This window comes from Carassius gibelio, chromosome B24 (genome assembly GCF_023724105.1).
Source record: "Carassius gibelio isolate Cgi1373 ecotype wild population from Czech Republic chromosome B24, carGib1.2-hapl.c, whole genome shotgun sequence".
NCBI classification, from domain to species: Eukaryota; Metazoa; Chordata; class Actinopteri; order Cypriniformes; family Cyprinidae; genus Carassius; species Carassius gibelio.
Genome location: NC_068419.1, coordinates 24,023,018 through 24,599,733, shown reverse-complemented (window position 1 = coordinate 24,599,733; position 576,716 = coordinate 24,023,018). Strand labels below are relative to the sequence as shown.

Sequence of the window (576,716 nt, the reverse complement as noted above, 5' to 3'; positions counted from 1 at the left end):
GTATTTCATAAGGCATAAGCATCTATCAGTTTGGCAAGATTTGCACTGAATATTGAATGAAACAGCTTTCTCTATTAGAGAGAAAAGGTTTTGAGCAGATTTGGGCTTGGTTTCACTTCATTTGAACAGAATCACTATTTCAACATTACTGGACTCAGAAAGCTGTAAACTGACAATCTTGATCATTGAAGTCCTAACATTAGTTTTTGTGCATATAACTTCTAACACATTAAAAACTGTCTTACAGCATTGCAGAAAACATTGTATTTCATAAGGCATAAGCATCTATCAGTTTGGCAAGATTTGCACTTAATACTGAATGAAACAGCTTACTCTGATAGAGAGAAAAGCTTTTGAGCAGATTTGGGCTTGATTTCTCTTCATTTGAACAGCAGCACTATTTCAACATTACTGGACTCAGAAAGCTGTAAACTGACAATCTTGATCATTGAAGTCCTAACATTAGTTTTTGTGCATATAACTTCTAACACATTAAAAACTGTCTTACAGCATTGCAGAAAACATTGTATTTGATAAGGCATAAACATCTTTCAGTTTGGCAAGATTTGCACTGAATACTGAATGAAACAGCTTTCTCTAATAGAGAGAAAAGCTTTTGAGCAGATTTGGGCTTGGTTTCACTTCATTTGAACAGAATCACTATTTCAACATTACTGGACTCAGAAAGCTGTAAACTGACAATCTTGATCATTGAAGTCCTAACATTAGTTTTTGTGCATATAACTTCTAACACATTAAAAACTGTCTTACAGCATTGCAGAAAACATTGTATTTCATAAGGCATAAACATCTTTCAGTTTGGCAAGATTTGCACTGAATACTGAATGAAACAGCTTTCTCTAATAGAGAGAAAAGCTTTTGAGCAGATTTGGGCTTGGTTTCACTTCATTTGAACAGAATCACTATTTCAACATTACTGGACTCAGAAAGCTGTAAACTGACAATCTTGATCATTGAAGTCCTAACATTAGTTTTTGTGCATATAACTTCTAACACATTAAAAACTGTCTTACAGCATTGCAGAAAACATTGTATTTCATAAGGCATAAGCATCTATCAGTTTGGCAAGATTTGCACTTAATACTGAATGAAACAGCTTACTCTGATAGAGAGAAAAGCTTTTGAGCAGATTTGGGCTTGATTTCACTTCATTTGAACAGCAGCACTATTTCAACATTACTGGACTCAGAAAGCTGTAAACTGACAATCTTGATCATTGAAGTCCTAACATTAGTTTTTGTGCATATAACTTCTAACACATTAAAAACTGTCTTACAGCATTGCAGAAAACATTGTATTTCATAAGGCATAAGCATCTATCAGTTTGGCAAGATTTGCACTGAATATTGAATGAAACAGCTTTCTCTATTAGAGAGAAAAAGGTTTTGAGCAGATTTGGGCTTGGTTTCACTTCATTTGAACAGAATCACTATTTCAACATTACTGGACTCAGAAAGCTGTAAACTGACAATCTTGATCATTGAAGTCCTAACATTAGTTTTTGTGCATATAACTTCTAACACATTAAAAACTGTCTTACAGCATTGCAGAAAACATTGTATTTCATAAGGCACAAGCATCTATCAGTTTGGCAAGATTTGCACTTAATACTGAATGAAACAGCTTACTCTGATAGAGAGAAAAGCTTTTGATCAGATTTGGGCTTGATTTCACTTCATTTGAACAGCAGCACTATTTCAACATTACTGGACTCAGAAAGCTGTAAACTGACAATCTTGATCATTGAAGTCCTAACATTAGTTTTTGTGCATATAACTTCTAACACATTAAAAACTGTCTTACAGCATTGCAGAAAACATTGTATTTCATAAGGCATAAACATCTTTCAGTTTGGCAAGATTTGCACTGAATACTGAATGAAACAGCTTTCTCTAATAGAGAGAAAAGCTTTTGAGCAGATTTGGGCTTGGTTTCACTTCATTTGAACAGAATCACTATTTCAACATTACTGGACTCAGAAAGCTGTAAACTGACAATCTTGATCATTGAAGTCCTAACGTAAGTTTTTGTGCATATAACTTCTAACACATTAAAAACTGTCTTACAGCATTGCAGAAAACATTGTATTTCATAAGGCATAAACATCTTTCAGTGTGGCAAGATTTGCACTGAATACTGAATGAAACAGCTTACTCTGATAGAGAGAAAAGCTTTTGAGCAGATTTGGGCTTGATTTCACTTCATTTGAACAGCAGCACTATTTCAACATTACTGGACTCAGAAAGCTGTAAACTGACAATCTTGATCATTGAAGTCCTAACATTAGTTTTTGTGCATATAACTTCTAACACATTAAAAACTGTCTTACAGCATTGCAGAAAACATTATATTTCATAAGGCATAAACATCTTTCAGTTTGGCAAGATTTGCACTGAATACTGAATGAAACAGCTTTCTCTAATAGTGAGAAAAGCTTTTGAGCAGATTTGGGCTTGGTTTCACTTCATTTGAACAGAATCACTATTTCAACATTACTGGACTCAGAAAGCTGTAAACTGACAATCTTGATCATTGAAGTCCTAACATTAGTTTTTGTGCATATAACTTCTAACACATTAAAAACTGTCTTACAGCATTGCAGAAAACATTGTATTTCATAAGGCATAAGCATCTATCAGTTTGGCAAGATTTGCACTTAATACTGAATGAAACAGCTTACTCTGATAGAGAGAAAAGCTTTTGAGCAGATTTGGGCTTGATTTCACTTCATTTGAACAGCAGCACTATTTCAACATTACTGGACTCAGAAAGCTGTAAACTGACAATCTTGATCATTGAAGTCCTAACATTAGTTTTTGTGCATATAACTTCTAACACATTAAAAACTGTCTTACAGCATTGCAGAAAACATTATATTTCATAAGGCATAAACATCTTTCAGTTTGGCAAGATTTGCACTGAATACTGAATGAAACAGCTTTCTCTAATAGTGAGAAAAGCTTTTGAGCAGATTTGGGCTTGGTTTCACTTCATTTGAACAGAATCACTATTTCAACATTACTGGACTCAGAAAGCTGTAAACTGACAATCTTGATCATTGAAGTCCTAACATTAGTTTTTGTGCATATAACTTCTAACACATTAAAAACTGTCTTACAGCATTGCAGAAAACATTGTATTTCATAAGGCATAAGCATCTATCAGTTTGGCAAGATTTGCACTTAATACTGAATGAAACAGCTTACTCTGATAGAGAGAAAAGCTGTTGAGCAGATTTGGGCTTGATTTCACTTCATTTGAACAGCAGCACTATTTCAACATTACTGGACTCAGAAAGCTGTAAACTGACAATCTTGATCATTGAAGTCCTAACATAAGTTTTTGTGCATATAACTTCTAACACATTAAAAACTGTCTTACAGCATTGCAGAAAACATTGTATTTCATAAGGCATAAGCATCTATCAGTTTGGCAAGATTTGCACTTAATACTGAATGAAACAGCTTACTCTGATAGAGAGAAAAGCTTTTGAGCAGATTTGGGCTTGATTTCACTTCATTTGAACAGCAGCACTATTTCAACATTACTGGACTCAGAAAGCTGTAAACTGACAATCTTGATCATTGAAGTCCTAACATTAGTTTTTGTGCATATAACTTCTAACACATTAAAAACTGTCTTACAGCATTGCAGAAAACATTGTATTTCATAAGGCATAAGCATCTATCAGTTTGACAAGATTTGCACTTAATACTGAATGAAACAGCTTACTCTGATAGAGACAAAAGCTTTTGAGCAGATTTGGGCTTGATTTCACTTCATTTGAACAGCAGCACTATTTCAACATTACTGGACTCAGAAAGCTGTAAACTGACAATCTTGATCATTGAAGTCCTAACATTAGTTTTTGTGCATATAACTTCTAACACATTAAAAACTGTCTTACAGCATTGCAGAAAACATTGTATTTCATAAGGCATAAACATCTTTCAGTTTGGCAAGATTTGCACTGAATACTGAATGAAACAGCTTTCTCTAATAGAGAGAAAAGCTTTTGAGCAGATTTGGGCTTGGTTTCACTTCATTTGAACAGAATCACTATTTCAACATTACTGGACTCAGAAAGCTGTAAACTGACAATCTTGATCATTGAAGTCCTAACATTAGTTTTTGTGCATATAACTTCTAACACATTAAAAACTGTCTTACAGCATTGCAGAAAACATTGTATTTCATAAGGCATAAGCATCTATCAGTTTGGCAAGATTTGCACTGAATATTGAATGAAACAGCTTTCTCTATTAGAGAGAAAAGGTTTTGAGCAGATTTGGGCTTGGTTTCACTTCATTTGAACAGAATCACTATTTCAACATTACTGGACTCAGAAAGCTGTAAACTGACAATCTTGATCATTGAAGTCCTAACATAAGTTTTTGTGCATATAACTTCTAACACATTAAAAACTGTCTTACAGCATTGCAGAAAACATTGTATTTCATAAGGCATAAGCATCTATCAGTTTGGCAAGATTTGCACTTAATACTGAATGAAACAGCTTACTCTGATAGAGAGAAAAGCTTTTGAGCAGATTTGGGCTTGATTTCCACTTCATTTGAACAGCAGCACTATTTCAACATTACTGGACTCAGAAAGCTGTAAACTGACAATCTTGATCATTGAAGTCCTAACATTAGTTTTTGTGCATATAACTTCTAACACATTAAAAACTGTCTTACAGCATTGCAGAAAACATTGTATTTCATAAGGCATAAGCATCTATCAGTTTGGCAAGATTTGCACTGAATACTGAATGAAACAGCTTTCTCTAATAGAGAGAAAAGCTGTTGAGCAGATTTGGGCTTGATTTCACTTCATTTGAACAGCAGCACTATTTCAACATTACTGGACTCAGAAAGCTGTAAACTGACAATCTTGATCATTGAAGTCCTAACATAAGTTTTTGTGCATATAACTTCTAACACATTAAAAACTGTCTTACAGCATTGCAGAAAACATTGTATTTCATAAGGCATAAACATCTTTCAGTTTGGCAAGATTTGCACTGAATACTGAATGAAACAGCTTACTCTGATAGAGAGAAAAGCTTTTGAGCAGATTTGGGCTTGATTTCACTTCATTTGAACAGCAGCACTATTTCAACATTACTGGACTCAGAAAGCTGTAAACTGACAATCTTGATCATTGAAGTCCTAACATAAGTTTTTGTGCATATAACTTCTAACACATTAAAAACTGTCTTACAGCATTGCAGAAAACATTGTATTTCATAAGGCATAAGCATCTATCAGTTTGGCAAGATTTGCACTTAATACTGAATGAAACAGCTTACTCTGATAGAGAGAAAAGCTTTTGAGCAGATTTGGGCTTGATTTCACTTCATTTGAACAGCAGCACTATTTCAACATTACTGGACTCAGAAAGCTGTAAACTGACAATCTTGATCATTGAAGTCCTAACATTAGTTTTTGTGCATATAACTTCTAACACATTAAAAACTGTCTTACAGCATTGCAGAAAACATTGTATTTCATAAGGCATAAGCATCTATCAGTTTGGCAAGATTTGCACTGAATACTGAATGAAACAGCTTTCTCTAATAGAGAGAAAAGCTGTTGAGCAGATTTGGGCTTGATTTCACTTCATTTGAACAGCAGCACTATTTCAACATTACTGGACTCAGAAAGCTGTAAACTGACAATCTTGATCATTGAAGTCCTAACATAAGTTTTTGTGCATATAACTTCTAACACATTAAAAACTGTCTTACAGCATTGCAGAAAACATTGTATTTCATAAGGCATAAACATCTTTCAGTTTGGCAAGATTTGCACTGAATACTGAATGAAACAGCTTACTCTGATAGAGAGAAAAGCTTTTGAGCAGATTTGGGCTTGATTTCACTTCATTTGAACAGCAGCACTATTTCAACATTACTGGACTCAGAAAGCTGTAAACTGACAATCTTGATCATTGAAGTCCTAACATAAGTTTTTGTGCATATAACTTCTAACACATTAAAAACTGTCTTACAGCATTGCAGAAAACATTGTATTTCATAAGGCATAAGCATCTATCAGTTTGGCAAGATTTGCACTTAATACTGAATGAAACAGCTTACTCTGATAGAGAGAAAAGCTTTTGAGCAGATTTGGGCTTGATTTCACTTCATTTGAACAGCAGCACTATTTCAACATTACTGGACTCAGAAAGCTGTAAACTGACAATCTTGATCATTGAAGTCCTAACATTAGTTTTTGTGCATATAACTTCTAACACATTAAAAACTGTCTTACAGCATTGCAGAAAACATTGTATTTCATAAGGCATAAGCATCTATCAGTTTGGCAAGATTTGCACTGAATATTGAATGAAACAGCTTTCTCTATTAGAGAGAAAAGGTTTTGAGCAGATTTGGGCTTGGTTTCACTTCATTTGAACAGAATCACTATTTCAACATTACTGGACTCAGAAAGCTGTAAACTGACAATCTTGATCATTGAAGTCCTAACATTAGTTTTTGTGCATATAACTTCTAACACATTAAAAACTGTCTTACAGCATTGCAGAAAACATTGTATTTCATAAGGCATAAGCATCTATCAGTTTGGCAAGATTTGCACTTAATACTGAATGAAACAGCTTACTCTGATAGAGAGAAAAGCTTTTGAGCAGATTTGGGCTTGATTTCACTTCATTTGAACAGCAGCACTATTTCAACATTACTGGACTCAGAAAGCTGTAAACTGACAATCTTGATCATTGAAGTCCTAACATTAGTTTTTGTGCATATAACTTCTAACACATTAAAAACTGTCTTACAGCATTGCAGAAAACATTGTATTTGATAAGGCATAAACATCTTTCAGTTTGGCAAGATTTGCACTGAATACTGAATGAAACAGCTTTCTCTATTAGAGAGAAAAAGGTTTTGAGCAGATTTGGGCTTGGTTTCACTTCATTTGAACAGAATCACTATTTCAACATTACTGGACTCAGAAAGCTGTAAACTGACAATCTTGATCATTGAAGTCCTAACATTAGTTTTTGTGCATATAACTTCTAACACATTAAAAACTGTCTTACAGCATTGCAGAAAACATTGTATTTCATAAGGCACAAGCATCTATCAGTTTGGCAAGATTTGCACTTAATACTGAATGAAACAGCTTACTCTGATAGAGAGAAAAGCTTTTGATCAGATTTGGGCTTGATTTCACTTCATTTGAACAGCAGCACTATTTCAACATTACTGGACTCAGAAAGCTGTAAACTGACAATCTTGATCATTGAAGTCCTAACATTAGTTTTTGTGCATATAACTTCTAACACATTAAAAACTGTCTTACAGCATTGCAGAAAACATTGTATTTCATAAGGCATAAACATCTTTCAGTTTGGCAAGATTTGCACTGAATACTGAATGAAACAGCTTTCTCTAATAGAGAGAAAAGCTTTTGAGCAGATTTGGGCTTGGTTTCACTTCATTTGAACAGAATCACTATTTCAACATTACTGGACTCAGAAAGCTGTAAACTGACAATCTTGATCATTGAAGTCCTAACATTAGTTTTTGTGCATATAACTTCTAACACATTAAAAACTGTCTTACAGCATTGCAGAAAACATTGTATTTCATAAGGCATAAGCATCTATCAGTTTGGCAAGATTTGCACTTAATACTGAATGAAACAGCTTACTCTGATAGAGAGAAAAGCTGTTGAGCAGATTTGGGCTTGATTTCACTTCATTTGAACAGCAGCACTATTTCAACATTACTGGACTCAGAAAGCTGTAAACTGACAATCTTGATCATTGAAGTCCTAACATTAGTTTTTGTGCATATAACTTCTAACACATTAAAAACTGTCTTACAGCATTGCAGAAAACATTATATTTCATAAGGCATAAACATCTTTCAGTTTGGCAAGATTTGCACTGAATACTGAATGAAACAGCTTTCTCTAATAGAGAGAAAAGCTTTTGAGCAGATTTGGCTTGGTTTCACTTCATTTGAACAGAATCACTATTTCAACATTACTGGACTCAGAAAGCTGTAAACTGACAATCTTGATCATTGAAGTCCTAACGTAAGTTTTTGTGCATATAACTTCTAACACATTAAAAACTGTCTTACAGCATTGCAGAAAACATTGTATTTCATAAGGCATAAACATCTTTCAGTGTGGCAAGATTTGCACTGAATACTGAATGAAACAGCTTACTCTGATAGAGAGAAAAGCTTTTGAGCAGATTTGGGCTTGATTTCACTTCATTTGAACAGCAGCACTATTTCAACATTACTGGACTCAGAAAGCTGTAAACTGACAATCTTGATCATTGAAGTCCTAACATTAGTTTTTGTGCATATAACTTCTAACACATTAAAAACTGTCTTACAGCATTGCAGAAAACATTATATTTCATAAGGCATAAACATCTTTCAGTTTGGCAAGATTTGCACTGAATACTGAATGAAACAGCTTTCTCTAATAGTGAGAAAAGCTTTTGAGCAGATTTGGGCTTGGTTTCACTTCATTTGAACAGAATCACTATTTCAACATTACTGGACTCAGAAAGCTGTAAACTGACAATCTTGATCATTGAAGTCCTAACATTAGTTTTTGTGCATATAACTTCTAACACATTAAAAACTGTCTTACAGCATTGCAGAAAACATTGTATTTCATAAGGCATAAGCATCTATCAGTTTGGCAAGATTTGCACTTAATACTGAATGAAACAGCTTACTCTGATAGAGAGAAAAGCTTTTGAGCAGATTTGGGCTTGATTTCACTTCATTTGAACAGCAGCACTATTTCAACATTACTGGACTCAGAAAGCTGTAAACTGACAATCTTGATCATTGAAGTCCTAACATTAGTTTTTGTGCATATAACTTCTAACACATTAAAAACTGTCTTACAGCATTGCAGAAAACATTATATTTCATAAGGCATAAACATCTTTCAGTTTGGCAAGATTTGCACTGAATACTGAATGAAACAGCTTTCTCTAATAGTGAGAAAAGCTTTTGAGCAGATTTGGGCTTGGTTTCACTTCATTTGAACAGAATCACTATTTCAACATTACTGGACTCAGAAAGCTGTAAACTGACAATCTTGATCATTGAAGTCCTAACATTAGTTTTTGTGCATATAACTTCTAACACATTAAAAACTGTCTTACAGCATTGCAGAAAACATTGTATTTCATAAGGCATAAGCATCTATCAGTTTGGCAAGATTTGCACTTAATACTGAATGAAACAGCTTACTCTGATAGAGAGAAAAGCTGTTGAGCAGATTTGGGCTTGATTTCACTTCATTTGAACAGCAGCACTATTTCAACATTACTGGACTCAGAAAGCTGTAAACTGACAATCTTGATCATTGAAGTCCTAACATAAGTTTTTGTGCATATAACTTCTAACACATTAAAAACTGTCTTACAGCATTGCAGAAAACATTATATTTCATAAGGCATAAACATCTTTCAGTTTGGCAAGATTTGCACTGAATACTGAATGAAACAGCTTTCTCTAATAGAGAGAAAAGCTTTTGAGCAGATTTGGGCTTGATTTCACTTCATTTGAACAGAATCACTATTTCAACATTACTGGACTCAGAAAGCTGTAAACTGACAATCTTGATCATTGAAGTCCTAACATAAGTTTTTGTGCATATAACTTCTAACACATTAAAAACTGTCTTACAGCATTGCAGAAAACATTGTATTTCATAAGGCATAAGCATCTATCAGTTTGGCAAGATTTGCACTTAATACTGAATGAAACAGCTTACTCTGATAGAGAGAAAAGCTTTTGAGCAGATTTGGGCTTGATTTCACTTCATTTGAACAGCAGCACTATTTCAACATTACTGGACTCAGAAAGCTGTAAACTGACAATCTTGATCATTGAAGTCCTAACATTAGTTTTTGTGCATATAACTTCTAACACATTAAAAACTGTCTTACAGCATTGCAGAAAACATTGTATTTCATAAGGCATAAACATCTTTCAGTTTGGCAAGATTTGCACTGAATACTGAATGAAACAGCTTACTCTGATAGAGAGAAAAGCTTTTGAGCAGATTTGGGCTTGATTTCACTTCATTTGAACAGCAGCACTATTTCAACATTACTGGACTCAGAAAGCTGTAAACTGACAATCTTGATCATTGAAGTCCTAACATAAGTTTTTGTGCATATAACTTCTAACACATTAAAAACTGTCTTACAGCATTGCAGAAAACATTATATTTCATAAGGCATAAGCATCTATCAGTTTGGCAAGATTTGCACTTAATACTGAATGAAACAGCTTACTCTGATAGAGAGAAAAGCTTTTGAGCAGATTTGGGCTTGATTTCACTTCATTTGAACAGCAGCACTATTTCAACATTACTGGACTCAGAAAGCTGTAAACTGACAATCTTGATCATTGAAGTCCTAACATTAGTTTTTGTGCATATAACTTCTAACACATTAAAAACTGTCTTACAGCATTGCAGAAAACATTGTATTTCATAAGGCATAAGCATCTATCAGTTTGGCAAGATTTGCACTGAATATTGAATGAAACAGCTTTCTCTATTAGAGAGAAAAGGTTTTGAGCAGATTTGGGCTTGGTTTCACTTCATTTGAACAGAATCACTATTTCAACATTACTGGACTCAGAAAGCTGTAAACTGACAATCTTGATCATTGAAGTCCTAACATTAGTTTTTGTGCATATAACTTCTAACACATTAAAAACTGTCTTACAGCATTGCAGAAAACATTGTATTTCATAAGGCATAAGCATCTATCAGTTTGGCAAGATTTGCACTGAATACTGAATGAAACAGCTTTCTCTAATAGAGAGAAAAGCTGTTGAGCAGATTTGGGCTTGATTTCACTTCATTTGAACAGCAGCACTATTTCAACATTACTGGACTCAGAAAGCTGTAAACTGACAATCTTGATCATTGAAGTCCTAACATAAGTTTTTGTGCATATAACTTCTAACACATTAAAAACTGTCTTACAGCATTGCAGAAAACATTGTATTTCATAAGGCATAAACATCTTTCAGTTTGGCAAGATTTGCACTGAATACTGAATGAAACAGCTTACTCTGATAGAGAGAAAAGCTTTTGAGCAGATTTGGGCTTGATTTCACTTCATTTGAACAGCAGCACTATTTCAACATTACTGGACTCAGAAAGCTGTAAACTGACAATCTTGATCATTGAAGTCCTAACATAAGTTTTTGTGCATATAACTTCTAACACATTAAAAACTGTCTTACAGCATTGCAGAAAACATTGTATTTCATAAGGCATAAGCATCTATCAGTTTGGCAAGATTTGCACTTAATACTGAATGAAACAGCTTACTCTGATAGAGAGAAAAGCTTTTGAGCAGATTTGGGCTTGATTTCACTTCATTTGAACAGCAGCACTATTTCAACATTACTGGACTCAGAAAGCTGTAAACTGACAATCTTGATCATTGAAGTCCTAACATTAGTTTTTGTGCATATAACTTCTAACACATTAAAAACTGTCTTACAGCATTGCAGAAAACATTGTATTTCATAAGGCATAAGCATCTATCAGTTTGGCAAGATTTGCACTGAATATTGAATGAAACAGCTTTCTCTATTAGAGAGAAAAGGTTTTGAGCAGATTTGGGCTTGGTTTCACTTCATTTGAACAGAATCACTATTTCAACATTACTGGACTCAGAAAGCTGTAAACTGACAATCTTGATCATTGAAGTCCTTACATTAGTTTTTGTGCATATAACTTCTAACACATTAAAAACTGTCTTACAGCATTGCAGAAAACATTGTATTTCATAAGGCATAAGCATCTATCAGTTTGGCAAGATTTGCACTTAATACTGAATGAAACAGCTTACTCTGATAGAGAGAAAAGCTTTTGAGCAGATTTGGGCTTGATTTCACTTCATTTGAACAGCAGCACTATTTCAACATTACTGGACTCAGAAAGCTGTAAACTGACAATCTTGATCATTGAAGTCCTAACATTAGTTTTTGTGCATATAACTTCTAACACATTAAAAACTGTCTTACAGCATTGCAGAAAACATTGTATTTGATAAGGCATAAACATCTTTCAGTTTGGCAAGATTTGCACTGAATGCTGAATGAAACATCTTTCTCTAATAGAGAGAAAAGCTTTTGAGCAGATTTGGGCTTGGTTTCACTTCATTTGAACAGAATCACTATTTCAACATTACTGGACTCAGAAAGCTGTAAACTGACAATCTTGATCATTGAAGTCCTAACATTAGTTTTTGTGCATATAACTTCTAACACATTAAAAACTGTCTTACAGCATTGCAGAAAACATTGTATTTCATAAGGCATAAACATCTTTCAGTTTGGCAAGATTTGCACTGAATACTGAATGAAACAGCTTTCTCTAATAGAGAGAAAAGCTTTTGAGCAGATTTGGGCTTGGTTTCACTTCATTTGAACAGAATCACTATTTCAACATTACTGGACTCAGAAAGCTGTAAACTGACAATCTTGATCATTGAAGTCCTAACATTAGTTTTTGTGCATATAACTTCTAACACATTAAAAACTGTCTTACAGCATTGCAGAAAACATTGTATTTCATAAGGCATAAGCATCTATCAGTTTGGCAAGATTTGCACTTAATACTGAATGAAACAGCTTACTCTGATAGAGAGAAAAGCTTTTGAGCAGATTTGGGCTTGATTTCACTTCATTTGAACAGCAGCACTATTTCAACATTACTGGACTCAGAAAGCTGTAAACTGACAATCTTGATCATTGAAGTCCTAACATTAGTTTTTGTGCATATAACTTCTAACACATTAAAAACTGTCTTACAGCATTGCAGAAAACATTGTATTTCATAAGGCATAAGCATCTATCAGTTTGGCAAGATTTGCACTGAATATTGAATGAAACAGCTTTCTCTATTAGAGAGAAAAGGTTTTGAGCAGATTTGGGCTTGGTTTCACTTCATTTGAACAGAATCACTATTTCAACATTACTGGACTCAGAAAGCTGTAAACTGACAATCTTGATCATTGAAGTCCTTACATTAGTTTTTGTGCATATAACTTCTAACACATTAAAAACTGTCTTACAGCATTGCAGAAAACATTGTATTTCATAAGGCATAAGCATCTATCAGTTTGGCAAGATTTGCACTTAATACTGAATGAAACAGCTTACTCTGATAGAGAGAAAAGCTTTTGAGCAGATTTGGGCTTGATTTCACTTCATTTGAACAGCAGCACTATTTCAACATTACTGGACTCAGAAAGCTGTAAACTGACAATCTTGATCATTGAAGTCCTAACATTAGTTTTTGTGCATATAACTTCTAACACATTAAAAACTGTCTTACAGCATTGCAGAAAACATTGTATTTGATAAGGCATAAACATCTTTCAGTTTGGCAAGATTTGCACTGAATGCTGAATGAAACATCTTTCTCTAATAGAGAGAAAAGCTTTTGAGCAGATTTGGGCTTGGTTTCACTTCATTTGAACAGAATCACTATTTCAACATTACTGGACTCAGAAAGCTGTAAACTGACAATCTTGATCATTGAAGTCCTAACATTAGTTTTTGTGCATATAACTTCTAACACATTAAAAACTGTCTTACAGCATTGCAGAAAACATTGTATTTCATAAGGCATAAACATCTTTCAGTTTGGCAAGATTTGCACTGAATACTGAATGAAACAGCTTTCTCTAATAGAGAGAAAAGCTTTTGAGCAGATTTGGGCTTGGTTTCACTTCATTTGAACAGAATCACTATTTCAACATTACTGGACTCAGAAAGCTGTAAACTGACAATCTTGATCATTGAAGTCCTAACATTAGTTTTTGTGCATATAACTTCTAACACATTAAAAACTGTCTTACAGCATTGCAGAAAACATTGTATTTCATAAGGCATAAGCATCTATCAGTTTGGCAAGATTTGCACTTAATACTGAATGAAACAGCTTACTCTGATAGAGAGAAAAGCTTTTGAGCAGATTTGGGCTTGATTTCACTTCATTTGAACAGCAGCACTATTTCAACATTACTGGACTCAGAAAGCTGTAAACTGACAATCTTGATCATTGAAGTCCTAACATTAGTTTTTGTGCATATAACTTCTAACACATTAAAAACTGTCTTACAGCATTGCAGAAAACATTGTATTTCATAAGGCATAAGCATCTATCAGTTTGGCAAGATTTGCACTGAATATTGAATGAAACAGCTTTCTCTATTAGAGAGAAAAAGGTTTTGAGCAGATTTGGGCTTGGTTTCACTTCATTTGAACAGAATCACTATTTCAACATTACTGGACTCAGAAAGCTGTAAACTGACAATCTTGATCATTGAAGTCCTAACATTAGTTTTTGTGCATATAACTTCTAACACATTAAAAACTGTCTTACAGCATTGCAGAAAACATTGTATTTCATAAGGCACAAGCATCTATCAGTTTGGCAAGATTTGCACTTAATACTGAATGAAACAGCTTACTCTGATAGAGAGAAAAGCTTTTGATCAGATTTGGGCTTGATTTCACTTCATTTGAACAGCAGCACTATTTCAACATTACTGGACTCAGAAAGCTGTAAACTGACAATCTTGATCATTGAAGTCCTAACATTAGTTTTTGTGCATATAACTTCTAACACATTAAAAACTGTCTTACAGCATTGCAGAAAACATTGTATTTCATAAGGCATAAACATCTTTCAGTTTGGCAAGATTTGCACTGAATACTGAATGAAACAGCTTTCTCTAATAGAGAGAAAAGCTTTTGAGCAGATTTGGGCTTGGTTTCACTTCATTTGAACAGAATCACTATTTCAACATTACTGGACTCAGAAAGCTGTAAACTGACAATCTTGATCATTGAAGTCCTAACATTAGTTTTTGTGCATATAACTTCTAACACATTAAAAACTGTCTTACAGCATTGCAGAAAACATTGTATTTCATAAGGCATAAGCATCTATCAGTTTGGCAAGATTTGCACTTAATACTGAATGAAACAGCTTACTCTGATAGAGAGAAAAGCTGTTGAGCAGATTTGGGCTTGATTTCACTTCATTTGAACAGCAGCACTATTTCAACATTACTGGACTCAGAAAGCTGTAAACTGACAATCTTGATCATTGAAGTCCTAACATTAGTTTTTGTGCATATAACTTCTAACACATTAAAAACTGTCTTACAGCATTGCAGAAAACATTATATTTCATAAGGCATAAACATCTTTCAGTTTGGCAAGATTTGCACTGAATACTGAATGAAACAGCTTTCTCTAATACAGAGAAAAGCTTTTGAGCAGATTTGGCTTGGTTTCACTTCATTTGAACAGAATCACTATTTCAACATTACTGGACTCAGAAAGCTGTAAACTGACAATCTTGATCATTGAAGTCCTAACGTAAGTTTTTGTGCATATAACTTCTAACACATTAAAAACTGTCTTACAGCATTGCAGAAAACATTGTATTTCATAAGGCATAAACATCTTTCAGTTTGGCAAGATTTGCACTGAATACTGAATGAAACAGCTTACTCTGATAGAGAGAAAAGCTTTTGAGCAGATTTGGGCTTGATTTCACTTCATTTGAACAGCAGCACTATTTCAACATTACTGGACTCAGAAAGCTGTAAACTGACAATCTTGATCATTGAAGTCCTAACATAAGTTTTTGTGCATATAACTTCTAACACATTAAAAACTGTCTTACAGCATTGCAGAAAACATTGTATTTCATAAGGCATAAGCATCTATCAGTTTGGCAAGATTTGCACTTAATACTGAATGAAACAGCTTACTCTGATAGAGAGAAAAGCTTTTGAGCAGATTTGGGCTTGATTTCACTTCATTTGAACAGCAGCACTATTTCAACATTACTGGACTCAGAAAGCTGTAAACTGACAATCTTGATCATTGAAGTCCTAACATTAGTTTTTGTGCATATAACTTCTAACACATTAAAAACTGTCTTACAGCATTGCAGAAAACATTGTATTTCATAAGGCATAAGCATCTATCAGTTTGGCAAGATTTGCACTGAATATTGAATGAAACAGCTTTCTCTATTAGAGAGAAAAGGTTTTGAGCAGATTTGGGCTTGGTTTCACTTCATTTGAACAGAATCACTATTTCAACATTACTGGACTCAGAAAGCTGTAAACTGACAATCTTGATCATTGAAGTCCTAACATTAGTTTTTGTGCATATAACTTCTAACACATTAAAAACTGTCTTACAGCATTGCAGAAAACATTGTATTTCATAAGGCATAAGCATCTATCAGTTTGGCAAGATTTGCACTGAATACTGAATGAAACAGCTTTCTCTAATAGAGAGAAAAGCTGTTGAGCAGATTTGGGCTTGATTTCACTTCATTTGAACAGCAGCACTATTTCAACATTACTGGACTCAGAAAGCTGTAAACTGACAATCTTGATCATTGAAGTCCTAACATAAGTTTTTGTGCATATAACTTCTAACACATTAAAAACTGTCTTACAGCATTGCAGAAAACATTGTATTTCATAAGGCATAAACATCTTTCAGTTTGGCAAGATTTGCACTGAATACTGAATGAAACAGCTTACTCTGATAGAGAGAAAAGCTTTTGAGCAGATTTGGGCTTGATTTCACTTCATTTGAACAGCAGCACTATTTCAACATTACTGGACTCAGAAAGCTGTAAACTGACAATCTTGATCATTGAAGTCCTAACATAAGTTTTTGTGCATATAACTTCTAACACATTAAAAACTGTCTTACAGCATTGCAGAAAACATTGTATTTCATAAGGCATAAGCATCTATCAGTTTGGCAAGATTTGCACTTAATACTGAATGAAACAGCTTACTCTGATAGAGAGAAAAGCTTTTGAGCAGATTTGGGCTTGATTTCACTTCATTTGAACAGCAGCACTATTTCAACATTACTGGACTCAGAAAGCTGTAAACTGACAATCTTGATCATTGAAGTCCTAACATTAGTTTTTGTGCATATAACTTCTAACACATTAAAAACTGTCTTACAGCATTGCAGAAAACATTGTATTTCATAAGGCATAAGCATCTATCAGTTTGGCAAGATTTGCACTGAATATTGAATGAAACAGCTTTCTCTATTAGAGAGAAAAGGTTTTGAGCAGATTTGGGCTTGGTTTCACTTCATTTGAACAGAATCACTATTTCAACATTACTGGACTCAGAAAGCTGTAAACTGACAATCTTGATCATTGAAGTCCTAACATTAGTTTTTGTGCATATAACTTCTAACACATTAAAAACTGTCTTACAGCATTGCAGAAAACATTGTATTTCATAAGGCATAAGCATCTATCAGTTTGGCAAGATTTGCACTTAATACTGAATGAAACAGCTTACTCTGATAGAGAGAAAAGCTTTTGAGCAGATTTGGGCTTGATTTCACTTCATTTGAACAGCAGCACTATTTCAACATTACTGGACTCAGAAAGCTGTAAACTGACAATCTTGATCATTGAAGTCCTAACATTAGTTTTTGTGCATATAACTTCTAACACATTAAAAACTGTCTTACAGCATTGCAGAAAACATTGTATTTGATAAGGCATAAACATCTTTCAGTTTGGCAAGATTTGCACTGAATACTGAATGAAACAGCTTTCTCTAATAGAGAGAAAAGCTTTTGAGCAGATTTGGGCTTGGTTTCACTTCATTTGAACAGAATCACTATTTCAACATTACTGGACTCAGAAAGCTGTAAACTGACAATCTTGATCATTGAAGTCCTAACATTAGTTTTTGTGCATATAACTTCTAACACATTAAAAACTGTCTTACAGCATTGCAGAAAACATTGTATTTCATAAGGCATAAACATCTTTCAGTTTGGCAAGATTTGCACTGAATACTGAATGAAACAGCTTTCTCTAATAGAGAGAAAAGCTTTTGAGCAGATTTGGGCTTGGTTTCACTTCATTTGAACAGAATCACTATTTCAACATTACTGGACTCAGAAAGCTGTAAACTGACAATCTTGATCATTGAAGTCCTAACATTAGTTTTTGTGCATATAACTTCTAACACATTAAAAACTGTCTTACAGCATTGCAGAAAACATTGTATTTCATAAGGCATAAGCATCTATCAGTTTGGCAAGATTTGCACTTAATACTGAATGAAACAGCTTACTCTGATAGAGAGAAAAGCTTTTGAGCAGATTTGGGCTTGATTTCACTTCATTTGAACAGCAGCACTATTTCAACATTACTGGACTCAGAAAGCTGTAAACTGACAATCTTGATCATTGAAGTCCTAACATTAGTTTTTGTGCATATAACTTCTAACACATTAAAAACTGTCTTACAGCATTGCAGAAAACATTGTATTTCATAAGGCATAAGCATCTATCAGTTTGGCAAGATTTGCACTGAATATTGAATGAAACAGCTTTCTCTATTAGAGAGAAAAAGGTTTTGAGCAGATTTGGGCTTGGTTTCACTTCATTTGAACAGAATCACTATTTCAACATTACTGGACTCAGAAAGCTGTAAACTGACAATCTTGATCATTGAAGTCCTAACATTAGTTTTTGTGCATATAACTTCTAACACATTAAAAACTGTCTTACAGCATTGCAGAAAACATTGTATTTCATAAGGCACAAGCATCTATCAGTTTGGCAAGATTTGCACTTAATACTGAATGAAACAGCTTACTCTGATAGAGAGAAAAGCTTTTGATCAGATTTGGGCTTGATTTCACTTCATTTGAACAGCAGCACTATTTCAACATTACTGGACTCAGAAAGCTGTAAACTGACAATCTTGATCATTGAAGTCCTAACATTAGTTTTTGTGCATATAACTTCTAACACATTAAAAACTGTCTTACAGCATTGCAGAAAACATTGTATTTCATAAGGCATAAACATCTTTCAGTTTGGCAAGATTTGCACTGAATACTGAATGAAACAGCTTTCTCTAATAGAGAGAAAAGCTTTTGAGCAGATTTGGGCTTGGTTTCACTTCATTTGAACAGAATCACTATTTCAACATTACTGGACTCAGAAAGCTGTAAACTGACAATCTTGATCATTGAAGTCCTAACATTAGTTTTTGTGCATATAACTTCTAACACATTAAAAACTGTCTTACAGCATTGCAGAAAACATTGTATTTCATAAGGCATAAGCATCTATCAGTTTGGCAAGATTTGCACTTAATACTGAATGAAACAGCTTACTCTGATAGAGAGAAAAGCTGTTGAGCAGATTTGGGCTTGATTTCACTTCATTTGAACAGCAGCACTATTTCAACATTACTGGACTCAGAAAGCTGTAAACTGACAATCTTGATCATTGAAGTCCTAACATTAGTTTTTGTGCATATAACTTCTAACACATTAAAAACTGTCTTACAGCATTGCAGAAAACATTATATTTCATAAGGCATAAACATCTTTCAGTTTGGCAAGATTTGCACTGAATACTGAATGAAACAGCTTTCTCTAATAGAGAGAAAAGCTTTTGAGCAGATTTGGCTTGGTTTCACTTCATTTGAACAGAATCACTATTTCAACATTACTGGACTCAGAAAGCTGTAAACTGACAATCTTGATCATTGAAGTCCTAACGTAAGTTTTTGTGCATATAACTTCTAACACATTAAAAACTGTCTTACAGCATTGCAGAAAACATTGTATTTCATAAGGCATAAACATGTTTCAGTGTGGCAAGATTTGCACTGAATACTGAATGAAACAGCTTACTCTGATAGAGAGAAAAGCTTTTGAGCAGATTTGGGCTTGATTTCACTTCATTTGAACAGCAGCACTATTTCAACATTACTGGACTCAGAAAGCTGTAAACTGACAATCTTGATCATTGAAGTCCTAACATTAGTTTTTGTGCATATAACTTCTAACACATTAAAAACTGTCTTACAGCATTGCAGAAAACATTATATTTCATAAGGCATAAACATCTTTCAGTTTGGCAAGATTTGCACTGAATACTGAATGAAACAGCTTTCTCTAATAGTGAGAAAAGCTTTTGAGCAGATTTGGGCTTGGTTTCACTTCATTTGAACAGAATCACTATTTCAACATTACTGGACTCAGAAAGCTGTAAACTGACAATCTTGATCATTGAAGTCCTAACATTAGTTTTTGTGCATATAACTTCTAACACATTAAAAACTGTCTTACAGCATTGCAGAAAACATTGTATTTCATAAGGCATAAGCATCTATCAGTTTGGCAAGATTTGCACTTAATACTGAATGAAACAGCTTACTCTGATAGAGAGAAAAGCTTTTGAGCAGATTTGGGCTTGATTTCACTTCATTTGAACAGCAGCACTATTTCAACATTACTGGACTCAGAAAGCTGTAAACTGACAATCTTGATCATTGAAGTCCTAACATTAGTTTTTGTGCATATAACTTCTAACACATTAAAAACTGTCTTACAGCATTGCAGAAAACATTATATTTCATAAGGCATAAACATCTTTCAGTTTGGCAAGATTTGCACTGAATACTGAATGAAACAGCTTTCTCTAATAGTGAGAAAAGCTTTTGAGCAGATTTGGGCTTGGTTTCACTTCATTTGAACAGAATCACTATTTCAACATTACTGGACTCAGAAAGCTGTAAACTGACAATCTTGATCATTGAAGTCCTAACATTAGTTTTTGTGCATATAACTTCTAACACATTAAAAACTGTCTTACAGCATTGCAGAAAACATTGTATTTCATAAGGCATAAGCATCTATCAGTTTGGCAAGATTTGCACTTAATACTGAATGAAACAGCTTACTCTGATAGAGAGAAAAGCTGTTGAGCAGATTTGGGCTTGATTTCACTTCATTTGAACAGCAGCACTATTTCAACATTACTGGACTCAGAAAGCTGTAAACTGACAATCTTGATCATTGAAGTCCTAACATAAGTTTTTGTGCATATAACTTCTAACACATTAAAAACTGTCTTACAGCATTGCAGAAAACATTATATTTCATAAGGCATAAACATCTTTCAGTTTGGCAAGATTTGCACTGAATACTGAATGAAACAGCTTTCTCTAATAGAGAGAAAAGCTTTTGAGCAGATTTGGGCTTGATTTCACTTCATTTGAACAGAATCACTATTTCAACATTACTGGACTCAGAAAGCTGTAAACTGACAATCTTGATCATTGAAGTCCTAACATAAGTTTTTGTGCATATAACTTCTAACACATTAAAAACTGTCTTACAGCATTGCAGAAAACATTGTATTTCATAAGGCATAAGCATCTATCAGTTTGGCAAGATTTGCACTTAATACTGAATGAAACAGCTTACTCTGATAGAGAGAAAAGCTTTTGAGCAGATTTGGGCTTGATTTCACTTCATTTGAACAGCAGCACTATTTCAACATTACTGGACTCAGAAAGCTGTAAACTGACAATCTTGATCATTGAAGTCCTAACATTAGTTTTTGTGCATATAACTTCTAACACATTAAAAACTGCCTTACAGCATTGCAGAAAACATTGTATTTCATAAGGCATAAGCATCTATCAGTTTGGCAAGATTTGCACTGAATATTGAATGAAACAGCTTTCTCTATTAGAGAGAAAAGGTTTTGAGCAGATTTGGGCTTGATTTCACTTCATTTGAACAGCAGCACTATTTCAACATTACTGGACTCAGAAAGCTGTAAACTGACAATCTTGATCATTGAAGTCCTAACATTAGTTTTTGTGCATATAACTTCTAACACATTAAAAACTGTCTTACAGCATTGCAGAAAACATTGTATTTCATAAGGCATAAGCATCTATCAGTTTGGCAAGATTTGCACTGAATATTGAATGAAACAGCTTTCTCTATTAGAGAGAAAAGGTTTTGAGCAGATTTGGGCTTGGTTTCACTTCATTTGAACAGAATCACTATTTCAACATTACTGGACTCAGAAAGCTGTAAACTGACAATCTTGATCATTGAAGTCCTAACATTAGTTTTTGTGCATATAACTTCTAACACATTAAAAACTGTCTTACAGCATTGCAGAAAACATTGTATTTCATAAGGCATAAGCATCTATCAGTTTGGCAAGATTTGCACTGAATACTGAATGAAACAGCTTTCTCTAATAGAGAGAAAAGCTGTTGAGCAGATTTGGGCTTGATTTCACTTCATTTGAACAGCAGCACTATTTCAACATTACTGGACTCAGAAAGCTGTAAACTGACAATCTTGATCATTGAAGTCCTAACATAAGTTTTTGTGCATATAACTTCTAACACATTAAAAACTGTCTTACAGCATTGCAGAAAACATTGTATTTCATAAGGCATAAACATCTTTCAGTTTGGCAAGATTTGCACTGAATACTGAATGAAACAGCTTACTCTGATAGAGAGAAAAGCTTTTGAGCAGATTTGGGCTTGATTTCACTTCATTTGAACAGCAGCACTATTTCAACATTACTGGACTCAGAAAGCTGTAAACTGACAATCTTGATCATTGAAGTCCTAACATAAGTTTTTGTGCATATAACTTCTAACACATTAAAAACTGTCTTACAGCATTGCAGAAAACATTGTATTTCATAAGGCATAAGCATCTATCAGTTTGGCAAGATTTGCACTTAATACTGAATGAAACAGCTTACTCTGATAGAGAGAAAAGCTTTTGAGCAGATTTGGGCTTGATTTCACTTCATTTGAACAGCAGCACTATTTCAACATTACTGGACTCAGAAAGCTGTAAACTGACAATCTTGATCATTGAAGTCCTAACATTAGTTTTTGTGCATATAACTTCTAACACATTAAAAACTGTCTTACAGCATTGCAGAAAACATTGTATTTCATAAGGCATAAGCATCTATCAGTTTGGCAAGATTTGCACTGAATATTGAATGAAACAGCTTTCTCTATTAGAGAGAAAAGGTTTTGAGCAGATTTGGGCTTGGTTTCACTTCATTTGAACAGAATCACTATTTCAACATTACTGGACTCAGAAAGCTGTAAACTGACAATCTTGATCATTGAAGTCCTAACATTAGTTTTTGTGCATATAACTTCTAACACATTAAAAACTGTCTTACAGCATTGCAGAAAACATTGTATTTCATAAGGCATAAGCATCTATCAGTTTGGCAAGATTTGCACTTAATACTGAATGAAACAGCTTACTCTGATAGAGAGAAAAGCTTTTGAGCAGATTTGGGCTTGATTTCACTTCATTTGAACAGCAGCACTATTTCAACATTACTGGACTCAGAAAGCTGTAAACTGACAATCTTGATCATTGAAGTCCTAACATTAGTTTTTGTGCATATAACTTCTAACACATTAAAAACTGTCTTACAGCATTGCAGAAAACATTGTATTTGATAAGGCATAAACATCTTTCAGTTTGGCAAGATTTGCACTGAATACTGAATGAAACAGCTTTCTCTAATAGAGAGAAAAGCTTTTGAGCAGATTTGGGCTTGGTTTCACTTCATTTGAACAGAATCACTATTTCAACATTACTGGACTCAGAAAGCTGTAAACTGACAATCTTGATCATTGAAGTCCTAACATTAGTTTTTGTGCATATAACTTCTAACACATTAAAAACTGTCTTACAGCATTGCAGAAAACATTGTATTTCATAAGGCATAAACATCTTTCAGTTTGGCAAGATTTGCACTGAATACTGAATGAAACAGCTTTCTCTAATAGAGAGAAAAGCTTTTGAGCAGATTTGGGCTTGGTTTCACTTCATTTGAACAGAATCACTATTTCAACATTACTGGACTCAGAAAGCTGTAAACTGACAATCTTGATCATTGAAGTCCTAACATTAGTTTTTGTGCATATAACTTCTAACACATTAAAAACTGTCTTACAGCATTGCAGAAAACATTGTATTTCATAAGGCATAAGCATCTATCAGTTTGGCAAGATTTGCACTTAATACTGAATGAAACAGCTTACTCTGATAGAGAGAAAAGCTTTTGAGCAGATTTGGGCTTGATTTCACTTCATTTGAACAGCAGCACTATTTCAACATTACTGGACTCAGAAAGCTGTAAACTGACAATCTTGATCATTGAAGTCCTAACATTAGTTTTTGTGCATATAACTTCTAACACATTAAAAACTGTCTTACAGCATTGCAGAAAACATTGTATTTCATAAGGCATAAGCATCTATCAGTTTGGCAAGATTTGCACTGAATATTGAATGAAACAGCTTTCTCTATTAGAGAGAAAAAGGTTTTGAGCAGATTTGGGCTTGGTTTCACTTCATTTGAACAGAATCACTATTTCAACATTACTGGACTCAGAAAGCTGTAAACTGACAATCTTGATCATTGAAGTCCTAACATTAGTTTTTGTGCATATAACTTCTAACACATTAAAAACTGTCTTACAGCATTGCAGAAAACATTGTATTTCATAAGGCACAAGCATCTATCAGTTTGGCAAGATTTGCACTTAATACTGAATGAAACAGCTTACTCTGATAGAGAGAAAAGCTTTTGATCAGATTTGGGCTTGATTTCACTTCATTTGAACAGCAGCACTATTTCAACATTACTGGACTCAGAAAGCTGTAAACTGACAATCTTGATCATTGAAGTCCTAACATTAGTTTTTGTGCATATAACTTCTAACACATTAAAAACTGTCTTACAGCATTGCAGAAAACATTGTATTTCATAAGGCATAAACATCTTTCAGTTTGGCAAGATTTGCACTGAATACTGAATGAAACAGCTTTCTCTAATAGAGAGAAAAGCTTTTGAGCAGATTTGGGCTTGGTTTCACTTCATTTGAACAGAATCACTATTTCAACATTACTGGACTCAGAAAGCTGTAAACTGACAATCTTGATCATTGAAGTCCTAACATTAGTTTTTGTGCATATAACTTCTAACACATTAAAAACTGTCTTACAGCATTGCAGAAAACATTGTATTTCATAAGGCATAAGCATCTATCAGTTTGGCAAGATTTGCACTTAATACTGAATGAAACAGCTTACTCTGATAGAGAGAAAAGCTGTTGAGCAGATTTGGGCTTGATTTCACTTCATTTGAACAGCAGCACTATTTCAACATTACTGGACTCAGAAAGCTGTAAACTGACAATCTTGATCATTGAAGTCCTAACATTAGTTTTTGTGCATATAACTTCTAACACATTAAAAACTGTCTTACAGCATTGCAGAAAACATTATATTTCATAAGGCATAAACATCTTTCAGTTTGGCAAGATTTGCACTGAATACTGAATGAAACAGCTTTCTCTAATAGAGAGAAAAGCTTTTGAGCAGATTTGGCTTGGTTTCACTTCATTTGAACAGAATCACTATTTCAACATTACTGGACTCAGAAAGCTGTAAACTGACAATCTTGATCATTGAAGTCCTAACGTAAGTTTTTGTGCATATAACTTCTAACACATTAAAAACTGTCTTACAGCATTGCAGAAAACATTGTATTTCATAAGGCATAAACATCTTTCAGTGTGGCAAGATTTGCACTGAATACTGAATGAAACAGCTTACTCTGATAGAGAGAAAAGCTTTTGAGCAGATTTGGGCTTGATTTCACTTCATTTGAACAGCAGCACTATTTCAACATTACTGGACTCAGAAAGCTGTAAACTGACAATCTTGATCATTGAAGTCCTAACATTAGTTTTTGTGCATATAACTTCTAACACATTAAAAACTGTCTTACAGCATTGCAGAAAACATTATATTTCATAAGGCATAAACATCTTTCAGTTTGGCAAGATTTGCACTGAATACTGAATGAAACAGCTTTCTCTAATAGTGAGAAAAGCTTTTGAGCAGATTTGGGCTTGGTTTCACTTCATTTGAACAGAATCACTATTTCAACATTACTGGACTCAGAAAGCTGTAAACTGACAATCTTGATCATTGAAGTCCTAACATTAGTTTTTGTGCATATAACTTCTAACACATTAAAAACTGTCTTACAGCATTGCAGAAAACATTGTATTTCATAAGGCATAAGCATCTATCAGTTTGGCAAGATTTGCACTTAATACTGAATGAAACAGCTTACTCTGATAGAGAGAAAAGCTTTTGAGCAGATTTGGGCTTGATTTCACTTCATTTGAACAGCAGCACTATTTCAACATTACTGGACTCAGAAAGCTGTAAACTGACAATCTTGATCATTGAAGTCCTAACATTAGTTTTTGTGCATATAACTTCTAACACATTAAAAACTGTCTTACAGCATTGCAGAAAACATTATATTTCATAAGGCATAAACATCTTTCAGTTTGGCAAGATTTGCACTGAATACTGAATGAAACAGCTTTCTCTAATAGTGAGAAAAGCTTTTGAGCAGATTTGGGCTTGGTTTCACTTCATTTGAACAGAATCACTATTTCAACATTACTGGACTCAGAAAGCTGTAAACTGACAATCTTGATCATTGAAGTCCTAACATTAGTTTTTGTGCATATAACTTCTAACACATTAAAAACTGTCTTACAGCATTGCAGAAAACATTGTATTTCATAAGGCATAAGCATCTATCAGTTTGGCAAGATTTGCACTTAATACTGAATGAAACAGCTTACTCTGATAGAGAGAAAAGCTGTTGAGCAGATTTGGGCTTGATTTCACTTCATTTGAACAGCAGCACTATTTCAACATTACTGGACTCAGAAAGCTGTAAACTGACAATCTTGATCATTGAAGTCCTAACATTAGTTTTTGTGCATATAACTTCTAACACATTAAAAACTGTCTTACAGCATTGCAGAAAACATTGTATTTCATAAGGCATAAGCATCTATCAGTTTGGCAAGATTTGCACTTAATACTGAATGAAACAGCTTACTCTGATAGAGAGAAAAGCTTTTGAGCAGATTTGGGTTTGATTTCACTTCATTTGAACAGCAGCACTATTTCAACATTACTGGACTCAGAAAGCTGTAAACTGACAATCTTGATCATTGAAGTCCTAACATAAGTTTTTGTGCATATAACTTCTAACACATTAAAAACTGTCTTACAGCATTGCAGAAAACATTGTATTTCATAAGGCATAAGCATCTATCAGTTTGGCAAGATTTGCACTTAATACTGAATGAAACAGCTTACTCTGATAGAGAGAAAAGCTTTTGAGCAGATTTGGGCTTGATTTCACTTCATTTGAACAGCAGCACTATTTCAACATTACTGGACTCAGAAAGCTGTAAACTGACAATCTTGATCATTGAAGTCCTAACATTAGTTTTTGTGCATATAACTTCTAACACATTAAAAACTGCCTTACAGCATTGCAGAAAACATTGTATTTCATAAGGCATAAGCATCTATCAGTTTGGCAAGATTTGCACTGAATATTGAATGAAACAGCTTTCTCTATTAGAGAGAAAAGGTTTTGAGCAGATTTGGGCTTGATTTCACTTCATTTGAACAGCAGCACTATTTCAACATTACTGGACTCAGAAAGCTGTAAACTGACAATCTTGATCATTGAAGTCCTAACATTAGTTTTTGTGCATATAACTTCTAACACATTAAAAACTGTCTTACAGCATTGCAGAAAACATTGTATTTCATAAGGCATAAGCATCTATCAGTTTGGCAAGATTTGCACTGAATATTGAATGAAACAGCTTTCTCTATTAGAGAGAAAAGGTTTTGAGCAGATTTGGGCTTGGTTTCACTTCATTTGAACAGAATCACTATTTCAACATTACTGGACTCAGAAAGCTGTAAACTGACAATCTTGATCATTGAAGTCCTAACATTAGTTTTTGTGCATATAACTTCTAACACATTAAAAACTGTCTTACAGCATTGCAGAAAACATTGTATTTCATAAGGCATAAGCATCTATCAGTTTGGCAAGATTTGCACTGAATACTGAATGAAACAGCTTTCTCTAATAGAGAGAAAAGCTGTTGAGCAGATTTGGGCTTGATTTCACTTCATTTGAACAGCAGCACTATTTCAACATTACTGGACTCAGAAAGCTGTAAACTGACAATCTTGATCATTGAAGTCCTAACATAAGTTTTTGTGCATATAACTTCTAACACATTAAAAACTGTCTTACAGCATTGCAGAAAACATTGTATTTCATAAGGCATAAACATCTTTCAGTTTGGCAAGATTTGCACTGAATACTGAATGAAACAGCTTACTCTGATAGAGAGAAAAGCTTTTGAGCAGATTTGGGCTTGATTTCACTTCATTTGAACAGCAGCACTATTTCAACATTACTGGACTCAGAAAGCTGTAAACTGACAATCTTGATCATTGAAGTCCTAACATAAGTTTTTGTGCATATAACTTCTAACACATTAAAAACTGTCTTACAGCATTGCAGAAAACATTGTATTTCATAAGGCATAAGCATCTATCAGTTTGGCAAGATTTGCACTTAATACTGAATGAAACAGCTTACTCTGATAGAGAGAAAAGCTTTTGAGCAGATTTGGGCTTGATTTCACTTCATTTGAACAGCAGCACTATTTCAACATTACTGGACTCAGAAAGCTGTAAACTGACAATCTTGATCATTGAAGTCCTAACATTAGTTTTTGTGCATATAACTTCTAACACATTAAAAACTGTCTTACAGCATTGCAGAAAACATTGTATTTCATAAGGCATAAGCATCTATCAGTTTGGCAAGATTTGCACTGAATATTGAATGAAACAGCTTTCTCTATTAGAGAGAAAAGGTTTTGAGCAGATTTGGGCTTGGTTTCACTTCATTTGAACAGAATCACTATTTCAACATTACTGGACTCAGAAAGCTGTAAACTGACAATCTTGATCATTGAAGTCCTAACATTAGTTTTTGTGCATATAACTTCTAACACATTAAAAACTGTCTTACAGCATTGCAGAAAACATTGTATTTCATAAGGCATAAGCATCTATCAGTTTGGCAAGATTTGCACTTAATACTGAATGAAACAGCTTACTCTGATAGAGAGAAAAGCTTTTGAGCAGATTTGGGCTTGATTTCACTTCATTTGAACAGCAGCACTATTTCAACATTACTGGACTCAGAAAGCTGTAAACTGACAATCTTGATCATTGAAGTCCTAACATTAGTTTTTGTGCATATAACTTCTAACACATTAAAAACTGTCTTACAGCATTGCAGAAAACATTGTATTTGATAAGGCATAAACATCTTTCAGTTTGGCAAGATTTGCACTGAATACTGAATGAAACAGCTTTCTCTAATAGAGAGAAAAGCTTTTGAGCAGATTTGGGCTTGGTTTCACTTCATTTGAACAGAATCACTATTTCAACATTACTGGACTCAGAAAGCTGTAAACTGACAATCTTGATCATTGAAGTCCTAACATTAGTTTTTGTGCATATAACTTCTAACACATTAAAAACTGTCTTACAGCATTGCAGAAAACATTGTATTTCATAAGGCATAAACATCTTTCAGTTTGGCAAGATTTGCACTGAATACTGAATGAAACAGCTTTCTCTAATAGAGAGAAAAGCTTTTGAGCAGATTTGGGCTTGGTTTCACTTCATTTGAACAGAATCACTATTTCAACATTACTGGACTCAGAAAGCTGTAAACTGACAATCTTGATCATTGAAGTCCTAACATTAGTTTTTGTGCATATAACTTCTAACACATTAAAAACTGTCTTACAGCATTGCAGAAAACATTGTATTTCATAAGGCATAAGCATCTATCAGTTTGGCAAGATTTGCACTTAATACTGAATGAAACAGCTTACTCTGATAGAGAGAAAAGCTTTTGAGCAGATTTGGGCTTGATTTCACTTCATTTGAACAGCAGCACTATTTCAACATTACTGGACTCAGAAAGCTGTAAACTGACAATCTTGATCATTGAAGTCCTAACATTAGTTTTTGTGCATATAACTTCTAACACATTAAAAACTGTCTTACAGCATTGCAGAAAACATTGTATTTCATAAGGCATAAGCATCTATCAGTTTGGCAAGATTTGCACTGAATATTGAATGAAACAGCTTTCTCTATTAGAGAGAAAAAGGTTTTGAGCAGATTTGGGCTTGGTTTCACTTCATTTGAACAGAATCACTATTTCAACATTACTGGACTCAGAAAGCTGTAAACTGACAATCTTGATCATTGAAGTCCTAACATTAGTTTTTGTGCATATAACTTCTAACACATTAAAAACTGTCTTACAGCATTGCAGAAAACATTGTATTTCATAAGGCACAAGCATCTATCAGTTTGGCAAGATTTGCACTTAATACTGAATGAAACAGCTTACTCTGATAGAGAGAAAAGCTTTTGATCAGATTTGGGCTTGATTTCACTTCATTTGAACAGCAGCACTATTTCAACATTACTGGACTCAGAAAGCTGTAAACTGACAATCTTGATCATTGAAGTCCTAACATTAGTTTTTGTGCATATAACTTCTAACACATTAAAAACTGTCTTACAGCATTGCAGAAAACATTGTATTTCATAAGGCATAAACATCTTTCAGTTTGGCAAGATTTGCACTGAATACTGAATGAAACAGCTTTCTCTAATAGAGAGAAAAGCTTTTGAGCAGATTTGGGCTTGGTTTCACTTCATTTGAACAGAATCACTATTTCAACATTACTGGACTCAGAAAGCTGTAAACTGACAATCTTGATCATTGAAGTCCTAACATTAGTTTTTGTGCATATAACTTCTAACACATTAAAAACTGTCTTACAGCATTGCAGAAAACATTGTATTTCATAAGGCATAAGCATCTATCAGTTTGGCAAGATTTGCACTTAATACTGAATGAAACAGCTTACTCTGATAGAGAGAAAAGCTGTTGAGCAGATTTGGGCTTGATTTCACTTCATTTGAACAGCAGCACTATTTCAACATTACTGGACTCAGAAAGCTGTAAACTGACAATCTTGATCATTGAAGTCCTAACATTAGTTTTTGTGCATATAACTTCTAACACATTAAAAACTGTCTTACAGCATTGCAGAAAACATTATATTTCATAAGGCATAAACATCTTTCAGTTTGGCAAGATTTGCACTGAATACTGAATGAAACAGCTTTCTCTAATAGAGAGAAAAGCTTTTGAGCAGATTTGGCTTGGTTTCACTTCATTTGAACAGAATCACTATTTCAACATTACTGGACTCAGAAAGCTGTAAACTGACAATCTTGATCATTGAAGTCCTAACGTAAGTTTTTGTGCATATAACTTCTAACACATTAAAAACTGTCTTACAGCATTGCAGAAAACATTGTATTTCATAAGGCATAAACATCTTTCAGTGTGGCAAGATTTGCACTGAATACTGAATGAAACAGCTTACTCTGATAGAGAGAAAAGCTTTTGAGCAGATTTGGGCTTGATTTCACTTCATTTGAACAGCAGCACTATTTCAACATTACTGGACTCAGAAAGCTGTAAACTGACAATCTTGATCATTGAAGTCCTAACATTAGTTTTTGTGCATATAACTTCTAACACATTAAAAACTGTCTTACAGCATTGCAGAAAACATTATATTTCATAAGGCATAAACATCTTTCAGTTTGGCAAGATTTGCACTGAATACTGAATGAAACAGCTTTCTCTAATAGTGAGAAAAGCTTTTGAGCAGATTTGGGCTTGGTTTCACTTCATTTGAACAGAATCACTATTTCAACATTACTGGACTCAGAAAGCTGTAAACTGACAATCTTGATCATTGAAGTCCTAACATTAGTTTTTGTGCATATAACTTCTAACACATTAAAAACTGTCTTACAGCATTGCAGAAAACATTGTATTTCATAAGGCATAAGCATCTATCAGTTTGGCAAGATTTGCACTTAATACTGAATGAAACAGCTTACTCTGATAGAGAGAAAAGCTTTTGAGCAGATTTGGGCTTGATTTCACTTCATTTGAACAGCAGCACTATTTCAACATTACTGGACTCAGAAAGCTGTAAACTGACAATCTTGATCATTGAAGTCCTAACATTAGTTTTTGTGCATATAACTTCTAACACATTAAAAACTGTCTTACAGCATTGCAGAAAACATTATATTTCATAAGGCATAAACATCTTTCAGTTTGGCAAGATTTGCACTGAATACTGAATGAAACAGCTTTCTCTAATAGTGAGAAAAGCTTTTGAGCAGATTTGGGCTTGGTTTCACTTCATTTGAACAGAATCACTATTTCAACATTACTGGACTCAGAAAGCTGTAAACTGACAATCTTGATCATTGAAGTCCTAACATTAGTTTTTGTGCATATAACTTCTAACACATTAAAAACTGTCTTACAGCATTGCAGAAAACATTGTATTTCATAAGGCATAAGCATCTATCAGTTTGGCAAGATTTGCACTTAATACTGAATGAAACAGCTTACTCTGATAGAGAGAAAAGCTGTTGAGCAGATTTGGGCTTGATTTCACTTCATTTGAACAGCAGCACTATTTCAACATTACTGGACTCAGAAAGCTGTAAACTGACAATCTTGATCATTGAAGTCCTAACATAAGTTTTTGTGCATATAACTTCTAACACATTAAAAACTGTCTTACAGCATTGCAGAAAACATTATATTTCATAAGGCATAAACATCTTTCAGTTTGGCAAGATTTGCACTGAATACTGAATGAAACAGCTTTCTCTAATAGAGAGAAAAGCTTTTGAGCAGATTTGGGCTTGATTTCACTTCATTTGAACAGAATCACTATTTCAACATTACTGGACTCAGAAAGCTGTAAACTGACAATCTTGATCATTGAAGTCCTAACATAAGTTTTTGTGCATATAACTTCTAACACATTAAAAACTGTCTTACAGCATTGCAGAAAACATTGTATTTCATAAGGCATAAGCATCTATCAGTTTGGCAAGATTTGCACTTAATACTGAATGAAACAGCTTACTCTGATAGAGAGAAAAGCTTTTGAGCAGATTTGGGCTTGATTTCACTTCATTTGAACAGCAGCACTATTTCAACATTACTGGACTCAGAAAGCTGTAAACTGACAATCTTGATCATTGAAGTCCTAACATTAGTTTTTGTGCATATAACTTCTAACACATTAAAAACTGTCTTACAGCATTGCAGAAAACATTGTATTTCATAAGGCATAAGCATCTATCAGTTTGGCAAGATTTGCACTGAATATTGAATGAAACAGCTTTCTCTATTAGAGAGAAAAGGTTTTGAGCAGATTTGGGCTTGGTTTCACTTCATTTGAACAGAATCACTATTTCAACATTACTGGACTCAGAAAGCTGTAAACTGACAATCTTGATCATTGAAGTCCTAACATTAGTTTTTGTGCATATAACTTCTAACACATTAAAAACTGTCTTACAGCATTGCAGAAAACATTGTATTTCATAAGGCATAAGCATCTATCAGTTTGGCAAGATTTGCACTGAATACTGAATGAAACAGCTTTCTCTAATAGAGAGAAAAGCTGTTGAGCAGATTTGGGCTTGATTTCACTTCATTTGAACAGCAGCACTATTTCAACATTACTGGACTCAGAAAGCTGTAAACTGACAATCTTGATCATTGAAGTCCTAACATAAGTTTTTGTGCATATAACTTCTAACACATTAAAAACTGTCTTACAGCATTGCAGAAAACATTGTATTTCATAAGGCATAAACATCTTTCAGTTTGGCAAGATTTGCACTGAATACTGAATGAAACAGCTTACTCTGATAGAGAGAAAAGCTTTTGAGCAGATTTGGGCTTGATTTCACTTCATTTGAACAGCAGCACTATTTCAACATTACTGGACTCAGAAAGCTGTAAACTGACAATCTTGATCATTGAAGTCCTAACATAAGTTTTTGTGCATATAACTTCTAACACATTAAAAACTGTCTTACAGCATTGCAGAAAACATTGTATTTCATAAGGCATAAGCATCTATCAGTTTGGCAAGATTTGCACTTAATACTGAATGAAACAGCTTACTCTGATAGAGAGAAAAGCTTTTGAGCAGATTTGGGCTTGATTTCACTTCATTTGAACAGCAGCACTATTTCAACATTACTGGACTCAGAAAGCTGTAAACTGACAATCTTGATCATTGAAGTCCTAACATTAGTTTTTGTGCATATAACTTCTAACACATTAAAAACTGTCTTACAGCATTGCAGAAAACATTGTATTTCATAAGGCATAAGCATCTATCAGTTTGGCAAGATTTGCACTGAATATTGAATGAAACAGCTTTCTCTATTAGAGAGAAAAGGTTTTGAGCAGATTTGGGCTTGGTTTCACTTCATTTGAACAGAATCACTATTTCAACATTACTGGACTCAGAAAGCTGTAAACTGACAATCTTGATCATTGAAGTCCTAACATTAGTTTTTGTGCATATAACTTCTAACACATTAAAAACTGTCTTACAGCATTGCAGAAAACATTGTATTTCATAAGGCATAAGCATCTATCAGTTTGGCAAGATTTGCACTGAATACTGAATGAAACAGCTTTCTCTAATAGAGAGAAAAGCTGTTGAGCAGATTTGGGCTTGATTTCACTTCATTTGAACAGCAGCACTATTTCAACATTACTGGACTCAGAAAGCTGTAAACTGACAATCTTGATCATTGAAGTCCTAACATAAGTTTTTGTGCATATAACTTCTAACACATTAAAAACTGTCTTACAGCATTGCAGAAAACATTGTATTTCATAAGGCATAAACATCTTTCAGTTTGGCAAGATTTGCACTGAATACTGAATGAAACAGCTTACTCTGATAGAGAGAAAAGCTTTTGAGCAGATTTGGGCTTGATTTCACTTCATTTGAACAGCAGCACTATTTCAACATTACTGGACTCAGAAAGCTGTAAACTGACAATCTTGATCATTGAAGTCCTAACATAAGTTTTTGTGCATATAACTTCTAACACATTAAAAACTGTCTTACAGCATTGCAGAAAACATTGTATTTCATAAGGCATAAGCATCTATCAGTTTGGCAAGATTTGCACTTAATACTGAATGAAACAGCTTACTCTGATAGAGAGAAAAGCTTTTGAGCAGATTTGGGCTTGATTTCACTTCATTTGAACAGCAGCACTATTTCAACATTACTGGACTCAGAAAGCTGTAAACTGACAATCTTGATCATTGAAGTCCTAACATTAGTTTTTGTGCATATAACTTCTAACACATTAAAAACTGTCTTACAGCATTGCAGAAAACATTGTATTTCATAAGGCATAAGCATCTATCAGTTTGGCAAGATTTGCACTGAATATTGAATGAAACAGCTTTCTCTATTAGAGAGAAAAGGTTTTGAGCAGATTTGGGCTTGGTTTCACTTCATTTGAACAGAATCACTATTTCAACATTACTGGACTCAGAAAGCTGTAAACTGACAATCTTGATCATTGAAGTCCTAACATTAGTTTTTGTGCATATAACTTCTAACACATTAAAAACTGTCTTACAGCATTGCAGAAAACATTGTATTTCATAAGGCATAAGCATCTATCAGTTTGGCAAGATTTGCACTTAATACTGAATGAAACAGCTTACTCTGATAGAGAGAAAAGCTTTTGAGCAGATTTGGGCTTGATTTCACTTCATTTGAACAGCAGCACTATTTCAACATTACTGGACTCAGAAAGCTGTAAACTGACAATCTTGATCATTGAAGTCCTAACATTAGTTTTTGTGCATATAACTTCTAACACATTAAAAACTGTCTTACAGCATTGCAGAAAACATTGTATTTCATAAGGCATAAGCATCTATCAGTTTGGCAAGATTTGCACTGAATATTGAATGAAACAGCTTTCTCTATTAGAGAGAAAAGGTTTTGAGCAGATTTGGGCTTGGTTTCACTTCATTTGAACAGAATCACTATTTCAACATTACTGGACTCAGAAAGCTGTAAACTGACAATCTTGATCATTGAAGTCCTAACATTAGTTTTTGTGCATATAACTTCTAACACATTAAAAACTGTCTTACAGCATTGCAGAAAACATTGTATTTCATAAGGCATAAGCATCTATCAGTTTGGCAAGATTTGCACTTAATACTGAATGAAACAGCTTACTCTGATAGAGAGAAAAGCTTTTGAGCAGATTTGGGCTTGATTTCACTTCATTTGAACAGCAGCACTATTTCAACATTACTGGACTCAGAAAGCTGTAAACTGACAATCTTGATCATTGAAGTCCTAACATTAGTTTTTGTGCATATAACTTCTAACACATTAAAAACTGTCTTACAGCATTGCAGAAAACATTGTATTTCATAAGGCATAAGCATCTATCAGTTTGGCAAGATTTGCACTTAATACTGAATGAAACAGCTTACTCTGATAGAGAGAAAAGCTTTTGAGCAGATTTGGGCTTGATTTCACTTCATTTGAACAGCAGCACTATTTCAACATTACTGGACTCAGAAAGCTGTAAACTGACAATCTTGATCATTGAAGTCCTAACATTAGTTTTTGTGCATATAACTTCTAACACATTAAAAACTGTCTTACAGCATTGCAGAAAACATTGTATTTCATAAGGCATAAGCATCTATCAGTTTGACAAGATTTGCACTTAATACTGAATGAAACAGCTTACTCTGATAGAGACAAAAGCTTTTGAGCAGATTTGGGCTTGATTTCACTTCATTTGAACAGCAGCACTATTTCAACATTACTGGACTCAGAAAGCTGTAAACTGACAATCTTGATCATTGAAGTCCTAACATTAGTTTTTGTGCATATAACTTCTAACACATTAAAAACTGTCTTACAGCATTGCAGAAAACATTGTATTTCATAAGGCATAAACATCTTTCAGTTTGGCAAGATTTGCACTGAATACTGAATGAAACAGCTTTCTCTAATAGAGAGAAAAGCTTTTGAGCAGATTTGGGCTTGGTTTCACTTCATTTGAACAGAATCACTATTTCAACATTACTGGACTCAGAAAGCTGTAAACTGACAATCTTGATCATTGAAGTCCTAACATTAGTTTTTGTGCATATAACTTCTAACACATTAAAAACTGTCTTACAGCATTGCAGAAAACATTGTATTTCATAAGGCATAAGCATCTATCAGTTTGGCAAGATTTGCACTTAATACTGAATGAAACAGCTTACTCTGATAGAGAGAAAAGCTTTTGAGCAGATTTGGGCTTGATTTCACTTCATTTGAACAGCAGCACTATTTCAACATTACTGGACTCAGAAAGCTGTAAACTGACAATCTTGATCATTGAAGTCCTAACATTAGTTTTTGTGCATATAACTTCTAACACATTAAAAACTGTCTTTCAGCATTGCAGAAAACATTGTATTTCATAAGGCATAAGCATCTATCAGTTTGGCAAGATTTGCACTTAATACTGAATGAATCAGCTTACTCTGATAGAGAGAAAAGCTGTTGAGCAGATTTGGGCTTGATTTCACTTCATTTGAACAGCAGCACTATTTCAACATTACTGGACTCAGAAAGCTGTAAACTGACAATCTTGATCATTGAAGTCCTAAAATAAGTTTTTGTGCATATAACTTCTAACACATTAAAAACTGTCTTACAGCATTGCAGAAAACATTGTATTTCATAAGGCATAAACATCTTTCAGTTTGGCAAGATTTGCACTGAATACTGAATGAAACAGCTTACTCTGATAGAGAGAAAAGCTTTTGAGCAGATTTGGGCTTGATTTCACTTCATTTGAACAGCAGCACTATTTCAACATTACTGGACTCAGAAAGCTGTAAACTGACAATCTTGATCATTGAAGTCCTAACATAAGTTTTTGTGCATATAACTTCTAACACATTAAAAACTGTCTTACAGCATTGCAGAAAACATTGTATTTCATAAGGCATAAGCATCTATCAGTTTGGCAAGATTTGCACTTAATACTGAATGAAACAGCTTACTCTGATAGAGAGAAAAGCTTTTGAGCAGATTTGGGCTTGATTTCACTTCATTTGAACAGCAGCACTATTTCAACATTACTGGACTCAGAAAGCTGTAAACTGACAATCTTGATCATTGAAGTCCTAACATTAGTTTTTGTGCATATAACTTCTAACACATTAAAAACTGTCTTACAGCATTGCAGAAAACATTGTATTTCATAAGGCATAAGCATCTATCAGTTTGGCAAGATTTGCACTGAATATTGAATGAAACAGCTTTCTCTATTAGAGAGAAAAGGTTTTGAGCAGATTTGGGCTTGGTTTCACTTCATTTGAACAGAATCACTATTTCAACATTACTGGACTCAGAAAGCTGTAAACTGACAATCTTGATCATTGAAGTCCTAACATTAGTTTTTGTGCATATAACTTCTAACACATTAAAAACTGTCTTACAGCATTGCAGAAAACATTGTATTTCATAAGGCATAAGCATCTATCAGTTTGGCAAGATTTGCACTGAATACTGAATGAAACAGCTTTCTCTAATAGAGAGAAAAGCTGTTGAGCAGATTTGGGCTTGATTTCACTTCATTTGAACAGCAGCACTATTTCAACATTACTGGACTCAGAAAGCTGTAAACTGACAATCTTGATCATTGAAGTCCTAACATAAGTTTTTGTGCATATAACTTCTAACACATTAAAAACTGTCTTACAGCATTGCAGAAAACATTGTATTTCATAAGGCATAAACATCTTTCAGTTTGGCAAGATTTGCACTGAATACTGAATGAAACAGCTTACTCTGATAGAGAGAAAAGCTTTTGAGCAGATTTGGGCTTGATTTCACTTCATTTGAACAGCAGCACTATTTCAACATTACTGGACTCAGAAAGCTGTAAACTGACAATCTTGATCATTGAAGTCCTAACATAAGTTTTTGTGCATATAACTTCTAACACATTAAAAACTGTCTTACAGCATTGCAGAAAACATTGTATTTCATAAGGCATAAGCATCTATCAGTTTGGCAAGATTTGCACTTAATACTGAATGAAACAGCTTACTCTGATAGAGAGAAAAGCTTTTGAGCAGATTTGGGCTTGATTTCACTTCATTTGAACAGCAGCACTATTTCAACATTACTGGACTCAGAAAGCTGTAAACTGACAATCTTGATCATTGAAGTCCTAACATTAGTTTTTGTGCATATAACTTCTAACACATTAAAAACTGTCTTACAGCATTGCAGAAAACATTGTATTTCATAAGGCATAAGCATCTATCAGTTTGGCAAGATTTGCACTGAATATTGAATGAAACAGCTTTCTCTATTAGAGAGAAAAGGTTTTGAGCAGATTTGGGCTTGGTTTCACTTCATTTGAACAGAATCACTATTTCAACATTACTGGACTCAGAAAGCTGTAAACTGACAATCTTGATCATTGAAGTCCTAACATTAGTTTTTGTGCATATAACTTCTAACACATTAAAAACTGTCTTACAGCATTGCAGAAAACATTGTATTTCATAAGGCATAAGCATCTATCAGTTTGGCAAGATTTGCACTTAATACTGAATGAAACAGCTTACTCTGATAGAGAGAAAAGCTTTTGAGCAGATTTGGGCTTGATTTCACTTCATTTGAACAGCAGCACTATTTCAACATTACTGGACTCAGAAAGCTGTAAACTGACAATCTTGATCATTGAAGTCCTAACATTAGTTTTTGTGCATATAACTTCTAACACATTAAAAACTGTCTTACAGCATTGCAGAAAACATTGTATTTGATAAGGCATAAACATCTTTCAGTTTGGCAAGATTTGCACTGAATACTGAATGAAACAGCTTTCTCTAATAGAGAGAAAAGCTTTTGAGCAGATTTGGGCTTGGTTTCACTTCATTTGAACAGAATCACTATTTCAACATTACTGGACTCAGAAAGCTGTAAACTGACAATCTTGATCATTGAAGTCCTAACATTAGTTTTTGTGCATATAACTTCTAACACATTAAAAACTGTCTTACAGCATTGCAGAAAACATTGTATTTCATAAGGCATAAGCATCTATCAGTTTGGCAAGATTTGCACTTAATACTGAATGAAACAGCTTTCTCTGATAGAGAGAAAAGCTGTTGAGCAGATTTGGGCTTGATTTCACTTCATTTGAACAGCAGCACTATTTCAACATTACTGGACTCAGAAAGCTGTAAACTGACAATCTTGATCATTGAAGTCCTAACATAAGTTTTTGTGCATATAACTTCTAACACATTAAAAACTGTCTTACAGCATTGCAGAAAACATTATATTTCATAAGGCATAAACATCTTTCAGTTTGGCAAGATTTGCACTGAATACTGAATGAAACAGCTTACTCTGATAGAGAGAAAAGCTTTTGAGCAGATTTGGGCTTGATTTCACTTCATTTGAACAGCAGCACTATTTCAACATTACTGGACTCAGAAAGCTGTAAACTGACAATCTTGATCATTGAAGTCCTAACATAAGTTTTTGTGCATATAACTTCTAACACATTAAAAACTGTCTTACAGCATTGCAGAAAACATTGTATTTCATAAGGCATAAGCATCTATCAGTTTGACAAGATTTGCACTTAATACTGAATGAAACAGCTTACTCTGATAGAGACAAAAGCTTTTGAGCAGATTTGGGCTTGATTTCACTTCATTTGAACAGCAGCACTATTTCAACATTACTGGACTCAGAAAGCTGTAAACTGACAATCTTGATCATTGAAGTCCTAACATTAGTTTTTGTCCATATAACTTCTAACACATTAAAAACTGTCTTACAGCATTGCAGAAAACATTGTATTTCATAAGGCATAAACATCTTTCAGTTTGGCAAGATTTGCACTGAATACTGAATGAAACAGCTTTCTCTAATAGAGAGAAAAGCTTTTGAGCAGATTTGGGCTTGGTTTCACTTCATTTGAACAGAATCACTATTTCAACATTACTGGACTCAGAAAGCTGTAAACTGACAATCTTGATCATTGAAGTCCTAACATTAGTTTTTGTGCATATAACTTCTAACACATTAAAAACTGTCTTACAGCATTGCAGAAAACATTGTATTTCATAAGGCATAAGCATCTATCAGTTTGGCAAGATTTGCACTGAATATTGAATGAAACAGCTTTCTCTATTAGAGAGAAAAGGTTTTGAGCAGATTTGGGCTTGGTTTCACTTCATTTGAACAGAATCACTATTTCAACATTACTGGACTCAGAAAGCTGTAAACTGACAATCTTGATCATTGAAGTCCTAACATTAGTTTTTGTGCATATAACTTCTAACACATTAAAAACTGTCTTACAGCATTGCAGAAAACATTGTATTTCATAAGGCATAAGCATCTATCAGTTTGGCAAGATTTGCACTTAATACTGAATGAAACAGCTTACTCTGATAGAGAGAAAAGCTTTTGAGCAGATTTGGGCTTGATTTCACTTCATTTGAACAGCAGCACTATTTCAACATTACTGGACTCAGAAAGCTGTAAACTGACAATCTTGATCATTGAAGTCCTAACATTAGTTTTTGTGCATATAACTTCTAACACATTAAAAACTGTCTTACAGCATTGCAGAAAACATTATATTTCATAAGGCATAAACATCTTTCAGTTTGGCAAGATTTGCACTGAATACTGAATGAAACAGCTTTCTCTAATAGAGAGAAAAGCTTTTGAGCAGATTTGGGCTTGGTTTCACTTCATTTGAACAGAATCACTATTTCAACATTACTGGACTCAGAAAGCTGTAAACTGACAATCTTGATCATTGAAGTCCTAACATTAGTTTTTGTGCATATAACTTCTAACACATTAAAAACTGTCTTACAGCATTGCAGAAAACATTGTATTTCATAAGGCATAAGCATCTATCAGTTTGGCAAGATTTGCACTTAATACTGAATGAAACAGCTTACTCTGATAGAGAGAAAAGCTGTTGAGCAGATTTGGGCTTGATTTCACTTCATTTGAACAGCAGCACTATTTCAACATTACTGGACTCAGAAAGCTGTAAACTGACAATCTTGATCATTGAAGTCCTAACATAAGTTTTTGTGCATATAACTTCTAACACATTAAAAACTGTCTTACAGCATTGCAGAAAACATTATATTTCATAAGGCATAAACATCTTTCAGTTTGGCAAGATTTGCACTGAATACTGAATGAAACAGCTTACTCTGATAGAGAGAAAAGCTTTTGAGCAGATTTGGGCTTGATTTCACTTCATTTGAACAGCAGCACTATTTCAACATTACTGGACTCAGAAAGCTGTAAACTGACAATCTTGATAATTGAAGTCCTAACATTAGTTTTTGTGCATATAACTTCTAACACATTAAAAACTGTCTTACAGCATTGCAGAAAACATTGTATTTCATAAGGCATAAGCATCTATCAGTTTGGCAAGATTTGCACTTAATACTGAATGAAACAGCTTACTCTGATAGAGAGAAAAGCTTTTGAGCAGATTTGGGCTTGATTTCACTTCATTTGAACAGCAGCACTATTTCAACATTACTGGACTCAGAAAGCTGTAAACTGACAATCTTGATCATTGAAGTCCTAACATTAGTTTTTGTGCATATAACTTCTAACACATTAAAAACTGTCTTACAGCATTGCAGAAAACATTGTATTTGATAAGGCATAAACATCTTTCAGTTTGGCAAGATTTGCACTGAATACTGAATGAAACAGCTTTCTCTAATAGAGAGAAAAGCTTTTGAGCAGATTTGGGCTTGGTTTCACTTCATTTGAACAGAATCACTATTTCAACATTACTGGACTCAGAAAGCTGTAAACTGACAATCTTGATCATTGAAGTCCTAACATTAGTTTTTGTGCATATAACTTCTAACACATTAAAAACTGTCTTACAGCATTGCAGAAAACATTGTATTTCATAAGGCATAAGCATCTATCAGTTTGGCAAGATTTGCACTTAATACTGAATGAAACAGCTTTCTCTGATAGAGAGAAAAGCTGTTGAGCAGATTTGGGCTTGATTTCACTTCATTTGAACAGCAGCACTATTTCAACATTACTGGACTCAGAAAGCTGTAAACTGACAATCTTGATCATTGAAGTCCTAACATAAGTTTTTTGTGCATATAACTTCTAACACATTAAAAACTGTCTTACAGCATTGCAGAAAACATTATATTTCATAAGGCATAAACATCTTTCAGTGTGGCAAGATTTGCACTGAATACTGAATGAAACAGCTTACTCTGATAGAGAGAAAAGCTTTTGAGCAGATTTGGGCTTGATTTCACTTCATTTGAACAGCAGCACTATTTCAACATTACTGGACTCAGAAAGCTGTAAACTGACAATCTTGATCATTGAAGTCCTAACATAAGTTTTTGTGCATATAACTTCTAACACATTAAAAACTGTCTTACAGCATTGCAGAAAACATTGTATTTCATAAGGCATAAGCATCTATCAGTTTGACAAGATTTGCACTTAATACTGAATGAAACAGCTTACTCTGATAGAGACAAAAGCTTTTGAGCAGATTTGGGCTTGATTTCACTTCATTTGAACAGCAGCACTATTTCAACATTACTGGACTCAGAAAGCTGTAAACTGACAATCTTGATCATTGAAGTCCTAACATTAGTTTTTGTGCATATAACTTCTAACACATTAAAAACTGTCTTACAGCATTGCAGAAAACATTGTATTTCATAAGGCATAAACATCTTTCAGTTTGGCAAGATTTGCACTGAATACTGAATGAAACAGCTTTCTCTAATAGAGAGAAAAGCTTTTGAGCAGATTTGGGCTTGGTTTCACTTCATTTGAACAGAATCACTATTTCAACATTACTGGACTCAGAAAGCTGTAAACTGACAATCTTGATCATTGAAGTCCTAACATTAGTTTTTGTGCATATAACTTCTAACACATTAAAAACTGTCTTACAGCATTGCAGAAAACATTGTATTTCATAAGGCATAAGCATCTATCAGTTTGGCAAGATTTGCACTGAATATTGAATGAAACAGCTTTCTCTATTAGAGAGAAAAGGTTTTGAGCAGATTTGGGCTTGGTTTCACTTCATTTGAACAGAATCACTATTTCAACATTACTGGACTCAGAAAGCTGTAAACTGACAATCTTGATCATTGAAGTCCTAACATTAGTTTTTGTGCATATAACTTCTAACACATTAAAAACTGTCTTACAGCATTGCAGAAAACATTGTATTTCATAAGGCATAAGCATCTATCAGTTTGGCAAGATTTGCACTTAATACTGAATGAAACAGCTTACTCTGATAGAGAGAAAAGCTTTTGAGCAGATTTGGGCTTGATTTCACTTCATTTGAACAGCAGCACTATTTCAACATTACTGGACTCAGAAAGCTGTAAACTGACAATCTTGATCATTGAAGTCCTAACATAAGTTTTTGTGCATATAACTTCTAACACATTAAAAACTGTCTTACAGCATTGCAGAAAACATTATATTTCATAAGGCATAAACATCTTTCAGTTTGGCAAGATTTGCACTGAATACTGAATGAAACAGCTTACTCTGATAGAGAGAAAAGCTTTTGAGCAGATTTGGGCTTGATTTCACTTCATTTGAACAGAATCACTATTTCAACATTACTGGACTCAGAAAGCTGTAAACTGACAATCTTGATCATTGAAGTCCTAACATTAGTTTTTGTGCATATAACTTCTAACACATTAAAAACTGTCTTACAGCATTGCAGAAAACATTATATTTCATAAGGCATAAACATCTATCAGTTTGGCAAGATTTGCACTTAATACTGAATGAAACAGCTTACTCTGATAGAGAGAAAAGCTTTTGAGCAGATTTGGGCTTGATTTCACTTCATTTGAACAGCAGCACTATTTCAACATTACTGGACTCAGAAAGCTGTAAACTGACAATCTTGATCATTGAAGTCCTAACATTAGTTTTTGTGCATATAACTTCTAACACATTAAAAACTGTCTTACAGCATTGCAGAAAACATTGTATTTCATAAGGCATAAGCATCTATCAGTTTGGCAAGATTTGCACTTAATACTGAATGAAACAGCTTACTCTGATAGAGAGAAAAGCTTTTGAGCAGATTTGGGCTTGATTTCACTTCATTTGAACAGCAGCACTATTTCAACATTACTGGACTCAGAAAGCTGTAAACTGACAATCTTGATCATTGAAGTCCTAACATTAGTTTTTGTGCATACAACTTCTAACACATTAAAAACTGTCTTTCAGCATTGCAGAAAACATTGTATTTCATAAGGCATAAGCATCTATCAGTTTGGCAAGATTTGCACTTAATACTGAATGAATCAGCTTACTCTGATAGAGAGAAAAGCTTTTGAGCAGATTTGGGCTTGATTTCACTTCATTTGAACAGCAGCACTATTTCAACATTACTGGACTCAGAAAGCTGTAAACTGACAATCTTGATCATTGAAGTCCTAACATTAGTTTTTGTGCACATAACTTCTAACACATTAAAAACTGTCTTACAGCATTGCAAAAAACATTATATTTCATAAGGCATAAACATCTTTCAGTTTGGCAAGATTTGCACTGAATACTGAATGAAACAGCTTTCTCTAATAGAGAGAAAAGCTTTTGAGCAGATTTGGCTTGGTTTCACTTCATTTGAACAGCAGCACTATTTCAACATTACTGGACTCAGAAAGCTGTAAACTGACAATCTTGATCATTGAAGTCCTAACATTAGTTTTTGTGCATATAACTTCTAACACATTAAAAACTGTCTTACAGCATTGCAGAAAACATTGTATTTCATAAGGCATAAGCATCTATCAGTTTGGCAAGATTTGCACTTAATACTGAATGAAACAGCTTACTCTGATAGAGAGAAAAGCTTTTGAGCAGATTTGGGCTTGATTTCACTTCATTTGAACAGCAGCACTATTTCAACATTACTGGACTCAGAAAGCTGTAAACTGACAATCTTGATCATTGAAGTCCTAACATTAGTTTTTGTGCATACAACTTCTAACACATTAAAAACTGTCTTTCAGCATTGCAGAAAACATTGTATTTCATAAGGCATAAGCATCTATCAGTTTGGCAAGATTTGCACTTAATACTGAATGAATCAGCTTACTCCGATAGAGAGAAAAGCTTTTGAGCAGATTTGGGCTTGATTTCACTTCATTTGAAAAGCAGCACTATTTCAACATTACTGGACTCAGAAAGCTGTAAACTGACAATCTTGATCATTGAAGTCCTAACATTAGTTTTTGTGCATATAACTTCTAACACATTAAAAACTGTCTTACAGCATTGCAGAAAACATTATATTTCATAAGGCATAAACATCTTTCAGTTTGGCAAGATTTGCACTGAATACTGAATGAAACAGCTTTCTCTAATAGAGAGAAAAGCTTTTGAGCAGATTTGGCTTGGTTTCACTTCATTTGAACAGAATCACTATTTCAACATTACTGGACTCAGAAAGCTGTAAACTGACAATCTTGATCATTGAAGTCCTAACATTAGTTTTTGTGCATATAACTTCTAACACATAAAAAACTGTCTTACAGCATTGCAGAAAACATTGTATTTCATAAGGCATAAGCATCTATCAGTTTGGCAAGATTTGCACTTAATACTGAATGAAACAGCTTACTCTGATAGAGAGAAAAGCTTTTGAGCAGATTTGGGCTTGATTTCACTTCATTTGAACAGCAGCACTATTTCAACATTACTGGACTCAGAAAGCTGTAAACTGACAATCTTGATCATTGAAGTCCTAACATTAGTTTTTGTGCATATAACTTCTAACACATTAAAAACTGTCTTTCAGCATTGCAGAAAACATTGTATTTCATAAGGCATAAGCATCTATCAGTTTGGCAAGATTTGCACTTAATACTGAATGAATCAGCTTACTCTGATAGAGAGAAAAGCTGTTGAGCAGATTTGGGCTTGATTTCACTTCATTTGAACAGCAGCACTATTTCAACATTACTGGACTCAGAAAGCTGTAAACTGACAATCTTGATCATTGAAGTCCTAACATAAGTTTTTGTGCATATAACTTCTAACACATTAAAAACTGTCTTACAGCATTGCAGAAAACATTGTATTTCATAAGGCATAAACATCTTTCAGTTTGGCAAGATTTGCACTGAATACTGAATGAAACAGCTTACTCTGATAGAGAGAAAAGCTTTTGAGCAGATTTGGGCTTGATTTCACTTCATTTGAACAGCAGCACTATTTCAACATTACTGGACTCAGAAAGCTGTAAACTGACAATCTTGATCATTGAAGTCCTAACATAAGTTTTTGTGCATATAACTTCTAACACATTAAAAACTGTCTTACAGCATTGCAGAAAACATTGTATTTCATAAGGCATAAGCATCTATCAGTTTGGCAAGATTTGCACTGAATATTGAATGAAACAGCTTTCTCTATTAGAGAGAAAAGGTTTTGAGCAGATTTGGGCTTGGTTTCACTTCATTTGAACAGAATCACTATTTCAACATTACTGGACTCAGAAAGCTGTAAACTGACAATCTTGATCATTGAAGTCCTAACATTAGTTTTTGTGCATATAACTTCTAACACATTAAAAACTGTCTTACAGCATTGCAGAAAACATTGTATTTCATAAGGCATAAGCATCTATCAGTTTGGCAAGATTTGCACTGAATATTGAATGAAACAGCTTTCTCTATTAGAGAGAAAAGGTTTTGAGCAGATTTGGGCTTGGTTTCACTTCATTTGAACAGAATCACTATTTCAACATTACTGGACTCAGAAAGCTGTAAACTGACAATCTTGATCATTGAAGTCCTAACATTAGTTTTTGTGCATATAACTTCTAACACATTAAAAACTGTCTTACAGCATTGCAGAAAACATTGTATTTCATAAGGCATAAGCATCTATCAGTTTGGCAAGATTTGCACTTAATACTGAATGAAACAGCTTACTCTGATAGAGAGAAAAGCTTTTGAGCAGATTTGGGCTTGATTTCACTTCATTTGAACAGCAGCACTATTTCAACATTACTGGACTCAGAAAGCTGTAAACTGACAATCTTGATCATTGAAGTCCTAACATTAGTTTTTGTGCATATAACTTCTAACACATTAAAAACTGTCTTACAGCATTGCAGAAAACATTGTATTTGATAAGGCATAAACATCTTTCAGTTTGGCAAGATTTGCACTGAATACTGAATGAAACAGCTTTCTCTAATAGAGAGAAAAGCTTTTGAGCAGATTTGGGCTTGGTTTCACTTCATTTGAACAGAATCACTATTTCAACATTACTGGACTCAGAAAGCTGTAAACTGACAATCTTGATCATTGAAGTCCTAACATAAGTTTTTGTGCATATAACTTCTAACACATTAAAAACTGTCTTACAGCATTGCAGAAAACATTGTATTTCATAAGGCATAAACATCTTTCAGTTTGGCAAGATTTGCACTGAATACTGAATGAAACAGCTTACTCTGATAGAGAGAAAAGCTTTTGAGCAGATTTGGGCTTGATTTCACTTCATTTGAACAGCAGCACTATTTCAACATTACTGGACTCAGAAAGCTGTAAACTGACAATCTTGATCATTGAAGTCCTAACATAAGTTTTTGTGCATATAACTTCTAACACATTAAAAACTGTCTTACAGCATTGCAGAAAACATTGTATTTCATAAGGCATAAGCATCTATCAGTTTGGCAAGATTTGCACTGAATATTGAATGAAACAGCTTTCTCTATTAGAGAGAAAAGGTTTTGAGCAGATTTGGGCTTGGTTTCACTTCATTTGAACAGAATCACTATTTCAACATTACTGGACTCAGAAAGCTGTAAACTGACAATCTTGATCATTGAAGTCCTAACATTAGTTTTTGTGCATATAACTTCTAACACATTAAAAACTGTCTTACAGCATTGCAGAAAACATTGTATTTCATAAGGCATAAGCATCTATCAGTTTGGCAAGATTTGCACTGAATATTGAATGAAACAGCTTTCTCTATTAGAGAGAAAAGGTTTTGAGCAGATTTGGGCTTGGTTTCACTTCATTTGAACAGAATCACTATTTCAACATTACTGGACTCAGAAAGCTGTAAACTGACAATCTTGATCATTGAAGTCCTAACATTAGTTTTTGTGCATATAACTTCTAACACATTAAAAACTGTCTTACAGCATTGCAGAAAACATTGTATTTCATAAGGCATAAGCATCTATCAGTTTGGCAAGATTTGCACTTAATACTGAATGAAACAGCTTACTCTGATAGAGAGAAAAGCTTTTGAGCAGATTTGGGCTTGATTTCACTTCATTTGAACAGCAGCACTATTTCAACATTACTGGACTCAGAAAGCTGTAAACTGACAATCTTGATCATTGAAGTCCTAACATTAGTTTTTGTGCATATAACTTCTAACACATTAAAAACTGTCTTACAGCATTGCAGAAAACATTGTATTTGATAAGGCATAAACATCTTTCAGTTTGGCAAGATTTGCACTGAATACTGAATGAAACAGCTTTCTCTAATAGAGAGAAAAGCTTTTGAGCAGATTTGGGCTTGGTTTCACTTCATTTGAACAGAATCACTATTTCAACATTACTGGACTCAGAAAGCTGTAAACTGACAATCTTGATCATTGAAGTCCTAACATAAGTTTTTGTGCATATAACTTCTAACACATTAAAAACTGTCTTACAGCATTGCAGAAAACATTGTATTTCATAAGGCATAAACATCTTTCAGTTTGGCAAGATTTGCACTGAATACTGAATGAAACAGCTTACTCTGATAGAGAGAAAAGCTTTTGAGCAGATTTGGGCTTGATTTCACTTCATTTGAACAGCAGCACTATTTCAACATTACTGGACTCAGAAAGCTGTAAACTGACAATCTTGATCATTGAAGTCCTAACATAAGTTTTTGTGCATATAACTTCTAACACATTAAAAACTGTCTTACAGCATTGCAGAAAACATTGTATTTCATAAGGCATAAGCATCTATCAGTTTGGCAAGATTTGCACTGAATATTGAATGAAACAGCTTTCTCTATTAGAGAGAAAAGGTTTTGAGCAGATTTGGGCTTGGTTTCACTTCATTTGAACAGAATCACTATTTCAACATTACTGGACTCAGAAAGCTGTAAACTGACAATCTTGATCATTGAAGTCCTAACATTAGTTTTTGTGCATATAACTTCTAACACATTAAAAACTGTCTTACAGCATTGCAGAAAACATTGTATTTCATAAGGCATAAGCATCTATCAGTTTGGCAAGATTTGCACTGAATATTGAATGAAACAGCTTTCTCTATTAGAGAGAAAAGGTTTTGAGCAGATTTGGGCTTGGTTTCACTTCATTTGAACAGAATCACTATTTCAACATTACTGGACTCAGAAAGCTGTAAACTGACAATCTTGATCATTGAAGTCCTAACATTAGTTTTTGTGCATATAACTTCTAACACATTAAAAACTGTCTTACAGCATTGCAGAAAACATTGTATTTCATAAGGCATAAGCATCTATCAGTTTGGCAAGATTTGCACTTAATACTGAATGAAACAGCTTACTCTGATAGAGAGAAAAGCTTTTGAGCAGATTTGGGCTTGATTTCACTTCATTTGAACAGCAGCACTATTTCAACATTACTGGACTCAGAAAGCTGTAAACTGACAATCTTGATCATTGAAGTCCTAACATTAGTTTTTGTGCATATAACTTCTAACACATTAAAAACTGTCTTACAGCATTGCAGAAAACATTGTATTTGATAAGGCATAAACATCTTTCAGTTTGGCAAGATTTGCACTGAATACTGAATGAAACAGCTTTCTCTAATAGAGAGAAAAGCTTTTGAGCAGATTTGGGCTTGGTTTCACTTCATTTGAACAGAATCACTATTTCAACATTACTGGACTCAGAAAGCTGTAAACTGACAATCTTGATCATTGAAGTCCTAACATTAGTTTTTGTGCATATAACTTCTAACACATTAAAAACTGTCTTACAGCATTGCAGAAAACATTGTATTTCATAAGGCATAAGCATCTATCAGTTTGGCAAGATTTGCACTGAATATTGAATGAAACAGCTTTCTCTATTAGAGAGAAAAGGTTTTGAGCAGATTTGGGCTTGGTTTCACTTCATTTGAACAGAATCACTATTTCAACATTACTGGACTCAGAAAGCTGTAAACTGACAATCTTGATCATTGAAGTCCTAACATTAGTTTTTGTGCATATAACTTCTAACACATTAAAAACTGTCTTACAGCATTGCAGAAAACATTGTATTTCATAAGGCATAAGCATCTATCAATTTGGCAAGATTTGCACTTAATACTGAATGAAACAGCTTACTCTGATAGAGAGAAAAGCTTTTGAGCAGATTTGGGCTTGATTTCACTTCATTTGAACAGCAGCACTATTTCAACATTACTGGACTCAGAAAGCTGTAAACTGACAATCTTGATCATTGAAGTCCTAACATTAGTTTTTGTGCATATAACTTCTAACACATTAAAAACTGTCTTACAGCATTGCAGAAAACATTGTATTTGATAAGGCATAAACATCTTTCAGTTTGGCAAGATTTGCACTGAATACTGAATGAAACAGCTTTCTCTAATAGAGAGAAAAGCTTTTGAGCAGATTTGGGCTTGGTTTCACTTCATTTGAACAGAATCACTATTTCAACATTACTGGACTCAGAAAGCTGTAAACTGACAATCTTGATCATTGAAGTCCTAACATTAGTTTTTGTGCATATAACTTCTAACACATTAAAAACTGTCTTACAGCATTGCAGAAAACATTGTATTTCATAAGGCATAAGCATCTATCAGTTTGGCAAGATTTGCACTTAATACTGAATGAAACAGCTTTCTCTGATAGAGAGAAAAGCTGTTGAGCAGATTTGGGCTTGATTTCACTTCATTTGAACAGCAGCACTATTTCAACATTACTGGACTCAGAAAGCTGTAAACTGACAATCTTGATCATTGAAGTCCTAATATAAGTTTTTGTGCATATAACTTCTAACACATTAAAAACTGTCTTACAGCATTGCAGAAAACATTATATTTCATAAGGCATAAACATCTTTCAGTTTGGCAAGATTTGCACTGAATACTGAATGAAACAGCTTACTCTGATAGAGAGAAAAGCTTTTGAGCAGATTTGGGCTTGATTTCACTTCATTTGAACAGCAACACTATTTCAACATTACTGGACTCAGAAAGCTGTAAACTGACAATCTTGATCATTGAAGTCCTAACATTGGTTTTTGTGCATATAACTTCTAACACATTAAAAACTGTCTTACAGCATTGCAGAAAACATTGTATTTCATAAGGCATAAGCATCTATCAGTTTGGCAAGATTTGCACTGAATATTGAATGAAACAGCTTTCTCTATTAGAGAGAAAAGGTTTTGAGCAGATTTGGGCTTGGTTTCACTTCATTTGAACAGAATCACTATTTCAACATTACTGGACTCAGAAAGCTGTAAACTGACAATCTTGATCATTGAAGTCCTAACATTAGTTTTTGTGCATATAACTTCTAACACATTAAAAACTGTCTTACAGCATTGCAGAAAACATTATATTTCATAAGGCATAAACATCTTTCAGTTTGGCAAGATTTGCACTGAATACTGAATGAAACAGCTTTCTCTAATAGAGAGAAAAGCTTTTGAGCAGATTTGGGCTTGATTTCACTTCATTTGAACAGCAGCACTATTTCAACATTACTGGACTCAGAAAGCTGTAAACTGACAATCTTGATCATTGAAGTCCTAACATTAGTTTTTGTGCATATAACTTCTAACACATTAAAAACTGTCTTACAGCATTGCAGAAAACATTATATTTCATAAGGCATAAACATCTTTCAGTTTGGCAAGATTTGCACTGAATACTGAATGAAACAGCTTTCTCTAATAGAGAGAAAAGCTTTTGAGCAGATTTGGGCTTGGTTTCACTTCATTTGAACAGAATCACTATTTCAACATTACTGGACTCAGAAAGCTGTAAACTGACAATCTTGATCATTGAAGTCCTAACATTAGTTTTTGTGCATATAACTTCTAACACATTAAAAACTGTCTTACAGCATTGCAGAAAACATTGTATTTCATAAGGCATAAGCATCTATCAGTTTGGCAAGATTTGCACTTAATACTGAATGAAACAGCTTACTCTGATAGAGAGAAAAGCTGTTGAGCAGATTTGGGCTTGATTTCACTTCATTTGAACAGCAGCACTATTTCAACATTACTGGACTCAGAAAGCTGTAAACTGACAATCTTGATCATTGAAGTCCTAACATAAGTTTTTGTGCATATAACTTCTAACACATTAAAAACTGTCTTACAGCATTGCAGAAAACATTATATTTCATAAGGCATAAACATCTTTCAGTTTGGCAAGATTTGCACTGAATACTGAATGAAACAGCTTTCTCTAATAGAGAGAAAAGCTTTTGAGCAGATTTGGGCTTGATTTCACTTCATTTGAACAGAATCACTATTTCAACATTACTGGACTCAGAAAGCTGTAAACTGACATTCTTGATCATTGAAGTCCTAACATTAGTTTTTGTGCATATAACTTCTAACACATTAAAAACTGTCTTACAGCATTGCAGAAAACATTGTATTTCATAAGGCATAAACATCTTTCAGTTTGGCAAGATTTGCACTGAATACTGAATGAAACAGCTTTCTCTAATAGAGAGAAAAGCTTTTGAGCAGATTTGGGCTTGGTTTCACTTCATTTGAACAGAATCACTATTTCAACATTACTGGACTCAGAAAGCTGTAAACTGACAATCTTGATCATTGAAGTCCTAACATTAGTTTTTGTGCATATAACTTCTAACACATTAAAAACTGTCTTACAGCATTGCAGAAAACATTGTATTTCATAAGGCAGAAGCATCTATCAGTTTGGCAAGATTTGCATTTAATACTGAATGAAACAGCTTACTCTGATAGAGAGAAAAGCTTTTGAGCAGATTTGGGCTTGATTTCACTTCATTTGAACAGCAGCACTATTTCAACATTTCTGGACTCAGAAAGCTGTAAACTGACAATCTTGATCATTGAAGTCCTAACATAAGTTTTTGTGCATATAACTTCTAACACATTAAAAACTGTCTTACAGCATTGCAGAAAACATTGTATTTCATAAGGCATAAACATCTTTCAGTTTGGCAAGATTTGCACTGAATACTGAATGAAACAGCTTTCTCTAATAGAGAGAAAAGCTTTTGAGCAGATTTGGGCTTGATTTCACTTCATTTGAACAGAATCACTATTTCAACATTACTGGACTCAGAAAGCTGTAAACTGACAATCTTGATCATTGAAGTCCTAACATTGGTTTTTGTGCATATAACTTCTAACACATTAAAAACTGTCTTACAGCATTGCAGAAAACATTGTATTTCATAAGGCATAAGCATCTATCAGTTTGGCAAGATTTGCACTGAATATTGAATGAAACAGCTTTCTCTATTAGAGAGAAAAGGTTTTGAGCAGATTTGGGCTTGGTTTCACTTCATTTGAACAGAATCACTATTTCAACATTACTGGACTCAGAAAGCTGTAAACTGACAATCTTGATCATTGAAGTCCTAACATTAGTTTTTGTGCATATAACTTCTAACACATTAAAAACTGTCTTACAGCATTGCAGAAAACATTATATTTCATAAGGCATAAACATCTTTCAGTTTGGCAAGATTTGCACTGAATACTGAATGAAACAGCTTTCTCTAATAGAGAGAAAAGCTTTTGAGCAGATTTGGGCTTGATTTCACTTCATTTGAACAGCAGCACTATTTCAACATTACTGGACTCAGAAAGCTGTAAACTGACAATCTTGATCATTGAAGTCCTAACATTAGTTTTTGTGCATATAACTTCTAACACATTAAAAACTGTCTTACAGCATTGCAGAAAACATTATATTTCATAAGGCATAAACATCTTTCAGTTTGGCAAGATTTGCACTGAATACTGAATGAAACAGCTTTCTCTAATAGAGAGAAAAGCTTTTGAGCAGATTTGGGCTTGGTTTCACTTCATTTGAACAGAATCACTATTTCAACATTACTGGACTCAGAAAGCTGTAAACTGACAATCTTGATCATTGAAGTCCTAACATTAGTTTTTGTGCATATAACTTCTAACACATTAAAAACTGTCTTACAGCATTGCAGAAAACATTGTATTTCATAAGGCATAAGCATCTATCAGTTTGGCAAGATTTGCACTTAATACTGAATGAAACAGCTTACTCTGATAGAGAGAAAAGCTGTTGAGCAGATTTGGGCTTGATTTCACTTCATTTGAACAGCAGCACTATTTCAACATTACTGGACTCAGAAAGCTGTAAACTGACAATCTTGATCATTGAAGTCCTAACATAAGTTTTTGTGCATATAACTTCTAACACATTAAAAACTGTCTTACAGCATTGCAGAAAACATTATATTTCATAAGGCATAAACATCTTTCAGTTTGGCAAGATTTGCACTGAATACTGAATGAAACAGCTTTCTCTAATAGAGAGAAAAGCTTTTGAGCAGATTTGGGCTTGATTTCACTTCATTTGAACAGAATCACTATTTCAACATTACTGGACTCAGAAAGCTGTAAACTGACATTCTTGATCATTGAAGTCCTAACATTAGTTTTTGTGCATATAACTTCTAACACATTAAAAACTGTCTTACAGCATTGCAGAAAACATTGTATTTCATAAGGCATAAACATCTTTCAGTTTGGCAAGATTTGCACTGAATACTGAATGAAACAGCTTTCTCTAATAGAGAGAAAAGCTTTTGAGCAGATTTGGGCTTGGTTTCACTTCATTTGAACAGAATCACTATTTCAACATTACTGGACTCAGAAAGCTGTAAACTGACAATCTTGATCATTGAAGTCCTAACATTAGTTTTTGTGCATATAACTTCTAACACATTAAAAACTGTCTTACAGCATTGCAGAAAACATTGTATTTCATAAGGCAGAAGCATCTATCAGTTTGGCAAGATTTGCATTTAATACTGAATGAAACAGCTTACTCTGATAGAGAGAAAAGCTTTTGAGCAGATTTGGGCTTGATTTCACTTCATTTGAACAGCAGCACTATTTCAACATTTCTGGACTCAGAAAGCTGTAAACTGACAATCTTGATCATTGAAGTCCTAACATAAGTTTTTGTGCATATAACTTCTAACACATTAAAAACTGTCTTACAGCATTGCAGAAAACATTGTATTTCATAAGGCATAAACATCTTTCAGTTTGGCAAGATTTGCACTGAATACTGAATGAAACAGCTTTCTCTAATAGAGAGAAAAGCTTTTGAGCAGATTTGGGCTTGATTTCACTTCATTTGAACAGAATCACTATTTCAACATTACTGGACTCAGAAAGCTGTAAACTGACAATCTTGATCATTGAAGTCCTAACATTAGTTTTTGTGCATATAACTTCTAACACATTAAAAACTGTCTTACAGCATTGCAGAAAACATTGTATTTAATAAGGCATAAACATCTTTCAGTTTGGCAAGATTTGCACTGAATACTGAATGAAACAGCTTTCTCTAATAGAGAGAAAAGCTTTTGAGCAGATTTGGGCTTGGTTTCACTTCATTTGAACAGAATCACTATTTCAACATTACTGGACTCAGAAAGCTGTAAACTGACAATCTTGATCATTGAAGTCCTAACATTAGTTTTTGTGCATATAACTTCTAACACATTAAAAACTGTCTTACAGCATTGCAGAAAACATTGTATTTCATAAGGCATAAACATCTTTCAGTTTGGCAAGATTTGCACTGAATACTGAATGAAACAGCTTTCTCTAATAGAGAGAAAAGCTTTTGAGCAGATTTGGGCTTGGTTTCACTTCATTTGAACAGAATCACTATTTCAACATTACTGGACTCAGAAAGCTGTAAACTGACAATCTTGATCATTGAAGTCCTAACATTAGTTCCCTTTCGATACTTCACTCATACTGCGTATGGGGAAAAGCTCCTTTTTTCCTCGATACTGAAGCCTTTTTTCAATAACGCAGTGCAACTGCACTGCCATTGGTTTAATCTGTAAACTTTTTTAAACCAATGACAACGCTGCGTAGCTGCGCGAGCCTGTGGCGATGCAGCGCGCCAAAGCCCGCCAGAATGGGCGGGGCGAATGGCTATATAAGCAGGCAATCGCCAGAGGAAATCAGATCTTACTCCTTCAGCGACGACTTCACTTCGTTGGATCTCTGCTGAACGCCTTCGCCTGGAACGAGCTCTCGCCGTCGAAGAGGCACCGCAGCGGACCAGCTGAGACCGCCGACCGCCTGCAGCGCCGGCGTACTCGCAGACAGCCGCTCTCAGCGCCGATCTCGGGCCGCCCGCTTCCCGCTTCCGGCCGCTTCTCAGCGATCTCCTGCCGCCATCCGGCGATCCTAAAAGAGCTTTTTCCAGCGGTTTTCACCGCTCTAAAAGAGCGTTTCTAACGCCGTTTTAACGGCGACGGCCATGCCGCGCCACAGCTGTGGCACATGCAGAGCCCCTCTGCATGAGGACGACGGCCATGGTGAGTGTGTTTTCTGCCTGGGTAAACCCCATGCTGAGGCTGCACTCACTGAGACTTCATGCTGCTTTTGTGAAAGCATGAGTCTCGCCTCTCTGCGCTCGCGGATTGCTTTCTTTAATGAAAGTAATCCCGCCCCTCGCGCCCTCCCGTCTTTTTCCTCCCGCGAGCCGGCCAGGAAAAGACAGCGGGGAAGAGGGGCCCAGCGCCCGGATTTGGGTGAGCTCACGCCGGCTCAGCGCCCGCGTGCCTCACCCTCTCCAATGAGAGAGCCGTCCCCTGTCCTCTTCTCACGCCCAGAGCAGCGTCCCTCGGCTGAAGCGAGCGACCTCGTCTCTTTTGGCGGATCGGAGGACGAGCCGCTTGACGACTCCATGTCACTCGCGGCTTCTGAAACGGAGGACTGGGCCGGCGATTCTGACCCCGCCCACCTGCCGTCACTGGAGCCCATCGACGCCAGAGCTGGGATGGATGCCGAGCTTCTCCGCATCCTCTCCAAGGCTGTTGAGGAACTCCATTTGGAGTGGGCCCCCCCTGAAGAGCCGACACGCAGCAGGCTGGACGAGTGGTACCTGCCAGGACGCCGCCAGGCCCCCCGCCAGCGACCTGCCCCATTCTTCCCTGAGGTTCATGACGAGCTGACAAAGTCGTGGCGCGCCCCCTACTCGGCCCGCCTACGCACTTCCTCTGCAGCTCTCAGCTCAGTAGATGGCTCTCAGGAGAAGGGCTATGAGCAATTGCCGCCCCTGGATGAGGCCGTGGCTGCTCACCTCTGTCCCCCCGTGGCTGTGGGGTGGAAAAATAAGAGAGCCCTTCCTTCCAAGCCCTGCAGGACGACCTCTGCCATGGCTGGCAGGGCCTACACTTCTGCGGGCCAAGCCGCTTCATCTCTGCACACCATGGCCATATTGCAGGTGTTCCAGGCAAAGCTTCTCCGTTCCCTGGATGAGTCTAGCTCTAGTGAACCTGCTTTCCGTGACCTCCGCAGCGCCACTGATTTGGCTCTGCGCGCCACGAAAGCCACGGCCCAGGCCATCGGACGATCCATGGCCAACCTGGTTGTGCTGGAGCGCCACCTCTGGCTCAACCTAACAGAGATTAAGGAGAGCGACAAAGTGGCCTTTCTCGATGCCCCAGTCTCTCCATGCGGCCTCTTCGGACCAGCGGTAGAAGGGTTTACAGAACGCTTCACTGCAGCACAGAAGTCGTCCCAAGCCATGCGACACTTCCTGCCCAAGCGCTCCACCTCTGCCCCGAGTCGCCCCAGGACTGCGCCAACTCAGCACCAGAGCAAACCTGCCCCTTCTACCCCCCAGGTGGCACCCCCTAAGGAGCAGCACCCAGCTCGCCCCACTAGGCGCGCTAAACCGCCTAGACGTCAGGGCCCCCGGCAAAGGATTGTGCTGGACCCGACGCCCTCTAAATCCTCCTGATCGTTGGGGAAGAAAGAGGAAGGGGCAAAGTCCCGCTGCGGCCGGACCACCCCAGAAGCTCTCTCGCCTGTCTGCTGTGCGACCTGGGCCCACTGTTGTTGCGTCCACGCAAAGCGCCGTTGTTATGGCGAACACAATAAATATTTCACATTTTCAAAAAGAGAGCACTTTTCCTCTTCCACACTCGTCGGTGTTCAGGCCCCTGATCAGCGGTCTGCCATCCGACACTATCCAGCCCCTTGTCACGCGGGCCGAGGCCTGGCAGGCCATCCCCGGAGTGTCCAAGTGGGTGTTGGGGATAATAAAACACGGATACTCACTGCAGTTCGCCCGAAGACCCCCGCGTTTTCGCGGAGTGATTCCCACCTCGGTAGAGCCGGACGATGCTCAGGTCCTCCGCACCGAAGTGATGACGCTGTTAAGGAAGGGAGCCATAGAGATAGTTCCTCCCTCAGACAGCGGGTCGGGGTTCTACAGCCGTTATTTCCTTGTCCCCAAGAAAGATGGCGGTCTCAGACCCATCTTAGACCTCAGACACCTGAACCTTTCCCTCATGAAACGGAAGTTCAAGATGTTGACACTGAAGCAGATCCTCACGCAGATTTGCCCCGAGGACTGGTTCTTCTCGCTGGACCTGAAAGATGCTTACTTTCACATCCAGATAGCCCCCCATCACAGACGATTCTTGAGGTTCGCGTTCGAGGGTGTGGCTTACCAATATACAGTCCTTCCCTTTGGGCTGTCTCTAGCTCCCCGCACTTTCACGAAGTGCATGAACGAGGCGCTCTCCCCTCTGAGACAGATGGGAATTCGCATTCTGAACTATCTCGACGACTGGCTCATTCTAGCCCAGTCACGAACCGAGCTAGACCACAACAGATCCATGCTCCTGAGCCACTTACAGTGCCTAGGACTCAGGGTCAATTTCGCCAAGAGCTCACTGCTCCCCAGCCAACGTATTACATTCCTGGGAGCAGTTTTCGACTCCGTCAATATGAGGGCGGTCATATCACCAGAGCGCGCTCTTGTACTTCAGCAGCTCGCGGCCTCTGTCAAGAACAAAGCCTGTTTCCCTCTGAAGTTCTTTCAGAGGATGCTAGGGCTGATGGCTTCCGCCTCCCCAGTTTTACAGCTCGGCCTCCTACGAATGCGGCCCTTGCAGTACTGGCTGAAACTCCGGGTCCCACCTCATGCTTGGCGGCACGGCCGCTTTCGCATCAGGGTCAACCAGGCCTGTCTAGCAGCCCTGGAGCCTTGGATGAACCCTGTTTGGTTCAGTCGTGGAGTATCCCTACAGGCGGTTTCCAGAAGGACGGTACTCTCAACAGATGCGTCCAACCTGGGTTGGGGTGCTCTGTGCGAGGGCAGACCAGCCTTCGGCTCGTGGTCGCACGAAGAAAGCCATCTTCATATCAACTGCCTCGAGATGCTGGCAGTAGAACGAGCCCTTTAATCCTTTCAGGCAATCTTGGAAGGGCGCCACATCCTAGTCCAGTCGGACAGCATGACAGTGGTGTCCTACATAAATCACCAAGGCGGCCTTTCGTCCAGCCGCCTCTGCGCACTGGCAAAGCGCCTCTTGGAATGGGCATTACCCAGGTTGCGATCGCTCAAGGCGACACACATACCTGGCAAGACGAATCTGGGAGCAGACATGCTTTCACGGAGCAATGTCCCCTCGGACGAGTGGATGCTCCATCCCCAGACAGTTCTCAAAATCTGGGAGATTTTCGGGAAGGCAGAGGTCGACCTCTTCGCCTCAGAAAGCAACTCTCATTGCCCAACTTATTTTTCAAAGGAAACAGATGCACTGGCCCACAACTGGCCCAGCCTCCTTCTTTATGCTTTTCCCCCGATTGCTCTGATCCCTCAGGTCATCAGACGAGTCAGGGAAGACAGACACAGAGTCCTCCTAGTGGCCCCACTCTGGAGGACCCAAGTTTGGTCCTCGGAGCTTTTCAGGCTTTCCATGAAAGCCCCATGGCCGATCCCCCTGAGGCGGGACCTCCTCTCTCAGGCGAACAGGACAATCTGGCATCCACAGCCAGAACTCTGGGCTCTGCATGTATGGTCCCTCGATGGGAGCCTCTGAGCCTCCCCGGGGACGTACTACACACCATTGCTCAGGCAAGAGCCCCGTCTACAAGACGCCTCTATGCCCAAAAATGGTCAGTCTTTGTTGACTGGTGCTTAGCACAAAACAAAGACCCTGTTGAGTGTGATGTATCTCCGATACTGTCATTTCTCCAGGAGCGTCTAGAAAAGGGTCTCACCCCTTCCACACTCAAAGTGTACGTAGCAGCCATTGCAGCATTTCATGCTCCTATTGCTGGCCAATCAGTGGGTCGACACAGCCTCATTGTGCGTTTCCTAGGCGGTTGAAGCCCCCACGCCCTCTTACCATTCCCACTTGGGACCTTCACACGGTCCTTGGAGCACTCAAAGGACCTCTCTTTGAACCGCTGCGGTCAGCTGACCTTCGGCCCCTAACGCTCAAAACCGCTCTGCTACTTGCTCTAGCATCGGTCAAGCGTGTTGGCGATTTGCAGGCCCTCTCGGTGAGCCCTACATGCCTTGAGTTTGGGCCCAATGACTCTAAGGTCATTTTAAAACCCAGGCATGGCTACGTACCTAAAGTGCTCTCGACGCCATTCAGAGCACAGGTAATTTCCCTCTCAGCTCTGCCTCCGTTGTCAGGTGAGCGAGAGCTGGATTTACTCTGCCCAGTGAGGGCTTTGAGAATTTACATTGAGCGGTCTCAGCCGTTCAGGCAATCTGACCAGCTTTTTGTCTGCTTTGGTGACCGCACCAAAGGGTCTTTGGTCTCAAAGCAACGCCTCTCGCGTTGGATAGTTGAAGCTATCGCTCTATGTTACTCCTCTATGGGCCTTGAGTGCCCCATAGGAGTTAGAGCCCACTCTACTAGAGGGATGGCCTCTTCATGGGCCTGGTCTAGTGGTGTCTCTATCAAGGACATCTGTGAGGCGGCCGGCTGGTCCTCGCCGTCCACTTTTGTCAGGTTCTATAACTTGGATATCCCGACCTTGCATGCTCGGGTTCTTTCGGTTTGATACGACAGCCTCTAGCAGACTCTGTCATCATACCACCTCCAGGGAGCTAGCTCCCTCTCAGCAGTGTAGCGTCAAGGGTTCGATGGCTCCGGCCCTCTCACTTATCCTCTGGACCCCAGGGTGTTCAAGTTAAGTCTTGTCGTTCCCTACCGTGGCACGGCGCGGTTGAATTCGTTCCCCATACGCAGTATGAGTGAAGTATCGAAAGGGAACGTACTCGGTTACGAACGTAACCTCGGTTCCCTGAGATACGGAACGAGTACTGCGTTATATGCCGTGCCACGAGGCTGCGGGTTCAGTGTCGTCGCTTCAGTCGTATGACCTGATTTCCTCTGGCGATTGCCTGCTTATATAGCCATTCGCCCCGCCCATTCTGGCGGGCTTTGGCGCGCTGCATCGCCACAGGCTCGCGCAGCTACGCAGCGCTGTCATTGGTTTAAAAAAGTTTACAGATTAAACCAATGGCAGTGCAGTTGCACTGCGTTATTGAAAAAAGGCTTCAGTATCGAGGAAAAAAGGAGCTTTTCCCCATACGCAGTACTCGTGAGTACGTTTTTGTGCATATAACTTCTAACACATTAAAAACTGTCTTACAGCATTGCAGAAAACATTGTATTTAATAAGGCATAAACATCTTTCAGTTTGGCAAGATTTGCACTGAATACTGAATGATACAGCTTTCTCTAATAGAGAGAAAAGCTTTTGAGCAGATTTGGGCTTGGTTTCACTTCATTTGAACAGAATCACTATTTCAACATTACTGGACTCAGAAAGCTGTAAACTGACAATCTTGATCATTGAAGTCCTAACATTAGTTTTTGTGCATATAACTTCTAACACATTAAAAACTGTCTTACAGCATTGCAGAAAACATTGTATTTCATAAGGCATAAGCATCTATCAGTTTGGCAAGATTTGCACTTAATACTGAATGAAACAGCTTACTCTGATAGAGAGAAAAGCTTTTGAGCAGATTTGGGCTTGATTTCACTTCATTTGAACAGCAGCACTATTTCAACATTACTGGACTCAGAAAGCTGTAAACTGACAATCTTGATCATTGAAGTCCTAACATTAGTTTTTGTGCATATAACTTCTAACACATTAAAAACTGTCTTACAGCATTGCAGAAAACATTATATTTCATAAGGCATAAACATCTTTCAGTTTGGCAAGATTTGCACTGAATACTGAATGAAACAGCTTTCTCTAATAGAGAGAAAAGCTTTTGAGCAGATTTGGGCTTGGTTTCACTTCATTTGAACAGAATCACTATTTCAACATTACTGGACTCAGAAAGCTGTAAACTGACAATCTTGATCATTGAAGTCCTAACATTAGTTTTTGTGCATATAACTTCTAACACATTAAAAACGTCTAAGGTTACGTATGTAACCCTGGTTCCTCGAAAGAACGAGACGCTGCGTCGAGAACGATTGGGGAACGCGTCCAGCGTGACGTCTCTGAATAATATGTATAATCAGTCCAAAGGAAGGGCGAGACGTCATAGGCGGGTGACGTCAGAGACCAGGAAGCATAAAAGCAGGAGAGGCACAGCCGGCCCCAGCCTCAAAGGATGAAGCAAGCGCCAGCCAGAGATGCCGGAAGTGTGGCACTGCGACGCAGCGTCTCGTTCCTTCGAGGAACCAGGGTTACATACGTAACCTTAGACGTTCCTCCTCAGGAACTCGAGCTGCGTCGAGAACGATTGGGGAACGAGAATGCCCACGCCGCCAGACTTACAAATCTCTGCCAGTGTGGGAAACTGCACAGCTAGGATGAGAGAACAGAGGGGCCTGGAGCGGCTCGTAAATCTAGTCCGTAAAATCTTACGAAGGTCAAGGGCGTGGACCACCCCGAAGCCTCGCAGATGTCACGCATAGAGACACCTGCTAGGAAGGCCTTGGAGGCCGCCACACTTCTAGTGGAGTGAGCCTTGACCCCCAGGAGAGGGGAGATCAGAGGACTCGAGGCTTAGGACAGCATCCTGATCACCGCTTAGCATAAGCTTCTTCTGGTCGGAGGCCTCAGCCTCAGCGCACCATGGAGGAAACATGTAACCAGAGGGTTTCTGGTCACTGATTGGCCACCGAGAGAGGCGTGGTAGGCCACCATGGCCGCCACGTAGACCTTCAAGGTGGAGTGGGTCAACCCTGCGGAGAGCCTGCAGGAACTCCAGCACTGTACCATCCGGGCAGTTAACTGGGTCGAGCTGGCGGTCTCCGCACCAAGAAGTGAAAAGCTTCCACTTCAAGGCATACAGTTTCCTCATTGAGGGAGCTCTGGATTGGAGAACGGTCATACAACCTCGGTTGCGAGACCGGAAGCTAAGAGTCGTGCCTCCTCAGAGACAACACCTACAGCCTCTAAGCTCCATGCGGGGGCGCACCCTCCGCCTGTGAGAGGAGATCTCTCCTGACGGGAACCTCCCATGGAGTGCCATCAAAAAGAGAAATCAGGCCCAGGAACCATACCCGGCCCGTCCAGAACGGGGCTACTAACAGCAGCCGGACTCCGTCCCGGCACACTCTCTCCAGAACTCCCGAGAGCAGAGCAATCAGGGGAAAATGTACAGATGAAGCCTCGGCCATGTCGTGTACCATGGCGTCCAGCCCCAGTGGAGCTGGATGAGTCAGAGGAAGCCAGAGGGGACAGTGCGATGTCTCTCGAGTCGCAAACAGATCCACCCGAGTCTGGCCAACATTTCCAACTCTGCTTCATCACCTCAGTGTGAAGCCTCCATTCCCCGGGCCTCGGCCCCTGCTCAACAGGATGTCTGCTCCCATATTAAGATGCCCAGGAATGTGAACTGCTCTGCGCAAGAGGAATTCGTCCTGGGCCCACACAAGGATCTGGTACGCTAGTTGTATAAACGGGGTGAGTGCAGACCTCCTTGGTGGTTGATGTAAGAGACCATCGCTGTGTGGTCGGTGCGCACCAACACATGGTGATCTCTTAGGTCTGGGAGAAATTAACGAAGTGCACGAAGCACGGCCAGCATCTCCAGGCAGTTGATGTGCCATGTCAGATGGCGACCACTCCACAGACCACGGGCAGGGTGGCCACTCATGACCACACCCCAGCGGGTGAGGGACGCATCCGTCGCTAGCATCACGCGGCGACAAGGAGCTCCCAGCACCAGGCCCTGGGACAAGAACCAAGGATTCCTCCACATTTCCAAGGCACGTAGGCAGCGCCGCGTGACCTTTAGCATGCGAAGTTGGTTTCCCCTCAGGGAGAACCCCTTGGTCTTGAGCCACCACTGTAAGTGTCTCATGTACAGCAGGCCAATAGTATTCACGTTGGACACAGCTGCCATCAGACCCAGCAATCTCTGTGACTGCTTGACAGTGAGTGACCGGCCTTCTCACACTCTCGCGACTGCAGTGAGGATCGACTCGATCCGAGCAGGTGACATACGTGCCTGCATCGTGGTCAAATCCCACACCATGCCAAGATAAGTGGTTCTCTGAACTGGAGAAAGCACACTTTCCTTGGCGTTAAGTCTTAACCCCAGCTCTTCCATGTGAGCGAGAACGACACCTCGGTGCCGAACCGTCATCTGCTCAAATTGAGCTGATATCAACCAATCGTCAATGTGGTTGAGTCGTGAAAGTGTGGGGTGAGAGTGCAAGGCCAGTGGAAGATCCTTATTGGTAGGCTTTTGCCCCCAAAAGCAAACCTCAGGAACTTCCGATGAAGAAGGATGGAGATAAGTGCATCTTTTGATAGATCGTGACACACGAGTCCTCGGACTTGGCCTGTGCAGGCGTGCTAAACTTCAGTCCCCTGACTGAGAGGTTCAAAGCACAGATCTAGAAAAGGACACAACACCTCATCCTTCCTCGGAACAGTGAAGTACCGGCTGTAGGATCCGGACTCTGCAACCCAAGGAGGGACCACCTTGATGGTCTCCATCCTCAGAGAGAGTCTACTTCTGTTCCATTACCAGAGCCTGCTTGGGGCCCACCAGAACTGGATTCTGTGGCCTCTCACTACAGTGTGCAGGACCCACTGAGACACATTTGGCAGTAGTTTTCACACTGCAATATAGTCTACTAAGGGAATCAGCCTCTCAAGACTGATCTCTGGTTGCATCAGAGCAATTAGCTCGGTGCCCTGAAGCGGCGCACCGGCAGGAGACGGCCGAACTAGCTGCTCTGGAAACCTCCCAGGAGGTCGCGAGCCTCTTAGCACCGCTACGTTTCCGGGCGGTAACTGAGAGAAGCGCTCGCTGGAGACCGCTGCGCCCTGGAACACCGGCAGGGTTGGCAGATCGATCTCCCGAGGGCACTGAGGAGAGACGGGCACCGTGTAATGCGGTGTACACCGCTCTTCCCCAGAGGGGCCTGCCCTCCGAGGTCCTGAGCCGCAGCATCAGGACTATCATAGCTGAAGTCTCCTAAAAACGACGGTCCTCAGACCCGTATCGTCTGTCAGGAAGACTAAACCAGAGCCTGCTCGGGGCAGGACCCCGTGAAGTACACTTGGCAGGGGCTCCCACACTGCCATGTGACCTCCTAAGGGAACCAGTCTCGCGAGACTGGCCTCTGGTGCGCCTAGAGCCACTAGCTCGGTGCCTTGAAGCCGTGGACCGGCAGGGGATGACCGTACTAGCTGCTCTAGAGACCTCCGTAGAGGTAGCGAGCCTCTCAGCACCGCTACGTTTCCGGGCGGTAACTGAGAGAAGCGCTCGCCGGAGATCGCTGCGCCCTGGAACAACGGCAGGGTTGGCAGAATGATCTCCTGAGGGCACTGGGGAGAGACGGGCACCGTGTAATGCGGTGTACACCACTCTTCCCCAGAGGGAGCTGGCCCTCAAAACGTCCTAGGCGTCAGGACGTTATGATGAAGGCTATCCAGCGAAAACAACAGTCCGTAGAACTGCTTTCCACTAGAAGCCTTCGGCCTGGGAGCGCCACTTTGACTCTAGCGTCTGCGGAGTACAAAAGTGACACCCCCGGCACGTGGGGCTGGAACACTTTGGGACTGCTCCGCCCAGCAGCCCCTGACCGCCTCAACCTCCTCAGAGGAAGAGCGGTACACACGTGTTCTCACAAAAGAAATCACATCCCTAGAGCCCCTGTACATCTAACTTCACATAGTCAGATAAATATGACATTTTATTCCTTAGAATTAAATGTAGTCAGCAACCAGACTAGTCAACGCGATCTGGTGTAGAAAAAAATCACATAAAAATGAAACCATGTAATACACGCGTTGCCTCGGCAGCGCTCATGTCTTTTTATATATATATATATATATATATATATATATATATATATATATATATATTATTTTATGCTACTCAGTCACACAAATAACATAAATCTCCTCAGAGAAATATGGATGCTGCAGCGAGCTGTCTCAGAGGGCGAAAGAACCGCAGCGCTGGTTTCCAGGCCTCGAGCACGAGCTCTAGATCTAGTGAACACGGGTGGAGATAGGACGAGCCGTCTCCAACCCGTTCGCCAGATCATGTGCGATTCCTGCTATCGCGGTCGCCGCCGTGCCTCAGCAACAGCGAGACTGCGACCGCAAGATCGCATGCACGGACACACTCCTCAGAGCGTGCCCGGCGAGAGAGCATGCAGCAGCAGCAGCGAGCTGTCTCAGAGGGCGAAAGAACCGCAGCGCTGGTTTCCAGGCCTCGAGCACGAGCTCTAGATCTAGTGAACACGGGCGGAGATAGGACGAACCGTCTCCAACCCGTTCGCCAGATCATGTGCGATTCCTGCTATCGCGGTCGCCGCCGTGCCTCAGCAACAGCGAGACTGCGACCGCAAGATCGCATGCACGGACACACTCCTCAGAGCGTGCCTGGCGAGAGAGCATGCAGCAGCAGCAGCGAGCTGTCTCAGAGGGCGAAAGAACCGCAGCGCTGGTTTCCAGGCCTCGAGCACGAGCTCTAGATCTAGTGAACACGGGCGGAGATAGGACGAACCGTCTCCAACCCGTTCGCCAGATCATGTGCGATTCCTGCTATCGCGGTCGCCGCCGTGCCTCAGCAACAGCGAGACTGCGACCGCAAGATCGCATGCACGGACACACTCCTCAGAGCGTGCCCGGCGAGAGCGGAGCGCTTAACAGTGAGAAAAAGCACAGTCAGCCCCCCGTGAGCTGACTGCGCGAGCTCCACTCTTCATTAATGCTGCTTATGTTAATATTAGGCATAACATGCTTGTGTAACTGGTGCTTGTGTGACTGGCGAGCTCGTCGACGCCTATCCACATCAATCTCCTCAGAGAAAGACAGGCAGCGCCGTCGCGCCCTCTCATCGGGGAGAAAGTACCGCAAACGCGGGCTTCCGACCACCGAGAGCGGGCGCCGGATCTGGTGGCTAAGAAAGAAGATAGGGGCTTGGCCGTCTTACATTCCTTCAAGCAGATCCGAAAGCGAGTCCCGCGAGCACAACCACCGTTTTGCCTCGGTGAAAACGGGACTGGCACCGCGAGAAACGCCAGCGAAAGCTCTCTCCTCAAAGAGAGCCTTCTGAGAGTGAAGCAAAGGCTCGCATCGCAGCCGTCAACTCCCTCGAGAGCTGACACTGCGCGCTTCACTCTCAAGCAGACAACACACGAGCTGCGTGTGTCCCTACCCTTTTTTTTTTTTTTTTTTTTGGCAGGGAAAAACACACAGCCTGAGCGCTGCCTGCTCTCGCCCAAAACTTCTCTTGATTGAAGCTTTGACAATGGAGTTTATCAGTGGACAAACGACACTAAATAAGACTCACAAACAAATAGCGGCTGACACACACACAGAGCGCTTGCTGAAGACACAAGGCTGGGGCCGGCTGTGCCTCTCCTGCTTTTATGCTTCCTGGTCTCTGACGTCACCCGCCTATGACGTCTCGCCCTTCCTTTGGACTGATTATACATATTATTCAGAGACGTCACGCTGGACGCGTTCCCCAATCGTTCTCGACGCAGCTCGAGTTCCTGAAGAGGAACTGTCTTACAGCATTGCAGAAAACATTGTATTTCATAAGGCATAAGCATCTATCAGTTTGGCAAGATTTGCACTTAATACTGAATGAAACAGCTTACTCTGATAGAGAGAAAAGCTGTTGAGCAGATTTGGGCTTGATTTCACTTCATTTGAACAGCAGCACTATTTCAACATTACTGGACTCAGAAAGCTGTAAACTGACAATCTTGATCATTGAAGTCCTAACATTAGTTTTTGTGCATATAACTTCTAACACATTAAAAACTGTCTTACAGCATTGCAGAAAACATTGTATTTCATAAGGCATAAGCATCTATCAGTTTGGCAAGATTTGCACTGAATATTGAATGAAACAGCTTTCTCTATTAGAGAGAAAATGTTTTGAGCAGATTTGGGCTTGGTTTCACTTCATTTGAACAGAATCACTATTTCAACATTACTGGACTCAGAAAGCTGTAAACTGACAATCTTGATCATTGAAGTCCTAACATTAGTTTTTGTGCATATAACTTCTAACACATTAAAAACTGTCTTACAGCATTGCAGAAAACATTGTATTTCATAAGGCATAAGCATCTATCAGTTTGGCAAGATTTGCACTTAATACTGAATGAAACAGCTTACTCTGATAGAGAGAAAAGCTTTTGAGCAGATTTGGGCTTGATTTCACTTCATTTGAACAGCAGCACTATTTCAACATTACTGGACTCAGAAAGCTGTAAACTGACAATCTTGATCATTGAAGTCCTAACATAAGTTTTTGTGCATATAACTTCTAACACATTAAAAACTGTCTTACAGCATTGCAGAAAACATTATAATTCATAAGGCATAAACATCTTTCAGTTTGGCAAGATTTGCACTGAATACTGAATGAAACAGCTTTCTCTAATAGAGAGAAAAGCTTTTGAGCAGATTTGGGCTTGATTTCACTTCATTTGAACAGAATCACTATTTCAACATTACTGGACTCAGAAAGCTGTAAACTGACATTCTTGATCATTGAAGTCCTAACATTAGTTTTTGTGCATATAACTTCTAACACATTAAAAACTGTCTTACAGCATTGCAGAAAACATTGTATTTCATAAGGCATAAGCATCTATCAGTTTGGCAAGATTTGCACTGAATACTGAATGAAACAGCTTTCTCTAATAGAGAGAAAAGCTTTTGAGCAGATTTGGGCTTGATTTCACTTCATTTGAACAGAAGCACTATTTCAACATTACTGGACTCAGAAAGCTGTAAACTGACAATCTTGATCATTGAAGTCCTAACATAAGTTTTTGTGCATATAACTTCTAACACATTAAAAACTGTCTTACAGCATTGCAGAAAACATTGTATTTCATAAGGCATAAACATCTTTCAGTTTGGCAAGATTTGCACTGAATACTGAATGAAACAGCTTACTCTGATAGAGAGAAAAGCTTTTGAGCAGATTTGGGCTTGATTTCACTTCATTTGAACAGCAGCACTATTTCAACATTACTGGACTCAGAAAGCTGTAAACTGACAATCTTGATCATTGAAGTCCTAACATTAGTTTTTGTGCATATAACTTCTAACACATTAAAAACTGTCTTACAGCATTGCAGAAAACATTGTATTTCATAAGGCATAAACATCTTTCAGTTTGGCAAGATTTGCACTGAATACTGAATGAAACAGCTTTCTCTAATAGAGAGAAAAGCTTTTGAGCAGATTTTGGCTTGGTTTCACTTCATTTGAACAGAATCACTATTTCAACATTACTGGACTCAGAAAGCTGTAAACTGACAATCTTGATCATTGAAGTCCTAACATTAGTTTTTGTGCATATAACTTCTAACACATTAAAAACGTCTAAGGTTACGTATGTAACCCTGGTTCCTCGAAGGAACGAGACGCTGCGTCGAGAACGATTGGGGAACGCGTCCAGCGTGACGTCTCTCAATAATATGTATAATCAGTCCAAAGGAAGGGCGAGACGTCATAGGCGGGTGACGTCAGAGACCAGGAAGCATAAAAGCAGGAGAGGCACAGCCGGCCCCAGCCTCAAAGGATGAAGCAAGCGCCAGCCAGAGATGCCGGAAGTGTGGCACTGCGACGCAGCGTCTCGTTCCTTCGAGGAACCAGGGTTACATACGTAACTTTAGACGTTCCTCTTCAGGAACTCGAGCTGCGTCGAGAACGATTGGGGAACGAGAATGCCCACGCCGCCAGACTTACAAATCTCTGCCAGTGTGGGAAACTGCACAGCTAGGATGAGAGAACAGAGGGGCCTGGAGCGGCTCGTAAATCTAGTCCGTAAAATCTTACGAAGGTCAAGGGCGTGGACCACCCCGAAGCCTCGCAGATGTCACGCATAGAGACACCTGCTAGGAAGGCCTTGGAGGCCGCCACACTTCTAGTGGAGTGAGCCTTGACCCCCAGGAGAGGGGAGATCAGAGGACTCGAGGCTTAGGACAGCATCCTGATCACCGCTTAGCATAAGCTTCTTCTGGTCGGAGGCCTCAGCCTCAGCGCACCATGGAGGAAACATGTAACCAGAGGGTTTCTGGTCACTGATTGGCCACCGAGAGAGGCGTGGTAGGCCACCATGGCCGCCACGTAGACCTTCAAGGTGGAATGGGTCAACCCTGCGGAGAGCCTGCAGGAACTCCAGCACTGTACCATCCGGGCAGTTAACTGGGTCGAGCTGGCGGTCTCCGCACCAAGAAGTGAAAAGCTTCCACTTCAAGGCATACAGTTTCCTCATTGAGGGAGCTCTGGATTGGAGAACAGTCATACAACCTCGGTTGCGAGACCGGAAGCTAAGAGTCGTGCCTCCTCAGAGACAACACCTACAGCCTCTAAGCTCCATGCGGGGGCGCACCCTCCGCCTGTGAGAGGAGATCTCTCCTGACGGGAACCTCCCATGGAGTGCCATCAAAAAGAGAAATCAGGCCCAGGAACCATACCCAGCCCGTCCAGAACGGGGCTACTAACAGCAGCCGGACTCCGTCCCGGCACACTCTCTCCAGAACTCCCGAGAGCAGAGCAATCAGGGGAAAATGTACAGATGAAGCCTCGGCCATGTCGTGTACCATGGCGTCCAGCCCCAGTGGAGCTGGATGAGTCAGAGGAAGCCAGAGGGGACAGTGCGATGTCTCTCGAGTCGCAAACAGATCCACCCGAGTCTGGCCAACATTTCCAACTCTGCTTCATCACCTCAGTGTGAAGCCTCCATTCCCCGGGCCTCGGCCCCTGCTCAACAGGATGTCTGCTCCCATATTAAGATGCCCAGGAATGTGAACTGCTCTGCGCAAGAGGAATTCGTCCTGGGCCCACACAAGGATCTGGTACGCTAGTTGTATAAACGGGGTGAGTGAAGACCTCCTTGGTGGTTGATGTAAGAGACCATCGCTGTGTGGTCGGTGCGCACCAACACATGGTGATCTCTTAGGTCTGGGAGAAATTAACGAAGTGCACGAAGCACGGCCAGCATCTCCAGGCAGTTGATGTGCCATGTCAGATGGCGACCACTCCACAGACCACGGGCAGGGTGGCCACTCATGACCACACCCCAGCGGGTGAGGGACGCATCCGTCGCTAGCATCACGCGGCGACAAGGAGCTCCCAGCACCAGGCCCTGGGACAAGAACCAAGGATTCCTCCACATTTCCAAGGCACGTAGGCAGCGCCGCGTGACCTTTAGCATGCGAAGTTGGTTTCCCTTCAGGGAGAACCCCTTGGTCTTGAGCCACCACTGTAAGTGTCTCATGTACAGCAGGCCAATAGTATTCACGTTGGACACAGCTGCCATCAGACCCAGCAATCTCTGTGACTGCTTGACAGTGAGTGACCGGCCTTCTCACACTCTCGCGACTGCAGTGAGGATCGACTCGATCCGAGCAGGTGACATACGTGCCTGCATCGTGGTCAAATCCCACACCATGCCAAGATAAGTGGTTCTCTGAACTGGAGAAAGCACACTTTCCTTGGCGTTAAGTCTTAACCCCAGCTCTTCCATGTGAGCGAGAACGACACCTCGGTGCCGAACCGTCATCTGCTCAAATTGAGCTGATATCAACCAATCGTCAATGTGGTTGAGTCGTGAAAGTGTGGGGTGAGAGTGCAAGGCCAGTGGAAGATCCTTATTGGTAGGCTTTTGCCCCCAAAAGCAAACCTCAGGAACTTCCGATGAAGAAGGATGGAGATAAGTGCATCTTTTGATAGATCGTGACACACGAGTCCTCGGACTTGGCCTGTGCAGGCGTGCTAAACTTCAGTCCCCTGACTGAGAGGTTCAAAGCACAGATCTAGAAAAGGACACAACACCTCATCCTTCCTCGGAACAGTGAAGTACCGGCTGTAGGATCCGGACTCTGCAACCCAAGGAGGGACCACCTTGATGGTCTCCATCCTCAGAGAGAGTCTACTTCTGTTCCATTACCAGAGCCTGCTTGGGGCCCACCAGAACTGGATTCTGTGGCCTCTCACTACAGTGTGCAGGACCCACTGAGACACATTTGGCAGTAGTTTTCACACTGCAATATAGTCTACTAAGGGAATCAGCCTCTCAAGACTGATCTCTGGTTGCATCAGAGCAATTAGCTCGGTGCCCTGAAGCGGCGCACCGGCAGGAGACGGCCGAACTAGCTGCTCTGGAAACCTCCCAGGAGGTCGCGAGCCTCTTAGCACCGCTACGTTTCCGGGCGGTAACTGAGAGAAGCGCTCGCTGGAGACCGCTGCGCCCTGGAACACCGGCAGGGTTGGCAGATCGATCTCCCGAGGGCACTGAGGAGAGACGGGCACCGTGTAATGCGGTGTACACCGCTCTTCCCCAGAGGGGCCTGCCCTCCGAGGTCCTGAGCCGCAGCATCAGGACTATCATAGCTGAAGTCTCCTAAAAACGACGGTCCTCAGACCCGTATCGTCTGTCAGGAAGACTAGACCAGAGCCTGCTCGGGGCAGGACCCCGTGAAGTACACTTGGCAGGGGCTCCCACACTGCCATGTGACCTCCTAAGGGAACCAGTCTCGCGAGACTGGCCTCTGGTGCGCCTAGAGCCACTAGCTCGGTGCCTTGAAGCCGTGGACCGGCAGGGGATGACCGTACTAGCTGCTCTAGAGACCTCCGTAGAGGTAGCGAGCCTCTCAGCACCGCTACGTTTCCGGGCGGTAACTGAGAGAAGCGCTCGCCGGAGATCGCTGCGCCCTGGAACAACGGCAGGGTTGGCAGAATGATCTCCTGAGGGCACTGGGGAGAGACGGGCACCGTGTAATGCGGTGTACACCACTCTTCCCCAGAGGGAGCTGGCCCTCAAAACGTCCTAGGCGTCAGGACGTTATGATGAAGGCTATCCAGCGAAAACAACAGTCCGTAGAACTGCTTTCCACTAGAAGCCTTCGGCCTGGGAGCGCCACTTTGACTCTAGCGTCTGCGGAGTACAAAAGTGACACCCCCGGCACGTGGGGCTGGAACACTTTGGGACTGCTCCGCCCAGCAGCCCCTGACCGCCTCAACCTCCTCAGAGGAAGAGCGGTACACACGTGTTCTCACAAAAGAAATCACATCCCTAGAGCCCCTGTACATCTAACTTCACATAGTCAGATAAATATGACATTTTATTCCTTAGAATTAAATGTAGTCAGCAACCAGACTAGTCAACGCGATCTGGTGTAGAAAAAAATCACATAAAAATGAAACCATGTAATACACGCGTTGCCTCGGCAGCGCTCATGTCTTTTTATATATATATATATATATATATATATATATTATTTTATGCTACTCAGTCACACAAATAACATAAATCTCCTCAGAGAAATATGGATGCTGCAGCGAGCTGTCTCAGAGGGCGAAAGAACCGCAGCGCTGGTTTCCAGGCCTCGAGCACGAGCTCTAGATCTAGTGAACACGGGTGGAGATAGGACGAGCCGTCTCCAACCCGTTCGCCAGATCATGTGCGATTCCTGCTATCGCGGTCGCCGCCGTGCCTCAGCAACAGCGAGACTGCGACCGCAAGATCGCATGCACGGACACACTCCTCAGAGCGTGCCCGGCGAGAGAGCATGCAGCAGCAGCAGCGAGCTGTCTCAGAGGGCGAAAGAACCGCAGCGCTGGTTTCCAGGCCTCGAGCACGAGCTCTAGATCTAGTGAACACGGGCGGAGATAGGACGAACCGTCTCCAACCCGTTCGCCAGATCATGTGCGATTCCTGCTATCGCGGTCGCCGCCGTGCCTCAGCAACAGCGAGACTGCGACCGCAAGATCGCATGCACGGACACACTCCTCAGAGCGTGCCTGGCGAGAGAGCATGCAGCAGCAGCAGCGAGCTGTCTCAGAGGGCGAAAGAACCGCAGCGCTGGTTTCCAGGCCTCGAGCACGAGCTCTAGATCTAGTGAACACGGGCGGAGATAGGACGAACCGTCTCCAACCCGTTCGCCAGATCATGTGCGATTCCTGCTATCGCGGTCGCCGCCGTGCCTCAGCAACAGCGAGACTGCGACCGCAAGATCGCATGCACGGACACACTCCTCAGAGCGTGCCCGGCGAGAGCGGAGCGCTTAACAGTGAGAAAAAGCACAGTCAGCCCCCCGAGAGCTGACTGCGCGAGCTCCACTCTTCATTAATGCTGCTTATGTTAATATTAGGCATAACATGCTTGTGTAACTGGTGCTTGTGTGACTGGCGAGCTCGTCGACGCCTATCCACATCAATCTCCTCAGAGAAAGACAGGCAGCGCCGTCGCGCCCTCTCATCGGGGAGAAAGTACCGCAAACGCGGGCTTCCGACCACCGAGAGCGGGCGCCGGATCTGGTGGCTAAGAAAGAAGATAGGGGCTTGGCCGTCTTACATTCCTTCAAGCAGATCCGAAAGCGAGTCCCGCGAGCACAACCACCGTTTTGCCTCGGTGAAAACGGGACTGGCACCGCGAGAAACGCCAGCGAAAGCTCTCTCCTCAAAGAGAGCCTTCTGAGAGTGAAGCAAAGGCTCGCATCGCAGCCGTCAACTCCCTCGAGAGCTGACACTGCGCGCTTCACTCTCAAGCAGACAACACACGAGCTGCGTGTGTCCCTACCCTTTTTTTTTTTTTTTTTTTTGGCAGGGAAAAACACACAGCCTGAGCGCTGCCTGCTCTCGCCCAAAACTTCTCTTGATTGAAGCTTTGACAATGGAGTTTATCAGTGGACAAACGACACTAAATAAGACTCACAAACAAATAGCGGCTGACACACACACAGAGCGCTTGCCGAAGACACAAGGCTGGGGCCGGCTGTGCCTCTCCTGCTTTTATGCTTCCTGGTCTCTGACGTCACCCGCCTATGACGTCTCGCCCTTCCTTTGGACTGATTATACATATTATTCAGAGACGTCACGCTGGACGCGTTCCCCAATCGTTCTCGACGCAGCTCGAGTTCCTGAAGAGGAACTGTCTTACAGCATTGCAGAAAACATTGTATTTCATAAGGCATAAGCATCTATCAGTTTGGCAAGATTTGCACTTAATACTGAATGAAACAGCTTACTCTGATAGAGAGAAAAGCTGTTGAGCAGATTTGGGCTTGATTTCACTTCATTTGAACAGCAGCACTATTTCAACATTACTGGACTCAGAAAGCTGTAAACTGACAATCTTGATCATTGAAGTCCTAACATTAGTTTTTGTGCATATAACTTCTAACACATTAAAAACTGTCTTACAGCATTGCAGAAAACATTGTATTTCATAAGGCATAAGCATCTATCAGTTTGGCAAGATTTGCACTGAATATTGAATGAAACAGCTTTCTCTATTAGAGAGAAAATGTTTTGAGCAGATTTGGGCTTGGTTTCACTTCATTTGAACAGAATCACTATTTCAACATTACTGGACTCAGAAAGCTGTAAACTGACAATCTTGATCATTGAAGTCCTAACATTAGTTTTTGTGCATATAACTTCTAACACATTAAAAACTGTCTTACAGCATTGCAGAAAACATTGTATTTCATAAGGCATAAGCATCTATCAGTTTGGCAAGATTTGCACTTAATACTGAATGAAACAGCTTACTCTGATAGAGAGAAAAGCTTTTGAGCAGATTTGGGCTTGATTTCACTTCATTTGAACAGCAGCACTATTTCAACATTACTGGACTCAGAAAGCTGTAAACTGACAATCTTGATCATTGAAGTCCTAACATTAGTTTTTGTGCATATAACTTCTAACACATTAAAAACTGTCTTACAGCATTGCAGAAAACATTATATTTCATAAGGCATAAACATCTTTCAGTTTGGCAAGATTTGCACTGAATACTGAATGAAACAGCTTTCTCTAATAGAGAGAAAAGCTTTTGAGCAGATTTGGGCTTGGTTTCACTTCATTTGAACAGAATCACTATTTCAACATTACTGGACTCAGAAAGCTGTAAACTGACAATCTTGATCATTGAAGTCCTAACATTAGTTTTTGTGCATATAACTTCTAACACATTAAAAACTGTCTTACAGCATTGCAGAAAACATTGTATTTCATAAGGCATAAGCATCTATCAGTTTGGCAAGATTTGCACTTAATACTGAATGAAACAGCTTACTCTGATAGAGAGAAAAGCTGTTGAGCAGATTTGGGCTTGATTTCACTTCATTTGAACAGCAGCACTATTTCAACATTACTGGACTCAGAAAGCTGTAAACTGACAATCTTGATCATTGAAGTCCTAACATAAGTTTTTGTGCATATAACTTCTAACACATTAAAAACTGTCTTACAGCATTGCAGAAAACATTATATTTCATAAGGCATAAACATCTTTCAGTTTGGCAAGATTTGCACTGAATACTGAATGAAACAGCTTACTCTGATAGAGAGAAAAGCTTTTGAGCAGATTTGGGCTTGATTTCACTTCATTTGAACAGCAGCACTATTTCAACATTACTGGACTCAGAAAGCTGTAAACTGACAATCTTGATCATTGAAGTCCTAACATTAGTTTTTGTGCATATAACTTCTAACACATTAAAAACTGTCTTACAGCATTGCAGAAAACATTGTATTTCATAAGGCATAAGCATCTATCAGTTTGGCAAGATTTGCACTGAATATTGAATGAAACAGCTTTCTCTATTAGAGAGAAAAGGCTTTGAGCAGATTTGGGCTTGGTTTCACTTCATTTGAACAGAATCACTATTTCAACATTACTGGACTCAGAAAGCTGTAAACTGACAATCTTGATCATTGAAGTCCTAACATTAGTTTTTGTGCATATAACTTCTAACACATTAAAAACTGTCTTACAGCATTGCAGAAAACATTGTATTTCATAAGGCATAAGCATCTATCAGTTTGGCAAGATTTGCACTTAATACTGAATGAAACAGCTTACTCTTGATAGAGAGAAAAGCTGTTGAGCAGATTTGGGCTTGATTTCACTTCATTTGAACAGCAGCACTATTTCAACATTACTGGACTCAGAAAGCTGTAAACTGACAATCTTGATCATTGAAGTCCTAACATAAGTTTTTGTGCATATAACTTCTAACACATTAAAAACTGTCTTACAGCATTGCAGAAAACATTATATTTCATAAGGCATAAACATCTTTCAGTTTGGCAAGATTTGCACTGAATACTGAATGAAACAGCTTACTCTGATAGAGAGAAAAGCTTTTGAGCAGATTTGGTCTTGATTTCACTTCATTTGAACAGCAGCACTATTTCAACATTACTGGACTCAGAAAGCTGTAAACTGACAATCTTGATCATTGAAGTCCTAACATAAGTTTTTGTGCATATAACTTCTAACACATTAAAAACTGTCTTACAGCATTGCAGAAAACATTGTATTTCATAAGGCATAAGCATCTATCAGTTTGGCAAGATTTGCACTTAATACGGAATGAAACAGCTTACTCTGATAGAGAGAAAAGCTTTTGAGCAGATTTGGGCTTGATTTCACTTCATTTGAACAGCAGCACTATTTCAACATTACTGGACTCAGAAAGCTGTAAACTGACAATCTTGATCATTGAAGTCCTAACATTAGTTTTTGTGCATATAACTTCTAACACATTAAAAACTGTCTTACAGCATTGCAGAAAACATTGTATTTCATAAGGCATAAACATCTTTCAGTTTGGCAAGATTTGCACTGAATACTGAATGAAACAGCTTTCTCTAATAGAGAGAAAAGCTTTTGAGCAGATTTGGGCTTGGTTTCACTTCATTTGAACAGAATCACTATTTCAACATTACTGGACTCAGAAAGCTGTAAACTGACAATCTTGATCATTGAAGTCCTAACATTAGTTTTTGTGCATATAACTTCTAACACATTAAAAACTGTCTTACAGAATTGCAGAAAACATTGTATTTCATAAGGCATAAGCATCTATCAGTTTGGCAAGATTTGCACTTAATACTGAATGAAACAGCTTACTCTGATAGAGAGAAAAGCTGTTGAGCAGATTTGGGCTTGATTTCACTTCATTTGAACAGCAGCACTATTTCAACATTACTGGACTCAGAAAGCTGTAAACTGACAATCTTGATCATTGAAGTCCTAACATAAGTTTTTGTGCATATAACTTCTAACACATTAAAAACTGTCTTACAGCATTGCAGAAAACATTATATTTCATAAGGCATAAACATCTTTCAGTTTGGCAAGATTTGCACTGAATACTGAATGAAACAGCTTTCTCTAATAGAGAGAAAAGCTTTTGAGAAGATTTGGGCTTGATTTCACTTCATTTGAACAGAATCACTATTTCAACATTACTGGACTCAGAAAGCTGTAAACTGACAATCTTGATCATTGAAGTCCTAACATTAGTTTTTGTGCATAGAACTTCTAACACATTAAAAACTGTCTTACAGCATTGCAGAAAACATTGTATTTCATAAGGCATAAGCATCTATCAGTTTGGCAAGATTTGCACTGAATATTGAATGAAACAGCTTTCTCTATTAGAGAGAAAAGGTTTTGAGCAGATTTGGGCTTGGTTTCACTTCATTTGAACAGAATCACTATTTCAACATTACTGGACTCAGAAAGCTGTAAACTGACAATCTTGATCATTGAAGTCCTAACATTAGTTTTTGTGCATATAACTTCTAACACATTAAAAACTGTCTTACAGCATTGCAGAAAACATTGTATTTCATAAGGCATAAGCATCTATCAGTTTGGCAAGATTTGCATTTAATACTGAATGAAACAGCTTACTCTGATAGAGAGAAAAGCTTTTGAGCAGATTTGGGCTTGATTTCACTTCATTTGAACAGAAGCACTATTTCAACATTACTGGACTCAGAAAGCTGTAAACTGACAATCTTGATCATTGAAGTCCTAACATAAGTTTTTGTGCATATAACTTCTAACACATTAAAAACTGTCTTACAGCATTGCAGAAAACATTGTATTTCATAAGGCATAAACATCTTTCAGTTTGGCAAGATTTGCACTGAATACTGAATGAAACAGCTTTCTCTAATAGAGAGAAAAGCTTTTGAGCAGATTTGGGCTTGATTTCACTTCATTTGAACAGAATCACTATTTCAACATTACTGGACTCAGAAAGCTGTAAACTGACAATCTTGATCATTGAAGTCCTAACATTAGTTTTTGTGCATATAACTTCTAACACATTAAAAACTGTCTTTCAGCATTGCAGAAAACATTGTATTTCATAAGGCATAAGCATCTATCAGTTTGGCAAGATTTGCACTTAATACTGAATGAATCAGCTTACTCTGATAGAGAGAAAAGCTTTTGAGCAGATTTGGGCTTGATTTCACTTCATTTGAACAGCAGCACTATTTCAACATTACTGCACTCAGAAAGCTGTAAACTGACAATCTTGATCATTGAAGTCCTAACATTAGTTTTTGTGCATATAACTTCTAACACATTAAAAACTGTCTTACAGCATTGCAGAAAACATTATATTTCATAAGGCATAAACATCTTTCAGTTTGGCAAGATTTGCACTGAATACTGAATGAAACAGCTTTCTCTAATAGAGAGAAAAGCTTTTGAGCAGATTTGGGCTTAGTTTCACTTCATTTGAACAGAATCACTATTTCAACATTACTGGACTCAGAAAGCTGTAAACTGACAATCTTGATCATTGAAGTCCTAACATTAGTTTTTGTGCATATAACTTCTAACACATTAAAAACTGTCTTACAGCATTGCAGAAAACATTGTATTTCATAAGGCATAAGCATCTATCAGTTTGGCAAGATTTGCACTTAATACTGAATGAAACAGCTTACTCTGATAGAGAGAAAAGCTGTTGAGCAGATTTGGGCTTGATTTCACTTCATTTGAACAACAGCACTATTTCAACATTACTGGACTCAGAAAGCTGTAAACTGACAATCTTGATCATTGAAGTCCTAACATAAGTTTTTGTGCATATAACTTCTAACACATTAAAAACTGTCTTACAGCATTGCAGAAAACATTGTATTTCATAAGGCATAAGCATCTATCAGTTTGGCAAGATTTGCACTTAATACTGAATGAAACAGCTTACTCTGATAGAGAGAAAAGCTGTTGAGCAGATTTGGGCTTGATTTCACTTCATTTGAACAGCAGCACTATTTCAACATTACTGGACTCAGAAAGCTGTAAACTGACAATCTTGATCATTGAAGTCCTAACATAAGTTTTTGTGCATATAACTTCTAACACATTAAAAACTGTCTTACAGCATTGCAGAAAACATTATATTTCATAAGGCATAAACATCTTTCAGTTTGGCAAGATTTGCACTGAATACTGAATGAAACCGCTTACTCTGATAGAGAGAAAAGCTTTTGAGCAGATTTGGGCTTGATTTCACTTCATTTGAACAGCAGCACTATTTCAACATTACTGGACTCAGAAAGCTGTAAACTGACAATCTTGATCATTGAAGTCCTAACATTAGTTTTTGTGCATATAACTTCTAACACATTAAAAACTGTCTTACAGCATTGCAGAAAACATTGTATTTCATAAGGCATAAGCATCTATCAGTTTGGCAAGATTTGCACTGAATATTGAATGAAACAGCTTTCTCTATTAGAGAGAAAAGGTTTTGAGCAGATTTGGGCTTGGTTTCACTTCATTTGAACAGAATCACTATTTCAACATTACTGGACTCAGAAAGCTGTAAACTGACAATCTTGATCATTGAAGTCCTAACATTAGTTTTTGTGCATATAACTTCTAACACATTAAAAACTGTCTTACAGCATTGCAGAAAACATTGTATTTCATAAGGCATAAGCATCTATCAGTTTGGCAAGATTTGCACTTAATACTGAATGAAACAGCTTACTCTGATAGAGAGAAAAGCTGTTGAGCAGATTTGGGCTTGATTTCACTTCATTTGAACAGCAGCACTATTTCAACATTACTGGACTCAGAAAGCTGTAAACTGACAATCTTGATCATTGAAGTCCTAACATAAGTTTTTGTGCATATAACTTCTAACACATTAAAAACTGTCTTACAGCATTGCAGAAAACATTATATTTCATAAGGCATAAACATCTTTCAGTTTGGCAAGATTTGCACTGAATACTGAATGAAACAGCTTACTCTGATAGAGAGAAAAGCTTTTGAGCAGATTTGGTCTTGATTTCACTTCATTTGAACAGCAGCACTATTTCAACATTACTGGACTCAGAAAGCTGTAAACTGACAATCTTGATCATTGAAGTCCTAACATAAGTTTTTGTGCATATAACTTCTAACACATTAAAAACTGTCTTACAGCATTGCAGAAAACATTGTATTTCATAAGGCATAAGCATCTATCAGTTTGGCAAGATTTGCACTTAATACGGAATGAAACAGCTTACTCTGATAGAGAGAAAAGCTTTTGAGCAGATTTGGGCTTGATTTCACTTCATTTGAACAGCAGCACTATTTCAACATTACTGGACTCAGAAAGCTGTAAACTGACAATCTTGATCATTGAAGTCCTAACATTAGTTTTTGTGCATATAACTTCTAACACATTAAAAACTGTCTTACAGCATTGCAGAAAACATTGTATTTCATAAGGCATAAACATCTTTCAGTTTGGCAAGATTTGCACTGAATACTGAATGAAACAGCTTTCTCTAATAGAGAGAAAAGCTTTTGAGCAGATTTGGGCTTGGTTTCACTTCATTTGAACAGAATCACTATTTCAACATTACTGGACTCAGAAAGCTGTAAACTGACAATCTTGATCATTGAAGTCCTAACATTAGTTTTTGTGCATATAACTTCTAACACATTAAAAACTGTCTTACAGCATTGCAGAAAACATTGTATTTCATAAGGCATAAGCAATTATTAGTTTGGCAAGATTTGCACTTAATACTGAATGAAACAGCTTACTCTGATAGAGAGAAAAGCTGTTGAGCAGATTTGGGCTTGATTTCACTTCATTTGAACAGCAGCACTATTTCAACATTACTGGACTCAGAAAGCTGTAAACTGACAATCTTGATCATTGAAGTCCTAACATAAGTTTTTGTGCATATAACTTCTAACACATTAAAAACTGTCTTACAGCATTGCAGAAAACATTATATTTCATAAGGCATAAACATCTTTCAGTTTGGCAAGATTTGCACTGAATACTGAATGAAACAGCTTTCTCTAATAGAGAGAAAAGCTTTTGAGAAGATTTGGGCTTGATTTCACTTCATTTGAACAGAATCACTATTTCAACATTACTGGACTCAGAAAGCTGTAAACTGACAATCTTGATCATTGAAGTCCTAACATTAGTTTTTGTGCATATAACTTCTAACACATTAAAAACTGTCTTACAGCATTGCAGAAAACATTGTATTTCATAAGGCATAAGCATCTATCAGTTTGGCAAGATTTGCACTGAATATTGAATGAAACAGCTTTCTCTATTAGAGAGAAAAGGTTTTGAGCAGATTTGGGCTTGGTTTCACTTCATTTGAACAGAATCACTATTTCAACATTACTGGACTCAGAAAGCTGTAAACTGACAATCTTGATCATTGAAGTCCTAACATTAGTTTTTGTGCATATAACTTCTAACACATTAAAAACTGTCTTACAGCATTGCAGAAAACATTGTATTTCATAAGGCATAAGCATCTATCAGTTTGGCAAGATTTGCATTTAATACTGAATGAAACAGCTTACTCTGATAGAGAGAAAAGCTTTTGAGCAGATTTGGGCTTGATTTCACTTCATTTGAACAGAAGCACTATTTCAACATTACTGGACTCAGAAAGCTGTAAACTGACAATCTTGATCATTGAAGTCCTAACATAAGTTTTTGTGCATATAACTTCTAACACATTAAAAACTGTCTTACAGCATTGCAGAAAACATTGTATTTCATAAGGCATAAACATCTTTCAGTTTGGCAAGATTTGCACTGAATACTGAATGAAACAGCTTTCTCTAATAGAGAGAAAAGCTTTTGAGCAGATTTGGGCTTGATTTCACTTCATTTGAACAGAATCACTATTTCAACATTACTGGACTCAGAAAGCTGTAAACTGACAATCTTGATCATTGAAGTCCTAACATTAGTTTTTGTGCATATAACTTCTAACACATTAAAAACTGTCTTTCAGCATTGCAGAAAACATTGTATTTCATAAGGCATAAGCATCTATCAGTTTGGCAAGATTTGCACGTAATACTGAATGAATCAGCTTACTCTGATAGAGAGAAAAGCTTTTGAGCAGATTTGGGCTTGATTTCACTTCATTTGAACAGCAGCACTATTTCAACATTACTGCACTCAGAAAGCTGTAAACTGACAATCTTGATCATTGAAGTCCTAACATTAGTTTTTGTGCATATAACTTCTAACACATTAAAAACTGTCTTACAGCATTGCAGAAAACATTATATTTCATAAGGCATAAACATCTTTCAGTTTGGCAAGATTTGCACTGAATACTGAATGAAACAGCTTTCTCTAATAGAGAGAAAAGCTTTTGAGCAGATTTGGGCTTAGTTTCACTTCATTTGAACAGAATCACTATTTCAACATTACTGGACTCAGAAAGCTGTAAACTGACAATCTTGATCATTGAAGTCCTAACATTAGTTTTTGTGCATATAACTTCTAACACATTAAAAACTGTCTTACAGCATTGCAGAAAACATTGTATTTCATAAGGCATAAGCATCTATCAGTTTGGCAAGATTTGCACTTAATACTGAATGAAACAGCTTACTCTGATAGAGAGAAAAGCTGTTGAGCAGATTTGGGCTTGATTTCACTTCATTTGAACAACAGCACTATTTCAACATTACTGGACTCAGAAAGCTGTAAACTGACAATCTTGATCATTGAAGTCCTAACATAAGTTTTTGTGCATATAACTTCTAACACATTAAAAACTGTCTTACAGCATTGCAGAAAACATTATATTTCATAAGGCATAAACATCTTTCAGTTTGGCAAGATTTGCACTGAATACTGAATGAAACAGCTTACTCTGATAGAGAGAAAAGCTTTTGAGCAGATTTGGTCTTGATTTCACTTCATTTGAACAGCAGCACTATTTCAACATTACTGGACTCAGAAAGCTGTAAACTGACAATCTTGATCATTGAAGTCCTAGCATAAGTTTTTGTGCATATAACTTCTAACAAATTAAAAACTGTCTTACAGCATTGCAGAAAACATTGTATTTCATAAGGCATAAGCATCTATCAGTTTGGCAAGATTTGCACTTAATACTGAATGAAACAGCTTACTCTGATAGAGAGAAAAGCTTTTGAGCAGATTTGGGCTTGATTTCACTTCATTTGAACAGCAGCACTATTTCAACATTACTGGACTCAGAAAGCTGTAAACTGACAATCTTGATCATTGAAGTCCTAACATTAGTTTTTGTGCATATAACTTCTAACACATTAAAAACTGTCTTACAGCATTGCAGAAAACATTGTATTTCATAAGGCATAAACATCTTTCAGTTTGGCAAGATTTGCACTGAATACTGAATGAAACAGCTTTCTCTAATAGAGAGAAAAGCTTTTGAGCAGATTTGGGCTTGATTTCACTTCATTTGAACAGAATCACTATTTCAACATTACTGGACTCAGAAAGCTGTAAACTGACAATCTTGATCATTGAAGTCCTAACATTAGTTTTTGTGCATATAACTTCTAACACATTAAAAACTGTCTTACAGCATTGCAGAAAACATTGTATTTCATAAGGCATAAGCATCTATCAGTTTGGCAAGATTTGCACTTAATACTGAATGAAACAGCTTACTCTGATAGAGAGAAAAGCTGTTGAGCAGATTTGGGCTTGATTTCACTTCATTTGAACAGCAGCACTATTTCAACATTACTGGACTCAGAAAGCTGTAAACTGACAATCTTGATCATTGAAGTCCTAACATAAGTTTTTGTGCATATAACTTCTAACACATTAAAAACTGTCTTACAGCATTGCAGAAAACATTATATTTCATAAGGCATAAACATCTTTCAGTTTGGCAAGATTTGCACTGAATACTGAATGAAACAGCTTTCTCTAATAGAGAGAAAAGCTTTTGAGCAGATTTGGGCTTGATTTCACTTCATTTGAACAGAATCACTATTTCAACATTACTGGACTCAGAAAGCTGTAAACTGACAATCTTGATCATTGAAGTCCTAACATTAGTTTTTGTGCATATAACTTCTAACACATTAAAAACTGTCTTACAGCATTGCAGAAAACATTGTATTTCATAAGGCATAAGCATCTATCAGTTTGGCAAGATTTGCACTGAATATTGAATGAAACAGCTTTCTCTATTAGAGAGAAAAGGTTTTGAGCAGATTTGGGCTTGGTTTCACTTCATTTGAACAGAATCACTATTTCAACATTACTGGACTCAGAAAGCTGTAAACTGACAATCTTGATCATTGAAGTCCTAACATTAGTTTTTGTGCATATAACTTCTAACACATTAAAAACTGTCTTACAGCATTGCAGAAAACATTGTATTTCATAAGGCATAAACATCTTTCAGTTTGGCAAGATTTGCACTGAATACTGAATGAAACAGCTTTCTCTAATAGAGAGAAAAGCTTTTGAGCAGATTTGGGCTTGATTTCACTTCATTTGAACAGAATCACTATTTCAACATTACTGGACACAGAAAGCTGTAAACTGACAATCTTGATCATTGAAGTCCTAACATTAGTTTTTGTGCATATAACTTCTAACACATTAAAAACTGTCTTTCAGCATTGCAGAAAACATTGTATTTCATAAGGCATAAGCATCTATCAGTTTGGCAAGATTTGCACTTAATACTGAATGAATCAGCTTACTCTGATAGAGAGAAAAGCTTTTGAGCAGATTTGGGCTTGATTTCACTTCATTTGAACAGCAGCACTATTTCAACATTACTGGACTCAGAAAGCTGTAAACTGACAATCTTGATCATTGAAGTCCTAACATAAGTTTTTGTGCATATAACTTCTAACACATTAAAAACTGTCTTACAGCATTGCAGAAAACATTGTATTTCATAAGGCATAAACATCTTTCAGTGTGGCAAGATTTGCACTGAATACTGAATGAAACAGCTTTCTCTAATAGAGAGAAAAGCTTTTGAGAAGATTTGGGCTTGATTTCACTTCATTTGAACAGAATCACTATTTCAACATTACTGGACTCAGAAAGCTGTAAACTGACAATCTTGATCATTGAAGTCCTAACATTAGTTTTTGTGCATATAACTTCTAACACATTAAAAACTGTCTTACAGCATTGCAGAAAACATTTTATTTCATAAGGCATAAGCATCTATCAGTTTGGCAAGATTTGCTCTGAATATTGAATGAAACAGCTTTCTCTAATAGAGAGAAAAGCTTTTGAGCAGATTTGGGCTTAGTTTCACTTCATTTGAACAGAATCACTATTTCAACATTACTGGACTCAGAAAGCTGTAAACTGACAATCTTGATCATTGAAGTCCTAACATTAGTTTTTGTGCATATAACTTCTAACACATTAAAAACTGTCTTACAGCATTGCAGAAAACATTGTATTTCATAAGGCATAAGCATCTATCAGTTTGGCAAGATTTGCACTTAATACTGAATGAAACAGCTTACTCTGATAGAGAGAAAAGCTGTTGAGCAGATTTGGGCTTGATTTCACTTCATTTGAACAACAGCACTATTTCAACATTACTGGACTCAGAAAGCTGTAAACTGACAATCTTGATCATTGAAGTCCTAACATAAGTTTTTGTGCATATAACTTCTAACACATTAAAAACTGTCTTACAGCATTGCAGAAAACATTATATTTCATAAGGCATAAACATCTTTCAGTTTGGCAAGATTTGCACTGAATACTGAATGAAACAGCTTACTCTGATAGAGAGAAAAGCTTTTGAGCAGATTTGGTCTTGATTTCACTTCATTTGAACAGCAGCACTATTTCAACATTACTGGACTCAGAAAGCTGTAAACTGACAATCTTGATCATTGAAGTCCTAGCATAAGTTTTTGTGCATATAACTTCTAACAAATTAAAAACTGTCTTACAGCATTGCAGAAAACATTGTATTTCATAAGGCATAAGCATCTATCAGTTTGGCAAGATTTGCACTTAATACTGAATGAAACAGCTTACTCTGATAGAGAGAAAAGCTTTTGAGCAGATTTGGGCTTGATTTCACTTCATTTGAACAGCAGCACTATTTCAACATTACTGGACTCAGAAAGCTGTAAACTGACAATCTTGATCATTGAAGTCCTAACATTAGTTTTTGTGCATATAACTTCTAACACATTAAAAACTGTCTTACAGCATTGCAGAAAACATTGTATTTCATAAGGCATAAACATCTTTCAGTTTGGCAAGATTTGCACTGAATACTGAATGAAACAGCTTTCTCTAATAGAGAGAAAAGCTTTTGAGCAGATTTGGGCTTGATTTCACTTCATTTGAACAGAATCACTATTTCAACATTACTGGACTCAGAAAGCTGTAAACTGACAATCTTGATCATTGAAGTCCTAACATTAGTTTTTGTGCATATAACTTCTAACACATTAAAAACTGTCTTACAGCATTGCAGAAAACATTGTATTTCATAAGGCATAAGCATCTATCAGTTTGGCAAGATTTGCACTTAATACTGAATGAAACAGCTTACTCTGATAGAGAGAAAAGCTGTTGAGCAGATTTGGGCTTGATTTCACTTCATTTGAACAGCAGCACTATTTCAACATTACTGGACTCAGAAAGCTGTAAACTGACAATCTTGATCATTGAAGTCCTAACATAAGTTTTTGTGCATATAACTTCTAACACATTAAAAACTGTCTTACAGCATTGCAGAAAACATTATATTTCATAAGGCATAAACATCTTTCAGTTTGGCAAGATTTGCACTGAATACTGAATGAAACAGCTTTCTCTAATAGAGAGAAAAGCTTTTGAGCAGATTTGGGCTTGATTTCACTTCATTTGAACAGAATCACTATTTCAACATTACTGGACTCAGAAAGCTGTAAACTGACAATCTTGATCATTGAAGTCCTAACATTAGTTTTTGTGCATATAACTTCTAACACATTAAAAACTGTCTTACAGCATTGCAGAAAACATTGTATTTCATAAGGCATAAGCATCTATCAGTTTGGCAAGATTTGCACTGAATATTGAATGAAACAGCTTTCTCTATTAGAGAGAAAAGGTTTTGAGCAGATTTGGGCTTGGTTTCACTTCATTTGAACAGAATCACTATTTCAACATTACTGGACTCAGAAAGCTGTAAACTGACAATCTTGATCATTGAAGTCCTAACATTAGTTTTTGTGCATATAACTTCTAACACATTAAAAACTGTCTTACAGCATTGCAGAAAACATTGTATTTCATAAGGCATAAACATCTTTCAGTTTGGCAAGATTTGCACTGAATACTGAATGAAACAGCTTTCTCTAATAGAGAGAAAAGCTTTTGAGCAGATTTGGGCTTGATTTCACTTCATTTGAACAGAATCACTATTTCAACATTACTGGACACAGAAAGCTGTAAACTGACAATCTTGATCATTGAAGTCCTAACATTAGTTTTTGTGCATATAACTTCTAACACATTAAAAACTGTCTTTCAGCATTGCAGAAAACATTGTATTTCATAAGGCATAAGCATCTATCAGTTTGGCAAGATTTGCACTTAATACTGAATGAATCAGCTTACTCTGATAGAGAGAAAAGCTTTTGAGCAGATTTGGGCTTGATTTCACTTCATTTGAACAGCAGCACTATTTCAACATTACTGGACTCAGAAAGCTGTAAACTGACAATCTTGATCATTGAAGTCCTAACATAAGTTTTTGTGCATATAACTTCTAACACATTAAAAACTGTCTTACAGCATTGCAGAAAACATTGTATTTCATAAGGCATAAACATCTTTCAGTGTGGCAAGATTTGCACTGAATACTGAATGAAACAGCTTTCTCTAATAGAGAGAAAAGCTTTTGAGAAGATTTGGGCTTGATTTCACTTCATTTGAACAGAATCACTATTTCAACATTACTGGACTCAGAAAGCTGTAAACTGACAATCTTGATCATTGAAGTCCTAACATTAGTTTTTGTGCATATAACTTCTAACACATTAAAAACTGTCTTACAGCATTGCAGAAAACATTTTATTTCATAAGGCATAAGCATCTATCAGTTTGGCAAGATTTGCTCTGAATATTGAATGAAACAGCTTTCTCTATTAGAGAGAAAAGGTTTTGAGCAGATTTGGGCTTGGTTTCACTTCATTTGAACAGAATCACTATTTCAACATTACTGGACTCAGAAAGCTGTAAACTGACAATCTTGATCATTGAAGTCCTAACATTAGTTTTTGTGCATATAACTTCTAACACATTAAAAACTGTCTTACAGCATTGCAGAAAACATTGTATTTCATAAGGCATAAGCATCTATCAGTTTGGCAAGATTTGCATTTAATACTGAATGAAACAGCTTACTCTGATAGAGAGAAAAGCTTTTGAGCAGATTTGGGCTTGATTTCACTTCATTTGAACAGAAGCACTATTTCAACATTACTGGACTCAGAAAGCTGTAAACTGACAATCTTGATCATTGAAGTCCTAACATAAGTTTTTGTGCATATAACTTCTAACACATTAAAAACTGTCTTACAGCATTGCAGAAAACATTGTATTTCATAAGGCATAAACATCTTTCAGTTTGGCAAGATTTGCACTGAATACTGAATGAAACAGCTTTCTCTAATAGAGAGAAAAGCTTTTGAGCAGATTTGGGCTTGATTTCACTTCATTTGAACAGAATCACTATTTCAACATTACTGGACTCAGAAAGCTGTAAACTGACAATCTTGATCATTGAAGTCCTAACATTAGTTTTTGTGCATATAACTTCTAACACATTAAAAACTGTCTTTCAGCATTGCAGAAAACATTGTATTGCATAAGGCATAAGCATCTATCAGTTTGGCAAGATTTGCACTTAATACTGAATGAATCAGCTTACTCTGATAGAGAGAAAAGCTTTTGAGCAGATTTGGGCTTGATTTCACTTCATTTGAACAGCAGCACTATTTCAACATTACTGCACTGAGAAAGCTGTAAACTGACAATCTTGATCATTGAAGTCCTAACATAAGTTTTTGTGCATATAACTTCTAACACATTAAAAACTGTCTTACAGCATTGCAGAAAACATTGTATTTCATAAGGCATGAACATCTTTCAGTTTGGCAAGATTTGCACTGAATACTGAATGAAACAGCTTACTCTGATAGAGAGAAAAGCTTTTGAGCAGATTTGGGCTTGATTTCACTTCATTTGAACAGCAGCACTATTTCAACATTACTGGACTCAGAAAGCTGTAAACTGACAATCTTGATCATTGAAGTCCTAACATAAGTTTTTGTGCATATAACTTCTAACACATTAAAAACTGTCTTACAGCATTGCAGAAAACATTGTATTTCATAAGGCATAAGCATCTATCAGTTTGGCAAGATTTGCACTGAATATTGAATGAAACAGCTTTCTCTATTAGAGAGAAAAGGTTTTGAGCAGATTTGGGCTTGGTTTCACTTCATTTGAACAGAATCACTATTTCAACATTACTGGACTCAGAAAGCTGTAAACTGACAATCTTGATCATTGAAGTCCTAACATTAGTTTTTGTGCATATAACTTCTAACACATTAAAAACTGTCTTACAGCATTGCAGAAAACATTGTATTTCATAAGGCATAAGCATCTATCAGTTTGGCAAGATTTGCACTTAATACTGAATGAAACAGCTTACTCTGATAGAGAGAAAAGCTTTTGAGCAGATTTGGGCTTGATTTCACTTCATTTGAACAGCAGCACTATTTCAACATTACTGGACTCAGAAAGCTGTAAACTGACAATCTTGATCATTGAAGTCCTAACATTAGTTTTTGTGCATATAACTTCTAACACATTAAAAACTGTCTTACAGCATTGCAGAAAACATTATATTTCATAAGGCATAAACATCTTTCAGTTTGGCAAGATTTGCACTGAATACTGAATGAAACAGCTTTCTCTAATAGATAGAAAAGCTTTTCAGCAGATTTGGGCTTGGTTTCACTTCATTTGAACAGAATCACTATTTCAACATTACTGGACTCAGAAAGCTGTAAACTGACAATCTTGATCATTGAAGTCCTAACATTAGTTTTTGTGCATATAACTTCTAACACATTAAAAACTGTCTTACAGCATTGCAGAAAACATTGTATTTCATAAGGCATAAACATCTTTCAGTTTGGCAAGATTTGCACTGAATACTGAATGAAACAGCTTTCTCTAATAGAGAGAAAAGCTTTTGAGCAGATTTGGGCTTGATTTCACTTCATTTGAACAGAATCACTATTTCAACATTACTGGACACAGAAAGCTGTAAACTGACAATCTTGATCATTGAAGTCCTAACATTAGTTTTTGTGCATATAACTTCTAACACATTAAAAACTGTCTTTCAGCATTGCAGAAAACATTGTATTTCATAAGGCATAAGCATCTATCAGTTTGGCAAGATTTGCACTTAATACTGAATGAATCAGCTTACTCTGATAGAGAGAAAAGCTTTTGAGCAGATTTGGGCTTGATTTCACTTCATTTGAACAGCAGCACTATTTCAACATTACTGGACTCAGAAAGCTGTAAACTGACAATCTTGATCATTGAAGTCCTAACATAAGTTTTTGTGCATATAAGTTCTAACACATTAAAAACTGTCTTACAGCATTGCAGAAAACATTGTATTTCATAAGGCATAAACATCTTTCAGTGTGGCAAGATTTGCACTGAATACTGAATGAAACAGCTTTCTCTAATAGAGAGAAAAGCTTTTGAGAAGATTTGGGCTTGATTTCACTTCATTTGAACAGAATCACTATTTCAACATTACTGGACTCAGAAAGCTGTAAACTGACAATCTTGATCATTGAAGTCCTAACATTAGTTTTTGTGCATATAACTTCTAACACATTAAAAACTGTCTTACAGCATTGCAGAAAACATTTTATTTCATAAGGCATAAGCATCTATCAGTTTGGCAAGATTTGCTCTGAATATTGAATGAAACAGCTTTCTCTATTAGAGAGAAAAGGTTTTGAGCAGATTTGGGCTTGGTTTCACTTCATTTGAACAGAATCACTATTTCAACATTACTGGACTCAGAAAGCTGTAAACTGACAATCTTGATCATTGAAGTCCTAACATTAGTTTTTGTGCATATAACTTCTAACACATTAAAAACTGTCTTACAGCATTGCAGAAAACATTGTATTTCATAAGGCATAAGCATCTATCAGTTTGGCAAGATTTGCATTTAATACTGAATGAAACAGCTTACTCTGATAGAGAGAAAAGCTTTTGAGCAGATTTGGGCTTGATTTCGCTTCATTTGAACAGAAGCACTATTTCAACATTACTGGACTCAGAAAGCTGTAAACTGACAATCTTGATCATTGAAGTCCTAACATAAGTTTTTGTGCATATAACTTCTAACACATTAAAAACTGTCTTACAGCATTGCAGAAAACATTGTATTTCATAAGGCATAAACATCTATCAGTTTGGCAAGATTTGCACTGAATACTGAATGAAACAGCTTTCTCTAATAGAGAGAAAAGCTTTTGAGCAGATTTGGGCTTGATTTCACTTCATTTGAACAGAAGCACTATTTCAACATTACTGGACTCAGAAAGCTGTAAACTGACAATCTTGATCATTGAAGTCCTAACATAAGTTTTTGTGCATATAACTTCTAACACATTAAAAACTGTCTTACAGCATTGCAGAAAACATTGTATTTCATAAGGCATGAACATCTTTCAGTTTGGCAAGATTTGCACTGAATACTGAATGAAACAGCTTACTCTGATAGAGAGAAAAGCTTTTGAGCAGATTTGGGCTTGATTTCACTTCATTTGAACAGCAGCACTATTTCAACATTACTGGACTCAGAAAGCTGTAAACTGACAATCTTGATCATTGAAGTCCTAACATAAGTTTTTGTGCATATAACTTCTAACACATTAAAAACTGTCTTACAGCATTGCAGAAAACATTGTATTTCATAAGGCATAAGCATCTATCAGTTTGGCAAGATTTGCACTTAATACTGAATGAAACAGCTTACTCTGATAGAGAGAAAAGCTTTTGAGCAGATTTGGGCTTGATTTCACTTCATTTGAACAGCAGCACTATTTCAACATTACTGGACTCAGAAAGCTGTAAACTGACAATCTTGATCATTGAAGTCCTAACATTAGTTTTTGTGCATATAACTTCTAACACATTAAAAACTGTCTTACAGCATTGCAGAAATTATTGTATTTCATAAGGCAGAAGCATCTATCAGTTTGGCAAGATTTGCACTTAATACTGAATGAAACAGCTTACTCTGATAGAGAGAAAAGCTGTTGAGCAGATTTGGGCTTGATTTCACTTCATTTGAACAGCAGCACTATTTCAACATTACTGGACTCAGAAAGCTGTAAACTGACAATCTTGATAATTGAAGTCCTAACATAAGTTTTTGTGCATATAACTTCTAACACATTAAAAACTGTCTTACAGCATTGCAGAAAACATTATATTTCATAAGGCATAAACATCTTTCAGTTTGGCAAGATTTGCACTGAATACTGAATGAAACAGCTTTCTCTAATAGAGAGAAAAGCTTTTGAGCCGATTTGGTTTGATTTCACTTCATTTGAACAGAATCACTATTTCAACATTACTGGACTCAGAAAGCTGTAACTGACAATCTTGATCATTGAAGTCCTAACATTAGTTTTTGTGCATATAACTTCTAACACATTAAAAACTGTCTTACAGCATTGCAGAAAACATTGTATTTCATAAGGCATAAGCATCTATCAGTTTGGCAAGATTTGCATTTAATACTGAATGAAACAGCTTACTCTGATAGAGAGAAAAGCTTTTGAGCAGATTTGGGCTTGATTTCACTTCATTTGAACAGAAGCACTATTTCAACATTTCTGGACTCAGAAAGCTGTAAACTGACAATCTTGATCATTGAAGTCCTAACATAAGTTTTTGTGCATATAACTTCTAACACATTAAAAACTGTCTTACAGCATTGCAGAAAACATTGTATTTCATAAGGCATAAACATCTTTCAGTTTGGCAAGATTTGCACTGAATACTGAATGAAACAGCTTTCTCTAATAGAGAGAAAAGCTTTTGAGCAGATTTGGGCTTGATTTCACTTCATTTGAACAGAATCACTATTTCAACATTACTGGACTCAGAAAGCTGTAAACTGACAATCTTGATCATTGAAGTCCTAACATTAGTTTTTGTGCATATAACTTCTAACACATTAAAAACTGTCTTACAGCATTGCAGAAAACATTGTATTTCATAAGACATAAACATCTTTCAGTTTGGCAAGATTTGCACTGAATACTGAATGAAACAGCTTTCTCTAATAGAGATAAAAGCTTTTGAGCAGATTTGGGCTTGGTTTCACTTCATTTGAACAGAATCACTACTTCAACATTACTGGACTCAGAGAGCTGTAAACTGACAATCTTGATCATTGAAGTCCTAACATTAGTTTTTGTGCATATAACTTCTAACACATTAAAAACTGTCTTACAGCATTGCAGAAAACATTGTATTTCATAAGGCATAAGCATCTATCAGTTTGGCAAGATTTGCACTTAATACTGAATGAAACTGCTTACTCTGATAGAGAGAAAAGCTGTTGAGCAGATTTGGGCTTGATTTCACTTCATTTGAACAGCAGCACTATTTCAACATTACTGGACTCAGAAAGCTGTAAACTGACAATCATGATCATTGAAGTCCTAACATAAGTTTTTGTGCATATAACTTCTAACACATTAAAAACTGTCTTACAGCATTGCAGAAAACATTATATTTCATAAGGCATAAACATCTTTCAGTTTGGCAAGATTTGCACTGAATACTGAATGAAACAGCTTTCTCTAATAGAGAGAAAAGCTTTTGAGCAGATTTGGGCTTGATTTCACTTCATTTGAACAGAATCACTATTTCAACATTACTGGACTCAGAAAGCTGTAAACTGACAATCTTGATCATTGAAGTCCTAACATTAGTTTTTGTGCATATAACTTCTAACACATTAAAAACTGTCTTACAGCATTGCAGAAAACATTGTATTTCATAAGGCATAAGCATCTATCAGTTTGGCAAGATTTGCACTGAATACTGAATGAAACAGCTTTCTCTAATAGAGAGAAAAGCTTTTGAGCAGATTTGGGCTTGATTTCACTTCATTTGAACAGAAGCACTATTTCAACATTACTGGACTCAGAAAGCTGTAAACTGACAATCTTGATCATTGAAGTCCTAACATAAGTTTTTGTGCATATAACTTCTAACACATTAAAAACTGTCTTACAGCATTGCAGAAAACATTGTATTTCATAAGGCATAAACATCTTTCAGTTTGGCAAGATTTGCACTGAATACTGAATGAAACAGCTTTCTCTAATAGAGAGAAAAGCTTTTGAGCAGATTTGGGCTTGATTTCACTTCATTTGAACAGAAGCACTATTTCAACATTACTGGACTCAGAAAGCTGTAAACTGACAATCTTGATCATTGAAGTCCTAACATTAGTTTTTGTGCATATAACTTCTAACACATTAAAAACTGTCTTACAGCATTGCAGAAAACATTGTATTTCATAAGGCATAAACATCTTTCAGTTTGGCAAGATTTGCACTGAATACTGAATGAAACAGCTTTCTCTAATAGAGAGAAAAGCTTTTGAGCAGATTTGGGCTTGATTTCACTTCATTTGAACAGAAGCACTATTTCAACATTACTGGACTCAGAAAGCTGTAAACTGACAATCTTGATCATTGAAGTCCTAACATAAGTTTTTGTGCATATAACTTCTAACACATTAAAAACTGTCTTACAGCATTGCAGAAAACATTGTATTTCATAAGGCATAAACATCTTTCAGTTTGGCAAGATTTGCACTGAATACTGAATGAAACAGCTTACTCTGATAGAGAGAAAAGCTTTTGAGCAGATTTGGGCTTGATTTCACTTCATTTGAACAGCAGCACTATTTCAACATTACTGGACTCAGAAAGCTGTAAACTGACAATCTTGATCATTGAAGTCCTATCATAAGTTTTTGTGCATATAACTTCTAACACATTAAAAACTGTCTTACAGCATTGCAGAAAACATTGTATTTCATAAGGCATAAGCATCTATCAGTTTGGCAAGATTTGCACTTAATACTGAATGAAACAGCTTACTCTGATAGAGAGAAAAGCTTTTGAGCAGATTTGGGCTTGATTTCACTTCATTTGAACAGCAGCACTATTTCAACATTACTGGACTCAGAAATCTGTAAACTGACAATCTTGATCATTGAAGTCCTAACATTAGTTTTTGTGCATATAACTTCTAACACATTAAAAACTGTCTTACAGCATTGCAGAAAACATTGTATTTCATAAGGCATAAACATCTTTCAGTTTGGCAAGATTTGCACTGAATACTGAATGAAACAGCTTTCTCTAATAGAGAGAAAAGCTTTTGAGCAGATTTGGGCTTGGTTTCACTTCATTTGAACAGAATCACTATTTCAACATTACTGGACTCAGAAAGCTGTAAACTGACAATCTTGATCATTGAAGTCCTAACATTAGTTTTTGTGCATATAACTTCTAACACATTAAAAACTGTCTTACAGCATTGCAGAAAACATTGTATTTCATAAGGCATAAGCATCTATCAGTTTGGCAAGATTTGCACTTAATACTGAATGAAACAGCTTACTCTGATAGAGAGAAAAGCTGTTGAGCAGATTTGGGCTTGATTTCACTTCATTTGAACAGCAGCACTATTTCAACATTACTGGACTCAGAAAGCTGTAAACTGACAATCATGATCATTGAAGTCCTAACATAAGTTTTTGTGCATATAACTTCTAACACATTAAAAACTGTCTTACAGCATTGCAGAAAACATTATATTTCATAAGGCATAAACATCTTTCAGTTTGGCAAGATTTGCACTGAATACTGAATGAAACAGCTTTCTCTAATAGAGAGAAAAGCTTTTGAGCAGATTTGGGCTTGATTTCACTTCATTTGAACAGAATCACTATTTCAACATTACTGGACTCAGAAAGCTGTAAACTGACAATCTTGATCATTGAAGTCCTAACATTAGTTTTTGTGCATATAACTTCTAACACATTAAAAACTGTCTTACAGCATTACAGAAAACATTGTATTTCATAAGGCATAAGCATCTATCAGTTTGGCAAGATTTGCACTGAATACTGAATGAAACAGCTTTCTCTAATAGAGAGAAAAGCTTTTGAGCAGATTTGGGCTTGATTTCACTTCATTTGAACAGAAGCACTATTTCAACATTACTGGACTCAGAAAGCTGTAAACTGACAATCTTGATCATTGAAGTCCTAACATAAGTTTTTGTGCATATAACTTCTAACACATTAAAAACTGTCTTACAGCATTGCAGAAAACATTGTATTTCATAAGGCATAAACATCTTTCAGTTTGGCAAGATTTGCACTGAATACTGAATGAAACAGCTTTCTCTAATAGAGAGAAAAGCTTTTGAGCAGATTTGGGCTTGATTTCACTTCATTTGAACAGAAGCACTATTTCAACATTACTGGACTCAGAAAGCTGTAAACTGACAATCTTGATCATTGAAGTCCTAACATTAGTTTTTGTGCATATAACTTCTAACACATTAAAAACTGTCTTACAGCATTGCAGAAAACATTGTATTTCATAAGGCATAAACATCTTTCAGTTTGGCAAGATTTGCACTGAATACTGAATGAAACAGCTTTCTCTAATAGAGAGAAAAGCTTTTGAGCAGATTTGGGCTTGATTTCACTTCATTTGAACAGAAGCACTATTTCAACATTACTGGACTCAGAAAGCTGTAAACTGACAATCTTGATCATTGAAGTCCTAACATAAGTTTTTGTGCATATAACTTCTAACACATTAAAAACTGTCTTACAGCATTGCAGAAAACATTGTATTTCATAAGGCATAACCATCTTTCAGTTTGGCAAGATTTGCACTGAATACTGAATGAAACAGCTTACTCTGATAGAGAGAAAAGCTTTTGAGCAGATTTGGGCTTGATTTCACTTCATTTGAACAGCAGCACTATTTCAACATTACTGGACTCAGAAAGCTGTAAACTGACAATCTTGATCATTGAAGTCCTAACATAAGTTTTTGTGCATATAACTTCTAACACATTAAAAACTGTCTTACAGCATTGCAGAAAACATTGTATTTCATAAGGCATAAGCATCTATCAGTTTGGCAAGATTTGCACTTAATACTGAATGAAACAGCTTACTCTGATAGAGAGAAAAGCTTTTGAGCAGATTTGGGCTTGATTTCACTTCATTTGAACAGCAGCACTATTTCAACATTACTGGACTCAGAAATCTGTAAACTGACAATCTTGATCATTGAAGTCCTAACATTAGTTTTTGTGCATATAACTTCTAACACATTAAAAACTGTCTTACAGCATTGCAGAAAACATTGTATTTCATAAGGCATAAACATCTTTCAGTTTGGCAAGATTTGCACTGAATACTGAATGAAACAGCTTTCTCTAATAGAGAGAAAAGCTTTTGAGCAGATTTGGGCTTGGTTTCACTTCATTTGAACAGAATCACTATTTCAACATTACTGGACTCAGAAAGCTGTAAACTGACAATCTTGATCATTGAAGTCCTAACATTAGTTTTTGTGCATATAACTTCTAACACATTAAAAACTGTCTTACAGCATTGCAGAAAACATTGTATTTCATAAGGCATAAGCATCTATCAGTTTGGCAAGATTTGCACTTAATACTGAATGAAACAGCTTACTCTGATAGAGAGAAAAGCTGTTGAGCAGATTTGGGCTTGATTTCACTTCATTTGAACAGAATCACTATTTCAACATTACTGGACTCAGAAAGCTGTAAACTGACAATCTTGATCATTGAAGTCCTAACATTAGTTTTTGTGCATATAACTTCTAACACATTAAAAACTGTCTTACAGCATTGCAGAAAACATTGTATTTAATAAGGCATAAACATCTTTCAGTTTGGCAAGATTTGCACTGAATACTGAATGAAACAGCTTTCTCTAATAGAGATAAAAGCTTTTGAGCAGATTTGGGCTTGATTTCACTTCATTTGAACAGAATCACTATTTCAACATTACTGGACTCAGAAAGCTGTAAACTGACAATCTTGATCATTGAAGTCCTAACATTAGTTTTTGTGCATATAACTTCTAACACATTAAAAACTGTCTTACAGCATTGCAGAAAACATTGTATTTCATAAGGCATAAGCATCTATCAGTTTGGCAAGATTTGCACTTAATACTGAATGAAACTGCTTACTCTGATAGAGAGAAAAGCTGTTGAGCAGATTTGGGCTTGATTTCACTTCATTTGAACAGCAGCACTATTTCAACATTACTGGACTCAGAAAGCTGTAAACTGACAATCATGATCATTGAAGTCCTAACATAAGTTTTTGTGCATATAACTTCTAACACATTAAAAACTGTCTTACAGCATTGCAGAAAACATTATATTTCATAAGGCATAAGCATCTTTCAGTTTGGCAAGATTTGCACTGAATACTGAATGAAACAGCTTTCTCTAATAGAGAGAAAAGCTTTTGAGCAGATTTGGGCTTGATTTCACTTCATTTGAACAGAATCACTATTTCAACATTACTGGACTCAGAAAGCTGTAAACTGACAATCTTGATCATTGAAGTCCTAACATTAGTTTTTGTGCATATAACTTCTAACACATTAAAAACTGTCTTACAGCATTGCAGAAAACATTGTATTTCATAAGGCATAAGCATCTATCAGTTTGGCAAGATTTGCACTGAATACTGAATGAAACAGCTTTCTCTAATAGAGAGAAAAGCTTTTGAGCAGATTTGGGCTTGATTTCACTTCATTTGAACAGAAGCACTATTTCAACATTACTGGACTCAGAAAGCTGTAAACTGACAATCTTGATCATTGAAGTCCTAACATAAGTTTTTGTGCATATAACTTCTAACACATTAAAAACTGTCTTACAGCATTGCAGAAAACATTGTATCTCATAAGGCATGAACATCTTTCAGTTTGGCAAGATTTGCACTGAATACTGAATGAAACAGCTTACTCTGATAGAGAGAAAAGCTTTTGAGCAGATTTGGGCTTGATTTCACTTCATTTGAACAGCAGCACTATTTCAACATTACTGGACTCAGAAAGCTGTAAACTGACAATCTTGATCATTGAAGTCCTAACATTAGTTTTTGTGCATATAACTTCTAACACATTAAAAACTGTCTTACAGCATTGCAGAAAACATTTTATTTCATAAGACATAAGCGTCTTTCAGTTTGGCAAGATTTGCACTGAATATTGAATGAAGCAGCTTTCAATGAAGTGAAATCTTTTGGGCTAGATTTCACTTCATTTGAACAGAAGATTTCACTTCATTTGAACAGATGCACTATTTCAACATTACTGGACTCAGAAACCTGTAAACTGACAATCTTGAGCATAGAAGCTCTAACATTAGTTTTTGTGCATATACTGTAACTTCTAACACATTCATTTGAACAGAAGCACTATTTCAACTTTACTGGACTCAGAAACCTTTAAACTGACAATCTTGAGCATAGAAGCTCTAACATTAGTTTTTGTGCATATATCTTCTAACACATTAAAAACTGTCTTACAGCATTGCAGAAAACATTTTATTTCATAAGACAGGACTCAGAAACCTGTAAACTGACAATCTTGAGCATAGAAGCTCTAACATTAGTTTTTGTGCATATAACTTCTAACACATTAAAAACTGTCTTACAGCATTGCAGAAAACATTTTATTTCATGAGACATAAGCATCTTTCAGTTTGGCAAGATTTGCACTGAACATTGAATGAAGCAGCTCTAACTCACAGAGAAACAAGCTTTTGAGCACATTTGGGCTAGATTTCACTTCATTTGAACAGAAGCACTATTTCAAAATTACTGGACTCAGAAACCTGTAAACTGACAATCTTGATCATAGAAGCTCTAACATTAGTTTTTGTGCATATAACTTCTAACACATTAAAAACTGTCTTACAGCATTGCAGAAAACATTTTATTTCATAAGACATAAGCGTCTTTCAGTTTGGCAAGATTTGCACTGAATATTGAATGAAGCAGCTTTCTCTAATAGAGAGACAAGCTTTTGAGCAGATTTGGGCTAGATTTCACTTCATTTGAACAGTAGCACTATTTTAACATTACTGGACTCAGAAACCTATAAACTGACAATCTTGAGCATTGAAGCTCTAACATTAGTTTTTGTGCATATAAATTCTAACACATTACAAACTGTCTTACTGTATTGCAGAAAACATTTTATTTCATAAGACATAAGCGTCTTTCAGTTTGGCAAGATTTGCACTGAATATTGAATGAAGCAGCTTTCTCTAATAGAGAGACAAGCTTTTGAGCACATTTGGGCTAGATTTCACTTCATTTGAACAGATGCACTATTTTAACATTACTGGACTCAGAAACCTGTAAACTGACAATCTTGAGCATAGAAGCTCTAACATTAGTTTTTGTGCATATAACTTCTAACACATTAAAAACTGTCTTATAGCATTGCAGAAAACATTTTATTTCATAAGACATAAGCGTCTTTCAGTTTGGCAAGATTTGCACTGAACATTGAATGATGCAGCTCTAAACTCACAGAGAAACAAGCTTTTGAGCAGATTTGGGCTAGATTTCACTTCATTTGAACAGTAGCACTATTTCAACATTACTGGACTCAGAAACCTATAAACTGACAATCTTGAGCATTGAAACTCTAACATTAGTTTTTGTGCATATAAATTCTAACACATTAAAAACTGTCTTACAGCATTGCAGAAAACATTTTATTTCATAAGACATAAGCGTCTTTCAGTTTGGCAAGATTTGCACTGAACATTGAATGAAGCAGCTCTATCTCACAGAGAGACAAGCTTTTGAGAAGATTTGGGCTAGATTTCACTTCATTTGAACAGAAGCACTATTTCAACATTACTGGACTCAGAAACCTGTAAATTGACAATCTTGAGCATTTGAAGTCCTAACATAAGGTTTTGTGCATATAACTTCTAACACATTAAAAACTGTCTTACAGCATTGCAGAAAACATTTTATTTCATAAGACAGAAGCATCTTTCAGTTTGGCAAGATTTGCACTGAACATTGAATGATGCAGCTCTAACTCACAGAGAAACAAGCTTTTGAGCAGATTTGGGCTAGATTTCACTTCATTTGAACAGTAGCACTATTTCAACATTACTGGACTCAGAAACCTATAAACTGACAATCTTGAGCATTGAAGCTCTAACATTACTTTTTGTGCATATAACATCTAAAACATTAAAAACTGTCTTACAGCATTGCAGAAAACATTTTATTTCATTAGACATAAGCGTCTTTCAGTTTGGCAAGATTTGCACTGAATATTGAATGAAGCAGCTTTCTCTAATAGAGAGACAAGCTTTTGAGCACATTTGGGCTAGATTTCACTTCATTTGAACAGAAGCACTATTTCAACATTACTGGAATCAGAAACCTGTAAACTGACAATCTTGAGCATAGAAGCTCTAACATTAGTTTTTGTGCATATAACTTCTAACACATTAAAAACTGTCTTACAGCATTGCAGGAAACATTTTATTTCATAAGACATAAGCGTCTTTCAGTTTGGCAAGATTTGCACTAAACATTGAATGAAGCAGCTCTATCTCACAGAGAGACAAGCTTTTGAGAAGATTTGGGCTAGATTTCACTTCATTTGAACAGAAGCACTATTTCAACATTACTGGACTCAGAAACCTGTAAACTGACAATCTTGAGCATTTGAAGTCCTAACATAAGGTTTTGTGCATATAACTTCTAACACATTAAAAACTGTCTTACAGCATTGCAGAAAACATTTTATTTCATAAGACATAAGCGTCTTTCAGTTTGGCAAGATTTGCACTGAACATTGAATGATGCAGCTCTAACTCACAGAGAAACAAGCTTTTGAGCAGATTTGGGCTAGATTTCACTTCATTTGAACAGTAGCACTATTTCAACATTACTGGACTCAGAAACCTATAAACTGACAATCTTGAGCATTGAAGCTCTAACATTACTTTTTGTGCATATAACATCTAAAACATTAAAAACTGTCTTACAGCATTGCAGAAAACATTTTATTTCATTAGACATAAGCGTCTTTCAGTTTGGCAAGATTTGCACTGAATATTGAATGAAGCAGCTTTCTCTAATAGAGAGACAAGCTTTTGAGCACATTTGGGCTAGATTTCACTTCATTTGAACAGAAGCACTATTTCAACATTACTGGAATCAGAAACCTGTAAACTGACAATCTTGAGCATAGAAGCTCTAACATTAGTTTTTGTGCATATAACTTCTAACACATTAAAAACTGTCTTACAGCATTGCAGAAAACATTTTATTTCATAAGACATAAGCGTCTTTCAGTTTGGCAAGATTTGCACTGAACATTGAATGATGCAGCTCTAACTCACAGAGAAACAAGCTTTTGAGCAGATTTGGGCTAGATTTCACTTCATTTGAACAGTAGCACTATTTCAACATTACTGGACTCAGAAACCTGTAAACTGACAATCTTGAGCATTTGAAGTCCTAACATAAGGTTTTGTGCATATAACTTCTAACACATTAAAAACTGTCTTACAGCATTGCAGAACACATTTTATTTCATAAGACATAAGCATCTTTCAGTTTGGCAAGATTTGCACTGAACATTGAATGAATCAGCTCTAACTCACAGAGATACAAGCTTTTGAGCAGATTTGGTCTAGATTTCACTTCATTTGAACAGTAACACTATTTCAACATTACTGGACTCAGAAACCTATAAACTGACAATCTTGAGCATTTGAAGTCCTAACATAAGGTTTTGTGCATATAACTTCTAACACATTAAAAACTGACTTACAGCATTGCAGAAAACATTTTATTTCATAAGACATAAGCGTCTTTCAGTTTGGCAAGATTTGCACTGAATATTGAATGAAGCAGCTTTCTCTAATAGAGAGACAAGCTTTTGAGCAGATTTGGGCTAGATTTCACTTCATTTGAACAGAAGCACTATTTCAACATTACTGGACTCAGAAACCTGTAAACTGACAATCTTGAGCATTTGAAGTCCTAACATAAGGTTTTGTGCATATAACTTCTAACACATTAAAAACTGTCTTACAGCATTACAGAAAACATTTTATTTCATAAGACATAAGCGTCTTTCAGATTGGCAAGATTTGCACTGAATATTGAATGAAGCAGCTTTCTCTAATAGAGAGACAAGCTTTTGAGCACATTTGGGCTAGATTTCACTTCATTTGAACAGATGCACTATTTCAACATTACTGGACTCAGAAACCTGTAAACTGACAATCTTGAGCATAGAAGCTGTAACATTAGTTTTTGTGCATATAACTTCTAACACATTAAAAACTGTCTTACAGCATTGCAGAAAAAATTTTATTTCATAAGACATAAGTGTCTTTCAGTTTGGCAAGATTTGCACTGAACATTGAATGATGCAGCTCTAACTCACAGAGAAACAAGCTTTTGAGCACATTTGGGCTAGATTTCACTTCATTTGAACAGAAGCACTATTTCAACATTACTGGACTCAGAAACCTGTAAACTGACAATCTTGAACATTGAAGCTCTAACATTAGTTTTTGTGCATATAACTTCTAACACATTAAAAACTGTCTTACAGCATTGAAGAAAACATTTTATTTCATAAGACATAAGCGTCTTTCAGTTTGGCAAGATTTGCACTGAATATTGAATGAAGCAGCTTTTAATGAAGTGAAATCTTTTGGGCTAGATTTCACTTCATTTGAACAGAAGATTTCACTTCATTTGAACAGATGCACTATTTCAACATTACTGGACTCAGAAACCTGTAAACTGACAATCTTGAGCATAGATGCTCTACCATTAGTTTTTGTGCATATACTGTAACTTCTAACACATTCATTTGAACAGAAGCACTATTTCAACTTTACTGGACTCAGAAACCTTTAAACTGACAATCTTGAGCATAGAAGCTCTAACATTAGTTTTTGTGCATATAACTTCTAACACATTAAAAACTGTCTTACAGCATTGCAGAAAACATTTTATTTTATAAGACAGGACTCAGAAACCTGTAAACTGACAATCTTGAGCATAGAAGCTCTAACATTAGTTTTTGTGCATATAACTTCTAACACATTAAAAACTGTCTTACAGCATTGCAGAAAACATTTTATTTCATGAGACATAAGCATCTTTCAGTTTGGCAAGATTTGCACTGAACATTGAATGAAGCAGCTCTAACTCACAGAGAAACAAGCTTTTGAGCACATTTGGGCTAGATTTCACTTCATTTGAACAGAAGCACTATTTCAAAATTACTGGACTCAGAAACCTGTAAACTGACAATCTTGATCATAGAAGCTCTAACATTAGTTTTTGTGCATATAACTTCTAACACATTAAAAACTGTCTTACAGCATTTCAGAAAACATTTTATTTCATAAGACATAAGCGTCTTTCAGTTTGGCAAGATTTGCACTGAATATTGAATGAAGCAGCTTTCTCTAATAGAGAGACAAGCTTTTGAGCAGATTTGGGCTAGATTTCACTTCATTTGAACAGTAGCACTATTTTAACATTACTGGACTCAGAAACCTATAAACTGACAATCTTGAGCATTGAAGCTCTAACATTAGTTTTTGTGCATATAAATTCTAACACATTAGAAACTGTCTTACTGTATTGCAGAAAACATTTTATTTCATAAGACATAAGCGTCTTTCAGTTTGGCAAGATTTGCACTGAATATTGAATGAAGCAGCTTTCTCTAATAGAGAGACAAGCTTTTGAGCACATTTGGGCTAGATTTCACTTCATTTGAACAGATGCACTATTTCAACATTACTGGACTCAGAAACCTGTAAACTGACAATCTTGAGCATAGAAGCTCTAACATTAGTTTTTGTGCATATAACTTCTAACACATTAAAAACTGTCTTACAGCATTGCAGAAAACATTTTATTTCATAAGACATAAGCGTCTTTCAGTTTGGCAAGATTTGCACTGAACATTGAATGATGCAGCTCTAAACTCACAGAGAAACAAGCTTTTGAGCAGATTTGGGCTAGATTTCACTTCATTTGAACAGTAGCACTATTTCAACATTACTGGACTCAGAAACCTATAAACTGACAATCTTGAGCATTGAAACTCTAACATTAGTTTTTGTGCATATAAATTCTAACACATTAAAAACTGTCTTACAGCATTGCAGAAAACATTTTATTTCATAAGACATAAGCGTCTTTCAGTTTGGCAAGATTTGCACTGAACATTGAATGAAGCAGCTCTATCTCACAGAGAGACAAGCTTTTGAGAAGATTTGGGCTAGATTTCACTTCATTTGAACAGAAGCACTATTTCAACATTACTGGACTCAGAAACCTGTAAACTGACAATCTTGAGCATTTGAAGTCCTAACATAAGGTTTTGTGCATATAACTTCTAACACATTAAAAACTGTCTTACAGCATTGCAGAAAACATTTTATTTCATAAGACATAAGCATCTTTCAGTTTGGCAAGATTTGCACTGAACATTGAATGATGCAGCTCTAACTCACAGAGAAACAAGCTTTTGAGCAGATTTGGGCTAGATTTCACTTCATTTGAACAGTAGCACTATTTCAACATTACTGGACTCAGAAACCTATAAACTGACAATCTTGAGCATTGAAGCTCTAACATTACTTTTTGTGCATATAACATCTAAAACATTAAAAACTGTCTTACAGCATTGCAGAAAACATTTTATTTCATTAGACATAAGCGTCTTTCAGTTTGGCAAGATTTGCACTGAATATTGAATGAAGCAGCTTTCTCTAATAGAGAGACAAGCTTTTGAGCACATTTGGGCTAGATTTCACTTCATTTGAACAGAAGCACTATTTCAACATTACTGGAATCAGAAACCTGTAAACTGACAATCTTGAGCATAGAAGCTCTAACATTAGTTTTTTGTGCATATAACTTCTAACACATTAAAAACTGTCTTACAGCATTGCAGAAAACATTTTATTTCATAAGACATAAGCGTCTTTCAGTTTGGCAAGATTTGCACTAAACATTGAATGAAGCAGCTCTATCTCACAGAGAGACAAGCTTTTGAGAAGATTTGGGCTAGATTTCACTTCATTTGAACAGAAGCACTATTTCAACATTACTGGACTCAGAAACCTGTAAACTGACAATCTTGAGCATTTGAAGTCCTAACATAAGGTTTTGTGCATATAACTTCTAACACATTAAAAACTGTCTTACAGCATTGCAGAAAACATTTTATTTTATAAGACAGGACTCAGAAACCTGTAAACTGACAATCTTGAGCATAGAAGCTCTAACATTAGTTTTTGTGCATATAACTTCTAACACATTAAAAACTGTCTTACAGCATTGCAGAAAACATTTTATTTCATGAGACATAAGCATCTTTCAGTTTGGCAAGATTTGCACTGAACATTGAATGAAGCAGCTCTAACTCACAGAGAAACAAGCTTTTGAGCACATTTGGGCTAGATTTCACTTCATTTGAACAGAAGCACTATTTCAAAATTACTGGACTCAGAAACCTGTAAACTGACAATCTTGATCATAGAAGCTCTAACATTAGTTTTTGTGCATATAACTTCTAACACATTAAAAACTGTCTTACAGCATTTCAGAAAACATTTTATTTCATAAGACATAAGCGTCTTTCAGTTTGGCAAGATTTGCACTGAATATTGAATGAAGCAGCTTTCTCTAATAGAGAGACAAGCTTTTGAGCAGATTTGGGCTAGATTTCACTTCATTTGAACAGTAGCACTATTTTAACATTACTGGACTCAGAAACCTATAAACTGACAATCTTGAGCATTGAAGCTCTAACATTAGTTTTTGTGCATATAAATTCTAACACATTAGAAACTGTCTTACTGTATTGCAGAAAACATTTTATTTCATAAGACATAAGCGTCTTTCAGTTTGGCAAGATTTGCACTGAATATTGAATGAAGCAGCTTTCTCTAATAGAGAGACAAGCTTTTGAGCACATTTGGGCTAGATTTCACTTCATTTGAACAGATGCACTATTTCAACATTACTGGACTCAGAAACCTGTAAACTGACAATCTTGAGCATAGAAGCTCTAACATTAGTTTTTGTGCATATAACTTCTAACACATTAAAAACTGTCTTACAGCATTGCAGAAAACATTTTATTTCATAAGACATAAGCGTCTTTCAGTTTGGCAAGATTTGCACTGAACATTGAATGATGCAGCTCTAAACTCACAGAGAAACAAGCTTTTGAGCAGATTTGGGCTAGATTTCACTTCATTTGAACAGTAGCACTATTTCAACATTACTGGACTCAGAAACCTATAAACTGACAATCTTGAGCATTGAAACTCTAACATTAGTTTTTGTGCATATAAATTCTAACACATTAAAAACTGTCTTACAGCATTGCAGAAAACATTTTATTTCATAAGACATAAGCGTCTTTCAGTTTGGCAAGATTTGCACTGAACATTGAATGAAGCAGCTCTATCTCACAGAGAGACAAGCTTTTGAGAAGATTTGGGCTAGATTTCACTTCATTTGAACAGAAGCACTATTTCAACATTACTGGACTCAGAAACCTGTAAACTGACAATCTTGAGCATTTGAAGTCCTAACATAAGGTTTTGTGCATATAACTTCTAACACATTAAAAACTGTCTTACAGCATTGCAGAAAACATTTTATTTCATAAGACATAAGCATCTTTCAGTTTGGCAAGATTTGCACTGAACATTGAATGATGCAGCTCTAACTCACAGAGAAACAAGCTTTTGAGCAGATTTGGGCTAGATTTCACTTCATTTGAACAGTAGCACTATTTCAACATTACTGGACTCAGAAACCTATAAACTGACAATCTTGAGCATTGAAGCTCTAACATTACTTTTTGTGCATATAACATCTAAAACATTAAAAACTGTCTTACAGCATTGCAGAAAACATTTTATTTCATTAGACATAAGCGTCTTTCAGTTTGGCAAGATTTGCACTGAATATTGAATGAAGCAGCTTTCTCTAATAGAGAGACAAGCTTTTGAGCACATTTGGGCTAGATTTCACTTCATTTGAACAGAAGCACTATTTCAACATTACTGGAATCAGAAACCTGTAAACTGACAATCTTGAGCATAGAAGCTCTAACATTAGTTTTTTGTGCATATAACTTCTAACACATTAAAAACTGTCTTACAGCATTGCAGAAAACATTTTATTTCATAAGACATAAGCGTCTTTCAGTTTGGCAAGATTTGCACTAAACATTGAATGAAGCAGCTCTATCTCACAGAGAGACAAGCTTTTGAGAAGATTTGGGCTAGATTTCACTTCATTTGAACAGAAGCACTATTTCAACATTACTGGACTCAGAAACCTGTAAACTGACAATCTTGAGCATTTGAAGTCCTAACATAAGGTTTTGTGCATATAACTTCTAACACATTAAAAACTGTCTTACAGCATTGCAGAAAACATTTTATTTCATAAGACATAAGCGTCTTTCAGTTTGGCAAGATTTGCACTGAACATTGAATGATGCAGCTCTAACTCACAGAGAAACAAGCTTTTGAGCAGATTTGGGCTAGATTTCACTTCATTTGAACAGTAGCACTATTTCAACATTACTGGACTCAGAAACCTATAAACTGACAATCTTGAGCATTGAAGCTCTAACATTACTTTTTGTGCATATAACATCTAAAACATTAAAAACTGTCTTACAGCATTGCAGAAAACATTTTATTTCATTAGACATAAGCGTCTTTCAGTTTGGCAAGATTTGCACTGAATATTGAATGAAGCAGCTTTCTCTAATAGAGAGACAAGCTTTTGAGCACATTTGGGCTAGATTTCACTTCATTTGAACAGAAGCACTATTTCAACATTACTGGAATCAGAAACCTGTAAACTGACAATCTTGAGCATAGAAGCTCTAACATTAGTTTTTGTGCATATAACTTCTAACACATTAAAAACTGTCTTACAGCATTGCAGAAAACATTTTATTTCATAAGACATAAGCGTCTTTCAGTTTGGCAAGATTTGCACTGAACATTGAATGATGCAGCTCTAACTCACAGAGAAACAAGCTTTTGAGCAGATTTGGGCTAGATTTCACTTCATTTGAACAGTAGCACTATTTCAACATTACTGGACTCAGAAACCTGTAAACTGACAATCTTGAGCATTTGAAGTCCTAACATAAGGTTTTGTGCATATAACTTCTAACACATTAAAAACTGTCTTACAGCATTGCAGAACACATTTTATTTCATAAGACATAAGCATCTTTCAGTTTGGCAAGATTTGCACTGAACATTGAATGAATCAGCTCTAACTCACAGAGATACAAGCTTTTGAGCAGATTTGGTCTAGATTTCACTTCATTTGAACAGTAACACTATTTCAACATTACTGGACTCAGAAACCTATAAAATGACAATCTTGAGCATTTGAAGTCCTAACATAAGGTTTTGTGCATATAACTTCTAACACATTAAAAACTGACTTACAGCATTGCAGAAAACATTTTATTTCATAAGACATAAGCGTCTTTCAGTTTGGCAAGATTTGCACTGAATATTGAATGAAGCAGCTTTCTCTAATAGAGAGACAAGCTTTTGAGCAGATTTGGGCTAGATTTCACTTCATTTGAACAGAAGCACTATTTCAACATTACTGGACTCAGAAACCTGTAAACTGACAATCTTGAGCATTTGAAGTCCTAACATAAGGTTTTGTGCATATAACTTCTAACACATTAAAAACTGTCTTACAGCATTACAGAAAACATTTTATTTCATAAGACATAAGCGTCTTTCAGATTGGCAAGATTTGCACTGAATATTGAATGAAGCAGCTTTCTCTAATAGAGAGACAAGCTTTTGAGCACATTTGGGCTAGATTTCACTTCATTTGAACAGATGCACTATTTCAACATTACTGGACTCAGAAACCTGTAAACTGACAATCTTGAGCATAGAAGCTGTAACATTAGTTTTTGTGCATATAACTTCTAACACATTAAAAACTGTCTTACAGCATTGCAGAAAACATTTTATTTCATAAGACATAAGTGTCTTTCAGTTTGGCAAGATTTGCACTGAACATTGAATGATGCAGCTCTAACTCACAGAGAAACAAGCTTTTGAGCACATTTGGGCTAGATTTCACTTCATTTGAACAGAAGCACTATTTCAACATTACTGGACTCAGAAACCTGTAAACTGACAATCTTGAACATTGAAGCTCTAACATTAGTTTTTGTGCATATAACTTCTAACACATTAAAAACTGTCTTACAGCATTGAAGAAAACATTTTATTTCATAAGACATAAGCGTCTTTCAGTTTGGCAAGATTTGCACTGAATATTGAATGAAGCAGCTTTTAATGAAGTGAAATCTTTTGGGCTAGATTTCACTTCATTTGAACAGAAGATTTCACTTCATTTGAACAGATGCACTATTTCAACATTACTGGACTCAGAAACCTGTAAACTGACAATCTTGAGCATAGATGCTCTACCATTAGTTTTTGTGCATATACTGTAACTTCTAACACATTCATTTGAACAGAAGCACTATTTCAACTTTACTGGACTCAGAAACCTTTAAACTGACAATCTTGAGCATAGAAGCTCTAACATTAGTTTTTGTGCATATAACTTCTAACACATTAAAAACTGTCTTACAGCATTGCAGAAAACATTTTATTTTATAAGACAGGACTCAGAAACCTGTAAACTGACAATCTTGAGCATAGAAGCTCTAACATTAGTTTTTGTGCATATAACTTCTAACACATTAAAAACTGTCTTACAGCATTGCAGAAAACATTTTATTTCATGAGACATAAGCATCTTTCAGTTTGGCAAGATTTGCACTGAACATTGAATGAAGCAGCTCTAACTCACAGAGAAACAAGCTTTTGAGCACATTTGGGCTAGATTTCACTTCATTTGAACAGAAGCACTATTTCAAAATTACTGGACTCAGAAACCTGTAAACTGACAATCTTGATCATAGAAGCTCTAACATTAGTTTTTGTGCATATAACTTCTAACACATTAAAAACTGTCTTACAGCATTTCAGAAAACATTTTATTTCATAAGACATAAGCGTCTTTCAGTTTGGCAAGATTTGCACTGAATATTGAATGAAGCAGCTTTCTCTAATAGAGAGACAAGCTTTTGAGCAGATTTGGGCTAGATTTCACTTCATTTGAACAGTAGCACTATTTTAACATTACTGGACTCAGAAACCTATAAACTGACAATCTTGAGCATTGAAGCTCTAACATTAGTTTTTGTGCATATAAATTCTAACACATTAGAAACTGTCTTACTGTATTGCAGAAAACATTTTATTTCATAAGACATAAGCGTCTTTCAGTTTGGCAAGATTTGCACTGAATATTGAATGAAGCAGCTTTCTCTAATAGAGAGACAAGCTTTTGAGCACATTTGGGCTAGATTTCACTTCATTTGAACAGATGCACTATTTCAACATTACTGGACTCAGAAACCTGTAAACTGACAATCTTGAGCATAGAAGCTCTAACATTAGTTTTTGTGCATATAACTTCTAACACATTAAAAACTGTCTTACAGCATTGCAGAAAACATTTTATTTCATAAGACATAAGCGTCTTTCAGTTTGGCAAGATTTGCACTGAACATTGAATGATGCAGCTCTAAACTCACAGAGAAACAAGCTTTTGAGCAGATTTGGGCTAGATTTCACTTCATTTGAACAGTAGCACTATTTCAACATTACTGGACTCAGAAACCTATAAACTGACAATCTTGAGCATTGAAACTCTAACATTAGTTTTTGTGCATATAAATTCTAACACATTAAAAACTGTCTTACAGCATTGCAGAAAACATTTTATTTCATAAGACATAAGCGTCTTTCAGTTTGGCAAGATTTGCACTGAACATTGAATGAAGCAGCTCTATCTCACAGAGAGACAAGCTTTTGAGAAGATTTGGGCTAGATTTCACTTCATTTGAACAGAAGCACTATTTCAACATTACTGGACTCAGAAACCTGTAAACTGACAATCTTGAGCATTTGAAGTCCTAACATAAGGTTTTGTGCATATAACTTCTAACACATTAAAAACTGTCTTACAGCATTGCAGAAAACATTTTATTTCATAAGACATAAGCATCTTTCAGTTTGGCAAGATTTGCACTGAACATTGAATGATGCAGCTCTAACTCACAGAGAAACAAGCTTTTGAGCAGATTTGGGCTAGATTTCACTTCATTTGAACAGTAGCACTATTTCAACATTACTGGACTCAGAAACCTATAAACTGACAATCTTGAGCATTGAAGCTCTAACATTACTTTTTGTGCATATAACATCTAAAACATTAAAAACTGTCTTACAGCATTGCAGAAAACATTTTATTTCATTAGACATAAGCGTCTTTCAGTTTGGCAAGATTTGCACTGAATATTGAATGAAGCAGCTTTCTCTAATAGAGAGACAAGCTTTTGAGCACATTTGGGCTAGATTTCACTTCATTTGAACAGAAGCACTATTTCAACATTACTGGAATCAGAAACCTGTAAACTGACAATCTTGAGCATAGAAGCTCTAACATTAGTTTTTGTGCATATAACTTCTAACACATTAAAAACTGTCTTACAGCATTGCAGAAAACATTTTATTTCATAAGACATAAGCGTCTTTCAGTTTGGCAAGATTTGCACTGAACATTGAATGAAGCAGCTCTATCTCACAGAGAGACAAGCTTTTGAGAAGATTTGGGCTAGATTTCACTTCATTTGAACAGAAGCACTATTTCAACATTACTGGACTCAGAAACCTATAAACTGACAATCTTGAGCATTTGAAGTCCTAACATAAGGTTTTGTGCATATAACTTCTAACACATTAAAAACTGTCTTACAGCATTGCAGAAAACATTTTATTTCATAAGACATAAGCGTCTTTCAGTTTGGCAAGATTTGCACTGAACATTGAATGATGCAGCTCTAACTCACAGAGAAACAAGCTTTTGAGCAGATTTGGGCTAGATTTCACTTCATTTGAACAGTAGCACTATTTCAACATTACTGGACTCAGAAACCTGTAAACTGACAATCTTGAGCATTTGAAGTCCTAACATAAGGTTTTGTGCATATAACTTCTAACACATTAAAAACTGTCTTACAGCATTGCAGAACACATTTTATTTCATAAGACATAAGCATCTTTCAGTTTGGCAAGATTTGCACTGAACATTGAATGAATCAGCTCTAACTCACAGAGATACAAGCTTTTGAGCAGATTTGGTCTAGATTTCACTTCATTTGAACAGTAACACTATTTCAACATTACTGGACTCAGAAACCTATAAACTGACAATCTTGAGCATTGAAGCTCTAATATTAGTTTTTGTGCATATAACTTCTAACACATTAAAAACTGTCTTACAGCATTGCAGAAAACATTTTATTTCATAAGACATAAGCGTCTTTCAGTTTGGCAAGATTTGCACTGAATATTGAATGAAGCAGCTTTCTCTAATAGAGAGACAAGCTTTTGAGCACATTTGGGCTAGATTTCACTTCATTTGAACAGAAGCACTATTTCAACATTACTGGACTCAGAAACCTGTAAACTGACAATCTTGAGCATAGAAGCTCTAACATTAGTTTTTGTGCATATAAGTTCTAACACATTAAAAACTGTATTACAGCATGGCAGAAAACATTTTACTTCATAAGACATAAGCATCTTTCAGTTTGGCAACATTTGCACTGAACATTGAATGAAGCAGCTCTAACTCACAGAGAAAGAAACTTTTGAGCAGATTAGGGCTAGATTTCGCTTCATTTGAACAGAAGCGCTATTTCAACATTACTGGACTCAGAAACCTGTAAACTGACAATCTTGAGCATAGAAGCTCTAAGATTAGTTTTGGTGCATATAACTTCTAACACATTAAAAAATGTCTTACAGCATTGCAGAAAACATTTTATTTCATAAGACATAAGTATCTTTCAGTTTGGCAAGATTTGCACTGAACATTGAATGAAGCAGCTCTATCTCACAGAGAGACAAGCTTTTGAGCAGATTTGGGCTAGATTTCACTTCATTTGAACAGAAGCACTATTTCAACATTACTGGACTCAGAAACCTGTAAACTGACAATCTTGAGCATTTGAAGTCCTAACATAAGGTTTTGTGCATATAACTTCTAACACATTAAAAACTGTCTTACAGCATTACAGAAAACATTTTATTTCATAAGACATAAGCGTCTTTCAGATTGGCAAGATTTGCACTGAATATTGAATGAAGCAGCTTTCTCTAATAGAGAGACAAGCTTTTGAGCACATTTGGGCTAGATTTCACTTCATTTGAACAGATGCACTATTTCAACATTACTGGACTCAGAAACCTGTAAACTGACAATCTTGAGCATAGAAGCTGTAACATTAGTTTTTGTGCATATAACTTCTAACACATTAAAAACTGTCTTACAGCATTGCAGAAAACATTTTATTTCATAAGACATAAGTGTCTTTCAGTTTGGCAAGATTTGCACTGAACATTGAATGATGCAGCTCTAACTCACAGAGAAACAAGCTTTTGAGCAGATTTGGGCTAGATTTCACTTCATTTGAACAGTAGCACTATTTCAACATTACTGGACTCAGAAACCTGTAAACTGACAATCTTGAGCATTTGAAGTCCTAACATAAGGTTTTGTGCATATAACTTCTAACACATTAAAAACTGTCTTACAGCATTGCAGAACACATTTTATTTCATAAGACATAAGCATCTTTCAGTTTGGCAAGATTTGCACTGAACATTGAATGAATCAGCTCTAACTCACAGAGATACAAGCTTTTGAGCAGATTTGGTCTAGATTTCACTTCATTTGAACAGTAACACTATTTCAACATTACTGGACTCAGAAACCTATAAACTGACAATCTTGAGCATTGAAGCTCTAATATTAGTTTTTGTGCATATAACTTCTAACACATTAAAAACTGTCTTACAGCATTGCAGAAAACATTTTATTTCATAAGACATAAGCGTCTTTCAGTTTGGCAAGATTTGCACTGAATATTGAATGAAGCAGCTTTCTCTAATAGAGAGACAAGCTTTTGAGCACATTTGGGCTAGATTTCACTTCATTTGAACAGAAGCACTATTTCAACATTACTGGACTCAGAAACCTGTAAACTGACAATCTTGAGCATAGAAGCTCTAACATTAGTTTTTGTGCATATAAGTTCTAACACATTAAAAACTGTATTACAGCATGGCAGAAAACATTTTACTTCATAAGACATAAGCATCTTTCAGTTTGGCAACATTTGCACTGAACATTGAATGAAGCAGCTCTAACTCACAGAGAAAGAAACTTTTGAGCAGATTAGGGCTAGATTTCGCTTCATTTGAACAGAAGCGCTATTTCAACATTACTGGACTCAGAAACCTGTAAACTGACAATCTTGAACATTGAAGCTCTAACATTAGTTTTTGTACATATAACTTCTAACACATTAAAAACTGTTTTACAGCATTGCAGAAAACATTTTATTTCATAAGACATAAGCATCTTTCAGTTTGGCAAGATTTGCATTGAATATTGAATGAAGCAGCTTTCTCTAATAGAGAGACAAGGTTTTGAGCAGATTTGGGCTAGATTTCACTTCATTTGAACAGTAGCACTATTTCAACATTACTGGACTCAGAAACCTATAAAATGACAATCTTGAGCATTGAAGCTCTAACATAAGTTTATGTGCATAGGAATTCTAACACATTAAAAACTGTTTTTCTGTCTTGCAAAAAGAATTTCTATTCACAAGACAGAGGAATCTTTCATTTTGGCAAGATTTGTATTTAACATGGAATGAAGCAACATTCTCTAACTGAGAAAGATGGTTTTTAGCATATTTGGGCTTGTTTCCACTTCATTTCAACAGAAACACTATTTCAGCATTAGTGATCTCAGAATGTTGTGAACTGACAAACCTGAGCATTGAGGCTCTAACATAAGTTTATGTGCATAGGAATTCTAACACATTAAAAACTGTCTTTCTGTCTTGCAAAAAGCATTCCTATTCACAAGACAGAGGAATCTTTCATTTTGGCAAGATTTGTATTTAACATGGAATGAAGCAACATTCTCTAACTGAGAAAGATGGTTTTTAGCATATTTTGGCTTGTTTCCACTTCATTTCAACAGAAACACTATTTCAGCATTAGTGATCTCAGAATGCTGTGAACTGACAAACCTGATCATTGAGGCTCTAACATAAGTTTATGTGCATAGGAATTGTAACACATTAAAGGGGGGGGGGGGGGGTGAAATGTTCGTTTTCACTCAATATCCTGTTAATCTTGAGTACCTATAGAGTAGTACTGCATCCTTCATAACTCCAAAAAGTCTAGTTTTATTATATTCATTAGAGAAATATAGTCTGTACCGATTTTTCCCGGAAAAACACGACCGGCTGGAGGCGTGACGTGTGGGCGGAGGTAAAGAATTATGAGCGCCAGTAGACTTTTGTGTTGAGAGCATGTGGAAACTGTGACATTACCGTGAGGGAAAAACCATCATCCAAAACAAACCATGGCTTACAGTCAGATTCAGCCGTTTATTTATGATCCAGAATCAGATCCCGAGGCTGAAACTGAATGAGAGCAGCAGCAGCAACGACTCGCTCCGAGCGTGGCTCGAACCCGGGTCTCCGGCATGGGAGGGGACGCACTAACAAGGAGGCAGAGATATTTTAAGCAGTTTTAATCACCGCCTGCGGTTCCAACACACGATCGTGACCCTTTTTCGTTGGGATTGCATCATCCTTAAGAAATAAACGATACGCAAATCCGTCGTCAAACTGGGCCTTGTTTGTAAAACAAGCATCTTCGAAATGCAGGGAACAAACAAAAACACTTGCACAACTCCGTTGATGCTCTGTAAAAATAAACTCCATCCACTAGTCCCTTAATGCTGTTTTTTTTTTTTTTGGTAATCTGTGCAGGGTTGTCTTGCCCTGGCAACCAAAAATACACTTCTTTTGTGACATTTCGCGACGCTCTCGCTCTGATCAGTGAATGTCTGTTGTGCTCTCAGCGCTCTGCTATACGGCAGAAGTGCCCTTAGGACTCATATAAGGAAATTCCGCTCCATCTAACGTCACACAGAGACATACTCGAAAAAAACTTTCCGAAACTTGTGACAAACCGGAAGGAGTATTTTTGGAACAGAAATACTCCTTCGAACGTACAACTTAATTTTTGAAACTTTGTCCATGTTTAGCATGGGAATCCAACTCTTTAACAGTGTAAAAAACTCAGTATGCATGAAATAGCATTTCACCCCCCTTTAAGCATATTTATAATATATATTATGGAATAAATGAAACGAGTTGGCACGCATATAGCCTAGCCTGCAGTACATAAAAGAAGAACAGTGCGTAGAAGACAGCATCTGTCTTCTACGTTTCCATCGAAAACTAATAAATTATAGTTTTTTATTTAAAATAAAAGCGATTACAAAGGAAATGTTTACTGTTCATGTTTTTATTGTATGGAAAAATCCCACTTAAAAAAAAAAACAGACCACCATTAGATTTTTCCTCTCGCGCACCCCCTGGTGGCAGCTCACACTTTGGGAATCCCTGCTTTAGGGCACTGTATATACTGTTACTGTTCTTGTATATTGTGTTTTGTGTATTTTATATGTTTTGTACATGCTTATGGTGGATCACTAGTTAATATAACCTGATATATTAGTGAATATAATATGATGTTTGGTATCTATGAGTTCGTATTTTCATGATCTAAATGACAGTGTATATTATATGTCGATGCCTATGCGACACATTTACTTTACTTTACTACTTTTACATTAGTTTTATAAGAATTTTAAAGATTCTTCTCTTGAACCCCCAATCAAATTTCATATGCAAGACACCAGTCTAAAGACAAAGAGTTGTAAAACTTCCCTCCAAAAGGTACTATTCCTCATTGGCTCATTCAAATCCTGAGGATGTGACATCATCCCTTTATATAGATCACTGATCACCAGATCAGGCATTTCTTTTAGATTCAGGAATTCCAGGAGAAGATGCTGAGCTAAGCGCTCTCAAGGCCACACTAAGCTTGTGTCAGGCTTCAGCCTTGACTTTTCATTCATCAAGATCATCTGATTCAAACTGGTCTCATCAATTCCCGTCAGCAGTCAAGACAAGTCAAGTCACCTTTATTTATATAGCGCTTTAAACAAAATACATTGCGTCAAAGCAACTGTACAACATTCATTAGGAAAACAGCGTGTCAATAATGCAAAATGATAGTTAAAGGCAGTTCATCATTGAATTCAGTGATGTCATCTCTGTTCAGTTAAATAGTGTCTGTGCATTTATTTGCAATCAAATCAACGATATAGCTGTAGATGAAGTGACCCCAACTAAGCAAGCCAGAGGCGACAGCGGCAAGGAACCGAAACTCCATCGGTGACAGAATGGAAAAAAAAAAACCTTGGGAGAAACCAGGCTCAGTTGGGGGGCCAGTTCTCCTCTGACCAGACGAAACCAGTAGTTCAATTCCAGGCTGTAGCAAAGTCAGATTGTGCAGAAGAATCATCTGTTTCCTGTGGTCTTGTCCTGGTGGTCCTCTGAGACAAGGTCTTTACAGGGGATCTGTATCTGGGGCTCTAGTTGTCCTGGTCTCTGCTGTCTTTCAGGGCAGTAGAGGTTCTTTCTAGGTGCTGATCCACCATCTGGTCTGGATGGTGGATCAGCAGTGACCAACCTGCATCAGGACTCTTTATCAAACAGGTGAGACATGTAAGTATCAAACTTAGTCTTATTAATTGATACAGTAGACCATTTACAGATTCGATTGATGTATTGCTCTTATCTGTACGATTAAAACTGAAAGTGTAATTTAAGTTATTTTTGGGGTTATCAGGAGAAAATGACTCATAACGCGTTTCCGCGTTAAACGACTCCAGAGGGTTAAGCATCATATGCAACTTTTACAAAGGTGTGTTTGAACTAAGAAACTGATGTTTCCTTCAGGCTGTAGATCTGCTGAATATCAAATTGTACCATAGTTCCAAGTCTTTATTCTTTTCTTTTTACTGCTTAAGCTTTAACCCTTTTTCCTATGCCAACTGTATGCATGTGTGTGTGTGTGTGTGTGTGTGTGTGTGTGCGTGTGTGTTAGACTAGTTTAAGTGTTTATGTAGTTAATAAAGTTTTATTTGTATCATGCTTGAGGTTGTTCATTGTTTGCCCACAACTGAAGTCCCTAATCTTGCAGATTTTTGCTACATGCTCTGAGTAGTACTGTACAGTAAGAAAGTTATTTTCTTTAAACAGGAAATTAACGTTCTTAGAATTGACAGACAGTTGACAATTAGAGGTCAAATAAATACTAACAGCGGATCTAAATATTTATAATTACTCATAACTAGTTATGATTGATATTCATATTTTCCCTTTGAGCTGATTCGTAACACCAAGGTCACCATGTCTACCAGATCCAGTCTGTATCCAGATAAGATGGTCACTGTAGTTAACCGGATCCAGGACAACTAGATGAGTCCTAGAGACAGATCCACAGTCAAGACCATGTCTCCTAGACAGCCATCGGGACAAAACCACTGGAACCATATGATTCTTCTGCACAATATGACTTTGCTGCAGCCTGGAATTGAACTGCTAGTTTTGTCTGGCCAGAGGAGAACAGGTTTTTTCTCTATTCTGTCACCGATGGAGTTTTGGTTCCTTGCCGCTGTCGCTTCTGGCTTTCTAAGTTGCTGACAGTTAATTTTCAGCAATTTTGTTGACTTGATTGCACAGATACTATTTAAATGGACCTATACTGGATAATGACATCATTGAATTTAGAAATGAACTGCCCTTTTGCTTTATTGACACATTGATATTGTCCTATTTAATGCTGTTAAAATAGTTAAAAGCGCTATATAAATAAAGGTGACTTGACTTGACCTTCCCCCTTTATGGTCTGTTGGATTTGATTGAACACCCACAAACCAAGTTTAACAGTTTAACTGCACAACAACTGTTGCTTATATCAGGGTTTGAGTTTATTTAGATGATTCACACATGAAACACACATAAACTGAAGAAAATAGCTATATTTCTATACTAAGAAAATTATGACTTTTTGGGACCTATTGGAGTACTTTATTAGCTTAAACAGAAATTAAAAAAATAAATTCATTAATTACTTTAACTAGAACATGACACAATACTAAGGATTACAGTTGGGCTGCATCCAAAATCACATAGCAGGCCATATAGCAGGCAAAAAAAAAAAAAAAAAAAATATGTGAACTGGGTAGTATGTCACAGTTCACATTATTCGTGAAACATCCCTCAATGACATTTGTGGCAAGATGAAGGGCACATCTGATGGACACTTGCTAAACCATGAAGCCACAAGAAAATGATTCCAGGTAAATGGCCGTGGTCATGACAAAATGATAAATGTAGTACGTCCTGATTACATTCCTACTAAATAAATTAATACTATGAGAAACATACTGTGTTAAAGGGGTCATGTGATGCGATTTCAAGTTTTCCCCTCTTTTTGGAGTGTTATAAGCTCTTTTTGCATAAAGAAATCTGGAAAGTTGAAAAGACTAAAGTGTCAAACGCAAAAAATATATTCTTTATAAAAGTAAAGAGTAAATGAACACTGTGTAAGGACCTTTTCAATGGGAACACAGTTAATGCACAGAGCTCACTTCTAACAAGCTGGTTATCTGAATTAGCTGTGTTAAAAGAGACTTCCAAAATATGCAGAGCTGGGGATCACAAGGACTGGAATTGAGAACCGCTGGTGTAGAGTAGAGCTTGTTGTTTGTCGTTTCTCAAAATGCAGACATGGTTTTATGTTTACGCATCGTGATGCAACGCAACATGTAAAAACACAGTATAAGCCATTATAATCTGTAATTATGTCTGTCCTGGATGCAAAAAATGGCTAGTTTTTTTAACAACATATGACCCCTTTAACTTCCTAGTCAGAGAATGGAATTTCGGACAGAGCCTTGGTCTCTATTGGCCTGTTTAAGCCTGGTCACTTCATGCGTTTTCTGTGATCGGATATCTATATGATTTGTTAAAACATTTACATTTACACCTGGCCACATAAATTTCTTCGCAGGATATAAATCCAATCTTCAAATTCGTCGCTATATGCAAATTTAACAGAGTTCATGTCAATGAAAGCTACAGGTAAAGGCTGTAATTTATTATCAGCTAATTTCAAGATCAAAACAGAAGAAAGTGTGGCATCAGAACTGGAAAGATAGGTTAGTCTTGCTACTTAATGAAGATGATTGTGTGTCTTTCAGTTTCATTTGCTGCAGTTTGCACGTTGGCTTGCTTTAAAGATACTCCGCTACCCATCTCCGGTGATGCATATTGCATTAGCACTGTCATATCTGACTATAACATATCTTATAGCCTACAACATGCTTTCATGCATTTATTATTTTAACATTTTGGAAGGAGTGAAATTTACATATGTGGTTTACATATTCCAGTGCTGATATCGCACTTTCTCCTTTTGCGGTTTGATCTTGAAATTATCTGATACTGAATAAAATGCAGCACTTACCTGTTACTTTCATTACCAAGAACTCTGTTAAATCTGACCATATTTATATCAGCTTTTTTTTTTTTTTTAACACATTACGACATCTTGGACACACGGTTAGCCAATTGGGATCCAGGAACAGAATTATCTAAATGAAAAAAAAAAAAATAGATATAAAGTTCTCACTATTGGAACATGTCCTGATTTTTCTCACTATTGCAATGTGTCTTATATATATATATATATATATATGTGTGTGTGTGTCTATATATATATATATATATATATATGAATATATATGTGAATGTATATATTAAAGCAGGCTGTTGAAACATCTTTGACAGGTTGCCCATCTTGGATTCTTCAAACACTGCAGAATTAACAGTGTCCTATTTAGAAAAACATAAAATAAATAAATAAATAAATGGAGAAGTATATTAAACACTAATATTGCATATAATTTCATTAACATTGATTTCATAAATACTTTTCTTGCAGTAAACGATAATACAGGAAATAAGGCTGTAAGGGATACAAATACAGTGTTTTGAAGGTTTTGTTTAGTAATATACCGAATGTTCAGCTGCTAAACATCTTACTGGAAAAAATCTTTCAGGAGACAAAAAGTCCATGAAAGGGTTTTTAAAGTTGTGCGTTGTGAAAATTATTCTAGGAACTAGGAACGTGTTAAATTTAAATTGACATCTATTCTGATTAAGGCCTATGGAGAAAAAAAAGGACTCTTGTTTCCTATCAACCAATCTAAGCATGACCATGTATTCCATACACTTGCATAAAGATATCAATCCAGGGCTGGACCAGACTATTTTTGGTGCCCTAGGAGAGATTTTATATAACTCCCACTTCCCAAAACACTGGACTTGTGTTGTGAGTATTTGCAATGTGTGTATCAGGGATTCCCATCACTCCAGATCCCAATCCCCAGAGTACTGATCACCTGCACCTGCACCCAGTAATCATCCTCAACTATAAAGCCCTCATCACTTCAGTACTCCTGCGTCTGGTCTACCGTTCACATCCATGAACTTGTTCCTGGCCTCGTACTACTAACCTGTCTTTCCTATGTCCTCAGATATCCCCACGATGAGCTCCAGTGACTTTCCTAACCTGACTCTCCGTGTGTTAATCTCAAGAGCTCTGGAAGTGTCTCTCAATGCTGAAAGTATAAAAGTTCTAAAACAACATATGTTCACATCCAGACGTTGTCTCTTTCAGGGAAGACCTTGCATTTTTCAACATGACAATGCCAGACCACATACTGCATCAATTACAACATCATGGCTGCGTAGAAGGAGGATCCGGGTACTGAGATGGCCAGCCTGCAGTCAAGATCTTTCACCCATAGAAAACATTTGCCGCATCAAAGATGTGACAAAGACCTACGACAGTTGAGCAGCTAGAAACCTGTATTAGACAAGAATGGGACAACATTCCTATTCCTAAACTTGAGAAACTTGTCTCCTCAGTCCCCAGACTTTTGCTGTTACTGTTATAAAAAGAAGAGGGGATGCCACACTTTTATTTCCAATCTTTTTTATTGGCATTTTGTCAGGACTGCATAAAATAAACGTACATAAAAAAAAAAAAAAAAAAAAAAAAATCATGGATGTATAATATTTCCTCATAATTAATATTCTGGAATTCTCTCTACTAAGAGAGGCGTTTCCTAAGTATTATCTGAATCTGTATCAGAGGGACAAAGCAGGCCTTTAATGAAGTTCAAGAAGGGATTCCAGGTACTACTGAAGGCTTCAAGGGAACCTTGAAGCATAAACCTTAATTTCTCCAATTTAATGTAAAATATGTCTTGTATCCCTCAATTGTGAGTAGGGGAAGTGGCACATCTCCATTTAAGGAGAATGTTCCTTCTAGCTATCAGAGTGGTAAAAGCAACCACTTGAGCAATAGGACTACAGTAAGTGGTGTTTGGTAGAACATGAAGTGCTTTTCCCAGTGTGTCAAACACATTGGACCAAAAGGTTACTAATTGAGGGCATGACCAGAACATGTGCACATGATCTGCTGGAGTTTATTTACAACGATTGCAAGCATATTTTTTGTCTGGAATTTGTCAAGTGAGGTCTGTAAAGTACCTTGCATTGTATCAAACCATGCCAGGCGCAGGTTGATGAGTGTACTCGATATAGGATGTATGACCACTGTTCATTTGAAATAGGAATAGAGAGGTCCTGTTCCCAAATCCCTTTGAAACGCTTTGAAATATCAGGTATCAAAGTATTAAGTAATAAATGACTGAAATACAATGCCCATATATGGTATGCAGAGCCCAAACAAGATGTTGAGAAAGCATGGTTTTTCAAAATACAGTAGACATATGTATAGACACTCTGTGTAATTCAAAACATTTTCTAAACTGAATCCAAATTCTAAGTGAATTTGAAATGTCTGGATTGGAAGTATTAGTTACAGATGCTGAGAAGTGATAACAGAATGTAAATCTTATTTAGTTGAAGAAATTTCAGTATGAACCCAGGGTGGATAATATTTGGGTAAGTGGGAGTTGTTCTAGTAAGAAATCTTACTAATATTACATGCCCAAAAAATTTTGGGGGAGACAGACCACCTTTTGACTTGGGAAGTTGAAGAATATATTTCTTAAGTTGTGGTTGTTTATTTCCCCAAAGGAATGGCCGTACTGTGCTGTCTAAATTTTTAAAGAAAGATCTAGTGATAAAAATGGGAATCTGCTGAAATAAATGAAGTAGTTTAGGGAGAGTGACCATTTTAATAAGGCTAACTCATCCAGCTAATGATAAAGGGAGTGTGGACCACCTTGTCATGTCTACCTTAATTCGATCAACAAGAGGTAAAAAATTATGGTTAAATAATTGATCATAGAGATTAGTAAAGAATATCCCTAAATATTTGAAACCCACCATGGATAATTTGAAAGGAAACTGGTAGAACGAAAATTCTCTAGCTGCAGGGTTTACAGGGTACAGTTCACTTTTTTTGCAGATTAATTTTATAGCCTTACAGGTGGTTCAAAACTTCAAGAATAGGAGGGATCGAGTAAGAAGAGTTGGAGACAAAAAGTATTAAATTGTCAGCGTAAAGAGAGAGTTTATGAGTTAACTCGAAACGGGTGATACCTTCAAAAGACTCCAGATTACGAAGCTAAATTGCGAGAGGCTCTATGGCTAAATTAAAAAGAAGAGGAGAAAGGGGGCAGCCTTGTCGTGTCCCACGACTTAAAGGAAAATAAGAAGACTGCATACCATTTGTATGAACCGAGGCGACAGGTGAGGTGTAAAGGAGCCGTATGCAAGAGATAAAATTAGACCCCAGGCCTAAAACGCAAACAAATAATGGGGACATAGATTGCATCTAGTTTCTATAACTCATCAGCTAAACTAACTAATGTAGAGGCATTCAGCTTTCTTAAGTATGAAATATGAGATATTATTTGGCCCCGAATGAAGGCTTTAAAGGCTTCCCACATTAAACTTAAATCGATTTCAGGAGTTTTATTAAGTTTAAATTACAAATCAATTTGAGACTTTACAAAATCTGTAAATTAATCATTTGACAGTTTAAAATGAAGGACATCTCCAAGGTCTAAATATGTAATTTCCTAGTGAAAGATTTATATCGACCGACACCGGAGCATAGTCCGAGATAACCAAAGGGTGATATGTAGAGCATATAACATTCTGTAGTAATTAATTCTGTAGTAAAAAATTAAATATAGAAAAAGTATGATGGACATGGGAAAAATAGGATAAAGCTTTATCTTGGTTATTCATAAATCTCCAGGGATACAAAAGACCCAGTTGAGATGAGCAATCAAGTACCACCCTCGATTTAGACAAGGTCATTTTTTATGTAGAGGATCTATCTAAGCAAACATCCTGCACTAGGTTAAAGTCTCCACCTATAATAATATAATGGTCACTGACGTTAGGTAAACTGGAAAAATAAATTAGTAAAAAATGTGTCATTGTCCCAGTTAGGTGTGTATACAGCGGCCAGTATGACAGAAGTATTGTAAAGTTTACCTGTAACTATAACAAAACAGCCATTTGAGTCAGATATAGTGGTAACAGGTTCAAACTGGACAGATTTACAGATGATGATGGCTGCCCCCATCTGAGCCCTTTTAATGCAAAGAACGTCTTTTGAAAATACAGCCTTAAGAAGTTGTAGATGTGACAGTATTTTGCCAGCTTTGACACTGGAATTCATCCCCTTAGTGTTTCACAATATAAATCTTAGCCCTCTTTCTTTTGACTTAGTATTATTAGTCATTCACAATTTAGAAAAAAGTAGAAAAAAAATGAAACCTTGAACCATGAGTAAAAAAATAAATAAAAAACCTTAAAAAGGTAAATAGGAAAAAAAGTCCCAAATCCTGAGAGCACAACATAATTCAAGCAAATCAACGCTTTATAGAAAACAGCATAGGCCTTCCTATACTGTGTATCTTAACATCCCATACAGTATGTTTAAACTCCCCATTTAGCGAATGATCTCATAACCAGAACAGGACCGAACATGACATCAGACCTATTTGGGAAAATTACATCAGTCCTGTGGGGACCGAAATTTTTCAGAGGAAGGAAAACATCTCCATCAGTCCAAGGAATACTAATTGTTTGCATGTAAACGGTACTCAAAAATACCACCACCTATGATTCAGTCAGTATAACTGTCGCGGTTTTCTAAGAAGAACCGGCGCAGATCGACGATACAAAGTCCTCTGCCTCAGTCAGCGATGTAAAAGATTTCCGATTTGCATTCTGATTAAATGTCTTGCTGGAAAGAGCAATGAAGGCCTCATTCCCAGTTTATAGAGATAAGCCATGAGGTGTTGGAATTGGGCTCTTTGCGCTGCAACCTCCAGTGTGTAATCTTCAAATACTGCAATTGGGTTGCCCTGGTATTTTAGGGGTAGCACTTTATTTTACAGTCCTGTTCCTCATGTACATACTATGTACTTATTATAGTAATTACAATAACTATGTATTAACTAGGTACTAAACCTGAACCTACCCCTAAACCTAACCCTACTCCATGTAGTTACCTTGTGGTACCAGAACTTTCTTAGATAAATACACTGTAAGTACACTATAAGTACATGTTAGTACACGTACTGTAAAATAAAGTGCAACCATTTTAGGTTCCCTTTCTTAACCCTGGCTTCGCGTATTATCAGCTCCTTCTGTTGATGATGACCGCTCTTGGTTTCTCTCCTGTCGCTGGCTTAGCTGTAAGAGCTCTGTGGGCTCTGTCAATTTCTGGCGGAGTCTGAAAAATTGAGCAATTGAGAAAAGGAGGAGGACGGACGCGGCCCTTTAATCAACTCTGGTAAGCCTATTATTATGATGTTGTTCCGGTGGTTGCGCGATTCGAGGTCGGTAACTTTAGATTGAAGTTTTGCATGGTTTTCTGATAGGACCAAACAGGTCTTTGGTGCTAGTAAACGCTCAGTCCTTACATTAGCGTTAGTTTCGAGCGAGGTAATCCTGTGACTATGATCCTAAATAGTGGACGGAATCAAGTCAGTCTTAGCCTCCAGTGATGAAACAGCAGCTTTAAAGTCTGATGAGAGCGCCTGTCTGTTCTGTTCCAGTAATTTAGCAATTGACGCCATGCTAAGTTTTGCATCGTCGTCTGCTAAAGCCTCTGGTTTCGGATCATTCTTATGTTGTTTCGACTGTTTAGAAGCTATGATATAAAATAAAGAAAACGCCGTGGTATGTTTCTAAACCAATCGGAGTAAAAAAAACATGGTGGGGATTATGAAAATAGGTGAAGATATCATGTTGGGCGGGAGCAAGACACACATGTCAAACTCCAACAGCCGTCCGCCATTTTTTCCATTGCCACACTTTTTTTGAGATGTGTTGATGCCATGAAATTTAAAATCAACTTATTTTCCCCTTAAAATCATACATTTTATCACGTATAACGCTTTGTCATCAAATACAGAGCACTGCATGGGCCCAGCTTTGGTCCGACTGCTTATCAGAATTCTCAGTCTGCCTTATTTAAAAGTAATCTTTCTGTTTAGATTTTGTCGGTTATTAGTTCATGTTTGATGTTACTACCTGAATCATTTCCTTGCCTGAGTTTTATGTGGATTACAAAATTAAAGACTTTTCATTGTGGATAATCCCGGTCTTCTTTATCTTCCCTGAGACTGTAACTCCGACCCAAGCCTGTGTCTTTTTTCTCCGGCAGGAGTAGTAGGTGGGAGGGAGTGAATGAACAGTGCTCTCTTTCAGCCTCAATACCCATGGCTGAAGTGCTCTTGAGCAAGGCACTGAACCCCCAATTGCTCCCCAGTTGCTAGAAGCCATTAGCTGCCCACTGCTTTCGCTGTGTGTTCATGGTGTGTGTTTTCCCTGCTCACTGCTGTGTATGTGCACTTGGATGGGTTAAATGCAGAGCACCATTCCAAGTGTGGGATACTAATAAGACAAAATATTTTTCTAGTTTCTTAACCTGTTATCCAGCCCAAGGGCTTGCTCAAGGGCACCTAAGGGAGCTTTCACACTGGCAGTTTACTGCAGAACGGAGCACAGTTCGCATGAAAAATCGCTAATGTGAACGTTGTCATCGGACCCTGGTGCGCACTGGAGTACCGAACCCGAGACTACCTGGAGAAGGTGGTCTGAGTTCGCTTTCTCACAAGCTGTGGTGTGGTTCGCGTGAATGTGCAAGCAACACGGACTCGGGTGTGCACTTGTTCAGGAAGTAAAGTATCCCACGCATGCGTAACACTGTCAATATCATTGTTTCCTCAACACAGAAGAGAGCTGAGTTTGATTCCACACAAAAAATCAAGTCAAAATTAAATTAATTAAAATTAAATAATTAAAATAATTAAAATTAATTATTATAGTGTGTATAATAGCACCAAAATAACCAAAAAATTACAACTATGCTCAGTCGTGTTGTGTTTTCCATGCGTTTTCCGTGTGTGATGACATAAGATGATTGCAAATGCAGCTGGGTTCAATACAACTATTGAGTGTGAAAGCAGACCAACGCTGCGGGCAGCACCGGGAACAATCGCGCTCGGGCAGCAGCAAACAAGCCCAGTGTAAAAGCCCTCTTAGTCACAGTATTGCCAGTCCGAGACTCGAACCCACAACCTTAGGGTTAGGAGTAATACTCTCTAACCACTAGGCCACGTATAGATGGTGTTCACATCGATAGCTGTGATCACACAGTAGTAGCGAGATGATATGTGCTCAAACAGATGGTAAACAATCTTCCAATCAATCTCTCTTTCTTTTTTTTCTCTTTTTTTGCGGATCGTCTCATTCTGTTTGTGAAACTGTACACTACAAAACCATGTTTTAAAAAAAAAAAAAATTACCACCAAGACGCAGTTTCTGACTTTGAGTTATTCCATAATAGACACAAACAATACTGTCCCTGAAGAACTGAAATGTAAAAAAAGAATTATCATCCATATTACATCGTTTGTACATATTACATAAATTTGTTGTGTTTAATTTAATCTATTCATAATTGTTGACACGTGCAAACAAGGGGAGGTCAGGATGCCGGCGTCGGGGTGCAGGTTAAGAGGTACACTTTTTTTGTTAAATCTTGGGAACTTATAAATACTCTGCAACATTTTAACTAACATTAAGGAAAGTTTAAAAAAAAAAAAATAAATAAATAAATAATCGAATGGACAAAACCGTCTTTTGTAACAATGCTAACAGCTCGGTGGCTCCATTCAGAGAACCATGCCAGCCCTTGCCAAACAATAAGGAGCAAGTTGTTAATCGATTCACATACCTGCAAAGAACCATGAAGAGAAAACCTCAGATGCAGCAACAGTATGTGGCATTCATGGTAAAGACTTTTACCTGCTGACATGCTGAGGAAGCGCCACTACTGAGAGAAGAAGATCAATTCTAGTATCTTCCTACATTTGGGGTCTACCATCCCCAAAATCCCAATCAGAACAGGGTGGTCTTTGATTCCAGTGCTCTCTCAATTATGTGCTCCTCACAGGCCCTCAATAAGTCCCTTGTCAGCATGCTGCTACACTTTTACAAAGAGAAAAAAGATTTGGAATACTAGCAGACATTCAGCAGATGTTGCAGATGTGAAGACCATCTGAACTTTCTACATTTTCTATGGCACAAGGACAATGACATCAACAAGGTTGAACAACAAGAGTATCAGATGAAGGTCCAAGTCATCAGCAACCGGCCATCTCCAGCTATTGCCATTTATGGGCCACAGAAAGCCATCAGAGAAGGTGCACAGGAGCAAGGTGCTGTCAAATTCAGATATTTCTATGTTGATGATGGTTTGGTATCTGTACCATCTGAAGCTAAGGCAGTTGATTTGCTCCAATGAAAACAGCATCACTAGCTCAGTCAAAACTCCATTTACACATATTTGCTTCAAACTCTCAGACAGTCATAGAAGTTTTCCTGTTAAATATTTTGCTCCTGTAATCAAGGACCTAGATCTGAGTGAAGATAATTCACCCACACAAAAGAGTTTAGGCCTGCTATAGGAGATCATGACCGACATATTCAGCTACTCCACATCAACCATTACCAGCCATATACCCACTGCGGAGTCATTTTCACTGTCAACATTGTTTTCGATCCTCTGGGTCTATTAGCACCAATCACAATCCAGGGAAGAGCCTTTCTCAGAGATCTTACCTCTGAACAGTCAGACTGGGACACATTCCTCCCAGAGGACAAACTAAGCAAATGAGAAGACTGGAGAGATTCTCTCCAAGATCTAAAATAACTTCATGTTCCATGTACATACACAAAAACTGAATCTCAGAATTGTGTGTACACTCAGAATTGTGTGTATTCTCGGATGCATCAACTAATGACAAAGTGACATTTGAGCTGATTGAACCGGGTTTCAGACACACACTCTCTGTTTAAATTTAGATTAAAGACACATCTCTTTGGCCAAGCATTCAAATAATGCATTTCATAATGTTGGACTGCAGTTATATCTGATCAAACCACTTTCACATCCCTGGTAAGAGGGGTAGCATTACTAGTTCACATGGCAGAATCATACAATCACATGAATCAAAACAGCAAATGCAAAGGTTGGCACAAATGTGATTTAACTTATAATCCAGATGAAATACCAAGCTACCAAGCTAAGAATGTTATCCTTAAAGCAACACAAAAGGATTCATTTGCAAAAAAACGATCAGCTCTCCAAGCTAACCAAGCTGTATCCAAAAGTAGCCATTTGCGGAAACTCAGTCGGATCATAGATGACAATTTCATTTGTGTTGGAGGATGACTGAAGTGCTCTGAGGTTGCAACTGCAGAAAAGAGCCCAATAATTCTCCCCAAATATAACCACTGTAACAACAATGAGTCTTACAGAATAATTAACTCAAATGATATATAGGGAATTTGAATAATTAATCAGGAATATGATTAATTTATATCTCAGATGACAGTTACATTAAATTTGATTGATTATGAAAAATAGCTCAATTGCCTATAACAATAAATAATCACAGGGCACTGTAACTTACTCATTAATATGTCAATATTACATTCTTCATATCAATTATTGTGATATCTCTTACTGTAAATTACTGCAAATCAAACCGTGGTATGTCCAGCAAACCACTGTAGACCTATCAATTTTCAATAAAGTTATCACGCCTTATAATTCAAGGAAAAGTATTCTCTGGCCATGAAAATATTATCCTATCCTTATGATAAATTTAGTTTCTAAATTTAGAGCTTGTAGCTAAAAATCAGACATCTCAGTGACTCGTAATGTGAGTGGGGTGGAGTCCAAGCCAATCGTCAGTATATGGGTGTTTAATAATTAAACTACAAATCACACAGAGTAAATATGCGTACGACAATACAAACAGTAAGCTTTATACAAGACATAACGAATCCAAATAAAAGAGAGAGAGAGAGAGAGAGAGAGAGAGAGAGGGAGAGAAAATAGAATGAGATCACATAAGGAGCTCAGGTATGAAAATCATAGTCAGTAACTTTTGGAAGCCAACAACAAATCAGATCATAACAACACTTTAAAGCAGCATTTAAATCTCCATAGAGAAAGTGATACTTGCAAAAGTGTCCAATGTGAGCGTGGCGTGAGATCGGCGTCGAGCTTGTGAGCTTTGCGCGCTGTTTCCGTTGAAACAGCCATGTGCCATGAAACGGAGGCCATGTGACGCGCGTGCACGCTGCGCTGGCTCTTGGCGTAAGCGTGGAGCACGTGGTCCTTTGTTCTGTCCTCGCGCGGTATTTGAAAGGTTCAACAAACATTGTTCCAGAATTCGTCTTCCTTGCGTGGAGAGGCGAATAGTTGAATAAAGTTAGTAAAGAAAAGAAAAGAACGAAAACGAAAGCTTCCAAAGGAGCCATTAAAATGGCCTATGGCCGCGCGGAAGCAACGTTGGAGAGCAGCGTGTTCGAGAACGGAGAATGAGAAGAAGAGGAAGAAGAGACGGGCGGACCTTGTTCGGTCGTTCTTATGGCTTGAAATGGTTCACGCCCCTTTTTCGCGTAAACAGCCAATGAAAGTCCGCGATCTGAAGCGGAGGGAAAAGTTCCTTTGTCTCTGTGGAGACAACCCCCCCTGGAGATCTAGGGCTTGTCCAAATTCCAGGGATTATTCTAGCAAGATTGTAATTCAGACTACATACATTTTCATTACTTTGCTCTAGATAAATGGGTCTGTCAGAGCATGACGATTAGAACAATACTAAACAATATATATATATATATATATGTGATCAAAACATGAAGTTACATTCAAATGTAGAATTACACATATTTAAAGATTTGCTTAACACATGATAACACTGCAGATGTTGGGAAACATCTAAATGTACCAAAAGGGAATACGTAATACATTTATAAAACATAAAAACAGAAAGTTAATGAATACATTCCATAGAGTGCATTGTTCAAAAGAAACCAGTGATTTGGCTTCTCTCCTGTCCTGTGTGGTCGTAAACTTTTACGACCTGCAAAAGTGGGGGTTGCAGAAACATGGCTCTCTTTGAGGAAGTTAAAATGAGGAGAGACATTTCCTAAAGTATAAGCTGGCAACTTATACTCTTCACATAACAAGGATTAACCATTTTATGCAATCCATAAACATATTTAAAAATACATATTAATAATAAAATGAAAGTAAGGAACTTATACGAAAGGTTTCCTTTGTCTCCAGTGTGTTGGAGGAATTTGGGTTGGGGGTTTTCATTTCTTCTTTGAAGCTCGCATGGGCATCGTAAATAATTTAAGTCCAGCCAGGCTGGCGCCAGGCCAGGCACTTGGTGCAAAAAGAGTTTCATTTGGAAAATCTGAATTAAACACATGAATCGATGATCTGCATATCCGTTACACACTTCCCCCTTTCGTCAGATGAAGTCCCTGTGTGGACATCATCGGACGGCAATCATCAGGATGGGCAGATGACAGGTGAATCGTGATGGTCATGCAGCAGGTGGGTCATGATGACAGGTGGCTCCTGAAGCTGAGGATTCAGCTTGGTGAGGTTCGGTATTGTCTTTGACTTTGCGTCCCTTTTCCGGGGATTCCATCGGAGACCTCCAGCCACAGTTGTCGTGAGTTTGGCTGTAGAGGTTTGCATCTCGTTGAGTATCCTGTATAGGATGAAGGTCACGCCAAGAGTCAGGGCGGGACCACTGACAGTGGAGATGCCCCGTGCAGTGTCGGCAGCAGTCCAGGCTAGGACCGCAGATGACTGGTTCAGAATGGGCTGTCGAGACAGTGCTTGGAGGGCTGTGTCGACAGGAGTAATGTCAATGTGTTGGGTGGTACCTTTCAGTACTTGGTCCAGCAGGTTGGCACGGGTGGCGGTGTCATGCTGGTCGTAGGTCAGTGTAGCTGAGCGCACAGGAGTGTTGACGAGCCATCTGTTACCCACAATCTCTGCTTGCGTTTCTGTGACTTGTGTACGAGGCTTGGCTTCGGCAGGGCAGCGCGTATCGCTGACCCAGGGTTGCAGCTCGCAGATTCCTTCAGAGTTGTGTCTGAGGAAGGGTTTGCTAAGGCAGAGATAATGAATGTCTTTGGTTAAAGTACACATGTGCATGTTTGGGGCCAGGTACAGCTGTGTGTCGCTGTCGTGGTAGGCCACCTCATTTGGAATGTGTGTTTTGGTGTGGGTGTTGCTCTTCCACATCCTGACACTGACAATGTCTTTAGGTCTGTAGACTTGGTTTGACTCGCTGATGAGTTGGTTCAGGAGCACGTTCACTTCTCTCTGTTTGGGGTTTACGTGCCGTAGGAAGGCGCTATTCAGAGAGTTGGCCAGGTGTATTTGTAGCAGGTCAGCTGGCATGGTGATGGCTTAAGACAGCACAGTTAACACAAGGCTTAAAGGTATCATGTACGGTGGGGTTTTACTCGTGGTTAGGCTGTCATTGGAGGAGCTAACCTCCCACACACAGCATGTCTGTTGTTAATGCTGTAAACAGCTGAGTCTGGGTAAAGTCCTTCTGGAAGACAGTAAACAGTGGTTTCAAGGAGTTTACAGTCTGGTTCGCTGCATTGACACTGGACATAACAATGTTAAACATTCTGGCGGCAGCAGCGGCTCTAAGCAAAGCTCCCGGGAACTGTTTGGAGCGGTGGTGGTGTCCACTTAACTCCATTTGTGTAACAGTCACTTTCTCATGTTGGCTGAACATGTGTTTTACATCGGCCTCAGTGTGAGTGAGGGAGTCCTCTCTCCATCGGAACCTTGTACAGCTGTATTCGGTTACAGTGCTGGGGTAGTGTGCCCTGTCATCGGTAGTCAGGAGTCTCAGCGGTTTTCTCGGTGGCAGCTGTCCTCTCTTTGGCTGACAGCACGGCACAGCAAACCACAGCAGCATCCTGGTACAGATAATAGGGAGAGAGAGAGAGAAAGAGGAGAAAGAAACAAACGAGGGCTGTCTTTGGTTGGACAGGGCAGCCTCTTTGCTTAGTGGGCGGCGACTGGGTTTAGCTCGCCCTCGCGAGCTAAAGCAAAGTCATTATCGAGGTTTCAGAAGCCCGCATATCCGCTATGTTGGTCTGTGTAGACAACGGAGCCGGCGTAAGCGATTCTGATGTAGGCAGGTTAGCTAGTAAAGTTCTTGTGCTGTGTGTAATCACTTCAACCTTGAATGTGGGTGGGTGGGTTGGGAGTGACCACAGAATGTTGTTTAGTGTGCCAGTTTTGGCAAGGGTGTCAGTGTGATCTTTAAAGTCCTCGTCTAGACTTGGTAACTTCGAGTGTCCTTTTACCTTCTTCCAGTACATGATCACATTGTGTGTTTTTGTGATGTTATCACATTGCTGGAACAGGTGTTGGTGTTTGACATGCTTGTTGTTTGCAAGTGTGAGTCCGAGTTCCACACATTCAGGTGAGGATTGGAAGAAACCCAGCGTGTGGTGTAAGGTTTGACCACCTTGCAGGTTGAGCCGAACAGCGACCCCTTTGGTGTAAGCTGGTACCACCGTACCCTGTTTGTTGACTAAGGTACAGAGGCTTGAACTTGGGCCTGTTGTTAGGGCATTGTACTCATGGCTGGCTGCTGGGGTTCCCGTGACCTCTGTGACCTGACCGTCAGGCTCTGTGGGAGTTCCCGTGACCTCTGCGACCTGACAGTCTGGCTCTAGCAACCTGTGTGGCTGGAGAGAAAGAGGTTCTCGCACTTGAGCAAAGTCTTTTAGCTGTTTGAAGTTCAGAAAAGGGTCAAAGTGTTCTAGCAGGTCTTTGTCGATGAGCAATGTATGAGTGTTCATTGGTGGGACATACATGGGATGTATTAGACTCATCGGAACGAATGTCAGGTGAATGGAAACAACCTGTTCAAACTGGATGTCATCCTGTCTGTACACCTGTACATTCAGTTCATAAGTTTGAGGTGTAAGAGTTCGATCTTGTCTCTTAGCTTCAAATTGGAGTCTTTTGAAAAGGTAAGATGAGATCACCGTCAGGTTTAATCCTGTGTCGATCAGGTCTTCCCTGTTGACTCCTTTTCGGCCCACCCCCTTTTTGACAAGGCTGCCCAGGAATGTTGGCATCAGGGCAGGTGTGACGATCGGTGGTTGGTGAGGACCGGTCTTGTGTAGCTCGCTGCGAAGGCAGGTAGTCAAAACAGCATTTTCTGGTACCTTGTGTTTGTGGTACCTGGTGTGAGGACCTGTGCTGTCTCGTTCAGGGTGTGCAGCTGTTGACTGTGGAGCTTGGGTGTTATTGTCACTTTGTGCTGTAACAGTTAGCTCTGTGGTCTGTAGATGACGGGCAGTGTTCTGGGTGCTTGGCTCATCTTCCTTGCGAGTTTTCATGTGAAGAAGATCTTTCAGCACCCTCAGGATCTCTGCTGTCTCAGACGTGGCTGCACTGTGTTTTTCTGACGTGGGCTCAGGACTGAGCTTACCAGTGTCGAGTCAAGAGTGGTTCCACTGCCGGATGTTGGGGCTTTGTGTCCTGGATGGTAGGAATCGCTCACTCTGGTGCGTTGGATGAGCACCATTACGATTGTGTTGCCCTCTGCTGGCTTGGAGCGGTATTGACTCTCTGCAAAAATGTCTGTGACTGTGGTGTTGTAGGGCGCCATCTAGCTTTAACTCCAAGCAGTGCTCAGAGACAGAGACTTTGGGTTTTTTCACAGTCTTTTCACAGATAGTCTTTTGCTTGGTGCAAGCTTTGTGGGCTAAGTTCCGTAACTCTTGTGTAGTCCTGTTACGTGGACACGCTGGGACTCTGAGATGAAAACTCCAACTGGCATGTAGGTTTAGGAGGAACAGAGTTTTTAAGTTGAAATCCTGTTCCATACCTGGTTCGTTGCATGCTCCAAAGTAGGTGTTTCGTAGCTGACTACAGAAAGTCTGTGGGTTTTCAAATCGGCCCTGTTTGAGGTCCATAGCAATAAGGAGCCCATGATCTGAGTTTGGATCAGAGAATTCAAGAATCAAAGTCTGTAGCAGTTGCTGGTAGTACGCTTTGACAGTCTCTGGTTGATGATCCAGAAAGCAATGCACATCACGGCTGGACGTGATTTTTAACAGGTACAATGTGTTCACATCTGTCACGTTAGCGACAGTTTGCAAATGAAAGTCAATGGCTTGTAAAGAAGCATGAACGTCATGTCCTCCTGCAGGATCTGGAATGAATGTAGAGATGCTTCTGGCTAGCTTGTGAAGTTCTCTGTGAGCAGTGCAGGGTTTAGTGACATGCGTTCTCTGGAAGGGTTCTCTTCCCTCCGTTGTTGACAGATGTTCTTGTAAGCTGGCTGGTGATTTCCTTAGAAGTGAGCTTACACCCACTTTTCCAGCTCTGGGTTCTTGGCTGAAAGGGTTGGAGTGGCGGCCCGGGATAAATTTTGTGGTGTGCGTTTCTCCGATCCAGCCACTCTGTAATCTGTGAGATTGTCTCAGTTCTGTGTGAACAGTGTCAAGTTCATCTTGGAGCTTGTCTCTCTGCAGAGTAAGCTTGTTGAATTTAGCTTGGGCCGCTTGCAAGTGTGTTTTGCAGGCCCAGGTTTTATAGTCTTTTTCTTTCAGTTCAGTCTCTGCTCTTTTTAGGAGAGCGCCACCTTGCTGGAGTTTTTTTGTTGAGTTCTTTTCTGGCTTCTCTCTCCAGCTGTTCTTTTTGATCTGTGTCGAGGCGAAGATCTTGCAGGGCATTGTGAAGTCTTTCAACTCCTTTCTGTAGCTCTGGATCTGTGTCGTCCTCTTTCTCGCGCTGGTTCTGGGTCTCGAGGAGGAGCTGATCAAGATGACTCTGGGTTGGGGCCTGGTCCTTCCAGGCCTCCTCCGCGATGTTGCTCCGTTGACTGAGCCGTGCCTGGGCGACGAGAATGTGAACTAGGCTTCCGCAGATCCTGGCGAGTTCTCCGTAGTAGTCGCTTTGGTTTGGATCGCATGCCATCAGTTCATCTAGCTCGGTGTCTAGTTGCTCTGGGTGCTGCAGCTTACTGGCGTCCTTGGGCAGGAAGGGGGTCGTCACTGCTTTCAACCATGTCGAGAGGTGGCCCCCGTGGACTGCTGGACTGGATGCCTGGAACATCCTGATTCTCTGTCGGCGAGAGAAGCACAGCACACACACACAAAAAGACCAATGCAAGTTCGTTCTACGTTTAACGAGCTATATTCATACGGGCTGTGCCGTTTATGAGAATTTTGGGGCTGACTGATGCAAACAGTCAGACAGTTAAGTAGCCAATTAACTTGGGTCAACGAAGGACCTGAAATGGAGATTTGACAGGCAGTAGCCTAGCGGGTCGTGTGATGACACCGGCTGCTGGTGGTCGCTCTACTATTTAACTTCGTTGGTGGCTCCCAGGTTACTGTCTCTATGTGAAATGAAAGAAACAAATCACAACAGAACAGAGGGTAGAAAAAGATCAAAGTGAAACACAACACTTGAAATGAGATGAAAACAATAGAAACACAATGTATTAGTGAGAATGAGGAGGCCTAAGCCTAGTGCTAGGTTTTAAGATAGGGCCAACAGGTGAGTGGGCTATCTGGGTAGGAAACCTAGAAATATGGTGTGGCAAAAGGGTCAGAACACTTAAAATATATCCGGGGGAATATCTAATATTCTGTGGCTTATAATAAGTGGATATGTTTTATCACTTTTGGTTCACCTGGTTGAATTGAAGTCATTCAGGTGGGAACCAGTGGCTTGGTCAACCTCCCCGGTGCTCCCCAAACACTGAACCGCAGTGTCCCCGGTCCTCCGTTACTCTGGCGTGGCGCCGTCTCGAACGGCTTGTGACTTTTAGCACAACCTTTGGAGTGCCAAAATTGCTGATGTCTCCTGGGACAAGAGGAACCGAGTTTCACTCGCAGCTAGTATCGGTAACACCGGTCGGGCAGCCTTGCTCACTGGAAACCTGAGATGACCAATCACCGAGGGAGTTCTACAATCAAATACACAAAGGATGAACAAAGGAAACTTAAAGTTAATTAAGGTTTGGTTTGTTTAACATCAATTGAGTAACTATATATGTAGAGAGGAGAGGTAACAGCTTTACCTAATAATAATAAAACAAAACAAAGGAATTATGATAATAATGGTAATTATCAAAATAACCTAAGTCAAAAGAGAGAAGAAAAATAATAAACATCAAATAAAACAGGAATGAAACAAGGGAGAAGGAGTAGCTGGTTTTCACCACAAGGGGGGGAGAAGTACTGCTTCTCTGTCTTTAACCTGCTGAGCAGAAAACTTAATTCAAATTAAAAATTCAAAACTGGTTTAAATCAAAATTTAAAATAAGCATGTATGAATTAAAAGGAAAATCTGAATAATATCCTATAATAACCATTGATAGCTTGTAAGTTATCATTAATGATCATGAAATTAATCAAACAGTGTGAGATTAATCAAGGAGGGTAGAAGTGGACATGCAATTCAAACAGAATGGAAAAGACAGAGGTCTGTTAGTCGATTTAACAGGAGACTGCCACTAGATGGCTTACCTTCTAAGTGGGTCAATCAGTGGTTGACCTGAAACATCTAGATTTCCACTATTAACAATTACATTTTAATTCAAATCATGTTTGAAACAAACTCAAAGTAAATGTAAACAGTCAAAAGCAGGGAACATTCTTTTGTTTCCCTGTAATAATATTCGCACGAGCAAAGCTGTAAATGCAAATATTTATCGAGAATTTAGGCATCTAATTCAAATACATCAAGGGGAAAGATTAGCAATTAGAGCGCATTATCTGAAACGGCCACGGGATGGCAACTTTGCACTCATGCAAGCTGGAATCAGAAAGCAGGGCGTACCCTGAAATTTCTAACCCACACGTTCCCTCTGGTGTTTAGATAGCGGAATTGCAATTTCAATATGACTTAGAAATTATCTGATCGTTTGTCAGGCTGATTTTCTGCATCAAAAATCACAAGTAACAAACCAAAGGTTTTAATCTCTGAGGTGCTATATTAACATAGGTTGAAGAAGGATCCGTTCACTTCCAAAACACAACTGTAATAAAAACAGGAATTTTCCAACTGTTGACTCCAATAAACATTTATCAAAATAGCACTTATGATTTAAATGTTTTAGGTTTAAAAATCGGGTAGCTAAGCCAATTTTAGACCAGGAGTTTTTATCGTTTATTTTTTTGAATATCCTGTGGTTTACCACGAATTCAATAACGATATTTAATAAGCAAGGCCTTTTTAACTGAATCAGAGGAACATCGTTCATGTTCAGATTTACATGTTGCAACTAATAAAAGATTTCTTTATCTTTTAATTATTCATATTAAAATGTTCTCACTGTAAAAAGATTTTGGTCTTTCTTAACAGGATACTTTTAACATTATACTGCAGTTTACTTTCATTAAAAATAACAGTGACTATACTGTTAAGTTTCTACAAATATCTAGCTATAGACCAGCTTTTTGCCTCAGTCAGTTGAGTGAGTTCGCGTCTTGCGACTTATCTCACAAGTAACGTTACATAATTTCATAGCGCACGTGCAGAAATTATTAAAAACCATATACATAGATTGATTGCTCACAAAACGAAGTTTGAAATGCCCGCGTTCCTCCACCAATTCTGTAACAACAATGAGTCTTACAGAATAATTAACTCAAATGATATATAGGGAATTTGAATAATTAATCAGGAATATGATTAATTTATATCTCAGATGACAGTTACATTAAATTTGATTGATTATGAAAAATAGCTCAATTGCCTATAACAATAAATAATCACAGGGCACTGTAACTTACTCATTAATATGTCAATATTACATTCTTCATATCAATTATTGTGATATCTCTTACTGTAAATTACTGCAAATCAAACCGTGGTATGTCCAGCAAACCACTGTAGACCTATCAATTTTCAATAAAGTTATCACGCCTTATAATTCAAGGAAAAGTATTCTCTGGCCATGAAAATATTATCCTATCCTTATGATAAATTTAGTTTCTAAATTTAGAGCTTGTAGCTAAAAATCAGACATCTCAGTGACTCGTAATGTGAGTGGGGTGGAGTCCAAGCCAATCGGCAGTATATGGGTTTTTAATAATTAAACTAGTAATAAATCAAACTACAAATCACACAGTGCGCTGGCTCTTGGCGTAAGCGTGGAGCACGTGGTCCTTTGTTCTGTCCTCGCGCGGTATTTGAAAGGTTCAACAAACATTGTTCCAGAATTCGTCTTCCTTGCGTGGAGAGGCGAATAGTTGAATAAACTTAGTAAAGAAAAGAAAAGAAAAGAACGAAAACGAAAGCTTCCAAAGGAGCCATTAAAATGGCTTTTTCTCTCAGCCCCTGTGCTGAGGGGGTTTGCGCTATGAGCGCGGCCTATGGCCGCGCGGAAGCAACGTTGGAGAGCAGCGTGTTCGAGAACGGAGAATGAGAAGAAGAGGAAGAAGAGACGGGCGGACCTTGTTCGGTCGTTCTTATGGCTTGAAATGGTTCACGCCCCTTTTTCGCGTAAACAGCCAATGAAAGTCCGCGATCTGAAGCGGAGGGAAAAGTTCCTTTGTCTCTGTGGAGACAACCCCCCCTGGAGATCTAGGGCTTGTCCAAATTCCAGGGATTATTCTAGCAAGTTTGTAATTCAGACTACATACATTTTCATTACTTTGCTCTAGATAAATGGGTCTGTCAGAGTATGACGATTAGAACAATACTAAACAATATATATATATATATATGATCAAAACATGAAGTTACATTCAAATGTAGAATTACACATATTTAAAGATTTGCTTAACACATGATAACACTGCAGATGTTGGGAAACATCTAAATGTACCAAAAGGGAATACGTAATACATTTATAAAACATAAAAACAGAAAGTTAATGAATACATTCCATAGAGTGCATTGTTCAAAAGAAACCAGGGTAACACTTTAGAATAAGGTTCCATTAGTTAATGTTAGTTAATGTATTAATTAACATGAACAAACAATGAATAATACATTTATTACTGTATTTATTCATCTTCGTTAATGTTAGTTAATGAAAATGCAGTTATTCATTGTTAGTTCATGGTAATTCACAGTGCATTAACTAATGTTAACAAGCACAACTTTTGATTTAAATAATGCATTAGTAAATGTTGAAATTAACATGAACTAAGACTTATAAATGCTGTAGAAGGATTGTTCTTGCTTAGTTCATGTTAACGAAAATAGTTAACTAACATTAACTAATGGAACCTTATTCTAAAGTGTTACCGAAACCAGTGATATGGCTTCTCTCCTGTCCTGTGTGGTCGTAAACTTTTACGACCTGCAAAAGTGGGGGTTGCAGAAACATGGCTCTCTTTGAGGAAGTTAAAATGAGGAGAGAGGAATTTGGGTTGGGGGTTTTCATTTCTTCTTTGAAGCTCGCATGGGCATCGTAAATAATTTAAGTCCAGCCAGGCTGGCGCCAGGCCAGGCACTTGGTGCAAAAAGAGTTTCATTTGGAAAATCTGAATTAAACACATGAATCGATGATCTGCATATCCGTTACACCACATATCCCTACTGCTCATTCGATATCACCATGAGCAAGTGAAACATCAAGGCAATCACTTGATGGAAGGAGCAATAAGGGCAGCAGGATAATGGATCTTGGAAGGTAAGTCACTTATCAATACAGTACTCCAAACAAATGCATAACCTGTCACAAGCTGCATGGAAAGCTTGAAGAACAACACATGGCAGACCTGCCATCTGAACGGTTTAAAGATGCCCTCCTTTCACAAATGATTGTCTTGATGTATTTGGACCCTGGTCTGTCACAAGCAGATGCACCAGAGGAGGACAGGTGGAGGGCAAGTTGTGGGCCATCATGTTCTGCTGAGAGTCTGAGAGCTGTACACATCGTGGTCATAGAGTTGATGAACCCATCAAGTTGCTAAAATGCTCTCAGGCGCTTCTTTGCACTCAGAGGCCCTGTGAAACAGCTCTGTTCTGATTGTGGTATCAATTTTTTCGGAGCATACAAGGTGCTTGGAATGCACAAAATGGTGCAGAGGTACCTCAGTGAGCAAGGATGCAGCTGGAAATTCAAACAATCACATTGCCAGAAGAATCCTAGATTCAGTGTTCCTATAGCTGAAAACTTGCTTAATCCACAAAGTTCATTCCACACTAATGGCAGAAGTTACTGCTATCATTAATGTACGACCACTCCTACCTGTGTCTGCAGACCTGGAACAACCATTCATACTTTCACCATCAGTGTTCCTTACACAAAAGAGTTCTGTCAGAGGGACCTGTACACAAAGCAATGGAGACAAGTTCAGGCCCTTGCAAACCTGTTTTGGAGCCTCTGGAGCCGTAAATACTTTCCTTTCTTGCAACACAGACAGAAGTAGATAGTACCTCTCAGAAACTTTCAAGTGGGAGATCTAGTTCTGCTCAGGGACAAGCAGATAGCCTGCAACTATTGGCCCTTAGCAGAATCTTTGCTGTTTTTCCTGAAAAGGATGGATATGTGTGAAATGTTGAGGTCACAACAACTGACAAGGTAACATATAAACCTTCCCAAGGGCAGTTGCAGAAGTTGTTCTACCCTCTACGCATAGACTTTAAGGTTTAGCATGCTCACAAGTTTATAGTGACCTCATATAGGTCAGACGGAAGTGTGTTGGGCTTTAACTAATTAAACTTTCAAATATCTGCTTGAAATATTTTTTGGTAAATATTCTAATGTAAAGATGTGAATTACTTTTCCTTTATCTACACTGTAAAAAAAAAAAAAAAATTGTTGCGTTAACGTGAGACTCTTATTGGCCGATTATAAAATGTTGCCGTTAATCTATTCTTAAAGTTGGGTTTAGAGCTGGGTCCATATTAGGCGAGCTATGATGACTTTCACCTTGATATTTTAGAGTGGATGTATACCTAACCAAATTCCACTGTAGGTGCGAGAACGAGTCTTCGAACCTGTGTGTATGCCTACAGGGCTTGGGCGCCGTGTTGCATTCTGGGACGTGGCGGCTATGTTGATGGCCTCGCGAATGTAAACTTACAGCAAGTTGAACGAGAAGAAGCAGAGTTGGGAGAAAGAAAAAAAATGTTAAAATCGCGGAAAGGTTGTGGGATTTATAAGGATACGCTAAATAGGGATGCCAGGACAAAATCGGCACTATTAACGGTTTGGATCCATATGAAATTCCCAACAAAGAGTGGAGTACCGATGACGACTTGCTGCCGCACTTTTGCATTACACATATACTTTGCTACCTTATTTGTTTTGTGAGGGCCTACACTTCAGAATAGTTCCGAAGCTACAAGTCAGTGGAGTCTCATGTACAGTTCACAAATGGATTGGTTCAGGAGCTGCAGATCATAGAATCGGCAAACAGTATACAGTAATCCAGGCAAAGGTAAACTGCGCTCTACCTAGCTGCTCGTTTAGTAACTGTTAGTGCTAACAACCATTCACACATGGACATTCACACTATATGTTTCAAAAGTGTAGTTAGTAGCTGTCAACTCTCCTGTTTTTTTCCGGGGTTTTTATCACGTATTTGAGCTCTTTTCCCGCTGTCTTCCCGTTTTAGTATTTTTTCTGTAAAATATCCCTCCATCAGACCTGTCAAGTCTCTATGCTGTTGTCCTGTTGCTACTCCTTACCCTTCCAGCCAACAGATGTTTTCAAAGCCTTAGCGTGATGTTGGGCTTTTTAAGATAACAACGTGGTTGTTGTGAGAGCACGATTTCACGCCAATCTAAAAGCAAAGTCATGTCAGACCTAGCTTCACAAATTGCTTAACGTTAGTTAATGCAGCAGTTTTGTAGTACGGATTTCTGTTGTCAGCAGAGGGATAGCAACAGAAAGATGAATGTTGAAATTTCCCATATTTTGGATGAGTAAACTGGGAATTTTCCCTTATTTTCAATGTTCAATGTTGACTTAAGCTATATAAATGAATATTCAGATATTATGGTCTCCGTGGTCGCGCCTCCAAGCAGGAAAGCGGTGGAAAATTAATCCATTCTCATTTTATTTTCCCCATGGTGATTATATGTTCCTGGTACACCCCACAATACAGCAATGGTTTACCATGGTTGAAACAGATTTTTAATTAATCAAATTAAGACACACAGATGAGAGGGAGTACGTCTAAACACTGCACAGTAGTCCGAATAGCAGTAAAGGAGGCCATCAACATGGTGGCCATGCCAAGTAATCTAGATTAATCTAGATTAATTCCAAGATTACAGTGAGATTAATCTAGATTAAAAAAAAAAATTATATTCCCACCTCTAATATATATATTTTTTTATTTGTTTCAGGTGAAGTCACTGCCTGTTCAGCCACTTCCTGTTAGTGCTCCCGGTTCTACATGAAAACGGACTGTGTTCGAAATGCCATACTATCATACTACTCGTACTATTTCTTCAGTATCCAGTATTTATCCTGTGCATAGTACAGTATTTATCCTGGTCATCCTGGTATTCCATGCATACAAAAAAAAAAAAAAAAAACATTTTTTGTATGTATGGAATACCAGGATGACCTACTATAATTGTTATCTGTAACTGTAATCTGTAATCTGCTAAATATAACTCAAGTATAATGTACAGAAGCAGTGTTCAGAATGGCATGCTACCACATTGCCATGCAAAGGCAAAAGATAACTTTTTTGTCAAAAATTAGTCATTGATATTCTTGGGTCATTCAAGACATCCTTTGTAATCTGCATATGAATCTCATGCATGAATCTTATATGAGTCGATTTTGTTGTTTTTCTGAAAAAACAAAAACAAAAAAACTATGGGTCATCTCAACCGTAACTTCGAAAAGCCCCAGAGAAACCAAGGCAGAACACCACCATATAAAAGCAGTTACAGCTTTTCCACTTTTTCACATGTTTTATCCACGGGTCAAAATGAAGTTACAGTGCCAGATTGTTATAGTGTTCTGCCTTATTTTTTTTAAATTTATTTTTTAATGTTAATTAAAGTCTGCTGCATTTTAATTATGGTGTAGACAGACGAATTAGAACTTGAAATAAATCAATTTGAATACCTTGGCAGCAGAAAATGCAGATATATAATGCAGATTATACAGTTCACAAATAAATCCACATCCTACTTTTTCCTGTAACCCGATAAAATCAATTCATGCCAATGAACGTCACTGAAGATGTTTAATCCACAAGCACTCTTCCTGAGCATTATTCCTGCCTGCTGGTGTTCACATAAATCCAAAAGTCATTATTTTAGTTTAGGCTATTTAATAATAAGTCAATATAAAAACAATATGCTATGTATAGCAATTTTTACATTAATGAGCATAGCAAATATGTTCAACTTTTGGTCTGCTCGGGGCAGGGCATTTTAAGGGCCTGATGTTGGAGGGATGCCCACCAAAGAGGGAACGGGATTTCTATGGAGGGCTACGCAGAACACGATTACTACCGAAGGGAACATTTCTGACAGGGTCCCCCATAACCCTCATCCAAACTCCCGGAACATGAGGATCCAAGGGGTATCCCTGCACAATACACTAGTGTCCTGCATGAGTCTCAAATGTAGGCCCTAGCCTGGCCCTAGCTTGAGCCACTCTTGACAGTCACAGTAGCATGGTCTCATGTTGTTTTCACCATCTTTCCTATTTGTTTTCATCACTAACTGATGGATGTTTAAAATATAAAAATAACGAGAAGCCTAAAACAGGGCTGAGGCCCGGCCCGCATCTGAACTATGATGTGACAATTGGCCCGAAAAAAGTGAAGCCTGATTGATTATGCTGTCCAGTTTGCCTAGTTTGCCAGTTCGCCCATGAGCAGTGTTTGGAATGACGGCGTTTAAAAGAACGGCGTTATTGACATTATTTTCTATTGATTAAGTCTTTCTTTACAGACTTTCTGTGTGGATACTGTTTTCATTTGTTGATCTGGTTTCATTTCAATTCATTTTCTTATAAATGCATTTGTTTAGTTTATTTCTTCTGTTTTCTAAATGGATATAAAGATATAAAAAGTTAATTCCTGTCTTTATTGTTTGTGGTTATACACTGGGGAATATACTAAGATTTTGTAGTAATGTGTTCTTAGTTGGTGGGCCCCTCCTATTATTCAGATATATGTAACTGCATGCTAGTAAAGGAGACAGTGGTTATATAGATGGCGCCCGAACAGGGACCCACAGACTTCATATATGTTGTTGAAAAATTCCCAGTGTCTGTCACAAAATAAACCCTAACACGTTAATAAATAAATAAATAAAATGGCTAGTCAGGAAGTTTTGAATGAGGATGAGCCCGTACCCAATACAGATTTTTCATCTGCACCATTTAGCATCCATAGAGAACCCCTACGAGAGTTGATTAATACGTTCAGTGACTTGTACCTTGATTCAGAGGAGGAAGACGTGTTTGTGGATGACGGACAAAAGGAAGTCACATTTCTACCTCCACCACCACCTGAAATTTACGCGGAACCGACGCACCATCCTTCCACTGCTGTTTCAGATATGTTAGAACAACTCACAGGACGTTTCACCAAACTTGAGGAGCGTATTACCGACATCAATCAACGGGTGAGTGAACAAGTTTCCTTCATTGATGTTGAATCACAACGCAAAGCTACAGAAGATAAATTGTTATACCAAATAGACCGTGAGTGCAGTAGAGTGAGAAAACATCTAGAACTGAGCATTCGCGATCTTGGACAGTCAGTGCTAGACTGTTTGAAGAGAAGAGACCAACAATTGGATCAGAGATTACAAGCTTTCCAGCCTTTTATATCCACCCCAATTCAGCCCATGAATACCAGTACTGTTCACAGACCATTGACCGATCAAACCTACAGTCTTCAGTCAAATACTCAATCTGTCATGGACTGTTCAAATCAGTACAACCCACCAGTCAAACTTGAGTTTCCTAGTTTCAGCAATAGCCCGGATGAAGATCCTATCTTATTCATTGAACGATGTGAGGAGTATTTCACTGTTCGACCTTTGAAGAATAGTGAAATTTTGGCTTCTTTAACTGCCGTACTTAAAAGTACTGCAAAAGATTGGTGGATGGCGGAGAAAGGGAATGTCTGTGACTGGAAACAATTTAAAAAAATATTTCTGCAATCTTTTCTCAGTGAGGATTATGAAGAGTTGGCAGTAAGGAAGCTGATGGAGAGGAGACAAGGTGCAAGAGAAAGTTTCAGAGATTTTGCTTTTCACTATAGAGCTCTTTGTTTGAGATGGAAGAAGGACATGTTAGAAAGAGAGGTGGTGCAAGCTATTTTACGTAACTGTAACCCACGGCTTGCTAGCTTGCTACGTGGCAATATAAAAGATGTAGGAGAACTTGTAAAAGTAGGTACACAGATAGAACGAGATTTTTTTGAGTCCAAGAAATACTGGAGTCAAGTTAATGGAGATGAGCAAAAGAAGAGAAATCCTCCAGATCACGATTCACATCGCAAAACAGCGGCAGCCAATACCAGAGTTGTCCAGACTTGCCAAAATTCTATGCAATATGACATCAGAAACCTTATCATTCCCATAACCCTACAAGACATGCATATTACTGCTATGGTGGACACTGGCAGTACTTTGTCACTAATTCAAAAGTCATGCTGGAAACAGTTAAGCCGTCAAGAAGTATACCTACCTGGTGGGGGACAAACTTTCCTTTTAGCCAACGGACAACGCCAAACGCTGTTGGAAAGGTTGTGTGGAAGAGTGAAGTGCAGGGTCGTCCAATAGAGCTTACCCTGTATATAATGAATGACACTGATTTAACAGTACCAATCATACTTGGCATGGATTTTCTGTTGAAATCAGGAATGGTCTTGGATTTCAATAATGCTCAGTATGGTTTTTCTCCAATAGAAGGCGCTGAAACACCAATCTTCTTTCCATTCCTTCATCAGGACATTAATTCTACCATTAACTTTTACCTTGCCATACCTTTACAGCCTTGCAGTGATGAAGTACTCCATTCTATACACCAACTATCGGAGAAAGCAGACACCGACATGCAGACACAGCAAGAGCTTGAAAATCTAATGTTAAGCTGGCCCACTGTTTGCAACCAGGAAATTGGATATACCAATTTGGTCAAGCACCGTATAATCACCACAGATGAACTACCTGTTAGAAAAAGAGCATACAAGGTTTCCATTGAAAAACAGAGTTTTGTTGAAAATCAAATCAAGGAGCTGCTTGATAAGAAAATCATTCGACCATCTTGCTCTCCATGGGCATCACCAGTGGTGGTGGTACAGAAAAAAGATGGAGGATCAAGACTCTGCGTTGATTACCGCGGGTTGAATGCCAAAACTCATCTGGATGCATATCCAATGCCACAAATACAAGACATCTTAGAGTCATTACATGGGGCAACTGTATTCTCTACACTGGACTTAAAGAGTGGCTATTGGCAACTGGAAATGGAGTCTCATAGCATTCAAAAAATGGGTTTCATCACATCCTCAGGGTTATATGAATTTCTGCGTCTTCCTTTTGGACTGAAAAATGCAGCAGCGTCTTTCCAGAGACTTATGGAACATGTATTGCGGGAGTTGAAAGGTAAATGTTGTATGGTTTACATTGATGATGTCGTGGTGTATTCCAAAAATAAGCAAGACCATCTCCAACATCTCCAACAAGTTTTCAATTGTTTCCACAAAGCAGGTCTAACACTCAATCTCAAAAAGTGCAATTTCATTCAAAAATCTCTCACATTCTTAGGCCATGTTGTTTCAAAAGAAGGAATCAAAACCGATCCCACAAAGGTTTCAGCAGTTAGTTCATTTCCCATCCCACAGTCTCTCAAAGATGTTCAGCGTTTTTTGGGTATGGCCGGTTGGTACCATCGGTTCATTCCCAGTTTCTCAGAGAAGGCTGCTCCACTTCATGCTTTGAAACAGAAAAACTCTACCTGGATTTGGACAGATCAATGCCAACAAGCACTCGATCTTATCAAGCAAGACTTAATGCAAGCTCCCGTTTTAACCTCTCCGGACTTCACTCAACCATTCCGAGTTCAAACGGACGCCAGTGAAGTTGGTTTGGGAGCCGTTCTTACACAAGAATGTGCAGGGAAAGAACATGTTATTGCATATGCATCCAGACTACTTAGAGGGGCAGAAAGGTCATACTCTGTATCTGAGAAAGAGTGCCTAGCAGTGGTGTGGGCAGTGGAGAAATGGAGGCCATATCTCGAAGGAAGACTATTTGAAGTAGTAACTGATCATGCCGCATTGACATGGGCATTTCAACACCCCAAACCATCATCACGTCTCATCAGATGGACCATAAGACTACAAGGATTTCACTTCACTGTTAAGTATAGAAAAGGTCAGTGTAATGTGGTACCTGACGCATTATCCAGAGCTCCAAGCCTCATCATTTCACCTAACATTATTGCTGTAGCTCAAGCATCTAATTCCATCTCATCATCAGTCAGTATGCCAGTAGATTTATCACAGATAGCCATCGCTCAAAACTATGACCCAGAAATACAAGAATTGATTTCCAAAGTACCATCTCAGACCCCACAAGACTCATCACGAGTTCATTATGTAACAGAAAATGGATTCCTGTTCCGTAGTGTTCCAGATGGACGAAAAGGTCAAAAACTTCAACTTGTCATTCCATCCATCCATCATCAAGCATTTGTTCAGTATGCTCATGACAATCCTCTCAGTGGTCATCTGGGTAAACTCAAGACCTTGCTCAGACTACTAGAAACTGTATACTGGCCAACTATCAGAGCTGACGTTTGGAAACATTGTAAAGAATGCCAAGTCTGTCAAAAATACAAACCATCCATGTCAAAATTATCTGGTTATCTACAGTCTACACCTATTGTTGAACCTGGCTACATGATGGGCATCGACCTCATGGGGCCTTTTCCAAAAAAAGTGTCAAACAAAACGAGTATCTACTTGTTATCGTGGATTATTGTACTAAGTGGGTCGAGATGTTTCCCCTGAGGTCTGCTAAAACCCCTCAGATAGCCCGAGTTCTGGTAGAGGAGATATTTACCAGATGGGGAACACCAGCCTACCTGGTCTCAGATCGTGGTGCCCAATTCACCTCTCAACTCCTCTGTCAGGTGTGCAAGCAGTGGGGAGTCATTCAAAAACTGACCACAGCCTACCATCCCCAAACAAATCTGACGGAGAGAGTCAATCGAAATTTGAAAACCATGATTGCCTCTTACGTCGCAGACCACCATAAGCTTTGGGATAGATGGATTGCCGAATTCAGGTTTGCTATTAACACAGCCTACCATGAAAGCACAGGTTTTACACCTGCTGAAGTAGCGCTTGGACGTAAATTAAAAGGTCCAATGGAGAGAGCTCTACATAAACCGCCTGACCCTAATAACCCTGCATATCCCATCCTTGACAGACAACAAGAACTCCTTACTCTTGTGAAAGAGAATGTGAACCGAGCCCAAGCTAAGCAAAAGCGATACTATGATCAGCATCGTAAGTCAGTGCATTACCAAGAAGGGGATGTGGTTTGGGTACGGACACATCCTTTATCTAGAGCCGATGAAGGGTTCATGGCTAAGCTGTCTGCTAAGTGGAAAGGGCCAGCAAAAATTAACAAAAAGTTGGGGCCAGTTAATTATTCTGTTTCTTTTATTTCTGATCCAGACAGTACTGAAACATATCGCGTGCAAAATCTTAAGATTTGTCATGGTTATGGCAAATCTCCTTCTGAGGAGAGGGGTATGTAACAGTATTATCTGTTACTTTGGTATTTTTTTTCATACTCCCCACTAGGGGGCGCATGAGCGCTAGAACCTCTTGTATTTAAAAGGGTAGTAGTATAGAAGAAGTCAGTTTGTTTGGAAGAGGGAAGCATGGTTTTATCCAAGCACCTCCTGCAACACTTATTGGAGTCCTGATTGAGAAACTTTGTTTCCAGTTCAATCATGTAAGTTTTGTTTCTCCTAATGTTGCGCAATTGTTTTCATTTGATTTGTATAATAAATTATAGATATTTTTTTTTCTTTTTGTAGATGGACTCTTTATGTTACTTTCTTTTTGAGAATTGTTGGATCCATATGAGTTGCTAATGCTCAACTGAAATGGACAAAGTAGTTTCTAATCAATGGATTGATCTCACTGCATGACCGTGTGGATTCTCAAGTATCCTAAATACATGAATGTGACTGTGGGCTATCTAGTTTCTTTTTTGGTGGATTTCCTTGGATTACTGGAAGAGCACTTGAAGGTTTATTTTTGAACTTTGGACATCATCCTAAAAACTGAACTGATTAGTTTTATCTTTTTATTTTGATATTTTGTTACTATTGATTTTCATTTGTCATTATTTTCTATTGATTAAGTCTTTCTTTACAGACTTTCTGTGTGGATACTGTTTTCATTTGTTGATCTGGTTTCATTTCAATTCATTTTCTTATAAATGCATTTGTTTAGTTTATTTCTTCTGTTTTCTAAATGGATATAAAGATATAAAAAGTTAATTCCTGTCTTTATTGTTTGTGGTTATACACTGGGGAATATACTAAGATTTTGTAGTAATATGTTCTTAGTTGGTGGGCCCCTCCTATTATTCAGATATATGTAACTGCATGCTAGTAAAGGGGACAGTGGTTATAATATAAGCACTACTTCAAATTCATTGTGGTCAAAGGCAAGAACGTGCATGTAATGTGTGACACGCATATACAAAGCTAGTGGCCCAAAACACTTTTCTTACAAAGGTAATACTTGAAGTGCAGGATAAAACTCTTGCTGTCTGTTGACGTGCAATAAATATCGAAAGTTATGTACGAACAACTGTCTGTTCTACTCATTTCAACTGACTTGTGAAAACTGCAAAAAAAGTACAAATTCTCTGACATATAGCAACTTTTTTTGTGTTTTTGTTTTTTGTTTTACAGTAACGCAAATAGTTACTTTCCCTGGTAACGAGTTACTTTTATTATAGAGTAATTCAGTTACTAACTCAGTTACTTTTTGGAACAAGTAGTGAGTAACTATAACTAGTTACTTTTTTAAAGTAACGTTCCCAACAGTGCCCATGAGTCTGCCTGTTATTATTATGTTTAAATATAATAATAATAATAATAATAATAATAATAATACAGTCACACTTTTTTTTTGTAAAGGTGTTACTATTAACTATTTTGTAAATGGTGATCGGCAACCAGATATTGATAATGTGGAAGTTACTGCCTTTTGCCTTGGTATGACCTCACATTTTGCAGACAATGCAAAGGCAGGGAACATTAACTTCCAAAATAGAAATCAAGTTGGAGCTCACAATTTTTTAATGTAGATAATTTTCATTACTAATACATTTAATTGTTGCATTTCCAGTGTCCTTCCTATAAATAATTTGACTGACAAGTAAAAAACTTAAGTTATTTTTCTCAGGTTCAAACTCTAGTGAGTTAAGGTATTTTACCTTTGTAGGGCAGCATACAACTCCTACTATATCGCACTATGCTGTGTGCTTACTGTGAATAGTAAGTTAATTTTCTGTATGCATTGAATGCCAGATTACGTGCTACATTTGCTGAAACTTGATGTATGCATCTGAAAACACTGCATGGGATACTATTTCCCAGAATGCAATATGCTACATGTGACATTAAATTTCCAAACGTGTGAGTAAGCTGGAGGCATGGACTAGTAATTACAAATGTAACACTTGTATATGCACATATTTACACATTCATGTAAACAACAAATGATCTCTGTTTATCTCACAACAATATCGTTAGTATAATATAAATTGTAATTGAATATCTGTGGCACATTTTAGATCAAGTCAAAAGACGTCACCTTTATCATAGCATTTTAATACAGTACAGATTGTTTTAAATATGATAAATAATAATATTGCAGCAATATAATATATAAATATATCAATTAAATAATAATTCACTTATGTAAACATAATTAGGTTCCCCTATTAAGCAGCTCTAAAAAGAAACGAGTGTACTTACTTCAACTTCCAATGCCTGGGTGTGATAAACATCACTGCAAAAGACACATGGTTTTCTGTAATATCGGTGGTCCAGCAAGTAATGCATGAGCAGTTTGCTTTTAATGCGATCGACCCAAGTTTGATTATTAGGTAAACATTAAGTAAATATTTGAAAAGTGGACATTAAATGCCTCATTATTAACACACGGATATATAGCCTTATGTAACCGGCTGAGAATCTGTAATGTTCGGTTTGGCTCATTGGATGTAGGTAATTTTTAATGTTTTCATATATTTCAAATGGTAAGACACACCCACTGGCATTAAACTGTGGCTTGACGTCGAGTACACCTGTGCGGTGCAATCATGGAAGAGAGGGTAAAGGCTGCCTTGTCTCCAAAAATTTGATTGATGAGGGTCATAAAAACCATCTGTATAGCCCAGTGACCTAAATATGAACTTATGAACCCAAGAAGGAATTACGGTGGGAGTTGTGTTGGGAAACTATGTGCTTTTTAAACTCTGAAAAGGGTGAAATCATGAAAATGGTATAAGGGAAGTTTTTAGTAAGGTTTTAAAACATCTAACTACCTTTCTAATCTTTTTGTATTCTATTTTCTTTTAATTTATTATGCAATTGTATATTTATGTGTGTGTGTGTGTATGTGTAAAGACCTCTAACTAGCTTGCTCTATTCTTTTATTTTTTATTCTATCTGTTTTCTTTTTATTTATTATATTTAAAATCCCATGCTACGTGTACTGTTAACCTAACTGAGACTTGTTATAGCACTTATATATCATTGCTCTTTTTGTTTGTTTTTGATTGCTTCCACTGTCTTCACTTTGGATAAAAGCGTCTGCTAAATGAATAAATGTAAATGTAAATGCAAGTACACAGTGCATTTCAAGAAAAAGGTTATAAACACATACGAATGGTAACAATGTAACAATCATTTTCGTAGTTGGAAAAGTGTAAAAACTGTGTTAAAGTTGTAACACATTAAATAAAAAGAAAACTAGGTTACTGGATATTTATGTAAAACGACTAAACAAGTCAAAAACTATCAGAAAAAGGTTATAAACACAGATGAGACGGAAACAATGTAATGGTCATTTTTTTCCTGCTTGGAAGTGTAAAAACGGTGTTAAAGTTGTTACAAATTAAATAAAAACAAAACTAGGTTACTGGTTATTTATCTAAAACAACTAAACAAGTCAAAAACTAACAGATACGTTTCGTATGTGTTTTCACATGAAAAAGATGTGAGAGCTTGTAAAAATTAAAAAAGCTGTTTTGTTACCAGTTAGAAAACTAGGTAACAGAGTTTTAGCATTTGTACCTTACCTCATACTAAAAAAGAAGCAAATGTAAAGCAGTGATACAAACCAGAAAAGTTGGCGTTTGTCACGTCGGGATGAAAAATTAAAACAAAAGAAAATAGATGATCTCAAAGACAATACATCGGACCCCGTCTTTAAAACATCAGCACAAGATACTTGTCAAAACTATGTCGTACTCTACCACTAACTACAACTTAAAAAATCCAGACTGTTACTGACAGAGAGTTAAACGAAAGAAAATAAAAAGATCTCCCAGCAGAATTTGCGAAGCCTTCAGTAAAACAACCTCACACCACCGCAGACACACTCAGAACGCTTACGTCCGGTCGCACTCAAATTACTTCTTCTTCGTTTTGACACAAAGCTTTAGGTGCATTTACCGCCACCTACAGGGCAGGAGTGTGGAGCATTGACTTTAATGAAAACTAACTCAAACATAAGAGATAAAAGAAATACAAAAATAAAATGAATGATAATAATAAACTTAGAAGTGATTCTTTAAATCCTGTTTATCACTTCTTTAAGATACTTAATCACTGAAACATTTTTATAGTCACATCTTGTGCAATGGGTCCAACTCTATGGCGAGATCTTCCTTTCTATCCCCAAAATTCTCCTTTCATTTCCAACTGTTCTTTGAATATTATATAAATGCCGTCCTTTTTTCTCACCATCCCATTTAATTTGTCACGTATCTTTTTATTTTATATTTATTTTTTAATTAATCCTTTTATTTCTAATTTACTCATTGGAGTATTAAATACGATGTCTGACATTTTAATGCTTTGATCTCATTACCTTCTATTCCTATATGTGCAGATATCTATACAAAATAAATATTTGTTTTTGCTTGTATTCTGAATAAACTCTGTAAATAGACTGACAAAATGTCTTGTCTAGTTGAAGATTCGCCACTCTTTAAATTTGATAGTACTGAAAATGAGTCTGAACATATGACTACTTTAGGTATATTAATGTGTTCAACCCACTGAAGAGCCAAAAATATGACAATCATTTCTGTAGTATAAACAGACGGATGATTAGATGTTCTTTCTGGTATTCTATACCTAACCCTTGGAATATATATATATATAAATTACATTTTTTCATCTCAACAAAAATTCCTTGTTGGAAAAAAGTGTTGTTTTATTTAATTTTAATAAGTCACTCACACATACCTTAGTAATCTAAATCCTTGATTACATCTTTTATGTTGTCAATATTAACTTCTATCATTGCTATATCGTTGCTATATCAATTAAAACATGCGTTTAGGCATACAAATATTAAACAGGAATGAATGTGGTAAGTCAAGGTGGGCTTTTCTTGCCAAAGAAACTTTTACAACATTACATGAAAGGCTAAATATTTAATCTCAAGTAGTGCGTAGAAACGCGTCTGGTGTCTGTCATCTGATATCTTTGTGTTTACTGTTACGACCATGTCAGCGAAGATTGTAAAACATCTAAAGGTTTTTGGGGTTTGCAACTCAACTGTTATCTAATTCGTTTTCCGGGGGTTCTGGTGTTGTAAATGGTGTGCTGCAGGTCAGCTAAAGTAAAAAAAAATATATATTTTTTTGTGTATTCAATGATCAAAGGGTTACAATTTCAACTTTATTGCTTAGGCCTGTGATTATGAGGTTAGCTGTAAGTTCATTTACTGGTCAAAAGGATGTGAAATTTTTTAACAAGTCAGACCATAGAAAAATGTTGTTTAACAAAGTATTGTTAACCTCAACATAAAAGTACTGCGAACAAGTACACAAACACAACCATACAATCATAAACACACACACACACAGACACACACACAGAAACGTTAACATACAGAAAACATGAACATGCAAACAAAATAAATACAAATATACACTCAAACAAGTACATAAATACACAAACAAACAAAATAGGTCACAAACACGAAAATATCTATATTAGATTGAAAATGAGTTGTCATAAGTTTTCTTTGAAACCAAAAGTGTTTGTTGCTTCAAGTGTCTCACAGAAATTTATATAATAGATTTGACGTTCTTTCTCACTTTACAAATGGTGTTGTTAACCATGCTGTTTAAAATAGTTTAAAAAAAGTTTTATTTTTTTAGCTTTCATGTAGGATTCATGTCAGCACTCTATGTAGCACTCAATGTTTTTAGCAAGAGTCCAGAGACAGATGAAAATAGAGGCGTGAAGAAAAAAAATGTAAGATGTTTTTTAATGACAGACTAAATCGTTTAGATTGTTTAAAACAATTGAGTTCATGCATTTCTCTTGAATGTGGGTACGGTAACCGTTGCATACATGAAGCAGAACAAATACATAAATGCATTGTGGTTGATGTTAAACGAAAAAAAAGACTTATTTATATATCATAACTTACTTTCTTTTCAAAACACAATAAACAATCTTATGACTTTTTTAACCGCGAACAACCGGTTTGGTTGGAAAATAAAAAATATATAAAAACATATTATGTTTCTTAGTTAGAAAGCTTATAGTTTGTAGTAAAATCACATATATAAACTAAAACATTTTTCTTTCAAGCCAAGCGGTTTTCACACACACACCTCACAAAACTGCCAACAAGGACCTTAAGTTTCTGTTTTAACGTTTAGCTGTAGCTGAGACCTTGGTGGAATTATTTTAACCCTCTGGAGTCTAAGGGTATTTTTGGGGCCTTGAGAAGTTTTGTCATGCCCTGACATTTGTGCTTTTTTCAGTTTCTTATAAATATCTAAATGGGTAAAGTCTAATATCACTGTAATCAGCACAAACTGGGCTATAATAATATGTGAAATGCATGCATGTACATGATTGTATTTTTGAGAAAAAAAATGTTATGCATGGTTAGTGAAAAACTAAAAATGTTAAATCACTTGAATAAGGCAATAAAACACATACATAAAATTGGTTGCCGGAAAAGTTGAGAACTGGAGCTTGTAGCCTAGAATTTTTCTTTCTGAATGATGTGAAAATCATCTTGTTTACTCACTCACAGAAAACAATATATTGATTTAAATTTTCTAAAACACTTTTTGTTGGTAAAAGTCATATGCGAGTAGGCGTCAACTATCATGAATATCATTGTGATTTACACCTGAGAAGACAAAGACCTGCATAATGAGCTGCATAATGAGCCTCTCATTCAACTGTGCCACTCTGAGGGAGGACTTACAAGAAAGAATGTGAGAACAAAATAAAAGTGTATAATTTTATGTTTGTAGTTTATTAAGAATATATTTAATTATCCCACAACATAATTTAATATCCACTTGGGGGATATTATCAAAGCTGACTTTCACATTTTTTGGCATCCTTTCTCTAGTCACACAATCCTTCAGAAATCGTTTTAACAATCTTATTTTCTACCAAATAAACCCCATTTATTATCATCATCATTATTATTATTATTATTATTATTATTATTATTATTAATGTTGAAAAGAGCTGATAATATTTCAGGTTTTTTTAGGGGGAATAAATCGAAAGAACTGCATTGTTTTTACATTTGTTAGAGTTATCTCTATTTGTCACATTTATATTATATACATCAAGCTTTTGAATGGTATAGTATATTGTTATTGAAACTTCATAATGTTTCACTTGATTATACATTTAGTCAGGAATTATAGTTTGGAAAAAGTATTTGGAAAAACTCTAACTAGTAAAATGTTTACACGTTATGTGAAAACTAGTACAAATAAATAAAAAGAGACTTACTCATGTTTATGATCTCTGCTGAATAAAGTGCTTCATTCTTTTTTCTGAGGAAATCCATTTCTCAAATCCTCAACCACATCACATCTTTTTGGGGTGAATTATGTCTTAGTCCTCTCATCGCGAAGCAAACAGTAAAATAAAATAAAAACTTGAAGAACAGTCTTGCTGCTTTTTCTTCTGTGTGGGCGTATTCAAGCCGCGCGCTTCAGTTTGAATCTGAATAGCGCGTTAAGCGCGGGGGGGTGGTCACATTAGATATAATGAGCGGAGATATGAAAAACAGATATTGCGTTGTTTTCATATGGATTACTTTATCTCAGAATATTTGTTTTCGGCAGCACTTGGCTTTCCAGGCTTTCTATAGATATCTCTCTCATGTCTCTTCGTTGAGTATTCACGGAGTTACAGTTCATTTTAATGAAATGTTTTTACATGACGATCAGCGGAGACAAAGACTGTAGACAGCGCACCTTGTTTGTTATCTTTATTTTATAAGTGCACAAAGGTTTTTTGTTATTATGTCTGTATCCAAAAAAAACTAGACCCTTTACAGATTCGATTGAAGTATTGCTCTTATCTGTACGATTCAAACTGAGAGTGTAATTTAAGTTCTTTTCGGGGTTATCAGGTGAAAATGACTCAAAACGCATAAATGCGTTAATCGACTCGAAAGGGTTAATGTAACTGATAACATTTGATTGCATGTTTTAAGACTTGTAATGTTTTCAACCGTTAATCTTTTGAAACGTGTAAACAGGACGGGGTTAACATTAGAGTGCTCAACAGCTAATGACCGTCAGACTTTTCAAAAATCCTTAATCACTTAAATTAGGATTGTGATCATTTCATTTTAAAGCACAACCACCACCACCATAACAAGTATAGATATTGCAGAAATGTATTATAGAGATGCAGTAAGATAAACTTTGGATGCACGATTGACCGACTTATCACATGTTTACCATATTATTACAATGCCCTGCTTACCTAGTTTTATGATGAAATATGTCTGTAAAAATAAACAAACATACACACAATCTCCAGAATGGGGGGGCTGATGATGGGTTCATCATTTCATGATGAAGACAGACTGAATATTACGACCACAGCAGCAGGACACGATTGTCTTTTTCTAAAGATAAAGACATTTATTTGGTTTCAGGACATACGAATCCTAACGGTTCACAAGATAACATAACAACGGTTGCTCCATTACAGCATAGCCAACCCGATTTTAGCACATGTATATAGTATTATTGTTGAATATAGTCGTTTAGTCTAAATATGTGTTAACAGTTATTATATTGTTATTATATGTATTATATGTTTTTTTGTTTTACAAAGGGGTTCAATTTAATACGTTTAACTAATACCTCATTCAATCTATGTAGATCTTCAGGTCAGGGAACTACAATACCCATCACACACCTCAGGCTTCAAACATGGCCGTCATGGAGGCGTACTCATATTGAACGTGGCAACGCTCTAAATCATTGGACATCTGATTAAATACATTTGCAGATAACCTGTGTAAAAAACGCACATTTCTACACTGTTTGTGAAGTATACGCACGCTTCCATGTTGTGATGTTACAAAATCTCTTTTTTGTGATCTGTTTTAGTGATGCAAAGTTCGATTCACTTCTGAAAAATTATTCATTTGCACAGTTTGGTTCAATGAACCGATTCATAGGGACCTTAAGTCATTTTCGCAGTTACGTCAGTACACTTTTTTTTCTTCTAACAACTCAAGAGTAATTTTATTTCCGTGAATCATCTGAACACATATTGCTGGTTATTATCTTTTGTTAATTTAAGTTAATGTTGAATCATCTAAATAAAGTTAACTGTGTGAACATAGATTGGTGGTGATTGTCTTTTGTTCATTTAAATTAGTGATGTTTGTATTCACAGTTTTATGTACAGTGCCTCTGTCATTTGTTTAGCTTAAACATCAGTTTTTAGTCAGTTACAAAAGTGTCAGGCATTAAGTTTTTGTATTTTTAACTAACCTAATTATGACAGAGTTACGTGTTTCGGGTGTTTTCGTTGAGTGTAAGTGGTGAAAACTTAAATGTGACCATCGAGTAACGTTAGCCACTCAAACAAAGACAAATTGTGTAAGTGTTCATTATGATGCCGAAATGAAAATAAGCGTACAAATATTCATAATGACAATAAAGTAAAATATACCCTAAAAACACAATAGACCCTGCTAAGTACACCTAAAATTTGCTAAAGTGGTGAGATATTTACATTTACATTTATTCATTTAGCAGACGTTTTTATCCAAAGCAACTTACAGATGAGGACAGTGGAAGCAATAAAAAACAACAAAAAGAGCAATGATATATAAGTGCTACAACAAGTCTCAGATAGGTTAACACAGTACACGTAGCATGGGATTTTAAATAATCTAATTAATAAAAAGAAAACAGATTGAATAAAATAAAGAATAGAGCAAGCTAGTGTTCGAGATCTTTATACATACACACACACACACACACACACACATACACATACATATACACACACACACACACACATATAAATAGATATAAACCGCAATGTATTTCATAGCGTTACACTTTGAAACCAGAACGATATGTTTCCATGATTTGGTTAGCTCTTTCTGTTTGAATCTGTTTACCGCAGTTTCACCATCCTAATCGCAATGGTTTGGTCTTAAGCTTAGGGCCTTATACGTTGTGTTTCCTAGTTTTTGCTCTCATGTTAACGGGGCCTCTTTGTTCATGCAAAGCAATATTTCTGTGAATTTTGGTATTAAAATATTGTTTTAAACCTCGCCTCTTTATTCGAGACGTTTACTTAACATCATTATATTATCCTAGTTTATATCAGATATAAGATACAAGATCATTGCTTATTAATTATTATCCAACCTTTTAATCATAAACCAAAATATCATGACTGACTTGAGTGAAACTTATCTTGGGCGTGACCAATGTTTATGACTTCCTGATGACAATCCCCCATCGTGTACATCATACAAGGGTTGAGAGTGGGTCCGATCACTAAAACCAACAAAGACCGGCTGATAAACACTACAGTTGCCTGCTGTGAACAATAAACAATACAATAAATCAATAAACCGGAAATTCATCGTTAATCAAAACAGTACATCCGCATTCAGCGACAAAGTTCTATATCGATTAGGGCAAAGTTTATGCCTTGGAAAGAATCGAATTCTGAAAAAGTTGTCTGACGCTGCACAAACGACCCATGGAGGATAAATGGAGCGGCACTGATGAGGTCGAAAAACTGTTTTGTAAAAGATATTATCGACCCTGTTTTTAAACTACACTACAGAGGACAGATGATCGGTCTGATGCAAAAGATCATCATGGCAGAATGCGACCCAAATCACGATTGTAAGGGCGATAGCAAGCGGGAAAAAATATCAGTAACCAAATGAAACTCGTAAGAAGCCTGAAATATACATGGCCTGATTTGACGAGCATATTGATGTCTGAATGTGAAGATGAGATGGACGTTAATGACGTTCTCTATCTGTGTACATTGTTAACAGATCAATGTGTGCTGTTGGCTTCCAAAAATTATGATTCTATGACCTGTGAAATTGTTGCATCGTTGGTTGATTTTATATTGGAGCAAAAGATGTTAATCTGCAGAGATTTTCTATTCTGGTAAAATTGCCTGTAATGTCATGAGTACTATTTGTTTTTAAATGACAATTTGAGCATTTTCTTCACTACATCGATGTATATTCAACAATATAGTGTTGAAATAAAAGATTGATCCACTCACTATTCTGTTCTCTGAGTTGAGAAACTTTTTTGATTGTTTGTTTACAATTCAATAATAATTAATAAGAAACGATCATGTATCTTATATAGCAAGTCATAAACATTGGTCACGCCCAAGATAAGTTTGACTCAAGTCAGTTATGACATTTTGGTTTATGATTAAAGGGTTGGATAATAATTAATAAGCAACGATCTTCTAACTTATATCTTATATAAACTAGGATAATATAATGATGTTAAGTAAACATCTCTAATAAAGAGGCGAGGTTTAAAACAATATTTTAATACCCAAATTCACAGAAATATTTCTTTGCATGAACAAAGAGGCCCCGTTAACATGAGAGCAAAAACTAGGAAACACAACGTATAAGGCCCTAAGCGTAAGACCAAACCATTGCGATTAGGATGGTGAAACTACGGTAAACAGATTCAAACAGAAAGAGCTAACAAAATCATGGAAACATATAGTTCTGGTTTCAAAGTGTAACGCTATGAAATACATTGCGGTTTATATCTATTTATATGTGTTTTTAGGGCATATTGTACTTTATTGTCATTATGAATATTTGTAAGCTTATTTTCATTTCGGCATCTTAATAAACACTTACACAATTTGTCTTTGTTTGAGTAGCTAACGTTACTCGACGGTCACATTTAAGTTTTCACCGCTTACACTCACCAAAAACACCTGAAACCCGTAACTCTGTCATAGTTAGGTTAGTTAAAAATACAAAAACCTAATCCCTGACACTTTTGTAACTGACTAAAAACTGATGTTTAACCCTCTGGAGTCTAAGGGTATTTTTGGGGCCTGGAGAAGTTTTGTCATCCCCTGATATTTGTGCTTTTTTCAGTTTCTTATAAATATCTAAATGGGTAAAGTCTAATCTCACTGTAATCAACACAAACTGGGCTATAATAATATGTGAAATGCATGCATGTACATGATTGTATTTTTGAGAAACAAAATGTTATGCGTGGTTAGTGAAAAACTAAAAATGTTAAATCACTTGAATAAGTGTCACGGTTGGTAAACCGTGATCTCGGGTTGTTTACACTTTGTGGTGAATTCTGTGTGTTCCGCGTCTGCACTGATTAGTTGTGGGCGTCTCCGTTAATTGTATCAGCAACAGCTGTCACTCATTACTCATCCACTATATAATGGCTTGTCTCACGTCCTGTGTTTGTGAGATCGTTGTTCTATGTCGTTGTGTTTACCCCCGTCTGGCTTCAGTGTTGTTTTGCGTTTGGATGTTTGTGTTTTCCCAGAACCTCATCCACTCTTCGCACGTTCACTCAGCCACGGACACTTACCTTCGGCTCCATTCCCCGCAGTTCCTGTGCCACTCTCTCCTGCTGCCTCACGCCGTCAACATCCGGATTCCTCACCTTCTCTACACAACCGTCTGGACTTCTCACCGCTACACCATCCCTTCGGAGTATCGCTGTCTCATCGTCATTGTATGTTTATGTACCATCGCCATATCTTCTCATTAAAACCTTTAACTCGCTATTGTTTCCAGACTGTCCTTTCAACAGCCGTCACAGAACGATCTCACCATCATGGAAGCAGCGAGCACCAATACCCTCACCGGCTTCATGCATCACAGTGGTCAACGCATGGATCAGCAGCAGGAGAGCATCTCTAACACCGAACGCGCTATCCGAGCGCTGGTGGCACAGGTGTCAGAGCTCACCCAGCGGATCCATCAGCTCAAATCTCCCACTGTTCCCATCGCCTCTCGGAACTCCGGCAAGGACCTTCATCCGTAACCGAGTACTCCATCGAGTTCCGTACCCTGGCAGCCGCGTGCCAGTGGAACGAGGCAGCGCAGTGGAATAGATTCCTGCATGGGTTATCCGACCGTGTTCAGCAGGAAATCTACCTCCTCGAGCTGCCCCCTACTCTCAACGAACTCATAGACCTGGCGTTGTGGGTGGAGGCCAGGTTTAATCGTCTGGGCCGCCAACACAGTCCTTCCAGGCCTCCCTTCTCTCCTGGTAGGGGGCGCTTGAGTCGAGAGAACACAGTCGGTTCTGTCAACGATCACGAGCCCATGGAGGTGGGTCGAGCTCGGCTGTCCCGGAGGGAGAGGGAGCGGCGGAGGTCCCAAGGACTATGTTTATACTGTGGAGGCTCTGACCATAACAACTACTCTTGCCAAGTAAAAGAGTCAGCCCGATAGTAAATCTGAGGCTACTATCGGGTGGGATCTCCGCTGAGAAGTCCTCACCTACATCATCGACCCTCCTTCCGGTGAGACTGCGGTGGAAGAATCAACATCATGAATGTCAAGCCCTTCTGGACTCCGGAGCCGAAAGTAATTTCATGGATTCTTCACCTGAACATTCCTGTCCTTCCTGTGTCTCTCCCCATCCATGTCACCGCACTCAATGGCCAGGAACTGCCTCACGTCACCCACCATACAGAACCCATCACACTCATCACATCTGGCAACCATCAAGAAACCATATCCTTTTTCCTCATGGACTCCCCTGTTGCTCCCATTGTTTTAGGTCACCACTGGTTGTTCAAACATAATCCACGAGTGGAATGGGGTTCTAACACTGTCACATTGTGGAGTGAAAGTTGTCATGAGTCTTGTCTGGTTTCTGCTTGTCCTGTTGTTCCTGTTTCTGTTTTTCAGAAGGAGACCATGGTTTTGCCAAACGTGCCCGTTGAGTATCTGGACCTGAAGGAAGTGTTCAGCAAGTCCCGGGCTGCTTCTCTTCCTCCGCATCATCCCTACGACTGTGCCATAGACTTAGTGTCAGGTAAATCTCTGCCTAAAGGCAAGTTATACTCTCTTTCTATTCCTGAGAGGGAGGCCATGGAGAAATACATTTCTGATTCCTTAGCCTCTGGTTTCATCCGTCCTTCCTCTTCTTCAGCGGGGGCGGGGTTCTTTTTTGTGGGTAAGAAGGATGGTTCCCTGCGACCTTGCATTGATTACCGAAAGCTGAACAACATTACTATTAAGAATACTTATCCTTTACCACTCATGTCTTCAGCTTTCGAGAGGTTGCAGGGAGCATCTGTATTCACAAAATTGGATTTACGTAATGCTTATCATTTGGTCCGCATCAGGAAGGGGGATGAATGGAAAACTGCCTTTAATACCCCTAGAGGGCACTTTGAATATTTGGTTATGCCGTTTGGGCTCTCCAACTCGCCCGGGGTTTTTCAAGCACTCGTGAATGACATGTTGAGAGATATGGTAGATCAGTTTATATATGTTTACCTGGATGACATACTGATTTTTTCTTCATCTCTCCAGGAACATGTTCAACACGTCAGACGAGTGCTCCAGAGGTTATTAGAGAATGGGCTTTTTGTCAAGGCGGAGAAGTGCGTATTCCATGCACAGTCGGTCCCCTTCCTAGGGTTTATCGTGTCATCTGAGGGAATACGAATGGAACCTGACAAGGTAAAGGCTGTGATAGATTGGCCATCTCCAGATTCCCGTAAGGCCCTACAGCGGTTTCTGGGGTTCACCAACTTCTATCGGCGTTTTATTCGTAATTTCAGCCAACTAGCCTCACCTCTGACAGCCTTGACCTCCCCCAGTACTCCGTTCAGGTGGTCTGACGCAGCTGAGACTGCGTTCTCTAACCTGAAGAACCGCTTTGTTTCGGCTCCCATCCTTGTCACCCCTGATCCCACACGGCAGTTCGTGGTGGAGGTCGACGCATCAGAGGTGGGGGTAGGAGCAGTGTTGTCCCAACGTGCTGCTTCAGATGATAAGGTCCACCCTTGCGCGTTTTTCTCTCATCGATTATCTCCTGCCGAACGTAATTATGACATTGGCAATAGAGAGTTGTTGGCGGTCAAATTAGCGTTGGAGGAGTGGCGCCACTGGTTAGAGGGTTCAGGGGTTCCCTTTATTGTTTGGACTGATCATAAGAATTTAGAGTACATTAGAACTGCTAAAAGACTCAATTCCAGGCAGGCTTGGCGGGCACTTTTTTTCGGCCGTTTTGAATTTACCCTATCGTACCGCCCGGGTTCCAAAAATGTTAAACCTGATTCTTTGTCACGTCTTTTTGATCCCTCCGCCCGTCCCATTACTCCCGAGTGTATTTTGCCTGAGAGATTAGTAGTCTCAGCACTCGTATGGGAGGTCGAGTCGAAGGTCAAGACGGCCTTAGAAGGGGTAACGCCTCCGTCCGGTTGCCCACCGAACCGCTTATTTGTGCCGGAGGAGTTAAGGTCCGAAGTTGTCCGGTGGGGTCATTGTTCCAACATGGCTTGTCATCCGGGGATAAGTAGAACTAATGGGTTGGTTAGACAACGATTCTGGTGGCCACGTATGGCTCGCGACATCCGCGATTTTTGTTTTGGCTTGTTCAGTTTGTGCCAGTGGTAAGTCATCTAACCGACCTCCTGATGGGCTTATTCAACCGCTGTCTGTCCCTTCGAGACCCTGGTCCCATATCGCTCTAGATTTTGTTACTGCCCTCTCCTTCCTCTAATGGCATGATGGTTGTTTTGACCGTAGTGGACCGGTTCTTGAAGGCGGCACATTTCATTCCCTTGCCCAAATTACCGACAGCCAAGGAGACAGCGGTTACTGTTTTAGATCACGTCTTTTGGCTTCATGGCCTCCCGGTAGATGTGGTTTCAGACAGGGGATCTCAGTTTATATCCAAATTTTGGAAAGAGTTTTGCAAATTATTAGGAGCGTCAGTTAGCTTGTCGTCGGGTTATCATCCCCAAAGCAACGGACCATCTGAGCGAGCCAACCAAGATTTAGAGAGGACGTTGAGATGTTTGTTCTCCAAGAATCCTTCTTCCTGGCGTCAACAACTCTCTATGGTGGAGTACGCCCACAATTCGTTGCCAGTGTCAGCTATGGGCCTCTCTCCATTTCAGTGTAGTGTAGGGTACCAGCCACCAGCGTTTCCCAGTCTGGAATCTGATGTCGCGGTCCCCTCCGCTCAAGCATTTGTCCAGAGGTGCCACCGCACCTGGACCAGAGCACGTGAGACTCTGCTCCGGGTGAGGGAGCGCACTAAGGCCAAGGCCGATCGCCACCGGTCAAAGCCTCCCGTCTACATCGTGGGTCAAAAAGTGTGGCTTTCTACCAGTAACATTCCATTGCGATCCGTTTCTAATAAACTAGCTCCCAAATTTATCGGCCCGTTCACTATCACCAAAATCATTAGTCCGGTGACAGTCCGCCTCAAACTATCTCCTGTGTACAAGAGGATACACCCCGCCTTTCATGTGTCCAAAATTAAACCCGTGTTTTATGCACATATTAATCCGCCTACTCCGGTTCCCCGCCGCCGCGTCTTGTAGATGGGGAACCGACATATTCGGTTAATCGCATTCTGGATTCGAGACGGAGGAGACGAGCATTCCAATATCTGGTGGACTGGGAAGGTTACGGTCCGGAGGACAGGAGTTGGGTAGCTGCTAGGGACATATTGGATCACTCCCTTATTGATGAATACAATCAGCAGGTAGGCCCTTCTGGGAACTCCAAGAGGAGTTCTTAGAGGGGGGGGGGGGGGGGTAAACCGTCACGGTTGGTAAACCGTGATCTCGGGTCGTTTACACTTTGTGGTGAATTCTGTATGTTCCGCGTCTGCACTGATTAGTTGTGGGCGTCTCCGTTAATTGTATCAGCAACAGCTGTCACTCATTACTCATCCACTATATAATGGCTTGTCTCATGTCCTGTGTTTGTGAGATTGTTGTTCTATGTCGTTGTGTTTACCCACCGTCTGGCTTCAATGTTGTTTTGCGTTTGGATGTCTGTTTCCCAGAACCTCATCCACTCTTCGCACGTTCACTCAGCTACGGACACTTACCTTCGGCTCTATTCCCCACAGTTCCTGTGCCACTCTCTCCTGCTGCCTCATGCCGTCAACATCTTGATTCCTCACCTTCTCTACACAACCGTCTGGACTTCTCACCGCTACACCATCCCTTCGGAGTATCGCTGTCTCATCGTCATTGTCTGTTTATGTTCCATCGCCATATCTTCTCATTAAAACCTTTAACTCGCTATTGTTTCCAGACTGTCCTTTCCCCAGCCGTCACAATGAGGCCATAAAACACATACAGAACATTGGTTCCCGGGATTTTTGAGAACTGGAGCTTGTAGCCTAGAATTTTTCTTTTTAAATTATGTGAAAATCATCTTGTTTACTCACTCACAGAAAACATTATATTGATTTAAATTTTCTAACACACTATTTGTTGGTAAAAGTCATATGCGAGTAGGTGTCAACTACCATGAATATTATTGTGATTTACACCTGAGAAGACAAAGGCCTCTCAGTCAGCTGTGCCACTGTGAGGGAGGTGTTACAAGAAATAAAACAAAGGGTTAAGCTAAACAAATGACAGAGGCACTGTGCATAAAACTGCGAACACAAACATCTAACTTAAATGAACAAAATACAATCAACACCAATATGTTTTCACACAGTTAACTTTAGATGATTCAACATTAACTTAAATTAACAAAAGATAATAACCAGCAATATGTGTTCAGATGATTCAAGGAAATAAAATGACTCTTGAGTTGTTAGAAGAAAAAAAAGTGTACTTACGTAACTGCGAAAATGACTTAAGGTCACTATGAATCGGTTTATTGAACCAAACTGTCCAAATGAATAATTTTTCAGAAGTGAATCGAACTTTGCATCACTAAAACAGATCACAAAAAAGAGATTTTGTAACATCACAACATGGAAGCGTGCGTATACTTCACAAACAGTGTAGAAATGTGCGTTTTTTACACAGGTTATCTGCAAATGTATTTAATCAGATGTCCAATGATTTAGAGTGTTGCCACGTTCAATATGAGTACACCTCCATGACGGCCATGTTTGAAGCCTGAGGTGTTTTGTGATGGGTATTGTAGTTCCCTGACTTGAAGATCTACATAGATTGAATGAGGTATTAGTTAAACGTATTAAATTGAACCCCTTTGTAAAACAAAAAACATATAATATATATAATAACAATAAAATAACTATTAACACATATTTAGACTAAACGACTATATTCAACAATAATAATATATACATGTGCTAAAACAGGCTAAAATAGGGTTGGCTATGCTGTAATGGAGCAACCGTTGTTATGTTATCTTGTGAACCGTTAGGATTCGTATGTCCCAAAACCAAATAAATGTCTTTATCTTTAGAAAAAGACAATCGTGTCCTGCTGCTGTGGTCTGAATATCCAGTCTGTCTTCATCATGAAATGATGAACCCATCATCAGCCCCCCCCCCCATTCTGAAGATTGTGTGTATGTTTGTTTATTTTTACAGACATATTTCATCATAAAACTAAGTAAGCAGGGCATTGTAATAATATGGTAAACATGTGATAAGTTGTTCAATCGTGCATCCAAAGTTTATCTTACTGCATCTCTATAATAAATTTCTGCAATGGCTATACTTGTTACGGTGCTTTCAAGTCGGGGGACTGTTTGTTTTATGAACAAACCCTTGTTTGCAGACATTGTACGCATTTTTTAAGTTAAAGAGGTTAATGAACTCTTTCACCATCTATTATTGTAAGAATGCATGATCAGTGTTAGGGGTCAACTAGTTACATATAGCTAAATTATATCATTTGATTACAAAAATAAATGTAATCTGTTACAGTCACTGAGAAAAAAAAATTAATTAAATTGCGGTTAATTATGAAAATGTTACATCTGAATATTTTTTCACACATGTACAGATTTAATTGAGTCAGATGTTTCAGGACTTAAAGACGTATGCTTATTTCCTATTTGGCCGATGTATATTTATTTGATAAACTGAACCGTTTTACCAACCCGTTGTTAGATGCCGTGGCATTTCCATTCATATAGGGGTGCAAAAACTTGATTTCAAAACAGTATCATAGCTGTTAAACGTACTTGTTATGTTTTTAAATATGTATTTAATCTCCTAGCAAATCTGATTTTGTGGTGGTTGTGCTTTAAAAAGAAATGATCACAATCCTAATTTAAGTGATGATGGATTTTGAAAAGTCTGACGGTCATTAGCTGTTGAGCACTCTAATGTTAACCACCCCGTCCTGTTTACATGTTTCAAAAGATTAACGGTTGAAAGCATTACAAGTCCTAAAACATATAATCAAATGTTATCAGTTACATTATTTTTTTTTAAAGAAATTGATATAGTTGCACAACCTTTTAGATTTTAAATGGGGTAATTTGTGATCTATAACTTATTACAAAGTTCATAGTAACCTCCCCAAAACTGTGCGTAAAATAATTCCACCAAGGTCTCAGCTACAGCTAAACGTTTAAACAAAAACTTTAAGGTCCTTGTTGGCAGTTTTGTGAGTATGTGTATGTGAAAACCGCATGGTTTTAAAGAAAAATGTTTTAGTTTATATATGTGATTTTACTACAAACTATAAGCATTCTTACTTTAACTTTATTAACATACTAACATTAACATAATGTTTTTATTTATTTATTATTTTCCAACCAAACCGGTTGTTCACAGTTAAAAAAGTCATAAGAATGTTTACTGTGTTTTGAAAAGAAAGTAAGTTATGATATATAAATAAGTCTTTTGTTATTGTTTAACATCAACCACAATGTGTTTATGTATTTGTTCTGCTTCATGTATGCAACGGTTACCGTAGACATATTCAAGAGAAATGCATGAATTCAATTGTTTTAAACAATCTAAACGATTTAGTCTGTCATTAAAAAACATCTTACTTTTTTTTTCTTCACGCCTCTATTTTCATCTATCTCTGGACTCTTGCTAAAAACATTGAGTGCTACATACAGTGCTGACATGAATCCTACATGAAAGCTAAAAAAATAAAACTTTTTTTTAAACTATTTTAAACAGCATGGTTAACAACACCATTTGTAAAGTGAGAAAGAACGTGAAATCTATTATATACATTTCGGTGAGACATTTGTAGCAACAAACACTTTTGGTTTCAAAGACAACTTATGACAACTCATTTTCAATCTAATATACAGTAGATATTTTCGTGTTTGTGACCTATTTTGTTTGTTTGTGTATTTATGTACTTGTTTGAGTGTATATTTGTATTTATTTTGTTTGCATGTTCATGTTTTCTGTATGCTTACGTTTGTGTGTGTGTGTGTGTTTATGATTGTATGTTTGTGTTTGTGTACTTGTTTGCATTCTCAGTACGTTTATGTTGAGGTTAACAATATTTCTACGCACCACTTGAGATGAAATATTTAGCCTTTCCTGTAATGTTGTAAAAGTTTCTTTGGCAAGATAAGCCCACCTTGACTTACCACATTCATTCCTGTTTAATATTTGTATGCCTAAACGCATGTTTTAATTGATAGCAACGAAATAGCAATGATAGAAGTTAATATCGCCAACATAAAAGATGTATTCAAGGATTTAGACTACTAAAGTATGTGTGAGTGACTTATTAAAATTAAATAAAACAACCCTTTTTTTCCAACAAGGAATTTTGGCATACATTACTGGTAGATTTACAAGTACGGAGATTACACTAAATTTTTGTTCACACTCTGTACACCATTAAACACAATAAATGTAAAATAAATAAATAAAACAACACTGAAGAAAAAAATAAAATATAAAGATAAAGAACGAAAAAGTAGGGGAGTAACGTACTCGGTTACGAAGGTAACCTCGGTTCCCTGAGATACGGAACGAGTACTGCGTATGGGGAAAAGCTCCTTTTTTCCTCGATACTGAAGCCTTTTTTCAATAACGCAGTGCATCTGCACTGCCATTGGTTTAATCTGTAAACTTTTTTAAACCAATGACAATGCTGCGTAGCTGCGCGAGCCTGTGGCGATGCAGCACGCCAAAGCCCTCCAGAATGGGCGGGGCGAATGGCTATATAAGCAGGCAATCGCCAGAGGAAATCAGGTCATACGACTGAAGCGAGGACACTGAACCCGCAGCCTCGTGGCATGGCATATAACGCAGTACTCGTTCCGTATCTCAGGGAACCGAGGTTACGTTCGTAACCGAGTACGTTCCCTTTCGATACTTCACTCATACTGTGTATGGGGAACGAATTCAACCGCGCCTTGTCACGGAAGGGAACGACAAGACTTATCTTGAACACCCTGGGGTCCAGAGGATAAGTGAGAGGGCCGGAGCCATCGAACCCTTGACGCTACACTGCTAAGAGGGAGCTAGCTCCCTGGAGGTGGTATGATGACGGAGTCTGCTAGAGGCCGTCGTATCAAACCGAAAGAACCCGAGCATGCAAGGTCGGGATATCCAAGTTATAGAATCTGACAAAAGTGGACGGCGAGGACCAGCCGGCCCCCTCACAGATGTCCTTGATAGAGACACCACTAGACCAGGCCTATGAAGAGGCTATCCCTCTTACTCCTATGGGGCACTCAAGGCCCATAGAGGAGTAACATAGAGCGATAGCTTCAACTATCCAACGCGAGAGGCGTTGCTTTGAGACCGAAGACCCCTTGGTGCGGCCACCAAAGCAGACAAAAAGCTGGTCAGATTGCCTGAACGGCTGTAACTGCTCAATGTATATCCTCAAAGCCCTCACTGGGCAGAGTAAATCCAGCTCCCGCTCACCTGACAATGGAGGAAGAGCTGAGAGGGAAATTACCTGTGCTCTGAATGCGTCGAGAGCCCTTTAGGTACGTAGCCATGCTTGGGTTTTAAAATTACCTTAGAGTCATTGGGCCCAAACTCAAAGCATGCAGGGCTGCAAATTGCCAACACGCTTGACCGATGCTAGAGCAAGAAGCAGAGCGGTTTTGAGCGTTAGGGGCCGAAGGTCAGCTGACTGCAGCGGTTCAAAGGGAGGTCCTTTGAGTGCTCCAAGGACAGTGTGAAGGTCCCAAGTGGGAACGGTGAGAGGACATGGGGGCTTCAACCGCCTAGCACCTCAATGAGGCTGTTTCGACCTACTGATTGGCCAGCAATAGGAGCATGAAATGCTGCGATGGCTGCTACGTAAACCTTGAGCGTGGAAGGGGTGAGACCCTTTTCTAGACGCTCTTGGAGAAATGACAGTATCGGAGATACGTCACACTCAACAGGGTCTTTGTTTTGTGCTAACTACCAGTCAACAAAGACTACCAGTGACCACGAGCCAAAGGCTGGTCTGCCCTCGCACAGAGCACCCCAACCCAGGTTGGACGCATCTGTTGAGAGCACAATCCTTCTGGAAACCGCCTGTAGGGGTACTCCACGACTGAACCAAACAGGGTTCATCCAAGGCTCCAAAGCTGCTAGACAGGCCTGGTTGACCCTGATGCAAAAGCGGCCGTGCCGCCAAGCAAGAGGTGGGACCCGGAATTTCAGCCAGTATTGCAGGGGCCGCATTCGTAGGAGGCCGAGCTGTAAAACTGGGGAGGCGGACCAAACTTGGTCAACATGATCTCAAGACATTGGGGATGAAAAATGGCCAGGGGATTTTTGATATCTTGAATGGTTTGCTCGTGGCGAGGCGTTGAAATTATGGCGAGAATTGAGAAACTGGAAGTGTCTAATACCATCCACATACATTTCCTGATTTTAATTAAACTTCATCAGATTATTTATTGTATGATGTCGATCGCATATATGTGACTATTAGGAGTCAAAGTTATACCGCCACCAACTGGCAGCAGGAAGTGTGTCATTTTAAAAATGCTTTGAATTCAGCATCTTATTTTTACTCGATTTGTTTCAAACTTCATCAGAATAATGTTAAAACACAGCCGATATAAATCTGCTGGGGGGATATTGATATCTAAAAATATTGTTTCCGTGGCAACATGTCAAACTGGAATACTTCTCAGGTGATTTTGAGGCATATAACATGCTTAGAATTTCATCAAACTCAGAACACATATCAGTATTTATGATAACTAGACACTGACAAAAGTTCATAAGAGGGCGTGGAAGAGGCACTCTATAGCGCCACCTTTTGTCGAAAGTGGGGGGGTTAGTTTTAGCTACAGACACCAAACTCGGTACAAAAACTGTTCTTATCAAGAAGGACAACTTTCTAATTCACAGTCATCAGCTACGACAAACAGGAAGTCGGCTATTTTGATTTGAATGTGGATTTTTTTTTTTTACATTTAGCTGTGAATTAATGCATACTGCTCAGAGGAGAGTAACACTATACACACCAAACTTTGTCTACATGATGCCAAAACATTGAGGAACTTAAATTGCAAATGGATTTTGGATAGCTTGCACGGTTTTGTCGTGGTGATTTTTTTTAAATGACAGTAAAAATGGAATTATTCATTTTCCTGCATTTTTAAATTCCAAACACTTCAAAACCTTTTTTCATACAGAAAAAAAGTAATTCTGAGGAAATGCATAGTTTCATGACTTTACATCACTGTATGGATAACAGAAATTCCCGGACTTTTAGTTTCACTTTTAAATCGGTTAAAATACAAATAAATACTTAGATTTAATTCACACTGACAAGCTAAACCAACATATATGATTATTACCGGGTCAGGGCTCATTAATAATTGATGTGTGGTCAGTGACACGTGAGAAATACGAGAGATGAATCACCGCTCTGAGCGTGTGGAATGACGAACTCAGAAAAAAACAAGTTTATTCTTGTTTTATAGCTATTAAAAATAAAATATTACAGCGATATCACACAATTCACCAATTAGAACACACCAAGAGCTAAATTCAGATGTTTTTGAACTGTTTGTGTGAAAATGAAATATTTGCGGCTGCCTATCTGAAATCACCACCTCCGATCAGCGCGTACAGTGTCGAGCTCAAAACTAACGAATTTATTCTTGTTTAAGAGCTTTTTCAAATAAAATATTACCACAAATCCACACAATACATCCATTATAACAGAAAAAGAGCTAAATGCAGGTGTTTGTGACCCGTTTAAGTGTGAAAGACTATTTGAAAGCGAGACTGGCAGAATAACATATATCTCTCTGCAGGATTTTGCCTTTCGTCGTACGAGCAAACACATCACAGACAAGATTATTTCAAAATATATAATAGCCTGGCTAATATAAACGACAACAGCTACGTGAACATAAACTGTTGAGAAATAAATCTGAAGTGGATCTACTGGGTTTGAATATTAAGTGACCGCATTTAACAGCTACTTCTGTCTTCAATTTTAATCTATATATATAAAAAAGGAAACTCATTCGTCTTGGCTGCTTTTTTTTATGTGTGTACGTATTTATTTACTTTTAATACATTTTTTATAATTTCATAGTTTATGTATTATAATTATAAAAACATAAATAAATTTAGCCACTTAAAATATCTTAGGCCTTATCCTTTTCCGACAGTTTTAGGGATTTTAAAAATACAAAAAAAAACTTATTTGTGCTGCAAATAATAATTTCAAACTCATTTGATACTGACCTATGACATCCCATGACATGATATTTATTTGAATTTACATAATCTCATGGATGTAACAGTAAATCTGTTCAGCTCACAGATGAAGACTAAGCTGTAATGCAAGCAGGACTTTCACAAATGCTTATAGGTCAATACAATCATTACAAAGCACTTATAAATAATTTAAGGATTTGATAACACTGTAAAATAATGTCTAATTTGTTAACATTAGTAAATGCATTGGTAACACTTTATAATAACTGCACTCATTAGTAAATAGTCAGTTTATGCTTTATAAAGCCTTGTCTTAACATTAATAGTCAATACTAAGCAGCTTGTTCTTGGTTTATAAGCACATTTATTACAAAGGAAAGTAAAGGGTTAGTTATCTTCCTAAGAAAAATTAAAATAAACAAACAACAACACAGATTGATACAGAACTCAGAAATATTTATTTCAATATGCAATAAAAGTGTACTGTCCACTTGAATTATATATATATATATATATATATATATATATATATATACACTTGATAAATATGGAGAGGCCACAAGAAGTTTGAGATCATGTTTAATGGAGCTCAAGTAATAAAGAAAGACATTTTTTATGCATCTACATATCTCTACATGGACTCAGTTTGTACGTGTTCTACACTTGCTTAATCCTATTATCAACAGCAACAGCATTGGAAAGCTATATATATATATATATATATATATATATATATATATATATATATATGAAATATAAACATGCACAATTATACAAAAATCACTTTTTAAAAACTACAACAAACAAATTGTTTGGACTACAACAAGCATTTTCCGGGATTTGTGATATCACAAATATTGACGAATGGGATGTGAATTGGTTGAGCTGCACTAGAGAAGGCAACGAGTGTGATATATACGTAGTTGACCATGAAGACGGGAAGAGAAAAAAATAATTCCCTATATTCAGGTTTGTAAAATTATTAGGCACTTTTCCTTTACTGATAAAATGAGCCAAAAAATACATTTCACTCAGACTGAAAAAAAAATCAAAATTATTAGATCCTCGTGAGAAATATTCAAAAATAGATCACTACAGTAATTGCAAAGTAAAGACATGACCACTGGACAGCAAAATGCTTACTGGGTCAGAAGGGTCAGAAAAAAAAACAAATGGAGAAGAACAGAAACACGTAAACTGCAAAATAATTAAGAATTAAAGTGAAGAATTAGGTGTGACACTATCAGGGATCATTTAGTCTACAGTGCCACCATTTTCCAGAACTGCAACTTTCCTGGGGTCTCAGAATTACAATGTGTCAGGTTCTGAGAGACGTAAAAGATCCCAAAAAATGACTTAATTAGAATAGCATGACGTATTGTGGAATATTATTTATTAAGACCTTATATATAGGCTTTATGAACAGGTTTTGAGTGATTCTTGAAGGACTAGCATCACCTCCTCTTGTACGATGGTTTGAGGAATATATCTTCCAGATAGTACCGCCACTCCCTATATGCAGAGTATGCAGTCTTCGTAGGGCACCAACTCCCAAAGGGGGCACCATCCCAGTTAGTCAAAAAAAAAAAAAACATGCTCCATTGTCCCATCCGCGCTCGCGACCGCTCGCACCTCATGTTTGTGGCTCAATGTTCGTAATTGATGGATGGACATCAACAATCGGGCACAGAGAAAAGAAAACTAAAGAAAGTAAACAAAAAAAAAAAAAAAAAAAAAAACTGGCATAAAGTTGGCTTGACATCGGACATTCGAGAGTCTCAAATTTAGGACCGTCTCTAAATTTACATGTGATATTGTTATACACTTTTCTAACATCAGTAGCATTTGAAGAAAATGACTTACAGTCATAAAAACAACTGTAATTGTTCATCTAGGTGACAGCTATAATGCACAATTAAATTGAATGTTTGATGTTTATTAAAACAAACTGTAAGACATATGTAAATTATGCTACTTTTTCACATGGGCTCAAACGCAAATTTGAAGCTCAAAAGCATTTGAGGAGAAAGACTTGCAGTCATAAAACAATTGTAATGTGTTAATTTAGGTGTCAGCTACAATGCACACCTTATACATTTTATATATATATTAAAATAAAGTGTTACTAAAGTTATATATATATATATTGTTCTGTGTATGTGATTTCAAAGTCTAGATGGGTTGGATTAACCCTTTAACTGCCAGAGGGTTACTGTAAATGCTTATGCCCACTGGGCATAGTTTTCCCGATGCCAACGGGGTGGCGTTTGCACTGATGGCTTGAGCCCGCCATCGCTGCTTGCAGCTATATTTAGGGCCCGAGCACTGCAGTGCGAGGACCATATTGGAATTGCTCCGTTTATTATTATTATTATTATTATTATTCTTCTCCGTCATCAATCACATTTTTGAGGGCATAAACATGCTCCAAAACTCACGAAACTTTGCACACGCATCAGGACTGGCGAAAATTTACATCTGATATAGGTTTTAGAAGTGGGTGTGGCAAAATGGCTCGATAGCGCCACCTGTTAAATTTCAACGGAGTGCGCCTCGAGCTGTGTTTCACGTACATTCATGAAAATCAGTACACACATGTAACACACCATCACCTACAAAAAAGTCTCTTGGTACATAATCCAAAACCCAACAGGAAGTAAGTTATTTTGACTTTCCTGTATGATTTTTGTGCAGTTTTTTCCATTTCCATGCCTCGTACTTTGACGAACTCCTCCTACAGTTTTAATCGGATTATCTTAAAATTTGGTGAGGATCATCATAAGACCTTTGTAATGTTAAATTGCGAAGGTTTTGAGTTTTCGTCAAGGGGTGTGTCCCTGGCGGCCTGACAAAATTTGATGTTTCGCCATGAAACAGGAAGTTGCTGTAACTCAGGCATGCAATGTCCGATCTTCCCCAAACTTCACACATGTGATAGGTGTTCTGTCCTGAACAAACATCCATGACCAAATTCAGTTATAGTCATAGCGCCACCTGCTGGTAACAGGAAGTGACAAGGTTAACACTGTTATGGACTCCTAGGAACATATTAAAAAGCATCAACAAGTGTTAAATAGGCTGGCAGCATACTAGATACATACTAATACATGCTAGCAACACTTAGCTTAGTGCTAAAGCATGCTAATAATGTAGTGAAAAAGGAAGTTGTTGTAAAAAAGGCAAGCAATGTCCGATCTTCCCCAAACTTCACACGTGTGATAGGTGTTCTGTCCTGAACAAACAACCATGACCAAATTCAGTTATAGTCATAGCGCCACCTGCTGGTAACAGGAAGTGAAAAGGTTAACACTGTTACAGACTCCTAGGAACATATTAAAAAGTGTAAACAAGTGTTAAATAGGCTGTCAACATACTAGATACATACTAATACATGCTAGCAACACTTAGCTTAGTGCTAAAGCATGCCAATAATGTAGTGAAAAAGGAAGTTGCTGTAACTCAGGCAAGCAATGTCCAATCTTCCCCAAACTTCACACGTGTGATAGGTGTTCTGTTCTGAACAAACACCCATGACCAAATTCAGTTATAGTCATAGCGCCACCTGCTGGTAACAGGAAGTGACAAGGTTAACACTGTTATGGACTTCTAAGAACAAATTAAAAAGTGTCAATGAGTGTTAAATAGGCTGGCAGCATGCTAGAAACATAACGAAAGATGATAGCAACACTTAGCTAAGTGTTAAAGCATGCTGATAATGTAGTGAAGAAGAAAGTTGCTGTAAAAAAGGCAAGCAATGTCTGATCTTCCCCAAATTTCACACGTGTGATAGGTGTTCTGTCCTGAACAAATAACCATTACCAAATTCAGTTATAGTCATAGCGCCACCTGCTGGTAACAGGAAGTGACATGGTTAACACGATTACAGACTCCTAGGAACATATTAAAAAGTGTAAACAAGTGCTAGCAACATTAGCTAAGTGTTAAAGCATGCTAATAATGTAGTGAAAAAGAAAGTTGCTGTAACTAAGGCAAGCAATGTCCGATCTTCCCCAAACTTCACACACACCTGCTGGCAACAGGAAGTGGCATGTTAACACTGTTACAGACTCCTAGGAACATATTAAAAAGTGTCAAAAAGTGTTAATTAGGCTGGCAACAAACCAGATACATACTAATATATGCTAGCAACACTTAGCTAAGTGCTAAAGCATGCTACAAATGTAGTGAATGAGGAAGTTGCTGTAACTCAGGCTAGCAACGTCCGATCTGCCCCAAACTTCACACGTTTGACAAGGGTCCTGACAAGGGAATACATCAACATGCCCAGATTCGGTTATAGTCATAGCGCCACCTGCTGGCAACAGGAAGTGTCATGTTTAACAATTTTATGAACTATTAGCAACACAATAAAATATGCCATTGTGTGCTAATCATGCTAAAAATATTTTCAAACATTCTAACAACACTTACTATGTGCTAAAGGATGCTATTAATACTATGAAACAGGAAGTTGTTGTAACCTATGCATACAATTCCCAATCTGACCCAAACTTCACATGTTTTATAAGAGTCCTGGCCTGAACACAACTAAAGGCCAATATTCAATTATAAGTATAGCGCCGCCTGCTGGCAACAGGAATGACTTATTTCATACTAACCTAAACATGAGATGTCTGATCTCCCTGAAACTTTGCAAACTTTTCCCAACAGGAAGTAAGTTATTTTGAATTTCCTGTATGATTTTTGTGCAGTTTTTTCCATTTCCATGCCTCGTACTTTGACGAACTCCTCCTACAGTTTTAATCGGATTATCTTAAAATTTGGTGAGCGTCATCATAAGACCTTTGTGATGTTAAATTGCAAAGGTTTTGAGTTTACACCAAGGGGTGTGTCCCTGGCGGCCTGACAAAATTTGATGTTTCACAGTGAAACAGGAAGTTGCTGTAACTCAGGCATGCAATGTCCGATCTTCCCCAAACTTCACACATGTAATAGGTGTTCTGTTCTGAACAAACACCTATGACCAAATTCAGTTATAGTCATAGTGCCACCTGCTGGTAACAGGAAGTGACAAGGTTAACACTGTTATGGACTCCTAGGAACAAATTAAAAAGTGTCAAAAAGTGTTAAATAGGCTGGCAACATGCTAGAAACATAATAAAACATGCTAGCAACACTTAGCTAAGTGTTAAAGCATTCTACTAAGGCAGTGAAAAAGGAAATTGCTGTAACTCAGGCAAGCAATGTCCGATCTTCCCCAAACTTCACACGTGTGATAGGTGTTCTGTTCTGAACAAACACCCATGACCAAATTCAGTTATAGTCATAGTGCCACCTGCTGGTAACAGGAAGTGACATGGTTAACACTATTACAGACTCCTAGGAACATATTAAAAAGTGTCAAAAAGTGTTAAATAGGCTGGCAACATAGTAGATACATACTAATACATGCTAGCAACACTTAGCTAAGTGTTAAAGCATGCTAATAATGTAGTGAAAAAGGAAGTTGCTGTAACTCAGGCATGTCCGATCTTCCCCAAGCTTCACTTGTGTGATAGGTGTTCTTTTCCAAACAAACACCCATGACCAAATTCAGTCATAGTCATAGCGCCACCTGCTGGTAACAGGAAATGACAATGTTAACACTGTTATGGACTCCTAGGAACAAATTAAAGTGTCAAAAAGTGTTAAATAGGCTGGCAACATACTAGAAAAAATAAAACATGTTAGCAACACTTAGCTAAATGCTAAAGCATCATATTACTGTAGTGAATTAGGAAGTTACTGTAATTCCAAAATGCAAATGTAAGTCCAAAATGCAGCAGCAAGAGTTCTTACTAGAACCAGGAAGTATGACCATATTAGCCCGGTCCTGTCCACACTGCACTGCCTCCCTATCAAACATCGTATAGATTTTAAAATATTGCTTATTACTTATAAAGCCCTGAATGGTTTAGCACCTCAGTATTTGAATGAGCTCCTTTTACATTATACTCCTCTACGTCCGCTACGTTCTCAAAACTCAGGCAATTTGATAATACCTAGAATATCAAAATCAACTGCGGGCGGCAGATCCTTTTCCTATTTGGCGCCTAAACTCTGGAATAACCTACCTAACATTGTTCGGGAGGCAGACACACTCTTGCAGTTTAAATCTAGATTAAAGACCCATCTCTTTAACCTGGCATACACATAACATACTAATATGCTTTTAATATCCAAATCCGTTAAAGGATTTTTAGGCTGCATTAATTAGGTAAACTGGAACCGGAACACTTCACATAACACCGTACTTTCTACATCATTAGAAGAATGGCATCTACGCTAATATTTGTCTGTTTCTCTCTTGTTCCGAGGTCACCGTGGCCACCAGATCCAGTCTGTGTCCAGATCAGAGGGTCACTGCAGTCACCCGGATCCAGTACGTATCCAGACCAGATGGTGGATCAGCACCTAGAAAGGACCTCTACTGCCCTGAAAGACAGCGGAGACCAGGACAACTAGAGCCCCAGATACAGATCCCCTGTAAAGACCTTGTCTCAGAGGACCACCAGGACAAGACCACAGGAAACAGATGATTCTTCTGCACAATCTGACTTTGCTGCAGCCTGGAATTGAACTACTGGTTTCGTCTGGTCAGAGGAGAACTGGCCCCTCAACTGAGCCTGGTTTCTCCCAAGGTTTTTTTCTCCATTCTGTCACCGATGGAGTTTCGGTTCCTTGCCGCTGTCACCTCTGGCTTGCTTAGTTGGGGTCACTTCATCTACAGCGATATCATTGACTTGATTGCAAATTAAAACAGACACTATTTCAACTGAACAGAGATGACATAACTAAATTCAATGATGAACTGCCTTTAACTATCATTTTGCATTATTGAGACACTGTTTTCCAAATGAATGTTGTTCAGTGCTTTGGCGCAATGTATTTTGTTTAAAGCACTATATAAACAAAGGTGATTGATTGATTGAATTCAGGCATACAGTGTCCAATCTGCCCCAAATTGAACAAGTTTGATGAGAGTCCTGCCCTGAACACATAAATGGGTCAATATCAGTATCAGCCTTTTGGTGTCCTGAACATAAATAACTCATTTGCCATGATAACTCAACATACAAATGACTATGAAAGGTGTGTTATATTAGCTAAGTTTTTTTTATTCATAACAGAAGCATTACTTGGCTCTTTAGATACATTTTTAATATTTTCTTTAGTTTTGTTTGAGAGGATGTACGTTGTTTTGCTATGTCCCAGGCACTGCTCATTAAATTTGAATGAGAGTAAAATAGCCAAATCAAAAAAAGAAAAAAAAAAGTTTTCCTATTAATATTTTGTTAAATACGATATTACTAAAATTGAGTGTATTGATCATTTTGTAATAAAAACAATATTTTTATTTAATAAGAAAGAAGAGTTTGTCCATGTCCCTTGAATGGTTGTCCACCCTGTTGTATTGCGGAATCTGTCCCTTTAAGAAGAGACCATCACCATTAGTGACATCATTACAACAGATTTTTTATATCTTCAGTGGCGGGAATTTCAACTGCTGAGGTGAGTAGCAGTTGACTTTTCAACTGACAAATTTTCTTCATATAAGTTTGCTTACTTGTTTTGCCAAAGCTTAACATGTCCACCCTGTCGCCATAAAATATACAGGAAGTGATTAAAATACACTATTTTCAAAATATGTAAGTTTAAATATACCAAATTCTTTTCAACAACCAGACTAACTATTTAGCTAGTCACAGTTTGTTGTAAGCTAATATGCTAATTGAAGCTCAAAATGTCCACCCTGTCATTGTTAAAAAATGTCCACCCTGTTGGCCACTTAGACTTGACGGGGTGGACATACACATGACAGGGTGGACATAGCACTCATTTGTAGTTAATATTGCAATTTATAGAAATGTTATATTACATTTTATAGAAACATTTGCTGTAGATAATAGTTGTAATAAAAAAAAATATCAATGCGATTGAGATGGTAATTGTATATTTATTTTTTTAAGTTGATGTTTCATTGTCATATTTTGTCATGCTTTTTGTGTTCTGCTCTATGTGTCCACTCCGTTGTGGGCTCGTCCACCCTGTCATCTTGGTATTTTTAAATAATATTTAAAATAATAATGTAATCATACCTATATAATCCATTGTGCTAGGTGTGGGGGCAATAACATGCAAACAAAAAACTGCGTCCAAATATTCAAATATTTCTCCAAATAAGAAAAAATACATGTGCAAATTGTTTGAGTTTCTTTAAAAAACATTGTTTACATAAAATCTTTTAGGTATTTATAATTTGAAGGCAAACAAATAACCCTATTTAGGAAAGGGACATCATACCTTTCAGAAATTATAATTTGTATCTCAATAGTGCAATGAAAACATATTTAACTGTAATTTATATGTCCACGACAGGGTGGACATATCTATGCTTTATGCTCTAAAAAATGGACCATAATTAAAAAAAAAAAAAAAAACATTGTGGGAGCTCAGATAATATATTTATTATAGCATTTGAGTGTCTACTATTATGACATGACATAAAAAGAATGGTAAATTAAAATCAAAATGTGTGAGTATTGTGAGGGTTGAAAGGCACTCTATGATGAAATTGACCCAATTATGCCCGTATTCGATTCTAGTCATAGCGCCACCTAATGGCAACAGGAAGTGGCATGTCTAATACTGTTATGGACTCCTTACAAAATAATAAAAAGCAACAATAAGTATTTAATAGGCTGGCAACATTCTAGAAGCATACTAAAACATGCTGGCATCACTTAGCTAAGGGCTAAAGCATGCTACTAATGCAGTGAAAAAGGAAGCTGCTGTAACTCAGGCAAGCAATGTCCGATCTTCCCCAAACTTCACACGTGTGATTTGTGTTTTGTTCTGAACAAACACCCATGACAAAATTCAGTAATAGTCATAGCGCCACCTGCTGGTAACAGGAAGTGACAAGGTTTACACTGATATGGACTCCTAGGAACAAATTAAAAAGTGTAAAAAAATGTTAAATAGTCTGGCAAAATTCTAGAAGCATAATAAAACATGCTAGCTAAACTTAGCTAAGTGTTAAAGCATGCTACTAAGGCAGTGAAAAAATGAAGTTGCTGTAACTAAGGCAAGCAATGTTGGATCTGCCCCAAACTTCACACGTTTGACAAGAGTTCTGTCCTATACACATCAACATGCCTGTATTCAGTTATAACCATAGTGCCATCTACTGACAACAGGAAGTGTCATGTGTAACACTGTTATGGACTCCTAGCAACATATTAAAAAGTGCCAGCAAGTGATAAATACATTGGCAGCATGCTAGAAACATACTAAAACATGTTAGCACCACTTAGCTAAATACTAAAGCAGCATAATACTGCATTGAATCAGGAAGTTACTGTAATTCAGGCATACAGTGTCCAATCTTCCCCAAATTTTATAAGTTTGATAAGAGTCCTTTCCTGAACACAATTTTCTCTGCAAAATTGGCATTTATTTGCCATGTTCAGGGGTTTTACATTGATGAACTCCTCCTAGAGATTTATTCCGATCAACACCAAACTTGCTCCGTTAAATCTAAAGGCCTTTGCGATGTTAAATTGCGAAGATCTTGAGGTTTCGATAAAGGGCATGTCCATAGCGGCCTGACAAATTACGATGTTTCGCCATTAAAAAGGAAGTTGCTGTAAGTCAGACATACAATGTCCAATCTGCCCCAAACTTCACATGTTAGATAAGACTTCTGCCCTCAACAGATCTACATGCCCATATTCAGTTATAGTCATAGCGCCACCTATTGGCAACAGGAAGTGACATATTTTACACTGCAACGCACTACTCCTAGAAATTTTATGACATCAATGTCTTTTTTGTTGTCATTCTAATCTAAAGGCCTGTGCGATGTTAAGTTGTGAAGATCTTGAGTTTTCATTAAAATGCGTGTCCATGGCGCCGTGACGAAGTTCGATGTCTCGCCATGGGAATAAAAGATGTTATAACTCAGGCATAAAATGTCCGATCTTCCCCAAACTTCACATGTTTGATAAGAGTACTGGCCTGAACACATCTGAAGGCCAATATTACATCGGGTGTGGCAAAATGGCTCGATAGCACCACCTATACACTTTCAACAGAGTGCGCCTCAAGCTATGTTTGAAATTATAGTCATAGCGCCACCTGCTGGCAACAGGAAGTGTCATGTTTAACAATTTTATGCACTATTTGCAACAAAAAATTTGCCATTGTTTGCTAATCATGCTAGAAATATTTTCAAACATTCTAACAACACTTACTATGTGGTAAAGGATGCTATTAATACTATGAAACAGGAAGTTGTTGTAACTCATGCATACAATTCCCAATCTGACCCAAACTTCACATGTTTTATAAGAGTCCAGGCCTGAACACAACTAAAGGCCAATATTCAATTATAAGTATAGCGCAACAGGAATGACTTATTTCATACTAACTTAAACATGAAGATGTCTGATCTGCCTGAAACTTTGCATGTTTGGTAAGAGTCCTGGCCTAAAGACATTTACATGGCAACATTCAGTTATAATCATAACGCCACCTGTTGGCAGCAGGAAATGTGGCAAAAATATTTACTATTTTATAGGCATATGGTCCAACGTTCACGGTTCCTCCTATGGGCACCGGATGGTGTTGAGCCCGGGTGCGAGGGCCCGTTCATCGCTGCTTGCAGCTTTAATTATTAGGGCCCGAGCACTGATGGTGCGAGGACCCTCTTGGAATTGCTCCGTTTATTATTTTTATTATTATTAGGGCCCGAGCACTGCAGTGCGAGGACCCTATTGGAATTGCTCCGTTTATTCTTCTTCTTCTTCTTCTCCTCCGTAATGAAGCACATTTTTGAGGGCCTAAACATGTTCCAAAACTCACGAAACTTTGCACACGCATCAGGACTGGCGAAAATGTACATCTGATATTGGTTTCAGAAGTGGGTGTGGCAAAATGGCTCGATAGCGCCACCTGTTAAATTTCAACGGAGTGCGCCTCGAGCTGTGTTTCACGTACATTCATGAAAATCGGTACACACATGTAACACACCATTACCTACAAAAAACCATTTGCACCATTGGTACAAAATCCAAAACCCAACAGGAAGTAAGTTATTTTGAATTTCCTGTATGATTTTTGTGCAGTTTTTTTCCATTTCCATGCCTTGTACATTGACAAACTCCTCCTACAGTTTTAATCGGATTATCTTAAAATTTGGTGAGGGTCATCATAAGACCTTTGTGATGTTAAATTGCGAAGGTTTTGAGTTTTCGTCAAGGGGTGTGTCCCTGGTGGCCTGACAAAATTTGATGTTTCGCCGTGAAAAAAGGAAGTTGCTGTAACTCAGGCATGCAATGTCCGATCTTCCCCAAACTTCACACGTGTGATAGGTGTTCTGTCCTGAACAAACAACCATGACCAAATTCAGTTATAGTCATAGCGCCACCTGCTGGTAACAGGAAGTGAAAAGGTCAACAATGTTATGGACTCCTAGGAACAAATTAAAAAGTGTCAAAAAGTGTTAAATAGGCTGGCAACATGCTAGAAACATAATAAATCTTGCTTGCAACACTTAGCTAAGTGTTGAAGCATTCTACTAAGGCAGTGAAAAAGGAATTTGCTGTAACTAAGGCAAAGCAATGCTGATCTTCCCCAAACTTCATACGTGTGATAGGTGTTCTGTCCTGAACAAAAACCCATGAAAAAATTCAGTTATAGTCATAGCGCCACCTGCTGGTACCAGGAAGTGACATGGTTAACACTGTTTCAGACTCCTAGGAACATATAAAAAAGTGTAAACAAGTGTTAAATAGGCTGGCAACATACTAGATACACATTAATACATGCCAGCAACACTTAGCTTAGTGCTAAAGCATACGAATAATGTAGTGAAAAAGGAAGTTGCTGTAAAAAAGGCAAGCAATGTCCGATCTTCCCCAAACTTCACACGTGTGATAGGTGTTCTGTCCTGAACAAACAACCATGACCAAATTCAGTTATAGTCATAGCGCCACCTGCTGGTAACAGGAAGTGACATGGTTAACATTGTTACAGACTCCTAGGAACATATTAAAAAGTGTAAACAAGTGTTAAATAGGCTGGCAACATACTAGATACATACTAATACATGCTAGCAACACTTAGCTTAGTGCTAAAGCATGCTAATAATGTAGTGAAAAAGGAAGTTGCTGTAACTCAGGCAAGCAATGTCCAATCTTCCCCAAACTTCACACGTGTGATAGGTGTCCTGTTCCGGACAAACACCCATGAATAAATTCAGTAATAGTCATAGCGCTACCTGCTGGTAACAGGAAGTGACAAGGTTAACACTGTTATGAACTCTTAAGAATAAATTAAAAAAGTGTCAAAATGGGTTAAATAGGCTGACAACATGCTAGAAGCATAATAAAACATGCTAGCAACACTTAGCTAAGTGTTAAAGCATGCAACTATGGCATTGAATAAGGAAGTTGTTGTAACTCAAGCTAGCAATGTCCGATCTGCCCCAAACTTCACACGTTTGACAAGAGTCACATACTGAACACATCAGCATGCCCGTATTCAGTTATAGTCATAGCGCCACCTACTGGCAACAGGAAGTGTCATGTTTAACAATTTTATGCACTATTTGCAACACAATAAAATTTGCCATTGTGTGCTAATCATGCTAGAAATATTTTCAAACATTCTAACAACACTTACTATGTGCTAAAGGATGCTATTAATACTATGAAACAGGAAGTTGTTGTAACTAATGCATATAATTCCCAATCTGACCCAAACGTCACATGTTTTATAAGAGTCCTGGCCTGAACACAACTAAAGTCCAATATTCAATTATAAGTATAGCGCCGCCTCCTGGCAACAGGAATGACTTATTTCATACTAACTTAAACATGAGATGTCTGATCTGCCTGACACTTTGCATGTTTGGTAAGAGTCCTGGCCTAAAGACATTTACATGGCGATATTCAGTTATAATCATAACGCCACCTGTTGGCAGCAGGAAATGTGGCAAAAATATTTACTATTTTATAAGCATATGGCCCAACGTTCACGGTTCCTCCTATGGGCACCGGGTGGTGGTGAGCCCAGGTGCGAGGGCCCGTTCATCGCTGCTTGCAGCTTTAATTATTATTATTATTATTCCGCTCCTCCAAAATGAATCACATTTTTTAAGAAGTGGGTGTGGCAAAATGGCTCGACAGCGCCACCTATAGACGTTCAACGGTGTGCGCCTTGAGCTATGTTTCACGTACATGCACGAAAATTGGCACACACATATAACACACCAATACCTACAAAAAAGACTCTTGGAGCTAAATTCTAAACCCAACAGGAAGTCGGTTATTTTTAATATTATGAGCAAATTTTGTGTCATTTTTGCCATTTCCATGCGTTGTATTTTAACGAACTCCTCCTAGAGACTTTTTCAGATCAATACCAAATTTGGTATGCCTAAAGTAAAGGCCTTTGTGATGTTAAATTGCAAAGATTTTAAGTTTTCGTCGAAGGGCGTGTCAGTGGCGGACTGGCGAATTTCGATCATTCGCCATGAAAAATGAAGTTGCTATAACTCAGACATACAATGTCCAATCTGCCCCAAACTTCACATGGTTGATAAGACTCTGGAACTGAATAGATTGGCATGCCCATATTCAGTTATAGTCATAGCGCCACCTATTGGATACAGGAAGTGTCATATTTTACGCTGTGAAGAACTACTCCTAGAAATTTGACATCAATGTCTTTTTTTCTGGTCAGTCTAATCTAAAGGCCTGTGCGATGTTAAATTGTGAAGATCTTGAGTTTTCGTTTAAGGGTGTGTCCATGGCGCCGTGACAAAATTCGATGTCACGTCATGGCAGTAAAGGTTGTTGTAACTCAGGCATAAAATGTCAGATCTTCCCCAAACTTCACATTTGTGATAAGAGTCCTGGCCTGAACACATCTGAAGGCCAATATTCCATCGGGTGTGGCAAAATGGCTCGATAGCGCCACCTATGCACTTTCAACAGAGTGCGCCTTGAGCTATGTTTCACGTACATGTACAAAAATCGGTATACACATGTAACATACCAATACCTACAAAAAAGTATCTTGGTACAAAATCCGAATCCCAACAGGAAGTCGGTTATTTAGAATTTTCTTTGCAAAATTGGTGTTGTTTTTGCCATTTTCAGGGGTTGTACTTTAACGAACTCCTCCTAGAGTTTTATTCAGATCAACACCAAACTTGGTCAGTTAAATCTAAAGGCCTTTGCAATGTTAAATTGCGAAGATCTTTAGGTTTTGTTAAAGGGCGTGTCCATGGCGGCCTGACAAATTTTGATGTTTCGCCATGAAAAAGGAAGTTGCTGTAACTCAGACATACAATATCAAATCTACCCCAAACTTCACATGTTAGATAAGACTTCTGCCCTTAACAGATCTACATGGCCATATTCAGTTATAGTCATAGCGCCACCTTTTGGCAACAGGAAGTGACATGTTTTACACTGCGACAAACTACTCCTAGAATTTTTTTGAGATTAACATATATTTTGTGGTCAGTCTAATCCAAAGGCCTGTGCAATGTTAACTTTTGAAGATCTTGAGTTTTTGTTAAAGGGCGTGTCCATGGCGCCATGACAAAATTTGATGTCTCGCCACAGCAAGAGAAGTTGTTGTAACTCAGGCATAATTTGTTCGATCTTCCCCAAACTTCATATGTTCGATAAGAGTCCTGCCCTGAACACATCTGAAGGCCCATATTCCATTATAATGAAAGCACTACCTGCTGGCAACAGGAAAATTGGCACATATGTGGAATAAACTTTGATATATTCCACTTATACTTATGATTTTTAAAGCATATTTCTCACCGTTCACCTATTTACTAAAGCCACTCACTGCCGGTATTTTGTATGCCTGATCTAAAGGCCTTTGTGATGTTAAATTGCAAAGATCTTGAGTTTTGGTCAAAGGGCGTGACCGTGGCGGCCTGGCGAATTTCGATGATTCGCCATGAAAAAGGAAGTTGCTGTAACTCAGACATTCAATGTCCAATCTGCCCCAAACTTCACATGTTGGATAAGACTCTTGACCTGAACAGATCTACATGCCCATATTCAGTTATAGTCATAGCGCTACCTGCTGGCAACAGGAAGTGTCATGTTTTACGCTCTAAGAACCACTCCTAGAAATTTTATAACATCAAAAAAAATTTTCTGGTCAGTATAGTCTAAAGGCCTTTGCAATAGTGAATTGTGGAGATCTTGAGTTTTTGTTAAACGGCGTGTCCATGGCACTGTGACAAAATTTTATCTCTCGCCATATGAAGAGAAGTGGTATAACTCAAGCATAAAATGTTCGATCTTCCCCAAACTTCACATGTTCGATAAGTGTCCTGGCCTGAACACATCTGAAGGCTAATATTCCATTTTAATGATAGCGCCACCTGCTGGCAACAGGAAGACTGGCACATATAAATTATTTTGACATATTCCACATATATTTATGACTTTAAATGCATTTTTCTCGCGTTCGCCAATTTACTAAAGCCGGTGGCTGGCGGTGAGCCCGGGTGCGAGGGCCCGTTCATCGCTGCTTGCAGCTTTAATTAGGGCCAGAGCACAGATGGTGCGAGGACCCTCTTGGAATTGCTCCATTTATTATTATTATTATTAGGGCTCAAGCCTGGAGGGCGAGAGCCCTATTGTTTTCCTTAGGATTATTTTTTTTTTTCTTTTTTTTTTTCTTTATTCTTCTAATTTTTTTCTAAGGTTTCGGGGGCTTTTGGGGTCCTTAACATGCTCAAAAACTCTTGAAAATTGGCACACACCTTGGAACCTGCGGCCATTAGGGCCGGGCAGAGTCTGATACACGGGCGTGGCACAGGGGCTCTACAGCGCCCCCTGTAGTACCGAGGGCCATATATCATGCATACTTGCATGTTTAGATATGAAACTTGGTACATATATATAACTCATCAAACCAAACAACTTTCACACTGCATGTCATAAGCTCCGCCCAACAGGAAGTTGGCTATTTAGAGTTTTATGAAAAACACATGCTCTGGAATTTGATATACTCCTCTGAGGAACTCCACCCGTTCACCACAAAACTCGGTGAACACGATCTCAAGACATTGGGGATGCTAAATTGCGAAGAGATTTTTGATATCTCGAATGGTTTGCACGTGGCGAGGCGTTGAAATTATGGCGAGAAATGAGAAACAGGAAATGTATAATAACATCCACATACATTTGCTGAATTTGATCAAACTTAATTGGTTTGTTCGTTGTATGATACCGATCGTATATATGTGACTATTAGGAGTCAAAGTTATAGCGCCACCAACTGGCAGCAAGAAGTGAATCATTTTCAGAACGCTTTGAATTCAGCATCTTATTTTTACTTGATTTGCTTCAAACTTCATCAGAATAATGACAAAACACGGCCGATGTAAATCTGTTGTGGGGATATTGATATCTAATATAGTGTTGCCATGGCAACGTGTCAAACTTGAATGTTCTGTTCTGGTGATTTTTAGGCAGATAACTAGCTCAGATTTACATGAAACTCGAAACAGATATCAGTATTAAAGATAGCTAGACAATGGCAAAAGCTTTTAAAAGGGCGTGGAAGAGGCACTCTATAGCGCATGTTATAACTTTGCATGTTTGGTAAGAGTCCTGGCCTAAAGACATTTACATGGCAACATTCAGTTATAATCATAACGCCACCTGTTGGCAGCAGGAAATGTGGCAAAAATATTTACTATTTTATAGGCATATGGTCCAACGTTCACGGTTCCTCCTATGGGCACCGGATGGTGTTGAGCCCGGGTGCGAGGGCCCGTTCATCGCTGCTTGCAGCTTTAATTATTAGGGCCCGAGCACTGATGGTGCGAGGACCCTCTTGGAATTGCTCCGTTTATTATTTTTATTATTATTAGGGCCCGAGCACTGCAGTGCGAGGACCCTATTGGAATTGCTCCGTTTATTCTTCTTCTTCTTCTTCTCCTCCGTAATGAAGCACATTTTTGAGGGCCTAAACATGTTCCAAAACTCACGAAACTTTGCACACGCATCAGGACTGGCGAAAATGTACATCTGATATTGGTTTCAGAAGTGGGTGTGGCAAAATGGCTCGATAGCGCCACCTGTTAAATTTCAACGGAGTGCGCCTCGAGCTGTGTTTCACGTACATTCATGAAAATCGGTACACACATGTAACACACCATTACCTACAAAAAACCATTTGCACCATTGGTACAAAATCCAAAACCCAACAGGAAGTAAGTTATTTTGAATTTCCTGTATGATTTTTGTGCAGTTTTTTTCCATTTCCATGCCTTGTACATTGACAAACTCCTCCTACAGTTTTAATCGGATTATCTTAAAATTTGGTGAGGGTCATCATAAGACCTTTGTGATGTTAAATTGCGAAGGTTTTGAGTTTTCGTCAAGGGGTGTGTCCCTGGTGGCCTGACAAAATTTGATGTTTCGCCGTGAAAAAAGGAAGTTGCTGTAACTCAGGCATGCAATGTCCGATCTTCCCCAAACTTCACACGTGTGATAGGTGTTCTGTCCTGAACAAACAACCATGACCAAATTCAGTTATAGTCATAGCGCCACCTGCTGGTAACAGGAAGTGAAAAGGTCAACAATGTTATGGACTCCTAGGAACAAATTAAAAAGTGTCAAAAAGTGTTAAATAGGCTGGCAACATGCTAGAAACATAATAAATCTTGCTTGCAACACTTAGCTAAGTGTTGAAGCATTCTACTAAGGCAGTGAAAAAGGAATTTGCTGTAACTAAGGCAAAGCAATGCTGATCTTCCCCAAACTTCATACGTGTGATAGGTGTTCTGTCCTGAACAAAAACCCATGAAAAAATTCAGTTATAGTCATAGCGCCACCTGCTGGTACCAGGAAGTGACATGGTTAACACTGTTTCAGACTCCTAGGAACATATAAAAAAGTGTAAACAAGTGTTAAATAGGCTGGCAACATACTAGATACACATTAATACATGCCAGCAACACTTAGCTTAGTGCTAAAGCATACGAATAATGTAGTGAAAAAGGAAGTTGCTGTAAAAAAGGCAAGCAATGTCCGATCTTCCCCAAACTTCACACGTGTGATAGGTGTTCTGTCCTGAACAAACAACCATGACCAAATTCAGTTATAGTCATAGCGCCACCTGCTGGTAACAGGAAGTGACATGGTTAACATTGTTACAGACTCCTAGGAACATATTAAAAAGTGTAAACAAGTGTTAAATAGGCTGGCAACATACTAGATACATACTAATACATGCTAGCAACACTTAGCTTAGTGCTAAAGCATGCTAATAATGTAGTGAAAAAGGAAGTTGCTGTAACTCAGGCAAGCAATGTCCAATCTTCCCCAAACTTCACACGTGTGATAGGTGTCCTGTTCCGGACAAACACCCATGAATAAATTCAGTAATAGTCATAGCGCTACCTGCTGGTAACAGGAAGTGACAAGGTTAACACTGTTATGAACTCTTAAGAATAAATTAAAAAAGTGTCAAAATGGGTTAAATAGGCTGACAACATGCTAGAAGCATAATAAAACATGCTAGCAACACTTAGCTAAGTGTTAAAGCATGCAACTATGGCATTGAATAAGGAAGTTGTTGTAACTCAAGCTAGCAATGTCCGATCTGCCCCAAACTTCACACGTTTGACAAGAGTCACATACTGAACACATCAGCATGCCCGTATTCAGTTATAGTCATAGCGCCACCTACTGGCAACAGGAAGTGTCATGTTTAACAATTTTATGCACTATTTGCAACACAATAAAATTTGCCATTGTGTGCTAATCATGCTAGAAATATTTTCAAACATTCTAACAACACTTACTATGTGCTAAAGGATGCTATTAATACTATGAAACAGGAAGTTGTTGTAACTAATGCATATAATTCCCAATCTGACCCAAACGTCACATGTTTTATAAGAGTCCTGGCCTGAACACAACTAAAGTCCAATATTCAATTATAAGTATAGCGCCGCCTCCTGGCAACAGGAATGACTTATTTCATACTAACTTAAACATGAGATGTCTGATCTGCCTGACACTTTGCATGTTTGGTAAGAGTCCTGGCCTAAAGACATTTACATGGCGATATTCAGTTATAATCATAACGCCACCTGTTGGCAGCAGGAAATGTGGCAAAAATATTTACTATTTTATAAGCATATGGCCCAACGTTCACGGTTCCTCCTATGGGCACCGGGTGGTGGTGAGCCCAGGTGCGAGGGCCCGTTCATCGCTGCTTGCAGCTTTAATTATTATTATTATTATTCCGCTCCTCCAAAATGAATCACATTTTTTAAGAAGTGGGTGTGGCAAAATGGCTCGACAGCGCCACCTATAGACGTTCAACGGTGTGCGCCTTGAGCTATGTTTCACGTACATGCACGAAAATTGGCACACACATATAACACACCAATACCTACAAAAAAGACTCTTGGAGCTAAATTCTAAACCCAACAGGAAGTCGGTTATTTTTAATATTATGAGCAAATTTTGTGTCATTTTTGCCATTTCCATGCGTTGTATTTTAACGAACTCCTCCTAGAGACTTTTTCAGATCAATACCAAATTTGGTATGCCTAAAGTAAAGGCCTTTGTGATGTTAAATTGCAAAGATTTTAAGTTTTCGTCGAAGGGCGTGTCAGTGGCGGACTGGCGAATTTCGATCATTCGCCATGAAAAATGAAGTTGCTATAACTCAGACATACAATGTCCAATCTGCCCCAAACTTCACATGGTTGATAAGACTCTGGAACTGAATAGATTGGCATGCCCATATTCAGTTATAGTCATAGCGCCACCTATTGGATACAGGAAGTGTCATATTTTACGCTGTGAAGAACTACTCCTAGAAATTTGACATCAATGTCTTTTTTTCTGGTCAGTCTAATCTAAAGGCCTGTGCGATGTTAAATTGTGAAGATCTTGAGTTTTCGTTTAAGGGTGTGTCCATGGCGCCGTGACAAAATTCGATGTCACGTCATGGCAGTAAAGGTTGTTGTAACTCAGGCATAAAATGTCAGATCTTCCCCAAACTTCACATTTGTGATAAGAGTCCTGGCCTGAACACATCTGAAGGCCAATATTCCATCGGGTGTGGCAAAATGGCTCGATAGCGCCACCTATGCACTTTCAACAGAGTGCGCCTTGAGCTATGTTTCACGTACATGTACAAAAATCGGTATACACATGTAACATACCAATACCTACAAAAAAGTATCTTGGTACAAAATCCGAATCCCAACAGGAAGTCGGTTATTTAGAATTTTCTTTGCAAAATTGGTGTTGTTTTTGCCATTTTCAGGGGTTGTACTTTAACGAACTCCTCCTAGAGTTTTATTCAGATCAACACCAAACTTGGTCAGTTAAATCTAAAGGCCTTTGCAATGTTAAATTGCGAAGATCTTTAGGTTTTGTTAAAGGGCGTGTCCATGGCGGCCTGACAAATTTTGATGTTTCGCCATGAAAAAGGAAGTTGCTGTAACTCAGACATACAATATCAAATCTACCCCAAACTTCACATGTTAGATAAGACTTCTGCCCTTAACAGATCTACATGGCCATATTCAGTTATAGTCATAGCGCCACCTTTTGGCAACAGGAAGTGACATGTTTTACACTGCGACAAACTACTCCTAGAATTTTTTTGAGATTAACATATATTTTGTGGTCAGTCTAATCCAAAGGCCTGTGCAATGTTAACTTTTGAAGATCTTGAGTTTTTGTTAAAGGGCGTGTCCATGGCGCCATGACAAAATTTGATGTCTCGCCACAGCAAGAGAAGTTGTTGTAACTCAGGCATAATTTGTTCGATCTTCCCCAAACTTCATATGTTCGATAAGAGTCCTGCCCTGAACACATCTGAAGGCCCATATTCCATTATAATGAAAGCACTACCTGCTGGCAACAGGAAAATTGGCACATATGTGGAATAAACTTTGATATATTCCACTTATACTTATGATTTTTAAAGCATATTTCTCACCGTTCACCTATTTACTAAAGCCACTCACTGCCGGTATTTTGTATGCCTGATCTAAAGGCCTTTGTGATGTTAAATTGCAAAGATCTTGAGTTTTGGTCAAAGGGCGTGACCGTGGCGGCCTGGCGAATTTCGATGATTCGCCATGAAAAAGGAAGTTGCTGTAACTCAGACATTCAATGTCCAATCTGCCCCAAACTTCACATGTTGGATAAGACTCTTGACCTGAACAGATCTACATGCCCATATTCAGTTATAGTCATAGCGCTACCTGCTGGCAACAGGAAGTGTCATGTTTTACGCTCTAAGAACCACTCCTAGAAATTTTATAACATCAAAAAAAATTTTCTGGTCAGTATAGTCTAAAGGCCTTTGCAATAGTGAATTGTGGAGATCTTGAGTTTTTGTTAAACGGCGTGTCCATGGCACTGTGACAAAATTTTATCTCTCGCCATATGAAGAGAAGTGGTATAACTCAAGCATAAAATGTTCGATCTTCCCCAAACTTCACATGTTCGATAAGTGTCCTGGCCTGAACACATCTGAAGGCTAATATTCCATTTTAATGATAGCGCCACCTGCTGGCAACAGGAAGACTGGCACATATAAATTATTTTGACATATTCCACATATATTTATGACTTTAAATGCATTTTTCTCGCGTTCGCCAATTTACTAAAGCCGGTGGCTGGCGGTGAGCCCGGGTGCGAGGGCCCGTTCATCGCTGCTTGCAGCTTTAATTAGGGCCAGAGCACAGATGGTGCGAGGACCCTCTTGGAATTGCTCCATTTATTATTATTATTATTAGGGCTCAAGCCTGGAGGGCGAGAGCCCTATTGTTTTCCTTAGGATTATTTTTTTTTTTCTTTTTTTTTTTCTTTATTCTTCTAATTTTTTTCTAAGGTTTCGGGGGCTTTTGGGGTCCTTAACATGCTCAAAAACTCTTGAAAATTGGCACACACCTTGGAACCTGCGGCCATTAGGGCCGGGCAGAGTCTGATACACGGGCGTGGCACAGGGGCTCTACAGCGCCCCCTGTAGTACCGAGGGCCATATATCATGCATACTTGCATGTTTAGATATGAAACTTGGTACATATATATAACTCATCAAACCAAACAACTTTCACACTGCATGTCATAAGCTCCGCCCAACAGGAAGTTGGCTATTTAGAGTTTTATGAAAAACACATGCTCTGGAATTTGATATACTCCTCTGAGGAACTCCACCCGTTCACCACAAAACTCGGTGAACACGATCTCAAGACATTGGGGATGCTAAATTGCGAAGAGATTTTTGATATCTCGAATGGTTTGCACGTGGCGAGGCGTTGAAATTATGGCGAGAAATGAGAAACAGGAAATGTATAATAACATCCACATACATTTGCTGAATTTGATCAAACTTAATTGGTTTGTTCGTTGTATGATACCGATCGTATATATGTGACTATTAGGAGTCAAAGTTATAGCGCCACCAACTGGCAGCAAGAAGTGAATCATTTTCAGAACGCTTTGAATTCAGCATCTTATTTTTACTTGATTTGCTTCAAACTTCATCAGAATAATGACAAAACACGGCCGATGTAAATCTGTTGTGGGGATATTGATATCTAATATAGTGTTGCCATGGCAACGTGTCAAACTTGAATGTTCTGTTCTGGTGATTTTTAGGCAGATAACTAGCTCAGATTTACATGAAACTCGAAACAGATATCAGTATTAAAGATAGCTAGACAATGGCAAAAGCTTTTAAAAGGGCGTGGAAGAGGCACTCTATAGCGCCACCTTTTGTCAAAAGTGGGGGGGTTAGTTTTAGCTACAGACACCAAACTTGGTACATAAATTGTTCTTATCAAGACGGACAACTTTCTAATTCGCAGTCATAAGCTACGACCAACAGGAAGTTGGTTATTTTGACTTGAATATGGATTTTTGGGAATTTTCTTTTGTGAATTAATGCATACTCCTCCCAGGGGAAGTACACTATACACACCAAACTTTGTCTACATTAAGAAAAAACATTGAGGAACTTAAATTGCGAATGAATTTTGGATAGCTTGAACAGTTTTGTCGTGGTGATTTTTTGAAATAACAGTAAAAAGTGAAACATTAATCGTCTTGTATTTTTAAATTGCAGCTTCCAAACCTTTAAAAAACATTTTTCATTTAGAAAACCAGTGATTCTGAGGAAATATGCATAGTTTCATGACTTTACAGCACTGTATGATTAAAAGAAAATTAAAAAACTGTCAGACATCTGATCTCACTCTGTCACTCTGTGTGAGGAATGTATGTGTGCTGACTGTGTGTGTGTGTGTGAGTGTGAGTGTGAGTGGGGGAGAGGTGTGAGGTGTGAGGTGAGTGGCAGACAAGACAGGGAGAGAGAGAGGGACTTAAACATCTCTTTAATCACCAGAAAAAAATATTATTTTAAATTGTTATTTTTTTGTTGTTGTTGCTAATTGTGCTGTTTTCATTACAGCTTAAGAAATATCTTAGGCCTTATCCTTTTCTGACAGTTTCAGGGATTAAAAAAATTCTAAAAATACTTATTTTAGCTGCAAATAATAATTTCAAATTAATTTGATACTGACCTCTGACACCCTGTGACATGACATTTATTTGAATTTACATAATCTCATGGATGTAACAGTAAAACTGTTCAGCTCACCGATGAAGACTAAGCAAGCAGAACTGTTTCACAAATGCTTAAAGGTTAATGAAATCATAACAAAACACTTTTAAATTATTTAAGGATTTGGTAACACTTTAAAATAATGTCTCAATTGTTAACATTAGTAAATGCATTGTTAACACTTCATAATAGCTGCACTCCTAGCTAAGCATTAGTAAATAGCCAGTTCATTCTTTATATATCCTTCTCCCAAACTTAATATTTTAGTAAGCATTTTATAAATACAGCTATAATTAAATTGTTCATAGTTTATATGCACATTTATTTTGAGGAGATTAAAGGCTGTTATCTTCCAAAATAAAAAAAAAATAAAAATAAACAAACACAGAACTAAAAAGGGAATCATTAATTGGCTTGTATTTTTAAATTGCAGCTTCCAAACATTTCAAAGCATTTTTTCATACAGATATCAAATCATTCTGAGGAAATATGCATAGTTTCACGACTTTACAACACTGAATGGACAACAGAAAATTTAAAAACTGTCAGACTTCTTAACTAACATGATCTCACTCTGGCCACTCTGTCTGTGTGAGGGAAGGGAGGGGGAGAGGGAGGGGGAGTGTGAGGGGGTTGGTGACTGACTGCATTTTTGGTGACTGACAGTGTGTGTGAATTGTAGGGAGGGGAGGTGCTATCTGGCAGAGAGAGACAGAGAGAGAGAGAGAGAGAGAGAGACCTAATCATCTCTTTAATCATCAGGGGGGAAAAAATCTGTATTTTAAATGTTTATTGTTTTTGTTGTTGCTAATGGTGGTGTTTTTTTTTCCCTTTCATTACAGCTTAAGAAATATCTTAGGCCTTATCCTTTTCTGACAGTTTTAGGGATTTAAAAACATCCTAAGAATCCTTATTTGTGCTGCAAATAATAATTTCAAACTCATTTGATACTGACCTATGACATCCTGTGACATGACATGACATTTATCTGAATTTAAGAGTTATGAATCTACATCCGTCTGCATGGACTCTTGTTTGTAGGTGTTCTAAACTTGCTTACTCCTATTATCAATGGCAACGGCATTGGAAAGCCAGTACATTATATATATATATATATATATATATATATATATATATATATATATATATATATATATATATATATATATATAATTTGTTTATATTTCATTTTTGTAAATAACTTAATTTATAAATGATAAAAAGATCCTTAAAAAAGTATGAAAATTACAACAAATATTTTCCAGGACTTGTGATATCACAAATACGGACGAATGGGATGTAACTTGGTTGAGCTGCACTAGAAAAGGCAATGAGTGTTATATAGACGTAGTTGACAATGAAGACTGGAAAAGAAAAAAACTCTGTATATTCAGGTGTGAAGAATTATTAGCCATTTTTCCTTTACTGATAAAATGAGCCAAAAACAAAGGTTTAACTCATACTGAAAATCCAAAATTATTAGATCCCCATGAGAAATATTCAAAATAAGTACAGTACAGTAATTGCAGAGTTAAGACATGACCACTGGACAGCAAAATGCTTACTGGGTCACAGGGGTCAGAAAAAAACAAGTGGAGAAGAACAGAAACACATTAACTGGAAAATAATTAAGAATTAAAGTGAAGAATTATGTGTGAAACTATCAGGGAGCATTTAGTCTACAGTCCCACCATTTTTCAGAGCTGCAACTTTCCTGGAGTCTCCAGAATTACAAAGTGTCAGGTTCTGAGAGACTTAAAAGATCCCAAAAATGACTTAATTAGAATAGCATGAAATATTGTGAAACCTGATGCCACAGAGGTGGCGTTGCACTGATGGCTTGAGCCCGCCATCGCTGCTTGCAGCTATATTTATTATTATTATTATTATTATTATTCCGCTACTCCAAAATGAATCACATTTCTGAGGGCCTTAACATGCACAAAAAGTCATGAAACTTTGCACACACCTCAGAACTGGCGAAAATTTACGTCTGAAATGGGTTTCAGAAGTGGTTGTGGCAAAATGGCTTGACAGCGCCACCTATAGATGTTCAACGGTGTGCGCCTCGAGCTATGTTTCACGTACATGCACGAAAATTGGCATACACATGTAACACACCAATACCTACAAAAAAGTATCTTGGAGCAAAATCTGAAACCCAACAGGAAGTCAGATATTTTTAATTTTATGAGCAAATTTTGTGTAATTTTTGTCATTTCCATGCATTGTATTTTGACAAACTCCTCCTAGAGATTAATTCAGATCAACACCAAATTTGGTATGCCTAATCTAAAGCCCTTTGCTATGTTAAATTGCGAAGATTTTGAGTTTTCGTTGAAGGGCGTGTGTGTGGCGGCCTGGCGAATTTCGATGATTCGCCATGAAACAGGAAGTTGCTATAACTCAGACATACAATGTCCAAATTTCACACGTTTGATGAGACTCCAAACCTGAGCAGATTGACATGCCCATATTCAGTTATAGTCATAGCACCACCTATTGGCAACAGGAAGTGACATATTTTACACTGTGACGAACTACTCCTAGAAATTTTATGACATCAATGTCTTTTTTTGTGGTCAGTCTAATCTAAAGGCCTGTGTGATGTTAAGAAGTGAAGATCTTGAGTTTTCATTAAATGGCGTCTCCATGGCGCTGTGACGAAGTTCGATGTCTCGCCATGGGAATAAAAGATGTTATAACTCAGGCATAAAATGTCCTATCTTCCCCAAACTACACATGTGTGATAAGAGTCCTGGCGTGAACACATCTGAAGGCCAATATTCCATTGAGTGTGGCAAAATGGCTCGATGGCGCCACCTATACACTTTCAACGGAGTGTGCCTCGAGCTACGTGTCATGTACATGTACGAAAATCGGTACACTGTAACACAACAATACCTAGAAAAAAGGTACGAAATCCGATTCCCAACAGGAAGTCGGTTTTTTAGAATTTTCTATGCAAAATTGGTGTTGTTTTTGCCATTTTCAGGGGTTGTACTTTAACGAAATCCTCCTAGAGATTTATTCAGATCAACACCAAACTTGGTCAGTTAAATCTAAAGGCCTTTGCGATGTTAAATTGCGAAGATCTTGAGGTTTCGTTAAAGGGCGTGTCCATGGGGGCCTGGTAAATTTTGATGTTTCGCCATGAAAAAGGAAGTTGCTGTAACTCAGACATACAATGTCCAGTCTGCCCCAAACTTCACATGTTAGATAAGACTTCTGCCCTTAACAGATCTGCATGCCCATATTCAGTTATAGTCATAGCGCCACCTGCTGGCAACAATAAGTGACATGTTTTACGCTGCGACAAACTACTCCTAGAAAACTTTTTACATTAATGTATTTTTTGTGGTCAGTCTAATCTAAAGGCCTGTGAAATGTTAAATTGTGGAGATCTTGAGTTTTTGTTAAAGGGCTTGTCCATAACGGCATGACAAAATTTGATGTCTCGCCACAGCAAGAGAAGTTGTTGTAACTCAGGCATAAAATGTTCAATCTTCCCCAAACTTCACATGTTCGATAAGAGTCCTGCCCTGAACACATCTGAAGGCCAATATTCCATTATAATGATAGCGCCACCTGCTGGGAACAGGAAGATTGGCACATATATGGAATAAACTGTGAAATATTCCACTTATATTTATCAGTTTAAATGCATATTTATCACCGTTCACCTATTTACTAAAGCCACTCTCTGCCGGTGAGCCTGGGTGCGAGGGCCCATTCATCGCTGCTTGCAGCTTTAATGTATTATTATTATTTTATATGCTTTGTTATGAACACAACATTTCAAACATACTGAAATACTTTATTCATGGAATGAAGGCGGAGCGTGTTTCTGGTATCAGTGCGCATGGGGGGGGGGTTGTTGTTGCTGCTCACACACTCTGCTGCAAGTGAGAGAGATGTTTCACCTGACAAAATGAAAACGACCGTGGCAGCACAAGCACAGCACATCCACCAAAAATCAACCTGCAGCAATGCTCGTTGATCAACTCGCTAAGCTTTACTTTTGTTGGTCACATGGCAGTAAATAATTTGATAATATGGCCATGCAGTCAATACAGATATTTAATAAAAACATTAAAACAAGCAGGGCTGTAAAATAAAACAATAAAAAACGCATGCCAGGTCTACACCAGACACAAGTGGAACGATCCAACAAAAGACAACAGAACACAGTGGATACACTGGACACGATCCCCATCAGTGAACTGATGCTCGTTCTGTTTATGATGAAATGTTCTGACACTGCGTTCAGATGATTTGAGACTATAGTGTTATGTCATCAAGTTTAGACACACTTTTCGCTGTGGGGCACAGATGACAACTCTCGCGTCCGGTGTAGACACAGACAGTGACTGCTCTATTTACAAATAAGTTCAATAAGAAAAAAAAAAAAGAAAAAAAAAAAAACAAACCAGCGGCATAACTAGATGGAAATATAAACTAGAAAAAATATGAACAGGTCCTCCATCCATGACATTGACTCACTGCTGAGCTGCCAGTTTTAATCTGAACAGCTTTTAAAGCTGAGTGGATGGTTAGATGCATAATGGGCTAGTATTAAAAAATAAATAAATAAACAAAAAAATAAAAGGTCTTTCCAGCATTTAGGTATAACAGTACTGTTTTTTTTTTAAATCATTTTGTTGCAGGGATGGTTCGATGCATGATGGGCTAGTATTAAAAAAATAAAAAAAAATAAAGGTCTTTCCAGCATTTAGGTTTTACAGTACTGTTTTTTTTTTTTTAAATCATCTTGTTGCAGTTATAAATTTGACTGCTAAGTGAATGATAAAGAGCTATATTAAAACTTGTTTTGTAAAATTTCTTCGTCATTTGAATATTGGTTTAAAAATCGGTTTAAATCATAAATCAGATTTTTTTTAGGCCATGTGATGTTACCCTACTTTAAAAGCAAGTCAATCAATCAATCACCTTTATTTATATAGTGCTTTAAACAAAATACATTGCGCCAAAGCACTGAACAACATTCATTAGGAAAACAGTGTCTCAATAATGCAAAATGATAGTTAAAGGCAGTTCATCATTGAATTCAGTTAGGTCATCTCTGTTCAGTTGAAATAGTGTCTGTTTTAATTTGCAATCAAGTCAATGATATCGCTGTAGATGAAGTGACCCCAACTAAGCAAGCCAGAGGCGACAGCGGCAAGGAACCGAAACTCCATCGGTGACAGAATGGAGAAAAAAACCTTGGGAGAAACCAGGCTCAGTTGGGGGGCCAGTTCTCCTCTGACCAGACGAAACCAGTAGTTCAATTCCAGGCTGCAGCAAAGTCAGATTGTGCAGAAGAATCATCTGTTTCCTGTGGTCTTGTCCTGGTGCTCCTCTGAGACAAGGTCTTTACAGGGGATCTGTATCTGGGGCTCTAGTTGTCCTGGTCTCCGCTGTCTTTCAGGGCAGTAGAGGTCCTTTCTAGGTGCTGATCCACCATCTGGTCTGGATACGTACTGGATCCGGGTGACTGCAGTGACCCTCTGATCTGGACACAGACTGGATCTGGTGGCCACGGTGACCTCGGAACAAGAGAGAAACAGACAAATATTAGCGTAGATGCCATTCTTCTAATGATGTAGAAAGTACTGTGTTATGTGAAGTGTTCCGGTTCAGTTTACCTAATTAATGCAGCCTAAACATCCTTTAACGGATTTGGATATTAAAAGCATATTAGTATGTTATGTGTATGCCAGGTTAAAGAGATGGGTCTTTAATCTAGATTTAAACTGCAAGAGTGTGTCTGCCTCCCGAACAATGTTAGGTAGGTTATTCCAGAGTTTAGGCGCCAAATAGGAAAAGGATCTGCCGCCCGCAGTTGATTTTGATATTCTAGGTATTATCAAATTGCCTGAGTTTTGAGAACGTAGCGGACGTAGAGGAGTATAATGTAAAAGGAGCTCATTCAAATACTGAGGTGCTAAACCATTCAGGGCTTTATAAGTAATAAGCAATATTTTAAAATCTATACGATGTTTGATAGGGAGCCAGTGCAGTGTGGACAGGACCGGGCTAATATGGTCATACTTCCTGGTTCTAGTAAGAACTCTTGCTGCTGCATTTTGGACTAGCTGTAGTTTGTTTACCAAGCGTGCAGAACAACCACCCAATAAAGCATTACAATAGTCTAACCTTGAAGTCATAAATGCATGGATTAACATTTCTGCATTTGACATTGAGAGCATAGGCCGTAATTTAGATATATTTTTGAGATGGAAAAATGCAGTTTTACAAATGCTAGAAACGTGGCTTTCTAAGGAAAGATTGCGATCAAGTAGCACACCTAGGTTCCTAACTGATGACGAAGAATTGACAGAGCAACCATCAAGTCTTAGACAGTGTTCTAGGTTATTACAAGCAGAGTTTTTAGGCCCTATGATTAACACCTCTGTTTTTTCTGAATTTAGCAGTAAGAAATTACTCGTCATCCAGTTTTTTATATCGACTATGCATTCCATTAGTTTTTCAAATTGGTGTGTTTCACCTGGCTGCGAGGAAATATAGAGCTGCGTATCATCAGCATAACAGTGAAAGCTAACACCATGTTTCCTGATGATATCTCCCAAGGGTAACATATAAAGCGTGAAGAGTAGCGGCCCTAGAACTGAGCCTTGAGGTACTCCATACTGCACTTGTGATCGATATGATACATCTTCATTCACTGCTACGAACTGATGGCGGTCATATAAGTACGATTTAAACCATGCTAATGCACTTCCACTGATGCCAACAAAGTGTTCAAGTCTATGCAAAAGAATGTTGTGGTCAATTGTGTCAAACGCTGCTCTAAGATCCAATAAAACTAATAGAGAGATACACCCACGATCAGATGATAAGAGCAGATCATTTGTAACTCTAAGGAGAGCAGTTTCAGTACTATGTACGGTCTAAATCCTGACTGGAAATCCTCACATATACCATTTTTCTCTAAGAAGGAATATAATTGTGAGGATACCACCTTTTCTAGTATCTTGGACAGAAAAGAGAGATTCGAGATTGGTCTATAATTAACTAGTTCTCTGGGGTCAAGTTGTGGCTTTTTTATGAGAGGCTTAATAACAGCCAGTTTGAAGGTTTTGGGGACATATCCTAATGACAATGAGGAATTAATAATAGTCAGAAGAGGACCTATGACTTCTGGAAGCACCTCTTTTAAGAGCTTAGATGGTATAGGGTCTAACATACATGTTGTAAGTTTAGATGATTTAACAAGTTTATACAATTCTTCCTCTCCTATAGTAGAGAATGAGTGGAACTGTTCCTCAGGGGGTCTATAGTGCACTGTCTGATGCGAAACTGTAGCTGACGGCTGAATGGTTGCAATTTTATCTCTAATAGTATCGATTTTAGAAGTAAAGTAGTTCATAAAGTCATTACTGCTGTGGTGTTGGGAAATGTCAACACTTGTTGAGGCTTTATTTTTCGTTAATTTAGCCACTGTATTGAATAAATACCTGGGGTTATGTTTGTTTTCTTCTAAAAGAGAAGAAAAGTAATCAGATCTAGCAGTTTTTAATGCTTTTCTGTAGGATATGCTACTTTCCCGCCAAGCAATACGAAATACCTCTAGTTTTGTTTTCCTCCAGCTGCGCTCCATTTTTCGGGCTGCTCTCTTTAGGGTGCGAGTATGCTCATTATACCATGGTGTCAAACTGTTTTCCATAACCTTTCTTAAGCGTAAAGGAGCAACTGTATTTAAAGTGCTAGAAAAGAGAGAGTCCATAGTTTCTGTTACATCATCAAGTTGTCCTGAGGTTTTGGGTATGCTAAGGAATTCGGATACATCAGGAAGATAACTTAAAAAGCAGTCTTTTGTGGTAGAAGTGATGGTTCTTCGATACTTGTAACAAGAAGTAGAATTTACAATTTTGGCTATATGAAGTTTACACAGAACTAAATAATGATCTGAGATATTATCACTTGGCTGAATAATTTCAACACTATCAACATCAATTCCATGTGACAGTATTAAATCTAGAGTATGATTTCGACAATGAGTAGGTCCTGAAACGTGTTGTCTAACACCAATAGAGTTCAGAATGTCTATAAATGCTGATCCCAATGCATCTTTTTCATTATCGACATGGATGTTAAAATCACCAACTATTAAGACTTTATCTGCAGCCAGAACTAACTCGGATGTAAAATCACCAAACTCTTTAATAAAGTCTGTATGGTGCCCTGGTGGCCTGTATACAGTAGCCAGTACAAACATAACAGGGGATTTATCATTAACATTGGTTTCTCTGGATAATGTTATATGAAGCACCATTACTTCAAACGAGTTATACTTGAAGCCTGCCCTCTGAGAAATCCTGAAAACGTTATTATAAATTGAAGCAACTCCTCCCCCTTTGCCTTTTAGACGCGGCTCGTGTTTATAACAATAATCTTGGGGGGTGGACTCATTTAAAATAATGTAATCATCAGGTTTTAGCCAGGTTTCTGTCAAGCAGAGCACATCTATATTATGATCAGTTATCATATTATTTACAAAAAGTGTTTTCGTAGAAATGGATCTGATATTCAATAAGCCAATCTTTATCATTTGTTTATCCATATTGCATTTGTTTTTTATTTGTTGAACCTCAATTAAATTGTTAACCTTAACTTGGTTTGGACGTTTTTTGTATTTTCTAGTTCGTGGAACAGACACAGTCTCTATAGTGTGATATCTAGGTGAAAGAGTCTCTATGTGCTGAGAATTAACTGACCTCTGTGACGGGAGGCAGCTAGCAGACGGTCGGTTTAGCCAGTCTGTCTGCTTCCTGACCTGGGCCCCAGTTAGTCAAGGATAAACACTAAGACTATTTGCCATATTTCTAGACAGAAGAGTGGCGCCACCTCAGGAGGGATGAAGACCATCTCTTTTAAACAGGTCAGGTCTGCCCCAAAAGCTCGTCCAATTGTCTATATAACCTATGTTATTCTGTGGGCACCACTTAGACATCCAGCCATTGAGTGATGACAATCTGCTATGCATCTCGTCACCACGGTAAGCAGGGAGGGGACCAGAGCATATTACAGTGTCTGACATCGTGCTTGCAAGTTCACACACCTCTTTAAAGTTATTTTTAGTGATCTCCGACTGGCGAAGTCGAACATCATTAGCGCCGGCATGAATAACAATCTTACTGTATTTACGTTTAGCATTAGCCAGCACTTTTAAATTTGCCAAGATGTCAGGCGCTCTGGCTCCCGGTAAACATTTGACTATGGTGGCTGGTGTCTCTATATTCACGTTCCGTACAATAGAATCGCCAATAACTAGAGCACTTTCATCAGGTTTCTCAGTGGGTGCATCACTGAGTGGGGAGAACCTGTTTAATGTTTTGATCGGAACAGAAGAGCGGTGTTTTGACCCACGACTACGCTGCCTCACCGTCACCCAGTTGCCCTGCTGCAGGGGCTCTGCTGGAACCAGACAATGTACAGGAATCCCTGAGCTAGACGCATCCAAAGCCATATCTAGAGCCCTAACATTCTTACTGTCCTCAATTAAAGTTTGGATGCGTGTCTCTAATTCTGAAATCTTCTCTGTCAGCCTAACTGTTTCCCTGCATTTATCACATGTGAATCCCTCATCAGCGACAGAGATAGATAAACTGTACATGTGGCAAGAGGTGCAAATAACAATTGTAGGAGAAGCCATTACTCACCGTGCTTGATGAAATATTCTTACTGCGGTTGTTTGATGAACTTGTGGAAAACTGCAGCGTGAGAGAGGAGAGGAGAGGAGAGGAGAAAAGAAAACGCTAATGACAAGCTAACGAGCCCAGCCGGCACATGACCGACCTTCAACGTTGAAATATGGTTGAAATAAGGTCAGTTGTGGTTTCAACGTTGAAACAACGTTGATTCAACGTTTAAAGCTGAATGGTTGAAAAACATCCAGCACATGACCAACTTTCAATGTTGAAATATGGTTGAAATAAGGTCAGTTGTGGTTTCAACGTTGAAACAACGTTGATTCAACGTTTAAAGCTGAATGGTTGAAAAACATCCAGCACATGACCAACTTTCAATGTTGAAATATGGTTGAAATAAGGTCAGTTGTGGTTTCAACGTTGAAACAACGTTGATTCAACATTTAAAGATGAACTGTTGAAAAACTTCCAGCACATGACCAACTTTCAACATTGAAATATTGCTGAAATAAGGTCAGTTGTTTTAATGAAACAACGTTAAAAATGTTTAATGCTAAATGGTAGAAAAAGGTTAACAAGCTTTTAAATTATTTATATTAAATTATTTAAATTAATTAATTATTTTAATAGCATTTTAAAATATTTTAGTCATGATACCTATTCTAAAATCTAAAGGTATATGTTAAATATTATCATCATTAACAACAATAAAACTATATACATTTCGCTGCTTTATCACACTGAAACAACTCCCATTGGTAGTTTTATTTTATTACTTCTATCATGATTGGTTAATCTGGCTGTCATTCAGGAAACTGGACAATGAATCGGTTCGCGCCTTTCTACATTTAAAAATATGACCGTTATTGTCGTCTTTCTGTGAGTGAGGCGGCTAACTGTGAGCTGCTGCTCGTTATAACTGACTGCTCTATCGGTCCCGAATTATTTGATATTTGCCTGTACCTTTTTTATTTATTTTGAGCGAATTTGAGTCGTGACATGTCAATGGAGAACAAAAACTGTGAACACAAGAAGGGTCAGGTGTTCTGCGAGGTCCTGAAAACATCCTGGCAAAATGAGGTAAGAAAATCGCTAACTTTATCTTTATTATCTTTTGAAAATAGTAAAGTATTACCAGAGTTTACAAATGGGTAGTTTAAAGGACATGTAACCTGCAGATAAATAAATACCCGTGTGTCTATTTTTGCATTGCTTTATCACAGATGATCAAATTAGATGCTCACCTAATGTGTTGCTGGCAAGTTATGTGTTAATGTCTGTCTTTTAGAGATTTTCCCATATTTTCCTGATATGAATCCCATGCATTAGGTGTGTTATATATGTTTGTATTCTTATAATAGTTTCAAAGTGTTTTCTGAAACATATAAGTGCAAATGTCGGTATTTAAATAATATAATTTTGATGAATTAATGAAAATGAATAAATAAATAAAAGGATTGTTTAAAGCCATGGTTCTCAAAGTGTCAGGCCCCCTCTAGTTGTTATGCAGGTGAATCACTAAATTAAACTAATTAATGTTAATACATTTTAACTTAATCTTTGAGTAAGTTTTTTTTTTTTGCACATTTAAGTATGTTAGAGTTAAAGTACAGTACAGTTTTGTAACCTTTGTTACATAATTACATTTAAAATTACATTTTAATTTAAACTTTTTTTTTTTTATTTACCTGTGTATGTAAGCACAGTTGTAGTGTTAATGTTCAAACTGTATTTACCATGGTAAAGTGTCTGACAACAATTAATATTCTTATTAGAATAAAACTGCCTCTTTTTAATAGTTTAATAGTTGCCTCGCTTCAATAGTTTGGTCTACTACGCTGCTGAAATGTAATGTTGGTCATTATGGTGCAACTTAATATTTAATAACAAATATTTTCTGAAGTGGTACTTGGTATAAAAAGTTTGAGAATCAATGGTTTAAAGAAATGGTATAATATGAAATCCTGCTTTTTAAGAACTTTTCAGTAAACCATTTCTTCTTTCCCCTTGTAGAGTCATCGAGGATCCAGCTTGTTCTTGAAACACTGGTAAGAAATTGTTCATCTGCTACATTGCACTGTCACTTCTGCTAGAGATGCTTTGACCTTTTGTGATAGGTTTTGATTGTACTTAGTTTATTAAAAATTTACTGAATTAGATTTTATTTGTTTTACTACACTGTATTACTAGTGTTTTGATTAAAACAGTGTAACTGGGGGCTCTGAAAACACTGCTTGTGAATAATTTGTTAATATTGTACATTTTCATCTGAATACATTAAATAAGTGTTTAATGAATAGTGTTGTCCACTTTGTTTCCAACCTCACTGTTACTGAACTGTAAAGTGAAAATAATGTGTGATTTATTTTGCATTCAGTTTTCAGTTAAATATATTTCACAATATCAAAGTTATTGTGAAACATTGTGGACATACCTAAACAAACTGGTTAAATCTTATGTTCCCTCCAGAAGTTTGCCCTCTGCAAGTGAACGACGCCTTGTGGTGCCATCCCAAAGAGGTTCATAATCACTCTCACGGACCTTTTCCTGGACTGTGCCCAGCTGGTGGAATCACCTCCCAATCTCAATCCGAACTGCTTAGTCTTTACTCATTTTCAAGAAACATTTTAAGACTCATCTTTTTCACCGGAACTTAACCAACTAATGCTAGCACTTTTCCTTCTTTTCTTGTCTTTCATATATAAAAAAAAAAAAAAAAAAAACCCTGGCTTTGCGTTCTGTCCTAGACTAACTGAGACTTGTCATGGCACTTGTATACTGTTGTTGTTCGCTTGTACACCTGACTGCTTCTGTTCTTCTCATTTGTAAGTCGCTTTGGATAAAATCGTCTGTTAAATGATTAAATGTAAATGTTTATACAGGACGGTACAGAAAGTGCACAAGTGGGAGAGAGTGGAGGGGACGGCGTCAGAAAGGACCTAGCACTGGGACACTTTCAAGGATCACCCGAAGCAAAACCACACTGTATACACTAAGGCTGCTGGTTCTAACATTTTAGAGTGCCCTGCGGTAGAAATCTCATTCTGCATTCCCCACGGTAAAGAAGACACAGTCCGGGGGGGTTCCCATTATAAATCAACTGGTTGAAGGTTCCCTGCTCGTACTGTGCAACACATTTTCACGGCACAAATGTGCACAACTTGAAATGAGACACATTACTAAAACATGTTTTTGACAGAAACTGTAGTTTTCCACCAAAATAAAAGATCCACTGGTTTCAGTCATAAAGATACAAGGGTTTGTCTTGTAAGTGCTGAAAAAAATATGCATTTTGGTGCCGAATTATTTTACAAAAACCTTTAAATATTATTGTATTTGGATTGTTCTACTACATGTTTTTAGCATTACCTCCATGCATACTCTGCATAATAAAGTGTGGGATTATTTTCATCTGTTTTATACAGTATGTTTCCAAAATTGAACTGCTGTTTGACAATTTTGAGCATGTGGTAGTTTATTGAAGTTGTTTGTAAAGCCATTGCTGCCAGTCATTAGATTTTTAGCCTTGCATGTACATTGTTGATCTAAATGCCAACTAGGATCTAGGTGTATTTATACACGGTGCAAGGTACGACGGGGAAACAACGTCGTGTTATCAACGCTGATTAACTTTTCAAAATCAACACCTCATTCAGCTTTCATCCCAGGGCTGCAGCACGACCCTAATTCACCCATCATGCAGGTAAGACGGTGAAACAGCGTCGCGATTTCAACGGTGAATCCACGTCGTGATTTCAACGTTGATCCAATTTGCAAAATCGAAAGGTTATTCAACGTTGATTCAACGTCGGGATTTCAACAGTGAATCAGCGTTGTGATTTCAACCGTACATCAACGTCACGATTTCAACGGTGAATCAACGTCGTGATTTCAACGTTGATCCAATTTGCAAAATCGAAAGGTTTTTCAACGTTGATTCAACCATGGTACCTGACGTTGTTTCAACGTTGAATCAACGTTGAAATGCCGGCTGGGAGTGCTTACGCTTTGCAGGTGTGCTGCAGTCACGGAAGAGTGAACGATCCTAAGTAAAAAAGGTTCCCTTTAAAATCACTTTAGTTGTCAATTACTAAAGCTTTTTTTTTTTTTTTTTTTTACATCGTGTGAATGTTGTTGATTATAATGAGAGAACTTGAGTTTAATCGTGAGGACGTTTTATTAATTCTTTAGAGTTTCAAAGATTTAATCGTGCCGGTTTAATTTAATTTTTTTCTTGTTTTAGGCAAATTAGGCCTAAATAATGGGAACGAAATTATACAGTGCTTCACATTTAAACATGCAACAATTTCTTAATCAGTTTACAGACAAATGTCTTTTTCCCAATAAGTTATGTCAAAATAAAGTACAGGTAACGAATAACAAAAATGCATGTTGTTTTATTAAAGGAAAAAATATATTTATATTTAACATATAAATTAAAATATAGGCATAATATATTAAAATATTGACATTTCGCATATTAATCCATGTATCCTACCCCCCTAAAATAGGCTACCACTTTTAATGCTCCGATGCAAAGTAAACCACAATTTCTTTTGAATAATATAACGGATAATTAATATAATATAAATAATACAGCACACCTTTTAGATGTGTCAAATCTAAAATATGGTTTAATACCATGTAGCTTAGAAAATATAAGCACAGACTCAGGCACAGGCTTGACATTTATCCTGCCTGAATTTGTTCTAAGAAATGCACATGACTTCATAAATACCAAACATTCATCTGTGACTATTAAATATATTAAATATTTAAACTATAGTGTTTTTCTTTCATTTTCCGTGACTGAAGCAGTCAAATGTAACACATCAGCAAGGCAAAACTGACGTCTATTTGCGAAAATGTGCTTTGATACGCTTGTTTGATAACTTGTTGTTAAAGCGCCACTCAGCGGTCAAAAGCTGTAAATGCACTTTATACCGCCGCCGCCGCGGTACGTGCGGCGGTAAAAGAGGCGTTTTCGATGTCTACTTAGTGTACAGCTATAGTAAACAGTCACTTTTGGACATCAACAAACAGTGTTCCAACATAGTTTTAGATCATCCTTTCGACTTCAGCGCACCGCCGCTGGAGCTACAGAGATCACCACGGACAAGCGAGCGGAAAACTCGCACCGACTGGAAGTGTTTGGCGTCGGGATCGTAAACAACGATGGAGAAAGCGTGGAGGGCTGCGTGTTAAGCTAAGGCTAAACCCACACCGACCATCTCTACCCAGCACCTTGCTTGCCAATGTATGATCTCTGATGAACAAGATGGACGAACTAAATATCTGGTTCCTCTCACAGAAATGGCTTATGGACTGTAAATGTTATGTTCTTCACTGAAATATGGCTTTGCAACGATGTCTCAAACAGTGTGGTGCATATGGATGGACGCTCTTTCTTCAGGGATGACAGAGTAGCAGCAACCTCTGGTAAAAACAAGGTAGGTGGAGTATACATTTATGTAAACAAATCATGGTGCACAGACTCTGTCATTGTTGATACCTACTGTTCTGCTGATCTGGAGTTCCTGATTATCAAGTGCAGGCCATTCTATCTACCTTGTGAGTTTACTTGCATTCTTGCTGCTGCAGTTTATGTACTGCCTGACGCTAATGCTAGTGTGGCTATGAAAGAACTTTGGGCTGCTACTAGCAAACTACAAACCCTGCACCAGGATGGAGCCGGTATTGTTGCTGGGGACTTTAATCACTGCGCTTTAAGATCTGTTCTCCATAAAATTTTCCTGTCTTCCTGCTACACTAGACCCATTCCAATTTGCCTATCGCTGCAGTAGATCAACAGAGGACGCCATCTCAACGGCACGTCACTCTACTCTATCCCACCTGGACAGTCAAAATACACATGTGAGAATGCTGTTCATTGATTTCAGTTTGCTCTGTTCATAATGTAGATATAATCCCTACATTACATTCCTATTTATATTCTGTATATACTATTTACTATATACTATAAAATTTTCCTGTCTTCCTGCTACACTAGACCCATTCCAATTTGCCTATCGCTGCAGTAGATCAACAGAGGACGCCATCTCAACGGCACGTCACTCTACTCTATCCCACCTGGACAGTCAAAATACACATGTGAGAATGCTGTTCATTGATTTCAGTTCTGCATTTAATACTGTAATCCCCTCCAAGCTGATCTCAGTCTGTTAAGTTAGATAACCTCTCATCCTGTGTGGTGTGCCACTAACAGTCTGGAACTAAACACCCAGAAGATTAAGGAGATCAATGTGGACTTCAGGTGGACTAGGAGTCATGCACACACACCCATCTATATCAGCACGTTTATTTCTTACAGTGCCTTAAGAGTCCCAGGATCCTTGTTGAATTCTACCGCTGTACCATTGAGAGCATACTCACAAACTGCATCTCAGTATGGTACAGCAATTGCTCCGCATCTGACCGCAAAGCACTCCAGCAGGTGGTGAAAACTGCTCAATGAATCACTGGCAGCCATTTAACTTCCATTGATAACATTTATCACCAGAATGCATTGATTGACAATACTATTGCACATTCAACTGTATTTACAACCACTGTTCTTACGTTGCTGCTGTACATAATGTATATATAATCCTATATTGCTCTGTTCATAATGTAGATATAATCCCTACATTACATTCCTATTTATATTCTGTATATACTAGCAACTCATAGCAACTCCACTGTACATTCTGTAAATCAAAGCTTCACTTACTCTGCACTATATTCTTGCATTTCTGGTTAGATGTTAACTGCATTTCATTAGCTCTGTACTTGTACTCTGCATAATGACAATAAAGTTGAATCTAATCTCATCTAATCTAAATAGAGTTACAAATGACCTGCTCTTATCACCTGATTGTTGTTGTATCTCTCTATTAGTGCAATAGTATTTTAGCACTGCATTTGACACTATTTACCACAACATTCTTCAGCATAGTCTAGAAAACTTGGTTGGCATTAATGGAAGTGCCTTAGCATGGTTTAAATCGTACTTATATAACCGCCATCAATTCGTAGCAGTAAATGAAGAGGTATCACATCGATCACAAGTGCAGTATGAAGTACCTCAAGGATAGGGCTGTTATTCTTCACGCTTTAAATGTTACCCTTAGGAGATTTTATCAGGAAACATGGCTTTCACGGTTATGCTGATGATACTCAGCTCTATATTTCTTCACGGCCCAGTGATATACCATACCAATTTGAAAAATTAGCAGAATGCATAGTCGATATAAAAAAATGGATGACGAGTAATTTTCTTACTGCTAAATTTTGAATAGACGGAGGTGTTAATTATAGGACCTAAAAACTCTGCATGTAATAATTAGGGCTGGGACAACGCGTCGAGGTCATCGATGACGTTGACGCAAAATATGCGCATCGATTCGTTGACCTGTTTTTATTTCTCAGAAAAACGTTTGCAAAACGTTTACCTTATGTGCGCTGAATATACGCGATGGCCGGATCAACATTCTGTCCAACGTTATATAACCAATCCAGGGGTTTTTCTGCATTGATCTTTTTTTTTATTGTGCATATTAATCAAAATCATTAAACACGATAGAAAAAGGGCGAAACACCAAAGTTTCACGCTCACTGAGTGCCACAGTCTTCAAACTACACGAGCGTTTTTTTTTTTTTTTGGAAAAGCACTCTCTGTATTAGCTTAAAGCCCTCAAGTTACATTGGTTACTGTATTTTTTCAGTTGCTCTAAACAAGTATTTTAGGTGACCTTTTTTATTGAATGCTAGACATCAAGTTGTTGCTATTTTCATCTGAAAGAAGAACTTTTTTTTAGTAAGCTAGGCCCTATGTGTTCAGTAAGCTTGTTTCAGTAAGCTATGTGTTTTCAAGGCTTCAAGGTTTTATTGAATGCTATCTCTATACAAGTGCAAAGTAATGCATTCTTAGTCAGTCTTTTATTTTGTAATTTTAAGAGCAATAAACATATATTGCAATGTTAAGGAATTCATGTTTTTTTTATTTCATTCAGATATGTAAATCAACATGTATAAATTGTTAGTAGTCAGTTAACGGGGAGATAATCGAAATTTAATCGGTCTGAAAAATTAATCGTTAGATTAATCGATGCATCGAAAAAATAATCGCTAGATTAATCGTTTAAAAAATAATTGTTTATCCCAGCCCTAGTAATAACCTAGAACACTGTCTAAGACTTGATGGCTGCTCTGTCAGTTCTTGATCATCAGTTGATAGCAATCTTTCCTTAGAAAGTCACATTTCTAGAATTTGTAATACTGCGTGTTTGGATCTCAAAAATATATCTAAATTATGACCTATGCTCTCAATGTCAAATGCAGAAATGTTAATCTATGTATTTATAACCTCAAGGTTAGATTATTGTTATGCTTTATTGGGTGGTTGTTCTGCACACTTAGTAATCAAACTCCAGCTGTTACAAAATGCAGCAGCTAGAGTTCTTACTAGAACCAGGAAGAATGACCATATAAGCTTGGTTTCTATCAACACTTCACTGTCTACCTATTAACCTGTTTTCCAGCACCCCCATTATGGGACTCACAACTGAAAGTGCCCTACCCAACTTAAAATTCCTTACTTCATTGTGTTACACGCATAATTGTGGTGTCTTTGGAAAGAAGACCCTTTGGGCTGTACTTATTATCATCCAGAATTGATAATACTCAAAACTATTCAAAATTATAGACACTGAAGTGCCTTGAATTATTATTATTTTTACCACACTGAATTTTTTAAATGTTTTTATTTGATATAAAAATACGTGAAATCAGTCCTGGAGCAATCTAGAAAAAAATAATGGGTTGAAAGTCACATGTCTCATGAGTTTATATTTCAAATCTGATGGAGGTACCATGAAAAATGAAATTCCTGGAACCATTTTTTTGAGACTATAGCCCTATAAGGAACGGGACTAGTTTTACAGGGGGTCGTTAGAGAAATCTGCGTTTCCCAGACGTACTTGGTGATTTTAATCCCGTCCGAATCTGCCACGTCTGTGTTTTTCTCACACAACCTCTGTGATAATTCCAGAGCAAATTACCTACCGTTTTTCAGCAAACTCAGTGATGCTCTGAGAAAACTAATCCCGTCCGAATGCGAATGTCTGTGATTGCCGGTGATATTTTATTTCACAACGCGTTTCCTTGTGTGTTTTGGCCAACGTGAATTAACGTAGATGCTCTTACCACGCGGATGTTTGATGTATTTGCTTAGCGGCCAATAAATAATAATAATAAAAAATAATACAAATAATAAAATCAAGAGCATGATCGCGTAAAATGTTAATACCGGTTATTGTAATATCAGCATCAGGTAAGATTACTCACGTTCATTTATGTATTCAGTTACATAATGTTTTATTTACATTTAATTAAAAAAGGAAAAAAATTAAACTAAAGGAACCACACATTAACATTGTTATACTAGCCATTTAGTATTTATTGTGTAATAATACTAAGGCAATCATTCTGAATGAATGCAATGCACGCATACAGAGTGCGTGATCTCTGTGACGCCCAGATGCACAAATCAGACCCTCCCACCTCTGTAATAAACACGGAGATGTTAGTCCCGTCCGAATTGGTACATGAAAATCACAGATGTCAGGTGGTAAGAATAGAAACTCAAACGTACATTAGAAAACTAGTCCCGTCCGAATAGTGCTTATGTCTAGTGCCCCCACCCCCAACATATAAAAAAATATTTACCAACTGTTTTGAAGGGTTCTACAAACTATTTTAGTCATTAAACATATCACTGCTTATAAAAAACTAGACAGAAACTTAAGCATCATATAAGTGATTTACACTTATATGAAAATACAATAAGAATAATTTGAGTAAGAAACAAATAAAAATAAAATTAAGATGTAACTTTGTATGCCAATTACAGAACATCCTGAGATTGTTAAAAATTCAGCATTTACAATGACTTACAATGAAAATACGTGCTGATGTGCTGATGGCCAGTTATAGAGATGGTAATAATATAAATGTGCCATAAAGTCAAAAAATTGCACTCTATTCATATAGATGTGTTCACATCAATAGCCGTGATTACACAGTAAAAGCGATCTGATTAGCACTCAAACAGATGTTAATCATGCAGATACAGGCACATTCAACATAAGACACACTCACACATATATGAAAACTGTTGAAAAATAAAACGAATAAATTAAAAGGCGATTGCTAAGTTCCGCTTCCATCAGATGACAGGTGTGTCACAAGCCATCACAAGAGAACGCCAGAATTCAAATAAACAGTCTTCCATTTTTCTTTCACTTTTTTTTTTTTTGTGGATCCTCTCATCCTGTTTGTGACACTGTGCGCTACAAAACCATGCTGTTTTTTTTACTACCAAGACGCAGTTTCTGAGGTTGAGTTATTCAATAACGGACACAAACAATTCTGTCCCTGATAAACTGAAACATAAACAAAGGAATTATCATCCATATTACAACATTATTGCTTCGTTGGACTAAAAATGCTACATGAGATTTAATTCAGTGGACCCTTACCTTTCTAACTAAACCGGGATTTACAGCTGTGAATTTGTTTATGACTCGTTATTACGATGAATCATGTATGTACTGTGTTTTCATTCATCATGTTTTCATGTGTACTACTTACAAAAATCTAGCAAATACATTATTTAAAAGCTTGCCATTGAAAAAACAGTGATCTGTCTTAGATGCTTGAGACTTAGATGTTTATAGTGATATATAGTTTGTCAAGATTTAATTTGTCCCGTTTCATTTAATCTATTTGTAAACATTGACACGTGCAAACATGGGTAGTTGAGGATGCAACAGGTTGCAGGCTAACAGGTTAAACAATGTATAGATTAAATTTAGCTTATTACTTATAAAGGCCTGAATGGTTTAGCACCTCACTTTTTGAACAAGTTCTTGTTACAAAACAGTCCTTCACATTTGCTGCATTCTCAAAAGTCTGGCAATTTGATTCAATTCAAAATCAACTGCGGGCATCAGATCCTTTTCCTATTTAGCACCTAAACTCTGGAATAACCTGCCTAACATTGTTCGGGAGGCAGACACACTGTCAAAATCTAGATTAAAGACTAGTCTCTTTAACATGGTTTAAACATAACACACTAATATGCTTCTAATATCCAAATCCCTTAAAGAATTTCTATGCTGCATTAATTAGGTCAACCGGAACCTGGAACACTTCCAATTACACCCGATGTACTTGCTACAATATTAGAAGAATGGCATCTAAGCTAATATTAGTCCATTTCTCTTTTATTTCGAGGTCACCAGAGCCACCAGATCCAGTCTGTAACCAGATCAGATGGTGGATCAGCACCTAGAAAGGACCTCTACAGCCCTGAAAGACAGCAGAGACCAGGACAACTAGATGAGCCCCAGATACAGATCCCCTGTTAAGACCTTGTCTCAGACGACAATCGGGACAAGACCACAGGAACCAGTTTAGTCCTTGCTTAGTGGGGGACACTTCATTTACAGTGATAGGACCTGCTCTTCATCCTCCCTGACCTTGCACATTGTCTTTGCCAGATAGATCACTGGGACAAACAAATACTTGCATGAGCCCTCTGGACATCTGTGTACCAATGTGTCCATGCCAAGTGTACCCTCAGTCAGGGAGGGAACAACTGGCAGTGAGAGATTTCTGGAGAAGCAAACAGGTCTACCAGAGTGGCTCTAAAAGTTTTCCAAATCAGCTGGCCCATCTGGGGATGGAGTCTTCATTCTACCATGAGTGTAGCTCGTGATAGCTCACCAGCCGTTTGGTTGAGGAGACCTTGAATGTGAATGGCATGAAGTGACCTCAGAACCTTCCAAAGGACTCCAAAGGAGTAGGAGCTGGGCGAGTTGCGACATGCAACCACCTTGTCAGATGATGTATGCAACGGTACCCATGTTGTCTATTCGAACCAGCATTTTTGAGACTGTTCAAGATAAGGTGCACTGGGTGACCACAGGGTGAAGGTTTGGCAACTGGCTGGTGTGACTTGGATTCAGTGAGTACTACACTGCCATGCCCACCTGGGGACTCGACCATGAAGCCAGTGCTGCAGCTGCCATATGCCCAAGGAACTTCTGAATTCAAGCAGTTCAACACAGACCACGCATGTTCCACTGTGAGTATCCAACTCCATACCGAAAAAGAGGTCCTCTCCTTGCTTTTTTTCCCAGTTGACACGAAAACCCAGCTAGCTGAGATGCTGGAGCACCAGGTCCCTGTGCTCGCACAACTGAACCAGAGACTGTACTAGTACATGCCAATCATCAAGATAGTTGAGGATGCCCCCTAAGAGCCCCCTCTGCAACTTTCGTGACGACACGGGGAGACAGGGACTGCCCAAAAGGCAGGACCTTGTACTGATATGCACGTCTCTCGAACTAGTGTCTCGACCGTGTCACCAAAGAGGCCAGCCTGGGACACAGGAGCATTAAGGAACCAAACTTTGTCAGCATCCCTTATATAAACCAGAGGTCAGTAGCAGTTCGAAGCTCTTTCAGAACTCATACAGGAAAATCTGGTTCAGTAGATCAGCCTGATATGCCCGGAGAACCGCCATTGTGTGCAAGAAAGCCACATCCTGACCTGCTGCTGCGTATGCCCTGCCATTTAAGCGTGATGTATCCTGAAGGGGCTTAGATGGCAAGGAAGGAGTATTAAGAGGACATCTCACTAATAGAGAGATAGCTAGCCAGCGTCTCTTCTACAGGGGGCATCCTCTCATAATCGTTTTTGTGCATCACCTTGAGGTTGGCATAACTCGTATTGTGGAATTGATGGATGAATGAGGAAATCATCCTCTTCCATTCCTTCTGGATCTCTGTATGGAGGTCAGGAAGAAATGGAAGTCTCACTTGAGCTGGAGGGCTATGGCCAGAAAGATAACGTTCATCGAGATTAATTTGCAGCGTTACTTTCTTAGCCCGCTTCCATGGGATGTCCTGCCTTGCCGTGGCGTGATCCATAAACTCCAACAGCTCGTCATATGCAGGGCAGGAGGATTGGGAAGGTTCAGCCTCAGCTTCTTTGCCATCCACAGACATCTTGCTCTTCCTGGGCCGAACCCAGCAGAGCACTGGCCCACAGATCAGACGATGTATGTTGTATGTTAAAGAAATAACATCATCCTCCAGCGGCTCTTTCTCAGATTTAGCCTACTACAGTCTGTGTGAACTGAATTTATTTAATAAATGCATTTAACAATTTGAGTTGAATTAAAAAAAAACACACTTGATTGATTGATGTTGTAGCAGAAATGACTCGAACCAGACAAATTAAAGAGTCGATCAGGGCTGTGGCTGAAACACGAGCTGAATTCCTCAGTAAGGCAACAGGAAGTCATAAAACATTCTGTGCCTCAAGTCCCAAGCAAGATAACCAACCAACCAACACTTTCACAGAACAGCTTTCAACATTAACACCACTAGAACAATTATTGACAATTTTAATTCGCAGAAGAGATTGTCAAATTTGTTGTTCGTAATTGAAATGCAACGCTGGACATCACATGTAAACCCATGAGAGTACTACACAAGTTCCATTGACTTCCCCCAGCAGAATCAGACTGATATTCCTAAGGGGGGGGGGGGGGGATTTGAACCTCTGGTCTCCACAGAAATCTTTGTCAGATAATGAAACTGTCTTTTCTACATATATATGGATTATATATATGGACCAAAATGAACTCCAAAATGACTTCTAAATGAATATCAGTCCATCGCTTAACTCCATATTCATTTATATATAACCCACACATTTGACTATCATGTTATAATCACTTATTTTGTATGTCTTTTGATAACTATGGGATAGCTTAAGGATACATATTCATGTCTAGTATCGATGTAATCGAATCTGCTTGCTTGAAATAGTCCTGACAATCATTTATTTGTCAAATATATCATATTCTTGTTATAGGAATCATGTCCAAAATTAAACCCTGCAAGAGCGGAAAAATTCGGACCACATGCTTGGTAAGATAAACATATGATTTATGATACCCCCGAGCCAAGACAATATCTGATTGGTCAAGACAACATTTGAGGTGTGGCCAACAGGCCAGTTTAAATACTTAGGACACACTAAAATCTTGCTTTTAGTCTCTAGCTATGCTTCTGCTATTAGTCATGTCTGCTTTTAGTCTTTAGCTATGCTTCTGCTATTAGTCATGTTAGCTTTTTAGTTCTAGCCTTGCTTTTGCTGTCAGTCATGCCAGCTTTTAGCTTTGCTTCTTAGCTTCAGCTTTTAGCCATGCTGTTTGTCATCACTGTTCTTTGAGCGCGGTTCCAGCTTGCTTCAGCCTGCACGCCTGCTGCTACTTAGCCACGATGAGAAGAAACACCACTTTGTCTAGTCAAACTTTATTTCTTTTGTTTTCCGTTTGAGAGTTTCATGTTCTGAGTTAAGTTTTGTAACTTCGAGTCTCCGACGCCTGACCTCGGGTGCCCGTTCAACTTCAACCAGCGCACACAACTCTGCACCTTCAGCCAACGCCCCACCAAGGGCCTTCCCAAGACGTCACTTCAACGACTACTGAACTTCCAGCCAATCAGCGACAACTTTACACAGACAATGTACCTTCAGACATTTGTGCTGGTGTATCTAATATAATTTTAACCTCATTGAGGAACTCAATTCGAGGGTTTATTAAGTGATTGATGGCTGTTCATGTCTATGCAATTTAACGTATTGCTGTAAACTTGGGATTCCATATTTCCATTCTCTTAAACTCATCTTTCCCTAACTTTCGATCTTCCTGCAACTTGTGTGAATGTGTAAGTGCGTGCGTTTATGTGTTAGATTAGTTTATATGTCTTAGATTTATCTAATAAAGCCTTATTCATATTGAAAAGAGAAGTATCTTGTGTTTTGTGCTTACAAGTTAATGGGCCCTATTTTAACGATCTGAAACGCAAGTGTCAAAGCGCGAAGCGCAAGTAACTTTGTGGGCGGGTCTCGGCGCTGTTGCTATTTTCCCGGCGGGATAAATGGCTCTTGCGCCCAGCGCAAATCTAAAATGGGTTGGTCTGAAGAAGCTTCATTATTCATAGGTGTGGTTTGGGCGTAACGTGAAATAAACCAATCAAAGCGTCATCCAACATTCCCTTTAAATGCAGGTGCGCTAGTTCCATTATGAATTGCTATTATTATGGCGTATTTACCAGGCGCACGCCAGGAGCGGTTCACAGCTGAGGAGACTGATGTTCTTGTAAGAGCAGGGAAAGACAGAGAAGTTGTGTTGTATGGGGATGGGAGAAACCCGCCCAAAATTGCGTCGGTTAAACAGACGTGGGAGGAAATAGCCACAATTGTTTCATCGATTTTTTTCCTGGTTCTTGACGGACAAACATATTTGTCAGATGTCCTTACATAGCCTATATGTCTTGCCACTATTGGGCAAACAGGTCTGATCCTTAATTACTAAAATTAGCCTGAATAATTTGTAAGCTAGATTTATGCCTATTTTTTCACATCTTCGTGGCACACCACAATGATTTCCGTCATCTCATGTGTTAATATTTTTTTTTAGTGTAACAGTTTATGATTTGCAAAAATAACTGTTGCATCTGTGTAGATTACATGAGCAAAGTGTATGCGTGTTTAATGGAACAGCAAAATAGCACCAGGGATTGTTTGCGCCGGAACACGCCTCCTTTTTTGCGCTGAACCGCCCAGGGAGCGCAAGTTCATTCACTAGTTTAGCGACGTGCTTCTGTGGAGGGAAAAGCGCGCTTTGCGCAGGTGCAAAATAGGAATGACACATGCGTCGGTGTACAAAGTCAATTGCGCTGGGTGCAAGATAGGGCCCAATGTCTTAAACTGCCGATCTTGTTACTGTGCTAATTGATAGTGTTTTCACTATACTTTGGATATTAATATTGATGTTAAACGGCTCGTTCAGTGAATCAAGGGCATCTCAGTGATCAGCCGTGAAACAGTGATTCTGTTCAAATTCCCTTTAAAATCTTAAATGATTCCCTTTGAGGTAAATTGACCTGTTTCCCTTACAATGTTACTTTTGAGTCCATGAGTTTGCTTACCAATGTTATGAAAGGAGCAGCTTTCACTTTCAACCAAACTAACATAACTAGCCAATAAGAATGTTTTGCTATTATAGACACAAGACATGCATAATAGTATCTAATTGCAGAGTCGCAGCCCTAATGAATGGAGGTAAAAAGATGCAAGGCGCAATGGTCAAAGATGCCCGGGAGATGACATGGTTGGTTCACTTAGTTTTGTCGTGGACACAACATAATAACATATGTCATGGCCACGAGATCATTTTGTCGAGGTAATGACATCTTTATGTCGTGGCCTCGAGATGCTATGTTGAGAGAACAACATTCATTTCTCGTGGCCACGACTTCTAATGTTGAGGGAACGACATGTTTTTCTCATGGCCATGAGAGAATAACTGTGTAAATAAATTATAAATAAAACAATAAAACAATGAAAAACAAAATTTCTAGTTTTCTCTCTTTTCTATGTGTGTTACAGAGGAGGCCCTAGAGGGGACTGTCCCCTGATTATTAGCGATCTCTTATCGGACTCCATTTCCCATCATCCCTCATACTGATTACATTACAACACCTGATTACAATCACACCTGATTATGCAACTACATCTACTCACCACATTATAGAGGAGCTTGTTAGACTTTGCAAGACCTCAGCATGTCACCACCCAGAGCCGGCTCTAATCCACCACCTGTCGCTAGTCAACCCCTCCTGGTTCAAACTCCCCCAGTCAGCCCACAACTCGCTTTCCCTGAGAAATTCAATGGAGAACCTGCCAAATGCAAGGGCTTCCTACTTCAGTGCTCGCTTTTTGTAAACCAACAGCCCTTGCTGTAGCCCACAGATTCCTTCCGCTTTGCATTTGTTTGTTCATTTCTGACCAGGAGAACTCTACCTTTGAAGCCTTTCTCCAAAACTTCTGCAAGGTTTTTGAACACCCAGCTGAGGTTAGATGAGCAGCTAGCAGCAGAGTCCTTCCATACACTAGCGGCTCAGACTGTCTGGATGGAGGACACATTAAAGCACTTGTTTTGGAGAGGATTCAGTTCAGAGCTCCAGTCCGAATTGGCTTGCCGAGATGATGGAAGAAGTCTGGTTGAGTTAATTGATCCTACCATCCCTATTGACAATCTAATCCACTCTCAATGCTCAACTCGAGCCTGCCTCGTTTCCCCACTGAAACCAACAGTGGAGCCGAACCTACGCAGTTGGTGTCACACTTCAGAATCAACTGTCTCTCTATTGTGGTCAGGCGGGACAGCAGAAGATTTCTTGCCCAGTCCATCCATCATCCAGTACCCGACCGGTGAGTGTAAACTCGCATTGCAACCTCCAGATCAAGGAGACTCTGGAGAAGTGGACAGCTCTGTTCCTTATGAATACGCTAAGCAACATAAACTAAAACTCTCCCATAAACTGTAACTCTCCCCTGTCAGTGGAGGTGCTAGATGGACAGCCCCTTGGAGAGGGAAACATTCTAAGTATCACTGAAGAACTCAAGCTACAAGTTGGAACTCTGCATTCTGAACTCATTTGATTCTATGTCATCCACTTATCCAATTATACTATCATTCTCGGGCTACCATGGTTATGCACACACAATTCACTCAACTCTTTGAGGGAAGGACAAATTACTCAATGGTGCGCCACATGTCAATATTGTTGTCTGTCTAAAGTCGCTTGAACCTCCAGTAGTTCCTAACATCCGGTAGAGGCTAACTGCATTTTGTTCCCTTGTACCTTACATTTTCAATGACAAAGTTGAATCTAATCTAATTATTCTCACGTCCTGGGAACTCGTGGGAACTTGTTTAAAATAACAATCCAAAAACCTAGAGGTTTTAAACATTGTACTATAGGTAGTACTATGTGTACACCTCTGTTAAAGAAATGCATGTGTTAAGCCATTAGAATGTAAAATTTACCGGTGGTTAATCATAAGCCATTGCTATGACCTAACATCTGCCCTACCTAAATTTATGGTCAAGAGCCACTACTGGGCTCAACAATTCAAATATTTTTAAAAGAAGAAAATCAAACATACAAGTCATTGTCTGTGCAGGTCCAGTGGAACCCTCGTTTTTTTAAAACCTCTATTAGTCCAAGGATGGATCCCTGAGTGCAAGACTCCCTAGAGGGACAAAAAAAGGAAGCCAGCTATAAGATTAGTGTGTCATATAAAAACATTATTATATAATATTCATTATCCTGTTCTTGATCTGTATTCATTTCACAGCAGTATTTAAGTGTGCCGTTCACACAGCAATTATATCATTGGAGGTCACCAGGTACAGAAATTGTACCATTGGAGGTCACCAGGTACTGAAGATCACTAATAAGTGTTCCTGGATGGCCAGATATATTGACTGATACATTCATACTTGAAGTAAAGCATATAAATCATCTAATAATTAAAAAAATTGTTAGACAAAAAATAAGACTCCATTCCCAGGGAACACACATACTGGTAAAAAAATATATATATATATATATAGCCTGAATGCACTAAGTTGCTTAGAATAAAAGCATCTGCAAAATGCATAAATGTCTCATTAGTGATTAATGCAGTTGTTGTTACTAGGAAACACTTGTTTGTTTACGGTGTTGAGACGTGCTGATTTTTGTCTCATACTCTATTGCATATGTTGTCAGTGTTGTGCGCTTGCTTAGACAGTAACAGTAAAGTCTGTTCAAGTGTTAGCAAAATACAGTGTGAAGAAATACCCTTTGAGAGAAGCAGTTAAATCAGTAAAGTGTGTTCAGCTGGATACAATTTCCATTTTGTCTGACGGTATAGAAAAGATTAGGTCGCGGCAGCCCTTCAGTTAAGACCTTCTTGTATGAAGACCAAAGAGTGTAAAGACCATCGACTCTACCTACCGTGCAACTACACCGGGCAGGGACACTGACAAGGGATAAAAATATTGTGTTGAGTAATGATTTTTTCCTTCTACTTGTTTTACTGCTGTTTCAGTTTTTATAACCAATTCTTACTATGTGTTTCCAGATCCCTACTATCACTACCACTCGCAAACCATGTAGGCTGCGCAATCTTAAAAACCTGCACACTTTGCCTATGTCTGCTAATACACTACTTTCTTTTTCTATTGGTCTCTGAAATTGCCAGTTTTCTGTAAACAAAGCCGATTTCATTACTTCTATTATTAGTAGGGCTGTGAATCTTTGGCAAGGCAGCAATTCAATTCAATTACGATTCATAGGTTTTCGATTTTTGCAAATTTAGAACGATTCGATACGATTCACAATTCAATTCAATTAGATTTGATTCTGTATTCTTTAAGTGCATTCACGGGATTATTTAAATGCTTCTACTAAATTCTTTAAATGCTTAGTCAGGCGGCAAATTACAGTAGCATTTATGGTTAGAGAACCAGGTTAGAAAAAAAGAAAAAAAAACTTTTGTCCATTGTTAAATGCTAGTTTAATGTCAAATACAATTATTTTATGTATGTAGCCTATATAATAATAATAATAATAATAATAATAATAATAATTATTATTATTATTATTATTATTATTATTATTATTATTATTGTTATTATTATTGTATTATTTATTTTTTTTTTACAAGGAATTATCTTCTTTTTTAATTACTTTTAATTAGCTGTAATAAATCAAATACACTGCTGGAGAATAATCAATCATTTGTAATCTATATTTTTTTCCTAATGGCAATTTTATGATTGTTTCATATACTAGGGTACATTTAATTAGCAATTATTTAAATTTTCTGCACAGAATAAGGTAGAAAATATACTTTATAGTTTTTGTACTGTAATAAATTTCAATTAGCACTGCATCATTCATAAATTGTTTGTGGTTTTTTTTTAGTTTCATCAGTTCATTCTGCTTTTATTCAGTTTAGCTGCAGATAAAGCCTGGCACGTCTATGAGAGTGAGATCGCTTCTCTTTCAGTGTGAAAACGTCTTCATCTCTATTTAACTTTTCATCTCCATCAGCGAATGATTCTGAGAGAAAACGCGCCAGATGTCTGTTTGCTAATGAAACAAACGCTACTTTCATGCATCTGATTATCAGATAAATCTCGTGCTCTTGTTTCAAGGTCGTTGTTAATGCTGTGGTTAATTTTAAGTTTCCTTCGTATATTCGGTTCATCCACATTGTTTAAAAACATGTATCATTCAATGGATCTGTGCATATGATTTAGACACTTACATTTCTGCTCCGTCCATGCAATACAGCTGTCGACGGCTCTGGCACTGGCCACGAGTCCTAGATCACACGTCAGCTGCGTCAGAGACGAACGGAGCGTGAGCGCAATCCTGTGGCAGTCTCAGGGCGGTAAACAGTCGAGCGCGTTAAGGACAGATAAGAGGCACGATTCACGAACACTCTTCAAGGTCTCCATTAATTCATGCGTGTGGTAATTTAATGTGTATACATTTTGAAAGCATTGAATCTCTATAGAAATCGCGATTCATTCATTTCTTAGAATTTTGAATCGATTGCTGTTTAAGATCGGGCGATTCATGATTCAAAAATCATGTTTCAAGATCGATGCATATGAATCGACAGGGTTTGTAATCGATGCATCGAGAAAACGAGTGAATCGTTACACCCCTAATAATTAGTCATTCAAATCTTAATCTCATGACCCTGAGAGAGACCTGGATCAAACCAGAGGACACTGCTACACCTGCAGCACTCTCCAATAATTTCTCATTTTCCCACTCCCCTCTTTTTCCTGGAAGAGGTGGAGGTATTGGTCTGCTCATCTCTGTAATCCTTTACCATTTTTGTGTATCAACCTTCCTAGTCAACTTCCAACCTTCCTAGTATCCAAAGTATCTTTGAATCTCATTCAGTTACGGTTACCTACCTCCTTAAAATACATTTTGTAGTTTTCTATCAACCCCCAGGACCTTATTTAGACACAACACTGCTCCATTGATAATGTACTGACTACTCCACTGCACACCTCGGATCACTTCCTCCTCACTTTTAACATCAACATGGTCCCTGACACATCACTTACCCCTCCACGTCATCGTTCAACGTAACTTATGCTCACTGTCACCCTCCCGGCTATCTTCACTGGTTTATCTTCGCTACCTCCCCCTAAACTTTTAGCATATTTCAATGCTAACAGTACTACTGATACTTTCTGCTCCACTCTTACATCTTGTTTAGACACCGTTTGCCCCTTGTCTTCCAGGCCAGCCAATACAACCTCTTCTGCCCCTTGGTTTTCTGATGTTCTATGTGTAAGGGTGTGGTGCAAATCCAAAAATACTACTGACCTTAATGTGTATCAGTCACTCCTCTTTTCCTTCTCTGCTAATGTTTCCCCTGCTAAAAGGACATACTACCAGAACAAAATTAATAATTCGTCTAACTCTCGCATGCTTTTTAAAACATTTCTCCTTTGTCCTCCTGCTCCCCCTCCTGCTTCATATCTAATAGCTGACGACTTTGCCACATTTTTCATTTATAAAACATATCTAATAGCTGACGACTTTGCCACATTTTTCATTTATAAAATTAAAAACATCAGTGCACAATTTTCCACACCACAATCTGTTATGCACATATCACCAGCAGACATGCCTTCATTCACATCCTTCTCTTCACTCTCTGAGGCAGAAGTCTCCAAACTCATCCTTTCTAATCATCCTACTGCTTGTCCACTTGATCTTATTCCATCTCATCTCCTTCAAGCCATCTCTCCTGCAGTTGTACCTGCACTTACTCACATCATTAACACATCCCTCCACACTGGTGTTTTTCCCACATCATTTAGACAGACTCATATAATTCCACTACTTAAGAAATCCAGCCTCAAGCCATCTCTTTTAGAGAACTACAGACCAGTTTCCCTTCTTCCTTTCATTACAAAAAATACTTGAACGAGCTGTGTTCAACCACGTTTCTGTCTTTCTCACACAGATCAACCTCCTTGACAGCAACCAATCTGGTTTCAGAGGTGGACATTCAACTGAGACTACCTTGCTCTCAGTTGTTGAAGCCCTAAGACTGGCAATAACAGAATACTCAATACTTATCTTGCTTGATCTGTCTGCTGATTTTGACACAGTTAACCACCTGTCAATCCTACAGGCAAAGCGCATCTCAGGAACCACACTCCAGTGGTTTGAGTCTTACCTATTAGATAGGTCCTTCAAAGTATCTTGGAGAGGTGAGGTGTCCAAGTAGCACCATCTAACTACTGGGGTGCCTCAGAGCTCAGTTCTTGGACCACTTTTCTTCTCTGTCTACATGGCATCATTAGGATCTTTCATTCAGAAACATGGCTTTTCATACCACTGCTATGCTGATGACACTCAACTCTACCTCTCAGTCCATCCTGGTGATCTGACGGTAGCTGCTCGCATCTCAGCTTGTCTAACAGACATTTCTTACTGGATGAAGGACCATCACCTTCAACTAAATCTTGCCAAGACAGTGGTTCCAGCAAACCCATCGTTTCATCACAATTGCACCATCAAGTTGGGCACATAAACCATAGCTCCTTCAAAAACAGCCAGAAACCTTGGAGCTATGCTTGATGATCAGCTAACTTTCTCAGACCACATTGCTGAAACTGTCCGGTCCTGCAGATTTGCTTTATTCAACATTAAGAGGATCAGGCCCTTTCTTTCAGAACATGCTGCACAATTCCTTGTTCAAGCTCTTGTTCTGTCCAGGGTGGACTATTGCAAAGCTCTCTTGGCAGGTCTTCCATCCAGTTCTATCAAACTTTTACAATTAATTCAGAACGCGGCAGCAAGAAACATTTTTAATGAGCTGAAAGAATAGACGTCACACCTCTGTTTATCAGTTTACAATGGCTACCAATAGCTGCTCACATAAAATTCAAGGCATTGATGTTTGCATACAAAACCACCACTGGCCCTGCACCCCTTTACCTAAATTAATTACTTTTGACGTATATGCCCTCTAGAAGCTTGCGTTCTGCAAGTGAACATTGCTTGATTGTGCCATCTCAAAAAAGCGCAAAGTCATTTTTACGGACTTCAATTAAATGTTCCCTCCTGGTGGAATGACCGTCCCAACTCAATCCGAGCAGCTGATTCCTTATCCATCTTCCAGAATCGGCTTAAAACACATCTCTTCCATCTTTGTATGACTTTAGCACTCACTATTTAAATCCTTAAAAAAAAAAAACTTTCTACTTTTCTACTTTTCTACTTTCTAATATTTTTTGTATTATATACATTTTCTTTTCATTTATTATACAAATAGAAAAAAAGACCTCTAACACTAGCTTGCTCTATTCTTTTTCTATTCTATCTGTTTTCTTTTTATTTATTATATTATTTAAAAGCCCTTGCTACATGTTCTGCATTTAACCTAACTGAGACTTGTTATTGCACTTATGTATCATTGCTCTTTTGTTGTTGTTGATTGCTTCCATTGTCCTCCTTTGTAAGTTACTTTTGATAAAAGCGTCTGCTAAATGACTAAATGTAAATGCAAATTCAATTTCGACAAGGATCTTAATTTTTTTTTTTTTTTTTTTGAGAAGGTTTTTTGTAAATTAACTGCAGTGTCAGTGCATTGTATTGAAAACAATATGAACAGGAAGAAATTTACTTACAAAAAGGGTCCCTCTAAGTTGTAGATGACTTTAATGTGTACATGAGTGACCATCCTTGGGTTTAGATTTCCCAGTTCCACACTGCCAAACATGCTGAGGAATGAAAACAAATATACACAAAAATACATACAAAACTGATTCCAAAAAAGTTGGGACACTGTACAAATTGTGAGTAAAAAAGGAATGGAATAATTTACTAATCTCATAAATCTATGTTTTATTCACAATAGACTATAGATATCAAATGTTTAAAAAGTGAGACATTTTGAAATGGCCTGCCAAATATTGGCTAATTTTGAATTTCATGAGAGCTACGCATTCCAAAAACGTTAGGACAGGTGGCAATAAGAGGTCGGAAAAGTTAAATGTACATATAAGGAACAGCTGGAGGACCATTTTGTTTATTAGGTCAACTGGCAACATGATTGGTATAAAAAGAGCCTCTCAGAGTGGCAGTGTCTCTCAGAAGTCAAGATGGGCAGAGGATCACCAATTGCCCCACTGCTGCAGCGGAAAATTGTGGAGCAATATCAGAGAGAAGTTTCTAAGAGAAAAATTGCAAAGAGTTTGAAGTTATCATCATCTACAGGGCATAATATCATCCAAAGATTCAGTGAATCTGGAACAATCTCTGTGCGTAAGGGTCAAGGCTGGAAAACCAAACCAGATGCCCATGATCTTTGGGCCCTTAGACGGCACTGCATCACATACAGGAATGCTACTGTAATGGAAATCACAACATGGGCTCAAGAATACTTCCAAAAAACATTGTCGGTGAATACAATCCAATGTGCCATTCGCCGTTGCTGGCTAAAACTCTATCAGTCAAAAAAGAAGCCATATCTAAACATGATCCAGAAGCGCAGGCATTTTCTTTGGGCCAAGGCTCATTTAAAATGGACTGTGGCAAAGTGGAAAACCATTCTGTGGTCAGACGAATGAAAATTCTTTTTGGAAAACTGGGATTCCATGTCATCTGGACTAAAGGGGACTAGGACCACCCAAGCTGTTATCAGTGCTTAGTTCAGAAGCCTGCCTTTCTGATGCTATGGGGTTGCATGAGTATGCGCAGCTTACACATATGGAAAGGCACCATCAATGCTGAAAGGTATATCCAAGTTCTAGAACAACATATTCTCCCATCCAGATGTCATCTCTTTCAGGAAAGACCTAGCATTTTCCAACATGACAATGCCAGACCAAATACTGCATCAATTACAACATCATGGCTGCATAGAAGAAGGATCCGAGTATGGCCAGCCTGAAATGGCCAGCCTGCAGTCCAGACCTTTCACCCACAGAAAAAATTTGGTGCATTATAAAAAGGAAGATGCAAGACCTCAGACAGTTGAGCAACTAGAAGCCTGTATTAGACAAAAATGGGACAACGTTCCTATTCCTAAACTTGAACAACTCAGTCCCCAGACATTTGCAGACTGAAAAAAAGAAGAGGGGATGCCACACAGTGGTAAACATGGCCTTGTCATAACTTTTTTGCCATGAAATTTAAAATCAACTTATTTTGTACCTTAAAATTATACATTTTCTTAGTTCAAACATTTGATATGTCATCTATGTTGTATTCTGAATAAAATATTTGAAACATCATTGCATTCTGTTTTTATTCACAACTTGTACAGTGTCTGAACTTTTTTGGGATTGGGTAATTTATTTGTCAAACGAAAAAAAAAACAAAAAAAACAAGCTGATTACAGTTAATGTAAACAATGTTCTATAGTTCAACATGGTTTTGATAAAAAAACTAAAACAATAATAATAATAATAATAATAATGAGCCATTGATATAAGCATGTGTGAACTGAGCACTTGAATGTAATTTAAAATGGTGAGTTGATTAAGACAATCGTGTAATTGTTAGTAATTGTGCATGTTAAAGGGTTAGTAGTTACTTGTTTAAATAACCAGTTCAGCAGTTTGTTTACATTTATCACACAATAGTTTAAAGGGTTAGTTCACCAAAAAATGAAAATTATGTAATTAATAACTCACCCTCATGTTCCAAACCCATAAGACCTCCATTCATCTTCAGTACACAGTTTAAAATATTTGAGATTTAACTTTGACTAAATCAAAAATATCTTAAACTGTGTTCAGAAGATGAACGGAGATCTTACGGGTTTGGAACGACATGAGGGTGAGTTATTAATTACATAATTTTCATTTTTCGGTGAACTAACCCTTTAAACTATTGCGTGATAAATGTAAACAAACTGCTGAACTGGTTATTTAAACAAGTTTATTAAAACAAACTGCCAAGAAAAAAAGGTTTGCAGAAAAAAAAAAATTCAACATTCCCCAATTCACGGACACCATAGATTAAGTCAAGTCAAGTCGCTTTTCATGAGTTCACCCTTACATATAATCTGAAGGCGAATAGTAGGTATATTTTGGCGTGCTGTCCTGGGGGAGGGGTCCGGGCCCGGAGCATAGCCTGAACCCAAATAATTCCCCAAAAGAAGCTTAAAGGCATAGGACAGTAGCCAGAGAGCTAAATTTAGTTGCCCCCCAAAATATGCATGTTGAGAAGAAAAATGCAGAGCGACCGGGAGAGCCCGTGCAGTGTTCGACGAGAGCTGCGGCTCGCAACGTCTTACCGGCGAGCCCTCCATGCCGCTTATGAGAGGAGCACGATGCCAGATATCAAAAAATGAGGGACTCCTGCTGCCTCCAAAGGGAGATGCGGCTCTGCTGCACCGGGAGAGTCCCTCTTGCGGCTGAGTACGAGGCGCGGTTTGGTGCATCTGATGGAGGGTTCACACTGCGACTGAAGGGAGCCAGCGGCTGTACCCCATCGGGAGGGAGATCCCAGGCCGCCATTGAGTATGTGACATAACTCGGACGGGGGGTTCACACTGCGACCGAAGGGAGCCGTGGGTCTGCTGCACCAGAAGGGAGAGCCCTGTCTGATGCTGAATAGGCAATGAGATTCGAGCTGCGGTTTGGCATGTCGGATGAAGGGCTCCAGTGGCTGTACCCCATTGGGAGGGAGATCCCTAGCCACCGTTGAGCATGCAACATAACTCAGATGGGAGATTTCCTGAAACGATTCCTCGAGTAACTCGATTACAAATAAAATGATCGTGGCAAATTCCTCTGCCTTTAAGCTTCTTTTAATTTATTTTAAATCTCATTCTTTCGCAATTATTTTTTTTTTAAATGTGACAACGCGTTTATGTTGGCGGAAAGAGATATAAGCGCTGCGTCCGAATTTGCATTCTGCATGGATTCAGCAGTGTTTTGATTTGAGGACACGGGCAAATGTCGAAAGAATGTTGTGGCGTGTGTCCATTGCAAGATAGAGCTTGCATACCACAACTAGGGCCCTATGATTTCTGCAATGCAGAAAGCACAGAGGGAATCGCGGAATCCAGTCATAAAAACTGAATTTACAGTTTAACGTGGAATGGCACGGAATTTGCCAAATTTTAAATGAATTAATAAAAAAACAAAACTGGTCATTGCACTTGCATCAAATCACGATATGGACTAATATATGTAAATATTAAGCCGGAACAATCTATTTAAATGTAAATCCTGCATGTTCTGTGTGTCTATGTTAATGAATGGAGCAGAAGCGCGACTTCCTTTATCACACACACTGAAGCGCGTGTGACGCTCGCGGTAATTTCAGTGTCTGCTGTCTCACTAAATAAGGATGTGAACACATGAACAACATCTCCAGAACTGCTCTGACAATCACTTCATGAGCATTTGACCGTTTGATTTAAGTAAAACTAGCGTCACCTCACATACACAGAATTATAAAGCTACGTCAACCCATCAAAATAAAAGTTCGGTGTCTTGACATTTTATCCTGCCGGTCAAATTTACTGCGCATGCGCACATCAATATCATGCCAATATAATTAAGCCAAAACACATTTTATCCGATAACTTGATTAATCAATGGAATTTTTGGTAGAATACTTGATTACTAAAATATTCGATCGCTACAGCCCTACATAAGTTGCTTCCCCGATGCAAAATGAGTGACTGGAAAATTTTCTGTTGGTAGGCCTGATTGAGCATGGATCAGTTAATGTATTTTTTTTTTTCTTTTTGAGGCTCCTGCGGGAGCGAGAACTGCTGCGGCAGTAGGGAAGGATGGAAATGGCTCCTGCGGGAGCAGACACTGCTGTGGCAGTGGTGAAATATAGGTGGAGGTTCCTGTGGGAGCGGACACTGCTGCGGAGGTGGGGAGATACAGAGAAGGCTCCTGCGGAAGCAGACACTGCTGCGGCAGTGGGGAGATACAGTAAAGGCTCCTGCGATACAGTGAGGCGAGCTCGGGGATTTGCACAATCTTTTGGCCACAACTTGTGGCTTGACATTGGACCTGTGTGTGGCGGCACAGTTGTGTGTGTACAGGGAGGAGTACAGGAGTGGGCTGAGGACACAGTCCTGAAGAGCACCAGTTTTAAGGGTCAGCGGGGATGAAGTAATGTTGCCCATTCTGACCACTTGACTTCTGCCTGTCAGGAAGTCCAGGGTCCAGCTGCACAGAGATCTGTTTAGTCCCAGATTCTGGAGCTTCGCAAAAAGTGTGTCAGGAAATATGTTGTTAAATGCTGAGCCGTAGTCCACAAACGGCATTCTCACATAGGTGTTCTTATTTTCCAGGTGGGAGAGAGCAGTGTGTGGGGTGAAAACAATAGCATCGTCTGTAGAACGGTTGCTACGATATGCAAATTGTAGCGGATCCAGTAAGGCAGGCAGCACAGAGCAGATGTCATCTCTGACAAGCTTTTAATATCCAAATCCGTTAAAGGATTTTTAGGCTGCATTAATTAGGTAAATCAGGAACACTTCCCATACCACCCGATGTACTTGCTACATCATTAGAAGAATGGCATCGACGCTAATGTTTGTCCGTTTCTCTCTTATTCCGAGGTCACCGTAGCCACCAGATTCAAGATTTGTATTCGTCACATACAAAATTATATATAGCATATATAACCAGCAGTGAAATGGGAGTCAGGTCCGCTCCATGGACAGTGCAATTATTAAAGAAAACAACACAGATGAAAATATACATTAATATAGCTATGTAAGAATGTAATAAAAGTAAACAATAAAAATATAAGAATAAAATATGAAAAAGATGTATATTGTAGAATTAAATATAGAACGCAAAATAGTATGCATGAAAGTAAACTGTAGTCTTAAATATTAAGATATACAGGGATGTACAATGTGCATATGTGCATTATACTGTGGTCTTAAATATTAAGATACACAGGAATGTATAAGAGGCAAATGTGCAAACAGAGTGACACTGTCAGTGTGTCAATGTGAGGTAGTGAATAATGAATATCTTACTGATAAAGTGTAAATTAAGTGGAGGCATGAGGATGTAAAGAGGCTGGTTTAGAGTTTAAGAGCCTGATGGCCTGGGGGAAGAGACTACTCCTGAGTCTCTCGGTTTTTGCCATCAGGCTACGGAAGCCCTTACCAGATGGCAGCAAAGTGAAAAGATGGTTACTGGGGTGGGTGGAGTCTTTGATGATTTTAGCAGCTCTGCTTCTGCAGCGTTTGAGGTAGATGTCCTACAGAGAGGGGAGAGCAGACCCTGAGATGCACTCAGCTAAGGGCACAACTCTCTGCAGGGCTTTGCAGTCCTGACTGGAGCTGTTCCCATACCACACTGAGATACACTGAGTCAGTACACTTTCTATAACCCCAGAATAGAAAGTTTTCAGGATTGCTGGTGAGACCCTTAATTTCCTCAGCTGTCGCAGATGGTACAGTCTTTGCCTGGCTTTATTAACCTGTGTTTGAATGTGAGTAGTCCAAGTCAGGTCCTCTGAGATGTTTACACCAAGGTACTTAAAGCTGCTCACCCTCTCCACAGGTGTCCCGTTGATCATAAGAGGTGTATAGGGCTACTGTTGTCTCTTCCTGATGTCCAAAATCAGTTCTTTAGACTTGCTCACATTCAGAGAGAGACAGTTGTCCTGGCACCATGATGTTAATTTCTCTACCTCATCCAAGTATGCGGTCTCATTATTGTTGTGAATGAGGCCCAGAACCACAGTATCATCAGCAAATTTGATTATAGATGTGGAGCTGTGCGAAGACACGCAGTCATGTGTGTAGAGAGAGTAGAGCAGGGGACTCAGGACACAGCCCTGCGGGGCTCCTACGTTAAGGGTGATGGAGCTGGAGATGTACTGGCCTAGTTTCAGCACTTGAGGTCTGCCGGTGAGGAAATCAAGAATCCAGTTGCAGAGTGAAGAATTCAGGCCGAGGTCTATGAGTTTAGAGGCTAGCTTTAAGGGGACTATAGTATTGAAAGCTGAGCTATAGTCAATAAATAGCAGCCTTACGTATTTCCTGTTATTGCTGTCAATGTGTGTGAGAGAAGAGTGCAGGATGTGAGAAATGGCATCATCTGAGGATCTGTTTGGGCGATAGGCAAATTGAAGAGGGTCCAAAGTATCCGGTCGGGAGGAGCAGATGAAGTTTTTAACCAGTCCCTCAAAGACCTTCATGACTATTGATGTGAGGGCAACACAGTCTTTATACAGATCAGAGGGTCACTGCAGTCACCTGCATCCAGTACGTATCCAGACCAGATGGTGGATCAGCACCTAGAAAGGACCTCTACTGCCCTGAAAAACAGCAGAGACCAGGACAACTAGAGCCCCAGATACAGATCCCCTGTAAAGACCTTGTCTCAGAGGACCACCAGGGCAAGACCACAGGAAACAGATGATTCTTCTGCACAATCTGACTTTGCTGCAGCCTGGAATTGAACTACTGGTTTCGTCTGGTCAGAGGAGAACTGGCCCCCCAACTGAGCCTGGGTTCTCCCAAGGTTTTTTTCTCCATTCTGTCACCGATGGAGTTTCTTGGGCAGAGGAGTGTCTGTAGCGACTTTAAGGTAGGCAGGAACAGAGCCAGTTTGGAAACACTTATTAATAAGAGACAGCAAACCTGGCCCAATCGAATCAATAATGAATTAAAACAAATTGGGGTTAATGATATTGTTAGAACAGAAAGAGGGTTTAAGATTGTCAACCACCTCCTTCAATTGCTGGAGATTGATGGGTTCAAAAGCATCCAAAAATGCAGAGGAAGATGACATGATTGGAGACATGGTTAAAGTAAAATTGGGGCAGATACCACGTCTTAAGTTAGTAATTGTCACTAAAATATCTCAAGAAGCTTTCACAGAGAGCATCAGAGGCAACAGGCAAGGTGTTAACCGAAGGATTGGTAACATATTGAATAACTGAAAATAAAACCTTAGGTTTAGAGTGATTATTTCCAATTAGGTTAGAAAAGTACGCAGCTTTTTTACACCTAGCTGCAGTCTGGTAAAAAGTAAGAGAGTATCTGAACATTTGAAGAGAGATATGCAGCCTGTTTTGTTTCCATTTACATTCTGCCTTTCTATTGTTTTAGGAGATGGGTATCAGAGTTTTGCCACAGAACAGATTTTGTTTTTTGCTTGTAAGGCTTAAGGGGGGCAGTTGCATTGCTGCCTTAAACCAGGCAGAGTTCAAATGCTAAGATGTTGATCAGCATCCAAGTCAGATAGCGATTGATCCAAGTGCAACTGTGAGCAACATTCAGAAAAAAACAAGTTATAATTTGTGCTAAACTGTGCAGAGTAGAAATAAGACTTAGAGTTGTATTTGAAAAATAAGAGAGCTCTGGAAGAGACAGTGTGAATAATATAGGCTTATGGTCAGAGATCATAAAATCAGAGAGCACAATATCAGTCACATCAAGCCCATGTGAGAGTACAAGACCCAACATATGAATGTAATATGCAAAATGACAATGCAATATGTAAAATGGCAATGCATTTCTGTATTTACATTTACATTTTCCAGTACATTTGTGCAACGTTTGGTGCAAAATGAAAATGAAAATTAAATTACATAATTTTCATTTGCCATTTCACACACTAGTTTTAATATGTAAAATGAATACAAATTTTAATGCTTTATAAGTTGCAAAATGAAAATGAAAATGTATTACACAAATGATTAGATATGTATAACATGTTCAAGCAAAGACTGTGGCAAAATTATCATTCAAATGCTATTTTTCTTAATTGCATTAACACTCACAGTCAAGACACTTGACGCAATGAATGTAGCAAAATTCAATGTGCACATTGAAAATGCATTCCGAGCCGATCATGTCTTCACCCCCTCCCGCCATGTCAATCACTGCGTGCACAAGGCAGGGCTTGCAGAAGATCAAGAGATTCAAGATTCAAGAGGATTCAAGTGAGAGAACATGGACAAGACAGTTGGATAGTTTGATCATTTCGGTTTATGGCTTCAATATTTAATTCGCACTTGTGGGCAGAGCTGAAACGCTGCTTTCATCTGATTGATCTAATCGCTCCACCTTCAGCTCGGTCTTTTCATTCTTTCAGGCAGAATAAGAGCCAGGACGAGTGTGGCACTATAATGTCTGAAACCACTGCTCACTGTTAATTAGCATCATATCTGAATCAGATGTAGCTGGGCACATAATTCGTGCTGCTGCGACCTGCAAATTATTTCTAGGTTGTAGTATTGTATGAATACTGTCCCACCGATAAATACAGTGCAAATAGTTCTGTCTCTTTGGATAAAAGTGGAAATAAAAATCAATAATAGACTGAACAGTTCCATGTCTGTAACATTTACCACTCTCATCTTTTAAGTCATAAGGCATTAGGTATGTGTGTATGACATTAATAAATAATTGTGAAAATTAATATAGTTAAATTTCTTAAATAAATTAGTAATATTAGTTTTATTACATACTAAATTAAATGATGTTTCTCTTTTTAGTCTTCTTTGTTGGGCTTGAGAAAGACAACATATATTTACCGTATTTTCAGGACTATGAGTCGCACTTCTTTTCATAGCTTGGCCGGTGCTGTGACTTACAGTCAGCGGCGACTTATTTATCAAAAGTAATTTGACATAAACCAAGAGAAATTAACCCAGTGAAATGAACCAAGATAAAACATTACCGTCTACAGCCACGTGTAACATTATTATTATTATTTATTATGAGAGCAATTGACACAGACTAGAACTTTAATGTTTCACCAAATTCAGCTCAGCTCTTCAGACTCTAATAAATGTAACTATATTTATTTCCACTTCACTGTTATCCAAGGAGACAGAATTATTTGCACTGTTTTTACCAGTGGGACAATATTTATACAATAAATACTTTAACTTTATGTCTATGTGCTGAGAATTAACTGACCTCTGTGACATGAGGCAGCTAGCAGACAGTCGGTTTAGCCAGTCTGTCTGCTTCCTGACATGGGCTCCAAATAGTCAAGTATAAACTCTAAGACTAATTAGACATCCAGCCATTGAGTGATGACAATCTGCTTTGCATCTCGTCACCACGGTAAGCATGGAGGGGACCAGAGCATATTAAAGTGTCTGACGTCATGCTTGCAAGTTCACACACCTCTTTAATGTTATTTTTAGTGATCTCCGACTGGTGAAGTTAAGAAGCTAACATCATTAGCGCCGGCATGAATAACAATCTTACTGTATTTACATTTAGCATTAGCCAGCACTTTTAAATTTGCCAAAATGTCATGCACTCTGGCTCCCAGTAAACATTTGACTATGGTGGCTGGTGTCTCTATATTCACGTTCTGTATAATAGAATCACCAATAACTAGAGCACTTTCATCAGGTTTCTCTGTGGGTGCATCACTGAGTGGGGAGAACCTTTTTAATGTTTTGATCGGAAGAGAAGAGCGGTGTTTTTACCCACGACCACTCTGCCTCACTGTCACCCAGTTGCCCTACTGCAAGGGGCTCTTTTGCCGGAACTGAACAATGTACAGGAATCCCTGAGCTAGACGCATCCAAATCCTTATCTAGAGCCCTAACATTCTTACTGTCCTCAATTAAAGTTTGGATGCGTATCTCTAATTCTGAAATCTTCTCTGTCAGCCTAACTATTTCCCTGCATTTACTACATATGAAACCCTCATCACCGACAGAGATAGATAAACGGTACATGTGATATGGAGCCAAAAGAGTCTCAATAAAGATAAATGCACACTCTCCATTCACACATGCACACATAGGATTCATACATGCACACACATGATTCATAAATAGACACACAGGATACACAAATGCGCACAAAATTTACAAATGCACACACAAAATTTTAAAAGCACAGAAGATTCACAAATGCATACAAAATTCAGAAATGCACACAAAATTCAGAAATACACACACAATTCAGAAATGCAAACAACATTTACAAATGCACTCAAGATTCACAAATGCACAGGACAAGATTCAGAAATGTATTTCTGATGCACACACACACACATATCTTGATTTACAAACTGCTTGGGGTCTGTGAACTTCACTGCATTCGTGTGTGAATTTTGAGACTCCCCTCACTTGGCTCGACACACAAATGCCTTTTTTTTTAAACAGGGAATGATCTGCAACCAATCAGATATCTCCCTTGTTTTATCCCCCACGTGGGGGATTGTTTACTTATGAGCCAATCAGCGAACGACTCACTTTCCTCAGCGAACAACTCCCTTTCCACACGCAGCGAACGACTCACTTTCCTCAGCAAACGATTCACTTTCCTCGCAGCGAACGACTCACTTTCCTCAGCGAACGATTCACTTTCCTCGCGCAGCGAACGACTCACTTTCCTCACGCAGCCGGCGACCCACTTTGCGCAGCAGGAGACTCACTTTCCGAGAGTCACTTACCTCTCGCAGCGAACGACTCACTTTCCTCATCGAAAGATTCACTTTCCTCACGAGTCACGCAGCGAACGACTCATTTTCCTCGGCGAACGATTCACTTTCCTCACGCAGCCAGCGACTCACTTTGCGCAGCCGGAGAGTCACTTTCCTCTCGCAGCGAACGACTCACTTTCCTCATCGAACGATTCACTTTCCTCACGAGTCACGCAGCGAACGACTCACTTTCATAAGCGAACGACTCACTTTCCTCACGAGTCACGCAGCGAACGACTCACTTTCCTAAGCGAACGATTCACTTTCCTCATGCAGCCAGCGACTCACTTTGCGCAGCCGGAGAGTCACTTTCCTCTTGCAGTGGACCACTGACTCTCTCTTCATTTGTGAATCTTGAGTGCATTTGTAAATGTTGTTTGCATTTCTGAATTGTGTGTGTATTTCTGAATTTTGTGTGCATTTCTGAATTTTGTATGCATTTGTGAATCTTCTGTGCTTTTTAAATTTTGTGTGTGCATTTGTAAATTTTGTGCGCATTTGTGTATCCTCTGTGTGTATTTATGAATTATATGTGTGCATGTATGAATCCTATGTGTGCATATGTGAATGAAGTGTGTGCATTTATCTTTATTGAGACTCTTTTGGCTCTATACGTGACAACAGGTGTTGACATTTCCCAACAGCACAGAAGTAATGACTTTATGAATTACTTTACTTCCAAGATTAATAGAGATACAATTCTAACCATGCAGCCGTCAGCTACTGTATCACATCAGATCTATAGCTATAGATCCCATGAGGAGCAATTCCACTCATTCTTGTATATTCTTGAATTGTATAAACTTGTTAAAACATCTAGACCAACATGTTAGACCCTATTCTTTCTAAGCTCCTAAAGAGGTGCTTCCAGAAGTCATAGATCCTCTTCTGTATTTTTAATGGGGCATTGTCATAAGGATATGTCCCCAAAACCTTCACACTGGCTGTTATTAGGCCTCTTTTCCAAAACACAACTGGAACCCAAAGAACTAGTTAATTACAGACCGATCTCGAATTTCCCTTTTCTGTCCAAGATACTAGAAAATGTAGTATCCTCAGCCCTGCGAAACATACCAGTTTGAAAAACTAGCAGAATGCATAGTCAATATAAAAAACAGGATGGGGAGTAATTTCTTACTTCTAAATTCTGAAAAAAAAAAGATGTTAATTGTAGGACCTAAAAGCTCTGCTGCTCTGTCAATTCTTTGTCAGTTAGGAACCTAGGTGTGCTATTTGATATCAATCAATATTTCTAGAAATTGTAAAACTGCATTTTTCATCTCAAAATTATATCTAAGTTACAACCTATGCTCTCAATGTCAAATGAAGAAATGTTAATCCATGCGTTTATGACATCAAATTAAGATTATTATAAGACTTTGTTGGGTGGTTGATCTGCACGCTTAAAGGGGGGGGGGGGGGGTGAAATGCTATTTCATGCATGCTGAGTTTTTTACACTGTTAAAGAGTTGGATTCCCATGCTAAACATGGACAAAGTTTCAAAAATTAAGTTGTACGTTTGAAGGGGTATTTTTGTTCCAAAAATACTCCTTCCGGTTTGTCACAAGTTTCGGGTATGGGTCTGTGTGAAGTTAGATGGAGTGGAATTTCCTTATATGGGTCCTAAGGGCACTTCTGCCGGAAGAGCGCGTGCTCCCGTGTAACAGAGCAGAGACGAGACATTCACTGACCAGAGCGAGAGCGAAATGTCACAAAAGAAGTGTGTTTTTGGTTGCAAGGGCAAGACAACCCTGCACAGATTACCAAAAAAAAAAAAAAAAAAACATCAAGGGACCAGTGGACAGAGTTTATTTTTAAAGAGCATCGACGGAGTTGTGCAAGTGTTTTTGTTTGTTCCCTGCATTTCGAAGATGCTTGTTTTACAAACAAGGACCAGTTTGACACCGGATTTGCATATTGTCTATTTCTTAAGGATAATGCAGTCCCAACGAAAAAGGGTCACGATCGTGTGTTAATGTTGAAAGCTGTTGTGTGAACAAGTTGGTTGGTCATCTTGCTTGGTTCTTGTGGCACTAGAACTGATTTATGGTGCAGGCATCAGGATAGGTAAAAGAAGAACAGAACAAAACAAGGCTGCTGTGTGTGTTACTGGTGTAGTGCATGTGTGGTCAGATCTGTTCAAGTCTGTGTTGTCTCCCCCTTTTTCTAGTATGTCACTGCAGACTGGCTTTCAGCATCCTTGGCTTGGATGAGGGCGTGTCCATGGTCTAATGAGGGTCAGTTCTTTAGCACACAGTCGGAGGCAGTTTGGCATGGCTGTGTGAAGCTGGGTTGCAAAACTTTGTCTCCTATGTGTCATTCTACTTGTGGTGCCTTCTGGCTGTAGCAGACTTTCTGACCTTCTGTGCTCTGGTGGTTGCTGTTGCACAGACAGGGAATGTGGTTCTTGGAGTTGGAGTTCATTTGACAGTTTGTTAGTGACTGAGGTGATGTCCTTTAGTACCTCAGATTTTTCATCAACAGTTGGCCGTGAAAGACTTGTTCGTTCTGGGTCGTTGTTGAACAGGTGCTTGTCATCTCTGATGTGGTGCACCAGGTGATCACCGGCCTTCCGTTCTGTCGCTGGTCACAGCGAGCATGACTCAACTTTGTGGTCATATGCATGTAAATGGTCTTGAAGGAACTCTCTCAGTTGTTCCATGACTTGTTCCGTGTCTTCTAATGGTAAGCGGTCATGTTCTTGTGCATACTCAGCACTGTGCATGTCTGAGTGGTGCTGAGGTGGGTTTTGTTGTCGCTTACCCACACGAGTTGCTCTTGGATGAGTCAGGTGATTACCTTTGGATATCTGGTTAGGTTTCCAGATGTTCTTATCCTTTTGGTTTCTTGAGAAGCGTGGCTGGTCCCATGGATTTTTCCAGCAGTTGGGCTGAAAGCGGTCGTGGATATGGGCGTCACGGAAGACTCTGGTGTTGTGATGCCACTGGGTGTCATCCAGTGCAAGGCTTGAGTCTTTGTTGACAGAGTTCAAGAGTGTGGAGGTTCTGTTACCTTTCTTTGAGGCCAACTTCTGTTTGTTATAGGCCTTCTGTGTAAGGTCACGCAACTGATGGATGGTCATGGAGTTCGGACAGGCCATGACACCTAGATGGTGACTGACTCCAGGGTGCAGATTTTTTAGGAAGAGGGTTTTGAAGTTCACATCCTCTTCAAGGTCAGGGTTGTTGTGTGCACCAAAGTAGGCTTGTTGGAGTCGGTTGTAGTAAGCTTGTGGAGTCCCTTGACGACCCTGTTTGGTTTCCAAGGCAGTTATGAGTCCATGTTCAGACTCTGGGTCTGTAAACTCTTTAATCAGGACCTCACAAAGTCGCTGGTAGTTTTACTTGGTTTGACTGGGCTGTCGATCTAGAAAGTTTCGTACCTCGGGACTGGACGTGGCTCTAAGGAGATATAACCAGTCTCTGTCACATGAGGTCTCACTTCCAGATGAAATTCGATATTTTGCAGGTAAGCTTGGATGTCGGGGCTCTCTGTGGAGTCCAGGTTGAACCTGCTGATGTTTTCAGACAGCTTGTTTAGGTCTTTGATTGTCATCCTGTGTGCTGCTCCAAGGCCTTGGACGGGAGGTTTTCTTTCGTTGGCAGGAAAGGGTTGTGTGGCGAAGGCAGGTGAGGTTTTGGGTTGTGGCCCTTCGCTCCTTTCGTCATATGCCAGTTTTCTGACCATATAGAGCTCATCGTTGGTATCGTCTAGTTGTTGGGTCAGATTGTCCGTTTCAGTTCTGTACCTTTCAAGGTGGTCTTTCAAAGCACTATTTTCAGAATTCTTGTTTCTGATGTCTATCTTGGCTTTCTCTAGTAGCTGTTCGGCATACTGGAGTCTGTTTACCAGGTCTTTCTGAGCAGCCATTGCATGTTGCTGGTCAAGCTGAGCTGCTGCCAGGGCTGCTTGGAGCTTCATAACTTGTTCCGTTGTTTCCTGCTCCCTCTCGCTGGGTGCTTTTGAGTTGATCTTGAACTTTCACTTCCAGCTTGTCTATGCGACGTTGAGCACGTGTCAGCTCCTCTTGAAGGTGGGTTATGTGCTTGTCGCTCAGTTTCAGCTGGGTTGTGAAGGCATAGCTTAGTGAGCTTGTGATCTTGACTAGCTCCTCGTGGTTGTTGTTCTGGCTTGAATCTTGTGTCAGGAATCTTCTCAGGATTAGGATTATTATTAAAAATAATAACAGTTCAAATGTCTTTGGAGTGAGGCTGTCTGTCATGCCTCTCAGCCAAATGTTCACATCTTCCCCATGGGAAATGGGGTCTGCAGTCTGCGGCATGTTGGCACGCTGGGGAGAAGAGAGACTGACACAGATCTGTGTGGAGTAAAAGCCTATGTGTGGTGGGACAACTAAGTGTTGTATCAGTGATTGTGAACCACTAGTGAAATGTGGTGATGACTGTGTTGGTCTCAGGGTGTCTAAGTAGACTAGAGATGCGAAGACTTTGTCACTCTAATGAGGAGGAGGAAAAGAGAGAAAGAGGTGAAAAACAAATTAAATGACAAGCAAAATTTCTGTTTTTCAAATGAGGAAAATTATTATTTCTCCAATTCAACGTTATCAAAACGGTAAACAATATTATTATAATTATTGTTTTGGACTAAAGAATATAATTCTAATATAATAATTCTGATATCTCTTTTTTTAGTCTGACAGGATTGACACCATACACCTTTCAGTTGGACCGCTCACCAGGGAGGCTGCGAAGGCGACAGTTGTTCAACACGTATCTCTATTAAATTGATCTCAACGCTGGATGAGATGCTAAAACTTGGATTGCGTTTCCAAATGTAGGGAGGTTAGGAAGAACAAAGGAGAGGATGATTACAATCAAAATTCATAAGGATGATTCGTCGTCTTTGGCACGATTGTGTATTTAATTCACTTAGAATTGATTGATGGTTCTTACATGTCCTACAAATGTAAAAAGAGAAGAGGAAAGTAAAGGAGAGAGAGGACGGAGATGGTAAGTCTCAGTAGCGGTTATCTCAACTACAAAGAGAGCGTTGTGTTAGTTGCTATACAACTAATCAAACAAAATAAACTTTAAGTGAAAGAGAGTTGTCTTTCTAATTTATTTGAACTCGTAGTGAGGGATAACAATGTCTCCTTTTAGGGCTCAGGTGTGTCGTTCCCAGGCTAGGATACACAAAGTAAAGAAATGGTAAGCAAAAGTAAAAAAAAAAAATAAATAAATAAATGGGCAAAATATGCAAAAATGAAATTAAAAAGAGGAAATCAATAAGTAAAACAATAGTGGTTAAGTGTATAACTAAAACAGGAAGAGGGGTAAAATGCAATCAAATAAGTAAAGGTCTGAATAGCATATATTCAGATGGGTAATAAATAAATTAAGAAGAATAAGTTTACTTAAACTTTCAAAGTTCACAGCTTATTCATTCCTAAAATAATTAGGCCCAAAAGAGAATACTAGAAATAAAAGAAATGATCTGAGAGGGAAATTTTAAATACTTCAAAATAAATTTAATGTTTCAATTAAATTTCAATCTGTCACAATAATTCTGAGTTAGTATTTCCCTTTCTAGTAAAATGAAAATAAGTGGTATAGTGAGAAAAGAGACCAATAAGTGAGAGAAAGAGACCAACAAGTGTTAGTTAAAATGTTTAAAGGGTTAAATCAAGTCAGCGTTGCCCAAACAAACACACCCTATTCATCCACCGAATTGTAATGCAAACGGCTAACCTTTGAGGCTAGTGGCTTTAGCATAGACTTCAATGTAAATGCAACGGTTTCGTTAGCTTAGCAACACCGTGGAATTTGTTTACACTAGTGCGCTGCGCGTGCACAGTTCAGAGTTGCTCCGGAAGTACGTTAAGGCTTCCGGGTCACGGTCGTCACTATGGCAACCAAAACACACTCTTAGTGGATTAACGTTAGCACATGAATCGTTGCATTGTTGCAAATACAGTTAAGCATGTTACATGAAATGTCGGCTCATTTCAACACTGTACAAATAACAACACCGCCTTCAGTTGGTTTTGCGATGTGGCACTTAAACTCTCAGTTCGTATAGAGTTAAATTTATCTTAATTCAAATAGCAGCTTCCTGCTGTAGTTAAGGGAACACAGTGATGGCGATCTGAATCTCGGTGCCAGTTTCACTGGACACAAACACAAAAGTTTTCCTTTGCTGTTGGTACACAGTTAAAATTTACTTGATTCAAATAACTCTCGGGCACACGCAGTGTTCGGTGAGAATGCATTCACTCTGTGAACAGACACAAACGGGCAAACATTATTCTCTAATGTTTAACGTTAACTTAACGTTAAAATATCAAATTTGATTCAGCAGTGGAACACGTACTGGCAATCAGACTATATGAAATATGAATACGGGAGCTTTGATAAATAGATTGAGGAACACGCTCAAAACTATTCTTTATTCACCGATTTATATCCCTTTTGAAACACTAACAGTTTAGCTCCGTTCAGCAAACAGTGACTGAGATAGCTTTTGAGAGAGACACTGGAACACGCAGTAAAATCCAATCAGCTATAAACAAGGCATTACAAAAATGAGGAACACGCTCAATTTCTACCTTATTGTACGATCTCAGATGTTCACTTACTGCTGTTAACAACGGAGAGACGGACTTGAGTTCTAGCTGCTTTCATTCATTTGAGGGGGCGCGCGCTGCTTACGTCACGCGTCACACAAATACACACACACGTCTCGCTAACCTCTCATCTGTCATTCCTTAAGCAAAATCAAAGATTAAATAACTTAGTTTATGCTCACAATTAAGATTAAACTGCCCGCATTCTCCACCATTAAAATGTAACGGAAACAGGTCAATTTAGCTCAAAGGGAATCATTTAATAATTTAAAGGGAATTTGAACAGAATCACTGTTTCACGGCTGATCACTGAGACGCCCTGCAATTAACTGAACAAGCCGTTTAACATCAAATCTGCGCTGGATATTAATATCCAAAGTATAGTGAAAACACTCTCAATTAGCACAGTAACAAGATCGGCAGTTTAAGACATTAACTTGTAAGCAAAAAACACAAGATACTTCTCTTTTCAATATGAATAAGGCTTTATTAGATAAATCTAAGACATATAAACTAATCTAACACATAAACACACGCACTCACACATTCACACAAGTTGCAGGAAGATCGAAAGTTAGGAAAAGATGAGTTCAAGAGAATGGAAATATGGAATCCCAAGTTTACAGCAATACGTTAAACTGCATAGACATGAACAACCATCAATCACTTAATTACGCTCGCCTTGAGTTCCTCAATGCGGTTAAAATTATATCAGATACACCAGCACAAATGTCTGAGGGTACATTGCCTTGGTTTCCTGTGAAATGGGGTCCCGTTGAAAGGGGTATCCCGGTGTCGCTGTTTGGCTGGAAGTTCAGTAGTCGCTGAAGTGACGTCTTGGGAAGCCCGTGGTTGTTGGGCGTTGGCTGAAGATGGAGTTGTGTGGCTGGTTGGAGTTGAAACGCGCAGACGAGGTCGACGTTACAAAACTTAACTCAGAACACGAAACTCTCAAACGGAAAAGAAAAGAAATAAAGTTTGACGAGACCAAGTTGTGTTTCTTCTCATCGTGGCTAAGTAGCTGCAGGTGTGCAGGCTGAAGCACACTGCAACAGCGCTCAAAGAACAATGATGACTAACAACATGGCTAAAAACTAAAGCTAAAAGCTAAAGCTAGGTAGCAAAGCTAATAAAAAGCAGACATGGCTAATAGCAGAAGCAAGGCTAGAACTAAAAAGCTAAGATTTTATGGTGTCCTAAGTATTTAAACTGGCCTGTTGGCCACACCTCAAATGTTGTCTTGACCAATCAGATATTGCCTTGGCTCGGGGGTATCATAAATCATATGTTTATCTTACCAAGCATGTGGTCCGAATTTTCCTGCCTTGCAGGGTCTAATTTTGGACATGATTCCTATAACATGATTATGATAGACTTGACCAATAATTGATTGTCAGGACAATATCAAGCAAGCAGATTCGATTATATCAATACTAAACATAATTATGAATCATTAAGCTATGCCATAGTTATTAAAAAAAACAACACACAATAAGTGATTATAACATGATAGTCAAATGTGTGGGTTACACATAAATGAATATGGAGTGAAGCGATGGACTGATTCATTTATAAGTCTTTTTGAGTTCATTCCGGTCCATATATATGTACAAAAATAAGTATCCTTGTCACTCTCTGACATAGGGATGTTCTGTGAAGAGGTTCAAAGCCCCTTCCCCCCCTTAGGAATTTCAGTCTGGTTCTGCTAGGTGGGGGGAAGTCAATGGAAGTGTTTAACTCGATCTCATGGGATTGCATGTGATGTCCAGCTTTGCATTTCCATTACGAACAACACATTTGACACCAAATTTCTCTTCTTCGAATTGAAATTGTAAATAATTGTTCTAGTGTTGTTAATGTTGTAAGCTGTTGTGTGAACAAGTTGGTTGGTCATCTTGCTTGGTTCTTGTGGCACTAGGACTGATTTATGACTTCCTGAGGAATTCGGCTCTGTGCTTCAAACATCGCTTTGATAGACTCTTTAATTTGTCTGGTTCGACTCATTTCTGTTACAGTGAGCATCACTCCTTTGCGTCCGAAAACCAGTCAGTATCTGGTATGACCACCATTAAGCATCAGGTTGTTGATTGTGGCCTGTGGAATGTTGGTCCACTCATCTGCAATAGCTGTGCGAAGTTGCTGGTTATTGGCAGGAACAGTACACTATTTAAACTGAACAGAGATGACATCACTGAATTCAATGATGAACTGCCTTTAACTGTCATTTTGCATTATTGACACACTTTTCTTCTAATGAATGTTGTTCAGTTGCTTTGGCGCAATGTATTTTGTTTAAAGCGCTATATAAATAAAGGTGATTTGACTTGACTTGACAGGAACACGCGGTCGTATACACCTATCCAGAACATCCCAAACATGCTCCTTGGGTGACATTTGCGGTGAGTATGCTCGCCATGCAAGAACTGGGAAGTTTTCAGCTCCAAGGAACTGTGTACAGATCCTTGCAACATGGGGCCGTGCATTTTCATGATGTTTGTGGATGAATGGCACAACAATGGGCCTCAGGATCTCAAAATGCTATCAATAAAATGCACCTGTGTTTGTTCTCCATAACATACGCCAGCCCATACCATAACCCCACCACCACCTTGGGCCACTCGATCCACAACGTTGACATCAGCAAACTGCTCACCCACAAGATGCCATACACGCTGTCTGCCATCTGCCCTGTACAGTGAAAAGCGTGATTTATCCTTCAAGAGAACACCTCTCCAAAGTACCAGACGCCATCGAATGTAAGAGTTTGCCCACTCAAGTCGGTTTGACGATGAACTGCAGTCAGGTCGAGACCCTAAAGAGGACGATGAGTACAGTATGCAGATGAGCTTCCCTGAGACTGACAGTTTGTGCAGAAATTATTTGTGGTCTGAAGTTGTGAGGCCGGTTGGATGCACTGCCAAATTCTCTGAAAGTTCTTTGGAGACAGCGTATAATAGAGAAATTAACATTAAATTCACGGGCAACAGCTTTGGTGGACATTCCTACAGTCAGCATGCCAATTGCATACCAATTGTATTCTGCAGTTTGCAGGTTTATTTTATACCATTTTTTCTTTTATACAGAGCATGTCCATTTTACACTGAGCAACCAGTAGTGTGCATGAATTAAGTCCAGCTGGAGGAGGTCGAGGTTTGGGGGTAGTTACCTTCATCATGGGGGTGTTGACATAAAGGTGTGAATCTCTTCCTCTTTTATATGGAGAGTGATGAGTATTTCAAACTTGCTCAGCAGGTTATGGCAAGGTGTCTGCTTTAGGACAAATGCCTGGTTTGATTTGACATTTGCAACGGCATACAGAGTATTACTTACAATATAATATGTTTTGTTTTTTTCCTCAGGAGAGATGAGGCACATCTGAGAGAGAGACAAAAACTTGTGTTCTTAATTGATATGCTGCTTTGTTCTAATTGTACATGGAAACGCTACAGTCGTTTTTCAATACAAATGTAAAAATATAGTGCAGTAATAAGTAGTGATACACCTAATCCAGATTTTTTGGGTTTGGCCGAATACATAATCCAATGTATAAGATTCGACCGAATCCGAAACCAAATACCGACCATTGTCTATCAACCCCAAGGACCACTAAGTAACTTTTTGAAGAAACTAGATGTGCTGCTCTCAACCTTTCCTTAAGATGGTACTCCCCTAGTTATGCTTGGAGATTTCAACATCCACCTAGATACACCTCTTTCTGCTGATTTCCACACTCTGCTTGCCTCTTTTGATCTCAACTAATGCTACTCACAAATTAGACAACCAACTGGACCTTATTTATACATGACACTGCTCCACTGATCATGTACCGGTTACTCCACTGCACACCTCGGATCACTTCCTCCTCACTGTCAACATCGACATGGTCCCTGACAAATCACTTACCCCTCCACATGTCATCTTTTGACGTAACCTACGCTCACCCTCCTGGCTATCTGCAATGGTTTCATCTTAACTTCCTTACCCCTAAACTATTAGCATATTTTGATGCTAACAGTACTACCGATACTTTCTGCTCCACTCTTAGATCTTGTTTAGACACTGTTTGCCCCTTGTCTTCCAGGCCAGCCAATACCACCCCTTGGTTTTCTGATGTTCTACGTGAACACCATTCTAAACTTAGAGCTGCTGAAAGTGTGTGGCACAAATCCAAATATACTACGGACCTTAATGTATATCAGTCACTCTTCTCTTCATTATCTGCTAATGTCTCCACTGCTTGAAGGGGGGGTGAAATGCTATTTCATGCATACTGAGTTTTTTTACACTGTTAAAGAGTTGGATTCCCATGCTAAACATGAACAAAGTTTCAAAAATTAAGTTGTACATTTGAAGGAGTATTTCTGTTCCAAAAATACTCCTTCCGGTTTGTCACAAGTTTCAGAAAGTTTTTTTCGAGTGTGGCTCTGTGTGACGTTAGATGGAGCGGAATTTCCTTATATGGGTCCTGAGGGCACGTTTGCCGGAAGAGCGCGCGCTCCCGTATAGCAGAGCACTGAGAGCACAACAGACTTCACTGATCAGAGCGAGAGCGTCGCGAAATGTCACAAAAGGAGTGTGTTTTTGGTTGCCAGGGCAAGACAACCCTGCACAGATTACCAAAGAAAAAAACAGCATTAAGGGACCAGTGGATGGAGTTTATTTTTACAGAGCATCAACGGAGTTGTGCAAGTGTTTGTGTTTGTTCCCTGCATTTCTAAAATGCTTGTTTTACAAACAAAGCACAGTCTGACGACGGATTTGCGTATCGTTTATTTCTTAAGGATGACGCAATCCCAACGAAAAAGGGTCACGATTGTGTGTTGGAACCACAGGCGGTGAGTAAAACTGCTTCAAATATCTCTGCCTCCTTGTTAGTGCGTCCGCCTCCCATCGGAGACCCGGGTTCGAGCCCCGCTCGGAGCGAGTCCTTGCTGCTGCTGCTCTCGTTCAGTTTCAGCCTTCACAGCTGTCACAGCTTCCAAACGCTCTCAACGCAACTGGCGCTCGTGATTCTTTAGCTCCGCCCACACGTCACGCCTCCAGGCGCTGTTTTTCCGGCAAAAATCGGAACGGACAATCTTTCTCTTATGAATATAATAAAACTAAATACTTTTTGGAGTTATGAAGGATGCAGTACTACTCTATAGGTACTCAAGATTAACATGATATTGAGTGAAAACGAGCATTTCACCCCCCTTTAAATTCTTAAAATTAAAAAGTGACTAGCATAATGCAGGCATGACTAACAAGTGAATAGCATGTTGTTAGCATGATTAACAGTTTCTAAAATTTGGTTAGCCTGTTGCTAGCATGATTAGCAAGTGACTAGCATGTTGTTAAGATGATTAGAAAATTACAAGCATGTCGCTAGCATGTTATTACCATGATTTGCAAGTGATTAGCATGTTGCCAGCATGATTAACACATTGCTAGCATGACTTGCATGTAGATAACATAATTACCAAGTTAGCAGCATGTCGCTAACATGTTTCCAGCAAGATTAACAAGTGACTAACATGTTGCTAACATGACTAGCATGTTGTTAGCATGATTAAAGTTACTAGCATGTCATTAGCATGTTTCTAACATGTTGCTAGGAATATTAAAAAGTGATTAGCATGTTGCTAGCATGTTGTTAGAATTATTAGCAAGTGATAAGTATATCATCAACATGATTAACAAATTACTAGCATGTCACTAGCATGATCAACAAGTGACCAGCATGTTGCTAGCATGTTTATCAACTGAATATGATGTAATTAGCATGATTAACAAGTTACTAGAATGTCTCTAGCATTATCAACAAAGGACTAACTTGTCATAGGCATGATTAGCAGGTGACTAGCACATCATGAGCATGTTGTTAACATGATTAGCAAGTAATTGGCATGTTTCTAGCATGATTAGCAAGTGACTAGGATGTTGGTAGCATGACTAGCAAATGCCTAACATGTCATTAGCATGATTAGCAAGTTATTACCATATTTCTAGCATGATTAACAAGTTACTAGCATGTTGATAACATTTTTATATGCTATCCAGCTAAACCAGATAAAACCAATTGATTCAGTAAAAAAATAAAATAAAAATAAAGTGGCCTATGGATTTTAGGCAATAAAAGATCCCAGGAAGAAAAATCCCTTTCTCAAAACAACTTATGTCCCCACGAGGCTGTTTTGTGATCATAGCTCTGTGTAGCTTTGTTTTTCTGTAGAATCTCTTACTATCTTACTATCACTCTCTATTGTTTAAAGTGATAAAATATAACTTAATTCCCACCATATTTCTGATATTACCTATAAATCTAATCAGATCAATTTGATCGTTCACTACATTTTAAATCCATGAGTGCAGTGCACCTGCATCACGTTAGCACTCGTTAGCTTGTCATTAGCGTTTCCATTTGTGCCTATCACTGTTTTCCATCTCCTCTCCTCTCTCTAGCCTCTCTCTCCAGTTTTATCACAAGTTTTATCAAACAACTGTGGTAAGAATCATCAAGCACGGCTTCTCCTGCTGTTTTTATTTGCACCTCTTGCCACATGTATAGTTTATCTATCTCTGTTGGTGTCGGTGATGAGAGATTCACATGTGATTAATGCAGGGAAATAGGCTGACAGAGAAGATTTCAAAATATGAGACACGCGTCCAAACTTTATTTGAGGACAGTAAGAATGTGAGGGCTCTAGATATGACTTTGGATGCGTCTAGCTCAGGGAGTCCTGTACATTGTTTGGTTCTGGTAAAGGCTGATAGTCGCGGGTCTAAACATCGCTCTTCTGTTCCGATCAAAACATTAAACAGGTTCTCCCCACTCAGTGATGCACCCACTGAGAAATCTGATGAAAGTGCTCTAGTTATTGGCGATTCTATTGTATGGAATGTGAATATAGAGACACCAGCCACCATAGTCAAATGTTTACTGGGAGCCAGAGCGCCTGACATCTTGGCAAATTTAAAGTGCTGGCTAATGCTAAACGTAAATACAGTAAGATTGTTATTCATGCCGGCGCTAATGTTCGACTTTGCCAGTCGGAGATCACTAAAAATAACATTAAAGAGATGTTACATTAGATGCAAGCATGATGTCAGACATAATGTAATATGCTCTGATCTCCTCCCTGCTTACCGTGGTGATGAGATGCATAGCAGATTATCATCACTCAATGGATGGATGTCTAAGTGGTGTCCGCAGAATAACATAGGTTTCATAGGCAATTGGATCCCTCCTTGGGTGGTGCTGCTCTTCTCTCTAGAAATATGGCACATAGTTTTAGAGTTTATACTTCACTAACAGAGGCCCAGGTCAGGAAGCAGACAGACTGGCTAAACCGACCGTCTGCTAGCTGCCTCACATCACAGAAGTCAGTTAATTCTCAGCATATAGAGACTCTTTCACCTAGATATCACACTATAGAGACTGTGTCTGTTCCCCAAACTAGAAAATACAAAAAAATGTCCAAACCAATTTAAAAGAAACAATTTAATTGAGGTTCAACAAATAAAAAACAGATGCAATATGGATATACAAATGATAATGCTTGGCTTATTGAATATCAGGTCCTTTTCTACGAAAGAGCTTTTTGTAAATAATATTATGACTGATCATAATCTAGATGTGCTCTGTTTGACAGAAACCTGGCTAAAACCTGATGATTACATTATTTTAAATGAGTCTACCCCCCAAGATTACTGTTATAATCATGAGCCACGTTCAAAAGGTAAAGCGGGAGGTGTTGCTTCAATTTATAACAATGTTTTCAGGATTTCTCAGAGGGCAGGTTTCAAGTATAACTTGTTTGAAGTAATAGTGCTTCATATAAAATTATCCAGAGAAACAAATGTTAATGATAAATCCCCTGTGATGTTTGTACTGGCTACTGTATACAGGCCGCCAGGGCACAATACAGACTTTATAAAGAGTTTGTTGATTTTACATCCGAGTAAGTGCTGGCTGAAGATAAAGTTTTGGTTCCTTGCCGCTGTTGCCTCTGGCTTGCTTAGTTGGGGTCACTTAATTTACAGAGATATCATTGACTTTATTGCAAATGATTGCACAGATTAGATCAGATCAGATTCATTCAAACTGAAGTGAGAAGATGACATCACTGAATTCAATGATGAACTGCCTTTAACTATCATTTTGCATTATTGACACACTTTTTACATTTACATTTACATTTTTCATTTAGCAGACACTTTTATCCAAAGAGACTTACAAATGAAGACAGTGGAAGCAATCAAAAACAACAAAAAGAGCAATGATATATTAGTGCTATAACAAGTCTCAGTTAGGTTAACACGGTACACATAGCATGGGCTTTTAAATAAAATAATGAATAAAAATAAAATAGATTGAATAAAAAAAGAATAGAGCAAGCTAGTGTTAGAGGCCGTTACACACACATACATACACACACAATTGCATAATAAATGGAAAAAAAAAATAGAATACAAAAAGTTTAGAAAGGTTGTTAGATTTTCTTTTAAGAATAGAATTAGAATAGTGAGTGTGAAAGTTAGATGGTTAAATAAAGATGGAAGAGATTTGTTTTAAGCCGATTCTTTAAGGACTCAGCTGCTCGGATTGAGTTGGGGTGATTCCACCAGGAGGGAACATTTAATTTAAAAGTCCGTAAAAGAGACTTTGTGTTTCTTTGGGATGGCACAATCACATACGTCTGAAGTAACAAATTTAGGTAAATGGGTCCACAGCCAGTGGTAGTTTTGTAGGCAAACATCAATGCCTTGAATATTATGTGAGCAGCTATTGGAAGCCAGTGCAAATTGATAAACAGAGGTGTTACGCGTATTCTTTTTGGCTCATTAAAAATGAATCTTGCTGCCGCGTTTTGGATTAATTCTAAAGGTTTGATAGAACTGGCTGGAAGACCTGCTAAGAGGGCATTGCAATAGTCCAGCCTGGACAGAACAAGAGCTTGAATAAGGAGTTGTGCAGCATGTTCTGAAAGAAAGGGCTTGATCTTCTTGATGTTGAATAAAGCAAATCTGCAGGACTGGACCGTTTTAGCTGATCATCAATCATATCTCCAAGGCTTCTAGCTGTTTTTGAAGGAGTTATGGTTGATGTGTCCAACTTGATGGTGAAATTGTGATGAAATGATGGGTTTGCTGGAATCACAAGCAGTTCTGTTTTGGCAAGGTTGAGTTGAAGGTGATGGTCCATCATCCAGCAAGAAATGTCTGTTAGACAATGTTACGGCTTGTGCCTTGTGAGTTTCTTATCTACAATGTCCTGATTTTTCTTTCTTTTTCTGCGTCTTGAGTTTGATTGCTAGGTCTGCCCCGTGCACCTGCGCGTCGTTGTACACCTGCGACTCATCGTACTCGTTGGTGAACGACGCTATTAAGGACGCTGAAGCAGAGCATGACGGGGTGAGGGAGGAGAGAGGAGACTCACCTGCCAACAGCTTGCTTTTCTTTTCTTGTCTTTCTTAATTGGAATTTATGGTTGTTTTTTGTTGTTTTCATATCTTGAAGTGTCTTGTTGTTAGTTTCTGTTTATCATAGTTTGGCAATCTTTTGTAGAAGTATTTTGGTGTTTATTCCGTTATGATACGTGTTTTCTTAGTTTTGTTTACTTAAATGTTCTAGCCTTTCATTTAGGTCTCACGTATCCTTCTTTATGTTATGTAACCCTTTTCTCTGAGTTCTAAAGAGGGGTTCGTAACATAAATTGGGGGCTTGTCCGGGATTAATTTGGTTAATTGATTTGTGTAAGCAGAAGATTATGTTGGTGGTGGGGCTGAGTGATCTCCGGGTAGGCAGAGTAAACCAGGGGGACCGTGTTTAGCGCCGGTTCTCGCTACGGTTTACTGATTTATTATTTTCTTTATTATGTTAGTTTGTTATTTTTGGAGGTATTCCGGGGGAGAGGCTTGCCTCTCAATTGGTACCCTCTGAAGATTAGAGAGGTCTTAGTTAGGTCTTGGTTAGGTAGGTGTAGGTCCGGAGACGTTTAAAGCCTTTAGCTACCTTTTTTTTTTTTCTCATGTTAATTTTCTTCTCATCAATTTACCATGGCGACGTTTGATGTAAACGAGTTTATAAATCAACCTAATATTGCGGTGTTAGAAACGTGTAGAAAGGACGATTTGATCCTTATTGCTCAACATTTTGAAATACCTGTTTCTAGAACATTGCTTAAGAAAGACTTAAAAGCTTGTTTGGTAGCTGGTTTAATTAGTAAAAGGGTGTTGCCTTTGGTGGAGGATGTTCCTACATCAGCAGAATTTGTTGCAGCTGTAATGGATAAAGAGGAACAAGCTCCACCGTGTTCTCCTATCTCGCGGTGTTCTCTTGTTGGCGATCCAGTTACTCCGGGTACCAGTGATGGTGCAAAGGTAGGACCACCTCTTTCTTTGCCTAAATTCGAACCTTTTTCTCTCTCTACCGAAGCATCCCCCGCAGATCGTGGAGATTTGGGTTTAAAATTACGGTTGGCTCGATTACAGTTTGAGACGCAAGACAAAGCTCAAGCACGGAAGGATGAAAGTGAAAGTGAAAGTGAAGTGACATTCAGCCAAGTATGGTGACCCATACTCAGAATTTGTGCTCTGCATTTAACCCATCCAGAATGCACACACACAGAGCAGTGAACACACACACACACACTGTGAGCACACACCCGGAGCAGTGGGCAGCCATTTATGCTGCGGCGCCCGGGGAGCAGTTGGGGGTTCGATGCCTTGCTCAAGGACACCTAAGTCGTGCTATTGAAGGTGGAGAGAGAGCTGTTCGTGCACTACCCCCACCCACAATTCCGTCCGGCCCGAGACTAGAACTCACAACCCTTCGATTGGGAGTCCAACCCTCTAACCATTAGGCCACGACTTCCCCAATTACAGCATCAGCTCGAAGTGCACCGTATTGACGCGGAGATGAAAGTTAAAATGCGGCAGTTAGAGTTGCAGGCTGTTCGAGACGATCCAGAAAGATCTAAAAAATCATCTGCGTTTGAAGGTAGGGACAGTTCCGAGCATAAAGCAGCTGCGGTAGTGTCAAATGATCCTGTTAGGTCTACAGCTGACTCTATATCTGTGTTAACAGATTCTGTAAATGCTCATTTGTCTTCTCCGTTTAATGTGGCAAAGAGCATGGCGATAGTTCCACCATTTCGTGAGAAAGAAGTTGAGGCTTATTTTCAGGCATTTGAGCGAATAGCTTTAGCTTTGAAGTGGCCAACTGAGGTCTGGTCATTAATGTTACAATGCAAGTTTACAGGGAAAGCTCAAGAAGTTTGTGCTTCTCTTTCTTTAGAAGAAAGCGTTCAATATGAGACGGTGAAAAATGCGATTCTCCGTGCCTATGAGTTAGTGCCTGAACATTATAGACAACAGTTTCGTACCACGAAAAAATCTGCTTCCCAGACATATGTCGAGTTTGCCCGCGAGAAGGGTATACTTTTTGATCGATGGATAAAAGCGTGTAAAGTCAAGGACTATCAATCTTTGTGTGAACTTTTGCTCATTGAGGAGTTCAAGAATTGTGTTCCTGAGCGTACTGTTTTGTACCTAAATGAACAGAAGGTTAGTACTGTGCAACAAGCGGCTGTTCTGGCAGACGAGTATGCATTAATTCATAAACCTGTGTTTGTAAAGCGTCCGAGGGATTTAATGGGACATATTTCACAAAGGGAGAATGAAGTTAATTCTTTTGACTTTAAAGTCAGCCCTAATTCATCGAGCCCGAAAACTCGGAAGGAATGTGGCTATTGTCACAAAATGGGACACATTCTCGCTGAGTGTCGAATTTTAAAACGAAAGCAAGAGCGTCAGGATGGTTCAATTCAACCTCGCGGGTCAGTTTTAGTAAAAGTTTAGTAAAAGTTGTCTCAGCAGCCCACGTCTTTTGTAGCACCTGATGAGTGTTTTCAACCTTTTGTGTTTGAGGGTTACGTATCGTTGACTGGTCGTGCGGAGGATCAGAAGGCTGTGAAGATCTTGCGGGATACGGGGGGATCCCAGTCCTTTATACTGTCCGACATTTTGCCTTTGTCCGCGGAGTCCGCATGTGATACTAGTACTATTGTACAGGGTATAGAAATGGGTTTTGTAACTGTACCTCTTTATCGTGTCTGGGTGTCGTCTGATTTAGTCTCTGGATGTTTTAATGTAGCAGCTCGTTCTTCCCTACCTGTGAGAGGTATTGATTTTATTATGGGAAATGATCTCGCTGGAGGCAAAGTAATGCCAGTTGTGCATGTTGTTAATACTCCATGTATTGATCAACAACCTGATGCGCTTGCACAACATTTTCCAAATGTTTTTGCTTCTAGTGTAGTTACGACGCGCGCTCAGGGAAAAAGTTTTGCGAAGGAGAATGAAGTGAATTTGGGTGAGTCTGTTTTTTCAGAGATGTTTGAGAGAAATAAACTTTCTGAAGATTTGGATGTTAACCCAATCAAAAAGTCTGTTTGTCCAGATCCTGACGTATTTTTGCCTATTTCGTGTGATGTTCTTATTGAGGCTCAGAAAAGTGATCCTACATTAGAGAAGTGTCGTCTCAGTGCGGACAGTGAAAAATCACCGTCGCATAACCATCAGTTTTATTGGAACAACACTGTGTTAATGCGTAAATGGAATGCTCGATTATCGAGTGATGAAAATTCAGACGATTGGAATGTGGTCCATCAGATTGTGGTACCCTCGAAATTTCGACAGCATATTTTGAGTTTGGCACATGATCATCCTTGGTCTGGGCACCTCGGTATAATGAAGACGTATAATCGGGTGCTCCAACACTTCTTCTGGCCTGGGTTGAAGACTGATGTGTCTCAATATTGTAAAACTTGCCATACATGTCAAGCAGTAGGAAAGCCCAATCAGATTGTGCCACCTGCTCCACTACGTCCTATTCCGGCTGTGGGTGAACCTTTTGAACGCGTCCTTGTAGATTGTGTCGGTCCACTTCCTCGAACTAAATCTGGTTCTCAGTATATTTTAACAATTATGTGCACTGTCACACGATTTCCGGAAGCAATACCGTTACGGAATATAACTGCCAAATCCATCACCAAAGCTCTAACCAAATTTTTCACAACTTTCGGATTGCCGAAAATTGTTCAAACCGATCAAGGTACTAATTTTTTGTCTAAAATATTCCGAAATGTGTTGAAAGCCTTGACCGTGTCACATGTCACCTCCAGTGCCTATCATCCAGAATCGCAGGGGGCTCTGGAGCGGTGGCATCAGACACTGAAATCCAGTCTGCGAAAGTATTGCCTGGAGGCGGGGAATGAGTGGGATGATGGAGTCCCTTTGGTTTTATTTGCTTTGCGTGAAGCGCGACAAGAGTCACTTGGTTTTAGTCCGTCTGAATTGGTCTTTGGGCATAATGTACGGGGTCCTTTAAAAGTACTGAAAGACTAATTTTTTGTTACTGGTTCGACTGAGAAACGTAATGTGCTCGATTTTGTTTCTCGTACTCGTGAACGGTTACAAAAGGCTTGTGCTGTCGCAAAAGAAGCTCTTTCTCGCTCTCAAAAGAAAATGAAACGTTGTTTCGACAAGCAGACGGTGGTGCGGAAGTTTGAGCCTGGAGAAAGAGTATTGGTGTTGCTCCCTTCACCTGGTTCTGCACTAGCTGCACGTTTTGCAGGTCCTTATTTGATTAAGAGTAAGCTGAGTGACACTGATTATATAGTTCATACCCCAGAACGACGACGGAAGACACGTTTGTGTCATGTGAATATGTTGAAATCATATAAGGCCCGAACGGAGAAAATTGAGGGGAGTAACGTGTCTGAATGTGAGAAACCGGTGTCAAACGTGGAGCGAGTGTCGTTGCTGTCCCATACAATGGATGCTGAGGATGTAGATGATGGGTTGAAAATGTCCACGGAAATGTTAAATGGTGGCCACTTAAAGAATTCTGAGGTTTTAAGAGTTTTACCATCTCATTTATCTTATTTATCTAGCGACCAGCGTCAGGATGTGATTGACTTAGTAGAGAGTTATCCTAACCTGTTTAGTGATGTTCCCTCTGGAACTTCTGTCATCCAGCATGATATTAAAGTGGGTAACGCAGTTCCCATAAAACAGCATGCGTATCGCTGTCCCGTAGGTAAGAGGGAAATCATGAAACGTGAAGTGAACTATCTGGTCCAGAATGGTTTTGCCAAAAAGAGTAGTAGCCCTTGGAGTTCACCATGCATTTTGGTACCTAAAGCTGATGGTTCATTCCGTTTTTGTACTGATTTTCGCAAGGTGAATTCTGTTACTGTACCTGATGCATTTCCGTTGCCTCGTATAGAGGACTGTATTGATAATCTTGGCACAGCTCGGTACATTACGAAACTAGACCTTTTAAAAGGCTATTGGCAGGTGCCATTGACTGAACGTGCTTCTAACATTTCTGCCTTTGTGACTCCCGATTTCTTCTTTCAGTATACGCGGATGGCATTCGGGCTACGAAACGCACCAGCAACTTTTCAAAGATTAATGTCTATGGTTTTGGGTGATGTGCCAAACTGTAACATTTATCTGGATGACGTAGTTATTTATTCTTCTACGTGGATTGAGCACATTTCTACCTTGCACAATGTTTTTAGTCGATTGACAGCCGCCTCCCTAACGTTAAATCTGATGAAATGCGATTTTGCAAAAGCCTCTGTTACCTATCTAGGAAAACAGGTTGGAAATGGTCAGGTACGTCCAGTAGACGCAAAAGTGACTGCTATTCTAGACTATCCTGTACCTACTACGAGGCGAGAGTTGCGCAGATTCTTAGGGATGGCTGGCTATTACAGGTGCTTCTGTAAGAATTTCTCGACTGTGGTCGCTCCTTTAACAAAGATGTGCAGTCCTAAGGTTGTTTTTAATTGGACTGACGAATGTCTAAGTGCTTTTCTTTGTGCAAAGTCTCTCCTTTGCAGTGCCCCGGTGTTGTCTGCTCCTGACCTAGCTCGTCCGTTCAAGCTTGAGGTAGACGCCAGCGCGACCGGAGTTGGAGCTGTCCTGCTTCAAAGTGGTGCTGATGGCATATCCCATCCAGTGTCCTATTTTTCTTCTAAATTCAATCGTCATCAGTTGAATTATTCTACTATCGAGAAGGAGACTCTGGCTATGTTGCTTGCTTTGCAGCACTTCGACGTGTATGTTGGATATAGCTCTACTCCCATCATCGTCTACACTGATCATAATCCGCTGGTTTTTTTAAATAAAATGTACAACCATAACCAGCGTTTGATGCGTTGGGCGTTAATGGCTCAATGTTATTTTCTTGAGATTCATCACAAGAAAGGAAGTGAAAATGCCGTGGCAGATGCCCTTTCCCGGGGCTAGGTAAACGTATAATGAAATGTCTATGTCTGGGTTGGTGTAACTCTTATGTGCTAATACTGTAGCTTCACTCAGAACCTCGTTCTTTTAAGTGTGGGAGTGTTACGGCTTGTGCCTTGTGAGTTTCTTATCTACAATGTCCTGATTTTTCTTTCTTTTTCTGCGTCTTGAGTTTGATTGCTAGGTCTGCCCCGTGCACCTGCGCGTCGTTGTACACCTGCGACTCATCGTACTCGTTGGTGAACGACGCTATTAAGGACGCTGAAGCAGAGCATGACGGGGTGAGGGAGGAGAGAGGAGACTCACCTGCCAACAGCTTGCTTTTCTTTTCTTGTCTTTCTTAATTGGAATTTATGGTTGTTTTTTGTTGTTTTCATATCTTGAAGTGTCTTGTTGTTAGTTTCTGTTTATCATAGTTTGGCAATCTTTTGTAGAAGTATTTTGGTGTTTATTCCGTTATGATACGTGTTTTCTTAGTTTTGTTTACTTAAATAAATGTTCTAGCCTTTCATTTAGGTCTCACGTATCCTTCTTTATGTTATGTAACCCTTTTCTCTGAGTTCTAAAGAGGGGTTCGTAACAACAAGCTGAGATGCGAATAGCTACCGTCGGATCATCAGGATGGAATGAGAGGTAGAGTTGAGTGTCATCAGCATAGCAGTTGTATGAAAAGCCATGTTTCTGAATGACTGAACCTAATGATACCATGTAGACAGAGAAGAGAAGTGGTCCAAGAACTAAGGCACCCCAGGAGTTAGATGTTGTGACTTGGACACCTCACCTCTCCAAGATACTTTAAAGAACCTATATTATAGGTAAGACTCAAACCATTGTGGTTAACAGTGTCAAAAGCAGCGGACAGATCAAGCAGAATAAGTACTGAAGATTTGGATTCCGCTCTTGCCAGTCTTAGAGCTTCAACAACTGAAAAAACAAGGCAGTCTCAGTTGAATGTCCACTTCTGAAGCCAGACTGGTTGCTGTCAAGGAGGTTGTTGTGTGTGAGAAATGTAGAGACTTGGTTGAACACATAGGAATAGGATCAAGCTGGCAAGTAGTAGGGTGATTAGAAAGGATGAGGTTTGAGATTTCTGCCTCAGAGAGTGAAGAGAACGATGTAAATGAGTGTATGTTTGCTGGTGATATAAGCTTGACTGATTGTGGTGTGGAAAATTGTGCACTGATGTGTTTAATTTTATTAATGAAAAACGTGGCAAAGTCGTCAGCTATTAGAAATGAAGCAGGAGGGGTGGGGTGGGGTGGGGTGGGGGACAAAGAAGTGAGGAAAATGTTTTAAAAAGCATGCGAGAGTTAGACGAATTGTTAATTTTGTTATGGTAGTCATTTTAGCAGTGGAGACATTAGCAGATAGGAGTGGAAGATAGGGGCAAGGAAAATAGGAGTAGGAAAATAGGAGTGACTGATACACTTTAAGGTCAGTAGTATTTTTGGATTTGCGGCACACTCTTTCAGCAGCTCTAAGCTTAGAATGGTGTTCGCGTAGAACATCAGATAACCAAGGGGCAGAAGGGGTGTTACGGGCTGGCCTGGAAGCTAAGGGGCAAACAGTGTCTTAACAAGATGTAAGAGTGGAGCAGAATGTATCAGTAGCACTGATCCAAAGATGTTAACAGTTTAGGGGAAGGAAATGAAGATGAAACCATTGCAGATAGTCGGGAGGGTGAAAGTGTGCGTAGTTTACATTGAAAGATGACATGTGGAGGGGTAAGTGATGTGTCAGGGACCATGTTGAGGTTAAGAGTGAGGAGGAAGTGATCAGACGTGTTCAGTGGAGTAACCAGAACATGATCAGTAGACCAATGTCACCTATGAATAAGGTCCAGTTGGTTGTATGATTTATGAGTAGCAGTAGTTGACACTCGGTTGAGATCTAAAGAGGCAAGCAGAGTGTGCAAATCAGCATACAGAGGTTTATCTAGGTGGATGTTGAAATCTCCAAGCATAACTGGAGGAGTACCACTCTCAGGAAAGGTTGAGAGCAACATATCTAATTCATCCAAAAAGTTACCCAGTGGTCCTGGGGGTCGATAGACAACTAGAAAATGTATTTTAAGAGGGTAGGTAACAGTAACTGATTGAGATTCAAAGGAGCTGTTGATACCCAAAGATGGTAAAGGATTAAATTTCCAATCATTAGAGATGAGCAGACCAGTACCTCCACCTCTTCCAGTCAAACGGGCGCAATTCCAGAGACCAATAGAAAAAGAAAGTAGTGTATTAGCAGATATAGGCAAAGTGCGCAGGTTGTTAAGATTGTGCTGCCTACATTGTGTGATGTGTTGTTTGCGAGTGGTAGTGATAGTAGGGATCTGGAAACACATAGTAAGAATTGGTTATAAGCAAAAAACAGCTGAAACCTGCCGGTGTCCCTGCCTGGTGGAGTCGCACAGTAGAGTCGATGGTCTTTACACTCTTCGGTCTTCACACAAGGAGGGCTTAACTGGAGGGCTGCCGCGGTATACTAACCTTTTTTAATACCCGACAAAACGGAAATTGAATTCAGCTGAACGCACTTTACTGTTTAGCACAACAAGGTCTAAAAGAGCACAACACTGTATGCGATAGACTAGGAGACCAAACGCAGCACGTCTCAACACAGTAAACAAACAAGTGTTTTCTAGCAACGACAACTGCGCTAAACACTAATGAGACAAGAAATAAATACACGTATGTTCTGTGTGATTTAACTGCTTCTCATAAAGGGTATTTCTATATACTGTCTTGACTAGCGCTTGAACACACTTTTTGTCTTTGTTTTCCTAATCAATGTTGTTCAGTTACTTTGACGCAATATATATATTTTTTGTTTAAATTGCTATTTGAATAAAAGTGACTTGACTTTACTGGATGTAAAAAATGCTTTGTTTGTAATGGGTTATATTGGCTTTGTCTGATCGTGCGGGGAGATAACATCACAGTATGGTGAGGGGCATAACATTTCTGTCACATGCTTAGGTATTCGGCCATTCACAATTCACTGGACAGCTGGCCAATCAGAGCACACCTTGCTTTTCAGACCAATTACTCTTCTGAAAGGTGGGACATAGAGGAAAAACAACAATGTACATCATGTGGAAAATTTGAATCTTTATCTGCACGAATGCATTTCATTACACCAAATATACTACATAATATTTTCTTAGCCACATTATATGACCCCTTTAAGGAGAGCCAATAACAAACTGTTAAAAAAAAATGCTTGATTGACCCCAATCACGATCCTTGAGATCGGCTCGATATCCCTATTTATAATTTATTATGACCAGTTATAATTAATAAATATTTCCCCATTGAGATAATTTGCTACAGAATTCCTTAGCCAACTTGACTTGTAATCAAAGATTAATATGTTTATGACACATAGACATCTTCACGCTTAATATGTTACCCTTGGGAGATATCATCAGGGAACATTGTGTCAGCTTTCACTGTTATGCTGATGATACTCAGCTCTATATTTCTTCGCGGCCCGGTGAAACACACCAATTTGAAAAACTAATGGAATGCATAGTCAATATAAAAAACTGGATGAGGAGTAATTTCTTACTGCTAAATTCTGAAAAAAAAAAACAGAGGTGTAAATTATAGGACCTAAAAACTCATGCATGTAATAACTTAGAACACTGTTGACTCAAGACTTGATGGCTGCTCTGTCAATTCTTCGTCATCAGTTAGTATCCTAGGTGTGCTATTTGATCACAATCTTTCCTTAGAAAGCCACGTTTCTAGCATTTGTAAAACTGCATTTTTCCATCTCAAAAATATATCTAAATTAAGGCCTATGCTCTCCATGTCAAATGCAGAAATGTTAATCCATGCGTTTATAACCTCAAGGTTAGATTATTGTAATGCTTTATTGGGTGGTTGTTCTGCACGCTTAGTAAACAAACTACAGCTAGTACAAAATGCAGCAGCAAGAGTTCTTACTAGAACCAGGAAGTATGACCATATTAGCCCGGTCCTGTTAACACTGCACTAGTTCCTTATCAAACATCGTATAGATTTTAAAATATTGCTTATTAATTATAAAGCCATGAATGGTTTAGCACCTCAGTATTTGAATGAGCTCCTTTTACATTATAATCCTCTACGTCCGCTCATCCGCTCTATGTTCTCAAAACTCAGGCAATTTGATAATACCAAGAATATCAAAATCAACTGCGGGCGGGATCCTTTTCCTATTTGGCGCCTAAACTCTGGAATAACCTACCTAACATTGTTCGGGAGGCAGACATACTCTTGCAGTTTAAATCTAGAGTAAAGACCCGTCTTTTTAACCTGGCTTACACATAGCATACTAATATGCTTTTTTTAATATCCAAATCCGTTAAAGGATTTTTAGGCTGCATTAGTGAGGTAAACCGGAACCGGGAACACTTCCCATAACACCCGATATACTTGCTACATCATTAGAAGAATGGCATCTATGCTAATATTAGTCTGTTTCTCTCTTATTCCAAGGTCACCGTAGCTACCAGTTCCAGTCTGTATCCAGATCAGAGGGTCACTGCAGTCACCCGGATCCAGTACGTATCCAGACCAGATGGTGGATCGCACCTAGAAAAGACCTCTACATCCCTGAAAGACAGCGGAGACCAGGACAACTAGAGCCCCAGATACAGATCCCCTGTAAAGACCTTGTCTCAGATGACCATCGGGACAAGACCACAGGAAACAGATGATTCTTCTGCACAATCTGACTTTGCTGCAGCCTGGAATTGAACTGCTGGTTTTGTCTGGTCAGAGGAGAAATGGCCCCCTGACTGAGCCTGGTTTCTCCCAAGGTTTTTTTCTCCATTCTGTCAACGATGGAGTTTCGGTTCCTTGCTGCTGTCGCCTCGGGATTGCTTAGTTGGGGTCACTTCATCTACAGAGATATCGTTGACTTGATTGCAAATAAATGCACAGACACAGAGATGACCGATCACTGAATTCAATGATGAACTGCCTTGAACTGTCATTTTGCATTATCGACACACTGTTTTCCTAATGAATGTTGTTCACGGCTGTACTGTTGACGGCTGTACTGCGTTTGAGCTCCGTCACTATCTTCTTTTCATTGACTATTTTTAACTTAAAAATCAATTTTATACATCATCGTTTCCGTTTATATAACGCGTGAATATATCCTCTATTGTATTCTACAACAAAAACAATCAGAGCGCCTCGCTATCACTAGTTTTATTTTGATCTCCCGGGTCCGCTATTAGCTTTTAGCCAGTTAGCATCAGCAAGCGTGGTTGCTGCTAACTGCGCTTACATTGCTAATACTCTATTCACACACATTACCACTGCTGTACTCACTGTTACTTGCTTTAATGGCGGATGAATGTCTCCACTCTGTGCAGCTCGAGCTCGAGGCCGTGGGGAATCAGATTCGCGACCTGGAACAGAGGCAGGCCCAGCTGAGAGAGCGGAGAGCCGTGCTGGAATCATCCCGGGCTGACGCTCACAAGTCCGGGGTAAGTATACAGCGTGCTGTTAACAGTCCCACCACGTCTACTCCGTGTGTTTCTCTGCGCAGGCCCGGTGCACCCAGGACGCGATCTTCCCAGATGTCCTTCACTGCGACACCGGGACACCACGGACCCTGGGTGCATCCACAGCGGAGGACGCGAGCTGGGTCCCATGCAACGACTTCTCCCCCTCCTGCCTTCGAGATCTCCATCCAGAACCGCTTCGCTCCACTCCGCGAGACAGGACGCGATGCTGTGATCATCCGAGACTCCATCGTCCGACACGTAAGTGCTACGTTAGCTGAAGGTAAAGTGCACACTCATTGTTTGCCTGGTGCTCGTGTACTCGATATTTCTGCGCAGATACCCGCGATCCTGAAGGCCGACGAGAGCCCCAGAGCGGTCGTGCTTCACACCGGGGTTAACGACACCACGCTGCGGCAGACGGAGGCGCTGAAGAGGGACTTCAGGAGCCTGATCGAGACGGTTCGCAGCATGACGCCCGCGGCGACGATCGTCGTGTCAGGACCACTGCCCACGTATTGACGAGGACACGAAAGGTTCAGTAGACTTTTTGCTTTAAATGAATGGTTGTTGTCATGGTGTAAAGAACAGAAACTGCTATTTGTTAATAACTGGAATCTTTTCTGGGAGCGTCCTAGACTGTTTCGCGCTGATGGATTACACCCCAGCAGAATTGGAGCGGAGCTTCTCTCTGACAACATCTCCAGGACACTTCGCTCCATGTGACTAGTAAGACAATTCTCAAATAACCATTATGATGAGTTTTGTTCCACCCGCTTAAATGCTAAAAGTACTTGCGCTGTAAAATCTATTAAGACCGTGTCTGTTCCCCGAATAGTGAGGTCAACATATAAATATAAATATAATGTAGGATCTAGAAAAAATCTTATCGTAATTAAACCAGAAAAATGTAAAGTAAATGAACAAAATTTTTTTTTAAAGTTTGGGCTCATAAATATTAGATCACTCTCACCAAAAGCAGTTATTGTAAATGAAATGATCACAGATAATAGTTTTGATTTACTCTGCTTGACTGAAACCTGGCTAAAACCAAATGATTATTTTGGTCTAAATGAGTCTACTCCACCAAACTACTGTTATAAGCATGAGCCCCGTCAGACTGGTCGTGGCGGGGGTGTTGCAACAATATATAGTGATATTCTCAATGTTACCCAGAAAACAGGATACAGGTTTAACTCTTTTGAAATACTTCTGCTAAATGTTACTCTGTCAGACATGCAAAAGAAATCTAATGTATCTCTTGCTCTGGCTACTGTGTATAGACCACCAGGGCCGTATACAGAATTCCTAAAAGAATTTGCAGATTTCCTCTCAGACCTTCTAGTTACAGTTGATAAGGCGCTAATCATGGGAGATTTTAATATTCACGTTGATAATGCAAATGATACATTAGGACTTGCATTTACTGACCTAATAAACTCCTTTGGAGTCGAGCAAAATGTCACCGGGCCCACTCATCGTTTTAATCATACACTAGATTTAATTATATTGCATGGAATCGATCTTACTGCTATAGATATTGTACCTCAAAGTGATGATATTACAGACCATTTCCTTGTATTGTGCATGCTGCGTATACCAAAGAAAGATTCGCAAATAACCTGCCTGATCTATCTCAACTGCTATTTGTACCCAAAAATACACATGAATTAGACGAAATTACTGACAACATGGGCACTATTTTCTCTAATACATTAGAAGCTGTTGCTCCAATCAAATTGAAAAAAGTTAGAGAAAAACGTACTGTACCATGGTATAACAGTAATACTCACTCTCTCAAGAAAGTAACTCGTAGTCTTGAACGCAAATGGAGAAAAACTAACTTAGAAGTTTTTAGGATTGCATGGAAAAACAGTATGTCCAGCTATAGACAGGCTCTAAAAACTGCTAGGGCAGAGCATATACACAAACTCATTGAAAATAACCAAAACAATCCAAGGTTTTTATTTAGCACAGTGGCTAAGTTAACAAATTACCAGATGCCACCTGATTCAAATATTCCACCAACGTTAAATAGTAATGACTTTATGAATTTCTTCACTGATAAAATAGATAACATTAGAAATACAATAGCGAATGTAAATTCTACAGCATCTAGCACTTCAGTTTCATCCATCGCACCCAAAGATAAACTGCAGTGCTTTACAACCATAGGACAGGAAGAGCTAAATAAACTTATCACTGTATCTAAACCAACAACATGTTTATTAGATCCTGTACCCACTAAATTACTGAAAGAGCTGTTACCTGTAGCCGAAGAACCGCTTCTCAATATCATAAACTCGTCGTTATCTTTAGGACACGTCCCAAAACCATTCAAGCTGGTGGTTATCAAGCCTCTTATTAAGAAACCAAAACTAGATCCTAGTGTACTGGCAAATTATAGGCCTATTTCAAATCTTCCATTTATGTCTAAAATTTTAGAAAAAGTTGTGTCTGCTCAATTGAGCACCTTCCTACATAAAAATGATCTGTATGAAGAATTTCAGTCAGGTTTTAGGCCCCACCATAGCACAGAAACTGCACTTGTTAAAATTACAAATGACCTGCTCCTTGCGTCAGATCAAGGCTGCATCTCATTTCTAGTCTTACTTGATCTTAGTGCTGCGTTCGACACCATAGATCATGACATACTCATAGATCGATTACAAAACTATACAGGTATTCAAGGGCAGGCTCTAAGATGGCTTAGATCCTACCTGTCCGATCGCTACCATTTTGTTTACTTAAATGGGGAGTCATCTCATTTATCATCAGTAAAATATGGAGTGCCACAAGGATCCGTCCTAGGTCCCCTTCTATTTTCAATATACATGTTGCCCCTTGGTAATATTATTAGAAAATACGGAATTAGCTTCCACTGTTATGCTGATGATACTCAGCTATATATCTCAACGAGACCAGATGAAACTTCCCAATTATCTAAGCTAACAGAGTGTGTTAAAAATGTAAAAGATTGGATGACAAATAATTTTCTCCAATTAAATTCGGATAAGACAGAGATACTAATTATTGGACCAAAAAACACTACACAGAATCTTGTAGATTACAATCTGCAACTAGACGGATGTACTGTTACTTCCTCTACAGTCAGAAATCTGGGTGTTATATTAGACAGCAATTTGTCTTTTGAAAATCATATTTCCAATGTTACAATAACTGCATTCTTCCATCTTAGAAACATTGCCAAGCTACGAAACATGTTATCTGTTTCTGATGCAGAAAAGCTAGTTCATGCATTCATGACCTCTAGACTGGACTATTGTAATGCACTTCTAGGTGGTTGTCCTGCTTCGTCAATAAACAAGCTACAGGTAGTCCAAAATGCAGCAGCTAGAGTCCTTACGAGGTCAAGAAAATATGATCATATTACCCCAATTTTACAGTCTCTGCACTGGCTACCTATTAAGTTCCGTATCAGTTACAAATTATCATTACTTACCTATAAGGCCCTAAATGGTTTAGCTCCAGCGTACCTAACTAGCCTTCTACCACGTTACAACCCATCACCAGGCCCGTGGAGACAAGGCAGGCAAACCAAGCAATTGCTTGGGGCCCCGAGCTGGCCTGGGGCCCCAAGACAACGACTGGTTAAGAATAAAATGCAACGACACTGTTTGAGCGCCTCTTTGATTGTCAATGCAGTAACGTGCAATGACACTGTTATCGCGATCCCCCTCAAGGGGGCCCCTCTCAGTAGTCGCGGAAAGCAGCCAGCCAACACGTGATCTCTGCAACCGGCAAAATACAAAACCTCCTCGGCAGTCATGAAGCGGAATTATGCTTCAGGAAGCCAGAAGAGAAAGGAAGAGGAGAATAAGAAAAAAAAAAGATAGTGGTAAGTGATAAATTACACTGGATATAATAGCTCTACCTTGTCAGTCTTGTACAAATGGTGAAATTTTGCAGCAGGTAGGCTAGCGAAAATATGTTTATGTTAGCTACCTGCCTGACTGCAAATGCTACTTGTAACGAACAGTTAGTGCATTTTTTTTTCGAAAGGAAGGAATATGGTTACTGTAACATGTTTTTTTAACGGGACAAGGAAGACGCAGAACAGAAATCGCGTACTGCAAGGAGTCTGCAAGGAGCAGTGTTTTGATTTGAGGGCGAGGGCAAATGTAAAGAGAACGTTGTGGCGTGTGTCGATTTTGAATGAATTAATAAAAAATCGGTCATTGCACTTACATCAAATCACGATATGTACTAATATCTGTAAATATTAAGCCGGAACAGTCTATTTAAATTATGAATCCTGCATGTTCTGCTCGTCTCTGTTAATGAATGGAGCAGAATCGCGACTTCCTTTACACTGAAGCGCGCGTGACGCTCGCGGTAATTTCAGCATCTGCTGTCTCACTAAAGACGTGAACACATGAACAACATCTCCAGAACTGCTCTGACAGTCACTTCATGTGCATTTGACCGTTTGATTTGAATAAATGGTACGTCAACCCGTCAAAATAAAAGTCGAGATGTATTACTATTGTTCAGCAAAACATAGCCTACTGCAAAAAAAAAATCTAACTTTTTTTTTAAAGTTTAATCACACAAAATTTCTTCCATGTTTTATTTTTAATTGTAAATCCCCTTTGTTTACCAAAAAGTTAAGTTTGCTTAATTTTCAATAATTTAAATATAAATTAAATTTTGTTTTGTGTTTAATGTTTAATGTGCATCTCAGAAAATGCTTTATTTAAAACCCCAACTGAATGGCACTTAAATGCACTTAATTCATCTGTCAACTTTATTGTCATTGTTCACAGTACAATATATAATTATAGCTGATATCCTGCACAGCCCAGGGTTTAAACTGATAAGTGTGTGCTGTCATATTATTGCAAATCACTATTGAATTCCCACCAAACAATTTTTTCATGCAGTATTTGCACTGTAAACCTTTTTTATTTATATAAAGTGTGGGTGAACTTAAACTGTATGGCTATGCTGTGGTTCCTTGTAGGCTTTGCGTGCGTGAAGGGGTCGGGGGGCCTCTATGTCCATTTTGCTTGGGGCCCCCAAATTCCTTCAAACGGCCCTGCCCATCAGGTCGTTCCTAGGATAGCGAAGTCCTCTAAAGGAGGTAGAGCTTTCTCACATTTGGCTCCCAAACTCTGGAATAGCCTTCCTGATAATGTTCGGGGTTCAGGCACACTCTCTCTGTTTAAATCTAGATTAAAAACACATCTCTTTTGCCAAGCATTCGAATAATGTATCTTTTAAATTGTGAGTGTAGTTGCATCTGATCAAAGGTGCTTTTTTATTCATTAGCTTGGGTTAAACTAATTTTACTTTGTTGGATCAGCAGCTATGCTAATGATGTCTGTATTTTGTTTCTATGTTTCGCCACGGGATTTACATCCCGTGGTAACTAGGATTTACACAAGCTCCAGTCTGGATCCCGAACACCTGAGAAGAGATGATGCTGACCCTCAGAGGACCTCAGATGATGCTAACCCTGAATCAACAAACAGAACTAACAATTATTGCTAAATGTGTGACTGAATCATATAATAACTTAATTAATAATATTGATAGTTCATCGTCTAGCTGACTACGTCTTGTATTATTATTATTATTTTTATTTTTATTTTTTTCTAAAATCCTGTCAAATGTGCACAAACTACTAGCTACTACTAAATATTGTAGAAACATAATTTTCTGTAAAGTTGCTTTGTAACGATTTGTTTTGTAAAAAGCGCTATACAAATAAACTTGAATTGAATTGAAAACTTGAATTGTTCAGTTGCTTTGATGCAATGTATTTTGTTTAAAGCACTATATAAATAAAAGTGACTTGAATTGACTTGACATACTTCAGACACTGGCCATGCTGAGGGTGTTCTATGGCATCGGCAGATGCACTGTAATATCCCATTTGAAAGTCAACATTTAAAGGGGGGGGTGAAATGCTATTTCATGCATACTGAGTTTTTTTACATTGTTAAAGAGTTGGATTCAAAAAAAAGTTTCGAGTATGGGTCTGTGTGACGTTAGATGGAGGGGAATTTCCTTATATGGGTCCTAAGGGCACTTCTCCCGGAAGAGCAGAGCAGAGACATTCACTGACCAGAACGAGAGAGCAAAATGTCACCAAAGAAGAAGTTTGTTTTTGGTTGCCAGGGCAAGACAACCCTGCACAGATAACCAACAAAAAAGAAAACAGCATTAAGGGACCAGTGGATGGAGTTTATTTTTACAGAGCATCAACGGAGTTGTGCAAGTGTTTTTGTTTGTTCCCTGCATTTCGAAGATGCTTGTTTTACAAACAAGGCCCAGTTTGACGCCGGATTTGCATATCGTTTATTTCTTAAGGATGATGCAGTCCCAACGAAAAAGGGTCACGATCGTGTGTTGGAACCGCAGGCGGTGAGTAAAACTGCTTCAAATATCTCTGTGTTGTTAACTATCGGCGCGTAAGCACATCAAGTAAACAACATGCGATGTTGGTATCAAACTGCACTTCCCACATGTACACCTTTAAAGAAAAAAAAAAGACGACATAAAGAGGAACTTAGTCATTTTCCAAAACCGCTAAGCAAATATATACAGTTTCAATACGTACCACATAGACACGTCCTGCTGTAGTCGTTGCTGCTGCTGCTGCTCTTGTCAATTTCAGCCTCGGGATCTGATTCTGGATCATAAATATACGGCTGAATCTGACTGTTAGCCATGGTTTGTTTTGGATGATGGTTTCTCCTCACAGTAATGTCACAGCTTCCCTCTCAACGCAAAAGCTTATGCGCGCTCGTGATTCTTTAGCTCCGCCCACACATCGCGCCTCCAGCCGCTCGTGTTTTTATCATAACACACACAGTTTCACCCAGTCTCATGTTAATATTGAGTAACTATAGAGTAGGACTCCATCCTTCATCTCTTTAAAATATTTAGTTTTAAATACTTTAAGATACAGCTTTACCATTCTCTCTGGAAAAAGCAGAGCTCCTGAAGGTGTGCCGTGAGTGGAGCTAAAGCACTTTAGCACCAAATGCCAACAAAACAGACATTTGATGCCGTTTTAACTTACCGTCTGCAGTTCTGAATCATGACCGGGATCTTTTATAGCTGGGACTGCTTAATCATTCAGTATCAAACAATGTGCAAATCCTGCGTCGAACTGGGCCTTGTTTATAAAACTTTCATCAACAAACACTTGTGAAACTCCTTCGCTGACCTAGATAAACAGACTGTATCCACTGTTGACATAACACTGGGTTTTTTAAGAAGCTGAACAGTTATATTTTCCTTACAACCAAAAAAAACACTTCATTCGAGACATTGTTCCCGAACAGTCCCGTCCAGTGCTGTCACCAGATGTGAAGTTGTTGATGGCCGCATTTTTTTCCAGGAGAAATGCCCATATAAGGAGTTCTACCCTCGTCTACATCATAAAGAGCCACGATCGAAAAAACTCTGAGAAACTTGTACGAACCTGGTAAGATTTTTGGCACAGAAATATTCTGTCATATGTCCAATTTTTTTTTTTTTTTTTTTTTACTTTGTCTATGCTTAGCATGAGAATCTAATTCTTAAACAGTGTAAACAACTCTGAATTCATGAAACACCATTGTACCCCACTGTATTTTTTGTATGTTAAGCTTTCCTGGTGGATGGTAAGGTAAAGACATAGCCTAAGTTTAAACAAGATTATGATCTGATATAAAACATGTCATATGTCCACAAGCATTTGAGCTAAAGATTTTCTGTGATTTCAGAAAATACATGGCTTTTTTATGTTGGTAAGCAATTCAGTTTTTAGTAAAATTTGAATAATTTAGAAAGGACCAAAAACATTCTCATCATGATTCACATTATAGCTAGTGAGCATATATAAAGCAAGCATACACACCTTTTTTTGTTGAAAGCATGATGAATTGATCCATTTAGTAAGACAGTAATATTTCCACATGCAGCCATAGCAAACTGCAAAGACAGATTAAAACCAATGATATGCATTAATGCAGCTGAATTCCACTTAAAAAAGAAAAAAAAAGAAAATAAATAATTTAATTTAGACATTTAGACAATTCCGGGTCAGTAGGAAGCTTGTATAATTTTTTTTACATATAGTTTATATATGTTTTTAATAATATGAAATGAACAAGACTTACATTCTGAGAAGCCTGCTTCCAAAGTGAATACACAGGATGGTACGAACACGTTGACCATTTTGGACAGGACTGATAGTCAAAACCTAAGGGTAGACAGAGAAAGAGGGCTGTAGTAGCATATAAATATCTTATATCTATAACATGTATACAAGCATTAAATGTTTTCAATAAAAGTAGTAACTGCAGGGGCGTCGGACTGGGGGGGTAAGGAGTACAGAGTACCCAGGGCTCGATGCGGGGGTGGGGTGGGGGGGCCCTTAGAAGTCAGTTTTCTATACATACATGTACATGCACTAAAATTTGTATAGCATTTATGTACAAATAAAAAAGTTCCTGTGCAAAACTAAACTTGTAGTTAAGCACTGGTTTGGTATGAAAAAAAAAGTCATTTCCATGCTGTGCAGGGCCCCACCACCCCTCTCGAATCAATGTAATGGTTACGACCCGCAGGTCAGGTGCTTCTGCTGCGGACCTGCGGTGAATCAGTTAACGAAATAGGAGCTGGAGTTAGCCGTGATATGAACTAGGAAGATGGGAAGAATCATGTCTTTCCTTAAGAAAGGAAAATCAGGGGCTCAAAAACGAAAAGAAAAGAAGATTAAAGAGAGAAAGGCAAATTAGGGCAAGCAGTTGCTCACTCATTGAGCTCCAAATAGGGTGGCCACCTTCACTTCCCCATAGGCATCTCACCGCAGGCATACAATTTCCACAAAGCCTTGTCCCTTCATCACAGTAATTGCACTCCTGTTCATTGCACTCAGGTGTCTTCACTTGATAGTCATTAGCCTGCCTATATTAACCGGTCTGTTTCTGTTTGTTTGCATGGAGTCCTTTCTTTCCGTCACCCCATTTCCTCGCCTTCCAAGTTTCCAGTTCCTGTTCCTATACCTGTTGTTTGTTTTGGATTGATTTCTGGTTTTGACCCCTGCCTGTTGGATTCTGATTTGGATATCATTAAAACCCACACTGCGTTTGGATCTCTTGTCTTCCTGTTCCCGTTGACCCTCCAGAGTCGAGTCAGGTTCTCGTTGATCCTCCAGAGTCGAGTCAGGTCACCGTTGACAGTCCAGAGTCAGGTCAGTTCACCGTTGACATTCCAGAGTCAGGTCACGTCGCCGTTGACACTCCAGAGTCAGGTCAAATCACTGTTGACATTCCAGAGTCAGGTCAGTTCACCGTTGACACTCCAGAGTCAGGTCAAGTCACCGTTGACACTCCAGAGTCAGGGCAAGTCACCTTTGACACTCCAGAGTCAGGGCAAGTCACTGGTGATCTTCATGGGCGAATTCAAGTCACCAGTGTTCTTCATGGGCAAAGTCAAGTCACCAGTGTTCTTCATGGGCAAAGGCAAGTCACCATTGATCTTCATGGGCAAAGGCAAGTCACCAATGATCTTCATGGGCAAAGTCAAGTCACCAGTGTTTCTTCATGGGCTAATTCAAGTCACCAACTATCTTCATGGGCAAAGGCAAGTCACCAATGATCTTCATGAGCAGAGTCAAGTCACTATTGATCTTCCTGAATCCAGTCTAAACACCACGGAATTACCAGAGTCTCTCCAAGTCTCTGCGGAACTACCAGAGCCTCCCCACGTCTCTGCTGAACTACCAGAGCATCTCCACATCTCTGCTGAACTACCGAGCTTCTCCACACCTTTGCTGAACTACCAGAGGTTTCCATGTCTCTGCTGAACTACCAGAGTCTCTCCACATCTCTGATGGACTACTAGAGCCTCTCCACATCTCGGCTGAACTACCAGAGCCTCTCCTCGTCTCTGTGGAACTTCCAGAGCCTCATCACGTCTCAGCCGAACTCTCAGAGCGCTCGACTGATCCTGTCGTGGCCACGGAGGACACCCTTAACTTGTTCATGTTCTCTGTTTCAGACTTTCCTAACCAGACTTGCTCTCCTGTGTCATCGATCCCACTGTGGTGGTCTTCTGCGCCGCCCGGGTGGGCTTCTGTCTCGACCGCACGGCTGTGGTGGTCTTCTGCACCGCCCAGATGGGCTTCCGTCTCAACCGCATAGCTCTAATTCCATCTTGCTCCTCTGGATTCCTGCCCTGTTGGTTCAGCCCTGGGCCACGGAACTTTCTGTTCCTTCCTGGACTTGTGTTTTTTTTTTTTTTTTTTTTTTTTTCTCTCTGTCTCCCTCTATGGACCTGGCCCTCCGTCCCTCCCCCTGATCCTCCGCTGGTCCACCTCCCTCCTGGGCTCCTTGTTTTTGTTTTTTTTCTCTTCTTCTCTCTGTTTCCACTATTACCAGGCCCCTTGATCACAATAATTGCACTCCTGTTAATTGCACTCAGGTGTCTTCACTTGATAGTCATTAGCCTGCCTGTATTAACCGGTCTGTTTCTGTTTGTTTTCATGGAGTCCTTTCTTTCCGTCACCCCGTTTCCTCGCCTTCCGAGTTTAGTATTCCTGTTCCTATCCCTTGTTGTTTGTTTTGGATTGATTTCTGGTTTTGACCCCTGCTTGTTGGATTCTGATTTGGATTACCCATTAAAACCCACACTGCGTTTGGATCTCTAATCTCCTGTGTTTCCCTGGGTTCCCCAACGTAACAGCCTGGGGGGGGACACCCCTCAGGGCCACGATAACCACAGGTCCGATGACATGCCAGTGGTGGTAAATCACAACTTAAAACATGTTTTCATAAAAATACTAAATGCTTATGAACCTTAGTAATTGTATAAGGTGGCGTGAAGACAGATTTTGGATAAAATATTTGTCATTGTTTGCAGACAGTAACACCATCCAAACAGTGAAACCACATAATAAATAACCGATCTATAAACATTTCTAAATTCATGTAAAACACACATTTTTTAATTATTATTATTAGTAAGTTAATGTTTTTATATGGTGTATTGTTAATTCTACAGTAGCCTATTAAAGAATGCAATCATTTAAATTAGTTAAGTTGTTTATTTTCACATAGGCACTGTATTTTTATTATTAAATATATCTCTCTTATCTCCTATAACTGTAATAAACAAATCGGTAACACTTTAAAATAAGGTTCATTAACTACATTAACGTTAACTAATAATGAACTGCACTTATACAGCAATTGTTCATCTTTGTTCATGTTAATTTCCACATTTAATAATACTTTATTAAAATCTTGTTAATATTAATGCACTGTGAACTAACATGAGAACATTTCTATTAACTAACATTAACAAAGATTATTAAAAACTGTAACAAATTAATTAATACACTTATATTAATACACTAATGTTTAATAAATTAACCTTATTGTAAAGTGTATGAATGTTGTTCTCCCGAGGCATGCTGTCGCACATCTGACAAGCCACCATGTGAAACCTGTATGATTTCCTTTCTTTCTGCTAAACACAAAAGAAGATATTTTAAAGAAGGTTTGTAATTAAACAGTTGCTGGTCCCCATTGACTTTCAAAGTAATTTTTTTTCCTACTATGGAAAACAATGGGGTTCATCGGTCATTTGATTACCAACTTTCTTCAAATATCTTCTTTTGTGTTCAGCAGAAGAAAGAAAGTCATATAGGTTTGGAACAATTTGAGGGTGAGTAAATGATGACAGAATTTTCATTTTTGGGTGAACTATCCCCTCAAACTGTAATTACTAATTACAGTTTAAATTTAAATGTGTACAATAACAATGTACCCATTTTGCTTATTTCCTCTTGTAGCAGAGGCAGAAACAGAAAATGAGGTTGATATTTATATAAGTGATGAGAGGGAAAGTTAAGAATGTGATGAAGGTAGTCAGGAGCAAGAGGACAGAGCTGAAGAGGAAAGAGAAGAGAATGAGAGACTTAGGGATACTGGTGAGGGATTGTCAGAGGACCCAGGATTATGGCCAACAACTCTTACTGATAAGCACAGGAAAACTATTGAATATACTATTGATAAAAATGCAAAACCCCACCGGGTGGGTATAGGTTTAGGGGGGGACGCTAGGTACTAGTCCCTATCAATATTTTGAGATGACAAATTTGTCCCCTCCAATATTTAGCAAGCTCCTTTGAACTGCTATTTGTATCTTTGCACTGCTATTTGGATCGATTCTAACGGCCACGACGACAGTACAAGAAGCGCTGTAATTTGATTGGAGCCGGGGTATCTAACAGGCTACACGCACGGGCCGGGACTACTTTTGTGCTTGCACTAGCAGCGAGCGAGTGGTGTGTGTGTGTGTGTGTGTGCGCGCACATGTTGATGACTGCCGACGGTAAGTTACCAGGGCTGTCTCTGTGCCACATACAAAGGCCAGTAAAAAACATTTTAATATTCAGTTTTATTCTACTGTGGAAAATAGTATTAACTGGTGATAGTATGTGTTACCCAGGATGATTTTTTATTTGTATTTTTTGAGAGTGCATTTTTGAGATTATACAGTTATACTAGTTCTTTAGGGACAGTATACAGGATGGTATATCGGGGTCAGGATACAATATAATGAGATGAAGTATATTCACTGATATTCTTCTGGGGGGGGGGGGGGGGGGGGTTCCCGGGGTGTCCCCACCAAAGCTGAGACCAAACCTACGCCCATGGCTAACTGTATCATCTTTTGGGGGTACCTCTCTCTCTCTCTTGCTGTCCACACCAGATCAGATCATTGAACATGAATCCCAGCAGTGTGTCTTCTAACGTCCAGAAGGAATCTGTGACAGCTACATAGCTGTGCATGAAGTCTCTCGTCTTACTCCAGAACAGCAACTTTAAAATTAGAAAAAAATAAAAAAAATAAATGAAAGATCAAACCCAGTTCAACAGAATTTCGCAACAATTTATAACTTTTTAGATTATTTGCTATTTTTTTAATTAATTTGTTCAACCTCTCCACTCACTCAAACGAAGGGTAGATTTAGGCCCAATCCCAATTCTATTTTATACCCCTACCCTTCCGCCTACCCCTTCCTCCTGTCCCTTGAAACAGTGTGTCAAGGGGTAGGGGAGAAAATATTCCCCTAAGGATTGGGACACCACTACCATGACATCACACGCCATCATTCGCCGTCTAGCTCTTACAATACACACATATACTGGTGTGCATTAGAGCCTTTAATTATCATTCTGGATTAATGAGCTGCTTACTGACACATATGACACATATCAGAAATCGCACAGCTCACACATCCAGGAGAAAATAAACTTGTCAACGCTGCCCCACGACTTTTATTAAATACAGTTTAAATGCTGAATCACTACATTATATTTTCCAGCAACGAGAGGAAACAATTGCTGTTTTTAAGTAAACTCAATCTAAAAAGATAAATGCACAGACGCAAATACACACAACTTCCATCTCTCTCTCTCTCTCTCTCTCTCTTTCTCTTGAATAGGCAATATTTGAGAAAATGGTTTAGCAATTTCTAATTGTTGGGGGGATTAGCCTCCATCAATGTCTACGGCAGTTATGGCCCTGATCAGACATGCTGTGGCACTATCATGCAGTCTGTTATGAAATGAAGTTAGCAAATATTAGCAATTTTTTGCAAACATTTCTTTGAGTAACATGACCATTAATATGAACTCACAATTGAATGTAAAATTAAAACAAATGATTACTTTTCGTTAAAATCTTTATTTATGCCAAAATTATGCAAAGACATTGTGTGTCTTTTTGTTCGCTGTAGCAGCCATGTTGCCGAGATAATTCATACCCCTTCGTTTGAAGTGTGGTCCCGAAAAATCTTAGTTTGAAGGGCTATATGGCCCTTCTCCTTGCACCTACCCCTCCAACCAAAAGAGAATCGAGACACACCTATGCTGTAAAGTGAACGCGCAAAACAGAGGGGTAGGGGAAAAGGGTAGGGGTAAGGGGTAGAATTGGGATTGGGTCTTAAGGTTGGGATTAGGGATGGAGCTTACTTTTTACATACAAATCATACACTTTTATACAAACTAAATTGTAAGAATTCACAAAAAATTGCAGCTTTTTGAGACGTAAAAGAAACATTTATCCAAATAAAATCATCTCAGAACTTTTTCCATCTTTAATGTAATATTGAAACCTACAAAATGTAACAAACCAACAGAAACCTTTAAACCTTTAACCTTAAGGCGTCTGGAACCCAGTGGGCCGTGACAGAGAGCCGTAAGTCTCATAAAAAGCATCATAAGCCATCAAGCATAACCGGGTAGTTCAATAACACTGCTGTGCCTGCTTGCACGAAACAGCATCAGCAGAGGAAAGTAGGTATTATTGGTTCTGGCATTGAGAGCAACATTCAAAACTAAGCTGGTGAATGTGTTTGCAACTAGATTTTCCTTTGGCTGGCAAGGATTTATGTTCACCATTATTTTGAGGCTCGTAAAACCTAGAGTAAACAGTGTCCGTGCAGCCCTTGCATCAAAAGGCAAGGGTGTTTTGCAAGAACATTGCCCAGTGCCTGACATTACACCTTAGGCTTATAGAAGAGCAGTAGCTTTGTGGGTGCTTGGGATATACTTAATTACATGAAAATAAATACTGTGTCATATAATGCTTGAGAACTGCGTATTGGCCACAGTTATCTTCGAGTCAATCATTTGTTCATTACCTGGCTCGGCTCTGTGTTCATCTTCAGTTCTCTCTTCACAGCAGTTCAGTCAGTGTACTGTTTGAGTACATGAATTGCTCTGAGATATTGGTTTGTTTTAACTCACAGAGAGTGTCAGCCACATTAAAAAAGTTAACACCTTAAGTCATTTGTGTGTTAATGTTTATTGGAGACGAGAACCATTTCAAATGATTCAGTTCAATATGGTGAACTGGTTCAAGAAGATCCGGTTACATCTAGTGATTCGTTTGTGAACCAGATATCATTGAACTGTTGTGTTTTGATCTCGCTCACAACAGACACGGAAGAGAAGATAATGCTGAATAAAGTCATAGTTTTTGCTATTTTTCTACCAAAATGTATTTTCGATGCTTCAAAAAATTCTAACTGACCCTCTGATGTCACATGTACTACTTTAAAGATGTTTTTATTACCTTTCTGGAAATGCACAGTATACCATGTACACAGTTTCAGTGGAGGGACTGAAAGCGCTGGGACTAAATCTAAAATATCTTAAAATGTGTTCCAAAGATGAATGGAGGTCTCACAGGTTTGGAACGACATGAGGGTGATTTTTTAATGACATAATTTTCATTTTTCGGTGAACTAACCCTTTAAAATATGTAAAGATGGAATTATATAACTGATGATCTGTCTGATGATTGGGATATTTATAGACAGTGTTGTACGCTGTATGCCCAGGCCATTATGTTGATTCGCAAATTTGGTATGTCCTCAGGATCTGTGAAGAGTACACTTTTAAAGCGTTGTGTACTGGTCATTTGTGGCGACATTGCAGAGTGCGGAGACTTATAGTAATGTAGCTTATAATGAAGGTGTGCAATTGCTGCTTGATGGATCAGTGCAAGCAAAATGTTTGTCAGTATTCGTATGCCAACCCACACTGCTGTGTTATGTAATCTCATGTACGTATGTGTAGGTTATCAGAATATGTATACAATAATTTTAACACTGACAAACTTGACACTAAGTTCAGTTATGCTTTTTTCAGATGTGTAATCATTGGTGTTTTAGTATACAGGTGTGATATTCTCCTTGTGTGTGTGCTTGTATGTTATTGTTGTCTCTTTTCTTTGGACTGAATGTGTCCTTAATTAAGTCTGATGATAATTTTTCCTTATATAGGATGCGTCTTTGTTGTTTTTGCTTTCTATTTTACTTAAAATACAAAGTTAATTCACACTCTGTTCTTGAGCACAGTTTTAGTTTTAGCTTTAATGCTCAATATAATGATTTAATAAATCTTTCTGAAAATGTTCTATACTGTTGTTTTGTTTTCAACCTGCATGGAATCACCTTGTCACATGGCAAAATCTGAGTGATGACCTGGAACATTTTTTGGTAATCTTTAACACTGACATCACAGGGGGATCTCCTAACCACAGCCTTTTCAAACTCCTGCCATATCTTCTCACAATTGTACCTGTTAGACAGAAAATGTAAACATTTCTCCAGTTTGCATTTTTAAAGACTAAATGCAATAATAGCTAATGAAAGTGGAAGTTATGAGACAGATACAGATATAATTATTTTTCTCTAAACAAGTTTATGAAATCGTGTGAGAGACTGACTACATAAAAACATATTACATTTTCCTATTAGAAATTTCAAAAGTATTGTTTATAAGACACTGGGTTAAAAATAACAATCTTAATCTTACCTGGGGTTAAAATTAGCCAGGGCTACATATTCAAAACACCGTCCAATGACAATCTGTTTAAGATTTGGTGTGGTCCCAGACTCTGCTCTTACATCCGTGAGAACAAACAGCAAGGCAAATCCTAAAATTATAAACATGAAAAAAACATAGTGTAAGGGATAACAAAACTAGTCATCTGTCTTACAGATGCTTACCTAAAATCATCCTGAAAACGGTTTACTTTCCTCCTTTCTAGCAGTTTAACATGCTTCACTAAATCTGGGGTAAAGAAAATTAGATGGTCTTGTGTGCAGAACACTACAGGGCAGCATCAGGGATCAGGGAGCAGGGAGGGACAACAACAACATAAGCCTGTGTCCTTAGAAATTACCAAACTAATTTAATCACTGCAAAAATGTCCTTCACCCTCACATTCTCAAGTCATTCTGTATGCATTATGCGGTTTAGCTGATCTTAAAGAAGAATGATTAAGATAGAACTCACATTTTGTAAAGATTAATAATACATATAATAGCAGCACTTGCGAATATTTGCAAAATGTGAAGAATAAAACTATGCCACAGGAATCAGAATATCTGAATGCAGTAAAGGAAATTAAATTACCCAAGAACATAAAATATAGGCTAATATTATACATCATATCATGAAAGACTAAAATGGATACCACTTTGGTCTCGTTCCTCTGAATAAAGAAACCACAAATTCCTCCCATAAGCCATTCCACACTCTACAAAAAAAAAAGTAAATAAATAAAAAAAATAAATCAGGTTCTCATGATTCTAATTATGATGCAAGTTGGGCATTTTCACGGAGGGAGGAGGGAATGATGGTGTACACTTAAGTAGAACAGTTGTATAAATTTCTATAGAGGAGAGTGTCTTTAATTCACTAAATATTTTTTTTCTTCCCCACATAGTTTCACAATGGAGCTAATAATTATTAAATCACACATATCTGTTGCCATTTCTATTTCAGCATAACTTTCAGGCCGCATGTCCACCAAAGCTTTGTTCACCACAGCTATATTTCTTCAGTTGTCACACCAGGAGCGTGCCGAGTGGTAATTGTTCAGGATTTTTTTCTTTGGTTTTGTTTAAACAAACGGAATAGAAACAATGTAATTACTTTTTCCAGAGTTGACTTCTTACCCTGATCTAAACAAAAAAAAAAAAAAGAAGTCCTCAAGATACATTCATTAAACAATGTGGCAGTTTTTCTTTGTTTTTCAATCGATAAGTCCAATTTCTCAACCTCACCTTATGTGTCTGATGGTGTCACATGTGGTGTGCAAAACAAGCACACGAAAAAGGAGTACAAAAAAAGAGTACTTTTAATATTCCACAGGTGAGACCAGACACAACCAAACACTAATACAAAAAAGCTTTAGATTGATTAAAACAATTGAGTTTATGCATTTCTCTTGAATATGTATACAGTTACCATTGAGTATATGAAGCAGAATAAATACAGATAACCTAATAAATCATTGTTGTTCTACCATGTTAATCAATAATAAAAAAAACTAGATAAAAAAGTTTGTCAAGACAAACTTTAAGTTGGCTTGAGAAAGCTTGACCAGAAAGTTTGAAAAGTTTAGAAAGTTTAGAAAGTTTGAAAAGTTTGAAAATGTGAAAAGTTTAAAAAGTTTAAAAAGATTTAAAATATTAAGAAGTTTAAAAAAGACAGTGAATAACATATTGCTAGCATTACAAGAGACTACCATGTCATTAGCATGATTAGCAACGTTGCTAGCATGTTGCTAGCATGATTAGCAATTTACTAGCATGTAATTAGCATGACTAGCAAGTTACTAGCATAATTAGCAAGTGACTAGCCATGTCGCTAGCATGATTAGCAAGTTACTAGCCATGTCGCTAGCATGATTAGCAAGTTACTAGCATAATTAGCAAGTGACTAGCCATGTCGCTAGCATAATTAGCAAGTGACTAGCCATGTCGCTAGCATGATTAGCAAGTTACTAGCATAATTAGCATGTGACTAGCATGTTTCAAGCATGATTAGCATGTTGGTACCATGTCGCTAGCATAATTAACAAGTGAATAGCCATATCAGTAGCATGATTAGCAAGTTACTAGCATGTCGCTAACATGTTGTTAGCATGATTAGCATGTTTCTAGCATGGCTAGCATGCGACTAGCATGTTGCTAGCATGATTAGCATGTTGCTAGCATGTTTTTTCTAGCGTGATTAACATGCGACTAGCATGTTGCTAGCATGTTTCTAGCATGAATAGCATGTTTGCTAGCATGATTTTAGCATGATTAACATGTTGATATAATTTTTCTAGCATGATTTGCATGTTTGCTAGCATGTCGCTAGCATGTTTCAAGCATGATTAGCATGGTGCTAGCATGTTGCTAGCATGACTAGCATGCGAATAACATGATTTAAACATGATTTGCATGATTTTAACATGATTTGCAATGTTGTTAACATGTTTCCAGCATGATTTGCATGTTGCTAGCATTTTTCTAGAATGATTAGCATGCGACTAGCATTTTGCTAGCATGATTTTAGCAAAATTAGCATGTTGCTAGCATGTTTCAAACATGACTAGCATTCGACTAGCATGTTTCTTGCATGACTAGCATCCGACTAGCATGATTTTAGCATGACTAGCATGTTGCTGTCATGTTTCTAGAATGATTTGCATGTTTGCTAGCATGTCGCTAGCATGTTTCAAGTATGACTAGCATGGTGCTAGCATGTTGCTATCATGTTGTTAGCATAGTTAGCATGTTGGTAGCATGTTTCCAGCATGATTAGCATGTTGCTAGCATGTCGCTAGCATGTTTCTAGCATGATCAGCATGTCGCTAGCATGTTTCTGGCAAGATTAGCATGCTGCTAGCATGTTGCTAGCATGTTTCTACCATGACTAGCATTTTTCTGGCATGATTAACATGTTGCTAGCATCTTTCTAGCATGCGGCTAGCCTGTTGCTAGCATGATTTTAGCATGATTAGCATGTTTCTAGCATGTTGTTATCTTGTTTCTAGCATGACTAGCATGCGACTAAGTTGCTAGCATGATTAGCATGTTGCTAGCATGATTTTAGCATTATTAGCATGTTGTTAACATGTTTCTAGCATGACTAGCATTCGACCAGTGGCGGTTTCTCCATTAGGGCGATTGGGCGACACACCACCAAAGGAAAGGGAGGGTTTTTTTTTCTTTTACATTCAACCACAGTGTTACGCTAGCGTTCACTATTTTAGACTGTTTTTGCTGCCTCTAAATAGTCAAATCAGCATCGAGTTGCGTTCTGGGTAGTACCCATAGACAGTAAAAGAAATGGACACAACGACTCCATTGGAACTCAATTGAGACAAGTGAAGCCCATTTTTAGAACTTCCGTTTCAGACGCGCAGACTCAAACTAAGCTTGATGATGTCAGCAACCTGTCTGACAGATGTAAATCTTCTAGTAGCTGTGCGTGAATACTGCCATCGTTAATCTTGCAGAGACGGCGAGCTTGAGCGGGGAGCTCTCTGCCAGTGAGTGGCATTAGTAAAAGGGCGAGTGGTGAGAAATATGCATTTAAAGTCATAAATATAAGTGGAATATATCAAAGTTTATTCCATATATGTTCCAATCTTCCTGTTGCAACAACTTCTCTTGCTGTGGCGAGACATCAAATTTTGTCATGGCGCCATGGACACGCTCTTTAACAAAAACTCAAGATTGCCACAATTTAACATTGGACAGGCCTTTAGATTAGACTGACCACAAAAAAATACATTAATGTCAAAAAATCTCTAGGAGTAGTTTGTCTCAGCGTGAAATATGTCACTTCCTGTTGCCAGCAGGTGGCGCTATGACTATAACTGAATATCGGCATGTAGATCTGTTAAGGGCAGAAGTCTTATCTAACATGCGAAGTTTGGGGCAGATTGGACATTGTATGTCTGAGTTACAGCAACTTCCTTTTTCATGGCGAATCATCAAAATTCGCCAGGCCGCCACGGACACGCCCTTCGACGAAAACTCAAGATCTTCGCAATTTTACATCGCAAAGGCCTTTAGATTGGGCATACCAAATTTGGTGTTGATCTGAATAAATCTCTAGGAGGAGTTCATTAAAATACAACGCATGGAAATGACCAAAATTACACGAAATGTGCTCATAATATTAAAAATAACCGACTTCCTGTTGGGTTTAGAATTTTGCTCCAAGAGTCTTTTTTGTAGGTATTGGTGTGTTACATGTGTGTGCCAATTTCAGTGCATGTACGTGAAACATAGCTGGAGGGCTGTCGAGCAATTTTGTCACACCCTCTTCTGAATCCTATATTAGATAAAAATATTCACCAGGTTTGATGCGTGTGCAAAGTTTCATGACTTTTTGAGCATGTTTAAGCATTCAAAAATGAGATTCATTTGAGAAGAAGAAAAATAATAATAATTAAAGCTGCAAGCAGCGATGAACGGGCCCTCGCACCTGGGCTCACCACCACCCGGTGCCCATAGGAGAAACTGTGAAAGCTGGGCCATATGCTTATAAAATAATAAATATTTTTTGCCACATTTCCCGCTGCCAACAGATGGCATTATGATTATAACTGAATATCGCCATGTAAATGTATTTAGGACAGGACTCTTACCAAACATGCAAAGTTTCAGGCAGATCAGACATCTCATGTTTAAGTTAGTATGAAATAAGTCATCCCTGTTGCCAGCAGGCCGCGCTATACTTATAATTGAATATTGGCCTTTAGTTGTGTTCAGGCCAGGACTCTTATAAAACATGTGAAGTTTGGGTCAGATTGGGAATTGTATGCATGAGTTACAACAACTTCCTGTTTCATAGTATTAATAGCATCCTTTAGCACATAGTAAGTGTTGTTAGAATGTTTGAAAATATTTCTAACATGATTAGCACACAATGGCATATTTTATTGTGTTGCTAATAGTTCATAAAATTGTTAAACATGACACTTCCTGTTGCCAGCAGGTGGCGCTATGACTATAACCGAATCTGGGCATGTTGATGTATTCAGGACAGGACCCTTGTAAAACGTGTGAAGTTTGGGGCAGATCGGACGTTGCTAGCCTGAGTTACAGCAACTTCCTTATTCACTACATAAGTAGCATGCTTTAGCACTTAGCTAAGTGTTGCTAGCATATATTAGTATGTATCTAGTAGGTTGCCAGCCTATTTAACACTTTTTGACACTTTTTAATATGTTCCTAGGAGTCTGTAACAGTGTTAACATTCCACTTCCTGTTACCACGGGTGGCGCTATGACTATAACCGAATCTGGGCATGTTGATGTATTCAGGACAGGACCCTTGTCAAACGTGTGAAGTTTGGGGCAGATCGGACATTGCTTGCCTGAGTTACATCAACTTCCTTTTTCACTACATTATTAGCATGCTTTAGCACTTAGCTAAGTGTTGCTAGCATGTACTAGTATGTATCAAGTATGTTGCCAGTCTATTTACCACTTTTGGCACTTTTTAATTTGTTCCTAGGAGTCATAACAGTGTTAACATTGTCACTTCCTGTTACCAGCAGGTGGCGCTATGATTATGACTGAATTTGGTCATGGGTGTTTGTCCGGAACAGAACACCTATCACACGTGTGAAGTTTGGGGAAGATCGGACATTGCTTGCATCAGTTACGGCAACTTTCTTTTTCACTACATTATTAGCATGCTTTAACACTTAGCTAATGTTGCTAGCATGTATTAGTATGTATCTAGTATGTTGCCAGCCTATTTAACACTTGTTTACACTTTTTAATATGTTCCTAGGAGTCTGTAATAGTGTTAACCAGGTCACTTCCTGTTACCAGCAGGTGGCGCTACGACTATAACTGAATTTGGTCATGGGTGTTTGTTCAGAACAGAACACCTATCACACGTGTGAAGTTTGGGGAAAATCGGACATTGCATGCCTGAGTTACAGCAACTTCCTGTTTCACGGCGAAACATCGAACTTTGTCAGGCCGCCAGGGACACACCCCTTGACGAAAACTCAAAACCTTCGCAATTTAACATCACAAAGGTCTTATGATGACCCTCACCAAATTTTAAGATAATCCGATTAAAACTGTAGGAGGAGTTTGTCAAAGTACAAGGCATGGAAATGGAAAAAACTGCACAAAAATCATACAGGAAATTCAAAATAACTTACTTCCTGTTGGGTTTGGGATTTTTGTAGGTAATGGTGTGTTACATGTGTGTACCGATTTTCATGAATGTACGTGAAACACAGCTCGAGGCGCACTCCGTTGAAATTTAACAGGTGGCGCTACCGAGTCATTTTGCCACACCCACTTCTGAAATGCGCTTCATGACGGAGAAGAAGAAGAATAAAATATAGCTGCAAGCAGCGATGGCGGGCTCAAGCCACCAATGCCATCGCCACCCCGGTGGCATCAGGTAAACATTCAGGTAAACAAATGCATTCACAATATCCCTCTGGCAGTGAGGTTTTAAAGGATATGTCAGTTAAAGGGTTAATCCGAATCATCTAGACCAGTGGTTCCCAACCTTTTTCAACTCGCGGCCCACACAACCAAACACATATGTTTGCGCGGCCCACTTCAAAAAAATTAACTGACCCCGCTATTGTTGGGTTAATAACTTAGTACTCAGAAGCTAGATTTTAAACTATATTTATTGAATAAACTAGGGCTGTGCGATATGGACAAAAAAAAAAAAAAAAAAAAAGCTATCGCGATTTTTTTTTAAATCAATTTTGCAATTGTGACACACACCGATATGCTTTTACAGTCATAAATGCATTCAGGATTAATTTGAAACATATTTCCAAAAGAAAACCAATCAGAGCTTTATCAAAAAGTTGTAACATCTCTAGAACAGACATAAGTCAAAATTATCACTATAGTGAAGATGTAAAAAAATGTATAGACTTGTGGCAAAAAAAAAAAAAAAAAAAAAAAAAAAAATCCTGTATACAGGGACTTTTTTTTTTTGGCCATGCATTGTTCATAGAGCTCATTAATTGTAGCGGTGCCTCAGGTGTTTGCAGTGTGTATACATTATGTGTATGCGGTCAGCAGTGAGAGCGAATAAATATAACGCGAAAGCACATTAAAATAATGCAGGAGTGCGAATCTCTCTGTTCGCAGCAGATTTCCTTTGCTCTGTCACAAAACCAGTCGTGCTTGCTCAGATACACGCTGCTTTGCGAGGAGAGAGTGTGCACACTTAAAACGTGTCTCCTCTCACTTAAACTGCATCCTGTTCACTAACAAATTCACTCTATGCTCATGTGTTAGACATGAATTATTTTTGCACGTTTTTATTTCTAGCCTTTTACCACAGTGAGAACGCTCTGATCCGTCAACATTGGCTCAGAAAAAAGGCGCATCACAGACAGTGTGTGAACCTGGAGTTAGGCATATGCCCAGTCTCTGTTCTCGCGCTAGGCACAATGCATTCTGATGGGATTGGATACGAGAGGTCAGGGCCACGGAAAATTGTGTTATAAAGCGATTTAGAACCGCGGACCACAGGTTGAAAACCACTGATCTAGACTTTAAAATCACATTCACAGAACAATATATATATTGTGACGAGTCAGCTGCCTCCTCCCTGATTGTCACCGGCACCCCGTCCTAAATCGCCGCCCTTCACCAGGCTCCCGACAGGAGTGGGTGTGTGAGAGGAGGGGCGCTGGACGAGAGAGGGCTGGCGGCGTGTGATGGGGCACACCTGATGTGAATGGAGCCTCATCCCCGCCGCTGTTTAAAAGCCCAACGCGCCTCTCCTCGGGAGACCGGTCTCTTCCCCGTGCATGCACACTGGTGTCCTCGTAGGTCCAGGAAGGGTGTGTTGAGGGACTCCCGCGCCACCAAGACGTGAGCTGCCGGACCCGCGATCCGGAGGAGAACCGCACCCGTTTACACAGCCGACGGGCCAGGATGCTGGGCCGTCCATCCCCTACCAGCGCCGCGGCCGACGAGAGAGATGCGGCCGCTAGAGGAAGCCGCCGCCCCTCGCGCCCCGGACCAAGGAGGGGAGCGCGTGCGGCCGCCGGACTCCGCCCCTTACCTGGACCCTTCCTCCATGAACACTGCCCGACCCACACGAACCCCGCAGCACAACGAGGACACCAGATTCCCTGTTATTTTGGACACTTTCCCCCTTTGGCCACTTTTATTCCCTGTGTTTTATGATTTCTGTTAATAAAAGCCTCTCCGAGGCCTGACGCCACGCCCACTGTGTCTGTCTTGTGCTCCTCCCTTGACGCTGGTGGAGAATGCGGGCAAGACGGAGCCTAGACAGCGCAGTTGGGAAACATCTGGTGACGTCACACCCTCTCCCTTGCAAATGTTCGTGAGAACCCGGACTGGGACGGAGGAAAACCGGGGACAGCCTCCCAGCCACAAAGGGGTAAGTGACTTCCGTTATTGTCATTTTACCCTGTGGTTGGTTGAGGCTGTCACTAAAACCCGGTTTCTCTGTCCCTGTTCCAGCGCGCTGCGAGAGGGAGGACCGCCCGGAGAGGAATCCCCGCCCACTCTGACCGTTTGGAGTCTGGTTGAGGATGGTAGCACTCCCGTGTGGGTGGCGCCCTGGGGACGGGGAGGTCGCTTGGGAGGGGGAATGTGACGAGTCAGCTGCCTCCTCCATGATTGTCACCGGCACCCCGTCCTAAATCGCCGCCCTTCACCAGGCTCCCGACAGGAGTGGGTGTGTGAGAGGAGGGGCGCTGGACGAGAGAGGGCTGGCGGCGTGTGATGGGGCACACCTGATGTGAATGGAGCCTCATCCCCGCCGCTGTTTAAAAGCCCAACGCCACCAAGATGTGAGCTGCCGGACCCGCGATCTGGAGGAGAACCGCACCCGTTTACACAGCCGACGGGCCAGGATGCCGGGCCATCCATCCCCTACCAGCGCCGCGGCCGATGAGAGAGATGCGGCCGCTAGAGGAAGCCGCCGCCCCTCGCGCCCCGGACCAAGGAGGGGAGCACGTGCGGCCGCCGGACTCCGCCCCTTACCTGGACCCTTCCTCCATGAACACTGCCCGACCCACACGAACCCCGCAGCACAACGAGGACACCAGATTCCCTGTTATTTTGGACACTTTCCCCCTTTGGCCACTTTTATTCCCTGTGTTTTATGATTTCTGTTAATAAAAGCCTCTCCGAGGCCTGACGCCACGCCCACTGTGTCTGTCTTGTGCTCCTCCCGTGACAATATATATATATATATATATATATATATATATAACTTTAGTAACACTTTACAATAAGATTTCATTTATAAACATTATGTTAACATGAACAATATTTATATAGCATTCATTCATGTCAGTAAATATTCCAAACTTAAACATTAAAACATTGTTTTATTGTGATTTTTTTCCAAGCACATTTTACCAATTCCAAACCATATCAATCTTAATAACTACCATTATTTTTTATTTAATCATTTATGAGTGCTATACAATAGTCCAGGAAAGCTGGAAGAGAAAAACTCTTTATATTCATGTGTGCAGAATTATTAGGCATGTTTTTTTTTACAGATGAAATGCGCTAAAAAAAGAGTTTTAACTCAAACTGTTTTAATAATTTTTTAAGTCGAAAATTATGAAATACCCATGAGAAATATCAAACACAAATGCAATACAGAAATGGATAAGTTAAGACTTGACCATTGTACAAAAAATTCTGACTGGGTCATGAGGTCAGAAAAGAAGAAGAAAAAAACAGGTTAAGAAGAACTGACAAAAAGAATTGCAAAATAATAAGGAATTAATGTGAAGATTAATTTTTAGTCAATTCAGCAAGACAGACTTTCAGGAAAGGAGGTGGAATAAAAATGAGCTCCTAAATCTTAATCCCGGATTCTGGAAGATATATTCCTCAAACCATCAGACAAGAGGAGGTGGTGCTGTTCCTTCACGAGTCACTCTAATCTGTTCATAAAGCCTATATATAAAGTCTTAATATATAGTATTTCACAATACTTCATGGTATTCTAATTAAATATTTTTTTGGAATCTTAGATCTCTCAGAACCTGACACATTGTAATTCTGAGACTCCAGGAAAGTGGCAGTTCTGTAAAATGTTGGCGATGGAGACTAAATGCTCCCTGATAGTTTCACACCTAATTCACTTAACACACACACACACACACACACACACACACACACACACACACATTACCCACAGTGACAGAGGAACAGAGTGACATCAGATGTATGATAGTTTTTTAATTTTCTATCATCCATATAGTGTTGTATAGTCATGAAACTATGCATATTTCCTCAGAATGACTTGTCTTCTATGTATACATTTTTTTGAAGTGTTTAGAAGCTGCACTTTAAAAAAATAAAAGACATTTACTGGTTACATTTTACTGTTATTTCAAAAAATCACCACGACAAAACCATTCAAGCTATCCAAAATTCATCCGCACCTGTTCTGTAAGCTACATTCTTTAAACAGTGGTAAAAGAGGATGTGGTGCTGAACCTTCAAGAGTCACTCAAAACGTATCTGTCCATAAAGCCTATAAAGAATTATTCTTAATATACAGTTCACAATACTTCAGCTTGTTATTCTAATTAAGTGAAGGTCATTTTATCAGTAAAATACATAAAATTCCTATTATTTTTCTTTGAAAGATTTCTATAAATGATTTAAATCATACTTGTTTCTACAATAATTAATTAAAAGTAATCATATCGCTCCATCTGGTGGCCATTATTGGTACTAAGAATTGCAAGCTTGATTTATATGTTATGATAGTTTTAATTTTATGCTGGCTCTTGAAAATGATAAAGCTATGACACTTACTGTGCTTCCTTCAAATGATGACTTCTACGTATATAAAAAATTATGAAAAGTTGGAATGAAAAATTTTAAAGATATAGTAAAATAACTATTGTATTTTTTTATGTTACTTTAATAAATCGCTATGGCCACACCATTTAAGGTATCCTAAACCCATTCGCAATTTAACATCTTCAGTATATTGGCTTCATGTTAAAAAAGTTTTGTGTGAACTACTTGTGTCTTCTTGGAGGAGAATGAATTCATTTACAGGTTGAGTTTATCATAAATCCACAATAACATTTCTGAGTTCTGTATCAATCTGTGTTGTTGTTTGTTTATTTTTTATTTTTATTTTTTCATAGGAAGAAAACTGACCCTTTACTCTCCTTTTTAATAAATGAGCTATTTATAGCTGTATTTATAAACTGCCTACTACTGACTATTAATATTGGGACAAGGCTTTATGAAGCATGAACTGACTATTTACTAATGAGTGCAGTTATTATAAAGTGTTATCAATGCATTTGCTAATGTTAACAAATTAGACATTATTTTACAGTGTTATCAAATCCCTTAAATGATTTGTAAGTGTTTTGTAATGATTTTATTGACCTACAAGCATTTGTGAAAGTTCTGCTTGCATTACAGCTTAGTCTTGATCTGTGAGCTGAACAGATTTACTGTTACATCCATGAGATTATGTAAATTCAAATAAATATCATGTCACAGGATGTCAGAGGTCAGTATCAAATTAGTTTGAAATTATTATTTGCAGCACAAATAAGGTTTTTTAGGATTTTTAAAAATCCCTAAAACTGTCAGAAAAGGATAAGGCCCAAGATTTCTATGTGACTGGCTAAATTTATTTGTTTTTATAACTATAATGCATAAACTATGAAACTATACAAAATGTATAAAAAAGTACAAGTTATTATTTTCCAATGTTTTTTATTTATTATTATTTTTTTATTATTATTTTTTTTTTTTTTGGATTTACATTTTAAAAAATTAGCCTAAGGCAATCATTCTAAACAGCTTGAATAAAACCTGTCAATATTTATTATATACCACTATAACTGTGTATAATCTAACAAACGAGTTAATTATGAAAATAAAAGCGTGTACACCAGATAGATTTGACGATAAAGAAATTGCTAACAATAGTATAATAGAGCATGTTTTAGGTTTTTAGGCGTTTAGATGCAGAAATGGACAAATCAAATGTAAAATAAAATGTAATTGATTTAATTAAATATAGATTAAGTCTTGTTAGAGCAAAATAATAAATAAATACGTACACACATTAAAAAAGCAGCCAAGATGAATGAGTTTAATTTTTTATATAGATTAAAATTGAAGACAGAAGCAGCTGGTATATGCGGTCACTTAATATTAAAATCCAGTATATCCACTTCAGATTTATTTCTCAACAGTTTATGTTCACGTGGCTGTTTTCGTTTATATTAGCCAAGCTATTATGTATTTTGAAATAATCTTGTCCGTGTTGTGTTCGTTCTTACGACGAAAGGCAGAATCCTGCAGCTCGAGAGATGTTATTCTGCCAGTCGCGCTTTCAAATAGTCTTGCACACTTAAACGGGTCACAAACACCTGCATTTAGCTTGTGTTGTGTTATAATGGATATATTGTGTGCATTTATGGCAATAATTTATTTTAAAAAGCTCTTAAACAAGAATAAATTCGTTAGTTTTGAACTTGTGACACTGCGCTCTGATCGGAGGCAGTGATTTCAGATAGGCAGCCGCGAATATTTCATTTTCACACAAACAGTTCAAAAACATCTTAATTTAGCTCTTGGTGTGCTCTAATTGGTGAATTGTGTGATATCGCTGCAATACTTTATTTTTAATAGCTATAAAACAAGAATAAACTCGTTTTTTTCTGAGCTCGTCATTCCACACGCTCCTGCTCAGAGCAGTGATTCATCTCTCGTGTTTCTCACGTATCACTGACCACACATCAATTATTAATGAGCCCTGACCTGATAATAATCATATATGTTGGTTTAGCTTGTCATTGTGAATTAAATCCAAGTATTTATTTGTATTTTAACCGATTTAAAAGTGAAAGCAAAAGACAGTCTCCTCCCTTTTTTAGTCCGGTAACTGCACCTGTAGGGGCGCTATTTCTCTCAGACAATGGAAGTCTAAGCACACTCAAACAGATGGACAGAGTGATATGAGATGTCTGACAGTTTTTTAATTTTCTGTTATCCATACAGTGTTGTAAAGTCATGAAACTATGCATATTTACTCAGAATAACTTTTTTTCTGTATGAAAAAAGGTTTTGAAGTGTTTGGAATTTAAAAATGCAGGAAAATTAATAATTCCATCTTTATTGTCATTTAAAAAAATCACCACGACAAAACCATCCAAGCTATCCAAAACCCATTCACAATTTAAGTTCCTCAATGTTTTTTCAACATGTACACCAAGTTTGGTGTGTATAGTGTTGCTCTCCTCTGAGCAGTATGCATTAATTCACAGCTAAATGTAAAAAACAATCCACATTCAAATCAAAATAGCCGACTTCCTGTTGGTCGTAGCTGATGACTGTGAATTAGAAAGTTGTCCGTCTTGATAAGAACAATTTTTGTACTGAGTTTGGTGTCTGTAGCTAAAACTAACCCCCTCACTTTTGACAAAAGGTGGCGCTATAGAGTGCCTCTTCCACGCCCTCTTATGAACTTTTACCAGTGTCTAGCTGTCACTAATACTGATATGTGTTCTGAGTTTGATGAAATTCTAAGCATGTTATATGCCTCAAAATCACCTGAGAAGTATTCCAGTTTGACATGTTGCCACGGCAACAATATTTTTAGATATCAATATCCCCCCAGCAGATTTATATCGGCTGTGTTTTAACATTATTCTGATGAAGTTTGAAGCAAATCGAGTAAAAATAAGATGCTGAATTCAAAGCATTTTGAAAATGACACACTTCCTGCTGCCAGTTGGTGGCGCTATAACTTTGACTCCTAATAGTCACATATATGCGATCGACATCATACAATGAATAATCTGATGAAGTTTGATTAAAATTAGGAAATGTATGTGGATGGTATTAGACACTTCCTGTTTCTCAATTCTCGCCATAAATTCAACACCTCGCTACGAGCAAACCGTTCGAGATATCAAAAATCCCCTGGCAATTTTTCATCCCCAATGTCTTGAGATCATGTTGACCGAGTTTGGTGGCAATCGAGTAAAAAACCTATGACAAGTATATCAAATTCCAGAGCATGCGCTTTTTACATAACTCTAAATAGCTGACTTCCTGTTGGGCGGAGCCTATGACATGCAATACGCAAGTTGTTCGGCACAATGAGATCTATATGTGTAAAGAGTTTCATATTAATACGTGCAAGTATGTGTGAGCTGTACATCAATATTTATGACTGTTTTCCAGGGGGCGCCGTAGAGCCCCTGTGCCACGCCCGGGTCCCAACCTCTGCAGGCTCCTAAAGGCCACAGATCCAAAGGTGTGTGCAAATTTTCAAGAGTTTTTGAGTATGTTAAGGACTCCAAAAGCCCCCACAACTTTGACGACAAATATGAATAATAAACCCTAAATAGCCAACTTCCTGTTGGGCGGAGCCTATGATATGCAATACGAAAGTTGTTTGTATTGATGAGTTCTATATGTGTACCGAGTTTCGTATGTCTACGTACAAGTATGTATGATATATGGCCCTCCATATTCCAGGGGGCGCTGTAGAGCCCCTGTGCCACGCCCGTGTATCAGTCTCTGCCCGGCCCTAATGGCCGCAGGTTCCAATGTGTGTGCCAATTTTCAAGACTTTTTAAGCATGTTAAGGGCCCCAAAAGCCCCCGTAACGTTAGAAAAAAATAAAATAAATAATAATAATAATAAAAAATAATCCTAAGGAAAACAATAGGGCTCTCGCCCTCCAGGCTTGAGCCCTAATAATCTTAAGGAAAACAATAGGGCTCTCGCCCTCCAGGCTTGAGCCCTAAAAATATAGCTGCAAGCAGCGATGGCGGGCTCAAGCCATCAGTGCAACGCCACCACTGTGGCATCAGGTAAATTGTGCTCAGCGGGCACATGCATTCACAATAGCCTTCTGGCAGTCAGAATTTAAGGGATACGGCAGTTAAAGGGTTAATCCGAATCATCTAGACTTTGAAATCACATTCACAGAACCATATATATAACTTTAATAACACTTTACAATAATATTTCATTCATAAACATTAACTATGTTAACATGAACAATAATTATTTTAAGATAATTAACAATAATTAGGTTAAGACTTGACCATTGGACAAAAAATGGTGACTGGGTCACGGGGGCAGAAGAAAAAAAAAAACAGTGAAGAAATGACAAAAAGAATTGCAAAAGAATTAAGAATTAATGTGAAGATTAATTTTTAGTCAATTCTGCAAGATAGACCTTTCAGGATAGGAGATGGAATAAAAATAAGCTCCTAAATCTAATGCCAGATTCTGGAAGATATATTCCTCAAAGTGTCGTACAAGAGTCACTCAGAACCCATCTGTTCATAAAGCCTATATATAAAGTCTCAATATATAGTATTTCACAATACTTCATGCTATTCTAATTAAGTCATTTTTGTGATTTTTTAAGTCTCTCAGAACCTGACACCTTGTAATTCTGGAGACTCAAGGAAAGTTGCAGCTCTGAAAAATTGTGGTACTGTAGACTAAATGCTCCCTGATAGTTTTACATCTAATTCTTCACTTTAATTATTAATTATTTTCCAGTTAATGTGTTTCTGTTCTTCTCCACTTGTTTTTTTTCTGACCCCTGTGACCCAGTAAGCATTTTGCTGTCCAGTGGTCATGTCTTAACTCTGCAATTACTGTACTGTACTTATTTTGAATATTTCTCATGGGGATCTAATAATTTTGGATTTTCAGTCTGAGTTAAACTTTTGTTTTTGGCTCATTTTATCAGTAAAGGAAAAATGCCTAATAATTCTTCACACCTGAATATAAGGAGTTTTTTTCTTTTCCAGTCTTCATGGTCAACTACGTATATATCACACTCGTTGCCTTCTCTAGTGCAGCTCAACCAATTTACATCCCATTCGTCCGTATTTGTGATATCACAAATTCTGGAAAATATTTGTTGTAGTCCAAACAAGTTCGTTGTTATTTTCTAAAATGTGATTTTTTTTAAATAAAATTTCTCCTATTGAATTGGACTTTGAGCTTTGAATCTTTGCAGAACTTTTTTATGCTGAAACAACAACATTACAGACTAACTAAAGTTGAAAGTGTGAAACAGCATAATAGCACTCCTTTCATAGGGATTATTAAGTATTTAATAAATACAGCTATAAATGTTTTGTTCTTGAGCACATCTATAACGTTCAATCATTGTATTTTCATACTTTTTTAAGGATCTTTTTATCATTTATAAATTATTTACAAAAATGAAATATAAACAAATGCAATATATATATATATATATATATATATATATATATATATATATATATATATATATATATATATATATAAAATGTACTGGCTTTCCAATGCCATTGCCATTGATAATAGGAGTAAGCAAGTTTAGAACACTTACAAACAAGAGTCCATGCAGACGGATGTAGATGCATAACTCTTAAATTCAGATAAATGTCATGTCATGTCACAGGATGTCACAGGTCAGTATCAAATGAGTTTGAAATTATTATTTGCAGCACAAATAGGGATTCTTAGGATGTTTTTAAATCCATAAAACTGTCAGAAAAGGATAAGGCATAAGATATTTCTTAGGCTGTAATTAAAGGGGGAAAAAACACCACCATTAGCAATAACAAAAACAATAAACATTTAAAATACAGATTTTTCCCCCCTGATGATTAAAGAGATGATAAGGTATCTCTCTCTCTCTGCCTCTCTCTCTGCTAGATAGCCCCTCCCCTCCCTACAATTCACACACACTGTCAGTCACCAAAAATTCAGTCAGTCACCAACCCCCTCACACTCCCCCTCCCTCTCCCTCTCCCCCAGAGTGAGATCATGTCAGTTAAGAAGTCTGACAGTTTTTTAATTTTCTGTTGTCCATACAGTGTTTTAAAGTCATGAAACTATGCATATTTCCTCAGAATGGTTTGATCTCTGTATGAAAAAAATGCTTTGAAATGTTTGGAAGCTGCAATTTAAAAATACAAGCCAATTAATGATTCCCTTTTCACTGTCATTTAAAAAAATCACCACGACAAAACTGTTCAAGCTAACCAAAATCCATTCGCAATTTAAGTTCCTCAATGTTTTTGCAACATGTAGACAAAGTTTGGTGTGTAATTCACAAAATAATTTTCCCAAAAATCCATATTTAAATCAAAATAGCGGACTTCCTGTTGGTTGTAGCTTATGACTGTGAATTAGAAAGTTGTCCGTCTTGATAAGAACAATTTATGTACCAAGTTTGGTGTCTGTAGCTAAAACTAAATAAAATGCATTATTAGTATTATTATTATTATTACTATTATTATTATTAGCTGTACACTTGATAAAAAATAAATAAATATAAACTTATGCAATTGTATATATATATATATATATATATATATATATATATATATATATATATATATATATATATACATACATAAATTCAAGTGTACAGTTTTCTTTTATTGCATCTTGAAATAAATATTTCTGAGTTCTGTGTTTATTTATTTATTATTATTATTTTTTAATTTTAGGAAGATTACAGCCTTTAATCTCCTCAAAATAAATCTGCATATAAACCATGAACAATTTAATTATAGCTGCATTTATAAAATGCTTACTAAAATATTAATTTTGGGAGAAGTCTATATAAAGCATGAACTGACTATTTACTAATGCTTAGCTAAGGAGTGCAGCTATTATGAAGTGTTACCAATGCATTTACTAATGTTAACAATTGAGACATTATTTTAAAGTGTTACCAAATCCTTAAATAATTTAAAAGTGTTTTGTTATGATTTCATTAACCTATAAGCATTTGTGAAATAGTTAAATAGCTTGCATCACAGCTTAGTCTTCATCTCTGAGCTGAACAGGTTTACATCCATGAGATTATGTAAATTCAAATAAATGTAATGTCACAGGGTTTCAGAGGTCAGTGTCAAATGAGTTTGAAATTATTATTGCAGCACAAGTATTTTTAGAATTTTTTTTAAATCCCTGAAACTGTCAGAAAAGGATAAGGCCTAAGAGATGTCTTAAGCTGTAATGAAAACAGCACAATTAGCAACAACAACAAAAAAAATAGCAATTTAAAATACAGTTTTTTTCTGGTGATTAAAGAGATGTTTAAGTCTCTCTCTCTCTCTCTCTATCTGTCTGTCTGCCACTCAGCTCACACCCCTCCCCCACTCACACTCACACACACACACACACACAGACACACACATAGTCAGCACAGAGTGACAGAGTGAGATCAGATGTCTGACAGTTTTTGAATTTTCTTTTAATCATACAATGCTGTAAAGTCATGAAACTATGCATATTTCCTCAGAATCACTGGTTTTCTAAATCAAAAATGTTTTTTAAAGGTTTGGAAGCTGCAATTTAAAAATACAAGACGATTAATGTTTCACTTTTTACTGTTATTTCAAAAAATCACCACGACAAAACCGTTCAAGCTATCCAAAATTAATTCGCAATTTAAGTTCCTCAATGTTTTTTCTTCATGTAGACAAAGTTTTGTGTGTATAGTGTACTTCCCCTGTGAGGAGTCAAAATTAAATCAAAATCACCAGAACAGAACATTCAAGTTTGACACGTTGCCATGGCAACACTATATTAGATATAAATATCCCCACAACAGATTTTCTTCGGCCGTGTTTTGTCATTATTCTGATGAAGTTTGAAGCAAATCAAGTAAAAATAAGATGCTGAATTCAAAGCGTTTTGAAAATGATTCACTTCCTGCTGCCAGTTGGTGGCGCTATAACTTTGATTCCTAATAGTCACATATATATGATCGGTATCATACAATGAACAAACCAATTAAGTTTGATCAAATTCAGGAAATGTATGTGGATGTTATTAGACATTTCCTGTTTCTCATTTCTCGCCATAATTTCAACGCCTCGCCACGGGCAAACCGTTCGAGATATCATAAATCTCTTCACAATTTAGCATCCCCAATGTCTTGAGATCGTGTTCACCGAGTTTTGTGGTGAACGGGTGGAGTTCCTCAGAGGAGTATATCAAATTCCAGAGCATGTGTTTTTCATAAAACCCTAAATAGCCAACTTCCTGTTGGGCGGAGCTTATGACATGCAGTGTGAAAGTTGTTTGGTTTGATGAGTTATATATATGTACCAAGTTTCATATGTATACGTGCAAGTATGCATGATATATGGCCCTCAGTACTACAGGGGGCGCTGTAGAGCCCCTGTGCCACGCCCGTGTATTAGACTCTGCCCGGCCCTAATGGCCACAGGTTCCAAGGAGTGTGCCAATTTTCAAGAGTTTTTGAGCATGTTAAGGACCCCAAAAGCCCCCGAAACCTTGGAAAAAAATTAGAAGAATAAAGAAAAAAAAAATAATCCTAAGGAAAACAATAGGGCTCTCACCCTCCAGGCTTGAGCCCTAATAATAAACGGAGCAATTCCAATAGGGTCCTCGCACTGCAGTGCTCGGGCCCTAATTAAAGCTGCAAGCAGCGATGAACGGGCCCTCGCACCCGGGCTCACCGCCAGCGAATGGATTTAGTAAAAGGTGAACGGTGAGAAATATGCATTTAAACTCATAAATATAAGTGGAATATATCAAAGTTTATTCCATATATGTGCCAATCTTCTTGTTGCCAGCAGGTGGCACAATCATTATAATGGTACACTGTCCTTCAGATGTGTTCAGGGCAGGACTCTTATCTCAACATGTGAATTTGGGGAAGATCAAACAAATAATGCCTGAGTTACAACAACTTCTCTTGCTGTGGCGAGACATCAAATTTTGTCATGGTGCCATGGACACGCCCTTTAACAAAAACTCAAGATCTCCGCAATTTAACATTGCACCGGCCTTTAGATTAGACTGACCACAAAGAATACATTAATGGCCAAAAATTTCTAGGAGTAGTTTGTCGCAACATAAAACATGTCACTTCCTGTTGCCAGCAGGTGGCGCTATGACTATAACTGAATATGGGCATGTAGATCTGTTAAGGGCAGAAGTCTTATGTAACATGTGAAGTTTGGGGCAGATTGAACATTGTATGTCTGAGTTACAGCAACTTTCTTTTTCATGGCGAAACATCAAAATTTGGCAGGCCGCCATGGACACGCCCTTTAATGAAACCTCAAGATCTTCGCAATTTAACATCACAAAGGCCTTTAGATTACACTGACCAAGTTTGGTGTTGATCTGAATAAATCTCTAGGAGGAGTTTGTTAAAGTACAGCCGCTGAAAATGGCAAAAACAACACAAATTTTGCAGAGAAAATTCTAAATAACAGACTTCCTGTTTAGATTCGGATTTCGTACCAAAATACTTTTTCGTAGGTATTGATGTGCAGTGTTGGGCAGTAGCATCGCTACAAGTAGCGAAGCTACTAGTTTAAATACATTTCTCAGTAGCTTGGTCGTAGCTTCGCTACTTTCTGAATCAAATAGCTTTTCAGTAGCGAAGCTCTTTTTTTTTTTACCAAGTAGCGCGGTAGCTTCCACACAAGCTACATTTTCGCAAGCATTTCTGAAGCTCAAACTCAAATCGGGAAATACAACTGCTAAGATCGCTGATCCTGGATCAGTAGTGACGCGATGGCGCTACTTCATCTTGTTCGTGTTCACGGTGGATAGCAACCAACCATCTTTATGATGCATTACCGCCACCTTCTGCTCCAGATGGTACCACTCCTTGGCCAGTCAGGCAAAAAATTATTTGATGAAATGATGGCATAGGATGAGGTCGGAGAACAGTTAATCCCGAGGAGTGAGCCGCCGTGGCCGTACCTCGACAAGTACATGGCACTGACCGAGATAATAGAGAGAAAATATGTTTTCAGATGCTGCTTGTAAAAATTATCAGGGTCCGCCCTTACGAAAGGAAAATATGTTTACCAATATATTTCTTAAAATATATTGTGATATATTGTAATATATTATTTTCCCTTTTTATTTCTAATATTTTATATATTTAACTACATTTAATAATATATTGATGACACATATATTATATAATATATTACAAAATATACAAATGATTGCCGCTTTCAATATATTGCAATATATTGGAAAAAATAAATATAAATATATAAGAATATATGCCTAATATATTACATGATATTTTCCAATATACTGCAATATATTTTTGTTTCATAAGGCCCAGCCTGGCCATTTTTTTTGTACTGTTTGGAGGTCTTGCATTTTGTTCTGCAAAGTCCTACAATATATTAAGCATGCCCATGCAACAGGTGCATACACTTACTTGTGCGCACATTGTTAATTACATGTATTTTGATTGTTTTTGTTGCCAAATTGATAAGGAACACAAAAAACTATTAAACTAAACAATTACACCTGCCTATCTGTTTGACTGGCAGTTTGGAGCACTGAGATAGCATTGACTTGTAATAAAACGTGTTCAACATACATATTTAATTTTAAAAGTAGCTTAGATGTAGCAAGCTACTGTTGATGTAGCTTAGCTTGCTACATTTCCCAGGCGGTAGCTTCAGTGTAGTGAAGCTTCATTTACTGTAGAGTAACTGGTAGCTTAGCTCACTACATTTTCCAAGTAGCTTGCCCAACACTGTTGATGTGTAACATGTGTGTACCGATTTTTGCACATATACGTGAAACATAGCTCGAGGCGCACTCCGTTGAATGTGTATATGCACTCCCTTGAAAGTGTATAGGTGGCGCTATCGAGCCATTTTGCCACACCCAATGGAATATTGGCCTTCAGATCTGTTCAGGCCAGGACCCTTATCACACATGTGAAGTTTGGGCAAGATCGGACATTTTATGCCTGAGTTATAACATCTTTTATTCCCATGGCGAGACATTGAAATCGTCACGGCGCCATGGATACGCCTTTTAACAGAAACTCAAGATCTTCACAACTAAACATCACACCGGTCTTTAGATTAGACTGACCACAAAAAAGACATTGAAGTCATAAAATTTCTAGGAGAAGTTTGTCGCAGTGTAAAATATGTCACTTCCTGTTGCCATTAGGTGGTGCTATGACTATAACTGAATATTGGCATGTAGATCTATTCAGGTCAAGAGTCTTATCCAACATGTGAAGATTGGGGCAGATTGGACATTGTATGTCTGAGTTATAGCAACTTCCTTTTTCATGGTGAAACATCAAAATTTGTCAGGCCGCCATGGACACGCCCTTTAACGAAACCTCAAGATCTTCGCAATTTAACATCGCAAAGGCCTTTAGATTTAACTGACCAAGTTTGGTGTTGATCTGAATAAATCTCTGAGAGGAGTTCGTTAAAGTACAACCCCTGAAAATGGCAAAAACAACGCCTATTTTGCAGAGAAAATTCTAAATAACTGACTTCCTGTTGGGAATCTGATTTCGTACCAAGATACTTTTTTGTAGGTATTGGTGTGTTACATTTGTGTACCGATTTTTGTAGATGTACGTGAAACATAGCTCGAGGCGCACTCTGTTGAAAGTGCATAGGTGGCGCTATCGAGCCATTTTGCCACACCCGATGGAATATTGACCTTCAGATGTGTTCTGGCCAGGACTCTTATCACACATGTGAAGTTTGGGGAAGATTGGACATTTTATGCCTGAGTTATAACATCTTTTATTCCCATGGCGAGACATCGAACTTCGTCACGGCGCCATGGACACACCTTTTAACGAAAACTCAAGATCTTCACAACTTAACATCGCATAGGCCTTTAGATTACACTGACCACAAAAAGACATTGATGCCATAAAAATTCTAGGAGTAGTTCATCGCAGTGTAAAATATGACACTTCCTGTTGCCAATAGGTGGCGCTAGGACTATAACTGAATATGGGCATGTCAATCTGTTCAGGTCCAGAGTCTTATCAACCATGTGAAGTTTGGGGCAGATTGGACATTTAATGTCTGAGTTATAGCAACTTCATTTTTCATGGCGAATCATCGAAATTTAACATCGCAAAGGCCTTTAGATCAGACATACCAAATTTGGTGTTGATCTGAATAAATCTCTAGGAGGAGTTCGTTAAAATACAACGCATGGAAATGGCAAAAATGACACAAAATTTGCTCATAAAATAAAAAATATCTGACTTCCTGTTGGGTTTAGAATTTTGCTCCAAGAGCCTTTTTTGTAGGTCTTGGTGTGTTACATGTGTCTACCGATTTTCATACATGTACGTGAAACATAGCTTGAGGCGCACACCACTGAACGTGTATAGGTGGCGCTGTCAAGCCATTTCAAGGCAAGGCGATTAATTTGGCACCGTAATAATAATAATAATAATTAAAGCTGCAAGCAGCGATGAACGGGCCCTCACACCCGGGCTCACCACCACCCGGTGCCCATAGGAGGAACCGTGAAAGTTGGGCCATATGCTTATAAAATAATAAATATTTTTTGCCACATTTCCTGCTGCCAACAGGTGGCGTTATTATTATAACTGAATATCGCCATGTAAATGTATTTAGGCCAGGACTCTTACCAAACATGCAAAGTTTCAGGCAGATCAGACATCTCATGTTTAAGTTAGTATGAAATAAGTCATCCCTGTTGCCAGCAGGAGGCGCTATACTTATAATTGAATATTGGCCTTTAGTTGTGTTCAGGCCAGGACTCTTATAAAACATGTGAAGTTTGGGTCAGATTGGGAATTCTATGCATGAGTTACAACAACTTCCTGTTTCATAGTATTAATAGCATCCTTTAGCACATAGTAAGTGTTGTTAGAATGTTTGAAAATATTTCTAGCATGATTAGCACACAATGGCATATTTTATTGTAATAGTTCATAAAATTGTTAAACATGACACTTCCTGTTGCCAGCAGGTGGCGCTATGACTATAACCGAATCTGGGCATGTTGATGTATTCAGGACAGGACTCTTGTCAAACGTGTGAAGTTTGGGGCAGATCGGACGTTGCTAGCCTGAGTTACAGCAACTTCCTTATTCACTACATTAGTAACATGCTTTAGCACTTAGCTAAGTGTTGCTAGCATATATTAGTATGTATCAAGTATGTTGCCAGCCTATTTACCACTTTTGACACTTTTAAATTTGTTCCTAGGAGTCCATAACAGTGTTAACATTGTCACTTCCTGTTACCAGCAGGTGGCGCTATGATTATGACTGAATTTGGTCATGGGTGTTTGTCCGGAACAGAACACCTATCACACGTGTGAGGTTTGGGGAAGATCGGACATTGCTTGCCTCAGTTATAGCAACTTTCTTTTTCACTACATTATTAGCATTCTTTAACACTTAGCTAATGTTGCTAGCATTTATTAGTATGTTTCTAGCATGTTGCCAGCCTATTTAACACTTTTGACACTTTTTAATTTGTTCCTAGGAGTCTGTAACAGTGTTAAACTTGTCACTTCCTGTTACCAGCAGGTGGCGCTATGACTATAACTGAATTTGGTCATGGGTGTTTGTTCAGAACAGAACACCTATCACACGTGTGAAGTTTGGGGATAATCGGACATTGCTTGCCTGAGTTACAGCAACTTCCTTTATCACTACATTATTAGCATGCTTTAGCACTTAGCTAAGTGTTGCTAGCATGTATTAGTATGTATCTAGTATGTTGCCAGCCTATTTAACACTTGTTGATGCTTTTTAATATGTTCCTAGGATTCCATAACAGTGTTAACTATGACTATAACTGAATTTGGTGATGGGTGTTTGTTCAGGACAGAAAACCTATCACATGTGTGAAGTTTGGGGAAGATCGGACATTGCTTGCCTGAGTTACAGCAACTTCATGTTTCACGGAGAAACATCGAACTTTGTCAGGCCGCCAGGGACACACCCCTTGACGAAAACTCAAAACCTTCGCAACTTAACATTACAAAGGTCTTATGATGACCCTCACCAAATTTTAAGATAATCCGATTAAAACTGTAGGAGGAGTTTGTCAAAGTACAAGGCATGGAAATGGAAAAAACTGCACAAAAATCATACAGGAAATTCAAAATAACTTACTTCCTGTTGGGTTTGGGATTTTGTACCAAGAGACTTTTTTGTAGGTAATGGTGTGTTACATGTGTGTACCGATTTTCATAAATGTACGTGAAATACAGCTCGAGGCGCACTCTGTTGAAATTTAACAGGTGGCGCTACCGAGCCATTTTGCAACACCCACTTCTGAAACCTATATCAGATGTAAATTTTCGCCAGTCCTGATGCGTGTGGAAAGTTTCGTGAGTTTTGGAGCATGCTTAGGCCCTCAAAAATGCGCTTCATGACGGAGAAGAAGAAGAAGAAGAAGAAGAAGAAGAAGAAGAAGAAGAAGAAGAAGAAGAATAAACAGAGCAATTCCAGTAGGGTCCTCGCACTGCAGTGCTCGAGCCCTAATAATTAAAGCTGCAAGCAGCGATGAACAGGCCCTCGCACCCGGGCTCACCAGCAGCGAGTGGCTTTAGTAAATAGGTGAACGGTGAGAAATATGCATTTAAACTAATAAATGTAAGTGGAATATATCAAAGTTTATTCCATAGATGTGCCTATCTTCCTGTTGCCTGCAGGTGGCGCTATCATTATAATGCAATATTGGCCTTCAGATGTGTTCAGGGCAGGACTCTTATCGAAAATGTGAAGTATGGGGAAGATCTAACAAATTATGCCTGAGTTACAACAACTTCTCTTGCTGTGGCGAGACATCAAATTTTGTCATGGCGCCTTGGATTCACCCTTTAACAAAAACTCTAGATCTCCACAAGTTAACATTGCACCGGCCTTTAGATTAGACTGACCACAAAAAAATACATTTATCTCAAAAAAATTCTCGGAGTAGTTTGTCACAGCGTAAAACATGTCGCTTCCTGTTGCCAGCAGGTTGCGCTATGACTTTAACTGAATATGGGCATGTAGATCTTTTAAGGGTAGATTGAACATTGTATGTCTGAGTTACAGCAACTTCCTTTTTCATGGCGAAACATCGAATTTTGTCAGGCCGCCATGGACACGCCCTTTATCGAAACCTCAAGATTTTCGCAATGTAACAAGGCAAAGGCCTTTAGATTTAACTGACCAAGTTTGGTGTTGATCTGAATAAATCTGTAGGAGGAGTTCGTTAAAGTACAACCCCTGAAAATGGCCAAAACAATGCCAATTTGGCAGAGAAAATTCTAAACAACCGATTTCCTGTTGGGATTTGGAATTCGTACCAAGAGACTTTTTTGTAGGTATTGGTGTGTTACATGTGTGTACCGATTTTCGTACATGTACGTGAATCATAGCTCGAGGCGCACTCTGTTGAAAGTGTATAGGTGGCGCTATCGAGCCATTTTGCCACATCCGATGGAATATTGTCCTTCAGATGTGTTCAGGTAAGAACTTTTATTCCCTTGGCGAGACTTTGAACTTTGTCACGGCGCCATGGACACGCCCCTTAACGAAAACTCAAGATCTTCACAATTTAACATTGCACAGGCCTTTAGATTAGAATGACCATAAAAAAGACATTGATGTCAAAACATTTCTAGGAGTAGTCTGGCGAAGTGTAAAATATGTCACTTCCTGTTGCCTATAGGTGGCGCTATGACTATAACTGAATATGGGCATGTAAATATGTTCAGGACAGGAGTATTATTAAACATGTGAAGTATTGGGCACATTGGACATTGTATGTCTGAGTTATGGCAACTTCATTTTTCATGGCGAATCAACGAAATTCGCCAGGCCGCCACGGACACGCCCATTAACGAAAACTCAAAATCTTCACAATTTAACATCGCAAAGGCCTTTAGATTAGGCATACCAAATTTGGTGTTGATCTGAATAAATCTCTAGGATGAGTTTGTTAAAATACAATGCATGGAAATGACAAAAATGACACAAAATTTGCTCATAATATTAAAAATAACCGACTTCCTGTTGGGTTTAGAATTTTGGTCCAAGAGTCTTTTGTGTAGGTATTGGTGTGTTACATGTGTGTGCCAATTTTCGTGCATGTACGTGAAACATAGCTCAAGGCGCACACCGTTGAACGTCTATAGGTGGCGCTGTAGAGCCATTTTGCCACACCCACTTCTGAAACCCATATCAGAAGTACATTTTCGCCAATTCTGAGTTGTGTGCAAAGTTTCATGACTTTCTGAGCATGTTTAGGCACTCAAAAATGTGATTCATTTTGGAGAAGCGGAATAATAATAATAAATATAGCTGCAAGCAGCGATGGCGGGCTCAAGCCATCAGTGCAACTCCCATGGGGGGCGCAGACACTCTCCAGGGGGGGCGCGAGTAGGCTACAGGATAGGAAAAAAAAAAACTGAAAAAAAAAAATAAAAATTTGCAAAAATAATGTATCACTAAACTACTGTCATAAAATTTATAGTTTTGTATATACATAACTCCTGAATAAAAATTAAAATGTGTTTGCACTGATTTAAAAAAAAAAAAGTTTTGAACAAATTTGATTGGTTTGTCGATAGTGAGCGCAAATGCGGTTTTATTTAGCGAGTCATTGAGTCGTTCATTTTAAACGATTCGTTCAAACGGCCGAGTCATCCAGAATGAGACAGATGTTTGTGAATGGGTCATTGAATCTTTGACTCAAACGATTTGTTCAAAACACTGAATCATTCAAAACACGATTGAGAGTGTTTCTGTGAGATGCCCTATGTTGTGATCTTTGTATGGATTCATCGGATCTATTTTCGCTGCTAAAATAGACCAAAACAGTCAATATTTCGTCTAAAATGTAAGTGACTTAATATTATTAACTTGTTTGTTGAACTGTCATATCAGTGTCACATTTTCAATCGCGAGGTGATGGTAAATTAAGTGATGGTCAATTGTCAGCTCTCTTGGTCGTCTGGTCGTGTGATGTATGTTGCTGAACTGTATTCAAATGTTAGAAATATAAAAACACCACATTTTGAAATTTAACTGCAGTATGTCAATTTAGTTTACTTGTGTGTGCTGCGCTCATAGACTTTAGAAAAAGGCGCTCATTTGTTTGATTTCTCCTCAAGAAGCTGCGCAAGCCTCAAAAGTTTAAGGTCCTTGGTCCGAAATTGTCGTATTCGTTTTTTCATATTCGTCATTTGGTGGCTCTCAATGGTCAAAAACACCCCTCAAAATAATAAAATGCAGAAAATCGAAACATCCGAATTAATCTTTATGACGGATGGAGGTTTCAGAGGCTGCAAACGTGAGGTCGTATTTTGTTTTATATATATATATGAACGAATAAACTAGTCAGAATATAGGCTACAGCTTTCCTTTAGTTTTTGGGAATCCTCACACGCACGCAACCACGCACACACAAACATGTTTAAATACATTTATGTTGTTAATAAATAAATAACAATAAATTGTTGTAACAGCAATATCTCCAAGTCTTGTTTCTCACTGTAAAAATGTCATGATTTGCCAATGCAATGAGAGAACCGCGACTTTTACTGATGTTTTTGGAGACTTTTGTGGTGTTTGGAGACTCGAAAGCATGAATCACTCTGCAGTTAGGCCTACTGTGCTCAACGAGCAGCGGGTGCTGCCGTGAGCCCCTCTCCCGTCCAAAAGCACTCACAGGCGGTCTCAGTAGCGAAGCATCTGGATGACACTATGTGGCTTGCATCTTTGTCCTATTTGGTCAATATATTTGACCGCTTGAATGGCCTCAACCTGTCTTTGCAAGGCCGCAAAACTCATATTTTGCTCCTTGCAAACAAAGTGCACGCCTTCACACAAAAACTAGACCTCTGGCATGGCCGTATCAGTCGAGGGAACTGCGACATGTTCCCCAGCCTCGCAGACTTTATCACTGATGCAGGCACGTCACACGATTTCTCCTACCTATTTCAATCAGCGTCTGAGCACTTGTCAGCAATGAGAAAACAATTTGCGACATACTTTAAAGAGGATTATCACTCATTGAGCCAAGAATTGAGGATCTTTGCAAGGCAAAGCAGGCTCAGGTCTCACATTAGCATCACCTACCTGCAAGCTTCTGTAAAAAATGCGGATGATGCCTACTATTAGGCCTAGTAATAATTATAATAAAGCATATATTAATATCAGAGGTCTGGAGCAATTCCCAATTATAGCAATAGCCTAGTTATGATAATAGGCCTACTGATAACAATAATAATAATAATAATAATAATAATAATAATAATAATAACAACAACAGCAAAGCATGTAATAATTATATATAAATAGCCTAGTAATGATAATAGGCCTACTGATAATAATAATAATAATAATAATAATAATAACAGCAAAGCATGTAATAATTATACATAAATAGCCTAGTAATGATAATAGGCCTACTGATGATAATAATAATAATAATAACAACAATAAAGCATGTAACTTCATATAATTATATAGCAATAGCCTAGTAATGATGATAGGCCTACTACTACTCCTAATAATAATAATAATAATAATAATGCCTCCAAGCTCACATTAGCAGTCTGGTGCTACTGCCAATTATAACAACAGCCTAGTAATGATAATAGGCCTACCTACCGCTACTGATGATAATAATAATAATAATAATAATAATAATAATAATAATAATAATAATAACAACAACAGCAAAGCATGTAATAATTATATATAAATAGCCTAGTAATGATAATAGGCCTACTACTACTCCTAATAATAATAATAATAATAATAATAATGCCTCCAAGCTCACATTAGCAGTCTGGTGCTACTGCCAATTATAACAACAGCCTAGTAATGATAATAGGCCTACCTACCGCTACTGATAATAATAATAATAATAATAATAATAATAACAGCAAAGCATTTAATAATTATATATAAATAGCCTAGTAATGATAATAGGCCTACTGATGATAATAATAATAATAATTATAATAACAACAATAAAGCATGTAACTTCATATAATTATATAACAATAGCCTAGTAATGATGATAGGCCTACTACTACTCCTAATAATAATAATAATAATAATAATGCCTCCAAGCTCACATTAGCAGTCTGGTGCTACTGCCAATTATAACAACAGCCTAGTAATGATAATAGGCCTACCTACCGCTACTGATAATAATAATAATAATAATAATAATAATAATAATAATAATAATAATAATAATAATAATAATAATAATAACAACAGCAAAGCATGTAATAATTATATATAAATAGCCTAGTAATGATAATAGGCCTACTGATGATAATAATAATAATAATTATAATAACAACAATAAAGCATGTAACTTCATATAATTATATAGCAATAGCCTAGTAATGATGATAGGCCTACTACTACTCCTAATAATAATAATAAAAAATTATACCCTAGGGCTATCTATCTATCTATCTATCTATCTATCTATCTATCTATCTATCTATCTATCTATCTATCTATCTATCTATCTATCTATCTATCTATCTATCTAATGTGGGGGTGGGGGTGGGGGGGTGCGCTGGGGCCTCAACTGCAATGATCCAGCTTTGGGGGGGCCCAGCTTCCAAAAGGTTGAGAACCCCTGATCTAGACATTGAAATCACATACACAGAACAATATATATAACTTTAGTAACACTTTATTTTAATATATATAAAAAATGTATAAGGTGTGCATCGTAGCTGACACTTAAATGAACATATTACAATTGTTTTATGACTGCAAGTCTTTTTCCTCAAATGCTATTGAGCTTCAAATTTGCGTTTGAGCCCATCAGAAAAACTAGCATAATTTACATATGACTTACAGTTTTTTTTATAAATATCAAACATTCAATTTAATTGTGAATTATAGCTGTCACCTAGATGAACAATTACAGTTGTTTTTATGACTGCAAGTCATTCTCTTCAAATGCTACTGACGTTAGAAAAGTGTATAACAATATCACATGTAACTTTAGAGACGGTCCCTAAATTTGAGACTCTCGAATGTCCAGTGTCAAGCCAACTTTGTTTTTTACTTTCTTTATTTTTCTTTTCTCTGTGCCGGATTGCTGATGTCCTTTACCCGGGCATAGATGTCCATCCATCAATTACGAACATTCATCCGCAAACATGAGGTGCGATCGGTCGCGAGCGCGGATGGGAGAATGGCGCATGTTTTTTTTTTTTTTTTTTTTTTTGAGCAACTGGGATGGTGCCCCCTCTGGGAGTTGGTGCCTTACAAAGACTGCATTCTCTGCATATAGGGAGCGGCGGTACTATCTGGAAGATATATTCCTCAAACCATCGTTCAAGAGGAGGTGATGCTAGTTCAAGAATCGCTCAAAACCTATTCAAGTGTACAGTTTCCTTTTATTCCATCTTGAAATTAATATTTCTGAATTCTGAATCAAACTGTGTTGTTTATTTATTTATTTTATAAGACAACTGAGACTTTAATCTCCTTTGTAATATATGTGCTTTTAAACCAAGAACAATTTATTTATAGATGTATTACTGCTTAATAATGACTATTATTAAGGGAAAAGGCTTTATAATCATTAACTATTTACTAATGCTTAGCAGTTATTATAAAGTGTTACCAATGCATTTACTAATGTTAACAAATTAGACATTATTTTACAGTGTTACCAAATCCTTTAATAATTTATTAGTATTTTGTAATGATTTTAATGACATATAAGCATTTGTGAAATAGTTTTGCTTGCATTGCAGCTTAATCTGTCAGTTGAAGAGTTTTACATCCATGAGATTAATAAATGTCATGTCACGTCACAGGATGCCATAGGTCAGTATCAAATGAGTTTGAAATTATTATTTGCAGCACAAATAAGGATTCTTAGGATGTTTTTAAATTCCTAAAACTGTCAGAAAAGGATAAGGCCTGAGAGATTTCTTAACCTGTAATGAAAGGAAAAAACACCACCATTAGCAACAACAAAAACAACAACAATTTAAAATACAGATTTTTTTCCTGATTATTAAAGGGATGGTTATGTCTCTCTCTCTCTCTCTCTCTCTGCCAGACAGCCACTCCCAACAATCCACACACACTGTCAGTCACCAAACATTCACAGTCACCAACCCCCTCACACTCCAAATTCCAGAGCATGCTTTTTTAAAACAGCCCTGAATAGCTGACTTCCTGTTTGGCGGAGCCTATGACATAGAGCGCGAAAGTTGTTCAGCTCAATGAGATCTATAAGTGTACGGAGTTTCATATAAATACATGAAAGTGTGTGTGAGCTATGGTTCAAGATTTCTGACTGTGTTCCAGGGGGCACAGTAGAGCCCCTGTGCCACGCCCGGGTCCCAGTCTCTGTGGCGTCCTGTTGGCCGTAGATTCCAATGTGTGTGCCAATTTTCAAGAGTTTTTGAGCATGTTAAGGCCCCCCAAAACCCCCAAAATTATTGATAATAATAATAATAAGAAGAAGAAGAATAATCCTTAGGGGAACAATAGGGCTCTTCGCCCCTTCGGGCTTGAGCCCTAATTAAAGCTGCAAGCAGTGATGAACGGGCCCTCGCACCCGGGCTCACCACCACCCGGTGCCCAGAATAGGAACAGTGAACGTTGGGCCATATGCTTATGAAATAGTAAATATTTGTGCCACATTTCCTGCTGCAAACAGGAGGCGCTATGATTACTACTGAATATCGGCATGTTAATCTCTTCAGGCCAGGACTCTTACCAAACATGCAAAGTTTCAGGCAGATCAGACATCTCATGTTTAAGTTAGTATAAAATAAGTAATTTCCTGTTGCCAGCAGGTGGCTCTATACTTATATTTGAATATTGGCCTTTAGTTGTGTTCAGGCCAGGACTCTTATAAAACGTGAACTTTGGGTCAGACTGGAAATGCTGGTATGCATGAGTTACAAGAGCTTCATGTTTCATAGTATTAATAGCATCCTTTAGCACATAGCAAGTGTTGCTAGCATGTTTTAGAATATTTCTAGCATGATTAGCATGGAATGGAATATTTTAATGTGTTACAAATAGTGCATAAAAGTGTTAAACATGACACTTCCTGTTGCCAGAAGGTGGCGCTATGACTATAAATGAATACAGGCATGTTGATGTATTTAGGACAGGACCCTTGTCAAATGTGTGAAGTTTTGGGCAGATCGGACATTGCTTGCCTGAGTTACTGCAACTTCCTCTTTCACTGCATTAGTAGCATGCTTTAGCACTTAGTTAACTGTTACTAGCATGTTTTAGTATGCCTTATGAATGTTGCCAGCCTATTTAACACTTGTTTACATTTTTAATATGTTCCTAGGAGTCTGTAATAGTGTTAACCATGTCACTTCCTGTTACCAGCAGGTGGCGCTATGACTATAACTGAATTTGGTCATGGTTTTTTGTTCAGGACAGAACACCTATCACACGTGTGAAGTTTGGGGAAGATTGGACATTGCTTGCCTTTTTTATGGCAACTTCCTTTTTCACTGCCTTAGTAGCGCTTCAACACTTAGCTAAGTGTTGCTAGCATCTTTCGTTATGTTTCTAGCATGCTGCCAGCCTATTTAACACTTATTGACACTTTTAAATATGTTCCTAGGAGTCTGTAACAGTGTTAACTATGTCACTTCCTGTTACCAGCAGGTGGCGCTATGACTATAACTGAATTTTTTCATGGATTTTTGTTCAGGATAGAACACCTATCACACGTGTGCAGTTTGGGGAAGATCGGACATTGCTTGCCTGAGTTACAGCAACTTCCTTTTTCACTACATTAGTAGCGTGCTTTAGCACTTAGCTAATTCTTGCTAGCATGTATTAGTATGTATCTAGTATGTGTCCAGCCTATTTAACACTTGTTGATGCTTTTTAATATGTTCCTAGGAGTCCATAACAGTGTTAACCTTGTCACTTCCTGTTACCAGCAGGTGGCGCTATGACTATAACTGAATTTGGTCATGGGTGTTTGTTCAGGACAGAACACCTATCACACGTGTGAAGTTTGGGGAAGATCGGACATTGCTTGCCTTAGTAACAGCAAATTCCTTTTTCAATGCCTTAGTAGAATGCTTCAACACTTAGCTGAGTGTTGCTAGCATGTATTAGTATGTATCTAGTATGTTGCCAGCCTAATTAGCATTTGTTTCCACTTTTTAATATGTTCCTAGGAATAGGTAACAGTGTTAACCTTATAAATTCCTGTTACCAGAAGGTGGCGCTATGACTATTGCTGAATTTGGTCATGGGTGTTTGTTCAGGACAGAACACCTATCACACGTGTGCAGTTTTGGGAAGATCGGACATTGCTTGCCTTAGTTACAGCAACTTTCTTTTTCACTACATTATTAGCATGCTTTAACACTTAGCTAATGTTGCTAGCATGTATTAGTATGTATCTAGTATGTTGCAAGCCTATTTAACACTTGTTTACACTTTTTAATATGTTCCTAGGAGTCTGTAATAGTGTTAACCATGTCACTTCCTGTTACCAGCAGGTGGCGCTATGACTATAACTGAATTTGGTCATGGGTGTTTGTTCGGGAAAGAACACCTATCACATGTGTGAAGTTTGGGGAAGATCGGACATTGCTTGCCTGAGTTACAGCAACTTCCTTTTTCACTACATTAGTAGCGTGCTTTAGCACTTAGCTAAGTGTTGCTAGCATTTATTAGTATGTATCTAGTATGTTGCCAGCCTATTTAATACTTGTTGATGCTTTTTAATATGTTCCTAGGAGTCCATAACAGTGTTAACCTTGTCACTTCTTGTTACCATCAGGTGGCACTATGACTATAACTGAATTTGGTCATGGGTGTTTGTTCAGGAAAGAACACCTATCACATGTGTGAAGTTTGGGGAAGATCGGACATTGCTTGCCTTAGTAACAGCAAATTCCTTTTTCAATGCCTTAGTAGAATGCTTCAACACTTAGCTGAGTGTTGCTAGCATGTATTAGTATGTATCTAGTATGTTGCCAGCCTAATTAGCATTTGTTTACACTTTTTAATATGTTCCTAGGAGTCTGTAATAGTGTTAACCATGTCATTTCCTGTTACCAGCAGGTGGCACTATGACTATAACTGAATTTGGTCATGGGTGTTTGTTCAGGAAAGAACACCTATCACATGTGTGAAGTTTGGGGAAGATCGGACATTGCTTGCCTTAGTAACAGCAAATTCCTTTTTCAATGCCTTAGTAGAATGCTTCAACACTTAGCTGAGTGTTGCTAGCATGTATTAGTATGTATCTAGTATGTTGCCAGCCTAATTAGCATTTGTTTACACTTTTTAATATGTTCCTAGGAGTCTGTAATAGTGTTAACCATGTCATTTCCTGTTACCAGCAGGTGGCACTATGACTATAACTGAATTTGGTCATGGGTGTTTGTTCAGGAAAGAACACCTATCACATGTGTGAAGTTTGGGGAAGATCGGACATTGCTTGCCTTAGTAACAGCAAATTCCTTTTTCAATGCCTTAGTAGAATGCTTCAACACTTAGCTGAGTGTTGCTAGCATGTATTAGTATGTATCTAGTATGTTGCCAGCCTAATTAGCATTTGTTTACACTTTTTAATATGTTCCTAGGAGTCTGTAATAGTGTTAACCATGTCACTTCCTGTTACCAGCAGGTGGCACTATGACTATAACTGAATTTGGTCATGGGTGTTTGTTCAGAGCAGAACACCTATCACACGTGTGCAGTTTTGGGAAGATCGGACATTGCTTGCCTTAGTTACAGCAACTTTCTTTTTCACTACATTATTAGCATGCTTTAACACTTAGCTAATGTTGCTAGCATGTATTAGTATGTATCTAGTATGTTGCCAGCCTATTTAACACTTCTTAACACTTTTTAATATGTTCCTAGGAGTCTGTAATAGTGTTAACCATGTCACTTCCTGTTACCAGCAGGTGGCGCTATGACTATAACTGATTTTGGTCATGGGTGTTTGTTCAGGAAAGAACACCTATCACACGTGTGAAGTTTGGGGAAGATCGGACATTGCTTGCCTGAGTTACAGCAACTTCCTTTTTCACTACATTAGTAACGTGCTTTAGCACTTAGCTAAGTGTTGCTAGCATGTATTAGTATGTATCTAGTATGTTGCCAGCCTATTTAATACTTGTTGATGCTTTTTAATATGTTCCTAGGAGTCCATAACAGTGTTAACCTTGTCACTTCCTGTTACCAGCAGGTGGCGCTATGACTATAACTGAATTTGGTCATGGGTGTTTGTTCAGGACAGAACACCTATCACATGTGTGAAGTTTGGGGAAGATCGGACATTGCATGCCTGAGTTACAGCAACTTCCTCTTTCACGGCGAAACATCGAACTTTGTCAGGCCGCCAGGGACACAGCCCTTGACGAAAACTCAAAACCTTCGCAATTTAACATCACAAAGGTCTTATGATGACCCTCACCAAATTTTAAGATAATCCGATTAAAACTGTAGGAGGAGTTCGTCAAAGTACGAGGCATGGAAATGGAAAAAACTGCACAAAAATCATACAGGAAATTCAAAATAACTTACTTCCTGTTGGGTTTGAGATTTTGTACCAAGAGACTTTTTTGTAGGTAATGGTGTGTTACATATGTGTACCGATTTCCATGAATGTACGTGAAACACAGATCGAGGCACACTCCGTTGAAATTTAACAGGTGGCGCTAACGAGACATTTTGCCACACCCACTTCTGAAACCTATATCAGATGTAAATTTTCGCCAGTCCTGATGCGTGTGTAAAGTTTCGTGAGTTTTGGAGCATGTTTAGGTCCTCAAAAATGCGCTTCATGACAGAGAAGAAGAAGAAGAAGAAGAAGAAGAAGAAGAAGAAGAAGAAGAATAAACGGAGCAATTCCAATAGGGTCCTCGCACTGCAGTGCTCGGGCCCTAATAATAATAATAATAATGATAATAATAAACGGAGCAATTCCAAGAGGGTCCTCGCACCATCGGTGCTCGGGCCCTAATAATAAACGGAGCAATTCCAAGAGTGTCCTCACACCATCGGTGCTCGGGCCCTAATAATAATAAACGGAGCAATTCCAAGAGGGTCCTCACACCATCAGTGCGCGGGCCCTAAATATAGCTGCAAGCAGTGATGGCGGGCTCAAGCCACCAATGCCAGCGCCACCCCCGGTGGCATCAGGTAAACTGTGCCCAGCGAGCACATGCATTCACAATATCCCTTTGGCAGTGAGGTTTTAAAGGATATGGCAGTTAAACGGTTAATCCGAATCATCTAGACTTTAAAATCACATTCACAGAACAAAAAAAAATAAAATAAAAAAAAAATAAAAAAAAATATATATATATATATATATATATATATATATATATATATAACTTTAGTAACACTTCACAATAAGATTCCATTTATAAACATTATGTTAACATGAACAATATTTATATAGCATTCATTCATGTCAGTTAATATTCCAAACTTAAAGAGGGGGTGAAATGCTATTTCATGCATACTGAGTTTTTTACACTGTTAAAGAGTTGGATTCCCATGTTAAACATGGACAAAGTTTCAAAAATTAAGTTGTACGTTTGAAGGAGTATTTCTGTTCCAAAAATACTCCTTCCGGTTTGTCACAAGTTTCGGAAAGCTTTTTTCGAGTATGGCTCTGTGTGACGTTAGATGGAGCGGAATTTCCTTATATGGGTCCTGAGGGCACGTCTGCCGGAAGAGCGCGCGCTCCCGTATAGCAAAGCAATGAGAGGCTGAGCACAGACAATCACTGATCAGAGCGAGAGCGTCGCGAAATGTCACAAAAGGAGTGTGTTTTTGGTTGCCAGGGCAAGACAACCCTGCACAGATTACCAAAGAAAAAACAGCATTAAGGGACCAGTGGATGGAGTTTATTTTTACAGAGCATCAACGGAGTTGTGCAAGTGTTTGTGTTTGTTCCCTGCATTTCGAAAATGCTTGTTTTACAAACAAGGCCCAGTTTGACGACGGATTTGCGTATCGTTTATTTCTTAAGGATGATGCAATCCCAACGAAAAAGGGTCACGATTGTGTGGAACCACAGGTGGTGAGTAAAACTGCTTAAAGTATCTCTTCCTCCTTGTAAGTGCGTCCGCCTCCCATCAGAGACTCGGGTTCGAGCCCCGCTCGGAGCGAGTCGTTGCTGCTGCTGCTCTCGTTCAGTTTCAGCCTCGGGATCTGATTCTGGATCATAAATAAATGGCTGAATCTGACTGTTAGCCATGGTTTGTTTTGGATGATGGTTTTTTTTCTCAAGGTAAAGTCACAGCTTTCAAACGGTCTCAACGCAAAAGCCTACTGGCGCTCGTGATTCTTTAGCTCCGCCCACACATCACGCCTCCAGTCGGTCGTGTTTTTCCGGGAAAAATCGGTACAGTCTGTCTTTCTCTTATGAATATATTAAAACTAAAGACTTTTTGGAGTTATGAAGGATGCAGTACTACTCTATAGGTACTCAAGATTAACAGGATATTGAGTGAAAACGAGCATTTCACCCCCCCTTTAAACATTAAAACATTGTTTTATTGTGATTTTTTCCAAGCACATTTTACCAATTCCAAACCATATCAATCTTAATAACTACCATTATTTTTTATTTAAAGGGGGGGTGAAATGCTATTTCATGCATACTGAGTTTTTTACACTGTTAAAGAGTTGGATTCCCATTCTAAACATGGACAAAGTTTCAAAAATTAAGTTGTACGTTTGAAGGAGTATTTCTGTTCCAAAAATACTCCTTCCGGTTTGTCACAAGTTTCAGAAAGTTTTTTTTTCTAGTGTGGCTCGTGTGACGTTAGATGGAGCGGAATTTCCTTATATGGGTCCTAAGGGCACTTCTGCCGGAAGAGCGCGCGCTCCCGTATAGCAGAGCACTGAGAGCACAACAGACATTCACTGATCAGAGCGAGAGCGTCGCGAAATGTCACAAAAGGTGTGTTTTTGGTTGCCAGGGCAAGACAACCCTGCACAGATTACCAAAAAAGAAAACAGCATTAAGGGAACAGTGGATGGAGTTTATTTTTACAGAGCATCAACAGAGTTGTGCAAGTGTTTGTGTTTGTTCCCTGCATTTCGAAGATGCTTGTTTTACAAACAAGGCCCAGTTTGACGCCGGATTTGCACATCGTTTATTTCTTAAGGATAATGCAGTCCCAATGAAAAAGGGTCATGATCGTGTGTTGGAAATGCATGCGGTGAGTAAAACTGCTTCAAATATCTCTGTGTCGTTAACTTAGCTATCGGCGCGTAAGAATATCAAGTAAACAACATGCGATGTTGTCATCAAACTGCACGAGTGAAACTACTTCAAATATCTCTGTGTTGTTAACTTAGCTATCGGCGCATAAGCACATCAAGTAAACAACATGCAATGTTGTCATCAAACTGCACTTTCCACATGTACAGCTTTAAAAAAAAAAGACGACAAATTGGAACTTAGTCATTTTCCAAAACCGCTAAGCAAATATATAAAGTTTCAGTACATACCACATAGAGACGTCGTTGCTGATGCTGCTCTTGTTAAATTTCAGCCTCTAGATCTGATTCTGGACCATAAATATACGCTGAATCTGACTGTTAGCCATGGTTTGTTTTGGATGTTTTTTTCTTCACGGTAATGTCACAGCTTCCAAACGCTCTCAACGCAAAAGCCTACTGGCACTCGTGATTCTTTAGCTCCGCCCACACGTCACGCCTCAAGCCGGTCGTGTTTTTCCGGGAAAAATCGGTACAGACTATCTTTCTCTTATGAATATAATAAAACGAAAGACTTTTTGGAGTTATGAAGGATGCAGTACTACTCTATAGGTACTCAAGATTAACAGGATATTGAGTGAAAACGAGCATTTCACCCCCCCCCCCCCCCCCCCCAACAAAAACTCAAGATCTCCACAATTTAACATTGCACAGGCCTTTAGATTAGACTGACCAAAATAAAATGTTGATGTCATTAAATTTCTTGGAGTAGTTCTTTACAGCTTCAAACATGACACTTCCTGTTTGCCAGCAGGTGGCGCTATGACTATAACTGAATATGGGCATGTATATCTGTTAAGGGCAGAAGTCTTATGTAACATATGAAGCTTGGGGCAGATTGGACATTGTATGTCTGAGTTACAGCAACTTTCTTTTTCATGGCGAAACATCAAAATTTGTCAGGCCGCCATGGACACGCCCTTTAACGAAAACTCAAGATCTTCGCAATTTAACATCGCAAAGGGCTTTAGATTTAACTGACCAAGTTTGGTGTTGATCTGAATAAATCTCTAGGAGGAGTTCGTTAAAGTACAACCCCTGAAAATGACAAAAACAATGCCAATTTTGCAGAGAAAATTCTAAATAATGGACTTCCTGTTGGGATTCGGATTTCGCACCAAGAGACTTTTCTGTAGGTATTGGTGTGTTACATGTGTGTACCGATTTTTCTCCATGTACGTGAAACATAGCTCGAGGCGCACTCTGTTGAAAGTGTATAGGTGGCGCTATCGAGCCATTTTGCCACCCCCGATGGAATATTGGCCTTCAGATGTGTTCAGGCCCTGACTCTTATCACACATGTGAAGTTTGGGAGAGATTGGACATTTTATGCCTGAGTTATAACATCTTTTATTCCCATGGCGAGACATCGAACTTCGTCACGGTGCCATGGACACGCCTTTCAACGAAAACTCAAGATCTTCACAACTTAACATCGCACAGGCCTTTAGATTACATTGACCACAAAAAAGACATAGATGTCATAAAATTTCTCTGAGTAGTTTGTCGCAGTGTAAAATATGTCACTTCCTGTTGCCAATAGGTGGCGGTATGACTATAACTGAATATGGGCATATCAATCTGTTCAGGTTTGGAGTCTCATCAAACAGGTGAAGTTTGGGGCAGATTGGACATTGTATGTCTGAGTTATAGCAACTTCATTTTTCATGGTGAATCATGAAAATTCGCCAGGCCGCCACGCTCACGCCCTTTGACGAAAACTCAAGATCTTTGCAATTTAACATCAAAAAGGCCTTTAGATCAGGCATACCAAATTTGGTGTTGATCTGAATAAATCTCTAGGAGTTTGTTAAAATACAGCGAATGGAAATGGCAAAAATGACACAAAATTTGCTCATAATATTAAAAATAACCCACTTCCTGTTGGGTTTAGAATTTTGCTCCAAGAGTCTTTTTTGTAGGTATTGGTGTGTTACATGCGTGTACCGATTTTCATTTGGCACCGTAATAATAATAATAATAATTAAAGCTGCAAGCAGCGATGAACGGGCCCTCACACCCGGCTCAACACCACCCGGTGCCCATAGGAGGAAACGTGAACGTTGGGCCATATGCTTATAAAATAGTAAATATTTTTGCCACATTTCCTGCTGCCAACAGGGGGCGTTATGATTATAACTGAATATCGCCATGTAAATGTCTTTAGGCCAGGATTCTTACCAAACATGCAAAGTTTCAGGCAGATCAGACATCTCATGTTTAAGTTAGTATGAAATAAGTCATTCCTGTTGCCAGCAGGCGGCGCTATACTTATAATTGAATATTGGCCTTTAGTTGTGTTCAGGCCAGGACTCTTATAAAACGTGAAATTTGGGTCAGATTGGGAATTGTATGCATGAGTTACAACAACTTCCTGTTTCATAGTATTAATAGCATCCTTTAGCACATAGTAAGTGTTGTTAGAATGTTTGAAAATATTTCTAGCATGATTAGCACACAATGGCAAATTTTATTGTGTTGCAAATAGTGCATAAAATTGTTAAACATGACACTTCCTGTTGCCAGCAGGTGGCGCTATGACTATAACTGAAAACGGGCATGCTGATGTGTTCAGTACGGGATTCTTGTCAAACGTGTGAAGTTTGGGGCAGATTGGACATTGCTAGCTTGAGTTACAACAACTTCCTTATTCAATGCCATAGTTGCATGCTTTAACACTTAGCTAAGTGTTGCTAGCATGTTTATATTATGCTTCTATCATGTTGCCAGCCTATTTAACCGTCTTTGACACTTTTTAAATTTATTCTTAGGAGGTCATAACAGTGTTAACCTTGTCACTTCCTGTTACCAGCAGGTAGCGCTATGACTATTACTGGATTTGTTCATGGGTGTTTGTCCGGAACAGGACACCTATCACACGTGTGAAGTTTGGGGAAGATTGGACATTGCTTGCCTTACTTACAGCAACTTCCTTTTTCACTACATTATTAGCATGCTTTAGCACTAAGCTAAGTGTTGCTAGCATGTATTAGTATGTATCTAGTATGTTGCCAGCCTATTTAACACTTGTTTACACTTTTTAATATGTTCCTAGGAGTCTGTAATAGGGTTAGCCATGTCACTTCCCGTTACCAGCAGGTGGCGCTATGACTATAATTGAATTTTTTCATGGGTTTTTGTTCAGGACAGGACACCTATCACACGTGTGCAGTTTGGGGAAGATCGGACATTGCTTGCCTTAGTTACAGCTACTTTCTTTTTCACTACATTATTAGCATGCTTTAACACTTATCTAATGTTGCTAGCATGTATTAGTATGTATCTAGTATGTTGCCAGCCTATTTAACACTTGTTTTCACTTTTTAATATGTTCCTAGGAGTCTGTAATAGTGTTAACCATGTCCCTTCCTGTTACCAGCAGGTGGTGCTATGACTATAACTGAATTTGGTCATGGTTGTTTGTTCAGGACAGAGCACCTATCACACGTGTGAAGTTTGGGTAAGATCTGACATTGCTTGCCTTTTTTACAGCAACTTCCTTTTTCACTGCCTTAGTAGAATGCTTTAACACTTAGCTAAGTGTTGCTAGCATCTTTCGTTATGTTTCTAGCATGCTGCTAGCCTATTGAACAATTATTGACACTTTTTAATTTGTTCTTAGAATTCCATAACAGTGTTAACCTTGTCACTTCCTTTTACCAGCAGGTGGCACTATGACTATAACTGAATTTGGTCATGGGTGTTTGTTCAGAACAGAACACCTATCACACGTGTGAAATTTGGGGAAGATTGGACATTGCTTGTCTGAGTTACAGCAACTTCCTTTTTCACTACATTAGTAGCGTGCTTTAGCACTTAGCTAATGCCGCGTTTCCACCGAAATTACCCGGAACATTTGTACCAGGAACTTTTTTTCCCAGGAACTTTTTTCCCCCCAGACCTGTTGCTTTCTGCGTTTCCACCGCGGTGTAAAGTACCGGGTAGATTAGGCAAATAGACTGGTGACGTAGGTCTGCGCGCGTTTCTCAATACAAAGTACCGCTGATAAAAAAAGAAAAAAAAGAAAAGTACGCTGATTTTGGACGTGCATCCTCGGTAGTTGGTTCAGACTTTGTGCATTCGTCTCGGGAGTGTGATGTCCACGACGACGCAAGTCCGGTAAATCTATAAACAGCAGCGTACTTGATAACTTCAGTCTGCTCGTCATGGCTACTGCAATTTTCCTTACTGTATATTTACAATAAAACGAAATATGATATCAAATACCACTGCCTCCTTTCGTTTTCATTTAAGCATAATAACAACTGCAGAAATGTACTTAGTTCAGGGAAATGTGTATATGCAGCCATTACAATGAAACGAAATATTATATAAATTTGCCTTTTTTATTTTCATTTTAACATATAGATAAATTGAATACAGACCAAAGAAAACCTGTTAGATTTACCCCGCAGCTGAATTATATGTTATGTTTAACCACTAAAGACACATCAGAGCCAATGGCACATATCAGAAGGTCTATCCCAGGAGAGGCTGCTCTCTGCGGATACATGAGGACTGAGCTCCTGCTGATCGAGTGGAGCTCATCGTCAACGAGATCGGCGACACACATTTTTAAATAGGCGCTGTCTTTATAAATAAACCATAGATTTGAGTTTTAAACAACTACATTCTCGCCTGAAATACTTTTAAAATTACATTTCATGACACAATAACAGTAATATTTGAAAATTATCCGAATAAATGGTGGTTGAACTCAACCAATGCTGCATGAACTCAGATCGCTTTGGCTACTGCAATTTTCCCCTCAGTATATTTACAATAAAACGAAATAGGATATAAAATACCACTGCCTCCTTTCATTTTCATTTAAACATAATAACAGCTGCAGAAATGTACTTAGTTCAGGGATAAGTGTAACGTTATATACAGCCATTAAAATGAAAGAAATATTATATAGACTTGCCTTTTTATTTTCATTTTAACATATAGATAAATTGAATACAGACCAAAGAAAACCTGTTAGATTTACCCCGCAGCTGAATTATATTTTATGTTTAACCACTAAAGACACATCAGAGCCAGCGGCACATATCAGAAGGTCTATCCCAGGAGAGGCTGCTCTCTGCGGATACATGAGGACTGAGCTCCTGCTGATCGAGTGGAGCTCACCGTCTACGAGATCGGCGAAACACATTTTTAAAAAGGCGCTGTCTTTATAAATAAACAACAGATTTGAGTTTCAAACAACTACATTCTCGCCTGAAATACTTTTAAAATTACATTTCATGACACAATAACAGTATAAATAAATGATGAATAAATGGTGGTTGAACTCAACCAATGCTGCGTGAACTCAACCAATCAGCATGTTTAGCGCCAAAGTCCCGCCCCCGAAAGTTCCGGAACTTTAAAAAAGTACCACCTCGCCAGCAGGGACTTTCTGGGGGGCATTTTTTTACCCGGAACTTTTATTTAGTTCCTGGTTCCTGCGGTGGAAACACACCAAGTACCGGACCAAGTCCCTAGTTCCTGGGTAAAGTTCCTGCGGTGGAAACGCGGCTTAAGTGTTGCTACCATGTATTAGTATGTATCTAGTATGTTGCCAGCCTATTTAACACTTGTTGATGCTTTTTAATATGTTCCTTGGAGTCCATAACACCCCTTGACGAAAACTCAAAACCTTCGCAATTTAACATCACAAAGGTCTTATGATGACCCTCACCAAATTTTCAGATAATCCGATTAAAACTGTAGGAGGAGTTCGTCAAAGTACGAGGCATGGAAATGGAAAAAACTGCACAAAAATCATACATTCAAAATAACTTACTTCCTGTTGGGTTTTGGATTTTGTACCAAGAGACTTTTTTGTAGGTAATGGTGTGTTACGTGTGTGTACCGATTTTCATAAATGTACATGAAACACAGCTGGAGGCACACTCCGTTGAAATTTAACAGATGGTGCTATCGAGCCATTTTGCCACACCTACTTCTGAAACCTATATCAGATGTACATTTTCGCCAGTCCTGATGTGTGTGCAAAGTTTCGTGAGTTTTGGAGCATGTTTAGGCCCTCAAAAATGCGCTTCATTATGAAGAAGAAGAAGAAGAAGAAGAAAAAGAAAAAGAAGAAGAAGAATAAACGGAGCAATTCCAAAAGGGTCCTCGCACTGCAGTGCTCGGGCCCTAATAATAATAAACGGAGCAGATACAATAGGGTCCTCACACCTTCGGTGCTCGTGCCCTAATTAAAGCTGCAAGCAGCGATGAACGGGCCCTCGCATCCGGGCTCATCGAAATCATCGAAATTCGCCAGGCTGCCACACACACGCCTTTCAACGAAAACTCTAAATCTTCGCAAATTTTACATCGCAAAGGCCTTTAGATTAGGCATACCAAATTTGGTGTTGATCTGAATAAGTCTCTAGAAGGAGTTCTTTAAAATTCAACTCATGGAAATGGCAAAAATGACACAAAATTTATTCATAATATTAAAAATAACCGACTTCCTGTTGGGTTTAGAATTTTGCTCCAAGAGACTTTTTTGTAGGTATTGGAGAGTTACATGTGTGTACCCATTTTCATAAATGTACGTGAAACATAGCTCCAGGTGCATATATATATATATATATATATATATATATATATATATATATATATATATATATATAACTTTAGTAACACTTTACAATAAGATTTCATTTATAAACATTATGTTAACATGAACAATATTTATATAGCATTCATTCATGTCAGTTAATATTCCAAACTTAAACATTAAAACATTGTTTTATTGTGATTTTTTTCCAAGCACATTTTACCAATTCCAAACCATATCAATCTTAATAACTACCATTATTTTTTATTTAATCATGTATGAGTGCTATACAATAGTCCAGGAAAGCTGGAAGAGAAAATTCCTTATATTCATGTGTGCAGAATTATTAGGCATGTTTTCTTTTACAGATGAAATGCGCTAAAAAAGAGTTTTATCTCAAACTGAAAAGACGAAAATTATGAAATCCCCATGAGAAATATCAAACACAAATGCAATACAGAAATGGATAAGTTAAGACTTGGCCATTGTACAAAAAATGCTGACTGGGTCATGAGGTCAGAAAAGAAGAAGAAAAAAAAAACAGGTCGAGAAGAACTGCAATTGCAAAATAATTAGGAATTAATGTGAAGATTAATTTTTAGTCAATTCTGCAAGACAGACTTTTCAGGAAAGGAGATGGATTAAAAATGAGCTCCTAAATCGGCCTTTAGTTGTGTTCAGGCCAGGACTCTTATAAAACATGTAAAATTTGGGTCAGATTGGGAATTGTATGCATGAGTTACAACAACTTCCTGTTTCATAGTATTAATAGCATCCTTTAGCACATAGTAAGTGTTGTTAGAATGTTTGAAAATATTTCTAGCATGATTAGCACACAATGGCAAATTTTATTGTGTTGCAAATAGTGCATAAAATTGTTAAACATGACACTTCCTGTTGCCAGCAGGTGGCGCTATTACTATAACTGAAAACGGGCATGCTGATGTGTTCAGTACGGGATTCTTGTCAAACGTGTGAAGTTTGGGGCAGATTGGACATTGCTAGCTTGAGTTACAACAACTTCCTTATTCAATGCCATAGTTGCATGCTTTAACACTTAGCTAAGTGTTGCTAGCATGTTTATATTATGCTTCTATCATGTTGCTTTCTGCGTTTCCACCGCGGTGTAAAGTACCGGGTAGATTAGGCAAATAGACTGGTGACGTAGGTCTGCGCGCGTTTCTCAATACAAAGTACCGCTGATAAAAAAAAAAAAAAAAGAAAAGTACGCTGATTTTGGACGTGCATCCTCGGTAGTTGGTTCAGACTTTGTGCATTCGTCTCGGGACTGTGATGTCCACGACGACGCAAGTCCGGTAAATCTATAAACAGCAGCGTACTTGATAACTTCAGTCTGCTCGTCATGGCTACTGCAATTTTCCTTACTGTATATTTACAATAAAACAAAATATGATATCAAATACCACTGCCTCCTTTCGTTTTCATTTAAGCATAATAACAACTGCAGAAATGTACTTAGTTCAGGGAAATGTGTATATGCAGCCATTACAATGAAACGAAATATTATATAAATTTGCCTTTTTTATTTTCATTTTAACATATAGATAAATTGAATACAGACCAAAGAAAACCTGTTAGATTTACCCCGCAGCTGAATTATATGTTATGTTTAACCACTAAAGACACATCAGAGCCAATGGCACATATCAGAAGGTCTATCCCAGGAGAGGCTGCTCTCTGCGGATACATGAGGACTGAGCTCCTGCTGATCGAGTGGAGCTCATCGTCAACGAGATCGGCGAAACACATTTTTAAATAGGCGCTGTCTTTATAAATAAACCATAGATTTGAGTTTTAAACAACTACATTCTCGCCTGAAATACTTTTAAAATTACATTTCATGACACAATAACAGTAATATTTGAAAATTATCCGAATAAATGGTGGTTGAACTCAACCAATGCTGCATGAACTCAGATCGCTTTGGCTACTGCAATTTTCCCCTCAGTATATTTACAATAAAACGAAATAGGATATAAAATACCACTGCCTCCTTTCATTTTCATTTAAACATAATAACAGCTGCAGAAATGTACTTAGTTCAGGGATAAGTGTAACGTTATATACAGCCATTAAAATGAAAGAAATATTATATAGACTTGCCTTTTTATTTTCATTTTAACATATAGATAAATTGAATACAGACCAAAGAAAACCTGTTAGATTTACCCCGCAGCTGAATTATATTTTATGTTTAACCACTAAAGACACATCAGAGCCAGCGGCACATATCAGAAGGTCTATCCCAGGAGAGGCTGCTCTCTGTGGATACATGAGGACTGAGCTCCTGCTGATCGAGTGGAGCTCACCGTCTACGAGATCGGCGAAACACATTTTTAAATAGGCGCTGTCTTTATAAATAAACAACAGATTTGAGTTTCAAACAACTACATTCTCGCCTGAAATACTTTTAAAATTACATTTCATGACACAATAACAGTATAAATAAATGATGAATAAATGGTGGTTGAACTCAACCAATGCTGCGTGAACTCAACCAATCAGCATGTTTAGCGCCAAAGTCCCGCCCCCCGAAAGTTCCGGAACTTTAAAAAAGTACCACCTCGCCAGCAGGGACTTTCTGGGGGGCATTTTTTTACCCGGAACTTTTATTTAGTTCCTGGTTCCTGCGGTGGAAACACACCAAGTACCGGACCAAGTCCCTAGTTCCTGGGTAAAGTTCCTGCGGTGGAAACGCGGCTTAAGTGTTGCTACCATGTATTAGTATGTATCTAGTATGTTGCCAGCCTATTTAACACTTGTTGATGCTTTTTAATATGTTCCTTGGAGTCCATAACACCCCTTGACGAAAACTCAAAACCTTCGCAATTTAACATCACAAAGGTCTTATGATGACCCTCACCAAATTTTCAGATAATCCGATTAAAACTGTAGGAGGAGTTCGTCAAAGTACGAGGCATGGAAATGGAAAAAACTGCACAAAAATCATACATTCAAAATAACTTACTTCCTGTTGGGTTTTGGATTTTGTACCAAGAGACTTTTTTGTAGGTAATGGTGTGTTACGTGTGTGTACCGATTTTCATAAATGTACATGAAACACAGCTGGAGGCACACTCCGTTGAAATTTAACAGATGGTGCTATCGAGCCATTTTGCCACACCTACTTCTGAAACCTATATCAGATGTACATTTTCGCCAGTCCTGATGTGTGTGCAAAGTTTCGTGAGTTTTGGAGCATGTTTAGGCCCTCAAAAATGCGCTTCATTATGAAGAAGAAGAAGAAGAAGAAAAAGAAAAAGAAGAAGAAGAATAAACGGAGCAATTCCAAAAGGGTCCTCGCACTGCAGTGCTCGGGCCCTAATAATAATAAACGGAGCAGATACAATAGGGTCCTCACACCTTCGGTGCTCGTGCCCTAATTAAAGCTGCAAGCAGCGATGAACGGGCCCTCGCATCCGGGCTCATCGAAATCATCGAAATTCGCCAGGCTGCCACACACACGCCTTTCAACGAAAACTCTAAATCTTCGCAAATTTTACATCGCAAAGGCCTTTAGATTAGGCATACCAAATTTGGTGTTGATCTGAATAAGTCTCTAGAAGGAGTTCTTTAAAATTCAACTCATGGAAATGGCAAAAATGACACAAAATTTATTCATAATATTAAAAATAACCGACTTCCTGTTGGGTTTAGAATTTTGCTCCAAGAGACTTTTTTGTAGGTATTGGAGAGTTACATGTGTGTACCCATTTTCATAAATGTACGTGAAACATAGCTCCAGGTGCATATATATATATATATATATATATATATATATATATATATATATATATATATATATATATATATATATATATATATATATATATAACTTTAGTAACACTTTACAATAAGATTTCATTTATAAACATTATGTTAACATGAACAATATTTATATAGCATTCATTCATGTCAGTTAATATTCCAAACTTAAACATTAAAACATTGTTTTATTGTGATTTTTTTCCAAGCACATTTTACCAATTCCAAACCATATCAATCTTAATAACTACCATTATTTTTTATTTAATCATGTATGAGTGCTATACAATAGTCCAGGAAAGCTGGAAGAGAAAATTCCTTATATTCATGTGTGCAGAATTATTAGGCATGTTTTCTTTTACAGATGAAATGCGCTAAAAAAGAGTTTTATCTCAAACTGAAAAGACGAAAATTATGAAATCCCCATGAGAAATATCAAACACAAATGCAATACAGAAATGGATAAGTTAAGACTTGGCCATTGTACAAAAAATGCTGACTGGGTCATGAGGTCAGAAAAGAAGAAAAAAAAAAAAAACAGGTCGAGAAGAACTGCAATTGCAAAATAATTAGGAATTAATGTGAAGATTAATTTTTAGTCAATTCTGCAAGACAGACTTTTCAGGAAAGGAGATGGATTAAAAATGAGCTCCTAAATCGGCCTTTAGTTGTGTTCAGGCCAGGACTCTTATAAAACATGTGAAATTTGGGTCAGATTGGGAATTGTATGCATGAGTTACAACAACTTCCTGTTTCATAGTATTAATAGCATCCTTTAGCACATAGTAAGTGTTGTTAGAATGTTTGAAAATATTTCTAGCATGATTAGCACACAATGGCAAATTTTATTGTGTTGCAAATAGTGCATAAAATTGTTAAACATGACACTTCCTGTTGCCAGCAGGTGGCGCTATGACTATAACTGAAAACGGGCATGCTGATGTGTTCAGTACGGGATTCTTGTCAAACGTGTGAAGTTTGGGGCAGATTGGACATTGCTAGCTTGAGTTACAACAACTTCCTTATTCAATGCCATAGTTGCATGCTTTAACACTTAGCTAAGTGTTGCTAGCATGTTTATATTATGCTTCTATCATGTTGCTTTCTGCGTTTCCACCGCGGTGTAAAGTACCGGGTAGATTAGGCAAATAGACTGGTGACGTAGGTCTGCGCGCGTTTCTCAATACAAAGTACCGCTGATAAAAAAAAAAGAAGAAGAAAAGTACGCTGATTTTGGACGTGCATCCTTGGTAGTTGGTTCAGACTTTGTGCATTCGTCTCGGGAGTGTGATGTCCACGACGACGCAAGTCCGGTAAATCTATAAACAGCAGCGTACTTGATAACTTCAGTCTGCTCGTCATGGCTACTGCAATTTTCCTTACTGTATATTTACAATAAAACGAAATATGATATCAAATACCACTGCCTCCTTTCGTTTTCATTTAAGCATAATAACAACTGCAGAAATGTACTTAGTTCAGGGAAATGTGTATATGCAGCCATTACAATGAAACGAAATATTATATAAATTTGCCTTTTTTATTTTCATTTTAACATATAGATAAATTGAATACAGACCAAAGAAAACCTGTTAGATTTACCCCGCAGCTGAATTATATGTTATGTTTAACCACTAAAGACACATCAGAGCCAATGGCACATATCAGAAGGTCTATCCCAGGAGAGGCTGCTCTCTGCGGATACATGAGGACTGAGCTCCTGCTGATCGAGTGGAGCTCATCGTCAACGAGATCGGCGAAACACATTTTTAAATAGGCGCTGTCTTTATAAATAAACCATAGATTTGAGTTTTAAACAACTACATTCTCGCCTGAAATACTTTTAAAATTACATTTCATGACACAATAACAGTAATATTTGAAAATTATCCGAATAAATGGTGGTTGAACTCAACCAATGCTGCATGAACTCAGATCGCTTTGGCTACTGCAATTTTCCCCTCAGTATATTTACAATAAAACGAAATAGGATATAAAATACCACTGCCTCCTTTCATTTTCATTTAAACATAATAACAGCTGCAGAAATGTACTTAGTTCAGGGATAAGTGTAACGTTATATACAGCCATTAAAATGAAAGAAATATTATATAGACTTGCCTTTTTATTTTCATTTTAACATATAGATAAATTGAATACAGACCAAAGAAAACCTGTTAGATTTACCCCGCAGCTGAATTATATTTTATGTTTAACCACTAAAGACACATCAGAGCCAGCGGCACATATCAGAAGGTCTATCCCAGGAGAGGCTGCTCTCTGCGGATACATGAGGACTGAGCTCCTGCTGATCGAGTGGAGCTCACCGTCTACGAGATCGGCGAAACACATTTTTAAATAGGCGCTGTCTTTATAAATAAACAACAGATTTGAGTTTCAAACAACTACATTCTCGCCTGAAATACTTTTAAAATTACATTTCATGACACAATAACAGTATAAATAAATGATGAATAAATGGTGGTTGAACTCAACCAATGCTGCGTGAACTCAACCAATCAGCATGTTTAGCGCCAAAGTCCCGCCCCCGAAAGTTCCGGAACTTTAAAAAAGTACCACCTACCTAAGAAACACACCAAGTACCGGACCAAGTCCCTAGTTCCTGGGTAAAGTTCCTGCGGTGGAAACGCGGCTTAAGTGTTGCTACCATGTATTAGTATGTATCTAGTATGTTGCCAGCCTATTTAACACTTGTTGATGCTTTTTAATATGTTCCTTGGAGTCCATAACACCCCTTGACGAAAACTCAAAACCTTCGCAATTTAACATCACAAAGGTCTTATGATGACCCTCACCAAATTTTCAGATAATCCGATTAAAACTGTAGGAGGAGTTCGTCAAAGTACGAGGCATGGAAATGGAAAAAACTGCACAAAAATCATACATTCAAAATAACTTACTTCCTGTTGGGTTTTGGATTTTGTACCAAGAGACTTTTTTGTAGGTAATGGTGTGTTACGTGTGTGTACCGATTTTCATAAATGTACATGAAACACAGCTGGAGGCACACTCCGTTGAAATTTAACAGATGGTGCTATCGAGCCATTTTGCCACACCTACTTCTGAAACCTATATCAGATGTACATTTTCGCCAGTCCTGATGTGTGTGCAAAGTTTCGTGAGTTTTGGAGCATGTTTAGGCCCTCAAAAATGCGCTTCATTATGAAGAAGAAGAAGAAGAAGAAGAAGAAAAAGAAAAAGAAAAAGAAGAAGAAGAATAAACGGAGCAATTCCAAAAGGGTCCTCGCACTGCAGTGCTCGGGCCCTAATAATAATAAACGGAGCAGATACAATAGGGTCCTCACACCTTCGGTGCTCGTGCCCTAATTAAAGCTGCAAGCAGCGATGAACGGGCCCTCGCATCCGGGCTCATCGAAATCATCGAAATTCGCCAGGCTGCCACACACACGCCTTTCAACGAAAACTCTAAATCTTCGCAAATTTTACATCGCAAAGGCCTTTAGATTAGGCATACCAAATTTGGTGTTGATCTGAATAAGTCTCTAGAAGGAGTTCTTTAAAATTCAACTCATGGAAATGGCAAAAATGACACAAAATTTATTCATAATATTAAAAATAACCGACTTCCTGTTGGGTTTAGAATTTTGCTCCAAGAGACTTTTTTGTAGGTATTGGAGAGTTACATGTGTGTACCCATTTTCATAAATGTACGTGAAACATAGCTCCAGGTGCATATATATATATATATATATATATATATATATATATATATATATATATAACTTTAGTAACACTTTACAATAAGATTTCATTTATAAACATTATGTTAACATGAACAATATTTATATAGCATTCATTCATGTCAGTTAATATTCCAAACTTAAACATTAAAACATTGTTTTATTGTGATTTTTTTCCAAGCACATTTTACCAATTCCAAACCATATCAATCTTAATAACTACCATTATTTTTTATTTAATCATGTATGAGTGCTATACAATAGTCCAGGAAAGCTGGAAGAGAAAATTCCTTATATTCATGTGTGCAGAATTATTAGGCATGTTTTCTTTTACAGATGAAATGCGCTAAAAAAGAGTTTTATCTCAAACTGAAAAGACGAAAATTATGAAATCCCCATGAGAAATATCAAACACAAATGCAATACAGAAATGGATAAGTTAAGACTTGGCCATTGTACAAAAAATGCTGACTGGGTCATGAGGTCAGAAAAGAAGAAGAAAAAAAAAACAGGTCGAGAAGAACTGCAATTGCAAAATAATTAGGAATTAATGTGAAGATTAATTTTTAGTCAATTCTGCAAGACAGACTTTTCAGGAAAGGAGATGGATTAAAAATGAGCTCCTAAATCGGCCTTTAGTTGTGTTCAGGCCAGGACTCTTATAAAACATGTAAAATTTGGGTCAGATTGGGAATTGTATGCATGAGTTACAACAACTTCCTGTTTCATAGTATTAATAGCATCCTTTAGCACATAGTAAGTGTTGTTAGAATGTTTGAAAATATTTCTAGCATGATTAGCACACAATGGCAAATTTTATTGTGTTGCAAATAGTGCATAAAATTGTTAAACATGACACTTCCTGTTGCCAGCAGGTGGCGCTATTACTATAACTGAAAACGGGCATGCTGATGTGTTCAGTACGGGATTCTTGTCAAACGTGTGAAGTTTGGGGCAGATTGGACATTGCTAGCTTGAGTTACAACAACTTCCTTATTCAATGCCATAGTTGCATGCTTTAACACTTAGCTAAGTGTTGCTAGCATGTTTATATTATGCTTCTATCATGTTGCTTTCTGCGTTTCCACCGCGGTGTAAAGTACCGGGTAGATTAGGCAAATAGACTGGTGACGTAGGTCTGCGCGCGTTTCTCAATACAAAGTACCGCTGATAAAAAAAAAAAAAAAAGAAAAGTACGCTGATTTTGGACGTGCATCCTCGGTAGTTGGTTCAGACTTTGTGCATTCGTCTCGGGAGTGTGATGTCCACGACGACGCAAGTCCGGTAAATCTATAAACAGCAGCGTACTTGATAACTTCAGTCTGCTCGTCATGGCTACTGCAATTTTCCTTACTGTATATTTACAATAAAACAAAATATGATATCAAATACCACTGCCTCCTTTCGTTTTCATTTAAGCATAATAACAACTGCAGAAATGTACTTAGTTCAGGGAAATGTGTATATGCAGCCATTACAATGAAACGAAATATTATATAAATTTGCCTTTTTTATTTTCATTTTAACATATAGATAAATTGAATACAGACCAAAGAAAACCTGTTAGATTTACCCCGCAGCTGAATTATATGTTATGTTTAACCACTAAAGACACATCAGAGCCAATGGCACATATCAGAAGGTCTATCCCAGGAGAGGCTGCTCTCTGCGGATACATGAGGACTGAGCTCCTGCTGATCGAGTGGAGCTCATCGTCAACGAGATCGGCGAAACACATTTTTAAATAGGCGCTGTCTTTATAAATAAACCATAGATTTGAGTTTTAAACAACTACATTCTCGCCTGAAATACTTTTAAAATTACATTTCATGACACAATAACAGTAATATTTGAAAATTATCCGAATAAATGGTGGTTGAACTCAACCAATGCTGCATGAACTCAGATCGCTTTGGCTACTGCAATTTTCCCCTCAGTATATTTACAATAAAACGAAATAGGATATAAAATACCACTGCCTCCTTTCATTTTCATTTAAACATAATAACAGCTGCAGAAATGTACTTAGTTCAGGGATAAGTGTAACGTTATATACAGCCATTAAAATGAAAGAAATATTATATAGACTTGCCTTTTTATTTTCATTTTAACATATAGATAAATTGAATACAGACCAAAGAAAACCTGTTAGATTTACCCCGCAGCTGAATTATATTTTATGTTTAACCACTAAAGACACATCAGAGCCAGCGGCACATATCAGAAGGTCTATCCCAGGAGAGGCTGCTCTCTGCGGATACATGAGGACTGAGCTCCTGCTGATCGAGTGGAGCTCACCGTCTACGAGATCGGCGAAACACATTTTTAAATAGGCGCTGTCTTTATAAATAAACAACAGATTTGAGTTTCAAACAACTACATTCTCGCCTGAAATACTTTTAAAATTACATTTCATGACACAATAACAGTATAAATAAATGATGAATAAATGGTGGTTGAACTCAACCAATGCTGCGTGAACTCAACCAATCAGCATGTTTAGCGCCAAAGTCCCGCCCCCCGAAAGTTCCGGAACTTTAAAAAAGTACCACATCGCCAGCAGGGACTTTCTGGGGGGCATTTTTTTACCCGGAACTTTTATTTAGTTCCTGGTTCCTGCGGTGGAAACACACCAAGTACCGGACCAAGTCCCTAGTTCCTGGGTAAAGTTCCTGCGGTGGAAACGCGGCTTAAGTGTTGCTACCATGTATTAGTATGTATCTAGTATGTTGCCAGCCTATTTAACACTTGTTGATGCTTTTTAATATGTTCCTTGGAGTCCATAACACCCCTTGACGAAAACTCAAAACCTTCGCAATTTAACATCACAAAGGTCTTATGATGACCCTCACCAAATTTTCAGATAATCCGATTAAAACTGTAGGAGGAGTTCGTCAAAGTACGAGGCATGGAAATGGAAAAAACTGCACAAAAATCATACATTCAAAATAACTTACTTCCTGTTGGGTTTTGGATTTTGTACCAAGAGACTTTTTTGTAGGTAATGGTGTGTTACGTGTGTGTACCGATTTTCATAAATGTACATGAAACACAGCTGGAGGCACACTCCGTTGAAATTTAACAGATGGTGCTATCGAGCCATTTTGCCACACCTACTTCTGAAACCTATATCAGATGTACATTTTCGCCAGTCCTGATGTGTGTGCAAAGTTTCGTGAGTTTTGGAGCATGTTTAGGCCCTCAAAAATGCGCTTCATTATGAAGAAGAAGAAGAAGAAGAAGAAGAAAAAGAAAAAGAAAAAGAAGAAGAAGAATAAACGGAGCAATTCCAAAAGGGTCCTCGCACTGCAGTGCTCGGGCCCTAATAATAATAAACGGAGCAGATACAATAGGGTCCTCACACCTTCGGTGCTCGTGCCCTAATTAAAGCTGCAAGCAGCGATGAACGGGCCCTCGCATCCGGGCTCATCGAAATCATCGAAATTCGCCAGGCTGCCACACACACGCCTTTCAACGAAAACTCTAAATCTTCGCAAATTTTACATCGCAAAGGCCTTTAGATTAGGCATACCAAATTTGGTGTTGATCTGAATAAGTCTCTAGAAGGAGTTCTTTAAAATTCAACTCATGGAAATGGCAAAAATGACACAAAATTTATTCATAATATTAAAAATAACCGACTTCCTGTTGGGTTTAGAATTTTGCTCCAAGAGACTTTTTTGTAGGTATTGGAGAGTTACATGTGTGTACCCATTTTCATAAATGTACGTGAAACATAGCTCCAGGTGCATATATATATATATATATATATATATATATATATATATATATATATATATATATAACTTTAGTAACACTTTACAATAAGATTTCATTTATAAACATTATGTTAACATGAACAATATTTATATAGCATTCATTCATGTCAGTTAATATTCCAAACTTAAACATTAAAACATTGTTTTATTGTGATTTTTTTCCAAGCACATTTTACCAATTCCAAACCATATCAATCTTAATAACTACCATTATTTTTTATTTAATCATGTATGAGTGCTATACAATAGTCCAGGAAAGCTGGAAGAGAAAATTCCTTATATTCATGTGTGCAGAATTATTAGGCATGTTTTCTTTTACAGATGAAATGCGCTAAAAAAGAGTTTTATCTCAAACTGAAAAGACGAAAATTATGAAATCCCCATGAGAAATATCAAACACAAATGCAATACAGAAATGGATAAGTTAAGACTTGGCCATTGTACAAAAAATGCTGACTGGGTCATGAGGTCAGAAAAGAAGAAAAAAAAAAAACAGGTCGAGAAGAACTGCAATTGCAAAATAATTAGGAATTAATGTGAAGATTAATTTTTAGTCAATTCTGCAAGACAGACTTTTCAGGAAAGGAGATGGATTAAAAATGAGCTCCTAAATCGGCCTTTAGTTGTGTTCAGGCCAGGACTCTTATAAAACATGTGAAATTTGGGTCAGATTGGGAATTGTATGCATGAGTTACAACAACTTCCTGTTTCATAGTATTAATAGCATCCTTTAGCACATAGTAAGTGTTGTTAGAATGTTTGAAAATATTTCTAGCATGATTAGCACACAATGGCAAATTTTATTGTGTTGCAAATAGAGATGTTCCGATACCCTTTTTCTCTTCCCGATACCGATTCCGATACCTGGGCTCAGGGTATCGGCCGATACCGAGTACTGATCCGATACCTGGGTGTATATCTGTATATACAGCTGTATATACTACTAGCCCTGTGTAAATTGCTAGAATTTTTTTATGGTGTGCTTCAGACAGATCCCTCAATAAAACATGAACAAATACATGGTGAACTACTGTATTTATTACAGTATTTTTATTATCTAACATGAATTTGACAGTATTATTTATTTTCTTATGCAAAAAAGAACTTCAAATGCAGCCAAAAATCTAACACCGCAAACTAAAAAAGGTATTTAAGTTTTACAATATAACTGTATAAAAAAACTGCAACAAATAAGTCTAGGAATATAAAAAAAGATCTATTAATCAGATAATCTCTAACAAGTAAAAAACAAGTAAAAAACAAGCAACCATCTAGGCATAATTATTATTATTATAGAGATGTATTATTATTACTGTAGGCTACAACAGTAGCTTTATATATTGTCAATTTACTCATGTAAACCAAACATTTATTTTAATGGGCTGCCATGAAGATCTTTGAGTGTCTGTGTTTATGATATGACAGTATTCTCAAATGAAACGGTAAATTCTCATGAAGTGACGGTTTATGCGTTCGTGTCCTCATGACACACAGCAGAGACTACAAAACAGCGAGCTCTCGCGCATCTGTGCCAGTCACCCACAGAGATGTAGATTTTGCGGGAGTAATATTTAAATAGTATTTTGCAGTTTAATATTCACAGACACTAGTATATATTCGGCTACTGTCTGGAGCCCTGCGTTTTGACTTACACGGAAGCGACTGAACGCAGTTGCCGGTACTGAATATACTCGAGAGTCTGTAACTACCGGTACTACAGAGACATACTGCTAACCACTGATCTATAATATAGTAGCGGCTTCACTGTCTTTTGGCAGTTTAGAATGTGATGAGTGATCCAGTCATATATAGATAAGGGCTGCTAACGCGTTTTCATTTCTTCTTCGCTGCTCTAAACAGGGGTTGCTTGTGGCAACACAGCACAACTTCCTGTGTTTTCAATGCATTTTGAGCAGCGAAGAAGAACCGTGCAGCGGTTAGGCAAAGCTTGCGGTCATAACTAGGTCTTTTTTAAGAAAATGGTATCGGATCGGTATATGGGTTCATGTACTCGCCGATGCCGATGCCAGAATTTGTTGTGGTATCGGAGATATTTCCGATACTAGTATCGGAATCGGAACAACTCTAGTTGCAAATAGTGCATAAAATTGTTAAACATGACACTTCCTGTTGCCAGCAGGTGGCGCTATGACTATAACTGAAAACGGGCATGCTGATGTGTTCAGTACGGGATTCTTGTCAAACGTGTGAAGTTTGGGGCAGATTGGACATTGCTAGCTTGAGTTACAACAACTTCCTTATTCAATGCCATAGTTGCATGCTTTAACACTTAGCTAAGTGTTGCTAGCATGTTTATATTATGCTTCTATCATGTTGCTTTCTGCGTTTCCACCGCGGTGTAAAGTACCGGGTAGATTAGGCAAATAGACTGGTGACGTAGGTCTGCGCGCGTTTCTCAATACAAAGTACCGCTGATAAAAAAAAAAGAAGAAGAAAAGTACGCTGATTTTGGACGTGCATCCTTGGTAGTTGGTTCAGACTTTGTGCATTTGTCTCGGGAGTGTGATGTCCACGACGACGCAAGTCCGGTAAATCTATAAACAGCAGCGTACTTGATAACTTCAGTCTGCTCGTCATGGCTACTGCAATTTTCCTTACTGTATATTTACAATAAAACGAAATATGATATCAAATACCACTGCCTCCTTTCGTTTTCATTTAAGCATAATAACAACTGCAGAAATGTACTTAGTTCAGGGAAATGTGTATATGCAGCCATTACAATGAAACGAAATATTATATAAATTTGCCTTTTTTATTTTCATTTTAACATATAGATAAATTGAATACAGACCAAAGAAAACCTGTTAGATTTACCCCGCAGCTGAATTATATGTTATGTTTAACCACTAAAGACACATCAGAGCCAATGGCACATATCAGAAGGTCTATCCCAGGAGAGGCTGCTCTCTGCGGATACATGAGGACTGAGCTCCTGCTGATCGAGTGGAGCTCATCGTCAACGAGATCGGCGAAACACATTTTTAAATAGGCGCTGTCTTTATAAATAAACCATAGATTTGAGTTTTAAACAACTACATTCTCGCCTGAAATACTTTTAAAATTACATTTCATGACACAATAACAGTAATATTTGAAAATTATCCGAATAAATGGTGGTTGAACTCAACCAATGCTGCATGAACTCAGATCGCTTTGGCTACTGCAATTTTCCCCTCAGTATATTTACAATAAAACGAAATAGGATATAAAATACCACTGCCTCCTTTCATTTTCATTTAAACATAATAACAGCTGCAGAAATGTACTTAGTTCAGGGATAAGTGTAACGTTATATACAGCCATTAAAATGAAAGAAATATTATATAGACTTGCCTTTTTATTTTCATTTTAACATATAGATAAATTGAATACAGACCAAAGAAAACCTGTTAGATTTACCCCGCAGCTGAATTATATTTTATGTTTAACCACTAAAGACACATCAGAGCCAGCGGCACATATCAGAAGGTCTATCCCAGGAGAGGCTGCTCTCTGCGGATACATGAGGACTGAGCTCCTGCTGATTGAGTGGAGCTCACCGTCTACGAGATCGGCGAAACACATTTTTAAATAGGCGCTGTCTTTATAAATAAACAACAGATTTGAGTTTCAAACAACTACATTCTCGCCTGAAATACTTTTAAAATTACATTTCATGACACAATAACAGTATAAATAAATGATGAATAAATGGTGGTTGAACTCAACCAATGCTGCGTGAACTCAACCAATCAGCATGTTTAGCGCCAAAGTCCCGCCCCCGAAAGTTCCGGAACTTTAAAAAAGTACCACCTCGCCAGCAGGGACTTTCTGGGGGGCATTTTTTTACCCGGAACTTTTATTTAGTTCCTGGTTCCTGCGGTGGAAACACACCAAGTACCGGACCAAGTCCCTAGTTCCTGGGTAAAGTTCCTGCGGTGGAAACGCGGCTTAAGTGTTGCTACCATGTATTAGTATGTATCTAGTATGTTGCCAGCCTATTTAACACTTGTTGATGCTTTTTAATATGTTCCTTGGAGTCCATAACACCCCTTGACGAAAACTCAAAACCTTCGCAATTTAACATCACAAAGGTCTTATGATGACCCTCACCAAATTTTCAGATAATCCGATTAAAACTGTAGGAGGAGTTCGTCAAAGTACGAGGCATGGAAATGGAAAAAACTGCACAAAAATCATACATTCAAAATAACTTACTTCCTGTTGGGTTTTGGATTTTGTACCAAGAGACTTTTTTGTAGGTAATGGTGTGTTACGTGTGTGTACCGATTTTCATAAATGTACATGAAACACAGCTGGAGGCACACTCCGTTGAAATTTAACAGATGGTGCTATCGAGCCATTTTGCCACACCTACTTCTGAAACCTATATCAGATGTACATTTTCGCCAGTCCTGATGTGTGTGCAAAGTTTCGTGAGTTTTGGAGCATGTTTAGGCCCTCAAAAATGCGCTTCATTATGAAGAAGAAGAAGAAGAAGAAGAAAAAGAAAAAGAGAAAGAAGAAGAAGAATAAACGGAGCAATTCCAAAAGGGTCCTCGCACTGCAGTGCTCGGGCCCTAATAATAATAAACGGAGCAGATACAATAGGGTCCTCACACCTTCGGTGCTCGTGCCCTAATTAAAGCTGCAAGCAGCGATGAACGGGCCCTCGCATCCGGGCTCATCGAAATCATCGAAATTCGCCAGGCTGCCACACACACGCCTTTCAACGAAAACTCTAAATCTTCACAAATTTTACATCGCAAAGGCCTTTAGATTAGGCATACCAAATTTGGTGTTGATCTGAATAAGTCTCTAGAAGGAGTTCTTTAAAATTCAACTCATGGAAATGGCAAAAATGACACAAAATTTATTCATAATATTAAAAATAACCGACTTCCTGTTGGGTTTAGAATTTTGCTCCAAGAGACTTTTTTGTAGGTATTGGAGAGTTACATGTGTGTACCGATTTTCATAAATGTACGTGAAACATAGCTCCAGGTGCATATACTATGTGCATAACTTTAGTAACACTTTACAATAAGATTTCATTTATAAACATTATGTTAACATGAACAATATTTATATAGCATTCATTCATGTCAGTTAATATTCCAAATTTAAACATTAAAACATTGTTTTATTGTGATTTTTTTCCAAGCACATTTTACCAATTCCAAACCATATCAATCTTAATAACTACCATTATTTTTTATTTAATCATGTATGAGTGCTATACAATAGTCCAGGAAAGCTGGAAGAGAAAATTCCTTATATTCATGTGTGCAGAATTATTAGGCATGTTTTCTTTTACAGATGAAATGCGCTAAAAAAGAGTTTTATCTCAAACTGAAAAGACGAAAATTATGAAATCCCCATGAGAAATATCAAACACAAATGCAATACAGAAATGGATAAGTTAAGACTTGGCCATTGTACAAAAAATGCTGACTGGGTCATGAGGTCAGAAAAGAAGAAAAAAAAAAAACAGGTCGAGAAGAACTGCAATTGCAAAATAATTAGGAATTAATGTGAAGATTAATTTTTAGTCAATTCTGCAAGACAGACTTTTCAGGAAAGGAGATGGATTAAAAATGAGCTCCTAAATCTTAATCCCAGATTCTGGAAGATATATTCCTCAAACCATTGGACAAGAGGAGGTGGTGCTGATCCTTCACAAGTCACTCTAATCTGTTCATTAAGCCTATATATAAAGTCTTAATATATAGTATTTCACAATACTTCATGGTATTCTAATTCAATCAATTTTTGGAATCTTAAGGCTTTTAGAACCTGACAAAGAGTAATTCTGGAGACTCCAGCAAAGTGGCAGTTCTGTAAAATGTTGGTACTGGAGACTAAATGCTCCCTGATAGTTTCACACCTTATTCTTCACTTTAATTCTTAATTCTTTTCCAGTTAATGTGTTATGTAAATTAATTAAATTAACTGGTTTAGGATTACAAATTAACTTGTACTAGTTTCTTTTCGTCCCTAAAATTGACAGAAATTATATTTCTTAATCTGTAATGATGAAATAAAACTACAACAACAACACAAAATTACAGATTTGTTTTTCTGCTGGTGATTAAAGAGATGTTAACTCTGAGATGTTTCTCTCTCTCTCTCTCTCTCTCTCTCTTAATAATTTATTAGTGTTTTGTAATAATTTTATTGACCTATAATTCTGGTGATTAAAGAGATTATTAAGTCTCCCTCCCTCTCTCTTTCTGTCTCTCTCTCTGACACCTAGCCCACCCCCTCCCCCACACATTCACACAAACTCAGCACACACACTTAACACACATACACACACATTACCCACAGTGACAGAGGGAAAGAGTGACATCAGATGTATGATAGTTTGTTTTAATTTTCTATCATCCACATAGTGTTGTATAGTCATGAAACTATGCATATTTCCTCAGAATGACTGGTCTTCTATGTGTACATTTTTTTGAAGTGTTAAGAAGCTGCACTTAAAAAAATAAAATACATTTACTGGTTCCTTTTTTACTGTTATTTCAAAAAATAACCGCAACAAAACCATTCAAGCTATCCAAAATTAATTTGCACCTGTTCTGTAAGATAAATTCTTTAAACAGTGGTAAAAGAGGATGTGGTGCTGAACCTTCAAGAGTCACTCAAAACTGATCTGTCCATAAAGCCTATTAAGAATTATTCTTAATATACAGTATTTCACAATACTTCAGCATGTTATTCTAATTAAGTGAGGGTTCCTTTTATAAGTAAAATACATAAAATACATATTATTTTTCTTTGAAAGATTTCTATAAATGATTTAAATCATACTCGTTTTTACAATAATTATTTAAAAGTAATCCTATAGCTCCATCTGGTGGCCATTATTTGTACTAAGAATTGCAAGCTTGATTTATAAATTATGATAGGTTTAATTTTATGCTGGCTCCTGAACATGATAAAGCTATTAAACTTACTTTCCTTTTTAATAAATGTGCTTATAAACCAAGAACAAGCTATTTATAGCTGTATTTATAAGCTGCTTACTAATGACTATTAATGTTGGGACAAGACTTTATAAAGCATGAACTGACTATTTACTAGGGATGTGCAACTGTGATCGAGTACTCGAGTACTCGACCACTACAGCAATGATCGATCACGTAAACGATGATCAAAATTATTATTATTATTATTTTTTGATTGGTTATGGCAGCACGTTGGGCGGCGCCCTGATCTCTGATTGGTTAGCTTCCCACTTGATGCCTCAAAAGACATAAGAAGACATAATAATGGCCTCAAAGTCACGTAGTGATGGCTGGCTTCCCTTTGAGAAGAACGATGAAAATACAGTTCAGGGTAAGCTGTGCAGCGCCAAGCTTTCACACAAATCTACAACAAATACAATGCGCTATCATCTAAAATTTGTACATAAAATATCTGGCGATAACAGAGCGGCAACTCAGACGAGCATTGAATCACTTGCCGTAAGACCTAAATGCAACGCAGGCAGAACTGAGAAGACGACAAAGCTATTCGCTGAAATGGTGGTGAAAGATTTGCTGCCCATTAGTTTTAGGGACAGAGAAGGTTTACTTGTCCAGTGGTGCCTGGCTGTTCCGGCAACATCTGTTCCAACGGAGCTAATTTATTTAACTAAATGTGAACAGGCTGCGCACTCGGCTCTCATCTGAGCACGTAGACCGCCTTATGTTTTTGAATAGACATTTGAATGTTTCACCGGTCGTGGTAAATATAATATCCATTTTTTAAAATAATTTTATTATTTTAGTTTTGAGTTTTAGCCATAGTTAAAATATCTAGGCTATTTGGTCTCTGTTTTATACCTTATAATAGTTGTTTCGTTAAACTTGGTGAACTATTTTCTTATCTTTTAAAAACTACGTTTCACCACTGGATCAAAATATGCTGCTAAAGTTATACTGGAAGACAATGTTTTGTTAAAAATATGCTGTTGAATAAAGTAGCAAAAAAAGAAAAAGTATCTTTGTGTGTTAATTTTTAAATCACAGACAAATAATGAAATGGTCTTTATAAAATAAAAATGCACTGGATATATTTGTAGCCTAATTACATTATATTTGTAGAGATGACGAAAATCTAAATTATTTGTTTGTCATAGTTTTTATCTCAAATATATTTTAAATCTTATTCAATTATTTAGCAATAATCAGTGATTTCCATGCTGTTAAATAATATTTAAATAATATTTTGGTTGATCAGAAAGTTGCAAATTGAATACAAAATATTAATTAAATATTAAAACACATAAAAAAATAACGATAGTGACACTAATGTAAATTAATTGTACTTTCGTGTTTGTAAAGCACAATCTGATCGAGTTACACTTTCGGTCAAGTTCACATCTGCATCGGCGAATTTTTTCAGATAAAAGTTGCAAGAGCTAGTCTACGTCTGATTAATCAACATGAACAATTTGTGACAGCTTGTAAAAGAGGAGGAAGCAATTGCAGGCAATCAGAAGAAGTTTATTGATATCAGAGTCCAGAATGTAGGCAATGGAAAAGAAGGTCTACGGTGGCGTGAGAAGAGCTGGATGGTGAAGTCGATGGTGAAGGTGAAGACGGTCAATGGATGAAACCAGGAACAGATCGGAACACTGACACGAAGATGACAACACGAACACAATCCAGCACACGAACACGGGAGACGGTAATCCAACTAGGAAGCGGAGACATGAATGAGGATCTGACAACAGACAGAGAGATGAGTGAGTATATGTAGCTGATTGGAGATGAGGATCAGCTGGAGCGAGACAATCAACGCACAGGTGACAACAATAACCCAAACGAGCACATGGAGACTACGGGAGTACAAATACAAACACAAAACATGACACGGAGGAAACAATGGATTTCCTACCGTGACAGTACCCCCTCCCCTAGGACGTCACCTGACGTTCCCAGCCTGCTTTACCTGTAGATTGTAATCATCAATAAGGCGGTGATCCAGTATGTCCCGAGCAGGAACCCACCTTCTCTCCTCCGGACCGTAACCTTCCCAATCCACCAAGTACTGAAATCCGCGTCCCCTCCGTCTAGAGTCTAGAATACGATTAACCAAATATGTGGTTTCCCCATTAACGATACGAGGCGGGGGGGGGAGGAACCGGGGCAGGCGGGTTAAGACGGGAAAAAATCACCGGTTTAATTTTGGACACATGGAACACGGGATGAACCCTCCTGTACGCCGGAGGAAGGCTAAGACGCACTGTTACCGGATTAATGATTTTGGTAACAGAAAACGGGCCAATAAATTTAGGAGCAAGCTTATTCGAAACGGAACGCATAGGAATATTCTGGGTTGAAAGCCACACTCTTTGACCGACGACGTAACGGGGAGGCTTCGACCGGTGGCGATCGGCCTTAGCCTTGGTGCGCGACCTAGCCTGGAGCAGAGCTCTGCGAGCTCTGGTCCAGGTGCGGTGACACCTCTGGACTAGTGCGTGTGCGGAGGGGACCGAAACCTCGGATTCCGTACTGACAAAATTAGGTGGTTGGTACCCTAAACTACACTTAAATGGAGACATGCCCGTAGATGACACTGGCAAAGAATTGTGTGCGTACTCCACAATTGAGAGTTGCTGACACCAGGACGAAGGATTATTGGAAGCCAAACATCGCAAAACCCTTTCGACATCCTGATTGGCTCGCTCGGTTTGACCATTGCTCTGGGGATGGAACCCGGAAGAAAGACTAACAGTCGCTCCTAAAAATTTACAAAACTCTCGCCAAAATTTGGACACAAATTGGGGACCCCTGTCAGAAACCACGTCTGTCGGAAGGCCATGTATACGGAAGACGTGGTCAATGACAGCTACCGCTGTTTCCTTGGCTGATGGTAATTTGGGCAAGGGAATAAAATGAGTCGCCTTCGAGAACCGGTCCACTACGGTTAAAATCACCGTATTGCCCTTAGAGGGTGGGAGGGCGGTAATGAAATCTAGCGAAATGTGGGACCAGGGTCTCGAAGGGACAGACAGCGGTAAGAGTTACCCATCTGGAGGTCGATTGGAAGTCTTACCAATAGCGCAAACTGAACAAGCCAAGACGAAGTCGTGGACGTCACGAGCCATACCAGGCCACCAAAATCGTTGCTTGACTAGAAACCTAGTTCTACTAACCCCTGGGTGACAAGCAACACTGGAACAATGACCCCACTGGAGAATGTCTGACCGTAACCCCTCCGGCACAAACAATCGGTTCGGTGGGCAACAAGCCGGGGGCGTTACCCCTTCTAAGGCAGTCAACACCTTCGATTCGACCTCCCATCTGAGCGCGGAGATAATGATGGTCCCCGGTAAAATGGGCTCGGGAGTAGCAGTACGATCGGAACGCTCAAAAAGACGGGATAAAGCATCGGGTTTGATGTTTTTGGAACCCGGCTGGTAAGAAAGTGTAAAATCGAAACGACCGAAAAACAATGCCCACCGAGCCTGCCTGGAGTTAAGTCTTTTGGCGGTTCTAATGTATTCGAGATTCTTATGGTCCGTCCATACAATGAAAGGTACACCCGACCCTTCAAGCCAGTGACGCCATTCTTCGAGTGCAAGTTTGACTGCCAACAACTCTCGATTGCCAATGTCATAATTAACTTCCGCAGGAGATAAACGGTGAGAATAATACGCGCAAGGATGCACCTTTCCGTCTGAGGATGCGCGTTGGGACAACACTGCTCCTACCCCCACCTCTGACGCGTCGACCTCCACTATGAATTGACGTGAGCGATCAGGAGTGACGAGAATGGGAGCTGAAACAAAGCAGCTTCTCAGTTTGGTAAACGCAGCCTCGGCTGCGTCTGACCACCTGAACGTCAAACTAGGGGAGGTCAAGGCGGTCAGAGGAGCGGCTAGTTGGCTGAAATTGCGAATGAAACGCCGGTAAAAATTGGCGAACCCCAGAAATCTCTGCAGGGCCTTGCGAGACTCTGGGGATGGCCAATTTACCACAGCCTTAACTTTCTCAGGATCCATGCGAACACCCTCAGTCGAAATGATGTGTCCTAGAAAAGAAACAGACTGTGCATGAAAAACGCATTTCTCCGCCTTGACAAACAATCCATTCTCTAGCAACCGCAGAAGCACTCGTCGTACGTGTTGCATGTGTTCCTGGAGAGACGAAGAAAAAATCAATATGTCATCCAGGTAAACATATATGAACAGATCGACCATGTCTCGCAACACGTCATTAACGAGTGCTTGGAAGACTGCCGGCGAGTTCGTTAGCCCGAAAGGCATCACGCAGTACTCAAAATGGCCTCTAGGGGTGTTAAAGGCAGTCTTCCACTCATCCCCCTCCCTGATGCGGACCAAATGATAAGCATTATGTAAGTCCAATTTAGTGAAATCGGACGCTCCCTGCAACCTCTCAAAAGCTGAAGACATAAGCGGCAAAGGTTAGGTATTCTTTACCGTTATGTTGTTCAGCCCTCGGTAGTCAATGCAAGGTCGCAAGGATCCGTCCTTCTTTCCCACAAAAAAGAACCCCGCCCCCGCTGGAGAAGAAGAAGGGCGGATGAACCCCGTTGCTAGAGAACTGGATATATATTTCTCCATGGCCGCCGTCTCTGGAATAGACAAAGAATATAACTTGCCCTTAGGCGGAGAAGTACCTGGCAATAACTCTATCGCACAGTCATAGGGACGATGAGGAGGAAGAGAATCAGCACAAGACTTACTGAACACCTCCTTCAGGTCGTGGTACTCCGCGGGCACGTTAGCCAAATCCACTGCTTCCCCCTGAAACACAGACTCAGAAACATTAACACCAGCAGACAAAAGACAAGACAAATGACACTCCTCGCTCCAGCTAACCACAGATCCGAGGCGCCAATCGATCCTGGGGTTGTGTTTCTGGAGCCAGGTGTGGCCGAGAACAATGGGAGATTGAGGTGAGTCCGTGATGAAGAATGAAATCTCCTCCGTATGGTTGCCAGATGTGATGAGAGAAACAGGTAAAGTGGTCTGTGTGATGACTGGCAGTCTGTGTCCGTTGAGTGCAAAAGGTGCAATGGGGTGTTTGAGGGAGGTGAGAGGAATGTTGAGCTTACTAGCAAACTTAAAGTCCATGAAACTACCCTCGGCCCCAGAATCCAACAAAGCGTGATGATCGAGTGCGTGGGTGGACCACCGTAGACTCACCGGAAGGAGTGTCGATGTAGATGAGGTCTTCCTGGCAGAGATCCCACCCGATAGTAGCCTCCGTTTTACTATCGGGCTTGGTCTTTTACCGGACAGCGCTGGATGTGATGTTCTTGGCTGCCGCAGTATAAACACAGTCCCAGGGATCTCCGCCTGATCCTCTCCTCCCGGGAGAGCCGAGCTCGCCCCACCTGCATGGGTTCAAGATCTCCAGGTGGGCTGACCGCAACCTCTGAGCGCTGACGCTGAGCCTCCGGTCTGGTCGCGAGAACTGCTCTCCCCCTCCGTCTGGCGGCTTGGTCGAGTCGGTTGTCTACTCTGATGGTGAGGTCAATCAGGCCATTGAGAGAAGTGGGGAGCTCAACGGCGCGGATCTCCTGTTGGATGCGGTCAGCCAACCCATGCAGGAAGTGATCCCACTGCGCCTCTTCGTTCCACTTACACTCCGCCGCCAGGGTGCGGAACTCAATAGAATAATCGGATACGGACCTGTCTTCCTGACGTAGGTCCGTGAGAAGTCTAGCCGCCTCCCTCCCGGCGACGGAGCGGTCGAAGACCCGTCTCATCTCCTCCGAAAGGGCGTGGAACGAGGCACAGCAGCTGTCTTGGTTCTCCCACACCGCCGTCCCCCAGAGGGCAGCCCTCCCCGTCAGTAGTGACAAGACGAATGCCACCTTCATTTCCTTGGTGTAAAACGTGCGGGGCTGCAGGGCGAAGTGCAGAGAACAATGAGACAGAAATGATCAACAAAACTCTGGCTCACCCGCATATTTCTCAGGGATGGGGAGGCGTGGTTCGGACTGGGAAATCCCCCCGGAGACGATCGGCGGTGTGGGTGGCGTGGGAGGCGCAGCGGGTGGCGGTTGTTGTTGATGTTGAGCCTGGAGAGCGAGCTCGGACACCTTCGTCACCATTGCTTGGAAAGCTCAAACCCATCTCATCTATCGCCTTGTCTTGGCGATCCATACGACCAACGGCTCTCTGCAGAAATTCCTCCAGATGAGATGGGGAGCGATCGCCTGCTGCTTCCATGATGGTCAGATACTACTGTGACGGCTTGTAAAAGAGGAGGAAGCAATTGCAGGCAATCAGAAGAAGTTTATTGATATCAGAGTCCAGAATGTAGGCAATGGAAAAGAAGGTCTACGGTGGCGTGAGAAGAGCTGGATGGTGAAGTCGATGGTGAAGGTGAAGACGGTCAATGGATGAAACCAGGAACAGACCGGAACACTGACACGAAGACGACAACACGAACACAATCCAGCACACGAACACGGGAGACGGTAATCCAACTAGGAAGCGGAGACATGAATGAGGATCTGACAACAGACAGAGAGATGAGTGAGTATATGTAGCTGATTGGAGATGAGGATCAGCTGGAGCGAGACAATCAACGCACAGGTGACAACAATAACCCAAACGAGCTCATGGAGACTACGGGAGTACAAATACAAACACAAAACATGACACGGAGGAAACAATGGATTTCCTACCGTGACACAATTATGCTGAAATCGCTGCATATCATCGATTCGTTTCATGCTCATAAGCAATGCCCGATAATGATATTGCTCTTAAATGTTTTATTTTTCAATTATTATTGATATTTTATTACTGATGTTATAATAATGCAGCCGAGCTTTTTTTCCATCATATTTGTGGGCATAATTCAATTCATGGCTTCGAAAACGGTTTATGGAAAATAAAACTTAACTTAAAAATAAAACTTAATTACAACTATTACACTTAATAACGTAGATGAAAATATAGCACAAATCTGCCATACATTTATAATGAGAACTTTATAGGAATCTATAGTAAAATCTGTCCTTGCCCATCTTTCAGCGCGCTGTCATGAAAATGCATCTCTCGCTCTCTCTCTCTCTGTCTAATGCATAACTTAGCATCCTATTGTGCTGATACAAGTTGTAATGTTACGTCTGATATGTATCTCAGTTATCTGATTTATCATAGGATGTGTCATAGAATTAGCTTCCGTTTGTTGGTATAGGCTACACTTTACCTCAGGCAGATATTTCTTGCTCCTTTATTAATAACATTGCTTGATCATAATCATTATCTAACCTGTCCTAATCATGTGTTCATATTTTCATAGACAGATTTTCATGTCAGATTTTTTTATTTATTTATTTTTTTGATTTTCATAACAATCTTCAGATTTTTTCATTATATACATTATGACCATGCCCCGCCCCCCGCATAAGCCCCACCCCCGATTAATCGTTTTTGAAACCTATCGATGATCGAAATGAGAAATTTCCCAAAATGCCCATCCCTACAATTTACTAATGAGTGCAGTTATTATAAAGTGTTACCAATGCATTTACTAATGTTAACAAATTAGACATTATTTTACAGTGTTATAAAATCCTTTAATGTAAGCATTTGTGAAAGTTCTGCTTGCATTACAGCTTAGTCTTGATCTGTGAGCTGATCAGTTTTACTGTTACATCCATGATATTATGAAAATTCAGATACATGTCATGTCACAGGATGGAATAGGTCAGTATCAAATGAGTTTGAAATTATTATTTGCAGCACAAATAAGTATTTTTAGAATTTTTTTTAATTCCTGGAACTGTCCGAAAAAGAATAAGGCCTAAGAGACTTCTTAAGCTGTAATGAAAACTGCACAATTAGCAACAACAACAACAACAACAACAACAACAAAAACAATTTAAAATAAAGTTGTTGTTTTTTTCTGGTGATTAAAGAGATGTTTAAGTCCCTCTCTCTCTCCCTGTCTGTCTGCCACTCAGTTCATGCCCATCCCCCACTCACACTCACACACAGACACACACACACACAGTCAGCACACATACATTCCTCAAACAGAGGGGACAGAGTGAGTTGAGATGTCTGACAGTTTTTTAATTTTCTTTTAATCATACAGTGCTGTAAAGCCATGAAACTATGCATTTGTCCTCAGAATGATTTGATCTCTGTATGAAAAAATGCTTTTAAGTGTTTGGAATCTGCAATGTAAAAATATAAGACAATTAATGTTTCCCTTTTTACTGTCATTTCAAAAAATCACCACGACAAAACCGTTAAAGCTAACCAAAATCCATTCGCAATTTAAGTTCCTCAATGTTTTTACAACATGTAGACAAAGTTTGGTGAGTATAGTGAACTTTTCCTCTGAGGAGTATCCATTAAATCACAGCTCAATTTTTTCAAAAATCCATATTCAAATCAAAATAGCTGACTTCCTGTTAGTCGTAGCTGATGACTGTGAATTAGAAAGTTGTCCGTCTTGATAAGAACAATATACGTACCGCGTTAGGTGTCTATAGCTAAAACTACCCCCCCCCACTTTTGATAAAAGGTGGCGCTATAGAGTGCCTCCTTCACGCCCTTTTAAAAGCTTTTGCCATTGTCTAGCTGTCACTAATAATGATGTGTGTTCTGAGTTTTGTGAAATTCTAAGTATGTTATATACCTCAAAATCACCTGAGAAGTATTCCAGTTTGACATGTTGCTACGGCAACAATATTTGTAGATATCAATATCCCCCCAGCAGATTTATATCGGCTGTGTTTTAACATTATTCTGATGAAGTTGGAAGCAAATCGAGTAAAAATAAGATTCTGAATTCAAAGCATTTTGAAAATGACACACTTCCTGCTGCCAGTTGGTGGCGCTATAACTTTGACTCCTAATAGTCACATATATGCGATCGACATCATATCAATCAATCACCTTTATTTATATAGTGCTTTAAACAAAATACATTGCGTCAAAGCACTGAACAACATTCATTTGGAAAACAGTGTCTCAATAATGCAAAATGATAGTTTGAGTATGTTAAGGACCCCAAAAGCCCCCACAACTTTGACGAAAAATATGAATACTAAACCCTAAATATCCAACTTCCTGTTGGGCGGAGCCTATGACATGCAGTACGAAAGGTGTTTGGTTTGATGAGATCTACATGTGTACCGAGTTTCGTGTTGAATTCAGTTATGTCATCTCTGTTCAGTTTAAATAGTGTCTGTGCATTTATTTGCAATCAAGTCAATGATATCGCTGTAGATGAAGTGACCCCAACTAAGCAAGCCAGAGGCGACAGCGGCAAGGAACCGAAACTCCATCGGTGACAGAATGGAGAAAAAAACCTTGGGAGAAACCAGGCTCAGTTGGGGGGCCAGTTCTCCTCTGACCAGACGAAACCAGTAGTTCAATTCCAGGCTGCAGCAAAGTCAGTCATACAACGAATAATCTGATGAAGTTTGATTAAAATCAGGAAATGTATGTGGATGGTATTAGACACTTCCTGTTTCTCATTTCTCGCCATAATTTCAAAGCCTCGCCACGAGCAAACCGTTCGAGATATCAAAAATCCCCAGGCAATTTTTCATCCCCAATGTCTTGAGATCATGTTGACCGAGTTTGGCGGCAATCGAGTAAAAAACCTATGACAAGTATTTCAAATTCCAGAGCATGCACTTTTTACATAACTCTAAATAGCTGACTTCCTGTTGGGCGGAGCCTATGACATGCAATACGAAAGTTGTTTGGATTGATGAGGTCTATATGTGTACCGAGTTTCATACGTCTACGAGCAAGTATGTATGATATATGGCCGTCAGTGCCACGCCCGTGTATCAGTCTCTGCCCGGCCCTAATGGCCGAAGGTTCCAATGTGTCATTTTTCAAGACTTTTTTAAGCATGTTAAGAGCCCTAAAAGCCCCCGAAACCTAAAAAAATTAGAAGAATAAATAATAATAATAATAATAACAAATAATCCTGAGGAAAACAATAGGGCTCTCGCCCGCCAGACTTGAGCCCTAATAATAAATAATCCTAAGGAAAACAATAGGGCTCTCGCCCTCCAGGTTTGAGCCCTAATAATAAACAGAGTAGATACAATAGGGTCCTCAAACCATCGGTGCTCGGGCCCTAATTAAAGCTGCAAGCAGCGATGAACGGGCCCTCGCACCCAGCTCACCGCCAGCGAGTGGCTTTAGTAAAAAAGTGAACAACGAGAAATATGCATTTGAAGTTGTAAATATAAGTGGAATATGTCAAAGTCATTTGTATCTGCCAATCTTCCTGAATGATGTTTCTGATTACCAACAGGTGGCGCTATGATTATAACTGAATACTGGCCTTTAGATGTCTTCAGGCTATGACTATTTCCAAATAGCTGAAGTTTGGAGAAGATTGGATATTGGATTACACTGACCAAGTTTGGTGTTGATCTGAATAAATCTCTAGGAGGAGTTTGTTAAAGTACAACCCATGAATATGGCCAAATACCAATTTTGCAGAGAAAATTCTAAATAACCGACTTCCCTTTGGGATTCGGATTTGGTACCGGTGTGTTACATGTGTTACATGTGTGTACCAATTTTTGTACATGTACGTGAAACATAGCTCGAGGCGCCCTCCGTTGAAAGTGTATAGGTGGCGCTATGGAGCCATTTTGTCACACCCGATGGAATATTGGCCTTCAGATGTGTTCAGGCCAGGACTCTTATCATACATGTGAAGTTTGGGGAAGATCGGACATTTTATGCCTGAGTTATATCATCTTTTATTCCCATTATGAGACATCGAAGTTCGTCACAACGCCATGGACACGCTTTTTAATGAAAACTCAAGATCTTCACAACTGAACATCGCACAGGCCTTTAGATTAGACTGACCACAAAAAAGACATTGATGTCAAAACATTTCTAGGAGTAGTTTGTCGCAGTGTAAAATATGTCACTTCCTGTTGCCAATAGGTGGCGCAATGACTATAACTGAATATGGGCATGTCAATCTGTTCAGGTTCAGAGTCTCATCAAACAGGTGAAGTTTGGGGCAGATTGGACATTGTTTGTCTGAGTTATAGCAACTTAATTTTTCATGGCGAATCATCGAAATTCGCCAGGCCGCCACGGACACGCCCTTCAACGAAAACTGAAGATCTTCGCAATTTAACATCACAAAGGCCTTTAGATTAGGCATACCAAATTTGGTGTTGATTTGAAGAAATCTCTAGGAGTTTGTTAAAATACAACACATGGAAATGACCAAAATTACACCAAATTTGCTCATTATATTAAAAATAACCGACTTCCTGTTGGGTTTAGAATTTTGCTCAAATAGTCTTTTTTGTAGGTATTGATGTGTTACATATTTGTGCAAATTTCCGTGCATGTACGTGAAACATTGCTTGAAGGCTGTTGATTTTCTTAGAATAGGTGGCGCTGTCGAGCCATTTTGCTACACCCTCTTCTGGATCCTATATCAGACGAAAAATTTCACCAAGTTTGATGCGTGTGCAAAGTTTCATGACTTTTTGAGCATGTTTAAGCCCTCAAAAATGCGATTCATTTGGGAGAAGAAGAAGCGGAATAATAATAATAATTAAAGCTGCAAGCAACGATGAACGGGCCCTCGCATATGCTTATAAATTTCACAGTGTTCACAGTGTTTTCTCTACTTCCTGTTGGCCTTCTGTAGCTAATCATAGCTCCATGTAGCTGTTTTTATTTTATATTTTTTCTCTATAATCTTTCTTACTATCACTGTCTGTTTGTTTGTTTTTTTAATTGTAAAATATAACTTAATTCACACCATATTTCTGATATTACCGATCAATCTTATCAGATTAACTTTGATCGTTCACTCTTCCGTGACTGCAGCACACCTGCAAAGCGTTAGCACTCGTTAGCTTGTCATTAGCGTTTTCTTTTCTCCTCTCCTCTCCTCTCTCACGCTGCAGTTTTCCACAAGTTCATCAAACAACCGCAGTAAGAATATTTCATCAAGCACGGTGAGTAATGGCTTCTCCTACAATTGTTATTTGCACCTCTTGCCACATGTACAGTTTATCTATCTCTGTCGCTGATGAGGGATTCACATGTGATAAATGCAGGGAAACAGTTAGGCTGACAGAGAAGATTTCAGAATTAGAGACACGCATCCAAACTTTAATTGAGGACAGTAAGAATGTTAGGGCTCTAGATATGGCTTTGGATGCGTCTAGCTCAGGGATTCCTGTACATTGTCCGGTTCCAGCAGAGCCCCTGCAGCAGGGCAACTGGGTGACGGTGAGGCAGCGTAGTCGTGGGTCAAAACACCGCTCTTCTGTTCCGATCAAAACATTAAACAGGTTCTCCCCACTCAGTGATGCACCCACTGAGAAACCTGATGAAAGTGCTCTAGTTATTGGCGATTCTATTGTACGGAACGTGAATATAGAGACACCAGCCACCATAGTCAAATGTTTACCGGGAGCCAGAGCGCCTGACATCTTGGCAAATTTAAAAGTGCTGGCTAATGCTAAACGTAAATACAGTAAGATTGTTATTCATGCCGGCGCTAATGATGTTCGACTTCGCCAGTCGGAGATCACTAAAAATAACTTTAAAGAGGTGTGTGAACTTGCAAGCACGATGTCAGACACTGTAATATGCTCTGGTCCCCTCCCTGCTTACCGTGGTGATGAGATGCATAGCAGATTGTCATCACTCAATGGCTGGATGTCTAAGTGGTGCCCACAGAATAACATAGGTTATATAGACAATTGGACGAGCTTTTGGGGCAGACCTGACCTGTTTAAAAGAGATGGTCTTCATCCCTCCTGGGGTGGCGCCACTCTTCTGTCTAGAAATATGGCAAATAGTCTTAGTGTTTATACTTGACTAACTGGGGCCCAGGTCAGGAAGCAGACAGACTGGCTAAACCGACCGTCTGCTAGCTGCCTCCCGTCACAGAGGTCAGTTAATTCTCAGCACATAGAGACTCTTTCACCTAGATATCACACTATAGAGACTGTGTCTGTTCCACGAACTAGAAAATACAAAAAACGTCCAAACCAAGTTAAGGTTAACAATTTAATTGAGGTTCAACAAATAAAAAACAAATGCAATATGGATAAACAAATGATAAAGATTGGCTTATTGAATATCAGATCCATTTCTACGAAAACACTTTTTGTAAATAATATGATAACTGATCATAATATAGATGTGCTCTGCTTGACAGAAACCTGGCTAAAACCTGATGATTACATTATTTTAAATGAGTCCACCCCCCAAGATTATTGTTATAAACACGAGCCGCGTCTAAAAGGCAAAGGGGGAGGTGTTGCTTCAATTTATAATAACGTTTTCAGGATTTCTCAGAGGGCAGGCTTCAAGTATAACTCGTTTGAAGTAATGGTGCTTCATATAACATTATCCAGAGAAACCAATGTTAATGATAAATCCCCTGTTATGTTTGTACTGGCTACTGTATACAGGCCACCAGGGCACCATACAGACTTTATTAAAGAGTTTGTTGATTTTACATCCGAGTTAGTTCTGGCTGCAGATAAAGTCTTAATAGTTGGTGATTTTAATATCCATGTCGATAATGAAAAAGATGTATTGGGATCAGCATTTATAGACATTCTGAACTCTATTGGTGTTAGACAACACGTTTCAGGACCTACTCATTGTCGAAATCATACTCTAGATTTAATACTGTCACATGGAATTGATGTTGATAGTGTTGAAATTATTCAGCCAAGTGATGATATCTCAGATCATTATTTAGTTCTGTGTAAACTTCATATAGCCAAAATTGTAAATTCTACTTCTTGTTACAAGTATCGAAGAACCATCACTTCTACCACAAAAGACTGCTTTTTAAGTTATCTTCCTGATGTATCCGAATTCCTTAGCATATCCAAAACCTCAGAACAACTTGATGATGTAACAGAAACTATGGACTCTCTCTTTTCTAGCACTTTAAATACAGTTGCTCCTTTACGCTTAAGAAAGGTTAAGGAAAACAGTTTGACACCATGGTATAATGAGCATACTCGCACCCTAAAGAGAGCAGCCCGAAAAATGGAGCGCAGCTGGAGGAAAACAAAACTAGAGGTATTTCGTATTGCTTGGCGGGAAAGTAGCATATCCTACCGAAAAGCATTAAAAACTGCTAGATCTGATTACTTTTCTTCTCTTTTAGAAGAAAACAAACATAACCCCAGGTATTTATTCAATACAGTGGCTAAATTAACGAAAAATAAAGCCTCAACAAGTGTTGACATTTCCCAACACCACAGTAGTAATGACTTTATGAACTACTTTACTTCTAAAATCGATACTATTAGAGATAAAATTGCAACCATTCAGCCGTCAGCTACAGTTTCGCATCAGACAGTGCACTATAGACCCCCTGAGGAACAGTTCCACTCATTCTCTACTATAGGAGAGGAAGAATTGTATAAACTTGTTAAATCATCTAAACTTACAACATGTATGTTAGACCCTATACCATCTAAGCTCTTAAAAGAGGTGCTTCCAGAAGTCATAGGTCCTCTTCTGACTATTATTAATTCCTCATTGTTATTAGGACATGTCCCCAAAACCTTCAAACTGGCTGTTATTAAGCCTCTCATAAAAAAGCCACAACTTGACCCCAGAGAACTAGTTAATTATAGACCAATCTCGAATCTCCCTTTTCTGTCCAAGATACTAGAAAAGGTGGTATCCTCACAATTATATTCCTTCTTAGAGAAAAATGGTATATGTGAGGATTTCCAGTCAGGATTTAGACCGTATCATAGTACTGAAACTGCTCTCCTTAGAGTTACAAATGATCTGCTCTTATCATCTGATCGTGGGTGTATCTCTCTATTAGTTTTATTGGATCTTAGTGCTGCGTTTGACACAATTGACCACAACATTCTTTTGCATAGACTTGAACACTTTGTTGGCATCAGTGGAAGTGCATTAGCATGGTTTAAATCGTACTTATATGACCGCCATCAGTTCGTAGCAGTGAATGAAGATGTATCATATCGATCACAAGTGCAGTATGGAGTACCTCAAGGCTCAGTTCTAGGGCCGCTACTCTTCACGCTTTATATGTTACCCTTGGGAGATATCATCAGGAAACATGGTGTTAGCTTTCACTGTTATGCTGATGATACGCAGCTCTATATTTCCTCGCAGCCCGGTGAAACACACCAATTTGAAAAACTAATGGAATGCATAGTCGATATAAAAAATTGGATGACGAGTAATTTCTTACTGCTAAATTCAGAAAAAACAGAGGTGTTAATCATAGGGCCTAAAAACTCTACTTGTAATAACCTAGAACACTGTCTAAGACTTGATGGTTGCTCTGTCAATTCTTCGTCATCAGTTAGGAACCTAGGTGTGCTACTTGATCGCAATCTTTCCTTAGAAAGCCACGTTTCTAGCATTTGTAAAACTGCATTTTTCCATCTCAAAAATATATCTAAATTACGGCCTATGCTCTCAATGTCAAATGCAGAAATGTTAATCCATGCATTTATGACTTCAAGGTTAGACTACTGTAATGCTTTATTGGGTGGTTGTTCTGCACGCTTGGTAAACAAACTACAGCTAGTCCAAAATGCAGCAGCAAGAGTTCTTACTAGAACCAGGAAGTATGACCATATTAGCCCGGTCCTGTCCACACTGCACTGGCTCCCTATCAAACATCGTATAGATTTTAAAATATTGCTTATTACTTATAAAGCCCTGAATGGTTTAGCACCTCAGTATTTGAATGAGCTCCTTTTACAGTATACTCCTCTACGTCCGCTACGTTCTCAAAACTCAGGCAATTTGATAATACCTAGAATATCAAAATCAACTGCGGGCGGCAGATCCTTTTCCTATTTGGCGCCTAAACTCTGGAATAACCTACCTAACATTGTTCGGGAGGCAGACACACTCTTGCAGTTTAAATCTAGATTAAAGACCCATCTCTTTAACCTGGCATACACATAACATACTAATATGCTTTTAATATCCAAATCCGTTAAAGGATTTTTAGGCTGCATTAATTAGGTAAACTGGAACCGGAACACTTCACATAACACCGTACTTTCTACATCATTAGAAGAATGGCATCTACGCTAATATTTGTCTGTTTCTCTCTTGTTCCGAGGTCACCGTGGCCACCAGATCCAGTCTGTGTCCAGATCAGAGGGTCACTGCAGTCACCCGGATCCAGTACGTATCCAGACCAGATGGTGGATCAGCACCTAGAAAGGACCTCTACTGCCCTGAAAGACAGCGGAGACCAGGACAACTAGAGCCCCAGATACAGATCCCCTGTAAAGACCTTGTCTCAGAGGAGCACCAGGACAAGACCACAGGAAACAGATGATTCTTCTGCACAATCTGACTTTGCTGCAGCCTGGAATTGAACTACTGGTTTCGTCTGGTCAGAGGAGAACTGGCCCCCCAACTGAGCCTGGTTTCTCCCAAGGTTTTTTTCTCCATTCTGTCACCGATGGAGTTTCGGTTCCTTGCTGCTGTCGCCTCTGGCTTGCTTAGTTGGGGTCACTTCATCTACAGCGATATCGTTGACTTGATTGCAAATTAAAACAGACACTATTTCAACTGAACAGAGATGACATCAATGAATTCAATGATGAACTGCCTTTAACTATCATTTTGCATTATTGAGACACTGTTTTCCAAATGAATGTTGTTCAGTGCTTTGGCGCAATGTATTTTGTTTAAAGCACTATATAAATAAAGGTGATTGATTGATAAAATAGTAAATATTTTTGCCACATTTCCTGCTGCCAACAGGTGGCGTTATGATTTTAACTGAATATCGCCATGTAAATGTCTTTAGGCCAGAACTCTTACCAAACATGCAAAGTTTCAGGCAGATCAGACATCTCATGTTTAAGTTAGGATGAAATAAGTAATTCCTGTTGCCAGCAGGCGGCGCTATACTTATAATTGAATATTGACCTTTAGTTGTGTTCAGGCCAGGACTCTTATAAAAAAGTTTTTTGTCAGATTGGGAATTGTATGCATGAGTTACAACAACTTCCTGTTTCATAGTATTAATAGCATCATTTAACACATAGTAAGTGTTGTTAGAATATTTGAAAATATGTGATTAGCACACAATGGCAAATTTTATTGTGTTGCAAATAGTGCATAAAATTGTTAAACATGACACTTCCTGTTGCCAGCAGGTGGCGCGATGACTATAACCAAATCTGGACGTGTTGATGTATTCAGGACAGGACCCTTGTCAAACGTGTGAAGTTTGGGGCAGATCGGACGTTGCTAGCCTGAGTTACAGCAACTTCCTTTTTCACTGCCTTAGTAGAATGCTTCAACACTTAGCTAAGTGTTGCTAGCACGTTTTATTATGTTTCTAGCATGTTGCTAGCCTATTTAACACTTTTTGACACTTTTTAATATGTTCCTAAGAGTCCATAACATTGTTAACCTTGTCACTTCCTGTTACCAGCAGGTGGCGCTATGACTATAACTGAATTTGGTCATGGGTGTTTGTTCAGGACAGAACACTTATCACATGTGTGAAGTTTGGGGAAGATCGGACATTGCTTGCCTGAGTTACAGCAACTTCCTCTTTCACGGCGAAACATCAAACTTTGTCAGGCCGCCAGGGACACACCCCTTGACGAAAACTCAAAACCTTCGCAACTTAACATCACAAAGGTCTTATGATGACCCTCACCAAATTTTAAGATAATCCGATTAAAACTGTAGGAGGAGTTCGTCAACGTATGAGGGACGGAAATGGCAAAAACTGCACAAAAATCATACAGGAAATTCAAAATAACTTACTTCCTGTTGGGTTTTGGATTTTGTACCAAGAGACTTTTTTGTAGGTAATGGTGTGGTACATGTGTGTACCGATTTTCATGAATGTGCGTGAAACACAGCTCAAGGCGCACTCTGTTGAGATTTAACAGGTGGCGCTATTGAGCCATTTTGCCACACCCACTTCTGAAACCAATATCAGATGTAAATTTTCGCCAGTCCTGATGCGTGTGCAAAGTTTCGTGAGTTTTGGAGCATGTTTAGGCCCTCAAAAATGTGATTCATTACGGAGAAGAAGAAGAAGAATAAACGGAGCAATTCCAATAGGGTCCTCGCACTGCAGTTCTCGGGCCCTAATAATAATAATAATAATAATAAACGGAGCAATTCCAAGAGGGTCTTCGCACCATCGGTGCTCGGGCCCTAATAAGAAGTTTATATAGCATAACAGTATGTTAAGCCAACATAATAAGTTTAAGACGGATTTCAGTAAGTAGGCTTTCTCAAGCCAACTTAAAAAAATATTGATATACCATATCTTACTTTATTTTTAAAACACAGTAAATTTTCTCATGACTTTTTAAATGTCAAACAACCAGTTTTGTTAAAAAAAAATAAATAAATAAAAAACGTATGTTTCTTAAATAGAATGCTTATAGTTTGTAGTAAAATCACATCTTTAAGCTAAACATGTTTTCTTTCAAACACTCTCACACACCCATGCAGCTTTCAAAGATACCCCCACAATCTGCCAACAACACTTTCAAAATCCTTCATCACTTAAATTAGTATTGTAATAATTTAATTTTAAAGCACAACCACCACAAAATCAGACTTGCTTTGAGGTTGTTCTCTGGTGGAGTAACTGGAAATGAGCAACACCCACGCTACTCTGTCACGGTTCATGAATTCACTGGTTTCTTCGTGTCCCGTGTATTTGTTGTTCTGTGTGTGAGTGGCCATGACCGCTCGTTACTACTGATGAGCACACCAGCAGATCTCATTCACCGCACCAGCTGCTGCCAATTCACTTACCTACAAAAACTCATCGCACTCTCCTCTCTTTGTCAGATCGTTGTTTCGGTGTCCACAGTCTTCGTCCAGTCCTGCTGTTCCAGTCCTGTTCCGGTTCCTAGTTCCTGTTCGCTGTCCTTGTGGGTTTCGTCGTCTCGTCTGGATGTTCACCATCACCTGTCTTCACCAGCATGCTGACCATCTAGTCCCTGCACCACCAGCCCACCCGAGCAGTACTTCTCTGTGACTAATTCTACTCATAATAAAGAGTTTACTTGCATTTTGCTTCCGCTTCTTGTATCATGACAGAACGATCTGACCGCGTGATGGAAGCAGCAAGCGGATCCTCTTCTCCTCTGGAGGAATTTATCAAGGCCAGCATTTCACAGATGGATGCCCAGGAGAGGAACATGACGGAGTCGGGTCGGGCCATTCAAGCTCTTGTGGTGCAGGTGTCCGAGCTCACCCAGCAATTGCAACTTCTACGAGCTTCCACTGCGCCACCCACACCGGCTGATCCTGCCAGACCATCACAGAGCACTTCCCAGTCAGAGACCCGCCTACCGGTCCCCGAGTTATACAACGGTGAGCCTAACTATTGCAGAACATTCCTAACACACTGTTCGATGCATTTCTCTCTGCAGCTCAGGACCTTTGCCACTGAACAAAGCAAAGTGGCATTCGTACTCACACTACTGACTGGGAGGGCAGCGCTATGGGGGATGGCAGTGTGGGAGATCCAAGATCCATGCTGTGCCTCATTCCAGACACTCGCCACCGAAATAAAAAGGGTGTTTGACCGCATGGTCGCAGGAAGAGAAGCAGCACTGAACCTCACAGACCTCAAACAAGGTGGAAGATCTGTATCGGATTACGCTATCGAGTTCCGGACTTTGGCAGCAGAGTGTCAGTGGAACAAGGAGGCGCAGTGGGACATGTTCCTGCATGGGTTGGCTGACCGCGTCCTGAGAGAGATCTACGCTCTGGACTTACCTACCACACTCAATGGGTTGATTGAACTGGCACTTCGTGTGGATTCCCAACTCTCTCGAGTCGAACGGCTTGGATTACCCCCACTCGATTCTCTGGAGCAGCTGAGAGCACACGATCCAGCGGCGGGGATGCGGTCAGCTCCGTCTACGATCACGAACCCATGCAGATCGGGCGAGCTCGGCTTTCCCGTGAGGAAAAGGAGAGGCGGAGATCCCAGGGCCTTTGCCTTTACTGCGGCACGGTAGGATATTTCGCTTACAACTGCCTGGTAAAAGGGCAAGCCCGGCAGTAAATCTGAGGCTACTGTCAGGTGGGATCTCCGCTGAGAAGACCTCATCAACATATACGCTCCTCCCGGTAAGACTAAGATGGTCTGCCAACACGTACAGCTGTCAAGCACTTTTGGACTCCGGGAGAGAAGGTAACTTAATGGACTACACATTTGCACTCAAGATTCAGATTCCCCTGTTACCTCTCACCCGCACCATTTCTGTTCACGGCCTTAATGGCCAAGCCCTACCTGACATTTCATTCACCACTGGACCCGTTTCACTCATCGTATCTGGCAACCACACTGAGACTACCTCCTTCTACATTCTGGACTCCCCCCTCACCAATTGTTTTAGGACACCCTTGGCTCATCAGACACAACCCTAAAATTGACTGGCAGCAGAGATCAGTGTTGGAGTGGAGTAGTAAATGTCATGAGTCCTGTCTTGTGTCTGCCTGTTCTTCTGTTTCTGTTTCTGCATTTCAGGAGAAAGCAGTGGATTTGTCAAACTATGCCCACGGAGTATCAGGACCTGAGGGAAGTGTTCAGTAAGTCTCGAGCTGCTTCTCTCCCTCCCCATCATCCCTATGACTGTGCCATAGAGTTACTGCCAGGTACGTCTCCGCATAAGGGCAAGTTATATTCACTTTCTGCTCCATAAAGAGAGGCTATGGAGAAATATATTTCTGATTCTCTAGCAGCGGGGTTCATTCGCCCTTCCTCTTATCCAGCGGGGGCGGGGTTCTTTTTTGTGGGGAAGAAGGACGGATCTCTGCGACCTTCTATTGACTACCGGGGGTTGAACAGCATCACGGTAAAGAATACTTATCCTTTGCCGCTGATGTCTTCAGCCTTCGAGAGGTTGCAGAGAGCGTCGATCTTCACTAAATTGGACTTACGTAATGCTTATCATTTGGTCCGCATCAGGAAGGGAGAGTAATGGAAGACTGCTTTTAACACCCCCAGGGGGCACTTTGAATACTTGGTCATGCCCTTCGGCTACCAGACTTAGCAACCAAGGATGACTTTCTGGAAAACAGCCAGGGAAGCCAGGACAACATATCACAGTCACCGGAAACACCAGAGACAAAGCCCTGCTCACTGGACACATTATTCCTCTCTCCAGCATCTCCACTTCTGTGCTTCTCACAGAAAATGGAGGAATTGGTGTATGATGGGACTAAACTCTCCCACTCATTCACTGCAAGCCCGCAGATATAAAAAAAACAAATGGTGGGCCCCCCAACAACCAAAGCCTATGGGCCCTGCTCCTGTGAGAGATCTCCGACCGCTGCCAAAATGCCAGGGCCCCCTCCATCTGCTGTAGGTGAACCAAAAACCACTGATAGCAGCTCTCAGTGATATGTGTCAGGTTCCTGCTATAATAGCAGCAATATTCACAAATGTTTACAGAACAAGCAAGAAACCAATGTGCCTGTTTTATGACATGATAGAAAGTCTAAGGCCTTTATAAGCCAAAGGACAAACTCATCTAATCTGCGGCCTATTATGCACCAAACTAAGATTGATGTAAAGACACAAAACACTTCCATCAAGTTAGTATCTTTAAACAGTAGCTCACTAAAAAAAATAATTTCTAATCAATGAGTTTATAACCACAAACAAGCTGGATTTTATGTTTCTAAATGAAACATGGCTAGAAGACAGCTGCAGTGCAACAGTCCACAATGAAGCAGCCCCTCCTAACTTTACATTAATAAGTATCTGCAGGACTGTTAGGAGAGGTGGATGTGTAGCTGCTATATTTTAAGATACCTTATTATGTTGGATTAGTTTAGTTAGCTATTAAACATTAAGCACACATGGCTGAACGGATAATCACTTTACTAGTTCTGTGTCACTCACCCACACGCATGTGCACACAGCAGACAAAACTTAACCCCCTCATAACCCCGAAAACCTAGTGGTAGAACACAACACCCCCCCTCCCCTTCCAAAGAACAAAAACTGCTCTCTCAAGCTATAGCTAAAGGAAATGACCAAACACCTAAGCATTAAAGTCAGTGATAAAGTCCTTAAGGTATGTGAGACGAGCTCTTGCTCGAATCGGCTGACACTCAGTTACTGTCGACTGCGGCACCTCTTGGCCCTCCTGATACTCATCAAGCAGTTGATGAAGAGGTTGAGGCCCCACAGCTGGTGGAGATTGTTGTGGGACCACCCTGACAGGGGAACCTTGATGCACCTGGCCTGCCTGTGGTTGTACTGGCCCCAGTGATAATGTTGCAAAAGCTGAGCTGTGTGTTGTTCCTCCACTAGGCTCCCTTGACTGTGAGCACATGTTTGAATTGAAAGGGGTAGGCACTTTCCGCAGTCTGCTAGCATGACAGCGAGAACCATCGCTCAACAAGAAAGTGGCAGGCCCTAACTGACAATCCACTTGGAGGGGTTTAGACCAAATTTATGGCATTTTATTCCTATGGTGTGGTCTCTGGAACCGAACCCAGTATAGAACTGTTATTGTACTAGGTTTGGCCTTTTGTCTTCTGTCAAAGTTGGCCTTCATTAGCGTCTGGTTTGATGTTAAGGCAGCTTTGGCTGCTGCCCAGGTGCTGCTTGCACATTGCCTGGGGATGGTAGAGTGCGGCATGGAAATGCTTAATTCCTTTTCTACACAGGAAGCTGGAGAAGTCTGCATAGGTAAACTGCGCCCCATTGTCAATAGTGATGGCACGGGGCATGCCCCAGCAAGTGAACAGACTCTGTGTTAGAAGGGTGAAGTGGCATCTGCAGATGCACCTTGGTGCAGGTCCAGTTTTGAGAAGACTGTTGAACAATAAAAGTAAGTTCTCAGCTGTGGGTAAGGGACACTTCTCTGGGATAACCACCTTATTTACAGGTTGACTCTCTTCATGTCAACACATACTTGTATTCCTCCAGATTTTTTTTTTTTTTTTTTTTTTTTTTTGTGGCAATGACCAGGTTAGAAATCCAGAGAGATGCATTGACTGGCTCAATAACTCCCATGTCCAGTATCATTTGAAGCTCTGTAGTAACTTCTTCCCACAGGGCTAGGAGAAGTCTGTGCAGGGGCTGTATGACCGACGGCACACAAGGATCAAGCAAAGGCCTATAGGTGAATGTTTTAAGGCAGCCCAGTCCATCGAACAGTGATGGCCATCTCTGTTGCCAGGTGGAGGTGACATGGTGGATATCAGAAACCTTTTAATCTTGGGAAGTGTGAATCCCAAGCTTGTAAATAGATCAAGTCCCAGAAGGTTGGCTCCCCACTCAGTAATGTGGAAGGGAAATTATGTTTAGAGCCATAACATACTGAGATCCGGAGAACGCAGAGCATCACAGTCTAAAAAGTGGGATATGTACTGGCATTAAGCAACGATGCTGCTGCTCCCGTATCCATCAGGAGTTAAAGACTTACCTCCTAAAGCAGCACAGTGCATGTCCTAAAAGCTGCCTGGCCAGCTGATACATGCCTGATCTCAGTGTAGTAATTACGGACAGGTGAGGGTCTCCTCTATGTTGCTTTTGTAGCAGGAGCCGACTGGAAAACTTTGGCAAAGTGATCATTATTATTTTTTGACACTTCCTGCATGTCTGTCCATGTGCAGGGCAATTTTGGCCTCTTGAATTGTGCAAACTGGAGCCACAGTTGCCACAGAAGCTCAAACTGCGTTGGTTTCTCTGTAACTGTGTAAGCTGCACTGGAAAACCTGCATTCTTATCTTCAGTCTTGAATGGCAGGAAGATCGCAGCTGTTGCGTGGAAACGTCCACAGGGGGGCGTGTGTCAGCAAGTAGTGTGCATAATAACAGAGCAGCCTCCACTTGCAGTGCAATTACATCTGCTTGGTTTAGTGTCAATTCGTCAGGTTCTAACAACAGTTTTTTCCGAGTCTTGTCACATAGTACTCTATGCCTTCAATAAACTGATCACAAACAATTTGATCTTGAAGTTTCCTATAATTGCATGAGCACACCATGTCTTAGGGGTCAGCATCATCTCTTCTCAGGTGTTCTGGATCCAGACTGGAGCTTGTGTAAATCCTACTTACATCCGGTGGCAAAACATAGAAACAAATAGAGACATCATTAGCATAGCTGCTGTTCCAACAAAGTAAAATTAATTAGTTTAACCCAGGCTAAAGAATAAGAATGCACATTTGATCAGATGCAATTGCAGTCACAATTTAAGAGATACATTATTTGAATGCTTGGAGAAAGATTTGCATTTTTAATCTAGATTTAAACAGAGAGAGTGTGTCTGAACCCCAAACATTATCAGGAAGGCTATTCCAGAGTTTGGGAGCCAAATGTGAAAAAGCTCTACATCCTTTAGTGGACTTTGCTATCCTAGGAACTTCCAAAAGTCCAGCGTTTTGTGACCTTAGGGAGCGTGATGGATTATAACGTGGTATAAAGCTAGTTAGGTACACAGGAGCTAAGATGGAAGATTGCATTTTTTGTAACATGGGAAATATGATTTTCAAAAGACAAGTTGCTGTCTAATATAACATGGAGATTTTTGACTGTAGAGGAAGTAGCAGTGCATCCATCTAGTTGATAATTGTTATCTACTAGATTCTGTGTACTGTTTTTTGGTCTTATCCAAATGTAATAAGAGAAAATTATTGGTCATCCAATCTTTTACATTTTTAACACACTCTGTTAGCATAGATACTTTAGAAGTTTCATCTGGTCTCGTTGACATATATGGCTGAGTATCATCAGCATAACAGTGTAAACTAATCCCATATTTTCTAATAATATTACCAAGGGGCAACAGTAATTATTTACTCTTACAGTTACGTGATGCATTTCTGATTTCAAATTGTTTCTTTTAATTTCTTTCATGATGGTACTTCTCCATAACACTAAATGTGGTAATAAAGGCTTGGTTATGCTTTAAACTTTGTCCATATGATGTTTTTTTTTTTTTTTACAGTGGATTCTAATCTTCAAAAATTACCTTGTTGTATGATTTATGTCTTTTGAGTCCACCCTTCAGATTAGACTATAGACCTGTAGTGTTCTATACTACACTTGTTTAGGATTTAAAATGCTATTTGCTTTTAATTTTTCATTATGTCATTTTTGAGCAATCATCTTATACAATCAGCAATCAGTTTATTTAATGATAGACAGTCAAAAAGACAAATTAATCAATATTTTATTTATAACAGTGTTTTATTTATTTATAAAATAATAACACACCACAGATCCTCAAGAAACATTAACAAAAACAGTGACATAAATAGTTAAAACTGAACACAACCTTGCTACTCGAGCTGTGTATGAACATTCTTCTACCAAAGTCGTTTTCTGGTAAGATATCTGTACTTTTACTTGAGTATGACTTCCAGGTACTTAAAGGGTTAGTTCACCCAATAATCAAAATTATGTCATTAATAACTCACCCTCGTGTCGTTCCAAACCCGTGAGACCTCCGTTTATCTTCGGAACACAGTTTACACACTGTCTGAAAGAACAACTGGTGAGCCGAAAACCGATGCAACCGGTTCTTGATTCGAGAACGAGTCAATCTTTAGTTCGTTATCTGGCTCAGCTCGGTGTTCATCTTCAATTCTCTCTTGACAGCAGTTCAGTCAGTGTACTGTTTGAGTTGGTATATTGGTTTGTTTTAACTCAGAGGGAGTGTCAGCCACATTAAAAAAGTTAATGGAGATATACCGTGCACACTGTTTCAATGGAGGGACTGAGAGCTCTCGGACTAAATCTAAAATATCTTAAAATGTGTTTCGAAGATAAACGAAGTTCTCACGTATAGAGCCAAAAGAGTCTCAATATAGATAAATGCACACACTTCATTCACATATGCACACATAGGATTCATACATGCACACACATAATTCATAAATACACACAGAGGATACACAAATGCGCACAAAATTTACAAATGCACACACAAAATTAAAAAAGCACAGAAGAGTCACAAATGCATACAAAATTCAGAAATGCACACAAAATTCAGAAATACACACACAATTCAGAAATGCAAACAACATTTACAAATGCACTCAAGATTCACAAATGAAGAGAGAGTCAGTGGTCCACTGCAAGAGGAAAGTGACTCTCCGGCTGCGCAAAGTGAGTCGCCGGCTGCATGAGGAAAGTGAATCGTTCGCTTAGGAAAGTGAGTCGTTCGCTGCGTGACTCGTGAGGAAAGTGAGTCGTTCGCTTATGAAAGTGAGTCGTTCGCTGCATGACTCGTGAGGAAAGTGAATCGTTCGATGAGGAAAGTGAGTCGTTCGCTGCGAGAGGAAAGTGACTCTCCGGCTGCGCAAAGTGAGTCGCCGGCTGCGTGAGGAAAGTGAATCGTTCGCCGAGGAAAATGAGTCGTTCGCTGCGTGACTCGTGAGGAAAGTGAATCTTTCGATGAGGAAAGTGAGTCGTTCGCTGCGAGAGGTAAGTGACTCTCGGAAAGTGAGTCTCCTGCTGCGCAAAGTGGGTCGCCGGCTGCGTGAGGAAAGTGAGTCGTTCGCTGCGCGAGGAAAGTGAATCGTTCGCTGAGGAAAGTGAGTCGTTCGCTGCGCGAGGAAAGTGAATCGTTTGCTGAGGAAAGTGAGTCGTTCGCTGCGTGTGGAAAGGGAGTTGTTCGCTGAGGAAAGTGAGTCGTTCGCTGATTGGCTCATAAGTAAACAATCCCCCACGTGGGGGATAAAACAAGGGAGATATCTGATTGGTTGCAGATCATTCCCTGTTTAAAAAAAAGGCATTTGTGTGTCGAGCCAAGTCAGGGGAGTCTCAAAATTCACACACGAATGCAGTGAAGTTCACAGACCCCAAGCAGTTTGTAAATCAAGATATGTGTGTGTGTGCATCAGAAATACATTTCTGAATCTTGTCCTGTGCATTTGTGAATCTTGAGTGCATTTGTAAATGTTGTTTGCATTTCTGAATTGTGTGTGTATTTCTGAATTTTGTGTGCATTTCTGAATTTTGTATGCATTTGTGAATCTTCTGTGCTTTTAAAATTTTGTGTGTGCATCTGTAAATTTTGTGCGCATTTGTGTATCCTGTGTGTCTATTTATGAATCATGTGTGTGCATGTATGAATCCTATGTGTGCATGTGTGAATGGAGAGTGTGCATTTATCTTTATTGAGACTCTTTTGGCTCCATACTCACGGGTTTGAAACGACATGAGGGAGAGTTATTAATGACATAATTTTAATTTTTGGGTCAACTAACCCTTTAATGCACCACTGATTGTTTGGGTGTGTGTGCAAATCTGTGGACTCCTCAAGGAGTTCCCTGGCCGACTATCATTTTTTTTTTTTTTTTTGAGGACAGGGAAAACAAAATTAGAAATAAAATTGACATTGTAACAAAATTGACTATTAGACTTTCTAATAGTCTAATAGCAGGGCTCAACATGAAGCTTTGACATGAGCTTGTGCTTTGGAAAAGTAAATCAATCATTCACTAAATGTACTTGTCCGGGGGGGGGGGGGGGGGGAATGTTTTTTTTTTTTGTTTTGTTTTTCTTTGGCTCAAATATAATTTATTCTAAAGCAGTCTCATCAGTGCTCTATCAGGTATTACTTTAATCTGCATATTTTAGATATTTGCCCTAAATTGATTGCCGTTACAATTTTAAACTTTATGAAGGACAATATTTTCCTAACTTGACCCGTCTCCATTTACATTGAATTCTTACATGTGATCAACACGTCAATTTAGAATAATAAGACATGGATGGCTGTTACTATTCAAATGAAATCAGTATCAACAAACTCCATCTGTCCAAATGCATAAACAATGTTATTAGATTAATGTTTTACTTTTTTGACATACAAATATGAAATGTTGGAAAAATGCAATGATGCTTTTAAATATGAAATTAAACCACCAGTAGGTGGTGGCAAGTCACTGTTTTAATGAGTTAATCATTGATTCAACCGATTCGTTCAAACGGCTAATTTATTCAACAAATGAAGCAAGTAACCATTTTTATAAATGGCTCACTGAATCATTGACTCAAATGTAGGGATTGTATGTACATTATGAACAGCAGCAACGTGAGAACAGTGGTAATAAATACAGTTGGATGAGTGTGCAAAAGTATTGTTAAACAATGTATTATATGCAAAATAACAGTAGTGCAATTATATTTTTAATAGAAATAGTTTACTGTGCTTTGTACAATAACAACTTTAGACAGTTTATAGTGTAATAGCTAGAATAGTGTGCAAAATATGAGTAGTGCAAATACATGTATGTAAAGTACTGTGACCAGTGCAGTAAAAATTCTATTTCACTTGGCCCTTCACAAAATCCACTTGTCCCGGACAAGCGGACAAGCGTTAATGTCGAGCCCTGAATAGGAAACATTTAAGAGTTTCTGACTGAGGCCCATTAACCAGACCTGACAATCTGTGTGTCACCCACAGATAGGTCACCGTGGTCCGATCATAGGTTTCAGTTATTGACTCAAAATTATAGGTCTACAACCATTATCAGAAATAATGTTAAGATGAAATATCAAGTTAGGCCTAATGTAACTATCAAAAATGGCTATTGTAGGCTAACTCAAAAAGAGTTTAAGTTTCCAAATGAAAGACCTCTTAAATTATGTGGTCCTATCACAGGATCTTGGGTAGCTTATGCAACAGATTGTAATCAATAGCCTATGTGGTCAACGTTAAAGGCATGGTGAAAATTGTTCTGGAAGACTTGGTCAAGAAAATAGTCATGTTTCTAAGCCTAATAATAAGAATAAAAAATGGCGATGCTGGAAACTAAAATAGGCCTACCAATCTGCATGATCTGTTTGAAACAGTTAATCGGTGTTCGCATTATAGCCTACATCCCTCATAGAATTTTCAGTCTTGTAGGCCCATCAATTTCGATTGATGAATGACAGATGAAGCATAGGCCAAATTATTTTAAATGAAACAACATTAGGGCAGCTACAAGCCACAGCGTGAAACCCAAGGTTGTCTGTGTGTCTACCATGGAAGACTCTGTGGTGCCACAACAGAAATTCACAATAAGCAAAAGGCTACAAACTGATCAAACTGAAATATATGAACAGGGGTAGATTAGAGGTTGACAGGAGAGGTTAATTGCCACCACAGACACCATCTTGAAGACTTCAAGCGTCAAAACGAACAAACCGTGTTCCTAAGGCGGGGCATGGAGGAGAAACAATAATGTACAGTATGTGGAAAATAATATATCTTTTTAACCTTAAACCACATAAACACATTTCATTACACCAAATACACAAAATAATTTTCTTTTTAGCAACATAATATGACCCTTTAACTTTTATAAAGAATATCTCTTTGGATTTGAGATTATAGTGTTTGCCCCTTTACAGACCTTCTTTATGCACCAAGAGCTTGTTACACTCCAAAGAAAAAGGAAAAAATTAAATCACATCATATGACCCTTTTAATCATTTCACTCAAAAAGGCTGCTATATTCAGGAACAAATATGGTCATCACTTTGTCAGTCACTGCAATTTCAAGAGTCCATCCCGCATTTATATGTGGATAGCATTTGAATCCTTTCATACAGGAAGGGGGACAATGTATTGTATAAACAGGCTAAATACACACTGGAAAAGGAGATCAGAGTGGAAAAGATTAATTATTCTGAAAACAAAAGGACTCAGTTCACTTCCAACGACTCAGCATCAGTGTGGAAAAGTCTGAAGGAGCTCACCAACTACAAGACACCACCCCCCAGCACTGTGGTGAATCAACAACTGGCAAACGATCTGAACAAGTTTTACTGCAGGTTTGAAAGAATACCTCACACCCTCCCTGAACACCTCTCCACACAACTGCTCACAGCATTCATACCTTGCAACCATCCTCTCCCCAACACCTGCAATTCACATAAGAGAGGATGAAAAGGAAAAAAGCAGCAGGCCCAGATTGTGTTACACCAGCCTGTCTGAAATCCTCTGCTGACCAGCTGGCCCCCATCTTCACACAGATCTTCAACAGACCCTGGAGCTGTGCAAAGTCCCTTCCCAAAGAAATCCAAAATCCCAGGACTAAAGGACTAAAAGACTAAATGACTACAGGCCTGTGGCTCTAACGTCTGTGGTTATGAAGTCGTTTGAAAAACTGGTGCTGGTCCACCTGAAGGACATTACCAGACCCTTGCTGGATCCTCTTCAGTTTGCCTACAGAGCAAACAGGTCTGTGGATGATGCAGTAAACGCTGCACTGCATTATGTTCTGCAACACCTAGACAGATCAGGGACTTACTTGAAGATCCTGTTTGTGGACTTCAGCTCAGCCTTTAATACTATCATTCCAAACCTCCTCCTGCCCAAACTAACTCAGCTCTCCATGCCCTCCTCCGTCTGTCAGTGGATCAACAGCTTCCTGACAGACAGGCAGCAGCTGGGAAAATACACATCCAGCACACGTATAATCAGCAATGGAGCTCCTCAGGGCTGCGTTCTCTCCCCGCTACTCTTCTCCCGGTACACCAACGAATGCACATCTAAAGACCCCTCTGTCAAGCTCCTGAAGTTTGCAGATGGCACCACACTCATCGGCCTCATTCAGGATGGTGACGAGTCTGCTTACAGACAGGAGGTTAAAGAGCTGGCTGTCTGGTGCATTCTCAACAATCTGGAGCTCAATATGCTCAAAACCGTGGAGATGATAGTGGACTTCTCGAGAACCCCCCCCACACTCACCATCATGGACAGCATTGTGACTGCAGTGGAGTCATTAAGGTTCCTGTGCACCACTATCTCTCAGGACCTGAAGTGGGACATTCACATTGACTCCATTGTGAAAAATGCCCATCAGAGGTTGTACTTCCTTCACCAGCTGAGGAAGTTCAACCTGCCACAGGAGCTGCTGAGAAAGTTCTACTCCGCCATCATTGAATCTGTCCTCTGGACTTCAGTAACTGTCTGGTTCAGCTCAGCTATACCACTACCAAATCTGACCTCAGAAGACTACAGAGGGTAGTCCAGACTGATGAGCGAATCATTGGTACAATCCTCTCTTCTATTCAAGAACTGTACTCATCATGAGTAAGAAAAAGGGCTGGCAAAATCACTCTGGACCCCTCACATCCAGCACACTTACTCTTTGAACTGTTGCCATTTCACCATCAGTGAATCTCTTATGTACATCGCACCTACCCTTTTTTATAATAAGATGTTTTGGGAGCATGCCAAATGCAGAACTGGACCAACACCAGCGTTTAGAGTGATACATTGATTCCAACATAAACGCATCTGATTGGTAATTGTGTTAAATAAATCAAAATACATTTTTGTGATTGTTTTTTTTGCTCAAAGTTGAAAATAGAAACCTAGCTCTTCTGGGTGCAAACTCACATATGCACTGGGTTTTTGCCAAATTCTTTCCACAAATATGCTATTATTACAGCTTCAAATGAGGTTTGTTTTCAATGAAAAATGTGTAATATATGATGAATACAAAACCCCTCCATGGCATAGCTGTCAACATTGAACATTGAAAATAAGGGACATTTCCCGGAATCCATCCCCAAAATAAGGGATTTTTTTTTTTACACGATTCTTATCCACAAACTTAAAAAAAAGCACTAATCATTAACAGTCTAAAGAGTTTATAACTACACAATATATATTAAAGAATGACAGACCAATTGATATGTTAAAAGTGATTTATTTATGAACAAGGTAATATTAATAATAATTGAATATTAATAGCTAATAATTTCGTGCTGAGAAACGTCGTTTTTCCCGACAACGACAAATTTTGCAGTAGGCATAATTTGGACCTACATGGCTGCTTGTCAAAAAAAAAAAAAAAAAAAAAAAAAAATGGCTGCTTGTCAGGTAGTGGAAGGTGGACTCCCATTTACTCAAATATCGACATAATTTTGGTTGGCGATTAATTCAGTGATTTTGGCATTCGGCGTCCTAATCCATCATCGCACATCACACTCATCTACTCTCTCGAAGTTCACTTCCCGCTACTTTTCCCCTCTTCCTCCCGCCCGCTGGCGCCGCTGTAACTGTCTTCTTCTTCGATGGTGGCCTAAGCTACTGCCACCTGCTGTACTGGAGGTCAAGCAACCCAAGTGCAAGCCACTTCACAGACACAGATAGATGCGTGTTCTGAGTTAACCCATAGTGTAAAATTACGGGATATTTTACGGGAAAATACTAAAAAGGGGAAGACAGCGGGAAAAGACCTAAAATACGTGAGAAACCCGGAAAAAACGGGAGGGTTGACAGCTATGCTCCATGGACATACAGTAGAAAGAGAAAATTACTCCTCAAAAAAGTCAGTAAGAAGTTTTCTCTTCCCAAGGTTTATTACTCTCCATATTATAACTAGTCTCACATATCCAAATAAGCAGTAAATTATCACGTTTATGGCAGGTTTTAGATGTGATTTTAAAGATACATGATAACTAGTTAAAAAACATACTTAAGTCACATGAATGATTGTAAATAAGTAATAAAAATAAATGTATTGTACCTTAACTGCTTGAATTGAATCAGATGTGTAAATCAGTTTTTTTTTTTTTTTTTTTTTTTTTTTTACTAAAATAATATCTTGTATTGCTTGATATAAATCTTTCACTTGTTATGGGCGGTCCCGGATACGGCCAGCACCCCCTCAGTTTGAGCATTGGTGGCCCCGTTATTGCCTTTATTTTGATGGCGTTCAAGGGCATTCCAAATGAGTGATTATTATCAGAGAAGTCCACTTCAATGGATACCCCGTGCTTAGGAGGCAGGGAGCAATGAACGCAACTTAAGTGAACCGAACATACCTTTAAACGCTTCACAAACCCACTTTGGGGACATTTTACATTTCTGTAAAGTAAAGTCTTTATATTATGACTGACCACTGGATGGCACTCTTCAAGCGCGCAGGGAATGTAATCAATTGGACTGTGTCCTTTCAGATGTTGACTGTTCAGCACACGCACGCACGCACGCACATCTGTGACGTTTGTCTGTGTTTAGCAAAACTGCTCTTGACAACGTCGGTGCTTCCGCTGAGAGGATTTTAAAATCGTGATCTGCCATATGCTATTTTTCCTCATTAAAATATACAGCGAGTGTATGAGGAAATATATTGCAATGCGTCTTCCGTTTTGATGTTTGTAAAAAATTAAATTTTAGTGTGAATGAAGCCCTATGGATCTTGCCTTAGGCACGTTACAGACGAATTTTCTTTTCTTTTCTTTTTTTTCAGCGGATTTTACGGCTGTATTTTGTATTTGAATGTAAAGCTCTGGTTAATGTAATGATCTCGATTTACGGATCGAGTGGTAGATTAGCTGCATTGCTGATATTCACGTTTGTCAGCGTGTTTGTATTGTGTGAATATGTGATTTATTATCCTGTTATTCTGCGATGCTCATGGCCTCATATTGAGACTGTAAATTCACATTTACCTTTACGGGCGTTATTTCTCTCCGATACTCACTTACTAGGGGCCATCAAAGGACACTGGCTCGACAAACTTAGAAGGTATGGATATGGTGTCTTAAAATCGCTCAGTACGTTTATTTAGAAACACTAGCAAAAATATGTGCCATGGTTTGAAAATGTTTTTGATATAAACACTGTACCATCTTACTGCTGTAGCAATTTTGTTAAGGACAGAACTGTTACCACCTACTTTACAGATAAAACAGTAGCCTACGTCAACTAACCTTACTGATCAGATAGCTCATAGTTAGGAATTTATTTTTTATTTTTTTTGATTGAAAGATTTACAAGGCCATTTTTTTTTACATTGTGCAAAAAGTCATTTTAAATACCATCAGCTTTGCATTTTTTATTAAGAATATTGTAACAATTTTTCACAGAGAATGGCAGATGGAAAGGGCGTTCCAGACATCACTTTGGCTTCTAAATCCAGAAATTGTCTTCATTTTAGGAGATGTATTTGATGAGGGCAAGTGGAGCTCCAGTCAGGTACAGTAAATGTTACAATTTACAACCAACAAACAATCACAAAGCAGCAGAAAATTTGTCATTTTGCAAAATGAGTCATTATGCTGTGTTATAGGCCTAATAGAAAATAGCACACGTACTGTATTAGACCTGTGTGTTGGTTTGTTTGATGTCTCTCATTATGAAAAAATATTCTTACAGATTTTTATATTCTGTGAAGTTATTGTCAAGTTGTAAAGCAATTTTCACAAAATGCATAGTATTAAAGCAGCATAAATTAAAAAATCTTAATTAATAATAATTTATTATAATTATTTTTATTATTATTATTGTTTTTCTTACAGATATCATGTCCACATTTCATACCTTCTACAGAAAATGCATTTGAAGCAAAAACAGAATGGTCTGGCTTTGTGAAATTATGTTTAGGGTTTCAAATTGTTTCCACATTTGGCCAGATTTTTACTGGCATTGCCAAATATATATATATATATAAATTACTTGTTTTTTTATCTGTATTATCTTATATTCCAATAAATAATCTATGACACCAATATTTTAGATACCAATTTAACTTTACAATTTTAAATTATGATTTAGATACTACAACAAAAACCTCTAGCTAAAAAAATTATATAAATTAGGGCTGATTAATTTTTTTATCTAATTAATAACAGAATGTGTAAATTATTTAATTTAATTAATCACAAATTACATTTGGCTGTGAAACTACTCTTAAAAGTTTATTCAATGCAATTTTTGTGTTAAATGAGAAAGTATTAAGTAGACATTATAAATAGCAGTTTTAGAAAAAAAAAAAATTCGATTCAACATAACATTTATTAAAACTGTTTATTAAACATAAACGTTTAGGCTAACATAAGATATGGAAAATAAAAAGAGATAATTTGAGAAAAATGTCATTTTTTTTATTTTTTATCTCGTTCATGCAATGGAAGTCATTGGTAACCAAAACAGCAGTCTTCAAAATACCTTCTTTTTTATGTTCCACAAAAGAAAGAAGCCTAAGTCACTCAGGTTTGAGTAAATGATGACATGATTACATTTTTGGGGGGTTTACTATTCCTTTAAAGTTTTTTATTTTTTGTTTTTTATTATTTATTTTCATTAAAAAATGTAAATGTCTTCGAGTCATTCAAGTCATTCGAGATGCTGATTCATTCAGGAATTAAGTAAATGGCTATTTCTCTTTATGAATGGGGCTTTGAATCATTGATTCACAAGAGGGGAGTGCTGCACCCAAAAAGACAAAAGAAAAGAAAAGAAAAAAGGGGGGAGAAAGAGAGAGAGAGAGAAACTAGAATAAACATAAAAATCAGTACAGGTCAAATACAGAAAAAATAAAATTACACATCAATAACACAGACTATAGAACACCCAAGACATGTCCCTTGTATAGTGTTGAATGGGGGAAAATGCAACGCTCAAAATGAAGAAGCCAATCGCTAATCGGTAAAGTCAGTGAGTCACTGCAGCTGTTGTAAAGCATCCCAGTTTCTATAGAAACAGTCAGCATTCTGAGATGAGCAACTGGCAGATCTAGCCGGAATACGCTTTTTATAACGCTTTTTGAGCAAAATGAACAACATTTATGACACAGATGTTACAAGATTTCTTTGGTGATTTCAAATATGTAATTTAAAGCTGCAGTAGGTAACTTTTGTAAAAATATATTTTTTTTACATATTTGTTAAACCTGTCATTATGTCCTGACAGTAGAATGAGACAGATAATCTGTGAAAAAAATCAAGCTCCTCTGATTCCTCCCAGTGGTCCTATTGCCATTTGCAGAAATCCATCGCTCCCGGTAAGAAAACAACCAATCAGAGCTGCGTACCAGTACCCAGTACCTTTGTGATTCTTAATAGACATAAACAGAGAGAAGTAGTTCCGGCTACGATGTTCTTCCGCAAGATGCAAGCAGTTCTTAATTAACCACTAGAGCGTCAAAAGTTACCTACCGCAGCTTTAATCGCAAGCCTAGTTAAAAGTTTTGTAGAATTAGATTTTTCCCCATTCAAAGTGATAGAAGTTGCACTTGGATGCCCGAGAGGTGTTTCAAAGATGGCCGCAGAGTGACATGACTTATCTTAAAGGGACTTTGTCAATAATCACTCTAAATATCCAAACAATATTGAAAACAGTATGCGTTTTTAATGTACGTTTACGTGCTGACCCTACTACTAAAGTGAAAACGTATATTCGTTCCAAGTTACAGCAAAATAAAAAAATTTAGTATTCAGCTTAAAAATACCTTTGATATACATATACATTGACTAAGGTTCACAAGGGTTTGGATACCCTTTGAAGTCTCATCCTATTGTAAGTGGTATTGGTAGTCTTACTGATAATATTTCTTCTTTTGTGGTTTACTTCTTTAAACCATTTGTTGCCTATGTTGCCATCCTATGTACGAGATTCTATGGATTTTATTGAATTATATTGAATTGTATGCTGTTGATTTTTCTGTCGATGCTGTTCTTCTCGCTTCACTTGATGTTCAGAGTTTATACAGTATACTAACATCCCTCATGAGGATGGCTTACAGATGGTGGAACAGTTTCTATAACAAAGACATAGTGGAGTAAAACCTACTATGGCATGTTTGCTGGAAGTTATAAATATTGTTTTGAATAATAATGTAAAAGAAACAGGTCAATTTAGCTCAAAGGGAATCATTTAAGATTTTAAAGGGAATTTGAACAGAATCACTGTTTCACGGCTGTTCACGGAGACGCGCCTGCGGTTCAGTGAACGAGCCGTTTAACATCAAATCTGCGCTGGATACTAATATCCAAACTATAGTGAAAACACTATCAATTAGCACAGTAACAAGATCGGCAGTTTAAGACATTAACTTGTAAGCACAAAACACAAGATACTTCTCTTTTCAATATGAATAAGGCTTTATTAGATAAATCTAAGACATATAAACTAATCTAACACATAAACGCACGCACACACACATTCACACAAGTTGCAGGAATATCGAAAGTTAGGGAAAGATGAGTTTAAGAGAATGGAAATATGGAATCCCAAGTTTACAGCAATACGTTAAATTGCATAGACATGAACAACCATCAATCACGTAATTAGCCCTTGCATTGAGTTCCTCAATGTGACTAAAATTATATTAGATACACCAGCACAACAAATATCTGGGGATACGTTGCCTTAGTTTCCTGTGAAAGGGACTCCCGTTGAAAGGGGTATCCCGGTGTCGCTGATTGGCTGGAAGTTCAGTTGGCTGAAGTGACGTCTTGGGGAGCCCGTGCTTGGGCGTTGGCTGAAGCTGGAGTTGTGTGGCTGGTCGGAGTTCAAACGCGCAGACGAGGTCGACGTTACAAAACTTAACTCAGAACACGAAACTCTCAAACGGAAAAGAAAAGAAATAAAGTTTGACGAGACTAGGTTGTGTTCCTTCTCATTGTGGCATAAGTAGCAGCAGGCAGGCACGCTGGAACCGCGCTCAAAGAACCATGATGACTAACCACATGGCTAGATGCTACAAGCTAAAGCTAGGTAGCAAAGCTACAAGCTAAGAGCAGGCATGACTGATAGCACGAGCAAGGCTGGAACTAAAAGCAGACTAAAAGCCGACATGGCTAATAGCAGCAGGCAGACTAGAACTAAAAGCAAGATTTAATCGTGTCCAAAGTATTTAAACTTTCTTGTTGGCCACCCCTCAAATGTTGCCTTGACCAATCAGATATGGTCCTGGGGTCTGGGGTATCATAAATCATTGTTTATCTTACCAAGCATGTGATTCTTGCCTCACAGGGTCTAATTTTGGACATGATTCCTATAACATGATTATGATATATTTTACAAATAAATGATTGTCAGGACAATATCAAGCAAGAAAATGCGATTATTTCAATACTAGACATGACTATGTATCCTATAGTTATCAAAAGACATACACAATAAGTGATTATACATGATAGTCAAATGTGTGGGTTACACGTAAATGAATATGGAGTTAAGCAATGGAATGATTCATTCATAAGTCTTTTTTTGAGTTCATTCTGGTCCATATATAATGTATAAAAAGGGTTTCTTTGCCATTCTCTGGCAAAGGACTTTTCTGTGAAGACAAAGGTTTAAAGCCCTTCCCCCTTAGGAATTTCAGTCTGGTTTCACTGGCTGGGGGGGGAAGTCAATGCAAGTATTTAACTTGATCTCCTGGGTTTACATGTGATGTCCAGCGTTGCATTCCAATCACGAACAATAAATTTGACAATCTCTTCTTCGAATTAAAATTGTCAATAATTGTTCTATTGGTGTTAATGTTGAAAGCTGTTGTGTGAACAAGTTGGTTGGTTGGTTATCTTGCTTGGTTCTTGTGGCACTAGAACTGATTTATGACTTCCTGAGGAATTCAGCTCATGTTTCAATGCACACAGCTCTGATAGACTCTTTGATTTGTCTGATTTGACTCATTTCTGCTACAATAATTATTTTCTTTTTTTAAATGATTACTATACAAGTGAAGGGAACAGCAATCGACAGTAAAATGGCACCATATTATGCCTGCTTCTATATGGGTGTATTTGAAAATGAACAAATGTTTTTTATTTTTTATTTATTTTTTTTATTTTTTTTTACCTAAGATAATGTTTTATAAACAGTAGGCTATATTGGTTACATCTTTATGATAATAAATTCTACACCCGCTGAAATTTTGCATCTATCTTCTCAACTAATTTTTATTCATCTATCTATCTATCTATCTATCTATCTATCTATCTATCTATCTATCTATCTATCTATCTATCTATCTATCTATCTATCTATCTATCCTAGCAACATGCTAATAATGCTTGAAACATGCTAGCAACATCTATCTATCTATCTATCTATCTATCTATCTATCTATCTATCTATCTATCTATCTATCTATCTATCTATCTATCCTAGCAACATGCTAATAATGCTAGAAACATGCTAGCAACAAGCTAATCATGCTAGAAACATACTTGCAACATGCTAGTCTCATGTTAATCATGCTAGAAACATGCTAGCAAACATGCTAATCGTGCTAGACACATGCTAGCAACATGTTAATCATGTTAACAACATGCTAATCATGATAGCAACCTGCTAGTCGAATGCTAATCATGCTAGAAACATGTTAAAGACATGCTAGCAACATGTTAATCATGCTAGAAACATGTTAAAGACATGCTAGCAACATGTTAATCATGCTTGAAACATATTAAAGACATGCTAGTAACTTGCTAATCATGCTAACAACATCAAGTTGAAACAAAAAGACACAAAAACAGTTTTGTTCCTGCAGCCATTATTTTGAGGAAGTTATAGCTTACAGCACAGATATTCAAGAGTGATACTGTGTGATACTCTTGTGTACACACACAGAGCAGTGAACACACACACACTGTGAACACACACCCGGAGCAGTGGGCAGCCATTCATGCTGCGGCGCCCGGGGAGCAGTTGGGGGTTCGATGCCTTTCTCAAGGGCACCTAAGTCATGGTATTGAGGGTGGAGAGAGCACTGTACATGCATTCCCCCACCCACAATTCCTCACGGCCCGAGACTCGAACTCACTTCGATTGTGAGTCCGATTCTCTAACCACTAGGCCACGACTTCCCCCGTGGGAAATATCCATGTATATACGCAATATCCATGTATATTGTGGACGGTCGATAATCCGTTGGTCGATTAATAAAAAATAACATTCATCATCGTCATTGTGATTTGTGTGGAATGTTTAGTGAGACTTTATATACCTTGATATCTTCGAAATGTTCTATTAACTTGCTAAGCGCAACAATAGCAAAACTAGCGGTAAAACTGTCAGGCAACTTTTGTGTGCGGCGCGCTATGCATAGCTCGTGCATTCAGAGCTGCGCACTTTCACAGCTGATTTGGGTGATGTTAGAGCTGATCCGCGCATCTCTACTGCAGTGTGCAAATGGGCCGAAAATCCTCTCAACAGCATGAAAAACAAAACTTATTTTCAAATTGTCAATGGGTCAATTGTCGATAAAGGTTTGAGCTTTCTGTTTGAGGTCTCTGTGAAAGTTTGAAAGTCTTTTAGTGCCGCTTTCTGAGCGTTCACGTCCGTATAATGGAGAACTGTCACGTAACATTGTTTTTTCCTCATAATTGCACGAACACGAAAAATAAGACAAGTGTGTTCTGAAAGACACATATCCTGCATTAATCCAATAAACAATAATTAATATTGCTAGAAAACTGTTAATCCACTTATTTTTTATTTTCATGTTCAGTATTAGCCTACTTTAAATAGGACAAAGACTAGCATGACTTACCTAGCAAGATAGGTAATAAACTGAATTTCTATATAAGTAAAAACTGTAAATATTGTCATAAAGTTTTACTATGCAAGTTGTAATTTGTGGCCCTTCATATTTAATATGGTTTAAATGTGGCCACCTTGGCATCTGAACTTGAGAACCCCTGGCTTATAGTGTACTTGGTTTTTATGTATTTTACTTCCATTTTTTTATGTATGTATTATCTGGACCCATAATAACTTTTTGATGTAGTTTTTGATGGTTTGTGATATGTGCTCTATTTCATATGTGTGTATGAGGACTCTACTGCAAACAAAATCTACCTTCGGGTATAAATAAATGAACTTGAACTTGATGCTAGTAACTTGCTAATCATGCTAAAAAAAACATGCTAGTGACATGCTAGCAACATGCTAGTGTTCTTCTTAATTTGTGATCTTTTACACAGCTCAGGGATTCTTGCTGGTTTGTAGTCTCTTTTCAGGTTGAAATACAGCTCCATCTTCCTTTGTAATGTAGTGGCATCTTTCCATTAAGCAATAACATTTTGTTTTTATAACTGTGTGATTTGGTTTTGCCAAATTGTGCTGTGCTGGTTTGGGTGTAGTTTGAGCACCAGCTGTAAAAGGGCACTCTTCTACAGTTTCTTCTCCTGCCACTGCAGGGCTTCAGCCTGGTAAGATCTCGGATCACTGCACTGCATTCGGATCTGGTGCTGCTGGAAAATCATATAGGTATTTTCCTAATTCAGCACTGCCTGAGTTGTTTGGGGTTGCACTGATAACTTTTAAGATGCTTTAAAAAATTTTGGTATGCATAATTTCAATTTCTTCTTTTTACCATTTGGAGAAATCTTGGGTTTTGAGAGGTCCATATATATCACTTCCATGAAGAGCAATTGGTTTGATTATTGCTTTTAGGAATTTTTTAAGCAAGGTTTGAATTGGAATTTCAAATATTTTTTTTTCCTAGATTGATTTTAAGAATCCATGTTAGACTGAATGTCTCTGTTATGTTGAGGAGCTGTTGTAGTCTCTCTGTTATTTTTGACAAAATGACTTAATCCTCTGCAAAGAGACATTTGATATCTGGTTCAGTTAGGGTAGTAATTTTTTCCAAAATGGCAATACTGTGATGTGGACAAACATAGAGGAGACAAATTGTTGAATAAAGTTGTTATTTTTGTTTTATTCGCGTACAAAAAGCATCATAACATTAAGTTTGAACCACTGATGGCAGATGGACTATTCTGACGATGCTTTTCATCTGAAATCAGAAAAAAAAGTAAACAACCGTCAAACTGCACATGCAAAATTGTATTATATCAACTCAAATAATGTATTTAGCCAGTAAAACTAGAACTTCCGGTTTGTCACAAGTTTCGGAAAGTTTTTTTCGAGTATGGCTCTGTGTGACGTTAGATGGAGCGGAATTTCCTTATATGAGTCCTAGGGCACGTCTGCCGGTAGAGCGCGCTCCGTATAGCAGAGTACTGAGAGCAGAGGCATTCACTGATCAGAGCGAGAGCGTCGCGAAATGTCACAAAAGAAGTGTATTTTTGGTTGCCAGGGCAAGACAACCCTGCACAGATTACCAAAAAAAAAACAGCATTAAGGGACCAGTGGATGGAGTTTATTTTTACAGAGCATCAACAGAGTTGTGCAAGTGTTTGTGTTTGTTCCCTGCATTTCGAAGATACTTGTTTTACAAACAAGGCCCAGCTTGACGACGGATTTGCGTATCGTTTATTTCTTAAGGATGATGCAATCCCAACGAAAAGGGTCACGATCGCGTGTTGGAACCGCAGACGGTGAGTAAAACTTCTTGTTAGTGCGTCCGCCCACCCATGCCGAGACCCGGGTTCGAGCCCCGCTCGGAGCGAGTCGTTGCTGATGCTGCTCTCGTTCAGTTTCAGCCTCGGGATCTGATTCTGGATCATAAATAAACGGCTGAATCTGACTGTTAGCCATGGTTTGTTTTGGTTGGTTTTGTCCTCACGGTAAAGTCACAGCTTCCAAACGCTTTCAACGCAAAAGCCTACTGGCGCTCGTGATTCTTTAGCTCCGCCCACACGTCACGCCTCCAGGCGGTCGTGTTTTTCCGGGAAAAGTCGGTACAGACTATCTTTCTCTTATAAATATAATAAAACTAACGACTTTTTGGAGTTGTGAAGGATGCAGTACTACTCTATAGGTACTCAAGATTAACAGGATATTGAGTGAAAACGAGCATTTCACCCCCCCTTTAACTTTTTTCAATACCTAGTAATGTCTGAAAAGCGCAGGCCACCTCCCCCTGAAATCCCTGACACTGAGCTCCTGGTTCACTACCTCCTGCTGTTTGTAAGCAAACGTGAAAGCCATTTTCTCCTTGACATCACTTTAATTTTTCCTTTTTTTCAGTCAGGGCACTGATCAGGGAAGCAGTCAGTGGGCTAACTCCCAGATCAGTGCCCTGATTGCTTAACTGGGGAGCTGATTGAGATGCACCCAATGACGTTCATCATCATCATGTTTCTGAGCGGAAAAATGTATCAATGAATAAATCAGAGCTAACTTTTTCAAAGACAAATAAAAGAACAGACAAACGTTACATTAAAAGCATACTCAACACTTTACTGCAGGAAATCAAATTCGAGCATTTTATCCCGCTCTCCGAGCACTTCCCGCCCAACGCATTTAAAATTTAACTCGATGCGGTGCGGACGCGCCTGGAAAAAACGGGTGCATCACACTGCGTGCGCATCGCAACCACATCGCTTCCCTTATGAGCGTGCATACCGCGCACCTACATTGGAAATAACGAACTAGAGCGCTCAAAAGACGCGATATGTGAACGGCCCCTAAGAACTGTGGTCTTATACATTACTTCAAATATGCCGTGGAGAATCACAGAAAGTGACCGAATTCAAGAACATTGTTGCGGCATCTCTCAAGCAACGAATAAACACCGCTAACTTGGAGAATGCAGTGAAAACTCCTCTTCTCGCCTCCGCCCTAGACCCTCGGCACAAACATCTCAGGTTTCTCTATGAAAACATGAGAGAAGTAAGAAAAAAAAAAACATTTTCCTTGATGCGAGTGGTGCGGATGCAGCCGCGGTCACCCAACGATGAAAAGGATGCAATGCCCACTCGTCGGAAAAGACTGAGCCAGTTCTTCAACGATGATTACATAGAGTCCAGCCGAGACGAGTGGGAACAGTTCTTACTGGAGCAATGTATTCCACCAGATGAGGATCCCATTCAGTGATGAACGAAAACACGAAGCGCTTCACAAAACTTATTCGCTTAGCACACCGTTATTTGTGAGTCCACCAACGTCTGTGCCGTCAGAGCGCGTTTTCTCCGCAGCCGGCCTTATTGTTAACAGACTAAGGAGCTGACTTTCCCCCGATCATGTTTACATGCTCGTATTTCTTAACAAGAACATGTAAAACAATAGAATAAAGTAAAAAAAAAGATTTGCTGACAGTTTAAATGTTTCAAAGTTAAGTGTAGGCTGTGTTCTACAATAGCCTAATTTCTGCAGGCTGCTTTACGTTTTTTCTTTGTTCACTTTTTTTTCTTTGTTCACTTTTTTTGTGCTTTTAATCTATACTTTTGTTTGTTTGCACGCATTGTTAAAGGTTTTCAGCAATAAAAAACAATGTGTAATGTTCAAGCTTGTTTAAAATGCCGGAAACAATACCTGTTGCTGAAAAATAACGTCTGTCTCATTAAACTTAATTTAAATAAACGAATATTCGTTTTTTGTGAGCTCAAATATTCGAATGTGATATTTGTGGAAAACGCCCATCCCTTCTATCTATCTATCTATCTATCTATCTATCTATCTATCTATCTATCTATCTATCTATCTATCTATCTATCTGTTTATCTGTCTATCAATCTATCTATCTATCTATCTATCTATCTATCATTAATAATGCTAGAAACATGCTAGCAACAAGTTAATCATGCTAGAAACATGCTAGCAACATGCTAATCATGCTAGAAACATTTTTTCAAAGACAAATAACAGAACAGACAAACGTTACATTAAAAGCATACTCAGCACTTTACTGCAGGAAATCAGACATCCCGCTCTCCAAGCACTTCCCGCCCAACAAATTTCCAATATCTCTCGCGCGCAGACGGTTAACGTTAACTTAATATAACATACATATAACATGTTCAGTAACACTATATTGCAAACTTGCATTCAAAGATTCGGTTAATTACGATTTCGTTAGTATTCATCATAAACTCATAAACAACTAAAACACACATCCAAAAGTAGAATTTTCAAGTATATTAATTAAAATAAACTTCCAACCTACCTTTTTCATCCGAGTCTTTAGAGAAAAATTGGCGGTTGTCAGTTGAGCAACAGAAGTTGAAATCGGGCTCGTGCGTCATGACGTCAGAAAAAAACGTCTGACGCGGATTTCCTTTTAAAGGGAAATTATACTTTGGGTGAAAGTGAGATATTTGAGTATCTGTGAATTTCTATGCACTCAAGTTGAATGAATGTACAATAATCAATTACGATCAGGAAAGCAGAAATAGGAAGTAAATAGACTCAAATAGTTCTAGTAATCCAACTTAGACCCATGTTCACTTGTGAACACAGTGTAAGTTAATGTAATAATAATAATATACAAATATTAAAATGAAATGTTTAATATTAATAAAAAAAAATCAATTTTTGATAATCCTGGGTTGCTATGGTCATGGTTTGTTTGCAAATTAAACTTTTGGCCACAAGAAATGGATGTCGTTCCCTCAACATAAGATGTTGCTGGCGCCGATACAGGATGGCTGCCTCCGTGAAGTGCTCTGCAGTTGTTTTGTGTTTTTGTTAGTTTGTCCTGTCTTTAGTTATATTCCTGCAATCAGTTTCACCAGGGACGAATTGCTGGACATTCGGCAACACACATCTCCCGATATATCACCGGTTTTCGACTATTCTGATGTTTTGCTGGACATTCTTGTCGGCGGAGCGGCTGCGCTGATCACACGCTTCAAGAGGACGCGCAGACGGGGAAAAAGAGCTGGCGCGCTCGTGAGACTCAGAAAACGCGGATTTCGAACGCCGTTGCCTAGCATCCATCTGGCAAATCTCCGCTCTCTACCTAACAAAACGGACGAACTGCTTCTGCTCTCTCGGACAAATAAGGATTTCTCTCACTCTGCTGCTCTGTGTTTCACGGAAACTTGGCTGAATGACACCATACTGGACAGCGCGCTCCACTTTCAGCTTTTTAGAGCGGACCGCGACGCAGAATCAACGGGGAAATCGCGCGGCGGTGGGACATGCTTTTACATCAATGAACGGTGGTGTACAGATGTAACTGTGTTAAAGAACATGTGCTGCTCAAATCTCGAAACACTCTTCATTAACTGCAAGCCGTTCTATTCGCAGCGGGAGTTTCACTCGTTCATTCTGGTCAGTGTTTACATTCCTCTGCAAGTGCACGTGAGCTCAGCTTTACAGAAACTCGCTGAGCAGATCACAGAGACAGAACAACAACACCCGGACTCCATTTTAGTTATTCTTGGGGACTAATAAAGCCAATCTCTCCTGTGAACTGCCAAAATACAGACAGCATGTTACATGTCCCACCAGAGACAGTAATATATTGGATCACTGTTACACCACAATAAAGGATGCATATCACTCTGTTCAACAAGCAGCTTTGGTACGTTCTGATCACCTTCTGGTTCATCTTATACCGTCCTACAGGCAGAAACTAAAATCAGCTAAACCTGTATTAAGGACTGTAAAAAGATGGACTAATGAAGCAGAGCAGGATTTACAATCTTGTTTTGACCTCACTGATTGGAGTGTTTTTGAAGCTGCTGCCACTGATCTGGATGAACTCACAGAGACCGTAACATCATATATCAATTTCTGTGAGGATATGTGTATTCCTACAAAGACTCAACAAAATTACAACAATGACAAACCGTGGTTCACTGCAAAACTCAGACAGCTCCGTCAGGCCAAAGAAGATGCTTACATGAAGGGGGACAATGTCCTGTATAAACATGTTAAATACACACTGGAAAAAGAGATCAAAGTGGCAAAGAGGAATTATTCTTAAAAAATAAGGACTCAGTTCACTTCGAACAACTCTGCATCCGTGTGGAAAAGTCTAAAGAAGATCACCAATTACAAGACACCACCCCCCAGCACTGTGGAGAATCAACGGCTGGCAGACGATCTGAACGAGTTTTACTGCACGTTTGAAAGAACACCCATCACCTGCCCTGAACGCCTCCCCACACAACCATTCACACCATTCACAACTCCTGCAACCCATCCTGATCACCTCTCCAATCAAGCGCTCTCACCATTCACACCTCCTGCATCCCCCCTCTCCCCCACACCTGCAATTCAGATAAGCGAGGATGAGGTGCGCCAGGTCTTCTGGAGGCAGAAAAGGAAAAAAGCACCAGGCCCAGATTGTGTTACACCAGCCTGTCTGAAATCCTGTGCTGACCAGCTGGCCCCCATCTTCACACAGATCTTCAACAGATCGCTGGAACTGTGCGAAGTCCCTTCATGCTTCAAACGCTTCACCATAATCCCCATCCCAAAGAAATCCAAAATTACAGGACTAAATGACTACAGGCCTGTGGCTCTAACGTCTGTAGTCATGAAGTCATTTGAAAAACTGGTGCTGGCCCACCTGAAAGATATCACTGGACCCTTCCTAGATCCTCTTCAGTTTGCCTACAGAGCAAACAGGTCTGTGGACAATGCAGTAAACATCGGACTGCATTATGTTCTGCAACACCTAGACAGACCGGGGACTTATGTGAGGAGCCTGTTTGTGGACTTCAGCTCTGCCTTCAACACGATCATCCCCAACCTCCTCTTGCCCAAACTAACTCAGCTTTCCGTGCCCACCTCCGTCTGTCAGTGGATCAACAGCTTCCTGACAGACAGGCAGCAGCTAGTGAGGCTGGGAAAATACACATCCAGCACCCGTACAATCAGCACCAGAGCTCCCCAGGGCTGTGTTCTCTCCCCACTGCTCTTCTCCCTGTACACTCATGATTGCACATCTAAGGATCCCTCTGTCAAGCTCCTGAAGTTTGCAGACGACACCACACTCATCGGCCTCATTCAGGACGGTGATGAGTCTGCTTACAGACAGGAGGTTAAAGAGCTGGCTGTCTGGTGCACTCTCAACAACCTGGAGCTGAACATGCTCAAAACAGTGGAGATGATCGTGGACTTCAGGAGAAACCCCCCTGCTCTCCCCCCACTCACCATCATGAACAGCACTGTGACTGCAGTGGAGTCATTCAGGTTCCTGGGCACCACTATCTCTCAGGACCTGAAGTGGGACATTCACATTGACTCCATTGTGAAAAAGGCCCAGCAGAGGTTGTATTTCCTCCGCCAGCTGAGGAAGTTTAACCTGCCACAGGAGCTGCTGAAACAGTTCTACTCCACCATCATCGAATCCATCCTCTGCACTTCAGTAACTGTCTGGTTCAGCTCAGCTTCTAAATCTGACCTCAGAAGACTACAGAGGGTAGTCCGGACTGCTGAGCGAATCATCGGTACAACCCTCCCTTCTCTCCAGGAACTGTACTCATCCAGAGTGAGCAGAAGGGCCAGTAAAATCACTCTGGACCTCTCACATCCAGCACACTCCCTCTTTGAACTGTTGTCATCTGGTCGACGCTACAGAGCACTAAGCACCAGAACAACCAGACACAGGAACAGTTTCTTGTCCATCTTATGAACAGCTGAAAATAACTGTGGAACACACTACCTGGCATACCTGGCAATAAAGCTCATTCTGATTCTGATTCTGATTGTTACCTTGACAAAATTATCTTGTTGCCTCGACATAATAAAGTACAGATCACTTGATGGAGAATGAAACTCTGAAGTCAGTGTTCAGCTAGTGAAAATATATCTGTGCTAAATTTATAATAGCTTTGAACACACAAACTTTGCGAGTAAGATCTAATAATTTATTTGCCAATGTGTAACGATAGACATAATTTAATCACAAAGAGTAATATTTAGTCTCATTTGTGAGTAATTTACTTGCAAATGTAGAGCATTGTTATAGAGTTTGTTTTTACACATTAAGAGCTTCATGATATTGAAGGCAGAATTCTTGGTTGTCAGGATATCTATGTTTTTTATTTGAAAGATTTCATACTGTTGTACTAATTCTTTTACACTCTTTGTTTTTATTTTTGATTATTATTATTATTTCCACTTTTGTTTGTTGTCACAAGTTGTACATTTGTAAAGGTGATATGAGGGCAGAGAGTGGCAGGTGTTTATAATATATTTGACTCCTTGTGTTATGACAAAGTATTGTAATGTTAGAATTCTGAATTTTGCTTTTGAAATCTGAAACGCTTTGGCTCTTAACACCAAAAATGGAGGACCTATGTCCTTGAATATTACAAAATGAGATTAAAGAGCCACACAGATGGGAAATCAAAAATTACCTGTATTACAGTGTAAACAATGTGCAAAATAATTAAACCAAAAAGTACACGATTTATAAAGTTATTGGCTTCTAAAGTAAGGAGTCGACTCTGAATCGCTGAAACGAGTCGTTACAGATTTCAAATCTTTTGCCCATCTCAATGTACGTCACTAGGAACACTTTGCATAATAATCTCCGCCTACCGTCTTGAGAGAAACGGAACTCTGACCTGCCCCACCCCCCCACACAGACGCTTTGGTTGGTGTGATAGCATCATGTCGAGGAGAAAGTGTGTTTTTAATTGTAAAGGCAAGTTTGTTTTATTTTCACTGCCAAAAAATGAAGATCAGAAGAACCAATGACTAAAATGCATTTTCACCACAATACCAGAGCAGTACAACAAATCCCTTTTGTTGTGTTCACAACATTTCACTGATGACTGCTTTTCTAATCAAGTACAAGGCGGGATTTTCAAAGCGTTTGGCCATAAAAGAGGGTTCATTACCAACTTAATTTAGACCAACAAGCATCTCAGAATCACAACGCGAAGTATGATTATAAAGTTATGTGTTTGTTTTCTCCCGAGCGTCTTATCAGTATGTGTGCTGTCTGCAGCCTTTGTCTGTATTGATCTTCATTTACAAACATGTCATTAAAATGAAGTGTAACAAGTGCTGCTAACAGATATTCTGTGATAAAGTAATCCATATGAAAACAACGCGATGTCCGTTTTTCACGTCTCCCTTCATAATATCTAATGTGACCACGCCCCCGCGCTGAACGCGCTATTCAGATTTAAACTGAAGCGCGCGGCTCCGGTTTGAATACGCACACACAGAAGAAAAAGCTGCGAGACTGTTCAAGTTTTTTATTTTACTGTTTGCTTCGCGATGAGAGGAATAAGACATAATTCGACCCCAAAAAGATGCTAACGCATTGTTTACCATGAAGTTGTGTGCGGAACAACCAATAAAACTGACTATGTTAGTTGATCAATCAGAACACAGTATGCTACCGAAAGGTGGGGTTTAAGGAAACTGAATCATTTGAACAGCTTCGTGCGAACCCTTTGGGGATCTCTGAGAATTGAGGTAATTTTAAAATGATATTTTGACAAAATGACAATGTTTTTTAACCTTGGATGGATTTAAACCTATTGTACAGGACTTAGAAACAGTGATAGGAAGCTTAGAATTTTCATCTTACTGGCTCTTTAAGGAATATGAGCCCATTAATCACCTTTGTTATTTAAAAAACAAGACAAACATCAGTATGTTGAATCAACAAGTAGAATATTTTAAATATTATGATACTTATCTAAGAATATCTTTTAAATATATGAATGTATAAATAATAAATGTCTTATATTATTTTTTTATTTGTAATTGTTTTGTCAAGAATACATTAAATAATGAGATCTCTAAGAGATTTCTTAAAAAAATAAATATAGAAATACACACACACACACACACATACACGTTTGTTTTTGTGAAAAGTGGGGACATCCCATAGGCATAATGGTTTTTATACTGTACAAACTGTATATTCTATGGCCCTACACCAACCCAACACCTAACCCTAACCCTCACAGGAAACGTTGTGCATTTTTACCTTCTCAAAAAAAAAAAATTCTGTATGATTTATAAGCGTTTTGAAAAATGGGGACATGGGCTATGTCCTCATAAGTCACTCTCTCCTTGTAATACCTGTGTCATACCCATGTCATTATACAGATTTGTGCCCTCATATGTAGGGGTGTAACGATACGCGTATTCGTATTGAACCGTTCGGTACGAGGCTTTCGGTTCGGTACGCAGTACGCATTATGTACCGAACGGTTCGTTGGACTAATTAATTATATTTTGAAAAAAAAAAAAAAGTGAAATATAATGATATGCGTTCAACAAGGTAGCCCAATAACCCAAACGACGTAACAGGCAACGCCCCTGACACCCCCGAAGAAGAAAAAATCACCAACTTATATTTTTATGTTAGGCTACTCAGTCAGGCGCTCGCTCACTCAGTACGCGCTGAAGGCTCGTTGCAAAATAGCCAATGCGTTTAACAGACCAGAAATAGAAGATCCTCCAATAACCAACAGGTCTGGTGTTTGGGTGCACTTTGGATTCCCTTTAAGCTATAATGGTGATGGCAAGAGAGTGGTGGATAAAAAAACAACGGCATGTCGCATCTGCTACATGACAAGGGTACACCAGCGGGAATACAAAAAAAAAGAAAAAAAAAACACCAGCGGGAATACTTGAAACATGTAAACTCATTTACGCCGACATCACCTTAGTGTGTCAGTATCTGGGAAAAGACGAAAAAAAGGAGAAACATACACGCAACAAACTATCCCGCAGCATTTAGACAGACATTTCCAACTGACTCAAACACGGCAAAAGACTACATTTACGTTACATTTACGTTATAGCCGCGGATATCTTACTATTTACCATTCATTCTATCATCACCATTATAGCTTACAGGGAATCCAAAGTGCATCCAAACACCAGACCTGTTGGTTATTGGAGGATCTTCTATTTGCTGGTCTGTTAAATGCATTAGACATTTTGCAACGAGCCTTCAGCGCGTGCTGAGTGAGCGAGCGCCTAAAAACGCGTGGAAAACACTAGGCGCGTCTTTCTCCTCCTTTCCAAAGCGCTCGGGCAGAAGCGCCCCTGAGGCGACTGCCTTTGCTAAGCAACAATGACGTGCTCTCTCCATGAAGACACGGAAATTTCAGCAAAGGATAAATTGATTTGCAGCTCTAAAAATCGCTTTCAGTAGCTCTGCTACTAAATTTATTTCAAAATTGCAATCCATATACAACTATGATCAGCTGTTCCTTCATCTTGGCTGAGCTTTCAACGTTGTTACGGGAAAGGATGAAGCTGATTGGTTAGTTCTTGTCACATGACCCGCGGTGCGCTTGCGGCATTCTGAAAAGTTGAGATGTTTTTACATTTTGCTGTATCTAAAACGTACCGAACCGTGACATCAGTGTATCGAATCGAACCAAACCGTGAATTTTGTGAACCGTTACACCCCTACTCATATGTCACAAAAACAAGAGCACACACACAGGTGAATTGAAGGGTGTCTATGTAGTGGCTTGTGGCTCAGTGTGATGTCCTTTAGGGTATTGCCAAAGATGGGAACTGCCCTTCTGTGGAGATGGATATGGTCGTAAAGGTTGTTGAGATTTAGAGTCAGGTGTTGAGCCATGTAAACATTGGGCTTTAGGGCACAGTCTCTAGTCTCTAGACATTTATAGGCCTGATGGTATCTGGGTGGAAATCAGCAGCAGGGTAGCTTTAGCTACTTTCGTTGAGAGCTCAAGTTGTTGGTGCCGGTGTGGATTATAATATGTCTGGGGGAACCCCGCTGCTCTTCACACAAGAGCTCCAGTGCCTTCTGTGTGTTTGGGAACCATATTTTCTTTTTGTTTCTTCTGGGGAATGGTTTATTTTCATCAACAAATTTGCTATTTGAGTTCTTCAGGAGTACAATCTGGGACTGTGTTTGTAGGAGTCAGGTGGAGGAGGGCTGCTGGGGTTGATGGCTATGGTTGTTGGAGGAGGAGTCTACACTAAACTTGGCTGTTCTTCTCCTGTTTGTGTCATTTTCTGCTTTAGAGCTGGTAGTTGTTTTCCATTTTTACTTGTTTTTCTTTCATCTTCTCTTAGCTCTGTCATTTCTGCTCTCATTACAGATAGTTGTTTGGTGTACTCCTCTTTCTGGTTTTTCAGTTCCTGATTTTCTTCCTTTAACATGTCTATTTCTTTCCTGCAATCTTTATCTTTCTCTGTTGGATCAGTCTGCTGCACTGCTACATGCACTTCTTCTCTCAATTGTACCAGTTCCACCTCCATCTCTCTCAACTTCACTGTCATCCCTGGATTGCTCATTTGTAGCTTGATGGGTGGAGATGGAGTTGTCTCCTGCTTGTTTTAGTGTATTAGGGAAGGTCTTGTTCAGCTGAGCTTTTCCTTTAATTTGGAGAAAGTCCTTTACAAATGTTTACCCAAAATAAAGGTAGTTGACTGCAGACCTTGTGTAATATATCTGTATTCACTTTGAGAGTTTTCTTTATTCTCTTTCTTTTCTTTTTGAGGCAGTTGTATGACCTTTTGGGCCACTCTAAGCTAGCTGTCCTCTTCATGTGTGTGTTATTTTTTTTTTTTTTTGTAAATTAAAAATCTTCTTTCAAGTAATATTGGTTGAAGGAAGTCTAATCTTCAGTTCATCAAAACTGAATGTATGTCTTGTCTTAAAACAACATTAAAGATATAACAATCAGGAGCCAATTTTCTTGCTGATTCTCCACAATATCTCTCTCTCTCTATCAGATTCAAGTAGCTTTATTGGCATGGTAATTTACATTTCCAAAGCATAGAGACATTTAAATAGAAATTTAACACAAAATATACATAAATAGAAGTATTTAATATAGGGTCTATATATCTGTATACAGTAAAATGAAAGTACTAATGAAAACTATAATAAAGAGAGGAGAAGGACTGGGTCCTGCCATGTCAGTTTATATATGTTGTACAATGTTCCGGCTGTGACTTTTGGTTCTGTTCTACTGCTTGTCCTTTTATCATGTCAGGACTTGATGTACCTTGCAGCCAGGTTAGATCTTGTTGAGGTTTCTCCCAGAATGTATGGCATTTTGTCCTTTTGTTGTATCAGGTTGAAGTCTTTGTGCCGGTTTGTGACTTGGAGGAATGTGTGAAATGTGTGCTTAATTTGTTTAGAATGTAATATAAAAGTGCAGTTCTGTTTCCACTTCATGTTGTGTGCAGTGTGGACACGATCTGTCTTCTTTTGGTAGCCAGGTCTATCTGTGTCTGCCTGTCTCTGTAGTGAGGTTATGGTTATGAGTGTGTACATGGTCAGGACTTTTCTTAGTTTAGGGTTTGTCACTGTGTTTAGGTATTCTGCCAATTTATATTCCTTTTTTAGAGATAGATAGCATCATAATTTGCTTTGTTGAACTGTAGCTTCTGTCCAGTGTTTCAGATATTTCTCTTTCTGTGTTTCAATGATTTGATTTAGTCTAGCTGGGGTTTTGGATAGTAAAGTCAGTTCTGAGACCAGCTGGCTGAGGGGGCTTTTCTCTGGGTTATTTTCTTGGTAGTTTAAGGCTTTATGGTGGAGGGTCTAAGTATGACTGCTTTTTAGGTGCACATGGAATTTAATGATTTTTTTTTAATTATAATTATTAGTGGGTACTGCCTTAATTCTTCTCAGGCATTGTGTGGAGATTTTCATCTCTATTGGATAGTGGCTGTGACTGTTGCCATGACAACCGGGTCACCGTGGTGGTAGGTTGCTACCGCGGTTGTCTACTGCCACCGGCGGTAGTGCACGTGACGTCACAAACTCTATAGCAAGCATAAAACAAAGTTTTGTATATAAGTGAATCAACTGTATTAGTAGCAAATTCTAAGTCTATGTTAATTAAAAAATTACCTCAAACACAGAGTTTCCTTAAGATTGGCAGATTTGAGCCCGGGAAAATACAGTTTATGCATTCAGCAGTGTTGGGCGACGGATCTTGATGGGAAAGCAAATACCACATCACCGATCTGGAGTCATCGGCATTCATGTCACCCATCAGTGTTTGCACAAGTTCTCGTGATCGCAAACGCTGGCTGGTCAGGTTTGGTGAGGCTTTCTCCAAACTGGCCAAATACAAACGAGACAACAATAAATAAAAGATGGTAACAAGAAATATTGCAACAATTCCTATTTCAAAGAGCGCGTGCAGATGAGGAGTTATTGAGCTCGCTTGGTGGCGGAAAAGTAAACCGGACGCAACACAAACGCGTTGCTACAGGTTTAGTCTGTCTAGTGTCTATACAGGACATTGGAACTCTGTGTACATCAGTACCTCACAGATCGGACACAAAGAGTATAGAAGCCCAAGAGGCGAAACTCAATAGAACGCTCTATAGCAACAGTTGCCCCCATGACGTGACGGCGCGGCCGCCATTATGGACTGAAAACTGAAGGAAAACGCCGAGAAATAATGGGAGTCAATGGCACTGAAAAACTTAACATAACAAAAACTTAACAGAACTTAATTTTTTCTGGCCATCATATCTAAATATGAAAACAATTTAAAATACATTCATGAGGATGGCCGACGTTAAATGACAGAAAATATACGTCTATGTGTTGGTTATGCATGGCCTAATTACCCTTAGGAAAAAAGTATTTTGGCACAAAATATTACTATAGAAGTACTATAAGACTACTATAGAAATACTATAGCGGCTCTAGGATATTATAGAGGTATTACAGAAGATAACATACTTCTGTGATGTTCTGTAATACCTCTATAATATTTTAAAGCTGCTATAGTATTTCTATAGTAGTCTTATCGTACTTCTGTAGTATGTCCCAAATTACTATATGGCTAGTATTCCTATAAGATTACTATAATATTTTGATTCCTATATAATATAAGATTCCTATAGCAATTTTTTGTAAGGGTATGTCCCCCACCGAATCGGCTTAATTAGCCTACCACTTACGGTTTGCAAAGATACAATTATAAAATTATTGCAAACCTTTAATCTATCAATATGTATGTTCTATTATGCATTTTCCTTGTTATATGAATAACAGAAATTCATGAAATAATATATATAGGCAGACACACAGTAATAAGAGTTATTCAAATGTTGATTTTGACATTAGTGAACATCACCATATATATGATTTGGAAAAATAAAATAAATAAAATTATAAACTAGTATTTCTAAAGACAGTTCACCTTTAACAAGAATATCACAAAAATATTAACAACTTGTTTTTCAACATCTTCAGTGAAAGTGCACACAATGAATGTTTCAATGGCAAGAACAAAAACAATCTGTGAATTACAGACGGAAAGGTAAAAAAAAAAAAAAAAAAAAAGATGTGCAATCTAGCAAGTGCCCACATGAACTATAAACAGTACTAAAATGGAAGTGGTGCCATAAGATCTCAGTATTTAATCAGACATCACCATCTTTTGTGTGTGCATTTGTGTATTGTGTATTTGTTTTTTTTTGAGAGAAGAGGCATTGACATAGAACGGAAGCATTAGTCAAAAAGGTGTATAATCTAGCAAATGCACACGTGAACAAAAAATAACAAGTTTTGTATAGATTTCTAAAAACGAACAGCAAAACCTCTACACTCTGGCGCTAACGATTTCAGCAGCTTTCAGTCCATATTGGCGGCCGTGCCTCCGCAGCGCCATCTACAGACTGTTACCCTTAACACAACAGAGTTTCGCCTCTTGGGCTTCTATACTCTTTGCCGGATTGGGGATTTATCATGTCGTTGTGCTACATCCAGTGTAGCATCACTGATTATAATGAGTATTTTCTCATGTTTGTGTATTTAACTTTCTTATTTAGGTGTCTTTCTTGGTTAACTGCATTATTTCTTTGATATTTATTTTAGTGTTTTGCAGGCGGCGTTCACTGACAGAAGTGCTCAAATATACACGAACTGATGAGTATATCGTAATTTTAGTCTTTTTAAGGTTGACTAACAAGGCCCATATCTGACATAAGGTGTGCAGGAGGTCCCGGTGTTGTTGTAGACCCTCTTTTGTGGGTGACAGCAGCACTAGATGAAAGACCTTTTAAGACAAGTTATGTCACTTGGCGGACATCTTTGAAATGCTTCTTGGGCATGCAAGTGCCACTTCTATCTCTTTGGATTGGGAAACATCAAATTATCCAAAACTGTTCACTAGGCTTACAATTAAATTTCATATTTGAAATCACGAAAACAATCTGACAACAACTATACCATAAATAGGGTTAGGAACTAAAAACTGGTTCTTATATATATACAGTGGGGCTCGAAAGTTTGGGCACCCCTTGCAGAATCTGTGAAAATATGAGTAATTTTCAAAAAATAAGAGAGATCATACTAAATGCATGTTATTTTTTATTTAGTACTGTCCTGAGTAAGATATTATACATAAAAGATATTAACATTTAGTCCACAAGGCAAAAAAAATTGCTGAAATTATTAAAATAACCCCACTCAAAAGTTTGGGAACCCTTGGTTCTTAATACTGTGTTCTGTTACCTGATGATCCTCGACTGTCTTTCACTTTTGTGATGGTTGTGCACGAGTCCCTTGTTTGTTCTGAACAGTTAAACTGAGCAGCGTTCTTCAGAAAAATCTTTAAGGTCCCGCAGATTCTTCAGTTTTCCAGCATCTTTGCATATTTGAACCCTTTCCGGCAGTGACTTTATGATTTTGAGATGCATCTTATCACACTGAGGACATTTGAGGGACTCAAACACAACTATTTAAAAAGATTCAAACATTCACTGATGCTCCAGAAGGAAACAAGATGCATTAAGAGCTGGGGGGTGTAAACTTTTGGAATTTGAAGATCGAGGTAAATTATACTTAATTTGTGTACCGGGAAACATACAAGTATCTTCTGTTGCTTACGAAGGGCAGAACTAAATGGAAAAAATTATATTTTAACAAAATAATACAAATTTGGCCATCTTCATCATGTTCAAAAGTTTTCACCCCCCAGCTCTTAATGCATCTTGTTTCGTCCACACGGATCCGGCGTTTTTGCAAGGTGAAACCGCTATTTTTTGAAACCGGGTCCCAGAGTGGATAAATTTGAAAACGGCGTCTTTGCGTTTTCGTCTGAATGGCTAATCCGTATATTTTCTGAAACGATGACGTCATCAGCCCACATCTCCCCCCTAGTCAGACACCTCTATGTCACGTAACAGCAACAAAAACATGAACAAACACTTTGACAATGATTGTCTTTTTATTAACGAACATTAACACTGATTAATAAATGTATTGTTCCATGTTCATTTGTGTACCACGCGCAAGGTTTATGAGCATAGTCCAAGTCTTCTTCTCTGTTTTTAGTGTATCTCTGTGGCAGAATTAAAGCGCCACATACTGGTCTGGCATGTATACTACATCATTATGCGGTTTCGTGTGGACGCGGATATTTCTTGAGACAAAGAAAAAAAAGATCGGATTGGGGTAAGCTTCATCTCCGTGTGGACGGGGCCTTAGTGTACAGGTGGAAAAATGTGGAAACCACTCATTGCATCAAACCATCTCCTGACTGCATTATTATTTGTAAAATAGGGGCTTTATGGAGTATGTTTATACATGGCTATTAGTATAACAGTTTATATTTCATTAATTTATGGGAATGAACAAGTGTCTTAGCCTTCAATGGACTATTTGTCCAACCAGCTAATTCCTGCTTGAAAAGCAAAATGTTATTGATAGTGTAAAAAAACATAAACTTTGAAGCATATGCTGATTGATGGACTTGCATTACGCATCATTACTTCCTTCCAGCAACACTACATTCAATGAAGGTAAAATAGTAAAAAAAAAAAAAAAAAAACATTATTTATTTTCAATGGAACCAGAATCAGAACTGGAAAATTTCAAACTATACCCAACCCTACTTATGAAGATCTGTATACTGTAATATATGTTGAATTTTGACATTGCCAACCCTTAAATTAAGTTGACAGTAAGCAGTACTGAGCATTGAGTAGTTGAGTATTGTGCAATTTTCCTTACCACTATTTTTTTTGAATAGTTGTTTAATGATTTTAATGGGACTGGAACCATTAAGCAGAACTGAAGAGAACCTAAAAGAACGTCTCAGGATGCTGACTGTTTCTATAACACCTGGGACTTCTAACGGCAGATGCAGTGACACACTGACTTTATACCGATTAGTGATTGGCTGTTTCATTCAGAAGGCAGGCACACATTCAGTGGCCATATTTCGTGTTGCATTTTCCCCCATTAAAAATTATATGAGTGACACGTCTTGGATATTATATAGTTTTTGACTAGATCATCCGCAAACTCCCTAAAATATGGCCCTAAAACACACACAAAACATTTGTTTATATGACTTCTGCGAGCTGGATTTGGAAGACTGGAGTTTTGCCACAAATTGGTGTGACAATTCACAGAAAACAATGTGATTATTTATTATTTATGTTTTGTTTTAGTAAGGCTGTATGGGAGGGAGTGACAATGAATATTGATGTTAGAAACAAAACCCTTCACCTAGGCCATCAGTGTGGAATGTGACTGTGAGGCAGGTAAGAAAGAATCTGAGGAAATTAAGAGAATGGGATTTTGGATCGTTTGTATTTTATTTACAACACAACATAATATATATACAGTATTGTTCAAAATAATAGCAGTACAATGTGACTAACCAGAATAATCAAGGTTTTTCGTATATTTTTTTATTGCTACGTGGCAAACAAGTTACCAGTAGGTTCAGCAGATTCTCAGAAAACAAATGAGACCCAGCATTCATGATATGCACGCTCTTAAGGCTGTGCAATTGGGCAATTAGTTGAATTAGTTGAAAGGGGTGTGTTCAAAAAAATAGCAGTGTGGCATTCAATCACTGAGGTCATCAATTTTGTGAAGAAACAGGTGTGAATCAGGTGGCCCCTATTTAAGGATGAAGCCAACACTTGTTGAACAAGCATTTGAAAGCTGAGGAAAATGGGTCGTTCAAGACATTGTTCAGAAGAACAGCGTACTTTGATTAAAAAGTTGATTAGAGAGGGGAAAACCTATAAAGAGGTGCAAAGAATTATAGGCTGTTCAGCTAAAATGATCTCCAATGCCTTAAAATGGAGAGCAAAACCAAAGAGACGTGGAAGAAAACGGAAGACAACCATCAAAATGGATAGAAGAATAACCAGAATGGCAAAGGCTCAGCCAATGATCACCTCCAGGATGATCAAAGGCAGTCTGGAGTTACCTGTAAGTACTGTGACAGTTAGAAGACGTCTGTGTGAAGCTAATCTATTTTCAAGAATCCCCCGCAAAGTCCCTCTGTTAAAAAAAAGGCATGTGCAGAAGAGGTTACAATTTGCCAAAGAACACATCAACTGGCCTAAAGAGAAATGGAGGAACATTTTGTGGACTGATGAGAGTAAAATTGTTCTTTTTGGGTCCAAGGGCCACAGGCAGTTTGTGAGACGACCCCCAAACTCTGAATTCAAGCCACAGTACACAGTGAAGACAGTGAAGCATGGAGGTGCAAGCATCATGATATGGGCATGTTTCTCCTACTATGGTGTTGGGCCTATTTATCGCATACCAGGGATCATGGATCAGTTTGCATATGTTAAAATACTTGAAGAGGTCATGTTGCCCTATGCTGAAGAGGACATGCCCTTGAAATGGTTGTTTCAACAAGACAATGACCCAAAACACACTAGTAAACGGGCAAAGTCTTGGTTCCAAACCAACAAAATTAATGTTATGGAGTGGCCAGCCCAATCTCCAGACCTTAATCCAATTGAGAACTTGTGGGGTGATATCAAAAATGCTGTTTCTGAAGCAAAACCAAGAAATGTGAATGAATTGTGGAATGTTGTTAAAGAATCATGGAGTGGAATAACAGCTGAGAGGTGCCACAAGTTGGTTGACTCCATGCCACACAGATGTCAAGCAGTTTTAAAAAACTGTGGTCATACAACTAAATATTAGTTTAGTGATTCACAGGATTGCTAAATCCCAGAAAAAAAAAATGTTTGTACAAAATAGTTTTGAGTTTGTACAGTCAAAGGTAAACACTGCTATTTTTTTGAACACACCCCTTTCAACTAATTGCCCAATTGCACAGCCTTAAGAGCGTGCATATCATGAATGCTGGGTCTTGTTTGTTTTCTGACAATCTACTGAACCTACTGGTAACTTGTTTGCCACGTAGCAATAAAAAATATACTAAAAACCTTGATTATTCTGGTTAGTCACATTGTACTGCTATTATTTTGAACAATACTGTATATATATATATATATATATATATATATATATATATATATATATATATATATATATATATATATATATATATAATAGGTCAAAGTCACATTATTTAGCACACTAGTCTAAACATGGAAACTTAAACAGGCACCATTGTGCAATAGCTGGAAACAGTTCCTGTTCAGCTGGCAAAACTAGTAAATCCATAACTGGCATATCCAGTGTGTTTACTGCTGCTTTCCATGCACTGAAAAAAAAAAAAAAAAACTCATCAGTAGTCGTGTAGCTTATTTTAACATATCCACTAGCATGGGGAAGTCGTGGCCTAATGGTTAGAGAGTCGGACTCCCAATCGAAAGGTTGTGCCAGGTCCCAGGTCCCAGTCCCAGGCCGGCAGGAATTGTGGGTGGGGGGAGTGCATGTACAGTTCTCTCTCCACCTTCAATACCACGACTTAGGTGCCCTTGAGCAAGGCATCGAACCCCCAACTGCTACCCGGGCGCTGCAGCATAAATGGCTGCCCACTGCTCCGGGTGTGTGTTCACAGTGTGTGTGTGTGTGTTCACTGCTCTGTGTGTGTGCACTTCGGATGGGTTAAATGCAGAGCACAAATTCTGAGTATGGGTCACCATACTTGGCTGAATGTCACGTCACTTTCGCTTTGTCACTTTTCATATCAACCCAATGCAGGTGAACATCTGATGTTGGTACAGCGGCCGGACTCATTTGTAGTGCTGGTCTCTGGTCAATAAAAAACATCAGTGAGCATGTTAATATCAGGAGCATTAAGTATATTAAAAAATTATTTTGTAATCATAGACATACTTATGTTTCTATACTATAATACAGCACTAAAATAGCATTTTATATCAGATAAACTAGCTTTTGTCAAGCACATCATAAACATCTACTTTTGAGCATTTATTCACAGACAGAGCATTACACAATAAACATTGGTCTGAACAAAAGTATTCCCGTCGTACAAAATTTAGACCATATTTTGAAATGTTTCATTCGATTTCAAACATTTTATTCTTGAATTATCGTTTGGGGAAATCCCAACTGGTATAACGATTAAAAAATATATATATATATTAGTGCTGTCAAAATTAGCGCGTTAACGCATTCGATTAATTTGAAATATTTAACGCGTAAAAAAAAAATAACGCAATTAACGCGGTTGCAGCTTTTTTTTATTTCCAGTTGTGGCCTATGTGTGTTCAACGTGCAAAGAAATATGGATAAGACCAAGGAAGGACTTTTAGACGGAAAGTTTCAGTATAAAACTCTGCCGGATTACTCTTCAGTCTGCCACAAGAAACATTACTCTTCATTTAGTCTGCCACAAGAAACATTAAAATCATGAACTCAAATGTCATTGTTTAAAAAAAAAAAAAAACAATCACTGTAACAGTGCGTAAATCAGACCTTTCTGTAACGCTAACGTTAATAAGCTTAAACGAAAATAAAGAAATAATTGTGTAGCGGAGTATTTTTTGTACACAGTGCCGCGAACTGTCAATCACTCCTGTGCGCGTGCATCACTGTCCTCCTCAGCTGCAGCAACTTGCGCTCTCTCTCTTCATCAAGCTTTAAAACAAAAAGGGGACAAAAAGATCATATTGTCTTTGTGCATAGGCTATAGATTAATTAGATAAATGAATATCTAAATTTGTGCCTTGCCGTCTACGGTATTTGTTTAGAACTTAGAAAAAAGATGCTGCAGCCAATGAATAGCCAGCGGGGGCTGCAGGACGACTCAACCTCCGCAGACAGTTTTTAATGTTTATCAGACAATAAATACTCAAGATTTTGCTTTAGTATAACTCACAACGAGTTTCACACACCTTCTCCGGCCACGTTGAGTTGTTGACACTTAACAGTGGGAAAAGCGACACATGCGCTATTCACTTGTATAACTTAAGGGTGAATGGGTAATGTAGTTTCTGCTCTGGGTGGGATGAATTAGGAAGCTTGCATTGTGAAGGGCGCTCTGAAAATCGGCAAAAAGATTAAAACCTCTATTAAAACAGATGTCCAAATGAGCGTACCGGTACGCTACAAGCACGTTCTGGGCGCACGGAGAGGTGGCGATACGCTCAAGAGCTATATTTGGAAGTTGCGGTACTGAGTACCTGTGTGTACCGGCCCACTTAAAGCACTGGCAATGACTATACTTTGGAATTTTTTTGCAGTCCACTTAGAATTCAACGTGGAAATCATTTTTGTTTTTTATTGGCATTGATTGTTTTGAAATTCAAATGGTACTTACATGCCTGTGTTTTTATTTCTGTAATAAATATGGCTTTCAAGCCAACAGTTAATTTGGAGGATATTGATGGTTTATTGCAGGTATGTTGTTTACATGAGAAAATCTGTGTTACAAGTTAAACAAAAATTCCAATAAACAATCATATTTTGAATTTAAATAGTTTCTTTGTCTTGAGTTTACATTAATTATTTACATTTTACATTTACATATCCAAAAAGTTTCAGTCTTTTAATTGCGATTAATCGCGATTAATTTTAAAAAATTGTGCGATTAATTAGTTAATTTTTTTTAATCGATTGACAGCACTAATATATATATATATATATATATATATATATTATTTTTCTTTTACAGTAAATACAAAGTTTATTCCTAGCAGCGTGTCTTCTTTCAAAAAAGAAAAGTATTGTAGATTAACCTGATTAATCTTACTGCTTTGTTTATGTAGATGATGGGGGTGTTTACATGTTTGCTTGGCACACATGGGTGATTACCGTATGAATAGCCAGTGTTTCGCTTGGATGTAACCACATTACAGATAATGAGCTCAGACAAGACTGTACCTCTCGTTGGTTTCATGCTGTTTACTTTATCAGAGAATATTTATTTTTGATATAACCATTTAAAAGTAGAGTCTTAATGCTTTCTATAGACACATTTCTCCTTTTTGTGTGTTAAACATTTACTGAATTCATTATGTGATGCATTTAAGAGACAAGTTAACAGAGACTGAGACTGCATAAAGTGTGCCCTGTTTGCTTTCATTATTTTACAAAACCACTGTTTTGTTGTTATTGGAGGGGTACACAAATAAAAGTAGACCCTTTTTTCAGTTTTGAATTATGTTGCATTTATTTGTACAATGAAAACTGTCACAGTCAATATTTTTGTTGAGTAGTCGTTTGATCTCATGTGACCTAAAGCCTGGGACACACTAAGCCGGCCGTCGGCCAATGTTGGGCCATCGGTGAGCATCTGTCAGGCTAATTTGTTTTGTCTGTTTAACTTTTGGGCTCTCCTTGGGCTCATGATGGCAGGAATAGACACTGGGGCTGATGGGACCGTCGACGAAAGTGAGATGCCGCAAAGCAGCACTTGCTTACCATTTTGAATATCAGTTATACTGATAACTTTCTTCACTTTAAGTGGCTCATGTTTTTATAATAACATCCACATATTGGAATGCTTGGGAAAGATCGTGTAACATTAGAACTTCATTTTTTTTAGAACTTTCACCTTAATTTACGTGCTCGTTTTCATCACTTTCGTTTGAATTCTCTGGCACTGACCCATTTGCTAAACTGAACATCCAATCAGACTTCTTACTTTCGTTGATGGTCCCAACAGCCCCGATGTCTTATTCCTGCCACTGTGAGCCTGACGTGAGCCCGACGAGAGCCCACGAGTTGAACGCATCATACAAACTATCCTGACAGATGCATACTGATGGCTGATGGCCGGCTTAGTGTGTCCCACAAAAAAATATTTGTAGTTTTACTGTTGACAGTGTTGTTAATCATTTCGGCCCTGCCTTCCATTAAAACAGTGGGCAGCATAATTTGAAAATAAAATGAACATGTCATAGGTATATTATTTTTGCTTTACTATAAAGTAAGGAAATTTCAAATTTCTACACTTGAAAGAGATATTTTGAATTTGGACTGCACTTTTTAGCTTTTGACAAAAACGACAGTAGAGCTTTTATTTTGATGGAAAAATCCAGCTTACAAATATGTCTCACTACAAATCTAGTCAAGTGCTGTAATCATCTGCCATGAAAAATAAAGCCTAAATGGTGGCTGATGCGTTCCCAAATGCACGCTAAAGTCAAACTCTGGCCTAATGGTTAGAGATTCAGACTCGTAATCCAAAGGTTGTGAGTTTCGAGTCTCGAACCGGCAGGAATTGTAGGTGGGGAAGTGAATTTCCAGACTGAGGTGCCCTTGAGCAAGGCAGTGAACCTCCAACTGCTCCCCGGGCGCTGCAGTATAAATGGCTGCCCACTGCTCCGGGTGTGTGTTCACTTCTGTGTGTGTTTTTACCTTTTTTATATCAATGTGATCAGTGAATAAGTGAGGTCAAGTTTAATTGGTCACTAATATAAATGTATAAATAAGCTTTAAGCTCCTACCTCTACACCTAACCATAACTATTTCTTTACAGTATAAGAAAAAAAAGACAGATAAGTGCAATCACAATCTTTTTTTTATTTTTATTTTTTGGCAAAAAATTCAAAAGCAATACTAACAGCAACCCAAATGAGGATGCTGCAGCCACAGTCCTCTTTTGTGGATTGGAGTCAAGATTGTATGGGGTGCAGAGCAGAATTTAAGTTGTCAGTCACTGAAGATATTTTCACATTTCTCATTCAAACACACCTCACTAGAGTTAATTATTATGGGTATATCTCTAGATCTGAGAATGATCAGTTATTATTTGTTTTGGAAGACAAGCTTACTTATTAATCTATACATTCACAAATAGATTTTTGATAATAGAATATTTATATTGCTATCTCTGCAATGCCATTAACAGATCTTAAGGCTGTTTCTATTAAAATGATGTTTTCTCCTGAAACTAGGTTTAACAAGGGCTCTTCTTATTGGAAAATGAACAGTCCGTTACATAATCATAATGAGGTTAGATCAGAGCTGAAAAGACTTACTGGTTTTTATTGGAGCAAAGCTAAACAAGAATATGTAGTTGGTCTAAACTGGGAATTGTTAAAATATATATGAAATTGTGAATTACCTCAGAAAATGCAGTGCTAATTTGACTAAAATAAAACGTCTTGAAGAAGCTAATATTGTTAGTGAAATCTTGTCTATTTCCAAGATCTTACCTGGGAATTTGCCCAGTAGTCAGAAAACCTATTTAGTTGATTTGCAAATTAAGTTGTATAAATTAAGGGCAGAAGGTGCTTTTATAAGGTCAAGGCAAAGATGTCTTCCTGTTTCTATTTTTTATTTTTTTGCTTGAGATAAATAGGGCTAAACATAATTATGTTTGTCAGTTATATATTAGAGGGATTGTCTTAGAAAATCCTAAAGTTATTTAAAAAAAAATCAAAAAGCATTTGGAAATTGGTTTTTAACTCCATTATTGATGAAAAGCAGTCAGGTTTCATGAAAAATTATCATATTTTTATAATGTTAGACTAACGTTTTTGACCTCATTGATTACTCTGACCTTATTGAGGTCATATATCTCTTTCTTATTATAGCTCAAGCTTTCTGTCATTTTATTAAGGTTAGTAAGCTAGAAGGAATTTATATTGCTGATAAAAATATTTTAGTCAACTAGCGGATGATACAGCTTTATATATAAAAAATAAATTGAGCCAGGTACATACGGCAATTCAAACTATTCAGTTGATTTCTAATGTTCCAGCTTTTTTACCATGATATATATATATATCCACAGATAAAACAGATAATTTTTTAAAGACTATAATTACATATATATATATATATATATATATATATGTAATTATAGTCTTTAAAAAATTATCTGTTTTATCTGTGGATAGTATTCACAGTAAAAAAAAAAAAAAAAAAAAAAAAAAAAAAAAAAAAACACTTGGGTTAATTACTTAGGCATTGTCATTTCGAAAAAGGTAACAAAATTTTCCCTGAATTTTAACCCTGCCTTTGAAAAGATAAAAGAGTTAGTTTAATCTTTGGTTGTTAAGGGACTTGTCCCTTAGAGGTTGAGTTATTCGGGTCATTCTATGAATTGCTGGCCATCTCAGTGATCAGCCATAAAACAGTGAGTGATTCTGTCCAACTTCCCTTTAAATTCTTAAATGATTCCCTTTGAGCTAAATTGCCCTGTTTCCCTTACACGCTAATAACAAGTGTTCTTGTTAATGAATCTCATTCAGACAGAGATACATCTAGATTCAGTGGTAGCAGGGATCCATGTATCAAAGCAAATATAGAAGTGATCAGATCAGTAAATCAGCAATGTGTCTTCGATTGTGTGTGGGTCCATGCACATGCTGAATCATGTCAAAGGTGTTTAAAACAGTTATAATTTATTTTGTAATTTTGATTTCTGTGAACTCTTCAGCAAAGGCTGGAGAGTATTTTGGAGGCCTGTATATAATGTTAAACAGAATGCATGGAACACCTTTCAGCACAATACCTAGATATTCAAAATACAAGTACTGACCAAATGACACTTGCTTGCATTGAAAGATATCTTTAAATAGAGCAGCTACACCTTCACCTTCACCTTTCCTAACAGCTTTGCACACACTTCTAAAAGTAATGTTAGGAGGGGCTATTTCATTGAGGCCTGTTGCACTGCAGCTGTCATGCCATGTTTCATTTAGAAACATAAAATCTAGGTTTTCATTATTAAGACACCGATCAAAAATTATTATATGTTTAAAAATGTTAACTTAAAGGCATTACTTTTTGTCTCTACAGCAATCTTAGTTTGATGCATAATAGGCCGCAGATTGAGATGGGTCAGCCGTATGGCTTGAGAAAGCCTTAGAGTTTCTATAATGTGATAAAACAAATATAGAGAAAGCTACAGACACACTGGGTTCCTGCTTGTTTTGTAAAAATTTGTAAAAGTTGCTGCTATCATATCGGGGACCCGACACATAACATTGAGAGATGTCATCAGTTGTTTTTGGTTCACCTACAGCAGTTCAGCATACACGTTCCAAGTTCCATCATTTTCTGTGAGAAGCTTAGAAGTGGAGATGCTGGAGAGAGGGACACTGTGTCTGGTGAGCAGGGCTCTGGCTCTGGTATTTCCGGTGGTTGTGATATGGTGTCAAATAAATAAAATAAAAAACAAACGGTCTAAGACTTTTTTTAAAAAACGGATATTTTATTTATAGTTAGATTACGGATATTTCACGTCATGTTCGAATGCATATTTGAATATCGAATAAAAAAGTGACAGCCCTAGTCTGTGATGAGCTCTGTTGGCAGGGATCAGCCAGGATAGTTTCAATGAGCAGTGCTTGTTGTGGCTGTGTGGTTATCAGCGTCCTTGAGGTATGTGTCAACCACATGATGACTCTGATAGAAAGTTCTGTCATCACTCATACTTTGTCCAGGTGTGTGTGTGTGCCATTCAGATTTAGTGGATTGCCATACACTACTGAAGGATGAAGGAGGGAGAAATAGATATTGTTCTTTATCACTCAAAGTTTGTTTGAGTGGAGGTCATCCAGTTTAAACAGTTGTCAATGAAGTTGACTCCTTTTATACATGTTAATTCCCCTTGCTGGGAGTGGTCCACTGATGAACAACTCAACATCAAGTCTTTGAAGTGTTTCAAAGTGTTTAAGGAGTTCTGACTGCTTTTTCCAAATATCATTCTTCCCCACATGTATGATGATCTGATTTGCAGTCTTATGCTTCATTAGAATGTTCTGATGTTGTTCACATCAGAGAGTTGCTTGGGGAAAGCAGCAAGTAGTTGTAGTCCTTCTACTGATGTTTTTAACCCTATATGGTACGCAATATGATATCAGTGAGGGAAAAAAAATATTTGTTATGTTTTTCCTTCTTAAAATTGGACACTATAACAGTATCAATAAACATAATGATTATTTTTTAATTTATTTATTAATTAAAAGTTTGTTGCCTCAAGGCAACATTGTACCACAATGGACAAATTGAAACATTTGACATTTTCATGAAAGAAAAAAATTACATATTTACTGAAATCATCAATTTCTTTAACTAAACACTTGAACAAACAGATTTATCAAGTTTTTAATGAATTACACATTTCATATTTAATAAAAAGTATCATTTATAATCCAGCTGTTGCCCTCAGGCAACATTGTACCATCGTAGAATGCAAACCATCATATCATCAAATTATGATATCAAAACATTACAATCGGTGTTGTTTCAAGTTAAAACATTAACAATCACCATATCTTTTTCCTAATATGAACCTTATCCTAACAAGCATGCACATACACACACACGAGGACCTGCATGTACACAAGCACATACAAACAAAATCTCCTTCCTCACTAATGGCACCTCACTGCTTGTGAAAGCTGAGGAAGCAATTCCTCTCAGCACATTTTGAGCACTGCACTTTACAATGCCTGAACAACCTGGGTATTTGCATCTCCCCTTTCTTTCAACTCAAAGAGGCCAATGACCGGTCTGAACAATGTGAACAAGCATTGATGGTCGTGGTTCTACAGGGGTTTTTGGACACTTTTCTGGCTTTTCTTCCTCAGTGTGCAGTGATGGTCTCCCTCTTCTTTAAAAGATCTTCTTCTCCATACAGAGACATCCTGCAACTTCAGCTTTAAATTTTGCAAGGCTGCTCACATCCTTTGGGGGGACGCCACAGTCTCTGCTGTCTCTCCGGTAGAGGAGCCAGGCCTCAACAACAGCAAAATCAAACATGCGGAAGACCACTCGGTGATACCACTTTTTGGATTCTTTGTTCTGTAGAGGGCAATGAGGGAGTCTAGTAGATCAACCCCTCCCATACTTTTGTTGTACTTGGTGACAATGCTTGGGCATTTCACCTGGACCGTTGTCTTCTTTTTTTGTCCCATCTCGTCACAGTGGTTGCTGGATTCGCTGAGGCAAAGATGGAGAGGAGAGTGACTGCTCGATTATCATGCCACTTCACAGCCCTAAGAGTAAACCCATTATAAATGGTCTCCTTTTCCTCAAAAGCCCCCCTTCCTTTCTTTTTTCATGTCCTATGTTACCACTAGTGCCTATGTCTAGATGCATATTGCAAGGAGAGATACATCCAGTGTACACCTCAAAGTTATAGACCATGCCACTGCTATCAGCAAGAACAAAGACTTTATATCCCCAGCGTTTTGGCTTTTTGGGAAAGTACTGTTTCATGGGGTGTTTCCCCTTGAATGGCACAATTTGTTCGTCCACACAAATATTTCATCAATTGGGATTGCTTGGAACTGTTCCAAGAGGGATTCCAGCATTGGGCGCACCTTATACAGCTTGTCATAAGCTGGTTCTCCAATATACTTGTATTCACACATAGTATGCCTGATATTGCCTTATGTGAATCCATTATGGTACAATGTTGCCTCAAGGCAACATGCAGTTTTATGTAATTTCCTGTGATATATTTGATTATATATAATGCAAAGTTTTTGAAAATACTTCTTTACTTACCAATGAAGGTGATTCAGATTTTTGTAGCTAATTATCTGGACAGAAATGAGTGAAAAATGCCTTTTTCAGTGGATAAATTATGGAGCCATGTGACATGTGCACGTGTGCTGAAAGAGGGAACAAAATGGACCCATGTGGGTCATGTGGCCACTCCTTTGCATTTTCATTGGTTAATACGAGTCCTCATCCCCTTAGAGAGCATTGACCAATTATATTTTATTAAGTTTTTATATAAAAAAGCTAAAATAGACCATGTTGCCTGGAGGCAACACCCTACCATAGAGGGATTAATGGAGTTGCCCACTATAAGAGTCCTGGGATTGGTTGCACTCTGAGCTGAATGCCGCTTTCTGCTTGACCTTGAGCACCTATAAGTAGCGATGTTAGCTGCTGGCTGATACAATCCATGTCCAGTCACATTTGGGGATTCCTCACCCACATTCATTTATGCTTCAAATCTGTTCTTAAATTGTATAGAGGTGGTAGAATACCAGTGTTTGCAAGCTTTGTCATAGCCTTATCTGGGGTAGAGGATGGTACGGCAGCAATATAAGATACTTGTGACAATCTACCATGAGTACCTTTGGGTTTGTGCCATCGATTAGTCTGTATACTTGGTATAAACTGTTGAGATTCACTAGATTAATAGGACTCATCGGCTGTATGCTGAGGGGGTCCATGATGATGTGTGTTCCATCTTTTTTGAAAGTACAGCAAGTAACTTTGTTTCAAGAATCACAATTGTTTTTTTGTTTTTTTTTTCAGAATCTTTTGCATTCGATAAATCAGTGGGCATTGATTTCTAAATAAAGGGAATAATTTACAAATCTATGGGAGGGTACAGTTGATCAAATCAGTGTGTACAGTTTTTAAACTGAATAAAGATGCAAGTATATTTTATTCAGGATAAAACCATATATTAAAAGGTAACATAAGCAGTAGCATTTACAAATGACAACGTCATTAGTATTATGATTCAACAACCCAAAAAAAAACATAGGCCTAGCATTAAAAGCCATGCTTGCAAAGGTTGTGCATTGTCCTCTTGTTCAAATACTTTGAACCGGGCTTATATGGAAATCACGGCTTTGAAAGTCATAAAACAAACAAAACGATGGGTCTGTGCAAGAAACTGTACTGGATTTATACCTTTTTTTTTTTTTTTTTTTTACCGCAATGTCTGAACTCTCCCGAGCACATTCACAGATTCTTCTTCAGCATGCGCATAAGGGCATTATCGTCGTTTTCTTGCTTTACAGCGGATTGCAGACTTATAAGTGCATTACTGCCACCTATCTCTCAAATGGACCATTGACTCTTATCTACAATCTCAACTGGGAGTGTCAATGGTCCATTTGAGAGATAGTAATGCACTTATAAGCAGGGCTCTGAACCGGTTCAAGAAACGGAAACGAAAACCGGAAACAAACAAAATTTTGACAGGAACAGAAACAGAAACTAAATCATATTTTATAGTTCCGAACAGAATCAAAAAATTGAAATGGCCATTAACCGGTCAATAATGTTATTTTATCGTTCCATTTAATATTTAAAATTTGATGTCAACCAATCACGAATTCCAGCAGTACAGCATATGCAAATGTGCTGCAGCCAGCGAGTGAAATGTCCATTCAGATGAACTCATCATAGGAAAATCAGAGGTAAAATTAGACAGACCGATCGTTTTGTGTCTTTATACATCAATTAATCATCACAAGCCACATGGTTTAATTAAGTTGGCTTGAGAAAGCCAACTTACTGAAATCCTATTTAAACTTATTGTTCTTCTTCTTCTTCTTCTTCTTCTTCTTCTAGTCACATGCTATTCATGCTAGAAACAAGCTAGCAACATGCTAGCAACATGCTAATCATGCTAAAATAATGCTAGCAACATGTTAGTTGCATGCTAATCATGCTAGAAACATGCTAGCGACATGCTAGCAACATGCTAATAATGATATAGTCATGCTAAAAAACATGCTAGCAAAATGCTAATAATGCTAGAAACATGTTAGCAACATGCTAATCATGGTAAAATCATGCTAGCAACATGCTAGTCACATGCTAATCATGTAAGAAACATGTTAAAAACATGCTAATCATGCTAGCAACATGCTAGTCATGCTAGCAAAATGCTAATCATGCTAGAAACATGCTAGCGACAATGCTAGCAATATACTAATCATGCTAGAAACATGCTAGTTGAATGCTAATCATGCTAGAAACATGCTAGCTACAAGCTAGCAACATGTTAATCATGCTAGCAAATGCTAGTCGCATGGTAATCATGCTAGCAACATGTTAATCATGCTAGAAAAATGCTAGCGACATGTTATCAAAAAGCTAATCATGCTAGAAACATGCTAGTCACATGCTCATCATGCTAGAAACATGCTAGCATCATGCTAATCATGCTAAAATCATGCTTGCAACATGTTAGTCAAATGCTAGAAACATGCTAGCAACATGCTAATCTTGCTAAAATCACGCTAGCAACATGCTAGTCGCATGTTAGTCATGCTACAAACATGATAACAACATGTTAATCATGCTAGCAACATGCTAGTCACATGCTAGAAAAATGCTAGCAACATGCTAGCAACATGCTAATCATGTTAGATACATGCTAACGACATGCTAGCAAACTTTCTAATCATGCTAGAAAAATGCTAGCAACATGCTAATCATGGTAAAATAATGTTGCTTATCATGCAAGAAACATGCTAGCAACATGCTAATCATGCTAAAATCATGCTAACAACATGGTAGTCGCATGCTAATAATGCTATAAACATTCTATCAACATGCTAATCATGCTAGTCGAATGCTAATCATGCTAGAAATATGATAGCAACATGCTAATCATGCTAAAATCATACTAGTCGCATGATAGTCATGCTAGAAAAATGCTAGTAACTTCCTAATCATGCTAGCGACATGGCTAGTCACTTGTTAATTATGCTAACAACATGCTAGATACCTTGCTAATCATGTTAAGTACATGCTAGTGACTTGCTAATCATGATAGCAACATGCTAGCAACTTTGCTAATCATGCTAATGACATGGTAGTCACTTGCTTGGTATGCTAGCAATATGTTAATCACTGTCTTTTTTAACTTCTTAAACTTTTAAATCTTTCACATTTTCACATTTTCAAACTTTTCAAACTTTCTGGTCAGGCTTTCTCAAGCCAACTTAAAGTTTGTCTTGACAAACTTTTTTTTATCTAGTTTGGTTTTGTTTGTGTATGTTTTATGACTCTCAAAGCTGTGATTCTCATCCACTGACATAACAGGACTAACAGATTGCAATGGTTTGAGTTAAAAATCTCAGTTTGTGTTCTACTGAAGAAACAGTCACCTATATCTTGGATACCCTGGGGGTAAGCAAATAAACATCATACTTAATTTTTTTGGTGGACTATGCCTTTAATACATGTTAGACTGCACCCCATAAACACAATCAAATCTAGAGAAAAACAACAACAACAACAACAACACCTGAACCACCCCTTTAATATTTTGCTCACTGACACCAGCCATTAAGACATGCTGTGTAAAATATGCTTTAACTCTCCAATCAGGACTGGGAAGATGATGTCAGACGTTTTAAACGGATCTTCCGTCATCCTAGTGACACAGAGCTTGTGGTTCTTATCGGAAATCATGACATCGGCTTCCATCACGAGTGAGTTTGAGGGTTACACCTTAACCTTCAGGGCAAATGTGTCGTTCATGTGTGGTTTTCATGCTCACAAATTGTCCATGAGAGCTTATGAGACACCATGTTTTCATTGCTATGGTATTACAAAAATTACATTAAATTTATAGTATTTTCAGTATTGAATGATATTTAAAATTATATATATATTTTTTTTTGGTTAATTTGAATTCTTACTTTGAAGTGATGATTATTATTATTATAAAAAAAAAAGAAAAAGTTTTTAACTCGAATGTGGATTTTCAAGTTGGACGTTTTTTTTTTTTTTTTTTTTTTTTTTTTTGTACCTTGCAACATCATCTCAGATGTTTTTAGCAGCAAGACAGACAGGTTGTGGTATCAGGTCATTGTACATTCAAGGTACTTTTAGCGTGTGTGTCTGTATATGTGTGTGAGTTCAGCCTGATTTGACTAAGGTGTGGTTCCTTGTCTTTCTCGTCCCTTTGGCAGAATGACTAAGCAGAAGTTGGAACGGTTTGAACAAGTGTTTAATGTGACATCAGCACGGATCCTCACCATTAAAGGAGTCAAGTAAGAATTATTAACTAGATAAAAAAAAATTGTCAGGACAAACTTTAAATTGGCTTAAGAAAGCCAGACCAGAAAGTAAAAAAAAAAGTTTTAAAAGCTAGAATTTTTAATACATACATGGTTTTGGTCTATGCAGATAATTTTTCCCTTCATAACAACAGTGAGCGGGGTGTATTTTTTTTATAACTCATCTTTTTAAATTATATTAAGCCTTACAGTTCTGCATAATTAAGGGCATGGCCACTTAAAGAACAAGAGGATCGCCATTCTGTCCTACAAAAAGCAATCGAGTGTGAAATGGAGAAAAATTGCTTTAAATATTTGTATTCGTCCAGAAAAAAATTAACTATACAGGTTGGACGCTGGAAATTTGGCAATTAGATGTTTTAATGAAATTGATCTCAAACTATTTTGAAGTTATTGTACTCTGCCTTTGCATTGTCTGCAAAAAGTGAGATGTCATGTCAAGGCAAAAGCCAGTAATTTCCACATTATGTACCATATTTAGGTGCTGATCACCATTAAAAAAAATATTATAGTAACATCTGTATATGGTCTATTGATCTGCCTCAAAGGCTATAACATATAGTAATGTGATTCCATTTTTCCTGACCATTTAAACGTAAATTGATACTGTTTTGCAAGCAGCTTATTTGCAATGTTTGCTAACATTAAAGGATGCAAGACATACTTAGCCTATTTTTACACTGGATTGAATGAATATAGCCTAACCTATAAAAACAACTTATGGATTTATGGGAATGCCAGCAAGTAGGAATAATGCTCAGAATGATTGTGAAATAAACATCTCAGACTGACGTTCATTTCCATGGATTTTATCGAGTTACAAGAAATGGTAGGAAAAGAACGGTGACACATTGCTGCCACACACAAATTATTGTTTCCACTAAATGATGTCGTAGTAATGAGATATGTTGTTGTCATTTCTCATTCTCAATGGACAATAATAATAATAATATCTCATTGGAACATAATAACATAATAATTATTATTGTTATTATTATTATTATTATTATTATTTTTGTTTTTATTTTTTAATTCATGTTATATTTTTGAAATATATTGCCTAAAGGGAGCATGTTTAATGAAAATAAAATTCTCCCAAGAATTGATACTTTTGGAACACTACATAATATTTAATGTCATTGAAATGCAGTAGGCCATCCAAAAGGGTGGTTCTACCGCCGCACGTACTGCCGCCACGTCTGCAAAGTGCTTTTGCAGCTTTTGACCACTTTAATCACAAGTTTTCAAACAAGCGCATCAAACACATTTACACAATTATTAACATGAGATGAAGTCTATGGCATTAAAGGATATTCCATTCATTGGCACAAAAAAAAGGTTTAACCACACTCACAAACAACACAATAATACTGAACACATTTGCTGCTTGGCAAGAATCTCACTCACTTCTTGACACAAGTATTTCTTTTCTTAGAAGGGCCTTTGTGGGGTGATCCCAACCTCTCACACAACATAGCTGACTCAATGTTGCGGGGGGTGGAGGGAAAGAGAAATCCAAACATTTGCTGACTTATACATTGATGATACTTTTGCTAACTTTCAACAACTAGATGAAAAATTCAACCTTCCCAAAGATAGTTTCTTCAAATTCGTACAAATTAGAGACTGGGTTAAGGAGAAATCCAAGGAAACATTCCCATATATCTAAAAAAAAACTCTCACATATGTAACAAATCTCACATATGTAACAAATTACACGGATCATTAAAAGGAATAATATCTTCTATATATGGCATCATCAATGGAAAGTTACTGGTTTATGATAAAACATATACAAAAGGGAAATGGAAAAAATATCTAGCCTGTGTTTATTAGGAGGCAGATTGGCGTCATCTATTGGAGCAAGCACAGACTGTGCTAACCTCCACAAAACACAGGCAAATTCAATCGAATATATTCCATAGGACATACTACAATCCTTAGCAGTAAAAAATAAAAAAAAAATTCTGATCAACTGGAAATCTGAAAATTCACCATCAGTAAAACATTGGATTAATGAGCTTGTGTCTTACTCCACACCCGAAAATATAGTATATATTGTGAGAGGGAAACATGCAGCCTTTAGAGAAATCTGGGGCCCATTCACAGACATTCTGCCTTCCCTAGACTTGACCATGCTAGTATGAGCCCTCATATAGGTATGTTTAACTTGTGTTTGTGTTTTTTTTTTCTTCCTGTTTTGTCTTCTGATGTTTAAAAATTAAAAATTGTCATCCTTGTATGTTATGTATGTAAGGTTATACATTTGTGTATATTCCCTTTGTAAAATATGACTCTCAGTGTGTCAAACTGTGGATCCTTCCTACACAACATTTACATTTTGTAAGTGCATATGTTAATAAAAACAATTCTTGAAAAAAAAAGTGGTTAAAAAAACCTGTTCTTTTTCATGGTATAATAGATGAGACGCGTGTTTAAGTAGATATCTAATTCAAAATAACGTAGTATAGATTTTTTGTTTATCATGTTTCAAGAGTACTTTTGTCCCCTATCTCAAGAATTAGTTTTATATATATATAATATAATATAATGTAACATAATGTTATGACTGTTTAATAACAATAGCATGCATAAGAAATTTGATGAGACCGAAGCCTAAGACTATCCTATTTTTAATGGCTTTTTGTCAAAAACGTACACACAAACAGAGAGATCCAATTTGCAGTGTTTATTAGGGAGAATCCAATATTCATAGTCCGGACAGGCAAGAGGTCAATATTCACAAAAGCAGTCCAAAACAAGAAACATGAAAAACACTAGGGAACACGAGAAAGCAGGATGATATAAAACAAGGACTCCATGAAACTAATAGAAACATACAGGGTATATATAGACAGGTGAAACGATGAAAGTGTGAATAGCTGAGTGCAATTAACATGTGTGCAATTAACAGTGATAAATCTGACATAGGCTTGTAGGCAGGGGCGTAGCACCAGATTCTGGGCCCTGTATACTCTCAATGTCAGTGGGCCCCCTACACATGCCATTGTACGATGCGGGTTAGCAAAATGTAAATTCAATTTTGAATTATTATTATTTTTAATTATTTGAATATAAACAAGTATAAATAGTGTTTAAATCTATTTGGCCTACTTGTGCTCAACTACCTTTAAACCTTAGGCTACATCGGGTTTGTGTACTAACATTTTGATCCATGATACTGATGCAAGTTTTAAATTAAAAACATTTATTTTTGAACAGGAGAACACGAGACAACTGTACCCTCAGAAACCAATCAAATAAGCTAAGCCTGGCATAATGAAAAAAAAAAAAAAGTCAACTATAAAAAAATAAATAAAAGTCAAATGAGATGTAATCTACATCCCAGTAAATGCCCACTGAAGAGTCTTTTTGTTTGCGAAATCAGTGATGAGATCTGTAAAGTCCAACCGTTTGGCCAATTGGCTTTCAATTGACAGAATGGCGAGGCTGTTTAGTCTATCCTGGCCCATTGTTGATCTCAGGTAGTTTTTTTTACCAGTTTTAACTGAAAGCCCATTAAACTCCTGCATCTGTGACAGGAAGTGTGCAGAAAATCCTTAAAACAATGCAAAGCTCTCCAAAAATGCTATGCAGCTGCATCTTCCAGATGGCATTGAGGAGCTCAAGAGAGGACAGAGTTTTTGAAAATGTTGCATCATAAATGGTGCGGAAGACTGAAACTGGTTAATTTTGGCAACCTGACGTTAGCTGGCCTGGCCCATAATTTACTTACAGCAACAAGTAAGGGTCCAGAGTGTCTGGCACTGAGTTCATTGGTGTTCAATATATTTTGAAATGAATAATGACATCAATTGGAATTCGAATTAGGCTACAAAAAAAAAAAAAAAAAAAAAAATTACAAAAAAAAATAAAATAATTGATTGGATTTCAAAGGGCCCTCTCCCTAGACGGGGCCCTGGGTAGTCAGGTCCACTTTTCCCCCCACTACCACGCCCATGCTTGTAGGAAATGTAGTGCCTGCAGTGGGATGACTACAGGGGGAAGTGAGACCACTAGTGGACACCCAGGGATATACAGACACTGTGACATTACCAGACATTACCATACCAGATGCTCTTCAGAACACAAAACAAACCAAAAAACAAAGAGACCAGGAGGGGAACAGGAATGGGAAGTGTGGAAAAAAAACAACAAAACAAAGAGACCAGGAGGGAGGTGGACTGGTGGAACCGGAGACCACCCCAGCCGAGCAGACAAGACCGAAGCCCACCAGGGCAGAGCAGAGAACCACCACAGCCGTGCGGATGAGACAGAAGCCCACCAGGGTGGCACAGAGGACCACCATAGCCGTGTGGACGAGATAGAAACCCCCCAGGGCGGAGCAGAGGACCATCACAGTTGTGTGGATGAGACAGAAGCCCACCAAGGCGGAGCAGAGGATCACCACAGTGGGGTCGATGGCACAGGAGACCAAGTAGTGACCAAGAAGTTCAGCTGAAACTTGACGAGGCTCTGGAATTTCAGCTGAGACGTGACGAGGCTCTGGAAGTTCAGCTGAGACGTGACGAGGCTCTGGAAGTTCACCTGAGACGCGACGAGGCTCCGGAAGTTCAGCTGAGACGTGACGAGGCTCTGGAAGTTCACCTGAGACGTGACGAGGCTCCGGAAGTTCAGCTGAGACGTGACGAGGCTCCGGAAGTTTAGCTGAGACGCGACGAGGCTGTGGAAGTTCAGCTGAGACGCGACGAGGCTCTGGAAGTTCAGCTGAGACGCGACGAGGCTCCGGAAGTTTAGCTGAGACGCGACGAGGCTGTGGAAGTTCAGCTGAGACGCGACGAGGCTGTGGAAGTTCAGCTGAGACGCGACGAGGCTCTGGAAGGTCAGCTGAGACGTGACGAGGCTCCGGAAGTTCAGCTGAGACATGACGAGGCTGTGGAAGTTCAGCTGAGACGTGACGAGGCTCCGGAAGTTCAGCTGAGACGTGTCGAGGCTCCGGAAGTTCACCTGAGACGTGACGAGGCTCCGGAAGTTCACCTGAGACGTTACGAGGCTCCGGAAGTTCAGCTGAGACGCGACGAGGCTCCGGAAGTTCACCTGAGACGTGACCAGTGTTAATTTTGACAGCAAATTCGGATTTAGTCTTAGTCTTAGTCTTTTGAATAACACACCATTTAGTTTTAGTCACATTTTAGTCATCTGAAATGTTTTAGTCTTAGTCTAGTTTTAGTCGACTAAATATCATAAGAGTTTTAGTCTTAGTCTAGTCTTAAGTCTTTTAGTCTTAGTCTAGTTTTTTTTTAGTAGAACAAAGTCAACTTAGTTGACTTGACTAAATGTTTCCATCAGTCTGTTATGGAATGGTATTTATAAAATAAACATAAGGCCTGCTCTCAATGAAAAATATACATGCTCTCTGAAAAAGATATGCATTCGTCCTGAATGATATGCAATGCATATGACATTCTTTCAAGATGGAAGTACAGTATTATTGAAATAGACAACCACCTATATTATATTTGTATTGTATGTTCATTCTATTTCTTTATTTGTGCTATTTACACAAAGTTTAAATTTTTTTAAGTTTGTTTTTGTTCATTTAAAATAGCACTGCATAGTCTTCACTGTAAAATAAAATACACAATCAACCAAAATGTATTCAGACACCTTCAACGTTTCTTACAATATCACAGTTTATTTGCTGTAGTTTAGAAATTGGTAATAAAATATGACAATAACTCAGGGTTAAACTGTGTCAGAACAACAAATTCATCTTGATAATGTCTGATGCAATGCTTAATTTGGTTCAGTCTGTGGTGTGAAAAGGTTGCATTAGAAATTAAAGAAAGAAACACTTAAGCAAAACATTTTTTTTAGTCACTAGTAAAACAATATAATCTATTCTATCTGATTTTCGGATTGACTTTGGATAAATTCTTGTTAAAACTACAAAGTAATTCAATCAAGAGCAGTGAGTGATTTACTTTCATTTTCATACAGTAAAGACACTGACAGCAGAGCTACTAAATTAGGCGCGGTCACTTTAAGAGACAAATGCACCCATTATAAAGATACGCATCCGATTTCTTTCCAACGCTTTACTTTCACTGAAGACATAACCACAGACTTTTTCGAACACACTTTCCAAGACGGGTATTTCGACATATTTAGTATGTATTTGTTGTCGGTACAAAAGCAAGAAGACTTTGAGACGCGTCTCTGCTTGCTCCCTGAACACCAGAACACCACGCTGCTGAATTGAGCTCTTTCACTTTTCGCTCTTTTTCTTATGTTTATTTAAAATGCGATTTGTATTTGTTCGTTCAGGGTGCAGGAGGACGCAAACGTCCTGAATGAGAGCTCGGTTCAGTGTTGCGCGAGTAACCAGCTGCTCTGCTCAGTTCAACTTTCCCGCATCGCTGGGCTGAAGCCAACTTGATGTGTTGAATGCTTGGAGCACGTTATAAAACGTATTCTGAAAATACACATTTCTGTTTTAATAAATGATCATATTAAAACATAGCATTACACATAAGTAGGTACAAAAATAATCAGTGATACATTTACGACCCCATAAAAATTTGGGTTGCAATGGCATTTCAAAAGGTTGCAGTGTAGTTCCCTGTGTAAACAACTTAACTGTTATGAAAACGTCCTCGAAACTGTGCGAATTTCTGCAAACTCATCTTTGTTCTCTTTTCTGTGTAACTGCTGCTTTGTTTAGCTGTTGCGCTTGCATTTGCCGCGGCTTTTTAAAATGGCTCGGCTGCTTCTGCATAGATCAACCTACCCTCAAAGATTCGCACTGATTGGATCTCTTCTCCATTCGTCCCTCCCATATATTTTCGTCTCATTTTTATTCGTTGACTAAAGTGTCAGTTATATTTCGTCACGTTTTTCGTCATCATATCTGACTTTTTATTTAGTTTTTATTTAGTTTTCGTCCGTGAAAAATGTTAGTCGACGAATATTTTTCGTCATAGTCTTCGTCAACGAAATTAACACTGGACGTGACGAGGCTCCGGAAGTTCACCTGAGACGTGACGAGGCTCCGGAAGTTCAGCTGAGACGTGACGAGGCTCCGGAAGTTCAGCTGAGACGTGACGAGGCTCTGGAAGTTCAGCTGAGACGTGACGAGGCTCTGGTAGATCCGTGGTGATTTGCCTGGGTTCAGGAATATCAACTGTGGCTTGACTTGACTCGAAGGTTATTAGTAACCTGAATTTGTTCAGGAAGATCAACTGTGTCTTGACTTGATTCATGAAGATCATTGGTGACTTGACTTGACTCATGAAGATCATTGGTGACTTAACTTTGCTCATGAAGATCATTGGTGACTTGACTTTGCTCATGAAGATCATTGGTGACTTGACTTTGCTCATGAAGATCATTGGCGACTTGACTCATGAGGTCTAACTGTGGTTTTTCTTGACTCAGGACGGGCAATTGTGATCTGACTAAACTCTGGGAAATCAGTGGGGACCTGACTCGACTCTGGGGGTCCATGGGGACCTGACTCGACTCTGGAGGGTCAACGGGGACCTGACTCGACTCTTGAGGGACCACGGGGACCTGACTCGACTCTGGAGCATCCAAGGGGACATGACTCGAGTCTGGAAAGTCGACAGGGGATCTGACTTGAGTCTGGAAAGTCTACTGTGGCTACCATCTTGTGCAGTGGCGCTGGGCTGGTGGCCATCTTGTACTGTGTCACTGGGCTGGCTGCCACCTTGTGCCATTGCGCTGGGCTGGTGGCCATCTTGTGACGTGGCACTGAGCTGGTGGCCATCTTGTGCTGTGGTGCTGGGCTGGCGGCCATCTTTGGCAGTGGCTCTGGTCTGGCGGCCATCATTTCTGGAGACACCGGCATAGAGTCAGCCATCATGTCTGGAGAGATGGGTGATGTCAGTGTATCCCATTGAGGACAATGGTGTAGATAACTGGTGAACCCCCAAAAGTCCAGCCCCTTCATCACCCACTCAGGCACAGGGTCATCCAGGCAGGCGTTGAATAAGTCTTTAAAGGGGGGACGCTGGCCTCCGTTACACTTAGTGGTTTTGGAAAATCACAAACTGCTGGTGGTTTGGTTCCCTTTTCTGAGGCCATCTTTTGTTTGCCATAGGCTTTGTGGCCCAAATCCTTCAACTGTTGTGAAGTCATTGTGCGAGGGCAGGCCATGACGCCTAGGTGGTGGCTTACCCCAGGGTGGAGGTTTCTCAGGAAGAGGATTTTGAAGTTAAAGTCCTCCTCCATGTCGGGTTCATTGCGTGCACTAAAGTACGCTCATCTGAGTCTGTTGTAAAAGGCTTGGGCTGTCTCATGCCGGCCTTGTTTGGTTTCTAGGGCGGCCATCAGTCCTTGGACGGCTTCTGGGTCTGCAAATTCTTTAATTAGGGTTTCTCGGAGGAGGTGGAAGTCTGACTTGATGTGTGTAGGCTGTCTATCCAAAAAACTTTGCACCTCAGGGAATGGATGTTGCTCGTTAGCAATTAGAGTCTGTCTCTGTCTGTCACGTTGGATCTCATTTCCAAGTGGAAGTCGATATCTTGCAGGTAGGCTTGGACATCTTGAATTCGTGCCACATTTGGGGTGAATTTGTTGATGTTCCTGGCCAGTTTGTAAAGGCCTTTGAGTTCCAGGCCATGTGCAGCTTCATAGTCTGTTCGGAGAGGCCCCCTTCTCTTGTCAGCAGGGTAGCGCTCCTCCATGATAGCTGAATAGGGCTTTGGTGGTGATTCTTCACTTTCTCTTTGATTTGGCAATCCCAGGATAGGGGACACAGCTCTGCTGGTCAGGGGTGAGACCAGAGGATGCCTTGTCCTGGTTGGCTGAGGGTGCAGCTCATAAGTGTGCTTGAGTTTCTCTCTGATTGAGTCGGATTCTTCTTTTACATAGTCGAGCTGTTGAGTCAAGCTGCTGATCTGATTTCGTGACCTTTCAAGATGGTTTTCAAGGGCATTTATTCGGCTGTTCTTGTCTCTGAAGTCAGCCTTGGCTTTTTCCAGTAGCTGCTCTGCATACTGTAACTTGTTGGCCAGATAATCTTGGGCAGCCTTAGCTTGTTCTAATTCTCGGCTGGTGGTTGTCAATGCTTCTTGAAGCCTTTCGATATCCTCTTTGGCAACTGGTTCCACCTCATCGGCCCTTTCTGGTTGGTCCCGTGCTTCCAGTTCTAACTGGTTGATGTGTTGTTTTGCGCAAGACAGCTCCTCCTGGAGGTGAGCTTCTTGCTCGTCACTCAGTTTGAGTGAGGCTACCAGCGTCTGACTCAGGGAGCCAGTGATCTTTGCAATCTCTTTGTGGTTGTAGCTGCTGAATGGATCCTGTGTCATGATGTCAGAGATGTTGGCATCCAGTTGTTCTTTTCCCAGTGGGTGATGGGATTATCAGTTTGAGACATGTTGGCACACAGTAGGGAAACCTGGAAAAAAGACTGGCACAGATCTGTGAAAGTGTGTGTGTGTGAGCTAAGTATGTGATGGGTAGTTAAGTGTGGATTGCTGGAACTGTGTGCCTCCGTTGATGTGTACTGCTACTCATAGTCTCTGTGGGAGAAAATAGTGCATACAGCTTGAAGGATGCAGCTAATAAAAGGGAGATTGAGCAAAGACCAGACAAAGCAACGTGATACTCAAAGATAGCAGATAGCAATCAGAGCTGTGAAACAAAGAACTACAAATTAAATAATAGAAATATTATTAAGGAAGGGAAGAATTATTATTATTTTTTTGTAAATAATTCAATAGAGATATTTCAACGAAGATCAAATTGAAAGTTACCTGGAATCTCTTAATTCCGTGTATTATTGTTGTTATAACTTTATTAATGACAATAATCGTGCTCCTTCTTATATTGGTGCACACCTTAATAAAACAATGTCAAAAGTAGTAGTAGTAGCCCTTTATTGTCACTAGTCACAAGTACCAGCGAAGTTAGCCATTAACCTGTCCATACATACACAACATACATACAATGGGGTAGACAGATCAGGAAGACAGGGAATTGAGGAAGAAATACAGCATAACATTAGGAAAGTGAGTGTCGAGATAATCAAGTGAAGGCAGCAGCCGTCCTACCCTGCAGCTAAAAAGCACTGGTCACGGACACGCTTGACAGACTGGCGGTACAAAGCGGGGAGGGTCATTCTTTTTTCCGGTGGATTGTCTCATTCTGTTTGTGACACTGTACCCTGCAAAACCATGCCGTTTTTTTTACTACAAAGACGCAGTTTCTGACCCTGAGTTTTTCCATAACGCGCACAAACAGATCTGTCACTGAAGAACTGAAACGTAAACAAATGAATTATGATCCATATTACAACCTTATTGCTTCGTTGGACTAAACATGCTTCATGAAATGTCATTCAGTGGACCCTTACCTTTCTAACTAAACTTAATCTATTCATAAACACTGATATGTGCAAGTTGAACGGCTTTCAGGACGAGGGCGTCGGGGTGCTGGCTAAGAGGTTATATAAGAGAATTATTATTATTTTTTTGTAAATAATTCAATAGAGATATTTCAACGAAGATCAAATTGAAAGTTACCTGGAATCTCTTAATTTCGTGTATTATTGTTGTTATAACTTTATTAATGACAATAATCGTGCTCCTTCTTATATTGGTGCACACCTTAATAAAACAATGTCAAAAGTAGTAGTAGTAGCCCTTTATTGTCACTAGTCACAAGTACCAGTGAAGTTAGCCATTAACCTGTCCATACATACACAACATACATACAATGGGGTAGACAGATCAGGAAGACAGGGAATTGAGGAAGAAATACAGCATAACATTAGGAAAGTGAGTGTCGAGATAATCCAGTGAAGGCAGCAGCCGTCCTACCCTGCAGCTAAAAAGCGCTGGTCACGGACACGCTTGACAGACTGGCGGTACAAAGCGGGGAGGGTCATTCTTTTTTCCGGTGGATTGTCTCATTCTGTTTGTGACACTGTACGCTGCAAAACCATGCCGTTTTTTTACTACAAAGACGCAGTTTCTGACCCTGAGTTTTTCCATAACGCGCACAAACAGATCTGTCACTGAAGAACTGAAACGTAAACAAATGAATTATGATCCATATTACAACCTTATTGCTTCGTTGGACTAAACGTGCTTCATGAAATGTCATTCAGTGGACCCTTACCTTTCTAACTAAACTTAATCTATTCATAAACACTGATATGTGCAAGTTGAACGGCTTTCAGGACGAGGGCGTCGGGGTGCTGGCTAAGAGGTTATATAAGAGAATTATTATTATTTTTTTGTAAATAATTCAATAGAGATATTTCAACGAAGATCAAATTGAAAGTTACCTGGAATCTCTTAATTCCGTGTATTATTGTTGTTATAACTTTATTAATGACAATAATCGTGCTCCTTCTTATATTGGTGCACACCTTAATAAAACAATGTCAAAAGTAGTAGTAGTAGCCCTTTATTGTCACTAGTCACAAGTACCAGCGAAGTTAGCCATTAACCTGTCCATACATACACAACATACATACAATGGGGTAGACAGATCAGGAAGACAGGGAATTGAGGAAGAAATACAGCATAACATTAGGAAAGTGAGTGTCGAGATAATCCAGTGAAGGCAGCAGCCGTCCTACCCTGCAGCTAAAAAGCGCTGGTCATGGACACGCTTGACAGACTGGTGGTACAAAGCGGGGAGGGTCATTCTTTTTTCCGGTGGATTGTCTCATTCTGTTTGTGACACTGTACGCTGCAAAACCATGCCGTTTTTTTACTACAAAGACGCAGTTTCTGACCCTGAGTTTTTCCATAACGCGCACAAACAGATCTGTCACTGAAGAACTGAAACGTAAACAAATGAATTGTGATCCATATTACAACCTTATTGCTTCGTTTGACTAAACGTGCTTCATGAAATGTCATTCAGTGGACCCTTACCTTTCTAACTAAACTTAATCCATTCATAAACACTGATATTTGCAAGTTGAACGGCTTTCAGGACGAGGGCGTCGGGGTGCTGGCTAAGAGGTTAAAAGAAATGAGACGTGTAATCCAAGCGTTAATAGTAATTTACATGCAAAGGATCTGCCCATGACAGTTTAGAATGAGAGAGAAAACAAATGAAAATGGGAAAATAAACCATAAAACAGAGTAAGTAAATTAAGTAAAATAAAGGAATAAAAATAAATGTGAAAAATTAAATAATACAAAAGTGAAGAAAATTAGAATCGCTGATCTAATTGGTAACTTTTGGTGTGTTTCTACAAAACACACTGCATTACAAATCAGTAGAAAATGAATAGAAATTATGATTCTGTCTGAAAAAATATGAAGTAAACAGTAAATATATCCATATATCTCTGCAGATATGCATCTTTGGTCTATAAATCCTTATTGACGCTGTTCAGTGAGTCTATGTGAACACAAATAAACCGCTGCAGACATGATTGAATATGAATGAGTGGTGAATTTTTATTCAAAATGTGGCATAATATGGATTTATTATTTTGCACTCCTGACATAAATTACTAAATAACTGTCACTGAAACAATGTTTTATCAAAATATTGGTCAAATATCAAAGCTAGAGTCTTTAAACTTTCAATTGATGCACAGTTTGTCCAGATCAAGTAAGAGAATGATGTGTAACGTGCTGTGAAAGTGAAACAATAATAAACTGGGGCCGTTGGCGATGCTTGCACGTAAAGGATTTAAGATCAATATAACTCAAAGGGGATTGAATTACAGAAATAAGAACCAAATTATTATGCAAATTATTCAGAATTAATATTTAACACTTAATCAACTATTCGTCCACCGATAAGTTGAGGTTAGGGTATTTTATCAATTCTGAACAAAATATTATCCCGTGGCCTGCAGTAATAATATCATGAAATTATGATAACTGATTATGAGCAAGGTAACAGAATCTACAGTTTAACTTGTAAGCAAACAGCACAAGACACTGGTATGTAAAATCAAACAAGGCTTTATTGAACTACTCTAATACACACAAACTAAACTAACGAAAAACATTCATTCAAACAGTGACAGAGAAAAGTGATGTCATTAACAGAGGGTGAATGGAGTCCCAAGTGTCTAGCGTTAGACACTATTTCTTGACCGCAACCTGAGAGAATCAGTCTACTAGCACTTTAATCTTAGTTCTTAATTAGATTTGCACCGGTTTCAGCCAGAATTAGGAGATATTGTGTACTTGCGTTTGGATGCTCCTTGTTGGCTTTGGATGTGTTCCCTTCTGTAACAAAGTTGCTGGAGAGGGATTCTCTGGCGCTGATTGGCTGGCAGTCAGTCGATGACGTGCTCTGAGGGACAGCAATCAATGGTGAGTGGTTGGTTGGCTTTGCCGAGTGGCGCTTCGTTGCGAGACTTCCTGGATTGTGGGTTGCTATGCAACGGAGTTTCTCTGAGAGGGTTTTCTTGGACGAAGTTCAGCGAAGGATCTTACGGAAGAGTTGATGAGTTTTGAGTGAGCTCTTGGTGGTTTGAAGAGTACATGCTGGACGATGGAAAGGTCAGCACAAACCATAGGCAAGAGCCCAAGTTGCTGCAAGCAGGGCAAAGCTGAGGCAAAAAGCAATGCATAGCTGCTTGTCATTGGGTTATAAGCGTTTCCATCTGACCCACCCTTCTTAGTGCGACAGCCAATCAGATATTGTCTTGGGCGGGACCTACGCCCCGTTCTCCGGTTCTTGCATGTAATTAGCGTAATGTCCATGTGATCGCGTGTGTCCAAACTTCTGAGAGTTTAGTTTAAACGATTTAATAAGCCAACTTAATAGTTTAAATATGGTGCATCCTACACACATCTACTTTATATCAAAATTCTAGAAATCATTTACCCATCAAGTAGGTATCAAAATACATATACTTCCCATAGTTGAGATGGATTTAGGATTTAGGATTTAGCCGTGATAAGTGTTTAAAACACAAAATTAACTTAAGTAATATAAAGCATGCATAATAAAGAGAATACACATGTATGAGGCAACTTCTGGTAATTAGTTCCTATAACTGAGGTAGGAAACCCTACGAATAGGCTATAATGAAAGTTAAACACACAGAAATAATTCCACAGGTTATGTAAAACATACATGATAATTAAAATATATGTATGGTAAAAACTGGTAATCAATTTAGCTTATTGGAAGCAATTTTGAGACCGTTGTTTGTATTAAACCACAAGTGGGTTAAATTTAAATGTGGAGACAAAGTCTCTATAATTTACAGCTGCAGAAAGGAGATGTTCCCTGCATGGTTTAAAGGAACACTCCACCGTTTTTTGAAATAGGGCTTATTCACATTATTTCCTACATTTAGATAGGTGGGCAAATGCATTTTTGTGTCAGTGCATGCATTGTTTTAGTTTGACTGGGTCGGCGTTAGCTTAGCTTAGCACAATGAATGGAATCCTTTGTTGCCAGCTAGCATGGCCGGAGTAAAAGTGATCAAAAAATAAAAAATAAAAACACCTAATTACTTCTTGTGGCCTGCGTATTCACAACGAGTACAAATAGCGATCCAGATTAACACTAGGCGATTTCCTAGGCAGATATTGACTTGGGACTATATTATGGGGAAGCACAGGTGAAGCACTGCTACTTCGGCGCAGAGAATCACGCAACACATGAAAACATCAACTCCATGTGAATACAGGTATAATATGGGTTGATCTATACATGCGTCAGTATTAAAATAATCACTTACTCTGTGGACAGCTGTCGATTTGGTCCATTCGGCGTGGGGCGTTTTTTCCAGTTCACTTTGTCACACCGGAAAAAAAAATCGAGTAACGTTACTGCAGAATGGATCGGCGCCGTGAAATCCTCTGTAGATGTGACACAACTTTGGGCACGCTCATCTTGATCTGACGTGTTGAGCCTGGTCATCAATGGCAAAAACATGTCCCACTCTCTACAGCACAGACACTCTATTTCCGTCGGCATAGATTGGCATATTCCCCCACATTCACACCACCAGTTCATGTTGGCTCTCATCCTCACGTCCTCAGGCTGTTGAGCGAACGCAACCTCCTCCTCCTGTCGTTCTATTTCCAAAGCACGCAGCTCGTCTTCTGTAAACTCTGGTTCAAATAGGTATGGTTCTGGTTCTTGACTGTCTGAGAAGTCACCCTCTTCGTCTCTCTCAAAATCAGCCATGTTCATCGCCATTCGTGTACTGTAAGGAAAATAGCCAGGCAGCTACTATTCACGCCGGTATGTTGACGGAAGTCGTGGGATTTAATGCGTTGCGTGATTCTCTGCGCCGAAGTGGCAGTGCTTCGCCTAAGCAGCAGTGCTTCGCCTGTGCTTCCCCATAATATAGTCCCAAGTCAATATCTGCCTAGGAAATCGCCTAGTGTTAATCTGGATCACTATTTGTACTCGTTGTGAATACGCAGGCCACAAGAAGTAATTAGGTGGGGTTTTTTTTATTTTTTTGATCACTTTTACTCAGGCCATGCTAGCTGGCAACAAAGGATTCCATTCATTGTGCTAAGCTAAGCTAACGCCGACCCAGTCAAACTAAAACAATGCATGCACTGACACAAAAATGCATTTGCCCACCTATCTAAATGTAGGAAATAATGTGAATAAGCCCTATTTCAAAAAACGGTGGAGTGTTCCTTTAAGGTTTTTGGTGATCCTGGGCCAAAGGAATGCCTTAGCATTCTTCCTGATTCCCTGATAAGGCTGGGGATTTAAGCATTGGGGTCACCACAGAGGTTCTTGGTCATTTCGTCTTAAGTTTGGGGAACAAAGAGAAATCTTTTCCTGCTGTCCTGATATCGCTGGTATGAGATTAGACAGGCACGAGAAGAGAAGAGGGGGGTGACATCTCCTTTAGCCATCTTGGTACCATGACTGTGTTTTATGACACACTAATGGTTCGATGGGGAATCGTTTTGAACTGTGGAATGCGGTGTTGGTTTCTTTTACTGAAATGGACTGTTCAAGGATAATACTACACTGTTCACGAATCGGATCATAAACTTGTATTACCGAGATATTACCCAAAGATGATCTATTATTGAACAAGTATTGAACAAATTTATCTTGAATAAATAAAGACTTCAAGTTCATCTGTAAAGCACATAAAGCTATAGTTTGAGTTTATAAACGTCTATTTCATGCATGATTCGTATGGATCTGTTAACTGAATGCAAAGTGTGAGTTCTAGGAGAATGTTTGGGTCATGATGATGAGCATGTATTGCTCAATAGAGCCCCTTTCACACTGCACGTCGGACCCGCAATATTCCCGTAACATTGCCTGGTCGCCTGCTGTGTGAAAGCAACCACGTCCCGGAATTGATTTCCGAATCGAACCCGGGTCGGGGACATAGTAACATTGCGGTAATCGATCCGGAACGAGCGCTGTGTGAACAAAAGCCAGATCTAATTCCATATCGAAGTGATGACGCGCGTCTCTTTTACCGGCTGTTTTGAAGGAAGATCAACATTCGCGACGAAAACACATGTGCAAACTGTAATGAAGCAGAGATCAGTTAGTTCCTCACTTTCCGCGCTGACGCCGAGATCGTTTGCTTGCATCAGTTAAAGTATAAAGTGCCAAGCGTTGTCGACTCGTACATTACACGTCACGCGCTGATGTCACGTGTCGTTACGGGATCTTCAAGGGTTGTGTGTGAAAGCACGCACATATACCGGGTCATCACTGGCAGTGTGAAAGTGCCAAATCTAGCGACCAAGGAACAATTACAGGAACACTTTACCCCTGTATTTGCCGGAATGGCAGTGTGAAAGGGGCTTAGGAGTCGCTAAATGAACAGCTGCTGCATAGATTGTTTTATTTTTATTTTTTTTTCAAAGGAGGATCAGTTGCCCTATTGGTTAAAATCCCCAAACTGTATACTTAAATATTCAATTAATAAATTACATCAAAACAGGGGCAGATACGTTATGATGTGGTGGGCTGCTGTGGGCCAGAAAGTCCAGGGCCACCTTTTGGTCCCAGTCCGCCCCTGCTTTAATGTATTAAGCATTTCAATGCTTTGTCATTGTTTTGTGAAGATTTATACACTTGCTCAAAAATGAAATTAAACAGAAATATCTAAATGGTTTTCTGTATTATTTTTATTTTGTTATATATTTGTTTTCTATTTTCACAGTTTTTTGCTGGTGAATAGTGTTGCATTACATGGCGATCACTGCCCCATCTGCCAACGTGTGGAAAAGGAGTTACACAAACTCTCACTTGCTCTTAACTGCTCAATTCAGGTAATAAATTATATAGATATAATTGTTTCATCAGTAATTGTAATTAATAGATTTTTCTTTTTTTACAATAACCTGCTGATTTTTAGATGTTTTGATGATGTAGTATAGTTGTAGTTCTCATGAGAATGTACAAGTATGTTCGAGAAGTGCGAGATGAAGTATTTGAGATTAGTGATGGACAAGCAGAGCTGTTGGAAGTGATTGGAAATGAGCGACACCTGTGTCACTCACCGGTCTCGAGTCCCACGATTGAGATCCAGAAGGATAAAGGAGTTATGACAATGAAGGACGAGAGAGGACCAGGCCTGGGTTTTATGTTGTGGTTTGGTTTTGATTGTGCGCGGCATCCGTCCATGAGAGGGCTGTCGCGCTGTTTTGTGATTATTTTTTAATTAAAGTTTTATTTGAATGTTCGCCGGTTCCCGCCGCCTCCTTCCCGAGACTATGAAGGTGTTTTATGGTGTTACATAGGCACCGTAACCCAGGAGGAAAGGGGACATGCTGCCGAAGACCCCTTGCCAGCTGGATTAACTTTTCTGTTGGGTGAAAATCTTCAGCAGCATGTCCCTCCTTCCTCCTGGGTTTCGGCACTAATGTAACAATGTAAAAACCTTTGTACTCACAGGAAGGAGGAGGTGGGAACCCCCTCATGGATGACTGCCGTGCACAAACAAAAAACACAGAATAAAACCCAGGCATGGTCCTCTCTCGTCCTTCACTGTAGTAACTCCTCCTTTATCCTTCTGGATCTCCTCCGTGGTACTCGAGACCGGTGAGTAGCGCTCATTTCCAATCACTCCACCGGCCTCGCTCCGTTCCAATGGCTCTCGGGCCCACCCCACTCGTCACAGGCATCACTACAAATTTGGCAACGATTATCAAAAAGGGAAATCTGCCATTTAGACTGACTTTTGAATAGAAAGAGATCAGAACAGAAAGACGTTGCAATGGCCTCTCACAGTTAATGCTGCCTGAACCACTTAACCTCTTAGTTGTGGATTTATACATAGAGTATAAGATGTGGAAAGAGTTTTACATTTCCTTACAATATAGAGAGTGGATTAACAGAAGCAGAGGACAAGGTGAAAAGAGCTGCATTGCTGAATTGTATAGGAGCACCAGTACTGCGGATATTCACCAATCTTCCCTTATAAAAAAAATACATATGAACAGGCTGTGGATGCTATTGGATGCATACTTCACTCCTCTGAGAAATGTTGTCATGGAAGGTCATAAATTTAGAGAGAGAGCTCAATCATCGGAAGAGACAGTTGAAGCACTTGTGAACTCATTAAGAGAGTTGGCCAAAACATGCAAGTTCAGAGCTTTGGAGTCCAATATGCTGACAGATCAACTGGTAGAAAAGAGTGCACAAAATGTCTGCATGATACATTGTTGCAAAATGTATCCAATTAACTTTGGATAAAGCATTAAAGAGAACACATATCTTAGCAAGCACAAGCAGAGTCAAAGATGGTGTCAGAGCAGTCAAACAATTTGAAAGACTGTCAAGTCCACTTCCCTAAACAGTAGGTTGGTCACACACCATTCAAATGAATACAGAGAAATGTGCAAGAGACTGATTCAGAGAAATTTGTCGACTCTATCGTCTGCAGCGTCACTGCAGTGTTGTGAACGTGCTCAGAAAAGACCCAGAAGAGAACACAATGCGTGATTTTTATTATTTTTGAACCAAAATGTATTTCCGATGCTTCAACAAATTCTAACTGACCCTCTGATGTCACATGGACTACTATGAGGATGTTTTTATTACCTTTCTGGACCATTTACAAGAAAAGAGCACACACAAAAATCAAAATATTTCATCAGTTGTACAAGGAGAAAATGAAAGACTATGCAGATAAAACAAACAGAGCAAAGGATCATTCCTTCAAAGTGGGGAATGTAGTCCACATTGTGAACATGGACCAAAGCAAGTTGAACTCAAGTTTCAAAAGCACTAGATATGTCCTAATGAACAAGACAGCCCATTTGAACTTGAATACAGAAGATTTAAACATGAGACGGTGGTCGTCTTGTGAAGAAACCAACCAAGTTTAAGGATATGGTTACTTGAAGTAATAGTTTTGTTAGTTAATTAAAACCCTTCATTGTTTAGCATGAAAAGAAAATAATAATAAATTATTTGTTTGTGTTTGATTATTTATTAATTTTAACAAGGGAAGGAATGTAGTATAGTTAGGAGTTAGTATGAGTTCTCATGAAAAGTGGTGATTGAGATGAGTGTTAGACAAGCAGAACTCTTCATTAAAAAGTTGCTTGTTGTCTTGCATATTTCAGAGTAAACAGCAGCACTGTGTGTGTTCATTTACACTTAAGCAGCTTATGTGACTGTTTGCAGTGACTCAATTTACAGTAAATGCTGCTTTGCAAAAACGCTGTGAGTTTTACGTGCAACATGTATTCATTCTTTGTGTTTGGCTGTTGATGAAGGATTGCAGAAAAGAATACAGGTACTGGTCATATAATTACAGTATCATCAAAAAGTTGATTTATTTCACTAATTCCATTCAAAAAGTGAAGCTTGTATATTATATTCATTCATTACACAAAGACTGATATGTTTCAAATGTTTATTTCTTTTAATTTTTATGTTTATAACAGACAACTAAGGAAAATCCTACATTTAGTATCTCAAAATTAGAATATTGCGAAAAGGTTTAATATTGAAGACACCCGGTGCCACACTCTAATCTGCTAATTAACTGATGATCCATCACAACTTTAGGTTTCTGGCTGTCCTCGAAGGAGTAATGGTTGAAGAACCCAGCTGTACAGAGAAGTTGTGATAAAGCAATGGGTTAGCTGGAATCACAAGAAGTTCTGTCTTTGTAAGGTTAAGCAGAAGTGATGGTCAATCATCCAGCTGGAAATGTCACTCAGACAGGCTGAAATGCAAGCAGCTACTGTCGGGTCATCTGGTTGGAATGAGAAGTAGAGTTGGGTGTCATCAGCGTAGCAGTGATAAGAAAAGCCATGCTTCTGAATGACAGATCCTAATGGCGTTGTGTAGATGGAGAAAAGAAGTGGTCCAAGTACTGAGCCTTGAGGAACCCCAGTAGCAAGGTGTTGTGACGTAGAAACATCACCCCTCCAAGACACACTGAAGGATCTGTCAGAGAGGTAGGACTTAACCCACAGGAGTGCGGTTCCAGAGATGACCATCTTTTTGAGGGTGGACAGGAGAATCTAGTGAGTAACAGTGTCAAAAGCAGCAGACAGGTCCAGTAAGATGAGTACTGAGGATTTTGAAGCTGCTCTTGCCAGTTGCAGGGCTTCAGTAACCGAGAGCAGAGCAGTCTCAGTTGAGTGGCCACTTTTGAAGCCAGATTGGTTGCTGTCCAGGAGGTTGTTCTGTAGAAGGAACATAGAAAGCTGGTTGAACACAGCTCGCTCAAGTGTCTTTGCAATGAATGGAAGATAGGATACAAGAAGCGCTGGATTTAGAGATGGTTTCTTGAGTAGAGGGCTTACCCGAGCCTGCTTGAATACTGAGGGAAATGTTCCAGAGTGAAGTGAGGAGTTAATAATGTGAGTAAGCGATGGTATGACTGAAGAAGAGATTGCTTGAAGAAGGTGAGTGGGGATCGGATCAAGTGGACAAGTAGTAGGATGATTGGACAGGAGAAGTTTGGAAACGTCCATCTCTGAGAGTAGGGAGAAGGAGGAGAAAGAGTGTGCATCGGTCATTGTGAAGTTGTCCTCAGCCAGCGGTTTGGAGAATTGGTCACTGATGGTTCTTGTCTTATTTGTGAAGAAAACTGCAAAGTCGTCCGCTGAAAGAGTCGATGGAGGCAGATTAAGAAGAGAAGAGAAAGTCTTGAAGAGTGTCCGTGCGTCACAATAGCTGTTAATTTTGTTGTGGTAGTAGGATGTTTTAGCCGTGAAGACATTTGCAGAGAAGGAAGAGAGGAGAGACTGATACATACTGAGGTCGGTAGAGTTTCTTGATTTATGCCATTTCCTCTCTGCAACCCTGAGTTTAGAGTGATGTTCATAGAGAACCTCGGACAGCCAGGGGGCAGATGGGGTGGTGCGTGCTGGTCTAGACAACAGTGGGCAAAAGTTGTCCAAGTAAGATATTAAAGTGGAGCAAAGAGTATCCGTATCGCTGTTCATGTCCAGAGCTGAAAACTGAGTGCAGGAAGCGAGGATGAAACCACAGAAGATAGGCGAGATGGAGAGAGTGAGCATAGGTTCCGTCGAAAGTTGACCTGCGTTGGAGTGTGTGCCGCTTCAGGAGTAAGTGCTAGGTTAACAGCAATGAGGAAGTGGTCTGAGGTGTGCAGTGGAGCAACTGAAGAGTTGTCCACAGAGCAACAGCGCGTGTAGATGAGGTCCAGTTGGTTCCCTGATTTGTGAGTCGCTGTAGTAGACACTCGCTTGAGATCAAATGAGGTGAGCAGAGTTTTGAAGTCAGCAGCCTGGGGTTTATCTAGGTGGATGTTGAAGTCACCAAGCAGTACCAGAGGAGTACCATCTTCAGGAAAGGTTGATAGCAGCACATCCAACTCCTCCAAGAAGTTTCCCAATTTACCTGGGGGACGATAAATGACCACAAAGTGGATTTTACCAGGGTGGGTTACAGTAATAGCATGTGATTCAAATGAACCATTACCTGTAGGTGATGGCTGAAGATCAAATTTCCATTCTTTTGATATAAGGAGACCAGTACCTCCACCCCTCCCAATGGTACGAGGAGTGTGGGAACAAGTGAAATTAGTGGAGAGGGCTGTGGGAGTGGCAGTGTCTTCAGGTTTGATCCAAGTCTCAGTCAGTGCCATGAGGTTGAGACCGGAATGAGTAGCAATAGAAAAAATGAAGTCTGCCTTGTTAACTGCAGACTGGCAGTTCCAGAGACCAACTGGAATAGCGTGTATAGTAGTAGTAGAGGTCAGAGGGACAGGCCATAAGTTTGTCGGACAGGCCTTCCTGTGATGTACATGGCGTGCTCTCCGAGTGTTAGTAGTGATAGTAGAGACCTGAAAGCACATAGTGACTACAAGTGTAAGAGATATTTGAAAACAAGCTATACAAACAACAAAGAAAGAGTGAAAAAAGCAATTCTCTAGTGCCCTGTCGGTGTCCTTGCTCGGTGGAGTCGCGCAGGTAGAGTCGATGGCCTTCACACGAGGAGGATTCACACGAGGGCTGCCGCGACTGCGGTAAAACCTACCGCTTTTGTATTTGCCTGATTATCTGTGATTGAAGTCGGCTGGCCACGCCTCACTATTTGGCAGATCGAAACCGGGCAGTCCCGCGATAGGCAAACGCAAAACCAAGCACCACCTTCAGCACGTATTTACCAGGGTAAGACAGACACAGTTTAAACCAAAACTTTCCTAGCAATGACGATCACACAGTAGTCTAATGAGAAAACGAGATGAAACACTTACAAGCTGCTGTCCTTCTCTGTTGCTCGGCTGTTTCTTCTGACAGGTGCTTTCTAAACAGCTAATTAAGTAATTTTACTGGCTTTGGCCATGCCTCACTATTTGGCTGATCAAAACCGGGCAGTCCCGCGATAGGCAAATGTAAAACCAAGCGCCACTTTCAGCACGTATTTACCAGGGTAAGACACACACAATTTAAACCAAAAACTTTCCTAGCAATGATGATCCCACAGTAGTTTAATGAGAAAATGAGACAAAACACTTACAAGCTGCTGTCCTTCTCTTCTGCTCGGCTGTTTCTTCTGACAAGTGCTTTGTAAACAGCTAATTAAGTACTTTCACTGGCTTTTGCCACGCCTCACTATTTGGCAGATCGAAACCGTGGAGTCCCACGATAAGCAAACGTAAAACCAAGCGCCATTTTCAGCACGTATTTACCAGGGTCTGCTGCTCGGCTGTTTCTTCTGAAACAAAACCCATTCAAAAATGTGGGGGGAGATTCACAAAGAGTGGACTGCAGCTGGAGTCAGTGCTTCAAGAACCACTATGCACAGGTGTATGCAAGACTTGGGTTTCAATGGTCGCATTCCTTGTATCAAGCCACTCTTGAACAACAGACAGCATCCAAAGCGTTTAAAGACAAAAAGGACTGGACTGCTGCTGAGTGGTCCAATGTTATATTCTCTGATGAAAGTAAATTTTGCATTTCCTTTGGAAATCAGGGTCCTAGAGTCTGGCGGAAGAAAGGAGAGGTACACAATCCACGTTGCTTAAGGTCCAGTGTAAAGTTTCCACAGTCAGTGATGGTTTGGGGTGCCATGTCATCTGCTTGTGTTGGTTCACTGTGTTTTCTGAGGTCCAAGGTCAACACAGCCATATACCAGGAAGTTTTAGAGCACTTAATGCTTCCTGCTGCTGACCAGTGTGAGGTAACGAATTACAACTCCCGTTACTGTAAATTAAGTAGTTATTTTTTTTTTTTTACTTTTTGATTATATTTTTAAAGCTGTACTTTTACTTGTACTTAAGTACAAATTAAGCAAAATAATCTACTTTGTTACTTTTAAATCAGTTAATTAAGTAATCAATTGTTACTGAGTACGCTCACAATTTGAATTGATATTCAAATTTTTGACCACTTCAGTAGCCAATAAAAATATCCATCATAAACGGACCAATAAAAGCGCTGATATCTGAACCAGGAAAAGAGCCGCTGCAGCAGGTGAAGAGCTGATCAGACAGCGAGGGAGCTCAGCATCATTTATAGATTCAGAGCTTGGAGAAACAAACTACATGGTAGTGTTATGGCATCTCTCTCTTCTCTCCGAGTGAGTTTTGACAATCATCCGTCTCCTGTCAATTACACTCTGAATGTCTACGGGGGATTGCAGGTATTCCACATAATTTTAATACTCCCTGTGCAAATATGGCGAGCGCTTTATTGTAACATGAGTGCAATGTCATGTAATCTCAGAAATCTGGATGCGAGCTATCAAATAGACCCAATTTATACAAATTATAAGATCTCTTTGTGCTATTAGAATATAAATTATTTCTCTTTGCTCCTGGATTAAATTTTGTCAAAAGTTATCAACTATTCAGAATATATCCACACCTAACTGATAAAAATCATCTTAGAAGTTTTATTGGTTGTAAGTGAAATGCACCACAAAGTCTTTCAACAATCAAAGATGGAACTTTAATTTATTTACAATGTAAATTTATGCCAGAAATGGTTTGGAATTTGATATTTGTCTGATTTGTACATATAAATATCCTGTCAAGTCAAGTCACCTTTATTTATATAGCGCTTTAAACAAAATACATTGCCTCAAAGCAACTGAACAACATTCATTAGGAAAACAGTGCAGCAATAATGCAAAATGACAGTTAAAGGCAGTTCATAATTGAATTCAGTGATGTCATCTCTGTTCAGTTTAAATAGTGTCTTTGCGTTTATTTGCAATCAAGTTAATGATATCGCTGTAGATGAAGTGAACCCAACTAAGCAAGCCAGAGGCGGCCGGCGGCAAGGAACCGAAACTCCATTGGTGACAAAATGGAGAAAAAAACCTTGGGAGAAACCAGGCTCAGTTGGGGGGCTAGTTTTCCTCTGACCAGACAAAACCAGCAGTTTAATTCCAGGGTGCAGCAAAGTCAGATTGTGCAAAAGAATCATCTGTTTCCTGTGGTATTGTCCTGGTGGTCATCTAAGACAAGGTCTTTACAGGGGATCTGTATCTGTGGATCTAGTTGTCCTGGTCTCCGCTGTCTTTTAGGGATGTAGAGGTCCTTTCTAGGTACCAATCCACCATCTGGTCTGGATACGTACTGGATCCGGGTGACTGCAGTGTCACTCTGATCTGGATACAGCATAGATGCCAGTCTACTAATGATGTAGCAAGTACATCGGGTGTTATGGGAAGTGTTCCCGGTTTACTTAGTTAATGCAGCATAAAAATCCTTTAATGGATTTGGATATTAAAAGCATATTAGTATTTTATGTGTAAGCCAGGTTAAAGAGATGGGTCGTTAAAATAGATTTAAACTGCAAGAATGTGTCTGCCTCCCGAACAATGTTAGGTAGGTTATTCCAGAGTTTAGGCGCCAAATAGGAAAAGGATCTGCCGCTCGCAGTTGATTTTGATATTCTAGGTATTATCAATTTGCCTGAGTTTTGAGAACGTAGCGGACGTGGAGGATTATAATGTAACAAGATCTCATTCAAATACTGAGGCGCTAAATCATTCAGGGCTTTAAAAGTGATAAGCAATATTTTAAATTCTATACAATGTTTGATATTGAGCCAGTGCAGTGTTGACAGGACCGGGCTAATATGGTCATACTTCCTGGTTCTACTAAGAACTCTTGCTGCTGCATTTTGGACTAGCTGTAGTTTACTAAGCGTGCAGAACAACCACCCAATAAAGCATTACAATAGTCTAACCTTGAAGTCATAAATGCATGGATTAACATTTCTGCATTTGACATTGAGAGCATAGGCCGTAATTTAGATATATTTTTGAGATGGAAAAATGCAGTTTTACAAATGCTAGAAACGTGGCTTTCTAAGGAAAGATTTCGATCAAGTAGCACACCTAGGTTCCTAACTGATGACGAAGAATTGACAGAGCAACCATCAAGTCTTAGACAGTGTTCTAGGTTATTACAAGCAGAGTTTTTAGGCCCTATGATTAACACCTCTGTTTTTTCTGAATTTAGCAGTAAGAAATTACTCGTCATCCAATTTTTTGTATCGACTATGCATTCCATTAGTTTTTCAAATTGGTGTGTTTCACCAGGCTGCAAGGAAATATAGAGCTGCGTATCATCAGCATAACAGTGAAAGCTAACACCATGTTTCCTGATGATATCTCCCAAGGGTAACATATAAAGCGTGAAGAGTAGCAGCCCTAGTACTGAGCCTTGAGGTACTCCATACTGCACTTGTGATCGATATGATACATCTTCGTTCACTGCTACGAACTGATGGCGGTCATAAAATTATGACTTAAACCATGCTAATGCACTTCCATTAATGCCAACAAAGTGTTCAAGTCTATGCAAAAGAATGTTGTGGTCAATTGTGTCAAACGCAGCACTAAGATCCAATAAAACTAACAGAGAGATACAACCACGATGAGATGATAAGAGCAGATAACTTGTAACTCTAAGAAGAGCAGTTTCAGCACTATGATACGGTCTAAATCCTGACTGGAAATCCTCACATATAACATTTTTCTCTAAAAAGGAATATAATTGTGTGGATACCACCTTTTCTAGTATCTTGGACAAAAAAGGGAGATTGGTCTATAATTAACTAGTTCTTTGGGGTCAAGTTTTTTTTTTGATGAGAGGCTTAATAACAGCCAGTTTGAAGGTTTTGGGACATATCCTAATGACGATGTGGAATTAATAATAGTCAGAAGAGGATCTATGACTTCTGGAAGCACCTCTTTTAGGAGCTTAGATGGTATAGGGTCTAGCATACATGTTGTTGGTTTAGATGATTTAACAAGTTTATACTATTCTTCCTCTCCTATAGTAGAGAATGAGTGGAACTGTTCCTCAGGGGGTCTATAGTGCACTGTCTGATGTGATACTGTAGGTGACGGCTGAATGGTTGCAGTTTTATCTCTAATAGTATCGATTTTAGAAGTAAAGTAGTTCATAAAGTCATTACTGCTGTGATGTTGGGAAATGTCAACACTTGTTGAGGCTTTATTTTTCGTTAATTTAGCCACTGTATTGAATAAATACTTGGGGTTATGTTTGTTTTCTTCTAAAAGAGAAGAAAAGTAATCGTATCTAGCAGTTTTTAATGCTTTTGTGTAGGATAGGTTACTTTCCTGCCAAGCAATACGAAATACCTCTAGTTTTGTTTTCCTCCAGCTGCGCTCCATTTTTTGGGCTGCTCTCTTTAGGGTGCGAGTATGTCATTATACCATGGTGTCAGACAGGTTTCCTTTTCATAAGATAATAATAATCCTCAGCTCTTTTCATATGATAATAATAATAACAATAAAGTTTTATTTTTTTATTTTTTTTGTAGAAGAGATTGTTGAAAGATTTCTGAAGGATTGTGTGAGTGGAGTAATGATGCCAAAAAAAATAGTTTGAAAGTCAGCTTTGATTGTTTCTAATAAACTGTTTAACTGCTACCCCAAGTGGATATTAAATTATGTTGTGGGATAATTAAATATATTCTTAATAAACTACAAACATAAAATTATATACATTTATTTTGTTCTCACATTCTTTCTTGTAACTCTTCCCTCTCAGTGGCACAGATGACTGAAAGGCTCATTATGCAGCTCATTATGGGGCCCTTTGTCTTCTAGGCTACAAGCTCCAGTTCTCAAAAGTCCCCGGAACCAGTGTTCTCTTTGTGTTTTATGGCCTTTATCAAGTGTTTTAACATTTTTAGTTTTTCACTAACCACGCATAATATTTTTTTTTTCTCAAAAACACAATCATGTACATACATGCATTTCACATATTATTATAGCCCAGTTTGTGCTGATTACAGTGAGATTAGACTTTACCCATTTAGATATTTATAAGAAACTGAAAAAAACACAAATGTCAGGGCATGACAAAACTTCTCCAGGCCCCAAAAATACCCTTAGACTCCAGAGGGTTAAATGCATAATGTGGACAGAGAAATTACGCTAATGTTGGCATTATTCTTTTATTAAATGTCAGCTGCTAGTGGCGAAGCAAATCAGGCGGAGCTTTTATCTTAAAGGGGGGGTGAAATGCTATTTCATGCATACTGAGTTTTTTACACTGTTAAAGAGTTGGATTCCCATGCTAAACATGGACAAAGTTTCAAAAATTAAGTTGTACATTTGAAGGAGTATTTTTGTTCCCAAAATACTCCTTCCGGTTTGTCACAAGTTTCGGAAAGTTTTTTTCGAGTATGGCTCTGTGTGACGTTAGATGGAGCGGAATTTCCTTATATGGGTCCTGACGCACTTCTGCCGGAAGAGCGCGTGCTCCCGTATAGCGAGGCTCAGCAGCACAGACATTTCACTGATCAGAGCGATTAACTGATCAGAGCGAGAGCGTCACGAAAAGTCACAAAAGAAGTGTGTTTTTGGTTGCCAGGGCAAGACAACCCTGCACAGATTACCAAAAAAAAAACAGCATTAAGGGACCAGTGGATGGAGTTTATTTTTACAGAGCATCAACGGAGTTGTGCAAGTGTTTTTGTTTGTTCCCTGCATTTCGAAGATGCTTGTTCACAAGGCCCAGTTTGACGCCGGATTTGCGTATCGTTTATTTCTTAAGGATGATGCAATCCCAAGGAAAAAGGGTCACGAAACTGCTTCAAATATCTCTGCCTCCTTGTTAGTGCGTCCGCCTCCCATGCCAGAGACCCGGGTTCAAGCCCCGCTCGGAGCGAGTCGTTGCTGCTGCTGCTTTCGTTCAGTTTCAGCCTCTGGATCTGATTCTGGATCATAAATAAACGGCTGAATCTGACTGTAAGCCATGGTTTGTTTTGGAATGATGGGGTTTCACTCACGGTAATGTCACAGCTTCCACATGCTCTCAACGCAAAAGCCTATTTTCGCTCGTCATTCTTTAGCTCCGCCCACACGTCACGCCTCCAGTCGGTCGTGGTTTTCCGGGAAAAATCAGTACAGACTATCTTTCTCTTATGAATATAATAAAACTAAAGACTTTTTGGATTTATGAAGGATGCAGTACTACTCTATATGTACTCAAGATTAACAGGATATTGAGTGAAAACGAGCATTTCACCCCCCCCTTTAATTTTGTTATTGCAAAATACCCATCTTAATTTAAAATTTTATCTTAATTTAATTTGTTAACAAAGACTCGTTTTTATTGGTGTGTTGGTCTATTTACGGGCTAAATGAGCCTATGCCTATTTAGAGTGCTGAAATGTTAAGATGTTACAGAGGACTTATTTTATTTCTTTATTCCAACTTCCAAGTGGTCTAGTCTACGTTAGTTATGAATAAATTACGTTAAAACATGTATAAATGACTCATTCTTGACACAAGGAAAAATAGCTGTGTGTGTGCACACATTTGAATAATGTCGGGCTTTAAACGAGTTCGGGCTTTTAAAAAGCTGTCAATCAAAATGTACTCATCGTGCTCGGGCCGAAACCTGTCGGGCTCGGGTCCAATTACAGCTCTATATCTTATTTTGCTATACTCACTTACATACATTAATTAATAATGTCCTGCACGTACTAGTAAAAAAAAAATCGATATTTCTTTCATTTTAATTTTTTAATTTTTCTTTATTGGATTAACATTACAGCAGTTAGTAGCTAAATTAGGCGTGGTCACTTTAAGAGACAATGAATGCGCACCGAAAACAGGGCGCACCGCATGCGCACCGAAAACAGGGCGCAAGTTACCAGCTACTCAGTTCAGCTTTTCTGCATCTTGTGTTTGAATGCTTTAAAGTCTTTTGAAAGGTTAAATTGGCAAGTGGCAAGGCTTAATTACATGTGAAAATGATACGCTTTCATAACGACACGCAGCAGCCAGGCGGTTGAGATTGCCGTGGTCCCCTATAATCGTCACCCCACTAGCGACGGCCCTGGAGATAGATAAACTGTACATGTGGCAAGAGGTGCAAATAACAATAGCAGGAGAAGCCATTACTCACTGTGCTAAATGAAATATTCTTACCACAGTTGTTTGATGAACTTGTGAAAAACTGGAGCGAGAGAGAGGAGAGGAGAAAAGAAAACAGCGATAGGTTCGAATGAAAACACTAATGACAAGCTAATGAGTGCTAACGCAGTGCAGGTGCACAGTACTCACGGATATAAAATAAAAGTGAATGATCAAAATTCATCTGATAAGATTGATCGATAATATCAGAAATATGGTGTGAATTAAGTTATATTTTATCAAATTAAACTACAGAGAGTGATAGTAAGATAAAGACTCTATAGAAAAAACAGCTATACGGAGCTATGATCAGCTGCAGCAAGGCCAGCAGGCCAATAGGAAGTAGAGAAAACACTGTCCAACAGTGACACCCGCAGTCAGGGAGTCAAAGCGCCAGTAGACTGTATCCTGTCTACTGCATCACTACATTGTACAGTCAAAAAAACATCTGATGTGCCATTTATCTACATTAATAGGCCTAACATATTGTATATGGCTCTTAAATCTTTGCTTGTAAAAATTCAGTGTGGGCATATTTTGAATACCTCAAACTGAATTGAGGTCTTTTGTTTTAGAATTTTATTACTGATTGTGTACTTGAAGACTTGGATTAAACCAATTTCAAAGCTTGAAATAATGAGTGCCTTAAACAATGGATGGACAATATATATATATATATATATATATATATATATATATATATATATATATATATATATATATATATATATATATATCTACAGGTATATGGCAGTATACAGTATGTGGTAGTTTTGCCAGTGGTATTTATAAGTTTGCTCAAAGGTTGTTGACTGGACCAGTGGACTCAAACTGGAAACAAGCTACTTGTGTTATTTTGCGAGATTTAAGAGGTCTAAACTTTGAGAGATCTTTGTTCTGGTTGAATCCGCAAAAGATGGACTTGTCTAAGTTACCAATTTTTTATCGGAACCTATTTAAAGTTTGGACTTTGTTCAAGGTGCAGAGACCCAGCTCTGTGACTTCTCTTCATTGGCTGCTACAAGAACCTCTGGTTTATGGATTGCGCTTGGACATATCAGATGAAAAAATACTGCCTGGATTTTGTGATATTCTTCTTAATGCTGGAGTTTTAACACTTGGACAGTTATTTAAACTGGCTGGACTGGACTTTGAGAATGTTGATGCAGTCGTCAGACATTTGGGGTTAAAATCGAAATGCATAACAGCCAAATTACTTGAAAAATGGAAGTCAGCACTTACGTCAGAAGAAGTTAAACTGCTGCAAGATTATTCTGAAGGGTCAATTACTCCAGATTGTAATGACCCTTTTCCTGATTTGTATCTGTTGACTGATTTTGAAGAATGTGAAGGTGTTTTCTTACACCCCAATTTGTTGATGTTAAAGGGTCCTAATCCAGTGTCTGGAAAAATGTACTACAAAAACAGTCTCAAAACTCTGAATAAGAAGTTTTTGCATAAAAGAGTTGATACGCCTTGGCGTTCTGCCCTCCATCTAGGGGAGGATGTCAAGCCAGAATGGCGAGCATTATATAAATCACCTGTGTCAAAAAAAAGTGGGTGACTTACAATGGAGGATCCTTCATGGAGCGATTGCTGTGAACGATTTTGTTTCAGTTATAAACCATGATACTAGCGATGAATGCCCTTTTTGTTTTCAGAAGGAGAACATTTTTCATGCTTTTGTGCATTGTATCAGGCTTGTACCATTGTTTCAGGTTTTAGAGAATTTATTTGGTCGTTTTGACTAGAGCCCGACCGATATGGATTTTTGGGGGCCGATGCCGATATTAACTCCAAAAGGGCCAATTTATAAGCCGATATTTTGATTTTGAAAATAAACTGGATATTAGACCCATTTCCTATAAACTGGACTTACACAACATTCAATAGAAAAATATCTGCCTGTTCTATGTATGTGTGCTGTATAAACCATTTTCCAGAAGGGATTTATGTAAAAAAAAAAAAGCCTTAGATTACAGTCTCAATGACTAAACAATTGCACATCAAAAGTATATATTTTATTAATGATCAACAGTCTGAACAGTCTGATTTTAAACATTTAACACTTTTATTTTCTTCCAATTGAAGATGGTTTTAACAGTCTGTGTGTGTACTGCAAATAAATTATAATAGTAAAGTTAAAGTATTTGCAGAAGTAGTCCCACACTTTGATGCTACAACATTCACCTTTTTCAGCCATCTGTAGGGCAGAAAGAGAGATATCACCATTTATCATTACTCATGTCATCATTATAAACAGGGATCTCCTACATAGGCAAAAATGAGAAATATATATATGTCTTATGTCTTTTGAATTGATTTGGTGTTATAAGGGGGCTCTGTGTGAAATAATTAATGAGAGTTTACAGTGTGCATGTATTTTGGAATGAGTTTTTTTATGGATATTTTTTTGTATATTTTATATATTTGAATGTGTATGTATTTCTGTACTCCTGTAGGTAGGAACTGATTGTATTAGTTTAGGGTAGTTGTAATAAAGGTGTGTTAAAATTCTCTCTTTCTCCCTCTCTCTCTCTCTCTCTCTCTCTCTCTCTCTCTCTCTCTTGCATGCATTAACTGATTCCATTGTGGTTGAACTTGTTTACATTTAACTCTCTTTACTTTGTTAGGGTGAGCATCATTATGACCAGTGCAAGAACACAGAGAGTTTTGCCCCAGCAGCACCTGTTCTACTACAGGTGAGACTGTGTGTGTTTTATCTGTATCAATCAGGGTAACTAAATGCATTATGCACATGCAGTTGGTATTTCTTATAAATGCATTGCTTTAGAAATTGCAGTAATATTTTCTTCACTGTAATAATGGTATTGTTGATCCCAGCATTACCCTCTATATAGAGTGAGTGATGCCATGTGTACAGGTGTAGACGCAGCACCTCTGGATGAGCGGTACCAGCTATTTCGGGAGCGTTATGATGTTATATCAAAGAATGCCTCCAAAAAGGTAAAACAACAATGCTCAGTAAACACAAACTTTTAAATACTTTTAAAAGTTATGTTCTACATTTTGACCTTACTTCTGGCAACACTACATAATGAATCTCTTTAAAAATTAAGATCATTACATAAATGAACATTTTATATATTTGAACATTAAAAGCCAACAATATTCTCCTATAACAGCTCTTGTGGTGGTTCAAGCCCCGCCTAATTCTCAGTGGCCACACTCACCATGGCTGTGAGATACTGCATGAAAACCTCTATCCCGAGATCAGTATCCCATCCTTCAGCTGGAGAAATCGCAACAACCCCAGCTTCATCCTGGTAAATAAAGCCTACATTTTTTTTTTTTTAATGACAAAAGGCTTTCAAGCTCCAAAAAGACAAAGAACAATAAAGTATTAAATTAATCCATATGACCTTTATGGTAGCAACTAATAAACATCAATTATTAATCAGTCATTCAATTAAGCCAAACATGATCAGACCAAGACCCAACCCTGCTAAATGCATTTAACAAACAGACAATTGTATTTTTCACAAGAAACAGCCAGGGAATATTCCAGAAAGCATTAAATATGATGTAACATTAAACCAACCATTACTTCAATTTACATGATTTGGAATTAGTTCAGTCAGCTCAGTTCAGTTTATGCATATCCGGTAGTCAAATTCAGTAGTCATATCAAGATAGTGTGCAAAGTGCAAATTTATTTAATGCAGAATGTGAGACTACAGGGGACCACATGACAAAAATTAGATTGATGACTGATCATAAAAATTCCATGCCACCACCTCTCCTCCCACCCAGCTGGACACCTGTTCATGTACACCCCATCCTACCAAAAGTGGACATCAGTGTGTACATCTGTTTATCCACCCCACCAATCCAAAGGAATTTATGACCCCTCATGTTATTTGGGAATGTGTTTTTGAAACTACTCAAAAACCATGTGCTTTAAACTTTAAAATGTGAAACGGTGTAGGCTATTGGTTGGTAAAGTGAGTGTGATCAAGGTAACTTTTTCATACACATAAAAAAAAATATTAAAAAAATAAAAATAAACATCTATCATAAAAGCAAACGATTCAGTGTAATGGCTGCCTTTTCCAGAAACAGTAAAGCAAGTCAAGATTAACATTTATGTGTTGTTACACAATTTTAGAAAACAAGTCAAGACATAATTTATGGGTCCGTGTACTTTTGTGTCAATTAGTTTTTTTTTTTTTTTTTAAGCATGACGAAAAAACAAAAACGGAAAAAGAAAGGTGTTTTTAAATGCTATGCTGAAAACCAAAATTTCAATTAGAACAGTAAACAGAAAATGCTGTCCGAAAAAGTGAAATATTTACTTCTTTTCAGATTTTTGTTCATTAATTATTTTACTTTTAATAAACATTTGAAAATGCACAAATTGATGTAGAAAAAAGTCAATTTTATCGAGTTGGCCAAATTTAGTGATGCTTTTCCCACACGTTTAGTTGAGAACTAGAGCCGTGCAGAGACTTAATATATATATATACAGTACAGACCAAAAGTTTGGACACACCTTCTCATTCAAAGAGTTTCCTTTATTTTCATGACTATGAAAATTGTAGATTCACACTGAAGGCATCAAAACTATGAATTAACACATGTGGAATTATATAGGGAATTATATACATAACAAAAAAGTGTGAAATAACTGAAAATATTTCATATTCTAGCCACCTTTTGCTTTGATTACTGCTTTGCACACTCTTGGCATTCTCTTGATGAGCTTCAAGAAGTAGTCACCTGAAATGGTCTTCCAACAGTCTTGAAGGAGTTCCCCGAGAGATGCTTAGCACTTGTTGGCCCTTTTGCCTTCTGTCTGCAGTCCAGCTCACCCCTAAACCATCTCAATTGGGTTCAGGTCTGGTGACTGTGGAGGCCAGGTCATCTTGCGCAGCACCCCATTACTCTCCGTCTTGGTCAAATAGCCCCTTGATGCCTTTAGTGTGACTCTACAAGTTTCATAGTCATGAAAAGTTGTCACGGTACCAAAATTTCAGTATTCTGTACCGATACCAGTGAAAATCCACGGTTTTCTGTGCCAATTTCAGTACCAAACCAAAGGTTTAATTCATGGTTCTCCATACCAAAGCAAAACACACTATTTTTATTAATATAGTGTAAGGGAAACAGGTCGATTTAGCTCAAAGGGAATCATTTAAGATTTTAAAGGGAATTTGAACAGGATCACTGTTTCACGGCTGATCACTGAGACGCCCTGCGATTCACTGAACGAGCCGTTTAACATCAAATCTGCGATGGATATTAATATCCAAACTATAGTGAAAACACTATCAATTAGCACAGTATCAATTAGCACATGTATCCTTAAGCTATCCCATAGTTATTAAAAGACATACACGATAAGTGATTATAACATGATAGTCAAATGTGTGGGTTACACATAAAATGAATATGGAGTGAAGCGATGGACTGATTCATTTATAAGTCTTTTTGAGTTCATTCTGGTCCATATATATGTAGAAAATACAGTTTCTTTGCCATTCTTTTGACAAATTTCTGTGGAGACCAGAGGTTCAAAGGCCCCCCCCCCCCCCCTTAGGAATTTCAGTATGGTTCTGCTAGGTGGGGGGGGGGGGGGGGGGGGGGGTCAAAGGCTCTTGTGTAGTACTTTCATGGGTTTACACGTGATGTCCGGCGTTGCTTATCAATTACGAACAACAAATTTGACATCTCTTCTCCGAATTGAAATTGTCAATAATTGTTCTAGTGGTGTTAATGTTGAAAGCTGTTCTGTGAAAGCGTTGGTTGGTTGGTTATCTTGCTTGGGACTTGTGGCACAGAATGTTTTATGACTTCCTGCTGCCTTACTGAGGAATTTGTCTCATGTTTCAACCACAGCCCTGATCGACTCTTTAATTTGTCTGGTTTGAGTCATTTCTGCTACATATCCCCCTTTCGATCTGCAAAATGTTTAGCTGAAGACATCGTTGATCGCTGGAGAAACAAAGGCAGAAGAAGCAGACAAACACAGCAAACAACAAGACAACACCTCCATAACAGTTACTGTACTGGTGCAGGCATCAGGTTATTTAGATACACATGGTTAAGTTCAATTAGTCAATGTAGTTTAGCACATTGAGGATAGTTTAGATCGTTTTGGAAATCGTTGTTTCATTTTGATTCGTCAATCAAATTTGTGGTTAACTTTGTTTGGTTCTTCTATGTTGTCTGACTTTACACGTTTACCGTTAGTTTTCTAGTAATCTCATTTTCAATTAAATAAATTGACGTATCATGAATGGAGCTCTCTAACTTCCATACAGTTTAGAGTGGCTGGCGGATATTAGGTGTTGCGAGTCAATCCTAATATCAGACCTTTGACCCTTGCAGGGTGTCTAGGTGTTTCACCTACTCAGGAAAGAGGGGAAGTAGAAGGATAGGTAAAAGAAGAACAAAACAAAACAAAGCTGCTGTGGGTTTTCCTAGCATGGCTTACAACTACTATTGAGCTAGGATGTGCAGCTAGTGTGTCATGAACCTTAACTTAGTGTTAGGTGTTCTACCTATTGTGAGGATGGCTGCACGTTTCTTCATGGTGGGTATGTGTAACTTTGTTACGCTAAAAGTTGGATATTTTACCTGTGGGAAGAATATGTTTGTTGAATGTGTTTTCAGTAGATGTGGTTACCTCTGGGTGTAGGTAATGTTGTGTGTGTTGATGACGTAATGTATGTGTGGTCAGATCTGTTCAAGTCTGTGTTGTCTCCCCCTTTTTCTAGTAGGTCACTGAAGACTGGCTCTCTGCATCCTTGGCTTGGATGAGGGCATGTCCATGGTCTAATGGGGGTCAGTCCAGAGAGGCAGGAAGTTCTTTAGCAGACAGTCAGAGGCAGTTTGGCATGGCTGTGTGAAGCTGGGTTGCACAACTTTGTCTCCTATGTTGCATTCTTCTTGTGGTGCCTTCTGGCTGTAGTAGACTTTCTGACCTTCTGTGCTCTGGTGGTTGCTGTTGCACAGACAGGGAATGTGGTTCTTGGAGTTTGAGTTCATTTCACAGTTTGTTAGTGACTGTGTTAGGTGACTGAGGTGATGTCCTTTAGTACCTCAGATTTTTCATCAACGGTTGGCCGTGAACTTGTTCGTTCTGGGTCGTTGTTGAACAGGTGCTTGTCATCTCTGATGTGGTGTACCAGGTGATCACGGCCTTCCATTCTGTCGCTGGTCACAGCGAGCACGACTCAGCTTTGTGGTCATATGCATGTAAATTGTCTTGAAGGAACTCTCTCAGTTGTTTCATGACTTGTTCAATGTCTTCTGATGGTAAGCTGTCATGTTCTTGTGAATACTCAGCACTGTGCATGTCTGAGTGGTGCTGAGGTTGGTTTTGTTGTCGCTTACCCACCCGTGTTGCTCTTGGATGAGTCAGGTGATTACCTTTGGATATCTGGTTGGGTTTCCAGATGTTATCCTTTTGGTTTCTTGAGAAGAGTGGCTGGTCCCATGGATTTTTCCAGCGGTTGGGCTGAAAGCAGTCATGGATATGGGTGTCACGCTCTCTGTGCTCTTGATGGAAGACTATGGTGTTGTGATGCCACTGGGTGTCGTCCAGTGCAAGGCCTGAGTCTTTGTTGACAGTGTTCAAGAGTGTGGAGGTTCTGTTACCTTTCTTTGAGGCCATCTTCTGCTTGTTATAGGCCTTCTGTGTTAGGTCACGCAACTGTTGGATGGCCATGGAGTTCGGACAGGCCAGGACACCTAGATGGTGACGGACTCCAGGGTGCAGATTTCTTAGGAAGAGGCTTTTGAAGTTCACATCCTCTTCAAGGTCAGGTTTGTTGTGTGCACCAAAGTAGGCTTGTCGGAGTCGGTTGTAGTAAGCTTGTGGAGTCTCTTGTCGACCTTGTTTGGTTTCCAAAGCAGTTAACCCTCTGGAGTCGATTAACGCATATATGCGTTTTGAGTCATTTTCTCCTGATAACCCCAAAAAGAACTTAAATTACACTTTCAGTTTTAATCGTACAGATAAGAGCAATACATCAATCAAATCTGTAAAGGCAAAACAGACATAATAACAACAAAACTTTGTGCACTTATAAAATAAAGATAACAAACAAGGTGTGCTGTCTGCAGCCTTTGTCTGCGCTGATCTTCTTTTACAAACACGTCATTAAAATGAACTGTAACTCCGTGAATACTCAACGAAAAGACATGAGAGAGATATCTATAGAAAACTTGACATGTTTATTTTTAAACTAAACAAGTGCAGCCGAAAACCAATATTCTGTGATAAAGTAAGCCATATGAAAACAACGCGATGTCTGTTTTTCATGTCTCCCTTCATTATATCTAATGTTACCACGCCCCCGCGCTGAACATGCTATTCAGATTCAAACTGAAGCGCGCGGCTTGAATACGCCCACACAGAAGAAAAAGCAGCCAGACTGTTCAAGTTTTTATTTTATTTTACTGTTTGCTTCGCAATGAGAGGAATAAGACATAAATCACCCCAAAAAGATGTGATGTGGTTGAGGATTTGAGAAATGGATTTCCTAGAAAAAAAGAATGAAGTCCTCTATTCAGCAGAGATCATAAACATGTGTAAGTCTCTTTTTATTTATTTATATACTTGTACTAGTTTTCACATAACGTGTAAACATTTTACTTTTTCCAAAGACTTTTTCCAAACTATAATTCCTGACTAAATGTATAATCAAGTGAAACATTATGAAGTTTCAATAACAATATACAATACTATACCATTCAAAAGTTTGATGTAAATAATATAAATGTAGCAAATAGGTAACTGTAACAAATGTAAAAACAATGCTTTTCTTTCAATTTATTCCCCCTACAAACCCAGAAAAATATTCTCACCTCTTTTCAACATTAATAATAATGATAATAATAATTACAATAAATGTTATTTTTTTATTTTTTATTTTTTTATTTTTTGTAGAAAATAAGATTCTTAAAAGGATGTTTAATAACATAGTTATTAAAAGACATACACGATAAGTGATTATAACATGATAGTCAAATGTGTGGGTTACACATAAAATGAATATGGAGTGAAGCGATGGACTGATTCATTTATAAGTCTTTTTGAGTTCATTCTGGTCCATATATATGTAGAAAATACAGTTTCTTTGCCATTCTTTTGACAAATTTCTGTGGAGACCAGAGGTTCAAAGGCCCCCCCCCCCCCCTTAGGAATTTCAGTATGGTTCTGCTAGGTGGGGGGGGGGGGTCAAAGGCTCTTGTGTAGTACTTTCATGGGTTTACACGTGATGTCCGGCGTTGCTTATCAATTACGAACAACAAATTTGACATCTCTTCTCCGAATTGAAATTGTCAATAATTGTTCTAGTGGTGTTAATGTTGAAAGCTGTTCTGTGAAAGCGTTGGTTGGTTGGTTATCTTGCTTGGGACTTGTGGCACAGAATGTTTTATGACTTCCTGCTGCCTTACTGAGGAATTTGTCTCATGTTTCAACCACAGCCCTGATCGACTCTTTAATTTGTCTGGTTTGAGTCATTTCTGCTACATATCCCCCTTTCGATCTGCAAAATGTTTAGCTGAAGACATCGTTGATCGCTGGAGAAACAAAGGCAGAAGAAGCAGACAAACACAGCAAACAACAAGACAACACCTCCATAACAGTTACTGTACTGGTGCAGGCATCAGGTTATTTAGATACACATGGTTAAGTTCAATTAGTCAATGTAGTTTAGCACATTGAGGATAGTTTAGATCGTTTTGGAAATCGTTGTTTCATTTTGATTCGTCAATCAAATTTGTGGTTAACTTTGTTTGGTTCTTCTATGTTGTCTGACTTTACACGTTTACCGTTAGTTTTCTAGTAATCTCATTTTCAATTAAATAAATTGACGTATCATGAATGGAGCTCTCTAACTTCCATACAGTTTAGAGTGGCTGGCGGATATTAGGTGTTGCGAGTCAATCCTAATATCAGACCTTTGACCCTTGCAGGGTGTCTAGGTGTTTCACCTACTCAGGAAAGAGGGGAAGTAGAAGGATAGGTAAAAGAAGAACAAAACAAAACAAAGCTGCTGTGGGTTTTCCTAGCATGGCTTACAACTACTATTGAGCTAGGATGTGCAGCTAGTGTGTCATGAACCTTAACTTAGTGTTAGGTGTTCTACCTATTGTGAGGATGGCTGCACGTTTCTTCATGGTGGGTATGTGTAACTTTGTTACGCTAAAAGTTGGATATTTTACCTGTGGGAAGAATATGTTTGTTGAATGTGTTTTCAGTAGATGTGGTTACCTCTGGGTGTAGGTAATGTTGTGTGTGTTGATGACGTAATGTATGTGTGGTCAGATCTGTTCAAGTCTGTGTTGTCTCCCCCTTTTTCTAGTAGGTCACTGAAGACTGGCTCTCTGCATCCTTGGCTTGGATGAGGGCATGTCCATGGTCTAATGGGGGTCAGTCCAGAGAGGCAGGAAGTTCTTTAGCAGACAGTCAGAGGCAGTTTGGCATGGCTGTGTGAAGCTGGGTTGCACAACTTTGTCTCCTATGTTGCATTCTTCTTGTGGTGCCTTCTGGCTGTAGTAGACTTTCTGACCTTCTGTGCTCTGGTGGTTGCTGTTGCACAGACAGGGAATGTGGTTCTTGGAGTTTGAGTTCATTTCACAGTTTGTTAGTGACTGTGTTAGGTGACTGAGGTGATGTCCTTTAGTACCTCAGATTTTTCATCAACGGTTGGCCGTGAACTTGTTCGTTCTAGGTCGTTGTTGAACAGGTGCTTGTCATCTCTGATGTGGTGTACCAGGTGATCACGGCCTTCCATTCTGTCGCTGGTCACAGCGAGCACGACTCAGCTTTGTGGTCATATGCATGTAAATTGTCTTGAAGGAACTCTCTCAGTTGTTTCATGACTTGTTCAATGTCTTCTGATGGTAAGCTGTCATGTTCTTGTGAATACTCAGCACTGTGCATGTCTGAGTGGTGCTGAGGTTGGTTTTGTTGTCGCTTACCCACCCGTGTTGCTCTTGGATGAGTCAGGTGATTACCTTTGGATATCTGGTTGGGTTTCCAGATGTTATCCTTTTGGTTTCTTGAGAAGAGTGGCTGGTCCCATGGATTTTTCCAGCGGTTGGGCTGAAAGCAGTCATGGATATGGGTGTCACGCTCTCTGTGCTCTTGATGGAAGACTATGGTGTTGTGATGCCACTGGGTGTCGTCCAGTGCAAGGCCTGAGTCTTTGTTGACAGTGTTCAAGAGTGTGGAGGTTCTGTTACCTTTCTTTGAGGCCATCTTCTGCTTGTTATAGGCCTTCTGTGTTAGGTCACGCAACTGTTGGATGGCCATGGAGTTCGGACAGGCCAGGACACCTAGATGGTGACGGACTCCAGGGTGCAGATTTCTTAGGAAGAGGCTTTTGAAGTTCACATCCTCTTCAAGGTCAGGTTTGTTGTGTGCACCAAAGTAGGCTTGTCGGAGTCGGTTGTAGTAAGCTTGTGGAGTCTCTTGTCGACCTTGTTTGGTTTCCAAAGCAGTTAACCCTCTGGAGTCGATTAACGCATATATGCGTTTTGAGTCATTTTCTCCTGATAACCCCAAAAAGAACTTAAATTACACTTTCAGTTTTAATCGTACAGATAAGAGCAATACATCAATCGAATCTGTAAAGGCAAAACAGACATAATAACAACAAAACTTTGTGCACTTATAAAATAAAGATAACAAACAAGGTGTGCTGTCTGCAGCCTTTGTCTGCGCTGATCTTCTTTTACAAACACGTCATTAAAATGAACTGTAACTCCGTGAATACTCAACGAAAAGACATGAGAGAGATATCTATAGAAAACTTGACATGTTTATTTTTAAACTAAACAAGTGCAGCCGAAAACCAATATTCTGTGATAAAGTAAGCCATATGAAAACAACGCGATGTCTGTTTTTCATGTCTCCCTTCATTATATCTAATGTTACCACGCCCCCGCGCTGAACATGCTATTCAGATTCAAACTGAAGCGCGCGGCTTGAATACGCCCACACAGAAGAAAAAGCAGCCAGACTGTTCAAGTTTTTATTTTATTTTACTGTTTGCTTCGCAATGAGAGGAATAAGACATAAATCACCCCAAAAAGATGTGATGTGGTTGAGGATTTGAGAAATGGATTTCCTAGAAAAAAAGAATGAAGTCCTCTATTCAGCAGAGATCATAAACATGTGTAAGTCTCTTTTTATTTATTTATATACTTGTACTAGTTTTCACATAACGTGTAAACATTTTACTTTTTCCAAAGACTTTTTCCAAACTATAATTCCTGACTAAATGTATAATCAAGTGAAACATTATGAAGTTTCAATAACAATATACAATACTATACCATTCAAAAGTTTGATGTAAATAATATAAATGTAGCAAATAGGTAACTGTAACAAATGTAAAAACAATGCTTTTCTTTCAATTTATTCCCCCTACAAACCCAGAAAAATATTCTCACCTCTTTTCAACATTAATAATAATGATAATAATAATTACAATAAATGTTATTTTTTTATTTTTTATTTTTTTATTTTTTGTAGAAAATAAGATTCTTAAAAGGATTTCTGAAGGATTGTGTGACTGGAGTAATGATGCCAAACAGTTTGTTTGAAAGTCAGCTTTGATTGTTCTAATAAACTGTTTAACTGCTCCCCCAAGTGGATATTAAATTATGTTGTGGCATAATTAAATATATTCTTAATAAACTACAAACATAAAATTATATACTTTTATTTTGTTCTCACATTCTTTCTTGTAACTCCTCACTCACAGTGGCACAGCTGAATGAGAGGCTCATTATGCAGCTTATTATTCGGCCCTTTGTCTTCTCAGGTGTAAATCACAATGATATTCATGGTTGTTGACGCCTATTCGCATATGACTTTTACCAATAAAAAGTGTCTTAGAAAATTTAAATCAATATATTGCTTTCTGTGAGTGAGTAAACAAGATGATTTTCACATAATTTAGAAAGAAAAATTCTAGGCTACAAGCTCCAGTTCTCAAAAATCACGGGAACCATTGTTCTTTATGTGTTTTATGGCCTTTTTCAAGTGTTTAACATTTTTAGTTTTTCACTAACCATGCATAATATTTTTTCTCAAAATCACAATCATGTACATACATGCATTTCACATATTAGATAGTCCAGTTTGTGCTGATTACAGTGAGATTAGACTTTACCCATTTAGATATTTATAAGAAAATGAAAAAAGCACAAATGTCATGACAAAACTTCTCCAGGCCCCAAAAATACCCTTAGACTCCAGAGGGTTAACAGTCCATGTTCAGACTCTGGGTCTGTAAACTCTTTAATCAGGACCTCACGAAGTCGCTGGTAGTTTGACTTAGTTTGACTGGGCTGTCGATCTAGAAAGTTTCGTACCTCGGGACTGGACGTGGCTCTAAGGAGGTATAACCAGTCTCTGTCAGTCACATGAGGTCTCACTTCCAGATGAAATTCGATATCTCGCAGGTAAGTCTGGATGTCGGGGCTCTCTGTGGAGTCTGGGTTGAACCTGCTGATGTTTTCAGACAGCTTGTTGAGGTCTTTAATGGTCATCCCGTGTGCAGCTCCAAGGTCTTGGACGGGAGGTTTTCTTTCGTTGGCAGGAAAGGGTTGTGTGGCAAAGGCAGGTGAGGTTTTAGGTTGTGGCCCTTCGCTCCTTTTGTCATATGCCAGTTCTTGGACGTGGGACTCTGCTCTGCTCAGCAGTGATGAGGCTAAGAGATGTTTCTCTTTTCTTGGCTCTTGTTTCTGCTTGTAAGCATTTTGGAGTTATTTTCTGACCATGTAGAGCTCATTGTTGGTATAGTCTAGTTGTTGGGTCAGATTGTTCGTTTCAGTTCTGTACCTTTCAAGGTGTTCTTCCAAAGCACTAATTTCAGAATTCTTGTTTCTGATGTCTATCTTGGCTTTCTCTAGTAGCTGTTCTAGGAGATGGAAGGATATAAAACTGGAGCGACTATAGTGAAGGACGAGAGAGGACCAGGCCTGGAAATATTTTATGTTTTGGTTTTTATTCATGCGCACCAGTCGTCCGTGAGGGGCTGGTGCGCTGTTTTGTGTTTATTTTTGAATTATTAAAATGTTTTGATTGTGCGCCGGTTCCTGCCTCCTCCTTCCCGATGATTAGGAAGTTTTTATCATTACAGGTAATAAATAACTTAGGTAGAATAAGTTTACTTAACTTTCAAAGTTCAAGACTTATTCATTCCTAAAATAATTTGGCCCCAAAGAGAATACTAGAATGATCTGAGAGGGAAATTTTAATGATTCAAAATAAATGTAATGTTTCAATTAAATTTCAATTTGTCACAATTAATAATTGTGAGTCAGTATTTCCCTTTCTAGTAAAATTAAAATAAGTGGTATAGTGAGAAAAGAGAGCAATAAGAGAGAGAAAGAGACCAACAAGTGTTAGTTAAGATGTTTAAAGGGTTAACTCACGTCAGCGTTGCCCGAACACACACTATTCAACCACTGGATTGTAATGCTAAGGTTAACCTTTGAGGCTAGTGGCTTTAGCAAAGACGAATACAAGGGTCTCGTTAGCTTAGCAACACCGTGGAGTTTGTTTACACTAGCCTCGATGCGCTGCGTGTGCTCAGTACGTTAAGACTTCCGTGTTACAGTCGTCACTATGGCAACCAAAACACACTCTAGTGGATTAACGTTAGCACATGAATCGTTGCATTGGACATACAGTTAAGCATGTAACATCAAATTTCGGCTCATTTCAACACTACAAATAACAACACCGCTTTTAGTTGGTTTTGCGATGTAGCACTTAAACTCTCAGTTCGTATAGAGTTAAATTTATCTTAATTCAAATAGCAGCTTCCTGCTGTAGTTAAGGGAACACAGTGATCTGAATCTCCGTGCCAGTTTGTCTGGACACAAACACAAAAAGGTTTCCTTCGCTGTTGCAAATTTACTTGATCAAGCTTTTAAAACAAATTACTCTCAGACACACCCAGTGTTCCGGGAGATTGCATTCACTTTGTGACCGCACACAAACAGGCAAACATTATTCTCTAATGTTTAACACTAACTTAGGGGAGTCATATATCAAATTTGATTCGGCAATGGAACACGCACTGGCAATCAAACTATGAATACTGAGGCTTTGATAAATAGAATGAGGAACACGCTCAAAACTATTCTTTATTCAATGATTTATATCACTTTTGGATCACTAAAATTTAGCTCCGTTCAGCGAACGGTGACAGATAGCGTTTGAGAGGCACTGGAACACGCAGTGAAATCAAATCAGCTATAAGCAAGGCATTACAAAAATGAGGAACAAGCTCAATTTCTACCTTATTGTACGATCTCAGATGTTTACTTTTAAGTTCACTTACTGCTGTTAACAATGGAGAGGCGAACTTGAGCTGCAGTCTCCTCTAGCTGCTTTCATTTAAGCGGGCGTGCGCTGCTTACATCATGGGTCACACAAACACACTTACGTCTCGCAAGCTTCTAATCTTTCATCCGCAACAAAATAAAAGATTAAATAACTTGGTTTTTTGCTCAAAATTTAGATTAAACTGTCTGCATTCTCCACCATAAATATGTAAGGGAAACAGGTCAATTTAGCTCAAAGGGAATCATTTAAGATTTTAAAGGGAATTTGAACAGAATCACTGTTTCACGGCTGATCACTGAGATTCTGAACGAGCCGTTTAACATCAAATCTGCGCTGGATATTAATATCCAATCTATAGTGAAAACACTATCAATTAGCACAGTAACAAGATCGGCAGTTTAAGACATTAACTTATAAGCACAAAACACAAGATACTTCTCTTTTCAATATGAATAAGGCTTTATTAGATAATTCTAAGACATATAAACTAATCTAACACACAAACGCACGCACTCACACATTCACAAGTTGCAGGAAGATCGAAAGTTAGGGAAAGATGAGTTTAAGAGAATGGAAATAATCCCAAGTTTACAGCAATACGTGAAATTGCATAGACATGAACAACCATCAATCACTTAATTAACGCTCGCATTGAGTTCCTCAATGGGGTTAAAATTATATTAGATACACCAGTACAAATGTCTGAGGGTACATTGCCCTGGTTTCCGATGTCGCTGATTGGCTGGAAGTTCAGTAGTCACTGAAGTGATGTCTTGGGAAGCCCGTGGTTGGGCGTTGGCTGATGATGGAGTTGTGTGGCTGATTGAAGTTGTTCGGGCACCCGAGGTCAGACGTCGGAGACTCGACGTTACAAAACTTAACTCAGAACACGAAACTCTCAAACGGAAAAGAAAAGAAGTAAAGTTTGATGAGACTAGGTTGTGTTTCTTCTCATTGTGCCTAAGCAGCAGCAGTCGTGCTGGCTGAAGCACGTTGGAACCGCGCTCAAAGAACAGTGATGATAAACAGCATGGCTAAAAGCTAAAGCTAAGAAGCAAAGCTAAAAGCTAAAACTAAAAGCAGGCATGACTAGTAGCAGAAACAAAGCTAACAACTAAAAGCAGGATTTTATGGTGTCTTGAGTATTTAAACTGGCCTTTTGGCCACACCTCAAATGTTGTCTTGACCAATCAGAAATTGTCTTGGCTCGGGGGTATCATAAATCATATGTTTATCTTACCAAGCATGTGGTCTGAATTTTCCCGCTCTTGCAGGGTCTAATTTTGGACATGATTCCTATAACAAGAATATGATACATTTGACAAATAAATGATTGTCAGGACTATTTCAAGCAAGCAGATTCGATTACATAGACACTAGACATGAATATGTATCCTTGAGCTATCCCATAGTTATTAAAAGACATACACGATAAGTGATTATAACATGATAGTCAAATGTGTGGGTTACACATAAATGAATATGGAGTGAAGCGATGGACTGATTTATTTATAAGTCTTTTTGAGTTCATTCTGGTCCATATATATGTAGAAAAGACAGTTTCTTTGCCATTCTTTTGACAAAAATTTCTGTTCAGAGGTTCAAAGGCCCCCTCCCCCTTAGGAATTTCAGTCTGGTTCTGCTAGGTGGGGGGGAAGTCAAAGGCTCTTGTGTAGTACTCTCATGGGTTTACACGTGATGTCCGACGTTGCTTATCAATTACGAACAACAAATTTGACATCTCTTCTCCAAATTGAAATTGTCAATAATTGTTCTAGTGGTGTTAATGTTGAAAGCTGTTCTGTGAAGGCGTTGGTTGGTTGGTTGGTTATCTTGCTTGGGACTTGTGGCAAAGAATGTTTTATGACTTCCTGCTGCCTTACTGGGGAATTTGTCTCATGTTTCAACCACAGCCCTGATCGACTCTTTAATTTGTCTGGTTCGAGTCATTTCTGCTACATAGTTAAACAATGCCATTCCTTATACTTGTTTAAAATTGCATTTAAAGTTTTTCCACAAATAATTAATGAAAATAAATTACAAAATACATATATATTTTACATAATTTAACTATTTTAAGGCAAGGATTGTAAACATTTGAATTATTAATTAACTAGATAAATAACAAAACAATAAGCCATGACTGAATAAACACTCTTCTTATTTATAAACTTTAACATTTTTATAAATTAAACAAAATTTTAAATTAAACAAAAGTAAGTTTCACTTACTCTATGCTTAAAGTTTCCGCCAAAACAATACTGGCCTACACAGTTATTCCTTAAGTTACTTTATTTGCCTTTTCCAGATTTTCCGAAAGAAACACTAACATATCAACATGTTCCTGACTCAGTCTTGAGCTTCTTGGGCTAACAGTGTACCCTGCAGTACTGAACACTCAGATGAACAGCTTGATCCAGCAATGCATACCCAATTACGAAAAATAAGTTTATTCAGGTGTGCTATTAGTATACTTCTTTTAAGCTAAAAATAGGAAAGTATACTTTTAGTTTACTTTTTATGTACTTCTCAGAAATATACTGAAGAATACAGCTTCACGTATTACTAACCAGACTGACTTTATTTCTGTCAGACATCTACAATAGGTCTTATTGAAAATTAACAGGGGTTTAACTCTAATGTGTTTAATTTCCATAACAGCATAACAGTTAAACACCATAACAGTGATTAGTGTTTCCATTAGTTGAGCTCTTAACACTTATTATATGTTTTGGCTATTGTGGCTGCTGTGACAGTTAGTTTGTCGAGCACTTTGCAGAATCAAAGAAAGCTACAGTGACATGAGATCAAGTGATGGCTGTTACCTGATAATGGTTTTATAATCATCATGAAATAACCTGATACGCTGATGTTTTATAATCTAACAATTATGTTGTTCCATTAGTAAATTCATATTACAAACCCTGTGTTTCTGCCATATGAGATCCAGTGGTATTATAACAATCAGTTAAAATCTTTTAACAAACATGAGCTCAAAAACTTAACCTACGGTGACACACACAGACATCAACAATCAGCGTATGAATCTCAACAATGGTTACATGCTTCATGCAACAATGCATGCTGGGAGCCATGTGTTTTATATTATGGTGGCTCCCAGCATGCATTGCTGCATGAAGCATGTCACCATTGTTGAGATACATATACTGATTATTGATGTCTATGTATCTCGACAGCTTTTTCTCCCAAAATGTATTTAAAAATAAAAATTCAGAATGTCTGATCTGAGGGATGAAAGTATTGTCTCTTGAATATTTTTCATTAATAATAAATAACCACTTTGAGTCAATGATGATAAAAATAATTTTCCTAAATTTTTCTTCATGATGATGAAAACTATATCCCCTTATCTTTGTTTATGGCTCCTTTTATAACAAATTATGTGTTTTGGTTAACACTATTACAGGAACCACAAACTTACTAAGCCAAGAGTCAAACTACCCAACTAAAGCAAACACTGATCACAATAACATTTTTAAATAAAACAGCAACATCTAAACCTCTGTTAATTCTCAAAAAGAACTTCTGTAGACGTCTGACAGAAATAAAGTCAAACTGGTTAGTAATAAGGTGAAGCTGGTAATACGTGTACTGCCATGCATTTCACCGTTTTTTATGTTTATTCCAGCCAAAATTCAGCATCTGCTCAACATTGGAGCTTGACGTCAAACAGTCGTTGGATTTAGACGTCAACCCGATTTTCATTTTCAACCAAAATCCAACGTCTAACCACTATTATTATGTTTGATATATCAATCACTGGTCGATGACCATAATGTTTGTATAAACTGTAGGTAACAACTGGTAAAATGTACATCTAGGTCATAAAAACCATAACAATACCTACACTTAAATATTTTCTGCTCAGCCATGTCATCAATTGCTCTTGAGCAAAATTTCCTCATCCGTTGTCTGCTTGGAATTTTGCAAGGATTTCTGTGTAGTTAAAGTGTGCATAGCCTGCATCTATCAACTTTTTTTTTTTTTACTTACCCAAATTCAAATGTTTAAAAAATAATTCATGAAGCTAGACTGAAATGTTTTTGTTTACAAGCAGATAAACTGTTCTTTCTTTGTATGTTTTGCATGCTCAGATATTCATGTAACAAAATGCAAATTCAAAACTAAATAGGGACATAGCAGTCTTAAAGTATGATACAAATTTCACTTAAAGAAAACTTATGAGTATACTTGCAGTATAAGTGTACAAAGAATTTAATTAGTAAACTATCAGCAAATCAAGTTCACTTTTATTATAATTCCAGTACAAACTACAAACATAGAGGTAAACTAGTTGTGTACTTAAAGTTTGCCACTGTTATACTTAAAGTATATTTAAAAGTGAATTTTATATAATAGAAAGTGGGCTGATTTAGTCCCAAGGAGTATTTAAACAGTACACTTACAAGTATACTACTAGAACACTAGAACACTTTGTATTCTTGCTACATAAAGTATACTTAAAAGTATACTTTAACTTTACTTAACCTGTTAGCCAGCACCCCCCATTATGGGACTCACAGATGAAAGTGCTCTACCAAACTTATAATTTTAATAGTTTCCTACTTCAGTGTGTTACAAACATAATTGTGGTGTCTTTAGAAAGAAAACCCTTTGGGCATCACTTTTTATCAACCAGATTTGATAATGCTCAAAAATATTAAAAGTTATATACACTGAAGTGCCTTGAAATTTTTTTACCACTCTTAAATATTTTTTTATTTGATATAAAAATACATTAAATGAGTCCTGGAGAAATCTAGAAAAGTAATGGGTTGAAAGCCACATGTCTCATGAGTTTCTATTTCAAATCTGAATAAAATATAATGAAAAATGAGACTATGAGACTATGTCTACACCCCCACCACCCAAATATAAGAAAATATATTTCCCAATAGTATTGAAGGCTTCTAGAAACTATTTAGTCAGTAAACATACCACTGCATAGTTTTTTTTTTTTCAATTATAAAACACTAGACAGAAACTTAGAAATCATACAATGATTTATTTGAGCACTAGAAAAATACAATAAGAATAATTGGAATAAGAAAAATAAGAATAATAAGAAAAATAAAATAAAAATATTTAACTTTGTTTGCCCATTACAGAACTTCCTGAGATTACTAAAAATGCATCTTTTACAATGAATTACGATGCAAATAAGTGCTGATGTGCTGATGGCCACTTATACAGATGATAATAACACAAATGTGCCAAAGTAAATAATCCACTCACTCTATTCATATAGACGCGTTCACTTTGATAGCCGTGATCATACAGTGATAGCGAGCTGATTTGGGCTGATTTGCACTCAAACAGATGGTAATCATGCAGATACATTCACATTCAACATAAAACACACCCTCACATATGTAAAAACTGTCCAAAATTAAAAAGAAATGAAAAAAAAAACAAAGAAAAAAAAATCACTGTAAGTTCCGCCTCCATCAGCTGACAGGTGCGTCAGAGCGCGTCACATGGTCCCAGGAGGGAGCGCCAAATTCAAATAAACTATCTTCCGCCTATTTTCCATATTACAACGTTATTGCTTTGTTGGACTAAACGTGCTTCATGAGATGTCGTTCAGTGGACCCTTACCTTCCTAACTGAACCGGGATTTACAGCTCTGGATGTGTTTATGACTCGTTATTACGACGGATCTGGTATGTACAGAGTTTTCTTTGCTTATTTTTTATGTGTACTGCTTACACAAATGTAGCAAATACAGTCTTTATAAGCTTTCCATTGAAAAACAGCGATCTGTCGTCGATGCTTGAGGCTTAGATCTTTATAATGATACATAGTTTGTCAAGATTGAATTTGTCCTGTTTCATTTAATCTATTCATAATCACTGACACGTGCGAGTGGTGAGGCTTTGAGGATGAGGGCATCGGGGTCCAGATTAACAGGTTAAGTAAACTTAATAAAATAAACTTGAAGTATACTACTTTTTGCTAAGGGTAGATACTTCCTGGCAAACTCTGATAGTTGAGGTAGTGTACCCATATTTGTTTTCCACCAGGAAAGTGGATCATCCTCAGCACTGACCTCAGGCATCTGACCGTACACCAAGAATTCACCATTTATCTCGTCACTTGCAGAAAGAGGTGTCTGTGCATTTATTTGCAATCAATTCAACGATATCGCTGTAGATGAAGTGACCACAACTAAGCAAGCCAGAGGCGACAGTGGCAAGGAACCGAAACTCCATTTGTGACAGAATGGAGACAAAAATAACTTTGGGAGAAACCTGGCTCAGTTGGGGGGCCAGTTCTCCTCTGACCAGACGAAACCAGTAGTTAGATTCCAGGCTGCAGCAAAGTCAGATTGTGCAGAAGAATTATCTGTTTCCTGGGGTCTTGTCCTCGTGGTAATCTGAGACAAGGTCTTTACAGGGGATCTGTATCTGGGTTTCTAGTTGTCCTGGTGTCCGCTGTCTTTCAGGGATGTAGAGGTACTTTCTAGGTGCTGATCCACCATCTGGTCTGGATACACATTGGATCCGGGTGACTGCTGTGACCCTCTGATCTGGATACAGACTGGATCTGGTGGCTACAGTGACTTCTGAATGAGAGAGAAACAGACTAATAATAGCGTAGATGCCATTCTTCTAATGATGTAGCAAGTACATCAGGTGTTATGGGAAGTGTTCCCAGTTCCGGTTTACCTAATTAATGCAGCCTTAAAATCCTTTAACGGATTTGGATATTAAAAGCATATTAGTATGTTATGTGTAAACCAGGTTAAAGAGACGGGTCTTTAATCTAAATTTAAACTGCAAGAGTGTGTCTGCCTCCCGAACAATGTTAGGTAGGTTATTCCAGAGTTAAGGCGCCAAACAGGAAAAGGATCTGCCGCCCGCAGTTGATTTTGATATTCTAGGTATTATCAAATTGCCTGAGTTTTGAAAACGTAGTGAACGTAGAGGATTATAATGTAAAAGGAGCTCATTCAAATACTGAGGTGCTAAACCATTCAGGGCTTTATAAGTAATAAGCAATATTTTAAAATCTATACAATGTTTGATAGGGAGCCAGTGAAGTGTTGACAGGACCGGGCTAATATGGTCATACTTCCTGGTTCTAGTAAGAACTCTTGCTGCTGCATTATGGACTAGCTGTAGTTTGTCTGCTAAGCGTGTAGGACAACCACCCAATAAAGCATTACAATAATCTAACCTTGAGGTCATAAATGCATGGATTAACATTTCTGCATTTGACATTGAGAGCATAGGCCGTAATTTAGATATATTTTTGAGATGGAAAAATGCAGTTTTACAAATGCTAGAAATGTGGCTTTCTAAGGAAAGATTGCGATCAAATAGCACACCTAGGTTCCTAACAGATGATGAAGAATTGACAGAGCAACCATCAAATCTTAGACAGTGTTCTAGGTTATTACATGCAGAGTTTTTAGGTCCTATAATTAACACCTCTGTTTTTTTTTTCAGAATTTAGCAGTAAGAAATTACTCATCATCCAGTTTTTTATATCGATTATGCATTCCATTAGTTTTTCAAATTGGTGTGTTTCACCGGGCCGTGAAGAAATATAGAGCTGAGTATTCATCAGCATAACAGTGAAAGCTAACACCATGTTTTCTGATGATATCTCCCAAGGGTAAAATATAAAGCGTGAAGAGTAGCGGCCCAAGTACTGAGCCATGAGGTACTCCATACTGCACTTGTGATCGATATGACGCATCTTCATTCACTGCTACGAACTGATGGCGGTCATATAATATGATTTAAACCATGCTAATGCACTTCCATTAATGCACAAACAAAGTGTTCAAGTCTATGCAAAAGAATGTTGTGGTCAATTGTGTCAAATGCAGCACTAAGATCCAATAAAACTAATAGAGAGATACAACCATGATCAGATGATAAGAGCAGGTCATTTGTAACTCTAAGGAGAGCAGTCTCAGTACTATGATACAGTCTAAATCCTGACTGGAAATCCTCACATATACCATTTTTCTCTAAGAAGGAATAGAATTGTGAGGATACCACCTTTTCTAGTATCTTGGACAGAAAAGGGAGATTCGAGGTTGGTCTATAATTAACTGGTTCTTTGGGGTCAAGTTGTGGTTTTTGGATGAGAGGCTTAATAACAGCCAGTTTGAAGGTTTTTGGGGACATATCCTAATGACAATGAGGAATTAATAATAGTCAGAAGAGGATCTATGACTTTTGGAAGCACCTCTTTTAGGAGCTTAGATGGTATAGGGTCTAATATACATGTTGTTGGTTTAGATGATTTAATAAGTTCATACAATTCTTCCTCTCCTATAGTAGAGAATGGGTGGAACTGTTCCTCAGGGGGTCTATAGTGCACTGTCTGATGTGATACTGTAGCTGACGGCTGCTTCTGTTACATCATCAAGTTGTTTTGAGGTTTTGGATATGCTAAGGAATTCGGATAGATCAGGAAGAGAACTTGAAAAAGTTTTGTGGTAGAAGTGATGGTTCTTCCATATTTGTAACAAGAAGTAGAATTTATAATTTTGGCTATATGAAGTTTGCACAAAACTAAATAATGATCTGAGATATCGTCACTTGGCTGCATAATTTCTACACTATCAACATCAATTCCATGTGACAGTATTAAATCTAGAGTATGATTTCGACAATGAGTAAGTCCTGAAACGTGTTGTCTAACCCCAATAGAGTTCAGAATGTCTATAAATGCTGATCCCAATGCATCTTTTTCATTATGGATGTTATTATGGATTATGGATATTAAAATCACCAACTATTAAAACTTTATCTGCAGCCAGAACTAACTCGGATGTAAAATCACCAAGCTCTTTAATAAAGTCTGTATGGTGCCCTGGTGGCCTGTATACATCAGCCAGTATAAACATAACGGGATTTATCATTAACATTTGCTTTTCTGGAAAAAAATTTATGAAGCACCATTGCTTCAAATGAGTTATACTTGAAGCCTACCCTCTGAGAAATCCTTAAAACGTTTTTATAAATTGAAGAAACACCTCCTCCATTGTCGTTTAGATGCGGCTCATGTTTATAACAGTAATTCTGGGTGAGTGGACTCATTTAATATAATGTAATCATCAGGTTTAAGCCAGGTTTCTGTCAAACAGAGCACATCTAGATTATGATCAGTTATCATATTATTTAACAAAAGTGTTTTCGTAGAAAGGGATCTGATATTCAATAAGCCAAGCTTTATCAGTGGTTTATCCGTATTGCATCTGTGTTTTATTTGTTGAACCTCAATTAAATTGTTCATCTTAACTTGGTTTGGACATTATTTTGTATTTTTTAGTGATGACAATCTGCTATGCATCTCATCACAACGGTAAGCAGGGAGGGGACCAGAGCATATTACAGTGTCTGACATCGGTCTTGCAAGTTCACACACCTTTTTAATGTTATTTTTAGTGATCTCCGACTGGCGAAGTCGAACATCATTAGCACCGGCATGCAGGGGCTCTGTTTGCCGGAACCAAACAATGTACAGGAATCCCTGAGCTAGACGCATCCAAAGCCGTATCTAGAGCCCTAACATTCTTACTGTCCTTAATTAAAGTTTGGATACGCGTCTCTAATTCTGAAAGCTTCTATGTCAGCCTAACTATTTCCCTGCATTTATCACATATGAATCCCTCATCTGCGACAGAGATAGATAAACTGTACATGTGACAAGAGGTGCAAATAACAATAGCAGGAGAAGCCATTACTCACCGTGCTTGATGAAATATTCTTACCACAGTTGTTTAATGAACTTGTGAAAAACTGGAGCGAGAGAGAGGAGAAAAGAAAACAGCGATAAGTTCGAATGAAAATGCTAATGACAAGCTAACGAGTGCTAACTCTTTCAACGAGTGCTAACGCTTTCACTCAAATATCTCCCAGAGTAATGGCAAGGCTGAAGACTGGGTGGTATGTTTTTCCCTGCTAAGTGCATCAGTAAAAGGACTGAGTGGCTCAAGAACTCCTTTAACAGTTTCTAAAACTGTAATGTCTGAGTCTTTTGGCATCAGATACCATTTTTTACTGTCTTCAGCCAGGACAGCACAGACAACCTGCTGCTACTCCAAGAAACGTTCCACCATATCGTATGAATAATTCCAGCAAGTTGGTTCATCATGAATGAGTTTGTGGTCTGTAGAGGACAGATCTTTCTGTTTCTTCTTCAGCTGGCGTGTGAAAGTTTTGGTGATCTTGTAAAGGCAGAAACAATTTTTCGAAGCCTGTTTATGTCTAATGCCTTATTTACAGCAAGGTGGAGATTGTGTCCAAAACAAGGAATCCAGGTGTAGTCCTCAAAGGCTTTTTTTATTTTTTTTATTTTTGCATTTGCATTTAGCATTGTCTGTTGTGATGCCTGACATTCTTGCAATATCCAACTTCCACTCTGCCAAATTGCCAAATTTTCAGCAGTGTGATCTGTGTTGAGACCACAACAACCAAGACACCAGAATTGCAATTCCCACAATTTAGTAATGTACTGCAGAGTTACAGAAATGAAAGTGTCTGCCGTTCTACTTGTTTAAAGATCTGTTGTGCAAATGTAAAACAGTTTCTCTCTGAGATGCTGGATTATGAGGTCTCAGGTGTCATTTTAGATGCCGGAATTTTTTTTCATTGTACATAAAAAAGAAGTTTTGACTTGGAAGCTGGTATATTGGGTTGAAATGATGGAGCATTTGTTGGAAATCACATTTTTGAACTGTATTGTGTACTGTACTGTGTTCGCTGGTCCTGGAGATGCAACCGCACTTGTATCCCAGTCGTGCTTAGAAGAGCACCAGGGCCAGTCACATTCTCCACACCACTCTTCCGACCAGATAACGTCAACTCCCCAGAACCAGCCAGCGAGCCGATGATCCTCGACTCCTACCGCCTCACTATGGCGGAGCATCAGAGACGGCTGGCCCAGAATCTGTGCCTCTACTGTGCAGCCCCAGGCCATGCTATAGCAGTGTGCCCCGTCCATCCTCCTCGTCCTATGGTGAGTGCCATTCTCCATTCAAGATACTAAATGAAACCACTCACCACTGTTCTGACACTTATTGATGCTGACATGTCTCTTCCAGTTTCCGCCCTCCTCGATTCTGGGTCAGCCGGCAACTTCATCTCTGGCGCCCTCTGCCGTCAGCTCAAACTCCCTACCACGGCCACGCCCTCAGCCTACCAGGTCCACACAATCACCGGCAGGCCGCTAAGGCATAGTGTGGGCCCCATATCCCTCCAAACTGGACTACTCCATCACGAGGAGATCCATCTGCTGGTTCTGGATGAATCCACCTCTGACATTATTCTAGGGCGCCCGTGGCTGGAGCAGCACAACCCCGTGATTTCCTGGAAGACGAGATCCTGAAGTGGGGCGAAGCCTGTTTCCAATCATGTATCTCTGGTTGTCCAGTTCCAGTCACACCATCCCCTGAACCTCTTCCAGTCTACTCCACATCTATTGAAAGCCCAGTTGAAAATCAGTCCATCACCATTCCTCAATGCTACGCCCCCTTCAGCGACGTCTTCTGCCCTAAACGGGCCTCCAAGCTGCCTCCACACTGAACGTGGGACTGTGCCATCGATCTGCTGCCGGGTGAACCAGTGCCAAAGGGAAGGATATATCCCCTATCCATTCCCGAGGAGAAGGCCATGGAGGAATACATCAAGGAAGCGCTGGCCCAAGGGTATATTCATCCATCTACCTCCCCTACTGCTTCAAGCTTTTTCTTCGTAGAGAAGAACGATGGAGGCTTGAGGCCATGTATTGATTACCGAGCACTCAATAACATCACAGTAAAATTCCGGTACCCACTTCCCCTCGTCCCTGTTGCCCTGGAACATCTCCGTGGTGCCACTGTGTTTACCAAGTTGGACCATTGGCTAGAGGGAGCCAAACACCCTTTTCAAGTCCTCATTGACCATAAGAACCTAGAATACCTTCGAGTGGCTAAGAGACTCAATCCCAGACAGGCCCACTGGGCGTTATTCTTCACCCGTTTCCATTTCACCATCTCGTACCGCCCAAGGGTGAAAAACGTGAAGGCCGATGCCCTATCCAGATGCTACGCTCTCGAAGAGAAATCTGAAACTCCAGAAACCATCCTCCCAGAAAATATCATCGTCTCTCCGATAACTTGGTCTTCTGACACTCTTCCTCCAGCCGAGCCTCCTACCAACACCCCGCCGGGTTGCCCACCGGGACACCTATACATCACCAGGACACGGCGCACCCCACTCATACGTCATTTGGCACTGGTCACCCGGGGGTCAATGAAACCCTCTCGCTGCTAAGGGAACGCTTTTGGTGGCCCTACATGGCCTCGGATTTCAGGAGGTACGTGAGTGGATGTACCAGCTGTGCCATGTCCAAGAGTCCTCGCCACCTACCATCTGGCAAACTCCATCCTCTGCCCGTTCCTAATCACGCATGGTCACACCTAGGGGTGGACTTCATTACTGACCTCCCGCCTTCTGACAAAAATACCTGTTATTTGGTTATAGTGGATAGATTTTCTAAATCCTGTCGTCTTCTTCCTCTAAAGGGCTTACCTACAGCCATGGAAACGGCTGAATTACTGTTCAACCATGTCGTCAGGTACTTCAGCATCCCAGAAGATATCGTATCGGACCGAGGCCCCCAGTTCATCTCCCGGGTGTGGAAAGCCTTCCATTCCCTCCTAGGTGTGGCCATCAGTCTGTCCTCCGGGTATCACCCTCAATCAAACGGGTAGACGGAGAGGAAGGTCCAGGAGATTGGACACTTCCTCCGTACCTTCTGTCACGGCCACCAGAACTCCTGGAATCAATTCCTGGGGTGGGCCGAGTACGCACAGAACTCCCTCCGCCAACCCACCACCGGACTCACTCCCTTCCAGTTCGTACTCGGCTACCAACCACCTCTATTCCCCTGGTCAGGAGAACCCTCGGATGTCCCCGCCATCAACTACTGGTTCCGGGAGAGCGAGAGGGTCTGGGAGGCAGCACATCACCAACTCCAACGGGCACTTCGCAGACGCAGGACGACAGCCGACCTTCACCGATCCGAGGCTCCTAACTACCAACCCGGTCAGAAGGTCTGGCTGTCCACCCGGGACATCCGCCTGCGTCTACCCTGCTGCAAGCTCAGTCCCAGATTCATTGGCCCATTCACCATCACCCAGCAGATCAATCCAGTCACCTACAAACTCCAGCTTCCCCCTGAGTACTGGATTCACCCCACATTCCATGTGTCTCTCCTTAAACCTCACCATCCTTCTGTCTCTCCCTCCACAGAATCTGGCAAAGCCAAAGTCCCCCCTCCTCTCCTCCTAGATGACGGTGCGGCCTACACAGTCAAGGACATCCTGGACTCCCGGCGGCTTGGTGGGCAGCTGGAATACCTAGTGGACTGGGAAGGATACGGTCCAGAGGAACGTTCCTGGGTCCCACGTAACGACATCCTGGATCCCACCTTACTCAATACCTTCCACTCCAATTATCCCAACCTACCAGCTCACAGGGGAAGAGGACGCCCACCACGTCATCGGGGTCCCACGTCGGGGCCCCTCAGGAGCGGGCCGTGGGGAGGGGGGGTACTGTTACAAACACGCCAGGTTCCACCTCCACACAATCACAACGCACACCCTCACCGGAATTCTAAATCACATCCACCTGAAATGGCTCATTCGAATTCTGCCGACGGTATTCAGAATATGTGTTTTACCGAAATAAAATTGACAAACAGTAAGTCTTTGAGAAGGGGTTTATCAAGCTAGATGGTGCAAGCTAGAATGTACATCTCCTGTTTCCAAAATGCATCACAAACTGCTTGAAAAAGCTTTAAACTAATTCCACATTGCACAAGGTGCAAACAACCGTACGCCTGTTTCACACATACTCCGTCTGCATGTTAATGGATTCCAGTTGCGTTCCAGGAGCTTTGCGTCTGCAGCAGTGCCGCGTCTGCAGCAGTGCCGTGATCGTTTACGTACCGAGTAGTGGACTGCAAAAGTGTGAAAGCACACCTGTGTGAAAGCACATCGAGTCCGTGCTGCACCACATACGTAACGCACACGGACTGCATACGCACTGCAGACGGAGTATGTGTGAAACAGGCGAGAGCAGGGCCGTAGTTGGGGTCATCGGGGACCCGGCGAAGGTTGTACCAGTGGGCCCTGTTTGAAATTGTTTAATTTGTATGTTCGTTTATTTTTATTTATTTGTGCTATTTACACAATGTTTAAGTTTTTTTCAAGTTTGTAGGTGTCAAGGTACAGAAACTAAATAATTAAATGTAAAAAAGCACTGGATAGTCTTCAATGTAAAAATGAAATATACAATGAAACCTACATTTATCTATTTCAACCTATTTTGCATTTATTCAGACACCTTCAACATTTCTCACATTATTACAGTTTTGCTATAAATATCAAAAAATATATCTGGTGTCTGAATAATTTTTGGTTTGACTGTTAACCCTCTGGGGTTCTTCGGTCATTTATGACCCGTATTTTTTTTTTTTAAATGTAAAAAATCGTAGCTTCATCGGAATGGTCTTTTATTGGTACTTGGTATATGAACACCCCCAAAAAATTGGGGACAGGATTTGAAAAGTCTAAGTGGTCGTAAAAAAATAGTCACACTCAGGGTCTTAGGGTCAAAAATGACCCGCCATTGGAAATTAATGGGGAAATTGGCAAAAATATGAAAATACTGAGTTTTTTTTTGTGTGTACAATCTACAAATCAACCACGATGCAGAAAAAAAGCACACAACAGTGAAGGGGTGAATCTCTAAAACATCAAGAGTGCAAAACAGACAAAAAAATTCACACACACACACAAACTTATACACACAAAAACACACGCACACACAAATGAAAGTGTGTCATTGCAAAAGCTAATTTTGGGAAATGTGTGAAATAAAAGCAATTATTCATCAATGTAAGAAATAAAGTGCACAGCAATGAAAGCATGAGGCTGTAAGCCATCAAGGTTACAAAATAGACACACTCACACATACACACACACAGAAACACACATAGGGAAATATGAGACTGGTGAAACTGTAACGGAGAAATGTGAGAATATGTGAAATAAAATCAATGAATCAAATAAAGGGGAGACATTGGATCCAAAATGCAAAAGTCACACACCATGTCTCTCTCTTGAACACACACACAAGCACGCGCGCATGCACGCACAAACAGAGTAAGATCAAAGGATGGATTTCTTCCCTAGTAATCTCCAGGCCTATTGCAGCACCTGTTTATAAAATCAAGAAGCCAATCACAGCGTCTGTTGACACACACACACACACAAGGAAATAATAGACTGGTTAACCTGTAACAGAGAAATATGAGAATATGTGAAATAAAATCAATGAATAAAATAAAGGGGAGACATTGGGTCCAAAATTCAAAAGTCACATACTATGTCTCTCTCTAATAAAAGGTTAATAAAAATATGTTATGATTGAAATAATGTATTTTTTTTTTTATTAAGTTAGAATTAAAACAATGGGTAACAAAATGCTTTCCATTTGTTCTCTTTCTAGTGCAATGTTCAGGTTTGACTGTATTATAAAGTAAAACTGGCACTTGAAATTACCATTTAAACCAACCAAACAAAAAAAAAAAAAAAAACTTGACAAAAATAGTCTTTGAGAATCTGTGATTTATATATTAAAATCCACAACCTGAAATAAATAGGCAAATATGTGCAAAAATCACTAGAAATCACAAGCCTTTCTACAGAGAGCTGTACATTCTCTATAGTGGTAAAAATGTGCTATTGCATGATAAAAATACTTAATTTGTCCACCAGATGGCACCAATTTAATTTCAAAAATTGTTTTCTATAGGCCTTGGCTATACTTTAAAATAAAATACAGCATTAATAAAACATTTTTTTTTTTAATTACATATATATATACATTTTCTATTATATTCAATGGAAAAAAAAATATAATTATTGCATAAAAATTCATTATTATCATAAAATTCTCTCAAAACACCAAAAAAGAAAGAAAAAAATATTATTGAACAAAAATACATTTGATTGATTTCACTGAAAAAAGTATACCTGAATCCCGCCCTCCGGGTCATTTTTGACCCGAAGGTCCTGAGTGTGACTCATAAATGAAGAACTTAAGAAACAACTGACAGTTTTTTCGAGCATACTTTCCAAGGTGGATATTTTGGCATATTTCGTATGTATTTGTCGGCACTAGAGCAAAAATAAGCAAATTCGATTTTGATCACAACACTTGAAAACACTTTTTTTTAGCTTCTCGAGACGCCTTTCCCTGCGTGAGCCCTGAACACCAGATCACCGCGAGTACTGATTTGGGCTCTTTCACATCTTTTTGTTTGTTCAAACTGAGATTTGTATTTGTTTGTTCAGGTGCAAGAGGGACTTTGATGAGAACTTCGCAGAAGAGAGTTCGGTTCAGTGCCGCTGTCCGTGATACACAGCTCTCTCTCGTGCGCACCTAACACGGCACGCGAGTAACCAGCTAACGTTACTCTGTTCAGCTTTTCCGTGTCTTGTGTTTGGATGCTTTAATGTTTAAATCGACAAGCGGTAAGGCTTAACAACACGTGAAAAAGATTAGCTTTCATGACAATGCACAGCCATGTATATATATGTATGTATGTATATATGTATGTATATATATATATATATATATATATATATATATATATATACATTTTACATTATCTAATGCTTATCATTGTAAAAAAGTGATTTTTCTTTTACTTCATTTGCAAATTCTGCACTCATATTTTAAGTAAAACTTAAAGCATAGAATGAAATAAAATCTGCAAGTTTATACAAATTACTCTAACCAGGTAACACTGGAAAACCTCCATGCTATTAAAGTGGTTCACTTGCAAACATGCAAGAAAGCATGTAGACAGGCTGTTATCGTTTTAAGATAATATACCCACTCAATAAAATGAATAGCCAACTGAACAGAGAGACCTCAATTACCAATGACGGTAATAATCAGTGAATAGTATTTGAGTATCAATGGGTCATTTGAGTAGAAAATATACTCCAGGTGTCACAAAACAGTATGTTACTAAAACAAACAATAACTAAACTAAGCAACTAACAACACAAGCAACTATAAAACAGTGTAATATTTTTAATTATTCATTCAAATATGGGATCTTAACTTTGATATTTACTTAAAGGATCCTTGTAAACATAACAAACGGTTCCAAATAAAATATACTTTAAACTTTAATTTCTAGGCAGTTCAGTTTGAGTTTACTTACGTATTTAAAGAGGGGGTGAAATGCTATTTCATGCATACTGAGTTTTTTACACTGTTAAAGAGTTGGATTCCCATGCTAAACATGGACAAAGTTTCAAAAATTAAGTTGTACGTTTGAATGAGTATTTTTGTTCCAAAAATACCTCTTCCGGTTTGTTTCGGAAAAACAAAGTTTCGGAAAGTTTTTTTTTTCGAGTATGGGTCTGTGTGACGTTAGATGGAGCGGAATTTCCTTATATGGGTCCTAAGGGCACTTCTGCCGGAAGAGCGCGCGCTCCCGTAGAGAAGAGCAAAGCAAGGACAATCACTGATCAGAGCGAGAGCGAATTGTCACAAAAGAAGTGTGTTTTTGGTTGCCAGGGCAAGACAACCCTGCACATATTACCAAAAAAAAAAACAGCATTAAGGGACCAGTGGATGGAGTTTATTTTTACAGATCATCAGTTGTGCAAGTGTTTTTGTTTGTTCCCTGCATTTCGAAGATGCTTGTTTTACAAACAAGGCCCAGTTTGACGCCGGATTTGCATATAGTTTATTTCTTAAGGATAATGCAGTCCCAAAGAAAAAGGGTCACGTTTGTGTTTTGGAACCGCAGGCGGTGAGTAAAACTGCTTCAAATATCTCTGTGTTGTTAACTTAGCAATCGGCGTGTAAGCACATCAAGTAAACAACATGCGATGTTGTCATCAAACTGCACTTTCCACATGTACAGCTTAAAAAAAAAAAAAAGACGACATAAAGTGGAACTTTTGAAACCGCTAAGCAAATACAGGTTCATTACATACTTAGGGCTGTGCAAAAAATCGAATGCGATTTTCATGCACCTCTCATCAGTAAAGACGCTCCTGTAATTAGAAGTATATCTCCAGCATGTGTGTTCAGATCAGGGTTGCCAGGTTTCACAACAAATCCTGCCCAGTTGCTTCTTAAAACTAGCCCAATCGCGTTTCCGGGAGGTTCCCCGATAAAAATTGCTTCCCGGGGTTAAAATATAAATTTTTGGGAAGGGTTTCCCTGGTAAAATTAGCATTTAAGGGGCTAAATATCACGTTATTGGTATTGGGATTGCTTCAAACCGCGGACATGAAAAACAACCGCAGACTTGGCAACACTGGTTCAGGTGGAGCAGCAGTTACTACACAGAGCCGTAGTCTACCGACAACTAACACAAAATCGCTTTCAAAATCGACAAAGAATCGCCTGCGATTTTAACATCGATTTTGTGTAGATTGTCAGTAAATTACGGCTCGGTGTAGTAAATGCCAACCAGTGTTGCCAAGTCTGTGGTGGTTGTTTTTCATGTCCGCGGGTCACAGCGACCCCAATACAAATAACGTGATATTTAGCCCCTAAAATGCGAATTTTACCAAGGCAACCCTGCTAAAAACGTATATTTTAACCCCGGGAAGCAATGTTTTATCGGGGAACCTTCTGAGAAGCAACTGGGCAGGATTTGTTGTGAAAACCTGGCAACTCTGATCTGAACACACGTGCTGGAAATATACTTCTAATTACAGGAGCGTCTTTACTGATGAGATGTACATGAAAATCGCATACGATTTTTTGCACAGCCCTAACATAGAGACGTCGTTACTGATGCTGCTCTTGTTAAATTTCAGCCTCTGGATCTGATTCTGGATCATAAATATACGCTGAATCTGACTGTTAGCCATGGTTTGTTTTGGATGTTTTTTTCCTCACGGTAATGTCACAGACGCTCTCAACGCAAAAGCCTACTCACGCTCGTGATTCTTTAGCTCCGCCCACACATCACGCCTCCAGCCGCTCGTGTTTTTCCGGGAAAAATCGGTACAGACTATTTTTCTCTTATAAATATAATAAAACTAAAGACTTTTTGGAGATATGAAGGATGCAGTACTACTCTTTAGGTACTCAAGATTAACAGGATATTGAGTGAAAACGAGCATTTCACCCCCCCCCCCCCCTTAAGTTAATTAAATAAAAACTAAACCTCAAGTAGCTTATTGAATTAAATGTGATATCATATTTTTAAGTAAAAAGATCAAATAGAATTTGTTTGAAAAATTTACTTAACTGATGCTATCTTTATTTACAAGAAAAAAAAACACTTTTTACAGTGCAGGGGAGATGTGCAGAGCAGTCGAATATTAATTATCTATTAATAATTACTGATTACTAATTTGATTTAGTACTTTATAATGAAAATAATATCTTAAAATTAGAAGCATGCTTTTGCAATCAGATTATTTTAAACTGGTAAACTCCTGGAAAGTCCAAGGATCCAGTAAACAAATTCCAACAGTAATGACAAAATGGTGCTAATGCAGAGAAAACACAGCCGATTTCATGAGTGATTGCGGAAAGAATAGTGACTTATGTCTAGATGTCAGTAAAAATATTATTTTCAGCGTGTATTTGGCTTAAACGCAAAAGTGTTATAAGGAACACTGATTATGCGGTGGTCAGAAATTTTGAGATTCTGCATGGATTGGTATAGTATTAAATGCAGGCAATTTAGTAGTCTTTGGCATCTCCCTGTGGTCCATACATTATTGAAAAGTACTTTTTTATTTAATATAATTTAATAATTTATATAAATGAATCGGGGGGTGAGTACAGGCACTTCTTTTTGTCCACTTCAAGCACTGTCTAAGTTGAAGATCATGGTAACCCCCTAGTTATGGCTGCAGTATTACCAAATCCTTCTAAAGGAAGTACTAATTACTTGAATCAGTATTCTAAAGTGAAAAGCATGACAACTATCTGATATTGGCTTACATCATTGTAAGATTTTAAGACATATGTAAGGTTTTGGATAATAATGACTGAAGTTTTACTACATCCTTCTGAATTAATTGCTGATTATTTGGATCAGTACTCTAAAGTGAAGATCATGGTTTTTAATTCATTTAGAAAGATGTAATAACATCTGAATAATTACTATCCAAAACTTTAGAAAACCCTCAAAAGCTTACAATGATTTCAGTCATTACTAGAGAATTAAGTATGTTAGTCACTTTAGAATAATTGAATAAATCCCAAATTATTAATTTCTTGTGAATAATTTGGTAATACTGGAGTCATTACTAGTGGGCTACCATGACTTTCACTTTAGAATAAATGATACATTATGCATTATTAATAGTAATTATGAACCAGTATGTAGTATGTATGTAGTAGTTCTTAGTAGTAGTTCTTTGTAGTTATTGGGGAGTTAAAAAATATTAGTTACTGATTAGCTAATTTTGATCTACCACAGTTGACTAAGCACTATCACTTACTATTTTCTTGTTAGATACTAGTAGTTAATAGATTGCTTATAATGCATTATACTTATGTGTTCTTGTGTAGTTATTTATTAATGATGGAACAGTATATTACCACGTTTGGTTTGAGGTCAGCGTAAGGTGCTCAGCTATTTTTCTTTTCTTTAACTTTGTATCAGTAACGAACTCTACCTTAAAAATAATAATAATAATAATTTGTTAGACTACAAGATTTTAACAACTACCATATGCTTTTGTTTAACGAGCATGTCTGATGTATTTTGTTTTAGATCACCATAAGATAGGCTACTTGGCTCTTTTTATTTTATTTTATTTAACTTTGTATCAGTAATAAACTCTAACTTTTTACAATTGTAATGTTAGGCTACAAGATTTTGACAACTGCTGTGTGTTGTTGTTTAATGAATTGTCTTTTAGATATTTCAACTCTTTCCATTCAACATTACGTAAATGCTTGTCTTGACTTTTTAATTGTATTTATATTGGTGTTTTTCTTCAAATGTGTGTAAAAAAAAAAACTTTAATTAATTAACCCAATTTTACCAACCAATACACCATTGAACATTTGAAAGTTTAAACCACAAAGTTTTGAAAAGTTTCAATGTTCTGCACAAGAACACATTCCCAAACAATATGAGGGTTAATAAATGAATTTTAATAGGTGGGATGGATAAATAGATGTACAAAGAGATTTTCAGTTAAATGGGCGGAGGATGTACATAATCAGGTGTCCAGTTAGGGTGGTGGAGGCGTATAGAATTTATATGAAGGGGTCATCAATAAAATTTCTGTCATATGGTGCTCTTTCAACTCTCTTTAACATGACTATGAACATGAATGTTTAACCATTATGCCCACTGGATGCTATTTACAGGGGAATGCTAAATAGCATAGCAAATCCAGAAAGTTATCTAGAGATTATTTTTTCTCTGTGGTGTGTATTTTTCCCCCTTAGACATATACTCCCCAGTCTCAAGCATTATTGCTGGCTAGAAAATATACCAAATGTATTAAATGACTTCAGCCCAACACTGGTTGCCAACTAAAGCTAAAAAGGGGTTGAGCCTGGTTAGCACCTGGATGGGAGACCTCCTGGGAAAGCTAGATTGGCTCTATCACTCTTTCCTCTCCACCTTTAGCTGGTGTGTGGTGAGCACACTGGTGCCGTTGTACTGTGGCTGCCGTTACATCATCCAAGTTGATGTTGCACACTGGTGGTGGTTGAGAAGAGACCCCCCCCCCCATATGATTGTAAAGAGCTTTGGGTGTACAGCAATACAAAATAAAGTGCTATATAAATTACCCATTCATTCATTCATACTTGATATGATCTATGCGAGATACCCGATCTCCAATTGTGGCAGATGTTTTTTTTTTTTTTAGTTTTATAAGTTTCATATCTTTTAGTTGAGTATGTTTCAATTATTCTGTAAGTAGTTCTATACACAACACTTATTTGTTTCATTTCAGATCAGTTAACGCCAGACTTCACAGAATGGTTCAGATTAAGTTTTCTCAAGTTTACAATTCTATTTATTGGACATTTCATAGAATTGATACACTTTCCACAAAATTAAGTTCAAACTTATTATCAGGTCTGTTATTTTACATAGTTACAGAGTCCCACTTTTCTTATTATTAAGTTGACATGAAAAGTTAAAAAAGTGAAATATAATTTAACAGATCCTTCATTCTGTTGATTTTTTAAATTAAAATAGCAAATATTTATATTTGTAGTTTAAGTTTCATGAATTTTCATATTTATTTAATGTTAATGTTATTGTATTTCTGTCACTTCCTCTAGGGCACATTCTCCAGGTCAGACATCCGGCTGTCAAAGTGTTTTTTGCCAGAGGAGAGGACTGTGTTGGCACTTTACTGCAGCAGCTGTCTGATCATTGCACTGATAACACTCAGTCATATCAAGATGTTCAGAAGATCACTGCATTTGCCAAATCGCCTTCTAGGAAAGCACAAGACTTTGTAACATGTACAAAAGGCATGTGAGAGTTATGTGGCACTGTTAATGATAACAATGGTTTAACAGTAAGCCCTGAGTTCATGTGCACAGAAACAATAAATTGTTGAAAATCGATTATTATACTGGTTAAAATGGTTAATACATAATTTTGAAGCACAATAGTTTAATTCATACAGAAGCCACAATTTCAAAACTCTTAACATAGTGAAATAGAAGTGTGCAGACCAAACTGTGAATATTTTTTTAATTGCTACCACACAAATAAATCTCCCTAAATCAGAAAATATATTATAATTATGATTATTATTATTTTATTTTTTTACTTTACATAATTCGCAAGAAACAGCACAGGTCAAGGTGCAGCACATTTTTGTTTGAAAATGTTGATCAAGGAAGACATAGATGGGGAAAGGAAATAAAGAGTGACAGAGAGTACAAGAACCATCATAGTACAGTACATACAGTATGAGTCAGTATGAGATTATAATTTGCATGTTGTTGTTGTTTATATTTGTTATATTTGCAGCTCTGGAATTTCAGGTGTTTTTATTTATTTTATTATTTTTTAACAATTATTTGCACTGATATGCAACCAATTTGCAGCATTTTGTTATATATGCTTTAATATATGTTACATAACAATAAAGTGAACAGATAAAAATTTTCTCTAAAGATGTAAAGATTTATGTAAAAATTATAATTTAAACAAAAAAATAAAAAATAAAAGTTCATTATGTAATGGGGGTTTGAGTTTATTTTGGAAGTTAGATTAACCGTTTGGTCAAGATTTATGTTTGTATTGCAGATTATGAGAAGAATTTAGAAAAAGTGGTTCTGTATTAGCCAATGGAGGGTGAAAAAAGAAAAACATTTTAGGAAATAAGAAATTTAGAGCAAATAAATTTAGAACAATTTAGAACTCAATTCAAAGGCAAACTCACATTTTTAGAGGTATTTAATAAGCAAAATAACATTTCTTCCCACATTGCCATTCTAAACAAAGATGAATGCCTTCCGATGTGTGGTATCATTAAAATAAACATTAAGAAATGAAAATGAAAAAAAAAGAAACCTTATAATCCTTGAAAGACCCGGGACATATATATATATTTTATTGTTATTATTATTATTATTATATTTTTCATCATTGTTACTTGTATTTACAATTTCCGAAATTAGTTTGAACACGTAAAAGCTGCAGGCAGTGATGGCGGGCCCGAACTGTCAGCATAAACGCCACCCCGGTGGCATCAGGAAAACTGTTCCCAGCGGGAACATACACAACAACCCTCTAGCACAGGTTCTTCCTACTCTGTTAATGGCGATCAACTGTCCTGCAAGGTTTAGCTCCAACCCTAATCAAACACACCTGAAGCAACTAATTAAGATCTTAGGGATCGCTTGAAAATTAAAGATAGGTTTGATTGATTTGAATTGGAGCTGAACTTTGCAGGATTCGATTGCCAGGAACAGGATTGGGCACGCTTTAGCAGTTTCGATTTAAGGGATACAGTAATGAAAGGGTTAATCCAAACCATCAAGACCCATACACACAACACAATATATAAAACTTTGGGGACACTTTCAATAAGGTTTCAGATATTGAAATTAATTATATTAATAATAATTTTATGGCATTTATTAATGTGAGTCTCTCTCTCTCACACACACAAACACACACACACACACACGCACACAAAGAACAATATACACACACACACACACACATATATACACACATATATATATATATATATACACACACATATATATATATTTATATACACACACACACACACACATATATATATATATATATATACACACACACACACACACACACACACACACACACATATATATATATATATATATATATAATTCTTGTAACACTTTTCAATAAGGCTTTAGTTTGTAACATTATATAAGTTAACCCTCTATGGTACAGAGTTGCCATATGGCAACAATTAATTTATACCCATTTATTTGTTATTCTGAAAAAAAACTACACATATCACATTATGGAAATTAAAAGGGAAGGCCTTAAGGTAGCCAATGATGTGCTGTTTTTAAGTCACATGAAAACTGAATGTCCTCCCAAAACTCCTTTTTCCACTGTCACTCTGACACAGAAGACACCTGAAGAAGTGCTCCAGAAATTGCTCTATTAACCTAATTTCTAATCATCTTTTCTCAAGGGGGATTTTTTTTGCAACATCTTTGGTAAATAAATTAGATATTTTCATTCAAAAAATTAACTTTGTCTAACATAGTTTTACTGTAAATTAAGAAAATATCAAGGTTGCCATATTGGCAACTCTGTACCACTATGGAAACATAGGTGCGTTGCCATATGGCAACTCTGTACCACAGTGGAATTGCAGTAAAGTATTTGCCCATTGGAATATTTTATAGATAGTACCATGAATAAAATTATCACAGTTATTTAATGATTTTTAAGTGTTTATTGTAGTATAGTTGTATTTATGTATAAATAACAAAATTATGTCTTCTTTTCAGAAAATAAATACAGCTATATTTTATGGAAAGGGCAATAGGAAGAGTGCAGAGATGGCCGGTAATGGAGAAGAAAGGGAAGTGCAAATAACCTGACTGCAGGGGGATCATCCGCATGAAGTGCAGCAAATGTGACTTGCACCTTTACATCACAGCTGAAAGGAACTGCTTTTTGCAGTTTCATGGGATGTCATGAAATGTGACATGAGTTGGATTGAGACGGGTGAACATGAATGGACAGGGGAAAACCCACAATGAGGGCCAGCTGTGGCCTAATGGTTACAGACTTGGACTATTTACCCGAAGGTCACAGGATTGAGTCTCAGTGCTGGCAGGAGTTTTAGATGGAGGGAGTGAATGAACAGTGCTCTCTTCCACCCTCAATACCAATGGCTGAATTGCCCTTGAGCAAGGCACTGAACCCCCAGTTGCTCCCGGGCGCTGGATCTATAGCTGTCCACTGCTCCGGGTGTGTGTTCATGGTGTGTTCACTTCTCACTGCTGTGTGTGTGCACTTGGATGGGTTAAATGCAGTGCACCAATTCCGAGTATGAGTTATCATACTTGGCAAATGTCACAACATTCACTTTTTACTTTATTTCAGGGAGCCACCTATCGTAATAACTGTATTTTATGTTTTCATGTTCTACATGTATTAGTGCATGTTTCAAGCTCCCATACATTTACTTAACTTGTATAAAATACTTTCAAAAAGACTTGTTCTGTTTTGAGGGGACTTCGAACTGTGTCCTCAAGGGGGCGCTTTGGGAAACACCTCGTCATGACCCGTGTCTGAAGCATACATTGAAAAAACAACAACTTGTTGACCGGGGACAGCCTCCGACGTCACTACCGGCGCGACTATAAATCAGCACCTGGAGAGCACACCATTGTCTTCTTTAAAAAGAATTAAAAAGATTAAAGATTAAAAAGAAATGAAAGATGCTGTTTTCTTCTCGCATCCATCAGTTTCGGCGCGAAAGAGTTGGTACTTATCGAGGTGATGCACGAAAGCGGGTAGGAGGGAATGCCTCCTGTAGAAAGAGCTAAAATGTTTATAAATAATTTATAAATAATTTTTATCTCTGAAAATGTTTTCTTTCTGCAGGGGAAACATCCTCTCTTAATCTCCCTTCTTGCCATCTAAGCCCCTTCAAAAAATAATCTCGCTTAAATGGCAAGGCATACGCAGTAGCAGGTCAGGCTGTGGCTTTATTACAGCACAGTGCTGGTGCTTCAAGCATACCAGACTGATCTGCTAAGAGCCCTGGATAGAGGCAGGGGCCTTTTTCTGATCAGGTAGCTGAGCTGCGTCGCACCACGGATCTCTCTCTGTGCTACCAAGCAGGCCGCCTCCGCCACGGGCAGGACTATGGCGGCCATGGTGGCCATGGTGGCAGCGGAGAGACATCTGTGGATGAACATGGCAGACATCGGGAGGAAAGAAAATGCTTTCTTCTCGATGCTCCGGTTTTGCTTTCAGAACTTTTCACTATTTCCGTTGAGAAGGCGATTTGAGAAGTTCAGGGAGACGAAGGCGCGCTCTGCTGCTTTCAGATCCTTCGTTCCAAGAAGGTCCAGGTCTGAGCCCGAACAACATTGGGGTCCTGGCCTGTCTTGATCTGAGGATCAAAGACGGGCACAGAAGTCTAGTGTCGCAACTCACGCTCCTCCCCCACCTGCGGGCAGGGGTTAGAGGAATCGTGGGTCACGAGGAGGTAAGCAGAACCTAAGAGGGTATGATCTAGACGAGGCAGCGTTCTCGTCCGAATCGGAGTGATACCGAGGTATCTACTCATTCCCTTTGGGGATTTTTAAACCTCTGGAGTCTAAGAGGTTATCAGGAGAAAATAGCCTCATAACGCTTATATGCATTAATCGACTTCAGAGGGTTAACTTCTGCTTTTATCCTCCCATTCCTAATTCCCCTGTAACAACCAGCTCTCCACCTAATTAGGTGGAAACATCTCGCATAACAGTCTCCTATGCTGGACCTATAATGTTTTTATGGTTCTATGTTCATAGCAACCACCTGACGGATGGTCCAGACTAAAAGGAGGCGCCCCTTGAGTGGGGCTCTGGCACAGGAGGGTGGTTGAGTAAATGTAACCCTCTCTGTATATACTTATGTGTATTTAATTGCTGGTGGTTACGTGTCTACTAATAAACTCTGTGAGTTTCCTTTGCAGTGCTCAGTTACAGTGTTTACTAAACATTCGCCAGCAGAAGCCATCCGGCTTCATGTTCCGGCATTAGGCAGCTGAGATCACAGGTTTCTGAGGGAGCCTCCTTGATCTTCAGGCCTGGCACAGCACTGCAGGGAATTTCATGGATGTCCGGCCAGGTCACCCCGGGGGGTCTCCTGGCCGCTTAGGGGTGCTGTCGCATCTACCGGGAAGTGGAGGTGGCAGTTACAGAAGTCTTCTCAGATGATGCTCCCCTCGTCCGAGGTTTGTAAAATTGAGCTTGCCTCTCCCGTGAGATTCAGCACCTCTGCGATGCTTAGGAACATTTAAGTACACACGCTAAGCTTTGTGTACTTTCTCAAACCCACATGGTGGTCAGTGTGCACGTGAACACTTCCGCACTTTCTAAAAATCCACAAGTGGTAAGTTTGCACACAAGACTGAAATCTTGTATGATAATGGTTACACACTCCGCTTCGTTCCCTTTCTTGAGATGATTAGACCTTGGTTCCTTGGTCTCCATTCAGCCAGTGTGTACTTGTTTATACACCTCAAGCATCGCTTCCCTCAACATGAGGGGCTATTTGGGTGATTCTCGTGGTAATTTAGCAGCGCTCCCCTTTTTCCCAGAAAGGGTCGCCTATGAGCGCACTACTCTGAGCCCGGAGTTCTCCTCTTGTATGAGACTGAGTTCTCTGTTTTTTTCCCCAGAGCGCTCCAGTATTGTTTCCATAGATCGAGTTGATGACTCTCAATCATACTGTTTTGAGATACACTATTCCATCTATGAGCTGCTCTATCGGAGTGCCATGAGAGCCCCTCCTTAGAACAGTATTTGAAATTCCATGCTATGGTAAGTGTGCACGTGAAGTCTTTGCACACTTTCTGAAATCCACACTGTGGTAAGTTTGCACACTAGTATTCTGCATTCTTTCTAAAATCCTATTTGGTGAGGGCTTCACACGGTTGCTTCGTGCCCTTTCTTGAGTTGGTAAAAGCCCAGTTCATCTTGGACGCCACTCCACCTATGTATCCTCGGATACCTATCTAAACAGGGTGTTGCTACTAGAGAACTGTTGAGACAGCTCTTTCAGCAAGCTTATGCGTAAGCTAGTGGTAGCCCCTGTGTGACAGGCAAAGACTTGGTACAAATGCTGAGGCCCTAACAATTAAGTTGGGTATGTAGCTTAGGCCTTTTGGCCATAAGGGGTACTGTCACAGACAGCCGTCTAAACGTCCCAGGGGTAACTCCCATGGAAATGGTAAGAGTTGGTACTTAGTGCTCGCCATGATTCTGGCCTGTACTTCCCTCAGCATGGCGGGGTGGGTATACTGTTCCCCAAAGCACCCCCTAGAGGACGCAGTTCGAAGTTCCCTCAAAAGGGAACTGTCAAGTCAAGTCACCTTAATTTATATAGTGCTTTAAACAAAATACATTGCATCAAAGCAACTGAACAACATTCATTAGGAAAACAGTGTGTCAATAATGCAAAATGATAGTTAAAGGCAGTTCATCATTGAATTCAGTGATGTCATCTCTGTTTAGTTAAATAGTGCCAGTGCATTTATTTGCAATCAACTCAACGATATCGCTGTAGATGAAGTGACCCCAAACAGGCAAGCCAGAGGTGACAGCGGCAAGGAACCGAAACTCCATCAGTGACAGAATGGAGAAAAAAACCTTGGGAGAAACCAGGCTCAGTTGGGGGCCAGTTCTCCTCTGACCAGATGAAACCATTAGTTTAATTCCAGGCTGCAGCAAAGTCAGAATGTGCAGAAGAATCATCTGTTTCTTGTGGTCTTGTCCTGGTGGTCCTCTGAGACAAGGTCTTTACAGGGGATCTGTATCTGGGGCTCTAGTTGTCCTGGTCTCCGCTGTCTTTCATGGCAGTAGAGGTCCTTTCTAGGTGCTCATCCACCATCTGGTCTGGATACGTACTGGATCCGGGTGACTGCAGTGACCCTCTTATCTGGATACAGACTGGATCTGGTGGCTACGGTGACCTCTGAATAAGAAAGAAACAGACAAATATTAGCATGGATGCCATTCTTCTAATGATGTAGCAAGTACATATGGTGTTATGGGAAGTGTTTCCGGTTCTGGTTTACCTAATTAATGCAGCCTAAAACTCCTTTAACGGATTTGGATATTAAAAACATATTAGTATGTTATGTGTAAGCCAGGTTAAAGAGATGATCTTTAATCTAGATTTAAACTGCAAGAGTGTGTCTGCCTCCCGAACAATGTTAGGTAGGTTATTCCAGAGTTTAGGTGCCAAATAGGAAAAGGATCTGCCGCCCGCAGTTGATTTTGATACTCTAGGTATTATCAAATTGCCTGAGTTTTGAGAAAACAGTGGACGTAGAGGAGTATAATGTAAATGGAGCTCATTCAAATACTGAGGTGCTAAACCATTCAAGGCTTTATAAGTAATAAGTAATAAGCAATATTTTAAAATCTATACGATGTTTGATAGGGAGCCAGTGCAGTGTTGACAGGACCGGGCTAATATGGTCATACTTCCTGGTTCTAGTAAGAACTCTTGCTGCTGCATTTTGGACTAGCTGTAGTTTGTTTACTAAGCGTGCAGAACAACCACCCAATAAAGCATTACAATAATCTAACCTTGAGGTCATAAATGCATGGATTAGCATTTCTGCATTTGACATTGAGAGCATAGGCCGTAATTTAGATATATTTTCGAGATGGAAAAATCCAGTTTTACAAATGCTATAAACATGGCTTTCTAAGGAAAGATTGCGATCAAATAGCACACCTAGGTTCCTAACTGATGACGAAGAATTGTCAGAGCAGCCATCAAGTCTTAGACAGTGTTCTAGGTTATTACAAGCAGAGTTTTTAGGTCCTATAATTAACACCTCTGTTTTTTCAGAATTTAGCAGTAAGAAATTACTCGTCATCCAGTTTTTTATATCGACTATGCATTCAATTAGTTTTTCAAATTGGTGTGTTTCACCAGGCCGCGAAGAAATATAGAGCTGAGTATCATCAGCATAACAGTGAAAGCTAACACCATGTTTCCTGATGATATCTCTCAAGGGTAACATATAAAGCGTGAAGAGTAGCAGCCCTAGTACTGAGCCTTGAGGTACTCCGTACTGCACTTGTGATCGATATGATACATCTTCATTCACTGCTACGAACTGATGGCGGTCATATAAGTACGATTTAAACCATGCTAATGCACTTCCATTAATGCCAACAAAGTGTTCAAGTCTATGCAAAAGAATGTCGTTGTCAATTGTGTCAAACGCAGCACTAAGATCCAATTAAACTAATAGAGAGATACACCCACGATCAGATGATAAGAGCAGGTCATTTATAACTCTAAGGAGAGCAGTCTCAGTACTATGATACAGTCTAAATCCTGACTGGAAATTCTCACATATACCATTTTTTTCTAAGAAGGAATAGAATTGTGAGGATACAACCTTTTCTAGTATCTTGGACAGAAAAGGGAGATTCGAGATTGGTCTATAATTAACTTGTTCTTTGGGGTGAAGTTGTGGTTTTTTGATGAGAGGCTTAATAAACAGCCAGTTTGAAGGTTGTGGGTACATATCCTAATGACAATGAGGAATTAATAATAGTCAGAAGAGGATCTATGACTTCTGGAAGCACCTCTTTTAGGAGCTTAGATGGTTTAGGGTCCATCATACATGTTGTTGGTTTAGATGATTTAACAAATTTATACAATTCTTCCTCTCCTATAGTAGAGAATGAGTGGAACTGTTCCTCAGGGGGTCTATAGTGCACTCTCTTATGCGATACTGTAGCTGACGGCTGAATGGTTGCAATTTTATCTCTAATAGTATCGATTTTAGAAGTAAAGTAGTTCATAAAGTCATTACTGCTGTGGGTTTGGGAAATGTCAACACTTGTTGAGGCTTTAATTTTTCGTTAATTTAGCCACTGTGTTGAATAAATACCTAGGGTTATTTTTATTTTCCATGGTGTCAAACTGTTTTCCTTAATCTTCCTTAAGCGTAAAGGAGCAACTGTATTTAAAGTGCTAGAAAAGAGAGTCCATAGTTTCTGTTACATCATCAAGTTGTTCTGAGGTTTTGGATATGCTAAGGAATTTAGATAAATCAGGAAGATAACTTAAAAAGCAGTATTTTGTGGTAGAAGTGATGGTTCTACCATACTTGTGGTACAGTTTACGCTACCGGAAGGAACACGGAGCCGGAGAATAAACGAAATAAGGCTTTATTATATCCAACACAGGCGTTATCCAAACATGGAACACAGAGGAAGACACATGTAAGTGGTAAGTAGATCCGACAAAACTGAACTAAAAGGACAAGGCTTAAATGCATGAGATAATAGGGGCAACACAGGTGGATGGAATGACTCAATTAACAGGGACATGGAACACATGGGGAATAAAATAGACACACCTGGGAACTAATCAAACCAAACATACGGGAGACAGAAAACTGGGTCACAGGGGCAAAAACACACTAAAAGAGTCCAGGGGTGTAACATTACTCCCCCCTCCCGGTAGGTGCGTCCTCGCACCGTAGAAACAGAGTGAGGCCCGGTTGGGAACTTGAGAGGAGGTTCCGGTGGAGGACAGACTCCCAGGAGGGGGCCAGCAGACAGGGACCACGGAGGAAGGAGCCAGGGAAGAGACGACGGAGGGAGGAGCCAGGGAGGAGACAGGAGCAGGAGGAGCCAGATGGTCCACCAGAGACCAGCCAGGACGGAGATCCATGGTTAGGTCGATGGCGGGAGGAGCCATGGTGAAGAAGGGGCCGACGACACCAGGGGGCCAACAGGCGGTGACTGCACCGGTGGGTGAGGAGCCCAAGATGGAGCAGCACAGCCGCAGAGCCAGGGTGACGTCGAGGATCAGGAGGGCCTAGGTGGAGCAGAAGGCTCAGGCGACCAAGGCGAGGCGGGGTCCTGGAAGACCGCTGTGGAGCCGGAGTGACTGAGGATGGAGGTGGAGCCAGAGGGAAGGAGGAGCCTGACAGAGCCTGAGGGATGAAGTGACGAGGTGAAACCAGAGGAATGGAGTCCTGAGGCCGTGGATGGTCGACGACTGACCAAGGTGGAGCCGGAGGGACGAGGGAGCCCGGTGGAGCAGGTGGGATGCCAGGCCACGGTGGAGATGAGGGAGCTAAGAGCCAAGGCGGAGCCGCTGGGTCGAAGGACCGAGGAGGAGACCAGGGCTCGGAGGCTTGAGGCGGAGACAGGGCTTTAACGCGCCAAGGCAGAGCTGGAGACTGGCAGTCCAGTGGCGAACCATCGCACCAAGATGGCGCGGACTGAGGGTTAGCTGCGGGACTGACTGGCACCAGCAGGGATGACGAGGAACTCGCTGGTATAGGAGGAGGAGAGAGAGGAAGGATGGGAGGAAAGAAAGGAGGATCAGGGCTGGATGGAACCAGCGGCAGTGGAGCAGAGGGACTGGCAGGTTTAGGAGGAGGTGGGAGAGGGATGCTGGGAGGGAATACAGGAGACACAGAAACTTCAGAGCTGGGCGGAACCAGCGGAGACAGAAAATTCAGAGCTGGGTGGAACAAGTGGAGACACAGGAAATTCAGAGCTGGGCGGAACCAGCGGAGACACAGAAGATTGAGAGGTGGGCGGAACCAGCGACGACACAGAAGATTCAGAGCTGGGCGGAACCAGCGGAGACACAGGAAACTCAGGGCTGGGCGGAACCAGCGGAGAAACAGAAAATTCCAGGCTGGGCGGAACCAGCGGAGAAACAGAAAACTCAGGGCTGGGCGGAACCAGCGGAGAAACAGAAAATTCATAGCTGGACGGAACCAGCGGAAATGGAGCAGAGGAAATGACTGGAGACTGAGAGGGTATACAGGGGAATCAGGGCTGGACGGAACCAGCGGAGAAACAGGAAAATTAGGGATTACCTCCATAGACCAGTCCATCAGATCCATAAGTTGCTCCATATTACCCGAGACTGGATACAGCTCACCCTCAGTCGCGGAAGTGTGGGCAGGGCTTTCCTCCATGCCCTCGATCTCCACTAAGACTCCCATGACGCACGGTGTTGCCGGCTCACCCACCTGGTCAGTCACGCTCTCGATGTCATGCTTACTGTCCGTGAATGGCTCGGGCTCTGCGGCTGTGGTGGGCTCTGGCTCCGTGCGGCCTGATGGTGGCTGGCTGGTCTCTGGGTCCAGAGTGGAACTGGCGAGATCCTCCATGGGGCAGACGGTGAGAGGTGACCCATTTCTCGCCAGAGTCCACTCCACGAATGCGGCGAATTCCTCCCGAGGACCATCTTCGGGCGAAAACGCTCTGCACTTGGAGTTTAGGCTGGTGTTATAGAAGGTGCAGAGCTCGTAGTCCGGGTAGCGGGTGGCATTCGCTAGCAGAAGAAACTGTCTGGTATGGTCCTCAAGAAAACGTCCTTCCTGCTCCAGCAGGAGGAGGAGGAATTCGGGGATATAGAGGGGATCCATCGGCACTCTACGGAAAGAAAAGACTGTGAAAAAACGGAAAACAAAACGGAGGGAAAAACACGCAGTTTTAAACTTTTTTAGGTCGGATCTTCTGTTACAGTTTACGCTGCCGGAAGGAACACGGAGCCGGAGAATAAACGAAATAAGGCTTTATTATATCCAACACAGGCGTTATCCAAACATGGAACACAGAGGAAGACACAGGTAAGTGGTAAGTAGACCTGACAAAACTGAACTGAAAGGACAAGGCTTAAATGCATGAGATAATAGGGGCAACACAGGTGGATGGAATGACTCAATTAACAGGGACATGCAACACATGGGGAATAAAAAAGACACACCTGGGAACTAATCAAACCAAACAAGGGAGACAGAAACTGGGTCACAGGGGCAAAAACACACTAAAAGAGTCCAGGGGTGTAACAACTTGTAACAAGAAGTAGAATTTACAATATTGGCTATATGAAGTTTGCACAAAACTAAATAATGATCTGAGATATCATCACTTGGCTGCATAATTTCAACACTATCAACATCAATTCCATGTGACAGTATTAAATCTAGAGTATGATTTTGACAATGAGTAGGTCCTGAAACATGTTGTCTAACCCCAATAGAGTTCAGAATGTTTATAAATGCTGATACCAATGCATCTTTTTCATTATCAACATGGATATTAAAAGCACCAACTATTAAAACTTTATCTGCAGCCAGAACTAACTCAGATGTAAAATCACCAAACTCTTTAATAAAGTCTGGTGCCCTAGTGGCCTGTATACAGTAGCCCATACAAACATAACAGGGGATTTATCATTAACATTTGTTTCTCTGGATAATGTTATATGAAGCACCATTACTTCAAACAAGTTATACTTGAAGCCTGCCCTCTGAGAAATCCTGAAAACGTTGTTATAAATTGAAGCAACAACCTCCCCCTTTGCCTTTTAGACGCGACTCATGTTTATAACAGTAATCTTGGCGGGTGGACTCATTTAAAATAATGTAATCATCAGGTTTTAGCCAGGTTTCTGTCAAACAGAGCACATCTAGATTATGATCAGTGATCATATTATTTACAAAAAGTGTTTTCGTAGAAAGGGATCTGATATTCAATAAGCCAAGCTTTATCATTTGTTTATCCATATTGCATCTGTTTTTTATTTGTTGAACCTCAATTAAATTGTTCATCTTAACTTGGTTTGGACGTTTTTTGTATTTTCTAGTTCGTTGAACAGACAAAGTCTCTATAGTGTGATATCTAGGTGAAAGAGTCTCTATGTGCTGAGAATTAGCTGACCTCTGTGACGTGAGGCAGCTAGCAGACGGTCGGTTTAGCCAGTCTGACTGCTTCCTGACCTGGGCCCCAGTTAGTCAAGTATAAACACTAAGACTATTTGCCATATTTCTAGAGAGAAGAGTGGCACCACCCCAGGAGGGATTAAGACCATCTCTTTTCAACAGGTCAGGTCTGCCCCAAAAGCTTGTCCAATTGTCTATGAAACCTATGTTATTCTGTGGGCACCACTTAGACATCCAGCCATTGAGTGATGACAATCTGCTATGCATCTCGTCACCACGGTAAGCAGGGAGGGGACCACATCATATTACAGTGTCTGACATCGTGCTTGCAAGTTCACACACCTCTTTAATGTTATTTTTAGTGATCTCCGACTGGCGAAGTCGAACATCATTAGCGCCAGCATGAATAACAATCTTACTGTATTTACGTTTAGCATTAGCCAGCACTTTTAAATTTGCCAAGATGTCAGGCGCTAACTGTCTCAGGTTACGTAAGTAAAGCCTTAACTAATGTAACTAAAAAGATCTTATTAAAAATTGTTGCCAACACTTTTCATGATCTATAACCATTTTTAAAAATCATTTTAATGATCAATAAACATTTGTGAAATAATTATATTACCAGTGAAATTCATATTAACATAAAATACATATTTTCCTTTTAAAGATTTTTTATAAATGTTTAAATGCTATATAAACACATCTACAATAATTATTTAAAATAATACTGATAGTACAGTGCATTTCTATGCATTATTTTTCATTCGTTGATACAGAGAGAATTAGTAATCTTATGTCTCTATCAGGTGGTCATCCTTGGCATTACAGTCCTCAACTTTTCACTAATTTTGTGCTAGTTTAAATTTTCTGTTGGCCCCTGAGCATGATAAAGTTATGAAACTGACTGTGTTTCCTAAGATTGATTACTTCTACATATGTAAAAAATTATGAAGAGTTAGAATAAAGAATTGAAAAGATACATAAATGATGTATTTTTTATGTTACTTTAATAAATCGCTGTGGCCACACTTTCAAGGTATCCCAAACCCATTTGGAATTTGACATCTTCAGTATATTGGCATCATGTTGACAAAGCTTTTGACTAAGCTTTTGCCAGTGTCTATCTATCATTAATACTGATGTGTGTTTTGAGTTTCATGAATTTCTGAGCATGTTATTTGCTTCAAAATCACCAGAAAAGAATGTTCAAGTTTGACAAATTGCCATGAAACAATATTATAGATATTAATATCATCTCAATAGTTTTGTATCAGCAGTGTTTTGACATAATTCTGATGAAGTTTGAAGCAAATCAAGTAAAAATAAGATGCTGAATTAAAATCATCGTTCTCCTATTTGTTCCGAACTAATTGAGGTCTTCCGGATCACTTGAAAATGAAAGGTAGGTTTGATTGATTAGAGTTGGAGCTGATCTTTGCAGGACAGTCGATTGCCAGGAACAGGATTGGGCACACCTGCTTAAACTGGATTTAAGGGAGACAGCAATAAAAGGGTTAATCCAAACCATCAAGAGACACACAAACAACACAATATATAAAACTTTGGTAACACTTTTCTATATCTGCTTACACAAATGTACAGTAGCAAATACATTCTTTATAAGCTTTCCATTGAAAAACAGCGATCTGTCGTCGATGCTAGAGGCTTAGATCTTTATAATGATATATAGTTTGTCAAGATTAAATTTGTCCCGTTTCATTTAATCCATTCGTAAATATTGACACGTGCGAACTTGGGGAGTTAAAGATGCCCATGTCTGGGTGCAGGTTAACAGGTTTTAATGATCAATAAACATTTGTGAAATAATTATATAAATCTAAATTACCAGTAAAATTCATATTAACTTTTTTAAATACATGTTATTTTTATTTTAAAGAGTTTTATAAATTATTTAAATGCTCTATACACATTTCTACAATAATTATTTAACCTGTTATCCTTCACCCCGATGCCTGCTTCCTCAACAAACCTCAACACACGTGTCAATGTTTACGAATAGATTAAATTAAAATTAAATGAATTAATGCATATTGGAGATATGAACCGTTTAAAACGATTCAGTTCAATTTGGTCAACTCGTTCAAAAAGATCTGGTTAGATCGAAGATTCGTTCGCGAACCGGATATCACAAACCTTTCTGGACATGGACAGTATACCGTGCATAGTTTCGATGGAACTGCTACCTGTTTACTCCACCTCCATTGAAAGCCCTGTCGAGAACCAGTCCATCTCCAGTTCCCAGTGCTACGCCCCCTTCAGTGATGTCTTCTGCCCTAAGTGGGCCTCCGAGCTGCCTCCACACCGGCCGTGGGACTGTGCAATAGATCTGCTGCCGGGTGAACCAGTGCCAAAGGGATGGATATATCCCCTATCCTTTCCCAAGGAGACCCATCTACCTCCCCTGCTGCATCCAGTTTCTTCTTCGTGGCCAAGAAAGATGGAGGTTTACGGCCATGCATAGATTATAGAGCCCTGAATAAGATAACTCAGAAATTCCGGTATCCTCTTCCCCTCGTCCCAGCGGCCCTAGAACATCTCCGTGGTGTCACTGTATTCACCAAGTTGGACCTCCGCAACGCGCATAACCTCATCCGGATACGTGAGGGGGACGATTGGAAGACCGCCTTCATCACACCTACTGTTCATTATGAGTACTGCGTCATGCCGTATGGGCTTGTAAACGCCCCCTCCGTATTCCAGGACTTCATACATGAGGTGCTCCAGGATTTCCTCCACCGGTTCGTCCTAGTCTATATTGATGACATCCTGATATACTCCCGGAGCCTGGCAGAACATCAGCGCCACGTTGCGGAGGTCCTGCAACGCCTGAGGGACTACCAACTCTATCTGAAAGCAGAGAAGTGTTCATTCCATCAACCCCCAGTGCAGTTCCTTGGGTATACCATCGACCACAGTGGCATCCGGATGGACGAGGGGAAGGTAAGCACAGTCAGGGACTGGCCCATTCCTACCACTAATAAGGAACTGCAGCGATTCCTTGGCTTCACCAACTTTTATAGACGATTCATTCAGAATTTTAGTACTATCACCAGCCCTCTAACCAACCTCCTTCACCAGAAGCCCACATCCCTGTCATGGACTCCTGCCACCACCGAAGCCTTCCAGGCCCTTAAGCGAGCCTTCACGACCGCCCCACTCCTCGTGCATCCAAACCCCGAACTGCCATTCATAGTGGAAGTGGACGCCTCAACCACCGGAGTGGGAGCGGTCCTCTCACAGCAGCAGGGGACGCCCAGCCACCTCCATCCATGTGCCTTCTTCTCCAGGAAACTCAACGGAGGTTAACTATGACATCGGGAATAGGGAGCTACTTGCCATCAAGCTTGCCCTGGAGGAGTGGAGACATTGGCTGGAGGGAGCCAAACATCCGTTTCAAGTTCTCACTGACCACAAGAACCTGGAATACCTTAGAGCAGCCAAGAGACTCAACCCCAGACAGGCCCACTGGGCGTTATTCTTCAACCACTTCCAATTCTCCATCTTCTACCGCCCAGGGGTAAAAAACGTAAAGGCCGATGCTCTATCCAGATGTTCCGCACCCGAAGAAAGGTCAGAAGACCCTGAACCCATCCTTCAGGACAAGGTCATAGTCGCCCCTATCACCTGGTCAGTTGAGACTCTACCTCCTGCCGAAGCTCCTAACAGCACCCCGCCGGGTTGCCCATCAGGACACCAGTACATCCCCAGGACACGGCACACTCCACTCATCCACTCGATCCATACATCACTTGGCACTGGTCACCCAGGGGTCAATGAAACCCTCTCGTTGCTACGGGAACGCTTCTGGTGGCCCAACATGGCCTCGGATGTCAGAAGGTACGTGAGTGGATGTACCAGCTGCGCCATGTCCAAGAGTCCTCGCCATCTGCCATCTGGCAAATCAATCAATCAATCAATCACCTTTATTTATATAGTGCTTTAAACAAAATACATTGCGTCAAAGTACTGAACAACATTCATTTGGAAAACAGTGTCTCAATAATGCAAAATGATAGTTAAAGGCAGTTCATCATTGAATTCAGTTATGTCATCTCTGTTCAGTTGAAATAGTGTCTGTTTTTATTTGCAATCAAGTCAATGATATCGCTGTAGATGAAGTGACCCCAACTAAGCAAGCCAGAGGCGACAGCGGCAAGGAACCGAAACTCCATCGGTGACAGAATGGAGAAAAAAACCTTGGGAGAAACCAGGCTCAGTTGGGGGGGCAGTTCTCCTCTGACCAGACGAAAACCAGTAGTTCAATTCCAGGCTGCAGCAAAGTCAGATTGTGCAGAAGAATCATCTGTTTCCTGTGGTCTTGTCCTGGTGCTCCTCTGAGACAAGGTCTTTACAGGGGATCTGTATCTGGGGCTCTAGTTGTCCTGGTCTCCGCTGTCTTTCAGTACAGTAGAGGTCCTTTCTAGGTGCTGATCCACCATCTGGTCTGGATACGTACTGGATCCGGGTGACTGCAGTGACCCTCTGATCTGGACACAGACTGGATCTCGTGGCCACGGTGACCTCGGAACAAGAGAGAAACAGACAAATATTAGCGTAGATGCCATTCTTCTAATGATGTAGAAAGTACATAGGGTGTTATGTGAAGTGTTTCCGGTTCCGGTTTACCTAATTAATGCAGCCTAAAAATCCTTTAACGGATTTGGATATTAAAAGCATATTAGTATGTTATGTGTATGCCAGGTTAAAGAGATGGGTCTTTAATCTAGATTTAAACTGCAAGAGTGTGTCTGCCTCCCGAACAATGTTAGGTAGGTTATTCCAGAGTTTAGGCGCCAAATAGGAAAAGGATCTGCCGCCCGCAGTTGATTTTGATATTCTAGGTATTATCAAATTGCCTGAGTTTTGAGAACGTAGCGGACGTAGAGGAGTATAATGTAAAAGGAGCTCATTCAAATACTGAGGTGCTAAACCATTCAGGGCCTTATAAGTAATAAGCAATATTTTAAAATCTATACGATGTATGTCATGATCTATGGTGTCGAACGCAGCACTAAGATCAAGTAAGACTAGAAATGAGATGCAGCCTTGATCTGACGCAAGGAGCAGGTAATTTGTAATTTTAACAAGTGCAGTTTCTGTGCTATGGTGGGGCCTGAAACCTGACTGGAATTCTTCATACAGATCATTTTTATGCAGGAAGGTGCTCAACTGAGCAGACATAACTTTTTCTATAATTTTTGACATAAATGGAAGATTTGAAATAGGCCTATAATTTGCCAGTACAATAGGATCTAGTTTTGGTTTCTTAATAAGAGGCTTGATAACCGCCACCTTGAATGGTTTTGGGACGTGACCTAAAGATAACGACGAGTTAATGATATTGAGAAGCGGTTCTTCGGCTACAGGTAACAACTCTTTCAGTAATTTAGTGGGTACAGGATCTAATAAACATGTTGTTGGTTTAGATAAAGTGATAAGTTTATTTAGCTCTTCCTGTTCTATGGTTGTAAAGCACTGCAGTTTATATTTGGGTGCGATGGATGAAACTGAAGTGTTAGACGCTGAATCTACATTCGCTATTGTATTTCTAATGTTATCTATTTTATCAGTGAAGAAATTCATAAAGTCATTACTATTTAACATTGGTGGAATATTTGAATCAGGTGGTGTCTGGTAATTTGTTAATTTAGCCACTTTGCTAAATAAAAACCTTGGATTGTTTTGGTTATTTTCTATGAGTTTGTGTATATGCTCTGCCCTAGCAGCTTTTAGAGCCTGTCTATAGCTGGACATACTGTTTTTCCATGCAATTCTAAAAACTTCCAAGTTAGTTTTTCTCCATTTTGCGTTCAAGACTACGAGTTTCTTTCTTGAGAGAGTGAGTATTACTGTTATACCATGGCACAGTACGTTTTTCTATAACCTTTTTCAATTTGATGGGGGCAACAGTTTCTAATGTATTAGAGAAAATAGTGCCCATGTTGTAAGTCATTTCCTCTAATTCATGTGTATTTTGGGGTACAAATAGCAGTTGAGATAGATCAGGCAGGTTATTTGCGAATCTTTCTTTGGTGGCTGGAACAATAGTTCTGCCCAGACGGTAACGCTGAGACATATAGTTAATATCAGTTATACGCAAGCATGCACGATACAAGGAAATTGTCTGTAAAATCATCTCTTTGAGATACAATATCTATAGCAGTAAGATCGATTCCATGAGATATAATTGAATCTAGTGTATGATTTAAATGATGAGTGGGCCCGGTGACATTTTGCTTGACTCCAAAAGAGTTTATTAGGTCCGTAAACGCAAGTCCTAATGTATCATTTGTATTATCAACGTGAATATTCAAATCTCCCATGATTAGCGCCTTATCAACTGTAACTAGAAGGTCTGAGAGGAAATCTGCAAATTCTTTTAGGAATTCTGTATATGGCCCTGGTGGTCTATACAAAGTAGCCAGAGCAAGAGATACATTAGATTTATTTTGCATGTCTGACAGTGTAACATTTAGCATAAGTATTTTAAAAGAGTTAAACCTGTATCCTGTTTTCTGGGTAACATTGAGAATATCACTATATATTGAAGAATCTCTATTAGATTTATAATATCTGTTCATAAAGCCTATATATAAAGTCTTAATATAGTATTCCACAATACGTTGTGCTATTATTATTATTATTATTATTATTATTATTAGCTGTAGACTTGATAAAAAAATTTAATATAAACTTATGCAATTGTGTGTGTATATATATATATATATATATATATATATATATATATATATATATACATTTGATTGTACAGTTTTCTTTTATTGCATCTTGAAATAAATATTTCTGAGTTCTGTGTTTGTTTATTTATTTTTTTAGGAAGATTACAGCCTTTAATCTCCTCAAAATAAATGTGCATATAAACCATGAACAATTTAATCATAGCTGTATTTATAAAGTGCTTACTAATGACTATTAATTTTGGGAGAATGTTATATAAAGCATGAACTGACTATTAACTAATGCTTAGCTAATGAGTGCAGCTATTATGAAGTGTTACCAATGCATTTACTAATGTTAACAAATGACACATCATTTTAAAGTGTTACCAAATTCTTAAATAATTTAAAAGTGTTTTGTTATGATTTTATTGACCTGTAAGCATTTGTGAAATAGCTTTGCTTGCATTACAGCTTAGTCTTCACCTGTGAGCTAAACAGTTTTGCTTTTACATCCATGAGATTATGTAAATTCAAATAGATGTCATGTCACTATGGAAGCATATGGGTAGCATTATTCAATTTGGGATGTAATATGCAAAATGACAATGCAATATGTAAAATGGCAATGCATTTCTGTATTTACATTTACATTTTCCAATACATTTGTGCAACGTTTGGTGCAAAATGAAAATGAAAATTAAATTACATAAGTTTAATTTGCCATTTCATACACCAGTTTTAATATGTAAAAGGAATATTAATTTTAACGCTTTATAAGATGCAAAATTAAAATGAAAACGTATTACAGAAATGATTAGATATGTCTAACATATTCAAGCAAAAACTGTGGCAAAATGATCATTTAAATGCTATTTTTCTTAAATGCATTAACACTCACAGTCAAGACACTTACGATTGCGTTTTCATGCAATGTCCCGCATTGAATGTAGCAAAATTCAATGAGTACATTGAAAATGCATTCCTAGCCGATCACATCTCCACCCCCTCCCGCCCTGTCAATCACTGCGTTAACAAGGCGGGGCTTACAGAAGGTCAAGAGACTCAAGTGAGAGAAAATGGACAAGATAGTTGACCCGTGTACGTTTTGATGATTTCGGTTTATGGCTTCAATATTTCATTCGCACTTGTGGGCAGAGCTGAAACGCTGCTTTCATCTGATTGTTCGAATCGCTCCGCTTTCAGCTATGTCTTTTTATTCTTTCAGGCAGAATAAGAGTCAGTGCAAGTGAAGCACTGTAATGTCTGAAACCACCGCTCACTGTTAATTAGCATAATATTTGAATCAGATGTAGCTGGGCACATAATTTGTGCTGCTGAGACCTGCAAGAGACCCCGTTAAATTATTGTATGAATATTGTCCCACTGATAAATAATAATAATAATAATAATAATAAGTTTATTTTATATAGCGCCTTTCTCAGACCCAAGGTCGCTTTACATAGAAATAGAATAACAAACATAATAACAGAATAAACAGATTAACATTACATAGGAAACATAAGAATTAGTGATTCAAACAGTAATACAACAAAACATACAGTAAATGGATTATAAATTGTATGAGGAGAAGTGATCATTAAACAGAAATGTCTTGAGATGCGTTTTGAAGAAAGGAAGAGATGAACAGTTACGAAGAGGTTGTGGGAGGGAGTTCCAGAGTTTTGGGGCCAGGGCACTGAAAGACCTACCACCCACGGTGGAAAGTCTAGTGCGGGGAATAACAAGAAGGTTTTGGTCGGAGGATCGGAGTGAACGGGAGGGGGTGTATGTAATCAGGAGGTCACAGATGTATGGAGGAGCGAGGTTATGGAGAGCTTTGAAGGTGAGTAGTAGTACTTTGTATTTAATCCGGGACGGGACTGGTAGCCAGTGGAGTTGATGGAGCAGATCGTTTTGTATGTGTAAGGAGCCTGGCTGCCGAGTTTTGAATGTATTGCAATCTTTGAAGGGATTTGGTGGGTAGACCAAGGAAAAGTGAGTTACAATAATCTAAGCGGGACATGATGAAGGAGTTAACCAAAGTCTCTGCATCACTAATAGAAAGGAAAGGTCGGAGGCGGGCAATGTTACGGAGGTGAAAGAAGGCAGTTTTAGTGAGTGATTTGATATGATGATCAAAACTGAGAGTGGAGTCGAATGTAATGCCAAGGTTTTTGACAACCGGGGTGGGGTGAACGGGTGAATCATCAATATTAAGAGTAAAAGTGTACGGTTTGGAGAGCATGCTTTTGGGGCCAATCAGCAGAATTTCAGTTTTATCCGTGTTGAGTTTGAGAAAATTGTTTTCCATCCATGTTTTTAAGTCAGAAAGGCAGTCAGTGAGCGAGTGTGTGTGTGTGTGTGTGTGGGGGGGGGGGGGTCAGAGAAGGTGTCCCCTGAGGGACACCAATAGTGACTGGGGACATAGAAGACTTATGTGAGCCAAGTGCGACAAACTGCTTTCTGTTGGTGAGGTAAGATTGAAACCAACTTAGGGCTGTGCCTGAAACACCAATGGTAGACAGACGGGAGATTAAGACATTGTGATTTATTGTATCAAAAGCAGCACTAAGATCGAGAAGGATGAGAATGTTGAGTGAGCCAGAGTCCACAGACAGAAGGAGGTCATTAACTATGCGTAATAGGGCAGTCTCTGTACTGTGACACGGGCGGAAGCCAGATTGAAAAGGCTCGTACAGGTTGTGATGGTGTAGAAAAGTGTGTAGTTGTAAGGCCACCACTTTTTCTAATACCTTAGCCAGAAAGGGGAGGTTGGAGATTGGACGGTAGTTAGACAGTGATGTAGGGTCAGAATTAGGTTTTTTGAGAATGGGTGTGATTACAGCAATTTTGAGTGCAGCAGGCAGATCACCAGAGTTGAGACAGGCGTTTACAATCAGTGTAATGGATTCAGTTAAAGATATGACACAGGCCTTGAGTAAAGAGGTGGGGACAGGATCGAGCTGACATGAGGAAGAGTTAGACTTAATAATGATGTCAGTGATAGTGGTAGAGTCAATAGCAGTAAACTGGGAGAGCTGTGGGCCCTTGGGAGGAGGAGTAGATTGAGAGCTAACGTGGGTGTTAAAAGTGTTGTAAATTTGGGTAATTTTGTCTTCAAAGAATTCTAAGAAGGCATGGCACTGTTCAGGGGTCTTAGGACAGGCAATGAGAGGGGGTTTGAGAAGTTTGTCTACAGTCCTAAATAAGGTTTTTGGCCTGGACATGGAGGAGGTGATGAGTGATGAGTAGTAGTTTGAGCGGGCAGCGTTAAGGGCATCTCTATATGTCTGGGTATGTTCAGTATACAGTGCAAATAGTTCTGTCTCCTTGGATAACAGTGAAGTGGAAATAAATATAGTTAAATTTATGAAATAAAATTAAATAGGATTTTTTGGGAAGGTAAGTCTGGCCAGTTATACAAGCAACACGAGTCAGATGAGTCTGAAGATCTGAGCTGAATTGGGTGAAAAATGTAAGTTCTAGTCTGTCAATTACTCTTCATAATAAATAATAATATTAAAGTTAACTGTATTTTTCGTTATAAGTTGCATCAGTCCAAAAATACGTCATGACGAGGAAAAAAAACATATATAAATTGCACTGGACTATAAGTCGCATTTATTTAGGACCAAGAGAAAACATTACCGTCTACAGCCGCGAGAGGGCGCTCTGGGGTAGGCTACAGGAGCACTGAGCAGCATGAGCACTGAGCAGCATAGAGCTAATTTTACAATTTTTATTTAGAAATTTAACTATATTCATTTTTACAATTATTTATTAATGTCACACACACACATACCTAGTGCCTTATGACTTAAAAGATGAGAGTGGTAAATGTTACAGACATGGAACTGTTCAGTCTATTATTTTTCAGTGGGACAATATTCATATACTACAACCTAGAAATAATTTGCAGGTCTCGACAGCACAAATTATGTGCCCAGCTACATCTGATTCAAATATTATGCTAATTAACAGTGAGTGTAGTTTCAGACATTTCAGTGCTTCACTCGCACCGACTCTTATTCTGCCTGAAAGAATAAAAAGACCGAGCTGAAGGCGGAGCGATTCGACCAATCAGATGAAAGCAGCATTTCAGCTCCGCCTACAAGTGTGAATGAAATATTTAAGCCATAAACCAAAATGATCAAAACGTACACGGACCATCTGTCTTGTCCATGTTCTCTCACTTGTATCCTCTTCTTGAGATTTGAGTCTCTTGACCTTCTGTAAGCCCCGCCTTGTTCACGCAGTGATTGACAGCGCGGGAGGGGGCGGAGATGTGATCGGCTCGGAATGCGTTTTCAATGTGCACATTGAATTTTGCTACATTCATTGTGGGACATTGAATGAAAATGCAATCGTAAGTATCTTGACTGTGAGTGTTAATGCATTTAAGAAAAATAGCATTTAAATGATCATTTTGCCACAGTTTTTGCTTGAACATGTTAGACATATCTAATCATTTCTGTAATACATTTTCATTTTAATTTTGCAACTTATAAAGCGTTAAAATTAATATTCATTTTATATATTAAAACTGGTGTAGGAAATGGCAAATGAAAATTATGTAATTTAATTTTCATTTTCATTTTGCACCAAACGTTGCACAAATGTATTGGAAAATGTAAATGTAAATACAGAAATGCATTGCCATTTTACATATTGCATTGTCATTTTGCATATTACATCCCAAATTGAATAATGCTACCCATATGCTTCCATATGTCACAGGGTGTCAGAGGTCAGTATCAAATGAGTTAGAAATTATTATTTGCAGCACAAATAAGTATTTTTAGATTTTTTTTTTTTAATTCCTGAAACTGTCAGAAAAGGATAAGGCCTAAGAGATATCTTAAGCTGTAATGAAAACAGCACAATTAGCAACAACAACAACAAAAATAACAATTTAAAATACAGTTTTTTTTCCTGGTGATTAAAGAGATGTTTAAGTCCTCTCTCTCTCTCTCTCTCTCTCTTTGTGTCTGCCACTCAGCTCATGCCCATCCCCCACTCACACACACACACACACACTCAGTCAGCAAACATACATTCCTCAAACAGAGGGACAGAGTGAGTTGAGATGTCTGACAGTTTTTTAATTTTCTTTTAATCATACAGTGTTGTAAAATCATGAAACTATGCATATTTCCTCAGAATGATTTGATCTCTGTATGAAACAATGCTTTTGTGTTTGGAAGCTGTTTTTTCAACATGTAGACAAAGTTTGGTGAGTATAGTGAACTTTTCCTCTGAGGAGTATCCATTCATAAATCACAGCTCAATTTTTTTCTAAAATCCATATTCAAATCAAAATAGCGGACTTCCTGTTGGTCGTAGTTGATAACTGTGAATTAGAAAGTTGTCAGTTTTGATAAGAACAATGTACGTACCGCGTTTGGTGTCTGTAGCTAAAACAAAATGTGGCGCTATAGAGTGCCTCCTTCACGCCCTTTTAAAAGCTTTTGCCATTGTCTAGCTGTCACTAATAATGATGTGTGTTCTGAGTTTTGTGAAATTCTATGTATGTTATATGCCTCAAAATCACCTGAGAAGTATTCCAGTTTGACATGTTGCTACGGCAACAATATTTTTAGATATCAATATCCCCCCAGCAGATTTATATAGGCTGTGTTTCAACATTATTCTGATGAAGTTTGAAGCAAATCGAGTAAAAACAAGATGCTGAATTCAAAGCATTTTGAAAATGACAAACTTCCTGCTGCCAGTTGGTGGCGCTATAACTTTGACTCCTAATAGTCACATATATGCGATCAACATCATACAACGAATAATCTGATGAAGTTTGGTGAAACTCAAGAAATGTATGTGGATGTTATTAGACACTTCCTGTTTCTCATTTCTCGCCATAATTTCTACGCCTCGCCACGATCAAACCGCTCGAGATATCAAAAATCCCCTGGCAGTTATTCATTCTCAAAGTCTTGAGATCATATTGACCGAGTTTAGTGGCAATCGGCTAAAAAACCTATGACAAGTATATCAAATTCCAGAACATGCGCTTTTTAAATAACTCTAAATAGCTGACTTCCTGTTGGGCGGAGCCAATGACATGCAAAACGAAAGTTGTTCGGCACAATGAGATCTATAAGTGTACTGAGTTTCATATTAATACGTATAAGTATGTGTGAGCTACACATCAACATTTCTGACAGTGTTCCAGGGGGCACTGTAGAGCCCCTGTGCCATGCCCAGGTTTCAAAGTCAAAGTCACCTTTATTTATATAGCGCTTTAAACAAAATACATTGCGTCAAAGCAACTGAACAACATTCATTAGGAAAACTGTGTGTCAATTATGCAAAATGATAGTTAAAGGCAGTTCATCATTGAATTCAGTTATGTCATCTCTGTTCAGTTAAATAGTGTCTGTGCATTTATTTGCAATCAAGTCAACGATATCGCTGTAGATGATGTGACCTCAACTAAGCAAGCCAGAGGCGACAGCGGCAAGGAACCAAAACTCCATCGGTGACAGAATGGAGAAAAAAACCTTGGGAGAAACCAGGCTCAGTTGGGGGGCCAGTTCTCCTCTGACCAGACGAAACCAGTAGTTCAATTCCAGGCTGCAGCAAAGTCAGATTGTGCAGAAGAATCATCTGTTTCCTGTGGTCTTGTCCTGGTGGTCCTCTGAGACAAGGTCTTTACAGGGAATCTGTATCTGGGGCTCTAGTTGTCCTTGTCTCCGCTGTCTTTCAGGGCAATAGAGGTGCTTATTATTATAATCTAGGTGCTGATCCACCATCTGGTCTGGATATGTACTGGATCCGGGTGACTGCAGTGACCCTCTGATCTGGACACAGACTGGATCTGGTGGCCACAGTGACCTCGGAACAAGAGAGAAACAGACAAATATTAGCGTAGATGCCATTCTTCTAATGATGTAGCAAGTACATAGGGTGTTATGGGAAGTGTTTCCGGTTCCGGTTTACCTAATTAATGCAGCCTAAAAATCCTTTAACGGATTTGGATATTAAAAGCATATTAGTATGTTATGTGTAAGCCACGTTAAAGAGATGGGTCTTTAATCTAGATTTAAACTGCAAGAGTGTGTCTGCCTCCCGAACAATGTTAGGTAGGTTATTCCAGAGTTTAGGCGCCAAATAGGAAAAGGATCTGCCACCCGCAGTTGATTTTGATATTCTAGGTATTATCAAATTTCCTGAGTATTGAGAAAGTAGCGGACGTAGAGGATTATAATGTAGGAGCTCTTTCAAATTCTGAGGTGCTAAACCATTCAGGCTTTATAAGTAATAAGCAATATTCTAAAATCTATACCATGTTTGATAGGGAGCCAGTGCAGTGTTGACAGGACCGGGCTAATATGGTCATACTGCCTGGTTCTAGTAAGAACTCTCGCTGCTGCATTTTGGACTAGCTGTAGTTTGTTTACTAAGCATGCAGAACAACCACCCAATAAAGCATTACAATAATCTTAACCTTGAGGTCATAAATGGAAAATTGCAGTTTTACAAATGCTAGAAACGTGTCTTTCTAAGGAAAGATTGTGATCAAATAGCACACCTAGGTTCCTAACTGATGACGAAGAATTGACAGAGAAGCCATCAAGTCTTAGACAGTGTTCTAGGTTATTACAAGCAGAGTTTTTAGGTCCTATAATTAACACCTCTGTTTTTTCAGAATTTAGCAGTAAGAAATTACTCGTCATCCAGTTTTTTATATCGACTATGCATTCCATTAGTTTTTCAAATTGGTGTGTTTCACCGGGCCGCGAAGAAATGTAGAGCTGAGTATCATCAGCATAACAGTGAAAGCTAACACCATGTTTCCTGATGATATCTCCCTAGGGTAACATATAAAGCGTGAAGAGTAGCGGCCATAGTACTGAGCCTTGAGGTACTCCATACTGCACTTTTGATCGATATGATACATCTTCATTCACTGCTACGAACTGATGGCGGTCATATAAGTACGATTTAAACCATGCTAATGCACTTCCATTAATGCCAACAAAGTTTTCAAGTCTATGCAAAAGAATGTCGTGGTCAATTGTGTCAAACGCAGCACTAAGATACAATAAAACTATACCCACGAGAGATACACCCACGATCAGATGATAAAAGCAGGTCATTTGTAACTCTAAGGAGAGTAGTCTCAGTACTATGATATGGTCTAAATCTTGACTGGAAATCCTCACATATACCATTTTTCTCTAAGAAGGAATATAATTGTGAGGATACCACCTTTTCTAGTGTCTTGGACAGAAAAGGGAGATTCGAGATTGGTCTATAATTAACTAGTTCTTTGGGGTCAAGTTGTGGTTTTTTGATGAGAGGCTTAATAACAGCCAGTTTGAAGGTTTTGGGTACATATCCTAGTGACAATGAATCAGAATATTAGTCAGAAGAGGATTTATGACTTCTGGAAGCACCTCTTTTAAGAGCTTAGATGGTAATGGATCTAACATACATGTTGTTGGTTTAGATAATTTAACAAGTTTATACAATTCTTCTTCTCCTATAGTAGAGAATGAATGGAACAGTTCCTCAGGGTGTCTATAGTGCACTGTCTGATGCGATACTGCAGCTGACGGCTGAATGGTTGCAATTTTACCTCTAATAGTATCTATTTTAGAAGTAAAGTAGTTCATAAAGTCATTACTGCTGTGGTGTTGGGAAATGTCAACACTTGTTGAGGCTTTATTTTTTGTTAATTTAGCCACTGTATTGAATAATCCTTGGGTTATGTTTGTTTTCTTCTAAAAGAGAAGAAAACTAATCGAATCTAGCAGTTTTTAATGCTTTTCTGTAGGATAGGTTACTTTCCCGCCAAGCAATACGAAATACCTCTAGTTTTGTTTTCCTCCAGCTGCGCTCCATTTTCCGGGCTGCTCTCTTTAGGGTGCGAGTATGCTCATTATACCATGGTGTCAAACTGTTTTCCTTAACCTTCCTTAAGCGTAAAGGAGCAACTGTATTTAAAGTGCTAGAAAAGAGGGAGTCCATAGTTTCTGTTACATCATCAAGTTTTTATGAGGTTTTGGATATGCTAAGGAATTCAGATACATCAGAAAGATAATAGTCTTTTGTGGTAGAAGTGATGGTTCTACCATACTTGTAACAAGAAGTAGAATTTACAATTTTGGCTATATGAAGTTTGCACAAAACTAAATAATGATCTGAGATATCATCACTTGGCTGCATAATTTGAACACTATCAACATCAATTCCATGTGACAGTATTAAATCTAGAGTATGATTTCGACAATGAGTAGGTCCTGAAACGTGTTGTCTAACCCCAATAGAGTTCAGAATGTCTATAAATGCTGATCCCAGTGCATCTTTTTCATTATCAACATGGATATTAAAATCACCAACTATTAAAACTTTATCTGCAGCCAGAACTAACTCGGATGTAAAATCACCAAACTCTTTATGAAAGTCTGTATGGTGCCCTGGTGGCCTGTATACAGTAGCCAGTACAAACATAACAGTGGATTTATCATTAAGGGGGGTTTACACTGTCAAAGGGTTGGATTCCCATGCTAAACATGGACAAGGTTTAAAAAATTAAGTTGTACTTTTGAAGTAGTATTTTTGTTCCAAAAATACTCCTTCCAGTTTGTCACAAGTTTCGGAAAGTTTTTATCGAGTATGGGTCTGTGTGACGTTAGATGGAGCGGAATTTCCTTATATGGGTCCTAAGGGCACTTCTCCCGGAAGAGCACGCGTGTGCCCGTAGAGCAGAGTAGAGACATTCACTGACCAGAGCGAGAGAGCGAAATGTCACAAAAGAAGTGTGTTTTTGGTTGCCTGGGCAAGACAACCCTGCACAGATTACCAAAAAAAAAACAGCATTAAGGGACCAGTGGACTGCTGTGGTGTTGGGAAATGTCAACACTTGTTGAGGCTTTATTTTTGTATGCCTGAATTAAAGTAACTTCCTGATTCACTGCAGTAATATGATGCTTTAGCATTTAGGCAAGTGTTGCTAACATGTTTTAGTATGTTTCTAGCATGCTGCCAGGGTATTTATCACTTAATGGCTTCATTCAAATTTTCTAAAACTTAACATGGACAAAACTGAGATTATTTTCACTGGACCTTCATCACTCACTAATTAAATTCCTACCAACTTCACCTGTTAGATCTCTGGCTCTCTCACTGTTAAAAATCTTGGTGTAATTTTTGATTCCTCTCTATCTTTCCACTCTCACATTAATTCCATTACTAAATTGGCATTCTTTTATCTACGTCGTATCACTCAGCTCTGTCCCTTTATCAGTATCTCAGATGCTGAAACTGTCATCCATGCATTTGTCACTTCCTGTCTTGATTACTGCAATGCACTTTTCATTGGCCTACCAGCTAGCTCCATTTCCAAATTACAATATATTCAAAACTCTGCTGCCAGACTACTCACCCACACCAAGCGCTCTGCTCATATTTCCCCAATTCTGCATGATCTTCACTGGCTTCCTGTGGCTTACCATATTAAATTCAAAATTCTCCTTCTCACTTTTAAGCCTCTGCACGGCCTTGCTTCCCCCTACCTCTGTAACCTGCTTCTCCCCTTCACCCCTACTCGCTCTTTATGATCCACTGATTCCAACCTTCTCGTTGTCCCTCGGCATCGCCTTGCTTCAATGGGGGCAGATCATTCAGTGTTGTTGCACCCAAAATGTGGAACTCTCTCCCCCGATCACTCCATTTTGTTAACACTATCTCTGAATTCAAATCCATGCTCAAAACACACCTATTTTCTGAATGTTATAGTTCTTAGTATTTTTTTAATTAATTTTTTTTCTCTCTCTCTCTGCTGGTTGCTGCCCCATCTACCTAATTTCTCACTTACTGTACTTGCACTCTCAATTGCCTACTGTTGTTCTGTCTGCTCTTTTTGTCAATTTGCTTTTATTGTTGTTTGTTTATTGTAAAGTGTCCTGGAGCTCTGGAAAGGCGCTATATAAATAAACGTATTATTAATGGCACTTTTTAATATGTTGCTAGTCCATAACAGTGTTACATATGACACTTCCTGTTTCCAACAGGTGGCGCTATGACTATAACCAAATATGGGCATGTTGATGTATTGAGGACAGGACCCTTGTCAAAAGTGTGGAGTTTGGGGCAGATCGGACAGCAACTTCCTTTTCCACTGCACTAGTAGCATGCTTTATCAAGTAGCGAACAGTTGCTAGGATGTTATAGTATGCTTCTAGAATGTTGTCAGCCTATTTAACACTTGTTGATGCTTTTTATAATTTTTCAAGGAGTCTATAACAGTTTTAAACATTCCACTTCCTGTTGCCAGCAGGTGGCATTATCACTGAATACAGGCATGCAGGCAATGAATACATGTCTTGTCAAACGTGTAAAGTTTGGTGTAGATTGAACTTTACTAGCCTTAGTTGCTAGCCTGAGTTACAGAAACTTCCTTATTCAATGCAATAGTTGCATGCTTTAACACTTAGCTAAGTGTTGCTAGCATGTTTTATTATGCTTCTACAATTTCGTTAGCCTATTTAAACACTTTTTGACACTTTTTAATTTGTCCCTAGGAGTCCATAACAGTGATAACCTTGTCACTTCCTTTTACCAGCAGGTGGCGCTATGACTATAACTGAATTTGGTCATGGGTGCTTGTTTGGAACAAAACACCTATCACATGTGTGAAGTTTGGGGAAGATCGGACATTGCTTGCCTGAGTTACAGCAACTTCCCTTTTCACTGCATTAGTAGCATGCTTTAACACTTAGATAAGTGTTGCTAGCATGTTTTAGCATGCTTCTAGAATGTTGCCAACCTGTTTTACACTTGTTGATGTTTTTTATTATTTTCCAAGGAGTCCATAACAGTGTTAAACATGCCACTTCCTGTTGCCATTAGGTGGCGCTATGACTAATTTAATACGGGCATGTTGATGTGTTCAGGACAGGACTCTTATCAAACTTGTTCAATTTGGGGCAGATTGGACACTGTATGCCTGCATTACAGTAACTTCCTAATTCACTACAGTAATGCGATGCTTTAGCATTTAGCTAAGTGTTGTTAACATGTTTTAGTATGTTTCTAGCATGCTGCCAGTGTATTCATAACTTGCTGGCACTTTTTGATATGTTGCTAGGAGTCCATAACAGTGTTAACCTTGCCACTTCCTGTTACCAGCAGGTGGCACTATGACTGTATCTGAATTTGGTCATGGGTGTTTGTTCAGAAGAGATAACCTATCACACGTGTGAAGTTTGGGGAAGATCGGTCATTGCTTGCCTGAGTTACAGCAATTTCCTTTTTCACTACATTAGTCGCATGCTTTAGCACTTAGCTAAGTGTTGCTAGCATAAATTAGTATGTATCTAGTATGTTGCCAGCCTATTTAACACTTGTTTACACTTTTTAATATGTTCCTAGGAGTCCTTAACAGTGTTAACCATTTCACTTCCTGTTACCAGCAGGTGGCGCTATGACTGTATCTGAATTTGGTCATGGGTGTTTGTTCAGGACAGAACTCCTATCAAACGTGTGGAGTTTGGGGAAGATCGGACATTGCTTGCCTGAGTTACAGCAACTTCGTGTTTCATGGCCAAACATCAAAGTTTGTCAGGGCGCCAGGGACACACCCCTTGACGAAAACTCACACCTTCGCAATTTAACATCACAAAGGTCTTATGATGACCCTCACCAAATTTGAAGACAATCCGATTAAAACTGTAGGAGGAGTTCGTCAAAGTATGAGGCATGGAAATGGCAAAAACTGCAAAAAAATTGTACGGGAAATTCAAAATAACTTACTTCCTGTTGGGTTTTGGATTTTGTACCAAGATACTTCTTTGTAGATAATGATGTGCTACATTTGTGTACCGATTTTCATGCATGTACGTGAAACGTAGCTCGAGGCGCACTCCGTTGAAATATAACAGGTGGCGCTATCGAGCCATTTTGCCACACCCAATTCTGAAACCTATATCAGATGTAAATTTTCACCAGTCCTGATGCATGTGCAAAGTTTTGTGAGTTTTGGAGCATGTTTAGGCCCTCAAAAATGCGATTCATTTTTGAGAAGAAGAAGAAGAAGAAGAAGAAGAAGAAACAGAGCAATTCCAGTAGGGTCCTTGCACTGCAGTGCTCGGGCCCTAATTAAAGCTGCAAGCAGCGATGAACGGGACCCTCGCACCCGGGCTCATGACCACCCGGTGCCCATAGGAGGAACAGTGAATGTTGGGCCATATGCTTATAAAATAGTAAATATTTGTGCCACATTTCCTGCTGCCAAAAGGTGGCAATATGATTATAACTGAATATTGGCATGTTAATGTCTTCAGGCCAGGACTCTTACCAAACATGCAAAGTTTCAGAATGATCAGACATCTCATGTTTAAGAGACTGGCTGCAGACATATGGGCGAGTGGAGCTCCAACCAAAAGCGGAAATATGTCGCCTCCACTAGCGACGCGGCCGCCATGTTGGTCCGGGTAAGACTTCCTGTAGAAATACGTCGCCTCGACTAGCGACGCGGCTGCCATGTTGGTTCGGGCAAACTTTTAAAACAACTATTCCTTTTTGAATTATTTTTTTGAAGTTTTCATTTTGTGTTATTTATCAATTGTTATATACACATTTATCAACGGTGCTTCGAACAACTTTGTACGTAATGTTAATATTTTCTGTACTTTGGTCGTTGGTACTTTCATCTGGGCATTAATAATAATAAAAATAAACTAAGCTTTTTGCGGTTTATGACGAAAGCCCTCTTCAGCAGTAGGTTTAAAATACACATTTTGAGGGCCTCTACCTTTTTGTTCATGTTGTTTTTTTAACTATACATAGTTCAACTACCAATGTAACATTCCATACATTTTGGAAAGTAAACACCATGTTTCTTATATTTCGGTGTGAATATTAAATTAAACATTATTTGTATTTTAAACTAAATAACTTATACAAATCAACCACAGCAAAAAAAAAAAAAAAAAAAAAAAAACAATAATAATATCCACAATTTAGGTTTTAATTGTTTAATTGTATATTTAGAAAAATCTTACACTACATTGAACCACATGTACTGTAAGTAAACGTGTTTGTAACAGGGAAGACAAATGGCACGCACACACACACACAAACTTCACTGACTGTACTGACTACTGTGTTATGCTAAATTTTGAAATGGGTGGTTTTAAATTTTTGTCTGGTCTATTTTTCATGTATGTGTAATATTCTTGCTCTTCTTTTAAGCACTTTGGTCAGCCTGGAGGCTGTTGTAAATGCGCTATACAAATAAAATTGAAATTGAAAATCGAATAAATTTCTATTTTACTGTATTTACAAATGAAACATATTGAGTGCTTTCACATTCCAACAAAATCTTTCACCCACTATTGAGTCCATTTGCCTGTTTAGACCTAAAGATAAAAGGTTCTCCTTGGTCAAACATGTAGGACCATCCTTAATAATAATATAATGGGCAGGTTTCATGTACATGCAGGCCTCCAGAACATAGCTGACCTACAAGCAAGACAAAGCCAAAAAGAAATGCAAATTTAAAAGTAGCATTTAAAAAATAAAATGGACTACAGTCAAATAAACTTTGCATTCATGTACCAACTGTTCCTGGAGGGGATGATCTCTTCCAGCTGCCCACAATGTTCTGCAGGGCCTGAGGCTGCTGATGGCAGTAAGTGTTGCACAATGCTGCCCACATCTTTGGATCCTAACAGTGCTACTGATACTTTCTGCTCCACACTTACATCTTGTTTAGACACTGTTTGCCCCTTATCTTCCAGGCCAGCCCCTAACACCCCTTCTGCCCCTTGGTTATCTGATGTTCTACGCGAACACTGTTTTAAGCTGAAAGGGTGTGGCGCAAGTCCAAAAATACTACTGACCTTATTGTGTATCAGTCACTCCTATCTTCTTTCTCTGCTAATATCTCCTCTGCTAAAATGACATACTACCATAACAAAATTAACAATTCATCTAACTCTTGCATGCTTTTTAAAACATTTTCCTCACTTCTTTGTACTCCTCCTCCCCCTCCTGCTTCATCTCTAATAGCTGACGACTTTGCAACGTTATTCATTAATAAAATTAAACACATTAGTGCACAATTTTCCACACCACAATCAGTCAAGCTCATATCACCAACAAACTTACACTCATTTACATCCTTCTCTTCACTCTCTGTGGCAGAAGTCTCAAAAATCATCCTTTCTAATCACCCTACAACTTGCCCGCTTGATCCTATTCCATCTCATCTCCTTCAAGTCATTTCTCCTGAAGTTGTACCTGAACTCACTCACATCATCAACACTTCCCTCCACACTGGTGTTTTTCCCTCATCATTTAGACAGGCACGTATAACTCCACTACTTAAGAAACCCAACCTCAACCCATCTCTTTTAGAGTACTACAGACCAGTTTCCCTTTTTCCTTTCATTGCAAAAACACTTGAACGAGCTGTGTTCAAACAAGTCTTTACATTTTTCACACACAACAATCTCCTTGACAGCAACCAATCTGGCTTCAGAAGTGGACATTCAACTGAGACGGCCTTGCTCTCAGTTGTTGAAGCTCTAAGACTGGCAAGAGCAGAATCCAAATCTTCAGTACTTATCCTGCTTGATCTGTCCGCTGCTTTTGACACGGTTAACCACCAGATCCTCCTATCAACCCTACTGGCAAATGGCATCTCAGGAACCACACTTCTATGGTTTGAGTCTTACCTATCAGATAGGTCCTTCAAAGTATCTTGGAGAGGTGAGGTGTCCAAGTCTCAAACTGTCCGATCCTGCAGATTTGCTTTATTCAACATCAAGAAGATCAAGCCCTTTCTTTCGGAACATGCTGCACAACTCCTTGTTCAAGCTCTTGTTCTGTCCAGGCTGGACTATTGCAATGCTCTCTTGGCAGGTCTTCCAGGCAATTCTTTCAAACCTTAACAATTAACTCAGAACGCGGCAGAAAGATTAATTTTGAATGAGCCCAACAGAATACACGTCACACCTCTGTTTATCAATTTGCACTGGCTTCCAATAGCTGCTCACATAAAATTCAAGGCATTGATGTTTGCCTACAAAACTGCCACTGGCTCTGCACCCATTTACCTAAATTTGTTACTTCAGACTTATGTGCCCTCTAGAAGCTTGCATTCTGCAAGTGAACGTTGCTTGATTGTGCCATCCCAAAGAATCAATCAATCAATCACCTTTATTTATATAGTGCTTTAAACAAAATACATTGCGTCAAAGCACTGAACAACATTCATTTGGAAAACAGTGTCTCAATAATGCAAAATGATAGTTAAAGGCAGTTCATCATTGAATTCAGTTATGTCATCTCTGTTCAGTTGAAATAGGGTCTGTTTTTATTTGCAATCAAGTCAATGATATCGCTGTAGATGAAGTGACCCCAACTAAGCAAGCCAGAGGCGACAGCGGCAAGGAACCGAAACTCCATCGGTGACAGAATGGAGAAAAAAACCTTGGGAGAAACCAGGCTCAGTTGGGGGGTCAGTTCTCCTCTGACCAGACGAAAACCAGTAGTTCAATTCCAGGCTGCAGCAAAGTCAGATTGTGCAGAAGAATCATCCGTTTCCTGTGGTCTTGTCCTGGTGCTCCTCTGAGACAAGGTCTTTACAGGGGATCTGTATCTGGGGCTCTAGTTGTCCTGGTCTCCGCTGTCTTTCAGGGCAGTAGAGGTCCTTTCTAGGTGCTGATCCACCATCTGGTCTGGATACGTACTGGATCCGGGTGACTGCAGTGACCCTCTGATCTGGACACAGACTGGATCTCGTGGCCACGGTGACCTCGGAACAAGAGAGAAACAGACAAATATTAGCGTAGATGCCATTCTTCTAATGATGTAGAAAGTACGGTGTTATGTGAAGTGTTTCCGGTTCCGGTTTACCTAATTAATGCAGCCTAAAAATCCTTTAACGGATTTGGATATTAAAAGCATATTAGTATGTTATGTGTATGCCAGGTTAAAGAGATGGGTCTTTAATCTAGATTTAAACTGCAAGAGTGTGTCTGCCTCCCGAACAATGTTAGGTAGGTTATTCCAGAGTTTAGGCGCCAAATAGGAAAAGGATCTGCCGCCCGCAGTTGATTTTGATATTCTAGGTATTATCAAATTGCCTGAGTTTTGAGAACGTAGCGGACGTAGAGGAGTATAATGTAAAAGGAGCTCATTCAAATACTGAGGTGCTAAACCATTCAGGGCTTTATAAGTAATAAGCAATATTTTAAAATCTATACGATGTTTGATAGGGAGCCAGTGCAGTGTGGACAGGACCGGGCTAATATGGTCATACTTCCTGGTTCTAGTAAGAACTCTTGCTGCTGCATTTTGGACTAGCTGTAGTTTGTTTACCAAGCGTGCAGAACAACCACCCAATAAAGCATTACAATAGTCTAACCTTGAAGTCATAAATGCATGGATTAACATTTCTGCATTTGACATTGAGAGCATAGGCCGTAATTTAGATATATTTTTGAGATGGAAAAATGCAGTTTTACAAATGCTAGAAACGTGTCAAGTCTTAGACAGTGTTCTAGTTTATTATAAGCAGAGTTTTTAGGCCCTATGATTAACACCTCTGTTTTTTCTGAATTTAGCAGTAAGAAATTACTCGTCATCCAATTTTTTATATCGACTATGCATTCCATTAGTTTTTCAAATTGGTGTGTTTCACCAGGCTGCGAGGAAATATAGAGCTGTGTATCATCAGCATAACAGTGAAAACTAACACCATGTTTCCTGATGATATCTCCCAAGGGTAACATATAAAGCGTGAAGAGTAGCGGCCCTAGTACTGAGCCTTGAGGTACTCCATACTGCACTTGTGATCGATATGATACATCTTCATTCACTGCTACGAACTGATGGCGGTCATATAAGTACGATTTAAACCATGCTAATGCACTTCCACTGATGCCAACAAAGTGTTCAAGTCTATGCAAAAGAATGTTGTGGTCAATTGTGTCAAACGCAGCACTAAGATCCAATAAAACTAATAGAGAGATACACCCACGATCAGATGATAAGAGCAGATCATTTGTAACTCTAAGGAGAGCAGTCTCAGTACTATGATACGGTCTAAATCCTGACTGGAAATCCTCACATATACCATTATTCTCTAAGAAGGAATATAATTGTGAGGATACCACCTTTTCTAGTATCTTGGACAGAAAAGGGAGATTCGAGATTGCAAAGAAGCACAAAGTCACTTTTACAGACTTTTAAATTAAATGTTCCCTTCTGGTGGAATGAACTCCCCAACTCAATCCGAGCAGCTGAGTCCTTAGCCATCTTCAAGAATCGGCTTAAAACCCATCTCTTCCATCTTTATTTGACCCTCTAACTTTAACACTTACTATTCTAATTCTATTCTTTAAAAAATCTAACTACCTTTCTAATCTTTTTGTATTCTATTTTCTTTTTATTTATTATGCAATTGTATATGTATGTGTGTGTGTATGTGTAAAGACCTCTAACTATATTATTTAACACTAGAACTACCAAGGCAGTCATTTTGACTGTTTTAAAGATTTGCAATGTAATAACTTCGTTGAAATAAAACCCATATAACTACAGTTCCATGACTTTTCTTAAATTAATGTAAATTTTATTTTAACATTGTTATTTTATTAAAATTACAAAACACAAAAGAGTTCTGAGTATTTCTACCTTGAATGGCCATAGCGGTCAATTTGACCGCACATATTACAGGCGTTGTATCTTCTCAGCGCTTTTTCCTGCAGTTAAAGATGTGCGTAGCTGTTGCCTAGCAACCTTTTTCTGGCAGTTTTGTATGCTTTTGCTAAGCTAAAACTTAGCTTTACCGTCAAAATGGCAACAAGAAAGAAAATGACTGTCACTGAGGTTTTATCCTTGCTTGAGAACATTGATGATGCAGAGTCTGATGGAGGAGCAGAGAGCGATGTCTCTTGGTCTCTTGACAGTTCGTCTGACACTGATTCTGAGAGTGATTCAGAGTTTATTATCTGTCCTAATATAACAGAACTATTCGTCCATTCTAGATTTCATTAGAGGCTGCATAAAATTGTTTCAGATTCGTGTGGTCCAAACATTTCCGATAATGCTAAAGCATTGTAAACTCCAAAAGTCAAAATGTATTGAATAAAGACAGATGTAATCATTTCCAAAATTCACAATATGTTTTTATCTAACGAAATATTCTGCTTCATTTTATATTTGTTGACATTTTGACTTTCAAAAACAACATTTTAACTGCGGTGAAAAACTTTGATCTCCAACTTGCCGGATGCAAATTGCGGAAAGCAAATTGCGGCATGCACTTTTGTGGGAGGTCTAGTAGCTCTTACACAATAATATCACGAACATATTATATTGTGTATGCTTAAATTACCCCACATTTTTCATAAAACATGACCATCGAAGCTTTGAAGTAAATATAACATGACAAAAATGACATTCACTGCTGTCTGGTATGAACAGTCAAAATGACCGCTATTGGCAGTTCTAGTAGTTATAGAATTCCGGTAGTGCTAGTGTTAAAATCCCATGCTACGTGTACTGTGTTAACCTAACTGAGACTTCTTGTAGCACTTATATATCATTGCTCTTTTTGTTGTTTTTGATTGCTTCCACTGTCTTCATCTGTAAGTCGCTTTGGATAAAAGCGTCTGCAAAAATGAATAAATGTAAATGCAAATGTAATGCTCACCATGTGCTTCATCAGTTGGTGGTTGTGCAGCTGTGCTTTCAGTTGACCTTGGCTCAGCTAGAGTGAGTTCAGGTCCTTAAGGTTTTGAGTAAAACAGCACGATTTTATGAATTAAACTACTAAAATATGCATTACAGTTAAGTTTTTAAACTTTTGACAAAACATGAATGATTATGTCACAAGTTTAATTGCATGACTTGAATACTTTGTATTACAATAATGTTAAAGCAATTTACTTGTAGCTGAAGGTGTCTGGGCTATCACAGTTGTGGTTTGTTGTATTGATTGATCTGATTGCTGGGCTGGGGACACACAGAAGATATGAACACTGTAAAACTGGAACGAAACTATGTCTGTTTACTGACGTTATGTAAATTCAAAACTTAATACCATGGTTTACAGAGCAACACTTCAACTTATCAGATGCACCCCATATGCTTTGAAAGACCTTGTCATATGTTTGTCTACTCTTCATGTTCTCCTTCAGTCTTGTTATGAGATCAAGGCGGGAGCCCTTAGTGTCGATATTGCAGGCTCTGCACAATTTTCTCACAACTCCAACCTGATAACATTTATAATAAACAGTAAACGGACCTTTTACTGGACACTTTCTTACCCCTCAAACCCAGAGAGCTTCATCGACTTCAACACCAGAGAACTTCAGCTCATCAATCAGATGATCCTCAGTAACACTGCTTAGCTGTGCTTCAGCTGAAGAGGGGCATGTACAATAACTCACTTTGAAAAAAGCCACGACTTATCATCGCAAGATGAACAGAATTCCAAAAAGTCTCAATGTCATGTTCACCATTGAAGTCATCAGGGGGTGCATTGAGGTCACTGACTGTAATGAATCACACCATAAGGGAAGAGCAAGACCACTGGACTTTAAACTAGTTCTGCACGAATAATTTCATGCATTTGTCTTGTGTCTCATCAGTAAAGTCGGTCCTGTGATTAGCAGGAAAATGTCTGTCAGCTGTTTTTTTAAAATGGAGCGGCATTTACTACACAGAGCCGTATTTCATTGAAAAGCTACGCAATATCGCATTTATGATCAAATGCAATTCATTTGTGATTATGAACACGATATTGCGTAGCTTGTCAGTGAACTACACTTCTGTGTAGTAAATGCCGCTCCATTTGAAAACTGAATCACAGAACCAGCTTTACTGACGAGACACAAATGACAAACGCATGTGATTAATCATGCAGCCCTACTGTAAACACAGTAAAAAAATAATAGTAATCACAATGTCACTTACCTGCCAGTTTGAAAACCCCTTTCCTGTGTACATCAATGACTACCACAGGTAGGTAAATTCCACAATTTACACAAGAGTGGCAATAGGCATGAAATATGACATCCGTGGATGGGAACTTCTCTCCTCTTAACCCCTCCAATGAATCCACAACTCTTGATACAGACACATGGTTCTAAAGTGTGAAGCAAAAACAAATAAGTCTGAGAATAGACAGTGACAGATCATGTTCCTGTTGCTTAACGATGGAAACTTTAAAATAACCAAAAAAAAAAAAAAAATGTAATGTTCATTTACATATAGCCCATAGTTAAGTTATAATAAAGATTACAAAAGATTAATACTCACGGTAACATTTTCTCTGAGAAACACACAGAGTTCAAGGGTGAGAAAAATGTGTTAATCAAAGTTGTGAAGACCATCTATCCACTCCTTGTACCTATACACCATGTTGCACTGTGGATATACCCTATGGTATGTAGAAATGCCTGTAAAACACAAAATCACATTGATGTCAACCCAATGCTAGCCATCACTGATCATAACTGCTTATTACATTAGTCATATTTCTTTGACTTACAGTCTATCAAGCCCATCATGCTGACAATCTTAGCTTTCCTTGTAAATAGTACAGCCTCTGCAAGTGCAGGATGTCCAGTGCATAACTGGCATGTTGTCTCAAGAGGAAAGAATTTCTTTGGGTATTCATTCTCGATGTTGTAACTTCTTTTGGTAGCGCTTCTGGAATTTTTTTCTCTTTGAAAATGTACTGCACACTTCTCTTCATACCAGTGGTGTCCAGAAGACTACAAGGATCTGAGCTTGGTGTTGTGGGCACCTCTGACTTGAAGAGGTCTCTTTGGGTTTGGAAAAGATGCCACATTGATATGTGTATGTGTGGACAAGATGTCCTTGGCTTTGTGCAGGGACAATGCCAGGTGTTCCTTTGGGTGTTATAAGTGACGATTATGTGTGATGGAGACCCACCAAAGTCCACAGGCACACAAAGAGGAACATTCACTGCACAAGCAGTCTTTTGCCTCTTCACACAATTAGCTGCCTTTACCTCTCCAAAAAATTTGAATGCCATCATATCCCTCAGAGTATCTTCTCTGAGAAATGCCTCTGCAGCAGTCTCCTTACAGTAGTCTACAGAGCGAATGTGGGAGCACAAACTGTAGCTTAATCCACTACGCTGAGCCAACAACTGATACTGCACACATTCCTCTAGCTCACATCTGATTTGGTGTATTTTTCCCCATGTTTTCCTCTGGACATGGACTGGCACAGAAAACCCATGTCCAGTTTTTTTGCACAGCAAATATGCCATTTCTCTCATCGATAGTAACACTCTGCAGATGACAGGCCTGAGTGATGTCATGAGACAAATCTGAATGTCTCCTCAAGAGGTGTGTTTTATAATTCTTCTTGAGGAGCCTAAGATGACAATGGGGACACCTGACAGATTTTTCATTAACCTCTGCTGCACCCTGCACTGGTTGTCGTGCATACAAGTGGTCTTGCTCCGCTGACGGAGTGGCACGAGGCAGGTCAGGCTCCGCTGACGGGGTGGCACGAGGCAGTACAGGCTCCGCTGACGGGGTGGCACGAGGCAGTACAGACTCCACAAATTTTCTTCTCTTTTAGAAGAAAACAAACATAACCCCAGTTATTTATTCAATACAGTGGCTAAATTAACGAAAAATAAAGCCTCAACAAGTGTTGACATTTCCCAACACCACAGCAGTAATGACTTTATGAACTACTTTACTTCTAAAATCGATACTATTAGAGATAAAATTGCAACCATTCAGCCTTCAGCTACAGTATCACATCAGACAGTGCACTATAGACCCCCTAAGGAACAGTTCAACTCACTCTCTACTATAGGAGAGGAAGAATTGTATAAACTTGTTAAATCATCCAAACCAACAACATGTATGTTAGACCATATACCATCTAAGCTCCTAAAAGAGGTTCTTCCAGAAGTCATAGATCCTCTTCTGACTATTATTAATTCCTCACTGTCATTAGGATATGTCCCCAAAAACCTTCAAACTGGCTGTTATTAAGCCTCTCATCAAAAAAAAAAAAAAACACAACTTTCCCCCAAAAGAACTAGTTAATTATAGACCAATCTCAAATCTCCCTTTTCTGTCCAAGATACTAGAAAAGGTGGTATCCTAACAATTATATTCCTTCTTAGAGAAAAATGGTATATGTGAGGATTTCCAGTCAGGATTTAGACCGTATCATAGTACTGAGACTGCTCTCCTTAGAGAGCAAATTATCTGCTCTTATCATCTGATCGTGGGTGTATCTCTCTATTAGTTTTATTGGATCTTAGTGCTGCGTTTGACACAATTGACCACAACATTCTTTTGCATAGACTTGAACACTTTGTTGGCATCAGTGGAAGTGCATTAGCATGGTTTAAATCGTACTTATATGACCGCCATCAGTTCGTAGCAGTGAATGAAGATGTATCATATCGATCACAAGTGCAGTATGGAGTACCTCAAGGCACAGTACTAGGGCTGCTACTCTTCACGATTTACAGTATTGTTCAAAATAATAGCAGTACAATGTGACTAACCAGAATAATCAAGGTTTTTCGTATATTTTTTTATTGCTACGTGGCAAACAAGTTACCAGTAGGTTCAGTAGATTCTCAGAAAACAAATGAGACCCAGCATTCATGATATGCACGGTCTTAAGGCTGTGCAATTGGGCAATTAGTTGAATTAGTTGAAAGGGGTGTGTTCAAAAAAATAGCAGTGTGGCATTCAATCACTGAGGTCATCAATTTTGTGAAGAAACAGGTGTGAATCAGGTGGCCCCTATTTAAGGATGAAGCCAACACTTGTTGAACATGCATTTGAAAGCTGAGGAAAATGGGTCGTTCAAGACATTGTTCAGAAGAATAGCGTACTTTGATTAAAAAGTTGATTAGAGAGGGGAAAACCTATAAAGAGGTGCAAAAAATGATAGGCTGTTCAGCTAAAATGATCTCCAATGCCTTAAAATGAGCAAAACCAGAGAGACGTGGAAGAAAACGGAAGACAACCATCAAAATGGATAGAAGAATAACCAGAATGGCAAAGGCTCAGCCAATGATCACCTCCAGGATGATCAAAGACAGTCTGGAGTTACCTGTAAGTACTGTGACAGTTAGAAGACGTCTGTGTGAAGCTAATCTATTTTCAAGAATCCCCCGCAAAGTCCCTCTGTTAAAAAAAAGGCATGTGCAGAAGAGGTTACAATTTGCCAAAGAACACATCAACTGGCCTAAAGAGAAATGGAGGAACATTTTGTGGACTGATGAGAGTAAAATTGTTCTTTTTGGGTCCAAGGGCCACAGGCAGTTTGTGAGATGACCCCCAAACTCTGAATTCAAGCCACAGTACACAGTGAAGACAGTGAAGCATGGAGGTGCAAGCATCATGATATGGGCATGTTTCTCCTACTATGGTGTTGGGCCTATTTATCGCATACCAGGGATCATGGATCAGTTTGCATATGTTAAAATACTTGAAGAGGTCATGTTGCCCTATGCTGAAGAGGACATGCCCTTGAAATGGTTGTTTCAACAAGACAATGACCCAAAACACACTAGTAAACGGGCAAAGTCTTGCTTCCAAACCAACAAAATTAATGTTATGGAGTGGCCAGCCCAATCTCCAGACCTTAATCCAATTGAGAACTTGTGGGGTGATATCAAAAATGCTGTTTCTGAAGCAAAACCAAGAAATGTGAATGAATTGTGGAATGTTGTTAAAGAATCATGGAGTGGAATAACAGCTGAGAGGTGCCACAAGTTGGTTGACTCCATGCCACACAGATGTCAAGCAGTTTTAAAAAACTGTGGTCATACAACTAAATATTAGTTTAGTGATTCACAGGATTGCTAAATCCCAGAAAAAAAAAATGTTTGTACAAAATAGTTTTGAGTTTGTACAGTCAAAGGTAGACACTGCTATTTTTTTGAACACACCCCTTTCAACTAATTGCCCAATTGCACAGCCTTAAGAGCGTGCATATCATGAATGCTGGGTCTTGTTTGTTTTCTGACAATCTACTGAACCTACTGGTAACTTGTTTGCCACGTAGCAATAAAAAATATACTAAAAACCTTGATTATTCTGGTTAGTCACATTGTACTGCTATTATTTTGAACAATACTGTATATGTAACCCTTGGGAGATATCATCAGGAAACATGGTGTTAGCTTTCACTGTTATGCTGATGATACTCAGCTCTATATTTCTTCGCGGCCCGGTGAAACACACCAATTTGAAAAACTAATGGAATGCATAGTCGATATAAAAAACTGGATGACGAGTAATTTCTTACTGCTAAATTCTGAAAAAACAGAGGTGTTAATTATAGGACCTAAAAACTCCGCTTGTAATAACCTAGAACACTGTCTAAGACTTGATGGTTGCTCTGTCAATTCTTCGTCATCAGTTAGGAACCTAGGTGTGTTATTGGATCGGAATCTTTCCTTAGAAAGCCACGTTTCTAGCATTTGTAAAACTGCATTTTTCCATCTCAAAAATATATCTAAATTACGGCCTATGCTCTCAATGTCAAATGCAGAAATGTTAATCCATGCATTTATGACCTCAAGGTTAGATTATTGTAATGCTTTATTGGGTGGTTGTTCTGCATGATTAGTAAACAAACTAAAGCTAGTCCAAAATGCAGCAGCAACAGTTCTTACTAGAACCAGGAAGTATGACCATATTAGCCCGGTCCTGTCATCGCTGCACTGGCTCCCTATCAAACATTGGTTTAGCACCTCAGTATTTGAATGAGCTCCTTTTACGTTATAATCCTCTACGTCCGCCATGTTCTCAAAACTCAGATAATTTGATAATATCTACACTGTTAAAAATAATTTGGGCTTTTAGTCAGAAGGACTATTGTTGTCAAGCTGAGAGAACTCATTGCACATTACAACAAAGCAAGAAGAGTTGTTACAACAACTTCAACTTGAAAAAAGCGCGGAAACTCATTAAAAACTCATAATAATCCGTTCAGTTCACTTCAGAAAATAGGTCGTGGACATTTCAACCAACACGCATGCGCCCGCAGTGACGTCACGTGCCATGTTCAACTCCAGAATATCCGAGCTGACCGCCATCTTTTTTCCTCGGAGCCGAGCCGTCCAAGTAAGTACATTTAAAATTGTTTTAACTTAGTTCATCTTTTGGTAATGTGCATTCGTCGCCTAAAGTCTTTCAGTCTCAAATGATCCGTAAACATAACCTGTGATCAATATTTCATGTTCGATCGTTTTTTGGAAATACATTAGCATGTTAGCGCCGGAGTGTCACAGCAGGGTTGAGTCTCAATTTCAACATTAACAAGTATTCTGCACCGCACTCAATCAACCTGGCACAGCATTAACAGACAGCGAGATAACAGAGCAACTCGTGGTCCATGGGGAAGAGGAGTGAAAAAAAAAAAAACACTGACCACCGCCGTAGTGTATGAACTATATTTTTTAAGTTTAGTTAGATGCGGTATAAACACGTAGTGATAGGTGATTGTTTTCATGTGTAGTGATATGTGTGCCGTTACACACTGTATCCATGGCAACGCGCAGCAGTGGGGGATAACTATCGCGCAGACCGCCAGTTGGAGATCAGACGTGGGTTTTTTGCAAGGGGGGAAGTATAGTATGAATGTAGATGGATGTAGATTATGACAGACAGTAAACCTCCTCTAATTAATGTACTTGGATAGGCATTTGATACAGACTGAATAGATAAGAAAATGGCTCTGTTAGATGGAGTAGATGGAGAGAAGGCCAGAGTTCAAGTTACCTCTTTGAACTGAAAGCTCAGTTTCCGTCATTTGAAGGTTGACAAAAACCAGAGTTCTGATATCAACTGAATTCACGTATTGTGTTTTTGCAGGCATCAAACCAAACTAAGAGAGCAGCAGCTGTGCAGGGACTGCCATGGTACATTAAGGAAAATCCATTTACATTGATGAAAAGATGTGAGGTAAGCAGCAAAATGATGTTTAATGATACAAAAACTAGTTCACAATGGACATGGTTACACATAATTTCAGGCACCCTCTGTGTGGATACACTATATAGCAAAACATGTCTAAAGCACAGGCACCTTTTTGTTTTTTGTTTGTTTTTGCATGAAGCCAACAGATCTTGGGGAGGACTTGATCAAAGGAATGGTGATTGGAATCCTTTTGGTCATTGAAGACTTGAAAGAGCCCCTTCCAGTTTCATACAACGATGTTGCCATTGTCATTGAGGAAAAGATTGTCATGCGTCATCTTGGTGATGTACCCAACGCTTTTGTGAACCTGATGGGTCTGCTGTACATGCTGAACCTTGAGTATCCAAAAGAGATGAAATATACTTTTGAGGGGATTCAGCGCCTGTTCATGGGAATCGGGTTTGAGATGTACACTCCCAGGGTCCACTCTCTAAAGAATAAACTGCTCAGTTAGAGGGATGGCTCAGGAGGATGTTTCTGCGTTTGGCCATGAGGAAGTTTTCTAATTTTCTTGCCATTTGTCCACTATGTAGTAAGAAGAAATAAATGTAAAGCCCTTCTGTGGGTCACAACAGTTCATGTTTTTATGTTCTAACAGATGTCTATTGCTCTCTGTGGAGGAAATGTCTCTTGCAGACACTAATTTGTATTTTATGTTGTAGAGCAAACATGAATGGAGTGGAGATTTCTGTAATGTTTGAACGTGTTCATTTTCTGGCTGACATTTGAGCAAGTTTTCAGTTTCTCTGAACATCCACAACAATGGACTCAGTTGAATTCGGAGAGTTATTTTTTTTTCCGCCAAAGGAAGGCTGCACTTATTTTTATGTATTATATTATTATTTGTGGAACAGTGTAATTTCAGTTAGAAAGCAGCCCCAAGCAAAAGTGTGTTAGAGAGTGTTAAGGCAAAATTTTGAACATGTCCCAAGGAAGGTCTTTTTTGATGTCTCAATTTTAAAGCAAGGCTGGTTGAAGTTGGACTTGTTGGGGATTTAATAAAGGTCCTTATTGAATTGGATTTCATCTCTTACTTTTTATATAATTGAATCTCTTACTTTACAGCTTTTTTTCATGTGTTAATATTTAAGTTTGTCTGGCAAATTCTTTTGTAGATATTTGCTTAAATTTTTGAAATCTAGCAATTTCTGTAAACGCAAGTAACTTGGCAATAGAGCATGAAAAAAAAGAAAGTAATAATGTTGCCCTAACTTGATAAAACAATTTAAACCAACATATTTTTCAGTTCTCCCAAGTAATGTTTTCCAGCCCACATAACTTGATACAGAAAGTTGAGTCAACAAATCACGAGTTGTATCAATTATGTATTCCATGTTTAGCCAACTTGATTAACAGTTGTAGGAACTTGATCAAATAAATTCAACCAACATCTCTTAAAGTTATCTCAAATAATATTTTAAAGTCCAACCTTACTTGATACAGGAAGTTGTGTCAACAGACGGCATGTTGCATCAATTCATGTTTTGAAGTGTAATAAACTTGACACTATAAGTTGACTCAAATTAACTCGGTCAAAGCAACAAGATGACTTGACTTAGTTAAGTTGAGTCAGCTAATCTTTTTTTACAAAGTGTAGAATATCAAAATCAACTACGGGCGGCAGATCCTTTTCCTATTTGGCGCCTAAACTCTGGAATAACCTACCTAACATTGTTCGGGAGGCAGACACACTCTTGCAGTTTAAATCTAGATTAAAGACCCATCTCTTTAACCTGGCTTAGACATAACATACTAATATGCTTTTAATATCCAAATCCATTAAAGGATTTTTAGGCTGCATTAATTAGGTAAACCGGAAACACTTCCCATAACACCCTATGTACTTGCTACATCATTAGAAGAATGGCATCTACGCTAACATTTGTCTGTTTCTCTTTTATTCCGAGGTCACCGTAGCCACCAGATCCAGTCTGTATCCAGATCAGAGGGTCACTGCAGTCACCCGGATCCAGTACGTATCCAGACCAGATGGTGGATCAGCACCTAGAAAGGATCTCTACAGACCTGAAAGACAGCGGAGACCAGGACAACTAAAGCCCCAGATACAGATCCCCTGTAAAGACCTTGTCTCAGAGGAGCACAAGGACAAGACACAGGAAACATTCTTCTGCACAATCTGACTTTGCTGCAGCCTGGAATTGAACTACTGGTTTCGTCTGATCACAGGAGAACTGGCCTCCCAACTGAGCCTGGTTTCTCCCAAGGTTTTTTTCTCCATTCTGTCACCGATGGAGTTTCGGTTCCTTGCCGCTGTTGCCTCTGGCTTGCTTAGTTGGGGTCACTTCATCTACAGCGATATCGTTGACTTGATTGCAAATAACTGCATAGACACTATTTAACTGAACAGAGATGACATCACTGAATTCAATGATGAACTGCCTTTAACTATCATTTTGCATTACTGACACACTGTTTTCCTAATGAATGTTGTTCAGTTGCTTTGACGCAATGTATTTTGTTTAAAGCGCTATATAAATAAAGGTGACTTGACTTGACTTGACGAGGCAGTACAGGCTCTGCTGACGGAGTGGCACGAGGCAGTACAGGCTCCGCTGACGGGATGGCACAAGGCAGTACAGACTCCATAGACTGTGAAGTCAGTTGTTCTTTCTGACTAGATACATAATCAACATTTGTCCGCAAAGCTGCCACTTCAAAGTTTACTGTTCAGGAATCAGAATTACTCAGACTGTTATGATAATAGAGATATAAAAGCTCAAACATAAAACAAAAATAAAAATAGTAAAAATGTATTTTTTAAATGTATTTTTTTTTAAATGATGTAGGATATGAGTTTAGCAACACAGTGTAGCTAAAGCCACAAGTCTACCAAAGCTTCATGTGAAAATTTCATAATCGAATCTGTAAAACTGTGAATTTTATAAAATATTTTCTAAGGCCATGTCACTTGTCATCTCTGTAAGATACATACTCACATACAAAATCTCACCCCTGGTTTTAAATCTATATTGGCAACAACTGGAGCAAGTAAAAGCTGTTAGGTTTCTTGGTGTTTGGTTTGATGAAAAATTAACATGGAAAGTTTATCTGAATAAAATTAAGGACAAATGTAAAAAGGTCATTAACATACTTCTGTGTTTATCTGGACAGGAATGGGACACACTTTGGAATCTGTGGCCTTTAGGAGCCTGCAGAGGCTGGGACCCGGGCGTGGCACAGGGGCTCTACGGCGCCCTCTGGAACACAGTCAGAAATATTGATGTATAGCTCATACATACTTGCACATATTCATAGGAAACTCAGTATACATATAGATCTCATTGTGCCAAACAACTTTCGTATTGCACATCATAGGCTCCACCCAACAGGAAGTCAGCTATTTAGAGTTATGTAAAAAGCGCATGCTCTGGAATTTGAAATACTTGTCATAGGATTTTTAGCCGATTGCCATGAAACTCGGTCAGTATGATCTCAAGACATTGGGGATGAAAAATTGACAGGGGATTTTGCTCGTGGCGAGGCATTGAAATTATGGCGAGAAATGAGAAACTGTGGCAGTACGAGAAAAAAAGAGGAGTTTTTTTTTTTTGCTGTGTGGCTGGATGGAGGAGGGATATAAATTAACCGGAAATTGGAAAGGTGTATATAGGGAGGAGTTATAGGAGGAACAAAAAGAGGAGAGAAGTGAGAGAAGAAAAGAGCGAGAGAGAAAACCGATTACCTGAGACAACCGCCTAGTTGGTGAGACTAAACACTTCGCTGCTGTTTGAGCCAGTCTAGGTCGCTGAAGCGGACGCGAGTTTCTGTGGCGATCTCTATAGTGCGGCATGCACTCTCGGCTGCTGGTTGCAGGATGACGTGGTCTTTGGGGCTGACGAGAGCGAGTGATCTGCTCAGGTGAACGAACTCCTGTTTAAACTTCCTTTGTTTAAAAGACTCCAACCGACAAAAAAACTAAACAAACAGTTTCCTCCCTGCCATTATCGGCCCGAGCTCAGCTCTCCTCACAAACACACACACACTACACGAACACGCAGACATACCTGAACATTCAAGCACGCCCATTCATCACAGCGCAGCAAGGCAATGACTTTTTCCATTTCCTGGTGTTTAGTTTGATTCAGCGTGTAAAATTATTTATATATATATATATATATATATATATATATATATATATATATATATATATTTTTTTTTTTTTTTTTCTTTCTCCTTGTAATGCGTTTTTTTATGTATTGAAGAACATATGTTTTTTTTTTTGTTTGCTTGTTTTTTAATTACTAAGGTGATCTCTTTATACTTTTTCATCCTTTCTGTTTCCAGTACCTCCTGTTGAGGCAATAATGTGGGAAACTAAGGGTGCATAATATTTTTTTTCCCTGTTTATTTTCATCTTCTTTGTTGGTGTTTTGTTTTTTATTGTTTTCCGAAAATATTCCTATATAACATGACAACGAACTTGTGAATTATTTGTTTGTTTTTGTTTCCTTGTTAGTTTGTTGAAAATATATAACTGTGAAGGTTAACTTTCTTTGTGTGAGACTCTGATTTATGTTTGTAATCGGTGGCTAATAGAGACATTCCGTGGAAAAAGCATTTGTATTTTGACAAGATTAAGCTTGTCTGGCGCCCGAACTGTGTATAGTTAAATTAAACATTTTATTTAAGTTTCTTTGGGCCTGCTACCGTTACAGAAGTGGCGCCTGTGGTGTATTTTGCCTGTTCTCCCAAGGATCAAACTCAGTCAGGGATTTTTCTCTCAGAAGAAAAGACTTTATTTTAAGCAAAACAAAGTCGAGAGCTCGTTGCAAGGAGTTCTGTCGAAATGCTAGGTTGCATCTCATTATATACCGTATACAGGGCGTTTCCAAATAGTAAAACTTTTCCTTTAGATTACACTTTACCTAAGTCCCTAGGGAGGGGAGGTCCTTAATGTATGTCTAACCATATGTTATTCATTAGCCCTGTACATTCCTGCACGTAAGCATATTCCTTTCTATCCATTTCCTATAGGATTATAATGGAAAAACAACTAGCAACAAAAATGGCTAGATTCACATTGATTATTCTGGATTGATTAAAATCTTACTAATAAAAATCTTCCACATATTCTCCCCTTTGAGACTTAATAAGTCTCACATTTGATTATTCTTATCCAGAGTGCTACTCCATAATCCAGTCATATTATTTACACTACCTAGTGACTAAATAAGTCACATTGTATTATCCCCAGTGACTAGATTATGAAATTCCACTCTGAGGGATTACTGGACCAAACATCTCTCTCCTAATTTGACATGGAGTGAGTAAAAGATCCAGTCTCCCTAACCCTTCTTTAATAGTAAACATTGTTAAAAGCATGAATGTGCAAATGGTTCAGCATTTACCTGGTTATCACAGTTTTGTATAAAAGGCATAAAAATACATACAGATACAAATACAAATCCCATCACACATTGAATATCACAAGATTATAAGAGTTGATCTTCAGTTTAGATACCTTATGTATAAATTTCCCATTATTTTGATATCTTTGAATTTAATTTGCTTAACTGTGGCTTTGACTAGTGACCTCAATATAGGAAGTATACATTAAAATAGTAAATATCCTGTCATTAATGCCATTCCTAAAAACTTTCCCTATTTAATTATAAACTATGCTCCACATGCTCCTAACTGTAAATCAAACCAGTCTTACTTTTTATTATCTTTTCCAACATTTTCTTTATCTACCATTCTTAGCCTTTTCAATTTGATCAGTTCTTCATTAAATGCTCCCTTCTATAAATACAGCATTTTCCCCAAAACATAACACATACTTTTCCTTCTTCAATTCACAAATCTTGAGCTTTTCTATTTTGCTCTTTTCATTCTATTTGTTGCATCCAATTGCTCTATTTTCCCTTCAAATCTTCCTACATCCATATTTCCCTTCTCATAACCTTCAAATTCTTCATCTACCATTACTTAAAATTCTCTTTCCACCTTTTCTTTTCTATTTGTTGGCTCATATCTGCACCCAAGTATTTTGATCTCAGTAGCAGTCCCATCATTCTCTCATTCCATCTGCACCAGGGATACTCTTTACGAGTCGTTGCAATGGTCTTTCCCTTGTTGGCAAGGGTGGGTAGTTACTAGCACGCCCTTCATCCCTCACTTCATGCTGTGTGGAGTTTTTGAAGCTGGTTGGGGTATTTTAAGGTTAGAGATGTGAACTCAGGTGTCACTCTGTAACCGTTTTTCTGATTTATGCAAGGCTCTCGAGATCATTTCTGCACCCTCACTGGTTCTCTTTGATGGGGCGAAGCATTCCTTGGCCTTACTGGAACTGCTGTCACCTGTAAATGGAAAACTTAAGAATTTTTTGTTAGTGTTATCAAGCATGCTAATTTGTTCATCTTGCCAGTCGTCCTTCTTGGTGTGACCTGTGGAAATGTAATGTGGGTTGAGGGCTGTCTTGGCCCCTTTTTGAGTTTTCACAATTTCAATGCTGTCTTTACTATTTTTTAATTCCTTTCAATTTTATTCTCAGCAATTTGATATTTTGTTATCTTTTTATTTTGTAAACTGAGTTCCACTATATCACTGGATATTTTATCTAGGTCTATCTTGCTCAGTAGCATAGGTCTTTTGCCCTGGAAAACACTCAACCCACTGTATTTATTTTAACAGTCAGAAAGACAATATTTCATCCTTTTGACACAATCAGCTCCATCATGATATGCTGAAAAGAAAGTTAAATGTGGGGTGGACAGAGCAAGCTTGCTTTGCTCTGCCTTCCCATGTTATACGCTGCGCATGTGTGGCACTGTTTTTATTTCTGCCACAACAAAGACCTAGGTACTGACCAGGAAACTTAACCAAATACATCCATGGTCATTATTTTACTAGGCATAAGTTTGCCCTGTGGGCCCACATTCAAATTTGTATACAGCTGTTTGGGCAAATTGATTGAATTGCCTCAGTGTCTCGTCAGACACTCTCTTTCATGCCATACAACACCATCATTCATACTTTTTCACACACTTTCACTCCCCCTTTTTTTTTTTTTTTTCTCAAAAACTTTTCTTTTCTTTCTTTCCTTCCTTTTTCCAAAATCTCATAGATGAATTTGTTTAGAATATTAGGCCTAGGCATTGGGCATTTGAGAGAGCCAATTATCATTTCTCAAATGTCACGTGTTTGTCTAATTTAAAGTTTAGTCAAATACTTTTTTGTTATTGCTCATGAGCGACTCTGAGAAGAGGATTGGAGATCTCTGTAAATCTTGGATCCATGACCATCTACATTTCCATTTTGTTATCCCCAGTGATGACAGTATATGTGATTACATGATTTTGGATCTTTGGAATAATCTTTTATTCATTATTATTTTATTCAGTTTTACCTTAGAAAATTACCTTTAAACAAAATGGAGTGACCAATATTTCTATTTTCTCAACAATAAATATTTTTCTATTGTTCATCAAGATACCCTTTTTTATTTATTTATTTATTTATTCTCTTCTTTCCCAAAGCGCTCAGCATTGTTGTCAAGTATTCAGTTGTGCATTTTCCCCTAGTTGTTTAATGAAACAGTCTTACTCTGCCAAATCCAGCTCCATGTTTATCTGATTGGTGAGTCAAGTACTCACTTCTGTCTGTCAAAGTTATTATTTTTTCTTTAAGACATGAGGCTGGACTGGTACCTATTGAAAAGCAGATTGAGAGAGTTAGTTAAAACACAGAACTTAAGGAAGTGCTGTGAGACCAGTGAATAATCAAGATTAAAACATAGTAAATAAAATAATTAAATAAAATAATTTAAATTTGAAGCAGTCTCTATAGTGTTCATTGAATATGCAGCACCTGTGCTCTGAAGGGATGGAAGTCCTTCTGGTTAGATCATCAGCCTGGGCTGTTGTACTGGGTCGTCAGTCTGTGATGGCACTCAAAGACCTAATGTTGTGGTGTACGGTCTCCGTTGTTTTTCTGCTTCTTCTCAGTCCGGCTTCTGGTTGCTTTCTGCCAGAGTTTTGCATTTCATAATGTTCTTTTCACCCTCAGGAAAAGTCTCAAGTGAAAGATTCACCTTTTCCTGCTTTAATTCTTTCTTTCTCCATGCTGCAGTGTGTTCTTCTCTTTCAGGAGGGGAGGGGAACATCCATCAGCCCCTCCCTCTTCTTCTCTCTGCAGCTGTGTTTGCTGCTTTGCCATTCCTCGACAGACTCCAGTTCATTGCTTTCCTTTGTCAAGGCACTGTTCCAGAAGTCATCTGAAAGTTTAACACTCAGAGACTGCATTAATCAAATGTACCTATGTAACTTCTGACCAAATTGTTTCTGAGCAGTCAGCTCTTTTTCTAATTTTCACTTTTCAACCTCTTCTTTCAGTGGTCCCTTAATAAAAACTAAATCATCTGGTTGAAAACAGCAGTTCTCTTATTCTTTGTTAGTTAAGCAAGTTCTTCATTGCAGGAAAATAGCAAGCATTTTTTCTTCTTTGCAAAATGCAGAAATCAGCTACCTTTATTATCTAAATATACTGCAATAAAATAAAATAAACCTTTTTTTATAACAGCATGACATGCATATGGTAAAATAAGGACTTCAATCATCATTTTTCTTCTAAATTTGCATACATGATTCAGAATAATCTGGTATTTGTGAATTAATGTTTCCTAACCAACATAAAATAATTCCTATTATTGTAAATAAAATAATTACATTTAATTCTTTAAGCAACTAGTTTCCTTCCTATTATAAAATACCTATAGCTTTTGAATCAAAATGTCTATTAACTTGGTCACCCAATCTTGCTTTCATTCCACATTGCACAAGTTATTTCTTTTATTTTTGACATTTACACAAGCCCAATCTCTGAAACTCTGTAATGGATTAACTTTCATACTGTGTCCCAGGGATAACAAGATACAAATTTTAGATGTCTTCACATATTAGATATAAAGTTTTAAGCACGTGCATCCTTTAAATTCATCTATTAATATAAGTTATTAAATAATAAATGCATATCTTATTTTAATTAATTTATTATTATATCTATATTCCACCATATCTGCCATCTCTATATTAGTCTATTTCTTGGAACATTTGTATTTATTTTTCTCTAAAACAACCTTCCTTCATTTAATTTCATTGTTTTAGGGCTCCTGCACTTATCCTTTCTCAACACCAGTCTCTGTAACCTGATCACTCCCATGTGATGGTCCAGGAGGGGAGAGCACCTCTTGCTCCACCCATGTAATACAACTTTACTGTGGAAACGTCCTCCTTTGTTCTCACTCCCACTGCACTGGGCTCAGAAAATTTTCTCCCCTTTCACACAGACATCCTAAATGCAAAAATCTATTATAGATCTTGGTTCAAACTTTATTGATGCTAATTTCCTAACCTCATTCACACTTTCTGCACTCTTTATTGAGCCAGAGTGCTTATTCTTGCATACTTTTTCCCTTTATCTAAGGGATAATCAGTCATTAATTGTCCTTTTATTATCAAGGCTCATCATAGATTCATCCCTCTCAAGTGGATACTAGTTGCGTCCAACTCCACCCAGCCACACTGAAGTGACAGTCCAAGAATGGTGCGCAACTTTTACCCACCCAACACAGAATTTATTTGTTCACCCATTCATTTGTCCGGACACAAATACATCCACACAACAAAACACAGCTCACCTAGAGCTCCTTAAGGGCCCACCTATTTCAGTCCTTCGAGAATTTCACTTATACATTCTCAAAGCGGTATCCGTGGGACTTTTCCTCGCGATTCCTTAATCTGCTTATCCGTTTATCACTGTCCTACCTAGGCCCAGCTATCCGATAAACACAGACACACAGCATGCCATGTCTTTCTGCCTACACCATATTTGTCTTAAATCGAGATTGCCTTCCAAGGCCTTCCTATTAATAACCCAAATATGTGCATGCAGTTATTTCTTCTGGAGTAAAACCCCTTTTTCAATTTAGATATCATATTATTTTTTCTAAATTTGGAAGAGCAGATTTTAAGTGTCCTTACCACTCAGAGCTGACCAGTCAACAACACACACTAATTATATAAGCAAAAATGCTTACCTTATTCTATGGTGGCCACCACTGTGTGTGTTGCTCATCAGTCAGCTCAAAAGCAGTCGTCCACTCTGCTCCTTTCCAGTCCCATCTGGGGTGCCAAATCTGTGGTGTATTTTGCCTGTTCTCCCAAGGATCAAACTCAGTCAGGGATTTTTCTCTCAGAAGAAAATACTTTATTTTAAGCAAAACAAAGTCGAGAGCTCGTTGCAAGGAGTTCTGTCGAAATGCTAGGTTGCATCTCATTATATACCGTATACAGGGCGTTTCCAAATAGTAAAACTTTTCCTTTGGATTACACTTTACCTAAGTCCCTAGGGAGGGGAGGTCCTTAATGTATGTCTAACCATATGTTATTCATTAGCCCTGTACATTCCTGCACGTAAGCATATTCCATTTCCTATAGGATTATAATGGAAAAACAACTAGCAACAAAAATGGCTAGATTCACATTGATTATTCTGGATTGATTAAAATCTTACTAATAAAAATCTTCCACACGCCCGAACAGGGACATGAATTAAATATAAAAAATAAAAAAAACATTTATATATATATATGGAATGTTGTTTTTTGTGTGTGTGTGTTTTTTAATAAACTTGAACTGAATTTTATTTTTTTTGTGAAACACCCTCTACAAACTGTGATTGACAATTTTGTTGCCTTTTAAGGGAAGGTGTATTTTGTAACCTGTGTCCTTTGAACTGTGGGGGGAAAAAGCCTGTATTTAAGGAGAGGTAACAATTAATGAGGACAATTGAAGTGTGACTTGGTCAGTGCTTTAAGTGGGCCAGTACGCACCGGTATTCAGTACCGCCACTTCCAAATATAGCTCTTGAGCGTACCGCCACCTCTCCGTGCGCCCAGAACATGCTTTTAGCGTACCGGTACGCTCATTTGGACATCTGTTTTAATAGAGGTTTTAATCTTTTACCTGCACTGCCGATTTTCACAGCGCCCTTCACAATGCAAGCTTCCTAATTCATCCTACCGAGAGCAGAAAACTACATTACCCATTCACCCTTAAGTTATACAAGTGAATAGCGCATATTTCGCTTTTCCCACTGTTAAGTGTCAACAACTCAACGTGGCCGGAGAAGGTGTGTGAAACTCATTGTGAGTGTACACTCGGTTCGGTTAAAAATCAAATACAGTTAACATCACGTAACTAATATGTTTTCTTAGCTTCAGACTCTGAATACTGAAAGAACAAGATCAGAATCAGATAATTCGCTGACTGACACCTCACTACGTCTGCATGATATCACTGCAGGTCAGACTCAAGCTAATGAAGTAATGCAGCTCTTTCAGGTAGGGTGACCAGACGTCCCGAAAAATTCGGGACAGTCCCGAAATCTAAACTGTTGTCCCGACTCCCGAATCTGGCCCTAATTGTCCCGAAAATTATACTAAAGCAAAATCTTGAGTATTTATTGTCTGATAAACATTAAAAACTGTGTGTGGAGGTTGAGTCGTCCTGCAGCCAGCCCCCGCTGGCTGATAATTGGCTGCAGCATCTTTTTTCTAAGTTCTAAAAAAATACCGTAGGCGGCTAGGCACAAATTTCTGCATTTTAGCCATTTCTGCAGCTGCGATGATTTTAATGTTGCTGTTTCTTGTGGCAGACTAAAGAGTAATGACAGCCGGTTGATCTTTGAATAAAAATGTGTTTAGTTAAGGTTTGAAATTCATTATCTTTTATTATAGGCTACGAAGTCTAATATCATAAGCCCCCCATCCCGTCACCCAAGGCCACAGACAATCCCCCCCCCCCCCCCATTTATAAAATAGGCTATAATAGAGTACCGGCACCTCTTTTGGGCCACTTAAAGCACTGGACTTGGTGTTTAAATACTGAAAGAAACTTCAAATTTATGTATGTTGGTTAGACTTGTTTATTGAACATGGGTACAACATTGTAATACTGTTGTTTTTTATGTTCTGATTGATTCCTGACACATACACCTTACATTTCACATAACACTGTACACACTTCATTGTACCTGCAGACATGACCACTACACCATCCCCTATGTCCACTTGTGTGGATATTGAAGCTCCCCCAGATGTTGCAACCCCTATATGGCCACCTGTCCCACATCCTCCGGTTACCTATGGTCATCCTTCACCATATGTTCCATACAACCAAGTGCCTTTTAGAACCAGCTATCCTGAATCACATGTCCAGATTAGCACTCCAGTACAAACCCTTTCCGTGGAAGAGGGACCAGGCCCCATGCAGCTATGCACATCACCTGACCTTTCTTCTTTCTCTGTGACCCAGCAGGATTTGCCCGGTGTACTCCCAACTCCTGGAAGAGAAATACACCAACTTACTTCAAGGGTTCAAGGTAATTGGGATACACTACTGGATTTTGTAAAACTCAGACAAAAGCAGTCAGTGAACTTACCCAGGGGTTGAAAGCAGCTTCTTCTCAGCAAAGTGACCAAATTAATAACCAAAGTTTTCTACCAAAGTGAGGGAAAACCAGCACCAAGTTCTCACCCTATTGGCCCCGAGAGGAAAACAGGATGAGTCTGAGGCTGATCAGTTAACGAAAGCCATAAAACTCCTGATATCAGATGAACTTCAAAAAGTAGAATCTACTGTTGTATCTGAGGTACGCTTCATGGCGGATCAGCTCCAGCTGGAAGTACAACAAGACCTAAAAACCGTGCAACAGCACTTTAAAAAAAGCCATGATCAGCTGACAACAGAAATACAGCAATGCAACAGTCAAACTGCTAGTTTTTGTAGCAACTTAAGGAAGTTTGAGACTGAGATGATTGACCGAAGCAAAACTCAAGAAAAGAAGATGGTGGATCTAATTAAGGAGAGATTACCATCCCCTCCTGTTTCTACTTCACTCCCTTCCCTTCCTCCTTCACCCACAGTGACTGTACCTGCGTTTGCACCTACATCCGCTGCTACAGGGGTAAGAAGTGACCACCTGAAATTAATGTTTCCCACCTTTGGAAGGCAATCTGACGACCCAGATCCATTGCTATATCTGGCCCGTTGTCAGGATTTTCTAGCGTTACATCCCTTGGTTGATGCAGACCTGCTAGCCACTTTCCGAACTGTCCTTTATGGAACTGCCCGTGACTGGTAGGAAGTTGCCAGATCGTCTATAACAACCTGGAGTGTGTTTGAATCCGCCTTCCTCTCAGCTTTCCTCTCGGAGGATTATGAAGATGAGCTGGCAGATCGGGTCAGAAATAGGACCCAAGGAGAGAAGGAATCCATCAGGGATTATGCATTCTCGTACAGAGCTCTCCGCAAAAGGTGGAAGCCTGCGCTGACAGAAAGTGACATGGTAAAATTGATCCTTAAAAATATCAAGCCCTATCTTGCCAGCCAGCTACGCAGCAGAGTAAGCACGGTCGAAGATCTAGTGGAGCTGGGACATCAGCTGGAGAAGGATTATGCACACCACATCCAATATGAGGGACGTAAGGCCATAAAACCACCTACAACGCAACAAAGACCAATCCCTAACCAACTCGTGGAGAACCCTCAAGTACAGTGCTGGAGGTGTAAAGGTTACCACTCACCTGGAACCTGCCCACATTTCATGTCTGCTTCTTCCAACCAGCCATCTGATCTGTATCGTGCCAACAATAAACAGCGTTCCTTCCAACCTTTGAAGTCTGGGGGTCCGCCTCGCCAGCCAACTACCCCTTCCAGCAACACGATGTCTGCAGCAGCTACACCATGGCCATCTATGACCATGGAAGAGAATACCACCACCGTGGACCCTTGGACCTCTTTATTTAGCTAATGGTGTGGCAGAAGTTCCATTAGGCTGGATAAATCTGCCCATTGTTCTCCATGATAAGACTTTCTCAGTGTGGGTGGCTGTCCTCACCTCCAAAGCCCTTGCTTATGCAGTGATCTTAGGGTTGAACTTTATATTCTCTAGTGGACTGCAGATTTACGTGACCGACAGGATATTCATTCAAGTCTGCCCCTAATGAAGACTACCCTTTTCAACCAGGTCAGGCCAGTATACCGCCAGTGAAACTACAACACCTGGAAAAGAGACCACACCAAAAGAGCGTTAAGCAAAGCCTCTCCTTGCTTAGTTCCATTCCTCCACCCACACCGCCATTGCTATCATGCCAACTTGACAACTTAGATGATCAAGAGTTCATTGACCTGGCTGTAAATGGTGCTCACTTACCACCGGATGGAAAACAACAACTACGGCAAATCTTACAATCCAACTCCAAGGGGTGTGTACCCTTCGTCCTGGACGGACGGATGTTCTCCAACACCACCTCTATATCACCCATCCAGTGCCCATTAAACAGCGACCATATCGCATGAGTCCTTCAAAGCAAGCTGTTGTGAGAGAGCAGCTGGAGGAGATGCTACAGGCAGGTATCGTGGAACCATCTCACTCTGCCTGGGCTTCACCTGTGGTTTTAGTTCCCAAAAAAGATGGTAAAATGAGATTCTGTGTTGATTACCGGAAGGTTAATGCTATAACCGAGAGCGATGCATACCCTATCCCGAACATCACTGAGATTCTTGAATCCCTCTCTGGTGCATCCATCTTTTCGACCATCGACCTTAACAGTGGTTACTGGCAGGTAACAATGGACCCAGATAGCAAGCCCATGACTGCTTTCATCACTCCATCAGGGTTATATCAGTTTAGAGTCATGCCCTTTGGGTTAAAGAATGCCCCAGCGACCTTTCAAAGATTGATGGAGACAGTTTTGAAAGAATTGCGAGGTACCATCTGTTTTGTCTATATTGACGATATTATAGTGTACTCACAATGCATGAACCAGCACTTCCTCGATATCCAGACAATTCTCCATCGACTGATGACAGCTGGGTTGACTATAAACTTAAAGAAGAGCAGGTTTTGTCTTCAGGAGTTGACTTTTCTTGGGCATGTGGTGAATATACATGGTATCTCCACAGACCCGAGTAAGGTGGAAGCCATACGTGCATACCCTGTACCTCGTAATATTAAAGAGGTTCAACGCTTCCTTGGACTCTCCGGGTGGTACCACCAGTTTGTCAATCAATCAATCACCTTTATTTATATAGTGCTTTAAACAAAATACATTATGCCAAAGCACTGAACAACATTCATTTGGAAAACAGTGTCTCAATAATGCAAAATGATAGTTAAAGGCAGTTCATCATTGAATTCAGTTATGTCATCTCTGTTCAGTTGAAATAGTGTCTGTTTTAATTTGCAATCAAGTCAATGATATCGCTGTAGATGAAGTGACCCCAACTAAGCAAGCCAGAGGCGACAGCGGCAAGGAACCGAAACTCCATCGGTGACAGAATGGAGAAAAAAACCTTGGGAGAAACCAGGCTCAGTTGGGGGGCCAGTTCTCCTCTGACCAGACGAAACCAGTAGTTCAATTCCAGGCTGCAGCAAAGTCAGATTGTGCAGAAGAATCATCTGTTTCCTGTGGTCTTGTCCTGGTGCTCCTCTGAGACAAGGTCTTTACAGGGGATCTGTATCTGGGGCTCTAGTTGTCCTGGTCTCCGCTGTCTTTCAGGGCAGTAGAGGTCCTTTCTAGGAGCTGATCCACCATCTGGTCTGGATACGTACTGGATCCGGGTGACTGCAGTGACCCTCTGATCTGGACACAGACTGGATCTGGTGGCCACGGTGACCTCGGAACAAGAGAGAAACAGACAAATATTAGCGTAGATGCCATTCTTCTAATGATGTAGAAAGTACGGTGTTATGTGAAGTGTTTCCGGTTCCGGTTTACCTAATTAATGCAGCCTAAAAATCCTTTAACGGATTTGGATATTAAAAGCATATTAGTATGTTATGTGTATGCCAGGTTAAAGAGATGGGTCTTTAATCTAGATTTAAACTGCAAGAGTGTGTCTGCCTCCCGAACAATGTTAGGTAGGTTATTCCAGAGTTTAGGAGCCAAATAGGAAAAGGATCTGCCGCCCGCAGTTGATTTTGATATTCTAGGTATTATCAAATTGCCTGAGTTTTGAGAACGTAGCGGACGTAGAGGAGTATAATGTAAAAGGAGCTCATTCAAATACTGAGGTGCTAAACCATTCAGGGCTTTATAAGTAATAAGCAATATTTTAAAATCTATACGATGTTTGATAGGGAGCCAGTGCAGTGTGGACAGGACCGGGCTAATATGGTCATACTTCCTGGTTCTAGTAAGAACTCTTGCTGCTGCATTTTGGACTAGCTGTAGTTTGTTTACCAAGCGTGCAGAACAACCACCCAATAAAGCATTACAATAGTCTAACCTTGAAGTCATAAATGCATGGATTAACTTTTCTGCATTTGACATTGAGAGCATAGGCCGTAATTTAGATATATTTTTGAGATGGAAAAATGCAGTTTTACAAATGCTAGAAACGTGGCTTTCTAAGGAAAGATTGCGATCAAGTAGCACACCTAGGTTCCTAACTGATGACGAAGAATTGACAGAGCAACCATCAAGTCTTAGACAGTGTTCTAGGTTATTACAGGTAGAGTTTTTAGGCCCTATGATTAACACCTCTGTTTTTTCTGAATTTAGCAGTAAGAAATTACTCGTCATCCAATTTTTTATATCGACTATGCATTCCATTAGTTTTTCAAATTGGTGTGTTTCACCGGGCTGCGAGGAAATATAGAGCTGCGTATCATCAGCATAACAGTGAAAGCTAACACCATGTTTCCTGATGATATCTCCCAAGGGTAACATACAAAGCGTGAAGAGTAGCGGCCCTAGAACTGAGCCTTGAGGTACTCCATACTGCACTTGTGATCGATATGATACATCTTCATTCACTGCTACGAACTGATGGCGGTCATATAAGTACAATTTAAACCATGCTAATGCACTTCCACTGATGCCAACAAAGTGTTCAAGTCTATGCAAAAGAATGTTGTGGTCAAAAGTTTGTGCCAAATTTCTCTCGGATTGCGGAGCCCATTAATGCCTTGAAAAAAAAGGGTCATGCATTTAATTGGTCACCCCAATGTCAACAGGCATTTGAACTGCTAAAGGCATGCCTTACCTCACCTCCCATCCTCGGACATCCCGACCTTGAACGTCCATTTATTGTGTATACGGACGCCAGCGACACTGGGCTGGGTGCTGTGCTGTCACAGCGCAGGGACCAGGGCTCAGAGCAGGTGATTGCATATGCAAGTAGGACCCTAAACAGAGCTGAAACTAATTATTCCGCGACAGAGAAGGAATGTCTTGCTGTCGTGTGGGCATTAGAAAGGTGGCAGCATTATTTGGAGCCCAAACTCTTCACTGTTGTGACCGATCACTCAGCCCTGCAGTGGGTAATGAGCTCTACAAAAACCACCAAAAAACCCAACCTGGGTGTAGCGTATATGCCAGTCGAACTGAGGAATCGGACCTTCCAATCTCTGCCGCTGCCTTTTGGGAGGAACAACACAAAGACCCTGATGTCATCAGAATTTTCCAAACAATGGCAGGACATGACGATCTTCTGAAAGATCAATATAAGGTAATGGAAGATAAATTGTACCACACAACACAGTTGAAGAGTGGCCAATGTCATTATCGGATATACATGCCCAACAGTCTGATTTCGACAGTCCTGCAACACTACCATGCAAATCCATTAAGTGGTCATGTGGGTATTTACAAAACTTACCAGAGGCTGCATGACGTGGCTTTTTGGCCAGGGATGTGGGCGGACGTTAAGAATTATGTCAAAAGGTGTGTGAAATGCCAAACCATAAAAACGAAAATCGTAAACCTGCAGGAAAAATACAACAAATCAGCACCTCACATCCCAACGAAATGTTAGGGGTAGATATTATGGGACCAATGCCCCGCAGTACCCAACAGAATGAGTACCTTCTTGTCTTTGTGGACTACTTTACACGCTGGGTGGAGCTGTTTCCCATGAGGAAGGCCAATGCACAAACCGTTGCGACGATTTCCAGGAGAGAGATTCTGACACGATGGGGTGTTCCTGACTATATCTTATCTGATAGAGGTTCCCAGTTCCTTTCTGCTGTATTTAAGGAGTTGTGTGGTAAGTGGAGTGTCTCACAAAAACTCACTACTGCCTACCACCCACAAACTAATATGACCGAGAGGGTAAACAGGACCCTAAAGTATATGATTTCTGCTTACGTAGATGATAACCATAAGAAATGGGATCAATACTTACCTGAGCTACGATTTGCAGTCAATTCAGCTGTCCAGGAGTCCATTGGCATGAGTCCCGCAGAACTCCACTTGGGGAGAAAATTGCAAGGTCCAATGGACAAACTGTTGCATGGTAGGAATCTCTCTCCCGATCTACCTTCCTATGATGTTGTCAATAATCTTGTCCAACTTCAATCAAAGGCCAAGGAGTGCTGCAAAAAAGCGCAAAAAAGACAGCTTAGGAACTACAATAAAAACAGACAGGAGGTGTTCTTTAAAGAAAAGGACCGTGTGTGGCTAAAGAATTTTCCCCAGTCCAGTGCACAACACTACTTCAGTGCAAAACTTGCTCCAAAATGGAAGGGTCCTTACCGTATAATAAGGCAGCAGAGTCCGTTGAATTATCAAGTGGCATTGGAGTCAACAGGAGAAGATGTTTGTACTGTGCATGTGACTAATTTGAAACCATGTTACCCCACATCAGAGGAGTTTGAAATCCGAGAGAGGCAACGAATCCTTGAAATATTCCAAGAATCCGCTAGTGAGGATGAAGATTTCTTGGGTTTTTAATCCCCACTTTCCACCTTTTATCTTCCAACCATGGGTTGTTTTCTCCAGGGGGGGAAAGTGTGGCAGTACGAGAAAAAAAGAGGAGTTTTTTTTTTTGCTGTGTGGCTGGATGGAGGAGGGATATAAATTAACCGGAAAATTGGAAAGGTGTATATAAGGAGGAGTTATAGGAGGAACAAAAAGAGGAGAGAAGTGAGAGAAGAAAAGAGCGAGAGAGAAAACCGATTACCTGAGACAACCACCTAGTTGGTGAGACTGAACACTTCGCTGCTGTTTGAGCCAGTCTAGGTCGCTGAAGCGGACGCGAGTTTCTGTGGCGATCTCTATAGTGCGGCATGCACTCTCGGCTGCTGGTTGCAGGATGACGTGGTCTTTGGGGCTGACGAGAGCGAGTGATCTGCTCAGGTGAACGAACTCCTGTTTAAACTTCCTTTGTTTAAAAGACTCCAACCGACAAAAAAACTAAACAAACAGTTTCCTCCCTGCCATTATCGGCCCGAGCTCAGCTCTCCTCACAAACACACACACACTACACGAACACGCAAACATACCTGAACATTCAAGCACGCCCATTCATCACAGCGCAGCAAGGCAATGACTTTTTCCATTTCCTGGTGTTTGGTTTGATTCAGCGTGTACAATCATATATATATATATATATATATATATATTTTTTTTTTTTTCCCTTTCTCCTTGTAATGCGTTTTTTTATGTATTGAAGAACATATGTTTTTTTTTTTTTTTTTTTTTTTTTAATTACTAAGGTGATCTCTTTATACTTTTTCATCCTTTCTGTTTCCAGTACCTCCTGTTGAGGCAATAATGTGGGAAACTAAGGGTGCATAATATTTTTTTTCCCTGTTTATTTTCATCTTCTTTGTTGGTGTTTTTTTTATTTCATTTTTTTTATTGTTTTCCGAAAATATTCCTATATAACATGACAACAAACTTGTGAATTATTTGTTTGTTTTTGTTTCCTTGTTAGTTTGGTGAAAATATATAACTGTGAAGGTTCACTTTCTTTGTGTGAGACTCTGATTTATGTTTGTAATCGGTGGCTAATAGAGACATTCCGTGGTAAAAAGCATTTGTATTTTGACAAGATTAAGCTTGTCTGGCGCCCGAACTGTGTATAGTTAAATTAAACATTTTATTTAAGTTTCTTTGGGCCTGCTACCGTTACAAAACAGAATGTGTCTAATAGCATCCACATACACTAATGGAGTTTGATCAAACTTTATCGGTTTGTTTGTTGTATGATGTCGATCGCATATATGTGACTATTAGGAGTCAAAGTTATAGCGGCACGCACTGACAGCAGGAAGTGTGTCATTTTCAAAATGGTTTGAATTCAGCATCTTATTTTTACTCGATTTGCTTCCAACTTCATCAGAATAATATCAAAACACAGCCAATATAAATCGGCTGAGGAAATATTGATATCTAAAAATATTGTTGCCGTGGCAACATGGCAAACTGGAATACTTCTCAGGTGATTTTGAGGCATATAACATGCTTAGAATTTCATCAAAAATTTCATTTTCATCAAAGCGTCTGGAGTCAAGAGCTCAGAAAAAAACAATTTATTCTTGTTTTAAAGCTTTTATAAAATAAAATATTACAGCAATATCACATAATCCACAAATTAGAACACACCAAGAGATAAATGCAGATGTTTTTGAACTGTTTGTGTGATAATGAAATATTTGCGGCTGCCAATCTGAAATCACTGCAACCGATCAGCTCGTACAGTGTCACGAGCTAAAAACAAACAAATTTATTCTTGTTTAAAAGCTTTTTAAAATAAAATGTTACCACAAATGCACACAATACACCCATTATAACACAGCAAGAGCTAAATGCAGGTGTTTGTGACCCGTTTAAGTGTGAAAGACTGGCAGAATAACATATATCTCTCGAGCTGCAGGATTCTGCCTATCGTCGTATGAGCGAAGACATCATGGACAAGATTATTTCAAAATACATAATAGCTTGGCGAATATAAACAAAAACAGCCACGTGAATATAAACTGTTGAGAAATAAATCTGAAGTGTACATACTGGATTTGAATATTAAAGTGAACGTTCAATTTTAATCTATAAAAAAATACGGAAAATAATTCGTCTTGGCTGCTTTTTTATGTGTGTATGTGTCACGATCATTACATGGAGTGCCCATGAACTTTTGTAGAGGGCACTCCAATCAGGACAATTCCACACTCACCACCAGATGTCACTCGGACTCTAGCACCTCTTATCTGTTGCACCACACCCTAACTACATTTCCCATGAGTTTCTGTATCACAATCACCCTGCCACACCTGCACATCATTCCTCAGTCAATCTCCTTGCCACACCTGCACCTCATTTACACACACATATAAGTAGCACACTCACTCTCACTCTCTGCGAAGTCTTGATTTGCTGTGTCTGTCATTTCCGAGCGGTTTCCTTGTTTTTGATATCTCTGTACCTGACCTTTGGATTGTTTATACCGACTCTGATTCTCTGCTGCCTGCCCCCAACATCTGCTTGTTCCTGTTTTCGATTCTGGTTATCCCTATATACCTGACGCCATTGCTGATCATTGCCTGTCTGACCATTCTCATTAAAAGTTCTGCACATGGATCCGAACCTCTCTGTCTCATCATTACAGAAGACTTCGCCAAACCAGGATCCAGCAGCTTTCTTGAACCCCAGACCAGGTATGGAGTCAACTAACAGTTCATGCAACCCTATAAAGGTGCTATTCTCCATCTTTCAATATGGTAGACCAATTGAGCTCTTTGTGGAGGAATTCATTCAGTATAGTCACCTTTTGCCTGGGGATGAGGATCTGGTAAAGGACTGTTTCTGGAGTGGTCTTGATACTAGGATAAGCTTGAGTTTACCGGAGGGAGACCCTAGCTTGACCCTGGGACAGTTTATTGACTTTGTATTTGAGTTTTGTGGCTCTCCCTTTACAGTTGAGGAGGTTCCTTCTCCAATGTATCCAGCTCCTATCTGTAAGATGGCCGCCAGCCCAGCGCCACAGCACAAGATGGCCGCCAGCCCAGCGCCACAGAACAAGATGGCCGCCAGCCCAGCGCCACAGCACAAGATGGCCGACTCAACGCCTGAGCCTCCAGACCAGGTGCCACCGACTCGCCACCATAGAGGGCGGAGGAGGAGGAGGAGACAGGCGTCTACCGTTCCTCAAAGCCCAGAGATCATTCCCGAGGCCGTTACCGAGGTGGTGCCCGAGGCCGTTCCAGAGGCGGTGTCCGAAGCTGAGGCGTCTCACGTCTCTACAGGCAGTCCAAAGTCAAGTCAGGTGCCCATTGACCCTCCAGAGTCGAGTCAGTTCCCGGTTGACCCTCCAGAGTCGAGTCAGTTCCCGGTTGACCCTCCAGAGTCGAGTCAGTTCCCGGTTGACCCTCCAGAGTCAGGGCTAGTCACCGTTGATCAGGTCTCCATTGATTTCCCAGAACCTAGCCAGGTCACCGTTGATCAGGTCCCCGTTGATTTCCCAGAACCTAGCCAGGTCACCGTTGATCAGGTCCCCGTTGATTTCCCAGAACCTTGTCAGGTCACCGTTGATCAGGTCCCCGTTGATTTCCCAGAACCTAGCCAGGTCACCGTTGATCAGGTCCCCGTCGACTTTCCAGAGTCAAGTCAGGTCACCGTTGATCAGGTCCCTGTCGATTTCCCGGAGTATAGTAAGGTCACCGTTGACCATCCAGAGATGGTTCAAGTCACCTCTAACACCCAAGAGTCAAGTAAATAAACAGTTAAACTTCATGAGCCAAGAAAAGTCACAGTTGATCCTCAGGAACCAAGTCAAGTCACCAATGATCTTCATGAGCAAAGTCAAGTCACCAATGTTCTTCATGAGCAAAGTCAAGTCACCAATAATCTTCATGAGCAAAGTCAGGTCACCAATGATCTTCCTGAGCAAAGTCTAGTCACCATTAACCTCCATGAACCAAGTCAAGTTACAGTTGATCCTCAGGAACCAAGTCAAGTCATCAATGATCTTCATGAGCACAGTCAAGTCACCAACGATCTTCATGAGCACAGTCAAGTCACAGTTGAGCTTCATGAACCCAGTCAAATCACCACAGATCTACCAGAGCCTCGTCACATCTCAGAGCTCTCGTCCTATCCTGTCACGGCCAGGGAGGCCGTCAATGAGCTGCCATTCATTCCGGTCAGGGCTACTGAGACCATACACCAACTCTTTGTCTGTCCTGTCATGGCCACGGAGGCCAGCTACCATCTCATCACGGCCACGGAGGCCGCTATTAACCTGTTTATGTTCCCGGTTTCAGTCCCACCTGACCAGACTTGCTTTCCTGTGCCATCAACTCCACTGTGGTGGTCCTCTGCTCCGCCCTGGTGGGCCTCTGTCATGTATGTTCAACTATGGTGGTCGTCTAGTCCACCCTGGTGGGCTTCTGTCCCATCATCTCGGCTGTGGTGGTCCTCTGCTCCGCCCTGGTGGGCTTCTGTCCCCTCTTCTCAGCTGTGGTGGTCGTCTGCTCCACCCTGGTGGGCTCCAGCTCCACCTGCTCTGCTCTGGTGGGCTCCCATGCCACCTGCTCTGCCTTGGTGGACCCCTGTTCCCGAGTTATGCCCACGGCGGGTCCCTGTTACCGAGTTAGGCCCATGGCGGGTTCCTGTTTCCTCTGTCAGGCCAAGGAAGGCCCCTTGTTTCCCATGTCAGGTCCAGGAGAGACTCCTGATCTCCATGTTAGGCCCAGTTCTGCCTGCTCTGCCCCGGTCCTCGACCAATCCACTTCCTCATGGACCTGGCCCTGTTCCAGCCTCCGCTCCACCGCCCTCCTAGATTGTTTTGAGCGTCTGGAAGCCGCTCCTTTGGGGGCGGGCTATGTCACGATCATTACATGGAGTGCCCATGAACTTTTGTAGAGGGCACTCCAATCAGGACAATTCCACACTCACCACCAGATGTCACTCGGACTCTAGCACCTCTTATCTGTTGCACCACACCCTGACTACATTTCCCATGAGTCTCTGTATCACAATCACCCTGCCACACCTGCACATCATTCCTCAGTCAATCTCCTTGCCACACCTGCACCTCATTTACACCCACATATAAGCACCACGCTCACTCTCACTCTCTGCGAAGTCTTGATTTGCTGTGTCTGTCATTTCCGAGCGTTTTCCTTGTGTTTGATCTCTCTGTACCTGACCTTTGGATTGTTTATACCGACTCTGATTCTCTGCTGCCTGCCCCTGACATCTGCTTGTTCCTGTTTTCGATTCTGGTTATCCCTATATACCTGACACCGTTGCTGATCATTGCCTGTCTGACCATTCTCATTAAAAGTTCTGCACATGGATCCAAACCTCTCTGTCTCATCATTACAGTATGTATGTATTTATTTATGTATTTATAAATTATTATTATTTTCCTCTAACAAGAATTAATCTATTTTTAATTAAATCGATGAAATTTTATTTTACATTTTATTTGTCCATTTCTGCATCTAAACACCTAAAAACCTAAAACATGCTCTATTATACTATTGTTAACAATTTCTTCATCGTCCAATTTATCTGGTGTCCACACTTTTATTTTCATAACTTTTTGTTAGATTACAGACAGTCAAGTCGTCTATAATAAATATTAACAGGTTTTATTCAAGCTGTTTAGAATGATTGAAGTAAGCTAATTTTTTTAAATGTAAATCCGAAAAAAAATAAATAAAAAATAAATAAAAAACATTGGAAAACAATAACTGTTGTACTTTTTGTATACTATAATTTAATAGTTTATGTATTATAATTGTAAAAACAAAAATAAATGTAGCCACTCACATAGAAATATCTTAGGCCTTATCCTTTTCTGACAGTTTAAAGGATTTATAAAAATCCTAAAATTCTTTTTTTGTGCTGCAAATAATAATTTAAAACTCATTTGATACTGACCTATGACGTCCTGTGGCATGATATTTATCTTAATTTACATAATCTCATGGATGTAACAGTAAAACTGTTCAGCTCACAGATGAAGACTAAGCTGTAATGCAAACAGAACTTTCACAAATGCTTATAGGTCAATAAAATCATTTATAAAAACACTTATAAATCATTAAAGGATTTGATAACACTGTGTAATTTGTTAACATTAGTAAATTCATTGGTAACACTTTATAATAACTCTACTCATTAGTAAATAGTCAGTTCATGCTTTATAAAGTCTTGTCCCAACATTAATAGTCATTAGTAAGCAGCTTATAAATACAGCTATAAATAACTTTTTCTTGGTTTATAAGCACATACAATACAAAGGAGAGTAAAGGGTCAGTTATCTTCCTAAGAAAAAGAAACAGAAACAAACACAGCACAGATTGATACAGAACTCAGAAATATTTATTTAAATATGCAATAAAAGGAAAACATACACTTTAATACATACATACATATAATATATATATATATATATATATATATATATATATATATATATATATATATATATATATATATATATATATATATATATATATTTATGTGTATAGTAAGAGCCATTTTGGTGATGGTAAAGGTTTTGTCCACTGGGTGGTGCTATGGCTATGTTTAATTAGAGCACCTGAGCAACAAGTGTGTGTTGGTATTTGGGAAGTACACAGTTTTTGAGTGCACTGCAGACTTGCTCTCAAGGTGGATTCTGGTTGTATGCGGTCCATAAGGTAAGGCTTTGTGTGTACAAGAAGTTTGAGATCATGTTTAATGGAGCTCAAGCAATAAAGAAAGACATTTGTTATGCATCTACATCCGTCTGCATGGACTCTGTACGTGTTTTAAACTTGCTTACTCCTATTATCAACGGCATTGGAAAACCAGTACACACACACACACACACACACATATATACACTTTTATCAAGTATATAGCTGTACAATTTCTTTTTTTTTTTCATCTTGAAAAATATATATTTCTGTGCTCTGTATCCCTCTGTGTTGTGTTTAACTTGTTTGGTAGATGAATGTTCCTTTAAATCTCCTTTGTGAATGCTTTAAATGTATAAATAGTCCTCACTTTAGATGAGTTCACAAAAATAGATAGCTGGAAACTATTAAATTTTTTATAAAAAACTGACTTTATCATGAATTACAGCAGAAATATATGTTAATAAAGCAGTTATTAACACACTGACCAATCTATTATCATGTCTAAATAATAAGATATATATATATATATATATATATATATATATATATATATATATATATATATATATACACACTAAAATAGTTTATTAATAATTTAATTTCACTTTCGATCTCATGAACCACTGAGAACTCCTTAATAACTGGTTTGAAAATAACGTAATTATACTTAAAGTGTGAAAATACAATGATTGAACTTTAAAGCTCAAGAACAAAACATTTATAACTGTATTTATGAACTGCTTAATAATGCCTATTAAAGGAGGGCTATTATTATTATTCACTTTTTCAACTTTAGTTATACTGTAATGTTGCTATTTCAGCATAAAAAAGTTCTGCAAAGTTACAAATTGTTTGGACTAAAACAAATATGTACGGGATTTGTGATATCACAAATATGGACGAATGGGATGAAACTTGGTTGAGCTGCACTAGAGAAGGCAACGAGTGTGATATATATGTAGTTGACCATGAAGGCTGGAAGAGAAAAACAAAATTATATTCAGGTGTGCAGAATTATTAAGCATTTTTTCCTTTAGTGATAAAATGAGCCAAAAAAAGAGATTTAACTCAGACAAAAAAAATGTGTTTCTAAAGTTAAATATATTGTTCTGTGAATGTGATTTCAAAGTCTAGATGATTTGGATTAACCCTTTAACTGCTGTATCCCTTAAAACCTGACTGCCAGAGGGCTATTGTGATTGCATGTGCCCAGTTTACCTGATGCCACCGGGGTGGTGTTGCACTGATGGCTTGAGCCCGCCATCGCTGCTTGCAGCTATACTTATTAGTTATTGCTTTAGAACCGTTTGGTGAGTTGATTCGAAATAATCCTATGATAAAGGGAGTGACCACAGGTACACAATATTGCAAAATTTCTCTATATGCGGACGATACTTTACTTTTTGTCACTGAACCTATGTTAACTTTGCCCCATGTTTTGGCAGATATTCAAAGATTTTCTAGGATTTCAGGGTATAAGGTTAACTAAAAAATCAATTGCTTGCCTTCTTAATATTTCAAATGAAGAAAATGTTAGAAAAGAATGTCCTATCTCTTGGTCCGCATATGGTTTTAAATATTTGGGAATACAAGTGACACCCGTTTGGATAAATTATTTAAGAACAACTATAACTCTTTACTGGATAATTGTAAAAAAAAAAGAACTTCAGACTTAGTCTGTTCTCCCACTATGTCTTATCGGGAAAATCAGTGTTATTAAAATGAGTATACTCCCTAAGTTTATTTATGCTTTCAATATGTTACCATGTTATATTTATTTATCTTTCTTTAAATTAATTAATAGATGTTTAACAAAGTGTATATGGAACAATAAGACTCCCCAAATTAAATTGTCTACTTTAATGAAATCATGTCTGAAAGGGGGCTTAGGACTTCCAAATTTTCAATGGTATTATAGGGCCTGCCAAATTAGAAATATTATAAGTTGGAAGCTGGAAAATTGTTCCTTGTGGGTAACTTTGGAATCACATACAAGTTATCCATTGGAGATTACAACTATACTTTATGTTCATAATTTACAGTTCCTGATGAATGTAGAGGGATCGCCCCCCTTACAAGCCACCACGTAAGTTTGGCAGGACTGTAATAGGTACTTGAGTATAAAAGATCATATAAGTAAAAAACTCTCCTATTGCATTTAACCCTGATTTTTTTGTGCTTTCTCAAACTGACTTTCGAAACTGGTCACTTCATGGGCTGAAAACTTTTGTGCATATGTTTGATGCAGATTCTGAATCTGTTAAATCTTTTACTGCTATATGTGGTGAATATCAAATTCCTAGAACAGATTTTTTTAAATATCTGTTCGTCACATTATTATATCTCTACATAAAAAGGGGCAACTTAGATCATATCCTACTGAGTTGGAACAATCTATTATTTCTGCTACTTCGGTTAAGGGGAATATATCTCATCTGTATAAAATTTTGTTCGGTGCTGCGACCAAACTTTTTGAGTACCTTCAGGACATGGAGCCGAAGATTTTTGTAATTATTTTCATAACGATACGATGATGCGTTCAAAAAATACAGCATTTTAAAACATAATTTAAAATGGCCGACGCCTAAAATGGATGACACGGGAAAATTTGATATCATTCGACTCGACACGACTCACTGAATCTGAAGACACCAGTTGTGTGATTTTTGGCCAAATAATTCAGAAATTATAAGGCAAAATATGCAATTTCCATATCTCCTGACCACTAGGTGGTGCTGAGTTGAAACACTGCAGGTAGTCTCAAATCATGGTTATTATAAAACACACCAAGTTTGGTCTCAATATGCCAAACCATTGCCGAGATATAGCCTCACGTGCATTTTTGCGAGCTTTCGTCAAATTTACTGTCATTTGTCATTTGAGAATGGTTGGACAAATCAACTTGAATTCCATAACTTTTTGCCAGCATTGTCTGAAGATGATCTGAGCCAATTTTGGTGAAAATCGGACTAACCGTCTAGGACAAGTTTGAAAAAGTAGTTTTTTTTTTTTTTTTTTTGAAAAATGTAAAACAGCGAAAAAACTAAACCTTGCAATTTCTTAATTTTGTGGTTCATTCGACTTGGCATGAGCCAAGGATGCAGAGGAGAAAAAATAATTTAATTTTCTGGCTTACAGTTCAAAAGTTATTAGCATAAAATTATTGAAATTTTGGACAAGTGGTGACGCTAGAGAGTTGGAGTTAGAGACTTTAAATTTGCTATAGTTAATGTTGGGACTGTCCTCTCTCAGTGTGATAAATTATACAACTTTCCCGCAATCGGTTCTATGGGCTGACATAGACTTGCAGCTGAAGAAGAAGAAGAAAAAGAAGCAGAATAATACTCATAATGCCAATGATTACAATAGGTGCCTACGCACCTTCGGTGCTTGTCCCCTAATAAGAACGGGAACAAATACAATAGAGTCCTACGCACCTTCGGTGCTTGGCCCTAATAAATGGAGCAATTGCAATAGGGTCCTCGCACTGCAGTGCTCGGGCCTTAATTAAAGCTGCAAGCAACGATGAAAGGGCCCTCGCACCCGGGCTCACCACCACCCGGTCCCCATAGGAGGAACAGTGAACATTGGGACATATGCTTATAAAATAGTAAATATTTGTGCCACATTTCCTGCTGCCAACAGGTGGCGCTATGATTATAACTGAATATCGGCATGTAAATGTCTTCAGGACAGGACTCTTACCAAACATGCAAAGTTTCGGGCAGATCAGACATCTCATGTTTAAGTTAGTATAAAATAAGTAGCAGCGCTATACTTATGATTGAATATTGGCATTTAGTTGTGTTTAGGCCAGGACTCTTATAAAACGTGATGTTTGGGTCAGATTGGGAATTGTATGCATGAGTTACAACTCCTTCCTGTTTCATAGTATTAATAGCATCATTTAGCACATAGTAAGTGTTGCTAGAATGTTTGAAAATATTTCTAGTATGTTTAGCACACAATGGCATATTTTACTGCGTTGCAAATAGTGCATAAAAGTGTTAAACATGACACTTCCTATTGCCAACAGGTGGTGCTATGACAATAACCGAATATGGGCATGCTGATTTATTTAGGACAGGACCCTTGTCAAACGTGTGAAGTTTGTGGAAGATCAACATTGCTTGCCTGAGTTACAGCATTACAGCATTAACTTCCTGTTTCACTGCATTAATTTGAAGCTTTAGTATTTAGATAAGTGCTGCTAGCATGTTTTAGTATGTTTCTAGCATGTTGACAGAATATATAGCACTTGTTGATGCTTTTTAATATGTTTCTAGGAGTCCATAACAGTGTTACACATGACACTTCCTGTTGCCATTAGGTGGCGCTATGACTATAATCAAATACGGTCATGTTGGTGTGTTCTGGACAGGACTCTTATCAAACTTGTTCAATTTGGGGCAGATTGGATACTGTATGCCTGAATTACAGAACTTCCTAATTCACTGCAGTAATATGATGCTCTAGCATTTAGCTAAGTGTTGATAACATGTTTTAGTATGTTGACAGTATATGTAGCACTTGCTGGCGCTTTTTAATATGTTTCTAGCTTGCAGCCAGTGTATTTATCCCTTGCTGGCATTTTTTTATATGTTGCTAGAAGTCCATGTTAGACATGACACTTTCTGTTACCAACAGGTGGTGCTATGACTATAACCGAATATGTGTTCAGTACAGGACTCTTGTCAAATGTGTGAAGTTTGAGGCAGATCGGACATTGGTAGCTTGAGTTACAGCAACTTCCTTATTCAATGCAATTGTTGCATGCTTTAAGGGGGGGGGGGTGGGGGGGGGGGAATGGGAATGCTCGTTTTCACTCAATATTCTGTTAATCTTGAGTACCTATAGAGTAGTACTGCATCCTTCATAACTCCAAAAAGTCTTTAGTTTTATTATATTTAAAAGAGAAAGATAGTCTGTACCGATTTTTCCAGGAAAAACACGAGCACCTGTAGGGACTGCATTATCCTTAAGAAATAAACGATGTGCAAATCCGGCGTCAAACTGCGCCTTGTTTGTAAAACAAGCATTTTCGAAATGCAGGGAACAAACAAAAACACTTGCACAACTCCGTTGATGCTCTGTAAAAATAAACTCCATCCACTGGTCCCTTAATGCTGTTTTTTTTTTTGGTAATCTGTGCAGGGTTGTCTTGCCCTGGCAACCAAAAACACACTTCTTTTGTGACAATTCGGTCCCTCGCTCTGATCAGTGAATGTCTCTGCTCTCAGTGCTCTGCTCTACGGGAGCGTGCGCTCTTCCGGGAGAAGTGCCCTTAGGACTCATATAAGGAAATTCCGCTCCATCTAACATCACACAGACCCATACCCGAAAAAACTTGTGACAAACAAGTTATTATGCTTCTAGAATTTTGCAAGCCTATTTAACACTTGTTGATGGTTTTTATTATTTTGCAAGGAGTCCATAATAGTTTTAAACTTGCCACTTCCTGTTGCCAGCAGGTGGCACTATCATTGAATATGGGCATGTTGATGTGTTCAGGAGAGGACTCTTATTAAATTCGTTCAATCTGGGGCAGATTAGACACTATATCCCTGAATTAAAGTAACTTCCTGTTTCACTGCATTAAGATGATGCTTTAACATTTAGGTAAGTGCTGCTAGTATGTTTTCAGTTTGTTTCTAGCATGTTAACAGTATATTTAACACTTGCTGACACTTTTTTAATATGTTGCTAGGAGTCCATAACAGTGTTACACATGACACTTCCTGTTGCCAGTAGATGGCGCTATGGCTATAACCAAATACGGGCTTATTCATGTGTTCAATACAGGACTCTTGTCAAACGTGCGAAGTTTGGGGCAGATCGGACGTTGCTAGCCTGAGTTACAGCAACTTCATTATTCAATGCAATAGTTGCATGCTTTAACACTTAGCTAAATGTTGATAGCATGTTTTATTATGCTTCTAGAATTTTGCCAACCTATTTAACACTTTTTAATCACATTTTATCAATAAATGCTTATTAATGTATAGCCTTATACAACAATTACATATGTACATTTTAAAAACTTTATAATTATGACATATTTAAATGATCATGTAACAGCCAGTATTTGTATCTGTAACAATCACAACTTTTTTCGTATCTGCATTCGGATACAACGTCTGTTGTAGAACAGAACACCTATCATACTTTTGAAGTTTGGGGAAGATCGGACATTGCTTCCCTGATTCACAGCAACTTAACTTTCATGGCGAAACATCAAATTTTGTCAGGCCGTGTAGTTGTGTTGAATATTAAGATGGATGAAATGTTTCAAAGGTTGATTTTAGACTTTGTCTAATGTTTAATTGACAAATAAATGTTCAATTAAAAATGTGTTTCTTTCTTTATTTGGTTTTATTATATTCATTGTAAAGGGTAGTGTAAAAAAAAAAAAGTGAATGCAACATTTTGATAATTTATAGTCCAATATTAAGTTAAATTCACTTTTACATTTAGTAAATATAGCATATTTGTTTTAGAGCCCGACCGATATGGATTTTTTGGGGGCCGATGCCGATATTAACTCGAAAAGAGACGATTTATAAGCCGATATTTTGATTTTGAAAATAAACTGGATATTAGACCCATTTCCTATAAACTGCACTTACACAACATTCAATAGCAAAATATCTGCCTGTTCTATGCATGTGGGCTGTATAAACCGTTTTCCAGAAGGGATTTATGTAAAAAAAAAAAAAAGCCTTAGATTACAGTCTCAATGACTAAACAATTGCACATCAAAAGTATATATTTTTTAATGATCAACAGTCTGAACAGTCTGATTTTAAACATTTAACACTTTTATTTTCTTCCAGTTGAAGCTGGTTTTAACAGTCTGTGTGTGTACTGTAAATAAATTATAATAGTAAAAAGTTAAAGTATTTGCAGAAGTAGTCCCACACTTTGATGCTACAGCATTCACCATTTTCAGCCATCTGTAGGGCAGAGAGACAGAGAAATAATAAGCATGTGTATTAATAACATCACCATGTATCATTACTCATGTCATAATTAGACTTAATAATAAAAAATTTTTTTTTTTTTTTTTCAAGCAATAGGTATGACCTATTACCTACCTATATTTAACAATATTATTACAACATTTTCCTGTTATGTCTGTAAAGCTGCTTTGAAACAATCTGTAAAAAAAAAGAAAATAAAAGAAAAAAGCGCTTGTTCAGCTCACATTTATTTACATGTCCCCTCTGGATTAATCATTCTGACGCACCTACTGTAGTTACTGTAACTACACTATATTTGCTCTCACAGACACATTCACAACGGACCCGTAAATTATATCTTCTCTTCTCTTTGTGAAGTCTGAATCAAAACATCGTCATGCGCTGGCGAACGTAAAGCCTACTGTTACCGGAAGATTACGGAATCGATTCGAAGTTGAATGGTTAATGTTAGTGTCATGAACACACCGCTGTCAATTTTGAGAAAAAACACCTTCAAGTTAACAGCAAGCATTTAAGGGGCCTGCTAAAAAGGAAGCTATATTAGCGTTGGAATAACATAACAGTTGTTGTTTTTTCGAGGCACGCTGTACATAACTTCTAGTCATTGACTACACGCGCCCCCTGCCACATTTACGCGGTCATTATGTGGGAAACACTGCAGATATATTTAGAATAAGTTAAACTCCAACGTTATAGTTTGACCTCTTATTAACGTTCGCGCTCTTCCACTGATAAACATGGTATTAGCTCTGTGGCTAATCTAATATAGCAATGCTGTTTAATAATTGTGATTATATCTAATGAATTTTATTTCTCATATAAAGTAATTCAGTTATTCAGATTCACTCAATTTTTTAGTGACATTTACTCGATTTAAACAGTATTTTTCATTGATTTCACAGCTTTAAAATGTACTAAATTTTTTTGAGTGTAAAAATGTTTCACCCAAAAAATTGAGTAAATAATAGTTACACTTTTTACAGTGTATATATAATATATATATATATATATATATATATATATATATATATATATATATATATATATATATATATATATTAGTGGTGGGCATAGATATTCTTTTTAATCTAGATTAATCTCACTGTAATCTTGGAATTAATCTAGATTAATCTAGATTAAAATGGCTCATTTGAATTCTGCCGAAGGCATTCAGATTAGTGTGCTACCCAAATAAAATAATGACTAAAAGTAACTTTAAGTCTTTGAGAATGGGTTTCTCAAGACAGCTGATGCATTAGACCAGGGGCTCATCTCCTGTTTCCAAAATGCATCATTAACTGCTTGAGAAAGCTGTAAACTAATTCAACATAACAACCTTACCCCTGTTTCAGACATAATCCGTCTGCAGTGTGTATACATTTCTTTTTTTTTTGCAGTAATGACCCATGTTAACGGATTCCAGCATTCACGCGGTTGTGTTCCATCAGTGCGTTCCAGTAGCGTTGCAACTGCAGCAGTGCAGCGATCGTTTACGTACCGAGTAGCGGACTGCAAACACGTCCTGTGTGAAAGTACAATGAGTATGAGTTCGTGCTGCTTCTGCACCACATATGAAAAACACACAGACTGCATACGCACTGCAGATGGATTATGTGTGAAACAGGTGTGTGCGTCTTGTCGAGGTTTCCATTGGGAAGCTTCTTTCCCTGAAGCAAACCTGGTGGCATCTTATCTGCATCCATGTTAGCACGTCACGTTTGATGTGGTAATTTCACAGTACGCATATACACAGGTTCGAAGACTCGTTCTCGCCCCCTAAAGATTTGGCTAGGTATACATCCGTGCTAAAATATCAAGGAGAAAGTCATCATAGCTTGCGTAGTATAGACTCAGCTCTCAACCCAACTTTGAGAATAGATTAACGGCGATATTTTTTTTTATCGCCCGATAAGAGTCTCACGTTAACGCAGCACGTTAACACAATAATACATAAATATATCACTTGATTTTTATTTTGTGATACTGGGACTATATAAAGACATAACTTTAGTTTATTTTCCATTAAATTTAAGCAAACAGGATCTCAAAAATTTAATCTGAATTGTGACTGTCCAATGAAAAATTGGAAGTAAGAGTACACTTATACTCTCAACACTATGATATTTTATGTATGTTAGAAAACTCATTCTAATTCATACCTACTCTTCTTCGGTGGTAACTTAACCCAACTATTTCGAGATATTGAAGTCCATATTAATTATTTACATTCAAAATTCCCCACTGCTGAAGTAATTTGGGGTAGTAACTTTAATACGGTGTTTGATGGAAAACAAGATCAATGGCCATCTAGAACTGACAATATTGCAAGTGAATTAAGCAATGTTTGTTTATGACTGAACATGATTGA

At 38.7% G+C, this 576,716-nt stretch overlaps 4 protein-coding genes across 4 annotated transcripts; 3 read left to right on the top strand and 1 right to left on the bottom strand.

The window, feature by feature from the left end:
- The first annotated feature begins 149,280 nt into the window (after positions 1-149,280).
- On the top strand, positions 149,281-151,147 carry LOC128013117 (uncharacterized). Its single transcript, XM_052595831.1, has one exon. It carries the CDS (start codon positions 149,669-149,671, stop codon positions 151,145-151,147), a length of 1,479 nt encoding a protein of 492 aa, XP_052451791.1. The 5' UTR covers positions 149,281-149,668.
- A 56,294-nt stretch (positions 151,148-207,441) lies between these two features.
- On the top strand, positions 207,442-509,114 carry LOC128012862 (serine/arginine repetitive matrix protein 5-like). The gene is made up of 2 exons (XM_052595431.1): positions 207,442-207,561; positions 502,316-509,114. The coding sequence occupies exon 2, from the start codon at positions 505,866-505,868 to the stop codon at positions 506,811-506,813; it is 948 nt and encodes a 315-aa protein (XP_052451391.1). The 5' UTR covers positions 207,442-207,561; positions 502,316-505,865; the 3' UTR covers positions 506,814-509,114.
- Positions 229,947-290,234, bottom strand: LOC128013116 (ADP-ribosyl cyclase/cyclic ADP-ribose hydrolase 1). The gene is made up of 8 exons (XM_052595830.1): positions 290,225-290,234; positions 290,031-290,151; positions 289,667-289,793; positions 286,385-286,523; positions 281,811-281,893; positions 281,549-281,622; positions 235,514-235,606; positions 229,947-230,043 (listed from the first exon to the last, which is right to left on the bottom strand). The coding sequence occupies exons 1-8, from the start codon at positions 290,232-290,234 to the stop codon at positions 229,947-229,949; spliced, it is 744 nt and encodes a 247-aa protein (XP_052451790.1).
- mppe1 (metallophosphoesterase 1) lies at positions 386,887-496,524 on the top strand. The gene is made up of 9 exons (XM_052595429.1): positions 386,887-387,425; positions 387,767-387,875; positions 427,459-427,562; positions 428,046-428,126; positions 445,240-445,348; positions 460,556-460,624; positions 460,767-460,889; positions 461,069-461,209; positions 495,609-496,524. The coding sequence occupies exons 1-9, from the start codon at positions 387,199-387,201 to the stop codon at positions 495,789-495,791; spliced, it is 1,146 nt and encodes a 381-aa protein (XP_052451389.1). The 5' UTR covers positions 386,887-387,198; the 3' UTR covers positions 495,792-496,524.
- Positions 509,115-576,716: the final 67,602 nt, after the last annotated feature.

Excerpts from the sequence above, each read along its gene's own strand:
- LOC128013116 (XM_052595830.1), bottom strand. Across the intron at positions 281,623-281,810 it reads GGAAGCAGGCTTCTCAGAAT|TTTGCTATGGCTGCATGTGG; the intron begins GTAAGTCTTGTT and ends CTGTCTTTGCAG. Across the intron at positions 230,044-235,513 it reads AACTTAGAGGGACCCTTTTT|GGAGTCTTGCACTCAGGGAT; the intron begins GTAAGTAAATTT and ends TTGTCCCTCTAG.
- LOC128013117 (XM_052595831.1), top strand. The coding sequence starts at position 149,669 with ATGGCTAGTCAGGAAGTTTTGAATGAGGATGAGCCCGTACCCAATACA.
- LOC128012862 (XM_052595431.1), top strand. The coding sequence starts at position 505,866 with ATGGGAGGAAAGAAAGGAGGATCAGGGCTGGATGGAACCAGCGGCAGT.
- mppe1 (XM_052595429.1), top strand. The coding sequence starts at position 387,199 with ATGATCTCGATTTACGGATCGAGTGGTAGATTAGCTGCATTGCTGATA. Across the intron at positions 445,349-460,555 it reads CTCTTAACTGCTCAATTCAG|GGTGAGCATCATTATGACCA; the intron begins GTAATAAATTAT and ends TTACTTTGTTAG. Across the intron at positions 461,210-495,608 it reads ACAACCCCAGCTTCATCCTG|GGCACATTCTCCAGGTCAGA; the intron begins GTAAATAAAGCC and ends CACTTCCTCTAG.